The sequence below is a fragment of the Chiloscyllium punctatum genome, chromosome 37, assembly GCF_047496795.1.
Source record: "Chiloscyllium punctatum isolate Juve2018m chromosome 37, sChiPun1.3, whole genome shotgun sequence".
NCBI classification, from domain to species: domain Eukaryota; kingdom Metazoa; phylum Chordata; class Chondrichthyes; order Orectolobiformes; family Hemiscylliidae; genus Chiloscyllium; species Chiloscyllium punctatum.
In genome coordinates, this window is record NC_092775.1 from 40,288,883 (window position 1) to 40,804,301 (window position 515,419).

At 40.0% G+C, this 515,419-nt stretch overlaps 2 protein-coding genes and 1 long non-coding RNA gene across 6 annotated transcripts; 2 read left to right on the top strand and 1 right to left on the bottom strand.

Moving 5' to 3' along the window:
* The first annotated feature begins 334 nt into the window (after nucleotides 1–334).
* Nucleotides 335–29,903, top strand: LOC140463031 (somatomedin-B and thrombospondin type-1 domain-containing protein). Its single transcript, XM_072556639.1, has 5 exons — nucleotides 335–948; nucleotides 8,933–9,127; nucleotides 11,936–12,014; nucleotides 24,618–24,794; nucleotides 28,883–29,903. Exons 1-5 carry the CDS (start codon nucleotides 726–728, stop codon nucleotides 28,998–29,000), a joined length of 792 nt encoding a protein of 263 aa, XP_072412740.1. The 5' UTR covers nucleotides 335–725; the 3' UTR covers nucleotides 29,001–29,903.
* A 56,639-nt stretch (nucleotides 29,904–86,542) lies between these two features.
* Nucleotides 86,543–455,208, bottom strand: kcnb1 (potassium voltage-gated channel, Shab-related subfamily, member 1). Of its 3 annotated transcripts, none has more exons than XM_072556636.1 (3): nucleotides 454,904–455,208; nucleotides 451,892–452,551; nucleotides 86,543–95,078 (listed from the first exon to the last, which is right to left on the bottom strand). In XM_072556636.1, the coding sequence occupies exons 2-3, from the start codon at nucleotides 452,471–452,473 to the stop codon at nucleotides 92,982–92,984; spliced, it is 2,679 nt and encodes an 892-aa protein (XP_072412737.1). In that variant the 5' UTR covers nucleotides 452,474–452,551; nucleotides 454,904–455,208; the 3' UTR covers nucleotides 86,543–92,981. The 3 variants fall into 3 exon arrangements, with proteins under 3 accessions (XP_072412737.1, XP_072412738.1, XP_072412739.1); XM_072556637.1 differs by having other exon boundaries at nucleotides 454,796–455,208; XM_072556638.1 differs by lacking the exons at nucleotides 451,892–452,551; nucleotides 454,904–455,208 and adding an exon at nucleotides 419,322–419,342.
* LOC140463032 (uncharacterized) lies at nucleotides 194,412–236,191 on the top strand. 2 transcript variants are annotated; one of them, XR_011954580.1, is made up of 3 exons: nucleotides 194,412–194,459; nucleotides 231,647–231,757; nucleotides 234,310–236,191. It is a non-coding gene; the product is annotated as an uncharacterized lncRNA (long non-coding RNA). The 2 variants fall into 2 exon arrangements; XR_011954581.1 differs by lacking the exon at nucleotides 194,412–194,459 and adding an exon at nucleotides 231,062–231,121.
* Nucleotides 455,209–515,419: the final 60,211 nt, after the last annotated feature.

The window sequence follows — 515,419 nt, forward strand, 5'->3', positions numbered from 1 at the left end:
GGGGATTAAGTAGAATGAAGTCTCGGGGTCTCTGATATGCGAATTCAGTATTAATACCATCAGACAGGTATGACCTTAAATCGCTGGAAATTCCGGCTGGATTGACAGCGGAATCTCAAACGTTTCAGACTCATTAAGAAAGATCTAATTTTCAAAACAAAAACACAAAGTGGATGGCAAAGTTCCAAGGTCTTAGAGCCAAGGGTCAATGAATAATGTGCTTTTTAAAAGAAAAATGTTTAACTATTTCTGGTGTACAAAGTAAATCGTCTCCCACGAAACTCGCGGATCTAACTGAATCCTGAACGACCGCGAACCATTTGAGCTTCCTTCAACTTTGTTTTCATTTCCCCAAGATCGACGGCCGTTACCTCAGCCTGGCTCGGATTGAATTGGGAAGGATTTTCTCCCAATCACAATGAGAGGAGTAATAACTCATCAGTGAGCAGCCCATGTTTGTTGAGATTGTGTCGGTTTCACTCTGTAATACGGCAGATTGATGGCACCAAAGTGGAGGGTAAAGGTCAGGGGAGGCTGAAACCGATTGGGAAATGAAAGCGGCCGTGTGGTTGACAATGTCCCCGCCGCCGATTTACTGCTGAGGTTTGAGCAGGGAGTCTGACCGCCTGAGACTGGAAAGGGGGCGGGAGGGAGGGAGAGGCTGGGAAACCATTTCAAACCAGAAAGTACCAGGAGAGACCCACTGATGGTCTGGATCGGGTGAAATGGAGTTGAGAAGCGTGTTGTGGGTTGTTGCATTGGGGCTGGTTTTGTTGGAAGCGGCTGCTGAAGGTGGTTGTTTGCAGCTGGGCCGGTGTTGTAACGGGAGAGAAGCTGCATGTCACAGCACTGGCTGGCGCCCCGACCGCTCCCACGGAACCTGTTACTGTGACCAGGCTTGTACGCACACCCTGGATTGCTGCCATGATTACCAACTCGCCTGCCCAGGTAAGCGGGCTCCTCTCTACTTAAAACACCTGCTTTCTCTTTGAAAAACGGAATCTGGGCTGTTGCTGCGTGTTCTGTTTCGACTGGGTGAGAAATCCGTCCCCACACCTTAAACCAAATCATCAGATCGGCGCCAGTCTAAGCAGTAAATAACTAGTCACAAATAGAGACGGTTGCAGTGGGGCTAGACTGTGGGTTGAGAAACTTAGCGATGTTTATCAAAATAGTGGCAGGTGATAGGGAATATACTGGACCCAATAGGTCACCTGAATTCACCAGAAATGCCAGTGAAAAAGATGCCCACATTGTATGCCAACGTTAATCAGAGCGTCGCAATATTAAAGATACCCCCCAAAACATTTTCCCACTCCGAGGAAAGAAGCAGAAAGCGCCTGGCAGATTGATGTCCCTAAAAGGGGAACCTCGGTTCAGAGGAAGGGGGAGGCGGTAAGTGAACAGCCAGCAAACTATAAATTGTCAGTCAATCCATAACCTGATGGGATAAAACGTTTATCTTTGTCACAGAACCAGATATTGGCGGAGAAGCGTGGCAGCGTCTCAAACGTTAACTTTGCTTTCTCTCCACGACGCTGCCAGACCTGCTGAGCTTCTCCAGCAATTTGTTTTTGTTTCAGATTTTCAGCATCCGCAGTTCCTTGTTCCGTGTTATGCTTTACGTCAGCCAAACTAATCTCAAATGCAATTTTAGTATTTGAACTTAGTCGAGAGTGTGGTGCTGGAAAAGCACAGCAGGTCAGACAGCATCTCCAAGCAGGAGAATCGACGTTTCGTGCATAAGTCCTTCATCAGGAATCTTTGAACATAGAACTGGGACTAATTGTGGAAAGACCACAATTTGTGTCAGTTGTTTGGTTTTGCTGTTGGGTTGGGGTGGAATGTATTAGTTATTTAGCAAGTCACATGGGGACAGGTGCCAACATACAAGAAAGAATCGCCCTGTTCATTACTCAGCCAAAGATAAATACGATGAAATCATTTAAACTTATCTGGCAAACGGATTCAGGTAACTGAGGGCAGCATGACTGGTAAGTTAATCACAATATTGCTATGAGAAATAATACTAATTAGCAGCCCTGTTGGAAATGCAAGTATAATATCCATTTTGTTCAGTGCAGATCCTCTTTCATTGATGTTAGAAGTAATTAGTTGATACCTTAAAAGTATTTCAGAATAGGGAAAAATGAAAAGAAGGGATCAGAAACTGTATATAGAAAATATGGAGATCAATATAAAAACATAAAGAATAAGAGGGTCAACAGCAAAATAACAGATTAGCAGCTGTCAAACTCAGCTTTTAAGAAGCATATAGTTAAAGAAAAGATAAGGCCAAAAATGACTAAAAAGAGATCTCCACCTGAAGGCTGAGGAGTAACTGAACATTTTGCATCTCTGTTAATAATGGAAGGGATTGCTGCAGACCTGAGTACGTGAGAAGGCAGTCATTATATTCATGAAATAATACAGCACAGAAGGTGACTAAGCAGGGCACTATTCCTGTCCTGTCTTATTGAAAAGGTAGTTGTACTTAGACCCACATACCTGATTATTACATACAGCTCTGCAAGCTCGTCAGGCTGAAATATCTGCTCAACCCTCCCCCCACTTTGATACTTATCTTTACAACCAGTTTCCACCCCAACTTCAGGCAGAATATTCTATCTCTGAGTGGAACAATTGTCCTCATTTGCCCTCTGGAGATTTTAACCAATGATTTGGTACCTATGACCTCTACCAATTGATCACTTGCCAGAGGAAATATTATTTCTCTCTATCAAAATCTCTTATCATCTGTAAACCTTTGTTTGGTCATTTGTTAACTTGCTCTGTGTTAAGGAGAACAATTGGAGCTTTTTCAACCCCTCCTCATAACTCAGGCCCTTCATCTCTGGCATCATTGCAATAAATTTCCTCTGCACTTTTCTTAACGTCATGACTACCAATCATAACACTGTATCACCTACGGACATAACAAACTATGAAATTCTAATATGTCTTTTTCACATGAGGACTAGTACAGGCCAAAATGACTGCAGATGTAAATTCAGTGGCTAGCTGGACAGAAGTTCTGGAATGTCACACCTTCAGATGTCAAAGAGGCTTCAATGGGAGAAGTACACTACAAACTGAACTGTAATCCTTGTATATATCTCAGATTATGAACATGCTGATAAAAAACATAGCCATCTGGGCATAGTTGTGTTTCCCCCTTTAAGAATAAACAGGGACAGGGATTAAAAGTGAGCTTCAATCTTGATTTGGGTGTCTTGCTGGTTTGACATCCTTCCATATGAACCAGTGTGCTGTGAAAGTCACAGTTATGAGACCAATCATCAAAACACTTCTGCACTTCATTTAAAGAAAAAACATTTTTCTCACTCTGCATGCTTCCAGCCAGCTTTCATCAAAAAGAGCCAGAATAAAGGAATTTCAATCAACCTACCAAGCAAAGAATCTCTAAATCAACTGTTCACTGTCAATGGCAATGCTACCAGTAATATCGACTGTAATGGCCATAACATTTGATTTTCTATTCATCATGAATAAACTCTACAAATTGGTCTCTATCTTTTATCTGTTCCCATTTAACTGAAAGGAACAAGAACAAGAGGGCATAGGTTTAAAATGATCTGCAAATGAAGTAAGACAGTAAAGGGGATTAAAGATTTTCACATAGCGAATAATTAGGGTATGGAAAGCAATGCCTGAAAATGAAGTGGAGGCTGGTTCAATTGAGGCATTCAAGAAGGCATTTTGGATAAAAACAATGCACATGGGTATGGGGAAAAGCAGGAAATTTTATCACAAAGCTGGTCCCTTTTTACTAAAAGCTGTTCCTTTTTTTCAAGGCTACTGTGTCCTTGGATTTTTTCGGAGAGGTTGTAAGCCACTCCTGGTTCCAGTTAGACTGGTTTGGTACAGAGATTAAAGGGTATTGTTTCAATGTAAACGGAGGAAACTTCAGTCATGTTTTAGAAGTGACCTGTATAATGAAAGGGGAGTGGTCAGCTCTCTAGCTGAAAAGTTCAGTCCAGGACTAGTTGGGAGTTCCACAGTGGACTGTGTGAACAGGCTCTCTCTCTTTCTGCCCTTCTAACTTCAACCTATAAGCATTTGTTCCCTTTGTACTGTGTCTTAAAGAGGGTTTGCTTATTGGGACTGTTGTATGTTTTCGGGACAGCATAATTAAGTCTAGTTTGGATCGACTGAGTTCTGTAGGGGTGTTTATTCTGTTCTTTGTGTTTCATTGTGTAATTTTGTGAATAAATTTTTGTCTGTTTTAAAAGCTGGTAGTGAACCTTGCTAAATTACTCTGAGTAATTTTCACTGTACACTTACTGAAACAAATTCCAAAGTTATGGTCTGGGCTGCCTGCTTAAGAATGTCTTGAGTAGTCTGGCCTAGTCCATAACAATTGGTACTAGATAATGATGGTCTTTTCATGGGCTCGTGTGGGCAGATTGGGCCGAATAGCCTCCTTCAGCACTGTAACACTTCTGTGATTCTGTGAACTTTTATTTAGAGTCAAAGAATCATAGAGTTATAGAACAGGGAATCAGATCCTTAATTACAACTCATCCATGCCGAAAGGTGTCCTAAATTAATCTAGTCACATTTGACAGTACTTGACCCATATCCCTCTAAACCCTTCTTATTCATATATCCATCCAGATGCCTTTTCTTTTGGAATCAACTCTTATTTTTAATCAATGTGTATGTGTTTATTGCATTCTTCCTTCTTCGTGAGTTCAGTAGCTGATGGACTCACTCTTTTGTCAACTCAAAAATAGCTGTTTAAATTGATTCCTTTTAAACCATAAATTAATTTGATCTGGGAGAAAGGTATCCATGAGAGGAGGTAGAATCCTTTGTAAATTAATCTTGTTGCCAATGACCAAGGGAGATAATGAATAAAAAAGAGGAGACACTTAAACACTTTTCACCTGGGCACTTGACAACTTCTAGTATCCCGTCTGGAAGTATAATAACTTGTAGAACCTTATCCGTGGTCCGGTCATAACATGAGAGATGTCAAAATTTTCAGAAGTGTGATGGTGAGAACTGCCCTTAGTAGTCAAGCTGAGGCTCAGCCAATGATTGTTGAAGTTCTAACATGATCTCTGCTGTTATTTTCTGTTCCCCAATGTAAAAACCCAAGACATTCATATGCTTTTCTACTGACTTAGGTTGGCAGAACTGAAGATACTACATTTGAGTATTAATGTTTTGGATTTATGTCCTGAAATGTTGCAACATTTTGACTGAGTGGGGAGATTAGTAATAACTGAGTAGAAGATTAAAGAATTATACAAAATAGGAGCATGAGTACATTATTCAGTCCTAAGTGCCTGTTCTGCCATTCTATATTGATGTGGCTGATCTGATGGTAGCCTTAACTCCACACTCATACCTGTTGCCAGCACCCTCAACTTCACTGTCAATCAATAATCTGTTTAACTCAGTCTTGAATATATTCCATGACCCATTCTCTATGCTGTCTGTGAAATAGAATGTCAAAGAATAATAACCTATGAGTGATGGAAATAATTCTTTATATCGCCATCCTTATTGTAAGACTCCTTATTTTAAACTGGTTTGTAATTGGTTTATGAGATGTGGCCAGGCCAGCATTTATTGTCCATCTTTAATTGCCCTGGAGAAATTGGCTGTCCTCTTGAATCACTGAGTCCTTGGAGTATAAGGACACCCATAATGCTTTTAGGAAGGGAGTTCAAGGACTTTGACACAATGACAGTGAAGAAGCAGTGAAATAATTCCAAGTCAGGATAGTGCATGACCTGAATAAAGGTGGTGTTCCCACGCAGTTGTGTCCTTGTTCTCCTAGATGGTGGAAGTTTTGGATTTGGGAGGTTCTGTCAGAGGAGCTGTGATATGTTACTGCAGCATATCTTGTGGATGGGATGTACTACCAACATGTGTGAGTGGTGAAAGGAATGAATGCTGAAGGTGGTGAGTGGGGTGCCAATCAAATAAATCCCTTCATTCTAAACGGTGTCAAGGCTTTTGAATGTTGTTTGAAGTGCATCCATCTAGCCAAATGGAGGGAATTCTTTCACACTCCTGACTTGTATCTTGTATATGGTGGACAGGCATTGGGGAGACAAAGAATGAGCTACCATTCTGAGCCCGTGATCTGCTCTTGTAGTCTCTGTATTTACGTGATTGGTCCAGTCATTTCTGGTCAATGGTAACCCACAGGTTATTGATAGTGGGAATTCAGATATGGTAAAGCTATTGGCATTATATCAACGGCAATGATGAGATTTTGTCTTGTTGAAGAAAGTCATTACTTGATACCTGTGTGGCACAAATGTTACTTGCCACTTTTCACCAAAAGCCTAGATTTTGTCGAGGTCTTGCTGCATATTAACATGAACTTTAGTATCTGAGAAGTCATAAATAGTGCTGAACATTGATCCCCCCGATTTCTGGATGATCCCTTGAAAGGAAGCATCCTCACTGCATCTACCTCTCAATCGCCCTTCGAAATTAAGTTTCAAATAGATCAGGGAAGACTTTAAAAGGGACCTAAGGGGCAACCTTTTCATGCAAAGGGTGGTGTTTGTATGGAATGAGCTGCAGAAGAAGTGGTGGAGGCTGGTACAATTACAACATTTAAAAGGCAATTGGATGGGTATATGAGTAGGAAGGGTTTAGAGGGATTTGAACTAAGTGCTGGCAAATGGGATTAGATTTATTTAGGATATCTGGTTGACATGGACGAGTTGGACCGAAGGGTCTGTTTCCATGCTATACATCTCTATGACTCTATTTCTCTTTCTTCTACGGTCTAACAAATATAAGCACAACCTACTCAACCTTACTTCACAAAACCATGTCTTCATTCCTGGAATCTGCCCCTTGAATCTTCTCTAAATTACATCCAGTGCAAGAATATCGCTCCTTAAGTACTGTGACCAAAACTAGATCTCACCAGTGCCCTGTAAAGATGTGGCAAGATTATCTAATCTTATACTTCATCTGCCTTGCAATAAATTCCAACATTACATTTGCCTTCCTAATTGCTTGTTATACCTGCATTTTTGTCTTTAATTCATGGATCAGGATGCCCAGTTCAATCTGTACTGCAGCACTTTGCAGTGTCTCTCCATTTCAATAATACTTTCCTATTCTTCTTGCCAATATGGATAAGCTCACATTTTCCCATGTTATACTCTTAACTCCCAAATCTTTGCCCACTTCCTTAATCTATCTATCTATTTACAGATTCTGTAACCTCCTGATGCATTGCTTCCCCATTTTTGTATCAGCTACAGTTTACACTTGCATTGAGGTAAAACCCATGGTTTCACTTTAGCTAATGCAGAAATTTAAGCATTTCCACATTTGTTATTTTTCTAATGTGAATATTGGACAAAGAGTTGCTTTCAACCAATGGAATTTGAAATGTTCATATTTTGATACATTCAGAATGATTTTGCAAGTTTTCATAGAAGAATAAAAAAGAGGAGCAGGAGTAGGCCTTTCAGCCCTTCCAGCCTGCTCCACCAATTTATTAGGAATGGCTGATCATCCAACTTCTCCCATCTCCTTTGATCCTTTTAACCCAAGTGCTATATCCAACTCTTTTCTTGCAATCATACAATGTTTTCGCCTTGATTGCTTTCTGTGCTAACAAATTCCAAAAGCTCACCGCTCTCTGAGTATAGTAATTTCTCCTCAGCTCAGTACTAAATGGTTTAACCCGTATCCTTAGACTGTGACACCTGGTTCTGGACTCTCCCATCGTTGGGAACATCCTTCCTACATCCATCCTGTGTAGTCCTATTAGAAGTTTATAGTTTTCTACAAGATCCTTCCTCATTCTTCTGGACTCTAGCAGATATAATTCTAACCAATTCAGCCTCTCCTCATATGTCAGCTCTGCCATCCCAGAAATCAGTCTGATTCATCTTCACTGTACTTTTTCTACAGCAAGAACATTCTTCCTCAATATAAGAATACTAAACTGCACACAATATTCTAGGTGCAGTCTCAGCAAAGCCTTGTATAATTCAGCAAGACATGCCTGCTCCTGTGCTCCAATCCTTTCACTACAAAGGCTAACACACTACATTGCCTCCTTGACTGCCTCCTGCACCTGCATGTATATCTTCAGTGACAATATGAAGCCACTCAGGTCTTACTGCACATTTCTCCTCTCAATTTATAGCCATTCAGATAACAATCCATCTTCCTGTTTTGCTCCCAAAGTTGATAACCTCACATTTATCAACATTATATTGCATCTACCATGCATTTGCCCTCGTGTTCAACTTGTCCAAATCATACTGAAGCATCTTTTGCATCCTTCTCACAATTCACTCACCCACCCAACTTTGTGTCATGTATAAATTTGGAGATATCACATTTAGTTTTCTTATCTAATTCATTATTATATATTGTGAATAGCTGGGGTTCTAGCACTGATCCCTGCGGTATCCCACTAGCCTGCCATTGGGAAAAAGACCAGTTTATTTCTGCTCTTCTTTTCCTGTCTGCTAGCAAGTTTTCTGTCAATTTTAATACACCACCTCAATCCCATGTGCTTTAATTTTACACTAATCCTCTATGTGGAAAGCCTTTTGAAAGTCAAAATAAACCACATTTACTGCTCTCCCTTATCAATTCTACGAGTAACATCATCAAAGAATTCCACTAGATTCACTGAGAATGATTTCCCTTTTATACATCCATGCTGACTATAGCTAATTAGTATCCATTTCCCAGTTTCAAGCAGGTGGCGTAATCTCCAAAAGCGATGTACTCGAATATTCTCAATGGCTCTGAGTGCATGCCCTAGTATGAATGCAAAGCACCAAAACAAATTAACTTCCAAGATGAAAATGATTGGGATGCTATGCTTTGGGTTATTTTAAAAGAAGTGCTTGAATCTTTCCGACATGTGTAGTATGTGGTATTAATCTTTCTCTTGATTTATTAGCTGTTTCTTGCAAAGTGACTGAATGGAGTTTCTGGAGTGGCTGTGCTGAACAATGCAAAAATACTTACCGTGTTCGTCAACGATACATCACACAAGAGCCACGAAATGGTGGAAAGCCATGTCCTCCCTTGGAAGAAAGGGCAGGCTGTGTGGAATATCATAGTGATGAGGATACAATGTGCAGGCAATCCTTGGGTAAGTAAATTAAATTTATTGGTGGGATCTGTTTACACTACTGTTCATAAGTGAAGAATATTGACACTGTAAACACTTAACTTTCAGCGATAGCTGAATGCTTATTTAACTAAAGGGACTTAGCCCTTTGGACTGAGGATAATTAACTTTGACTGAGTGAACCTTTTATGATTTTGTGATGTGATGTTTAATGTATCCAAATACATTTGCACTATGTGAGTAAGGTAAGAGTTTCTATTTGTATTGAAAAATATTTTTACTGAAAAGTTCACTTAAGACACAATTTGTGTATCAGAATTTAATCAAATAAGTTAACAGACAATTATTATGTCAATTTTAGGATTCATTTTTGAAGAAAATTAGCAAGGTTGTAAACATGAATAAGTTTCAACCCAGAGCAGGAGGCAAAATTAATTGTAGGAGGCTTAATTTCAAGATAGTGGTTACTCACCATTGGTCTAAGATTAGAAGTAAATGTAATTTGTAAGTTTAGACTGTTCATATCTATTTTGCACGACATACATGCTCAGAACCTTCTGATTTTCAGACTGTCCAGTGTCTACAGTAAATATGTTGAGAACAAGCAAGTCCCTACAGAGCCAACCAAATCGTAGCAGAAAGTGTAATGTTTAAGCTTTATTTGTGTGTGTATATAGCATGCAAAAGTTAAATTTTTGAGATAATCTTTCATGCGAACATTTAAGGGTTGACTTGTACATACACAATACTTTCAAGCGGTTTCCAGTGTGCTTGATTTGGGTCCACATAGCATCCTATACATAGATTGGGAATCACAATGAGTCCACTGATTGGTCAGTGTCAGAGGTTCTGTAGAGCTGCCCCTGAGGGAGCTGGATCAGTGTCAAGGACACTCCATGTGTAAATAACGTCTGACTTTGTGGTGGGATACCAGTCTCTGTGGAATTACTTCACTCTGGGTTACTGTTTTATGGTGAGCATGTGGAAGAGAGGGGAATGAGTCTGTAGATAGTTCTTTCATCTTTGAAAAACAAAAATTAACTTTCACATCAAAAGCATGAAAGATAACAATCTTTGAACCTAGTGAACAAAAAACCTGACCAATATAGCCGTGAATGTATTCAATGACACAATCTCCACTGCTATCCATAGAAGAGAAGCCCAAAGATTGACACCATTCTGAGAAAAAAAAACTCCTCCTGATCTCTGTCTTAAATTTGAGACTCCTTCTTTTGAAACTATGCTTCCAGTTCTAAACTCCCCCATGAGGGGGAGAAAAATATCCATATCAGCATTTACCCTGTCAGGCTGCTTCAGAATCTTAATGTGTCTCAATAATATCAGCTATCAGCTTCTGAAGTCCAAAGACCTGCTTAACCTTTCCACATAAGACAATCCCCCTTCATCCCAGAATTCAGCTTAGTGAACCTTATGGACGTGTTTATATTCGAAGTATGTCTCTCCCTAAGTCAATGGATGAAAACAGTACATAGTACCTAAGTTATTGTCTCACCATGCCCTGTACAGTGATGAGTATCTGCATGCTAAATGTTCATGAATCATTTGCAAGGACATCCAGATACATTTGTCTCACAGATTGTACTTTTTCATCTTTTAAAGAACATTTTGTTTTCCTATTCTTCCTGCCAAAATGGCTAACCTCACATTTTATCATATGATACAACTTGTATGATACAAAATCCAGCCCACTATGAACCAAACATTTCTACATGCTTAGATGAAAAATTCTTGGGGATCCATTGCTCTTCAGGCATCACATTTTAACCTGCACAACAATTTCTCTAAACAAAAACACCAAAGAACTGTGGATGCTGGAAATCAAAAACAAAATCAGAAGTTGCTGAAAAAAAACTCAGTAGGTCTGGCAACATCCGTGGAGAGAAAACAGAGTTAATGTTTTGGGTCCAGTGACCCATTTTCCATTCTAAAAGCCAGCACAGAAGCCCACGGGAAGTCTGTGGGAAAGTGCAAGTATAATGAACAACTAATGCTGATGTTCCAGCACTCAGTGTAAAAACTGGGCCATGAACATCCTGATACAATTCAGACCTTTGTCTCATGTCCTTACAGCAAAAGTGCACTTAACCATAAATCTCTGATAAACCTAAATCCATGCCCTTGTATGGTTTGTGAATTAGATCCATGTATAGATCTGACACATCTGATTTGCCTTGTCTGATTGTGAAGCCAGCTATGTGCACTTTTCAGTGAAGTGTGCCCAGAGGCACAACTGACCTTTGCTGATTTATACATCATGTTTACTCTGTCTGGCATTTATCTTATAAAGCTTAATATATATATATCCCTATTCTTTTGGATTACCATCCTTATGAAACAGTGTATGTTTCAAGTTGCAATGAGCAGTGGCATGAGATTTTCTACATGAAAAATAACAAAAATATAACAACTTACGTATTGAATCCATTATAGCATTATAGTATTTACCAAGGAGCATTTTCATTGATACTTTCCTCTCACTGTAGGATTTTTATTTATATGAATATTGTATCACAAGTCAAGAATTTTAGTTAAATCATGATGTACTTTGCCACCTAATAGTAAGAAAAATCGCATGGGGAAATTTGCATCCTTTACAATGCTAAGTGCATTCATATTTGACCATATAAATAAATAGAAAGTTGATGAATAATGCACTTCTAATATCATTCATGATATACATTTAATTTTTCATCACTGGTAATCTTTGTGTGTGTTGCTAGGTTGTACAAACCTTTGTTTGTAGTCTTGCTGGACATCTGCCTAGCGTTGTCACTCATGATTTACATCTTTGTATTTTAATTTGTACAGTCCCTGCCTTGATTACCACAGGGGGATATGGAAAAGCCAGGAGAAAACGAGATGTATTCATTGAATCTGAGGCACCAGCGTAAGTAAAAAGTCACAAATATATCTGCCACAGTGTGTTGAAATGGATTTAGTTATGCATTATTACACTTTAGATCTAAAACAATAAAAAGAGACATATTAATAAAAGTGTTTTCTCAATCAAATCTAGTTGGATCATCATTATATAAATGGAAGCATTCATATTCTGGTTGTCAAAGGAGTTCAAAATGAAATGCGTTTGCAACTGTTAGTTCAAAGCAGGAAGGAAGGAAGGAAGGATGTCTGCCCAGTGGCTAATCCTTGTTGTATTCAGCCTGCTAGGAGTGCATGGTGTAGATTGGAGAATTGGAAAAATGTTTCATTACCAACTTCAGCTGCTCACTACCTCAAATAACATTCTCAGAACTAAAACATGTCCTGTATGAAGCAATATGTGTATGAATTCTCTAATGTATAATCTTTACAGTAAGTGCACTTATTTTGAATGAAGTATATGTAAACTGCAATTATTGAGTTATCATCAATTAATTCCACACTAAATGCAAATTTAATGCAATAAATTCAGTAACCCTGTTCTCCCAGTGAGACCTGCATTCAAAAGGGAATCGAGGTTCGACAATCATTGCTACTCTTTTAGCTCTGTTCTTTGACCAAAACTCCCTATATGTATTATGTTTTATGAACATGGTGACATTGGAATTGCCCCAATATTTTCTAAAGGAGAATTAAGAATAATAGAAATTAATGGCATAATAGCAATGTGTGCTACAAATTAGAACAAAAGTAAAAATGTACAAGTTAAACCTTGCATTGCCATAGAACCAGTATTTGTTAAAATGCAAATGTTCCTTTGTGGAGAAACAGTACTGCTTCATGATAGCTTTCCTGACTAACCTAAAAGGCACAAATAAAATTGCTATATAGACTTAAATGACAATTCATTGATCCTGATTTAGTGATATTCTGTTGGATTTATATGATATACATTGGTCAAGTCATTGGCCAAACTCTTCTAAATATAATTCTTTTTATGTTCCAAACTTTTATAATTTATGTCTGAGCAGGATAAGGCCATTGTTAAAGAAGCAATTCTACTTAGACAGCCATAGTTATGTAAGACAAGTGATTAAATATTGAAACTAATTTCATGATGCAAAACTGTTGTTGAAGTGAACAGAATGTGAAAGTATGTTATTAGATCGACAGAGTGCACGCTGATTTATAATATTGCAAATACTAGAATTTGAAGTATAAGAGTAAGTTGATATATTCTTTTAATCAAGTAGGAGGTTGTGCTTAAAGGCCTTAAAGTTGTGCTTTCAGTTGTGTGTGAAGGATACGGCTCTAACATTGTAGCCTAATTCTTTAACCTGTAACCTCTTTGACTAAAACTGACAACTGAATTGATCTTTGCCCAATGTGATTAGCTTTCTATGTTTGTTGAAGATACTGGGCTCTATCATTCAACCACATAAATGAATTTCCTACCCAATCTGTGTCTTGTCTATCGTGAAGTTTTGGATGAATCATAACTTCCTTCGGCATCTTTCATGGAAATCACCACAAACTCCACTCCCACACTCTTAAATCTAGCTCCATACTTTGACACTACTAAGGCTGAAAGACTGTCCAGAATCTTGAGTTATTTGATCCTAAGGTGAGCTTCACCCTGATTTCTAACACATTTCAACCGCTTTATTCTCTCCACCAAGTCAACAAATCTCAAATTCACAGCTCACCTTAGTTCCTCCAAACTGAAAATCTTAACAATTTATTTATCACCTTCAGATCTGATCACTCTAATTCTGTCCTCACAGACCATCCTTTGACCACCATCTATAAATTCCAACTTCTCAAAAATGGCTGCTTATTCCTGTCCCACAATGTGCCCTTCTTTTTCATCCGCTTTTTTCTTGCAGACATACAGTGTCTTCCCATTGCTAATATATTAAAACTAATACCGTATTCACATCTCTCCAAAGACTTTGCACCATCTCTGCAACCTCTCCAGATTTCTTTCCTCTCTGCTGTTTTTAGTTTGTGATTGTTCACTCTTGGGCAACCTGTCATCCTCTGTTTCAATATATTTCTTTGGCCCTTCTCAAACACTTCTTTTCATTTAAATGTTCATCCTAAATGCTCCCCACTAATTCAGTGTCCCATATTACTTACCATATTCCTTACAGTAGTAAATTGGCCATATTGTAAATGCATGGTACCTATTCTTTAAACTCTGTCACAAATCTTGAACAATACAACTATGATTACAGGAAACCTTCTAGCGCTGCTTCCCAAGCTTTGGTTCACAACCCTCATTGGGGTCACGAAAACAGCAGATGTATTGTGAACCCTTCCTTCTCTGAGAATTCGCTCTGCATCAGTCCTTAGGCCCAGGCAGTGTCCTGTTCTGTTTTGCCCTGCTCCTTTCTCAATCTTTATCCAAGGGATGACAGAGAAGTGCAATGAGCCGTGTGGGTGGGTGCATGTGTATGTGACTTCATAAACATCTTGTGTAGGTTGCAAACGTTGAATAAGAAGGTACAGGTCCTGCAGTTGCGTCTAGTGGGGTTTTCCTACTGACAATCACAAGGTTGCACCTTTACAGTGCTGCAACCTGTAGGACACATATGCAGCAAGGAAATACAATTGGACCTTCATTCTGTTTTCCAATACTGGGGAATATGGACAGCATGACTGAAACCTCCAAAGACATGGAATCATATTTTTAAAAAGTAGAATAAAAAACAGATTTTCATGTTACCATGATGCATGATATATTGATCTATTGTATACAATTTTAATTATTGAAATTTGACTGTTACCACAATGTTTTGTTTTTATTTTGTTGGCATTTGGAGTCATGTTAATTTTGAACAGTAAAGATGGGATCATCTTGGGGATAAATAGTTTAGGTATCACTGCTGTATGGGGTACTGTTTTATTTTGAAAACAGGAATCCTTTTGGACATTCAACCTTTACTGGAGAAAGAGTAATAACTGATGGAAAAGCTCCATGGAGCTACAGTAACCCCATAGAGTTATAACTGCTGAGAAATCACAAAGGAGGAAGCATAAAGCTTGCAGACATCCTAATTCACTTAATATAGGAGAAGTGCATAAGGAAGTTTAACTTCTCTAAGGAGCTTGTTGGTCTTGGTGGTGGTAGAAGAGGTTGTAATACATACTTTCAAAAAAATTACATGGATGCATCTAAGTGAGGAACCTGCAGCGGAAATTGAAACACAGCTGTTCTTTCAGAGCCAGTATTGGCACAGCAGGCTGAATGGTCTCCTGTGTTATAAGTTTCTACAGTTAAAGCTCCATGTTATCTTCTGCAGTTCACAGCTGCAACTGGCATTGCATTTTTTGACTCTTGTAGTCTTATTGCTTTAACATCTTTGTCTCTGACTCCTTCCCAAGTGCAATCAGGATATGTCCAAGACATGACAGTCTGTAGTTCAGGTTTGCAGCAACCAGGAGATAGTGAGGATTGCAGATACTGGAGAGTCAGAGTCAAGAGGATTCTGGGTAATCCAAGATGGAGGATGAGAAACATTTCTGGCTGTAACAGCTGCTCTTTTTTGAGATATTTTGGGTGTTGGAAGTGATTTCCTTGAATTCCAGGAGCAGCAATTACTGGTTTATATGCTGTTGCATTGTTTTGGAATTTTGGAGAAAAAAAACGTCAAAACAACAGCACTTTTAAAAGGGAGAGAAACAGACAAAGGAAGCACATGGTGAGGTCAGTGTAGGAGAGAGAGAGAGAAAGAAACCCACTTTGCTAACTGATACAACAGTGAACCTACACAGTTACTACCTTTGCTGTTTGAATTCATGTATTGCTGGACATCAGAGTGTGTCTGGGAAAATTAACAAACAGTGAAATTTGCAACTAATCTTGGAGGAACCTGTTTGGGAGAGGTCACAGCACAGAGCCAAATACGTGGATATTTTAAATGTGGTCTTACAGTGAGTCTGCAATAGTGAGTAGAGTGGGCTCTTTCTTGATCATATGTTTTATTGAGATCTGTCTCTTGATTAAACTTAAAATATAAGCCATAAGTATTAACTTAGCCTGGAGCATTGTTTTGTAAAGGAATAAAGCAGTGCTATTTTCTGGGTCTGTAGATTGAAAGAAGCAAAAATGGCTGTTAGTATAGTGATATGCTCTTCTTGCCGGATGTGGGAGTTTAAGGAGAGTTTATGGGTTACTGAGGATTATATCTGTAATAAATGCCATTGATTGCAAATTCTATCAGATCGAATGGATCGGTTGGAGAGGCAGTTAGAGGCAATGACGAATTTACAAGAGCAAGGGGATGTGATGGATGGCAGTTATAGGAAGGGGGAAAAGTTGCAGATACAGTCACATAGATGGGTTAACTCCAGGAAAGGTAAGAGAGGTAGGCAGTTAGTGCAGGAGTCTTCTGTGGCTATCCCCACTTCAAACATGTATGCTGTTTTGGAAAATGTAGGGGGTGATGGATTCACAGGGAACGTGGCACGAACAGACAAGTTTCTGGTATTGAGACCAGCTCTAATGCAATGAGGGGTACGTCAGGTTACAAGAGATTGATTCTGTTAGGGGACTCTTTAGTCCAAGGTTCAGATAGATGTTTCTGTGGCCAGCAGCGAAAAATCAAAATGATGTGTTGCTTCCCTGGTGACATGATCAAGGATATGTCAGAGATGTTGCACAATGTTCTTAAGGAGGAGAGAGGCCAGCAAGACGTCATTGTACACATTGGAACCAACGGCATAGGAAGGGAAAAGGTTGAGATTCTTAAGGGAGATTACAGAGAGTAATGCAAGAATTTAAAAAGGAGGTCCTTGAGAGTCGTGATATCTGGATTACTCCCAGTGCTACGAGCTAGTGGGGGCAGGAATATGAAGATAGAGCAGATTAGATGAGATTTAGAGTGGAAACAGGCCCTTCAGCCCAACTAGTCCACACCGACCTCCCAAGGGTAACCCACCCAGACCCATTCCCCCTAACTAACGCACTTAAATCTATAGGCAATTTAGCATGACCAATTCACCTAACCTGTACATCTTTCGACTGTGGGAGGAAACGAGAGCACCCGGAGGAAACCCATGCAGACACGGGGAGAATGTGCAAACTCCACACAGACAGTCGCCTGAGGCTGGAATTGAATCTGCGTCCCTGGCGCTGTGAGGCAGCAGTGCTAACCAATGAGCCACTGTGCTGTGGTGTGTGGGAGAAGGATTCACTTTTTTGGATCATTGTAAACTGTTTTTGGGGTAGAAGTGACCTGTACCAGAAGGACGGATTGCACCTAAATTGGAGGGGGACTAATATACTGGCAAGGAGGTTTGCTTGAGCTGCTCGGGAGCATTTAAACTGGTAAGGTGGATGAGGTGGGTGGGGTGGGGGAGGGAGGGTGGCAGGGAGATAGTGAGGAAAGATTTCAATCTGAGACTGGTACAGTTGAGAACAAAGGCGAGTCAAACAGTCAGGGCAGGCAGGGACAAGGTAGAAAACAAGGTAGGACTGATAAATTAAACTGCATTTATTGCAATGCAAGAGGCCTAACAGGGAAGGCAGATGAACTCAGGGCATGGTTAGGAACATGGGACTGGGATAGCATAGCAATTACAGAAACATGGCTCAGGGATAGACAGGATTGGCAGCTTAATATTCCTACAGGAAGGACAGAAAGGGAGGCAAGAGAGGAGGGGGAATGGCGTTTTTGATAAGGGATAACATTACAGCTGTACGTAGGGAGGATATTCCCAGAAATATATACAGGGAAATTAGTTGGGTGGAACTGAAAAATAAGAAAGAGATGATCACCTTATTGGGATTGTATTTGTAGACCCCCGAATAGTCAGGGGGAAATTGAGAAACAAATTTGTAAGGAGATCTCAGTTATCTGTAAGAATAATAGGGTGGTTATGGTCAGGGATTTTAACTTACCAAACATAGACTGGAACTGCCATAGTGTTAAGTAGATCTTGATCTACTCTTGGGAAATAAGGCAGGGCAGATGACTTTAGGGCCAGCGACCATAATTCTATTAGTTTTAAAATAGTGATGGAAAAGGATAGACCAGATCTAAAAGTTGAAGTTCTAATTTGGACAAAGGCCAATTTTGATCATATTAGGCAAGAGCTTTCAAAAGCTGACTGGGGGCAGATGTTCGCAGGTAAAATGGGAAGTCTTCAGAAATGAGATAACAAGAGTCCAGAGACACTAAATTCCTGTTGGGTGAAAGGAAAGGCTGGTAGGTAAAGGTAATGCTGGGTGACTAAAGAAATTGAGGGTTTAGTTAAGAAGAAGAAAGAAGCATATGTCAGGGATAGACAGGATAGATTGAGTAAATGTTTAGAATAGTATGAAGACAGTATACTTAAGAGAGAAATCAGCAGGGCAAAAATGGAACACGAGATAGCTTTAACAAATAGAGTTAAGGAGAATCTAAAGAGTTTTTACAAATACATTAAGAACAAAAAGGGTAATTAGAGAGAGAATAGGGCCCCTCAAAGATCAGCAAGATTGATATGGAGCCATAGGAATTGGGGGAGATACTAAACAAGTATTTTGCATCAGTATTTACTGTGGAAAAGGACATGGAAGATATAGAATATTGCAAAATAGGTGGTGACATCTTTAAAAATGTCCATGTTATAGAGGAGGAAGTGCTGGATTTCTTGAAATGCATAAAAGCAGATAAATCCCCAGGACCTGATTAGGTGTACCCGAGAACTCTGTGGGAAGCTAGGGAGGTGATTGCTAGGCCTCTTACAGAGATATTTGTATCATTGATAGTCACAGGTGAGCTGCCGGGAGACTAGAGGTTGGCTAATGTGGTGCCACTGCTTAAGAAAGGTGGTAAGGACAAGCCAGGGAACTATAGACCAGTGAGCCTGACATTGGTGGTAGGCAAGTTGTTGGAGGGAATCCTGAGGGACAGGATGTACATGTATTTGGAAAGGCAAGGACTGACTAGGGATCGTCAACATGGCTTTGTGCGTGGGAAATCATGTCTCACAAACTTGAGTGAGTTTTTTGAAGAAGTAACAAAGAGGATTGATGAGGGCAGAGTGGTAGATGTGATCAATATGGACTTCAGTAAGGCGTTCAACAAGGTTCCCCATGGGAGACTGGTTAGCAAGGTCAGATCTCATGGAATACAGGGAGAACTAGCCATTTGGACACAGAACTGGCTCAAAGGTAGAAGACAGCGGGTGGTGGAGGGTTCCTTTTCAGACTGTAGGCCTGTGACCAGTGGAGTACCACAAGGATCAGTGCTGGGTCAACTACTTTTTATCATTGGTATAAATGATTTTGATGTGAGCATAAGAGGTACAGTTAGTAAGTTTGCAGATGACACCAAAATTGGAGGTGTAATGGACAGCGAAGAAGGTTACCTCAGATTGCAATGGGATCTTGATCAGATGGGCCAAAAGGCTGAGAAGTGGCAGATGGAGTTTAATTTAGATAAATGTGAGGTGCTGCATTTGGAAAAGCAAATTTTAGGAGGACTTATACATGTAATGGTAAGGTCTTATGGTGTGTTGCTGAACAAAGAGACCTTGGAGTGCGGGTTCATACCTCCTTGAAAGTGGAGTCGCAGGTAGATAGGATAGTGAAGAAGGCGCTTGGTATGCTTTCCTTTATTGTTCAGAGTATTGAGTACAGGAGTTGGGAGGTCATGTTGCGGCTGTACAGGACATTGGTTCGGCCACTGTTGGAATATTGCGTGCAATTTTGATCTCCTTCCTATCAGAAAGATGTTGTGAAACTTGAAAGGGTTCAGAAAAGATTTACAAGGATGTTGCCAGGGTTGGAGGATTTGAGCTATAGGGAAAGGTTGAATAGGTTAAGGCAATTTTCCCTGGAACGTCGGAGGGTGAGTGGTGACCTTATAGAGGTTTATAAAATCATGAGGGGCATGGATAGGATCAGTAGACAAAGTCTTTTCCCTGGGTTGGGGTAATCCAGAACTAGAGGGCATAGGTTTAGGGTGAGAGGGGAAAGATATAAAAGAGACCTAAGGGGCAACTTTTTCACACAGAGGGTGGTACGCGTATGGAATGAACTGCCAGAGGAAGTGGTGGAGGCTGATACAATTGCAACATTTAAGAGGCATTTGGATGGGTATATGAATAGGAAGGGTTTGGATGGATTTGGACTGGGTGCTGGCAGATGGGACTAGATTGTGTTGGGATATCTGGTCAGCATGGACGGGTTGGACCGAAGGGTCTGTTTCTGTGCTGTATATCTCCATGATTCTATGACTGTATAATAAGGTGTGGCACTGGGAAAAGCACAGAAGGTCAGATTGCAGCTGAGGAGCAGGAGAACTGACATTTCAAGCTGGACCCTTCATCAGTTCATGCTTACATTACATGATGATGCCATGTTAATACATTCAATTTATAGCTGATACAGCTGTAGGATTCTTGCAGATGCAGAGTTAAGATGTCCTGAGCACCTAATCTATGGTCCCACAGGCTATCGCAGACAAGCTCACTGATCTTGTGAATCATAAGGGTTTCCATTCTATTGATGTGTATTGTGCTGTATGGTCTGTGGCAGTGAATTAGATGGATCTATGCTTATTTTTGAGGTAGCCGCTCAGTATCTTGTGTTCAACTTGTATTCTCTCGCTCTTTGTCCTGTCGTGTTTTGGATAGTATCCTGTGTTTTGAGCCAATCTCATACTGCCTGTTGGTTCACCACAAACTGAATAGTGTGATCCAGAAACACAGTGCCTTCACCAATTTTAGGGAGATTCTGCCCAGTTGCTGCTTGAATACATAAGCACATCAGGACCAGCAGCAGGAGTAGGCCATCTGGCCCTTCGAGCCTGCTCCACCATTCACTAAAATCATGGCTGATCTTTTTGTGGTCTCAGCTCTACTTATCCCTCCTCTCACAGTAACCCTAAATGCATTTATTGTTCAAAACATATTTATCTTAGCCTTAAAAACATTTACTAAAGTAGCGTCAACCACTTCACCGGGCAGGAAATTCCATAGATTCACAAGCCTCTGGGTGAAGAAGTTCCTTCACAGTTCAGTCCTAAATCTGCTCCCCCTAATTTTGAGGCTGTGTCCTCTGGTCCTAATTTCACTTGCCAGTTGAAACACCCTACTGGATTAGTGGTGCTGGAAGAGCACAGCAGTTCAGGCAGCATCCAACGAGCAGCGAAATTCTCTACACCTATCTTATCTATCGTTCATAATTTAATATGTTTCTATAAGACTACCCCCTCATTCTTCTAAATTCCAATGCTGGGGTGACACAGTGGCTCGGTGGTTAGCACTGCTGCCTCACAGCATGAGGGTTCTAGGTTCGATTCCAGCCTTGGGTGCACGTTCTCCCTGTGTCTATGTGGGTTTCCTCCGGGTGCTCCGGTTTCCTCCCACAGTCCAAAGATGTGCAGGTCAGGTGAATTGGCCATGTTAAATTGCCCATAGTGTTCGGCCGAGGGCCTGTTTCCACACTGTAGGGAATCTAATCTAATCTAATCTAATCTAATAATCTCAGTCTCTCCTCATAAGACAACGTGGGCGGCACGCTGGCACAGTGGTTAGCACTGCTGCCTCACAGCACCTGAGACCCGGGTTCGATTCCTGCCTCAGGCGACTGACTGTGTGGAGTTTGCACATTCTCCCCGTGTCTGCGTGGGTTTCCTCCGGGTGCTCCGGTTTCCTCCCACAGTCCAAAGATGTGCAGGTCAGGTGAATTGGCTATGCTAAATTGCCCGTAGTGTTAGGTAAGGGGTAGATGTAGGGGTATGGGTGGGTTGCGCTTCGGCGGGGCAGTGTGGACTTGTTGGGCCGAAGGGCCAGTTTCCACACTGTAAGTAATCTAATCTAATCTAATCTAAACTCCAGACTTGACCTAGCAAACCTCCTCTGCACCCCCTCTAGTGCCAGCACATCCTTTCTCAAGTAAGGAGATCAAAACTGTGCAGTACCCCTGGTATGGCCCCGCCAGCATCCGATACAGCGACAACATGATCTCCCTGCTTTTAAACTCAATCCCTTTAGCAATGAAGGACAAAATTCCCTTTGCCCTCCTAATTACCTGTTGTACCTGCAGACTAATCTTCTGTGATTCATGCACAAGGACAACCAGGTTTCTCTGCACAACAGCATGCTGCAACCTTTTACCATTCAAGTAATAGTCCTTTTTACTGTTATTCCTAACAAAATGGATGACTACAAATTTATTAACGTTGTGTTCCATCTGCCAGACCTTTGCCCAAAATCGCTTCAAGTATCTACGTTCCCCAGCAAAGTTTCACAGTCCTTTACTCTGCCACTCATCTTAGTGTCATCTGCAAACTTTGGTATACTACATGTTGTTACCAACTCCAAATGATCTATGTACAGAAGAGCCTCGATTATCCGAATGAGATGGGCGGGGACTATTTCGTTCGGAGAATTGATTATTCAGTTAATTGATTCAATGCCTTTCCTCTGGGGCTCCGAGTTTTTTGTTAAGTCCGCTCCCCGATCAGGATACTAGGCAGCAGCTCAGTGTTTGCAAGTCCCCCCCCCACACCGCCGTCCAACCCCGCCCCTGTCCGCCCCTCCCATCCGCCCCCCCCAACGTTGTATGTTTCTATTGGGACCTTGAGATCTTCTTTGGATAATCCAAAATTCAGATAATTGATATTCGGATAATTGAGGTTCCTCTCTAAATTGTGAATAATTGTGGTCCCAACACTGATCCTCAGGCACACCACTAGTTATAGATTGCCAGCCAGAACAGCACTTATTTATCCTCACGGTTTGCGTCCTCTTAGTCAACCAATCCTCTGTCCATGCTAATACATTGCCCATAGCACAATGCATCTTTATATTATGCAGCAGCCTTTTGTTTGGCACCTTGTTAAAAGCCTTTTGCAAATCCAGGTACACACATCTACTGGGTCCCCATTGTCCACTGCGTCCATAATTTTAGTTTAGGATGACCTGTCCTTCATGAACCCATGAATACAGAGATCCTCAACTGCAAAAAATCACTTCGCTGGCACTTACTATGATTCAGCTGACCCTCAATAACAAATAAATCACAAGATTTCATGTACTCTATTCCCCTGACTTAATACTGAAGATAGAATTAGCCTAAGTTCCTTTTAGTATTGTTCTGGCCACTCACAGCATGAGATTCTGAGTTTGATTCTGAACTTTAAAGTAACTAACACCCTGTTACATTCTCATTCCACTGTCCTCTGCCTTTAAAATATGCAAAATAAGTGTATTTGCAACGCTGGGTTAAACAGCATGCAGAAAGCTGCATATGAGATCTACTGGGGGGTTACCACTTCTGTGGTATTTCCATAGATGATCATTCCTGGCACCATTTAGTATTTGCCACCTCCCACTAGTGGTTGGAAGGCACTAGTGTGATCGTTTTTGGCCACCAACCCTCCTTTGGTTTTGCATTGTCTCGGGTCTATCTGGTGATTAAGGATGGAGGATACACCACCATACAGTCCTCAAAAGAGGAACAATTCTCAGATAATAAGAAGGTTTATTGATTAATGGCAATAAGTCCCAACTATGTTTGGTCAGGCATCATTACTAGGACATTAGGGAGTTGTTACTAATACATCTGCTCCCTCTGAAAGCTAGGGGTGAAATCGTGTCTGAGTGTGTCATCTGTCGCATAGCTGCAGCCAATGTAACATTAACATTAATGTCTTCAGAACCATTACTATATATAACAACTTCCTCTCTGAGATACATCTGAAGCTGTCATCTAAGAAATTATCTCCACGATCCACTGTTTGCCATTTAATTTGCATTGTTAAATTAAGACAAGTCAATTTTCCCATTGATAAATTATAATAATTCTGTGTAAACTTACGTCTAGCTTGTTGCATTTAGTTACAGACACAAATTAATATTGACAACAAAAACAGGCTTTTTAATGTTGGGTTCATCTGATCTCGAGGCAGAAATTTAAAATCGGTACACTTTTCTGGATCTGTCTAACTGCATTATTTTTCCACAGTAATACTTTAGCTGTAATCTGTAACCAATAAATTAGCTCATAAAGTAAGAAATCCTCCATCAATTGGCACTCATTCCTTTTATCGTTTCACGTTTGTTGCTGTGAAGAGAGGTTGCAACAATGACCACATCTTCTAACCCTACAAGCCTGTGAGTGATGTTAACAACAATTCTATCTTAGCAGCTAACCATCATGAGCAGGATCCAAATGACAGGTGATTCCACATCAATGCAATGCAGATAATTTTGTTTTGTTGCTGGTCATTGCCACAGCTATTTCACAAAATAATTAACAATGCACAGTATTTTAGAAGCAGCTGAAAAGGAAGTCATTCAGTGCAAGTTCCTAGCTGGAAACATCTACTTTAATCAATTCAATTTACGTACTCTTTCCCTGTATGTTTTTTATAGTGTTCTTTTTCAAAATACTCAATCAATTCCCCTTTTAATGGTTGCAGTCTGTGCCTCAGTTACAACATTGTAAATCAAGCCATTGCTACTAATGCAAAAAGAATTGTTCAAACCTTCTCCTTCATTCTCACTCTTAGGAAAAATCCATTGTACTTTGTATTTATTGGTGCCCTTTATATTTACTGGTGTACTTTTCCAGAAATTAGATTTTCTGTCTCTCTCCCTTGCCCCATAGGTATTGTGTAGAATTTAAAGTGAAATCATTGACTCAGCATTGCTTGCTGGAAAACCGTCCACACACTCGGTGGATGCAGTATCTGCGAGAAGGATTCACTGTTTGTGTAGAATGCCAGCCTCCCGCTCTGAACTCGAAGTTCCAAAGATGTTATGGTGATGGCTCTGAAGCTGAAAGGCAAGCAATTACCTTTTTCAAATGTTTTTCCTAACAAAGGTAGTTTCTTGTTTACTAGAATTGTGTGTCTTAGAGATGACAGAGTTCATTATTCCTAAAGATGTTGGGTATGTTTTGTAATAAAGCTAAACTGTTAAATGTTATCCAGTTAGTTAAGTCATATTTCATTTGTAGCCAGAAGCAGCATAGAGAGCTCACAAAGATTTACATCATGGAGGTAATCTTGATCATATGCAACAGTGTAAGATGGACCTAATTAATTCAGTTGTCTGTTATAATGACAGCTGAATCCTATCATGTGAGTCTGCTAGTTTTGCAAGGTAAAATTAATATGGGACGTGCTAGACCATAATTTGCATCGAGGCAAACCCTTTGCAATGTTGTCTGTCTGATCCACTGTCAGTTAAGTCCTTTCTACTTGATGCTTCCAACATTACACCAGTCTACCACAATGAAGGTAATGGTCCCCGCTCAATGTTTCCATCCTCCTCCTCAGAAGACCTCACCCACTGTCCCAGTTCTTCTCTGTCCATCATGTCCTCTCTTTGCCTGCTCCCGTTATGCAGAGCATGACATGAAATGATTGGGGTGTACCACAAGGTTCCCCTGACTGCTCCAAATGTCAGAATGTTGTATTCAGGATGCCGAGGTTCTGCTCGACATTGGCCCTGGTGAAAGAATGGGTTGTGTTGTAACTAGATTCCCCCTCAGTCATGGTGTTCTGTAATGGAGTCAGCAGCCATGGTTGCAGACTGGAGTCCTTGTCTCCCAGTAATTATCTTTGTAAGGCATCCAACCTTTATATTGAAGCAGGAACATGAAAGTTCTCAAGCTTACAGGCATCATGGCAGTTCCCACGGTACCTAATGCAGATTTCTAAGAGGTGGTATTGATGATCACAGATGACTTGTACGTTGATGGAATGGAACCTTTTTCTATTGATGAAATGAGTTGCATTATGATGTGGTACTCTCAACATGATGTATGTACAGTCTTTAGCACCTGAATGTGGGCAAGCCAGCGATGTGTGCCTGAACTGCAGCACTGACCTAGTTAGAGGGAAATGAGATGACGTGGTGTGATCTGGTACAGATTGTAATGGGAACAGCTTTGATAGATTTATAGATTGTGGATCCTGCACAGGTCCCAGTGGATTCTTGGAAGCAGTTGGTTGCATAAAAATTGAGTGCAGCCATCACCTCGATGACTTCTGGGATAGGATCACCCACTCATCCCGACAGGTTGCCAATCCCATTTCAGTAGATGACATAGTTCTGTGACAGTTCCGTAGAACATCTTCAGTCAGTGCTGGCAATGCACCTTGCTCTTCTGCAGGAAAGGAGAGCGGGAGCAATAAAAGACTAGTCAAAGCCCATTTCCCAACCAACCTGATGACAGCCTTGACTGATGAGTGACCAAGTTCCTAACTGATCTCTGTGAAGGTCCCCAAATGACTTACCGCGAATCTCTGAAGTGGTTGCAATGGAGCTGGAGGCCTGAAGGTAGCTCAGTGCCCAGACTGCATCAAGTGACTGACTGACTGCATATAAGCCTCTGGACTGTTATAAGACATAATTATGACTGATTGTGGTGGGAGCCCCTGATTGATGACAGGCCCCTTTGACTTTTCAGAAGACTGTTCCCATTGCATTTTGAGAGGTGGCCAATTGTTTGAAGCACATTCAGTATGAATGCTGTGCACGCGTCTTACACATGCTGTGGGTGTGACATTTATGTAGCATGGTGCCATCCAACAACACGTTTACCCCCTTGACAGATCACTGCCGACAATGATAACAAGCTGCCTGGCTTTGTGTCTGCGCTAAAAGGCAGGAGAAGACAGAAGTCCTGTGAGCTTGTAAGCTCTGCATGAGGCTGCAAAGTACAAAAACACAAGTCAAGGCAGTGCAGAGATACTGAGAGCATTCATATAGTTGCAAAGTGAGTGAGTGCTATGAAAGCAGCCAAAGAGCTCAGAGATACATTCTGCTCCCATGCATGAGGTGGGTGCCTGTCCCTGAATGCAAGTTAATTTGGCAACAGCATTAAACTGAAAGGTGCCCTGTGTGCTTCAAAGTGCTGTGTTGACATAGAGAACTCTATTCTAAGTGAGGAGGAAGTGGGGACTGCAGATGCTGGAGATCAGAGTGTGGTGCTGAAAAAGCACAGCCAGTCAGTCTGCATCCGAGGAACAGGAAAATCGATGTTTTGGGCAAGAGCCCTTCATCAGGAATGAATGAAAGATCTGACATGATGATGTAGTGAAGTTAGTGCATGTTCAATACTCACCTCCCTGGATGGCTGGCTGCAGGTGGTCACTTCATGGACCATGCCCTGAGATCCTGTTGAGAAGGTGAAGACCCAGAGAAGTTATTGGTGAGCCCCCAGGTACTTGCTCTGATTTTCGTGTCAGGAATTGTCGCCATCTTGTTTTGATCATTCGGGAGAATAGCAAACTGCAGATAGATGAGGTGAGAACAGGTAATAAAAAAATGTTAATGCAAGCAAATAAGCCTCTCAATGCTCAGCAGTGAGATTTTCATTTTGCCATTTCAACCTTGCCTATAAAATCAGACTTCTTTCAAAGTCAAGAATCTCATTTTTCTGATCGCACCATATTTTCCCAATTGACTTGCCATTGACCAAATTTTTCAGGGGCTGAAGAATCTTTCAGTTCTTCTAACTAGTAATATTGAAGTAAGTTGTTGTATTCACTCCCTGAATCTGACATTGATGAGATGAAAATGAGTCAGTTTCTGTAAGGTTTAGATGGGTCTGAATTGTACCAGTTCCCCTAGGACATATGAAGCTTCACAAACTGGTGATGGACATTGTTGTGAGAACAAGCTGACCTGTTGTCATCGCCATGGGATATTGTCAATGGCTTCCACTGATCTGAGGCAGGTGGCTAGTTAGTGATTACTTTTCAGCCCACAAGCACTTTATCCATGTTCGGCCAGCCTCCTTGCATGGGGAGACTGCCGGGTGGATACTGGTAGGTTCCCAGTGGAGTTCCTGGGGCTGTGGGCCATTCCCTAATGACCACTTCTCCATGGTGCATGGAGAGCCCCCCACAACAGTAACCCCCTGCCCCGGCGCTGTCACTTTCCAGTTTCTGGGACCTGCCTGTCCAGCCTCAGAATTTAAAAAAAATCTTTCCTGGTCTTTCTGGTTGCTTCAATCTGGAGATACCAAGTCCCACTTCCTGTAGCCTCAGCCCCTTCTGCAGCTACATCTATTGTTAACACTGCTGGGGTCTGTGAGCTGACAGCCCATTGATGGAGTTGGCAACTCTGAAAGGCAAGGCTTAATTGGACAATTGCCTCAATAGGTTGCTCTTAATAGATCTGCTGTTGGTTCCAGGGGCAGGACTACTTGTTGGAAAAATCTAACCCGTGAGCTATTGCAGCAGATTAAAACCCAGGAACAGCAGTGAACATTTTGCATTTCCATGTGGTGTTATTCTACGTTACTGATATTTTCCTATATTACAACTGTGATTATACTTAATATATCTTTAAAGCACTTGGAAATATCCATAGTTTATGAAAGGTGTTATATTAATAGAATTCCTTCTGTTTTTCTTAAACAACTCTCTAACACATGGTGAATGCTCATGTTCAATTGTAAATCCAAAAATTAATTCAGATTTGTGTATTTAAATGAATAGTTATAATGTTTCCACTGAATGAAGTTTGTACATTTCACCAGTTTTGCCAAGTGTAGAAATACCATGCTGCATACAGTAAATCTCTTTAAGTCAAGTCAGGAATTCCTGATGAAGGGCTTTTGCCCGAAACGTTGATTTTCCTGCTGCTTGGATGCTGCCTGACTTGCTGTGCTTTTCCAACACCACACTAATCTTGACTGTGATTTCCAGCATCTGCAGTCCTCACTTTCGCCGAAATCTCTTTAAGTGACCATTTTGTGAATTTGCTTTAAGTACTGAATGAGACTGATAACGCTGTAGAAGATTGCTTATGTGGAAAAAAAGATAGCAAAACTAATTCTGAAGTTCAGTGAATGGTAATTGTTATTCACATGGAATAGTTAAAGTGCATGTGTGTCTCTCTCTCTCTCTCTCACAGGAATCAGATTCTGCAGTGGCATGCAATCGGTAACCCTCAATGCAGAGGAACATGGAAGTGGATTCGACAGATCGAATCATGTTCTTGTCCTTCAGTTCATAGTTTTTTATTCATTTGAAGCCAACCTATCCCATCCATGGAAAACTTCCATTTTATTAATACTTGCTAAGCACTTATACCACAGACACCAGTCACCTGGAATCTAATTGAAACAATACTAAGACTAAACATATGATATAATCTGAAGTCTGCAAAATATTGTGTATATACATATGGTGAAGTGGCTGAACTGTTATTTTCTCTAAACTGTTTTATTTATCAGCATTTTCAATACATTGTATCCCATCACAGTATGTGAGACAGAAAAACTATTTTTAACCTTTCATGAAAAGCAATAAATCAAATGAAGAGGCAGATTTTAAACTGAATTTCCTAAAGAACATTTAAGACTTTCAAAATTAAAAATAACAAGCCAAATGTTACAAAATAAGTTTGGTGATTGGTTACAGGAGTTGCTTTACATGTCAGAAAGCCTCAGTTACTGCTGAATGATTGTTTGACATCCATAATGTTCCCTGTACAGTCTGGCATTTATTATTCATAAATATTTAATTGGCAAATCTAGTGCATTGTAACATGTAGCTAGCTGAAGAAGCACAGAGCGTTCATTTCCATGGTCCTTGCTGAAAATCTAGTTGTGGCTGGGAAGCATCATAATTCATGTCAGTGAAAAAGCAGATAACTGTTCATTCCAGCAGACCTTTCTCTCACTACTGAACAATTTTCATTTCTCATTACGGTTTACTCATGGGTAACGATGTAACAACTCTGTGACTTACTAGGAGAAATTGAAATTTCAATGTGAAATCCTGGCAAGAATGTAAACAGATGAGAGACTTGAGGGGAACACTGTGCAGGGGATCAATGGTATATTCCAATTATATATTTGCCTATGAAGTGGAGAATCTGCAGGTGAAACTGCCATTTTAAAAATAAACTGGTTAACACTTTTGCAGTAAAATAGTTTGGTACATTCTTACCTTCATATTAATGTTCGGCCGGAGTAAAAAGACCACCTAGTTGTAAACCTATGTTATTGCCTGTCTTCATTCTTCAGCCACTCAAATGTCCCTGAAACTTTATTTCATGCCTTTATAACCTTCAAACCCAACTTGTTCTGAATTTTACCCTCTATAAAGTTTAACTCATTGTGCATTCTGTGAAATATATCACAGCCTGTTCACTTCATATTACCATTGATTTCCACAAGCTACCTGTTCCTCAATGTAATGACTTCAAAAGCTTCATCTTTGACTACAAATATCTCTACACCACTTCAAGACATCATGAGCAATGATATACTTTTTGAAGAGTAACCTCTGATGTGGGAAATGCATCTGCTGATTTACAAGGTAAAAACAATGACTGCAGATGCTGGAAACCAGAGTTTAGATTAGAGTAGTGCTGGAAAAGCACAGCAGTTCCAGCAGCATCCGAGGAGCAGTAAAATCGATGTTTCGGGCAAAAGCCCTTCATCAGGAATACATCTGCTGATTTACAGATAACTTCATTTAGCTGCGAAGAGTCTTCTAGTTCAGTCTTCCTCTATTCTGCCAAGAGAACAGAACAATATGCAAGTGTGCTTTGCAGCCCAGGGTTGGCAGCAGCTTCCTAAACTCAGACTTCAATTCAACAGCCTCTCACACTGTACCTGTCCCTATAACATTGATACAGGAGGCCAAAGACTGAGTAATCGCTCGGTTACTCCAAGTCTTACTTTATCCCAAAGCGTGTGTGCCCCTCAAGGGTATTACCATACTGTATCAATTCATGCAATGTCACAAGTTGTACAGCAACAGTGAGGCCAGGAAGCTGATACATGGAGACTGTCCTCACCCCTAACCACGAGGGCTTAGTTTCAGATTGCAGAGATAGAGAATGCCTGGGGGATTTCCATTGAAAATGTTTCCATGTCAGAAGAGGTTAAGTGACCTGTTATATTCTGGTAATGTGATTGAGCCTTCCTAATATTCAGTGTTACCCTCTTGATGCAACATGCAAAGCATCTGCAGAAAACAGATGCTGCTCCTTAATCTTGCAAGTCACTGACACAATGCTCAGTGCTCATGGATAAGCCTGCTGAAGATGAAATGCTGCTCCAGAACAATTGGATGAGGTTTCCTTCTTCATGTAGCACTGCCTTATCTCCTACTTCATGTTGTCTTTGCAGGAGAAACAGATACAAATGCCCATGAAAGTGAGGAAACTGAGATGGTCCACCTCATCTGAGGTGACAAAAGAAAGGGTCACAAGTATTCCTGAAGCCCCATTGCACCAGTGAGGCGGTTGTGTAGTGATAATCCCTTGGGGGCCCAGGTCTAATTTCCATCATGGCAGCTTGTGGAATTTGAGTTCAATTAATAAATCTGAAATTAAAAGCTAGTCTAAAGATGACCATGTTCATTGCCATAAAAATCCTCAAGATTGCCAATTGTCATAAAAACCCATCTGGTTCACTGATGTCCTTTGGGGAATGGCATTTGCCATCGTTACCTGGTCTACAATTGACTCCAGCTCTACAGCAATATGTTTGAGTCATAAATGTTCATTGAGGTGACCTGGGAAGCCTTTCAATTGTATCAAACTGCTACCAAGTCTAAAAGGAATGGAAGCTCCCTACCTGTCAGCACTATGGGTGTGCATAAACCATATGGATTGCACCGGCACAAGAAAGCAGATCACCAACATTTTCTCAAGGGACAGTATGGAGGGGAATAAATGCTGACCTGCCCATCAATGTGCACATCCCCTAAACTCATGAAGAACAAAATTGAGCATGGAAATTCTGCTAAATCCCCTATTCTATGGTGTATAGCCACTGAAGCGACATCTGCAGGAAACATTCAATCTTCAACAGTGTAACATTACCTTAGTGTTGCACTGGAGTGTCTGTCTAAACTTGTTGTTCAGTTCTTTAGAATGGTGCTTGAACACATCCAATTGTCTTACAGGTATCAGTAGCGGAAACAGAACTATAGCTGACAGTCTCAACAATAATTAGATTGAATGACAGGACAGACTTGACAGATGGTATGGTCTACTTTTGTTCCTATGCTTTCACTATATGTGACAGTTTGCTAACGTTGTTCCTCTAAGGATTCTATCGATCAACCACCAGAGAACTTTCAGAAAATCAAGGGGAATTTTTTTTTTAAAGTTACTCAATTTTCAACGGAAAACTGCCAACCTTGCCAGCTTATGTGATTTTTGCACAAAGACGTTGCCCATGATAGTGTATATTCCCTTAACTAAGATTGGACATGTTGTAATTAGAAGAATTTTCCAGACTCTTATCAGTACCATCGAAACACTAACCCCTGCAAAATATTTATGTAATCTAAAAGAGTAGTAGAAAGTGAGGACTGCAGTTCTGGAGATCAGAGTCGAGAGTGGGGTGCTGGAAAAACACAGCAGGTCAGGTAGCATCTGAGGAGCAGGAAAATCAATGTTTCGGGCAAAAGCCCTTCATCAGAATTGAGACTTGTGAGCCAAGGGGGCTGAGATATAAATGGGAGGGGGTGGGGAAGGCGGGAAGGTAGCTGATAATGCACTAGGTAGATGAAGGTGAGGGAGAAGGTGATAGGTCGGAGAGGAGGGTGGAGTGGATAGTTGGGAAAGGTGATTGCCAGGTCAGGAGGGTGTTGCAGAGTTGGAGGCTTGGGACTAGGATAATCTGGGTGGAGGGGAAATGAGGAAACTGTTGAAATCCACATTGATCCTCTGTGGTCGTGCAAGGTCCCAAGGCGGAATATGACGCATTCTTCCTTCAGGTGACGGGTGGTTGGTGTTTGGCGAGAGGGGATGCCCAGGCCCTGCATGTACTTGGTGCAGTGGGAGGGGGAGTTGAAATGTTCAGCCTCAGGGCGGTAGGGTTGGTTGGCCCAGGTGTCCAAGAGATGTTCTCTGAAACGATCCACAAGTTGGTATCCTATCTCCCGATGTAGAGGACACCACATCGGGTGCAACAGATACAGTGGATGATATTGGTGGAGGTAGAGGTAAATTTCTGTCGAATGTGGAAGGATCTTTTGTGAGGGTAGTGGTGTGGGCGCAGGTTTTGCACTTCCTACGGTGGCAGGGGAAGGTGCTGGGAGTGGGGTGTGAGCTGGTGGGGTGCATGGACCTAATGAGGGAGTCGCGGAGGGAATGGTCTCCCCGGAACGCCGATAGGGGTGGGGAGGGAAATATATCTTTCGTGGTGGGGTCTGTTTGTAGGTGGCGGAAGTGGCAGAGGATGATGTGATGTATGTGGATTTTGGTGAGGACCAGGGGGGTTCCGTCCTTGCTGCGTTGGGAGGGGTGGGGTTTTAAGAGCGGTGGTGCGTGAAGTGGAGGAGATGTGCTGGAGGACATTGTTAACCACATGGGAAGGGAAATTGCGATCTTGGGAGAAGGAGGCCATCTGGGATTTTCTAACATGGATTTGGTCATCCTGGGAACAGATACAGCAGAGGCAGAGGAATTGGGAATAAGGGATGGCAGTTTTACAAGAGGTAGGGTGGGAGGACGTATAGTCTAGGTAGCTGTGGGAGTCAGTAGGCTTGTAGTAGATGTCTGTGGTTAGTCGGTTGCCGGAGATGGAGATGGAAAGGTCCAGGAAGGGGAGGGAGATGTCCGAGATTGTCCAGGTGGAGGAAGAACACCTCATATTCCATCTTGGGACCCTGCAACCACACAGGATCAATGTGGATTTCAACACTTTCCTCAATTCCCCTCCCCCCACATTATCCCAGTCCCAAGCCTCCAACTTGGCACTGCCCTCCTGACCTGTCCATCACCTTTCCCATCTATCAGCTCCACCATCCTCTCTGACCTATCACCTTCTTCCTCACCTTCATCTATCTATTGCATTCGCAGTAATCTGAGAGAGGCAAGGAGAAAATAATTAAACAAACGATAAACACATACTGTTTTATGGAGTTTTGATTTGAATTTTACATCTATCTTTGAAAGTGTAACATAGAGATGCACTAACTGATGTGTTATTGAAGCCGCATAAAGCCATCAATGCTTAGGGTGCCTGGAGATAGTAGGAAATGGCAAGTGGGCAATGTTTTCAGAGCAGAAGAATAAAAGAGATATGTCACATTTAGCTGCTGGGCTACAGCAAGAACTTACAGCCATTGGAGACAGCGTTGCCGACGATACCTAAAGGGGATACCTAGCATAAGACTTCTGAAATGAAGGTAAAGTATACTAAAAGCAAGTGATTGCTTACTCCTCAGAAGAGAAAATATTCTTAGTCTACACTCTGTCTTTATGCCTTATCACTCTAGGTTATGTAAGGTGAAAGATGGCATCATTATTCCCATGAGCTTGTAAATAAAATTTCAGTGAGGATCTCAGGTACAAAAAAAGGCAAAGGAACAATTTTCTTCTAGCCTGTGATCTATTAATATTTCATGAATCAAATTTAGTGGTCGAATAAATACAGCAAGCTTTGTGCTGCCTGATGTTGCTGCTCCCTGTAGTGAACTGCTGCCAGTGTAAAGACTAACCTGTCTGAAATGTAATGATGTGTCTTCTTGACTAAAGGAGTGGCAGAGTTCCTGACATTATCAAGCTGTTAGATAACTTTTGCAAACATGTGCAGGAGATGTCTGTAGTTGATGGGTCATATCACACATGTATCTATCAGAATTGTAGCAGAAATTGTCATAAGATTCCAACTCAATTCTACAACTTGCTGCTACAAGTCACACATTGTTTGCTTGACCTTGCCAGCTGAGTTAAAATTGCGTTCCTGATAACTTTTGCCATTGAATTTTGTTGACAAAGAAATATCTTGGCTACTTGAGTTTATTGTGTTCTTTTTAAAATGCAGCTCATGTTGCTGTGCAGAGGTTTTGCATCATTCACATCATTATTTATTGGTGTCTTTAAGGATTCTGCAAATCATAGAATTCCTACAGTGCAAATAGGAGGTATTCAGCCCCACTGGGTCTGTTCTGACCCTCTGAAGTGCATAACGTCCAGACTCACCCCTCCACCCTAGCTCTGTAACTGTAACATTTTTTTAAACAATTTGTTCAGAAGTGTTATGACACATCTTTGGAGCAGGTAGGACTTGAATTTTTACCTTCTGGCTCAAAGTTAGGACATGATCACTTTGCCACAAGAGCAGGTATGTTTACAGGTGGTGATCAAGAGTGGGAACACTGGTCCTCTCCTTGACCTAGGTTGTAAGTGCCACTTATAGACAGAGATGAAGGGAGAGCGTGATAATAATGACTGGGGGAAAAAAAAATCAGTTAATTTGGTACAGGTCATTTTTCAGATTGAGGAAATTTTTGTCTCACCCTAGTTGGTGCTTAATTGCACTTCTGGCTTGAATTTTCTCCTTGTTTATTTGTGTATTCCAAACCATTAGAATATCTGCTCCTGGCACAAATTTCAGAAATAGCATTTACCTTGTAATGAAGCCCCAAGATGTGTGGAAGGGAATTCGCTTGAGACGTAAGTCAGCCACTGCATGCATTGATTGTAGCTAAAGAAGGTACCAGCAGAGGGCAGAGCATGTTTACGAAGCACATTACACTACTTGGAAGCGATTTGATTTAGAAGTTACATCACTCTACAAATTCATGGTCTTTTAAACATTAAAAAATATAATGTGTTTGATAAGGTATAAACTTGCTATTCTGAATAAATATCAGCTGTCAGCTTAATGGTTTCCCTCAAAATGCAACAATTCTAGTTTGTCCTAGCAATACCAGCTAGAAATTGATGGGCCAATTAATTTAAATATCAATTGGACTGACCTTATCCATGGCGGACATTTTTTTGTTTTGACGTGACTGCAGTAAACCCCAAATAAGTGAGCTTATTGCTTATTCTTGGGAAATCATGCAAATACGTATTCTGCATGGAGTTTAACAATATGAATATGCACTAAAATATCACTTCGCATATTCAAGCAAAATAGTGATAGCAAATAGACAGTCAGATTTACAGTGAAGTTAGTGGGAATGAATGTAAGACCGAAAGTAAAACAGACTGCTGATTCACATATACCTGTTTTATATTACTGTCTAGGATAATTTTCGACCATTTTTTTCTTTTTGCTATGTCGATCCAGAAACAGAGAGGGCTCCCTCAGTGCAAAGCTAATGTCTCTGGCTCTGGGCCAGATGCTGCAGGTTCAAGCCCTATTTGTCCCAAACATGTCACCATGCATCTGAACAAGTTGATTAAAAAAAATTGCAGGAACAGACAGGTTCCATAATACCCCATAGCTAATTTGAACAAAGCCAGATTTTTGATCTGAGTCTTGAGAGAATTGGCTCTAGCATTCATTTCAGGAAACATCAATAATTAAAAGTTTAGTCCTTGACTTACTTTAAGATAGCTGTACCGCATTCATCAGTGTGCAATAAACACAGTTTATAAGTAGTCTACATGTATATGGTATGCATTCAGGGAGAGCATATCTTAAATGGTGAGTTAGAAGTTTCTTAAGAAATTGGGATAATTACAAGATTCATTACCAGCCATCAGAGTTGGCGATGATACTGGGAAGAGTGACAGGAAATTATATTGAATTAAAAGTCTCTCTGGACAATGGAGCTGGAGTTTAGAGAAGCACTGAGGTAGGATTGTGATCAAGGATTCATGGAAGACAGCTTCTGGAATTTGAAGCATTGCAAGTGGTGGTTATAGTGTCTAAAAGCATTGGGTGGTCCTATGATCAATAAAACAATGAACAAACACTGAGGACAATGCTGAAGTTTCTGAGCATTAAGAGGAGACTTGAAGGTCTGAGATAGTGGGGGTAGGGTTACAGCAGTGTGGAAGTAAGGAATAAATAAATTTGAATCTTATTGTAGTCACTAAAATGGCTTGATTATTTAAAGACATCCATGTAAAGAAATAGTTTAAAGTAATTCCAGAGGTAAATTCAAGTTTGACTATCATTTGATAAGGCAACGTGGCAGATTGCCAGGCGCTTGTCAAATTCTTAAAGTAAATCAGCCAAAAGAATGCTTGCTTTCTCACACTATTATTCCTTGGATTTTTACTTATCGTGAGAACTCTAAAATCATTTTGATTTGGTGGATAATAACTGCACTTGACGACTAACTGACAGAACTCTGTGTTGAATATCTGTGAATGATGCTCTGCCTTTACCCATTCCAGTTAGATTTCTTCATTAAGCACTCCATAGTGATAAAAGCTGCCAGTGTAAGCATGGCTGCATGCTCATACTATTCTTGAAATATAGGTGGCACGGTACAGATTGGTGCATTATCATTGCTGCATTTGATTGCTTTACCAGGCCACTGTCATGGCAACATGTCTGGCAAAAACTGTTAAATTTATGTCACCTAAATTGTTAGTGAATTGATCCAATTAGTGCTTTTAACAATTTCTCATGCAGTTTGCTTGAAAATCAATGGCTGGGAAAAGTCAAAAATTCAATATGTCCAATTGTAGAACAAATAGAGTTTAAGACATACTCTTGAGGCAGATAAAGACTGATGAAGCCTTGCAAGTTGACACCAAACCAGCTACTTGTTGCATTGTTACATATCAGTCCGCATAGACAATGAACTTTTCGACAGTTGCGTGATGCAATGTTCTTGTTTTAAAGTGCTTGCTTCACCTTTGGTTAAGTTCTATATGCACGCCAGCAAAATCATCAGGTGGTTTTCTGTACCATGAGGATTGAAGCCACCAATAGGGTCAGTAAAACATCCAAATGCTGTATGGGGGCTTGTGCTTTCCACAAATGTGTTCAACCTTTGTGATACAGGGGGACAAGGTGGCTTAATGGTCAGCACTACTGCCTCACAGCACCAGAGACCTGGGTTCGACTCCACTCTCATGTGACTGTCTGGGTGGAGGTTGCACAGTCTCCTGTGTCTGCGTGGACTTCCTTCAGGTCCTTCAGTTTCCTCCTACAGTCCAAAGATGTGCAGGTTAGGTGGATTGACTAATTGCTAACTTGCCCACAGTGTCCAGTGATGAGCAGGGTAGGTGGATTTTCCGTGGGAAATGTAGGGTTACAGGGATAAGGTAGTGGGGTGGGTCAGAGTGTGGTGCTCTTTGGAGACTAGGCGTGGAGTCGATGGGCCAAATGGCCTGCTTCCACGCTGTAGGGATTCCATGATACTATGATAAATGCAAGCTATGTTCTACAAGAACAAATTGGACTGGAATGTCCAAGAAATTCAACTGCCATAGAAATCCAAAGTGCAACATAACAAACAGGACGCGCAAAAGAATTAATCAAGGAGCAATACCAAAAATGTTTCCAAATGACTATCCATGGAAAGCAAGCACATCAACAAACTCCAAGATATATTTCCTATGTCACAGCATACTGACTGCAATCAGTACATGTGCTAAACTTGACACACTGCTTGGGTACCATCAGAAAAACTAAACATTGACTTTTGACCCCCAAAAGGAACATGCACTAAGTGCAAAATATATCATTGGTTCAAGTGCAAATATCATCCTTTTAAGCATCTTACAATTGACGTTCTCAGGAAAACTAAACAAAGCGGTACATTCCCATACAATAGTTTAACTGTTTAGCATTGATCTAACGTCCATCATTGAAATTGTCTGTCTTCAGTACAGTGGAGATGGACTCATGAAATTTATAATGTTGTTGATACAGCAGGACCTGGTCTATCAGCAAGCACTGATCTACATATAATTGTGATCCATCAGGTGATAAATCCATCAGCTTTTAAAAGTCTTTGATGGATTTGGGCATTGCTGGCAAGGCCAGTGTTTGTTGCCCATCCCTACATGCTCTTGAACGGAGTGGCTTGCTTGGCCTTTTTAGAGGGTAGTTAAAAGTCAATCATATTGGTGTGGGTCTGAAGTCATGTGTAGGCTAGACCAGATGAAGATGAACGTGAGATGAGAATTTATCTTCACAGATGATGTCTGACCCGCTGAACTTCTTGAGCAATTTCTTTTTTGTTTGTTTGAGGATGGTTGAGTTTTCTTTTCCCTAAAGGACAATAGTGAACCGAGATGGAGAAGGGCCATTGGACCGAAATGTTAACTCTGATTTCTCTCCACAGATGCTGCCACACCTGCTGAGCTTTTCCAGCAATCTCAATTTTTGTTTCCGATTTACAGCATGCACAGTTCTTTCAATTTTCATTTGAGTAGTGGGATGAGTTGATGGTCATGGACTTGCCGGTATGTGAGAGAACAATTGTGTTAACGTACAATGTGAAAAAAGGAAAGGGAGAGGTAAATGATATTTGGAGTAGAACGAAAAGATGCCCTGGTGTACTCTTGGGTATAGTGAGGGAGGGGTCAGACTTATTGGTAGTGGTGGGGGAGGAAGTGAGAGTAGTGTTGTGGAGAGGAGAGCTGTAATCATGCTTGCTGCTCTGTCGGTAACTGAACCTTGTGCTATAATGAACTCAAATTTCTGGCCATTGTGTTGATGGTAATGAGCCTGTCAATCACTTCTGTTCAAACCGAATTCATCTTCACTTTGGACAAAACTTTGTGGTATTTTTTTCAGGAGACCTGCTCCCTTCTGGTCCTCATGTCTTCCACTGAACCTTTAGGAAGCAATCATGAAGTGGTGACTGGCTCTTAGATACATCAGTTTTCAAAAGATAATCTGGAGAAGTGATTCAAGAAAAAGTGTAAACAGAGAATCAATCTCAATTTACAAAGGCTTGGGTAATCACCAAGAAAAATCTGCTCATTACAATTCCTAATTTATGACCTGTGAATAATAAAGCTTAGTCCTTAGGAACAAGATGTAATTGAAGCAAGGTAAGTGCTTAGTTACTGATCATTGCTGAAGTTTGCTCTCATCTTACAACTCAGTAGAACTGTAACTGCTATGACATATCATTTCAACAGAATTCTGTGAACTTTGTATTGGTATAGTACTGGGGCTGAGGTCATTGCTTAAAGGCATTAATAACTTTTCTATTAAAATATTTTGGGAAGTTAACCATCAGAACAGCCCATATTAAATACTGTTTTTAGACCCTTTGTATCCATTTTTGGAAGTTTGTGACATTCTGTACTTCTGATTTGTTGCAATGCTCAGGAAGTTTTTAATCTGGGTGTTGGTTACGTGCAGTTTAATCTTTATGTTATTGCAAAACATTGGATTATAATGATGGACAGTGTTATGAAACTGGCTGATAATAATGGACAGTGTTATGCCTCACACCCTCTCATCCTCTATGCATTCTTCAAGCCCTATCCATGCCATATTTCCAACACCAGCTCCCACCTCTGCCCCCCATCATCCTTGATGGCTCGTCATACTCCCCTCACTAAGTGTTTCCTGAACATCGCCCATGACCCTTCATAATCACTGTCACACTGTGTCCTCTGTGCACCCCTCATGGCCCCTCAAATTCTTCATGCTAGCAATTCCACATCCATTTTACGCATTGTGTAAAATCACAGAATGTTATAGTGACATAGAACATAGAAAAACATAGAAAAATACAGCGCAGTACAGGCCCTTTGGCCCTCGATGTTGTTGCGCCGATCCAAGCCCACCTGCCCACTATCCTCCATATGCCACCAATGCCTGTTTAAATGCCCATATAGAGGGAGAGTCCACCACTGCTACTGGCAGGGCATTCCATGAACTCACGACTCGCTGAGTAAAGAATCTACCCCTAACATCAGTCCTATACCTACCACCCCTTAATTTAAAGCTATGCCCCCTCGTACTAGCTGACTCCATACGTGGAAAAAGGTTCTCATGGCCAACCCTATCTAAACCCCTAATCATCTTGTACGCCTCTATCAAGTCACTCCTAAACCTTCTTTTCTCCAATGAAAACAGTCCCAGGTGCCTCAGCCTTTCCTCATACGATCTTCCTACCATACCAGGCAACATCCTGGTAAACCTCATTGCACCCGTTCCAGTGCCTCCACATCCTTCCTATAGTATGGCGACCAAAACTGCACACAATACTCCAGATGCGGCCGCACCAGAGTCTTATACAACTGCAACATGACCTCAGGATTCCGGAACTCAATTCCTCTACCAATAAAAGCCAGTATGCCATATGCCTTCTTCACCGCACTATTTACCTGGGTGGCAACTTTCAGAGATCTGTGTACATGGACACCAAGATCCCTCTGCTCACCCACACTACCAAGTATCCGACCATTAGCCCAGTACCACATCTTTTTGTTACTCATACCAAAGTGAATCGCCTCACAATTACGCACATTGAACTCCATTTGCCACCTTTCTGCCCAGCTCTGCAGCTTATCTATATCCTGCTGTAACCTGACACATCCTTCCTCACTGTCAACAACTCCACCGACTTTCGTATCATCTGCAAACTTGCCTACTCACCCTTCTAGCCCCTCCTCCAGGTCATTTATAAAAATGACAAACAGCAATGGTCCCAAAACAGATCCTTGCGGAACAAGATGAACCTTTACCATCAACTACTACCCTCTGTCTTCTTCCAGCCAGCTAATTCCTAATCCAAAGCTCCAGCTCACCCTCAATGCCATACCTCCGTATTTTTTGCAGTAGCCTACCATGGAGAACCTTATCAAACGCCTTACTAAAATCCATGTACACCACATCTACCGCTTTACCCTCGTCCACCTCTTAGTCACCTTCTCAAAGAATTCAATAAGGTTTGTGAGGCACGACCTGCCCTTCACAAAACCATGCTGACTATCCTTGATCACATTATTCCTATCCAGATGTTCATAAATCCTATCTCTTACAATCTTCTCTAAGACTTTGCCCACAACAGAAGTGAGACTCACCGGCCTATAGTTACTAGGGCTGTCCCTACTCCCCTTCTTGAACAAGGGAACCACATTTGCTATCCTCCAGTCTTCTGGCACTATTCCTGTAGACAATGATGACATAAAAATCAAGGCCAATGGCTCTGCAATCTCCTCCCTTGCTTCCCAGAGAATCTCAGGATAAATGCCATCAGGCCCAGGGGACTTATCTATTTTCACCCTTTCCAGAATTTCCAACACCTCTTCCTTACATACCTCAAAGCTGTCTATTCTAATTAATTGTGACAAGAGGATGTTGGAAGAACAATGTATACTTTATCTGAAATATAAGCTGAAAAATGGAAGTTTGGTCTGTGGTTCTACAGAAAAGGAACTTCCTTTTTATTGTCCAAAGTGGGATCACTTATTGGTTACACAAGAGTTTGAAGCTTTTGCTGAAACTGGATTTGATACTTTTGTGAGATAAATTGGCACCAGGTGTCCTTGGATTGATTTTAATCAGCAGTTTTCTAACAGAACTGACAGAAGGGAGAAAAAAAAATGAAGTGCTGGAGAATCTCTGCAGGTCTGGTGGCAGCTGTGGAGCGATAAACAGCGTTAATGTTTCAAGTTACATATGGTTCTTCTTTACATTTATTTGAGAAAAGAGCTGTTTGACTTGGGCACCCAAAAGCTTGCACATAAACCTGAGTCTCTCTCTCTCTCTCTTTCTCTCTCTCTCTATCTCCCTCGATGTGTGGAAAACAAATACTACTTAAAGACTCTGCAAAGACAAAAACTATTCACTCAAGCCAAAACCTAGGTCAAACTGAGCAGCTACTAAATTCAGGATCACTGTGGTCAACTGTAATGTTATGACATCACCAAGAATGAAATTAAATATGAGGAAATCACTTTCTTTCCCGAGTGGCTTGCACTCTTAATCCACAGATTTATTTTTTTCCCCTATGTCCTATGCCACAATATTCCTGCAAAACTGTTTATCTCATCGGTCTTGTCTGTCCTATTTGTGAATAAACTTATGCATATTCAGATTTTAAAAAGGGGCATAGTTTAAGCTTAAATGTTAGCAATTAATAATCAACTTACCACGTGTTAGAGGATCACCTATTATAAAATGTTTTTGTTTTCTTGCTCATTGAGAAATTTAGTGTGAGTTTCTTTTATCTTATCACAATCAGTCAAATTAACAACTCGGTTAAACATGGACTCAAAATATTAACTGTGTTTCTCTTCAAATATGTTGCCAGACTTGCTGAGTTTCTCCAGCATTTTATGTTTTTAATTCAGATCTATAGCATCTGCAGCATTTTGCTTTTATTGAACAGACCTATGGTGGAAAGAATCGCCCATTGTGGTAAGGGAAGGTATGAGGTAGGTAGAAAGTAGAAGTTGATAGCCTTGTCTTTTTATAATTACTTGCCTCACAGTACTTGTGTGTAAAGGATGAAATTCTGATGACCCATTCCTATATCTGCTTCCACTCTTCATTGCAGATTACTATCCATATTATGTCAGCATTTATATGGGTAGCCATTTTTTTCAGATTATGGGAATGGCAACCAGTTTACAAAAAAAACTGGTCCAAATCATCAATATTCATTTCACATAGGACCGTTTATAACCCAAGAACAGGGAAACTATTACTTCAGGCATGATTCATTCCTGGGCTACAGATTTGAGAAACAATATTGCATGAGCCAATATGTAAAATATCAGGTCATCTTTCAATTATGTATCAATTTTCAAGTTATAAATGATCTACTTGATTTGAAGTTGAATCTGAAGTGATCATTTTTTTAAAAAGGCAAAGGAAAGAAATTGTTCAGAGCCCCAGAATAACGTTTGTTTCTATCAACTTACTGGAAGTAGAATTTATATTTTTAACATTTCAACCTGCAATAGAACTCTGGTCACTATAAAACACAAATTGTTCTATTTTCTAGAAGAATTATTGAACCTTTGACCTTACTGTGAAACTAAAGTACTCAAACATTTTGCAATGCCAAAGGAACTTTCAATCCTTGACCTATTGTTTCCAAAGGCATGCTCTTTTTGTTTTTGCCTTCGCCCATTAATACACTCTGCTCATTGTATTCATAAGATTTGCTACTTGAATTTGATCCAAGTTTCCATTAAGAGCCAGTTTCACACGTCATTGTCCATTTTGGAAGATTCCCAGCGAATGATCATTTACTTGATTCTCATTAACCAATTTGCAATTCTCAGTACCCAGCACTAGATAAAGTTGCTGTGGAAAACAAAATGAGAAATTGTAGAAGTTGCTGTAACAGCAATGTTACAGTAGCTCAACCTTCTCTAGGTTCCATTTGAAACTACATGGAGTTTTGCTTCCTTCATGACCCATTGCTTTCTCCACACTCATTTTTGAATTCTACTATATCACAGGATACAGTGGAAGTGTACTGAACGCAAAAATACAATTTGCCATGTTTGTCATTGGAACAAAACAAAAGGTCAGATGTAAGAGTGCACATATTATATATATATATATATGCAGTCAGTTATAGTGGATAAAATTATTGTCTATAAAGATAATTTACGTAATCTGTTGGCATAATATTTTCAATTGATTTTTATACAATACTTACAATTCAGGGGAAGTGTAAGTAGCAATTTAGGATAAACATATTGATTGAAATGCAAGGCTAGACAAGACCAATGGTCAAGTCCTTTAATGAAGCTGGATTTCCACAGATACCAGTTATCCCCGTTCAATTTTGTTTATTAAAATCTTTGCCTGGTTGTGCTGGAATATAATGGTTTATGAAATTAAGATTGCTATGTAATGAAAATTTGAGGTATGTTTAAACATTCCACTGGATGTTTTAAATTGGATATAATAAACTTTAAGACTGAATCTTCTGCAAATTATAAATTATCATGGATCAGTCTTGGGTGCCAAGTGTTGATAAATTACTGTTTTTCCGGCTCTTCCCTACTTGCAAAATTTAAAAAGTTCTTGGATTGTTACTGATCAACTGATTATTAATATGATGGTATCTGTACACTGATAATAGTCGCCAAGCATATAAATGCAGAACAATTGAAAATTAAGGTCAGCTACTCAATCTAAATTCAGGAATATGTATGTATGCTAATCAAATATTGAGTACTCTAGATTTGAAAGAGCTCTGAAATTGATCATTAGAATAAGTTTTCTTAATGGATAGCTTTAAATTTTGATGGTTCCGTTTCTTGAGTTCAGGAAAACATGTTTATAAAATTTCAGACTTCAGAAATTGTTGATCAGTTATTTTACATGTGAGCATGAAAGGTTTTGTTTTTAATATCAGGAGATTTATCGTCACCAGTCACTTTGTGATTGAGGTATTCAGCTATGAAACAGAGGAGACTTCAGCAGCACACAGTCAGTAGTCATTTGCTTTTTGGGAAGTCTGAATATCATCAGATTGGTCTTGATTGCAACCTCAATTGGGAAATGATCTACTCCCTCGTGCATAGAATTTTAGAATAGTGCAACAATCAGTCCAAAGAACCATCAAATGCATCCTTTCTTTCTATCATGCCCTTTTTTCCTTCCCTTCCCTTGTCCAGTCTCTTTTCAACTACATCTGCAGCACCTCTGATGCTCTCTGTGATTTGAACTGTTTCCAGTGTGTTGGCTCTAACTGTTTCCTTAGACCATAAGTTCACCAGACTAAGCAGGAGGAGGTCATTCAGTTCTTCAAGCCTGCTTTGCCATTTAATAATATCATGGCTGATCTATTTGTGGCCTTAGCTCAACATTGCTCCCTGCTCCCCAGCCCTCATCATTTTAATACAGAACTTCAGTTCCTTTATATGTTAATCAGTCACTAGCATAGACTGAGGTCTTTCTGCTTCTTTTTTGAATGGAGGCCTAATCAGTACCTGCCACCAACCTCCTCAAACTGACTCAATCTTATATTAAACAACATTTGCTTTAACTTCACTTCCTTTTCTCAAATAAGTGGTGTTGATGTGAGCAGTCTTTGGGACACAGCATTTGGCCTTTTATATGGATACATGGAACATTCATTGTTCCAGATTCAGGATCTCTCATTCATCAATACATTGATAATAGTACCAGAACCATTCCCTTAGTCTTGCTCAGAACTGATAAAATAATCAATTTTGCTGCTGATTTTAGCCCTCCTGTACTTTAATATGGCCCATATTCTACTCTCCCCTTCCCAACTCCTCTCTCTTTATTTCTGTGAGTAAGGTGTCAGCTAGTATCCACTATAGGCTCAATGATTCCCGCAAATACCTTCAATACAATTAAGACCATAAGATATAGGAATGGAAGAAAGGCCTTTTGGCCCATCAAGTCCACTCCGCCGTACAATCATGGCTGAGGGGCGTTTCAATTCCACTTACCCACATTCTCCTCATAGCCTTAATTCCTTGCGAGATCAAGAATTTGTCAATCTCTGCCTTGAAGACACCCAATGGCCTGGCCTCCACTGCGCTCCATGGCAATGAATTCCACAGGCCCACCACTCTCTGGCTGAAGAAATGTCTCCTCATTTCTGTTCTAAATTGACCCCGTCTAATTCTAAGTCTGTGCCCATGGGTCCTAGTCTCCCCGCCTAATGGGAACAACTTGGCATGCATTATCTTGTAAATTTCTATTAGATCTCCCCGTAACCTTCTAAACTCTTTTGAATACAATCCCAGGATCCTCAGTCAATAATCGTATGTTAGCCTTACCATTCCAGGGATCATCCGTGTGAATCTCTGCTGGACACGCTCCAGTGCCAGTATGTCCTTCCTGAGGTGTGGGGCGCAAAATTGGACTACAGTATTCTAAATGCGGCCTAACTAAAGCTTTATAAAGTCTCAGAAGCACATCGCTGCTTTTATATTTCCAACCCTCTTGAGATAAATTACAACATTACATTTGCTTTCTAAATCATGGAATCCACCTGCAAATCAACCTTTAGAGAATCCTGGAATAGCACTCCCAGATCACTTTGTACTTTGGCTTTAGGAATTTTCTCACTGTTTAAAATATAGTCCATGCCTGTATTCTTTTTTCCAAAGTGCAAGACCTTGTATTTGCTCACGTTGAATTTCATCAGCCATTTCCTGGAACACTCTCCTAAACTGTCTAAGTCTTTCTGCAGCCTCCCCATCTCCTCAGTGCAACCTGCCTGTCTGTCTAACTTCGTATCATTGGCAAACTTCACCAGAATGCCCCCAGTCTCTTCATCTAAATCATTAATATATAAAGTGAACAGCTGCGGCCCCAACACTGAACCCTGCACGACCCCATTGTCACCAGCTGCCATTCCGAAAAGAACCTTTTATCCCAACTCTCTGCCTTCTGTCAGACAGCCAATCCTCAATCCATGCCAGTAGCTCACCTCAAATACCGTGGGCCCTCACCTTACTCAACAGCCTCCCGTGAGGCACCTTATCAAAGGCCTTTTGGAAGTTAGATAGATAACATTCACTGGGTTTTCCTGCTCTAAACTACTTGTTACCTCTTCAAAGAATTCTAACAGGTTTGTCAGGCACGACTTCCCCTTACTAAATCCATGCTGACTTGTACTATCCGTCCCTGCACTTCCAAGAATTTTAGAAATCTCATCCTTAATGATGGATTCTAAAATTTTACCTATAATTGAGGTTAGGCTAATCAGCCTATCATTTTCCATCTTTTGTCTTGATGCTTTCTTGAACAAGGGGGTTATAACAAAGATTTTTCAGTAGTCTGGGACTTTCCCTGACTCCAGTGATTTTTGAAAGATCACAGTCAGCGCCTCCGCTATTTCCTCAGCCACCTCCCTCAGAACTCTAGGATGTAGCACATTGGGGTCAGGAGATTTATCAATTTTTAGACCTTTTAGCTTTTCTAGCACTTTCTCTTTTGTAATAGCTACCATACTCAATTCTGCCCTCGACATTCCTTAATTGTTGAGATATTACTCATGTCTTCCACTGTGAAGGCTGGCACAAAGTATATATTAAGTTCTTCAGCTATTTCCTTATCTCCCAGCACTAGCCTTCCTGCATCAGTTTGGAGGGGCCCAATTTCTACTTTTACCTCTTGTTTGTTTCTTATATATTGAAAGAAACCTTTCCTTCCTTATTTCTCTCTTTGTTAGTCTCTGTTTGTTTTTGTAGTCTTCCCAATCTTCTGATTTCCCAATGCTCTTGGCCACTTTATAAGCTCTCTCTTTTTCTTTGATATATTTCCTGACTTCCTTTGTCAGCCTTGGCTGTCTAACCCCTTCCCAGATAATCTTTCTTTTCTTTGGGATGAACCTCTGGACTGTGTCCTCAATTGCACCCAGAAACTCCTGACATTGTTGCCCTACTATTTTCCCTACTAGGCTCTGCTTCCAGTCAATTTTTGTCAGTTCCTCTCTCATGCCCCTGTAATTACCTTTTTTTAACTGTAACACCATTACATCCGATTTTGCCTTCTCTCTTTCAAACTACAGACTGAACTCTACCATGTTATGATTGTTGCCTCCTAAGTGTTTTCCTACTTTAAGATATTTTTTAAAGTCTGGCTCATTACATTGAACTAAGTCCAGAATAGCCTGCTCCCTTGTGGACTCCATCACAAGCTGTTCCAAAAAGCCATCGTGAATTCCATGAATTCCCTTTCTTTGGATCCACTGGCAACATTATTCACCCAGTCCGTTTGCATATTGAAGTCCCCCATGATCACTGAGACCTTGTCTTTCTGACATGCCCTATCCATTTCCTGGTACATCTTGTATCCCTGGTCCTGACCACTGCTGGGAGGTCTGTACATAACTCCCATTATGGTTTTTCTGCCTGTGTGGTTCCTCTACTCCACCCACACAGACTCCACATCATCTGATCCTTTGTCATTCAATGCCATAGATATAATCTCATTCTTAACTATAAAGGCAACCCTGCACCCTCTGCCTGTCCCCCTGTCTTTACGATAAGTTGTAAATCCTTGGATGTTTATCTGCCAGTCCTGAACCCCCTGCAACCACATCTCTGTAATGCTTACCACATCATAATCATTCGCGATGACTTGTGCCGTTAATTCATCTGCTTTATTATGAATACTACGTGCATTTAGATAAAGTGCCTTAATGCTAATTTTCTTATCCTCATGACTTTCAACATCTCTCATAATATGTCCTAAGTTATCATTTCTTTTTGCTTGATTCCTAGTCTGCCTCGAACTGAAACCCTGCACACATGCTAACCTGCTGCTTATCTTTCTACTTGACTCCATTCTCCCTGTTGCTTTCTCTTTCCCTTCCCCCCGACTCACAAGATTAAAGTCCTCGTGACCACCCTACTTATCCCTTTTATCCAATTCATCCCACACTGCTCTTTGTAGCAATTAATTCAGTTACCCAGTTTCTTCATCTCTGCCACATCTGTTCTGTTAATGTCACCTTCCATACCAGTGCTTGTGATATATTTCTCCTATTTCCCTAATCAAGTTTCTCCTTATCATGAAACTCAACATGTTTATCCTATTGTTACCCTTTTTCCTTCACTCTTTTGCTTCCATGATTATTTCCTCTCCATCCACCCCAGCAACCTCCAGTCACATCATCCTCTGTTGTTTTCACTACTTTTGACACAATGCTATTGATTATGAGTCTGAAATGGTTAATACTGAGTAATGCCATAAGCACCATGCACAGTGGTGCTTCCATATGAACATGTGGCAAAACAGTTTAGTATCTCAACAGAGTGATACCTAATATCTGGTCCTCCTCAAACTCTTTGAAAGTATGTCTATTGCATCACTGAAATCTGCAATATGTTGCTAACATGCAAAAAATTATTTCTTGATAATTATAAGAGCCATCTCTAGTTAGACCAAGAAGTAATTTTCCTCAATGACACAAGAGCAAGCAGGTTATGTAACTTTCTAGACTTAAAGAGGATGATAACAGCATTCCTCAGCACCAGAAGCAGTGTAGTGAACTGGAACAGTCATACAACATAGTAGGCAGTAGTGAGTTTTTGATTTGACTGCTCAAACAGCACATGGTGAACAGCGATATGAGATCTTCATACACAGCTTGATGTTGCTGGCACAGTAGGGGACATACAGGGAAGACCTGAAACTTTAAGAACGCTCCAGAAGAAGCCCTTGTGGCAATCCTTAATAAGAAAGAATACACCAGTGAATGATAAAAACATTTCAGACCTGGTATGCCTCAACAGGAGAGTTAGCATCTCCCTAGAAAAAGAGTATTAGTAACAATACTGCAGATACAGGTTGCACGATACGGTGGTGGCCTGTGGGACAGTTCCCAAGTTGAAAGTTCAGGGTGAGTAAACTTCCATCAGAGTGAAGCTTAAAATCCTTGGTGGACTGGGTAAACTTTTAAAAAAGTACAGAATTCCAGACTGGAAATGCAAGAAGTTAAAAAACATTCTTAGACCAGATCTCATGTCACTGCCCTAAAGAGCTGATAACATAACATGTAGCCACACAAATGGAAACGCAGGATCACAAAATAAACAGTAACCCAACGTCTCAAACATAGTGACATTACAAAGCCAGTAGTCAAAGTGATCATATTAGACACTTTATAAAGTCTAAGCACACCTACTCTAACACGGACAGAAAGTTTGATATACTTTATTCAGGCCATGGAAAACTCTTCTAAAATGTGTCATAATAAAGATAAAAGAATTTCTTTTAATGAGTGGCCTCCAACCTTTATCAGTACAAGATGAATTTTTGAATTTAAGCGCAACCCAGGATCAATGTTCCCTCTAAGTTGTGCGGCTACCCAGTCAGGCAGCTGGTCAGACGGTCAGCCATTGTCAATCTGTGTGAGTATGCAGCGGCTTCTGGTTCCTGAAGCCACTGCCACACATGGGCCTTGCAGGTTCACACAGTAGCTGGAAAAACTGGTCAAAAGAGAATGTAGCCTAGGATCTAGCCAGAAGGAAACATAGGATGAACAGTTTATGTTTGATGCTATATAAATCTGAAACCAATATATGTATATATGAATTATTCATTGTGTCCTCTACTCACCAAGTCTGAGCATGACACCTGAGACTGCACTTTGATCTGTAAAGCACAAGATCCCTTCCAGGCCGCTCACCATCCTGACTTGGAAGTACATGGCTGTTCCTTTACTGTTGCTGGGTCAAAATCCTGGAATTCCCTCCTGAAGGGCTTTGTGAGTCTACCTCCAGCACATGGACTGCAGTGGTTCAAGAAAGCAGCTCACAACCACCTGCTCAAGAGCAACTAGGGATGGGCAATTAGAGCTGGTTAGGGAGTGATACCCATGTCGCATGAGTAAATAAAAAAGGTCGGAGTGGGTATTTTCCTTTGCTTTCAAATATCTTAAAATTGAAGTCCCTTGAGTTGACTTTAAGCTCAATAACCTGGTGTCATGTGACTTCTGACCTCACTTTGCATAGTAATTATCTTCCTCTCAACTTCACTGCTTTGTAAATCAAGCACCTGATGGAATTTGGTAACTAACCTGTCAATGCCATCTTGAATTTGATTTTAGATGAATATGAATTTGTGTTCCATCACATCTAACTCTTGAAATTGTTTGTTGAATTCCTTTGCTAACTTCCTCATGTGGGTACAGAGGTTTTCTGGGTGGAACCATTTATCTTTGTCTTTGAATTTTGTCCATCTTTTCTTCAGTCTCGAGTAATGTTGTTTGGTTATTTTTAATCAGGGAAGACCACACATCCAGTTTCAATTTGAATGCATTCACAACATTGATCACATGCGCTAAGTCTCTGTCCTTTACTTGCAGTTCACAGTGCAGCTTGATCAGTTTTGATTTTAAGTCTATAAGGAACCCAAATTTGGGCAACCATGCATTACCTGACAGCTCACTGCACACTTTATTCCTTGATTAAAGAAAAGTGATGATTTCTGGCAAAAGATCTAAACTTCTTTGCAGGACCTTCCCTTGACTTTACCATCTTACATCAGCATGTAGGATTAGCTCTTTATCGGCACCATTGAGATCATCAAGTAAGGTTTTAAACAAGTGATAATGAGGGCATTTATTCAAATCAAATTTAAAAATTTAACATAACATAACGTTACTTGCAAATGCTTGCTGATAGATTATACAGAAGAAGAGAAATCAGGATCATTTTGACAAAATGCAACGAGGTCTGTATTTGAACCACGCGTGACTGGAGCATCATCAGTTGTGATGGAAGCCAGGTTTTTGATGGGAATGTTTTTCTCAAGTACATTTGTTTTGAATTTGATATCGTTATCCTTGTTCTCTCTTTAAGTGTGAGAAGATACCCTTTACTTGTTATGTCCTTAAAAACCATACACACAAAAACAGTTGGGCTGTGGTGATCATGTCAATAGATTCATTGGATTGCAGTGAGAAGCATTCATGATACTTCAAGTCCTGCTGTAGTTGCTGAAAGATATCTTCAGACAATGATTCCATTCTTCCTGCTTCTGTGGAAATATGCTCTGGATTGCTGTTATTATTTCTCCTTTACTCTTGAAATGTTTGAATAAAGAGGCAATATCACAAGCCATAGCTTTATACATTATTTTGTTGTCTTCGAATGATTTCTTATGTTTTTGCCAGAAGATGGCAAATATGAAATGATGCTTCAACATAGACCTTACCTTCTGCTACTGGTTTAAAAAAAAAGACTGAAAAATAGGAAAATGAGAAATTCTATCCTTGAATTCATTGTGCATCATTGTATAGCATTGTTCTGAATTCTCTTTTTTACTTATTGATATACTTCAATGACACATAATGCAAATGCTCTTATCATTTAGAACTGTGAACAAAAATTCATTTTCCCATTCTATATGGATGTTGTACATTTTGGTTCTTCTTAGATGGTCCAGGTCACCGCTTGCATATTATTGCTTCACTGTAGTTTGAGATGTCATTCTGCTGCTGGTCATGCTGCAAGTCGACCTCTGGAACCCCACAGCTGGAGCATCCTGAATGTTGCTGGCTGCTTTTGAGTGTAGAGTTAGAGGAGTTTACCTCTGCAGTTATGATTTGTTTCCAGGGTCCTTGGTCAGGGTGCATTGCTCAAAGGATGTGGAGTGCAACGGCATTCTTCATAAATCTTCTTCCTCCTGCATGTAACTATTAAATAAGCAGTTGAAGATAAAAACTGCAGGTGTGTAGAGTTTGGGCATCAGAATGGGACTAGAAGAGCCACTCTTGCAGAGAGTCTGCTTGGACATGTTGGGCTGAATAGCCTCCCATATTTCTAGTACTGTAGAGTGCTGGTTTCACATAACATAGAGTCATAGAGATGTACAGCATGGAAACAGACCCTTCGGTCCAACCTGTCCATGCTGAACAGATATCCCAACCCAATCTAGTCCTACCTGCCAGTACCTGGCCCATATCCCTCCAAACCCTTCATATTCATATATTCAAGCAAATGCCTCTTAAATGTTGCAATTGTACCAGCCTCCACCACATCCTCTGGCAGCCCATTCCATACACGTACCACCCTCTGTGTGAAAAAGTTGCCCCTTAGGTCTCTTTTATATCTTTCCCCTCTCACTCTAAACCTATGCCCTCTAGTTCTGGACTCCCCACCCCAGGGAAAAGACTTTGCCTATTTATCCTATCCATGCCCCTCATAATTTTGTAAACCTTAACAGTTCTTAGAATATTTTTTATTTATTTGTTTGCTGTGCCACCACTAAATTTACCCAACCTGCAATGATACCCCCCCCCCCAGAACAAACTGAAACAGGATGCAACGAGTTGGTAATGCCCACTTTCCTCTAGCCACACACCTTTTGGAAGTGGAATTTGTGTAGTCACATGATAATCGGAATGCATACGGTAAGGAATGTGGACAAGCTGTGAGATTAGCTGTCAGAGATATTGCAACTGACCAGTGGATTTAGATTTGTGATGTGGCAAGCACCATGAGGAGCCAAACCACTTAGTTAAACCATGATTAAAGCAGGAATCTGTTGATAATGATGTGAACAGGGGGGTTCATACAGTGAGGCCACAATAAAGGTGGGAGTTCTCTATTTTACCCACGAACATTCACTGTGAAAGGTTGGAATCCTTCATTTTAGGTGTGATAAGGAAAGAGTTATCTTCTTAAGTTGTAAAATGCAGGAAAGCTCTCTATTAAGACAGCAGAAAACAGAAAAAGTGAAATAAAATCATTTTAGGAAAATATATAATGACATTAGTAAGACATGACATCAGAAATAATATTGCCAAGAGGTCTTAAGTTTAGAGATGGGTCACATAAAATACAAGATTGGACATGTTGGAGAATATCATTTCTGCGATTCAGAATAACTTGCAAATTAATTATTAAATTGTAAGCTGAACAAATAAATACACATCTACACAGCACGAGAAAGTATAATTGATGACATTATAGCTCATCAAGGGATAAAAGTATCAATAGATACTTTTGAAGAGATACTGAAAACCTTTTGCATTACTTCAACTTCCAAACTATTAAGATTGTTGAAAGAGGAAGATTTAATGAGAAGAGTTCTGCATCCTGGGGAGCCCATTGATTATTTCATTAATGTTTTCCACAAGTTAGTCGAGAAATGTGACAATGGTGATTTCAAATCTGAATTCCTAAGACATTGAATTATCAAAGGAATTGCTAATGAGTCATTGCCGGATTTATTTTAGTCCAAAGATGGCCTCATTCTCGAGAAAGCCATTCATATGGTGAGTGAAATAAAAATTTGGAAGCCACTCAAAACAATCCTAAGAGAAGATCAACTTTGGCACAGGAGATCAGAAAAGTCAATTTTTCATTTCACATTTCTCAACTAACTTGCAGAGATCATTAATGATCTTTACAATTTATATTAGTGATTTAGATGAGAGAAGTGAAGGCATTGTAACTACATTTTCAGGTAACGCAAAGATAAGTAGGAAAATTTGTTGTGAAGTGGACATAAGGAGAGAGCAGAAGGATATGGATAAGTTGACTGTATGTGCAAATATCTGGCATACTGGATATAAAATACGAAGTTGTTCACTTTGACAGGAGGATTAAAAAAAACTTAAACAGAGAATGATTGCAAATTTCTAAGGAGCTGAGGGAATCAGGTGCTATAGTTCATGAGTTCCAAAAGTTATAGTATGCAGGTACAGCAAGTAATTGAGAAGGCAAGTGGAATGGTATCCTTGATTCCGAAAGGAATTAAATACAAAACTAAATTTGTTATGCTTTAGTTTTACAGACAAGACTTCACCTTGAATGTTGTATGCAGTTTAGGTCTCCTTATAAAAGAAAGAATGTAAATACATTGGAGGTACTTCAGAGGAGCTTTAGTAGATTAATACTATCTTCGATTGATATGATTAACTTGATTGGTGTCTTATAAGAATAGGTTGGACTAGCTGGACTTGTTTCCACTGGAGTTTCAATAGACAATAGACAATAGACAATAGGTGCAGGAGTAGGCCATTCAGCCCTTCAAGCCTGCACCGCCATTCAATATGATCATGGCTGATCATTCCTAATCAGTATCCTCTTCCTGCTTTATCTCCATAACCCTTGATTCCACTATCTTTGAGAGCTCTATCCAACTCTTTCTTAAATGAATCCAGAGACTGGGCCTCCACTGCCCTCTGGGGCAGAGCATTCTACACAGCCACCACTCTCTGGGTGAAGAAGTTTCTCCTCATCTCCGTCCTAAATGGTCTACCCCGTATTTTTAAGCTGTGTCCTCTGGTTCGGCACTCACCCATCAGCGGAAACATGTTTCCTGCTGCCAGAGTGTCCAATCCTTTCATAATCTTATATGTTTCAATCATATCCCCTCTCAGTCTTCTAAACTCAAGGGTATACAAGCCCAGTCGCTTCAGTCTTTCCGTGTAAGGCAATCCTGCCATTCCAGGAATTGACCTCGTGAACCTACGCTGCACTCCCTCAATAGCCAGAATGTCTTTCCTCAAATTTAGAGACCAGAACTGCACACAGTACTCCAGGTGTGGTCTCACCAGGGCCCTGTACAGCTGCAGAAGCAGCTCTTTGCTTCTATACTCAATTCCTCTTGTTATGAAGGCCAGCATGCTATTAGCCTTCTTCACTACCTGCTGTACCTGCATGCTTGCCTTCATTGACTGATGTACAAGAACACCCAGATCTCTCTGTACTGCCCCTTTACCTAAATGGATTCCATTGAGGTAGTAATCTGCCTTCCTGTTCTTTCCACCAAAGTGGATAACCATACATTTATCCACATTAAACTGCATCTGCCATGCATCTGCCCACTCACCTAACTTGTCCAGATCACCCTGTAATCTCCTAACATCCTCATCACATTTCACCCTACCACCCAGCTTAGTATCATCAGCAAATTTGCTAATGTTATTGCTGATACCATCTTCTATATCATTAACATATATTGAAAAAAGCTGCGGTCCCAGCACGGATCCCTGCGGTACCCCACTGGTCACTGCCTGCCATTCCGAAATGGAGCTGTTTATCACTACCCTTTGTTTCCTATCAGCCAACCAATTTTCAATCCAATCTAGTACTTTGCCCCCAATACCATGCGCCCTAATTTTACTCACTAACCTCCAGTGTGGGACTTTATCAAAAGCTTTCTGAAAGTCCAGGTACTGGATCTCCCTCGTCCATCTTCAGAGTTACATCCTCAAACAATTCAAGAAGATTAGTCAAGCATGATTTCCCCTTCATAAATCCATGCTGACTCTGTCCTATCCTGTTACTACTATCCAGATGTGTCGTAATTTCATCCTTTATAATAGACTCCAGCATCTTTCCCACTACTGAGGTCAGACTAACTGGTCTATAATTTCCTGCTTTCTCTCTCCCACCTTTCTTAAAAAATGGTATAACATTAGCCACCCTCCAATCCTCAGGAACCGACCCCGAATCTATCGAACTCTGGAAAAGAATCACCAACGCATCCATGATTTCCCGAGCCACCTCCTTCAGTACCCTGGGATGTGAGGAGTGACTTGATTGGAATATGTGGTGGTGGTGATAAGGTAGATGTCGAATGAATGTTTCTTTTGGCGAATGAGTCCAGAATTAGGAAAATTGTTTTAAAATTAGGGTTCACACTTTTACGACAGAATATAAGAAGATCTTTTTCTCTCAGAGATTTGTGTGACTTTGGAATTTTCTGCGTCAGAAGATAGTGGAGACTGGGAAATTGAATATTTTTAAGGTGGAGTTAGATAGATTGCTGTAAGGCAAAGGAATCAAAGCCTATCAGGGTTAATGGGAATGTGGAATTTAAAATATGAACAGATCAACCATGATCTTGAATCATGAAAATGGCTCGAGAGGCCAAATAGCCTCCTTCTGTTTCTAATTCGTGTGTTTGATACAGTGGCATGACATTCAGCTACCACTCACTTGTCATTTCAATTCTTGGCCCGACTCCCATCTTAGCATTTTGACCTCACTCCCCTGTACTGTTTCAGTGAAGCTTAATGCTAGTCTGAGGAACTGCCTTCCACTTTCCAATTAGGCACTTTGCAGCCTTCTGAACTCAACATTGGCATCTGATAATATGTGATCCTAATTGCCGCTACCATTTCAGAATTAGTTGCTATTATTCTGCTTCTGCCATTTTCAGTGCTACTATATCCACCTTTTGTTAAATTAATTGTCCCAATTATTTTCTCCTGTGTTTCACCTTATGTCAGAACATCCATGTTATTCTTTCTTCCATCCGCTGCACTTCATCCTTCACCCCTCTCCTCCAAATTTTGCACCATTGTACTTGCGTAAATCTGTTATGCTTATATTTTTTTCTAGTTTTGATGAAATGTCCATGACCTGAAATTTAAAATCTGTTTCTCTCTCTCGTCAGTGCATTGAATACAGGAGTTGGGCGATCATGTTGGGGCTGTACAGGACACTGGTTCGGCCACTTTTGGAGTATTGTGTGCAATTCTGGTCTCCCTCCTATAGGAAGGATGTTGTGAAACTTGAAAGGATTCAGATAAGATTTACAAAGATGTTGCCAGGTGTGGATGGTTTGAGCTATAGGGAGAAGCTGATTAGGCTGGGCTGTTTTCCCTGGAGCGTCGGAGGCTAAGGGGTGACCTTATAGAGGTTCACAAAATTATGAGGGGCATGGATAGGATAAATAGGCAAAGTCTTTTCCTGGGGTCGGGGGAGTCCAGAACTAGAGGGCATAGGTTTAGGGTGAGAGGGGAAAGATATAAAAGAGACCTAAGGGGCAACTTTTTCACGCAGAGGGTGGTACGTGTATGGAATGAGCTGCCAGAGGATGTGGTGGAGGCTGGTACAATTGCAACATTTAAGAGGCATTTGGATGGGTATATGAATAGGAAGGGTTTGGAGGGATATGGTCCGGGTGCTGGCAGGTGGGACTAGATTGTGTTGGGATATCTGGTCGGCATGGACGGGTTGGACCAAAGGGTCGGTTTCCATGCTGTACATCTCTGTGACTCTATGACTAAGGGATGACCTAATAGAGGTTTATAAAATCATGAGGGGCATGGATAGATAAATAGGCAACATCTTTCTCTGGAGTGGTGGTATCCAAAACTAGAGGACATAGGTTTATGGTGAGAGGAGATTCGTATATGGAATGAGCTACCAGAGGAAGTGGTACAATTACAGCATTTAATAGGCATTTGCCTGAGTATATGAATGGTAAGGATGTAGAATGATATGGGCCAAATGCTGGCAAATGAGACGAGATTTATATGGGATATCTGGTCGGCATGGATGAGTTGGACCGCAGGGTCTGTTTCTGTGCTGTATAACTCTATGACTCTGACTCAGATACTGTCTGATATGCTGAGAATACCAGTATTTCTGCTTTAATTTCACATTTTCATCATCCACAGTAGTTTTCTTTAGTAAGTCCATGTCACTGTTTATTCTCCACTCTCCTGTTTTTGCCTTTGTACTTGAATATTCCTCTTTTTGAAATTGTTCTGCTCTGCGAACTGTTATTATGCAGGCTGCAGTGTCAATGATATCTGTAAGGGAGATATGAGTCACACAGACAGCAAGCACAGTTGGAACACTGAAGTTGTTGTGGTGTATGGTGTCTAAAATATAAAGTACAATGACAAGCTTCAGTGCATTTAGCAAATTACTACTGAGGACCACAAAGAGAGAATTAGAAAACTTGTGGCAGCATAGCAATCAATTCTTTGAACCAGTGTGTGGCTGACATAAGAATTCTGTCTTCAAAAGGAATGTGTTGACAAATGCAAGTAGGAAAGTGACCAGCGACTGTTTGAAATTACAATTCTCTTTTGTTGGAGATAGTCATTGACTGGCATTTATGTGAAACAAATACCACTTGCCATTTTCTTCCTTTGTTTGAGGTCCCTAACCAGTGAAGAGTTTCCCCAGATTCCCACTGATTTCAATTTTACAAGGACCGTTTGATGCACTCTCCGTCAAATGCTGTCAAGATCAATCACTCTCACCTTCCCTTTGGAATTTAGCTGCTTTGTTCATGTCTGGACCAATACACGAGTAAGGTCTGGAACCATGTAGTCCTGGGAAATTCCAAACTGACAACAAATAAAGCAGCTTCAATGCTGGGTAAATGTTGCTTGATAGCACTGTGTGACAATGACCTCCATCAGTTTGCTAATGATTGACAGTGGACCGATGGTGCAATAATTTGCCATGTTGGATTTATCCTGTTTTTTATGGATAGGGCATACCTGGGCAATTTTCTACATTATTGCGTTTCATGAACAATTATGTTATATGTATTTACACAGGTTGAGCATTCCCTCAGCAGTTGACAAAACGAAAAAACCAACCTTCTGGAATGGGCTGGGTACTGACCTTAGTCCACAGAGCATTCAGAAATACACCTCATGAATCACAACAGTCGTAACCCGCGTATTCTTTGAGATGAATCTGAAGATAGTCTCGGTTGTGAAGACTGTAGAGTCATGAAAAGATGCTGACTGTTCTTGAATGGTTATTTGTCTGGAAGGGTTGGTTTATTGATCACTTTACAGTCAATGCCTAGTATAGATTTACCAGTTTTTCATTGTTCAATGCCTGTGTTTGACATTCATAACAATGAATGATTCTCTCAGTGATTTGATCTGCTCCTAATCATTTCAGCTCCTGTGACACTATGACACAGATTGCAAATGGCAGATTTTTCAAATTTTGTACAAGTGGGTGGAATTGATATGCTGTTGGGTGGATGATAACAGTACTGCTCGATCTTCCTAAATCTATTAAACAAGAAGTCCTTGTCTAAATAGTCTGCATCATAAATCATAGTGTGTTCCAGCAGGGTCTACCGTTTGACTCAAACCCTGTTAAAAATGTCTACCAACATAAGGCTTGGGTTTCTGTCTACATACAAAGTAAATCTATAGTGGATTGGGACTGTGGCAATTCCCAAAGTGGCTATGGCAGAGATTGGAAGTCTGGAGAGAAGCTTGGTTGGTTACACATCATGGAGCATGCTGAGCGAGAACCTCGATTTGAAAGTATGAAAGCACTTACTTCCAGAATCCACCAGGTCCTCACTTTGAAGAAGATGGTGCTGTGGCTTAAGGAACAATAGCGCCAATTGAATCAGGAAAAGGGCAAGTTCAGTTCAGAAGTGGATTTTTCTGACTTTACACTTCTCCTCTGTGTGTGTGTGGTAGATCAGTGGCCCACTGAGGGAGGATTATTATGCATTCATTCTTCTTCCTCTTCTTTGGCAGTCTGTCAAGTTTGGAATGACTTTCTTCCATTTCAGTTCGATGGCAGAAAGTCTAATGTGTGACCTGCAGTCTCTGCCACTTTGGGTAGACAGTGCATGAAGGGTAGATGAGTTGTTTGGAGGTTTGTGTACTCTCTTTGACCTCACTACCTTACCTTTTCATATTCCCAAACAAACATTCTCCATTTTGGTCTGTCCACAACCCAGGGACTTCCATGAGTCATTGAGTATATTTGACCTCTTCAAGAATGCTTTGACGCTATCCCTAAAGCAATTACAGAATCAATTTGGGAATACCCTGCCATGACTGAAAAAAATTGCTTCAATAGTTTAGTCTCAGGCATATGAAAGACATGTCCTGCCAGTTAAATTGGTATTAAGTATTTGGTGCCTTAATGCCGGTCAGATTAATTTGGTAAACAATCTTTCTTCATTGCTAGGATTAGAGAATTTTGCAAAGGCATTACTGAGAGTAATTCACCGGTGCTTTGAGATGCCTGCTCTATGTTGTTCATGTCTCTGAAACATGTAGAAGCCTGGACATCGCTGCTTCCTGGAAATCATGACCACATTGCTGGGCTTGAGATCCTGATCCTCAATTACCCTTTCCCCAAGTCAACCCCTCCCAAAGCTGGGCTGGCACATCAGAGTGGATGATAAAATTCATTGTATTCTACTTTCATTAGGACAAGGCCCTCAGAATACAGAAATAGTTCACATTTTCCAGGGTCTTTGCTGTTGACCTTAATTGATAAGGGGGGAGGTTTTGAGCTATGGGAGACAGCCAGTTTTTTCATATGCTTCAGAGAAGAGGTTCACAAAGACCTGGAGCTCAGCTTCTGACCAGATGCACAATTGTCATCTGCTGGATGGAGCTCCACCAAACACCGAAGACCTCAAAGATTCCACCAAGATGTCCCTTGTCAGTGAGCAGTTCAGTGCCAACCTCTGACCCTCCAGTCAACAGGAGCCATAGTGTGCACAGAGGCCCTAGTTGACCCTAAAGTCGATCTTAAAAAACCTTGTCATCTCCATCAGGAAACATCATAACTGCTTTGATGAAAATTTCTGAGATATGCAGGTCCTAATTGAGCATAAGCACAAAAGCTTTGCAGATTAGAAATTCAACATACCTCAAACAAAAAAAAATGGCCTCCAGGCATCTAAGGATCAAGAAAGGCACAAGAGATCCAACAGCTTATGATCACCAGTGACATGTTGGGTTCCTAAAGCATATTAGGGATATCTATGAGTCAAGCTCTTGTGAGTGCCTCTCGTTGATAGCCAAGCTTGAAAAGGAGCTCATTGACGATAGAAAGGCAGTCAGTGCTCAGTAGAGAGAACATTTCAAACAACTTCTTAAATAAGACTCAATCTTCAATGTGAAAACTGTTACTTGCAATCCTCTGTTGCAATTTTCCTGTAAGGCTCAGCTTCTGTGATGCCCAAACTACAGCAATGTGTTAAAAGCCATTCAACAAGTGAGAAACTATGAAACCTTTGGAGTAGATGGAATTCCTGCTGAAATTCAAAAAGATGGCTGAGATATTCTCCATGTCTACACATGTCAGGGAAGAGAACTACATGCCAGTGGGTGGCATACTGGCACAGTGGTTAGCACTGCTGCCTCACAGCGCTAGAGACCTGATTTCAATTCCCGCCTCAGGCGACTGATGGTGTGGAGTTTGCACATTCTCCCCGTGTCTGCGTGGGTTTCCTCCGGGTGCTCCGGTTTCCTCCCACAGTCTAAAAATGTGCAGGTTAGGTGAATTGGCCATGCTAAATTGCCCATAGTATTAGGTGCAGGGGTAAACGTAGGGGAATGGGTCTGGGTGGGTGCGCTTCGGCGGGTTGGTATGGATTTGTTGGACCGAAGGGCCTGTTTCCACACTGTAAGTAATCTAATCTAAATCTCAGGATGGCTGTATTCATGAGTAGATTTGAGTCCTAATGTAGTAAATTTAGAGGATTCTCCCTGTTGCCTGCCTCAGGGAAGATCATTGCAAGCATTGGCCTAAATCACTTCATCCTAGTGGCTGAAGAGTTCCTTCTGGAATCAGACTAGGGTTCTCAGCCATCGAGAGGCCCAACAAATATCACTGCACAGCAAATCCAATGAATAACAAGGAACTTTTGTACATGGCCTTTCCCAACCTCATGAACTTCTCTGACAAATCTGAAGTATTATGGAGTATCCTCATAAATTTGATCATTCATTGTCTTCCTTTACTTAGTTCATGATGCCATGCAAAATGTGACCTTCACCAACTGGCACCATCACAGACTCTATCTGAGGTCAAATAAATTTGCTATAATGACCCACTTCCCTATCTTCCTCACTGCAATACTGCTCTTCATCTCCAGCAAATTTTCCCACAGGCATGGAGGTAACTTTACAGACAGACTGGAAACAGTTTAACTTGCATCGACCTCAATTCAAAACCAAAATCTCTCCCACTTCGCTCATTGAGCTGCAGGAAGCGTGTATAATTTATGAAAGCCAGCAGGGGGGGGTGATGAGTCATTGCGAATCTGAAGGTGTTGAGGACAGGATTTTTAGATGCTATCAGGGTTGGGAAAAGAGGTAGATGGGATCTAAAATTGCACTGCTATCAAGCCTTTCAGGTTTCTGTCACCATTCCTTCAGCCAGCAAGTTTTGTCAGGATGGGGAAAGGTGGTCCCTGGAAAACCTCTGCCTCATTTTGCAATGAAGCCAATTAAACTAGTTAACAAACTCTTTGTGATGTCATTAATGGCCAATTTGGGATTTTTTGGGGAGCATACAGAATGCCTGCTGGATCAGACCATTCCGTTCAGGTGGTAACACTGCATAGCTGTAATATTAAATGTAGGAGGTCCTTCAAAGAGAGCACAGCCGAAAGAGACACTTAGTTATTGGCCCATAGATGTCATCAGATGAGTAGAGTTTGAGGAGAATATGTACGTGCTCAAGCAACGGACACTTGTGGTGCTGTGGTAGTGTCCCTACCTCTGAGCCAGGAGACACAGGTTCAAATCCCACTATCTCTAGAGGTATGTCATAACACCTGTGAATAGATTGATTAGAACATATCTACATACTTGGGCAGTATGGTAATGATCCTCCAGCAATGTTGGGCATAACAGAAAAGGATTTGACTTGCAAACATTATTTAAAGGCCAACTAAGCACAAAAAAGGCAATAGCCAGCAATAGGAATATGACTGAGACCTTAGCTTATTGAGCATGAGGATCAACATCCTCAGCAGGGTCAGACAGAGGAGAGGGACTAGGGGTACAAAGGCAATGGATATCCTCCTGTCTGCATAGGATCAACTGCACAAAATGGAGGAACTGGATGTATTGAAAAGGCAATGCCACAGGACACTGTACCTATTCAGGCCAATAGACCTTGTGACATTGCTCACCATGTCTTGCCATTAAACTGTCACTTTGTATCACTTGTCTTCTGGCTTCTTCTAAATATCAGTTGTGGACCTTGGACAATGTGTAACTGAACCACTTCTGGCGCTGGAACCAGTTTCTCAAGATCACAATTCTTCTGACACTTTAATTAGAATCCCTAATTCATGCCTATTTGTTTTGCGATGATGGTCTTCTCCTGCCAGGTCAAGAAAGAAGACCTCCCTTTTCTCCTTCAGTGTCTCAGAGAGGATATTGCAGTCAGTGCAAATGAAGCAAGGTCTCCTGTGTCAACACTTTGCCTTTCTCCTTCCATCCAGATGGCATCCATTCCTCTAGTCGCCCATCTACAGGACATCATTGACCAAATCCATATGGACATCAAGGCATCCAGTGAGATATATCACCACACAGGGTCAAATAGCTGCCATCGTATTGCTCTGGTGATGTGTTTAAATTGAGTGCACAGTTGCACAGTCAGCTCTCTCACTTCCACCTTCATAGTCAGTCACCTTGGAAGTAAAATCAGGCTGCTGATCTTTTCTGGCTTTGGGCAGTTGCAGAGTTTCATAGTCTATACAGGTGCAGGAAAGCTCCTGTGTACAATCAAATATCTCAGATTGGTTTCACTCAGTCGATAGGACTGTTGCATTTTAGTCACAGGGGTTGGTGATTTAAACTGTTGTTTTATTACATAGTGAAGTGAGACAACTGATTAAGATTGATATTTAAATGCATATTAATAGCTTTAGAATAGACTAATTGTAGCTATGAGCACATTTTCTAAGGATGATCTGATTTGTGGCCAATTCTGTGGGAATCTACCTAAGAATGGAAGTTGTTAAAACATTTTCTCAAAGCTGAGTAACACACTTGATCAAATAAGGGAGCAGTCGAAAGTGAGATGCTCGGGGTCAAAGTCAAGATTCGAGTGGTACTGGAAAAGCACAGCAGATCAGGCAGCATCCGAAGAGCAGGAAAATTGACATTTAGAGCAAAAGGAACCAGTATGGAATCAGGAACCAGTAAGGGAGCAGGCAGGTGGGAGATGAATGGCCACAGTGTAACAATTTTTCACAGGGTTCTTGAGAAGCTTACGTGATATAAATACTATTTAAATGGAGAAGACTACTTCCAAGAGAGACAACTGTCAGGGTAAAACAAGAGAGATTATTTCTAGGTTGGCTGGGTAAAATGTGGGAACTGTTTCCTAGAGAGAAAACAATCAAATGAGAAGTTTAACACCAGCCATGGCAAAAAGGAACAAGACAAATGAGAGACTGACATAGAGAAGTAAATCATTGTATGTGAGCTGAGGATGTTGGAATTGAAAGGGAAACTGGACAGGCAACAGCTACCGGTAATTGCTGAATTAAGAGGAGGCAATCTTCTCTCAGCATATAACTCTCCAGCTGCTTGTGCATTTAGCAACAAAGAAATCAATTTGTTACTTTTACTCCCACCAAATCACAAGTAAAGTTGAGAGATCCAAGAGAATTTGGAGTTAACTTTTATTCTCTGTGTATTGTTTTCAAACAAAAACCACAATGGTAACATAAATTACTGTTAAAACTAAAACTTATGCATCTTGTCTTTGTGTGTTTCTCTCTGTTTGACTGCCTTCATTAACCCTCTGTGGTCTGGTCTTGTATGTTTAAAAGCTGATGGTGTTTAATGTGTGTAAGATGTCTTGTATAGAATTATATTGTCTAGGAATATTCATAATAAAATTAATTTTCAGGTGTTCAACAGCAACTGTTTCTTTTGATGTGAATGGAATTCTTGAAGGCTCCCTTGAACCGCTTCTTGAATTGCTGCAGTAGGTTTACCCACAATGCTGATAGGGAGGAAATTCCGAGATTTTAACCCAGCGACAGTGAAGGAACAATGATATATTTCCAGGTCAGGATAGTAGTTTGGAGGGGAATTTGCAGGTGGTGGTGTTTCCATGCGTCTGCTGCCCTTGTCCTTTTAGATGAAGTGGTTGTCGGTTTGGAAGATGCAAACTAAGGATCTTTGGTGAATTTCTGCAGTGCATCTTGTAGATAATACAGACTGCTGCTACTGAGCATTTGTAGTGGAGGGAGTGGATTTTTGTAGATGTGGTGCCTATCAAATGGGTTACTTGTCCTGGATGGTGACAAGCTTTTTAAGTGTTGTTGGAGCAGCATCCAAGTGGGGAGTATTCCATCACACTCCTGACTTGTGCCTTGTAGAGGCTGGACAGGCTTTGTTGAGTCAGGAGATGAGTTACTTGCCATAGTATTCCTAGCCTCTGACCTGCACTGTGGTTATAGGCACTGTGTTTATGTGATGAGTCCAATTGAGTTTCTAGTCAATGGTAATCCCAAGAAAATTGTTAGTGGGGGAATTCAGAGATAGTAATGCCATTGAATGCCAATGGGCAGTGGTTAGTTTGTCTTTTATTGGAGATGATCATTACCTGCCATTTGTGTGATGCCAATGTTGCTTGCTACTTGTCAGCACAATTCTGGATATTGTGTGGACATTGTTGCATTTGAACGTTATCTAGTTCAGTATCTGTGGAGACGTGAATGGTGCTGAACATTGTGCAATAATTAGCAAGCTTCCCCTCTTCGAACGTTATGATGGAGGGAAGGTCACTGATGAAGCGGCTGAAGATTGTTGGGCCTAAAATGCTATCCTGAGCAACTTCTGCAAAGCTGTGTTGGATCTGAGAAGACAGACCTCCAACAATCACAACTGTCTTCCTAATGTGCCAGGTATGACTCTAACCAGTGGAGGGTTTGCCCCCAATACTCATTCCAGTTTTGCTTGAGTTCCTGGATACCACACTTCGTTGAATGCAGACTTGATGTCAAAGGCTATTACTTTCACCACACCTTTTCTTTCCTGCCCCAATGTTTGTAGGAGGTATCAACTTGGAAAACTTTTATTTGAAGCAAACATGTTAAACTGAAGGAGTATTGAAGACATTGTGAATGTGAGGAAGATCCTATCAGTGATTGAGTGATCCAGTTTCACTCTAATGTTCTGGAAAGCTTAGTTGTAGACCCATTGCAGTGTGTATGAAAGCTTACAGGCTACCTGATGTTTGTGCTAAAAGATTAAGGTTCCCCTTGGAAGTGAAACTTATGGCATTTCTGAAGTTTAAAAAAAAAATCAACAAGCAATGTTACTTGCTCTAAGAGTAATTAATGAAAGTGTAACAAGAGTCCTGAAAAATGGTTACTGGACACAATGATGTTTCCAGGATATTGTGATAAACATAAGGGGATTTGTAATCTGGGTTCGTAATTCATACATTTAGAATGATTTTTCTTTCATGTTTGATTATGTAAATTTAGAAGTTTGAGGTGATTATGACTAATCCTGAGTTGTATTGATCTTGCATCAGAAACTTTACAAAATTAAAGATTTGAGAATTTTGGGACGATGAATTTTAAATTTTGATGCTGCTACCTGGAACTTGAAACAAGTGTCTGAGCTTGAAATTGTGGGCTCAAAGTGTTAAAATGAAGCAAATATTGGTTTGAGAAAGAATCTAAAAAATCTTTTTGGGAGAATTGACATTAATCTAAAATACTGTGGAGTTTTGTGCTGGGAAGAAAAGGCAGCATTTGAAATGGGGTCTTGCACTCTATTGTTTAGGAAAGTTTTAAAAAAAATAGATAGAATGCCATATGTGTATGAATTGGAGATTGCTTTGCTCTGTCCTTTGTCGAAATAGATAAAGTGAAGTTAATTCTATCCACTGGATCTTTTATTCCTTTGCTATAGGTATAATAAACTTCCTGGCAGCTTCAAGAATTTGATCAGACATTTGAAAGGGGTTGGAATCAATGAACTAAATTAAGTTCATTTGGGTTTAATGAGATTTTCTGAAAACAATAAAGACATCAACACACACACTGTCAGTTGTTTCAGCAAATATGAAAAAGACAGTTTCTTTGGAAGAGAAATAAATTAAATAATGAAGGGAACCTGTCAGCACAAGAACACTTTTATTTGAATTTGGGATGATTTTGAGGTGCAAAAGATATAGTTTAATTTAACAAGTTATTGGTAAGGAAAAGAAATAAGATGCGATCTATGATAAAGAACAAGAAGTAAAATCAAATAAAATGTTTGATTTTTGTTTTTGTGTGTATAATATTTATAATCTACTGGACTGTAAAATTCCTCCAGGAGTGAATGAACGAGATATGATGGTAAGTGGGAGAATGTGTACAATTGTATGTGAAGGCGAGGTTGTGGAGTTGAAGAAAATTCACCAGGAGGTAACAAAATATGTTGTTTGAATCAATTCACAAAACAAGGGGTATGTGAGTATAGAGATTAGGAATTCAGACATTTAGTTGTCACCATCTAAGAAACCCCCATTCCTAATTGCGCGGATAGCAATGCAGTGCCCTGTATGACATGCCCGCATGGGTTATTAAAGCCTGCTTATAAACATCAGCTACAAATGGCTGTAATGCTGTATGACTCGCATTCCATTTCTGCTGACAGGAGTCTGAAAAGCAGATCTCTTAATTGCTTTCTTTCAGGTGAACTATTATATTAATGACGGCAAGTGGGTAGCAGAAATGGTGAACACTCTCAAGGTAACTGCAGCAGTATGAGAAGTGCCCACTGTGGATATCAATAAGAACTCCTGTCTGCATTCTGGGCAGTACGTGGTAACACAGCACACTATTGTCATGGCTGAGATTTTACCAAAGGGATTCATTTACCTCCTTTAATGTGGGAATCTGGATTTGAGTATAGTATTGTCCAGAACTGTGTATTGATATTGCGAACTGGACAGGATGTATTGATGTAAGATGCTTTCATGGAACAGCATGTGGTCGTTGGAAGTTGATGCAGTGTCCACTACTGTGTTACCTCAAGGATGGCATCATAAGGATAGGGAACCCAAATAATGTACAGAAACTAGAGGGGTCTCAGTGAATTGACCTATGGCAAGATGTGTGGCAAAATTGGATGAGAAAGTCCAGCAAGGGCTATCTCGATTTTGGGATCATCTGTCTCCACCTTTCATACTTTTCACAAATGATGTTGTGAGATTCTCACTAAATAGCAGCATGATGCCAACTGATGGAGATTAATGTCTTATTAACACCACAACTCACTTAATCTATATTCAGCCTTTTACCTTGACAAGATCAACATCCAGGAACTCAACAAGAAAAGCAGAGCTTGCTGCTTGCTCTGAACAATATCCATGTTGGCTGAGAAAATAAAGTTGGCAAAGGTAAAATCAATTGGCAACAGATGCTTGTACTCTTCCTCCAAAGGCATTGGGATCTAGTATCTGCCAACCCAGTCTTACCATCCTGGGACTTCTCTTATGTACTGGCAGTACACTCTGGAAAAACAACTTGCATTGAAAGGCTGCAATAAGGATACTTTGGACACAGGGACAAGAACCCAGACTAGACAAGGCTGCAACTCAGGGATACTCGCTTGCTCATTTAAAGTATACCTGCAAGCTAGCAGGAGTCTGCTTACGTTTGACTTGACTTGCCATGCCAATTAATGCAGCCATGAAAACGGGCAATGTAACCTATTTCTCAGCAGTCCTCAGTTTAGTTATATGGCAGGCAGCCATCTTAATCTCACACTTGCACCAGGTTCTAACAACTTACCAGCAAACACACTACATGTGTCGCAAAAAAGCAGCCGTGACTCAACGTCTTAGTGAAACAGTTCTCACTGAAGTCCATGGAGGCACCCATTAGTCAGGGGGATCCAGCATAGTAAGTGAAGAGCAGCCGCACATACCAGCCTTAACTCAGACGTCCGGTCATGGTTTTATCAATCAAAAGATCCATACCTCGGCTGTTCAGGGAGTAGGCCTTTACTCCATAGTGGGAGGTCGCTGGGTAGAGCTAACATGATCAAAGAGAGGTACAGGGACTAGACAGGCCTTTGGGCACATCTTGCCTGTAGCTCTCCAGCCACGTTAGTGAAGGGAATGGGTCACAGTTAGTCAGTCGGATCCGTCTGCAGAGACTAAGGAGGAAGGTATGGGGGGTGATAGTGATGGCAAGTGTGTATAATGTCCCAGCAAGTTGGGATTGGGCAGCAGGTTCTGTGCAGGGCGATGTCCAAGTTTGAATGGATTTGCTTGGGGAGGACACGATAAAACATGGCTGGGAAGGCGGTGAGGGGAAGGTGGGGAGAGTGAGTGGGGAGGTTAATACAGGTCGATGGTCCATGGTCAGGAGAAGTTCTCTTCAAGGGAGGGGCGGTAAATGACCTCACCAGGAATTGTCATCTCATAAGCACCTTAAACGTAGCTTGTCCTACCACCAACACCACAACAAATTCAGCACAAAAATGCTCATGACTCCTTTTTATCAATTAGAAGGTATAGGGAAGTCAGAAAGGAGCAATTGTTTGGTTTCATGGTTTATTTTGAAAGTCTGAAGCTTTTAGGTAAAACAGAGGGTATTAATAACTTTAGATACTGGAAAAGATTAGTGTGAGTAGGACTCGGTGCCATAAATCTTTATTTTAACATACTGGGGACTAGGAGAACAGATGAGAGTTCTTTTACATCTAATTTGGAATGAACAGGGATGGAAAATTCTGAGCATTCTAACTATTCTGGTATTGGCTAAATAAAATAATTAAAATGTTGAATGTAGAGGGGAAAGGGAGAAGAATTTGCAGTCATAAATTGGAAAGGAAATGTAGCTTAAGTTTTTCTATGAATAGTGCTCCCAAATTTCAGCATTGAGGCAAGATACAAGCCATGGGTGAACCTGAGCTTTTCAGCAAGTTTAAATTTACTGAGGAAATTAATATTTGATACAAATAAGTCAGTCAAATTTCCTTGAAGACTGTCTTAGTAATAAAAAGGGGAAAGATGTTCCACTTTCAGTTCAAGGGAATAGTGGGATTGATTGCTGATTAACAAAAAGAGCCTAATATAGCCTTCAGAAATTAGATGTGGGAACTATTAGATAAGGCTGTTACAGAATTGTATAATAATTGTGACTGCTGCATTTAAAATCATGAAAGAGATCAAGGTGTAAAGGCCTTCAAGCCATGCTTGCAGGAGCATGGGTCAGAAGACTATGCTTCTAATATTGTGGTGTTATCCCCATCTCTATTTCTTCTTGTGGAAAATCTATGTTAGGAACATGGGATCATGAATTAATCTATGGTGATTAAACCATTGTTCTGAGGGGTCTGAAAATTCACGGTAAGTGATTTGAAAAGTGCTGATAGAACATAGAACATTACAGCGCAGTACAGGCCCATCGGTCCTCGATGTTGCATCACCCTGTGAAACCAACCTGAAGCTGTTCTACCTATTCCATCCTCGACCATATGCCTATCCAATGACCATTTAAATGCCCTTAAAATTGGCGCGTCTACTACTGTTGCAGGCAGTGTGTTCCACGCCCCTACTACTCTGAGTAAAGAAACTATCTCTGACATCTGTCCTATATCGATCATCCCTCAATCTAAAGGTATGTCCCCTTGTGTTAGCCATTACCATGTAAGAAAAAAGACTCTCACTGTCCACCGTATCTAACCCTCTGATTATCTTATATGTCTCAATTAAGTCACCTCTCAATCTTCTTCTCTCCAATGAAACCAACCTTTCCTCACAAGACCTTGCCTCTGTATCAGGCAACATCCTGGTAAATCTCCTCTGAACCCTTTCCAAATGTTCCACATCCTTCCTATAATGTGGTGACCAGAACTGTACACAATACTCAGTGCAGCCGCACCAGAGTTTTGTGCAGCTGCAACATGCCCTCATGACTCCAAACCTCAATCCCTCTACCAATAAAAGCCAACACAGCCTATGCCTTCTTAACATCACTATCAACCTTGGTGGCAACTTTCAAGGTTCTATGTACATGGACACTGAGATCTCTCTGCTCATCTACACTACCAAATATCTTACAATTCACCCAGAGTGAATCACCTCACACTTTTCTGCATTAAACTCCATTTGCCATCTCTCAGTCTAACTCTGCAGCTTATCTACACCTCTCTATAACCTATAGCATCCTTTGTCATAATCCATAACTCTACCAACCTTAGTGTCATCTGCAAATTTACTGAAATCCATATATACCACATCAACCACTTTACCCTCATCCACCTGTTTGGTCACCTTCTCGAATAACTCTAAGGTTTGTGAGGCACAACATACCCTTCACAAAACCATGTTGACCAACCCTAATCAATTTATTCCTTTTTCTAGATGATTATAAATCCTATCTCTTATAACCCTTTCCAACGCTTTATCCACAACCGAAGTAAGGGACACTGGTCCATAATTACCAGGGTTGTCTTTACTTCCCTTCTTGAACAAGAGGACAGCATTTGCTAACCTCCAGTCTTCTGGCACTATTCCTGTAGACAGTGATGGTATAAAGATCAAAGCCAAAAGCTCGGCAATCTCCTTCCTGGGTTCTCAGAGAATCCTAGGATAAAGGATGGGCAAATGAAGAGCAGAGAACTGAAGCAATAAAATAGAAAAGCAAAGTGGGGAAGGATAAAATCTTGATGAATGGCTGTTCTACACCAATTAGCCATTGATAGGTATATGGTGACAGAAAGATTATCTGAAACTTGAGCTAGTGTCAGTGGACAAAGATTCTCAAGGCCAAATCCTTTGCTTTTTCAGCTAAGTGCGAATTCTGTCAAGTTTTGAAGGGTTTTGCATGATGCCGAGTCAGGTCTCTAACTGTATGTGGCCTAACTCACCTCCTTAACCACTTAGCCTGTTCCCCCACACCCAGCTGATTTTAGCCCAATTTTGTCATGCACCATTCCCAGAACAACTTGTTATTGCTGGTTATCCCAGAACTGACTGGCATTCCTGGCTTTGGCACATGTTTGAAATCCCGTTATGCATCTGGATGTGAAGGACTGTAAGTCTGGAGCTATCCTGCACAGCATCTGATATTGTCCTGGACGTGGCACTTTGCTTTGCTGGCAGGGATCTGGAGGTCCTGGTGCACAGTGTGGCGAAGGAATGACAGAGGAGATGACAACATCAGACCAAACCAGTCTAGTCCAAGGTCACCACCTGGGTGGGTGTGGTCTCAGCTGCATGGAGGAACGCACAGCAATATAGGAAGAAGGTCAATGACCTTTTCTGCTTCACCAGTATAGATGATGCCATCTACACTCTAACATCTTAGAAACTGGCACATATCAAGTGCCAATTTTGATGTGTGAGGTATGTTTCACTAGTGTCCATGGAGCATGCATGATATTAGATTACATACAGTGTGGAAACAGGCCCTTTGGCCCAACAAGTCGACACCCGACCCACCGAAGTGCAACCCACCCAGACCCATTCCCCCTAACACTATGGGCAATTTAGCATGGCTAATTCACCTAACCTGCACATTTTTAGACTGTGGGAGGAAACCGGAGCACCCGGAGGAAACCCACGCAGACATGGGGAGAATGTGCAAACTCCACACAGTCAGTCGCCCAAGGCTGGACTCGAACTCGGGTCCCTAGCACTGTGAGGCAGCAGTGCTAACCACTGAGCCATCGTGCAGATTATATATTAGTGCCTGGTGTCCAACATGGAGGTCCTTTGGAGTAAGCAGTGAGCTTAAGTCACCCGGTACTAGCTCTGACATCCATGGTAAGAATTCTTGATGTCTTGCCTATTCAGCGTGTTTGTTGAAATAGGAAGCTCAATATAGGTAAAGTTATAGTCCAACAGGTTTATTTGAAATCACGAGCTTTCGGAGCCTTGCCCCTTTGACAAGTGAAGTCTCACTTTGTCCACCCCAGTCCAACACCGGCACCTCCACATCATGGATAAAGTGAATAGGAAAGATCTTTTCCTTAGATTTGGTGACTTCAAAACCGGGGTCATATTTTTAAATTGAGAAGAGAAATATTTAAAAGGGAGCTGAGGGCAACATTTTCACACAGAGGGTGGTTCGTATGTGGAATGAACTGTCAGAGTAAGTGCTAAATGCAGCAACAATAACAACATTTAAAAGATATTTGGATAGGTACACGAATTGGAAAGGTTTAGAGAGACATGGACAAAAGGCAGGCAAGTGGGACTAGTTTAGTTTGGGAAATTTGTTCGGCATGGACAAGTTGGACTGAAGGGTCTGTTTCCCTGCAGTATGACTCTAAGAATCCATGCCTCCATAAATGAGGCTTGCAGCATTGCTATTTGTTTAACAAGCTATAAGCCCCTTATTCAGCAATTCATCATTGCCTAACAAGTCGTTTGTCTTGCCACTTGGCAAATGGATAGAAGATGCAACAACTTGTTCCTGATGTTGAGATAGGCCCCGTCAACCATCTCATGCAATTCTGTCATAAATCTTGCAAAAGCCCATGTTATTCAGGGCCCCATACGTTTCTGTCTTCAATTTTTATTGTTTGCATTTATTAGCATAATATTTCTAGACAGAATATAAATGTCCATCAGAAGAATAGCATAAAAATTAATTTGGAAATCTTGTATTACAGGGGATCAATTACAGCTTCCTTCTGGGTACAATTATAGACCAAAACTGAAAGATGCTATTTCAGAAAGTTGATATTGGATCCGAACACAGCTGCTATGTTTTAATACTAACATACAGCAATGAACAAGAGTAGGCCATTTGGCCGCTTGAGTCTACTCCGCATTTGAGATAATTAAATACGTCAATTGAATTTTCATTATGTGCAATTTTATAAGTCAATGATCTGAAAAGTGAGACTGTATTAGCTTGTAATGTAACAGCCAGCATGGGTTAAAGGAAAAAGAAAAAAAAAATCACAGACTAAAGAACTACAAAACACTTTCTGAATTTATCTTGGTATGATAATGCTTCCAATTAGTGCAAAATGAATTAATGTGTTTTCTTGCAGTTTTACTTGTTCAGCTACATTCATCCAAAGAAGCTTATTCAAGTAAGAAAGAACATCTGAATCCAGCTCACCATTTGTGTAAGTGCACTACTCACCAACAACACATTATTATTGGGAACATAGAGACCTGGCCTGGTTCAATGGAAGCCACAGTGACCTCTTGTTGGGAAGGCCTGCCATGTTGTATTCTATTCAGGCATTTAACTGGACAGCTGTGTGCATTTCCCAAAGTCCAGGATCTGGGGTTGCCAGTCAGAGGCTAATATCTCTATTGAATGATGGCACTATCGGTAAGGTGGTTGCTGGTGCCGGTACAATACCTTCAATGCTGGATCCTGGATCCTGGACCACAGACAGCAAAGCCAAGGATAGAGCCAGGTTTCTCAGTGGGATTCTCCACCCCAAGGTTAGCCCCCTCAATTAGGCACCAAGTGATGGAACACCCAGAGCCCACCAGCAATCCCAGAGAGGTGACTAAGGTAGTGAACAAGGGGAGGTCTATAGATGTTGTTTGTATGAACTTTCAGAAGGCATTGGTTAATGTTTACATAACAGACTGTTAACTAAGATAGAATCCCATAGAATCCAGTGCAAATTACCTACATAGCTGGGAAATTGGTTGAGTGACAGGCAACAGAAAGTAGGGATAATGGGTAGGTACTCAAATTGACAACATCTAACTGTCATTGTAGGATGTGGGCATCACTGGCCGGCCAGCATTTATCACCTGTCCCTAGTTGCCTTTGCGTTGGTGGTGGTGAGCTGCCTTCTTGAACAGCTGCAGTCTACAACGCTGTTAGAGAGGAAATTCCAGGTTTTTGACCCACTGACAGTGAAGGAATGGCAAAATATTTCTAAGTCAGGATGGGGAGTGGCTTGGAGGGAAACTTGAAGGTGGTGGTGTCCCACAAGAGTTTGCATTACAGCCTCACATTATTTCTTAATGATTGGATAATGGCAGAGAAAGTCATATGTCCAAATTTGCTGATGACACAAAGTTAGGCAGCATTATAGACAGAGTAGATGATAGTACAAAGTTACAAAGGGATAGTGATAGACTAAGTGATTAGGCAAAACTGTGGCAGATGTACTTCAATGTAAGCAAGTGCGAGGTTATACATTTTGGACTGAAAAAGAATAGATCTGGGAACTTTGCAGATGGAACCGAATTGAATGAATTGAATTGAATTAGCTTTATTGTCACATGTACTCAAATGAGTACAATGGAAGTATGAAGCTGAAAACAATGGATGTTCAAAGAGACTTGGGGTTTGGGTGCATATATCTTTAAAATCTCATGAATGGATGCAGAAAATAACTAAGAAAGCTAATGGGATCTAATGAAAGCTAATCAAATTATGCTGCAGTTATTCAAAATCCTGGTTAGAGCCCACTTGGATTATTGAGAGTAGATCTGGGCAACACATCCTTGGAAGAATATATTGGTCTTGGAGGGAGTAGGTCTGCAAGAATGACACCTGGACTTCAGAGTTTAAATTATGAGGAGACATTACACAAAGTAGTCCTGTTCCATCTAGCATTCAGGTGTGATCTGATCAAAATCTTCAAGATATTAATGGGAAAAGACAGAGTAGATAAAGGTAAACTACATTTCCACTGGTTGAGCATTCTAGAACTAGGGGGCATAGTCTGAGAATTAGGGCCAATCTGTTCGGGAGAGATGTTAGGGCACTTCTACACACAGGGTGGTAAATATTCAGAAATCTTTTCCACAAATGGCATGGATGCAGGGTCAATTTTAAATCTGACATGATACATTTTTATTAAGCAGGAAGTATTAGGAGATATGAGGTCAAAGGCAGATATATAGAGTTAGGTCACAGATCAGCCACTATCTCATTGAATGGTGAAACAGCTTGAGGGGCTGAATGGCCTACTCCTGTTCCAATGGTACTATGTTCCTATGATTTGCTAATCATACATCTTACAGGTTTTTTTTGGTCTGCCTGCTGATGGATGAACACTACTATTGGTGGCATGAAGCCTTTAAGTGGGCATTAATTGCCTTCTTGCTACTGATTTAATTGGGTTGGATGTGAGAAAATGGCCCCAATCAACAGTTTGCACCCTCCCAACCCACTGAATACACTACCACCACCAAACTCACCACAAGGAAAGGTAATTAATTCCAATCTTGGTTTACTTTTAGAAATCAACTGCTCTGAATATTGTATTAATTTCACTTGCCTTCGTGCTTAAATTTAATTCACTCTAGCCTCAGTCTAAAGAATCCCGACAGTGTGGAAACAGGCAATTTGGCCCAACTAGTCTGCACCAATCTGCCAAAGAGCATCCCACACAGACCCATCCCCCTATATTTCCTATGGCTAACACACATAACCCACAACACTATGGGCAATTTAGCATGGCCAACCCACCTAACTTGCACATCTTTGGATTGTGGGAGAAAACTGTAGCACCTGAGGAAACCCACACAGAGTCGCCTGAGGGTGGAATCAAACCCGGCTCCCTAGAGCTGTGAGGCAGCAGTGCTAATCACTGAGCTGTAAGATGGTAACAGAAGTCACCAGACTGTCACTAAGTTTGATATGCTTACTTATTGTGTTGACACTCAGTTTCTAATCAGATACTGTAGATTTAATGCTGTTTCAGAGAGCTTGTCAGAAAGTGACTCCTTGTTATTCAAGTAGAAATGCAATTAGAATAAAGAATTTAATATTACTGGACATTTGGTGTGTTTGAAGTTGAAACATCTGCTGTTCCAGTACAATTTTAAATCAAAAACTGAATAAAATATGCACATTCTGTTGATTAAAATGTGTTGGTGGAGTAATGTATGTGAAATGCGTGAACCAATTTATAAAAGGTCAACTTCAAAATTACAAGTAATTTACGTATTTCCCATAGGAACCCCTATCAGGATAACAACTTGCACAAAACGCTGTAGGTGCTTACCTTCAAATCTTTTCATGTATAGTATTTACATATCTATTGCTATATATATAGAAATTACAGCCAATAAAGAAGCAATTACACATTACATGTGCAGTAACTATATATGGAATTTATAACAGAAGGCAACTGTCTACATAGGATTCATTATTTATTATCGTTCTGTCATGGATGTCATTGAATTTTCATGGAATCATTATTATAAATTTATACTAGGATTCATAGCACCTGGGATCAGGGAAAATCGAAATATTGTGCCCATATCTCAGCCTGATAACTACAACCTGATTACACTTGACATGATTTGGGATAAACCAATGGCTTGTCATATAACTTGAAAAGGCCAGTTTCAAAGAGATGAGGGAAGAGATTGTACAAACAGATGGTTGATGATAATTGCACAAAAATAAATCCAATGTTAGCAGCTCATGGGGGTCTGTCAGGGACCAAGGTGGGCGATTAACAATAAACACATGATGTGCTTGAACAGCTAAGTACATTAATGAAGTGCAGGTCGATTTGTGGCCACAGGTAAATCCAGAAGGGTGGGATGTAATCAGGATGGGATCCAGGGTGGGCAGCCAATCACCTTTGAAACTGCCAAAGGACTCTTCCACACTCAGCTAAGCACTGTTTGGCAGCGGTTTCCAGCATTCCTTTAACGAACACTGGTTATGTCTCAAGTAGACCCAGTTTTCCTAATTACATGAGGCCTGGAACTAGAAGTGTTCAGGGTGGCCCAAGAAGCTGCCTATTTGCTTATGGAACACCTGTATCAAACACATGCCCTGGATACCTGTGCTATACAGCAAGTTGTCTGTAACATGTGCAGAATACATGCTACATGTTATGTGCAATGCTGTTCATTTGATTGTTCATCTTACACCAGGACAATGGGCATGACCTCTTGGTTCTTTTAAGGTCAGACATTTTTCCCCAAACTGGAAGAAAGTAGCCTTTTGTTAGTCTTAGCAGTAATTTTCTGCTTATTCACAATATATCAGGTTTCCTAGGGAGGGTGAAACCTACTTCTTGCAGCCAAACATGGGAAGAGTCCAAGCTCCGTCGTGAATAAAAGCTGCAGAACTGGTGATAGGAGAAATTGAAAAGTTCTGAGAAATGACACGAAGCTAAACACTTATCATGTTCTGCCATTGCAAACTGCTAAAGAACAAATTGAATGCTGAAGGCACTTTCTAAATGCAGCAATCCACTGTTCTGAGGCAATTTATTTCCACAGAGTGCTTAAACGTGGGAATGGTTTGTTTCCAACGTTCTTGAGGATACACCTCTGGAATCATTCATGGGATGGGTTCAAGTTTTGTGGGGTGATTGTAAGGACAAAGATTTGGACAAAAACCAAAACCAATTGTGAGGATTGTGAGGTGAGATTATCCTGTGATCATTGCTTCTGATGAAGTAATATGTCAACTTTGTGCTGTATGATAATTTAAATTAGTATAATGTACAACCAGTACATATCATGCCCTTAAGCAACTGCATGTATGAACAGCAGGTATAAAATTGTAAAGATTTAGCACATGATCAGTTAATCTACATTATTTAATGCCAATTTACACTCTTAAGGAGAAGGTGCATGGTGCCTGAAGCTGCTGCTAGATGTTGTTCTAAAACTGATTTTCACATAGAGAACCTTTAATGCTAATGCACATGGCAGAGGATAATGCCCAAAGTTTTCTGATGTGGTAATAGAGACTTAGTGCAGGAGGTGGACAAGAAGACTAAGGTGATCCACCAATGAGGAATAACATGAAAAACAAAAACTTGCATTTATATATCACTTGCACAATTGTTGGAATCTCAAATAGTTCACAGCCAGTGAGGTCCTTTTTTCTCTTGCAGGACAAGGTCACAGATGGCCAGATGTATCGCCAATAAAAAAGGACTTTTCAGGGCGCACTGATTGATTTTGCCATTGTTGTTTCTGATGCTTAGGTCAATGTTGGTGATCCATCTGATTTTGTTTTGACTTTGTAATGGTTTTATACAATTGATGGGTTTCTAGTTGGTTTGGAGCTACTCATAGGCAGAACTAGGTAAAGATGGCAGCTTTTCTTCCAATTGATTAACCAGATAGTTCTCACAACAATTGATGGTGGTTTCTTAATTATACTTGGACTGAATTTCAGATGTTAGGAATTCAAATTTCACCATTTGCTAGGCGTTATTATGACAATACCTGGGTCTTTGGATTACTGGTCCAGTAACAATACCGCTAGATCATTGCCATTCCTCAGTTGGATGGGTTGATTATTGAGAGCCCAGTCGGAATCACACATTGCTCCGCATGTATGCATAGGTTGTTTACCAGCGTTAACAACTATTTGATTGTTTAGTAGTCATTGTTTTATCTTGGTTTCTCAAATGTAGCTCAAATGGTTGTCTCTTAACTGTTGCAAGTTTAGTATTAATACTGAATGACAGGGGAGATAGCGGCATGGTAGTGTCAATGCTATAGGAATCCAGAGGTCTCGCTGATGCTCTGGACCATAGGTTCAATTACCAACTAAAACAGTTGCTAAAATTTGAAATGATCAAGTAATCTCACTGACAGCCCAAGATAATGAGCATGCATTTTTATAGAAACCCATCTGATTCAATATCCACTATGCTAACATGATTGGGCCTACATGTACCTCCAGGCCCAGATTGACTCTTAACTGCCCTCTGAAATAATCCTCACAGTTCAATAGCAGTTAGGATTAGACAGCCAAGTGATATCCAAATTCCATGAAATACTAAAACCTTGAGTATGTCTGCATGCTAGCAGTACACTGAGGAACTGAAATTCTTTTGACTGTGGTACATCTTAGCACTGACATTCAACGTTCTCAGTTTTGTTTAGTAGGTTTTTATATGATTCTCAAAAATAGTTTAGTATACATATCCCCATCTAACAATAATTTCTGAAGAAAGATTTGAGCAAATCACAGCTTCCCAATGACTGTTGCCTCATTTCACATGGGACGCAAACATAATTTAAAATTTTTTATCAATCATCTGCACGGATGCATACAATGTTTTGTGTAACCTGGTATTCAAATAGTGCCAGATCAAGGTATGATATAGATGTTTAATCTGATATAAATTTGAATAAATTTTGACTATGAGGTACTGACATGGCATTCTCAGCATTTTGAACTGAAAAATAGCTTCTTGTCAATCTTAGACTTCTGTTGTCACGACAAGTATTAACCATGGGGATTAACTCATGTATATTTCTTGGTGGAAAACAGCAATTCATTTTGACGGCATTTGGCAGTAGGGGAGAATGAATAATATCTATTAATAATCAAATGGTTACAAACAATGAATAATTTTAATAATGCATTTTTTTCTCTATTTCTGTCTTATTATTTTGTTGGTAAAGTAATTGATGGTGATACGATCGGAGCAATTAGATGGCAGGGAGTTTAAATCAGATCACAGAATACAGTCCTAAATTTTAACCACACAATCCTCTTAATTTAACTGTAAAAGATAATTCAGCTCTTCCACACTGTTTTGCAATATACTCACCAAACCAGTTTGTCTGACAATATCATGAGAAAAGCATTTTAATTTGTCACATTAAATGGGGCTTGATAAACTGTAACAATATGAATGTTTTCCGAAGGTTATGTGTAACAAATTAGAAACTGAGCATCTCCCCATAATATTCAATGGCATTGTCATCACAGAATGCCCACCATCAACATCCTGGAGGATTTGCACTGGCCAGAAACGTAACTGAGTCAGCAATATAAATACTGTGACTATAAGAGCAGGTCGGAGGCTGGGAATTTTGTGGTGTGTAATTCTCTTCCTGATTCCTGTCCACCATATACAAAGCGCAAGTCAGAATTGTGATAGAATACTCTCCACCTGCCTGGATGAGTACAGCTCCAACAAAACTCAACATGCTCCTTCCAGGTAAAAGCAAGCTGCTTAGTTGGCACCCCATATACCATATATTCACCTCTCACACAGTGGCAGCACTATGTGCCATGTACAAAATGGATTGCAGCAACTTGTCAACCCTCCTTTGACAATATATTTCAAACCCATGGCATCTCCCACATGAAAAGTCAAGAGGAGCAGGTGTATGGAAGCCCACCATCTGAAAGCCCTACAGCATGCTAGTTTGGAACTATATTCACATTCCTTCACTGGGTCAAATCTGGCAATTTCTTTCCCAAAAGCGCTCTAGGTGTTCCCGTACCACATGGACTGTAATGGTTCAAGAAGGTGGCTCCCCATTACCTTTTAAAATGCAAATAGAGATGGGTGCCAAATGCTGGCCATACAAGTGGCACTCATCTCTCATAAAAGAATTTAAAAATAAACAAATGACTGAATGGAGAATTCTGTGATTATCAATTCAAGTAGAGCTGCAAGTGACATATTTTTCAAGCATCAAGGCATCATGGCTCCTTAGGCAGCCCATTTGAAACTCTTGATCATTATTATCTTGCAGGACAAGCACAGCAGATACACAGGAATACAACCATCTGCAAATTCCTCTCCAAGCCATTCATCATCCTGACGTTGAAATGTATCTCTTTTCTTTCAGTGAAGCTGGCTCAAAATCCTGAAACCCTTTCTCTAATGGCATTTTGATATGAGCTACACCAAATGGACTGCAGCAGTTAAAGAAGGCAGCTCACCACCACCTTCTCAAGGGCAACTAGAGATGGACAATAACAAAACTGACATGGAATCAAAGAGTCATAGAGCTGTACTGCATGGAAACAGACCCTTCAGTCCAACTCATCCATGCTGACCAGATATCTCAAATTAATGTAGTCCCATTTGCCAGCATTTGCAGTGACCCTTCTTCACAGCTGATAGTAGCTAGGAAAAAGTTGTTATTTTATGCAGAGGCTAAGGTGGGTGAAGGGGTAAAGATTAAATAATAGGTACTGATAGAGCCCAAAGAAAGAGAAGAACTGTTGGACAAAGTCATGAATAACAATCAGCTTGGGATAATGAATAGCTATTAATAGGGACAATAACTGGCTAATGATGGGTTGTGTGTAATAGCAGACCATGTGATAACAAGGCCTGGTTTGGAGGGGTTGGGGTAAGGACATGGGGCAAGGTGCCTCAAGTCCTAAACTTATTGAACTCAATATTGAGATGAGAAAGCTGGAGAGTTCCCAAGCAGAAAATTAGGTGCTGTTCTTCCAGCTTGCATTCAACTCCACTGGAGCACTCAGCAAGCTTGAGACAGGGATGTTGGGCTGGGAACAAAGTGGTGTGTTGAAAACAAAAAGCAAAAGCTGTAAGATGGGCAAGCAGCCCGTATTCCATGGATAAATAAAAGAAATTGTCTAGTTGTTTTGTGTTGATCTTATTCAATCAAATATGTTTAATCAAATGGTGCCAGAATGATGATATAACCACCTACAGAAGAAAAATGGTATTAAGGAAAGTTTAAATTATAACTATTGGAACATGTCAAAGTGTAAGAAGTGTAACTCTGATTAAAAAGAATGTTCAAGTTCAGTAAGGTTAAACAGAAGAGGGTAGAGACTAATGTAATGCAGGAAGTAATTTGAAAGAGCATTCCAGCTGAAGATGTGAAAGATTGAGATGGATGCTGAAGACATCTAGAGATGACTTGAGATGGAGCCATTTGTACATGAGGTAGAAGGCAAACAGTCTTTGTGCTTATCTGAAATATCAGATACCAGCAAGACAGATAAGTGTACAATTTATCCAACCCACCATGACAGATCAACTTAGTAAGCCCAACCCTATTCCAAAATCGATCATAGGAAAAACGTAGTAGATTCTTTGAGGTACATGAATTCTTAATAGATAAGCACAAATGGAACGGATAAACATAACTGTTACACTATTCCATCATTTGTTTCCATCACTCAGTGGGTGTGCTTTTGTTCCTGTTTGGACTCTTAAACTGATGGTGTTGGACAAATAATAAAATGTCAGTTCCTGTCATCTGGTTATCGTTGACTTTACAACTTACTGTATTTTTAGAGGGAAATAATTTCTGTGAAGTAATGTATGCAAGATAACAGACTGGAGGCGAAGAAGGGGAATTAAATGAAAAGGCAACAATAGGTTCTGAAGGGGCAAAGGAGAAACAGTCATGTGTTCCACACTGAGTTGACATTATTAGAAATATTGAGGGAAGGTATGATAATGCTAAGACTAAAATAGTCTGTTGAGTTCTGCAAGGAATTTGTGCAATCTGAAGGAATTCCTACCTTGGCGATCCAGTTTGGTTCATTACATGGTTGTTCTGCACTGCAGCCAGGTCATTTACTAGTGTTGACTTTTTTCTCTCCATTCCTGATCCATCTCAGTACTTGTTATCAATCCCTTGGTTTCTTTCCTCAGAGTCAGATGCCTGGTGAACACTTTGATCACTGCATCAGAAAACCTCTTATCTGACTGGTAGAAATTTTCTTTATTCTGCTGCACAACTCCATCCCCCCTGCTTTCTGTTGCTTTAAGTAGTGGTTAATCTGCTTTCCCAATTATCAAACTGGCATCTCATCAAACTTAATTAAATTAGACCTTGCCATGAAAATGGCCAATCTTCTTTGGGTAGGCAAAATTTGTGTGACGAGGTATAGGGATAATAATTCAAATATTACACCTTGGAATCAAAGAAGACACCTTGGAATTTGGATGTTTCCAAATTTTGGACAGGTGGTTCAAGCTTTGAGAAGGTGGGGTCAAACTAAGTTGGTGGTGCCAAAAGTCACCGAATAACATGGCACATTACCTAACCAAATAATTCAGGTAAAATCTTTTTAGGCTGTGTGCCAAATTTGATGGATGGAAAATTGTTAAAATGTCCAATTTGTGTGGACTGCAGATTTCCAGGTAGCTGGATTTGAAGTCCCTCCCCATAAGTCTTTTTCTGGTACATTGATAACATCATCTGTACTGCTTCGCTGTCTTGTCCAGAATTGGAAAAAAAAATCAATTTCACTGTAACTTCTATTCTGCTCTCACCTTCACCTGGTCTTTCTCCAACTCCTCCCTTGCCTTCTTTGCCACCTCTGTTTCCATTTTTGGAGATAGGCTTGCTGTTGATATCCACCACAAACCCACCAATTTCCACAGTTACCATGACTAATCATCCTCAAACCCTGCTTCCTCTAAAGACTCTATTCCATTATCTCAATATCTGTATCTCCATCGCATCTGTTCTGATGATGCAAACTTCCACAGACAGCATCAGAACTGTCCATCTTTTTCCTCAACCAAGGATTCCCCATCACCTTGGTTGGCAGGGCCCTCAGCCACGTCCAATCAATTTCCTGCACTTCTGCCCTCACCCCTTCTCTTCTCTCTCACAACACTGATAAGGTTCCCTGGTCCTCACATTCCACCCCATGAACATCCACATCCAAATCCAAAGGATCATAAGCCACCATTTCCACCACCTACTGCAGGATGCCACCACCAGACATGTATTTCCCTTCCCTCCCTTGTTAGTCTTCCAAAAGGACCGTTCCATGCGGGATACCCTGGTCTACTCTTCCTCCACTCCCAATACCTCCTCACACCTTCACCGCAATTTCCCATATAATCATAGAAGGTGTAACACCTGCCCATTTACTTCCTCCCTCGTCACTATCCAAGGCCCCAGACAAACCTTCCAGGTGAAGCAGTGATTTACCTGCACTTCACTCAATCTAGTCTATTGTATTTGTTGCTCACAATGTGGTCTCCTCTACTTTGAGGAGACAAAGTGCAGACTGGGTGATCCCTTTGCAGAACATTTATGTTCTGCCCACAAAAACGACCCTGAGTTTCCGGTTGCCTGTCACTTCAGCACACCACCATGATCCCTGCCAACGTCCCTGTCTCAGGCTTGCTGCAGTGCTCCAGTGAAGCTGGAAGAACAGCATTTTATATTCCATTTGGGGACCCTGCAGCCTTTAGGGTCTGAGCACCTTTTTCTGTGTTCTCACCCCCACACACCAGGCCTTGTCTTCCACATGAGCTGCCTTCACCACAGGCTGCTTATTTTTACTCATTAATGGTCTTGATTAGCAGCTTTCCTTTCTCCCTGGCTCACCATTATCCATCACTTAGTCTGTCCAACTGCTGTTCTCCCCCTCTCCACCTATTGTTTACTCTTCCTGCATCCTGTCTTCAGCATACACCAACTTTTTCTGAGCTACAATCAGTTCTGAAGAAGAGTCACTGGACCCAAAATGTTGTGTCTTGTTAACTCTGCCTTCTCTCCACAGACGCTGCCAGACCTGATCAGATTCTCCAATTATTTGTTTTTGATTCATTCCTAACCATACTAATTCTGCTCAAATAGCCATACAGTCCTGATAGTACTTGAGGAATGCTCCATGGTACCTGAAGAATGTTAGTTTTCTAGCTGATGCAGAGAGGAAAAAGGTTGGACATTCATGTCTTTACATTGCTATATGATTTTAAGAATGTGAGCATGTAGCCTTGGTTCTGCATCTAAACAAGGAGGCCAGGGTAGCCTCTGAATTAAGTTGTGTTCTTTTCCACAACACATTCAACTTCAATTTACATTAAACCCTAGGCTGTGACCTTCTCAAACTGGAAGGTGCGAGCATGCAACAGCAAACCAAAGGAAGATAGAAAGGAAAAGCACTGATTTTCTCTTACAGCTGCTCAATGAATCATTGGACCTTCAGGCTCAGTGTATGTACTGGGCATTGAGACCATTTCCTAGTGCATGCTTCACCCAACAGGCTGGTAGTGTTTAAAACAGTAGTTCCACTGTAAATGTTGGCTTCCTGTAGTAACTTGTGACCAATTAATGTGGGACAAGAATTTTATAAAGTTAAATTAAGAATATATCATGTTCCTTTTGTAAAGGCTGGGACCTGATTAAAATTGTCATTTTAAAGAAAAACTTTCACCTTGTTCTTTCTGCTTTGAAAAGACCAATGCTGCCAACAATCAGAAAATACATGCTACTGTTTGTTATGCGAATAGAATGAGACCTGTTTATTCAGCACAATAAACGTTAATGCTCCATTCAGATCCATCAGTAAAAGACTGGGTTTAACACTGACTTCTTTGCTTATTAATTTATAATGTATTTCATGAAGCTACTAAATAATCAATAAGTTTATAAATAAATTACTGCATAATGAAAGGACTTACTCTGCAACAACCATGAGATATGATTGTGGTACAGTTACAGTAATGTCTGTAATGTTGGTCTATCTCAGATTTGTATTTCTTGAGTACACTAATAATGTATCCACCTTTTTCCCTATTAATAAAGCTCAAAAGATATCTTCCGAACAATTTTATTTACTTCTTTGAGTTATCAGTAAAATTTATCATAAATGTCAGGTATCTACTTAAATGGACTATTTTCACCAGTGCATGAATTTTGACTAAAAAGACCACATAGACTTACATTTTATACATACCCTTAATTTACTTTTGGAACAGTATGCAGTGGGGAACATTGCTTTAAAATCCTTAGACGCTTTGACATAGTTTATCAGACAAGTACAGTATCGTAGTGTCACACGGATATCACAGTTCCATACCACTACATGCATACAGAGACACTGATTTTCACAGAAACAGTTATTAAATCATAAAACACAACAATTAAAAGACTTATGTAATAAAATTTACAACTAAAACATAACTTTAGGAGATACAATTAACAGTGACTGATTCAGAAATTATAATGTCAAGTCTTTCAACTCTTAATAGGACAGCAATGATTATTCAGTCTGGTGGTAGGTAAACCCAGTTTTAGTTTGATGAAATATTGAAATGTAATATAGATTACTGTCACTGCCCTTTGCTGAAAAAGGCAAATTCCTTCATAGTTTATTAGAATGTCATGCTTATGGTCAAAAATGGGGTATGTCTGACCATAGATCAAATGTAAAAGTGATGTGATATGAAGTAAAGACTGTTTAGATTGAATAATTTGCAATTTACCACTCACAATATTGAATAAACTTTGCAATCCAGATAACACTGGCATCAGGAGATTCAGTCTCACTGTTCGCGAATACCATGTGAGAAAACAGATAGAACAACATGAATTTATTCACTAAGAAAAAATAATGCCTTTTTTGAGTGTCATTTGTCTACATAAACATAACCAGCAGAAACAGTCATTTTTCTTATGGATGCCAAAGAACTACTGACAATGATAACTCTATGACAGATAGATATATACAGGTCAAAACCAAACATCTAGTCTGAGGTGTCAATGGAAAAGGTGAAGAAACTCTCTTTCACTCAAAACTGCAAAGTTGCATGTAACCATGGATACCAAGTCCCCAAATATTTTATAGTATTGCTATTAATTGTTTATAAATTTGAAGCTCAAGTTGGTTTCCAAACAGTCCCAGTTTATATATATGTGATTACATCAGCACAGTTTGGTGTTACAGAACCACTGTAGAATGTCACAGTATTTATTGAAATAATGTCAGCATTTTAAAATTAATTGCAGCCATTTCATCATTTAGTTCTGACAAAGGCTGATAAATTGGCACAGCTTTGTAATCGGCATAAAGTATGAATGGAACAAATCAGAAAATCTTATATTAAAAACGATGCCTCAAGAGAATTACCATATGAGGTGAACTTTCTCACATTTTTAACAATTGTGCTCTGGCACCAATTATGTAACATTGGTTTGAGGTTCAGATTCATATAATAATCATGCAGTTCCAAATAGGTTGGCAGATCTGTAACTTTCCACTTGTGTTCTACATTGTGGGAATTATCCTGACTTTGTTTGTCAGCAGTGTAGGTCTTATCTTTCTTGTGCAATATGCTGGCCTCATGGAAGGGGATAGCCAACACATGAGCATTGTTGATGGCCTTTATTGTATAAATTATTATGCCAAGCTTCTTAGCTTGGAATTGATTAGGTAGGTGGATACCTTGCTTGTGTCTGCAATGTTTGATAAACAAGCTGAATAGCCATTGTTGTGGAGGGTTATGTTTTTGGTAATTTAGAAAAGAAATGGAGTCATGAGACAAAAGTGAAAAACTTGGAAGTGCTTGACAACTGCTGCAAAGACAAATTTTAATGTCAAGGATTATGAGATCAAAAAACATAATTTTATATAAAGATATTTGATTGTGTATTCACTATATGTTTTCCCTTGAAAAGTCAATAGATTTGAAAAAAAAGAATCAGCTTGGTATTTATGGAAATATGCTGTGTATTGCAGTTCAAGGAGGCTTGTTTCTCTCACATTATTTCAGCTACCTTTTGATTTCTTCATTATCATGCCACACAATCTCTCTGCTGGCAAGAGAGCTGTGTTGTGTTCTTTTACCCTTTCCGCATCCATAGAAAGCAGGTTGTTATATGATAACATTAACTACATGACATCTAATAGATTTGGTGACCTTTAGCCAGCATGCAGTCAGTTGTGAAAATCAATTAACAATTCTCTCTCAAACAGTACTCTAAGAAATTAATTTACTTACATAATTTAACAAAAGATTTTTTTTTGCTTCTAACTCAGTAATTCATGATACAAAACATAATTTTGTTTTACTTAGTTGCCCTTATATAAATTTTGCTAAAATACTGATAATGTTTATTTGAACAGAAAAATAGACTATTCTGCAACACATGCAGGTCATGTGACCACTCCATACATCTGATACTCATAGAGCCAAGAAGATGGCGAATGTGAAAATGCAGAGGTACTCCAAACGTCTGCACTTGAAAATAAAATGCTTCACTACTTCTTCCTTACAATGATTTCCACTGCCTTGGCTGTGTGCTGTAAATATGAGCAGTACCAATTTGTGATATTATTCTTTAAAGTCACAGCTATGTGTTACATATATTTTAATAAACAGCAAACTAAGGTTTTGCAGCTGGGAATACATTTTACAAGTTGTGGTGTATCAGAAGATCATCATATGAATAAGCTAGCAAGTGGTAATTGTTATCCTGAATACAATGAGACCTTAACCCATTTGCAGCCACCAGGCAGTAGTTTGCACGCTTGTGTTCCTAGGTATGGAACATTAATTAATTGGGATTGCTGCTCTTTCTTCACTGGCTAATGTATTTTATCTGGAGCTCTTGCATTCAAAGCAGAGACAACAGACATTTTATCTTGTACAAGGTGCTTCCAAGACAAGGCACAAGAGAGATCTACCACTATTGTCCTAACATGATCTGTCTTAAGTGTAATCATTTAGTAATGACAACCTTTTAGACAATTCACTCTTTCCTAATTGCATTTTATCCATTCAATTCCATACTATTGACTATTTTCAATTGTGCTTTCACTCAGGAACTCTGAGAGACCTAACATATCAGTTGTATACTGGCTGTTTTAAAAAAATCTGTTACTGGAAAAATAGGAACATCAGAGCAGGAGTAAGATGTTCAGCACCTTTAAGATTTTCCACCATTCAACTGGACCATAACTAAACTGCACCTCAAACTCACTTGTCCATCTTTGCTCCATATGCCCAACAAAAATCCATTAATCACAGTCTTAAAACTGAATAATAGGCAAAACAAAACGTAATTAAGTTGCTTGCTGTGATATTTCAGGACATGATTAGCATTTTTACCACTTTCATAATCATTCTGTGTTTGAATTAAATCTTTCAAATGGCCTGGTACACTACACAGTACTTGGATTTTCTTCATTTTTTTATTGCTGTCTCTTTCAGTCGATTTCTCAGTGAACTTCAGCAGAATAAGAGCAGTGCAGCATTGTGAAATCCTGCTCCAGTCATTAGGTTGTGGAATTGTGTTAAATAGGTTGAAATAAATTATTTGTATGGACATTAGGCATGCACTCTTTTCTCCAGAATTTCTTTACTTTGCAAAACATTTGTTATCTTTAGTAGAATGAGGGATATTGTTTGACTGTTCCAGATTTTAAAGTTTCCCATCAGCAACAGGTCTTGACAATAAAAAGGGAAATAGTAGTGATGCTAAGTAAATGTACAAAATACTTAATAAATTCTTTGAAACAAGGGACATAGATTCCAAGTGCCCAACAGAACAATTCAATTCTAAGCAAAGCAAATTGCAGAAAGAGTAGTTTTCCAAGTGAGTGTTTGGCAAGTGGATGGAGTTCTCTTTGCTTTTGAAAGACAGCAAACTAATTTGTTTCAAGGGCGAGTTGCACCAGTAGGACTCACATTTAACATAATTTGTATCTTTTGACAAATTTCATGAGAATATAAAAGTCAAAATTCCTATTATTGTATTCCTTTATCTGCAATTCCATTCGTGATTGGTACAACTGGTATCTAATACCAATTACTGATAGTCTTTAAGTTCCATGTGCAGAATGGTGACACATTGATTAGAATTAATGAAGAGTCCACATCTCAGCAGGAGGGCCTGTTAGCAGATGAACAGAATTATATATTCCATACTGATATGACAGTAATTTAAGAAAAAAATGATTATACTATTAATCTTTTGAAACAGTTATTATATACAATTGAATGCCACATTCTAGACAATAGTTTTATATAATATGTAAACAACCACTTGGATGTTTATATATTATCAATGCATGGACAAATACATATCAAGTAACACATGGACATGTTTGAGAAATGAAAATCGGAAATGTATTTGTGGTTTTCTTCTCCATACTAATTATGCTTTGTGTTGAGGTTAGATGAAACTATTATATGTGTAACCTCTTTTAGCTTTGCAGGAAACCAACATTTAAATGTCCTACGAACTTGGACTGATATTTGTTGTAGAGGTAACTTTCATACTGCTACACTTATAACTGCTCTGTGAAAGAGCCAGCAGAGGTACAGTGGGCCAAACAGTTCTCCTCCATGCTGTATGTTTTTGAAATTCAGAGGACTCTTTAATTCCATTATAGTAAATGTTTAGAACTGAAGACAATATTTTGCAACAAGATTACTGTACCAAAAATAAAACTTTAACATTTTCAAAGTGCGAGTGTTTAATCATTTATATCTATACTTTCTTTACCAGCCAGAATGAAAAAATAAGCATTATTCCATTGTTAAAAATAAATCTTTCATTTAAAACTGTAAACTTTAAATCTGGTAAACTTGCTAAGATTGATTTGGTATTATACTTTGAAAATAAAGTCTATGATTATATTCTTTACATGGAAACCTATATGAAATTTTATATGGTATTTTGTACTTTCCAAGCCTAGTTTACAATACAGTTATGTCAAAGTTATGAAGGCATTTCTACATGGGCATTATGCTTAGCTATTCAGAATGAGACACATTTATGCATATACTTCATCTCTAGAAAACAATCTAGCAGCAATAATAACATTAACAAAAATGGTAACGTTGGATTTGTTTTGTTACAGATAGTTAGAACTTTCATAGCAGAATCTTTTCTTATTTGATAGATACATAAATCTACTTCATATGTATGAAGACAATTCCAATCACTGCACTGTATCCTATCAATTTGATAGTGAGGTTCCATGATGGCATAGGTGGTTTAATATAAGTCTTTTAACTGGTGCAACTCACCCCCCCAACCCCACACCACAAACATTTTATTTTCCTGATTAATAATTTAGGACCCATGTTGTAATATTTGAATATTTAAAGAACTCTTCGGCTTCAAAAATACATTTTTACTTTGCATGACATCTACAATATTGACTTTAGTCAGTTTTTAAAGCTAACTGTTAGCTAAAAACCATGATTAAAGAAATACATGGAAGTGAAGAATAGTTCTTAATATGCACTATTTTTGGAATAAACTACAATTTTAAAAAATCACGTAACATTATTAATTCTGGTGCAGAAATGTTGATGCATTCCTTAAAGGGTTAATTAAGGAAATTGAGCAAATAATGTACTACAGTTTCACAACCAAAAGAGCCTAATCTGAACTAAAGTAAGCACATTTGTAGTGGGTGCATCTTCCTTCTTTGCTTTAAAGATTATTTGTATCCATTAGACAAATCATATGATACAATAATGGTATCCAATGTGGTTCAGTTATGCAACCAGAATCTTGAAATGAATTCCAGGCAGTGCCCTTCAAAGGATATCTCTATGATTCAGAATGTATTTCTGAAACATTCTTCCATTTGCAAACAAATACTTTCTGCATGTCTCTGAGAGATCTTTATACTTAAACTGTGTGGTCAGACTTTGTATTCTTCCATAGTTATTGGAAAGATAGAAGGGATTCAGGAACAAAAAAGAATAATGTGATAAAATTCTGATAGTATGAGTTAACAGTACTTTGCAGATATTTTTTCTGTTCCTCAGTGCTATGTTCGATGGACAGGACCTTTACATTTTAGTCAATGTTCTCAGGTTCCCTTCCATTAAACTTTCCTTTAAAGGTAACACTGGCTCATTTGAAATAGTTTTCCATGCCATGCAAAAAATACAAAGCTCTTATTTTTTTAGAGGGTATGCAATTTCATTTCACAATTCCAGCTTAGACAACAGCCTGGCAGATCCAAACTTCAGATGTTGTCATCATATACAGTGGAACAGCCACTTTCACCATATGTCACATGAATCTCTGGTGAGATGTGGTTGTCTAACTTGTTACCTTCTTGGGTCCCACTTTTCTTAACTCTATCCATTACACCTTCCAAACTGTACATGCAATTTTGTCCAAAATGTTTTGCTGAAGAAGCCACACCAGAATCTTCTAAATAATTTCCACCCTGTCGGGAGACAGCATCCTTCTTACTTGGACAGTCGCTGTTGATGGTATGGTAGATGAGATCTGTTGGTCCAGATGGGTTCCTTCCATCGAGTGATTGATCTTCTTCATCACTATCTGCGTCAATGTATTTCTTCACTCCATCGTCATGGAAAGTAAAAGTCACTGGCGCAATGTTTTCTGGAGGTTTCATTCCAGATGAAGAACAAGCTGTTGAAGCTTCTATGCCAGGTAGATATCTCTCTGTATTCAATGGGCCATCCATAGGACTCTGAGATCCACCCACAATAGGGTCTACCATTGTTGACAGAGCTGCTATATTAGTGTTGTGAACAGGATTGATATCACTTTCCATAAAGTTTACTTTGAGAGATCTAGATTTTATGGGGTTGCCCTGTCTGGAGGTGGCTTTAGCATTTTCTGTAAAGATGGTGTTGTGTTTATCTACTGCAGAGTTGTAAGCAGAGTTATTGGTATTGATGCCCAAGAGGTTCTTATTGTAACTGCCATCTAGTTTTGTGACAGATTGCATGCTCTGTGCATTATCAGCTGGCAGGATTGGTGATTCTTTATCCTGAATGTTTTCACAACCTGGATTCTCACATACTTTACTGGGGAGCATTACTGTAGGACTGTGAGTAAACTTCCCAGCATCTGGAAACTCTGTAGCACAGCTAATAAAACTGTCTATGCTAGACAGACTCCTCATATCCAGTATTCCATCTGGTGTATTTAATAATGGATCAGAGGGACCAGATACTTTCTCCATCTCTATTTGATTTTGCTTTTTCACCTTATACATCTGACTTATGTTCATATTGGGCTGTGATTGTGTCTTTGCCATTTTACTGTACATGTCCTCCAGTTTCTGTACATTTAGGTGTTGTGGGGTAATGTGTGGGCTGCGAGCATTTCCAGGAGAGCTTTGTTCTTTGTGTTTAGCTTCAGGAGATTTGTTAGAGCTGGTCTCAGACACAGATCGTTTTCCCCATTTCCACTTATTGGGTGACAGACTACTGTCCTGTAGTTTTTCACTTTTACCCATATTTTCTCCATTTTTTTCAACAACAATATCCATTAGTTCTATGCTGCGAGCAAAAGCATCTTTCATATTCATTGAGACAATACTTCCATTTCTCTTGGCCCGCTCAAGTGCCTCTCTTCGTTTTATTGCTTTTTCCTGTCTCTTCTGTTCCTTGTAGAACTCTGAGAAATTATTCACAATAATTGGGATGGGGAGAGCAATCACTAACACACCTGCAATACAACATAGTCCACCAACTATCTTGCCCAATAAGGTTTTGGGATAGATATCACCGTAGCCAACAGTTGTCATAGTAATAGTGGCCCACCAGAAAGAAGCAGGAATACTCTTGAATTTAGTGTCATCTTCATCCTTTTCAGCAAAAAATACCAAACTTGAAAAGATCATTATGCCCATGGCCAGGAACAAAATCAGCAGTCCAAGTTCATTATAACTTCGCCTGAGTGTGAATCCCAGAGACTGCAAGCCTGTTGAATGCCTGGCTAGTTTGAGAATTCGCAGTATCCTCATTATCCGGAAAATCTGAACCACTCTTCTGACATTCTGGAATTGAAGCACACTTTTGTTGGATTCTGTGAGAAATATAGTGACATAATATGGCAAAATGGCTAACAAATCAATGACATTCAGTGGACCTTTAAAGAATTTCCATTTGTTTGGTGATGACAAGAAACGCAACAGATACTCCATGGTGAACCATGCAATGCACACCGCTTCTACATGAGCCAACTGTGGGTTGTCCGTGAACTGTCCAAATTCATCCTTGTCTTGTAGTTCAGGAAGTGTATTAAGTGACAAAGCAATTGTTGATAATACAATGAAAAGTATAGATATTATTGCCAAGGTCTGAAAAAGAAAGAGAACATTTACACATTAGTGAACTCAGAGAATGATGGCATTTTTCAAATGTTTCTTTTCTATAACAGTATTTCTGAACATGTAAGAATAGATCTAATGTTGCCTGTCAATTGATTATTCTGTGCTTGTCTGGCACAGATACTTAAGTCTGCTTTTCTCATGCTTATTTTAAATTCTCTCATAATGTGTCATTAATATGGTAGACACATAAAAAGTAGTACATATTCAGAACATAAATATTCAGTTAACATATTAGAATCCAGAAATAACTGCTGGTGACAGAAGCGGCAGCCTCACTTAATTTGTTCCTTTGACCTTTTCCTTTCTAATTTATCCAGATATGGACCTGTCTGTACTGGCATAATGGGCTGGATTTCATAGTCCCTTGTGGATGTGTTTACTGTGTAGGCACTGCCTTTCGATCCATCCTTGAAATCAGCAGCCTGCCCACCATTTTTAAATAAGGGATTAATAGGAAATTGAGCTTGTTATTAAGTGAATTGATTTATATTTCTTGCTGCAAGAGCCATAGAATGAGGAAAAAGCCTGTTTTGAAAACAATTTTCTAAAGGCAGCAAGGAAGGAGGGCATTGGGGACATCCCTCAAAATAGGTGTATGCCCACCCAAATAACTCTGACTTGAGAAACATTGAAGAATGGCACAACATAGGAAAGAATGGGCTTCAAGGTTTAGCCCACCTCCCTGGCCCCTAAAGATATACACCCTCACCAAAACCCCCTCTGCTGCAAGCTGCCTAATTGCTTTGTAGCCAAGAGAGGGTTGTCATCTTGGCTCCAGTGTCTATCTTCACTCCTTCCAAGACAATCGGGTTAATTGACAACTATTGAGTGCAGTACTTGCTCCCACTGAGGTGACAGTCCAAGTCTCAGTCTATTTAGGCCATCAGCAAGACTGATCATTGTGGCTGGGCTTCTTAGGGTCTGTTGACTGCAATTCTTCCAATGGGTAATGGCTAGCAATATGCCATTCCTGTGAAATTCAGGCCAATATCATTGTTCATACCCCAGTTTCAAATAATTTAGATAAATCATTTTTATTTGTAGCTAATCATTCAGCAAGTTGAGAATTCTGTTCCAATTATTACCTTCGTTAGACTTAATTTACCACTCTTCACACATTTAATTAAAGAGATGTAATATGTCAAAAACAAGTTAACATTTTAATACTAGTCCATTCAACATTTCAGAAATTGAAGTATTTTGGACTTTACCCAATATTTGTAGAAATTTGAATAATTATCTGTTCAGGAAGGGGCTATTTAGTGCACACATTGCCATTTTTATGACAGCTCTTTGGGGACTCAATTTAATAATCTTAAAAATGGGTTGCCTGTTCAATTTGATTATCTCAGATTTAAGCTGATGTTGTGCTGTTGAATGGCTAGATATGTTGACAGGAGTGAACAGTTTGAGAAGCCAATGCAACCTCAAGCAACTTGCATTGCTAAAACAACCCTGTAGTTGCAGCAGGAGTTAACAGATGAGCAGCAAATAACTCTGACTTGAGAAACATTGAAGAATGGCACAACATAGGAAAGAATGGGCTTCAAGGTTTAGCGACACAATATTAGACGCTTTGATAAAGGAGGTAAAAAGAATGAGCAATGTCTTGCATTCACAGGGGCCAGGTGAGCAACCAGACACCTGGTCAATAGGGAGTGAGAGCAGATAGCTGTGGAAATCAATACCATTTGCCTAGCCCTGGATGTAGTGCCACAAGAAGTTCAATGCTGTTGTACTAATGATCAAGGTCTGTGACTGTACCTTCAAATGCTATATTGTACCCAGTTGTATTAGTTTCAGTCACTGCTTGAGTCTCTACACCATAATTATTTACCAAACAATAGCTGTCAAACAGGATATGCCTACAATTAGAAATAGGCAGAGTTGGTCAGTGTCAATGTACATGTAGAACATGCTGCATATTTTTGAATGTGGCACCAAAAAAAAACAATATAAATTAACAATAGAAAAGAGCTATGGGAACCACAGGTAGAGTGCAGTAAAGGAGAAAATGCCATTCCAAACAAATCTCTGGTCATAAAAACAGAGAATGCTGAAGAAACTCAGCAGGTCTGCCAGTATCCATGAAGAGAGAAATAGAATTGATGTTAACTCTGCTTCTCTATCCACAAATGCTGCCAAAACTGAATTTCTCCTGCACTCACTGCGCATATTTCAGAATTCCAGCATCCGCAGTATTTTGACTTTGAATCATCTGCTTATGACTGGTTAAATAAGAATGGAAGGCAGTGACAGTAATTCCATTCAGCTGGGTGATGGTGGTGGGGCATTGGAGGAGGATAGTGTGATCAATCCTGGTAGAAAGGTACAGAAAGGTCGAGACAAATGAGGAGGCATATATGACATGGTCACGGTGCCATAGAATGTCATTTGGGACTTTGATAAGGGCCATTTTAGTATTAATCCTGAGGAAATACTCAGATGAGAGAAACTTAACCTTGGACTTCAGGCTAAAATGGATACTGCTTTGGGAGGATGTTAAGAATTTTTGGATATGATGAGAGAAAAATGAAATCCTTCCTTTCTCAGTTGCACATGAAAGTAATTACGACTTAATTTATTACTTTTACAGTAAAGATGAATAAGCTCTTTATGACTACATTATAAATTCCATTCAGAATCTACTGAAAAGAATATGTTGTTCTGTGCTGTCAGTTATGGAATGCATTAATCTATGGCTCACTTGACAGGCCACAAAGGTTTAATGGACCTTAACTGTAGTTCAAAGAATGGGAAATAATTTGACAGCATCTCATTTATGGTTCACACAATGTTCCATAATCAAATAATTGTGCTATACCAGAGCAGAACATCTCAAAGTGGCTGTAATAGCTAAAAACATTACAATTTCTTTTGATAACGCAGAGCAGGCATTCACTCTTTACAAATAAAGTGACTACAGTAGATTTTGGTGTGGAGTCGCTTTCAGTTGCTCCAGTATAGGCCACAGAATGGTTTTCCAAAAGACACTGACTGGCAGTTCCTAACCAGACTGCAGTTATACATCAATTGCAAGGCATTAACAGGAATCGGTAATGTGCAATGCTCAGATGACTGCACTATATTGCTGTGGTCCCTCTGAACTCAGTGACAATGTAGCACTTCACAAGTCCTACTTGGTAAATAATGCTTGCTCTGTTTCTACTCGCCCTCCTGTCTCCAGCTTCCAAGCCTCCACACTCATGCATTGTCCTGCCTACATGTCCAAAACCAAGGTGCAACATCTTTCCACAACAACTGGAGAATTAATAGACTCTTCATTACCCAACTGTATGATTTTCCACTGTCAAACAACGCTTTTTCTCCAGGTTTACTATATTCTTAAGTGGTAAACAAATGAGTTCAAACATTTAAGACAATTTAAAAAAATTTAACTTTATGATTTTCTTCCTTAGTTTCTCCCAGCAGTCTCTTGGAAGCTAATCTTTCAATCTTGGAGACATAAGAGAATTCCAGCAGGTTTGCAATCTTAGCATATAGAATGTGTGTGAGCACACACTGGTAATAGTACATCACTGGGAAGGAGATCTGCGAAGAGCAGAATTGGCTTGCAAGGCACCCAATAAGTGGATTGTTTGAAAACTTTTTAAGTGAAAGTGGGGACTGCAGATGCTGGAGATCAGGGTCGAGAGTGTGGTGCTGGAAAAGCACAGCAGGTCAGGCAGCATCCAAGGAGTATTCCTGATGAAGGGCTTTTGCCCAAAACATCGATTATCCTGCTCCTCGGATGCTGCCTGACCTGCTGTGCTTTTCTAGCACCACACTCTCGACACTGAAAACTTTTTAAACCTTTCTTTATGCCAAGCTGGAACTGTACAGCACTTGGAGCAGCTTCAACATTAAATGAAATGATGGCCAGCATGGGTATTTGTGCCTTCAGTTCTTAACACTTTTAAAAATAAACATTGTCACTTTTGCATTGAGGCATGGCTGAAGTAACTTAGAACCGATGTGATGTTGTTTGTTAAAGAAGGGAATTAAGTGACAAACGCACAAAGCTCTTTTGCCACAAGGTTCTGTGATTATTTTGAAGAGGGTGATTTATATGAATAGATTCCTTTTCAAAACCAGTCCACTAAAACACAGAATTGTTACAGGTCTGATGGAGGCCGTTTGGCCCACCAGGTTGGTGCTATATCTCTGAATGAAATTTACAAAACCAGATTTCTTGGAATATTCCTGCATTATGGAGTTAGAAAGCTGTGCTCCATGAGCTTCATTGGATTTCTGCAGGCCTGCAGATATGCTGCTTCCCCCAAGCAAAGGCCATAAGGCATCTGTTAACATGGTCAATCTGTATAAATTTGGACTTCCAAATTGGAAACATTAGTGCTACTTGTACAATACTAAAAAGGAAAAAAAAACACTGGATAACCAGAAGGTTATACATTAAAATGTACATCACTGAACAAGAAATATTCTTCAAAGGTCTTTTTGTGTCATTTTAAATTATTTTAATTACATCACTTACGGATACACTTCTTATGGGGCACTTACTCTTTCTGTCTTCCATTCCTTTGAAACAGAAACTCGAGAAAAATGAAAAAAACTGTTGGTGAAATTGTTTGGTCCTGGGGCAGGGAAGTAACTTAATGAAGGAGCTGTGCTGGAGTACCCCTCAATCTTCCTGGGATCTGCATGGGAAGGCCCAAGGACTGAACTTCTTGCCCCAGGATTGAAGCCTTTAAGTAATCAATTAACGGCCACTTTAGGACTACTTACCAGATCCTAGGTTAGAGTGGCGCTGGAAAAGCACAGCAGTTCAGGCAGCATCCGAGGAGCAGGAAAATCAGGAATAGAGGACTACTTACCAGCCTATTCCCATTGAGCTACAATTATCCCAGCTCCAGGAGGATTATAAAAGTTGGTTCACCTGATTGCTAAACCAGCATAGTCAGGCTGGCAGGTAGGATGAGTGTTTGCAGTAATCTGTGTACAACTGAGAGATTGGAAAGCAGTGTGGTTTGGCTACTGACAGCCAGCCCCACCTTTGCTCCTGGTTCCTATGCTTCCCTCTCCATCCAACTCCCATCTTGTGAGGCAATGTCTGTTGCAAAACAATGCTTGCATGTGGTCAGAGTTCACTCCTCCATCTTGGAATTCTTCGGGTTGTTATGCCCACAGTAACCAAGGTCACCTCCATTGTGCTGCCAAATGCGAGAGTTGCCAGCCTGTGAGTGATTGCTAACTCTTGGTTTCTGCAATCAGAGACCTAATCTTGGTCAAAAGCCCACTGGCCACCAATTAGATTGGTAGATGACAGTGTGGGCTTTCAGCTCCTAACAGGACACAGTTTCTCTTTGCTAACCTCTCCTGCTTTTGAAGTTCATCTAAAAACAGGAAGATTGCACATACTGTTTCTGTAGCTATTCTACAGATAGAATGGCAATAGAACCTCTGCTGATATTGGCTCCAGCAATTGTTACAATTGCAAAAACTAATAAAAGCTGCAATTAACTCAATGGAATGATAAATGAATTCTCAACAATCAAACCAATCACTTCAAACTCCCTCCCAATTCCATCTTAATATTACAATCTCTGCTCTCGCCTCTATGTAAAAGTGTCACCAGGTGGCGCAGCAACAGGCCACACACAAATACAGCTTGGCTGTGGAACAGCAACAGCTTGGAACCAAATAGCACTGGCCGTATAATCATATTACAAAGTCAAACTCTCAAGAGTTGGCTCACTGAAATCAATGAACATTTCGCTTCCCATGATGATCAACATTATATTTTCTGTCCAATATGCCCCTGATAAAACTCAATATACAATTTAATAAAAACGTTTCCCTAAACCTTCAAAGTCACAGTAAACCTTGATGGGTTTTTGAAAATACCATAGGGGACTTGACAAGCTATTTGGGTCAGTGGGTACAGAGGCTCTCGTTTTAACAGAAGGAAGCCTCATTACAGCAAATGGACAGTTTAACAAACTTCCCACAGTGTCATATACATCCTGGTGAAGAAGGCTGTGTCATTGCGAAGCCTAATTCTCTTGCAGTTCCCAGCCCCATCTGCCCATGCACAGTGAACAGTTTAGCATTTAGAACAATTACACTGGATTTAAAAAAAATCATTCTGGAAATGTGAGTGTTACTGGCTAGGCCAGCACTCTTGAGAAGGTGGTGGTGAGTTGCGGTTTAATTATTATACTGTATCAGTACTGTTATAGCAATTCAATATGGTATCTTGTATAATTTATGTGAGTACATTGAAAATGGCTGTTTGAATGAGTTTCTAAAGATTGTCAAAGAATAACTATTCTTACAGGGGACTTTGCAATCATTGCTATACATTGATGTTAAAAGGATGCTATTGAATCACAGGAGTTACAAACCTAAAACAAAATAATATATCAATAAAATTATTTGCTCTGTTGTGATTTGGTGACACTTGTTTCTCATTGAGAATAAAAAAAAACAATTGCATACATTGGTGCAACTTTATTAATCATGTTAATGAATGCTTATTAAGACCAATACAAAGATGTTGTAAATCTGAAATTAAAACACATCAGTCTCTCAGCATTTGAACTGAATAATGGCAGGCAAAATCTTCATCAAATTGGAAATTATAAAATAAATGAGGCTTTATATAACAAATATTGTATCCTATTAATGGGCCTAATTTTCTTGCAGTTCCCAGTTCTGATGAAGGATGTCACCTGATAGAGTCATAGAGGTGTACAGCATGGAAACAGATCCTTCAATCCAACACATCCATACCGACCAGATATCCCAACCTAATCTAGTCCCATTTGCCAGCACTTGGCTCATATCCCTCTAAACCCTTTCTATTCATATACCCATACAGATGCATTTTCGTTGCAATTGTTGGATGTTAATTTTTATTATTTTCACATGCTGATGAATCTGGTATGTTGCTATATAATTTTATATTTTTTATTAAATACTCCTATTCGAGCAGGCCTGAATGAAGCACGGGTCTCACCCTTATTTCTGAATCTGAAGCTCTGCATTTAAGTCTCACTCTAGGACTTGATGGCTATGGATTATGCATTTGTAACATGGCCAAGGTTGGCTGCCAGGCTGTAACTCCTTCAGCCTATAGCAGGGGGTAAGAGCAGGAGCATTTCTTGGTGAGCAAAGCTATGGTTCCCAGTCCCAGAAAAATGGGGAAGGTTACAGGCAGGAAGGGCATCCTGCTTAAAACTAGCTGTTGAATCCATAATGATTGTTGACACAAAGATGATCAACCAACAGTATTGTAACCCCATGTAACATGGAAAAGGCTGACAGAGACAAAAAAACCCTAATAATCATTTGTATCATAATGCTTGATAAAAAAAGTACATGTTTCAGGAACCATGACCTCTACTGCATGTCTAAGCTATGATGAACAAACACAAGCTGTTGCTAAGTTGTATCACTAAATCTAAATGTTCATGAACTATCGATTAACTAGTTGCTAGGCTCCAGACAGCAGATTGCTGTTATATCAATGGATGCTATTTCATGGTTCATGAGCAGAGTTATTAACATGGATAATATCAAAGCCAAAGGATTTTTTAGTTATGACCCAAACATCTGGGGAATCCACTCACATCTGCAACAATATACTTTGGCTAAAATAGGCATGTTCTGTTTGTCGCATAGGTTACATGTGTTGGAGAAGGCAGCTAGTACCTGAAAGCATTAAGTGGCATTATAAGATAAGGTCCACCTATCAGAATATATAAAAGATTATTCCTAGGAAAATCTAACCACAGAGAGTTTCATGTCCTAATGGTTCAGCATGTGTTCACCAGAAGATGGATACAGTTTCATTGACTGCCCTTAGTGTTAACAGTATGTGGCTAAATTAAAAATATGTATGGAATCATAGGTTGAGTTTGATTTTCTTTTTGTGAGACAATCACATATCTCAGTTGTAATGTAATAAACAACTAAGTAATGTGTAATAAACATGCAAGGGTCCTTGACTAGTGAACATCCAAATTTAGAAAACTTGTACTTATGAATGTGATCCTATACATGGTTGTAATTTTAACTACCCAATATATGAACATTTCCTATAGATACAAATGACTGCTTTACATTGTCCTGCATTGTGTTCCAAATTGCATTCAAATCGGTTCATGAACAGGCTCCAGAATGGAACTCATTTGCAACCTAGGGACAGCCAGTATTTACAATGAATCAAGATTGAGCCTATACTCTGTTGAAGGGTTCATTAGATTAGATTACATTACAGTGTGGAAACAGGCCCTTCGACCCAACAAGTCCACACCGACCCGCCGAAGCGCAACCCACCCATTCCCCTACATTTACCCCTTTACCTAACACTATGGGAAATTTAGCATGGCCAATTCACCTGACCTGCACATCTTTGTGACTGTGGGAGGAAACTGGAGCACCTGGAGGAAACCCACGCAGACACAGGGAGAATGTGCAAACTCCACACAGTCAGCCGCCTAAGTCGGGAATTGAACCCGGGTCTCTGGCGCTGTGAGGCAGCAGTGCTAACCACTGTGCCACCGTGCCGCCGGTTCATATTGGCATCCTTCTCCACACAGTACAAATAGCTTAGTCCGATAGCAACAAGAGGGCAGCTTGCATTGAATCTACCTAAATCATTCCAGATAATTCTTGTAGAAGTCAACATGTATAAGTTGGTGATAATGATGGGAAACTGAATATCTAATGTGGTAGTGCTGTACAAGAATGGGGACAATGTAACAGCATTAATGTCTTTTTTCCTTCTCTGTTTTTCCTGTCCTGGGGCAGCAATATCAACCTCATAAAAGAGCTGTGTTTAAATAACACCTTTTACCACTTCTGGGTATCCTTTTCAGCCAATGAATATTGTCATTGGCTTAATGTAGGAAATAATGGAAGCCAATTTGCTCAGTCAGATATAATCAGATTTTTGTTTTCCATAGTGATGCTGGTCTTGAGAAGTCAGTTTTTGTTAAAATATTGTCATGATGCCATGGATCATTTACCTGATTAAGTAGGCAGGGTCTTGGTTTAACATCTCAGTTTAAAGGCAACCTCTGTAACAGTCAATACTCCCTTCACACTACACTGTTTTCCCTTGGAGAGTAAGTTATATTCAGTCCAAAAATGTGCAGGTTAGGTGAATTGGCCATGCTAAACTGCCAGTAGTGTTAGGTGAAGGGGTAAATGTAGGGGAATGGGTCTGGGTGGGTGCGCTTTGGCAGGGCGGTGTGGACTTGTTGGGCCGAAGGGCCTGTTCCCACACTGTCAGTAATCTAATCTAATCTACTGGGCTCATGGAGAAGGATGTCGAGGTATCTTTGGTTAGTTAGCATGTGAACTAGTTATAGGCCTTGTAACAGTGGGTATAGTATTAACTTTGCCAATGCCATGGGTAGATATTTTATTGGGGAAATATTTAGTTTGAAGATATCCTCCTCAAATTGAAAATCCAGTCCACAGAGGCAAGAAAAAGCCAGCAGGATGGCTGCCAACCAGATGAATGGAATCAATGAGACCTGTGTGTGTTGTGATCACAGTTTTTCTTTGTTATTTCATACCAACATTGTAATAGAATGCTCATTGGATACAACAGGTTGAAATATTGTTTGCAACCATATCTTGTATGATGGTGGTGTTATGATAGTGGTAAAATATAGACTGTTAATTTTCAACTTTCATCATCCGATCTTGATGGAATCTTCATGGATGAAAACATCTTTTCTGAAAGGAGAAAATGCTGATGCAAGCTGGCCATAGTGGCCACCTGACCAGCTCATGAAACCCATGTGAAACAAAGAATCTGTGCGAAAATTAATATTCCATCAAAAGACACTGAAACTGAGTCAAGTGTTCAGAAAATCTCATCTCCTAGTTTTACTTTACACCTTTCTGGAAGTTTCATACAATAGGATGAATATTGCCTGCAGAATACCGAGCTTGAAGAAAACAATGACACTCACCTCAGGAATGCATAACTGAATTGTAATTCAAGCAGATAAATTTGGGCAAATGAGAGAAGAAAATAAAAGAGATAAAAAAGAAAGGAGTAGAATATCTTGAAAGACAGCATTAGTGATCAAACTAGAAATCAACTAAACAGCTGTAGTTTCAAGTTCAACTGTAACAATTTAAGGATTCTAAGAACTGTTCATACTCCATATTCCTTATCTTTCCATTACAGTAGACTTTTTTTTAATCTTGTGGGAATTGTGCATAGATGGCTGGGCTAGCATTTATTACCTGTTCCTGGTTTGGCCTTGAGAAACTGGAGATGAGCCTTCCTCTAGTAGTGCATTCATCCATGCGCTGTAGGTACACCCACAGTTCCACGATTTTGGTCCAGGGACAGTGATGCAACAGCAATATAGTTCCAAGTCAGGAAGGTAAATATCTTGGAGTGCAGTTTGCAGATGGTAATGTTCTCATTCTCTTATTCTTCTATACGGTAGAGGACATGAGTTTGGAAAGTGCTATCTTAGGATATTTGGCAATTTCTGCAGTGCATCTTATTAATAGTGAATACTGCTGCTACTGAGTGTTGGTGATGGAGTGATGGAATGTTTGTGAATGTCCCTTAATCAAGTGAACTGCTTTGTCCTGGATAATGTCAAGCTTCTTGAGTGTTGTTAGAGTTGTATCCATCCAGGCAAGTGGGGAGTATTCCACTTGTGCCATATAGATGGTGGACTGTCTTTGGGAAGTCAGGCAAAAAGTTATTCACTGCAATATTCTTAGCCTTTGACCTCTACTGTAGCCAATGTATTTATATGGTGAGTCCAGTTTAGTTTCATGTCAATGCTAACCCACAGGTTGTTGATAGTAGGTGAATCAGTAATGGTAACACCATTGAATGTCAAGGTACAGTGGTTGGATTGTCTCTTGTGGTGGTCATAGCATGGCATTTGTATAACGTGAATGTTACTTGCCATTTTTCAGACCAAACCTGAATATTGTTCAGATCTTGTTGCATTCAGACAGAGACTGCTTCAGCATCTGAGGAGTTGCAAATGGTGCTGAATATCGTACAATGGTTTGGAGTACATTCTCACTTTGGATTTTATGATAGAGGGATGGTCACTGATTAACCAGCTGAAAATTGTTGGGCCTAGGACACTATCCTGAGGAACTCCTGCAGAGATGTCTGGGAGCTGAGATGATTGACCTCCAACACCAGAATCATCTGCCTATACACCAGGTATGACTCCAACTAGTTGTGAGTTTGCTCACTGATTCCCATTGACCCCTGTTTTGCTTGGACTCCTCAATACCACACTTGGTTGAGTGCAGCCTTGATGTTAAAGGCTGTCACTCTTGCTTCATGACTAGAATTCACTGCCTTTGTCTGTATTTGACCTAATGCTAAAACGAGGTCAAGAACTGAGTGGCCGTGATAGAACTCAAACTGAGTGTCACTGAGTAGGTTATTGCTGAGGAGGTGCTGTTGATCCACTTCATATCACTTGATCCACAGAGGATACTGATGTTCATAGTAGAGATCATCTTTTGGAGTTAGGTAGATGTTCATTACTGATCCACAAAGTTGATCTGTCCTAGAACAAACATATCCAATGGCTCTGCCTCCATTGCCTTCAGGGGAAGAGAATTCACAGACTAATCATCCTCTGAGAGAAAATATTTATCCGTATCACTATCTTAAATGGGAGGCCCCTTATTTTTAAACTATATCCCTAGTACCTCGGGGACATATAGTCTTGGCATCCACCCTCTCAAGTCCTCAGGATCCTATACGTTTCAATAAAGTCCCCCCTCACTTTCTGAAACTCCAATGGATATAAGCTCAACCTGTCCACTCTATACAACCGCTTCATCTCAAGATTCAGCCAAGTGAACTTTCTCCGTGCAACATACTCTCCAATGCAATTATATCCTTTTTCAAAAGAGACCAAAATTACTCAAGTTGTGATCTCACCAAATTCCTGCATAACTGCGGCAAAGCGTTCCTCTTTCTATATTCCATTCTCCTTGTAAACAACAATTTTCCACTTGCTTTCCTAATAAGTTTTATTGTATATGCAACATGTTGTGATACCTGTGCCAGTATACTCAGATCTCTCCTGTACTGTAAAGTGCTATAATCCCTCTCCATTGCTTTTCTATTCTTCCTGCCAAAGGGAATAAGTTCACATTTTCAAAACCATTTGCCGCAACTGCTAGTCTTGCACTCTGGAAGATTATTGACCAACATACAGATTGCAATTCAATTCTTGCATCTCTCTTTGTGAAGTTTCTTTTTTAACATGCAGCTTTTTAAGAAGTCAACTATACTGTTGGTCAATAATCAAGCTGTCCAGTCACATGAAGACCCATTGTAGAAACCTGGGAGTATGAGTAAACCTCCTCCTCAAATTGAGGGAAAGCCACTGCCAATGACTTCTTAAAAAGATGCATATTAAAAAAAACTTCACAAAGAAAGATGCAAGAATTGAATTTGAATTAACATACTAGTATCCAACGATCAGTAAGGGTTTGTTTTATGAAATTCATTGTCACATTCACATACAATTATCAAATTTCAATGCACAATGATGTAGTGTAGGCAATTAAAAAAATGGATTTGGTAGTAGTATGTAAGCCGAAAACAGAAACTATTGAAAAGATTCCAGTGACAGCAAAGCTGCTGCTTTAATTTGCCCTCTTGTGCTGAGTTTAAGTGTTTGTCTTCCATATTAACAATGATTGAACGCAGTGGAGATGTTGAATTAACTTCTATAGTTTTTTTTGTCTTCTTTCTATGTTGATTGAACATTTAAGTGCTGTTGGATTTTGTAACTCCTCAATGTTAGTGCTCCAATTATGACAGCAATATTCTATGTTTCATTGTCTTTAAAGAACAGAAGTTCCAATTAAAAATAATACATTTTCATAATTATTTCTTTTCAGGAGAGAACTTGTACAAATGGAATAGCTCCTATTAATAAGAATGGATTCTTCCCTCATGTGAAGATGTACTTTATCAAGAACAATGCTGTGGATTCTAAGAACTGTGAAGCTCTCTCTGGTAAGTTCAAGAACACTTATAAATACCCTGTTACTCTCTGCACAATGGTCCATTCATTCTTCAGCTTTCAGTAGTCACACATTTCCTCTGCTTCTCAGTTTTGTTGCATGTAAAATCTTTCACCTACTTCGTCAAGATTTTTCAAAAGACAGCAATACTAGTTTTCTGGAAGGCAGTGACATAGTGGTAATGTCACAAAGTACAGATACAAGCTAATGTTCTGAGGACATGGCTTCAAATCTCACCATGGCAGATGGTGAAATCTGAAGTGGAGAATAAATAGCAACTAGTATTAAAACTAAAAGCTTGCTCAATGGTGACCATCTTACCGCCGTTGGTTGATGTAAAAAAAGGAGAAAATCTGTCATATTCACTTGTCTGGCTTACATGTGACTCCAGACCCATAGCAACGTGGTTAAGCCTTAATTGCCCTCTGGGCAATAAATGCTGGCCTAGCTGGTGACACCCACATCTAATGAACAAATAAAAAACATTCAAAAGTTGAGATCAGACACCCAGAATCATTTGAGATATTTTCCAATCAACCCATTCAAAAATGAGCAGGTGGAACTTGAACTTGGGCCTCCTGGGCTCAGAGGTGGAACATTACCAAGCAGGGTTCATCAAAAGAACTTGCCCAAAATCATTTTACATTTACTGCCCAAAGTAGCATCAATGTTTTGCTGCATGTGTAGGCAATGAGCTGGACCCTCACTTTTCAAAGACAGACAATGGGCCACAGTGATCTTTTACAATCACAGGCAGTAGCTCAGTGCTTTGGCTGTGGCTGCAGTTGGTAACATAGCTCAATGAGGGCTTCCTTGGTGTAGTTATGGCATGTGATGTATTTTTTTTAGAAAAGTTCAGGTCAAAAAAGTGCTCCTTGATGGGTTATGGTCTCCTGCTCAGTGCCCTCTTCCTCCTCCATCTTTTTCCACCTGCTCGTCATCATTTCCCTGCTCCAAATGCAGACTTAACAGGCCACTTATGATTGCAGTGGAAGTATTGGAGAGATAAAGAATTGTTTCAACAGCAGCAAAACTCGACAGAAATTAGATATCAGTTTCAGAAAGCAGAAGGTTGGCACAAAATGTACAGATGTTAATCAGCAGCCAAACTGGGCAATCATCCTGTTTGAGAAGGTCAAAAGGAGATTTTACAGAGAAGTGTCTAAAATCAGAAATGCTTTTGACATAGCAAACTGGAATAATGTTTCCAATGGCAGCAAGGTCATTAAGTAAAGGACACAGATTTAAGGTGACTATCAAAAGAATCAAAGATAACATGAAGCTAGTTTATTCAGTGTGCTATGAGCTGGAAGGCACTGTCAAAAAGGCAGAGGCAGATTCAAAAATAACATTCAAATACTTGAAGTGAAAGAAAATTTACTGGACTAGGGTGAAAGAATAAGTTAGTGGACCTAACTGGATATCTCTAGAAAAAAGCCAGCAAAGGCATAATAAGTTGAATGGCTTTCTCTATTGGGTTATTCAATAATTCCATCTCAACAGTGCTGTTCAGGTTCCCTGCTTCCTGTGACTGTCTGTTTCTGAATGATTTCATTTCGTGACATGTAAGGTGACATGACAGCCAAGTTCACTAACAGGTTACACAAGAATTGGTTGACCTTTACCCAAAGATAATAGCGAGGCTTGCAAGTGATTCAGCCTGGTATCCTGGACACCTACAGAGGAACCTAATCCGATATGAAAGGTAGGGCACTCTGTTGTGGAATGAGAGTGTTTACAAATTGTAGATAATGTTTAATCTATTGATTCCCATTTTATATTTGTTATAGGGGAGCTCTATTTTAGGGCTACCGAGTCAGAAAAACGAAGCATGTTTTAGTCCTGTCCTTGTGTATTGCTTTTCAGGCACTTATTTAGGTATCACAACAAGATAAAAATGAGGTCAGTTCCAGACCGCAAACCGTTCTAATTCTTCAATGGAAGCATAATATCTGAAAGTAAATAGTTGCTTATTTTAACTACATTTTCTGTCCACATGAATGTATGAATTATGCAAATATCACTGCGTTTCCTTCCAGCGTGAATCTTGCATTTTTCATGCTTGAATTTATTCCCCTGCTCTCTCTAGCTGGTTGGCTTCTAGTTTTGCATTGTGCACATTACCAATCATTTAACCTTGTAGTGATTGACTTGAATTATTTTAAATGGAAAGACAAAATGCTACACATTGCTTTTACAATCTTACAATGGAATTTATTTCGACCGAAAGGCAATGTTTAAAAAAAAACAGAATCTGCTGAAATTGAATGCTTTGAGCAAATATTTAACTGAACATTGGAAAATTGAGAAGAATAGAGTGCTCATCTGTTTGAATTTAATGCGTGAGGGATTTACATTTAGTTGGACTTTCTTTTTATTATGATCAGTTTTGTTGCCAAGCATTGATCCACTCATCAATCTTCTACATGACATATCTGGAATACTACTGTAACCTCACATTGTTATGATTTGGAGATGCCGGTGTTGGACTGGGGTGTACTAAGTTAAAAATCACACAACACCAGGTTATAGTCCAACAGGTTTAATTGGAAGCTAGTGTGCTTCCAATTAAACCTGTTGGACTATAACCTGGTGTTGTGTGATTTTTAACTTCTCACATTGTTAAGTAGCATTGCAATGTGACATAGAAAACACTGGTTGCAGAACTGGCTCCATAGGGTGAGTAGCCTTGCTACTTGGTGCCTGGATAGGAGGTATTTGTACCATTCCCAGCAACATTTGTGTGGCCTGTGCTGAATGCAATCTGTTGAGGGCATTAACATTGACAATACATGTGACACCAGAGCAATGCAGAGCAAACAGACTGTGCCAATCAGCATCTAACATCGAAATGATATCTGCCTCACCACTTTCAATGTTGCTGCTTTAGTTAATGCTCATTCTCATAAAAAAAGTTTGCAAAATCTACAGGGATGGGGCTGACTTTGGGATTGTGGTGGTTGCTATTGAAAGGCAATTCTTCTTGGGCAGCAGCGCCAGACAGAAAAATCGTCAGTAGCAAAGAAAGCAAGCTGCTTGCAGAGGGAGGTGGAGGAGGAGGAGGAGAGTTTCATTAGAGAGCCTTACCCATCTACATTCTTTAGGAGGTTCTTTCTATCTATACCTGAGCCAGAAACTGGATATCCAGTGATCGTGATTCATCAATGAGGTGGTCAACATAATCTTGCCACATTTTGCAACAAGACCAGAGCAGGGCAAGGTCAGTTCTGCCAGGGGTTGTCAATCACAGTGTCGCCCTGAATTTCTTGTTAAAATATTCAGGATCTTTTAATTTAGCAATTTAGCAAACATTTCACAGTTCACTGCTGCATCTTGTGGTTCACAGAGGCTCTGCACATCAGGATAGGAGACTTCATACTCTTCTCTTTAAACACAGTGAGGCAGAGGAATTGCCAGGATGGTCGGCAAGGTGCAAGGTGCCATCAACTGTGCACATTTGGCTTTGTGAGCACTACAACTCAATAATGAGACGTATTAAAATAGCAAATTAATTTAATGTCCAGTCGGTATGTAATTTCCTAGTACCTCATACTAATGAAAGCTTGCTGTCCTGAAAGCAATCGTGGCTTATTTATCTTGCATCCATCAACTGTTCCAAAAATGTTTCAGCTACACCACTGAACCCGGATTGGCTGCTCGGTGATGAGGGCTGACCCTGCATGTACATGACAAATGGGCAGTACCATGATACTGAATGCTTCCTCAACCACAATCCTGAAATAGAAACCTTTAAAAACTAATCATTTCACATCAGCTTTAGTTAGCAACACATTCAAAATTCTGTACAATACTGAATTAGCCATCCTTTGCATTTCCTTAGTACCTGTGTTTGAGGTGCCTTGACCTTTCCCACTGCTCTTTCACAGTGCTACCCCGGTGTTTGCAGCATGGCTGGAGCAAGGCTGCTGACTTTCTGTGTGGGAATCTTTGAGTCATACAGCATGGAAATATACCTTTCAGGACAACTCGTCTACGCCAACAAAATTTCCCAAATTAACCTAGTCCCACTTGGCTGTGTTTGGACCATATCCCTCTAAACCTTTCCTGTTCATGTGTCTATCCAAATTTCTTTTAAACGTTGCAACTGTACCTGCATAGAGTCACACAGATGTACAGCATGGAAACAGACCCTTCGGTCCAACTGGTCCATGCTGACCAGATATCCCAACCTAATCTAGTCCCATTTGCCTGCACTTGGCCCACATCCCTCTAAACCCTTCCTATTCATATATCCATCCAGATGCCTTTAAATGTTGTAGTTGTACCAATCTATACCACTTCCTCTGGCAGCTCATTCCATACAAGGACCACCTTCTGTGTGAAAAGGTTGCCCTTTGGTTTCTTATAAACTTTTCCCCTTTCACCTTAAACCTATGCCCTCTAATTCTGGACTCCCCCACCCCAGGGAAAAGACTTTGTCTATCTACCCCATCCATGCCACTCATGATTTTATAAACCTCTATAAGGTCACCCCTCAGCCTCCGATGCTCCAGGGAAAACAGCCCCAGCCTATTCAGCCTCTCCCAGTAGCTCAAATCCTCCAACCCTGGAAACATTCTTGTAAATTTTTTCTGAATCCTTTCAAGTTTCATAACGTCCTTCCAATAGGAAGAAGACCAGAAATGCACACAACCTTTGAAAAATGGCCTAAGCAACGCCCTGTACGGCCGCAAACATGACCTCCCAACTTCTATACTCAATGCTATGACCAATAAAGGAAAGTGTACCAAACACCTTCTTCACTATCCTATCTACCTGTGACTCCACTTCCTATCACTTATTCTGGCAGTTCATTCCACATACCAACCATCCTCTGCGTGAAAACGTTGTCCATCAGGTCACTTTTAAATCTTTCTCCTCTCAACTTAAAAATATGCATCTTGTTTTGAACCCTATTTTGAACCCACCCAATTCGCCTTTGCTATTCACCCTATCTATGCCCCACATGATTTTATAAACTTCTGTCAGGTCACCCCTCAATCTCCTATGCTCCAGTGAAAAATGTCCTAGCCTATCCTTATAACTCAAATCCTCCAGTCCTGGCAACATCCTGGTAAATCTTTTCTGAACCCTCTCCAATTTAATAGTACCCTTCCCATAGGAGGGTAACCAGAGATGTACACAGTATGCCAAAAGTGGCCAACGTCCTGTGCAACGTCAACATGACATCCCAACTCTTACAACTGTGGACAGGTCTAGGCCTTCAGGACTCATCTTCTGCATCTATCACTTTGGCATTGGTGGCAGCAGTTTGTCCTGGCTGGCTAAAAGGCAAACGGCAGGCACTGGCAGATGGCAGTGGTGGGAACACTGAATGTCATCGTCCTGACAGAACACAGCAGGATTGTGCTGTGCAGTGGCATGATCATTACCCTTGAGCACGACCTTAGCAATCATAGACATTGATTGGAACACAGATTGTGGGACAGATTTTGTGAAAGCTTGCAAGTTAATTGGATAGATTCAGCTTGTGCTGCAAAGGAGGTTGAGACATTGGCCATTAGATGCACCATTATGGTTGAGTCTGCAAATGTGCTTGAGAAGATAGTCACTACTGGAAAGGATGAAGTCCAAACTCTGCATGATGCTTAGTGCGTATACAGCTACACTCCTCCATGCTACTTGCCAATGACAGCCAGCACTCTGGCTGGCTAGACAATATATCAGATATTTCTGTGTACATGCCCAGCAACCTTTTTGTATATGTCACAGCATCAAAGTCCACGTCCTCTGCAACAGAATGGTCTGCAATATCACCCTCTGGTACCTGTGCTACTTTTTCCTGTTAGGCTGGTTGCAGTATACTCATGCTCACTGAGTCACCATATGAAACTTCTGCCTCTATATCCCTCACTAAAGTTCGCACAATGCCAGTATCTGAGATGGTGGCTATAAGTGTTATACCATGTGACAGTGTTTCCTCGTCCTCAGTACTTCTTTTCTTGACTTTAAGTTTTCAGGCACCACTGACTAGTTCTTGGGTATCTGAAAACATGGTGCCGAAAGGCAGGATTGGGGTAAAGGAATTGGAGTAAGTAACATGTACAAGTTAACACCACCAACAGTGTATACATCATGACATACTATGGGGTATGTGTGGTCAGGTTTGAGAAGGTGCTTTTGACATGAACATACCAACATCTTAGATAATGGCTATGGCCATGCTCAACACTGCCTCAGTGATAGCTGCTGTCTTTATTAGTAGCGCTGTCTCCTCCCTGGGGGTTAGCACATGCAGGTGTACCTGTCCCCACCTCTTCTTTCCCATCTCCTGCTCCTCATCCCCACTTGTTTGCTGCTGCTGCTGCCACGATGCTGGGTCTTTTTGCCCTGCAAAAGAGAGGCAAGCGTTTCAGTCAGTCTGGTGCCATGTGTCTGAGTCATTGGCCTACCACAGTTGAATAGCTGGCAGTGTGTGTGTAGGCTGTCAGAGGTGACTGTGCAATTTCCAGCTGTGACACATGTGTGAGGGAGAAGCGAAGCTGTGTATGTTAGATTTGAACTGTCGTTAAAATTCCTGATATATGAGTGACTAGTGTTGTAGTTGGTAGGATCATGTTTACATGGGGGTTGATTCATCAAACTCAACAGTTCTTGTCAGATCACTAAAATTCTTGTTGCACTACGTGTGTGCAGCTAGACCTCTGGCAACGACAGCCGTGGTGATCTGCTTCTATTGCCTTCTCTGTGTTTTTCTGGAGGGTTCCTTGGCTCCCTTTGAGGGAACAGAAACTCTTTCATCTACACGAAGACCTCACCCCTAATCTGAAATCGAAAAATCTTGGGATATACCTTGGGCCTGTTGTACCATTTATGCTATTTCTTCCAACTTTTCTACTCTTCTCCAAATAGTTTCACCCTGACTGCAATCACAATACATCCCTTTAAAAGATGCATTTTGGCTTTAAGTAGTGCAGGGTAACTTTAAGTCATAGAGTCAGAGAGTCATGGAGATGTACAGCATGGAAACAGACCCTTCGGTCCAACTTGTCCATGCCAACCAGATATCCCAACCCAATCTAGTCCCTCCTGCCAGCACCTGGCCCAAACTCTTCCTATTCATATACCCATCCAGATGCCCTTTAAATGTTGCAATTGTACTAGCCTCCACCACTTCCTCTGGTAGCTTATTCCATACACGTACTACATTGTGCGTGAAAAAGTTGCCCCTTAGGTCTCTTTTATATCTTTCCCCTCGCACCCTAAACCTATGCCCTCTAGTTCTGGACTCCCCCACCCCAGGGAAAAGACTTTGTCTATTTATCCTACCTATGCCCCTCATGATTTTATAAACCTCTATAAAGTCACCCCTCAGCCTCCGATGCTCCAGGGAAAACAGTCCCAGCCCCAAGGGAAAACAGTCCCAATGTCTCCCAAGAGCTCAAATCCTCCAACTCTGGCAACATCCTTGTAAATGTTTTCTGAACCCTTTCAAGTTTCACAATATCTTTCTGATAGTAAGGAGATCAGAATTGCATGCAATATTCCAAACCAATGTCATGTACAGTCGCAACATGACCTCCCAACTCCTGTACTTAATACTCTGACCAATAAAGGAAAGCATACCAAATGCCTTCTTCACTATCCTATCTTTCTGCGACTCCACTTTCAAGGAGCTATGAACCTGCACTCCAAGGTCTCTTTGTTCAGCAACACTCTCGAGAACCTTACCATAGTGAATGATTATGATGTGGTAGGCATCACAGAGACTTGGTTACGGGGGGTCAGGACTGGCAGTTAAACCATCAAGGATTTTCAACTTATCGAAAAGACAGAGAGGTGGGCAGAGGGGGTGGGGTTGCCTTGTTAGTTAAGAACAATATTAAATCTATGGCACTGAATGACATAGCGTCAGATGATGTTGAGTCTGTGTGGGTGGAATTGAGGAACCACAAAGACAAAAAAACCATAATTGGAGTTGTGTACAGACCTCCTAACAGTAGTCAGGACCAGGGGCGCACCATGTACCGGGAAATAGAGAAGGCATGTCAGAAAGGCAAGGTCATGGTGATCATGGGAGACTTCAATATGCAGGTGGACTGGGTAAATAATGTTGCCAGTGGATCCAAAGAAAGGGAATTCATGGAATGCTTACAGGATGGCTTTTTGGAACAGCTTGTCATGGAGCCCACAAGGGAGCAGGCTATTCTGGACCTAGTGCTTTGCAATGAACCAGACTTTATAAAAGATCTTAAAGTAAGGGAACCCTTAGGAAGCAGCGATCATAATATGGTAGAGTTCAGTCTGGAGTTTGAAAGAGAGAAGGCAAAATCGGATGTAATGATGTTACAGTTAAATAAAGGTAATTATGAGGGCATGAGAGAGGAACTGACAAAAATAGACTGGAAGCAGAGCCTAGCGGGGAAGACAGTAGAGCAAAAATGGCAGGAGTTTGTGGGTATAATTAAGGCCACTTTACAGAGGTTCATCCCCAAGAAAAGAAAGATTATCCAGGGAGGGATTAGACAGCCATGGCTGACAAAGGAAGTCAGGAAATGTATTAAAGAAAAAGAGAGATCCTATAAAGTGGCCAAGAGCAGTGGGAAATCGGAAGATTGGGAAGGCTACAAAAACAGAGGATAACAAAGAAAGGAGAGGATCAAATATGAAGGTAGGCTAGCCAGTAATATTAGAAACGATAGTAAAAGTTTCTTTCAATACATAAGAAACAAATGACAGACAAAAGTAGACATTGGGCCACTTCAAACTGATGCTGGAAGCCTAGTGATGGGAGATAAGGAAATAGCAGGAGAACTTAACAAGTACTTTGCGTCAGTTTTCACAGTGGAAGACAGGAGTAATATCCCAACAATTAAAGGGAGTCAGGAGGCTGAGTTGAGTATGGTTGTCATTACAAAAGAGATAGTGCTAGAAAAGCTAAAAAGTCTTAAAATTGATAAATCTCCTGGCCCCGATGGGATACATCCTAGAGTTCTGAGAGAGGTGGCTGAGGAAATAGCGGAGGCATTGGTTGAGATCTTTCAAGAGTCACTGGAGTCACGGAAAGTCCCGGATGATTGGAAGATCGCGGTTGTAACCCCATTGTTCAAGAAAGGATCAAGACAAAAGATGGAAAATTATAGGCCAATTAGCCTAACCTCGGTTGTTGGTAAAATTCTAGAATCCATCATTAAGGATGGGGTTTCTAAATTCTTAGAAGAGCAGAGTCTGATTAGAACAAGTCAACATGGATTTACTAAGGGGAGGTCATGACTGACAAACCTGTTGGTATTCTTTGAAGAGGTGACAAGCAGGTTAGACCAGGGAAACCCAGTGGATGTGGTCTATCTAGACTTCCAAAAGGCTTTTGATAAGGTGCCACACGGGAGGCTGCTGAGCAAGGTGAGGGCCCATGGTGTTCGAGGTGAGCTACTGGGATAGATTGAGGATTGGCTGTCTAACAGAAGGCAGAGAGTTGGGATAAAAGGTTCTTTTTCAGAATGGCAGCTGGTGACGAGCAGTGTCTCGCAGGGTTCAGTATTGGGGCCACAGCTGTTCGCATTATATATTAATGATCTGGATGAAGGGACTGGGGCATTCTAGCAAAGTTTGCTGATGATACGAAGATAGGTGGATAGGCAGGTAGTACTAAGGAAGTGGGGAGGCTGCAGAAGGATCTAGACAGTATGGGAGAGTGGTCCAGGAAATGGCTGATGGAATTCAACGTGAACAAATGCGAGGTCTTGCACTTTGGCAAAAAGAATAAAAGCACAGACTACTTTCTAAACGGTGAGAAAATTCGTAAAGCCAAAGTACAAAGGGATCTGGGAGTGCTAGTCAAGGATTCTCTAAAGGTCAACATGCAGGTTGAGTCTGTGATTAAGAAAGCAAATGCGATGTTGTCACTTATCTCAAGAGGGTTGGAATATAAAAACACCATTGTGCTACTGAGACTTTATAAAGCTCTGGTTAGGTCCCATTTGGAGTACTGTGTCCAGTTTTGGTCCCCACACCTCAGGAAGGACATACTGGCACTGGAACGTGTCCAGCAGAGATTCACACGGATGATCCCTGGAATGGTAGGTCTAACATATGAGGAACGGCTGAGAATCTTGGGATTGTATTCATTGGAGTTTAAAAGATTAAGGGGAGACTTAATAGAGACGTACAAGATAATACATGCCTTGGAAAGGGTGGATGCTAGGAAATTGTTTCCGTTAGGTGAGGAGACTAGGACCCGTGGACACAGCCTTAGAATTAGAGGGGGTAAATTCAGAACAGAAATGCGGAGACATTTCTTCAGCCAGAGAGTGGTGGGCCTGTGGAATTCATTGCCGCAGAGTGCAGTGGAGGCCGGGACACTAAATGTCTTCAAGGCAGAGATTGATAAATTCTTGTTGTCTCGGGGAATTAAGGGCTACGGGGAGAATGCGGGTAAGTGGAGTTGAAGTGCCCAGCAGCCATGATTGAATGGCGGAGTGGACTCGATGGGCCGAATGGCCTTACTTCCACTCCTATGTCTTATGGTCTTATGGTCTTATTAAGTGTATAAGTCCTGCTAAGGTGGGAACCTGAGCTATATACCGGTGGTGAGAGTTGATGGAGATGAGGCAATAGCAAGAGATAGCGCAGCCAGTGGGAAGGAATTTCCTGGGAAAGAACCAAGGGATCGGTTAAAGTGTGTTTGCTTTAATGCAAGGAGTATCAAGAATAAAAGTGATGAGCTTAGAGCATGGATCAGTACCTGGTGCTATGATGTTGTGGCCATAACAGAGACATTGGTTTCTCAGGGGCAGGAATGGTTGCTGGATGTTCCAGGGTTTAGAACATTTAAAAAGAATAGGGAGGTGGGAAAAAGAGGAGGGGTTGTAGCACTGCTAATTAGAGAGGATATCACAACTACAGAAGTTACCATTGTCAAGGAGGGTCTGCCTACTGAGTCAGTATGGGTGAAAATTAGGAACAGTAAGGGAGCAGTCACCTCATTAGGGGTTTACTACAGGCCTCCCAATAGCAGCAGGGAGATTTAAGAAAGCATAGGTCGGCATATTTTTGCTTCTCCCTCACACATGTGTCACAGCTGGAAATTGCACAGTCCCCTCTGAATGTGGTAGGGTTGTTGTAATGGGTGGCTTTAACTTTCCCAATATTGATTGGAACCTCCTTCGAGCAGATGGTTTGGAAGGAGCTGTTTTTGTAAGGTGTGTTCAGGAGGGTTTCCTAACTCAGTACGTTGACAGGCCGACGAGGGGAGAGGCCATTTTGGATTTGGTGCTCGGCAATGAGCCGGGGCAGGTGTCAGATCTTGCGGTGGGAGAGCATTTTGGTGATAGTGACCACAACTGCCTCACATTCTACATAGCTGTGGATAAGGAGAGAAGCAGGCACAATGGGAGGATATTTAATTGGGGAAAAGGAAATTATGATGCTATCAGATGTGAGTTGGGAAACATGGACTGGGAGCAATTACTCCATGGAAAGCGCACTATAGACATGTGGAGACTGTTTAAGGAACAGTTATTGCAAGTGATGCATAAATGTGTTCCTCTGAGACAGGCAAGAAGGGGTAAGATAAAGGAACCTTGAATGACGAGAGCAGAGGAGCTTCTTGTCAAAAGGAAGAGGGCAGCTTACCTAGGGTGGAGGAAGCTAGGGTCTTGCTCAGCTCTAGAGGATTATAGGCAGGTGAGGAAGGAGCTCAAAAATGGTCTGAGGAGAGCCAGGAGGGGGCACAAAAGGCTTGGCAGGAAGGATTAGGGAGAATCCAAAGGCATTTTACACGTATGTGAGGAATAAGAGAATGACCGAAGAAAGAGTAGGGCCGATCAGGGATAGCACAGGGAACTTGTGTATAGAGTCTGAGGAGGTAGGGGAAACCCTAAATGAGTTTTTTGCTTCTGTCGTTACTAAAGAAAAGGACCTTGTGAATGAATAAAACCATTGAGGAGCAGGTAAGCAGGCTGGAATGGATAGAGATTGAGGAAGCTGATATGCTGAAAATTTTGACAAACATTAAGATTGACAAGTTGCCAGGACCAGACCAGATTTGTCCTCGGCTGCTTTGGGAAGTGAGAAATGTGATTGCTTCGCCACTTACGAAGAACTTTGCATCCTCGCTCTCCACCAGAGTCGTACCTGAGGACTGGAGGGAGGCAAATGTAATTCCTCTCTTCAAGAAAGGAAATAGGGAAATCCCTGGCAGTTACAGACCAGTCAGTTTCACATCTGTCGTCTGCAAGGTGTTAGAAAGGATTCTGAGGGATAGGAATTATAACCATCTGGAAGAGTATGGCTTGATTAAATGCAGTCAGCACGGCTTTGTGAGGCTCAGGTCATGCCTCACAAATCTTATTGAGTTCTTTGTGGATGTTACTAGACAAGTTGATGAGAGTCGAGCGGTGGATGTGGTGTATTTGGTCTTCAGCAAGGCATTTGATAAGGTTCCCCATGGTAGGCTCGTTCAGAAGGTCAGGAGGAATGGGATACAGGGGAATTTAGCTGTCTGGATACAGAATTGGCTGGTCGACAGAAGACAGCGAGTGGTAGCGGAAAGAAAGTATTCTGCCTGGAAGTCAGTGGTGAGTGGTGTTCCACAGGGCTCTGGTCTTGGGCCCATACTCTTTGTAATTTTTATTAATGACTTTGATGAGGAGATTGAAGGATGGGTTAGCAAGTTTGCAGATGACACAAAGGTTGGAGGTGTCGTTGACAGTATAGAGGACTGTTGTAGGCTGCAGCGTGACATTGACAGGATGCAGAGATGGGCTGAGAGGTGGCAGATGGAGTTCAACCTGGATAAATGCGAAGTTATGCATTTTGGAAGGTCGAGCTTGAAAGTTGAGTACAGGATTAAAGACAGGATTCTTGGCAGTGTGGAGGAACAATGGGATCTTGGTGTGCAGGTACACAGATCCCTTAAAATTGCCACCCAAGTGGACAGGTTTTTAAGAAACCATATGGTGTTTTGGCTTTCATTAACAGGGGGATTGAGTGTAAGAGCCATGAGATCTTGTTGCAGCTCTATAAAACTTTGGTTAACCGCACTTGGAATACTGTGTCCAGTTCTGGTCGCCTTATTATAGGAAAGATGTGGATGCTTTGGAGAGAGTTCAGAGGAAGTTTATCAGGATGCTGCCTGGAATGGAGGGCTTATCTTACGAAGAGAGGTTGACTGAGCTCGGACTTCGGAAGAGAGGGGACCTAATTGAGGTGTACAAGATAATGAGAGGCATAGATAGAGTTGATAGCCAGAGACTTTTTTCCCAGGGCAGAAATTGTTAACACGAGGGGTCATAGTTTTAAGCTGTTTGGCAGAAAGTATAGAGGGGATGTCAGAGGCGGGTTCTTTACACAGAGAGTTGTGAGAGCATGGAATGCGTTGCCAGCAGCAGTTGTGGAAGCAAGGTCATTGGGGACATTTAAGAGACTGCTGGACATGCATAAGGTCACAGAAATTTGAGGGTTCGTAGATTAGGTTTACCTTACATGAGGATCAATGGTCAGCACAACATAGTGGGCTGAAGGGCCTGTTCTGTGCTGTACTGTTCTATGTTCTATGTTCTCTATGTTTTATTTGCTTTCCCAAAATGCAGCATCCCACATTTATCTAAATTAAACTCCATTTGCCACTTCTCAGCCCATTGGTCCATCTGATCAAGATTACGTTACAATCTGAGGTAACCTTCTTTGCTGTCCACTACACCTCCAATTTTGGTGTCATCTGCAAACTTATTAACTGTATCTCTTATGCTCGCATCAAAATCATTTATATCAATGATGAAAAGTAGTGGACCCAGCACCGATCCTTGTGGTACTCCACTGGTCACAGGCCTCCAGTCTGAAAAACAACCCTCCACCACCACCCTCTGTCTTCTACCTTTGAGCCAGTTCTGTATCCAAATGGCTTGTTCTCCCTGTATTCCGTGAGATCTAACCTTGCTAACCAGTCTCCCATGGGAACCTTGTCCAACACCTTACTGAAATCCATACAGATCACATCTACTGCTCTTTGTTACATCTTCAAACAACTCAATAAAATTTGTGAGTCATGATTTCCCACAAAGCCATGTTGACTATCCCTAATCAGTCCTTGCCTTTCCAAATACATGAACATCCTGTCCCTCAAGATTCCCTCCAATAACTTGCCCATCACTGATGTCAGGCTCACTGGTCTATAGTTCCCTGGCTTGTCCTTACCATCCTTCTTAAACAGAGGCACCACGTTTGCCAACCTCCAGTCTTCCGACACCTCAGCTGTGACTATCAATACAAATATCTCAGCAAGGGGCCCAGCAATCACTTCTCTAGCTTCCCACAGACTTCTCGGGTACACCTGATCAGGTCCTGGGGATTGATCCACCTTTACCCATTTCAAGACATCTAGCACTTCCTCCTCTGTAATATGGACGTTTTTAAAGATGTCACCATCAATTTCTCTACACTCTATATCTTCCATGTCCTTTTCCACAGTAAATGCTGGCGCAAAACACTCGTTTAGTATCTCCCTGATCTCCTGCGGCTCCTCACAAAGGCTGCCTTGCTGATCTTTGAGAGGCCCTATTCTATCCCTAGTTACCCTTTTGTCCTTAATGCATTTGTAAAATGCCAAAGCTATCTCATGTCTCCTTTTTGCTCTCCTGATTTCCCTCTTAAGTATACTCCTACTGCCTTCATACTCCTAACTTGTGCAAGCCTTGCACAGATCTGCCCCCCCTGTAGAGGTGAGCAGCAGCCACTCAGCAGCACATTCAATGTTCAACTGCATGCCACAATCATTCTAATTAGTCTTTGAATGCTGTCAGTTTCGCTTTGAATATATATGGTAATTGCTTACCATTACCTTTACCCCGGATTTCACATACCATCCAATTTACCTCACAATGGATTTATTTTTTAAAATCCACAGTTGGTTTTCACTGAAAATTGTAATAACGTTTGCAAAATTAATATGTTCATGATTTATTTTAAAATACTGAACTTAATTTCAGTGGTTGAGAAATATACAAGATACAACCAGGGCATAGGGCAATATTCAAAATGAAAAAAATTAATACCTGTGTTGAAAGAGTTAAGTGTGCCTCTGCTAATATTAACAGTGGTTTCAAAGCTACAATATCTACAAGTGGGCTAGACTAGATAGAATCATCAAGTGAACAGAAGGAAGTCTCGTTAACATTTTTATGACCTCAATAAAGATGATGAAGGATTGATAATTCAATCTCAAAATTACAAGTATGTGAGACAGGAATTATACACCAATTGGTATAACATCACTCATGAAGAAAGTGTTCTACAATTTTATATGGGATGTTATTGTTTTCTTCCGACCTGTAAGATCATGGGGTAGTAGGTTTTACAATGGTTCAGGCGCCATGAATCTCTTGTTTACTTTCATGAAACAACAAAGTCATTGAATGGGAAATAGCCAATGACTAAGTGTTAAAGACATTTGGTTTAGTCTTTAAGGGAATTTAAATAAATTCATAAAAATAGTGTATTTACTGTAAAATTAGCAAGATAATTAATGAAAGGTGGAGACCAATTTTTATGTTGTGGAAAGAAAGAGGTTTGATCTGAATTCATGTTTTTGCTTGGAGATACTTTGGGGCAATTGTAATCCTCAGCATTACTCTGGCTAAATTTAGCCAACACAGCATGTGCTGGTACTTGGGCTTATCCTTGCTTGGGTGGTAAATTTAATTTTCAAGTGCTTCTGTTTAATTCACATTAAAAAATTCAAAAAAGAATTTGCATAATGCAAAAAATCTTTCAGATTAGCTATCTTTCTCCTTCTATTAGCTCATGAGTACTGTGCATTTTATGGAATCACTCCAATTTATTGAGTGTTCTAAAGGAGATGAATATGCACAAGTGAGGCTCCACATTTGGAAAATACTCATGTACTTTTCCCATGACGATTGACTGTAAAGCTAGGACCATAACATGGCAATTTACATAATACCTTCCACCCTAATCATTCGACAGAAACACCTCTATACATGGAATACAACAGCACGTACATATCAATATCACATACCCTCATTACTTTCAACTATATTTGAAATGAAAATGTTGATCCTGTTTCTTTCTGAGGGGATAACAAACATTAGACTTTTGATGGTCTTTATCCATTATTCTCCAGAAGCAAAACAAATTGTTTTTCACAGAAATAGAATAGAAAAATACCAGATGTTCCATCAAGCTCACCCTGTTCAGACATAATTTTTGCATGAGCACCAATTACTCATTTCAAACATGCCAGCTCCTAGAAAAGGTGAAATATGGGGAGGGAGAGACAAGAGAGGTCAATGAAGGAATAAATCTGGGGAATTCCTCTTACTGGATGAAGGTCGTTCGATGTTACATAGAACATAGAACATAGAACAATACAGTGCAGAACAGGCCCTTTGGCCCTCGATGTTGCGCCGACTTGTGAACTATTCTCAGCTCGTCCCCCTACACTATCCCAAAATCATCCATGTGCTTATCTAAGGATTGTTTAAATCTCCCTAACATGGCTGAGTTGACTACATTAGCAGGTAGGGCATTCCACGCCCTTGCAACTCTCTGCATAAAGAACCTGCCTCTGTCATCTGTCTTAAATCTATCACCCCTCAATTTGTAGTTATGCCCCCTCATACACACTGACATTGTCATCCTAGGAAAAAGACTTTCACTGGGAATTTGTCTACTTTCACTCCTTCTAGAATTGATAACACCTGTGTATAACTAATCTTGATCCTTTCTAGTCTAATATCTCATGCCTCATTCTTCTCCTCTACAATATTCTCCTTTTCCTGAGTGAACACTGATGAGAAATGTTCATTGAGCAGCTCTCCAATCTCTACATGGTCCACATTCAACTTCCCACTTTTGTCTTTGACTGGCCTTATTCCTTCCTTAATAATCCTTTTATTCCTCACATACCTGTAGAAAGCTTTAGGTTTCTCCTTTACTCTATTTGCTTAAAGACTGCTTGTGTCCTCTCTTTGCTCTTCTTAACTCTCTCGATAAATCCTTCCTAGCTAATCTGTAACTCTCCATTGCCTCATCTGAACCATCTTCCCTCATCAACACATAAGCCTCCTTCTTCTTAACAAGAGATGCAATTTCTGTAGTAAACCACAGTTCCCTTACCTTATCACGTTCTCCCTGCCTGACAGGGACATAGCTATCAAGGACACGCAATACCTGTTCCTTCGACCAGCTCCACATTTCAATAGTCTGCATCCCCTGCATTTTGCTACTCCATCCTATGCATCCTAATTCTTGCCTAATCGTATTATAATTGCCCTTGCCCCATCAATAACTCTTGACCTGTGGCATGTACCTATCCCTTTCCATCGCTAAACTAAACATAACTGCATTATGGTCACTCTCTCCAAAGTGCTCACCTACAACCAAATCAAACACCTGGCCAGGTTCATTACCAAGCACCAGATTCACTTTAGTCCCTATGATCATACTATAAGTTAAAGAATCATTTTTACAGCCATACCATTCTGAATTTTGAAGATCTGGACCATACAGCATTGGAGAATTTTACAGAAGGACACCATTCAGCCCAATGCACATTTGTTGACTTTTTGTGTCTCACCCTTTCACCAAACTGCTATTTTTAAAAAAATGTCAATACCTGGCTACGTTTTTAAAAAAAAGTACTATAGACTCTGCTTCAATGACAGTTTCTGGGAAAGCATTTCACATCCTTGATGCACACATACATTGTCTTACCCCTTCAATCTTCTGTTCTTCAATGATGAAAAAGATAATATTATTTTTCTCCTTAAACTTCCCTTTCTGCACATGGATATCAAATCAAGAGTGACATTGTAAAGTCAAAGAATAATTGATTGGAATATGAATACATTCATGATGATTGAACTGTTGAAGTTCTAAAGGGCTCTGTGTGTGATTTTCTATCAAATGGAGATTTGCCAGGAAATGTTTTAACACATAGCATTTCTACAATGAATGCTACAATTATTGGTGATACAGATGGGCAGCATTTCTTTCTTTATTTTGAATGCATATTTTCTATTTACTTATATTGAATCAGTTCATGTTAATTATTTCATCTTAAGTAAAGGCATCTTTTCTGAAATTGGCAGGAACACCTTTACAAATCTGTAAGAGTCAGAAAATGCAGGCAATCCATGCAACAGTTGTTTCAACCACAGTCACCAATGTTTAGATTAGATTACTTACAGTGTGGAAACAGGCTTTTCGGCCCAATAAGTCCACACCGCCCAGCCGAAGCGCAACCCACCCATACCCCTACATTTACCCCTTACCTAACACTACGGGCAATTTAGCATGGCCAATTCACCTGACCTGCACATCTTTGGACTGTGGGAGGAAACCGGAGCACCCGGAGGAAACCCACGCAGACACGGGGAGAACGTGCAAACTCCACACAGTCAGTCGCCTGAGGCGGGAATTGAACCCGGGTCTCTGGCGCTGTGAGGCAGCAGTGCCGCCCACTAATGTATCATTAGTTTTTGATTTCACTTCTTTTATATTGAGTTACTTAGCATCCTAGATTTTGCAACCTTGCAGCATTCTGTTAGAAATTTTTGGAATTGTGGCTGTTTCATTTAGGTCTCAAGAAGCCTTGAGATTTGCCCTGGCTGTGAAATTAGTCACATTAGATTACTGGACTACTTGCGTCAGCAGTTTCAAAGTATCAGCAACAAATATGCTTGTAACATTCATTGGAGAAATCTATTTGTTAAAACCTTTTCTGGCAAATCTCCATTAGATTGAAAATTATACAGTGAGCTCTTTCCAATTTCAACAGTTCGATCACCATTCAAAATCACGAGCCAACTGCGTTAGAATGCAGCTGCCTGCAAATTCTTTAATGCTGTTAAGAACACATTAGTTTTCAAGGCCTGTCAAGCTGCATTAACTAATAAATGTTCTTGGCTTCTTGTGTAGGGCAAAGTCTTAAATCCTAGCAAGAAAATGTCTATAGAGCAGGAAAACCAGGATAAAAATAGCAACAACATAATCGTTGGGATCCCTGTAGCAGCATGATGAACAATTCCAATGCTTAATACAGTTGTTCCACAAGGTGAAATATTAAGGTCTGAAGGGACAATGGCAGAAATAAATAGCATTTAAACATTCAGAATAGATTATTAACTGAAGTGTACTGAGTAGAAAATGTACAGCACTGTGAGCGGCCAAGAGGCTATAAAAATATGTCAGCGCAATAAAAATCTAATGAAATTGCATCAATTAATATTACAAAGAGCTTAAAATAATGTTTTAAGTGTCCCATTTCATTCTCATTTGGCACAATGGGGACATAAAACTGGCAATATAGCTCTCATTTCTTTAGATCAGAGTTTTACATTGTCTAAAGATGAATTTAACAAATTTCCTTTTGTGACTATACAATTCTCTACCATCCAGTTACTCCTTTTCGGTGTATTGTATCATACATGTAGGCAAAGAAACTTATCTGAGGAGCTAACTTTTATTGCTATTAGTTTTGAAAACAGTCTGGTCTTTAATGATTTTCCTAATTTAATAAATCCCAATGGAAATTCTCACCTGTCTCTAATGCCTCTTGATAGCATGACCAAAATAAGAAAATTATTATTCCTTCCTGTGTGATAGCCATCTCTGGCTGAACGGCATTTATTGCCCATCCTTACTTGATCTTGGTATAGTGGTGGAGAAATGCCTTTTTGAATTGCTGCAGTCCTTGGCGTTTTTGTATGCGTTCATGAGATATGGGTGTCACTGGCTAGGCCAGCATTTATTGCCCATTCATAATTGCCCAGAGGGCAGTTAAAAGTCAATTACATTAGGTCAGGAGTCACATTCAAGCCAGCCTGAGTAAGTATGGCAGATATTCTAGCCTTTAAAGGGAACTAGATGGGTTTTTCCAGTTAATCGACAAACACTTCACAGTCATCATTAGATTTCTAATTCCAGGTACTTATTGAATTCAACTACCATCTGCAGTGGTAGGATTTGAACCTGGGTCCCCAAAACATTATCTGGAATTGCACTAGAATTACAACATCACCACCTTCCACTGGTGCTAGGTTGGGAATTTCACAACATCGCGCTCTCGGCATTGAAGAAGCAGTGATACAGCTCCAGGGTGTTCCCATGTGTCTGCTGACTTTGTGCCTTAGCAAGTGCTAGAGGACTGCCAAGTAAGTCTTTAGTGAGTTGCTACAATGCAGCTGGCAGATAGTATACATTTCTGCAACAGTACAGCGGTGGTAAAGGAAGAGAATGCTGAAGGTGGTGGATGTAGTGCCAGTCAAATGGGTTGCATTATTATGGATAATGTCATCACCCAGCCAAGTGGAGTATATTCCGTCATACTCCTCATCTCCACCTTGTAGATTGTGGACTGGCTTTGGGGAGGCAGGAGGTAAGGTATTCAGTACAGAGTACCTAGTTTCAGACTAACTTTTATAGCCACTGTATTAATGTGGCTGGTCCAGTTTGGTTCCTGGTCAGTAGTAACCTCCAAAATGTCGACTGTGGAGGTCTTGCTGTACATGAACAATGACTGCCTTAGTATCTGAAGAGTTGCAAATGGTGGTGAACAGTGTGCAAATCGTCAGCTAACAACTTACTTCTTACTTCTAGATGAAGGGAAAGTCACTGTTAAATCAGTTGAAGGTCACTGTGCATAGATCACTACCCTGAGGTATCTCTTAATGTCTGCATTTAGAAAGGTTCATCGATAATAAAATATGTCTTTTCCAAATACAAATACTTTTAATATTTAGGAACTAAAAGTTGTTGCATGCAATTTACATTTCAAATTCCAATATCTGGATTCATCTGAGATATTAACAGTTCTTAATGTCATTATATGCATAATAGACATTAACCTAAAATAAGGTTTGGCACAGCTGTTTAAAAATCTCTCTGGCATGGCAAATTGAACGATTTAATGACAAAATACCAGGAGCAACATTTTAATTAATAATTAAGGATCTGAACTCTCTTGAAACAATTATGTATCAATATATTAATGATTTATAATCTGTAATTCCTCTGTTTGATAAACCTGACTCAGAAATAATCGCAAGCAATATATTAACCAAATTAACCACCCCAATCACTGACCAGCACCATCATATTCACTGTTTATGAAGCTAACAAATTGGACAACATTTGAAACTGTTTCTGTGAGTACATTATATTTGAACAATAATTTATTAAGCATAGCACTCTAGCATGCAGATGATACAATACCGATACAAACAATCATAAAATTCTGGGGATGTTGAAATTTCACTTATAATCCCAAACCTTGAATTGATAGAAACATTCAGCAATGCTGCATAGAAGGAGGCCATTTGGTCCAACTTGCCTGTATCAGCTCTTCAAAACCATGATCTGATTCGGCTCATTTACCTGCATTTCCCTGTACACTTGCAATTTTTCTACTCATCCAATTTCCTTTTGAAAATTGTTATCAAATCTGCTTTCGCAATGTTTCCAGGCAATGCATTTTCATTAATAGCAATTTGCTGTATGAAAAAGATTTTCCTCACCTACCCTTTGATTCTTTTGCCAATTACATTAATTTGTTTCCTTTGGTTACTGACTACCTGCCAGTAGGAAACATTTTCCCTTAACTTTCTTTACTACAGGTAGAACAATCTTAGATTCTCTAGTCTTTGCATAGAACTAAAGCTCCTCCTTCTTGGTTTCATTCTAATAAATCCCCACTTTACTGTTTCCGTAAGCACCATGCTAAATGGAAAATTGTAACTTCCTGCACCTCTGTTAGTTAACAACACTTGGACTTTGTGCCTGGAAATGGGTTCAGATTGACACAAGCCACATGATCTATCTATGACTCTTTGATTATATGTATTTCAGATCAACCTGTTGGGACATTTTATGCACACCTCTGCACAGGTGGGACTTGAAACTAGGTTTCCTGGCTCAGCGGAAGGCACACTACCACTGACCCATATGAGTCTCCAGCAGCACGATATACTTTCACGGAAAATAGGCAACCCTGGCTTGGCTCGCATTCATTGCTTAAGCCAAAGTGCAGTTAAAAGTCAACCACATTGCTATGGGTCTGCAGTGACATGGAGGTCAGACCAAATAAGAAGAGCGGTGAATCAGATGGGCTTTTACAACAGTCAAAATGGCTACATGCTAGCCATTAGTCCAGCTCAGCAACATGATGCAGTTATTTTTACAGTGTTATCATGTATTGCTGTAATAGCTGGAATATGAACCTGGATCTCAGGACTCAGGGATAGCACACTACCACCATACCACATGAGCCTCAGCTGCATAATGTAGTGAGCATTACATGGTGTAAATCACCTGCCAATATAAAATACCTTATCATCTGCCCTAAATCAGGAAATTCTGGCATATTCAGCAGGTCGGTAACGGTTGTGGAGACAGAAAAACAAGGTTAACGGGTGCAATTGACTGATCCTGGAGGCGGTTGTCGTGGAAGTGGGAAGTGAACTTGATTAAATGGAAAGGAGATGGCCACAGCCAGAACCCCCCAACCTTCCAGAACCTTGATGAAACCAGTTCTGGATTCGAAGGCCGAAGCTCAACCTCTTGCTCTGCTGACAATTAGGTTATCAATTAATGATCACTTAAGGGCTTAATCTCACCTGGACTGCATTAGTTCAAGTACAGGTATGGTGAGAAAGAGTGAGTTTACCCAACTGGTTACCAAATGCAAGCAGGCTGTCAGTTTGAGAGGGAAGTCTATTGATCTGCACTAATCTGTGAGAGTCTGGACCTAGAGCAGGGGATTGGCTGCTAAAAGCCAACTCCACACTCATACCTCTGACCCACGCCCTGACTCAGCAACTCTCAGCCCCAACTACACTTTACTTTCCTGTTGTTCAGGGGAAAAAAACAGAAAGAACAAGGAGGGATACTTGAAAATGAATGTACTGGTCATACTGGTCCTCTGGTTTGGAATGTATAGGACGTGTCAGACCAGTTTACCTCACTCACCAGTTTTAATGGTTTTTCTTTTAGGTGGCGATCTTTCATTCTGGGTGACAGGGATTGGGGTATTTGAGGTCTGAGATTGCTTGTCTCTGACTGTCCGGCAGCTCTAATTGGGCAGGACTTCATGGTCTGGGGTCCTAATTCCAGTAGAAAGCCTGCTAACAGCCAAACGGTTGCCTGATTTCTGGGAGATCCAGCAGGCTTACTCACGTTATGCTTTCTTTCTAGTAAAATGGGAAGATTCCAGATAATGCTTCCAGTTGCTGAGCCTTCATTATGCCCCTCAGGGATTTTTGATTGATTTCTCTTACATGGGAATTCCTTCGTCCAACTACTTTTTGACCAAGTGGCCAATGATCTTAGCAACTAGACCCAAAATAAAATAAAATAAACAGATTCTGCAAGCAAGGCCCGACAGAATGCAAAGAGGCCAAGGTTACTACAGGTCAAAAGCAATTAAGGATCAGCCCAGACCTGTACTGCATATTGAACAAATGTGATCGACATTAACAACAGAAGAGGCGTTATGACTTGAAACTCATTAAGAGGTACACAGCTAGAACAACAGGAAGAGACACCCCTCTCCATTGTGGGTAAAAAGATGGTCATCAGGTGTGAGGCACTCTTGCTGTTGTACATAGGGCAGGTCTGCGTATTCCCCCAAACTGCACTGTTTCAGTTATCCGAGCAATTTTTCATTTCAGATAGATCATGTCTGCAGGGACTCCACATACAAAAGTCTGGATAAGGAGGGGGAAGAACATACTTGATGTCACCCTCATCTGATGGCCACCTTTCTGTGTGACTGCATCAAGCTGTGTATAGATCCTCAGTATGCAAGCAGACACCAAATGTTACTACGAATTGAGGTTCAACCTGTCCCTGGTGTTGTGAAGGATGGGACTAGCCTTGTTGCTGTGGAACACTCCAAATAGTTGTACTATTCTTTATCACTGCCCTTTGTAGAGACATTTACAAAGAAATACACCTTTGACCACAAGTCCATCAGGAAGTGGTCATCATGTAGTGTCCTTGAGACCCTTCGGGAAAGGGAAAGGATGAATCATGTCGCATGGTTCCCTAAGCAGACTGTTAAATTCAGTTATTTGATTTGATCTGATTTGATTTATTGTCTCATGTACCTTAGTACAGTGAAAAGCTTTGTTTACAAGCAGTACAGGCAGGCAAGGACATATAGTAAGCAAGGACATGCAGATCATGTGGGAAACAAAATCTGGATAGAGGTGTATTGGTTACATTACACAGGGCATACGCTAGGCAAGATCAACATTAGCACAATCAGCATTATTTGGCGGAATGCCTCATCGTCAGAACTTTCTAACAAGCACCCAGACATCACTTAGCTGGTGATGAGAAGGGCACTACCTGTGAAATCCTGCATGAATGCCCGCTCAGTCTGTGCCACCACATGCTGCCCTCGAAGCAGCTGCTGTTGGGGTGGGGGGGGAGGGGGGGGTAGTGTTGAGACTGTCACACATCTCCTGCTGGAAGATGCCTTTGTAAAGGAAGTCAGGAGGAAGATGTAGTGGCTTTTGTTGGGGTTTGTCCCGAGCAGCTCTGTGACACGGGACTCTGTGCTCTATGGTCCTGTGCCCTGTGACACACACCAAGACAAAAACTCGACTGCGCCTGAAGGGCAATCAACTTGGTGAAAGATGCTGTTTGGTCTGCCCCACACTTGTTGGTTTTCCAGAACAATGAGTTGACCTCAACCAATGGGTACATTCCAAGATCCAGAACTGTGCTGAGGGACACTCTAAAGCTTGGGGCAACTGCTGCCAAGGTGCAGTGGGGAAAGACCACTGTCTGAGGTCTTCCTGCTGAAGGTAAGTGGGGGTCTGTTCAGTTATTGGACCCTCCTGGTGTCTCAAATGTATGTAAATATAGTATTGGCTGTGTAAGAGAGGTCTTTGGTTTGTTGGATAGAGTCAAACTCCAATGTTTTATTTGTTTCTTTGATATGACTACAGAGCAGAACTGCATTTATGACTATGTTTGTGCACAAGGATTTTTTTATGAATAAAGTACATTTTTGAAATTAAGAAAAACCCATCTTCATACTAAGAAAACTGTTGTTGACAAAGTTTAGTGAGCTGAATCCAGGAGCCCAATCAAATTCACTAGAGCAGGTAATATATGTGTTTTTCACAGTCAACCTAGCTTGGGAAAATTTAATTTAATTTGTGTAAGTGTATTCTTCTTTAACTTGTAAGTGTTTTAATAAAACTAAGTTTGAATTGCAGTCCTTTGTTAGTCTCATACAGTTAGCACGCCTGGTAAAGTGTTTTATGAGTACTAAGCTGGTCAAAGTCTGTACAGAACACCTCACAAGGAACAACCTGAAAGAAAGGGAATGGAAACCAGTTATAGAAAGCAAAGAACTCTGGATGCGGGAGATCTGAAGCAAACAAAAACAAAATTGCTGGAGAAACTCAGCATGTCTGGCAGCAGCTGTGGAGAGAGAAACAGATTTAATGTTTGTTGGTTCTGAAGGATCACTACTCTCAAAATGTTAACTCTGTTTCTATAGCAATTTCTGTTTTTGTTTGTTAATGAAAACTAGTTGTTTTGGAATTGCAGAGAAACAAATCACCCTTGGCAGCAAAACAACGCATTTTGGATTATATTGAGGCTTGCATTCCTACCATTTTAAAATCACAGATAACCTAACATTCCATGATGAATGTCATTGGAGATCAGTAGGCATTAAACAATATAAAGTTATGTAAGTGCATTTTGTGCAATACTAATATTTTGGGCAGCTATTATAAATGATGGATGCATGGTGAATTTAAGGTGATAACTTTACCTTAGGACAGCTAGCATTCTAAATAATACATATACAAAACAGAATTTGAGGTGATAATAGACAATAGACAATAGGTGCAGGAGTAGGCCATTCTGCCCTTCGAGCCTGCACCAGCATTCATTATGATCATGGCTGATCATCCTCAATCAGTATCCTAATCCTGCCTTATCTCCATAACCCTTGATTCCACTATCTTGAGAGCTCTATCCAACTCTTTCTTAAATGAATCCAGAGACTGGGCCTCCACTGCCCTCTGGGGCAGAGCATTCCACACACCCACTACTCTCTGGGTGAAGAAGTTTCTCCTCATCTCTGTCCTAAATGGCCTACCCCTTATTGTTAAGCTGTGTCCTCTGGTTCGGGACTCACCCATCAGCAGAAACATGTTTTCTGCCTCCAGAGTGTCCAATCCTTTCATAATCTTATACGTCTCAATCAGATCCCCTCTCAGTCTTCTAAACTTAAGGGCATACAAGCCCAGTTGCTCCAATCTTTCAACATAAGATAGTCCCACCATTCCTGGAATTGACCTCGTGAACCTACGCTGCACTCCCTCAATAGCCAGAATGTCTTTCCTCAAATTTGGAGACCAGAACTGCACACAATATTCCAGGTGCAGTCTCACCAGCACCCTGTACAGCTGCAGAATAACCTCTTTGCTTCTATACTCAATCCCTCTTGTTATGAAGGCCAGCATGCTATTAGTTTTCTTCACTACCCTGCTGTACCTGCATGCTTGCCTTCATTGATTGGTGTACAAGAACACCCAGATCTCTTTGTACTGTCCCTTTACTAACTTGACTCTTATATTGTCTTATATTGTCACAGGCTAAGGATGAACTATTGCCAGATGTACCAAAAATAAACAACATAAGCAAAGCAGCGACTTTTTTTTCCCAGATTAATAATAATCAGAAGTAACGTGTTCCTTTTAATTCGAATGGTTACAACTCACTATGGTAAAACAAATGGAAATAAAAACCAAGAGCTCTGCAGGTTTGTAATTGAGCTCCAGATCTTACTTTAAAACAGTGAGAATTTTACACAAAACCCTTGGTCAATATTCAAGGAAATCTTTTTCATAATACATTATTAATAAGGATTCATGCCATGTTAGATTCTGTCCTAGTTTAATTTGTTTTTGAATTGTTGCCTTCTTATTGAATTAAATCTCTTCATCCAAGGCATAAATTATACCCAATGCACCAACTAATGCAGTAAACATCCATCACATTTGAAACAGAAGATGCTAACAGGATGGGGGAACAGCAAGGCAAATGTGTTTAATGTAAATGACTGCAATAAAACAGCTAATTCTGAAACAAACATATAAAAGCAAAATACTGTGGATGCCAAAATCTGAAACAAAAGCAGAAACAACTGGAGAAACTCAGCAAGTTCTGGCAGAATCTGTGCGGAGAAAAACACAATTAATGTTTCGAGTTCAAATACTTTTCTTGCTCCAAAGAAGAGACTTCAGACTCAAACCATTGAGCTGCATCTTACATTATTTTGGCTAAGTGCCAACTGCATTGCATTTTTGGAGGGCTTCTCTAACTGGGCCCAGTGAGTTTTCTCAGCACAGCTCACCAAACCAACCTCATTACGTACTTACCCCACTACTGTTGCACTCTCTCATCCAATTCTAGCCCTATTGTACCAATTTGCTGTTTCCTGAACAGCTTTCCCCCTTTAAGATATCTCAGAATGCCCCAGCAACCAAGTGTTACTTTAAATTCCATTGGAACCATCAACCCTGTTGTCAGGCTAATTCATTGCACAGCATTCTTCACTGTTGACTGCGATGCTTTCTCGATCTGGTCTTTCAGGTAACAGTGGGATGTCCACTGGCTCTGGAAAATCACCTGCTCCTCCAGGAGCTGTCTCCTTGGCCTCAGAAGAGTCAGTGACAAAGCTGTCCTCCCCTGCCCCCTCCTCCCATACTCGCCACCAGCTCAGATACTAACACCTTGGTGGGAATGTTTGCCATAGAAATGTTTGGAGCACAAGCCAGTGAGCACCTTATTGGAACAGCTAATTGAGGAAGGAATGACCCAGGCCACTAACACTTAGAGGACTGTCCAAAACCAGTAACCTGCTCAGCCCCAAACAGGCCCTGTGATGTGTGCAATCTGAGGCTTCATCCAAGCACAGTGAGGAACAAGAGCAGCAGACAGGAATGTTGGGGGGGAGGTGGGGCAATGACCCTCAGAACCCAGGAGTGCAGCTACGCAGTGGTGACTCAGTTGCCTTGAACATGTGACTGTCTGGCTGCCCCCATGGAGAGCTCAGCAGCTGCTCTGCAGAGCCAGGTTGGCATACAAACACACTTCATCACCCTAGTCATCAAGGCACGGCACCAGAGGGATGGAAAGCCTGGCACAAACCTCAGGAACACCTTCCTTACAAGGAGACACGGCAGTGCCATGAGGCACCCTGCTAGAGGACGAACCACACGCAGGCCCCTCAACAGGACACTTCAGAGCTGGCCAGGCCTTCCACCTGCACCCCGCACACAATCAGTAAGACTTGCCATTGAGTAGGCTATGCTCAGAGCCTGGTTCTGAACTTGTGCCCCTCCATGCTTGCAGACTCCAACCTGAGAAACCCACATCTCCTCTCCCCATCTATCCCCCCCACTGCATCTTTGAGCTGGGTCTTCTGTAATCCTGGGGCCCTAGGGGTTCTCTTCTAGCAGCAGCCATGGCCTCTCTGTGATGTTGTCGAGCAGAGGGATGCCGGCAATTCAGAAGCCAGCAGTTCTTGTTGGGTGGACCTCTGCTCTAGTCACTGCCTGACTGACATGTGGTTCAGTGGGCAGCTTGATATTTTGGCTTCTTTCCAACTACCAGTTAAGGCCCTCTGTGCCTGCACAAGAGGTTCTCTCGTGTGTCGAAGTAACTTGTTCCATATGCAATGTTTTTGAGCATCCTGTGGATGTGATAAGGAGTATTGAATTTTTTTTCTTTTTAGTCTGGACCTTTTTTTCATAACAACTGGTTTCCACTGCTGTCTAAAACAATTCTGCTTTCTCCTCTCTCATGGAAACTATAGGGCTTACTGACCTTGGGAATTATATTTCTGGCTCTTTGATTCACAGGCTTATTCCTGGGCACATCAACAATTCATATCAGTCTGAAATTCCAAAACATGTTTCATGTTTATATTTGGTTTAAAAACCGAATCAAATCTACAATGATTTGAAAAATCATCCCTAGTTGGGGCCTTAATTGCTTAAATTAACTGCTCATCTCCATTCAATGGACAACCAATCCACACGAATGCATTGGGGAGTCAATCCTATTATGGATCCCTCTTGCCCCACCTCCAAACCTCCTCCCCCATCTGCCCCACCCACCCCCCAAATATCGCTAAACCTGCCCAACCAGGACCAGAAAGGTGCTGCCCCAAGATTTTGCACCTTTCTGCATTCTTGATTAACTGTTAAAATTTTTCTAAGATCTCCAGGGTTACAGATAAAGCATTTTTCTACCAGTGAAAATAAAAATTAGCAGATAAGAGCATTCGCTCACAAAAGGTCAAGTTAGTCATGAAGCAGCTTAACTTTACAAAAGTACGGGGTTTAAGTGGGCTATTCCTGAAATGGGTGATTATTCTTGTCCATTCATTGCTTTGTATAACTCTAAATTAGTAATGATTGTTGCTTTACATAATTGGTGCAATCAGTCAGAGCTCTTGCATTGTTCATTGAATATACAGTACATACTCTATTTGCTAGTCATAATCTACCATTGCTTTGTCTGTTGCAGTGGATGTGAGTGCAAATCCTTTTACTAAGATGGCACCCTGTGTATATTTTGTTGGTGGATGTGATGGGCAATTTTTTCTGATTTTTGTGTGTTCAGTGGCTGAGAAGTGCTTAAAAAAGAGGTGCTGCACAGCCCATGTACCCCTCAGTATCCTAGTAACCACCTAGGTGAAAAATACTCAAGTCTGTGGCTTTGTTCTGCTGTTGACAATAAATTTATGTCTCTATAGCTAGTAGAAATAGTATTATTCTGATTATCCTGAACACTTTTTACCAAATCTGCTCAAGTTAATTCAGTTTAAAGTGACAGAGTGGGTACTGAAAAGGTTTACCAGGATGTTGCCTGACATGGGAGATTTTAGCTATGAAAAAGGGTTGGATAGACTGGAGTTGTTTTCACTGGAACGCAGAAGGTTGAGGGATGACCTGATAGAAGTTTATAAGATTGTGAATGCCATGGATAGAGTGGAAAGTATGGGACTTTTTCTCGGGGTGGAGGGGTCAATTTTGAGGGGACACAGGTTCAAGGTGCGTGGGGGGGAGGGTGGATATTTAAAAGAAATGTGCAAAGTAAGTTTTTCATACGAAGGGTGCTGAGTGCCCAGAATGCCTGAGGAGGTGGTGGAAGCAGTCACAATAGCAGCATTGAAAAAGCACCTGCACAAATACATGAAAGGAAGGCAATAAAGGGATATATATCCTGTACGTGAAGGCAGTTTAACCGTGGAAGGCATAGTGTGGCGCAGGCTTGGAGAGCCAAAGGGCCTGATTTCATGCTGTACTGTTCTTTGTGATTTGTAGGCAATTGCACTGGATGTGAATACTGCTATAGCCTGGGGTAGGAAAGATTGTTTCAAATATTCTGTTTCAAGAATTTTCAAGACATACAAGATAAGAGAATAGTCAGTGATATCCCCAAATGAATTAAAAAAGGAACTATATTCTTTCCTGGGGAGTAAGCATGCTTTCTATCAAAGAGTTTGACTTTTGGTGGTTTAACTTGAGGGTCACCATGCCTCAGGTGGGGGGAGAGGTTGAGAAAGACAATCCTTCGTGGTAACCTCAGCAGATGCAGGAATTGAATCTAGCTGTTAGCATGACTCTGTCACACAAACCAGGGTACAGCCAACTGAGCTATCCAACATGAAAATTAAAAGCTACACAAGTAATCCTAGTTAATCACTCTAATCAATGGAGTCACAAGGATCTTACAGATTAATTCCCATTTCCCCCAACCTTCTCAATGTTACTAGTTCTCATTATGGTACGTGCTAATAAGGACATTTAGTATTAGGCACCTGGATCCAAAAATCTGAGGGAGTTTAGAGAAAGGATTTTAATTATTCTCACCTACAATGTATAATGTTTATTTACAGACACTGTATCAAAAAGCACTTTGCTGTTTGAAGTGATATCATGTCTGTTATTGAATTTGCATATAGATTTCCCTGTGCAATCATCCAAATGCAGAAGGCAGTTACAGCTTCAATTGTACAGGGATATTTGAAACATTTTTGTAACATTGCTGTTGACCTATACAGTGTCTGAACTGGATAATTCAAAACTACAACAAAGTCTGACTGCTCATGTTGTTACTTTAAGGCTTAATAGTTTTCCAGCTGTGCGTGGAAAGTGTTTTTCAATCATAAGAGGGCTTAAGATCTGAAATATTTAAATTTTGTTTTTAAAAATAAAGATTATATTTCTGGTCTGGATTCATCTTGGATATTTATATTAATGAATCAAGTCCTTAGATACGCATTATCCCCAAAGCATTGTTGGTAAATCAATTATTTATTTTTCAATGATAAGTTTAACTAAATTATGCAATCTGTCTGCAAGCTTTATTACATTATATGATCTAAGATTCAAATCCTGCTACCAACTTCAAATCAGAACTGCAATCTTGAGGAAGGTTCTGGCAGAAAAATATATCTATAGCCCTTCGGGAAGGTGCATAGACAACCTGATGAGAGATGTAACCCATTTCTGTTGATTGTTAAACAGGAAGTTCTCCAATTTATGAACAGTGTAGCTGCTCAGCTCAATGATTGCCTGCTGTTGATTGGCAAGACATTGAGTCGAGCATCACTTAAAGTCAGCGTTCAAAGCTGAAGAGGAGATCCATCCTAGCTGGTTGTTGTGCAGCAAATGAATCTGGCCTGGAAAACACTGAAACACCAGACAACATTGGAAACGGTGGCCTCCAATGTGATTGGATACTGCACTGAAGACAGTTGTGGAGGAAGTGGTAAGATGGAGAAAAGTCCACAGAAGACCAAAAAGGAAATAAATCTAAGACCTCACACAAATGGTCTAGGTCACTGAATTTATTTAATCAAATATGATATCTTACCAACAACACCACAAGCTTCCCGATCATGTTACTCAACTAGATAGCATGACACTTTCTGAAAATCTTCCCACTCACTTGCAGACAAAGGTTATGCCAATAGGTGAAATGGAACATAAGCGTACTTGGAAGTCTTAATCCTCAGGAAGGTTGTGCTGGCTATTATTGGATGTTCATTGCTCAGAGACATGTAAATACTTAACATGTCAGTAGCTTCATACCTAATCCTATTGCTCATATCTTATGCCTATGCTTTCTGATTTACAAGCCGCAGATGGTACGAGTGCACATTTCTTCATTTCCCCTCTTTCTGCATGAAACACAATGTTATCCTTGTGTCTCTCCCATCAGATTCCCAGATGCAGAAGTCGTAGAGAGACAGCATTAACTCAGAAATGTTGAAGACACATAAGTACTTAATTTTACACTCATAGCCATCAGCTCAACTATTAACACTGTGCATAATTTACAAGATAGAGTTCAGATCTGTGTGTGGTGAAACACCAGGTGTGAAGAGTGCAGGTGCCAACTTGCTGGAAAGGGAGGACACACACTTGATGAGAGCAACTTGCCAAAAATCTACCATCAATGTCAAGCAGGTGGAGACCAGTAGCAGAGCAAGTTCTTTCATACGTTTTGCATTTGTTCCAGAATGAGAAGTAGATCCAATCAAGATTCAGTGTTTGTTGGCCAATGTTGCAACTTCCACATGACAAACAGAAGCCACTCACAGCATCTGAATGCTGTGATGGAAACTCAGACTGCTACTATGAAAAATCAAACTGTTGATAAAATGGATCTGGATTAAAGTATGCAAAGGTGAAGGTTTCAATGAGGACGTCCTGTTGAAAGGCAATAAGAGCAAAATGACTGCAGATGCTAGAAATCCGAAACACACCGAAAATGCTGGAGAAATGCAGCATGTCTGACAGTACATGTGGAGAAAGAATCAGAGTTAATGTTCTGAGTCCAGAATGACTCTTGTTCAGTCCTGATTCTCGCTCTGTTAACTCCATTTTTCTATCCATGGATGCTGCCAGGCCTGATTGAAATTCAGGCAGAAAAATGATTGTCTCCTGAGAAACCCTCTCTGCCTTCTGCTCTTCATTCAGTCATTTTATATTTCAATGTCTACTGGCACACCGTGTACCGAAGTTTTGAATTCACCAAAGTGCCTTAAGTACTTGCTACGTCATCATTGATAGACTTTAGTAGTTTTAAAATAATATAGAAAACACCAAATATTTGTGGGATCAAAGCGCAGATAGATGAAATCATACAGTAACTAACCTGCAAGTAGTTTCTGATCTCTTAAGGTACCATGAGTGGCAACATCTTTCTGCTCAGCTGTGCTAGGTTAAGAGAAGACATTAACTGGAGCTTTCAGCTCCAACATGGCAATGCTACTGATACATCAGCATCATACAATGATTAACTTCATGATCTATCTGCTCTCCATGTGGCTGGAAGCAGCCTTCAGTGCCAGTGCTTACCAATATGTTATCTTCTATGATTCACCTCATGAGAGTGTTGAGAGTGCTATTCTGGAACTGTGCAGTGCTAATAAAATAGATCAAAATAATTCCAATGTCCCATGAAAAATGTTTCTATTGACTTGTTGAACATTGTTTTCTAAACCATTCCAAGGCTCAATATAGGATTAACCCTTTTACTTTCCAATTACATTAGTGATTTAGTCTAAACAGGAAGTTGTGCTTAATAGTTTGGATCGTTCATCTAATCACTGTATTATCCATACATAATATATTATAAAAGTATAGAATAGTAAATTAAATTGGTGAATTACTTTCTCCTCTCAGTAATATTTTGTTTCATAGATTTTTGAGTGGGCTTAAGTTATCTTGTCAAAATGTGCTGTGCTGGAAAAGCTCAGCTGGCCAGGCAGCATCCGAGGAGCAGGAGAGTTGATGTTTCAAGCATACACTCTTCATCAGGAATTCCATTCCAGATGAAGAGCCGAGCTCTAAACATTGACTCTCCTGCTCCTTGGATGCTGCCTGACCAGCTGTGCTTTTCCAGCACCACACGTTTTGACTCTGATCTCCACATCTGCAGTCCTCATTTTCTCTTAAGTTATCATGTCCCAAGATTTAAACTGGCATTTGTTATATAAGGATAAGTGACAGACACAATTAAATGTGTTATCCCAGCAAAAATCAGAAAAAGCCCAATAGCCAATATTTTCAAGGTTTTGCAGATTGCAAATTTTTAGTGTTGATGGGGCATTAGTCGGGATTGTGGTCACCCCACCATAATGTTGCCAGTACATCGGATTCACTATCAAAGTTGCAAATCTGAATGTCAACCTCAATTAACATTTCAGCATTGTTTACACTGGGTGACTTCTTTGGTTTGTCCCCTGCCCTCGCTGTTTTGTATGACTTTGATAACAGTAGAACTATTTATCTCTCTCTAGGCAAGAGGATGGGAACAGGTTGGAGGTCATTGGTAAAGAGAGGTGCGAGGAGAAAGAAAGATAAAAGTCTTGTTTACGCAATTAAATCAGTTTGATTGTAATGTGTTAACATAAAATACTCTTTCAATAATTTGTATCTAAGATTTATACCTTCAGGCTAAATGGAGAAGTGGAGCAGATATAAATAATGAAGACAACTATTGAAAAAATATGAAACAAAGCCGTTGTGACATGTCTGCATATACTTAGTATGTTTGTTTTAAAATGGAATCAGAGTTCACTAGAAGAAAGAAATTTGTAACATGTAGAACAAAAATGTTTCAAACACATGCAAAATTTTCTTTTGCTTTTAGTTCCAATAACGTAAGTAAATATTTGGACCCTGCTTGTGTTCAACTCCAAAGAAACCTGTGATCTGCAGTCGGTTTTACAGCAGGCAGATGTGAATTACTAACCTTCACAACAGGGTGATGGGAATCATTGTTGAGTGTACGCCCCCACACTGAATAGAAAATGAAATATAGGGCCACATCTTACAGGCACACTGCCACATTCGGTTGATACAGTCGGTTGACCTTAAGCAATCAAAGCTGTTTCTATGGTACCCAAAACAGACATCACTAAACTGGGTCAAGTTTTTTCTTTAACTTAGCAAAGGGTGCATGTTTGAACTGCAGCTATAACAATACTTTAGTTAAAAAGGATGATTTTTTTAAAAATGCTAAAAATAGAAACAAAAAAATTTGCTCCTTTTAGATTAATGGCAGTGTTAATTAGCAGGTTGCTATCTGCAGGTCAGAGCCAAAGCATCTGTTTTCCCCCTTGAGAGATGGTGCAATCCATAACAAGGTCAAACAAAAGCCACTCTGACGGTTCATTTCTACAGTGGATTATGCTCTGTTGACCATCGTATAGAATTAGATGTAATTAAAACTGTCAGATACTTTAAAGATACACCATTCAATGAAGACAAAGCATTTTGTCCAGACTCCCATTGTCACAAATTTGAGGTCTGTACAGTATCTTCTGAAATAGCACTGCAGCAACGTAAAATGTCAAACAAAGAAGATCTACACTTTGGGAAGTAAGTAGGTGATTGTTTCCAAGCTGCATGAGAAACTTTTCAACCATGACAGTAAGACATTCTCAGAATCCATATATATAATCGTCCTCATTTGCCACTTGATGCTGCTCAGTTCATTATGCATTTAATATTTATTATTGGGGAATGCATTCTGTATTTCACTCTCATATAAACACATAAAGATAGTCTTATTTCCTGTCTAGTTGCAGCGCATCAAGTATTTTCTTTCAATGTAAAAATTACAATACATTAAATGTTCTGCATGGCTGTTTATCTCCTATAATCCAATTACAGACGTTCTGATTTGACAAATAACCAGTTTTTTGACATATTAAGCATATTCATAAGTTCCCAAGTGGCACTTCGTCTCACTTTATTTTCCTGTATTTGCTAGAGTGTACTTAAAAATAACATCTTGTTCACAGAACTGCTTATTGTCACATTGACATGTTGCTTAAATTTCAACAACAAAATACCCACAGTACACCTCTTTTCACAACTGCATCATTAGGAAATTAAAATAAAATAAAACTGTGCATCTGTTATAAAGCTAATCAATTCTGACTACTTTGGATTTGTTTTGCCATCTTTACCTGTAAATGCATAAGGTTTTCTATCAGTGGAAGACTAGTGTTAGCTGCTCACATTTAAATTGTTACATTAGATTTGCACTCTTTGTACATTGTGGTGGGAGAAGAAGAAAGGTGGGTATGATAGAGCGAAAGATTTGAATCTGCACTCCACAGTATTGTCTGTACATTTAGCTATGATCCAGCAATTCAGCATGTTCAAGTGGTGCTGAGGTTTCACAATATCAATTTGGAAAAATTGCAGGTTTACCACCAGGGGTCTCTACAACACATTTCTCAGCATATCATCTCAAAGCCCTGCTGATGAAAAATCACATAGATTTATCTGCAAGTACAAAACTAGTATATTTGCATTTTATAGCACACAATTCAGGAAAGCAAACGTCTCCACTCAAACTGGACAGCAGACAACAGTTGTTAAAATAAAAGAAACAGAGAGCTGGAAATCCCAATGAGCTAGCATTGAGAATACAGGCCTAAGGAACAGGGGCAATTTTGCCCCCAGAAATGAATGGACTTGGGGTGAAATGGGTAGAACAAATTGTCTTAAAGGTCGAATCTGACTCCAACCACCCACTTCTGACTTTAATGGCGAAATATCAGTTGGGTGGAATGGTGAGGAGCGGGTTGGGATGGGGGTGTGGCCGGAAGGGTGGTTGGGAGATATGCAAGTGACCAGTCTGCTCTGAAGACATGGGGAGCTGCTGAATTCTTTATAGGAGATTGCATGTCTCCATTTTTACAGAATTTGAACTTAAAACTAACATGGACTAAGTTAACCAAGACTTGAGAATATCATCGGGGAAAAGAGGGTGAGAAAGGTCTCCAAACTAAATGCATTTACAGAAGTGGTTGTGCCCAAGGAGCAGCAAGAGTATTGCCTGTAGGTCAAACAAGCAATCAAACCATTGTGATCTGCTCTCCTCCATGTTCTCCTCAAACTGATCTATTTAACCTCTTCTAATGTGACATAGTGTATCAGGCTCTCCCAAGACAGTCTTATTTCCTGTCTCGTTTCAGCACATCACATATTTTCTTTCAATGGAAAAATTACAATACATTAAATGTTCTGCATGGCTGTTTATCTCCTATAATCCAATTACAGACGTTCTGATTTGACAAATAACCAGTTTTTTGACATATTAAGCATATTCATAAGTTCACAAGTGGCACTTTGTCTCACTTTATTTTCCTGTATTTGCTAGAGTGTACTTAAAAAATAACATCTTGTTCACAGAACTGCTTATTGTCACACTGACATGTTGCTTAAATTTCAACAACAAAATATCCACAGTACACCTCTTTTCACAACTTCATCATTAGGAAATTAAAATAAAATAAAACTGTGCATCAGTTAAAAAACTAATCAATTCTGACTACTTTGGATTTGCTTTGCCATTTTACCGATGTATGCAAAAGGTTTTCTATCAGTGGAAGACTAGTATTAGCTGCTCAAATTTAAATTGTTTAAATTGAGTCATCACTGCTGGATGTTCAGGAGATTCTGGTTTCTGAATCCAGAATTCTCCTACTGTCCCCCGCCCCATTACTCAGGTCTCTTTGGGACTCTGAGTAAATATCAGGCCCAATAAGACTGAAATCACCAGGTGAGTTTGTGCTCCTTTTGAAAAATGCAAGGGTAATTCAGGATGGGCTACGAATTCTAGTTTCACCCGCGAGTTTCACATCCTACAGATAAAACAGAGCTCACCATTTTCATTTCAACCTAACTAGACTGATAAGCTGTGGCAAATGCTTCAAATTTTCATATTGATATTTCTAACAGTGCACATATACTTGCCAACAGTTTAAAAATGGCACTGCTTTTGTGCTAATTTTGGACAGCTGCCTTGTTTATGGCAGTAGCAGATGCACATGCACCTTTTTGATAAAATTGTAGAATAGGGTGGCATTGAAATGTATAGGGCGGCAATGGTCTCGTGGTATAATTGCTGGTCTGTTAATCCAGAATCCCAGATAATGTTCTGGGATCCAGGTTCAAATCCTGCCATGGTAGATGAATTATCTGGAATTAAGAATTAATGATTGCCATGAATCCATTGTCAATTTAGCATGGCCAATTCACCTGACCTGCACATCTTTAGACTGTGGGAGGAAACCGGAGCACCCGGAGGAAACCCACTCAGACACGGGGAGAATGTGCAAACTCCACACAGTCAGTCACCTGAGGTGGGAATTGAAAGCGGGTCTCTGGCGCTGTGAGGCAGCAGTGCTAACCACTGTGCCTCCGTGCCGCCCACCGTGCTTGTGTTACTTAAACTAGTAAACAAGATGGGTGGTGTCAGAACTAAACTGATAGTGAGAAAAGAGAAAAGGCTGAAGCAAGTACAGTGGAAAAAGGAAGTAAGTCTAATAGTAAAGGTAAACAAAAGCTTGGCAGAGAATAAAGTAAGATTGATAAATTAAACTGCATTCACTTTAATGCAAGAAGTCTGACAGGTAAGGCAAATGAACTCAAGGCAAGGTTCGGAGCATGGGGCTGGGATATCATAGCTCTTACAGAGATGTGACTCAGGGATAGACAGGACTGGCAGCTTAGTGTTCTGGGGTATAGATGCTATAGGAAGGGTAGAAAAAGAGGCAAGAGAGATGGGGGAGTTACGTTTTTGGTTAGGGAGAACATTACGGCTGTACTTAGGAAGAATATTCCTGGGAGATCATTCAGTGAAGTTATATGGGTGGAACTTAAATATAAGAAATGGATGATCACCTTATTTGGATTATATTATAGGCTCCCCAAGAGTCAGCAGGAAATTGAGAAGCAAATATGTAAGGAGATCTCAGTTATCTATAAGAAAAATACGATTGTAATGTAACTTTCCAAACATAGACTGGGGCTGTCATAGTGTTAAGGGCTTGGATGGGGAGGAATTTGAAAAGTGTGTGCAAGAAAACTTTCTTATTCAATATGCGGATGTACGAACTAGAGAAAGAGCAATACTTGACCTTCTGTTGGGAAATAGGCAGGGTAAGTGTCAGTGGGGGAGCACTTAGGGGCAAGTGATTGTAATTCTATCAGTTTTAAAATACTTATGGAAAAGGATAGAACTGATCAAAAACTTGGAGTAAGACCAATTTTGATGGTATTAAAGAGGAACTTTCAAAAGTTGATTGGAGGAGCCTATTTGCAGATAAAGGGACTGTTGGGAAGTAGAGAGCATTTAAGAGATAACAAGAGTTCAGAGACAGTATTTTCCTGTTAGTCTTATAGGTTGAGGGAATATTGGATGACTTAAGAAATTGAGGCTCTGTTTAAGAAAAAGGAGGCAGGTATAGACAGCTGAGTAAATCCCTGAAAGAGTATAAAGGCAGTTAGAGTTACTTAAGAGAGGAATCAGAAGGGTAAAACAGGGACATGAGATAGCTTTGGCGAATAGTTAAGAAGAATCCAAAGAGATTCTGTAAGTACATCAAGGTCAAAAGAGTAACTAGGTAGACAATAGCACCCCTTATAGATTAATATGGCTGTCTATGTGTGGAACCACAGGTTTCAGTTAGATACTAAATTAATATTTTGTATTCACTATGGAGAAGGACATGGAAGCTAGGGAACTTGGGGAAATAAGTAGTGATGTCTTGAAAAGAGTTCTTACTAGAGAAGGGAGTGTGCTGGACATCTTAAAACACAAAACAGTAGGTCAATTCCTGGGACCTGATCAGGTGTTTCTCAGAACTTTATGGGTATCTAGGGATGAGATTGCTGGGCTCCTTGCTGAGATATTTGTATCATTGATAGCCACAGGTAAGGTAATGGAAGACTGGAGGTTGGCTATTGATATGTCATTATTTAACAAAGGCTGTAAGGAAAAGCCAGGGAACTACAGACCAATGAGCCTTACGTCAATGGTCGATAAATCGTTGGAGTGGTTTCTGAGGAACAGGATTTACATGCATTTGGAAAAGCAAGGACTGATTAGGGATAGACAGTATAGCTTTGTGCGTGTGGAATTGTATCTCATTAAAATGATTGAATATTTTGAAGAGGTGACAAAGAAGATTGATGAAGGCAGAGCATAGACTTTGACTATATAGACTTCTGCAAAGCATTTGATAAGGTTTTGCATGATAAACTGGTTAGTAAGGTTAGATCACATGGAATACATGGGGAGCTAACCAATCAGATATAACATTAGTTTGAAGATAGGAGTCAGAGGGTGATGGACGGTTGTTTTTTGGACTGGAAGCCTGTGAGCAGTGGTGTGCGCAAGGATCGGTGCTGGGTCCACAGTTTTTCCTCATTTATATAAATGATTTGATTTAGATGTAAGTATAGGAGGAATGGTTAGAATGTCTGCAGATGACATCAAAATATGTGACATATTAGACAGTGAAGAAGATCTCAGAGTGCAACAGTGTCTTGATCTAATAGGCCAATGGGCCAAGGAGTGGCAGATGGAGTTTAATTTAGATAAATATGAGGTGTTGCATTTGGGTAAGGTAAGCCAGGGCAGGATATATACAATTAATGGTAGGGCTATGGAGAGGGTTGCCGAACAAAGAGACCTAGGGGAGCAGGTACACAGGTCCTTGAAAATGCAGTTGCAGGTAGACAGGATGGTGAAGAAGGTGTTTGGCGTGCTTGCCTTCATTGGTGAGAACATTGAGTATCGGAGTTGGGATGTATATTGCGGTTGTATAAGACGTTGGTGAGGCCAGTTTTGGAATACTGAGTACAATTCTGGTTGCCCTTCTTTAGGAAGGATGTTGTTAAACATGAGAGGATGCAGAAAACCTTTACAATGATATTGCTGGACTGGAGGATTTGAGTTATAGGGAGAAGTTGAATTGGGGCTATTTTCCCTGGAGCATTGGAGGCTGAGGGGTGACCTTATCATGATTTATAAAATCGTGAGGGGTACGGATAGGTCTTTTCCCGGGTTTGGAAGTCCAAAACTAGAAGGCATGGGTTTAGTGAGAGGGGAAGGATTTAAACGGAACTAAGGGGCAACTTTTTCATGAAGAGGGTGGTGTGTATATGGAATGAGCTGCTCGGGGAAGTGATGGAAGTGGGTACAATTACAACATTTAAAAGGCATCTAGATTGGTACATGAATAGGAAGGGTTTGGAGGGATATGGGCCAAATGCTAGCAAATGGGACTAGGTCAGATTGGGATGTCTGGTCGATGCAGACAATTTAGACCAATGTGTCTGTTTCCATGCAGTGTGCCGCTCTAAGACTTCATTTTAAAAGAATTAAAGGATTTTGCTTCAATGATAATCTTTTAAAGCTACAATCTTTTAAAAGTTTTAGAACTTCTCTTTATTTTTGTAATTACATATACTCATGTCTTTTGAACATTATCTTTCCAAATAAGGGAATCAATCTGTGGCTTTTAACTCTTGTAATCATGAAGATCTCTCAGGTCACCCTTGAACTTCTCAGCTTAGATAGAATAGTGTCCTTAACATGTCAAATCACTCTTAGAACTGATTCTCCTCATCCTAATGACTCCCAGTCAGCTTTTCCTATTGTTTTTACAGCCTATAATGAGGTCCACAAGATTGCACACAATACTCTGACTATAGAGTAACCAAGCATATGAATACGTTCAAGATGACCCCTTAGCTTTTATATTCTACAGGTGTAAGTACACTTTTTGTTGCTTTATCGGCCTTCTTTCCATTTAAAATCTCATCCCTTAAGATAAATTTGCTTTACATCATTAAAAATCACACAACACCAGGTTATAGTCCAACAGGTTTAATTGGAAGCATACTAGCTTTCGGAGCGACGGTCCTTCATCAGGTGAAGGAGCGTCGCTCCGAAAGCTAGTGTGCTTCCAATTAAACCTGTTGGACTATAACCTGGTGTTGTGTGATTTTTAACTTTGTACACCCCAGTCCAACACCGGCATCTCCAAATCATTGCTTTACATCAATATTTCCAACAATTCTATTTTCTGGTTTTTCCATTGCATTTAGCCAGGCAAATAATTTTTGTTAAATTTTTCCACTTTTTTTGACAATTATTTTCTATTTTTGTTCTAAACTGACAGATGTTCTCCTATTTTTCAGGCCAGCTTTGCACCATTCTGTCTCATTGTGGTGGTGTTTGCAAGAAATACAGCAATGCTTTCATTGTTTGTACAAACATAGTTTATCTGAAAGAAATAACTGGTGAAATTATTTTCTTCCTGCAATGATATATGATTTTTAAGAATATACTTTTCAAACATCTTGTTTCAATCTCGAATAATGTCCCTACTTGACAGTAGAAACTCTGATGACCGAGGTCCAGATCTCCAGTCTGACTCAATTGCCTTCCTCAAGATAATTTCTGATCAACTTGTTCAGTGACGTCATTGCACATCTCTGGAGTAAGTGGGAACTGAGCTTGGGGTCTTCCAGCTTATATGTAGAGACTACCGCAACATCACAAGAACCTTTGAATTATTTTCTCAACCTCTTCTGTTTACAACAACTTCAGTTGTGAATGCTAATCTCAAAGCTTCAGAGCTTCACACATTTGCACTTGAGTACTTGTGCATCAGAACATTTTTGCCAAAATTGTATTTGCCTCCATTTTGAGGTGACCGTTCAACAATTTTCATGTAAAGTCAAATTTAAAAAATCTGAAGGACCACCAATGTTGGGAAAAATCCTCCAGAGGGCAGCCTGTGGCTACAGCTGTAGCTAGGTTTGCAAGGGGACCTGAAAGTCTGTCTGGAGCATAGTCCCATGGTCTATTGCCAACAGACTGCTTCCAGGCAGTTGCTATGCTGCTGGCACTGTGGAGGGCCTGCAAGTCAACTGGAAAATTCCAGTCAGCTTCCGATCCATGTTTTTAATTGGTCTCTTATTAAGCTTAAGTAAGCTACCCAAGGCTTGCACGTGAGTATACATTTTGTCCTTACTCTGGCTTCAAAAAAGTGACCCAGGAGCAGCATAGTAATGTCAAACCAGCCAGTGGTACAAAATTTCACACCTGCCTGCCTCTGATCTTGGCCCCTTGTTGATGTCAGAATCCTGCCTCAAGCATCCTATTTCTTCATTCGGAAACACTTCATCATAATACTATATATAAAATCAGCAGGTTATTGAAACATGGAAACTGCAGTTTAACTTTGCCTATTCATTATTTTTGATTTAAAACTCTCTCAAAGTACAGATGAATGGACCAGAACTAAAAACCTTCTGTTTCTCTAATGAAAACAATACTAGTTTACCTCAAAAATATATCTGTTCTTCTAACAAAATGTTTTGTGTATATTGCAAGGATGCTATTACAAGATAACATTACTGTGTTTGTACAAGATAGTATTACTTGTCAGGTATATCAATTAAATTTCACCCACACAGGATGATATTACGTCATGTTTCTAATATCCTGCACAAATGAAGAGTTGGCAAATTGGAACCAACCTTCATTTGTAATTTGAACCTGAACATTATGATGTGACATTCCATTTTGCATGATATTCTATACCTTGTTACAAGTTAATTTGTCTGAAGGTTTCTGTAAGTCTGATTCAGCTCAGATTTGTTTATGCAATTAACAATTGGAAAATAAAATTACATGGTCGTATTAGTTAATTTGATTCTTAATGGGAAGGTGTTCTATTAGACTAAACAGTGACAGTCTACAACCCAAACCACACACTCAAATTGTTTGTAGGTTCTGCAGTTTGTTGCTACTTGTTAATTAATCTTGCATAAAATATAAAATCTTGTTCATAACTATATTGGGGATTTGAAATTTCTTCTTGCTTGTCATTGAGTATACTAAATTCCAAAGGTCAGCTTGATGGTAATTCTTCTTTATATTTAATTACATTCAATTCCAGTGATTGATCGACTTGCCTGTGGAATAGTTCTTTTTAGAATGAGGAATAAACAGTGGGATTCAATGAGATATTATAATTACTTTGGCTCATTTTTTACTTAGATCCCAATTTGCATAGTGTAAAATCAACAAAAGAAAATTGACTCTATAAATTTAGACAAGGGAAATAACTCCTTCCACAACTACGGCACTTTGAATATTTGATGCTGAGACATACAAAGTCCTATTTTCTAACCAAGCTTTGAACGGTGAAATAAGATTTTTGCTAGTGAGTACTAAAAGGCCTATTCGTACGTATTCACATGTACTAATATCTTCTTACTAGTTAATCCCACCATTTTACATGCAATCTCCCCATTTTCCCACATGCTAGAAACAAGACAGAGCAAAATTCCTGTCTGAGTGGTTACCTGGAGACTTTAGCTCATCAGTCTCCAATATCTCAGGGTGCACTCCATGAGCAGCAACCTCATGCATTTCTTATCCATGGACATTGGCATTCAACAAGTGCTAGGTTCATTGCTGCCCCTGGTACATCTGCGATCCACTTGCAAGACAGTTCTGCACTACAGTGTCACACTTTGCAGTGCACTGACACCTATTATTGGAATGCTAATGTCAGGACACTTTGTGTGCACCCAGCTAAGATTTGACCAGGCTCCTCTCTGGGATTCTCACATGCTTTCTTAGTGTTCATGCAGATTGTGCTTGCTTGGACATCATCCCTGACTTGCCTTTTATTGCCTTTTAACACATTTCCCATCAGCCAACTATGACAGGCTCACAGTACTTCTTACTTGACTTGACATCTACAGCAGACACTGAGGCAGGCAGCTTTTCATATTGCCATATGCAGACATATGGCAGCAAGTGCTCCCAACTTTGATAAAGGAACCACCGATGTGTGGGCACGTGAGCTGTTGGAGAGAGCAGGCAGCAGCTTTGCTGGTGTCTCCTCTGATGGATCTTTGGCTTCTCCCTTGGAGATGAAGGAAGAATTATGTTATGGGCCTGGCCTGTTGGCTGATAAGACTCTCAGATGTTACTCATACCTGGAGGAGAAAACCCCAGAAAATTCGCCAGCAACCAAGGGTAGAAGTTTGGGCACACTGAGATACAATCACGTTGGGGTAATGTGGGAGAAGCATTGCAATGGACAATGTGCCTTCCTTGTTTGCTGGGTCATTGAAGTTTCAGCATCACCACATGAACTGTTGCTGTCCTCATCGGCCCAAGGCTAGGATCTTATCCTCATTATGACCAGGAACTAAATGTTGGGCACCAACCAGCCACATTCTGCCCAATTGTGGGCTGTTTTCTCCTGGAGTGGAGCAAAGGGAGGAACTGAATGAGCCAAAAATGGCTGGCACAGTTGTTAGTGCTGATGAAGATAGGGGAATGATAATGAGATGCTCCTTGTAGGTGTGAATGCAGCAGAGAAGGCCTTCAGGATTAACGGCTTGGAGTTTAGGGGTGAGTGAGAATCAGTGATAGAAGATGTTCCATGCAAAAGTGAGAGTGACAGACCATGAGCCTTGGTGAGAGATGTGTGCAATAGGAGACATTTACACTGAATTTAAGGGAGAAGAAAGAAGATGGTGGCAATTACTCTTTCGAAGCAAAGAAAGTCACCGAGCTTCTTTTGACATTGCTGAACATTCCTCCGGACTGTTGGAGCTGTCCTCACTGGCAACCTCAGAAGCTGGCAGGGGCTGATGTTGTGGGCCCCGCTGCCTGTCCTTGGTTAAGATAGCATGCATTCTAGAAAATCCAAGATGGAGGACAGGAAAAAGTTGTGGCTGTAAAGCTGCTCCTTTTTTGAGGTATTTTCAGTGTTGCCAATGATTTCCTCAGATTCTAGGAGTAGTAATTACTGTTTTATAAACATTGTTTTGGAACTTCAGGAAAAAAAATCAAAACAATGGCACTTTGAAAAGGATGAAGTGACCACATGGGCAGTGATTCAAATGAAGAAAGAAACCTACACTGCTGTCTGACCCAGCAGTAACTTGCACAGCTTTTTGCTTTACTGTCTGGTTTCAAGTATCTTTGGACATGGGAGCTCATTCTAAGAAAGATTAACAGCGAAATTTATAGTTGACCTTGGAGAAATCTGTGTGGTGGAGCTCACAGCAGGAGAGCATCTAAGTGGCTGTTAAAGTGTCACCTTACTTGTTTTTGTAAATCTACAATATTGAGTAGAGTGGGCTTTTTAAAATTATATGTTGTTATCGAGTTGTGTCTCTTGATTAAACTTGAAAAATATAAAAACATAGGTACTAAGTTGTCCTGGAGCAGTGTTTTTGTAGCAGTGAGACTGTGCTATTTTCTGAGTCTATAAATTGTTCAGGTGTAGATGGCCTATAGTAGAGGGATGTGCTCTTCCTGTCGGATGTGGGAGATTAGGAGAGTTTCCATGTTACTGATGACTATGTCTGCAGTAAGTGTTTGTGGTTGCAAATCCTATTGTATTGCATGGATCGGTTAAAGTGGTATTAGGGCAATGGGGAATTTACAAGAGAGAGGGGGTGTGATTGATGGCAGTTGCAGGGAGCATGATAAACTGAAGATACAGTCAGGTAGATGGGTTACCTCCAGGAAAGGTAGGAGGGGTAGGGAGCTGATACAGGACTCTCCTGTGGCTATCCCCATCTTAAACAAGTGTGCTGTTTTGGAAAATGTAAGGGCTGATGGACTCTTGGGAATGTTGTATTGAAAGCCAGATTTCTGGTACTGAGACTGGCTCAAATGTAATGAGGGGTACACCAGTTCCATGCAATCGACTGTTATATGGAACTGCCTAGTCAGAGGCACAGACAGACATTTCTGAGGCCAATAGCAAGACATCAGAATGGTGTGTTGTCTACTTGGTGCCAGGATCAAGGATATCTCAGAAAGAATGCAGAATATTCTCAAAGGGGAGAGGGACTCGCAGGAGGTCATTGTAAACATTGGAACTAATGACATAGCAAGAGAAAAGGACAAGATTCTGAGGACAGAATATAGGAAGTTAGGCAGGAATTTAAAAAGGAGGTCCTTGAGGGTAGAAATATCTGGATCACTAACAGCGCCATGTGCTAGTGAGGGTAGGAATAGAAGGTTAGAGCAGATGAATGCTTGGCTGAGGATCTGGTGCAAGGGAGGAGGATTCACATTGTTGGATCATTGGAATCTCTTCTGGGGTAGAAGTGACCTGTATAAGAAGAATGGATTGCACCTGAATTGGAAGGGGACCAATATACTGGCAGGGAAATATGTCAGAGCTGCTTGGGAAGATTTAAACTAGTAAGGTGGGGGGATTGGGACCCAGGGCAAAAGTGAGGAAAGAGTGAGGAAGCAAGTCTAACAGACAGAACAGACAGGAACAAAGTAGAGAGCAAGGTAGGACTGATAAATTTAACTGTTTTTATTCCAATGCAAGAGGTCTAACAGGTAAAGCAGATGAACTCAGGGCATGATTAGGAACATGGGACTGGAATATCATAGCAATTACAGATTTGTGGCTCAGGGATGGACAGGATTGGCAGCTTAAACTCCTTAATCCTATAGGAAGAGTTGAAAGGGTGGGCAAGAGAGGAGGGAGAGTGGCATTTTTGATTAGGGTTAATATTATAGCTGTATATAAGGAGAATATTCCTGGGAATATGTGCAGGGAAGATATTTGGGTAGAACTGAGAAATACGAAAGGGATGATCATTTTATTGTGGGATTGTACTATAGACCCCCTAATAGTCAGCGAAAAATTGCGAAATAAATTTGTAAGGAGACCTCATTATCTGTAAGAATAATAGGGTGATTATGGTAGGGGATTTTAACTTTCCAAACATAGACTGGGACTGTCATAGTGTTAAGGGCTTGGATGGAGGGGAATTTGTTAAGTGTGGACAAGAAAATTTTCTGATTCAATATCTGAATATACCAACTAGAGAAGGTGCAAAATTTGACCTGCTCTTGGGAAATAAAGCAGGGCAGGTTACTGAGGTGTCAGTGGGAGAGCACTTTAGGGCCAGTAACCGTAATTCTATGTTTTAAAATAGTGATGGAAAAGGTTAGACTGGATCTAGAAGTTAAAGTTCTAAACTGGAGGAAGGCTAATTTTGACAGTATTAGGCAAGAGCTTTCAAAAGTTGATTGGGGTGGATGTTTGCAGACAAAGAAACCACTGGAAAATGGGAAGCCTTCAAAAACGAGATAACAAGAGTCCAGAGACATTATGTCCCTGTTAGAGTAAAGACAAGGTTGGTAGGTGTAAGGAATACTGGATGACTAAAGAAATTGAGGTTTTGCTCAAGAATGAAAGGAAACATAAATCAGGTACAGACAGTAGAAATCGAGTGATTACCTAGAACAGTATAAAAGCAGGAGGAGTATACTTAAGAGGGAAATCAGGAGGACAAAACAGGGACTTGAGATAGCTGTGGCAAGGCCACTTATGTGTTGAACCACAGGAGATGGGTGAGATAATAAACAAATGTTTTGCATCAGTGGTTACTGTGGAGAAGGATATGGAAGATAGAGAACATGGGGAAATGAATATCGACCTCTTGAAAAATTTTCATATTATGGAGAAAGGGGTGCTAGACATTGTAAAATGCATAACAGTGAATAAATCCCTGAGACTTGATCAGGTGTACTCTAGAATCTGTGGGGAGCTAGGGAAGTGATTGGCAAGCCCCTTGCAGAGACATTTGTATTGTCGATAGCCACAGGTGAGGTGCCGGAGGACTGAAGGTTTGCTAATGTGGTAACACTATTTATGAAAGGTGGTAAGGAAAAGCCAGAGAACTATAGACTGTGAATGTGACATCAAGTTGTTGGAGGGAATCCTGAGGGTCAGGATTTACATGTATGTGGAAAAGCAAGGACGAGTTAGGGATAGTCAACATGGCTTTATAGGTGGGAAATCATGTCTCATGAACTGGATTGAGAAGAAGTAACAAAGAGGATTTTGAGGGGTGAATAGTGGGCATGATCTATCTGGACTTCAGTAATGCGTTCAACAAGGTTCTTCATGGTAAGCGAGGTTGGTTCATACAGAATACAGGGAGAACTAGCTATTTGGCAGAACTGGCTCAAATGTAGAAGACAGAAGGTGGCAGTGGAGGGTTGCTTTTCAGACTGGAGCCCGTGACCAGTGGTGTGTCACAACGATCATGTTGGTCCACAGTTTTGTTTCATTTATATAAATGATTTGGATGTGAACATAGTGGGTATGGTTAGTAAGTTTGTAGATGGCACTTAAATTGGAGGTGTAATGGACAGCGAAGAAGGCTACCTCAGAGTATAATGGGATCTTGAACAGATGGCCAATGGAGTGCAGATGGAATTTAGAATAGATAAAAGTGAGGTGCTGCATTTTGGAAAGGCAATTAGGATAGGACTTCTACACTTAATGGTATGGTCCAGGAGAGCGTTGCTGAACAAATGGAGATGTTAGAATACAAGTTCATTCCTTGAAAGTGGAGTTGCAGAAAGATAGAATAGTGAAGAAGGCATTTGGTATGCTTTCCTTAATGGTAAGTGCATTGAGCATAGGAATTGGGAGGTCATGTTGCAGCTGTACAGGACATTGTTTAGGTCACTTTTGGAATATTGCATGCAATTCTGGTCTCCCTGCCATATGAAGGATATTGTGAAACTTGAAAGGGTTCAGAAAAGATTTACAAGGATGTTGCCAGAGTTGGAGGTTTTGAGCTAAAAAGGAAGGCTGAATAGATTGTGGCTATTTTCCCTGGAATGTAGGAGGCTGAGGGGTGACCTTATCGAGGTTTATAAAGTCATGAGGGGCATCGATAGGATAAATATATAAGATCTTTTCTCTGGGTTGGGAGATTCTAAAACTAGAGGGTATAGGTTTAGGGTGAGAGGGGAAAGATTTAAAGGAGACTTGGGGGGCAACTTTTTCATGCAGAGGGTGGTGCATATATGGAATGAGCTACCAGAGGAAATGGTGTAGGCTGGTACAATTACATTTAAAAGGCATCTGGATGGGTATATGAATATTCAAGGGTTTATAGGGATATGGGCCAAATACTGGCCAATGTTGTATAACTGGTTGGCATGGGAGAGTTGGACTGCTCCAACTCCATGGACATACTCCATGCTGTATAGCTCTATGACTCTATGATTGCCTTCCTCTACATCACCCATCCATCAGGACATCCAGGTCCATGTCTGCAAAGCAAGGTGCCAATTTCCCTTTGCCTGCTTTGCCTGGGGCATATTACACAACCTAGACTGTTAGTGTTTGATCTGTTGCAGAACTGTCTTTTAAATATGGTGCATGTACCAGGACTCCTCAGATATCTCAGCACTGGTGAGTGAGAGAAGATAACAAGCAGGGCCCCATTGGTGTGTGGTGCACAGGTGAGTTTGGGACAATAGCATGAAAAGCCCTGCTAGCCTTTGAGGATAGGTCACCCTCCATGAAACTTGCCAAAATTGACATTTCCCTGATTTCTGGTAAAACAGCACAGTACTCATCTAACCATTCCCTAGGTATCAGCAGGTCATGTGTTACCTCTGTATGAGAGACTGGGAGTGACCTCACATAGGCTTTTGTTATACTTTCTCTGCACCAGGCTTAGAAAGTGTAGGGAAACTTCCTTCGTCATTTTTTCCTTTTATTCTCCTTATTTTGTCTCCTGCATGCCTCCACAAAAGGGGTATCAGACCTTCATGCTACAGAGGATGAACTCATAATTGAACTATGTACAGTAACATTCATCAACTGCATCATTCCACTGTGTTCTAGTTGGAACAACCCTTCAAAGTATGGGTGGTTGGAAGGAATGGTGGAGGGCGTGCATTTTTGGTAAATAATTCTTGTTTGACTTGTATTAAATTTCAAATTCAGTTCAGCACACTTCTGAATATACAAGTAACTATTTATTAAAGATAACCTTTTGAATATTCATGATGCAAATTTCCTGCAGCAAACACATTCATCTTATTTCATGTATCAAGAGTTTTTAATCATGTCTATAATTCCTTCACAACTTTATATGTCGACAGTAGCTATCAGCCTGCTCTCTCATGATAAATCACATAAATTCAAAGCTTTTTTACAGTACTAACTGACCTAATTTTCCCATGTGACCAAATCCCCCTTTGGTCCTCCGCAGTACTATAGCTTTCCGAATTCCATTTCAAAATTAATTTTGCTTAACAATGATCAAAACTCTATTACTAATTTTCTTTTCTCCTTCCTTTCTCTTTCCTGTTCTTGCTTTCTATTAGCATTGGTAACATTGTCAGATTTCTCATCCATTGCAATCAATGGGCAACTTGTAATTGCTGTATTTGCTTTGGAAATGGCACTGGAACTCCTCAACCATACTATTACAGGGCCACTTGATATCTGTCCTTTTTCAGCAGCTACTGGTATAAATTATCTCAGCCATGACAACAAAAACTGTGAACAGGCATACCAGAGGCAACTTTCATTTGGACACTAATTGGCTGGAGTGGATCGCTTGCATATCATAGAATATTAGCATGATCAAAGAAGTTTTATAACTGGCAGACAGTCCAGTCCACTATTTAATTGCCCTGTCAGTGAAAGTGAAAATTACATCCCCTCCTCCCTGCCAATTCCTACCAGATAACTATGCATAAAACCACAGGACATGTAGACCCTGGTCAAAAAAAACTTTCACTTTTTGAGTCCAAATTTAACTTTCCACAACAATATGTTAATTTAACTTTAGCTCTCAGGCTTATTCCAATTTATTTAGCTCTGCCCTTAGCCACTTAGCACTCATTTATAATAGCTACAATAAATATTCCTTTTTGCTTCTTGAAGTCACTTGATTTTCATCTTGCCCAGAAATTGCGGTTTCTTTCCAGGAGACCCACTATGGTTCTTTCCTTTCCCTGGTCTCACCCTGAGCTTCATTGCTTCAATTGATTTGCCTCTCTGCTGTTCTTCTAGTTGTCTGCTTACAACCATGTCGGATACAAATCCTGGTCATGAACAATCCTGACGATGTTACTAGTTATTGTAGATTGAAGATTGTCATCTCTGTGAAGCAGAGGTTAGCACAGATAACATTAACAGTGGCACTTGCAGGCCACAATGGTATTGTAAGATCACAAAGATTGCACAGTGGCATGGAACTGATTTTTTTCTCACCTTGGATTGTAAATATTCTTCTACATGCTCTGATTTGCAATGACCCCTCTCTTGGGTGACATGGGGCTGGAATGACAAGGTCTCAGGGTTCATATTTACAAACTCATACTGTGTCTTTACAACATGACTGGTTTTATATTCATTTGAATAAAGTTCGCTATGTCAAAGGTCCATGTAGAGGTATTCCATGGCCCTCCTTGTTGGAGTGCTCCACGTCCCATTGTATGGAGGAGTATGGTATCTGAGAGTCATCCAAATGCTGACTGCTCACATTACAAAGAACCTTTTGTTTGTTATTGTCCCGGAGTCATTGCAAGCGAGACTGATGTATCCAGCCATATCATGGGTTATCATTGTTGTTGCTGTGATGCAATGAAGACACAGAGAATTGGTGGAGGAACAGATATGTCAGTGAGCCAAGGAGTAGTAGCAACCTTCAATGGTTGTTGAACAGTCTCCATATGAGGAAGTTACAGCTGAAGGTCCCTTCAGGATGAGCAGGAAGGTCAGAGTCTTTTCTCCTCAAAGCCATTTCCTTCAGATGGGTAAGGAACAGCATTGCTGCAGGCCAACCATGTTCCAGGACACACTCACCAACTAGGAAAGATGCTAATGCAGAACCCAGGACATGAAGAAGTGAGTGGCCAGCCTACTCCATGGGCCATAAAGGTGCCAGTTGTGTTGAACCTATGGGCAACCCGATTTTTTTAAGGAGTCACTGTGGAGCTGTGCGGGATCTCTCATTCCTCGACCTAGCTGTCAAGTGATCCATGACCTCCAACTCTTGATAGAGTGTGCTGCATGATCCTTGCATTCTGTGCTCTGCATAACAGGAGCAGATAATGGAGGCTGAAGAACTGGGAGAGTGGCAGCAGTCTTCCAAGGAGGAAGATGAGGACATTATGCAGAAGGAATATCACTTTCTGCATGATATAACACAGCTGGGCTTGATGCTCCAAACCAGACAGAACTTCAATATTGCCTCGTTCCAGCAGTTGACATCTGGTTGCGTTGGTTACTCACTGACTTATTGGTGCCCAAAAGGCAAGTAATCCTTATCTGTTCCAAGAGGTAAATGCAATTTCTGTTTGATTTTTTTTTGTTTGTGTTTGCTGGTGCTGAATAAAAATGAATGTTTTGAAGTATTGGAGGGCTTTCCTCTGTGTGTTGGTTCCATAGTGAGCAATGATTAGATGCTGGACTATTGGGCTTTGGAGGAACTGTAACAGTCAGTTGTATAGTGAGATGTGATAAGGACTTGTAAGCTGTCTATCTTGATGTTTAAGCAGCAATAGATGTAAGAATGTGCATTTGTATGTGCAATGAAATGTCAACCCCATTCCCTCCCATTTATCTCTCAGCCCTCGGCCCACAAGCCTCATTCCTGATGAAGGGCTATGCCCAAAACATCGCTTCTCCTGCTCCTCGGTTCTTGCATATAGTCTAGCATTTTGTGATGTTTCTCATTACAGGTTAAATATTAAAAGGGTTTAACCTTAAAAGTTTGCAATGTAATGTTGAATGGAAATAGCTTCACAAAAACTGCCGTCTTGATTTGTAATTCATTGTAGAACTAAGGAAGTTGTTTGATACATAGAACACAAATGGTGTCACTAGCAATGTCCATGAAAAGCCAGATTAGTGATCGTTAATCAAACTTTATAATATCATTCCACTGTCAAAAATTCTACACATATTGTAAATGACATTTATCTAACTTACACTAGATTTACTGCTAGATGAATGATTAAAGATAGCTTAGTATAGTAGTCCACTCCACAGATTTGAGCATATAATCTCAGTTCTGAAGGTTGGGAATCCTTTATCCAAAAACCTCGGGACCAACTGTTTTTTAAGATGAAGGATATTTTTGTCTTTTGGATACACTTACCTTACCCTCAAAATATTTAATGAATCATCTCACAACCAAATTCATGTAACTCTTGAACTCATTATATCCTGGTCTTTGGGGAATAGTATCTGTAGGCTTTTCATTATCTCCATTTTTATTTTTCTTTGCCTCCACTTATTGTTACACCTATCACTTAGGTCTGTTCAGAAATGTTTGAGTCAGTTTAGGCTAGAAAAGACCGGTGGATATAATGAGTGCATACCTTTAGAGAAATGCTTTGCTTTTAAGTCTGTGTGGGTCTATTCAGGGCAAACAAAGTGTTTTTCCAAAGAGCCCGAACCCAGCATGTCTATAGATCTTTTCAGACTATTCGGGTCAGCTTTCAAAAAGACCTTTGGGTTTTTGGTCTTTTTGGACTTAATGTGCAGACAAAAGACACCCAACCTACACAAATGAGGGACCAGTACATTGTTAGATATGCCATCTTTCAGAGACAATATGAAATGGAGGCTATTTTCTGTGTCATCGTGGTATTTTGAAGACAAGAGGAATTCTCTCAAGTTGAATGGTGTATTTCTGATTCTATTTCATATTTTCATATGTAGTTAGAGTTAAGATAGATAATGCTGTGCAATAGTATAATCTTTGTATAGGTTCTATGAACAAAATCCTCCCATGAAATACAAGCAGGGAAAATTCAACCAGCAGCCACAATAGATGGGAAGTCAACAGTGTGATTGAGCTGTGCATGGCAGCCTGAAGCAATGGATATATAAATGCTGGCTGATTGCAATAATGTACACTTCATTGGTTACCAAATTATTTGCATTTATAACACTTGCAGCTCATGAATCTATCATAGGCCAAGTGGTTCTGGACGTTTTGTTAGCCTATTTTCCAGTTTTCCTTTAGTTTAAACTTCTGCACTATTTGTACTATTTGCAGTACATGTTTCATATCATCACACATTAGATAACATTAGATTAAGTTGACCTGTACATGGCTTATAAAATTGGATGCACATTATAACCTGGAGTTTCCTCCATGGGCACATTCCACAGATAATGACTCCAAATGTGACCATTGTCATGCCCTACTTTGCCGATTTCACAAAATGCTGAAGCATCTACCCAATCATATTAGAATGTGCCTTCATTTAAAAAGGGAGGAAATCAATATAAACAGCCATGGCCTATTAAACTTGGGTTCACACCACATCAATTTCACATGATGTTTACAACCTCATTCACATGGACAGCTTGATGTAAGAGTATTCAACTGTCAGGTTCCACGTTATGAAATTGGAGTGTAACAAATGCCCTGTAGCTTTCCAAATTTTATGGACTTTTTTAAAAAGAGAAAGTAAACTAGGGCTGACAGGCAGCTATACCACCGTTGTGTGCTTCCAAATGAATCAAGTCAAGCAGGAGTGTTGGCAGCACCAATGGGATTGTCAGTCCACCATCCTGATCAAAAAGGCTGATGTGAGTGCATTAACTCTATTCATATGGCATGCTTCCAACCTGTTTCCATCCCAAAGTAAATTACTGACATATTTCCCACATTAAAATGACAATATTTATAGAATAAAGATAACCTGTCAAGTTAAATCCTGGCATGTTCAAACACAACATATTCTCATTGTTGATACTGTAAAGGATATACCAATGTATACAGCAGATATTTAAATAGATTTCCATTGACAGTGTTGTTAACACATGGGGCAGACAATGATATGTCAATATGGAAAGGGGGAAAATGAAGTCAATCAGTCATTGCAAGTATTAAAAGTTAAATTACCGACAACATAGGTAGTCCTAGTTTCTTTAACATGAAACAGCCCTGAAAGGTCTGCTGACGGGTTAGTTATTTACGCAATAGTAAAGAAAGAGAAGCCGATGTAAGCTGAGTGAATTAATCAGGGCCTCACCCATTGTTCACAGCTAAAGCTTCTTTCTCAATTGGCAAGTTTACTGTGGGATGACGTCGTAATAGTGTCTGATGGAAAATGAGTTGCATCTGAATCATCCACTGAATGCTTTCCAGTGAGGCGATATACGTCATATACATATATAGAGCTTTAATCTGAAGTCCAATATCCCTGATCTGCTGCTTTGCAAATGGAGTTAAGCTTGGGCCAGAAGTGAAGCAAAATGAAAGGGACAGCATTAGATCTCTTTGATGCAGCGATAGAATTGATAGAAAAATGATCTTTAAACATTTTTGTGCACATGGTTCTGTAAATATATTATTGGAAACTAAATCACTATGAATTTGTTTGCAAAGCAAAGCTTTGGAAGCTGATAATACTCTCATAATACACTAAATTAGCGCTAAAAGTATTAACTCTTTTAATTTATGACATTTAGATACATAACCTGAACAGTTACTAATGCGAAAACAGAATCGTGGAATTCTGAAACAAAAACAAAAACTGTGGCTGCTAGCAATCAGAAAGAAATAGTAAACACAGGAAATACTTAGTGGGTCTGGCAGCATCTGTGGGAGAGAAACAGTTAACATTGTAGGTTGACAAGGACATGCAGGGGAAGGTGTAAAGGGAAGGTTTATTGTTGGGTGGAGACTATGAGTGATTGTGTAAGACAAAAGGAAATGGCGCGAGCAAAAAAACAAATTAGATTAGATTACTTACAGTGTGGAAACAGGCCCTTCGGCCCAACAAGTCCACACCGCCCCGCCGAAGCGCAACCCACCCATACCCCTACATCTACCCCTTACCTAACACTACGGGCAATTTAGCATGGCCAATTCACCTAACCTGCACATCTTTGGACTGTGGGAGGAAACCGGAACACCCGGAGGAAACCCACGCAGACACGGGGAGAATGTGCAAACTCCACACAGTCAGTTGCCCGAGGCAGGAATTGAACCCGGGTCTCTGGCGCTGTGAGGCAGCAGTGCTAACCACTGTGCCACTGTGCCGCCGTTAATTCTGGGCTACAGGAGGTATAAATGAGAAAACCAGAATCATCAATAGCTGCTGTTTGAAAAAAAAGGGGCAGAGGTCATGACCTGTTTTGCTTGGCCAAGTCCTCCCTCTTGTCATTTAATCTCTCCTACTTTCCAAATAATCATAGACCTTTTTATTCTTTTCCCTTCTTCCACTTTCCCTGCCTCTGTATTCATTCAAACCTTTCTACTTTAACATTTTCCAGTTCTGAAAATAAGGCTAACAACATGTAGCGTTAACTTAGTTTCTCTCTCCACAGATACTATCTGATCAGCTAAACATTGCAGCATTCTCTCTTTTTATTTCATGCTGCATTCTTCTGCTGTGTCTGAGAATAACTTAGTACGGTGGCCGTATTTTAAATTGAGCTGCTTGCCGTGCTCTGCTGAGGACAACAAAGGATAAATGTAATAGGCTTTACTTTCTAAATCGAGCTGTGTAAATCAGGAAGTCCTAATGGGTCTTCACTTTATGCAAAGAACGTCATTTAAACTGTCGATGCTGGTGATAGAAATAATGCGAACAGTTTTCTCTGAACGTTTTTAAATTGTATTAATTTGCAAACAAAATAACACTTACAATTAAGTTTGACATTTTAAGATAAAACATTTGCATAATAAAATATCCACCAGACTGTGATCTTCTAAATTAAGAAGCACTATAATATATATCATGTCTTAAGGATAAACCTCAAGGATTATTTTAAGGACCATTAACACAGCAGATGATCACATGGTAGTTTCAGACCGATTCTGGCTTTAAATTGGGATAAAATGTCTATAGTTTTGGATGGAAAAGTGGCTCAGTGGTTAGCATTGCTGCCTCACAGCACCAGGGACCCAGGCTCAATTCCAGCCTCAGGTAAACATGAGGAGTTTGCACATTCTTCCTATGTCTGTGTGGGTTTTCGCTGCATATCTGGTTTACTCCCAAATTCCAAGGATGTGCAGATTACATGGATTGGCATGCCAAATTGCCTGTAGTGTCCAGGGATGTGCAGTCTTTATAGATTAAGCATGGGGAAATGGAGGGTCTGTGTGGATTTGATGGGCCGAATGGCTGCTTTCACACTGTAGGGGAGTCTATGAGCTTCTACTTGGGGAGAATTGAAATGGTTAGATATAGAGGTTAGAATTTAAAATTCTAAACAAGTAGAATCAAAAAAAGCTCAGGTGATCCAAGGGAATACTTAGACATATTTTAAGTCCAGTCTGCCACAACACTGATGCACCATGTGGCGTCAAACAGAACAAGAAAGATTATCCTTTGCTTTTCATACTGGACATTAGGAAGCTAGTCTCCCTGCCCAGATGGATCTAAAGATCCCATAACCCATTTGAAACAAAGTAAACAAATTTAAATAAATTAATATGAAACCATGCCCAGAAGAATAGGGTGAAAGTTTATTGCAGTCACTCATGGCATGCAATTACTGAAGTTTTGAGACCAGTTTATGCAGGGTTAGGTGAATTGACATGCTAAATCACCCATAGTATTCAGGGGTTTGTTGGTTAGGTGCATTAGTCAGGGGTAAACATAGGATAGTAGGGGAATGGGTCTGGGTGGGTTACTCTTCGGAGGGTCGGTGTGGACTTGTTGGGCCGAAGGGCCTGTTTCCACACTGTAGGGATTCTATGGATTCTATGGTATAACTGAATTGGGGTCCGACTGACCTCTGTTGGAAGTTTCACACTACATCTAACCAGAAGCGTGTCTCGCCATTTCTGAAAGAAGCAATAAAATCCTTTTAAGTAGTTAGGGTAATCTAGACTCAAAACAAATGGTCCTATGAGCTCTACTCCATTTCTAGATTAGAACAAGTGATACATTGCACAGAGCTTTCCTCCAGAGGCCTGGTGTGAAGAATGATGGAGAAGGTGGGCAAATACAGAGAGTTTCAAAAATTCAGAACCTCAATATTGAGAAACGTTTTTGCTATTTTCCCCTGAAATCTTCAATAGCGACTATCAGAATCTCACCTCTTGAGTGTTAACTAGGATGAAAATAACACTTGCCTTATTCATATACTACTTCTAATTGTCCTTTCCTTCTGCAAGAAACTAGAAGCTCAAATTCCCAACATGTTGATCAGAACAGATACTTGCAGCTACAGCTCACTGAGTACCTGTCCTGGTTTTTATCCAACTGCTTCTTCACCGCAACTTCCTGACATATTCCATGACCACCATCATCCATGCAGGTTACATACCAAACAAGCATTCACACTCAGATCATCATGTCTCCTCTCACATCACTTTTGTCCTTCAACACTTTCTTTTGGAGCTTAGGGAGACTACAGCCTGTGTGGCTCTGCATGCAGGGATACACACACATGTATCATGCACCTACACAGGATGTGTCTTCTGACTCTTGTTTTCTTAGCACTCACTCTCTTTGCACTTACTTGGAGGGTCCTAGCCTCTTTATACTTCACATTGCTTTCTTAGTGCAGACTCACATACTTCAGCCACAGGATGTCAGCCTCTGTGTGGGTCACATTGCTTTCTTAGTACACAGGGGGTTTAGTGCTCACTTACAAACTTCTGTTCTTAGTTAAAGTCTTTCCTTCTCTAATGTCACTCAGGGTAAGATATCTGCCATCCATACCCAGTCTGGTCTTCATGTGACTTCAAACCCCCAACAACATGGTTAACTCTTAACTGCCCTCTGAGCAATTAGGGATGGACAATAAATGCTGTTCTAGCCAAAGATGGCCATACCCCATGAACAGATACAAAAAAGTGAGAGAGGCAGAGTGAGAGATGGGCAGCTTGTCATGGTGGAAATCATTAAACCATCAAGAGGGTTACCATGTCACTGTGTGGCACCATGTTTCATCACTGTCATACCTGCACATGCCAGGTGTTTGCTGGCCATCTGTGAAATTCAAAGGGTAGCCATCCTTAATTGGGTGAAAGCGGACTATGTTTTGTCTGGATGTAGCATTACAGTTAATTAAGAGATTTTGTTCAGTTCCACTACAGAAGGTTGGCTATAGTCAGGCAGGGGCTTGGTCCCACTAGAGTTTTGTTCAATGACATTATTTTTCTAAAATATTCATGCCTCTATAATTGAATCTACTGAGGATTCACCCCATTTCAGGCTAATATTATTCTGTCGAATCTTACCCAGAAATATGGAATTTACAAGACAAAAACAGGCATTTAACCCCAACACGGCTCTGCTGGTGTTTCTGTTTCTTTTATTCATTCACAGGCTGTGGTGTTGCCAGCAAGGTCAGCATTTATTGCCCAGTTCTAATTATCCTTGAATAGATGCAGTGAGCCACTTCCTTGAACACTGCTTTTCATGTAGATAGGTACACACATAGGGTTGGTGGAAAGGACTTTCAGGATTTTGACCCAATGATAATGAAGGAACAGTAACAAGTTCCATCGTGACTTGGGAACTTACAGTAAATGTGCTCAAATGTAGCTAATGTCCTTGTTATTCTTGGTGGTAGAGGATGTGGTTTTGGAAGCTGCTGTTGGAGAAGAATTAGGAACTGCTGCAGTGCATCTTCTAGACATTATACACTGGAGTCTTAGTGCAACAGTCATGGTAGTAATGAATAGTTAAGATGTTAGATAGAGTGCCAATCAAGTGGGCTGCTTTGTTCTGAATGGTGTTGAATGTCTTGACCTTATAGGAACTATACACATTTAGACAATTGAACAGTATTCCATCATACTCATCACTTGTACCTTATAGAGGCTTTGGTGAGACAGGAGCTGAGATACTTACTGCAGGATTATTAGCCTCTGTCCTGATTTTGTAGCTACAGCATTTATATTGTTGATCCAGTTCAGCTTCTGGTCAATAGTAACCTTCAGGACATCTATAGTGGATGATTCAGTGAAGTTCATGTCATTGATTGTCAAAGGGAGATGCTTAGATTCTCTGTTGTTGGATATGATCTCACATTTATGTGGTGCGAATATTACTATTCATTTGTCAATCCATTGTTTCACATGAATTTCCTCCCACCTTAGTTAATCTCAAACGCTTCTATTCCTTTCCTCTCACGTTCTCATTTAGCATCCCCTTAAATGTTTTTATGCTACTTGACAACTTCATGTGATCTTGAATTTCATATTTCTCTGATAAAGATGTTTCTTCAAATTCCTTGTGAATTTATAAATTACTTATCTTATACTAAAATCCTCATAGTAGTAGATTCTTCTGCTCCCAAATAGAAACACTTTTCTCTATGTCTAGTTTATCCAATAACTTCATAATTTTAAAGACAAGGTCGCTCTTCAAATAACTTCCACAGAAAAGCATGCTCTACCATGTTCAGTCTGACTGTCAGTTGTGGTATCACCCTTGCAAAATCTTTTTGCAGTTTCTCTGTGTTTTTGTAGGTTTTTGATATGAATCCTGACCACTGTACAGCATTCGTATGTAGCTTACCTGAGAAACTGGACATAAACAAATTTCTCTGTTTTTGATTTCCAAAAATGATCTCAATGATCACACTTCGAATGCCTTTCAACTCTACGTTTATGCTTGGAATAATTTACAGACCTCATCCCATTGTACTTCTCTCAAAGTTAGACTTCAGTTTCCAAAGGGATATGTGTTCTCATTATTCTTCCAACCAAAATGTATTAATCATAAAGTTATTGAAATGAGTTTTCTGGTTTTGTGTCCATTCTACATTGTGTTTTTTCCTTGTACTTAGTGTACTTTTCCTTCAGGATTAGTGATAGCCCATAGATTGTGATGATTATTTGTTAATACGAGACAAAATGAATTAATAACACAACATTCAAAACCCACCAAGCTCTAAACTTGAATAACATGCTCTTTAATGTATGGCCACTAATACTTTTTGCTAATTTGAATTGAGTTTAATCCACATGTACATACAAATTTATGTAAGATCTGAAGGTCTTTAAAACTGAATTCTTGACAATATCTTTGGAATGGTTAAGACTAGGAGATGGAAGGTGGCTGAAGATTTTGCAAGCATGAATTTGGAGAATTCACCTTATCTCAGTTCCAAAATCTAACAGTGTATTCAATAAGCTGAGTTCGATTGAGACTTTAAACAAGTCTTGTAGTACTTTAATAAAGAAGAATACACACAAGCATATTGACTGAATGAATATATCTTGAGTTGTTTCTCGACTAAATCAGATCAGGATCATTTTTCCACACAAACTATGTGAGGAAATATATTAATGTAAATCTGGTGTCATTAAGCTTAGTAAATCCTGGCAAGTGAAAGAACTCTGATTTAGTCAATAGGCAACATGTTAATGAGCTAGTTTTGATGTTGTTTTGTTAACAATTGCAAATTATGGATAATTTGATCTAATTCTAGCCTTATGAACATCCTGAATTTTAATTGCTGCACCATTCGTGGCTGTGCCTTTAGGACCTAAACTCCAGAATTCCCTCACAAAACCTCTCTGTCTCTCTCTTCCTTGTTTTCTCCTTTTCTTGGCTTTTTGAATGGTTAGGATATTTAGGTCATACAGAGTTACTAGAAAAAAGGACTGTGTTAGAGTCATAGAAATGTACAGCATGGAAATAGATCCTTCGGTCCAACTCGTCCATCCTGACCAGATATCCCAATCTAATCTAGTTCCACTTGCCAGCACCTGCACCATATCCCTCCAAACCCTTCCTATTTATATATCCATCCAGATGAATTTAAATGTTGCAATTGTACCAGCCTCCACCACTTCCCCTGACAGCTCATTCCATATACGTTCCACGCTCTGCGTGAAAAAGTTGCCCCTTAGGTCTCTTTTACATCTTTCCCCTCTCACCCTAAACCTGTGCCCTTTAGTTCTGGATTCCCCCACCCCAGGGAAAAGACTTTGTCTATTTACCCTATCCTTGGCCCTCATGATTTTATAAACCTCTATAAGGTCACCCCTCAGCTTCCAACGCTTGAGGGAAAATAGCCCCAGCCTATTCAACTGCTCCCTATAGCTCAAACCCTCCAACCCTGGCAACATCCTTGTAAATCTTTTCTGAACAGTTTCAAGTTTCACAACATCCTTCCGATTGGAAGGAGATCAGAATTGCACACAATATTCCAACAGTGGCCTAACCAACGTCCTGTACAACCGGAACATGATCCCAACTCCTGTACTCAATACTCTGACATAAAGGAAAGTATACCAAATGCCCTCTTCACTATCCTATCTACCTGTGATTCCACTTTCAAAGAGCTATGAACCTGCACTCCAAGGTCTCCTTATTCAGCAACAGTCCCTAGGATCTGCCACTTCTAAAAGGTTATCCACACTTCGTCTGGTTGAATTGAAAAGCTAACTGCATGCCAGTGCAAAAGGATTAGAATTGGCCTCAGCCTCTATATCTTAGCCAATGGGACCCTGAATGCAACTATTTCCAGACAGTAAAGAAATATCTGCAATTAAATAGCATTTCTCACAACAATGATATCCCAAAGCACTTTATGGCTGGAGGTTCTTTTGAAGTACAGTCACAATTATAGGAAACAGAACAACCAACCTTGGCCTAGCAGCTTTAACAAACAGTTAGCAAGTAGATATTGCTCATGCGAACCATGTAAATATACACAAAAGTGTCAGTGGTGCTATATATTTTTCAGCTCAAGATTACGTGGCACAGCTCGTTATGTATGGGACTGGATAAGACTCCCTACTAGTGCAGCACAGAGAGTATGGAGCCTGAAACAGTTATACAGCCTGGAAAAAGAAATACATGGCTGGGAGGGCCTGTGCATGCATTTGTATGTGGCTGAAGCTTCGGCCATGAAGAAACCCAAGGAATCCCACGCCGTGGAGAAACCGTGGACATGCGGCGACTGCAAGAAAGGATTCCGGGGGAATCTAAGATGGCGGCGATCTGAGAAGATCACATTGCAGAGCTTCGCATCACAGCAGGAGCAGGACGGTCCTTTAACCCGCCCAACCCAGGTCATCAGGATTTCTTGGGGCGTTGGAAAGATTATGGAGCCCCAAGAAACATTTCAAAATTGACTTACCTGTCAATTTCAGCTGTCCAGAAATGCCTAAAAAGGGAGGAGGAGCATCCGAGGCCGGGTCTGCAGCTCAGTCTGCAGCAGCCTCGGAGCCGATTACTCTCCAGGACCTGGTGAACCAGCTCTCAAAATCTCGTGAGATGCTGGGGAAACAGATTGAAGAGAAGCTGGCTCCAGTCTCTCTCATGCTGCAGAAAAATGAGCAGCAACTGGGAGACCTGGAGAAGAGGATGGATGAGGTGGAGCACAGGGTCACAGTGTTGGAAGCTGATGCCAGTTCATTCAAGGATGAGATCCAAGCCCTGAAGACGTAGGTTCATAATTTGTGTGACCAAGTGGATGATCTTGAAAACAGGGGCAGGAGAAAAAAACATTCGGATCATCGGTCTGCCTGAGAGTAAGGAAGGTGAGCGGCCTGCGGACTTTGTTGAAGATTGGCTTCCGAAATTCCTTGATTTGGAGACTGGCATGAGAGGATTGAAGATAGAGAGGGCTCACCAGGTCGCAGCACGGAGGTCGGGTCTGGGTCAACGCCCTCGTCCTTTCCTGGTGCAGTTCCATCATTACCGAGATAAGGAGAGAGTCATGGAGGCTCCCAGACTCCAGGGGAAGGATCCAAAGGCCCTAATTTATGAGGGGTCTAGGATCATGTTTTTTCAGGACTTTTCAACGGCGGTGATCCAGAAACGAAAAACATATTATGGTGTCAAGAGAAGACTGAAGGAGCTTGGGATTCAGTACTCCCTGAGATATCCAGCAGTGCTTCGGGTCACCTTAGATGGATCCACGCATCTCTTTGACACATCGGAGAAGGCAAGAGACTTTGTGGACAAACTAACCTAATTTAAACAATTGTAGTATGTATAAATATTGTTGCTTGGGTATGCATTTATCATTCTGTAAAAGAAATGGAGGAAATCCAGTTGGAGCTTTGTTTTTTCCCCTTTTTTTTACCTCTATTGATAATAATTTGGTTCAATCTATGTCTGACGGTGATTAAGGTGAACATTTTAAGTTTCTAAGTTAGGACATACCAAAGGATGGGTGGGGTATTTATTCCTCTTTTTTTTAATAAAAGAATGTTTTTTTTAAATTCATATTGATATTCTATGGGGTATTTATTCTTTTTAGCTTGTACTTGCGATGAGGCTCTAGCTGGGAGAAGTGAAGGTGGTTGAAATGGTTAGATGCCTATTTATGGGCAGTTCGGGATGGGTAGTTGCCCTCGCCAGGCAGGGGGTGAGTTCCCCACTCAGCGCTATTGGCGCTTTATATGTTGGTTTGTTTTCCGGCTTTTATTGTTTTTTATTTTTATTAATTTTGTATGTTTGTTAAATGTAGTGGTTTTAGTTTATGTAGTTTTTATATTTGGTGGTCCATGCGACACTAAGACTCAGCAATTTCTGGTTCGGGCTCTTCCTCTCTGGAATTTAAATGAAATTGCAGAAGATTATGGCTAATGATTTGATTAAATGGTGTTCCTGGAATATCAAGGGAAGTCACTCACCAATTAAGAGGAAGAGGGTACTCTTGAGTCTTAGAAAGGAGGTGGATATTGCTTTGTTACAGGAGACACATTTGAATGACAAGGAGCATCTGAAATTGCAGCAGAATGGCTTTGACTGAGTTTATTTTTCATCATTTAATACCAGAAGTAGGGGAGTGGCTATATTGGTTAAGAAAATCTCTAATTTAAATTATTGGAATGTGTTAAAGGCACATATGGGAGGTTTGTAATTCTTAAAGCCTTGATAAATGGGGAAGAATATGATATTTTAAATGTTTATTGTCCCCCAGCTCATCCTCTTAAATTCGAAGTTTGGGAGAAGATTTGTAGCTCGGGGTGCTCGTTGTGGTTCTGTTCGCCGAGCTGGGAATTTGTGTTGCAGACATTTCGTCCCCTGTCTCAGTGACATCCTCAGTGCTTGGGAGCCTCCTGTGAAGCGCTTCTGTGATGTTTCCTCCAGCATTTATAGTGATTTGTATCTGCTACTTCCGGTTGTCAGTTCCAGCTGTCCGCTGCAGTGGCCGGTATATTGGGTCCAGGTCGATGTGCTTGTTGATTGAATCAGTGGATGAGTGCCACGCCCCTAGGAATTCCCTGGCTGTTCTCTGTTTGGCTTGTCCTATAATAGTAGTGTTGTCCCAGTCGAACTCATGTTGCTTGTCATCTGAGTGTGTGGCTACTAAGGATAGCTAAGGTAGCCACACAGTCAGATGACAAGCAACATGAGTTCGACTGGGACAACACTACTATTATAGGACAAGTCAAACAGAGAACAGCCAGGGAATTCCTAGAGGCGTGGCACTCATCCACTGATTCAATCAACAAGCACATCGACCTGGACCCAATATACCGGCCACTGCAGCGGACAGCTGGAACTGACAACCGGAAGTGGCAGATACAAATCACTATAAATGCTGGAGGAAACATCACAGAAGTGCTTCACAGGAGGCTCTCAAGCACTGAGGATGTCACCTAGACAGGGGACAAAATGTCTGCAACACAAATTCCCAACTTGGCGAACAAAACCACAACATCCTCTTAAATTCTTGGTAGTTGCTTTCTCTAAACTGATAAGTCTCAAGTCTCGGCACATCATTATAGGGGGAGATTTTAACTGCCTCATGGACCCCACAGTAGACTGGTTGCCTAAAGGTCCCTCGATACCCTCTGCACAAACTAAACAGTTATTGGGTTTGTGTGGGGAATTAGGGTTGGTGGACGTCTGGAGGTGTCTCCACCCTACAGATAGGGATTTCACGTTTTTCTCTAATCTGCATAGATGCCACACAAAGATTGATTTTTTTCTGACCACTGCGGTAACCCTGGATCTGGTGGCATCCTGTATAATTTGTAATATTGCCATCTTTGATCATGCTCCAGTGTACCTCATGGTTAAGATTAAGGATGTTACAGTGGATTCAAGGTACTGGCACATGGACCCCTTTATTCTCATGGACAGCAAATTTGTGGAGTATTTCTCTCGGGAATTTCGGGCATTTCTAGATATCAACATAGGCTCCGTTGATAGCTCATCTGTTCTCTGGGAAACTGCCAAAGCTTATGCCAGGGGGTTAGTTATTTCATATTCCACCAATAGGAAGCGGCAGAAGGGTGAGCAACAACGTCTCCTTGAAGCATGGTTGAAGGCAGCCGAGAAGGCCTATTTTGACAGACCCTCGTTGGTCAAACTACAGAGGATTACGGCACTGCGGTCTGCACTAAATTCCGTGCTCACGCAGACGGCAAAGAAGGAGCTGGCTTTTGCAAAGCAAAGGTTATACGAGCATGGTGACAAGCCAGGCAAATACTTAGCATACCTTGCCAAAAAGAGAAGTGCCCCACAAACCATTACAGCGATTAGGGAGGGGACTGGGAACCTAACATGTGATTCTAAAAAGATTAATGTGGCGTTCCAGAGATTCTACTCCAAGTTATATCAGTCTGAGAATTGTGAGGAGGGGCAGGCCAAAATGGAATCCTTTTTTAGAGATCTGAAGCTCCCGGGTGTGACTCCCGAACAACAATCCTTTCTCAATGCCCCATTATCAGAGCAAGAAGTGCAGGAAGCTGTGAGGCAGCTTCAGAGTGGAAAGGTGCCCGGTTCTGATGGACTTCCCAGTGAATTCTATAGGAATTTATAAGTATACTGTCAGACCCGATGCTGAATATGTTTAATGATTCATACAGTCATGATTGTCTCCCACCATCTCTGAGAGAGGCCAATATTTCACTTATCCTTAAAAAAGGGAAGGATCCGGAAGACTGTGCTTCATACAGGCCCATCTCGCTCTTAAATGTGGACTTTAAGATCCTTTCTAAGGCTCTTGCGTTAAGGCTGGAGACTGTGTTACCCTCTATTATTAAAGAGGATCCGATGGGCTTCATAAAGGATCGCAGATCCTCCAATAATATTAGGAGGTTGCTTAACGTAATTCAAGCATGCCAACAGCAGTCAATACAGGGATTGGTGATTTCTTTAGATGCAGAGAAGGCATTTGACCGAGTTGAGTGGCCGTACCTTTTCTATACTCTAGACCGGTTTGGTCTGGGCGAAGTTTTCATAAGATGGGTAAAGATTCTCTACAGTGTACCTCTCGCTGCGGTCATTACCAACAGGGTACGATCAAGCAATTTTAGTATTTCTAGGGGCAGCCGGCAGGGCTGTCCCCTTTCACCATTACTTTTTACGTTGATGTTTGAACCGTTGGCAGAGGCCATTCGTGGGGATCTCAATATATCAGCTCCAGAAGTGGGGTCAAATTTACATAAGATCTCGCTGTACACAGATGATGTTCTAATTTTCTTGACAAATCCAGCAGTTTCTGTGCCTTGCCTGATACAATGCATTCATGCGTTTGGCGCTTTTTCAGGGTATAAGATTAATTTTGCTAAATCAGAGGCTATGCCTATGGGTGGTCTTACAAAAGAGTTGGCTCTTGAGAGTGACTATAGATTCCCATTTAGGTGGGCACGGGGGGGTTTTGTGTATTTGGGCATATTCATTACTCCAGTTCTGGATTGGCTGTTCATAGCCAATTTTGCTCAATTATTTGAAAAATTTAAACAAGATCTCCAAAGACGGGAGGCACTTCCAGTCTTATGGTTGGGTCGGATAGCACTTATTAAGATGAATATTCTCCCTCGTTTGCTATACCCTATACGGATGCTCCCCTTGATTTTCAATGAACAAACACTCAGGAGACTGAACAGTTGGTTCAGCTCCTTTATCTGGCACCGTAAATAGCCCCTCATTAAATTAGTTAAACTGCAGCTGCCTCACAGATTGGGGGGAGTAGACTTTCTGGACATTAAAAATTACCAATTAAACTCACTCTTGACCTACATGAGTGATTGGGTTTATGGGGACCCTCTTTCAATATGGCTAGATATCAAAGTCTCCCAGGCAAGGTGCCCCCTTACCAGTTTGCTGTTTTTGGACAAGGTGAGGACAGTTAGGGAATATTGCCATAACCCAATAGTCATCAATACTGTTAAAGCATGGAGGGCAATTCGGCAGAGGGAAGGTAATATTGGCAAAACATCTTTGTTTACATCTTTAGTGGGTATGCCGAGTTTTCAACTGGGTATGATAGATTCAGGATTTAAACGTTGGGCAGCTAGGGGTATATCTTGCATGGGTGATTTATTTGAGGGAGATGCAATGATGTCCTTCGATCAGTTAGTACGGAAGTACGAGTTACCTAATCGAGACCTCTTTCGTTTTTTTCAAGTTAAGGATTTTATTCAAAAAAAGAGCACACTTTTGATTGATCCCGACAAATCTGACATAGAAAAAGGTGCCACCTCAGAAGAGTCTGATCGAATCTGCAAGATGTGGGAAAGAGAGTTGGGTGTTGAAGTTTCTTCAGAGGCATGGGAGGATATTTGGGAGAATGCAAGGAAGATATCAATTTGCAATAGGACCCATGCTTTACAGTTGAAGATTCTCCACAGGGTCTACTTAGCCCCAGACCGTTTGTCAAAATTTAAACCAGGGGTATCTTCAGCATGTCCCAAGTGCAAGGTCTGCACGGGCACTCTTACCCATTGTCTTTGGTCTTGTGACGGGCTTCAAACATATTGGAGCGCTGTGGTGGGTGCAATGGAGAGAATTTTAGGTGTGGGGTGGAGAAGGACCCTAATTTGCTCCTTTTGGGCCTACCCATTGTATTTCCTGCAGACGCGCATAAGGCAAAACTTTTCAATATTCTTACATTCTATGCAAGGAAGAACATCTTGCTAGGTTGGATATCAGAAACCCCCCCCCCCCCCCCAGGCCTGTCGGGTTGGCGGAAGATTGTTATGGAGCATATTCCCCTGGATTTTCTCACAAATATGGTACACCACAAAACTGAGAATTTTTACAAGACATGGCAACCCTTTTTGAAATACCTGGACACAGATTTATCTGCCACACTAACAAGGGCTTTTTTATAGCCGTAACGATTGTGTTTCATGAGTCCAATATCCAGGGAGGAGGAACTGTGAATGTATGAGTGTTTTGTTTGGCTGGGTTGAGTTATTACTATTTATTTGTTTGTTGTTAGATATTTATTAATTTAGTTAAATAGCTAGTTTAGGTTTTTTTTTAAATTTTATACTTCTCTATATATGTTTATACATTCGTACAGGAGGGTGGGGTGGGGAATTTTTTTTATTATTTGGGTTTAGTTTTGTACTATTTTTGTACTGTTTTGTATTGCATTGTTTTGTATTTGTAGTAATACTTAAAAATCTATTTTTTCTTAATAAAAATATATTATAAGAAAAAGAAAGGATTCCATGTCACGCCCACCCTGCTGACCCACCGACGGGTCCACACCGGGGAGGGGGGGGGGAGGGGGGGGGGGAGGCCTTTCAGCTGCCCTGAATGTGAACAGGGGTTCATTTGCTCCTCCCAACTGCTGGCCCATCAGCATGTCCACATAAAGTGGCCTTTCAGCTGCCCTGAGTGCAGGAAGAGCTTCAGTGATTCCTACGCCCTGCTGAGGCACCAGCAGGGGAAGAAGGGGGAGATGCCCTTCAGCTGCCCCGAGTGTGGAAAGGTGTTCACTCGCTCCTCCCAACTACTGGCCTGCCAGTGGGTCCACACCGGGGAGAGGCCCTTCCCTTGCCCGACTGCAGGAAGGCCTTCAGCAATTTCTCTGATCTGCTGAGGCACCGGCGGGTCCACCCTTTGAGAGACCCTTCAGCTGCCGCGAGTGTGGGAAAGTATTCTACAATTCGTCTGCCCTGCTGACCCACCATTGGGTTCACATCGGGGAGAGGCTGTTCACCTGCCCCAAGTCCAGATGGAGGCTCACGTCGTCCTGCAACTTGCGGAAGCACCAGCAGGGGCACCAGCGCTCCCAACATTCAGACTCTGCTGGTGACAGTGCTGTGGATCACCCCCTGAACTGAACCTTCTGCCCATTTTCATAGTGGCTGTGGTGGGAGAAGCAGTGGGAGAGTCAGTGGACTCTTTTAGTTTTCTGCTGGACTGCACCCCTCCCGATCCCCCGATCCCCACCGCCCCACCCATCCCCCAACGCAGCCCCATGGTGGCTCAGGGTGGCATGGTGGTTCAGTGGTTAGCACTGCTGCCTCACGGTGCTAGAGACACAGGTATGATTCCACTCTCAGGGTGACTGTCTGTGTGGAGTTTGCACGCCAGTGGGTCAGCAGGGCAGCCATGACATGGAATCCTTTCTTGCAGCTGCCACACTTCCATGTTTTCTCCATGGGGTGGGATTCCTTGGGTTTCTCCATGGCCAAAGCTTCAGCGTCTGCATGGGTTTCCTCCCACAATCCAAAGATGTGCAGGTTCGGGTGGATTGACCAAGTTAAATTGTCCCATTGTGTTCAGGGATGTGTGGGTGTGGTGCATAAGTCAGGGATAAATGTAGAGTAATAGGGTAGAGGAATGGGTCTGTGTGGGTTACTCTTTGGAGGGTTGGTGTGAACCTGTTGGGCCAAAGGGCCTGTTTCCACACTGTCGGGATTCTATGATTCTATGATCATCTATATGAGCCATACGTGAATTACCTGTAAAGACTCCAGAAACTGGAAAAATCCCAATCTGCAGCCATGTGAAACCAAACAGAAGGTGGAATTATGCAACATTTCATGATAATCATACCTTTTATGTTTACTGTATTATGAGTTATTGAGAGAGAGAGAGAGAGAGAGAGAGAGAAATGGGACAATGGGCTGAGAAGTGGCAGATGGAGTTTAATTCAGATAAATGCTGCATTTTGGGAAAGCAAATCTTAGCAGGACTTATACACTTAATGGTAAGGTCCGAGGGAGTGTTGCTGATCAAAGAGACCTTGGAGTGCAGGTTCATTGCTCCTTGAAAGTGGAGTCACAGGTAGATAGGATAGTGAAGAAGGTGCTTGGTATGCTTTCCTTTATTGGTCAGAGTATTGAGTACAGGAGTTGGGAGGTCATGTTGCTGCTGTACAGGACATTGGTTAGGCCACTTTTAGAATATTGTGTGCAATTCTGGTCTCCTTCCTATCAGAAAGATGTTGTGAAAATTGAAAGTGTTCAGAAAAGATTTACAAGGATGTTGCCAGGGTTGGAGGATCTGAGCTACACGGAGAGGTTGAACAGGCTGGGGCTGTTTTCACTGGAGTGTTGGAGGCTGAGGGGTGACTTTATGGATGTTTACAAAATTATGAGGGACATGGATAGGATAAATAGACAAAGTCTTTTCCCTAGGGTAGGGGAGTCCAGAACTAGAGGGCATAGGTTTAGGGTGAGGGGGAAAGATATAAACGAGACCTAAGGGGCAACTTTTTCACACAGAGGGTGTTTCGTGTATGGAATGAGCTGCCAGAGGAAATGGTGGAGGCTGGTACAATTGCAACATTTAAGAGGCATTTGGATGGGTATATGAATAGGAAGGGTTTGGAGGGAAATGGGCTGGGTGCTGGCAGGTGGGACTAGATTGGGTTGGGATATCTGGTCGGCATGGACGGGTTGGACCGAAGTGTCTGTTTCCATGCTGTACATCTCTATGACTCTATTTACCAGGTAATTGGATAAGTATACAAAAAATAATATAAAAGGAAATGTGGAAAAGCCAGTGAATAGGATTAAACTGAATAGCTGAATTAAAATGATCGCAGGCATGCTGAATGTCTTTTCTGGGTTGCAACTCTGTGTTTGAAGGCAATTGTTCCTTTCCAGATACAAGATATACTGCAGAAACTCAGCAAGGCTCATTTGATAGCATCTTCCAACAGATTTACCCAGTCACCTAAAGGGACAAAGGCAGCAGATGTACAGGAACACCACCACTTGCAAGTTCATCTCAAAGCCTGATGTGGAACGAGATAATCGCTCTTTCACTGCCACTGTACCAAAAACCTGGAACATCTTCCCTAGTAGCCATGTGGGTGTCTTGAGCTGCAAGGACTGTAGCAGTTCATGAAAGCTGCTCACCATGACCCACTGAAGCGCAATTAGAAATGGGTAATAAATGTTGGCATACCTGTGATGGTCATGTTCCAAGAACAAATAAGTCACCCTTACTCTATGATGCAAGGTAGAGACTAAGAATCAGCTATGAATAAATCACTGAACAATACAAATGGAAAGGCAGACAACTTTTCAAGTTGGACTCAAAACAAAATCATATTACCAATGAGATATAATTTATATACAGCAAATATACTCCCAGTATCTTGCTATCAGTTGTGTGATAACAATTTTCTTATAATGCCATAACCATATGAAAATGAACACAATTTCTTTCTCTCTTTCTTTCCTTTAAAAACATATACAATTCTTAAGATGAATCTTCTCACAGCTCTAACACTATAGAAGAAGCACAGTAGCAATAGACAACGTGATGGATTCTAATACAATGCATCAGGGAAGCATGGAGATTTCTCCATATTTTATTACTTTATTAGGACAATTTTCCGGTTGAGTCACTGAAGTACGTTTTGCACCAATGAATCTAGAAATTTCTCAAAATTAGCTTTGTATTGTAAAAAGCTGGTAAGATCATGACTCAGATTGGGGTGGTTGGAGGCATCTGTCAGCAGAAGTGGGAAATATCATGAAGCTGGAACTCTTAAATGTTGCAGTTGCTATTGAAGAAGGTGGCTCAATTTGCTGTTGGAAAGAAAGCTCAAAAATAATGGCTTTGAAGGTGCTTGTGCAAGAAGTGCAGCAATTAAAGACAGACCTTTTGGGAACTCATCATACCATACCAACTGGAGAACAATATACCGCCTGAAAAGAGGTAGCAGAGAATATCAATATTATGTGATATAGCTAAAGGATATGACAGCTGATTTAAAGGTAAAGTTAACAGCCTCAGAAAGCTTGCCAAAATAAAACTAGCCAGTAAACCAAACAGGGCTGAAGAAGGGCTGATGCCCGAAACGTCGATTCTCCTGTTCCTTGGATGCTGCCTGACCTGCTGCGCTTTTCTAGCAACACATTTTCAGCAGTAAACCAAACAGACAGGCAAATTATGTGCGCTATAAATAGTTTCTTCCCACATTTGTAAACTATGAACAGGACTGAGGAGGAGAAATTTCTTCACTCACATGCTTGTCAATCTTTGGAATTCTCTCACTCAGAGGTGTGTCAATTTTTCTTTGAGGGTTCCTTTTGAAGCATCTCTTTGGATTTTCTCAATATGTACTTAATGATTTTGGTGGGGGGCTACTTTTGGTTTTCAGTGGCTCTTTTTTCCGCACTAAATTCTTTAAAATTACCTTCTGGATATGTGTTAACATATGTAATATTTGGATTCACACAGAAGTAAAATTAGAAGAACTTACCAACATCCTTTTCTGAATCAGTTTGTGGCACGTAGACATCACTGGTTAGGCTATCATTTATTGCCCATTCCTAATCTCCCTTGGGATGGTGATATTGAGCTACCAGGATGTCAACTGGTTAGGATGGGGAGTGGCTTGAAGGGAAACTTGCAGCTGGTGATGTTCCCATGCTGCTCTTATCCTTCTAGATGGTAGAGCTTGCAGCTTGGAACATGCTGTTGAAGGATTGTGGTGAGTTGCTGCAATGTTGAAAGTGGTGGATGGAGTGTCCAGTTCAGATCATGGTCATAAGTAAGCCCCAGGATATTGACAGAAGGGGATTCAGTGATAATATGCCAGTGAATGTGAAGGGAAGATGTTACACCTCTCTTATTTGAGATGGTCATTGCCTGACAATTGTGTCGCACAAATGTTACTTACCACTTATCAGCCTAAGCCTGGATATTGTCCAGGTCTTGTGCATTTGGACCTGAGCTGCTTCAGTGTTTGAGCAGTCAAGATTTGGAATCAATATTATGCAATCATCATTGAACATCATCGCTTGTGACTTTATGATGGAGGGAGGTCATTGATGAAGCACCCAGAGTCAATTGTGCCTAGCATGCTAACCCTGAAGAACTCCTACACTGATGTCCTGGGACTGAGATAATTAGCTCCCAACCACCACCATCATGTAACTTTGTGATAGCATGATTTCAACCACAGGGAATTATCCCACTGATTTCCACTGACTTCAGTTTTACTAAGGCTCCTTGATGTCATACTCAGTCAAATGCTGCCCTGATGTCTAAGGCAGTCATCTCACCTCATTGCTCGAGTTTCACTCTGTTATCCATATTGGACCAAAACTGCAATGAGCTCAGGAGCTGATTGGTTCAAATGGAACTCACACTGAGAACCAGTGATGCTCAATAACCTTAAACTGTTCCCTTAAACTTAAACACACAAGATAGCATGGATTCCCTAGACACCACAGTATTTAAAGATAACTGGTATATATTAGTGTTACAATGGTGGTTGGAGCCTTAAAGTACTATGGGTGTTTTGAACCCTTAACTCCAAAATGTGTTTTGTTTTAAAGAGGACTGCAATAGTGACAGGCTAACTGCAGACGTAAATTCAGGAGCAACATTTCAGAGTGGTATCATTACAAACAATACTTAAAAGGTGCCCAAGAAACTTCAAATAGACTGAATTGCGATCTCTTGTGACTACAAAGATAACAAGAGCCTGATGATCTCCTGCTGAACGGCAAGCCTCCCCCTGCAGATTATGTCAAAAACTGTTGGCATATGTGTGTTTTTCCCTTTGAAGAATCCACAACGACAGCGGTCAAAAAGCTGGTTTCAACTCTGCTGTAATGTACTAATGGGATTGCATTCTTTCATGGACATAATCTGGGTTTCCACATTAGTGTGCTGTGAAGATCCAACCCCTAGTCACCTCTATGTTGCAAGTAATGACCTTCTCTCATTTTGAGTGCTAGAAGTAAGCTAGCCAACAGCCAAAGAGATGGGGAACACACCAACAAAAAGATTGTTTCCTATCCTGAATTTAATCCTGGTAGAAAAGATTCTGAACTACAGAATTTCAGCTAATCTGCAAAACTAAAGATTATAATAGCAAATGTTCAATTACAAACATCAACACAACTGCTAACCTTTAATGCAACACCTAATGTTCATGAACAATTCAGACACTGATCTGCATATCTGTTCTCTTACTTTCATTTTTTAGACTCACCTCTTTTAGATTAGATTAGATTAGATTACTTACAATGTGGAAACAGGCCCTTCGGCCCAACAAGTCCACACCGACCCGCCAAAGCGCAACCCACCCATACCCCTACATTTACCCCTTACCTAACACTACGGGCAATTTAGCATGGCCAATTCACCTGACCTGCACATCTTTGGACTGTGGGAGGAAACCGGAGCACCCAGAGGAAACCCACGCAGACACGGGGAGAACGTGCAAACTCCACACAGTCCGTCGCCTAAAGCGGGAATTGAACCCGGGTCTCTGGCGCTGTGAGGCAGCAGTGCTAACCACTGTGCCACCATGCCGCCCTCTTATTTCTGATCTGTGTGTATGTGCATTGTGTTAATACTTTTTTTCGTGTATATTCATTAATAAACTCACTCTTTCTATTAACTCAAGAAAGTTTGACTAAATTAGTTCAGTTTCAAAGCATAAGTTCAGTTGAATCTGGTAGAAAGGTCTCCAAAAGAGAACTGATCCATTTGAAATTCACCTTGTTGCAATAAAGAAGGAGGGGGAGAAATAAAGAAGTGGAGCCAGTTCATTCTATCATACTGAGAGGCTGGTGAAGTCAGAGCTAGGTGGTTGAATCAAACGTGTTTGTTTCTAATATAGTAACTGCACTTCGAGTAGCTGACAATCTTTGAGTCACCTTGAGATGTGATAATGCACAAATGCAAATCTTTTTGAAATTAAACTATTGAGTTCTAAGTTATTCGATTGACACAGTGTTCATGATAATTGTGTGCACTGTATTTCCTCTAAATATAGGAACTCCTGAACTTCTGCAGCTTTAACAAGAGACTCCACATTCATTTGAAAATAATTTATGATCCCAGTATTACAAGCTGTTTTCCTGGTCCTCAGTTATTTGAGAATTCCTCTGTTGAAAGGTTTAAAATAACTCTCTTCCCTTCGCTACTTCTCTCCCTTCTTTGCAGCCCCTTTGCCGTCCAATGCAGCTCTCTAGCCCCTCATTTTGTAGTCCGTTTCATCTTTTTACAGTTCAGCTCAACTCTTTGCATTCCCTCATCCCCACTTTGTAGACCCTTTTCCCAGCCTTTTGCAGCTCCTCTCTCCCCTTTGTAGCCTCACTCCCCCACAATCCACTAAAAGCCCCAAACCTCACTCTCTCCTGCCTGGCAATTTCTCCTCCCAATGGATGGGCAGCTTTGCTCTCTGCCCCCTACCAGATTGGCAACTTCAATCCTCCCCAACTATGGCTGGGTAGCCTTAATCACCCTTCCCCAGCCACATCAGCCTTGTTTCCTGCCTCCGGCCTGCAGTCACCTCCATTGGTTTCAGCTGTCTTGAGTTTCTATCCTTTCACCTTCTCTAAATCCAAGCACTGGCTGCTTTTCTCTGAATTTTTTCTTCCAGAAAAGAACGCAGTAAAATTTATGAATGACTTATTTAACCTGATTCGTCTTGTATACTTCAAAACAGAGCTCCAAACAAAACTGGCTTTTTAAACTGGATTTTCCTCTGAGCTGCTGATCTGCTCACTATGAACCTATCAGCAAAAAATGTGAGAGCGACCTGGGCTGTGATGTGTGAAGCAGCACCTCAGAGATTCTGCCCATTCCACTCATAGTGGTGACCGTTCCCTGATTCGTCATCCCTATTAGTCAGTATTCCTGACCTTTTGGGATTTCTCATATATTCTCAACTCTGCCCAAAAGAGTTGTGTATACTCCATTGCGGATCATATTGAAAGTTAGGATAGGTGGATTCTTAGTCTCTCAGGAAACAAAGGGGATTTGGAGAAATGGACAGGAAAGTGTAGTTGAAACCTGAAATTAATCATGATTTATTGAATGGCAAAGCAGTGTTATTGGGTTTTAAGGTCTACTCCTCTTCCTATTTCATGTTCTTAAAATCTGAGTGGAATCTTCTCAGGTATTGAAGGTTGTGGGCATTGGCGAGAAAGTTGGGGATATTGCATTAGATTAGAAGTACGGAGCTTTTCACCATTAAGAGCAAAGGACTCATTTTTAATCAAGAATTGAACAGTGAGTCTCACAAGTGAGTAGCGAGAGACCTACTTGCATGCATTGTTCCCATCCTCCCCACTTGGCAGATAGAACTTCCTCATGTACATGTCAGATGGTTACCTGGATCCACCAGTTTGTTGATCACTCCTCTGGACGTCCATCAGTCACCATCTCAGGGCACATTCCATTTGCAGTGACTGCACTCAACCCCTATCCAGTGTTGTCCAGGTCCCCACCAGTTAAGCAGGGTCCAAATAGTCTCTGCTTGATATCACCAGGGCAAATAAGACAAACTGTGCAAGGCAGCTACGCACTGCCAAGCTTTAACTGGGTAAATTGCTGGGCTTTAGAAATGGAACCAGTACAGGAATCCCTGGCAGTCTCAGCAGTACTGGCCAGTACGTCTCCCTGTGGCAAGTGGGAAAACACAACAAGTGTAGTGCCATTGTGGCTTAAACATAGATAATTAGATGAGTTTGGGAAGACAGCATGAGAAAACATGCTAGACCAACAGAGAGAAGCTCCTCCATGAAAATTGCTGAAGATGACACTTAGCTCATTTCTGATAAGATTCTGGGTGGAATCTTACGGGGAACTGAGCAAAATGCACTTTGGAGAAATATCTGGCAGTACCGAACAAACTAAACATCAAGAAATCTCAACATGGAAATCAGAGCAGGTACCTGTGACTTCAGCTGGCTTACTTACTTCAAATGGTCTCCATGTTGGACACCAAGCACCAATTTCTCAGGGCACTCTCCATGGGCACCTGCTGCAAGCAGTCCATGTCAACAGACTGACATATACACATCTCCATCCCTCTTGGTACATCTCTGATCCATTTACAGGATTGGACCAGCCTGCATCTCTAAAAATGTTGTGATAGTGCTTGTTCACTCTGAGACTGCCTGGATGCCCTACTCTGCCATGTCTTGCCTTTGTGTGCTTTGCTCCTTCAGCCAGAGCTCCATTTACATGATACACAATTGCTGCTGCCAGAGAGTTTCACTCTCAATAGCTTTGCTGCTTTGTGTCAAATCATAAAATGTCTTCAAACTAAACATTTCATCCACTGAGTTCTTTCTGCATTATGTATAATGATTTTATTTTGAAGTTAGAATTTCAAGTACATCAGATTTACTATATTATTTGAATGAGTGCAAATGGAAGATGGAGTGAGTTTGCAAGGTAAGCTTGCAATTTAATAAAATTTAGTTCTAAATTTTGTATCCTAGTGGTTGCATTTCTTTCAGTCCAGCATACAAGACCACATTTAGATTGATTTAAAATCTAAATTTAAAACAGAAGCTTTTTTTTCAATTAATCCTTAAACATTTTTAAAATATTTGAGCTCAGGATGTGGGCATCACTAGCTATACCGAAATTAATTGCCTATCTCTAAATGTCCAGAGGGCAGTTAAGAGTAAACTACATTGCTGTGGTTCTGGAGTCACATTCAGGCCAAATCAGGTAGGGATGTTTGACTGCCTTTCTTAAAGGATATAAGTGAACTGGATGGATTTTAATACATCACTTATACGGTCATTTTTGTAATTTCCAAATTTTATTGAAACCATGTGCCATGTCCCCTAAACAATGGCCTGGGATTCTAATTGCTATTCCAGTGACATTACCGCAATGTGACCTTTACCTTATCATCTAGATTTACCTTATCATCTAGATTTTTAATTATTTCCTAACTAAAAATAATTTATTTCTAAAAGGGAATTCTTCTTCTCCTCAAAATGGAGATCTGAAATAGAATGATGGGTTGTGATTTGCTGGAATTACTCTGAACTGAATAGGAGGAAATTAAACTGAAAAATTATTGTAACAATACTGGGGAAGAAACATAGAAAATAGGATTCTTCAAGCCTACTCCACCATTGTGTGTGATCATGGCTGATTATCCAACTTGGCACCCCTTTCCCACTTTCTCCACACACCCTTTGATTTCTTCAGCCCTCGGATCTATATCTCTTTCTTGAAAATGTTCAATGTTTTGGCCTCAAATGCCTTTTGTGGCAGAAGATCACAAAGAAAATTAACATAGGATAATTGTAGCAAGACACAAACTGAAAGTGCTGGAAAAGCTCAGCATCTGTGGAGAGAATTTTAGCAAGATTCCATTCATGCCACAAAACATTACAAATTAAACTTGAGAAAATTTCTACCTTCCCCTCACACAACTCAGCATCCCTCTCTCCATCTTTCTTCACAGATGCAGTTGGAAATGGTGCCTCAGAAATTTGTCCTAGGTCAGGAGATAATTGATTTACTGCAGGAACTAAAGTGGCTATTTGTTTGATGCATCTTCCCATTCAATGCCTTCAACTTCCAGAGCTAATGCAGACAGTCTAGCCAAGAGGAACAAAATATAAATTCATTAAAGCATTTTTTCAAAAGTTGTGATTTTATCAGTTAAGTCTTTTGTGAATTTCCCAAGCACTCCATTTTTATTAGATGACCATTTTAATAGTCTCCATACTTCTCAGAGCAAACTTTAATATGTAAACTTCAAAAGGACAGCTACTTTAATAAAAATGAATTTGTAGTTGACAGAATGTCTGAAGTTGATCTGGGATTAGCTTAAGTGGCCTTGCAAAGTTAAAAATTGGCCCTGAACTCCACTATGGATGAAGGTTCCTTTTTCTATTGATCTGTCCTCTGTGTCCATGTCCACCTCCACCACCTCCCCCCACTCCCAACCCACCCACCATAGATTATGTCCAAGTTCAGACTCATCGAATTCTGGCTTTTAATTGATAGTCTTGGAATTGGTCAGAATTGTTTAACTCTATTCTTAATTATACATACATGCAGTTTAATTTTATACAGAATCACATAACCTTTTCCTGTACTCTATTAATTTAGTTGTTGTGATATTCAAAGCACATTTGTCAGATCAAGCTATGTAATAATTCACTATTTTACTAATATGGTACAATGCTTGGCCTTTGATATTTTCAGCAACATTGACGTTCTTCAACAAATCACATTGAACGGGAAAATAAAAGTCAGCTTGCTCCTGCCCTGTCATGGTGTGTTATGATGCATGTTCATGCCCGTGAATCTCCACGTTTTAAGATTTTGATCTCAGTTATGCAGTTGGGAGAGGTTCTTACTGAAGGCCATACACGATACTTTCAATGGCAGAAGCCGAGAGGCAGACTATCTGCTTAACCGGTTAATAGGCAGGGAAATAAAATCAATAAAATTGAAAAACAAAGGAGGAAATTTAGCAAAGAAATGCGTCTACAGGGCAGGCAGATTAACAGCAGGTTAGTTGTACTATAAGCAAATCTTCTGTTTGTGTCTCAATATTTTAACACTTCAGATACTGCACTATTTTGTCCATGAGAGACAGGGTAATGCTGTGCAATCTTTACATGATGATATTATTTCTGATATTGATGGATTGAAGATCCAGTTTTGCTTCTGACATCTCCCTCCTATGAAACAGAATGAACGCTGGCAGGTAGGGTTTGGATTGCAGTGCCTGGTAATGTGGTGGAGCCAGCTTCAACTGAAGCATTCAAGAGGGCATTCAAAAGGGCATCAGAGGGATGAATATTTGGTTAGAAACAGTGTGCAAGGACATGGGGAGAAGGCAGGAGATTGGCATTAGGGAACAGAACTGTCGCAGGCTTGATGTGTTGAATGGCTTCCTTCTACACCATAACAAATCTGTGACCTATGCAGCAAAATTACATTTGCAGTGAATTAATGCAAAGTGATATTGATCATTGATACTGTTTTCAAGATGGGGGTGATATCAGTCAAGTTACAATTATTGCTCATTTCTAACTGTCTGAAAGGTGGTAGCCACTGTTTTTGCTTTTGAGTGGCTTGCTCAACAGAAAAAGTCATTGAGAATTTCTTCAGGGTTTCTACTGCTCTGCCACCAATAATTTGGTGATGATCCCATTTATGCTTGTTGAGAAGGTTTCCAATGAAGTTGGTGGAGGAGACAGCAATATCTAGAGGAAGTTTTGAGTTTAAGTACCAATGAAGTTGTGTAAGATTGGAGTCACACTGTAATAGGCCCATTAGATCAACAGTTTAAGGTAAGGAGCAGGAGAATTACAAGGAAGTTGAGGAAAAATCTTTTCATCCAGAGGGTTGTGGATATCTGGAATTCATTGCCTTAAAGGGTGGTAAAGCTGGGAATCTTCAAGTCATTTAAGAACTATTTAGATGATCATTTGAAGTGCCATAGCACACAAGGTTAAGAATCAAGTGCTGTATAAATGGATGTTTGATGACCAATTTGACCTCTTTCCATGCTGTAAAATCTCCATGGCTCTATGATAAATTATTTAGTTGGGCTTTCACAATCATCCAACATTTTTCATCATTACTTTTGTTCTGTTGTGTTTCTGCTTGTAAATTACCAGATATACCAACCTCCAGTCTGATCTGATTTGGACTCACTGGGGGCAATGCTGACTTTGTGCTCACAGCCCATTCAAATCTGGCCTTAAGTCTCACTTATATGCAGGAGTGTGGTGGGCTTGCCTTGGCATCTGACTGGTAATCAGAATAGGCAACTTGTAGTTCAGTGAAGGCAGAGGGGAGCAGAAAGTGATGGAGATAGAGGAGGGTTCTGGTGGACATCACATGGCAGAGAGGGGAGCTGTGCGTGTCAGCAGCCTGCAATAGTTTCTGGCACTACAGTGGAGCAATGGACCCAGGAGGAATGTATCTGCACCTCCCTGCTCCAGATTTAGGAAAGTATTTTAAGAAACATTTTAGCGACACATAGGGATGAAATTTGCAATCTGTTTCGGCTACGTGTTAGTTTTAGGGAGCTTCTTGGCATAGGAACAGGATGTCCTGCTGCAATTATATAGGGCATTGATGAAACCATACTTGAAATATTGTGTGCAGTTCTGGTCTCCTTTTTCTGAAGGAGGATGTTCTTGCTGTAGAAGGAGTTCAGTGAAGGTTTATCAAATTGAACCCTAGGATGGCAGAACTGACATATGAGAGATTGAGGCAGTTAGGGTTGTATTCACTGGAGTTCAATGGAATTGGGCTGGGGTGTGGAATCTCATAGAAGCTTACAAAGTTCTAACAGGACTAGACAGGTTAGATGAAAGAAGGATGCTTCTATGATGGTTATCCCCACCACAGACGTCATAGTTTAAGGGTAGGGGGTAAACATTTTAGGATTGAGAGGAGGAGAAATATCTTCACCCAAAGAGTGAGGAGGCTGTGGAATTCACTGCCATACAAAGCGGTTGAGGCCAAAACATTATGTTTTTAAGAAGGAAGAAGGTGTAGCTTTTGTGGCTAAAGGGATCTAGGGATATAAGGGGAGGATGGGATTTAAGGTTCTGAGCTCAGTGATCAGTCATTCTCATACTAAATGGTGGAACAGGTTCAAAGGTTCAAATGGCCTATGACTGCTCCAAACTTCTATGTTGCTATGTTTCTTTGAATTTTCTCATGGTATCTCCTTCTACTCGCCTTATTAATTATGAATCTGGCCTGTTTTAGCATCCTTCTCATGCAATCATGTGTCGGGCAAGGCAAAGTTCCTGCACCTGCTAAGGCCCTTTGATGTACGGCACACTGATGCCATTTTCAAAACCTAATGCACACCAGTACAGTGCAAGGCAGGAACTACCTCCCACCAGTACAGATGCTGCGGCAGGGACTATCTCACACCAGTACAGATGCTGCAAGGCAGGAATTACCTCCCAGAGTGTGGTCAAAGGAACTAAGATGTCTCAGAAATGGAAGCTGGCAGCCCATTTCTCACCTCGAGGCCCTGGTAGAAGGGCCTATTTAATGAAGAATCATTCCTTACTTTGTGGACCACCACAAGAGATCAAGTTACCATATGAAGCCAGTCTGGACATGGATCAGTGCTGCCTCCAGTTGGATAGAACAGAATTAGAGGAAAATTGTCAATGATCATCTACATTCTGCAAAGATACTGCGATCTTCTCCCTGCTACCTCAGACTAACTTTAACCCTGTGACTGCACACAAACTTCAGGAAAGGTCATAAAGCACTAACACCATTGTTGCACGGAGTGTTTCCACTCAAAATCTCTCATCATCTACATATATTAAACCTTCTTGTTCTCTGGGCAAAGACTATGTGATACAGAGGTTGGCAGACTCTAAAAAAGCGCAAAGTGAGACTGCCCTAAGAAATAAAGCTAGAACTATAAGGTGTATCTTGTATAAATCATGTGATGGTTGTATGTACCTGTGCACAAAGTGATGTGACAGCAGTACACAAGTCAACAGTGGTGTTGAGTTCCAAAGTGAAGACCTGAAGGGGTGAAGTAGACGGTCAGCTGATCCCAGAGCAATCATGATAAAGTGCTGAGGCTGGTGGTTTGTTGATGTTGCTTCAATGTACAAAGGAAATATTGGTGAAGGAGCAGTTAGCTGTGCCACCAGGTAACCGCTTTAACATTTGAACTGGGAATTGTCACCATCTAATCTCAGGAGAAGAGGGGAAAATGACAAGCTGCATAGAAATGAGGCAAGTTGGGATATAAGGTGAGAATTCATGGAAATAAGGTAGTCACTGCTTCCCAACTAGATTCCAATTTCATTATTGAGATCTTCAGGGGAAAATTTGGAATTCTTTTCTCAATGTCAAGAATCAGATTTTTCATTCTCGCTGCATTTTCTCACTTGTCATTACAAACATCACTCAGGAATGGGAAAATTCCACCCATAATATCCTTTTTAATATGTGCAGGATTTATATTCATCCTAATTCAAAAAACGTGTCAAAGCCAATATACCATCTTAAAGGATTCTTAAGAATAAATGATGCTAACTGTTGTGAAAATAATGTTTCTGCATGATTTGAAATGGATCACTCAATCAATAAAATGTCTCCAGTTCTTAAGATATAATGTGCTTTGTAATTTATTCTTGCAATGCAGAAATCCTGTTTACAGGCAGCATAATGTTTGGGAGATATCAAAAAGCTGCAGGAAGCTTTCCTTCTAATCTTCAAGTGCCAGACATGACAGCTGTTCGTATGTAGAAGCTACTCAGTTGCTCACCAGGGAATTTCACTAGGTCTGCATAAATGGGTGTCGCTCAAAGTCAGCTTATAACTGGGCCTTATGAACATGAATGAAATGAATATCTGGCCATTTGCCTCCCTGTCAAGTCCTAGTTGGGTGCAGGGAGCGATACGGCTTTTGTGAGCATGGAGTTAGGATAGCATGACGGAACTTCTGGCACAACAGAAATTAATTTCAAATGTATGAACAAATAATTTAGACTTTGGGTGAAATTTTGGATGGCAAACCCAGGTATGTGGTTTTCCAGGATATACTGCAGAAAGGACACACAAGACAATTTTTGAATTCCTAGCTGTCTGTCTGTTGGGTGGGAATATAGCTGGTGAAAAAAATCATAGCAATGTCTGGTGTTATGGGGGTAACGTGAATCATTATCAGAGAATGTTTCTGACCAGACATTGTGGGGAATGGGAGTTGAATTTGTTATTATGTTGAGGCAGCGAGAAGAAAATCAGAAATATAGATGTCCAATCACGTGTTCAGTTTTGTGATTCTGGGGTAATGACAAATCAAGGAGACAGTTACTGAGCTGGAAGTTTGAAACTAGGATGAGGTGGGGGAAGGGGAAATGAGGAAACTGTTGAAGTCCACATTGATGCCCTGGGGACTTGTCCGACCTGCCTATCTTCTTTTCCACCTATCCACTCCACCCTCTCCTCCTTGACCTATCACCTTCATCTCCTCCCCCACTCACCCATTGTACTCTGTGCTACTTTCTCCCTACCCCCACCCTCCTCTAGCTTATCTCTCCACGCTTCAGGCTCACTGCCTTATTCCTGATGAAGGGCTTTTGCCCGAAACGTTGATTTCGCTGCTCGTTAGATGCTGCCTGAACTGCTGTGCTCTTCCAGCACCACTAATCCAGTATTTGGTTTTCAGCATCTGCAGTCATTGTTTTTACCACCTTAATGACAAATCAATACCACAGAGATTCTTGTCTCATGGATCTAGTAACTCCTTCCTCCTTCTCACTGTCAGGAATCCCAAGGACCAGGAGTCTTGGCATCAATGATAGAAATTTCTTTCAAAAGCAGATTCTTGAAGAGGTCTGATCTGCCTTTGGTTCAACGTGTGTGAGGGTTGAAGGTGGGCTAACATAATGTTCAAAATTGAAAAGTATTTATATTTTCATCCACCTATAACCCAATTGCCCTTAGAGATTACAAATATCCCCTTGCTGTCATTGTTTATTAGTATTCAATATTTCTGAATGGATCTAAAACTAGCATAAATTCACTCATTTGCAGGTATAGATGGTTTAGTATCTGCTTTAGGCAGCCACTCTCAGGGATATCTTAAAATGCATTGATTGAATGTTGGGTCATTCTTCTTGCAGGTGCATTTTGTCATCAGATGTTTGTGCCCAGTTTCGGTCTTCTACGCACAGAATTCTTGAACCATTATTTTAATTTTTTTCCTCTAGGTTAAATTGTCTGCATTTGCACATTCTCCTTTAGCCAAAGACACAGGTGAGTCAGTTCAATTAATTCTGAAACAGCAAACTGTCATAATAAATGCTTCAGTCTTTGCTAAAGATGAAGGGAAGTTATTGAAGACTATAAAACACTTGTACCGAATTGAGGCGGTAAGAGTACAATAACCACAGTTTTTTAACATTATTTTTTATTTTAGGCATCTTGAATTATACTATGCAAAGAGACAAAATCTCCTGACATTTTTGGCAAGCTGGTTTACAAATTGGGAGTGCTTGGACTCAAGTCTTAGAACAAAATAATATAAAGTGCATGACTTAATCATCATGCCTCTGGGATAAACTGCCAACAAATGTTGCTGTTATATTATCCAGACACATCATTGATGATGAAGACTTACGTTTCATCTCCATAGCAACAGTATGTGCCAATGAATTTAATTAGTTCCCAACAGGGTTGCTAAAGGGGTATTCCCATAAGTGACAGACATAGAGTCAATGACATTTATCAGTTGAATTTGCACCTCCTATCAACCTCCTTAGAATAAAGCTAAGAATAAACATTGGAGACATAAAATATGTAATTGTTCTCTCTTATCTACCTTCCCCCACTACACTAGTTTATTTGTACAAAGTAATTCATTTCATAAAATAGATGACATATCAAAATAATCGTCTAGTTGTTTTCTGCCAGGAGATTCCATGCTGGCAATTTTGAAATGTTAAAACATGCTTTTAAAAATCCATGGGGGTGATGCTGGATTGTTCTCTTATGCTGCATTGATAGTAATATTGACAGAAGTTTAAGAACAGGTCAGCTGCTTGTTGTATTGCTCAGAGACTGAAGTGAAATCTGAAGAGCAGAGTAGCTAACAAAAAATGGAAAGGCGCACAGGACCTTATAAAATGGCAAATGTTCCATCTATAATTCATTTTTTTCAAAATTTCTTTCTGGTAATGTGCCAATAAATATACTTCATAACTGAAGGATCCTCCTGACTAATGATGCTTAGAGAAAATAATGCCAAGTCTGGTAGAACTGCTCAATCGTCTTATATAGTGCTCAGTGCAACCATATGGAGCACTGAGAACATAAAATGCAAAGAGCATTGCAAACATGAATGATTCGTGCAACTTTGTGAATTTATCTCTGTCTGAACGGAGACACATGTTTTGCATTCACATTCCCCTCAACTGGCTAGTACCAAAAATTCCAGCTAACATGTCACTTGTTCCAAATATTCTTTTGCACTTTTATGTGCTTCTAGCTTGGATCAATTTCTGATCTTTGATATGTGATAACAATACTGGAGCTCCACCATTGTAGGCCAACTGCACATGATTAAGTATGTACATGTAATTTCAGAAGCAAATTCTGAATATGAATCTTTGTTTTATTACCAGGAAGAAGTGATCTTGATATTATTTATGATGACTATATTTATAAAGGGATTGCCCCATTTATTTTCTTGAACATTTATCAACTTGTCTTGCTCCTTTCAACAATTGTGTACAAGCATTCCCAGTCCTCTGTTCCTGCAACACTTTTAAAATTGTAGCCTATAAAAGGAGTCACCATAGTCCGACTGGACCATAGGGCTGCACCCTCATGAGAGAGAGCAAATTTCAGATCAGTATTTTTAACTGTAAAACAGCATCAGCTCCTGTCTAAAAGGCAAGCTGGCAGTCACTGCTCTTTAATTCTGACCTCCCTTTTGATTTTTTCCCAATTCCGTGTTCAGTCAGAAGCTTTCAATTAATCAGGACTGATATTAAGGCTAGATTTTGCAGTCCTAAAGTGGGAGTAAATAGAGATGGGCAGCCAACAAAAGGCTGGACAGCAGCATTGCTAAAATACTTCCCATTTTGTCCAGCAGCTGTTTTGTGACTGTGTGGGAATGGGAATGGGAACAGAAGCTCATTTAATGCAATTGAAGAGCCTCAGGCCAAAACTTTCAGAATTTTCCATTCTGAAGGGGGGTGACTAGACCCAAAATGTTAACTCTGCTCTCTCTCTGAATAGATGCTGCTAGACCTGCTGAGTTTTCCCCCCAATTTCTGATATTGTTTCAGGATTATTATTGGTGTAGACGAGCTTCAGACACTGTTGAGTTAGAAATGGTGGGAATAGCCATGGAGGCCATCAAACAAAACCCCTGGATCAAGCTCCCAAATTCCACATCAAAACTGACAGAAAGACCTCCTCGAGTATCACAAACTTCAACATTGACATCCCGCCCCATTAGCAACTAATGGCCAATCAGAAGATGGCAGCTTCTAGTGCCTGATGGTGTGAGGACGTCCAGCTATGAAGGACAGTAATGGCATGGATGTGAGTGGATTATTTTTATAGGATCATGGGATGGGGTTTCTCGAGTCATGGAAGGGCAGTAGTCACTTCCTGCCCTCAACCGTGCCCTGAATCATCCAAAGACAGACAAATGCAGTGCCCCCACATCCAGGTGGGCAGGCAAGTTGCCCTGATTTCCAACTTTATTTTCCAGCTGCGAAGGCAGATGTTAACTGGTGCTGAGCCCCCTCATTGGTCACTAATTGATTAACTGAGGTGTAACTTGGCGATTCATCAGGAATATAACCCATGGCCCCTGAATCTAACTGTTGAGGGTGGGGTGCTATTCATCCAATTATGTGCCCTTCCTCTCACCTTAGAGAGAGAAAGTCCTGACTAATGTTTCAGTCATGGGTAACAATTTTCCTATATTTGACCACTATGGTTGCATTCCAAGCAGGAGGATTTCTATTGTGAGTTTTGTATTTTTGCAATCATTTTTATTCCAATTATTTTTAGTAGTTAACAATCCTGGATTCAGCTGAAACTTCATTCTGAAACTTTTTTCGATTTAGTTCTGAAGTAACAGATTCTGAGTTTTCCTGCATGATGGCTTTGGTGCTGATAACTTTTTTAAATTTACTGATACATGGTACCATTTTGTTATTAGAATTCATGGGATTATCACTTGGATGTAAAATTATCTAATAGGCAGAAAGTAGAAATTCACACTGAAGTTATGGTTCAGTCAGAAGAATGATGTCCTCTGGCAGTCCGGGATGTACTCTGGGACAACCTCTCTTTTGACATTTAGGAACGACTTCAACTTGTGTAAATAAGCCACAATTACAGAGTTAGCAAATAACACACCACTTGAGAATGCAATAAAACTGTGAGGAGGATACTAACATACTTCAGGAAGATCGAGATAGATTGACACTTGAAAAATTAAATTTAGTCTGCAGTGATATATTGTGTGTGAAATAATGTGGAGAGTCAGTGTAAACTATTATGGGGTCGGTTAACTCAGATGGTTGGTTTGTAATGCAGAGTAGTGCCAATGGTGTAGGTTCAATTCCCACAGCGGTTAAGTTACTATGAAGAACTTTCCCCAAACTCTCCCTCCACCTGACATGTAGTGACCCTCAGGTTATATCACCACCAATCATCTCTCTCTAATGAGAGAGCAGCTCTATGGTCCAGTAGGACTATGGTGACTTTACTTTTGTACGTTACAATTTTAAAAGGGTTGCAGGAACAGGAGGACTGGGGATGCATGTACACAATTGTGAACAAAGCAAGGCAAGTTGATAAATGCTTAACAAAGAATATGGGGTGATCCCTTTATAAATTGAGTCATAAATAATATCAAGCATGTGATGGTCACCCATGCATAAATCATTGGAAAAGCCTCAGCTGGAATACTGTATCCAGTTCTGGGCACCACACTTGAAGGTGGTAAAGATGGGGCAGAGGAGATTTACCAGGATGGCACCAGGACTGCTGAACTTGAGTAAAGTGGAGAGACTTAGAGAGGCTGGCGTTGCTCATCTTAGACTAGAGTGAATTAAATGGAAATGGAAATGAAATAGATGCCATCAGAATGATGAGGGGCTTTGACAGAGTAAACATGGAAAAGCTATTTCTCAAAGTAACCGACAAATAGAGTATAGTCTCGTTCTCCCTCCTTGACAGCAACTTAAAAACTGTCACTTCCCAGCCCTTTTCAGTTCTAAAGAAGGGTCTTGGGAGTTGAAACATTAACTCCGTTTCTCTCTTCACAGATGCTGTCAGACCTGCAGAGTTTCTCCAGCATTCCTTATTGTTATTTCAGCAACTACAGGGCATCCATTTAACATAATTGGCAAAAGAACCAGAGTGGAGATGAGTTTTTTTTATGCAGAGTCCTTATAATGAGTATGCACTGTCTAAAAGGGTGGTGGTAGCAGATTCAACAGTAAGGAAATTTCAGGCAAACTTGGGGAAAAAGAACAGGCAAGGGCCCAGGGAAGAGTTGAGGACTGGGATGAATTGGCTAGCTCTTTCAAGCTCTCATGGTTCAACAGTGCCTCCCAACAAGTTCTCCTCTTGGCTGTCTAGCAAGAGCAGGAGGCCACAAGAGAGGGCAGCACAATTTATCCTTTCTCACCCTTTGTCCCCGCAGCATCCCGTGCACTTTTGACAAAGGAGTCCCATAGCTGAAAATGTGTTGCTGGAAAAGCGCAGCAGGTCAGGCAGTATCCAAGGAACGGGAGAATCGACGTTTCGGGCATCAGCCCTTTCCCTTTTCCAGCAACACATTTTCAGCTCTGATCTCCAGCATCTGCAGTCCTCACTTTCTCCCCAAAGGAATCCCATACTCAGTATTGGCCACACCGACCCTACTGTTGTCAACTTTATCTTTGAAGTTCACTGCAGACGGCTCTTATTTTTTATTGTCACAACCATTTCTGTGGACATTTACACATGGCTCTGGAAACCATCACCGTGCACCCTCTATCAATCATCTTTCACCTTCCTTCTATCAATCTTGACCCTTTTTCCATCACCCTTCTATTGACCTTTGACAACACTGCATCCAATGCCATTACTCTTGACCAATCACCATTAGTATTTGAACTTCTTTCTGTCAAATGGAACTACCTGCCATCACCCCCGACTTGTGTCTATGACTGTCTGTCATCCTTGACTTTATTTCTGTCTTCCTCAACTCTCATGATTTCAACACTGACTATTCCTGCATAGTCCAGATTCCTCTCTCTGTATCCTGTGAGAGTTCATCAGCCATCAACACCACCATTGCCCTCTTCCACTCTCTTTCTCTCTCTGTCTTTCTCTGGACAGTCATTTCCTGGAACCTTTGATTTCTTCCACCCAATTCAACAATCAGTTCCTTCTCTATAGTAGTTGACAAGCTTCCCACTGAGGGAAAAGCAAGTCTATTCAGTCCAAATCCACCAGCAAAACTACTGTGCCTACTGCATCGTGTTCATAGAATCATAGAATTCCTACAGTGTGGAAGCAGGGGATTTTGCCCATTGAGGCCACACCAAGTCTCTGAAAAGCATCCCACCCAGTCCCTTTAACCCTGTATTTCTCATGGCTAATCCACCTAACCTGCACATCCCTGGACACTATGGGCAATTTAGCATTGTTAATCCATGTAATCTGTACATCTTTGGACTGAGGGAAGAAACTGGAGTACCTGGACGAAGCCCACACAAACATGGGGAGAATGTGCAAACTCTGCAGAGTTTAAGCAGTTGCAAGTCTGAAGACATGTTTCTTGTTTGCTAAAGGCTTAGTTAGAAAGGTATATTTTATTCTGTAGAGGTTGCCTTTTAATGAGTGTGCATGACATGTAAATGTGTTAAAAAGAGTTTCATTCCACCATCAGGAAGCTGACTTTTGGCCTCACTACACACCCAATTAAATGTTTCTGTCCGCCTACTTCCCTGCTCCCAGACCTTCATAGGATTCTGCTGTAACCTCTGTTTAAAATACAGCCTCAGTAGAGACAGCTTTCATTTTGAATAAGGACAATCAAAATGATGTATTTGTGCACAGCATTTAAATAGATAGTTGTTGGCTCCAGTTCATACAGCAAATGGTATTAAATTACCAGCTCAACAGTATGTCAGTGGTTTCCTACCCTTAGTATTGATCACTTATACCACTGAATATGAATATTCTGCATAGATCAATTGCTGCACTTATAAATGGGAGATTGTACTCTGAAGGAAGGACAGGATAGCTGTGCACCAATTACATTTGCTTATTTTGAGTGAAACTGGAATGGGATGCCTATTTGTGTCTGAAGAGTACATGATACTGTTGGGAATGTGAAAATAAATCTGTTTCGGTAAATTGTGCTGTTTTACTATTTTGCAGGGCATGAATGGAATACAAGTGATAATGGGACAAATCTTAAGATTGAATCTTTGGTTTTTAAAAAACATTTTCTAAGCAAACTATTCAGAAATGTTATTACACACCTCTGGAGCAGTTGGGATTTGAACCTGGGCCTCCTGGTTGAATCTTTGATAACAATTTCAAATTAATCCCATTGCTCTGTACTCTCTCCGTGGCCATACCGCATCTTCTGCTTCATATACTAAACTTCCCCTACCTTGAAAAACTCACGTTTCTGCAATATATTATACGCTATTCAAGATGAGAATAACTTTGTGATATGTATGGTATTGGCATATTGTATACTAAATACAAGAAAACCCTTGCTGGAAGTATGTGCAATTACACTTTAACGTTTCTCGTCCATACTGTTCTTCTTTGATGAAATATTCTAGAACTCTGTCAATGAAAGTCGTGACCACATCAACTTGATTATTTATTTAGGCATTAGCTCAGTCAATAAAAGTACTGACCACACCAACTTTATTTATTTAGGCGTTACAGTTTTGAGATGAAAGGGCAGTCATTTGTTTAAAAAAAGATTTGCCATTTGCTGGTTAGTTGGGGCTTGCCTTATTGCCAATAACTGGGAAAATTAGAAGATATTGATTAGGCTCAGGCAAGAAATGAATTGCATTAGGTTCCCAAAAAAAGAATGGTGTATGAATGTAATTTTGCTGTTTATGCTGGACCTCTATGATAATACTGATCAAGAATCCAATTGCTCAGGTGCGGCTGAAAATACATGTTGCCCCAAAAAGACATAATGTGGGGGTGTCAGTGTTGGACTGGGATGGACAAAGTCAGAAGTCACACGACACCAGGTTTTAGTCCAATTGGTTTATTTGAAATCACAGCTTTTGGAGAACTATCCCCTCATCAGGTTCACTTCATCTGATGAAGGAGCAATGCTCTGAAAACCTGTGATTCAAATAAACTTGTTGGACTATAACCCTGGTGTCGAGTGACTTCTGACAAAAAGACAGAGGAATGGCAGACTACGTTTTATTTAAACCAATCCTGTGCACACACAGGCCTTGTTCAGTTGCCACATATTGGGTAGAATCCTTTTTGTTAGACAGGTCTTTCAAATGCTGCCCTGAAAAAGCGTCAAGATGCCCACATTTACTCCTTGAAGGAAGACCTGCTGGACCTTGTGCCCATAAGGCACTAAGTGGACGCCTCAGGCCTTTCTCTCAGTTGAGGATCCCATGCTGCCTAGAGCTGCCAGCCAATAAGATGGCGGCAGTTCCAGAATTAGTAGCAGCAGGAAGAGGCAATGGTTGCTGCCATTGCTGCCAATACTACACTATAAAGGTTAAGTGTTGTCCTGTGAAGGGGTTTTCTCAAGGGACGGGAGTTGGAATCACCGAGAGAGAGGATCCAACGAGATCCGAGGCAAGGAAAGGCTGGAGCTTTCAGCATACCAATACCCACTCCCACAACCCATATTCATTCTTTGAACATTCATAAATTAGAGCCAGATTGAGGGAAATAGCCGTCCAACTGACAGACAGCCCACACAGGTTTATCTGTTGCACAGGTCACCTTCCACTTGTCCTGTTTGGAACTGAGAAAATTGCAGACCAGGCAGGAATAAGCCCTTAAGTGGTGCTAATTGTCCACAGTAGCCTTGAGTGAAGGGTGAGTTACGGAAAGATCATGCATGGATTGTCCCAAATAGAACTTGGATGGAGGCAGGAAAGTTGTGGGTATCTGACTTCATTCTGGGTTCTTTTTTGTATCCAAAACTGTTCTTAAACAAAACTGTTTTTTTTTTTTCTCCTCCATCACGAGTAAATCATCTACATTTTAAGCAAACTGCAAATGCTTATTTCTTTCTTCACACGGATTCCTTAAACCCCTCTTTGAGAGCCTTCTGTTTCTGGGGCTTTCCCTTAGTCACTCTTTTCCCATAACCTGGCTGGATTGGAAACTACTAAAACTGCACATCTGTTCTTTTAAACTTTTCCTGTCTGAATGGCGCTTACTTCTGTCTGAAAGAATTTGCACACTCAACGAGCTTGTGAGAGATTCTCTCTAACTAAAAGAATCTCTTTCTGAAAGGAAACTGTTTCAGTCTCTATCTCACTACATTGTCGGTCATCTTGTGGCCAGGTAACCGTCCATTTCTTTTCTCTCTTTTACTCTTCGTTTTCAAAAACATTGTACTATGCATTCCAACAGTTTTTTTTTTTAAAAAAGCCTAATTTAAATGCATGTAAACATATTTCCGGATATCCCAATGAAATGAAGACCTTCCTCTCCTCACACAACTGATACAGAAATACAAATCAAACTTAAAGTTACTTTCCAAATTAGAACTCAAGTTTCTAAATAATAATAAATAAGGAATGATCATTTCACTGGGAGTTGGTAGATTTGGAGAAGAAAATCCAAATTGATAGGTTGATAGGTGAGTTAGGTGGACCTTAGCCTGAGTTGAAGTCCTTTGATGAGCACATCAGTTTTGATATTCCTTCCACTAATGGAAGCTCCCTGCCACTTAGCACCAACCTACTTTATTCACTGACTGCAGGAGAGCAGTATAACCTGGTAGTGATTTGAACCTGCATGGCTGATAATAGTTACAGTACACATTCTAGAATGAATTCCATTATCTGGGGGCACATTTTCACATCTCTGGATTGCCCCTGAAAAATGTACACATGGTAACCCTGTCAATGAATACATACGCCCAAAAACTCTTTAGATCCTAGAAATTGTTCAACTTTAGCCAAAGGAATGTGAAAGTGTTTCAAACTTCACAGTAGAGTTATGGAAACTGTCAGAAGCATGTGATTCTGATAAGTTTCTTGATTATCCACAAAGAGGATAATTTTGTTTGTGGTTTGAAAGGAACATGAATATTGAAGAGATTTTGGTAGAAGAGAGACTCATATCTGCTAGTGCTCTTGAAATAGCTCTTGAGATGGAGACTGTTGCCAGGCATGCTTATGATTACCAAGCCACAGGATCCAAACTGAACAGAGTATGTCAGCCAGGTTAGAGTGATGGTAGACAACCAGGAGGCTGGAAGAACACAGCAAGCCAGGCAGCATCAGGAGGTGGGGAAGTCAACATTTCAGGTATAACCCTTCTTCAGGGCTGGGGGTGGGTGTTAGGGGAGCTGCAGATAAAGGCAATGCAGGGGCAGGGTGGTGAAGTGGGGATAGGTGAAGACGGGCAGATGGGGTGACCTGGTTGGTCAATGACAGGAATGAATCTGGTGGGTGGCTGGGAGGAGTGGAAGGGAGGGGGAGGGGCTGGGAAGGGAGTCAGGGGAAAGGAAGGGAGGTTATTTGAAATTAGAGATCTCAATGTTGAGCCCTCCGGGCTGTAGGCTGCCCAGGCGGAAGATGAGGTGTTCCTCCAACTTGCAGTTTGGTTGGTTTTGACAATGGAGGAGGCCAAGGATGGTCATGTTGGAAAGGGAGTGGGAAGGGGAATTAAAATGGGCAGTGCCTGGGAGGTCCCTAAGTTTACATTTGGTCTCCCCGATGTAGAGAAGACCCTATCAAGAGCACCTGATGCAGTAAACAAGGTGGGAGGAGAGGCAGGTGAACTTCTGTCTCACCTGGAGGGACTGTTTGGGGCCCTGGATAGAGGTGAGGGTGGTGGTGTACTGGCAGGTTTTGCATCTTTTCAGGTTGCAGGGGAAGGTACCTATAGAGTTCAGGGGGATTGGTGGAGAGAGTGGTGCAAACCAAGCACTGTCGAAGGGAACGGTCCTTGTGGAAGGCAGAGAGGGGTGGGGAGAGGAAGGTGTCCTTGGTAGTGGGTTCTAGTTGGAGTTGGCAGAAGTGTTTAAGGATGATGCATTGGATGTGGAGACTGGTGGGGTGGTAGGTGAGGACAAGGGGTTCTCTGTCTTTATTGCATTGGGAGGGAGGGGATTAGAGCAGTGGAACGGGGAATGGAGGTGGTGCGGTGGAAGGCTGTCTGGATGACACAGGGGGGAAAAGCACGTTGTTCAAAATATGTGGCCACCTGGGAGCTTGGGATTGGAATATCTCCTCATCCGAGCAGATGCAGCGGAGGTGGAGGAATTGGGAGAACAGGATGGAGTTCTTGCAGGATACTGGGTGGGAGGAGGTATAGTCCAGGTAGTTATGGGAGTCTATGGGTTTATCGTAAATGTCCATCTGGATACTGGTGCCAGAGATGGAAATGGAGACGTCAAGAAAGGGGAGGCAGGTGGCTGAGATGGACCAAGTGAGTTTGAGGGCAGGTTGGAAGTTGTGGGCGAAGTTGATGAACTGCTCCAGTTCAGCCTGAGTGCAAGATGCTGCACCGATGCAATCATCGATATAACGGTGGAAGAGTTGGGGTAAAGTGCCTGTGTAGGTACTGAAGAAGGATGTTTGATATAGCCAACAAAGAGGCAAGCGTAGCTGGGACCCATCCAGGTACCCATGACCACCCCCTGGATTCGGAGGAAATGGGAGGAGCCAGACAGACGTTTATTAGAAACCCACAGACTCTCAGAACCTGCAAACTTCTTGAATTCATTTCTCTATAACCCACTGACCAATGGTTAAACTCAGATCATTTTGTATTTCAATGGCCTAAATGTAAAATTAGAAGCAAAAAGTAAATGGCTGCTAATATTTTGTGTTGACTGTGTGATTGATCTTATTTCTAGAAACAAGCTGTGATGTCTTTCCTAGTATTCATTCCAGAGTTAATGAAATCTTGGAATCATGTTGTACAAACCTAACTTTAAAACTGTACCAGACAAGCACATGCCAGCAAATTCATTAGACTAAGTCAATACTAAACGTGAGTCCTCATCCCCCAATCTGTACGGATGCAATCTTTCAGCTAGTTCAGTTCAAAACCAGAATCACCAGAAAAATAGATGCAAATTTCATGCGTTAGATTAAACCAAACATATTAGCTTGAACTGGATTCTTCAAACCTTAGAATATAAGTTTTTATGTGGTTATGAAACTACTAAATAATTTTTGATTATATTATTTTTGTCTTTGAGAACAGCCACTATCCAACATCATTAAAAGAAACATTACAGGAAAAGCAGAATTCACAACGATGGAACTGTACATACACACAGAAATACATAAAACCACAAATATATTTGACAGGCCATATTGCTTAAATTCAAAATGGTGCATATTTAGATTGTTTATGAGTTGATTTTAGGACACTCTGGAAGGCAGGATAATGCTTGCAGCGGCCCAAGTGTCTCAGTGCTGCACCAACCTATGTCTGTTCCATTCCCATTTGCCTTGAATTCTTCTCCTGGATGCATAGCTATCACCTGAATCAGTACTGACTCATCTAAATTCCTTTCCAGTGATTGCCTCCTCCCCCTGAGGAGAAAATTTCCAACTAATTTCGAGATAGGACTACCAGAATTTCTGCACCCCCCACCCCACCCCCCTTGCCTTGGACACCTATACATTGTTTGCTTGGATGATGGAATTCAGGGATACCATTCTCCCTTGTTACTTGTTGTGGGTGGCAACAACATTCTTCTGACAGCCATTCTGACACCTGCCCATAGTTATGTAGCTAAAATCTATTTAAATAATCCCAAAATAGCCCCGTCTCTCTTCTCAACTTCTTACATTACTTTATTTCACACCATGTACTTGAGGTTTTCCCTTGCTACCCTGTCCTTGACTATTAGGATCAGATTCAATCAGTAGCCACTTTTATCACTTCAATCCTTCGATCCTATCTCCCATTCCATTTTGCAATCTGCTGTATATCATGGCTATTTTTAAACCGCTTGTTATTCTGTATTCCACCACTATGTCTTTTTCATTTATTTCTCCAAGACTTTGCCGAACAGAACTTGAGTGGTTTGCAATAATATTATGCCATTCAAGCTTGTTGCAAACTTAATGTTAATTTTCCTGCCAATTAAGGTCAATAAGTGCATATCGTGGCTCTATGATATAATTCGATCTGTCATTAGTATCATTATAAAGTTAATACACATTTAGTCATCTTAGAAACATTTCACACTTACAATACCAACATCATTCAACCAAGTGGATTTCTAAATTAATTTTTAAAGTTTGCATTTAATGAATCTGCTTTTTAAGGGAGGCGATCTGATTAAAATATGCACACTTCTGAGAAGGCTTGACAGGTTAGATGTGGATAGAGTATTTCCCCTCATGAGGGATCCTACAGTCAGGTAGAAGTGGTCTCCCATTTAAGATTCAGATGAGGACGATTTGTCTTTCCTGAGAATTTTTAATCTTTGGAATTTACTTCCACAGGAAGTGGTAAAGGTTGGGTCATTGAACATAGTCAAGCACGAGTTAAACAGATGTTTGATCTACAAAGTTGTCAAGGAAATGGAGGACAGGTGTCATGACAACAAATACTATGGACATATTTAACTTTTAATTCTGAGGTGTGCTTTTCAAAAAGGAACTACTACATTAAAAAAATGACATGCAAATTCAGTGTTCCTTGGGAAAGCGTTGTGTTGGAATCATAGAATGTTACATTTGTAGAGTATCAAGGAAACATCAAACAAGAGATATGTATAGAGATAACAGAAACAGATATCAAAGGGGATGACAATCTCTCAGCAGAAAGCCACTTCTTATTTACATTTTTTAATCTATCCTAGAAAGGCAAAGTACCACCCTTTAATCACCACTGCGTTGCAGGTAAAGTGACTTGCTTACTTGAAGAGCTAGAAGCCAACTTGCGAGCAATCTTGTCAGAAGGAAACAGGATAAGAAAGACTTTGTCACTGTTGCTGCCAGTTAACTACCATAAAAAGGAAACAGGCCAAAAGGCTTTCAACTAACTTGCAAAAGTTAAGGATCTCAAAATTGACTGCTCAACCATCGATGTCCTAAAATCTCCTCCTCAGAAATGATCTTGAGAGTCTGATACAGTTACCTTTTAACATCTATCTTTTCTGAGACTCATGTTTTATCATGGTCTGTGTGTATATATATATTGCATTATTATTTCTTTTTCCATTTAATAACAAATAAACTCACTCTTTTTGTTAATTTATGAAAGCTTGGTTAAAATAGTTCCTTTTAAAACACAAATTAATTTGGTCTTAGAGAAAAGCATCCACCGTGAGAAATCCTTTTTAAACTAATCTTGTTGAGACCAACTGAGGGGGCAGGAGAACAATAAAGGGGAGTCAATGATTTCTTCTTAACTGGGAGCTTAGTGATTTCAGATATCAGCCTGGAATTGGAATAACTTGGGAAACTTCATTCAGGGTCAGATCATAACATTAAAGTACAGTGAGGCCACAGTTAGATCAGACAAAATGTTATACTGAATATTAAAACAGGATCATACAATCTAAATCCATAAATTAGAATTACCTGGAATTCATAGCATACACTCAGACCATTCAACAGTCTCCGCCGGGATTTATGATGCACATAAAGAAAGAGCATCTTTATTTTTGTGTTTTTTTTTGTGGACTGGAAGTAGAAAAGAAAAGTTTTAAAACCAGGATTTGAAAGGATGCTGCATGGTTTGAAAGCAACTAAATTCACTCTCATTATAAACACTGTTTGCAGAGCTGTGGTTTACAGCTGTGGTTGCAGATGAACTGGAGCCGAAAGGGTAAATACAAATGGAGATTTTAGTGGCAAAAACTAGTGAATAGCTATGTGAACAATGACCACTAATCAATGGCAAAGTCTTTTGCCTGTTGACAATTATGTGATTGGTTTGCAGGTAACTGAAACCTTGGGGCTGTGAACAAGATGGAGAGAATCCTTTAGATTACCATCAGTTTAGGAGATCTCTTCTTGTTCACTGCAAAGAGAAACTACTTTAAGCCTTAAGAAAACATTTAATCTTTCTTCAGCAATTCCTCTAAACTATGGCTTTTAATAAATAAGAGACCTTTTCTAAGTGAACTAATGACTCTTTGCCTCTTGCAAACCAGTGAAAGCATTCAGAGAAGGACAACTTAGAAGCAATATTCTGATCAGCACAGGAATCATAAGAATCAACTCAACAACTCTTGTGGTCAGGACCTGCTTTCCCAGTTTTCTTCTCTGTCCATAGTTGATGGTTTTCCCTCCCTATGTCTGTGTGTACATGTATATATAAGAGAGTTGTTTATCAAGGAATTAGAGTTTAATTAGCAGTGTTATATGTCAACAATTCATAATTGTTTACCTGTAGCTTGTGTCTAATTACTTGTAATAATAATATTTATCAAGTACTGAAACCTGGTCCATACTTTCTATCAACCTGGGTCTACAAGACAGGTAATTTAGGGAATTCTGGGTGCTTTTTAAAATCTTCAACTTTTGTGACAACTCTGTGAATAGCAGTGCTTAATTTCTAGCAAGAGTACCCCAGTGAGTCATAACAATAAGCCCAGTCTGTTTACATTGCAGTTATATATGAATATAGAGTAGAAATGTTAAAATGCAAAAACACAAAATTCCCACAAAATGGAAAGTGCCAGTCGTGATGTGAGGAAGAAGAATAGGTTTTGCAGCTCAAGTTTAAATACCAAGCGAATAATGTTTGTAAAGTTTCTACATGAACTCAGGATCCTGCTGATATCATTCTCCAAATCTTGTTTTGCTGTGAGTCTAATTTGACTCATTCTGGACCTGAAACGTTAACTCTGATTTCTCTCCACAGATGCTGCCAGACCCACTGAGCTTTTCCAGCAATTTCTGTTTTTGTTTCTGATTTATAGCATCTGCAGTTCTGTTTTTACTTATATGACTTGTGCTGTTTTGAGTCCAGCTCACTCATTACTCCAGTCCTCACAGCTCCAGCATTAGTTTTCTGACGCCTAAGATTCCAAATTCAAATTCCAAATCTATTGTCCTTTATTTACAAAGTTGTCTGTCTGCTTACTTCATCCTAACTCTGTAATCTACACTCATCCTAAATGCCAGCTTGCATTCCAGTACATTTCCCACTCATGATTGTTCCTCATCTAATGGCAGAGCATTCAACTATTTTGCTCTTACCGAGCAGAATCTTTTTTAGCATCTCTGCCTTGTACTTTCCTAACTATCTTTAAAAGTCTCCTTAAAACATTTTTAATTGCAGCTTTTTCTCATGCTGCAAAACCACTGCAGCTCCATTTACCTCTCTCCAAAATCATGTATTATTTAATGTATCTCATCTACTCCTTTAATATGGGTCCTAGTCTCTCCAGTTCTTCTACCACTTAGCCTGGTTCTCCCCTCCATGAGGTACTTCTTGGTACTTTGTATCTTTGAAGGTTTTGTAGGAATTCAAATTGTTGTTGACTGCTGAAAAAAAATTATAGAGGTATAGAGTTGTACAGCACTGAAACAGACCCTTCGGACCAACTCATCCACACCGAACAGGCATCCCAATCTGACTGAATCCCATTTTCTAGCATTTGACCAATATCCCTCTAAGCCCTTTCTATTCATGTACCCATCCAACTGTCTTTTAAATGTTGTGATTGCACCAGCCTCCACCACTTCCTCTGGCAGCTCACTCTATATACGCATCATACTATGTATGAAAAAGTTGTCCTTTAGGTCCCTTTTAAATCTTACTCCTCCCACTCTAAACCTATTCTCTCTAGTTATGGATTCCCCGACCCTGGAGAAAAAGACCTTGGCTATTCATTCTAATTCATGCCCCTCATGATTTTATAAACCTCTATAAGATCACCCCTCAGCATCCAATGCAGTGGGGAAAACAGCTCCAGCCTATTCAGCCTCTCCCTATAGCTCAAATCCTCCAAACCTGGCAACATACTTGTAAATTTTTTCTGCTCCCTTTCAAGTTTAACAACATCTTTCTGATAGCAGGGAGATCAGAATTGAACACAGTATTCCAAAAGTGGCCTAACCAATGTCCTCTACAGCCGCAACATGACATCCCGACTCCTATACTCAATGCACAGACCAATAAAGGCACGCTTACCAAATGCTGCCTTCATTACCCTGTCGACCTGCAACTTCATCTTCAAGGAACTATGAATCTGCACCCCAAGATCTCTTTGTTCAGCAACACTCCCCAGGACACTACCATTAAAGGTATAAGTCCTGCCCTGATTTTCCCTAATAAAATTGGCCCCATTGGCCAATCTGATCAAGATCCCATTGTACTCTGAGATAATCTTCTTTAATATCCACTCCACCACCTTTTTGGTGTCATTTGCAAGCTTACTAACCATTCCTCTTATATTCACATCCAAGTCATTTATAGAAATGACAAAAAACAGTGGACTCAGCACTAATCCTTGTAGCACACCACTGGTTACAGGCCTACAGTCTGAAAAACAACCCATCACCCTCACCCTTTATCTCTCTTACCTTTGAGCCAAATTTGTATTCAAATGGCTAGCTGTCCTTGTATTCCATGTGTCTAACTTTGCTAACCAGTCTTCTGTGTGGAACCATGTTGAATGCCTTGTTGAAGTCCTTATAGACAACATCCACCGCTCTGCCTTCATCAATCTTCTTTGTCATCTCTTCAAAAAACTCAATGAAGTTAGTGAGATGTGATTTCCCACTCACAAAACCATGTTGATTATCCTTAATCAGGTAAAATTGTCCCTCAGAATCCCTTCCACCAATGTACCCACCACTGATGTCAGGCTCACTGGCCTATAGTTCTCTGGCTTTTCCTTACTACCTTTCTTAAGTAATAGCACCAGATTAGCCACTAGGCAGTCTTCCAGCACTTCATCATTTGTATCAATGATACAAATATCTCAGCAAGGGGTCTAGCAACCACTTTCCTACATTTCCACAAAGTTCTGGGATACACTTGATTAGCTCTGGGGAATTATCCACCTTTATGTATTTTAAGACATCCAGCAGATTCTCTTCTGCTACATGGATACTTTTCAAGATATCACTATTTATTTCTCCAAGTTCTCTAGCTTCTACATTTTTCTCCATGGGAAATACTGATGCAAAATATTCAAAACTAAAGGAAGAATCCCACCTCACACCCACGGGATCAGACAGCATCTTCTTACACCTGTATGGTGCACTGGAACTCAAATCCTAATGTATCAGGATAAGTAGAATCTACTGTCTGAGATGTTTTAATAAAAAATTTGCTGATAAGGCAACACAAAATTTATTATCTCAGCCAAAGTGCACTTCAGGTCTGTAATTAGAAAAGTCCCTTTAGGGTGACACATTGCTAATTTGATCTGCTTTGCTGCCAATGAAAAAGGGATGTTATGCTTTAACTGATAAACAGTATCTGTCAAATTGGAAATCCATCCTGGCTATTTTGTTGATGTTGCAACAGATTATAATTGTGTGAAAATTTCAATGAATTATGACTTTTACACAAACGCTGGGGTTGTGTGGTCTCCTCATAACGATAGATAAATGCTGACATCGGTGATATTCCTTGTTGGAGATGCCAGTATTAGTATGTGAAACCATAGCTTTTAATTAATTGCAACTGGGTGGTTTCAAGCTTCAGTCTTTTTACCACCTGATATGAGGCAAGCTAAAATTAAATCACATCGTGACAGTAATGATTTTCACATGTTGTGACCCCGATACACTATAACTCAAGCACTGACTAAAGGACTGTTTCAAGGTTGTAGATTTAAGTTTTGATCTTGATTCACTCTGTTGTGTGAAAAGTCATGGGCAGAATTTCCCTGGGCCTCTGGTAGTGAACTAGGAGGTGTGGGGTTGGGGGGAAAGCTAGTAGGAAAACAAAGGTAAGCCACACTGCAACAGCTTGGCAATGCATTCACAGGCTTGAGCTCGGAAATGGATCAGCTGCCAAATCGATGGGGTAGATGCTAATATAGCAATTGGTTAAGAAAGTGATGTGGTTAATTGATTAATTAATTGACTAGGTCAATATGGACGGGGAACAGATAGGATTGATGAGCTGAAGGAGCTGCAAGGTAAAAACAATAACTGCATATGCTGGAAACCAGATTCTGGATTAGTGGTGCTGGAAGAGCACAGCAGTTCAGGCAGCATCCAAGTAGCTTCGAAATCGATGCTTCGGGCAAAAGCCCTTCATCAGGAAGGCTTTTGCCCGAAACGTCGATTTCGAAGCTACTTGGATGCTGCCTGAACTGCTGTGCTCTTCCAGCACCACTAATCCAGAAGGAGCTGCAAGATTGAGTAGTTAACAAACTCCATCCAAAAAGAAAGGTTTATTTTTGTGGATGGGAAGTTTATACCTGAAGAGCTTTACTTTATAGAAATAGACTTAAACAGAGTGGTGAGACTGAATGAGGAAGAAGAGCGCGCAGTTTTCTCTGTTTGGTTGGACTGAATTGTGGTGTGCTAATGCACCATCCAGAACTTTGAGAGGATCCAGAAGAAGGGAAAGAGGAGGAGTGCAGACTGAATTTCCAAAAATTAAAAAACTGCTGAAGTGAGAATCAATGTAAGGACTTTCTAACATCCAGAGGAAGGTGCTTTGCTGGAACTCTGTGTATGGGCAGTTCCAACTATCTCAGGTGACGACACTACTTTCTACTTCACACAATAGAATGACTAGAACACCTCCAATACCTATGATCACTTGCTGCTGGACTATGGCATCTACCCAATCTGTTACCTTCTTCCCTCCCTCCCGGACTCCTTTTGTCCAGCTTTTACCCATCTCTATTCTGGCAGGGAGGTGACCTCTATAATTACATCAATTCAGAACGAGGGATGGCTCTTGCAAACTAATGGCATCTCAATCTTCATCAGGGACAGTGTTCTAAAGGTCTACAGAGGAATAGTGATTTCTCCCACTCCCACTGCTCCTGTGGCCCCATCAAATACCTTAACAGTCAAAATTCTTGGGATAAGATCTATGCACACCAGAACATGTCAATATGAATAGGAAGGGTTTGGAGGGATATGGGCCAGGTGCTGGCAGGTAGGACTAGATTGGGTCAGGATATCTGTTTGGCATGGATGAGTTGGACTGAAGGGTCTGTTTCCATGCTGTACATCTCTATGTCTCTTTCATTGAGGCCTGCATTAATTTGTGGTTCGGTTTGTTGGACCCTCAGTCACTTTTACACCCTTGAAAATGTATTGAAAGATTACCTTCATTTTGATGACAAAGTGGGTGGTATACCTGGCCTTGAAATGGGACTCAGCAATGGTGGGACCTTCCTTCCTCTGCATCTAGCAGGTCACTTTATTGGTTGTTCCACCCTTTGTCACTGGTGATTTTTCCTGTCAGAGCTACACCAGGCCAGGATCAGGTCTGGGAGGAGGACATTGAAGAGGGTTTCAATGTCACCTATGAGATGTCACTTTGCTGTGTCTTTTGGATGTTGGATGGCATGTGGTGCCATCTGTGTAAGGAGGTGGGGCACTGGAGGAATAATGGCCCAGCCTCCCAGACCCCCACTAATCCATCCCATTCCTGTATGAGCTTCTGCAGTACACTTTTCAGTTCATCTCCCTTGGTAGCCATCTGGACACACAGTGGTGCTCTGTCTTGTGGTTCTCAGGTGGCAGGGATCTTTAGTGGGAGGATCTCTACATGGCAGTCCATGCTTTTGTCATCAGGCATTTGATGTGAAGGATGTTGAATGCAGCAATCCCGTGAAATAAAAAGCTTAAGGTTGTTCAGGGTGTCCAAGGGCAGCTGTATTTTATTTAGCCCTGAGACGTCAGTGTTTCACATTTATATGAGCTGAGCATGTTTACAGACTTCATCGACTCTTTGAAGGGGATGTCACTTAATCTTTACTTGTACTTCAGTCCCATTCACCTGATTTTTGGCCAGTCTGGTATTGGGGTGGTAGGGAGAGCGCGGAGTAGAGTACCTTCTTGTTAGCTTGATCCTGGGTCTGTCCAAGATGGCCATGACCAGGTTCAGGTATTGGGTGATTAAGGGCATCACTTGGCAGTGCTGCCCCTCCTCTTCCATGGCTATGTACACACTCAAGTTTCCACATGTACACTTGAGGTTTTCTCACCGGTGGGTACTAGAGGATCTGAACTACATTCTCCACACCAGCAACATTTTAATTTGTACCTTCTGAAGTTTACTTTATAAATTTGATTTGCATCATGTGCCCTATAAGAAGCTGTTTGTTACTTGTTGATTCATTTTATTAGGTTTTCAAAAGGAAAGGTGTTATTATTTGCTGTCTAACTGACTGGCTTAGATCTAAGCTGACAGCAGGCAACCAAACAGCCTCTATTAAGGGTGATTCTACAGTCCCCGTGGCATTTTGCTGGTGAAGAAGGCCACCATCCTCTTGTTGGCTTCCCTATGCTAGACTGTGTATGCTACCAGAGCTCGAGGCTTCTTGCCACTAAAAGGGTACTCACAATTGCACCTGAGGCCAAGCCAATGAGGAATTTCCCTCCCATTCTGCTTCAGTTGTTAGCTTAGATCCATTCACTGCGTCACAGGTCAGTGAGGGTGCCACCATGTTGAGACATTCTGGCAGCGTCCAGACTGCATCAACAGTCCCATTCTCTGGTGCTGGGTCAGAGCTGCTGGCTTTCTGATTAGACCTACAGGTTCAAGAATCCTGCCTTAGGACAACGAGCTTGAAGATTGACTCTGGCTGATCTTGTTTGCGGTAATTGTGGGCTCAGGAACACTAGTGGGTCCCAAAGCCCTGGATAAACTCAAAACCAGTGTGTTGAAAGGAAACTGGAAATCCCTCTTGTTACTCCATACAGGACTTTACCTAGAATCATGAATTAGTGTACAGGTAACATATTTGTATAGGCTTTCTTTGGCAGCTTGCTACAAAGGGCAGAACACAGTAAAAGTTTTTTTATTTGGTTATATTGTGTGTTCTATTACATGCAAGCATTGAATTGCCATTTCTGTTTTGTTGTCTTGCAACCATTGTGGGTAATTCCTTGTCAGGTCAGATCTGTTCTTTTTTCCAGTAGGAGTTTTCATGCATCTCTGATAAATACACTGGAGAGAAAGATTTCTACAGCCAACATAATCAATCTTGTATCATAGTGCTGGACTAACATGTCAAACATCATCCAAGTACAGTCCATGGACATTCACTCAGTGATTTAATATAACTTTTGCAGTACAGAATCATGGAACTGGACTACATAGAAGGTGGCCATCGGCTCATTATACCTTCCAAACCACATCCCAGTTGGTCTCACGGACACAGTTTGTTACGTTTTGAATGTTTCAATTTAAATTTATAGCTTACGTTTATAACATAACTTTTACTTATATTCTAACGGAATCTAGAGCTGTGAATAAGACCTCCCCCTTCTGCCCACCCAGCTTGCTTGCCTGAAACAGGATGATGGTGGTTGGAAATAGCTTCTGGTTGTTCATCTTTTTTAAAATCTTATTGTTTTCGTATCAGTTTTGCACCTTTTTTATGTTAGTGTTTTAGTATCAGTTTGAGTAGGATCTTGAATTGGGAGACTGATGTGGCCATCACATTGTCAACTGGAGTTTGCTAAAGGAACATAACATCTCTGACTGCAATTTTAAGGTACAAATGGGTAGATCACGGGCAGGGTCTTTAGCACAGATGTTAAGTAGTATAACTACTGGTCCCTAAAAAGATCGCTGGAGGCTATCAGAAGGTCTCCTCCTGGGTCTAGTGCTAGCCCATGCAAGATTCTACCATCCCCAATTGAGTGTACTGCCTACCTCCACTACCATGGGTTTGAAAGTCAGTAAGTTCATATGCTTTCCAGGCTTTCAAACAATAAACGGCTTTATAATACCAGTTTGTGCCAGCAGTTTATGCAAGTGAAAGAAGCTAAGTACACCATGCAGCTCAGATTTCATTGCAGTAACAGACAGATACTGATCTTGCTCAGCCCAGTGAATACTTGTCAAATGCTTCAAGCGAAGTCAACCCCCATATATATTTCACTGAAGCAAACTATATATTATTCAATAAAATATAAAATCAGACTCAATCTCTAATCAAAGCAGTTTGCATATGACTGAAAGTCTACTGAGGATTTTCAATTTGCATATAAAATTCATCTGTGTGGTTATCATTTTGTAAAAACTCTGTCTTTCAATAATATTCAAGAAATAAAAGAAATATAGACTAGTATGTTGAAAAATCTGAAAAGGAACAGTTTGTGGCTGCTGGTGACAATCTAAGTCCAAAATAGGCACCTGATAAAACAACTCTGCAGATGATGTCATGAGACTCCTTTGCCAAATATACTGTGATAAAAATAGACCATCAATTTTTGACTTCCAACATCTGATTTTAATATCCATCATCTTATATGATTCAAAGTTGTTTTACCGTAGTCAAAAACTTGATTTAAGTGGGCCAGAGATGTCACCTGATCAGGTTGTGCCAGGCTCACTAAGCCATCAATAAGTACAAATCAGTTTCAGCTAAAATTAATATTGTTATAAAAAGGGCATTGAAACTCAGATTGTATCCCCTGGCTGCTTCACAATTTTATGGAGCTTTCACAAATTGGGATGCAAGACACCTGCAGATCATCCAGTTTGAAAATAAAGCTATGAAGCCAGACATCACAAAACACATTGAACTATATTTCAGGAAACACTGTTTGGACAGAGCTGAAACAAAATGGAATCATAATAGCAGAATTAACCCTGACCTTATCGCACTCACCCACTTTCTTTCAGCCTCTCAGAAAAGCATGCCCGTTGATAAATCAAATTGGAAAAACACCAAGAATGGAAGGATATCTATAAATTTTACCACTGCTGAACATACTAGACATCAATTAAACAATTGTGGTCTCAGGTTAAAACTTAATACCTCAAGAAATCAAGGACTTGCTTTTTTAGTTGCCTATTGTTCTATATACACTTTCCTTTCATACCTATCTTTGTGTGCATATTTGATGTCATTTTATTTTTCCCTTTTTTGGGAAAAGCAAATCGTAAAATTATGTTTTTCTTTCATTCCAAGAAAATCATATAATTGCTCCTTACGTTTGATGAGTAAAATGTTTGAATGCAAGTGTGAAATAACCGTGTGCTGAGGAAATTGTAAAAATCTTTGTTACAGCCGGGTAGTTGAAAAGATGAAAGGGGATTCACTCCTCCTCATCTGTTCATATCAAATGATGCAATGAATGAGCAGAGAATTGCCAGGTTTTTCTACCTGCCATTTAGACTGCAGTATAACTGTAGCAAGGGGTTGGTTAGCTCAGTTGGCTGGATGGCTGGTTTATGATGCAGACTGTTGCCAACAGTGTGGGCTCAATTCCCATATCAGTTGAGATTAGCAGGAATAACTCTATTTCTCAACGTCTTCCCCTCACCTGAGACATAGTCACCCTCTGGTAATCGTGATCACTCTCGAATGAGAGAGCAGCCCTAATGCCTGGTAAGACTCTGGTGACTTTATGACTATAACATCTGTGTGACATAACTTTGATCTAAACTGACTGTGTACTGTTATGAAAACCCAGAGGAAGGCCCCAACTTGGAGTCAGATGCTTTTCCATGTTTCAGTCCAGTATCACAGTGGCCCTGATTTTGGAGTAATACAGCTCACAGCACTGTTTTATACAAGCAATAATCTGCTCAACTTCATGTGTGAACTTCCTTCACTTTAATTTTTCTTTTACTTTGTATAGTGATATTGGCATAAAAAATACATTTGCCCAATTATCTGCTATAAATTTGGCAGAAACCCCAGAGAAATGGAATAAATGCTTGCCCTTACTGTTCCTTTACAGTTGGAAGAATCCGTTGGAAATTCTCAGTTATCATGAAAGTACACATACCCTCCGATAAAGCTTTGTGAAGTTTCTTAGAACAAGAAGTTCATTCTAAACCAGAAATAAGTTTGGACATGTGCTCTAGATTTGTGACACACGAGCTCAGTACTGCTATGAAAAACAAGCTAAATTGCATCAATATTCATCTCAGTGTAGCAACTCTATAATTTACCTCCTTCAACTTTTTTTCATTGCTTGTTGATTTAAGAACCAATTACATTTTTGCTATTCTAATTTGAATTCTTTCCAATGCTCCTTTGTTCCTAATTGATCAAAAACCATCATGTATTTCCAAGAAACCTATGTACATAAATCTAGAATTACACACATATATATATGTATTAAACACTTCCTTAAGAATTCGAAATGGTGCCAATGTTGCACTAATATAGCATGTAACCATAGCTAAACAACATCATAGGACTAGATGGATGGTATAAGTAGGTAAGACGTAATTTAAATCATTATTGTGGATGTAATGATAGAATGCAATTTACAAAAGTGCAAATAATTCTTGTATCACTCATTGCTGCATGTTCTTTGATTTGCCTGATCAGCATCAATGCTTGCGTATACAAAAGCTCTCAAAATGGTTGAATTAATTTGGACTTAGAACATTTCAATCAGTCATTTTCTAGTAAGTTTAGAAGAATTGCTGTTAAAACCAGACAACAGAGCTCAGCTCTATTTAGACATGAAGCAAATACTCAGGAAACTCTGAAAACGCCATTTTTTCATTTCATTTCCTTTCTGCCAATATTTTCTATTTCATGCCCCATCTCTCAATTTTTTTCTCACCATAAGACCATAGAACATAGAAGGAGAAGCACAGTGCATGTGCTTCAACAAAATTACTCAATGACCTGGCCTCCACAGGTAATGAATTCCAAAGATTCACCACTGTCTGGCTGAAGAAGTTTCTCCTTATCTCCGTTCCAAAAGGTCTTCCCTTTACTCTAAGGCTGTGCCCTCGGGTCCTAGTCTCTCCTACCAATGGATTTATTTGTCAAGAAGAAACAATTTTTGCTTGTCACTCCTATGCCACATATTAGTGATTAGCCTTGTGGCTGCTTTTGACCTACTTCCTCAACTTACATGATGAAGGGCTTTTGCCTGAAACGTCGATTTTACTGCTCCTCGGATGCTGCCTGAACTGCTGTGCTTTTCCAGCACCACTAATCCAGAATTTGGTTTCCAGCATCTGCAGTCATTGTTTTTGTCTATGTATGTATCTTTGCAATTAGAACTGAACACAATATTCAAGATATTGCCTGAGTAAAATACAGTTTCAGCATAGTTTCCTCCAACTTATATCGATTTCCTTGTATTAGTCAGCATTATATTCATTTGTTGTTGCTTTGTATTGGTCAGTCTAATTTAACATTGTCCTGCCACTTACAGATTCATTTGGAATTATTCAATTGCTTTGCCCAAATCAATTGCTTGTTGCAATTTGTTAACTTTTCTGAGAAAACCTTTTTGAGATAAGAGGAAACTTCTTTAGCCAGGGAGTGGTGAATCTTTGAAATTTCACTGCCACAGAAGGCTGCGGATGCCAGGTCATTGAGAAATTTTAAGACTGCGATACATAGGTTCTTGAGTATCAAGGGGATTATGGGTTACAGGGAGAATGCAGGAGATTGGGATTGAGTGGAATTTCCCATTGCCCTCAACACCATGGACTATGGTGAGAAATTTGGGAGAACCACTGAGAAGCTGAATGAAGCCTTTCTCATTGTCAAAAGCAACAAGTTGTACTATCCAATTGATTGTTGACTTGAGATTTTCACTAGTGAGCCACGAATAAATGGGGAATTATTGTTCATTATCACCCTGATTATTATTTAATATCACCTCATTTTTATACAGTTTCCTACTCTAGCATTTATTGATCGAAAATGGATGCTCAGAATTCCCAACATAAATGTCAGAAAGAGTACCTGGCACCTCTAGCTCACACTTACTCATCTGGATGTCCAGTTTAGAGATTTAGCACCAATGTCATAGGGACCGCTCAAGGGTAGTCCATGTTTGTGGATACTGGCATCTGAAACAAGTCAGATTCAGACTGACCTAATTACAGTACACTTCTGCACTGTGCACCACAATGGAGCAAGTCAGTAACTGTCATAGAATCATAGAGATGTACAGCATGGAAACAGACCCTTCGGTCTAACCCATCTATACGAACATATCCCAACCCAATCTAGTCCCAACTGCCAGCACCCAGCCCATATCCCTCCAAACCCTTCCTATTCAATATATCCATCTAAATGCCTTTAAAATGTTGCAATTGTACCAGCCTCCACCACTTCCTCTGGCAGCTCATTCCATAAATGTACCACCCTCTGCATGAAAAAGTTGCCCCTTAGGACTCTTTTATACCTTCCCCGCCCTCACCCTAACCTATGCCCTCTAGTTCTGGACTCCCCGACCCCAGGGAAAAGACTTTGTCTATTTATCCTATCCATGCCCCTCATAATTTTGTAAATGTCTATAAAGTCAACCCCCAGCCTCCGACGTTTCAGGGAAAACAGCCCCATCCTGTTCAGCCTCTCCCCATAGCTCAAATCCTCCAACCCTGGCAACATCCTTGTAAATGTTTTCTGAACCCTTTCAAGTTTCACAACATCCTTCTGATAGGAAGAAGACAAAATTGCATGCAATGTTCCAACAGTGGCCTAACCAATGTTCTGTACAGCCGCAGCATGACCTCCCAACTCCTGTGCTCAATACTCTGACCAATAAAAGGAAGCATATCAAACGCCTTCTTCACTATCCTATCTACCTGCGACACCACTTTCAAGGAGCTATGAACCTGCACTCCAAGGTCTCTTTGTTCAGCAACACTCCCTAGGACCTTACCATTAAGTGTATAAGCCCTGCTAAGATTTGCTTTCCCAAAATGCAGCCCCTCGCATTTATCTGAATTAAACTCCATCTGCCACTTCTCAGCTCATTGGCCCATCTGATCAAGATCCTGTTGTAATCTGAGGTAACCTTCTTCGCTGTCCACTACACCTCCAATTTTGGTGTCATCTGCAAACTTACCAAATATACCTCTTATGCTCACATCCAAATCATTTATGTAGAGGACAAAAAGTAGAGGACCCAGCACCAATCCTTGTGGCACTCCACTGGTCACAGGCCTCCAGTCTGAAAAACAACCCTCCACCACCACCCTCTGTCTTCTACCTTTGAGCCAGTTCTGTATCCAAATGGTTAGTTCTCCCTTTATTCCATGAGATCTAACCTTGCTAACCAGTCTTCCATGGGGAACCTTGTAGAACGCCTTACTGAAGTCCATACAGATCATATCTCTGCTCTGCCCTCATCAATCCTCTTTGTTACTTCTTCAAAAAAGTCAATCAAGTTTGTGAGACATGATTTCCCATGTACAAAGCCATGTTGACTATCCACAATCAGTCCTTGCGTTTCCAAATACATGTACATTCTGTCCCTCAGGATTCCCTGCAACAACTTGCCCACCAACGAGGTCAGGCTCACTGGTCTATAGTTCCCTGGCTTGTCCTTTCCACACTTCTTAAACAGAGGCACCATGTTAGCCAGCCTCCAGTCTTCCGGTACCTCACCTGTGACTATCGATGATACAAATATCTCAGCAGAATGCTGCTGCAAAGACACTATGGGTGCAGGTACAGGTATCCAGCTACGATTAAATCAGGCTGCATTTCACGAGTGCTCGCTTGCTCTCCTCATACTCACTCATTTAGCAACTACCTGGATGTTCACAACATCTGTACCTTGCCTTTTATCATTTTGTCCCCTCAGCTGCAGATTAAAGGCTCACAGTAAGGCAGACACTGAGCCAGGTAGCTTGTCATGTTGGTCGGTATTCATTAGGCAAGAATGTACACATTTTGCTAAACAATCTAGTGCTCTGCTAATCTCTCAGCTACAGCATATACAGGCAGTGTACCAGCAAATACAGTGCATGTGCTTCAACAAAATGGCCATGTCTCAAAGTGGAAGGGATGTAGTCTCTAGTCAAGTCAAGGCGAGCGATGCCACTTAGAGATGTCAAAGTGCAGTCTGTCAAGGACAGCATCCCTGATCAGTCTAGAGAGTCAGGAACAGTCAGACATCCATCTGGAGCAGATTGGGTCAGGATTCTGTCTCACTATAGTCCACAGAGTAATCCAATCCAATTAAAGTCAGGCTTTGATAGGTTGTCAGTCAGGAGGACGCACAGAGATCAGTCACAGGTTCGATCAGTCATCAGTAGGGGCTGTCTGTCCATGACGGTCAAGGGAAAATGGACCATAGTCTTTTCCGAGGGGCAGTGAGTGAACGAAGGGGCTGGGTATCTGTGGTCACTGTTATGACAGGGAGGTGGGGTGTACACAAAGATTGGTTTGGGTGTAGCAACCTGGGATGTGGAAGGTATAAAGAGGGTGAAGGAGGGAAATTTGACACATCAGGGAAGGAATCAGGAGTGCATGTAAGGAGATGGGATGCTGCCTGGGTGAGGGAGTTGGTGATAGATGGTCAAAACCGCAGGATATTTCCATTCTAAACTTTAGTTGATCATTACTTACCAGATTATCATTGTACAGATAATTGTCATGTTTACTCCTGATAATTCCACTATCTTGAATCATATTAATTAATCTGTCACTACCTATGCTGCTTTGGTTGTCTTTAGTAAATGTGGTATTCTATTCACTTATTACCTAACTATTGGTACCTTCTTAGCATCTAGTTACGCCTTTTCAATGATTGTTCATTGTTGACAAGTCTCACATCCAGACTGAGATCACTGCTATCAACTGCTTTGAGCTTATTTGTTTTCAGACATTTCAGTTTGTCTAGGAATTCTATTGAATCTCTAATGCAGCTCTTAATTTTCATTAGATTATCTCTGTTCACGGAGGGCATTTGCTTAAGATTTTCCTGGCAAATACTTGGAACAAGAAATCATTCTGAATATTTATTCCCGTCTGCTTACCTTCTGTTTCAGTATGGTTTGCATCATTCAAAATTCTCGCCTCTATTCTTATTGCCCCCTTTACTGCTGGAAATGCTGAGAACATTTCATAAAAGTTCTGCTGGCTTCCACATGGCACTAATTGTAACGTCTTTTTAACCTCTCTGTTAAGCCTATTTGCCAGACTGTCAAACATCCAAAACTTGATGAACCATAAAGTCTTGCAACTGAATATCAGGAAGACCAAATCATTTTAATTGAGCCCCTGCCATTGTTCCATCTGGCACTCACCAACTGTCTCAGGCTGGTCAAAACTACAACAACAATAGCATGACCTTTAATGACCCATTGGGTCAATGTGAATTTCCAATCCTATATCAGTTCCATTGTAAAGACTGCCTCATGCCACTATAACAGTCTCTCCCACCTCTGTGCCTCAGTGCATCTAGTGAAGCAATTTACAGCTGTTTAATCCAGTTACTCCCACCTGGCTTCCTGTACTTCACTTGCCATCAATTATAATTCATCATAACTTCTGCTGCGGCATCCTATCTCACACTAAGTCTTGGTAACACTTCTCCTCCATCTTACTTGTCATTCATACCCTTTGTGCTAACGTTTCAAGATTCAAGATTTTCAATCTTGTACCCCTGTAACTTTAGGCATTTGTCACTTCTTATATCTGTAGCCATTTCCAGCCCCATCCTTTCTTTAAAATTTCCACTTCTCTGATTCTATCATCTTTTCTTCCTTTTGCGATATTTGTGCCCACAGCCAGCGAGGTTCTCTAGTTCCCTCGTTACTCCCCTCAGTATACCACCACCCTCCTTCCATCAAAACTCACTGTTCTGGTCAAGTTTTGGCCACTCTTCCTTTTGTTTCATTCTGTGGCACTTCATTCAGTTTCTACCCTTACATTTTTGTGTGTAGTTGCTCGGAACATGTGTTCTTTATTAATACAAATATCCGCCAGATGTAATAACCAAAGCATCTACTAAAGAGTCACTGAATATATAATTTGATAAGACAAATTCCACTATATTTTTGTGACCTTCCCTCCATCATAAGATCAAAGGCAGGTTGTTCATTGATGATTGGATAACCTCAGTACCATTCACCTCTCAGAGGCTGGGGCAGTCCATATCCATAGGCAGCAAAACATGGACAACAGCCAGTTTGGGCAAATAAGTAACAACTAATTCTTATGTAGCAGTAGTGCCTGGCAATGGCCATCTCCAACAAGAGAAATTGTAACCATTTCCCTTTACATTCATTGGCATTACCATTGGCCAGAAACTAAACTAGACTAACCATATAAATACTATACTCCAAAAGCATGCCAGAGACTGGAAATTCTGCAGTATGCAACTCATCTCCTGTCTCCTTAATGCCTGTCCACCATCTACAAGACACAACACAGGAATATGATGGAATACACTCAAGATCGTACCAATTCAAGATAAAATAGCCTTCTTGATTGTACCCCATCCTTCCCCTTCAACATACCCTGCCTTCACCACTGATATGCATTGGCAGTAATAACTACTACCTGTAAGATGCCCAGAATTTACCAAACTTGTGACGTCTACAACTGAGAAAGTCAAGGGCAGCAGATGCATGGGAATATCATCACCCACATGTTCCCTCCAAGCCACTCATCATCCTGACTTGGAACTATATCACTGTTCCTTCATTGTTGCTAGGTCAAAATCCAGGAACTCCTTTCCTAATTGCACAATGGATCATTGCATTGACTGCAATAGTTCAAGAAGGCAGCTCACTAACAGCTACTCAAGGATAATTAGGGATGGCAATAAATGCTGGCCTATTGTGCGACACCATATCCCATGAATGAATAGAAACAATTTGTTTGCATGCTGCACTAGATGGGAGAAATTATGTAGTGCACAAACCCAGGTTCAAGTTTGGTACAATTTGGTTCAATTGAAATAATGTTGGTAACAAAGAAGGAAATCTGTCTCTTTTTCAAACACAATCAGGGTTGTTTTAGATGTATGGAATGCCAGACACATCTTACAAAAGTACATTTTTACAGGGAAATGTATTAATCTAGTGCAGATCTAGCAGACTAGTATTGCTGTAATAGAAATTTGAAAAGTCTTCTATTTAGTTTTTGTTTATGAAAACTATGCTGGAAAATAAAATGAGAATATTTGAGTTTAGGTTTTTGTGCATTCTTGTGTAACTAAACAAACTAAGTGATTTCTGGGGAGTTACCTTGGAGCTAAAAATATCACCTGGTTATAGTAGAACAACAACCTCCGCATTGATCTATTTTTAAAATGTTATAGTTCAGTTCTGTCTGAGAAAATCAATTTGGTCTGGGGTTAGATGCACCATGAATGCCTGTTACCTTCAAGGACAATGCAGCAACTTGGTATGCTGAGCTACTGAGAAGATAACATCCTTTAATTTTTGATGTCGTCTTAAACTGTGGTAATGCAGGAATTGTGTCAGGAATTGAAAAGCTTGTAGTACAAAATTTTAAGTTCTACTGATGACCCGATAACAGGGATAAAGCAAAATATAAGAATACATGTTGCAAGCCACAGAGGAAATGTAAAGCAGAAAATTTTATTGGACAATTGCCTTAGGAGTTACTGAATATCAGTTATTGAATATATCAAGCTCTTGGATAATAGATTTTTGGCTTTCTGATTTTATGTTCTTCTGCAGTTTTTAATCTGGAACATTAACACAATTGTAAAATAAAATAAAATTGGAAAAGACACTTATTGAAACCAATTTGGCAGCTGAGCGTACACCAAAAATTTTCTCAAAAATCAAAGAACTGCAGAGACTGAAAATTAGAAACAAAAACAGAAATTGTGAGATAAACTCTGCAGGACTGGCAGCATGTGTGGAGGGAAAGCAGAGTTAATGTTTCAGGTCCAGTGACTCTTCTTCAGAACCTGCTATTTTTCCAATAATTTCTGTTTTTGTTTCAAAACTTTTCACAATTGTTATTTTAGATTAGATTACTTACAGTGTGGAAACAGGCCCTTCGGCCCAACAAGTCCACACCGCCCCGCCGAAGCGTAGCCCACCCATACATCTACATCTACCCCTTACCTAACACTCCGGGCAATTTAGCATAGCCAATTCACCTGACCTGTACATTTTTGGACTGTGGGAGGAAACCGGAGCACCCGGAGGAAACCCACGCAGACACGGGGAGAACGTGCAAACTCCACACAGTCAGTCGCCTGAGGCGGGAATTGAACCCGGGTCTCCGGCGCTGTGAGGCAGCAGTGCTAACCACTGTGCCACCGTGCCGCCCACTTTTGCAGTTTTTAATTTAGAACATTATTCATGTTTTCCTGTTTAACAAGGAAAAGCTGGATATCTGATCACTGCACTTGATTATGATCCCATCTCATATTTTCATTTGGATATTTAACTTTCTACCATATCTGTAAATGAATGTATGTATTTTGTTTTAATTTGTCAGATATTGACTCTGCTGCTGGCACATAAGTAGGCACCCAAATCAACACCAATGTTGTTCGTTGCTGTCAGCCAGAAGTTTTGTGATAACATCCAATAAGCTGCCTTTATTGCATTCCCCTCTCTCTCTCTCTCTCGAGGGAATACCTCATTTTTGATTAGCACTGCCTGGCACAGTGAAATTCAAATAGGCGACTGAACTGAAAATTGTACATTTCAAGAACCTTTTCTAATAAATATTCTAGTTTAATTCATGTGATTGAAACTCAAACTTATTTTGTAAGTTCAAATTCTTGCCACTTAGAATGCCTCATTCAAACATACCTCATTTTCTTTACTAGTTCTAAACAAGGGGATGGGATAATCCAACATACAGCTTTATATCTTGTCGCTGACCTGGATGTATTTTTACAGGTTTTCTTTTATAGAATCATAGAGATGTATAGCACAGAAATAGACCCTTCGGTCCAACTCATACATGCCAATCTAGTCCTCCCTGCCTGCACCCAGCCCATATCCCTCCAAACCCTTCCTACTCATATACCCATCCAGATGCCTTTTAATAGATATTTTTATTGAAAATTTAACATGTTTTTACAAGTTTACAAAAGAAAAAAAAACAAACCCAATTATAAACATCGATATACAATTATATCTTAAATAAATAATAACCAAAATCTATCAAACAGAAAAAAAGAAATACCGAGAAAAAAAAACAAAACTCAACTAACTACTCATCTGACCTACAACTAACCAGAGTGTATGATTAAATCTCTTACCTTATTCAAGAGAGAAAAAAAACGACGGATAACACAGAAATTGAGTAGTGAAATACATGCTTGGAATGTGTTAACATCAGATCATAACAAAACCCGTATTTGTGCGGGATTCCTCTCCCAAGGGGCCCTGGACCAGCCAGGTCCACCATCTCAATTAAATAAAAGCCCTTGTTAGGATGACCGAAATATCTGTATTTGTGTAATTCAAGAAGAGTTGCCATATTTTATGGAATAATTCGGTGTTTTGGTGCACCATATTTGTAAGGAAGTCAGGGGGAGTATATTCCATAATTATTCTGTGCCAACTCGAAAGTCCATGAGGGCCCTCAACCACCCAGTTTACCATAATATTTTTCCTTGCACAGAAAGAGAGAATGGAAAATAATCTCTTCCCTGTCATAATTTCAAGTGTTCTTTATCCAATAAGTGTGTCTCCTGTAGGAGAGCTATATCAACCCTTTCTTTCTTGAGGTTTGATAATATTTTCTTCCTTTTGACTGGTGAATTACTCCCCTTGACATTCCAGGTGCACCATTTGATCAACTAATTAACCAAAAACATCCTGGCAAGTCCGAGACCCCTCGGGAGAAGAAACCCTATCCAAAACATCCCGAGCATTGAGCATATAAAATTCACAAAAATAAAGGCTCTTTAATACACTCAGATCACTATAATAAAAAACAATTTCTATATAAAAAAACATATTTAATCGGAGATTTTCCCCCTTGTTTCCAGGGGGCATCACTTCCTTTCCAAAGGCCCATCATATCCTCACCCAACCAGTGCACCACCCTTGACCCAGGCACCCCACAATGGGATAAAGAAAATTCACATATGTTAATACCATGTATGAACATACATAATTATAAAATTACAGTCTCAACAAATAATAATTAAATATAGCTATACAAAATAATAGGGGAAAACAACCCCACTCCTAAAGATAGAGATAAACTAGGATAAGGTAACCACCTCCCCCCCACCTACATTAACTAGGCCCCCTGGCCTATATATATTTTTTTAAAAAGGGGGGGAGAAAATCGCTAAGTGAAGAACAAATAAATAAACCCCACTCCCTGGAGATAACATTAAACAGTAAGGTAATGAAAGGAAGAATAAAAAGGGGTAAACCGGAGTGGGGGGAGGGTGAAACAACATCAATTAACTCTTACAATTTATCTAAGAGAGTCCAAAAATTCCTTGGCCTTCTCCGGTGATCCAAGGTTGTACACGGACCCATCATGGCTGAAGCGTAGTGTAGCTGGGTAACGCAAGGAGTACTGAATGTTTAAGTTCAGATGCCTTTTAAATGTTGCAATTGTAGCAACCTCCACCACATTCTCTAGCAGCTCATTCCATACATGCACCACCCTCTGCGTGAAAACATTATCCCTTAAGTCTCTTTTATATCTTTCCCCTCTAGCCCTAAACCTATGCTCTCTAGTTCTGGACTCCCCGACTCCAGGGAAAAGACTTTGTCTATTTATCCTATCTATGACCCAATGATTTTTTTAAACCTCTATAAGGTCACCCCTCAGCCTCCGACACTCCAAAGAAAACCGCTCCCTATAGCTCAAATCTATCAACCCTGGCAACATCCTTGTAAATCTTTTTTGAACCCTTTCAAGTTGCACAACATCCTTCTAATAGGATGATGTAATACTCCAAAAGTGGCCTAACCAATGTCCTGTACTGCTGCAACATGACCTCCCAACTCCTGTACTCAATACTCTGACCAATAAGGAAAGTATACTAAATGCCTTCTTCACTATTCTATCCAGCTGCGACTCTACTTTCAAGGAACTATGGACCTGTACTCAAAGGTCTCTTTGTTCAGCAACACATCCGAGAACCTTACCATTAAGTGTATAAGTCCTGCTAAGATTTGCTTTCCCAAAATGCAGCACCTTGCATTTTTCTAACTTAAACTCCATCTGCCATTCCTCAGCCCATTGGCCCATCTGATCAAGATCCCGTTGTAATCTGAGATAATCTTCTTCGCTGTCCACTACACCTCCAATTTTGGTGTCATCTGCAAACTTACTAACTATACCCCCTATGTTCATATTCAAATCATTTATATAAATGACGAAAAGTAGTGAACCCAGCACCGATCCTTGTGGCACTCCACTGGTTACAGTTCCCCAGTCTGAAAAACAACCCTCCACCACCACCCTCTGTTTTCTACCTTTGAGCCAGTTCTGTATCCAAATGGTTAGTTCTCCCTGTATTCCATGACATCTAACCTTGCTAATCAGTCTCCCATGGGGAACCTTGTCAAACGCCTTACTGAAGTCCATATAGTTCACGTCTAAGACTCTGCCCTCATCAAGCCTCTTTGTTACTTCTTCAAAAATCTCAATCAAGTTTGTGAGACATGATTTCTCAAGCACAAAGCCATGTTGACTATCCCTAATCTGTCCTTGCGTTTCCAAATACATGTACATCCTGTCCCTCAGGATTCCCTCCAACAACTTGCCCATCCCCGATGTCAGGCTCACTAGTCTATAGTTCCCTGGCTTGTCCTTACCAACTTTGTTAAATAGTGGCACCACATTAGCCAACCTCCAGTCTTCTGGCACCTCACCTGTGACTATCGATGGTACACATATCTCAGCAAGAGGCCCTAGCAATCACTTCCCTAGCTTCCCACAGAGTTCCCGGGTACACCTGATCAGGACCTGGGGATGAATACATTTTTGTGCATTTCAAGACATCCAGCACTTGCTCCTCTGAAATATGGGCATTTTTCAAGATGTCACCATTTATTTTCCTACATTCTATATCTTCCATGTCCTTTCACAATAAACACTGATACAAAATATTTGTTTAGTATCTCCCTCATCTCCTGCGACTCCACACAAAGGTTACCTTGTTGATCTTTGAGGGGCTCTATTCTCTCCCTAGTTATCCTTTTGTCCTTACAGTATTTGTAAAAGCCCTTTGGATTCTCCTTAACCCTATTTGCCAAAGCTATCTCATGTCCTCTTTTTGCCCTCCTGATTTCCCTCTTAAGTATACTCCTACTGCCTTTCTACTTTTCTAAGGATTCACTCAACCTATCCTGTCTATACCTGACATATGTTTCCTTCTTTTTCTTAACCAAACCCTCAATTTCTCTAGTCATCCAGCCTTCCCTAAACCTACCAGCCTTTCCTTTTGTTATGATCTGTGTATTGTACTTATTGACTAAGATAACTACATTCTTAAATATGTGTAGTTAAATAAATCATTTTATATCAGCACCCATTAAGCACCACACAAGAATTTTTTTCTATGCTTAAGTCAGTGGGAGGGAGAATCAGCTGGTTTGTTTAATAGGGAGTTAATGCATAGTAATAAATTGTAATTTTGTAACAACATCACTTGGGACCATTTTATACTGAATAGGTTAATAAGCATGACAGTAAATGAAAAACATGAAGACCTAAATGAAAAAGGTTAACAGAAGCAAGACGAATCCAACTGAGCTAATTATTTGCCTATTAACCTACTCCCAATCATTGAAATGATAGGAAGAGTTGACATAATCACTAGAGAGTGGCATTTATCATTAACCCGCTCATTGATGCCCACTTTGGCTTTTATCAGAACTATTTTTCTCAAGACATCGTTACTGCCTTGGCCCAAACATGGACACATCCTGAGGTGAGTGCATGTCATCAATTGACAGCTTTGATTGACTCTGATGCATAACAGCTCTAATGAAAGTGAAGTCATTGGGGAGCAGGAGATAAATGATTCAGCGGTATTGCAGTAGTGTCAGATTATCTTAAGATGTTGCATCAATGACTATCACCCCATCATAAGAAGATGCACAACACTCAGCTCTATTTGTAATCTTACATGTAAAATTCTAGAGTTTGACTGCATTGAACAAAAACTGGACAGCATGTAGGCATTGTTTGTTGGCCTTTCCATTGACCAATTGGGGTGACTATGAGAGACTTACACTTAACACCAATGTTTGGACTAGACTCTCAGGAGGAAACTGGTATTGTGTGCAAACGAGGACAGCACAAAGAACCCATCCTCTGAAGGAAAGTATCAAGGTACCTCTCTCTCGCTCACTCCCTCTTGTGTGTGTAAGGTCCTTGCATATCCCAGCTCCTGATAGCTTTCTCACCCTCCCTTTCCTGTAAACTGTGTTTTTTTTCCATATTCCTGTTGAAGAAAGAGAAAAGAAAGCCTTCCAGGATAATCGAATGATCAATTCTCAACTAGTGACTGAAAGATTGAACTTTGGTGAAAACATCCTCATGCTGTCAACAAAGGACTTAAAAGGTAATGAAAGAGACTGGATGTTATCAAACTAAAACCTTTCAATGAATCCTGTATTCTGGACTATCCTATACTATCAAATTGCATTATTCATGTGTTCTTTCACCCTTAGAACTCATATCTTTTTGTGTGTCTGTCCATGTAAATGCCTTTTTTAAAGAAATGGTAGCATCATAGAGCTTTAAGTTGGTAAAGCATCAGTTATAGACAATTTTTTCATAATAAAAGGTCTCCTTCTGGTTAAGTATACAAATCTCATGATGTATGATATTTTTGGCGTGAGTCTTTCAGTTAAATTGGATAGTTTAACTAAATCTTTTCAGATTTGCAATGACTCCAGGAATAGTAGAGCTTGATTTCCAATGCATTGCCAGTGGGTCATAACAAAGTTTATGACAAGTATCATCCATGTCACGATGTGCCAGACAATGACCATTTCCAAAATGAAAAAGCCTAACTAACTTCCCTGGATATTCAGCAATATTACAATCACTGGGCACTCCCCACCATCATCATCCTGAATCATCACTGACAGAGAGTTCAACTATATCATCTACTACAGCATATTAGAGGCTGGGTACTCGGGGTTGATTAGATCATTTTCTGACTCGTCCAAATCTCTTTTGCATCTACCAGACACATATCAGAAATATGATGGAATCCACTTCATGGTGCATCAAAAAGCAGTCCCACAGCACATAGGACAAAGCTTCTACTATTCCCTCTAGCACTGATAAATATGGAATACTATTGATAGACCACACGTCTCAAATCTGAGACTTCTACCACCCAGAAGGATGAGGGCATCAGGAGCATGAGTTCCTCATCAAGTCATATGCCATTTCGATATGAACAAAACCATTGTTCCTTCATTGCTGCCAGGTCAAAAGAAAGGAACTCATTCCTTAACTATGCACTGGAGCAATTCCACTACATGGACTGCAGAAATTGAAGAGGAGGATCAGTCTCACTTTATCAGGGAAGGGTCATAAATGCCAGCCTTGTCAGCAGCATTCTGATACAAAAAGATCAGCTTCAAAAGCCATGCATTATGGTGCAAGGTTTACATGTCAGACCTCCCATGTGATTGATTGAATAGAATGAAAACTGAGCAAAACATCAACAAATGCAATCAGTTTTTAAATATATGCACTGATGACAGAAAAATCTTTGGATAAAGCATTATTAACATAGTTGAATTAAGAGTTAATTGTCCAAGTATTATTGGAGCAGCCCAATGAAAAGGGCCTACTGTTAGTTAGACTTCACCTTGTCCATTTAATGTCGAATGTGTCCCGCAAATTGCTGCAGGAGAGAGTTGGACATGTCATTCCCTACAAGCATCTGTGACAAAATAATTGTGTATCTCCTCAGCCAAATGAAATGCAAAATTAGGACATTAGGGCAAAGTCTGAACGTAGAACTGGGATTTGAGGTGGGTGAATTCAATGTTGAGTCAGGTATAGAAAGAGATGCAAGGATATACAAAAAATATTGGGTTAAGACAGGGGAAAATAAAGAAAACATTAAAATATTTAAGATTATAATCTTCACATTTTCTGCTGAGTCAAACATGCAAACTAAAAAAAAGCATTCCCACCACTGGTTATGAGTAAGTTAATGTATATCATTGTTCAGAGTTTCCGTTAGGGTCGTCAACTTGCCTTTCATTTTCTTGCCTATAAATATCTCTGTCACCAACTTTATACGTATGGTTGATTATCATCCAGTCCTTCAGCCAAGTGACCAACATTCATGCATTAGCTTGCACAATACCATTGTCAGGGTGTTGAACTGTGAAGGGCATCGTTTCCACTTTGGTGGTGGGGTAGAAGGATTCTTGCTATCTACTTGAGTAAATTCACCAAGGGTTACAATTAACACAAGAAATCTTCTCCTAATACTCTCACCTGATGTTTGGAAAATGCACATTTTCCATTGGGGTCACTAAATAGTGTCCAGAATAAATAATCTCATGAATTCTTTTCTTCTTAGACCAGGCATATAGAAGTCAAATATAGCAGCACTTCTTATTCTATCTGACAGCTCTGAATTGGTACGGACCAGGAACTGAACATGCAATTATTATCTTGTCAGTAGATACAATTTTGTAGAACATGAGTATGTCTTTATATGAGATGCCATCAAGGGAGTACATTCTCCTATAACCTACTTTATTTCTCTAATCAGAGTAAGTATTTATTTTACAAGAAGTTTCCTGTTCCTCTAAAGTGGTGAAGGTCATTACAATACTTACAAGTATGTCTTCAGTGTACACTGCAATTCCTTCATCCAAAAAAAACAGGCATTTGCTGAAACCTTACGTTCAATTTTACTATTTAGAATTACTGGCTAAACAAATGGATGGAAAATCATTTGGGATGTTTTGACTTTCCCTTTCTAAATTCTCATTGTCATTTGCTGTCACATAACACACTGTTCTGCAAAGTCTAATTTATAAAAATCTCCCCAGTTATATCCTTATGTAAACTAGTGAGTCAGTTAATAGGAAAGATCATCAGGCTCAAAACGTTAACTCTGATTTCTCTTCACAGATGCTGCCAGACCTGCTGACCTTTTCCGGCAACCTCTGTTTTTGTGCCAGTTAATAAATTTGATTTGAAGACAAATGAGAGGTTTCCCATTAAAATCAGTTACCCTCAAATGAAATTGGGTAACATTAAAGTTTATTTCCTTGTTCCTGACTTGGTTATTTACTATTTTTACTATTTGGTTTGTATTAAATAGAAGCTGTCCTTAAGTCAGATATTTCATTGGTAGAGTATTAGTATTTTCCTATTATACTTTATGAATGATATTTGATCAGCCAGTACTGTATTTACCCTTTCATGTATTTGATTTTTGCTTCACTACATCAGATTTGGAAGAACTGAAGATTTTCATTGTGTAGTTTGTGTACACTTTGTCATTTTTCAAAGAATATGAAACAAATGATGTTTTAAATTAAATTTTACTATGTAACTCAAATTCATAACAATGGAAAGGAATATAACCTGTCTTTCTACGGGCATTCTTGATATTAATTGTTCTATTTTTGGTCTATCAAGAGAAATGAATGCTCAGTTGATTTCTAAAATTATACTACAAACACATTGGTTGCAAACTATTTTAATTCACTGCTTTTTTGTTTGTATATATGTGGAGTTTTCCATTATGCACTCTTAACTTCAGTGGCATACATGAAAGTGAGTGTCATGTCTGCTTATGGCAGGCCAGCCTTTTTCATGCAATAACATGGTTCTCAGTTCATTACGTACACACAAATGAGAAGCATGGCAAAATCTATTGCAAGGTAGGCAGGAAATTGACACTCCCAGCATTACCTTCAGGGGTTGAAGGTCGTGGCATCATATTTAAATGGCCTCCAGGAAGGCATTCATTTCCTGTAAAAACATTTCTTAGTCTCACAGACAAACACAGAAATTGATCAAGAAACTCAGGCAACACCTGTGGAGACAGAGAGAGTGTTACTGCTTCAAGTCTGGCATGACTCTTCTTTCGTTCTGAAGAAGACTTGAAAGAGCTACTCTATTTCTCTCTCCACAGATGCTGCCAGTTTCTACAGTGCTGAGTTTCTACAGCATCTCTCTATTTGTTTCAGATTTCTAGCATCTGCTGTGTTCTGATTTTACTCAGACTCTTGAAGTGGAGAACTGCCACAAAACAGCAACTGACCCTTCCACCATGCCCCTGTCATTGTGCTTCCCTTGGCCAATCTCCTTGACCCATGTCCATTACACTCCAGACTCTTCTATCAGATAGGCTTTATGACTCATACAACTGGGATGATCGCCAAGTAATTTCAATTGTGCTAATGGCAGGATGGCCCCCAAAGAGGACAAAGTAGTGGTTACTCATTGCAAAGTCCAGCAAGTACAGCATCTCACTTACTGCATGCTTCCTATACGCAGACTGGAATTGGTGTAGCTACATACTCTTAGAGAACATAATTGGGAAGGGTATTTTAATTCTCATGGTTTAGTCTTTTAATATGCATTTATGAGATGCAAATACATGCAAAGATGTCTTTAAAGTTCAGAGAAATTAAATGCTAGATTTCATCCCACCTTTGGGACTTCTCACAATTTCCCCACCTGCCTTGTTTTCTGCTTCTGGGAGTGGTACAAGATTCATCTTATATTATTTGATCCATCTTCATCAGTGGAACAATAATTCCGTATATTACTTTTCATTTCGTTGATTTATATTTGTCTTTTAATATTGAACAGCCTTCAGTTAATGAGAATCTGAGATTGACAGTGATTTGTGAGACTTTTAATTCATTTTTCAACTGTCATGTAAATGCATGTTTCAACAATAAACCTTGAAGCTGGATAGGACATTTTGGCACAAATAGTTTGATTTATTCTAACATCACAGGACCTGCCTACTACTACACTGCAATAAATGACTCATTCTCTGACTGTGTTTTTATTCAGGGATTCCCAAGTCTCTGCCCTGTTTAACTTTTGTTACTTCTCCAAATCAATGAGCTCCTTTGTTCATTATCCAGTTTTGTCCATCTTCTTGCTGATGTTTACATTCAATTTCTTCTTTCAGGGTTTACATCCTTGTACACAAGGCTTTGCTTTTTTTTTGCAATAGAACATCAACCACCATGGCTATGATTCTATATTTATAAATCATGATGCTTTCAGGCAGCACATGGGCTGTGAACACAACATCAACACACCAGTTTCCTACAATACAATAGGTAAGAGGCCACTAAAATTGGCAGCCTCCTGCCATCACAAATAAACAATGGACTCTTGTGGTGTAGTGGCAGCATCATTCTCTCTGAGCCAGGGGACCTGGCTTCAAGTTCCACCTGCTCCAGAGGCATGTCATAATATCTCTGAGCAAGTTGACTAAAAACAATTTTTAAAAATCCTTTTTGTGTTTAAAAAATGGGCAATTGAGCTTGTTAATGAGTCAATTGATCCAAATATTACATTGGCTACACCATAGTGCAATTTGCTTTAACCATCTGAAAAAGCGAAATTGATGAGGAACATATCTTTCTAGTGTGCGTTGTGTGCATAGAGCACGTCCACAAGATGATAATTTTTTTTGTGCGTTCCTGTCTGGATTCCAAAACTTTCACACCCACGTCCCTCACACTCCACAGAGTGCCTGATGCCTCCCTTCCCAAAATTCCCAGACTTACACAAGTCAGGGATTCATCATACTCTTCATTGTGAGACTCAGCACTACTGAGTTTGCATTCTTTTGACACCTCTTGAACTGCCACCAGTTTTTCAGAGACTTTTCAGCAGGTCTCAAGGGTGGGATTTGCTCTCACTGACAGGTGGCACTCTTTACTCTCTTTTCATTGAGGCCTCACACTTCAGACTAGCCTTTATAAAGATGATTGTTTTGTGACCAACCTTTCTAATGGGGAGGGGATAAGGACAAGCAAAAAACTCTACTGCCTGTAAAATCCAGCCCTATATAGTGATTCCCCCCACCAACAACTTCAATGAACAGCCAAAGGGTTGCTCTTCCACTTGCAAATTTTTGTACTAGCCTGAACTATGGGTGTCATCCCTTCATTTATGATCTACAATTTAAAGAAAACTTCAAATATGATAAGCAATGATACTCTTCAACATTTGAATATGTTATTCTGTAAAACAGTACTTGCATATCATATAAATTTTATTTACTGTTAATGTTTTCATTATTAAAGGTCATAGAAAAAATAAATCCAAGTTATTATTGAGCTGTTTATAAACATGCAATTCCAAACAAAAATTACATGATTAATATGGTTCTGGATGAAATATTCAATCAAGAATTTCCAGTCAATAAGTCAGTACACACTGATCTGTACATCCTGTGCTTATCAATTTAATAATGTTTAACTTCAGTATATCAAGAGATGATGATTCAAATAAAAATATAATGTGCTTTTAAATTGCTTATTTCATAGTGTAGGTTATTTAATCTAAATGCAATAATCACTTTGCAGGCTATTGCAGCAAATTTTAATAAGTTTATTTTGCACCAAGTTTTGTCCTTTTATCATCTCTGCCCAATATTGCACTTGGTTGTTCATCTCAGCTTGGCAGTTCTGAAACAAACCTCTTGGCAAACTGGCCAAGTATTAAAATTTACCATCTGAAGATGCGATGAATGATTTGTTGCCAATGACCAGGAAGCACATCTGATTGCTCCCACTCTAACTGAGATAGGTGACTTGGCAAAGTTTAAGTCCCATTGGGAATTTATTGTTGATATCAGTGCAATACCCAGTCAGCCTTTTAGAGCTAGAGTTCAAGTCGTGAAGTCCTAGAAGTCTACAATATAGAAAAAGGTCCTCTTGCCCATTGAGTTGTGCTGATCAAAAACAATAACCTAACTACTCAAATCCCATTTTCCAACACTTGGTCCATAACTTTCTGTGCCTTGTTACTGTATTGAAAAAGTACAACTTTCTATGGGCTGAAGGGATGATGTTGTATATGAGAAGTGATTTGATGGAGCTTCAATGGACAAGTTAAGGAACTGTAACTCTCTTGAGACACATTAGTTTTTTGATGTGATTCAACTTGGTGTTGCTGGGAAACTGGGTATGATACTCTAACATGGTGCTGTGCTGACATAGTAACACCACATAGAAGTAAAGCAGTTTGTTGCTGACAGCTAGCATTGCACAGGCAGAAACCACTTTAAACCTTACGTCCTTCCCCAAAGCAGTCGATCAACCTGAGACCAATTTCCAACTCATCCTCAGAAAGACTCTGTGCTTCAGACAAAAATATTACGAAAATCATGGCCTACTTCTGTAATTAGTATGATTAAATGCCAGTGAATCCAGAACATTTTTGCCTTAATAAATCTAAAAGATGATTTGATACAAAAAGAGTTAATGGGGCTGGGATTCATTAGGATAGGCAATGTACTAGAAGGATAAACTTGATAGTCAGTTTGCACACTTCAAGAGATTCAATTGGAAAGTTTACACCCTGACATGCAGTGTTCTTTTTATTATAATTTATACATTGTGTCTAAATTATTTGGTTGGATATTGTGAAATTGGTGCCCATTTTTGACATATTATGAAATTATTACTGTTCACAATACTTAATTCCTGTAGCAGATTAGCAATAAATATATTGTGTATATTTTAAAAAAAATATAACAGATATACTGAGGTAATAAGGTGAGTGATCAGAGACACAAGGTCAGCTCAATAATTTGTACTGTCTGGGTTTGTTCTTAAACAGAATAAAGATCCTGATGAGAAGTGACTTGTGAAGTTGGTGAAAATCCATTAGACGTTTTATAAATTTATCAATTATAGAAAGATAGTTCTCAACATATAAAAAAGCCACAGGATTATATAAGAGAGAGTGAAAATCTGATAAAACACTTTTATCTCAACTATTAAGTGGCTTCTATTCTGAGGTTGCATTTTGTGTATATGGCTGATTAACTATACACCAAATTTAACAAAAAATGAACAATTGACTCAGGAAATATAAAATAAGTTTGGTGAAAAAGTATTGTTAAAACCACAATGCATTATAAATGATCTTATTAAAAGTGAGAAGAAATTACCACAAATGCAACTAGAAATTATCAATTGTGATGAATGGATAAATGTTTATCATGTTCGTATGATATTTTTCTATTTACTATTTTAATGACGATAAAACAGGTTACTATTTCAATTAAGAGGAGTTACAGAAGTATGTTAAGTGTTCACTTGTTAAATCATCATAATTTCGAGGACACTGCTTCACTTGCAATCTTTTTGAGATGTTAGTGGTTTATGTAATACTGAAACATTTGGGATTATTTTTGGTACTATTACCATTTCAAACATACCCTAGTTATGAAGTCAGGAACACAGCAGGCCTTGAGACAATATAACCTTTAAATGTTACAAACATTAAGAGTCTGATAACAGGAATTTGTAAATTTTTCTATGACACTCCCTATAGAAAGATGTCTGAAATAATTCTTATAGGTGGTGCAAATAACCAGAACAAAATGAGGATCGGGGGAAAAGGAGCAAGTCACAAAGGGTAGGATGACTCATTCAAAATGGTCGAGCAGAGGGAACTAGAATATTGAATGAATCAGTATGGTAGTTGTATATTAGAATGTAAAGTTGGTGGACATGACTAAAGTAAGCAGCAGTGAGCCCTGGCAGAGAGTTAAAAGTTATGATGAGCATCTTGAAATCAATTATTGGAGATATATAAAGGTATAATGATGGGGAAAACTGATGGTATCTAATGGAACATTGTGAGAAGCAAGCTTATCTTAAATTCTGAGTGGTGCTTCAAGATTCTTCAGAATTAGACAAAATTTGAAGTGGTAAATGAAGTTCAAGACGTCAAGGCATCGAATCAAAGAGTGCGAACTTAATTCTGAAATTTTGCCTCATTCAGGTCTTAATGCCAGGCAGGAAAGTGGAGCAGGTAGCATCTGATGATGGAACATGCAACAATAGAACAGTTTGATTAATGTTGAGAGATTGGCCAAGGACATTGGTCATCTCCAACAGGGGCTGAATAAAAAGGTTTTGAATTCCAATATTTAGTTGAAAGAGGTTAAGGTGTACCAGCATTCAAAGTCGCAGTTTCCTTCCTGGTATGAGCGAGAGGCAGTTATTAAGGGCAATCAAGATGGGTGGCACTGTTGCCACTGTTGGTGCAGGATGGAGATGTGTCTTGCTTGAGTGAATGGGAAGTGCAGACGGCATGCAAGATTAGTGGTGTCAGGGGTTAGGATGGGTGACAGCAAGTGAGGGAAGATGATGCAGGTAATAGTGAAAATGATGGAACATGAAACTTGGTGTATTGTGGATACAGAGCTGAGGTAGAGTGATTGCGAGGTATTGGAAAGATGATGCTGGCACATAGACTGGCGAAGAGTAAAAGGTTGTTGATTTTCTTCCTACCGTGTTGTGCATTTCTTCAGAATACTGGGGCTGCACTGACCTGTGTGGCAACTTCGGACCAGACTGGCATTGGCTGGTGTCATGACCTCCTCTGCTGGTGTGGGGATAAAAGGCATCCCTCTTCTGCAACCCCCTGTCCAGCAGAGCCTCCATTCCCTGCCCGTCATGCAGGATGCCAATTTCCTTAGTCTGCCATGTCCAGAGCAAATTTTAGGAACTGTGCAGGCCAGCTCCAGACTGACAGTATTTGTCTGTGTGCAAAATGAAAATGGCACTGGTGCTGGGAATGCTGGTAAATTCTGGGATATCCTGGCAGTGGCAAGTTGTTCTGGGAACAGTATGTGTTAAGATGGATTTCAAAAGTGGACAAGAGGGACACTTTCAGCAGTTAATGAGGTGAGTTTGATGAGATAATCAAGCCTCAGGGCAAAAACTCAATCCAACTCCACTGAGCTAAAAAAGGAAGGTCCATCCTATTTCTTCCTACATTGTTCGAAGCCTACATCACACTTGTTTGTACATCCTGACTACTGTGATTAGAAATGAACTAATATGAATTTCATTCTTTATGGTGATTGAGTTTTAACTAACGATGAGTAAGCACTACTTGATTAAAATGGATGATGCACATCGATAGTTAATAAACATAATATTGCAGCCTCAAGCCAGGGAATACGCTGGGGAAGAATCAAATTGCATGAAAGGCTTTGGGAACAGAAGTAGGTCATCCAACTCATTGAATGTATTTGAACATTTTGTTAACTTTATAAACAGCACACTCTAATTTAGAAATTATTGTTATCGTAGGATCTCCTGTACAGGAGGACGTCATTCAGCCCATTTCACTAATTAAACTAAGGATGAACAACTCTGTTTTGCTGCACTCATTCTCATTTTTATTTTCTAGTTTTAAGTCTAGAAGCCTCTTGTCATTGATTCACCAATTCGTGAAAACATTGGGTAGAATTTATTGATTCCCTTGTTAGTGGATTGGAGGCCAAATGGGCGGCACGGTGGCTCACAGTGCCAGGGACCCAGGTTCACTTCCAGCCTCGGGCAACAATCTGTGTGGAGTTTGCACATTCTCCTCATGTCTGTGTGGGTTTCCTCCAGGGGTCTGGAGTCCAAAGATGTGCAGGTTAGGGTGGATTGGCCATGCTAAATTGTCCATAGTGTTCAGGGATGTGTAGGTTAGGTGCATTAGCTGGGATAAATGTAGAGTAATAGGGAAGGGGAATGGGTCTGGGTGGGTTACTCTTCAGAGGGTCAGAGTGGACATGTTGGGCCAAAGGGTCTGTTTCCACACTGTAGGGATTCTAATTCTAATTGGGCAGGAAGGTACAGAAAAAGAATGTATTCAGCAGAGACCTGATTGCCTTCCTGACTTCTCCCTTTTAGGTCTGGACAATAAGGAGCTAAGGAAGCCTTGCCTATTTAAGGGCCAGTTAAAGGCCTCATGCCACTGTCATTGGTGGGGACCACACCATATGGACAACCAACCAGGTAAACACTTGCAGGTATGACTGTGGCATGCTTGACAGGGATGCTTCACACTTGGGTAGCCCACGAAGATAGAGGTCAATCTGCAGCAAGGACTGTCTTTGTTAGAGAACTCCATCTTGCCCTTTAATCTAAATCCCTCTCCCCAACACTGCAGGAGCCTCCAAGACAGGCACTCACAATACTGCCTCACATTTCTTCAGGAATGATCTTCAGCTGTTCTTTCTTCAGGACTGGCAGTGACCACTATTCCCAGTGTTGTTGATGATACTGACATATTGTGGCCTGTAATGTGCTGCAAGCTTTTGGAGGTAGGTATTTCCTCTAGGGGTGTCAAGGAAGTTGCCAACCAAGAAAATGCCTGATTGACATTAAATCAAGTTAGTGAGGGGTGGCATAGGTACGGCTGGGTTCCTACTGATCCTCCAGTCATTAGATGGACCCAACTTTAAAATCATTTTGCTCTGCCCAATCTTTCTTATCCTCAAAATATTTCATTGCTTTGAAAAGCCTTTGCTAGAATTTTTCAGTGTATTGTTTGCTGAAGTGGAGAAAAGCTCCCAAATTTCAAATCTTTATCCATAACTATAACTGCTGGTTCACTGCTGGTGAACTCTTAATGTACAATAAGCATTGGTCTTTTCTACTTACCAGTGATTCAAATCGCATATATAATTTAACGATAGCTAACCAATTTTTTTGTAAACATTCAACAGCCTTTGTAGCCCTGAATTATCTATTTTGAAACCATCATCAGTCAGTCATGTTACTCATTGAACCACATAACCAAGTATGGTTATACTTGGCTTAACCTAGATTAGGTTGATGACTGCTGCACATTGATTCATAATTACAATCAGATGTTGATTATAAACACCCATAAAAGATGCTAATAAAAAGCTACTTGATTAGTTAGTTGAAACGACAAGTCTCCGGATTAAAATTCATTGTAATTATCAAAGATTAGCAATATAGAAACAGTCTATTAAGTACATTCAGCTGATTCTTAATTTTTTTTGATTAACCATCAGTGTCGTTGAATAACATAGAGCATTTCTTTCTGTGAGGCTCAGTAAGATCTCTCATTGTAGTGAATCAAACTTGCCTTATAAACTACCTTCCCCAACTCTATCGTTTGATTCCATCCCAATCTACTACTTACCATACCCTCAAAAACTCGCCATTGCCAAAATATCCAGGTATGGATCAGCACGCCTAGCACATGTTGCCTACCTGGACACGGAGTCTGGAGCTGCCCTCCATGATTCCTTACATGTGGCCAGGACATGGAATAGAAGAAAAAACTAGTATCTTCCCTTTGTGGGCAGGGATCTGGAGGTCCTGATGGACAGGGGAGTACAGAGGTATGTTGACCACTACCCTCAGGACTGGCAGTAGAGACCATGATACTAGACTAACACCAGCCTTATCTGAGGTTTCCACCAGTAAGTTAATTGACAGTTGAGGTTGTCAATACAGCCTCAACCATTTGGAGGAATGCAATGCAAAGTGGGAAGAAGGTCAATAACCTTCTTCACTCCACTGGCATAAGTGACACCATCTTCTCTTAGATCTCTCGCACTCACTCTATCTCTGCTGCTGCACCAATGTTCCACCAAGGCTCATGCTCCACCACTTTCACAATTACCTGCAGCATCTCCTCTCACTCACTATCATCTTACTCAAAGCCCCACGCCATGAACCCTGCATGTCCACTGCCTGGCTTACTCACCTGCTTGGGACATCCCCCATCTGAATCAAATCATGAGCTGTGCCATCCCCCTTATACGTGCCTCTCTTTCATTCTTGGAGGAAAATAGCCATACAATAGGGCAGAAAAAAGTGGGCTAAAATTCAGCTGTTAATCCCTTAGAACGAGATAGATGATCCTGACTCTGACTGATTGGCTGATTGACCGTCCAGATCCTTCAACTCCTATTGGAGGTTGGCCTTGACCTACTGTGCCAGAATCCCCTGACTGAACACTGTCTCACTTGACTTCACCAAAACTGCTGACAACATTGACAAGTTTGCTGCTTTGATTGCCTGCCCTCAATGGCAAGGTAATACTGCAGCATGGTGAGCCTGGTATCTCTGACTGAGGGAACAAGGTGCAAAAAGGCCAAGATTCTGTGAGAATCTTGGTGAGTTGTGCAGTGAGGCTTCTTAGAGGCTGGCACAGGCCAGATGCTAATGTCTATGGATGTGAGATCCATGCCCTGGAATGTTTGTGCCTGCTGTCCAACATGGAGATCGTTCGGAGCAAGTAGTGAGTTGAAGTTATGAGGGGTCTGCTCTGACTTCCAGGTTGAGATCTGTCAGCATCTACTTTGCTCATGGTGGGTGGTAGGATATGAAGCTGTAGATTAAAATCGTTAACAAACAATAACCAACTTGCTGCTGTCTACCATGAAACTTGCCTCCTTAAAAGGTTACAGCAAAGTTATTCCTGATGTTGAGCTAGCTTGATCTCTCACACGATTCTGCCATATTTGTCACTGTAGCACCCATGTTGTTCAGGTCTGTGTATAACATTCCACTGTGTCTACATTAGCTTGCTAAAAGCAATATCCTCTTAGTGTCATTGACATGTAGAAACATCATCAGAAATGGCGATAACACAGCGTGTAGTTTTGAGTAACTATGTCCTCTTTCTTTTCTGATACTAAGAGTTTTGATTGTCTCAGAAAGTGTAGCACTCTGAGAAACCTGACTTGCTCTGTATTTTGTTTTCAGTGGTTACACATTATTTCAGGGCTGTTTTGCAACATGCTGATCCCAGTGGGGAGTAGTACCTGTACACCCATTAAGTTAATGCATGGAAAATTGCTATTTGCAATTACCACACTGGGGAACATTAATCCTCACTGGTAATGGACGATTGTTGAATCATATCTTATAGTTCTGTAAATAGGTATGTCACAGAAGTGTTATTAGATGAACAACTCACTTTGCATGTGCAGTTAGAAATACCTTTGAACTTGGCAAAGAGTTTACCAAACTCCCCTTTTGTTTCTGTTTTGGTTTTGGCTGTTTACTTAGATAGGTCCTGAGGCAATTTGGAACTTCAGTTAATACCTCTGATGGAGCAATATGTCACATAGAAGTTGCTTTTGGGTCAAAGGCTGGAAGCACCCTCATACACAAAATGAAGAAGGGACTTTCTCTACAGTTACTGCATGACAGATGGTTGACTACTTCTATGATCATTGTGGACCAATGAAGCATCTAACACACAATGCTCTCACTGAACCTCAGGACATTTATTCAAAGCTCCTGTATATAGTTCATGTGGCTATATCCTGTTGTGGTAGATCTGCCACCTGAGGTGGTTTCTTCCATGTGCAGGACACCTGCTATGTGTTATACTCTCTTAATCATTTGCTTCTCAAGCTCTGCATATGAGATTATCTGCAGTAGCTTCAGCAAACATGATATGAAGACAACATTCTCCCCTACCTTTTTGACAAGGCATGCTAAATCATATCTCTATTAACAGAGATTGTGAGTGATAAAATCAGTTTCTGAATGAACCTTTCCTTATGCAATGACTGGATTATTTACAGGATCCTAATGAGGGTATTTTAGTGCTAAACATATGTGAGCATGGTAGGAAAAGGTTAATTTAGTGTATATTGTATAAAATCTGTCAACAACACTACATATGTCCAACATTCATGCTATCAACATGAAGGAATGATATTATTAGATGTTTTGAGGCCGCTATATGGATGTTATTTAAGTATTTTCCTGTGGCACTTGTATTTTACACAAAGAGATTAAAGATGTTCCACAGAATTCCTCTCAAAGGTACATGGTTCAGAATTATTTGGATTTTGCCACTTGAAAATGATCAACTCATCCATGTAGCAAACTGAAACGGCCATCTTTAGGTACCACAATCTATAGAATAATCTGCTGTCTGCTGAACCTGCACTTTTGTCACCCATTTTGTATTGCCTCAACCACAAAATACTGCATCAAATTTGCTTCAAGCACAGCTTGGCACTAGTTTTCCTGAAAAGTTATGATAAAAATTAAAATTATTTAAGAAGTCTAACAAAAGCATTATTGTATTAGGGTACAAAACATATACAAAGATCCAAATTGTAGCAAACAGAGGTTTGAATCCTGACTCAGTGAGAGAACTCTCACCTTTGAGTTTGAAGGTTCAAATCTCAAGCCTTGAGTACATAATCAGTGTGCTATTGACAGAATGCTGCACTGATGGAAGTGCATCTTTTGGAAGTGACATGGAATCAAGGTGCCCTCTTAGATGGATGAAAGAGAGCTCAAAGAGCTATTTAAAGAAGGGCAGAGGATTTGTTTTGATGTCCCAACCAACATTCATCCCTCAATAACCACTGCTAACCACAGATAATTTGGTTATTTTCTCAGTGTAGGCAATTGGGTTGCTGATTTGTCTACATTATGTCAATGTATGTACCTTGAAATTATCTCATTGGCAGTGAAACATTCTGAAATGGAAAAGGGGCGGCATGGTGTCTCAGTGGTTAGCAGTGCTGCCTTACAGCACCAGGGACCTGGTTCGATTCCCGCCTCAGGCGACTGTCTGTGTGGAGTTTGCACATTCTCCCTGTGTCTGCATGGGTTTCCTCCGGGTGCTCCGGTTTCCTCCCCCAGTCCAAAAGATATGCACATCAGGTGAATTGGCCATACTAAATTGTCTGTAGTGTTAGGTACATTAGGCAGGGGCAAATATAGGGTTGGGGTGGGTTACTCTTTGGCGGGTCGGTGTGGACTTGTTGGGCCAAATGGCCTGTTTCCACACTGTAGGAAATTTAATTTATACTTAGCTTTTTGAGGGAGTTATTTAAAAAAGCATCAAATTTGAAGCTACAATGAGGCATACTCATTAGGCATACCCTGTGCCACTCTAGCTTGCTAAAACAATGGGCAAAAATAAAGTTATGCAAGATTTACTCTTCTAATTTAGTACCTACCCTGTGCCACTTATACACCTGTTGTCGATTGTTGAGATGGCCCTCGTGTTACAGAGCAGCAGTAACAAAACTTTTTACCCATTCTCCTTCTATCCATTAATGTTGATATACAGACGACCAAATATCCCATTCTGGTTTTCAAGAAATTAGCATTATCACCGAATATAAAGCAGGTTTATTAAAAATGTCTAAATTCTGAGTACTAATCACTAAGTATGTGAATAGACATCTTTGCTAATAATAATATTTCATTCAGTGATGCAGAATTCTGAAAATCCTTTCCAATAAATGGCCAGACTCATGACAGAAGTAATTGCCTGTGGAGTATTTCAGACATTGGAGTTGCATTCTAATTCTCCTGATCAATAATTCAGTGACATTTTCAATGTAAGAGTCCAGAACTAAATGGCACTTAAATGCTCAACTTAGATCTAATACTGGATAGTGTTTTCTCTTAGGAATGCCCTGTATACCTATGATCAATGGTTGGTTCTTTCCTGACTGTCAAAATTCACCAATTAACAGGAAGGAAAAGAGGAGGTACTTTTTTAATCAATAAAATCAACCAATTCGTATGCTCCAACATTAGATTCAATAAACCTTCTTTTGATGTGCTGCAAGGACATAATTACATATTTTTCCCATCCTCTAATATTCTTCTCTTTTTTCATAAGGATACCTACTCATGTTAGAAAATTAGGTCATAGCATTTTCTTGTAGGTGCCTTTGATTTGCAATTTTGCTCTGTTCTAGCCCCTCCTGCGCCTGTTCTCTCTTTAACTTGAAGCCAGTGATGCTAACTGAAACACTATTGTTCCACCTTGGATTATAGCAGTGAGCAGTACACACAGCAGCAGACCTGGAACATTTGCTATTGCCTACTCATTTAACTGATAGAACCACTGAGGTAGTCAAAAGAGAGAAACAGAAAATGACAAAATACTTAGCTGGTTAATTCTTGCAAAGGATCATTGTCTTGAAATGTCAACTGTTTCTTCTTCCACAGATTCTATCCATCTTGCTAGGTAGTTTTGGCATATTTGCTGCTGGACACAATTTCCAGCATCTTAGTATCCCAGCATCCAGTATTTTACTCTATTCTTGGAGAAGTCTTTACTTAGATTGGTTTAAGATTCATTGATAAATTGAAATAAACTTGGAGCACATCAATAAAAATTATGAGTGCTCAATTGCATACAGTTATGATCCAAAATTATGATCTGGAGGTTTTGACTATGTATGATCCATTTGAGGATCCCTAATTAGACATCAGAATACACATCATTGAAGTGTAACATGATCAAAATGAGAAGAAAAACCCTCACAACTGACTGCTTTGGCTGTGTAGGATTTTGTCCAGACTCCATTTACGTGCCTTTTGACATAAATTTTGATGGAGAGTACGGCAACAGGATCACAAGCCATTATTGAAACCCACGGAGTGACGGACTCCAATTTGACTTTATGCTGATATTCAATGGACTGAGATTAGACTGAATCACAATGATGTGAGATGAAGCCCATGTCAAATGTATGATCCTTACTACTTTTTAGAAAGGATGGTTTATCAAGTTAGCAGCTGAACAATGAGTGATCAATACTTGCCTGAATGGTCAGCGTGATGGCTCAGTGGTTAGCACTGCTGCATCACAATGCCAGGGACCCGGGTTTGATTCCACCCCCAGGCTACTGCCTTTGATCCCTTTAGCACCCAGTGCTGCATCCAATTCCTTCTTGAAATTGTAGACTGTTTTAGCTTGACTGCTTTCTGTGATCGTGAATAAGACCAGCTCACCACTCTCTCGACAAAAATATTTCTCTCATCTCATTCATAAATAGTTTATCCCATATGCTCAGACTGTGTTGCCTGGTTCTGAATTCTACCACCACTGGGAACATCCTTCCTGCATCTATCTTATTCAGTCCTGTTAGAATTTTATACATGAGATCAATCCACATTTTTCTGGACTCCAGCGAATATAATCCTGACTCAATTTCCCTTCATATGTCAATGCCGCCATCTCAGGAATCAGTCTGGTAAATATTTTTTTGCAGTCCTAAGATTATAGACTCTTGAAAATTGACAGCCGGTGCATCCACTATTTTTAGGGCCACTTCGTTGAGCACTCTAATGTGTAGATTATTAGGCCTTGGGGACTTTATCAGCCTTTAGTACCATCAATTTTCCCAAACCATTTCCCTAGTCATATTGATATGTTGGGCAAGTTATCCAGGTGAAAGTTGGTTGTAGCTAGGCTTGGAGGAAAAGGATGGATCAAGTTGTGAAACTTGGGAAGGTTCAGAAAAGATTTACAAGGATATTGCCAGAGTTGGAGGATTTGAACTATAGAGAGAGACTGAATAGGTTCGGTCTATTTTCCTTGAAGTGGGTGACCTTATAGAAATTTATAAAATCATGAGGGGCATGGATAGGGTAAATAGACAAGGTCGTTTCCCTGGATGGGTGAGTCTAAAACTGAACAGCATAAATTTAAGGAGAGGGGCAAGATTTAAAAGATGCCTAAGGAGCAAGCTTTTCATGCAGAGGGTGGTACATGTATGGAATGAGCTACCAGAGGAAGTGGTGGAGGCTGGTACAATTACACCATTTAAAGGGCATGAATGGGTATATTAATAGGAAGGGTTTAGAGGCATATGGGCCAAGTGCTGGCAAATGGGACTAGATTAATATAGGATATCTGGTTGGCATGTACGAGCTGAACTGAAGGGTCTGTTTCCATGCTGTACATCTCTATGATTCTATGACTCTATAGCAAGAACATTGTTCCTCAGAAAAGGAGACCGTAATTACAATATTCCTGGTACGGTCTCACAAAGACCATTGTATAATTGCAGCAATACATCGTTTTCTCTTGCTATGAAGGCCAACGTACCATTTGCCATCTTTACCACTTGCTGTACCTACATGCTTACCTTCAGCGTCTGCTGGATGAGGACACCCAGGACTCGTTGTACATTTCCTCTCTCAATTTACAGCCATTCAGACAATAATCCACCTTCCTGTTTTTGCTCCCAAAGTGGATAACCTCACATTTATCCAGATTATAGAGCTTCTGCCATGCATTTGCCCAATCAGCTTGTCCAAATCACACTGAAGCATCTCCACATCCTCCTCACAGCTCATGCTGTCACCTAGCTTTGTGTCATCTGCAAACTTAAAGACATTACATTTAGTTTTCTCACCCATCATTAATACATATTGTGAACAGCTGGGGTTGTATTGAGAATACCTTTCTATCATTTAAGTATGGTGAGATATAATGTCCCTTCAGAGAAATAGGAGGAAAGAATGTAGTAGGTCGAGGGAAAGGATTTGAGGAATATATGATACTGAAAACGATAGTAATCTCCATGCCTGATTTTGCTCAGTTATGCAACCTGGGACTATCCAAAATGAGCAGAAAAGTGAAAGAAAATTCTTGGATATCTTTGTATGACATTCCATTGACTGATATGATAAACTTTGGTGTCGACTGACAATAAGGCAGCAAAGAGCTTACATAGAAACGTATCAAGTGTCCATTCACTAATATTGTCTGGGCAGGGATTTTTGAAATAAGTAACTAATTTGTATGTGTATCACTTTGACTCAAAGCAAAATTGCTTTTTATTTATGTGGTCATTCCTGAACCACAAAAAAAGTGGTTCTTTATTTAGAACTACTGTGGGTATAAATAATGCTCCAGCATTGTTATACTAGAAGTCAGGACAAAGTGCTAATGAAAACATGACACAGGAAAGGGCTTTAATTATCTTGTGGCCTCCTACTCCAAAATTAAACATGCTAGAATATTCATTGCATTAGTAGAGATGTACCAATGTCAAACTTTGCTTTTGACTTCGTGAAAAGCAACGTGGAAATATAGTACCTTCTCTTTTTAATATTAGTGTACTCTGGTCTTTTTTCACACAAAATATTTAGCTCCTACACACGTATCCTGTTAGTTATCTTTTGGCAGGACAAAATATCTGAAGTAATGTATTGATTGTAAAGTACTGGAATGTGCCTAGGATGTGATAAAGTTTTGTGTAAAAGAGAGATTCTTGCTTTTTGAATACACAAAAGAAAACCTAAATGTTTTTCAGGAACTGAACATAGATGGCTTTTCCTAAGAGTTGAATTTATTCTTTCACAAAAATTCTGTCTGCTGACATATTCTATATTCATCTGTAATTTTAGTTGTTTTGCTGATTGAGCAGCAATTGCTGATGGGGTTCTGTGCAATGATCAAGAGGCACTGCACTGATCAGTTCCAGTAATCTCTGCTGAAAGAATGTCCCATTGATCTGACATTAAATAATTAAATAAAAATGGCTATGCAAGGAATTAAATAAATCACGTATAAAAATCAACGGCCTATATACAAAAACATTGTTAATACAAAATCAATTTAGGAGGCAAGGAAATAAATACACGAAATTGCGACCTTTAACTCAAATAATAATGTGGGGTGAGTTAGATGACCCAAAGAAAGTTGAGGAGTTGTTGTCCCCATTACAGAAACTTTCAGTTTTACTTTATAGCTTCATTATTTATTTATCAAACTAAACCATCTATCAAATGTAAAAGATCAAACATCACTTACCTAGTTAGTATCATTCGACATAGAAATTAATTATTCTATTTCATTATCACTATTTCAGCAAAATTGTTTTTTAATGAAGGTTGATTTGATAGAGTCTTGCTTCTACTAGTATTTGCAACATTTTCTCCAACTAGTTACCTCTTATTCTTAAAAAGACTGTCACTTAATAACTAAGGTACAGAGGGCAGACTGTTACCAGACTCTAAGTGACATGGACTCTGGTGAAATGAGTGGTAGAATTGAGTGGGATGATAGTTTTGACATTGACATCGCCTTGCCTTAACTTCCCTCTCTTTGCTGAAGTGATAAGCAAGATTTTCACCGGAATGGTTCCCAATTGATGTTTGTTTTATTGTTGGTCAGATGGCTTGTAAACAGCCCAACTCGCCACTGTCCATGCAAACTGGCTGTTAGGAAAATTTGACATGGAAACCAGAGCAGGTTTTGGCAGGTTAATTTGCCACTTGCTCCAAAGAGCTTTACGTTGGACACTGGGGACTAACATCTTGGGTAAACTCAATTGACAGCACTTACATATCACATCCATCAACATTGGCATCTAACCCATGCCAGGATCTATGAACTCTCATGGTACATCTCCAATTTACTTGCAGGACACTTCTGTACCTTCATTGCTTCATGTCAAGCTGTACAAGCTAATACGATTGTAATTGTCTGCACTCAGGCAGTCACACCCAACTCATGGGTTCAACCAGGCTGCGTCTCTGAGTTCTTCATTTGCTGTCAAAGCACTCACTCCCTCTGACCTTATCTGGCTGCTCGCATTGCCTTGCATTGTCTTTTTTCCTTGCCTTCTCAGACAGAGATGCCTGTCTTGACATAACATTTAGAACAGACGTAAAGCAGGGAAGGTTGTTTTGATTGTTAGCAGGCCTCAGTCCATTCGGGGGATAGCCAATGCTCAGGGAATCAGTAATCAAGCATAGCCTCTGATACCAGCAGTTAGAGTCAGGGTCCTCTCCCCATAAAGGGTGGGGAGCTGAACATCACCTGTTTTAACTCTTTCTGTGCTATTATGGGCTTTCCTTCTGGAATGACTGAGGTATCCATAATACAAAAGGTGAACACAGCTATTACAGCTCTAGTTGCGGGTGAAGAGGTTTCTGGAGTGAGTTAGTGGAGGGTTAGTGGTATCATGGTTTGGGATGGGTGAGGGTGAGGGTGAGTGGTGAAGGTGTTGCATGCATTAGTGAGAGTGTTACGGCATGCACCTTGGTAAAGTAACAGCTATAGAGTGAATGGGAGGTATCAGAGACAAATGGTGGCATTTACACTGGCAGAGTGGAGAAAGTCATTCCTACAATGCTGGGCATTCCTCCAGACACTGAGACTGTTTTACCAAGGGTGACAATCTCAGATGGGGCTGGCACGGTCAGGTGCTGTGGTCTCTACTTCTGGTTCTGGTGGAACAGAAAGTCTGTAACACCTCCCTGTCTGCCATGTCCTGGGGAAATGTCAGGAACTGTACAGGAGAGCTCCAGACTGACACTGCATTTCCAGATACATAATGGCCTTTAATATGGTACCAGTGATAGGGATGCCGATCCATTAGTGAGTTTTGTGAAGATTTGTAGTTCAGGTTGAGGTTCTGGTTTTAGGTTTGTTCGCTGATCTGGAAGGTTAGTTTTCAGATGTTTTGTCAGCATACTAGGTTTCTTCCAAACTTTGAATACTAGGTAACATTTTCAGTGAGCCTCTGGATGAAGCATTGGTGGTACAGCCCATTTTCTATTTATGTGTTTGGGTTTCCTTGGGTTGATGATGACATTTCCTATGGTGATGTCATTTCTCATGGTGATGTCATTTACTGTTCTTTTTCTCGGAGTGGTAAATGGAATCCCAGTCAATGTGTTTGCTGATAGAGTTCTGGTTAGAATGGCATGCTTCCAGAAATTCTCATGCATGTCTCTGTTTGGCTTGTCCTAGGATGGATGTGTTGTCCCAGTCGAAGTTGTGTCCTTCCTTATCCATATGTAAGGATACTAGTGAGAAGGGTCATATGTCTTTTTGTGGCTAGTTGATGTTCATATATCCTGGTGGTAGTTTTCTGCCTGTTTGTTCAAGGTAGTGCTTGTTACAGTTCTTGCAAGGTATTAAGTAAATGACATTAGTTTTGTTTGTTGCCTGATTAGGGCCATTCAAGTTCATTAGCTGTTGTTTTAGTGTGCTGGTGGGATTGTGGGTTATCATGATGCCAAGGGATCTGAGTAATCAAGGAAACCCAAACACATAAATAGAAAGTGGGCTACACCACTAGTGCTTCATCCAGAGGCTCACTGAAAATATTACCTCGTATGGTGATGAAGTGTCTGAAAACTAACCTTCCAATTCAGTGAGCAGAAGTACATCCATGACAATCCATTCCAGGATCTCCAGTGAGTGATGAGTTGCTCTGGAAATGATGCATAGTTAGAAGGAGTGGAAATAGTGTGTGATTTTCACCATGACAGCTCAAATAGCAAAAACAGCTGTGAGTTTAGTAAGAGTTTGGCAAGACAGCTCATTTGGTCTTATGGTGAGAATCACTCTGCTAAACTTGATGAAAATTGCATTTAGCCAAAGAATAATGGTTAGGGGTTGTTAGGAGTGCTCTTCCCCTATTTTTCAAGAAGTATCAGGTCATCTTTCACATCCACCTGAAAATACAGATGATGATTCATTTTAAAGGTGTAGTCTTTCTGACAATGCAGCAATTTCCCATTCTTGTGCCAAAGTGTTAGCCTAGATCACAGCTGAAGTAATATTTCAGCCTGAGCATTATATCTGGATTTGGCAATTGTATATAGATGCTACAGATGCTCAAAGAACCAAAAGATCAAAGTTTTTCTCTAAAATTAACACTGTGTTAAAATAATCCTACTGAGAAATAGACGGCTGGAAAATTATATCATTGAATTATTTGTTGGTTTTATCATGCAGTATCAGTCCTGGCAAAATATTAATGTTAATAGAGCTAACATTTTTCAGTGCACTTTTTTTGTAATTTTCCTATCTGTTGATGACTTCTTTACATTTAAATCTGTGATTACTTTTCGTTGAATCATAATAACACTCTTTTTAAGTGCAGCAATAACCAAAATATATTCAAACTCATTTAGCTTTCAAGTAAACTAAACATTGTTATGCAATTACTTTATTAATCAATTTAGCTCTGAAGAGGCCACCTTGAAATAGGTTTTGGTTGAAATAGACAAAGTTTTACTTATTATCATAATTGTACTATCATAATGATGCATTGTTGCAATGCAATGCAGCTTCGCTACTGTGGAATGTGATTTACCCACTCTGGTCTGGGAGTCATGCTCAAGACTCTAAAATGTACATTAAAGGCACATCTTTTTGATTTAGGGCAGAATGGGCTCACAATGGGGTATAGGATAATATCAATATTTTGCAAAGAACATATATAATTGGAAATAAAATGTAATCAGAGTAATAATGAAGAACCATCACCGGTATAGGTGGGTTAGGTTGAAATGCCTTATTCTGTGGTATACTTTTAGTTTGGAGCTTATGAACAGCAAGCACACTAAACTTATTCTGATCTCATTCTGGTGTGAGCATGTGGGAAATTAATTAATTAGAGGTGTTTCTCATGGGAAACGTGCTGGTCATTAGCATTTTGTGCCTTGGTCTTACTCCCTATGTGCAATACCTTGGGAGATATACTAATCTTTTTACACAAATTTGAGACATAAATCCCTGCTTCCTCCCTTTTTAAGACTAGTTCTAATTGATAGATTCTGGAATCATAACTGCTTATTCATTCTTGGAACCGATGTAAATATTACTTAAATATATTTTACATACATAGCTTCTAAAGAGAGTTATACAAAAAAAGATTACAATTTAAAATTATTGTGAAAAATGTTAAATTTATGCTTGCTTAACAAGTTAAAATGAAAAGTGTTGACGCCTCCATTAAAGTAGCCAACAAAATAATGGTATAGAGTCATAGAGATATACAGCTTGGACACAGAGTTTTTGGTTCAACTTGTCCATACTGACTAGCTATCCTAAATTAATCTAATTGATCTCTTAATATCCCTCTCAACCCTTCCTAATCATATACCCATCAGATGCCTTTTAAATCCTGTAATTGTACCAGCCTTCACAACCTCCTCTTGCAACTCATTCCACACAAGCACCACCCTCTGCATGAGAACATTGCCTCTCGGGTCCCTTTTAAATCATCCCCCCATCACCTTAAACCTATGCTGTCGAGTTTTGTACTCCCCCACCCTGGGGAAATGCCCTTGGCTATTCAACCTATCCATGCCTTTTATGATTTTATAAACCTCTATAAGCCTCTGACGCTCTGGGGAAAATAGCCTATCCCAGCCTAAACAGCCTATAACTCAAATGCCCCAACCCTGACAACATCCTTGTAAATCTTTTCTGAATCCTTTTAAGTTTCACAACATCCTTCCTATAGCAGGGAGACCAGAATTCTGCAAACTGAATGTACTTTAGTACTGTTGGCATGAATTTGTAGGCTCTCATTTCAAAATAAAACGATCAAACTAAATAATACCTATTAAGATTTTAATTCTTGTCACATGACCAGTGCATGGTGCTTTATTATATCAAAGGATACTATGTGTACAATACACAATTTGTAAAAGAGGCACCTTTTGCTCCACAATGGTCATGAATTTCTGCAAAAGTAAGGATAACTTGACCCAGGAAATACTTTGGAACCAGCGTCAGAGGTTGTCGGTTGCTAAGGGGGTATGTTTAAAATGCCTTTCATAGTGTTATGAGGTTTCAATTAAGAACGTTAGGCCTCTATTCTCACCAGTCACACCTCATCATGCCCTACACATTCCCCATATCCCATCTTTGCCAAGCTATGTCTCGCTCCATCCTCAAATTTCTTTTTGGTAAAAACAATGACTGCAGATGCTGGAAACCAGATTCTGGAATAGTGGTGTTGGAAGAGCACAGCAGTTCAGGCAGCATCCGAGGAGCAGTAAAATCGATGTTTCGGGCAAAGGTCCTTCATCAGGAATACAGGCTCTCTGCCTGTATTCCTTATGAAGGGCTTTTGCCCGAAACGTCGATTTTACTACTCCTCAGATGCTGCAAGAACTGCTGTGCTCTTCCAGCACCACTAACCCAGAATCAAATTTCTTTTGTCAGGCAATGCATCAACAACTAGTCCCACAGCATATCATACCCCCCCCATCTCAACCTATGATACATCCAAGCCCATGACTCAGCATGAATGCTACAAACTAATTAACATGCTATTGAGATTAGAATTAGCAAGAGCAAAGCTGGAAGATCATTTATTCATTACTCCCCTGACTGTTAAAAGGTCCTTTTGTTGCTGGTCGAAGAAATTGTCAATCGTCCAGAGGTTTTAAAGTATGAATAGCAAAGATTGCAAGCACCTGAAGCTTCATAACCTGGTGTAAATGAACACTATGTAATTGGCAGCATTATTTTCCCTGGGGTTCAGGTGTTTCAACAGAGTAATGAATTTCAGAACTTTTAGCCCCTACAAATGATACATATGAAACAGAACATCTGGAAATAAGAAAAGACGAAGGAAAACAAGGAGGAAGTATAAGGAGAGTTTCTTCAAAAAAGAAACTCCATCGGTGGTATATTGGTTAGTACTGCTGTCTCACAGCACCAAGAACCTGGGTTCAATTTGAGCCTCAGTCAACTGTCTGTATAGAGTTGCACAGTCTCTTCATGTCTGCGTGGATTTTCCCCGAGTGCTTTACATTAATGTGTAGATTCATTCTTCTACACATTATCTTATTTATTTGAAAACACTGAAATACTTTGTTTCTTTATCCCCTTTACAAATGATTTATACTGTGTCCTCAGGGACCCACTTTAAATTTAACAGTTTTCAGGCCCAACTCCATCTAATGTTATAATGAGCAATGGTCAAGACTGGTGAAGAAAAAGGTGACATATCTAAACTACATCAACCATCATAATGCAGAACAGTCTGCATGATGCAGGCAATATATGTCCCAAGATATTGTGATTGAACTATGCCGGATCCGAGAGTGGGCGGCCATCATCTCATAGAGTCATAGAGTCATACAGCACCGAAACAGACCCTTTGGTCCAACAAGTCCTTGCTGAACATATTCCCAAACTCAACTAGTCCCAGCTGCCTCACTTGGCCAATATCCCTCTGAACATTTCTTATTCATGTACTTATCTAAATGTATTTTAAACATTGTAACTGTACCCACATCCACTACTTCCTCAGGAAGTTAATTTCATACATGAACCACCCTCTGTGTAAAATAATTTGTCCCTCATGTGTTTTCTAAATCTTTCTCCTCTCACCTTAAAAAATGCCTCTTAGTCTTGAAATCACCCACATTAGGAAGAAGACACCTGCCATTCACCCTAACTATACCTTTCATGATTTTATAAACCTCGATAAGGTCACCTCTCAACCTCTTAAACTCCAGTGAAAATAGACCCAGCCTGCCCAGCCTTCCTTATAACTCAAACCTTCCATTCCAGGCAACATCCTGGCAGATCTCTTCTGAATTCTCTCCAACTTAATAATGGCCTTCCTATAATAGGGAGACCGGAACTGGACATGGTACTCCAGAACAGGCCTCACTAATATCCTGTACAACATTAAGAAAGCATCTCAACTCCGACACTCAAAGGTCTGAGTAATGAAGGCAAGTGTGTAAAATAGCTTCTTGACCACCCTATCTATGTGTGATGCAAACTTCAAAGAATTATGTACCTGAACCCCTAGGTTTTTCTGTTCTACAACACTACCCAAGGTCTAACTTTTAATTGTATATGCCTTGCATTTGTTGGTTTTACTAAAATGCAATACCTGGCATTTATCTGAATTAAACTTCATCTGCCATTCTTCACTCCACTGACAAAATTGATCAAGGTCTCTTTGTAATCTTAGATAACCTTCTTCACTGTCCATTGTCTACCAATTTTGATGTCATCCGTAAAGTTACTAACCACGTTTTCCATATTCTCATCTAAATCACTCATATAAATGACAAATAAAAGTGGACCCAGCACCAATCCCTGTGTAACACTACTGGTTACAGGCCTCCAATCTGAAAAATAACCCTTTACCATCACTATCTGCCTCCTGCCAAAGAGCCTATTTTGTGTCCAATTGGCAAGTTCACTCTGAATCCCATATGATCCAACTTTACTAATTCTCTACCATGTGGAGCCTTGTCAAAGGCTTTACTGAAGTCCAAGTAAACAATATCTACCACTTTGCCCTCAGTCTTCTTGGTTACTTCCTCAAAAAACCGAATCAAGTTTATGAGACATGATTTCTCTTACATAAAACCATGCTAACGATCCCTAATCATTCCTTGCCTCCCCAAATGTATATAAATCCTATCTTTCAGAATCACTTCCAACAATGTACACACCACTGAAGTCAGAGTCATGAGTTTATAATTCCCAGGTTTCTTCTTACATCACTTCTTAGACAAAGGCACAAATGAGCCACACTCCAGACATTCAGCACCTCACCTCAATTTAAAGATGGTATGAGGGTCCCACCAATTTCCTCCCTAACTTTCCACAAGGTTCTGGGACACACTTTATTTCTGTTTTCAAAAACATCAAGATTTATTTTCCTGAGTTCTCTAGCCTTCATTTCTTTGTTCACAATAAAAACAAATGGAAAATATTCATTTATTATTTCTCCCATCTCCTGATGTTTAACACAAAGACAACCTCTTTGATCTTTAAGGGCGCTACTCTCTCTAGTTGCTCTCTTGCTCTTAATGTATTTGTAGAATTCATTTTGTATTATCTTTATTTGCAAATGCTATCTCATCATCTCTTTGCCTTCCTGATCTCCTTCTTGTGGCTGTCAAGGTGATATTCAATTTGCTCCTCAATGCTACAGGGAGCGATGGGTGGCCTGAGAGGAAGCTCACTTGTGCACCTGCAAATGCATTGGGACAGTGATCAATGGCACCCTTACAAGATCACAATGATTAACGTTCCACCCAAATGACAAGGGCAGTGTTGCTGCCTGGGCAGCTTGATTTCAGAAGACAACCAGCTTCCCTTAGGTGCTGGGTACCATCGAGAGAGCCGTGTCAAAACACTGCGAAATTCATCAACAGGAAGGGAATCCATTTGGTTAATGTTAAGATCAACTCTGATCTTTGTTATTACTTTCTGGAGGTGTGTCCTTGATGTCTTGGTACCTGCCATGACTTCTACATCCAGCAGCACATTCATATAAGCTGGTGTGCTTGAGGATCCAGAGGCCTTAACGGACTGACACTTTGACTATGCCTCATGACAACATTGCATACCTTGACTGATTCAGACATTTATACAACATCACAACATATAATTTCTGATGGAAATGTATTCAACTTACCTGAAGTCACGTTCTCTGTCGAACGGAATGGAATCAATGGAGTTAGTGAGCTATATGTAGTAACATCAGTAAGCAAAGAACTCAGATAGTGTGGGTAAAACTGTGATAATGCAGTTTTGTATACAATGGTGTAAATAAACTTCAAGATACATGAGTCAACAGGAGCCCGATTATTGGTGGTATATATATATATATATATATATATACGTGGGTTAACACCTAGAAAACTACAAAGCACATCACGACATGTGAAGGATTTAAGACAGAGAGCAGGAGAAACATTTTTCTCTAGAGGATTCTCACTTGCACTTCTGGAAACATTGATCAAAATGAATGAATGAAGAAGATAAAGAATTTGGTTCAGGATGATTATCATGATAGTTATTTTGTAGTGTCATAGAGGCATATGGCACAGAAACAGACCCTTTGGTCCAACCAGTCCATGCCGTACATAATCCCAAACAAAACTGGTCCCAGCTGCCTGCTCCTGGCTCACATCCCTCCAAACCTTTCCTCTTCATGTACCTATACAAATATCTTTTAAATGTTGTAATTATACCCGCATCCATCACTTCCTCAGGAAGTTCATTCCACACGCGAACCACCCGCTACATAAAAAAATTTGCGTCTTTTTTAAATCCCACTCCTCTCACCTTAAAAATGTGTCCCCTAGTCTTGAAATCCCCTAACCTAGGGAAAAGACAACTACCATGAACCCTATCTATAAACCTCATTATTTTATAAAGTTCTGTCAGGTTGCTTCACAACTTCCTACACTCCAGTGAAAAATATCCCAGCCTATCCAGCCTCTCCTTATAATTCAAAACTTCCATACCCGATAACATAATTGTAAATCTCTTCTGAACCCTCTTGGGCTTAATGATATCCTTCCCATAACTGGGCAACTAGAACTCGATGCAGTATTCCATAAGAAGCCTCACCAATGTTCTGTACAACCTCAACATGACTTCCCAACTCCTATACTCAAAGGACTTAACAATGAAGGCAAGCATACCAAATGCCTTTTTAACAATTCTATCTAAATGTGATGCAAACTTCAAAGAGTTATGTACTTGAACCCTTAGGTCCTTCTGTTCCACAACACTACCCCAGGGCCCTACCATTAACTGTATAAGCCCAATGCTTGTTCATTGTTCCAAAGTGCAGTCCATAGTACTTATTCAGATTGAACTCCATCTATCATTTTTAAGCCCATTGACCCATTTGATCAAGATCCTTTTATAATCTTAGAAAACCTTCTTCATTGTCTACTCTGCAACCAATTTTGGTGTCATCCGGAAACTTACTAACCATGCCTTCTATACTATCATCCAAATCATTTATATGAATGACAAACAAAAGAGGATCCAGAACTGATCACTGTGGAACACGCTGGTGACAGGTCCCTAGTCCGAAAAGCAACCCTCCACCACTCCTCATTGTCTCCTGCCGTTAAGCCAATTTTGCATTGAATTGGCAAGCTCACCCTGAATCCCATGCGACCATGTTGAAGGCCTTACTAAAATCCAAATAAGCAATACTGCTCTGCCCTCATCAATCTTTTTGTTAACCTCCTCAAAAAAACGCAATCAAGTTGACGTCGGTGGTGGGCAAGTTGTTGGAAGGAATCCTGAGGGACAGGATTGTACATGTATTTGGAAAGGCAAAGACTGATTAGGGATAGTCAACATGGCTTTGTGCATGGGAAATCATGTCTCACAAACTTGATTGAGATTTTGGAGAAGAAACAAAGAGGATTGATGAGGGCAGAGCTTTGAACCTGCACTCCAAGGTCACTTTGTTCAGCAACCCATGTCCTTCCACTAAGTGTATAAGTCCTGCTAAGATTTGCTTTCCCAAAATTTATCTGAATTAAACTCCATCTGTCACTGCTCAGCCCATTGGCCCATCTGATCAAGATTCCATTGTAATCTGAGGCAATGTGTGTGATGTATATGGACTTCAGTAAGGCTTTCAACAATGTTCCCCATGGAAGACTGATTAGCAAGGTTAGATCTCATGGAATACAGGGAGAACTAGCCATTTGGATACGGAACTGGCTCAAAGGTAGAAGATGGTTGTGGAGGGATGTTTTTCAGACTGGAGGCCTGTGACCAGTGGAATGCCACAAGGATTGGTGCTGGGTCTGCTACTTTTTGTCATATACATAAATGATTTGGATGCGAGCATAAGAGGTACAGTTAGTAAGTTTGCAGATGACACCAAAATTGGGTGTAGTGGACAGCGAAGACAGTTACCTCAGATTACAACGGGATCTTGATCAGATGGGCCAATGGGCTGAGAACTGACAGATGGAGTTTAATTCAGATAAATGTAAGGTGCTGCATTTTGGAAAGCAAATCTTAGCAGGACTTCTCCACTTAATGGAAGGTCGTAGGGAGTGTTGCTGAACAAAGAGACCTTGGAGTGCAGGTTCACAGCTCCTTGAAAGTGGAGTCGCAGGTGGATAGGATAGTGAAGAAGGCGTTTGGTATGCTTTCTTTTATTGGTCAGAGTATTGAGTACAGGAGTTGGGAGGTCATGTTGCGACTGTACAGGATATTAGTTAGGCCACTGTTGGAATATTGTGTGCAATTCTGGTCTCCTTCCTATCGGAAAGATGTTGTGAAACTTGAAATGGTTCAGAAAAGATTTACAAGGATGTTGCCAGGGTTGGAGGATTTGAGTTATAGGGAGAGGTTGAATTTGCTGGGGTTGTTTTTCCTGGAGCGTCAGAGGCTGAAGGGTGAGGTTTATAAAATCATGAGCTGCATGGATAGAATAAATAGACCAAGTATTTTCCCTGGGGTGGGGGAGTCCAGAACTAGAGGGCATAGGTTTAGGGTGAGAGGGGAAAGATATAAAGGAGACCTAAGGAGCAATGTTTTCACGCAGAGGGTGGTACGTGTATGGAATGAGCTGCCAAGTGGTGGAGGCTAGTACAATTGCCACATTTAAAAGTCATCTGGATGGGTATATGAATAGGAAGAATTTGGAGGGATTTGGGCCGGGTGCTGGCAGGTGGGACTAGAGGGTTGGGATAACTGGTCGGCATGGATGGGTTGGGCCGAAGGGTCTGTTTCCACGCTGTACATCTCTATGACTCTAAGTTTGTGCGATACGATTTTCCACACAAAACCATGCTGACTATCCCAAACCATTTTTTCCTCTCTCAATGTCCATAAATCCTATTTTTAATAAACACCTCCAAAAATTTACCCATAACCAAAGTTAGATATTTCTTTGCATAAATAAAACAGACAATTATTCCTTTATGTCTTCAGCTGGAGAATAGAATATTAACTGAGTTGAGACAATGCAATGTTCAGAAATAATCTTATTCCTGTCCTTCTTCATGTCGAACAGTTTCACGTTTGTTTACCTCAGATAGCAATAGTAACTTTGCAGAAAAAAAGCATCTTTGATAACCTTGTGACCACCAGATAACAATGAGCATCCACAGTCACATCACTTGAATCTTACTGTTTCTCATTAAACATAAGAAAATTATTACATATATTTGGATTTTTCTTCACCTCAATGACTTTAAAGTATTAACAAGGGACACTTCAGTCACTATCACATGCGACATCTAAAAAAATGGTACAATCAATCAGTCTTTGAAATAAGGTTAAGGAGACTCGAAAGCTTTTCAGAACTGGGAATTGATGTATTTTATGTGCTGTTATATTGACCTAAACAATTCATCATTTAAAAAAATAGCTCCACAGAAATTCAACTTACTACTTTGACAAATGACTATCTATGCTTAAGTGTAAACGTAATGCACTTTGAACATATTTTTATTGAATTTTTCTGTTATGCTACATTTGAAAATCTGGTGTTCCTGGTGTACAATTTGGTGCAGTGTTAATGCCCATTGGGAATTCACATGCAGAGCTCAATGTATCTGGATTGAGACCTGTGTAATTTGTATCCACTGAACTTCCATTGCATAAAATTCCTTGCATGGCATAACACAGTTTATCAAAAAATTAATATTGTTTTAATGAAAATTGAAATTATTACAACATTTAAAAGTTAAAATCTACACAACACCAGGTTATAGTCCAACATGTTTGTTTGCAAGTACAAGCTTTCAGAGTGCTGCTTCTTCAGCAGCTAGCTACCTGACGAAGGAGCAGCTCTCTGAAAGCTTGTACTTCCAAATGAACCTGTTGGATTATAACCTGTTGTTGTGTGATTTTTAACTTTGTCCACCCCAGTCCAACACCGGCGCCTCCACCTCCACAACATTTAAAAGGCATCTGGATGGATACATGAATAGGAAGGGTTTAGAGGGATATGGGTCAAATGCTGGCAAATGGGACTAGATTAATTTAGGATATCTGGTTAGCATGGACGAGTTGGACCGAAGGGTCTGTTTCTGTGCTGTACAGCCTTATGACTCTATGATTGAACTGGACACAAGTACTGATCTTTCAATTTATGGATTTCATTTTAAAGCCAATTTTATTGATGCAGATTCCCATTCAGCCATTTGCAAAGATATCAAACACAATTATTTTTGTTGCCTTAATCCAGACATTTATCAATAAAAGTCACAAAACATCCTTCTGCATCATCTAAAGCTTAACTGACATTCCAATGGAGAGGTCAAACATTTAACATGCAAAATGAAAATATGTGGGAAATAACTGGAGACATTTTGAAATCCTGAATCAAGATGGGGCATTGCAAGAAATAGAAACAGTGTAAAATATCCTGAATCCTCCAGCACAAATATTTATCAGCTAATTGACTCTAGAAAGTCAACAAAGCTAATGATATTAGGATTCATAAGGTGTGAGTGTGAAGGCTCACCAGTGAAACACAAGTGAGGATTTCCACAGAAAGGGATGTCCAGATCCTGACAGTGAGGACATTTTTTGGGTGGTCAACACACTCGGGTGGGAAGCCAAACTTGCCTTGCACATAGCTGCACCACTCTTCAGTGTTTCCAGCCGAATCAGAGGTCTGGCAGCTCTGCAAATGCAGTAGCACCCATGAGGCACCCCCTAGTCAGGTGGCAAAGAAAAGGTGAGGATGTCTCTGTCAGGTTAGCAGAACCAAGGAAACCACCAGCCCCCGCCCTTGCAATGATGCAGGAGTCATGGTCATAGCCTCTGTCCCTGGTGGCCCCTGCTCAAATCCATGACCTGGCAATCTCAATAGCCCATGAGAAAATAAAAGAAGACAGCCTCCATGCAGCTATCGCTCCCCCCATCTTAGAGACGCAGTTAATTGGATCCGAATGGGCTCTTTGATTTGTGCTGGTGGGTGTCAAGCTCTGGTTGGTTAGTTGGTTGTAAAGCTGCTACCATTCCTGAGGTTGTGAACCTTTCGCTCTGACAGGACTGCATCAGGAACCATCCTAATATCGCTTCCCATTATTTCTGGCCCTCTTGTCTCCTGAGTGCATGAGGAATATGGAAAAACTGCATCCACACAATGAAACAAAACAAAAGGGGGCCATTAGACCCATTGTGCTTATTATGGAAAAAAATCTCAGATTCTCTAGTCTCTTGACATAACTCTCCTTGTATAATTCTTAATAAATCACCTCAGCATCCTCTCTAAGGCTTGTACTTCTTACTCCAGTGTAGTGCCAGAGCTGGCCATGATTCTCTAGCTCAGGTCTAAACAGCATTTTAAATATTGGTTTATTATGAACACCTTGCCTTTGTTCTCTATGCCTCTATTTATAAAGCCAAAGATATTGATTGACATCATGCTGTAGCATTTCATAAAGAACTGAAAAGAAAAACTCATTGGTGACAAAAAGCAATTCCCATTGCTCCTTTAGCACATGCCTATATAAAGGTCTGTTTGATGACACAGGGGAATTGGTTAGCTCAGTCAGCAGGACACCTAGGTTGTGATACAAAGCTTACAATGTAGGTTCAATGAAGAAGGGCTTGTGCCCGAAACATCAATTCTCCTGCTCCTTGGATGCTGCCTGACCTGCTGCGCTTTTCCAGCAACACATTTTTCCGCTCAATCCTCATGCCAGCTGAGGTCACCAGAAGCATCTTGCCTTCTCAACTCCACCTGTTATTTGAGGTGTGGTTAAATTTACCACCAGCCCTCTCTCTCTCTCTCTCGATTGAGAGAGCAATCCTCTGGGATTATGGCAACCACTACTACTGTGACATGGTTATTGGTAACTCCTCATGCTTACAAAATGCATCTTATATAACATAGCAAAAGCTATATAGTGACTTTCACTTCATCCCAAATCCAATACAGTACTTCTCTTAAATGTAGCTACTGTGTCTCCTTCTCAATCTATCTTTTCATCTGAGGCTTCTTGACCCTTAGGTTAAACCATCACCAGTTTTTGTGTGTGTGTGTGTGTGTGTGTGTCTCTCTCTCTCTCTCTCTCTGTAATGAGAGACTAACAAGTAGGACTATGGCAACTTTACCTTTACCTTTACTTTTCATTCCTGCAACAATTTGGGAAACACAGCAGTCAATTTGTACACAGCAGGTTTCATTAACAGCACTGGGATAATGAGTAGGTAATCTTTTCTTAATTAATATAGGTTGAGTTATAAATGTTGGCCAACAGACCATGGATAACATGCATAATCTTCAAAATAACAGTGTGATCTCTTACATCCACCTGAGAGGCCAGATGTGGTCTCAGTGAAACATCTCATGTGAAAAACAGCATAGTCAGTCCCTGAAACAGACAAATGTCTAGGACAGAATTCAGATTTCTCTTTGTGCTTTACCATTCATAATTTTTACAGGTACTGCAGTAAATTGATCCGTTTTCAAAACTTTGCTGCAACTTCCATTTTGAATGCAAGGAAGTTTTTTTTATTTTATAGTCAATAATTTTCTTAATACTACAAGGAAATTGATTTTGCATCCCAGTTTAAAATCAGTGTATTTTTGGGGAATGACTGGCAGAGCATCATTCCTTAATACCTGAAATTCAAAGCAGGAAATGACTTCCTGAAGTAGCCCAACAAGTATGTGGTAAATGTTGGGCTCAGTGGTAAAGCAACGGTGCTCATTGCTGATCCAAGAGGAAACCACCCATGTGGTCTGCTGGTGCCTGTGTCATGGATCCTAGTTCACAAGTTTAAATCTTGTGCCAAGACAAGTGGATTTCCAGGGGTGTAACAACATTCATGTCAGCAAGGCAAACAGCCATTCACATTGAAATATTCTCACAGAGAGGAAACCAGGAAATGAAAAGGATTTCAGCTTTTGCTTTTAATTTAAACTTCCATATGGCAAAATAAGTAACTATAATTGGATACAGATTAGAGATAAAATATCAATATAAGCAAATTTTCATATTTAAAATTACTATAACTGTGTTTTTAAATTGTATTGGAGTAATTTCATATTCCCTTAATTATAAGTTTTTTTTGGAGCAATAATATCTAGTAAAAAATATTGTTACAAGTTAATTCTATTTCAGTCAATAAGGTGTAACTTTTTTGAGGGGTTGTCCAATTAGATTGACTGTGTAAAATGGATATTGCACTCAGTAGGACTACAACAATGCACTGTCCAGAGGAGCACAGAATCATTATCATCACGTCTGGATCTCCATGTGGATCTGAATAATATGTGGCTTCCTGCAGTTGCTGTCAGTTTCAGTCCAGTCATCTTAGTGGATGCTGTCAGTCTCTTCATCATTACCACGATGAAACCTGGCCCCATGTCTCTCAAAAATTAAAAATTGTGATCGATTCCTGCTCTAAATATTTCAAGGATCACAGAAGAGGGTGAGGGAAGCTGTGAGCAGTAAGGTCACTTTTGACACCATCGCTGGCTTTTCCATCTTTGCACACTGTACGTAAACAGTAACAGGAGATGAGGAGAAAAGACAGTGACACACTCTTCCCATTGTTGCTAAAGTAGGTGGCAGTCGATAGTTGTTGGTGGTAATGCCACTACACGGAGGAACAGCAGTTCATATCGAACTGTTCTTCCTCTAAATCGTACTGTACTTTACCTCCTTTCAGATCCTTATCTTTGCAAAGGCCAATAGGGTGAAGGTCTCCAATTTTCTGAAGCCTCCACCTTTTTAAAAGTCCAGTTGTCTCCAAGGCAATAGCAGAGCCTGCAAGGGACTTAGTTTTCCCAATGGTGTCAGCATGTTAGAAAACTGCCAGTTGGAGCTCATTCTCTCAAAGATTTTGTCAAAAATGGTGTCTAAATTTAACACAGTTGAGCATATTTTAATGATTTAAATTGGGTGCAAACTTGTGTCTAACAGTGTCCAGCCTACTACAGTAGGTAAAAGTGATAATCACATAACTGTGCCTTTTATTTAAATGATCATTGAAACTATCTGAAATAAGGGCCGACCTCACTTCAATTGCTCCTTCAGCTCATAGAGTCATAAAGATGTACAGCACGGAAACAGACCCTTCAGTCCAACCCGTCCATGCTGACCAGATATCCCAACCCAATCTAGTCCCATCTGCCAGCACCCAGCACATATCCCTCCAAACCCTTCCTATTCAAATGCCTCTTAAATGTTGTAATTGTACCAGTCTCCACCACTTCCTCTGGCACCTCATTCCATACACGTACCACCCTCTGTGAGAAAAGGTTGCCCCGTAGGTCTCTTTTATATCTTTCCCCCTCACCCTAAACCTATGCCCTCTAGTTCTGGACTCCCTGACCCTAGGGACTTTGTCTATTTACCCTCTCCATGTCCCTCATAATTTTGTAAACCTCTATAAGGTCACCCCCTCAGCCTCCGACGCTCCAGGGAAAAAAGTCCCAGCCTGTAAAGTCTCTCCCTATAGCTCAAATCCTCCAACCCTGGCAACATCCTTGTAAATCTTTTCTGAACCCTTTCAAGTTTCACAACATCTTTCCTATAGGAAGGAGACCAGAATTGCACACAATACTCCAACAGTGGCCTAACCAATGTCCTGTAAAGTCACAACATGACCTCTCAACTCCTGTACTCAATACTCTGACCAATAAACGAAAGCATACCAAACACCTTCTTCACTATCCTATCTACCTGCGACACCACTTTCAAGGAGCTATGAACCTGCACTCCAAGGTCTCTTTGTTCAGCAACACTCCCTAGGACCTTACCATTAAGTATATAAGTCCTGCTAAGATTTGCTTTCCCAAAATGCAGCATCTTGCATTTATCTGAATTAAACTCCATCTGCCACTCCTCAGCCAATTGGTCCATCTGGTCAAGAACCTGTTGTAATCTGAGGTAACCATCTTCACTGTCCACTACACCTCCAATTTTGGTGTCATCTGCAAACTTACTGACTGTACCTCTTATGCTTGCATCCAAATTATTTATGAAAATGTCAAAAAGTAGAGGACCCAGCACCGATCCTTGTGGCACTCCACTGGTCACAGGCCTCCAGTCTGAAAAACAACCCTCCACCACCACCCTCTGTCTTCTACCTTTGAGCCAGTTCTGTATCCAAACGGCTAGTTCTGCCTGTATTCCATGAGATCTAACCTTGCTAATCAGTCTCCCATGGGGAACCTTGTCAAACGCCTTACTGAAGTCCATACAGATCATATCTCTGCTCTGCCCTCATCAATCCTTTTGTTACTTCTTCAAAAAACTCAATCAAATTTGCGAGACATGATTTACCACGCTCAAAGCCATGTTAATTATCTCTAATCAGTCCTTACCTTTCTAAATACATGTACATCCTGTCCCTTAAGATTCCCTCCAACAACTTGCCCACCATCGAGGTCAGGCTCATTGGTCTATAGTTCCCTGGCTTGTCCTTACCACCCTTCTTAAACAGTGGCACCACGTTTGCCAACCTCCAGTTTTCCGGCACCAAAGAGTAACCCACCCGGACCCATTCCCCTACATTTGCCCCTCACTAATGCACTAACACCATGGACAATTTAGCATGGCCAATCCACCTAACCTGCACATCTTTGGATTGTGGAAAGAGATCGGAGCACCCGGAGGAAACCCATGCAGACATGGGGAGAATGTGCAAACTCCACTCAGACAGTCACCCCAGGCAGGAATCGAAACCAGCACCCTGGCGCTGTGAGACAGCAGTGCTAACCACTGAGCCACCATTCCTGCATTCATTTTAGTCTCAGGCTTGATATGATTTTTACAGCTTACCAATGACATGAAAAATGTCACAAACAACATTAACCTCCCTACAGAGCATTTCTTGACTTGACATTTCTGCATCCTGAATGGCCTCAGCAATTGTCTTTCAGGGTCCCACGGAAGAGCTTTCAGAAAGGCCAAAATTCAATAAATATCAGCACTTTGTACCGGAAGTGAAGGAAATGTCTTTTTTACTTCACAAAACACTCTACCATCAGCCAATCCTCTGTTCCCCTGCCCTCTTTGAAATGCCTCACCTCCACCTGGACCTAGCTCTGGCACATGATACAAGTGGGCTGAAGTTGATAGTCATTTGCAACTGTGGATGTAGGTTTGTTCGCTGAGCTGGAAGGTTCATTTTCAGATGGTTTGTTCCAAACTAGGTAACATCCTCAATGATCCTCCAGACAAAGCGCTGCTGGTGTTTCCTGCTTTTTATTTATATGTTTGGGTTTCCTTCGCTTGCTGATGCCATTTCCTATGGTGATGTCATTTCCTATGGTGATGTCATTTCCTTTTTCTTCCTGGAGGTAGTAAATGGGATCCAAATCAATGTGTTTGTAGATAGCGTTCTGGTTGGAATTCTCGTGCTTGTCTCGTTTCTAGGAATTCTCGTGCTTGTCTCTGTTTGGCTTGTCCTAGGATGGATGTGTTGTCCCAGTCGAAATGGTGTCCTTCCTTATCTGTACGTAAGGATGCAAATGAGAGAGGGTCATGTCGTTTTGTGGCCAGTTGATGGTCATGTATCCTGGTGGCTAGTTTTCTGCCTGTTTGTCCAATGTAGTGTTTGTTACAGTTCTTGCACAGTATTTTGCAAATGACATTTGTTTTTCTTGTTGTCTGTATAGGGTCTTTCAAGTTCAATAGCTGCTGTTTTAGTGTCTTGAGGGTTTGTAGGCTACCATGATGCCAAGGGGTCTGAGCAGTCTGGCAGTCATTTCCGAGATGTCTTTGATGTAGGGGAGAGTGGCTAGCATCTCTGGACAAGTTTTGTCTGCTTGTTTGGGTTTGTTGCTGAGAAATCGGCGGACTGTGTTCATTGGGTACCCATTCTTTTTGAATACACTGTATAGGTGATATTCCTCTGTTCTGTATAGTTCCTCTGTGCTGCAGTGTGTGGTGGCTCATTGAAATAATGTTCTGATGCAGCTTCATTTGTGGATATTGGGAATGATTGCTTCTGTAGTTCAATATTTAGTCCGTATGTGTTGTTTTCCTATAGACGATGGTTTGAAGTTCCCATTGGCTGTTCGCTCTACTGTGACTACTGAAATGAAATATCTGAAAATGAACCTTCCAGCTCAGCGAGCAAACCTACATCCAGAACCTCAATCTGACCTACAAATTTTCTCAAAACTCACTAATTTGCAACTGTCTTCAGCCAGAGGTGCCGAGTGGAGGATCCATCTCGGCCTCCTCCAGTCATCCCCAGCATCACAGGTGCCAGTCTTCTGCCATTTCAATTCATTCCACATGATATGAAAATATGGCTAAAGGCAGTGGACACTATAAAGGATATAGCCCCTGAAAATATTCCAGCAATATACTGAAGATTTGTGCTCCAGAACTAGCTATGCTCCGAACCATGTTGTTTTTGGACAGCTACAATATTAGCATCTACCTGGCATTGTTGAAAATTACGCAGTTATGTCCTGTGCACAAAAAGTAGGACAAAACCAATCTAGCAAATTGCTGCCCTATTAGTCCACTCTCAATCATCAGTAAAGTGATGGAATGGATACTCAACAGTGTTATTGAGCAGCATTTGCAAAGCCTGCTCACTGATGTTCAATTTGTATTGCACCAGGGCCACTCAGCTCCTGACCTCATTATAGCCTTGGCCCAAACATGGACAAAAAGAGCTGAACTTCAGAAGTGAGATAAGAACAATTAGCTCAACAGTAAGGCTATATTTGATTGAGGACAAAGTTAAGGAGTCTGAGCAAAACTAGAATCAATGGGAATCCAGGGAAAAGTCCAGCTGGAATGCTATCTGGCACAAAGGAAGATAATTATGGTTGTTGGAGGTCAGTCAACTCTGGGAATTCCGAACAGGGATTCCTAACATTACTGTCCTGAGTTCAAAGATCTTTAGCTGCTTTGTCAATTCCATTCCCTCCATGGTAGAGTCAGATGTGGAGGTATTTTCTGATGCTAGCACAATGTTCGGCACCAAGATACCTGCTAATCTTTTTCTTCTGCTCGGACCTCTAAGGTCCATGCATGGCACCAACAGGAATGTTGTGGATAGCAACAACATGCCTATTACCATGCGCAGACCAAGTTAATAGTTGCTCATGCATACAGCTGCTCAGCAAGAGGGGATGTTGTTCAGCCTCACTCTTGATTATCCTGACAATAGGAATATAAACTGGCGGTTCCAGGCTACTCTGTTTTCCAAAAAATGAGCACCATGAGCAGTAAAGCAACCAAATCATAGAATAAGTAAGTTTATGATTTTACTGTTTCTGTCATTATAAAATGTATTCTCTCAGTCACTGTCTGCCTTGCTGTAGGAAATCCATTAACTGGTTTGGAATTTCTCTGAGCAACGGCATTGAAGACAAGCAATAACAAAATATAAAAGGATCAAGATTTCCAGGATGTCGGCTGTGGATCAGCTGGCAGTGTTTTTGCCTGTAAGTCAGATAAATTTCATTCCACAACCCAGAGTATAAAACAAAAACTGGCTTCCTAGAGTGCTACTGAAGGAGTGTTACACTGCTGGGGGTGCTGACTTCCAGATAAGATGTTCAATTAAGTTCCCATCTGCACTCTCAAGTGAATATAAAGTCCTCATGACATTATTTTGAACAACAGCAGGGAAGTTATCGCCAATGTCCAAGGCATTATTTATCCCTCAGGAAACAGCACTAAACATTCATTACTTGTTGTCATCACTTTGCTGTGTGTGTGAGTTTTCTGTGTACAAGTTGATTGTCATATTCCTGACTTTATAATAATGACTATACTTAAATATTATTTAAAATGCTTTGAGAGTCCTGGGATCATGAAAAGCGCAATGGAAGTGCAAGTCTTTCTTTTGAAAATTGACTTTAAATGTGCTATTTAGGTTAGGCTGCAAGTTTTCACTAAAATATATCTGAACACTCACAAAAGTAAAGTTTAACAAATCAATGCAATTGGCAGTGCAATAAAACTTACTTACTTCCTTTCTTTTTCCATTAAAATATACTCTTGATGTATTGAAGAGTTCTAAACTGGTGTAGTTTTGTTAATTCGTATAAAACTGGGTTTACATGCAAACATCAGCAATTTGATACAGTTCTTTAAAACCTTTGTGTATAACCAAATTTAGAAGCACTTGAAATTGCTTAAAGAGACTATACTGAACCTTTAATTACCTCACATTTTTTAAATGCAAAAACACTAAAAATACTACCGGTTCTTGTCACCTAACAATATGAATATACTTCAAAACCAATGGAAATGACAGTATCATGAAAACTTGATCTCAATGTGTAGCCAGTTTTGTTGATGAGGCTGAGTCTGGGTAAGTGAGTCTTGAACCAAAGTATAAAACACTAATTTCCTACAACAAGACTTTCTTCTGGTACCACACAATCAGTATGTTAAAAGCCTGCAATACAGTGACTCCAAGATTCTGCTCAGAGAAGATTACCATTGAAACTGCTACTTTGAATTCACTTACAAATTAATTATTGCACCAACATGGAATTGAAAGTTACATTCAAATCTGTGAATTCCCACATAACTAGTTCTTGTCTTTATTAAATAGAGGGAAACTTGGTAGAACGTCCTTCAGGAGACACTAATCCTGATAAGAAGTCTTGCTCATTGGAAATATGGGCTAACTATTTGACATACAAATGATTAACATCAGTTTATCTTAGTTTCCTGGCACTGCTCCTTCGAGCCTCTTGGTGTTGTCAACATCTTTTCATTGATGTAGTATGATGGATGTGCAGCAAATTAAATGAGGATGGGGTAGCTGATGTGATACACTGTTGCTGATGGGTAAAGAAACCAATTCATGGGAAGCAAGTGTTGGCACAAGAGCTGCAATTTGAACTGGCTATCATGTGTCATTGATTTTTGTTGTGGGCACCTCTTGCCAAACCACTGTAGCCACTGATCATCATTGTGGCACATACAGACTGATAGTGATGATTCCATTTTACTCTTGTTGCTAATTAGCATCTCCCAGGTGTGAGAATCAACCTTTAGGGCTTTTTTATCTCACTTGCAAGCATCCTTAAAGCAGAGCTTTAGACATGCTACTGGTCATCTAGCTCTGGTTACAGAAATTTCTTTCACCTTGCCAACAGGCTCAAACTAGTGACGTCACCACAGCTTGATAAGCACCAACACGTGTTAGCCTAGTCTTTGACAGGGCTGTCACATTCATGATTTTGTCCATGAGATGCCCAGAACATGCTGTAAATGGTGAAAATTGAAATTCGACTAGATTAGATTATATTCCCTACAGTATGGAAACAGGCCCTTTGGCCCAACAAGTCCACACCGACCCTTCAAAGAGTAACCTACTCCCACCCTACATTCACCCCTGACTAATGTACCTAACACTGGGCAATTTAGCCTGGCCAATTCACCTAATCACACATCTTTGGGTTGTGGGAGGAAACCAGAGCACCTGGAGGAAATCAGGGAGAATGTGCAAACTCCACACAGGCAATTGCCTGAGGCGGGAATCAAACCCGGTCCCTGGCACTGTGAGACAGCAGTGCTAACCACTGAGCCACCACACCACCCTAATTGTTGAACTTCCTTTCTTGATAGCTATAAGCAACACATGTGTCACAGTCTACAATGAGGTTTTGAGACCATAGGCCTTGTGCTGCCTCAGTTTTAATCTGAAATTCAAATTTAATGTTATTCTATTCAAATTTCATTAGGCAACCAAAGGTGGCAGCTGTATTCTGCATGCAGCCTGCTTATAGTCAATTATATTGTGGCAGTGGTGAAACCGGTCATTTAACAGGCAACTAAGATGTAGGGAAACTAGGAGCAATCATGCTATGCAAAATGAAAGCAAAATAAAAAAATCTAGTTTCTTCTTATTGTTGCTTTATTTATTCATCTGCTGTTTTGAACAGTTAAAAATCAGTTTTACACAGAACCAAGACTAGTAAATAGGAGGTCAAGATATGACTTAATGGCATAAAATTACTTTGGATTTATGGGAAAAATAATAAATGTAGCTTATTTCTCAATTAATTCCAAGTTTTTTGCCCATTTACATTTTGTAAAGGTTGCAAGTTGCCAATTAGAACCCAAATCTATGGGATGGTATGATTCAGAAACATACAGGTTGAGTGCCAGGCACTCCCTGTTTCATCAAGTAAAAAAAATCACACAACACCAGGTTGTAATCCAACAGGTTTATTTGGAAGTACTAGCTTTCGGAGCGCTGCTCCTTCATCAGGTGGTTGTGGAATATACGATCATAGGAAAAATTTATAGCAAAAGTTTACAGTGTGATGTAACTGAAATTATCTTTTGAAAAAGACTTGGATTATCTGTTCAGTCTCTCATCTTTTAGAATGGGCATGTTGGTTTCAGTTTCTTCACATGTATATTCCAGAACTTTCTTAAAGTTATATTCTCAAGTGAACTTTAACAATAGGTGTCATGTTGGCCCAGATAATGCATTAAAGGTGTGAGGTGCCCTGTGTGAGGCTGTCTGTGCCCCAATGGTCAGACTGATTCTAATCTAAAAAAAAGGGATTTGCAGAATCTTACCTGGATTCATGCAGGTTTTGAGCAAAATAAAATGTAATTCTGCAAGTACAAATTCTCCCCACAAATTTATGTGTGTGTGTGTGTGTGAGTGAAAAACCGTATAAGTCTGTGAGAGGGTGCATGTGCATGTGTGAGTGTGGGAGTGTATGTGTGAGCATATGAGAGAGAGCTCGTGTATGAGAGAGGGTCTGCATGAGTTTATGGGTCTCTAGGAGTGTGTGTGTGTGTATGTGTGTGCGCGCACGTGTGTCTGTCTGTATCTGTGTGTGTGTAGGGGTGTGTATAGTGCAATGGGGTCACCTGTAGTGTGACACAAACCCAAGGTCCCGGTTGAGACCATCCCCATGGGTACCGAACTTGGCTATCAGCCTCTGCTCAGCTACTTTGCGTTGTTGCCTGCCCCGAAGTCCACCTTGGAGGATGGTCACCTGGGACATTTGATCTTGGACCTTCGGTTATCCATGGGAATGCTCAACTGGGACCTTGGGTTCATGTCACAACACAGGTGACCCCACTGCACTACACAGACAGACATATACAGACATACGCGTGCGCGTACACACACACACACACACAGTCTCTCTCATACGCTCACACATACACTCCCATACTCACATGCAGACACGCACCCTCTCACAGACTTATACCCTTTTACACTCACACTCATACATACATATATAAATTCGTGGGATGAATTTGTATTAGCAGAATTACATTTTATTTTGCTCAAAAACTGCATGAATTCATGTAAGATTCTGTAAATCCCTTTTTTACATTAGAATCAGTCTGAACATTGGAGCACAGACAGCCTCACAGAGGGCACCTCACACCTTCAATGAGCCAACATGGCATCTGTTGTTTAAGTTCACTTGAGAATGTAACTTTAAGAAAGTTCTGGCATTTATATGAAAGAACTGAAACCAACATGCCTATTCTAAAAGATGAGAGATGTAACAAACATCACACTGTAAACTTCTGCTATAAATTCTGCGTCCTATGATCTTATACTCCACAACCACCTGATGAAAGAGCAATGCTCCAAAAGCTAGTGCTTCCAAATAAATCTGCTGCACTATAACCTGGTGTTGTGTGATTTTTAACTTTCTACACCCCAGTCCAACACTGGCACCTCCAAATCATGACTGTTTCACCAAAACTAGGCCCCGGCCATTTCAACTTTTGAGTCACTTGTCTGTAATTCAAACCCAAATTCCACTCAAAGCTTAAGATCCAAGAAATTCAGTGTGTAACATGTTGCTTATATTTTAGCCTCTTGTATGACTTAATCTTGACGGACATGGGAGTTAAAATTGAGACTTAAAAGTTTGGTGCAGATTTTCTGAATGAATTAATCACAGAGGTCCTGAAATTTTATAAAAAAACATCTTTTTTCAATCTATACCTAGATAATTTCCACACATCATTTAGCCTGTTAGGTAGCATGTTCATAAGTCCCAATAAATGTTCCGGCACTAAATATTGATTAAAATAATGTCAATAAAATCTCATTTTTGATTAGATTACTTACAGTGTGGAAACAGGCCCTTTGGCCCAACCAGTCCACACCAACCCTCCGAAGAGCAACCCACCCAGACCCACCCCCCTTCACCTAACACTACGACCAATTCACTTATCCTGCACATTTTTGGACTGTGGGAGGAAACCAGAGCACCTGGAGGAAAGCCACGCAGACATGGAGAGAATGTGCAAACTCCACACAGACAGTTATCTGAGGCGGGAATTGAACCCAAGTCTCTGGCACTGTGAGGTAGCAGTGCTAACCACTGTGCCACTGTGCCACTCGTTTGCTCATAATCTATGCCTTCTCTTCTAAGATTTGCGATGTTACAAACACATTTGGTCTCATTATGTCAACACATTTGCAAAATCACCAAAAATGGATTTGTTTGCAAGCCATGCAAAACGTAAGTTTAAATATTATTCTATCACTGAAGGTAGTTTGCAAATCTTGTTACTTGTGCCAGTTTACAGTGAGGGAAGCAAATTATTTTTGTTTCTTTGTTATTCAAAAATTCTGAAAGTGCCAGTGAGAAACAAAATTTCACATTTTATCATGTCTTCATTGGACAATTTCTTTAATTTGCAAACAGCAAAAATCTTAAATGATTTGGTCTCCCTGCTATAGGAAGGATGTTGTTAAATTTGAAAGGGTTCAGAAAAGATTTACAAAGATATTGCCAGGGTTGGAGGGTTTGAGCTACAGGGAGAGGCTGAACACAGTTGGGCTAGGTTCCCTGGAGTGTTGGCGGCAGAGGGGTGACCTTATCGAGGTTTATAAAATCATGAGGGGCATGGATAGGGTAAACAGACAAGATCTTTTCCCTGGGGTGGGGGTTTCAAAACCTTGAGAGCATAAGTTTAGGTGGGAGAGGAAAGATTGAAAAGGGACCTGAGGGACAGTTTTTTTCACGCAGACAGTGGTGGATGTATAGAATGAGTTACCAGAGGAAATGGCGGAGGCTGGTACAATTACAACACTTAAAACACATCCAAATGTGCATATGAATATTCAAGGGTTTGAAGGGATATGTGCCAAATGTTGGCAAAGGGGACTAGATTAAGTTAGTGTATCCTGTTGGCATAGACAGGTTGGATGAAGAGTCTGCATCCAGGCTTTACATTTCTATGATTCTACGACTGTATAAATTTAAATGGTTATAATTTTCCTCTGGATAAGACAACTATAATCCCTGCACTCCTAGCAATCACTCCCACAACTAAACATACACAGAAAAATATGACAGTTAGAGACTTTATATTGTCTCCTTGAATGGCTCTGTAATTTTTTCCATTGTGTTGGTCAGTCATTTCAGATTAGATTCCCTATGGTGTGGAAACAGGCCCTTCAGTCCAAACTGATCCACCGAAGAGTAACCCAGCCAGACCCACTTCCCTCTGATTAATGCACCTAACACTATGGGCAACTTAGCATGGCCAATTCATCTGACCTGCACATCTTTGGACTGTGGGAGGAAACCAGAGCACACCCATGCAGACATGGGGAGAATGTGCAAACTCCACATAGACTGAGGCTGGAATTGAACCTGGGACCCTGGGTACTATGAGGCAGCATTGCTAACCACTGGGCCACCGTGCCACTCTTGGTGTATCAGAAAACTGCACCAGAATGGGCATCCATGAGAAACCTGATGTAAAACCTGGTAGGAATCAATGAACTACAAAATGAGTTTTTTTTTATTGGTAGCACCATGTGATGTGACAAAGAACATCCAGAAGATGGTTATGTATTAGTATGAGGTATGACCCAAATAATTTGGTTTGATTGTAACTGGCAGTCAGCTATTCCATTGTCTCAGATGAGATATAGTGTATCAAATTGAATATAATGAATGGTGGCTTGATTGCAAGTACAAAGAATTATGATTCTTGTCTCCACTCATTGTACCGCTCTGCTTAGATACGCCAATATAAATTCTGCGAATCTTACACTGTTAAACTTCCAGTATATCACCATTTGAAGATTTCCATTATTAATATCATAGTGCTTAACGCACATGCTGAAACAATAAAGAAATTCCATTCAGTTGTGGGAGATTCATGGTGCAGTTGCGAGTGACATAGATGCTTTTTTAGAATTAGACACAGAAGGATTTTAAATAACAGGTGAGCAATCTGCAACAGAGTTATGTGCTTAGTGAAGGATCTCAACCTCTAATGAATGTCACAAACGTATTGGACATATTACTTGTGAACATTGGAATACTGCGTGCAATTCTAATCTTCCTATCGGAAAGATGTTGTGAAACTTGAAAGGGTTCAGAAAAGATTTACAAGCATGTTGTCAGACTAGGAGGATTTGAGCTACAGGGAGAGGTTAAATAGACTGGGACTGTTTTCCCTGGAGTGTCGGAGGCTGAGGGGTGACCTTATATGGGTTTATAAAATCATGAGGGGTATGGATAGGATAAATAGACAAAGTCTTTTCCCTGAGGTAGGGGAGTCCAGAACTAGAGGGCATAGGTTTAAGGTGAGAGAGGAAATATATAAAATAGACCTAAGGGGCAACTTTTTCACTCAGGGTGGTACGTGTATGGAATGAGCTGCCAAAGGAAGTGGTGGAGGCTAGTACAGTGGCAACATTTAAAAGGCATCTGGATGGGTATATGAATAGGAAGGGTTTGGAGGATATGGGCTGGGTGCTGCCAGGTCGGACTAGATTGGGTTGGGATATCTGTCGGCATGGATGAGTTGAACTGAAGGGTCTGTTTCCATGCTGTACATCTCTATGACTCTATATATGAAATAAAGACAGCATGGGCTGGATTTTCGAATCAGGCTTGTTAATCAATGCCTGGAAAATTTCTGGGCTATAAACTCACGCTGTATCAGGGTCAGTGACGCAATGCTATTTTCCAAATGCAAAATACCTCATTGACTCAGCAATGAGCCTGGTAACTGCTCAGCAGTGCTGAGAAGATATTGAGGTACTCTATGCACACCTAAACATCATCAGGTTAAAGGTTCCATGATATCACTGAAGTATCAGCCACCCTCATATATAGAGTGCAGTCATCATTTGCCTCTGATGTGCTGTCATCTTTCATCAAGACGAGAAGAGCCAGGATTCTTATGCAATGATTTTGAGCATTGTGTTTCTGACCTTCATGACATTACATCGAGGGAGTTTGCAGCAGAGCCAATGGGAGGCCAGGTGAAGCAGGCTCTTTGATGGCTCGAACACCAAGTGAAGGTCATGGAGGTGACTCCTTCGCACTTGTCCGCCTCTTCCTTGTCAACCGAGAAAAAGAGTGGTGCAGAAGATCCTCCTCTTCATTCTGTTCCAGACACCTTGGCTAGCTCATGCTGGATAGCATCACCTGACCAGTTAAAGTATCCTCAAGATGTTAATGATCTGTTTATTGCAGTGTTGTGCTAGTAGATGGGACTTGATGAAGCACTGCGCTCAATAACTCTGAATGGGTATCATGAGGCACCTCCTCCGGGGTTAACCCCTAACTCACAGCAGCCAAAATCTAGAAATTGGCCTGAAGAAGTGCTACACTTGCGACATTTGTAGGATAAAGGAAATACGACAAGTCACCAGAAGCGGTTTACTGGGGACTGAGCACAAGCCTGATGGATATGCTTTCTGCAGTCACAGTGAGTGATAGTCTTTTTTATGGTTGACTGCTCTGTCAATATCTTGGTGGCTGAATGGGTTCAGGTTTGTAGAAGGAACAGCAGAGCGAAAGCAATCAGGCTAAGATCAGAGTAAAAAGACTGGCAGATTCAGAGATTTTCGAGGGACTACCCTGATTTGAGATTTGGCAGGAAAGCTCTGTGTTTGGGAATAAAGTTTTGGAGCTGCACGGCTAAAGTTCCAGTTTGCTGTTGATGAAGGATAAAACTTGAAATTAAATGCATAAATAACTGGGGTGAGTAAAATACAGATTTTAAAAGGAGCTGTTGCATTTCACAATGAATACTGTTTCCAGAGCAAACATTCACCATGATTCACAGCAACTGTAACAAAGTCAAGGGCCACTAAATTCATTTATGCTGAGATCGTAGCTTCAAGAACACTGCTGAGCAGACTTAATTTAAAAGTTAAGATGACAGAACTTTGGAGAAGCATGACACTAAAATTTTAAGACAGTTTGAACTTCACATAATTCAAAATACGGATTAGTAAGGAAGCTTTATTAAACTTGTAGCCACAGTAGTATATTTGAAAACTGGGGACAGGAATGTACGTTGTGCTTTAAGCTGTGAAAGGTGGGAAAGCTTCAATTTGCTCATGAAGAAGTGAGAAAACACTAACAAGGCTGCAGAAGGTGGGTAAAAGTCCATTTTGTACATAGAAGGTGGGAAACCATCATTTGTTTTCTCAGTTAACAGAATTGAACTTTTATTGGAAAAGAATACACCATTGCTACAATAGAGTAAGAAAAAACTGCCTTGAAATGATACAACTTAAAAATGACAAGACTTTAAAACCAGGGAATTGAAACAAAATTGAGATACAGCAAGTTTAAGAGCTTACGAGCTAGCAAATTACAAATAGCATTGAGTTGCTGAAAATTTATAACAGATTTAAAGTAAGAAGAGCAGAAAATCTACCAAGATAAAAAGGGAAATAATATTAGCACAAAGATTAAATGGCAGATATGCAACAGAGATCAGAAGATTGGACACCTTGGAGAAAACAGTTAATATACTCTGTTTCAAACTGAACAAGTGAATCCACTATTGAATTCAACAGGACTTTATATATTGCCAAATTATAAAATGAAAAGGTTGTTTGTTTTTGATAATTTTTAAAATCTGAGGACAAACAAAATTCTTGAAAGGACAAGATCAACAGAAGAGCTCAGTATCCACGGGAATTTGAAGATAATTGCATTAATGATCACTCCAGATTAGTGGCATACTATCAGTTTAGAATAGAATCTAGAAAAGGCAGAATTCTTGTTGGAATTATCAATGCTCTTTTGTTAGATTTATTACAGTCCATTGAATAAAGCTAGTCCATTTATGCTGCAAGCAGAAACCAGGAAGACCCACAGCCAAATCCTGAAACAAGGGCAACTTTACCACAGTACAGCAACAGAACCTATTCACTTCATAATGTACAAACACTCAGACAGGCCAACATGAAGATTGGGCCAAACAATAGGTAATAAGCGTCACTTTGGAACAACAAAGACTTAGGGCTTCAAACAACTATTTTATTACCAAGAAAATAATTCTGCATCGGTAAGGCAATGGGTCATTTCCAAAAGATATTCAGAAATAGAATGCAGTTTCAAGGCAACCAAGACCCAAGTGCTTATTCATAATTTAAGGTCTATGTGATAGTTTATCCACCACTTGAAAAGATACCAGAGGGATTCCTAGGGGAAGTTAATGAATCAACCATAAGCAATTTGACAGAACTCATTTATGTCAATGGGCATCTCATTAATATTATACTTAATATAGAACAGTTATCATTGCCTTATCTATCAGATGTTATAGCTGAAGAAACAGAGGTTACAGTACACAGAGATGAGATCACTTGCTTCAGGTGGAGTAAATATCATCAGCAAAAATATCCTATAAGGAACACTACAATACAAAACATATAACAAAGTTGAAAACAAGTACATAATTCACAATCAATATTTTTTGATCCTAAACACGTACCTTGACATCAGCACTGTTGCAGTGGTAGAAGATGTTGAAATAGTTTCAAGAGAATAACTGGTTCAGAAACAAGCCAACTGGGTAAGGACTAACCAACAACAGATTTAATTGGGCTTCCTAGACTTTCTTGACATCTAGATACTGAGAAAGAAAGAATCTACTGACATTACTCATGTTGGTGTGAGAGAATTGTTTCATACTGATAACAGGAAGTAAGACACTGACTTTACTTGAATTATAGATATATTTTCCATTTCTTTTCTTACCAAAGAACCTTGAGAAGAAACTGTCAGTAAAGTTTGCCAGAAGAATCAAATACCAAAGACAAGAATGAGCAGTACAATCCACTTGATCTCATTGACAAATCATTAAGTGAACTTGTTTGGACAGTAACCTAGCCCACTGATCATATTGACATACCTCATGTGACTCTGATGCCATGTATAAACCAACACAAGTTCAAGAGCAACATGTCAATACTTTGTCTTTCAAAGAAGAATGATCAGTACCAGTGGCAAAGAAAATGCAAAGTAAGCAACAATTCACCAGTACCATGCAAAAATATCTAGTTCATCAAGCACACATGCATAGAAGTTAAATGAAGATGTTTAATGTACTCAACATGTTGAAATAAAGAGCTTAAATAGTTCAAAACACAAATGTATCAGTACATTGAGAATGACATTGCGATTTGCCTGAACAAAATGGAAGTGAGCTTCATGCAAGTCCACAGATGTCAAACCAATGTTCACGGAATCACGACAGAGCGATCAAGAAGAAATTGATCTGAAAATTAAGGATACTGCCAGGAAGTACTTGCTTCATCAGAGCAGCTGTGTTTCATGCTGGACATTCATAAAATAACGACCTGAGTTAACAGCAAAGAGTTCCTCTGCAAATGATTTCAGAAAATCAAGGATCGTCCAGATAAAGTAATAGTCCAACTACCAGGTTTATTTCAATGTCATCCTTGTGAAGGACATTCAAGAGATAAATCAGCACAGTGTAACCAGCAGAGAAATGATTTACAGATGATCGGAAACATGGCCGAAAGCCCTCAACCCAATAGTCTGCCAATCTTCCAAATCCAGAAGGTTGGAAGAATTTTGAAATCTTTGGATTACCTGAATACAGAGGACACGGGTGGGCAGTATTTCGTATGGTTAATTGAATTCCGGATAATCGAATGCCAGATAACATAGCATCGGGACCTTGTGATCTTACTAGATAATCTGATATTCCGATAACTGAATGTGAGATAATCAAGGTTCCTTGTATATGAAGTAAGACACTTGGGGAAAGGGGGTTTGGGTAGGTGGAAGATGGGGAAAGGATTGTGATAATTGTAAAAGTCATTATATACCTGAATGCTTAACTGTTAACTATGAAGAAGAAAACTATTTGTTGGATGAGTGGAAATTGTGGTAATGTCTGACTAGCCAATGTAACGTCTAGCCATTGTTATCATTAACTAAATGACATATTTCTTAGACAAGAGTCCATTCTTTTTAAGTCTCACCAATGGTCAATCCTCGACCACTGTGAACCAAACAAGCCATTAGATTCAATACAAAAAGCAGGAATGGTTACAGCATTCTACTTCACTCGCAATTGTAGGTGGTTATTTCTAACATACAGTATGTTTATTAGCTTTTGGTGTTTATTATGATAAACTACATAATTCAATCTTTTATTTTAATTTTAGTTTCTATCTTTTCTTCCATCTCCCCGAGGCGTTCTGTATTCTTAAACAATTTGCTTTTGTTTCAATTAGCTACCTTCATTTTCTGAAAGCTTTCCAAATTCTAAAAAATAGGCCCTGCCCTCAGGATGCAGATTAGAAAAAGCTTTTGTTTTTGTTTTCCAATCTCTGCCTTTATAAAATTGAATTCTGGAAGTTCAAATCAGTTTTCTACTGTTTACTGAAATCTTTCAGGGAAACAGAATCTGTATCCTCACTTTTTGAAGCTATGTTAAAATAATTAAAGATCAAAATTACACCAGAAAATCCTTATCACAATTTTAAAAAATGTCCATTACAGAATGAAGGTGATAATGACAAAAGATTCAAAAACATTCCAGCTTTCCAAGAATGCAGCACATGGATTTTAATTAGTGCTTTACTAAATGGCTTCACCCATGACTTAAAGGAACTGTGGAAATTTTAACTAAATATTATATGCTCATTCACTAAATTGTAGCAGTTTATACTTGTTTGTTATCTTACCAAAATAGTAAGAGAAATAGAAAAAAACTGCTCCTTGTAAGTCCCTTTACCTTTGAGACCTGTGTATCAAATCCAAATTATTCTACCAGGCTGAAAAGCCACTCTCTTTGCTGGTGACAGGGGTCATTTGTGAAATGCGTTTTGTCAGTTTCAAAGGGCACAAACACTGATTACAGACTGATTCTCATGCTGATTCTCTGATCTACCATCAGAGACCAAATGCAAATTAAATTAACATCTGTTGTCTTCAACTGAATTGCTGATGTCAGTTGCTAACTTAACTGTCAAATAGACGGTTTCATGGCTAATATCACAAGTCAAACATTACCACATTCTTTTACTTTCAGGACCTGCTCTGTGTTGACCTCTTCTGGCATCCTCCCACAAGCTTGAGTGAATCCAGAAAATTCTGGCTTGAGATTTGTCTCTCATTAAGACATGGGTATCACTATTCATCTCAATAATAATTCACAGGCTTCCTCTTTCCCTGTGTAATTTCAAATCTCCAGTTTGTTTTGGCTTTCTCCAGACATATGTCCTAAACTTCACATTTTGCTCCATGGAATTACTGCTTTTCAGGCCCCAATATGCTTGAGCAATCACAAGATGTGTCCTAGGTTTTGCTTTCTAATTCACTTGTGATTCATTCCTCACTAACCATCCTCCCACACTCCCACACACTCCCCCACACTCCCCCTCTTCTAAAATTAGTGGCCACGCAGAAGATAAAACCTCAAAGATCTTAAAGAAAAGAAGACAACATACTAATTCGGCTCAGTTGAACGCAAAATGGATGTCCTGCGTAACTAGTACATTAATTAGCAAGCTTTCTTTTTTACAGTTATTTCCCTGTCTAAACCTTTTTTAAGTTTACAATCTTTACACTATATTCCAGCTTTTGTCTAACTTTCTCACATATCCACTTTGCCCTTTCTCTTTCTTTTCTTTCAATTGTAAAACATTTTAAAGTGCTAAAAAGTAGATATTTACCTTTCTTGCTTTTGCTTACCTTCTCTCTTCTAAACTTAAACTGTTCCAAGCTATTCTTTTTCAATAAGAGATATTATGTTAATATAAGTTGTTGTAATATTGGAATTGCTCAACAACAGTATCATTTAATGAAACTGCTGACATCTAAAGAGCAGAATAATGTCACCTTGACAGTAAGCATTCAGGAGTTGATAATATTTTCATTATGTTTGGGTTTCCTATCAATATTTCTGTGTTGAAATGTTATAATAGAAGTTGTGATAAAATAACTGCAGGTTCAAAAACTTCCAATATAGGACATTAAGTTATAGATATTTATCAAGACTCAGCCCTGACAGAGAGAAAGACTCCAACATACTCAACCATAATATGGTAAGATGTAAGGCCGTGATAGCAATGGTCTATGCGTTGAGTTCCCAGTTTCACCTATCTGCCTATAAGGAAATGGTCAATATTGGCCAATGGGGAAAATACTGCATGAATAGAAATTACTCTTCCTCATGTAACTTCTAGATGCTGATTTTAGAGTTAGATTAATGAAAGCTTGAAGGGAGAAATCCTTTGGCTGCAGATGAGAGTTCTGGAGATAAAGCCAAAATACTTTCAGAAAGGTAAGGTGTTGTACCTTTAAACTAAATCTAAACTTAATTGAAACAGCTATCAAAATTTGAAAATTTTAGGTTGAGTAAATCTGTCCATTAATTATCTTGTGAAGTGAGACATATTGTACAAATGAAACAAAACAGTTTGGCAGATCATACTTAATTTATGTTAAAAATAGTTTCATGGCAGAAATGTCAAACCCTAGTCTTTTTTTATTGGATCCTGAAAGAAACAGCAATAGGAAGGCATTCATTAATTGTGCTTCTGTTACTATTTGATCAGATCTATGTCATTTTTTAGCAGCTATGTATCCAAGGTTTTAATGTATTGGTAACTGATGAGTGATGATAGGGATATCTATTTGAGAAATACATTATTCAAGGATATTGTAGAGATTAAGTCCTGAAGGCTCTTCTTCCCAGTGATTTGGGGATATTAATAAACAAAAGGTTGATCTTACTTCTAATCAGGAAGATTCTTTAAATAATCTTTTTTATGCACTGCTTGAATTTGGAGGATCCAAATGAAACTATTACTTCCCATCTTCATGTGAGGTGATGAGGTTCTGTATGGTCTGGGAGATGATGGTTTGGTGATGGGGGGTGGGGTCATGGTGGTCAGGCTTGTGGATCTTGGGAAGGAGGTAGAACCGGGCAGTGTGGGGTTCCCGGACTATGAGGTTGGAAGCTGTGGGTGGGAGATCCCCTGAGTTGATGAGGTTTGGTGATGGGGGGTGGGGTCATGGTCGAGGGGGCAGTAGGAAGAGGTGTCCTCGAGTTGACGTTTGGCTTCAACAGTGTAGAGGTCAGTACGCCAGACTACCACTGCGCCCCCTTTATCGGCTGGCTTGATGGTGAGGTTGGGATTGGAGCAGAGGGATTGGAGGGCTGCGCGTTGTGAGAGGTTGGAGTGGGGGAGGGAGGTAGACAGGTTGTGGCGGTTAATATCCCAGCGGCAGTTGGAAATGAAGGGGTCGTCAAACGCTCCTCAAAAATTCCAGAAGATTCCCCTGGCCTCAGAATCTATTCCGCCATTAGCCATGTGGCTGATGCAGCTGCCACCCCCCACGCTGATTGATGATGTCACTTCCGCCCCCATCATGGCCACTCCGCCCTTCACATCATCGCTGATGCCACATGCTCAGTGACTTCCACCACCCCTATTGCCGTGGTCACCACCACTTCCGCCCCCACCAGCGCCACTCACCTGCATTCTGCTAACATGCCCCCTACAGACCCCACTATCACTATCCCCACCCCCCAGAACCCTGAGGGGAACACTACCCCTGCTCATGACTCCACCCCTATTCCGCTCACCATCACACCCACTCCAGTTACAGGTTCCGTCCCCATTCCCAGCTCTACACCCATACCAGATCCCAGCTCCCAGCCCTGCTGAGTTTTCACTATCCCCCCAGACCTCCCACTCACTGAGGACGAACGATCAGTCCTCAGCAAAGGACTCACCTTCATCCCCCTCCGTCCACGCATCAATGAATTTAATACACGCCGTGACATCGAACAATTCTTCCGTCACCTCCGCCTCCGAGCTAACTTTCACAATCAGGAATCCCGCCCACCTTCCAAGGACCCCTTCACCCACCTCCAACACACTGCATCCACCTGGACACCCCGGGCTGGCCTATTAGCTGCCCTCGAGCTCTTCATTTCCAACTGCCGCCGGGACATTAACCGCCACAACCTGTCTACCTCCCTCCCCCACTCCAACCTCTCACCCTCACAATGCGCAGCCCTCCAATCCCTCTGCTCCAATCCCAACCTCACCATCAAGCCAGCGGATAAAGGGGGCGCAGTGGTAGTCTGGCGCACTGACCTCTACACCGTTGAAGCCAAACGTCAACTTGAGGACACCTCTTCCTACTGCCCCCTCGACCATGACCCCACCCCCCATCACCAAACCTCATCAACTCAGGGGATCTCCCACCCACAGCTTCCAACCTCATAGTCCGGGAACCCCACACTGCCCGGTTCTACCTCCTTCCCAAGATCCACAAGCCTGACCACCTTGGCCGACCCATTGTCTCAGCATGCTCCTGCCCCACTGAACTCATCTCTCATCTCTAACTACCTTGACACTGTCCTATCCCCCCTAGTCCAGGAACTCCCCACATACGTTCGAGACAGCACCGACGCCCTCCACCACCTCCAAGACTTCCGTTTCCCCGGCCCCCAATGCCTCATTTTCTCCATGGATATCCAATCCCTCTACACCTCCATCCGCCATGACCAGGGCCTCCAAGCCCTCCATTTTTTTCCTCTCCAGACGTCCCCAACAATACCCTTCCACCGACACTCTCATTCGTTTGGCAGAACTGGTCCTCACCCTTAACAATTTCTACTTTGAATCCTCCCACTTCCTCCAGACCAAAGGGGTAGCCATGGGCACATGTATGGGCTCCAGCTATGCCTGTATCTTTGTTGGCTACGTAGAGCAGTTGATCTTCCGTAATTACACCAGCACCACTCCCCACCTCTTCCTCCGCTACATTGATGACTGCATTTGCGCCACCTCATGCTCCCGCGAGGAGGTTGAGCAATTCATCACCTTCACCAACACATTCCACCCTGACCTTAAATTTACCTGGACCATCTCTGACACCTCCCTCCCCTTCCTGGACCTCTCCATCTCTATTAATGACAACCGACTTGACACTGACATTTTTTACAAACCCACCGACTCCCACAGCTACCTGGATTACACCTCTTCCCACACTACCTCTTGCAAAAATGCCATCCCGTATTCCCAATTCCTCCGCCTCCGCCGGATCTGTTCCCAGGAGGACCAGTTCCACCACAGAACACACCAAATGGCCTCCTCCTTCAGAGACCACAATTTCCTTTCCCACGGGGTTAAAGATGCCCTGCAACACATCTCGTCTACATCCCGCATCTCCGTCCTCAGACCCCACCCCTCCAACCGTAACAAGGACAGAACACCCCTGGTGCTCACCTTCCACCCTACCAACCTTCGCATAAACCAAATCATCCGCCGACATTTCCGCCACCTCCAAACAGACCCCACCACCAGGGATATATTTCCCTCCCAACCCTATTCCGCCTTCCGCAAAGACCGTTCCCTCCGTGACTACCTGGTCAGGTCCACGCCCCCAAACAACCCACCCTCCCATCCTGGCACTTTCCCCTGCCACCGCAGGAACTGTAAAACCTGCGCCCACACCTCCTCCCTCACCTCTATCCAAGGCCCTAAAGGAGCCTTCCACATCCATCAAAGTTTTACTTGCTGATCCACTAATATCATTTATTGTATCCGTTGCTCCCGATGCGGTCTCCTCTTCATTGGGGAGACTGGGCGCCTCCTAGCAGAGCGCTTTAGGGAACATCTCCAGGACACCCGCACCAATCAACCACACCGGCCCGTGGCCCAACATTTCAACTCCCCCTCCCACTCTGCCGAGGACATGGAGGTCCTGGGCCTCCTTCACCGCCGCTCCCTCACCACTAGACGCCTGGAGGAAGACCGCCTCATCTTCCGCCTCGGAATACTTCAACCCCAGGGCATCAATGTGGACTTCAACAGTTTCCTCATTTCCCCTTCCCCCACCTCACCCTAGTTCTAAACTTCCAGCTCAGCACTGTCCCCATGACTTGTCCGGACTTGTCCTACCTGCCTATCTCCTTTTCCACCTATCCACTCCACCCTCTCCTCCCTGACCTATCACCTTCATCCCCTCCCCCCACTCACCCATTGTACTCTGTACTACTTTCTCCCCACCCCCACCCTCCTCTAGCTTATCTCTCCACCCTTCAGGCTCACTGCCTTTATTCCTGATGAAGAGCTTTTGCCCGAAACATCGATTTCGAAGCTCCTTGGATGCTGCCTGAACTGCTACTCTTCCAGCACCACTAATCCAGAATCTGGTTTCCAGCATCTGCAGTCATTGTTTTTACCTCCATGTGTGTTGTGCCAATATCAGTGAACATCCCCACTTCTGGCCTTACAATGGATGGAAGGTAATTAGTAAACAGCTGCAGATGGTTCTGCCTAAGACATTATCCCAAGAATCTCAGGGATCTTGTGAAGCCATGGTAGTGTCCCTATCTCTGGGCCAGAAGACCTGGGATCAAGTGCCACCTGCCCAAGACAGGTCTCATAACATAACCTGAGAATCTCTGATAGTAATGTTCTGTGATTGAAACTAATTACCTAAAACGACTGCAGCTTTTTTTTTGTGTTAGTTATGGCTCCATCTAGCAGATTGCTCCCACCTCCATGCCCTCTATTTCCATGGATTCAGGACTACTAGGACCCTTTAACACCATAATTGGCCAAATATTATCAAGGAAATACACCCTCACTTCCCCTCTTGAGTTTAGCTCTTTAGTTCGTGTTTGGACCAAGGCTATAATGATGTCAGGGGCTAAGTGGCCCTGTTGGAACCCATCTGATATTATGTGCTGAGGTAACTAAGAAGGGACAAGTTCAAACAGAATATGTGATCTCCCACCTTCTAAAGAATTATCTCCAAAAAGAAAGTATGGTGAAACAAGTGAATGAGTTGTGAGGTAACATGATTGAGGGAGTGAACAAGCTGGTTTCACTAATAATTTAATCGCTGAAAGGGAAAGCCCATAATATTCAAGAAGATAAAGCAATTAGTTTGTGTACTTTCCCACAAAGTTATAGATGGAATGAGAACCAAATTCCACTGACACAAATTGAAAATGTGGCTCATACAACTCCATGGCAGGTACCACTAACAAGTGATAAATAATCCCATATTCAAGAAACAAAAATTCCTGATATACCATGGACCACAACAGCTATAAAAAAATAGACACACTTCACAAAAGAAATACAAATGGTTAAAATCCTCCAATTCAACAGAGAACTGCAGACCTTCCACTATCAGGAAGCCGGCACGGGTCAATAAACTTTACCCAAATTCTACCCTTCCAGTTTGAAGGGAAAATGTTCAGGGAGAATAGTGAAAATATCAGTTAGTCTGCATTTATAAAGTTACAGTCTTAGGGGAGGTAGTACTATAGCAAACATAAATATGTTAACAAAGCATAAATATATGGCAATTATGAGGAAAAAACACTTGAAGGAAGATGTAGTATATGGTGTGAAAATGTTTGAAAATTTTGATAATTGAATGAGTACAGTAATTACCAACCATTGTGATGATATTACAAGGACTTGGTTAGAATTAAGAAGGAGCCATACTCTTAACACACTCTTTCATAACGTAGATCATATTTATGTAATCTGTAAATAAATGTAGTAATGAAATCAAGTTCATATTGTTTACTCAACAAGACACATTTTGTTAGACCAGAAAGTGGCTATCCTGGGCCACATTAGACTATGAGAAAGTGAGAACTGCAGATGCTGGAGATCAGAGCTGAAAATGTGTTGCTGGAAAAGCGCAGAGGGTCAGGCAGCATCCAAGGAGCAGGAGAATTGACGTTTCGGGCATGAGCCCTTCTTCAGGAATGAGGAAAGTGTGCCAAGCAGGCTAAGATAAAAGGTAGGGAGGAGGGACTTGGGGGAGGGGTGTTGGAAATGCGATAGGTGGAAGGAGGTTAAGGTGAGGGTGATAAGGTGAGGGTGATAGGCCGGAGTGTGGGGGGGGGGGGGGTGGGGGGGTGGGGCAGAGAGGTCAGGAAGAAGATTGCAGGTTAGGAAGGCGGTGCTGAGTTCAAGGGTTGAGACTGAGACAAGGTGGGGGGAGGGGAAATGAGGAAACTGGAGAAATCTGAGTTTATCTCCTGTGGTTGGAGGGTTCCTAGGTAGAAGATGAGGCGCTCTTCCTCTCCGCCCCCACCCCACTCCGGCCTATCACCATCACCTTGACCTCCTTCCACCTATCGCATTTCCAACGCCCCTCCCCCAAGTCCCTCCCCCCTACCTTTTATCTTAGCCTGCTGGACACACTTTCCTCATTCCTGAAGAAGGGCTTATGCCCGAAACATCGATTCTCCTGTTCCTTGGATGCTGCTTGACCTGCTGCGCTTTTCCAGCAACACATTTTCAGCCCACATTAGACTATTTCAAGCTTGAAGGATCCACACCCAACATGGCTGGATTAATTTCTAAGCTTTTCACTAACTGTCCCAAAGAAACAATTGCTGAACCTCAGTCATTTATGCAAACCAATAATGTTAATTCTCACGAATTTTGGACATCACTGATTACATGTATATACCGCATCCACATTTTACAGCCATTTAATAATATTCCTGGTGAAACTCACCTCTGCACATTAAATAACTATGCTTCATTTGATAATCCAGTACTGGATTCTAGTAATTCTGTTTGCTCAGAGGCTCATAAAGCTATGATCAGATTTTTAGGTGCAGAAAGAAAAAAATGTGCTATATCTTATGTATTACTGCTAGTTTCTTTTAAATAATTTATCTTTACTGAGACAAGTTCTGTATTTTCGACTCACTTAATGCATTTTTGGCATGAATATAAAACATGTTATAAAATTTAAAATCACCTCTCGTTACAGGTTCTGAAAGGTATGAATGATATGCAAAACGATCATCCAAAACTAGATGGCATCGGTTTAAGGTGAGAGGAGCTAGATTTAAAGGACCTGAGGAATTACTTTTTCACACAGAGGGTGGCGCTTGTATGGAACTAGCTGCCAGAGAAAATGGTAGGGGCTGACACAATTATAATGTTTAAAAGGCACCTGGACGGATATGTGAATTGGAAGGATTTAGAGGGATATGGGATAAAGGCTGGCAAATGGGAACAGGTCAGCTTGGGATGTCTGGTTGGTGTAGACAAGTTAGGCCAAAGAGTGATTTCATGCTGTATGACTATGACTTTTCTTAGTTGTACATCCCACACCAGCACAACCTTCAACATGGCCTGTCAATGCTTCCATTATCAGGAATTGTGAGATGCTGATCCAAGATACTACCCTAGATCCGGTGTATTTGGGATGGTAGCCAAATAAAACTCCATTGCCAATGCAAGGGCAAGTTTCATATAGGGATAGCACTCTTCGTTTATTGCTCAGAGCAACATCCATCCCATTATTCATTGCTGGTAGATGTAAGCAGCATTAACAATAAAAACAACAGCTCTCAATTTGCTTTAGGGGTCTGCAGCTTTCAGTGATGAAAACTAATTAAGTCTGTGACATTTGCAAAAATAATACGGCATCAGAAGTCTAGACATGTGATGTGGATACTTACAGACTTTAATGGAAAGCTTCACATTTAAGTTGGTTCAAAGCTGAGCTCTAACAGCCAATGCTAGATGAGTAGCAGTGGCAGATGCCATCATGCATACACCAACCAGAACATGGCAATACAAGTGCAAATGAAGAATGTTTGGCTAAGATGTGAAAAAAAAACTTCTATGAAAGAGAAATATGAAGAAAACAGATGCAGGAGTAGGCCATTTGGCCCGTGCAGTGTGCTCCACCATTCAATATAATTATGCAATTTCAGTACCTCATTCCTGCTTTCTCTCCATACCCCTCGATCCCTTCAGCCATTAGGGCTATGCCCACCTCCCTCTTGAATATATCTAATGAACTGACCCCAACAGCATTCTGTGGGAGAGAATTCCATAGGTTCACAACTCTCCAAGAAATTCTTACTCATCTCAGTCCTGAATGTCTTACCTCTTATTCTTAGACTATAGGCCCGAGTTCTGGACTTCCCCAATATCAGGAATATTCTTCCTTTACCTAGCCTGTCCAGTCCCATCAGTCATGATTTGGAGATGCCAGTGTTGAACTGGGATGTACAAAGTTAAAAATCACACAACACCAGGTTACAGTCCAATATGTTTAATTGGAAGCACGAGCTTTTGGAGTGCTGCGGACCACCTGATAAAAGAGCAGCGCTCTGAAAGTTAGTGCGTCCAATTACACCTGTTGGACTATAACCTGGTGTTGTGTGATTTTTAACTTTTTTACAGTCCCATCAGGATTTTATATGCTTCTATGACATCCCCCACCCTCCCCCCATTCTTCTAAATTCAAGAGAGTACAAGCCTAGTTGATCCAGTCTTTCCTCATAGATCAGTCCTGCCATCCTAGGAATCAGTCTGGTGAAACTCTTTGGATTCTCTCAATAGCAAGAATGTCTTTCCTCAGACTAGGAGACCAAAACTGCACACAATACTCAAGGTGTGGCCTCACCCAGGTCCTGTGTATTTGCAGCAAGATATCCCAACTCCTATACTCAAATCCTCTTGCGATGAAGGCCAATATGCCATTAGCTTTCCTCATCACCTGCTCACCTGCATGCCAACCTTCAGTGACTATTCTACCATGACAGCCAACTCTTTTCCTAAACTCACTTTTTCCTAAACTGCCAGCATTCAAATAGTAATCTGCATTCCTGTTTTTGTGACCAAAGTGGAAAACCTGATATTTATCCACATTATATTGCATTTGCCAAGCATTTGTTCACACAGCCAGTCTGTCCAAGTTACCCTGCAGTACCTTAGCATCCCCCTCACAGCACACACTGCTCCAGCTTAGTGACATCTGCAAATTTGGAGATGTTGCATTCAATTCCTTCGTCCAACTTGTTAATGTATATTGTGAACAGCTGAGGTCCCAGCATTGAACCCTGCGATACCCAAGCCTGCTGCTCTAAAATAATCCATTTATTCCAACTCTCTGCTTCCTGTCTGCCAAACAATTCTCTATTTATGTCAATACATTACCTCCGATGAGCTTTAATTTTCCTTACTAATCTCGTGTCGAACCTGATCAAAACACTTTTTGAAAGTGCAGACATACAGCTTCTACTGAATCACTCTTGTCCACTCCACTGGTCACATTCTCAAAAACACTCTAGAAGATTTGTCAAGCTTGATATCCCTTTAGTGAATCCATGTTGACTTCAACTGATTCTGTCACCTCTTTCCAAATGGGCAGTTATTACATCCTTAATAATTGACACCAGCATTTTCCCCCCCACTTACATCAGGCTAACCTGCCTACAATTCCCCATTTTCTCTCTCCTTCCTTTTCAAAAAGTGAGGTGGATCAGTTAACCTTCAGTCCATTGGAAGTCTTCCAGAGTCTACAGAATGCTGGACAATGATCACCAATACATCCACTATTTCTAGGGCCACTTCCTTAAGTACTGTAGGATGCAGAGTGTCAGGCCGTGGGGACTTATCAGGTTTTAATCCCATCGATTTCCCCAATACCATTTCCTGATTAATAAGACTTTCCTTCAGTTCCTCCTTCATGCTCAACTGTCTGTCCCCTAGCATTTCCGGATACATTTGTGAAGTCCTTAGTGAAGACAGATCCAAAGTATTCGTTCAACTGGTCTGCCATCTCTTTGTTGTCTGTTATGAATTCCGACTGCAAGGGACCTACATTTGTCTTCACCAGTCTTTACCTCCTCACATATCGATAGAAGCTTTCCTGCAAGCTTACTGCCAAATTCTATTTTCCCCTTCTGAATGAAATATTTTGTCCTCGTCTGCTGAATTTTAAATTTCTCCCAGTCTTCAGGTTTACTGCTTTTTTTCTGGCCAATTTCCCTTTGGCTTTAACACTATTCCTGATTTCCCTTGTTAGCAATGCGTGACCCACATGCCCTGTTTTACTCTTACACAAGATAAGGATGCACAATTATTGAAGTTCACCCATGTGTTCTTTAAATGTCTGTCATTGCCTATCCACTGTCAACCCCTTAAGTATCCTTGGTCAGATTATCCTAGCCAATGCATGCCTCATACTATTAAAGTAGCTTTCTTTAAGTCCCGGACCATAGTCTTAGATTTAACTATGTCACTCTTCATCTTAATGAAGAATTCTAGCATATTATGGTCAATCTTCCCCACAGGATCTTGCACCACAATGTTGCTAATAAATCATGAGTTGGAGGTGAAGGTGTTGGACTGGGCTAATAAATCCTCTCTCATTCCACAATACCCAGTCTCGGATGGCTTGCTCTCTAGTTGGTTCCTCAACATATTCGTACACTCCAGGAAACCCTCCTCCATTGCATTGCTACCAGGTTGGTTAGTCCAATCAATATGTAGATTGGGGTCACCCAAAATAACTGTTGTACCCTTACTGCATGCACCTGATACAATTCCCAACATCAGAACTACTGTTTGGTGGGCTGTACACAACTCCCACTAACGTTGGTGTTTTGCAGCTTCACTCATACAGATTTCATATTGTCCAGGCTAATGCCCTCCCTTACTATCGTGTAATCTCCTGCTTAGCCAGCAATGCAACCCCACCTCCCCTCCCTGTCTGTCTATCGTTCCTGAAAATTGAATAACCCTGGATGTTGAGTCCACATCCTTGGTCACCCCGGACCTAGGTCTCCATGATCCCAATTACATCATATCCATTAATAACTGCAAGCAGAGTTAACTCATTCATCTTATTACAAATGAGACACAGAGCCATCAGGCTCATTTTATTTGACATTTATTGCCCTTTTAGAATCCTGGTGTCATGCGGCCCTTTTTGATTTTTGCCTTTGGTTTCTTTGCCTTCCATTTTCACATTTCCCCTTAATGTCTTTTGCTTCTGTCTCCACTTAACATACCTCCAACTTCCTGCATTGGCTCCCAACCTCCTGCCAAATTAGTTTAAACCCTCCTCAACAGCAAGAGCAAACACTCCCCCTACGACATTGGTTTCAGTTCTGTCCAGGTGCAGACCATCTGGTTTGTACTGGTCCCACCACCCCCAGAACTGGTTCCAATTTGAATCCTTTCCTCTTGCATCATTCTTCAAGCCACATATTCATCTTAGCTATCCTGCCAATCCTATTCCAACAAACACATAGCACTGGTAGCAATCCCAGGATTACTACCTTTATGATCTTACTTTTTAGTTTAACTCCTAACTCCCTAAATTTAGCTTGGAGGACCTCATTACTTTTTTTTACCTACAGCATTGGTGCCTATATCCACCATGACAGCCCACTGTTCACCCTCCCCCTCCAGAATGTCCTGCAGCTGCTCTGATAAATCCTTGACCCTTGTACCAGGGAGGCAACATAGTATCCTGGACTCTTGCTTATGGCCACTGAAATGCCTATCTATTCCCCTTACAATTGAATCCCTATCATTATAGTTCTGCCATCCTTTTTCATGACCTTAGGTTAACAACAGCAGCAGCAAGCCAAGAGAAAATAAGAAAGAAGAAAAACTACTCACCAGTCACCAGACACTCATTTATCTGCTGTCTGTGACTTCATGGTTCAACTTTCCTTCTACTTCACCTTTACTGTCGTGTCCTCATCAGCTGCAGGAGTTCGATCTTCTTCTGACAACCTTACCTTGCTGCTGTTCACCCTCTACTGAAGCCCAGTATTCCCTTAAGCCTACACTTAAACCCTAAGCAGCACCTCAACCACAAAATAGCCCTTCTCAAATGCCCACTCCAAAACTGGCACTCTGCTATAGCTTGCTTTCCTTTCATTCACAAACAAAGAAAAATAGCTGAAAAAGCGCAGTATATCTGGCAGCATGTGTGAAGAGAAATCAGAGCTAATGTTTGGATCTGGTAACCCTTCCTCAGAACCTCCTTCTGGGGAGTAACTAAGATGGCTCTTCCCAGAGTCCTCCTCAGTCACTTCTCAGCAGTGCCCTCTGTTGGATGCCCTTGCACTGTCTGCTGACACCAGCTCTTCTGCGTTTCCTCCTCAGTTGCAGTGACTGAGACGACTCCTCTCAGAATCCTCCTCAGTTGCTTCTCAGCAGCACCTTCTCTTCTTTGCAGAGCCCTCTGTTCTTCTAAGCAGCATGCTCTGTTATTGTATATGTTTGCTTATAATGATTATGTAGGAACCTGTGAGGTAAGGCTGTATTTTCTTCAGGTCTTAATGGAATCATAGTTCGCAATGGTAGTTAATGCATGTAACATATCCAGCTCTCCTTGAAGTAATTCTACAGAGGCCGGTATCCCATTACCAAGTTGCTTTTATTTACATATGAACAATCCTCAACTATAATACGTTTTCCTACAGAGTCAGGCCCCTCAGTGTTAGTATCTCTGACATGCAACCTTTTTATGTCAGCTAGGGCTCCCTGATTGGACCAAATTAAGAGTCCCAGTCAGGGAACTTATATTCTATGAGGTCCACTTGGATGACCTCATTAAGATCACTACACTCCTATCTCTTACAATGATAATGGTACAAATTATTTTACATATTAAGGTAAATATTAGCAAATTACCATTTAGCTGGTGTATCATTTAATTATCAGCATCCTGGGACTGGGAAGAAAAAGTCTGCGTAGCAGTTCAACATTGTGCAAAGACTTAACTAGACCAGCCTTTCAATACTGTGGCCACAAGAACAGATCCGGGGCTAGGAATTATGTGGCAAGTAATTCACTCTCTGTCTTCCTAATGCCTGACAGGGATGTGATGGAATATTCTTCACTATTCTGGATCAATGCAGCTCCAAATTTTCAAGAATCTCAAAGTCATTCAGGAGAAAGCAGCTTCCTTCCCTGGCTGACACCCCATCCATCACCTTCAACATTCACTCCTTTCGTGGTGGTATCAGCACATACCACTTGCAAGACATATGGTAGCAGTCCAAGGCACCTTCCAAACCCTCACGCTCTGCAACCTAGAAAGGCAAGGGCATGGGAACACCACCACCTGCAAATTCCTCTCCAAGTCACATACCATTTTGACTTGGAACTATATCACCACACCTTCACTGTTGCAGTGTCAAAATCTGAGAACTCATTGTCTCGCAGTGCTGTGGGTGTCCCTACAATCCAAGAACTACCGTTGTTCAAAAAGGCAACTCACCATCACCACAAAGACAATTATTTATGGGTAATAAATGCTGACCTAGCCAACAACATCCACATCCCAAAAATGATTGTTTTTTTCTGTTGTTGCTACATAAACCTTGAAAGAGAACACAACCTAAAAGGTCTTGATGGACATTATTATTAAACTTTTTGCATTTTATTAAACTTTTTGTTACAATATAAGGAGATATGACACAGTTTACTCCTATCATACTACATAATTTCTCCTAGGTTCCTTTGTTACTTCTATTGTACTGGTGACAACAAAGGAATCATATTCATGTTCAGTTTTAAGCTGTTATCCAGTGCCACACAATTTGACTTTGAACAAATGTCGATTCATTTCAATTGAATCCTCATACTATTTGTTAATGCTGACTGAAAAAGCTATAAAATCTTGCCTAGGTCAATGAAGAAGTAGATGATATAGAATTCCATTAAGCACACCAGTAAATAATGAGAATTAAAACACATCAAGTAGAATTCTACAGTGCTCCATGCTTTCCCAGAAGCATTGCTGCCTGTGAGGGTCCCATATTTCACTTGTTTAAAATCAGCTAACCTGTTTTTAAGGTATTGTTCCATTAGTAAATGATTGCAATCAAATATACAAAAGTAAGTCATTCTCATGTTCCACATGCAAATAAACAAAAATACATATTTAAAAAATTGTGATTTTCCCAATATATTTTGGCATGCTGCTGAAAGCTGACAGAGATTACTATTTATCCTAACTTTTAAAAATATTTGTTGATAGATCTTAGGGGCCACATCATACAGGCTGAGAATTATAATGTAATGGAGTTAGTGGGATAATGCATGAACAAGTTTTGGTTGTGAAAGTTCAGATAAAAAATTCAGCAAGTTTTATTCAAAAAAGCATCAATCGAGAGATTGAATACATCTTCAGGTTTGCTGACTTGCACATAATTTTGTCTGCTGCTGACTCTTTCACTTTTCCAAGCAATATTTACGCTCTGATCCTCCTACTGTGGAGGTAATGTTTGGTGAGAAGAATATTTTCAAACTGATTATGAAGATTATACTACACTGGATTTCTTCATCACTCCACTGCAGCAGAAGCAGAACATCAACTGCAAACTAAAAATTCAAAGAAGTACAACAGCAAACTTTTCATTTATATAGCACTTTAACATAGTATATTACCTAAGACATTTCACAGATGTGTCATCCACATTAGAATTTAACACTGAACCACATAACGCGTGGCAATTGCCAGAAGCTTGGTCAAGAGGTAGATTTAAAGTAGCTTTTTGAATGAGGAATGATAGGTTGAAAGATTTAGGAGGAAAAGTAAGAATATAAGCCTAACAGTTAAAGGGACAGCCACAAATAGTGGGAAATTAAAATCAAGATGGTTGAAGAGGTCACGAATACCAAAATGGACTTGTATGTCAGCTCCATTTCAGAAAAAAAAGGAACGTGATGATACTGCATGATGAAGTTGAGCCTTTGTCTACACAAGGCCATGTGACAGTTGATTGGATCAATTGGCATTTATATAAGGTGGAAACACAAACACTAGTAAGGACAATATTGAATTAATTGAGCACAAATGCAGTAAGGGTGCACCCAATACTGGTAGGGTCAGTGCAGGGATGAGGCTGTAGTTTCAGTGCAAGTTAAGGGTAGATGAATATAAGAAAGCTGAGTTCTGCAACTTTGGGTAAGTCTTGAGGTAACATCCGTATTATAGGAGCCAAGGTAGATGATTTTGACAATATTGTACTTCCACTGAAAAATAGAAGTTCATGGATTCCATTACCCAATACCACATCAAAATTATTTAAATGAACACTGCCTTACTGCACTATGAAGTGTTCCATTGTTGGTAATATGTATTACCTTTTACACGAGACATAAAATCAAGGGTCTAACTGCCTCTTGGTTGAGTCTATTTTCAAAGATCTGATTTACCATTTGATTGGAAATTCTCACAATGTCTTGCCTAACATTAATTTCTCAAGTAAAACTAGATTAACTCCTGGCTTCTCTCACTATTGACATGTTCATGAACTGGATGATTGGCTGTACCCTTCTAACGTCATTCTAATGTCAGAAGCTTAGAACATCCCACAGACATGATAAAGCACTATATAAATGCACATTTTCTCTTGCCATTCATTGGGCTCAGAGTTCTGTTAAAATAGTTACTTGAGAGCTGATGCAGCCATCTATATTACAATTATCTGTCAATACCCTTGCGGCTCCAAAGCCCAGTGAGAGTCTAAAGTTTTGCGCAAGAAGATGAGAAAAAGCAAAATAGGGAGAAAAACTGATTAATGAAAACTAGGTTATAAAGAAAAAAACGCTCTTCATTCTACTTAAAGTTTGGTTTGGTGATGTGAGAGAACTGTAAAATGGCTTTTTACAGTTATTCAGAAGAATTTCTAACACATTGCTTATGATTAGTCAGAGTAAAGACATCTATTTCAGATAAACTTGAAGCACTGGAATAATGCTGTTTGCATGGACATAATTGAAAAAAGGGGCGGGAGTTAATGCTGGAAGTGAGGAATGCTATTGGCATGGCATAATCTCCTCAGATTAGGTATAAATGGTACAGTTAGAGCAAAGCAGGTCGAGGATAACATTGGGTCAGTCCAGGATTTATACAGGGTCGAGCCATGCTGGGATAGAAATTACATGAGAATGGGTTAGGAAACATTGTGTGAGTGAGGTTTAGAAATGAAGGTTAGGTTAGACAGTTCAATGACTAAAACAAGATGCATTCAGAAAAACACCAATGAAAAGGCCAGAACTTCTTGCTGACAATCTTCACTAGTGTAACTGAACCCTGAACTTCACATGTACAAAGGACTAAAATGAACTCAGGTTTATGGTCAATAGCAAGGAAATAGATTTAATGATTATTATTCTAATAGCTTCCCATGTCCTTCTGAGGGGCAATTTACAGTTATTTGAGATTCCGTTTAGCACAGTACCCTTCACAGGGGATCTGGGAGACATGTAAGGAGGGCATGCAATAATGAAGGATCCTCACTGAGACCTACAAAATTTAAATCAGCAAGTATAAATTAGAATATTTAATTCAATGTGAAAATCATTTTTACAGGAACTAAAATAAAGTAAAGAAACCTAACAATAATAAAAATCTGGAAGAATGAGACTCCATATTCAGCAAAGTGTATTTTCACGGTGATATATGTGCTTGCCATTTTAAAAATTACATTTATATATATATATATATATATGTAATATTTCTGTGAGTGTTTGACAGGTAAATAGTACAATTTCACTTCCTTTGTGTTTTGATAGCAAGCTTCTCAGTGAGGTATCTATGCAGCAATGTTTGTGGAGAAACCGGCAAACCAGACAGCAATCTTTGGATTTGTACATTTAACTCCTTATGTGAGGTGTCAGGTTACTGTCCAATTTACTCTTTAATAATATTTAGCATGGATACCCTCAGCATTATTCTCACCACAAACTCCAAGCCATCATGTCACATCATGCATACTTTTCTTTCATTAGATCTGTTTCAAGCTTGAATTGAAATCTTGAATTAATATTGAACTGCAGAAAGGTCCCTGAATGGTCCTGACCAGGAAATTGTTTTATGATTGACAGCTGCACTATAGAAAGCTATGCAGTAAAGAGCACATTTAATTTGATTTGAAATCGCAGCTGTTTGTTACTATTAGGCACTGAGCGAAAACCCTTACTGGTTGCATTTGATTCAACATTTAGATTGTTTTTTTAAACTGCTGTTTTTTGCATTATGGCTGATCATTTTGATTGGTTGAGTTGACATAAGGTACTGATTTCAAATGGAAAGTCTTTTCCCCTGAAGGAAGAACAGGACATCTAGACAGTTAAGCAACTGGTGTTACGACAAATACACAACAAATGAGATTTATTGCAAATTCTATGGTTGAACTGTATGGTGACAATTGAGCATTTGACAGATCGCCATGATCAACTGCATTTGCTTTTATAATTGTAGAATATTACCAGATCAATTCATCTTTTGATCCCAAAAGGCCAGAATGGAAAGCTTTAGAAGGAGTGGACTGCCAGGAACATGTGGGAATAGGAAACAGTGGAATGGACCGATCCATCTGGTCAGCACGGCTCCCTGTGAAGTTGGACAACAGCGAGGGAGGTGACGCAACATCATAACTGGAAGTGACAAGGGAACCATCATCTGGTGGTCACATTGGAAAAGGGGCACAGGGGCACACACGAACAGCTTCCAGATAGACTCTACCAGTTCAGCCATTTACAGATGTCAGAGCAGCATTATCAATGCAGACTGAGGCTTTCAGAAACATGGTTACTGATATCTGAGTGATGGAATTCCAAGGACAAGGGTTCCCATTGAGGACATGGCCTACATTTGCCTGTCAGGAAACCTCACACTGCAACAAGGAAGAGGTACAACCAAAGTAACCTATTGAACAGGCCATTGGGTACTGAAGGTGAGATTTCACTAACTAGATCAATGCTGCAGAGGCTTGTAGTATACCCCAAAGAGAGTCTCAAGCATTGTGGCGATGTGCTCTGCTTTGCACAATCTAACACTGCTGAAGGAGGGAGTACATCATCAATCATCACTCCTCCTCCAAAAGCATGATGTGGAGGAAGCTGTTGAGTGGATTGGACAGGATAAGCAATCCCTCAAAGAATGAAGAGGGGAATGAAAAGATGTAAAAAAAGAGGCTTGGGACAAGCATATTTCCTGTGATCCTGATGCTCTTTCACAATTGGTGCAATAAAAATTTGCCTTGACAAGGACTTGTTGTTACCTCCCTTACCTTGTTACTTCCATCACCATGTTTCCAGTGCATAATGGCAATGCTGAGGAGCTGACTGATGCAGTCTATTTCAACATTGAGCAGTTACTCATGGGAGTGTTTGTAGATGACATTGAAGAATGTAGCAAGAAGAAATGACTCAGAAGAACAAGTCTGACATTTATTAATTGGCATCTGTATTGAATGTTAGCACATGCAAAGTCAAATCATTTATCAACTGCAAGGTTATCTAGATGCTCTACTTAATGAGTGTTTCTTCAAACTGTGTGACCCGTGCATTGCAGGTAAGGTGGAGGAAATGTGCCACTCAGCTTCTTAGTGGTTTGGCATAACTTTGGGGACCATCTTCTAGCTACCTAAGGTCTACAGAGCTCAAGGATGCTGAGGGCCTAACTGTGTAAAAACCTCTTTTGGCACTGTTGTCATTGGACCTAGTCTCACTGGTAGAGGTCAGTGCCTGAAAGGGGCCCTGTGGTGTGGAAGGAGCTACTCCTCCTCTCTTACAAAATACACTTACACTACCTTCATCACCTAAGAAAGATGAACAGTGGATAGAGACACCAGTTGCCTCATCGTCTGCCTTGTCCATATGTATTGAGCTTATGGACAAGGAGACACTGCAGGTCTGGGTGCACCTTCAGCTTTGGCTGACCAATATGCCGGTGCCTCCTCTTCAAAGGCACCACTAACCTCTCAGTGGAGGAAATCATGTATGTACAGGCGTGAAGCATGACAACTCTCACAGCTGGATTGATTCCTCCTTTGTCCATTTGTGAGTGTAAATAGTGACAGTCAGATGTTCATTTAACTTTTGCCAAAGGCTCTAGAAGCAGGTCATCAGCCTGGCATTTTGTGAGACCCTAGTCTGATAGAGTTTCAGGACAGAGGTTTCTTTTGTAATGTTGCTGAGGCAACTGATTTAAACTAATCAACTGCTATTGGTGTCTCATTCCCTGCCCCTGATTATTACTTGCACGGTCCCCATATGTCCAGTTGGTTATAAAAACAGAAAGTGCTGGGGAAAACTCAACAGATCTGCCAGCATGGGTGAAGCAAGAAGCAGAGTTAACATTTCAAGTCCAAGGGCTCTTCTTCAGAACTTCTAAACAAATGTCATTCAACTTGAAATAGTAACGCTGTTCCTCTCTCCACAGACACTGTCAGGTCTACAGAGATTCTCCAACACTTTATGTCTTTATTTCAAATTTTCAGGATCAGTATTGTTCTGCTTTTAGCTATTGACAACCGATTGAGTTGGGCCGGCTGTGTAGTACAAGCTGAGGTGACATCTAACTCTGGTGCTATCACCAAAACCTGCAGGCCCTGAATAAGTTCAGCTCTGCATATGTGATTTTTACTAAATGTGGATCAATTGAAATCGTTGCTTGTCAAGATGTTTGCTTCATTTACAACTCCATGGTATGGATTTAAACCCTCACACTTGAATCTGTGAAGCACAGATATGAAAAGTTTAATCTGACCTGAGTGTTGAGCTCCCTGTGGTATTGAGAAGAAAAAAAACCTAATTGCCTTCTCTCTTAATTTTTCAATGAATGATTTTCATGTAATCAAATATGGGTCAGCACTCACATATTGTCTGCTCTTCCTCCACCCAATATGCTCAGTGAAGGGCCTACAAGAGTAAAGACAGAGATTAAAATGTTCTCTCATTCTGTGCACAGAATGATTGCAGTATTCCCCTCAATCCACATCAGAAAAAAATTTATATTTGCCATATGCTGTTTAGTGTGAGTGCAAATTAGCACTGATGTTTCCTACACTGAAGGGAACCTAAGTATTTCATTCACTGTAAAGTACTTTTGGACAAACTGAGGCTGTGAGGAATGTTGCATGAATACAAGCCTCCGATTCATTTACCTTCACCAAAGGAGACAAGCATGTAGAGAATATAGGCTGAATATTATAGGTGTCCAATCCCTATCCACTCCATTTAAAGAGGGAGCCCACCTCAATCAGTGAAATCACATTTTGAATAATGTGAGCAGTTTTGGGTGCTATACCCAAGGAAGGATATGCTGACATTCATGGGAAACCAGAGGAGGCTTTACAAGAATGATCCTGATATAAAGGGCTTATCATCTGAGCAGCAGTGAAGGACTATGGGTCTGTACTTGGAGTTTAGATGGACGAGTATCTGACTAAAGCTTATAGAATACTGAGCGGCCTGGATAGAGTGGATGTGGAGAAGATGTTTCCATTAGTAGGAGAAACCAGGATCTGAGAGCACAGATGCAGAGTGGAGAGATGGCCCTTTAGAATTGAAAGGTAGAGGAATTTCTTCAGCCAGAGGGTAGTTAATCTGTGGAACTCATTGCTGCAGAGGACTGTAGAGGCCAAGACAATGAGTGTCTTTAAGACAGAGATATATATAGGTTCCTAATTGGTAAGGGAATCAGACAGTGGAGAAAGCAGAAAAATGGGGTTGAGAAACATATTAGCCATGAATGAATGGAGGAGTACACTTAGTGGGCTGAAAAGCCTAATTCTGCTCCTGTATATTGTGGGCTTAAGGTTTTATTGTCAATCCTGACGCTATCCCACAATGATTGAAAGATGGAAGCAGCATGAATTGCTGTCGGGTGAGATCTTTGTCCCTGTCTCAGAATGAAGTCCTACATTAAACAGTTGCCAATTAATCAACTGCTGGTCCTAACATGTCAAGATTCAGGTAATTCGGGGGCTAAGAATGTTAATGGGGGAAGTGAAGGGGTCAGGCACAATAATGACAAGTGGGAAAGGTCATTAATTGGTCACAAATGGGCCAGGTGGGCTGCCTTAACTTTTCCCTTGTTGCACAGTGAAATATTAGACAGGTCTGGGCAGGTAGGTAAGCAGCAATAAGATCACCTGTTTGATTTTACATGCCCCTATCATGCCTTCCAACCTGCTAGTGGGACAGTATAAAATCCAACCCTCCATTAGTGGACTAGTAATCCAGAGAATGTAATTCCAAATTCAGCCATGGCAAATTGAGAGTATGAATTTAGTTTACAAACGTTGCAAGTTAATACATGTATTAATTAATACATGTATCTTGGATGGTTGTAAATCCTAGCTGGATCATAAGTGTCCTTAAGGGAAAGAAACGCGCTGTCCCTTCACAGAACAGTCACTCTAGCCTATGCCAATTTCATGAACTTTATTTGGTCTCTGAAGTTACCCTAGTGATGGCCCTTAGTTATTGCTAACAGACAATCTGTGGCAACATTAAATTGCCAGCGATGGCTATTATATGCTTTCTTTAGCAGGCAGTAATTTATCTAGGGAAATAAAACAATCATTCCATGCACAGAAATAGGAAATGGCTATTTCATTTACTAATTTAATCTCTCCCCTTCCTCCCTGCAGGATCTTCATTGAAGAGCATTCAGTCTGGGAGAAATGTCCTATGCCCTATAATTGATAACAAGAATATCGTCAGGCTGAAAATAAATAAAGCACCAGAGGGAAAAAAAAGGTTCCATTCAAGTTAATGATTTCTAGTGAGGACAAAGTACTGTCAGTACTTCATGACCAAACACATAATACACTTATTTGATCATATCTCGACCAACACACCATCCTTAGTGTTGCCAAGGTACTAGTTTCATGTTAACAATGTAAAGGTGGGGAAAGAGAATTCTGAAATTACTGTTTTTTTTAAATGGTCAAAATTTCTTTTTAAGCAACTGCAAAACCCACTTGACTCTTTTGGGGAAAGTTTCAATTTTCCTTCCCCACAATGAGCCCTGCAGACACAGGGAACAGTGAGTAACTCCACACAGACAGTCACCCGAGGCTAGAATTGAACACAGTCCCTGGTGCTATTAGGCAGCAGTGCTAACCACTGAGCCACCATGCTGGCCTTAAATTGAGCTTTGGAAAAGGTTAGCATGAAAACATATGGCTGTGAGCTGCTTGCATTCTGTGCAATTTTAGTTGCTTTCACAAACATGCATTACATCAAATAATATGGAACTAACTGATCTGCAAATATTGTAGTCAGTTTAAAATAACATTTTCTGCAATTATTAAGGAGTTTGGTGAGGCTACAACTTGTGTATTTCGTACAGTTTTGGTCTCCTTATAAGGAAAGGATATACTTGTTTTACAGTGGAAGAAGGGCTTATGCCTGAAACGTCGATTCTCCTGTTCCTTTGATGCTGCCTGACCTGCTGTGCTTTTCCAGCAACACATTTTTAAGCTCTGATCTCCAGCATCTGCAGTCCTCGCTTTCTCCTCCTTACAGTGGATGCAATCAAAATTCTCTAGATTTGCTCCTGAGGGGTGATTAAATAAAATAATCTTACATTGTATGGAATTTGGAATGAGTGATGATCTCATTGAACCTTTTATAACTCTTAAAATGGTTTAATAGGGTAGATCCTGAGAGGCTGGAGAGGACCCACAGCTGGAGAGATTAGAACTAGAGGATTTTTGTTGCACTCAGGGGCTTGTGAATAATTGGAATTCTCTACACCAGAGTTATGGTTACTCAGACAATGTATTTATTAATGCCTGAGGTCAGTAGTATTTTGGAAGGAAATTACAGGATATGAAGGTAAGACAGGACAGTGGAATTGATAAGCAGGCACAGCTTGATCTTATTGAATGGCAGAGCAAGCTTGATGAGCCAGATGGTCCAATCTTCGTATTTTTAAAATTTCGTTCTTAAATGGCATTGGACGTATAAGTAATTCTCATTGTGCTCATAATTTAAACATACCTTGCTGTGAATCCAACTCTTGATAGATAAACAATCTCACTCTGAATTTTCCAAATCGAGTAAAGTTTTCAGTTTCAAGTTATGGAGAAAACAGATTGCTTTCTTTCATTGCTCATGCACACCACAACCTGCTCCACCAAAGAAAGGCATGAATGAGGGCTTAAGAATTTTCATTAGAAAATGCTTCAGGATAACAAGAACATTCAGGCTTTGGAAATATGCTATGGAATTCAACGCCAGTTTAAGAAAAACAAAAGGAAGATTTTTGAAATTATGCAAGTTATCTTGGACCCGGGGTCAAATGGATTTATTTTGTCTTACACACTGACTCCAATTAGATCATAAATTACTCAAAAAGACATAAACATATATAAATTATGTTAAAACCTATTTGACATTTGTTTAATCATGTATTAAATACACATATTCTGGGGTAGCAAGGATAAAGGACAATATAATAATCACTATTTCAAAAACTTATAAGGGCTAGTAACTTATTCAGTTTTCAACATAGTTCAAATAATTTAAATTGCTCAATTTATCTTTGGTGAATCAATGGCTTCACAGGAGGAGTGAGACTGAAGTCGAGAGCAAATCTACTGAACATTAAATGAAAATAAACCACATTATAAGGGCTGTTTAACATTTACAATAAACTCTTACATAGACTTTTGAAAATATATTGTAGAATGCATTGCACTCTGGTTGTAGAGCATTCAGGGAAAAAATGTGGATAACAATCAAGTGCAGTCTATAAAACATCTAGATTTAGCAGTTGTAATGACAGTAAGAGTGTCAAGTGTTTGCCATCATTGCTCTGTGGAATTAACAGCAACTTCTGGCTTCTGACCATGTACAGATAAATGCAGAAATCCAGAAGATACTGTCATGAGTCTTCCACTCCTCCACGTGTTGCATTGTTGATGCCCTTGCAGATGAAAATCAATTGATTTGAATTTATATGTTCACACTATTACCCTTATCGTAAAAATTATTGAAACAGTATTGTTTGTTTATTTAAGGGTAACTGGATTATTAATGGTCTCCTGGGTCAAAAGTACATATGAACAGCCTCTTTGGAATTGAAAACTGATCTGTATTTGTGAATAGAATGTCACATTTTTCAATTTCTTGATGAATAAAAACATTTGTGGCATTATCAAAGTTTATGATATTCCAGCTTTCTAGGTTCAGGTTAATCCTGTGCACACATATGTCCCAACTTTCATTTTACTTTCTGTAAATTTATAAAAATAAGACTCATAAATCCTTTTTTTTGGTAAATTTCTCATTGTTTGTGAGAATTCTTGAATCGAATTATCTGCTTAGCCTGCTAGATGACATCACTGAGATTGCCTATAGGCAGTGTCAGAATGAAATTAATTCTGGGAATGATAAAATCAATGCCATTGAGATTGCAGGATTATCCTGGGTAACTTTCTTTGAGGTGCCATGAATTTGCCATTGACTGCAAAACATGGTCAGTTTTTTTGGAAATATCGCAGGATTCACATAAATTATCCAAATACATCTGCTACATGACTGAATATGAAGTGTGCATTTCAACTGCAGTTCAGTTTGGATACAACTATTTCATCCATATCATTTGATCAATAACAATATGACAGAGTTGACCATCCACCAAACTATTCTCCTTTAACTGATGATTTTAAGTTTATTAAAACTATTGTACAGAACATAAGGACTGAATATCATTTCCTGTTGCTAACTCTCCTTAACAGCTTTTATCTGATAATGATTATGCATTAAACGAATACTATTTTTAAAAATGTACAGAGTTAACAAAAATGTAATTTAGTTTAATTTACAATCTCATGTTTTATGTAAGCTAAATCAACATAGTAATAAGCTCCAAGGCAAGAACTAAATACATCTTTTGAACGTTTTTACACTGTTGCCACCCATTGTAATGGCAATTTTTTAAAAATGCAGTACTATACTCAGATGCACTTGTTTGAAAAGGTATTTGCTTTAGAACCATAACTTTGACTTGTTTCTTGGTTTCCAGTGCTAACGATCCTGTTTATGTTCATCTTCATCTTACAATACATCAGGAATGTTTGGTTAGCATCATGCTACTGACGCCAGTCATGGAAAAAACTTCGATGCAGAGAAATTAAATGATAAATTATCATTACTTTTCTGTACCACTGTATTTATCGTTTTAACTGGGCAAAGAAAATTCTGAGTGAGAAAATATCTTCAGTCCATCCAGATTCCATCTCAAATTACCGTATCAGGTATTTTCATGCCACAACAACAATCACTTCTCGAAACACTAATTTCTTTCCCCAATTTGGCCCATATTTCTAGAACCCCAAATCCCCCTCCCTTTGGATCCATTCCATGTATATGCCTCTCTTAATACCAAACCAACTAGCTTCTCTGGGACAGGGTGGGAGGAGTGCATTGGAATAATACCATTTTACAGACTTCAGTATTAATATTTAGTACGATTATCGTTTATCGAGGAATAAAAACAGCAGGACTCATACAGATCCGGTAATAAGGCTAAGTCTGTACACCTACTAATAGAAGCATTACATAATAAATAATATGTCAACAGAACTTATCATGTTTCATAATCTCTCTGGATGATTGACCCAAAATATCAGACAAAATTGTTAGATATCTTAATAACAATGAAGGATGCAGGGTTCACAGATTGAATAACTACTGTAGAAAAGATTTCAATAATAGCATATCTCTCAAGTTATCAACTAGACTTAAAATAATCCAAATTTATTGATCTAAAAGGGACATTTGGCCCAGCATGACTGTTGCAATGCCAGTTTTTTAAATAGGGTTTTCTAACCTAACACTCTTTGCCTATCGTTAGCTTACATCCTTTCACATTCTTCCTTTTCAATTCACCTCCAAATACTTTAATGATCACTCATGGTAAAGCATGTTTCATGTTCCTTTTACAAGCCATCCTGTAATTGATACAATCATGCTTTCTTTAAGATGATATTTAGGAGTGAAGGCAAAGACCTGATTAGGTTTTAAGCTGACCACTCTGCACGGAGCAGATGGATAAGTTGTGTTCTATAAAGAACAGAAACTAAACAACAACAGTGGCTAAAACTTTGCCTGTTACATTTGTGATGTGTTGGAAAAGGAACAGCACACTGAAAAAAGTCTTTTACAGTGTGCAAGACATGATGCTTCTATAAATTATATTTTCAAATATAGCAGTACAGCAAAAATGAATATCAAAGATAATCATGATTATTTTCCATTTTTATTGAAGTTTTTTTTGATTATAATTATTGTATCGATTGTCTAGACTGGTAAGTTCTTGAACTGTGCACAGTTGGATAGCATTCTGTACAATTGCTGCTTGTCTCTGACTGATACAATCTGTGTTGTATGGGTTTTATATTGTTAATTTCACCTTACTCATACACAGTCTCTAATATCTTTACATCTTTCCTGAAACTGGATGCAATACTTTAGTTGAAGTTAAACCAGTATTATACAAGTTCAAAATAACTTTCTTGCTTCTGTCCTTGCCGTTTTAATGGTTTAGGAATCTCAGAATCATGATTGGTCTGATAATTTTGCAGGGCTCTTAAGTCATCTTGAAATCCAGGCATGAACTTTAATCTTTTGTAACGGTTCTTTAGCTGTCCGAGTATCACTTTTGCTTGCTGATGCATGCTGTAGCTTTGTAACATTCCAATGGTTTTATTTCCCTTTGAAAACCTGTAACAGAACTGTGATCTAATACAATAGGATGAAAATGCCAATCCAGCATGGGTCAGCATGGCTAAAGCTATTTTCACACTCAGTTTAACTCACTAATATAATGAGAAATTAGTTCATTAAACAAAGCACATGATAATCTGGAAGTATCCAATCAGACAAGGACGGACATTTCAGGTACTATTAGCCTATGAAGTGCCAACAGTTCTGTTCAGAATAGGGGAGGCACTAGAATAACTTTGTTTGTTGAGAATGAGGTCCAGAAGCAGGAAAAAAACTGCGGGCAGGGATGGGGGTGGTGATGAGGGCAGGAGGCCGGGTGGGGGGAAGTTGGGGCATTGTCTTAGACAGCAGTCGCACCAACAACACAACTTAAAATTTCCCTTAGTATTTGATGGATGACTTAAATCAGTCTTATTGCACCATGTAAAGGTCACCATTTAGTGTCATTTCAATGACCCCAATAGGCATTGTGCACAGGTTCCAAATAATCTATACATTGACAGGCCTTCAGCTGGCTTGAGTCAGTGAGGTGCTTATTGACATCCATAACTAACAACATGGCTGCCCATTATCATATTATCAGCCTGACTGTAAGTTTTACAAATAATTCTAATGGTCACCTCCTCAAATTAGAATGCAGCTGGTGTGTGTAAGAGATTTACCTGAAGAATGGAATACCAAGTAGAAGTGGGATATATAAACTGCAGTTGTAATTACTTTAACATTAACTTTGAATTCAGCTGCATTTAGAAACTTCACAAAATTTGTAAATAATTTCAGGGTTAAAAAAAAATTTCACTTTCTATAGTCGAGCATTTGTCAGGATGTTCTTGTTTATGTAGGAATTGGATCATTTATATTATAAGAAACAGACACTTGCATAAGAATTGGCTTGCACATGCACTTAAATTTGACAGGCAAGACAAGATGTACAAATTATACTCACAAAATCATAGCCCAATCTGTCTTCAAGATTTGATTGAATATTTTGTGTAAAAAAAATCCAAAGAAGGCTAGCCTGCCAACTGATTGTGCTCCAGTCAGAGAATCTGGGATCTCGAAGCTTTCTTTGAGAATGTGATGGTAGCAGAGCACCATAAGCATTTGCTGGTACTTAGTATGATGGGGACATAAAGGACATTGCAAAGGAGGTGTAGGTACTTAATGACACATGTTTCATATGGTAAGCCAAGAAATCTTGCTAGGCCTCACAGCAAGAATTCAACCAAAAACTCAATTTAACTCTCATCTCCTCCCATATAAACATAGACTTCTGCCCAATAATTGCATAATTCTACTAAGATACCAAAAATGAAGAAGTCTTCCCATGAACATCAAAAACTTGTTAATTATTAGTGATAGAATGGTTAATTATTTTGTTAATTATTAGTAATAAATTTGTATTTTTTCTGTGGTAAATATGAGGAAAAGAGCAATTGAAAACCAATACCATATTCTGAATCAAGATCAAAACTCCTTGGCTCAAAGTTTCAAAAATGTATTTAAGTCTTAAAGGAGTCTGGTCTTAAAGATAACAATTGGTGATCTTTGAACTTTGGTCGCCTTTAGTATGCACCTGGTAGTCCCCAGAATACTTTGGGACAGAAATGAAAAGAAGTACATGCTTACTTCAATTTTTCAGAGAGTAACTTGGCTAGCTTTAATCCCTACTTTGTATGGCCAATCCATAGCAGGGTGCTAATAATGACACTGAACTTTGTCTTGAAGTTCGGTGGTTGAGGCACAGTAGCTAGCTATTGATCTCTTTGATTCAGTTAAACAACACCTGCAGAAATTTGGTGAAAAATATTTCTATCGATATTGAACATAGAATGTGGCTGCAATGTCTGCAGTTTTAATGCTTGATGACATTTGTTAATGAAGAGCAATTATCATAGAATCCTATAGTGTAGAAGCAGACCCTTCAGCCTAACAAGTCCACACTGACCCACCAAAGGATAACCCACTTAAACCCATTCCCCTACCCTATTACTCCACATTTACCCCTGACTAATGCACCTAACCTATATATGCTTGAACACTATGGGTAATTTACCTATCCTGCACATGTTTGGATTGTGGGAGCACCCAGAGAAAACCCACGCAGACATTGGGAGAATGTGCAAACTCCACACAGAGAGTTGCCTGAGGCTCGAAGTGAACCCACATCCCCAGCATTGTGAGGCAGCAGTGCTAACCACTGAGCCACCATGCCACCCCATGACAATATGTCATTGATTTACACAAGGTCTTCCAGCAAATTAACATTGCATTCCCCAATGAAGCATCACCTTCAAGAAGAGGATGAAAAGTTGCAGAAAGGAGTCTGTTTTTCCTATAGGGACAGAAGAAAAATACACTTTGTGAATACACTGGGTATTCAGCTGCTTGAATAAGTACCAGACTTACAGTAAATGGTAGCATATTTGCTAGTCAGTTAGATATCAGTTGGTACAAATTCTACTTCAGAGACTTGTGAACAAAGCCAATGCTGACATTAGGGTAGTGAGACACTGCTCTGCTCTGTGAAGATGTTGGGGAAGCTGCCTGGTGGCAATGGTGAACTGTAACACTGATTTCAGTTCCTGGGTTGAGTGTGTGGAGGCAGGAGAATACTTAGATCTGTACACCTGACTGTTATTCATTGCCACTTGCACTCTCCTTCTTTCAACTGGATTGAAAGTCATTTTGACCAACCCAGGAAGAGCTAAGGACTGTTGCCTAGGCGAGCTGAACGGGGTGCCATTCCCAAACCATGGTGACCTGGGACCATACTCACTTCAGCTTTCCAAATAGGTACCTTGGTTATTCAAAAGAATTTCAATGAGAATCTGCTCTGAGCTCCTCTGCACTGTGCCTTCTAGATTGCACGCAGAGTGTTTACTAAGATGACATTGAAACACTGACTACTTAAATTGCTGGTTGCCCCTGGGAACCGTGCCTATATGGGCTTCATTCTCTCCCCATGGAAATGAGAATTGCCACATTAGGAGATGGGAGTGGTGATTTTGAGTGATTTCCATTATGTTCACCAAATTAGAGAGTCTCTGTGACCTGTGCGGTCATCCATTTGTGGAGATAGGTGCAAAAAATTCCCATGATGTAATTTTGAAGCAGATCAAGGGAGTCAGAAATGCCTCAACCAACATAACTATAACAGAATAATTGGTCAGCTTTCCTATTACTGCTGCAGGATCTCCCAACTTTTGTATTTGTTCCATTGTCATAATGGTTACATATCTTAAGTATTTATTTATCTTTGAAATGTGAGGAGCCATCCAAAGAACATAAACAATGCTATAATTTCTTTTTTCTAACAAATTCATCTGATTACTGACACTACATTTGAAATGCTTGTTTGCCTTTTTTTCTTAACCCATCTATTTTGACAGTGATAGCAATTTGTAAAAGGTATGTTTTTATCAAGTACAAAAAGATTCTAAGAGCTATTTTGGTTAGCAAATCAAAATCGAATTTCTATAAAATTGGTATTCACAGGTTTCCTCAGTTCAATCTTGGAAGCGTACCGTTCAAATCAACAGATGGAAAATTTATTTCATGGGCTCGTGGCACTTCATTCCTTCAAAGAATGGGCTAGTTCATGTCAACCTAAAGGTTAAAACTGTATTTTGTCAGACAATATTCATTATACCAATCAAGTGAGTTGAGAGATACCAGCATTTGAAATTTTACAATGGCAACGTGAATTTGTAAAATACTTACCAATTTTCCCTGAAAATATTAGGGAAAATTTGTTTACTATTGCATTTGTTCTTCCACACACTAATGGTAACAAAAGAAAATGAAGTTTAATGGTGACAGGTCAGTGGTCATCATGCTTTATTAATTTTTTAATATAAATATTTCAGTCTCCAGCTCCCCCAATACTGCTATTGCTTGATTCAGATTTCTTTCAGAATATGACTAGAAGAATAATCATAAGGTAATTTGCCAATATGATTTAAGTTGATTTTAGATACATTCAAATTTTTAAGTCCCTCTTTATCAACGGGTCATCTGAGGCACACTCACATAAAAAGTTGCAAACTTTCACAAAGGGCAGTTTACTTGCTGATTATTGATCACTCCATTATCAGTAAATGTGGCAGAAACTGAAATGCTCAATACTTTTCTGCTCTATTCAGCAGTTATTTAAGTTCTAATGCTTGGGGAGAGAGTATTTTATATTAGTCAATCATGGCCCAACAAACATGCTTTCAGCACAGCTTCAGACTGTCAACAAGGGTATAGCAAGGCAGTTTGTTTGGTAGGTGTGAGTGACACATGCTGCATTGGAACTTGTGGACCCTATGGTCAAAGCAGAATCTACCACCAACCTCTCATAGCAAAGGCCTAAATTATGAGCTCTCCTGCCCAGCACCTGACACCTCTTCCTCCTCTCATCAGGCCCTCCCTGACTTTATTCTCCTCCAGAGTGTCTGTGGTTGATCCATGTCCTGACCTTCTGCATTTCCATAGACGTTACTTCATCTAATAGCTCTGCAGAATCTGAAAACACCCAGCCCTTTGATTTGCGAACAATCCTTGAGGGTGGAAACTTGATCTTGAGACAGTGATGGCAGGCAGTAAAATGCCTGAATAGGAGGAATTCTTCTCAGGTCTCCAAAAAATACGCAAGTAACAAATGGCCTCCTTATTCCTCCTACCAAAATACACCACTCCATACTTATTTATTCTGAAATTTATCTCCCATTTACATGTCTATTCTGGAGTCCTTCTCAGTATTATCTACAGTATTATTTAGGGCGGCATGGTGGCTCTGTGGTTAGCACTGCTGCCTTACACCACCAGGGACCTGGGTTTGATTCCATCCTCGGGCAACTGTCTGTGTGGAGTTTGCACATTTTTCCCATGACTGTGTGGGTTTCCTCCAGGTGCTCCGGTTTCCTCCCACAGTCCAAATATGTGCAGGCTAGGCTAATTGACCATGCTAAATTGCCCATAGTGTGTAGGTTAGGTGCATTATTCAGGGTAAATGTAGAGTAGTAGAGGAATGGGTCAGGGTAGGTTACCCTTCAGAGGGTCTGTGTGGACTTAGAGTCATAGAGATGTACAGCATGGAAACAGACCCATCAGTTCAACTTGCCCATTCTGACCAGATATCCCAACCCAATCTAGTCCCACCTGTCAGCACCTAGCCCATATCCCTCCAAACCTTTCCTATTCATATAGCCATCCAGATGCCTTTTAAATGTTGCAATTATACTAGCCTCCACCACCTCCTCTGGCAGCTCATTCCATACGCATGAAAAAGTTGCCCCTTAAGTCTCTTTTATATCTTTCCCCTCTCACCCTAAACCTATGTTCTCTAGTTCGGGACTCTCCCACCCCAGGGAAAATACTTTGTCTATTTTTCCAATCCATGTTCCTCATATAACCTCTATAACGTCACCCCTCAGCCTCCAACGCTCCAGGGAAAACAGCCTTAGTCTATTCAACCTCTCCCTACAGCTCAAATTCTCCAACCCTGGCAACGTCCTTGTAAATCTGTTCTGAACCCTTTCACGTTACACAGCATCATTCTGATAGGAAGGAGACCAGAATTGCATGCAATATTCCAACAGTGGTCTAACCAATGTCCTGTACAGTCGCAACATGACTTTCTACCTCCTGTACTCAATACTCTGACCAATAAAGGAAAGCATACCAGACGCCTTCTTCACTATCCTATCTAACTGTGACTCCACTTTCAAGGAGCTATGAACCTGGACTCCAAGGTCTCTTTGTTCAGCAACACTCCCTAGGACCTCACCATTAAGTGTATAAGTCCTGCTCAGGTTTGCTTTCACAAAATGCAGCACCCCACATTTATCTCTTCTCAGCCCATTAGCCCATCTGATCAAGATCCCATTGTAATCTGAGGTAACCTCCTTCACTGACAACTCACCTCCAATTTTGGTGTCTTCTGCAGACTTACTAACTATAATTATTATGCTCACATACAAATCATTTATGTAAATGATGAAAAGTAGTGGACCCAAAACTGATCCTTGTGACACGTCACTGGTCACAGGCCTCCAATCTAAAAAACAACCCTCCACTACCACTGTCTTCTGCCTTTGAGCCTGTTCTGTATCCAAATGGTTAGTTCTCTCTGTATTCCATGAGATCTAATCTTGCTAACCAGTCTCCCATGGGGAACCTTGTTGAACGCCTTACAGAAGTCCATATAGATCACATCTACTGCTCTGCCTTCATCAATCCTCTTTGTTACGTCTTCAAAAAACTCAATCAAGTTTGTGAGACATGTTTTCCCAAGCATAAAGCCATGTTGACTATCCCGAATCAGTCCTTGCCTTTTCAAATACATGTACATCCTGTCCCTCAAGATTCCCTCCAACAACTTGCCCACCACTGACGTCAGTCTCACTGGTTTATAGTTCCCTGGCTTGCCTTTCTCAAACAGTGGCACCATGTTGGCTAACCTCCAGTCTTCTGGCACCTCACCTGTGACTATTGGTGATACAAATATCTCAGTATGAGGCCCAGCAATCACTTCCCTCGCTTCCCACAGAGTTCTAGGGTACACCTGATCAGGTCCTGGGGATTTATCCATTTTCATGTGTTTCAAGACATCCAGCACTTCCTCCTCTGTAATATGGACATTTTACAAGATGTCACCAACTATTTCCCTGCATTCTATGTCTTCCATGTCCTTTTCCACAGGAAATACTAATGCAAAATATTCGTTTAGTACCTCCCCATCTCCTGCGGCTCCACACAAAGGCTGCTTTGCTGATCTTTGAGGGGCTCTATTCTCTCCCTAGTTACCCTTTGTCCTTAATGTATTTGTAAAAACCCTTTGGATTCTGCTTAACTCTATTTGCCAAAGCTATCTCATGTCCCCTTTTTGCCCTCCTGATTTCCCCCTTAAGTATACTCCTACTTCCTTTATACTCTTCTAAGGATTCACTCGATCTATCCTGTCTATACCTGACATATGCTTCTTTCTTTTTCTTAACCAAACCCTCAATTTCTTTAGTCATCCAGCATTCCCTATACCTACCAGCCTTTCCTTTCACCCTGACAGGAATATACTTTCACTGGACTCTTGTTATCTCATTTCTGAAGGCTTCCCATTTTCCAGCCGTCCTTTACCTACGAACATCTACCCCCAATGAGATTTTGAAAGTTCTTGCCTAATACCATCAAAATTGGCCTTTATCCAATTTAGAACTTCAACTTTTAGATCTGGTCTATCCTTTCCCATCACTATTTTAAAACTAATAGAATTATGGTTGCTGGCCCCAAAGTGCTCCCCTACTGACACCTCAGTCACCTGCTTTGCCTTATTTCCCAGGTGTAGGTCAAGTTTTTCACCTTCTCTAATAGGTACATCCACATACTGAATCAGAAAATTTTCTTGTACACACTTCACAAAGTCCTCTCCATCTAAACCTTTAAACTATGGCAGTCCCAGTCTTTGTTTGGAAAGTTAAAATCCCCTACCATAATCACCCTATTATTCTTACAGGTAACTGAGATATCCTTACAAATTTGTTTCTCAATTTCCCTTGGACTATTAGGGGGTCCATAATACAATCCGAATACGGTGATCATCCCTTTCTTATTTCTCAGTTCCACCCAAATAACTTCCCTGAATGTATTTCCAGGAATATCCTCCCTCAGCACAACTGTAACGCTATCCTTTATCAAAAACGCTACTCCCCCTCCTCTCTTGCCTCCCTTTCTATCCTTCCTGTAGCATTTGTATCCTGGAACATTCAGCTGACAGTCTTGTCCATCCCTGAGCCATAATTATGTAATTGATATGATATCCCAGTTCCATGTTCCTAACCATGCCTTGAGGTCATCTGCCTTCCCTGTTAGGCCCCTTGCTTTGAAATAAATGCTGTTTAATTTATCAGTCCGACTTTGTTCTCTGCTTTGTCCCTGCCTGCCCTGACTGTTTAACTCGCCTTTGTTCTCAACTGTACCAGTCTCACATTGATCTCTTTCCTCACTATCTCCCTTAGTCCCGCCCCTCTCCTTACTAATTTAAATCCTCCTGAGCAGTTCCAGCAAATCCCACCGCCAGTATATTAGTTCCCTTCCAATTTAGGTGCAATCTATCCTTGTTGTACAGGTCACTTCTATTCCAAAAGAGCTTCCAATGATCCAAACATGTGAATCCTTCTCCCATACTTCTCTGGGGCGGCACAGTGGTTAGCACTGTAGTCTCACAGCACCAGGGTCCTGGTTTTGATTCCAGCCTTGGGCGACTGTCTGTGTGGAGCTTGCACATTCTCTCTGTGTCTGCGTGGGTTTCCTCGGGTGCTCAGATTTCCTCCCACAGTCCAAAGATGTGCAGGTCAGGTAAATTGGCCATGCTAAATTGCCCATAATGTTAGGTGCATTACTCAGAGAAGTGGGTTGCTCTTCGGAGAGTCAGTGTGGGCTTGTTGGGCTGAAGGGCCTGTTTCCACACTGTAGGGAATCTAATCAAACACCATCTCCTCAGCCATGTATTCATCTGCTCTATTCTCTGTTCCTGCCATCACTAGCTTGTAGCACGAGGAGTAATCCAGATGTTACTGCTCTTGAGGACATCCTTTTTAACTTCTTGCCTAACTCTCTGTAATCTCCCTTCAGAATCTCAACTATTTCCCTTCCTATGTCGGTTTCAATGTGTACAATGACCTCCTGCTGGCCCCTCTCCCCCTTGAGAACATTCTGCACCTTGTGTGAGACATCCTTGATCCTGGCACCAGGGAAGCAACACACCATTCTGATTTTTCACTGCAGGCCACAGAAACGTCTATCTGTACCTTGGACCAGAATCCCTAACACAATCAATCTCTTGGAATCTGACGTACCTCTCATTGCATTAGAGCCGGTCTCAATACCAGAAACTTAGCTGTTCGTGCTATCTTCCCCTGAGAATATATCACCTGTACATTTTTCAAAACAGCATTCCTGTTTGAAATGGGGATAGCCACAGAAGACTCCTGTAATACCTGCCTACATCTCTTACTTTTCCTGGAATTAACCCATCTATGTGACTGTATCTGCAACTTTTCCCCCTTCCTATAACTGCCATCCATCACATCCCTTTGTTCTTGTAAATTCCTCATTGCCTTTAACTGTCTCTCTGACTGATCCATTCGATCTGATAGGATTCACAACCAATTGCATTTATTGTGGATATAATCCTCAGTAACCCATAAACTCTTCCTAAATTCCCACATCCGACAAGAAGAGTATATCGCTCTACTAAGGACCATTTTTGCTTCTTCCAGTCTGCTGACCCAAAAAATACCACTATCTTATTCCTCTACAAAACACTGCTCCAGGTTAAATTAATACTTATGGCTTATATTTTAATTTTAATCAAGAGACATATCTCAATAAAATATATAATCGAGAAAGAACCCACTCTACTCACTACTGCAGGTTTACTGTAAGGCCACAATTAAAATATCCACTTTTTTTTAGATTAGATTACTTACAGTGTGGAAACAGGCCCTTCGGCCCAACATGTCCACACCGACCCTCCGAAGAGCAACCCACCCAGACCCATTTCCCTACATTTACCCCTTCACCTAACACTACGGGCAATTTAGCATGGCCAGTTCACCTAACCTGCATATTTTTGGACTGTGGGAGGAAACCAGACCACCCGAAGGAAACCTATGCAGACATGGGGAGAATGTGCAAACTCCAGACAGACAGTTGCCTGAGGTGGGAATTGAACCCGGGACTCTAATGCTGTGAGGCAGCAGTGCTAACCACTGTGTCACCGTGCCACCCTAAAAAGGTCTGCACTGCCCATTTGCCAGGCTGTCTCTGTGCTGTGACCTCTCCCAAATAGGTTGCTCCAAGATCAGTTGTGAATTTCACTGTTTGTTAATTTTCCCAGATGTACTCAGATGTCCAGTGATACATGAAGGGCCTGATTCCACACTGTAGGGATTCTATGATTATTTAGAGTCATAGATATGTACACCACAGAAACAGACCCTTCAGTCCAACACATCCATGCCGACCAGATATCCTCACCTAATCTAGTCCCATTTGCCAGCACTTGGCCCATATCCCTTTAAACCCTTCATATTCATACACCCATCCAGATGCCTTTTAACTATTGTAATTTTGCCACACTCCACCACTTCTTCTGTTAGCTCATTCCAAACATTCACCACCCTCTGCGAGAAAATGTAGCCCCTCAGGTCACTTCTAAATGTTTCCCCTCTCACCCTAAACCCATGCCCTCTAGTTCTGGACTCCCCCACTCCAGGGGAACGACCTTGTCTATTTACTCTATCCATGCCCCCCATGATTTTATGAACCTCTATAAGGTCACCCCTCAGCTTCCAACGCTCAAGGGAAAACAGCCCTTATTCCGTCTCTCCCTCTAGCTCAAATCCTTCAACCTTGGCAACATCCTTGTAAATCTTCTCTGAATCCTTTCATTTTTCACAACATGCTTTCGATAGGAAGGAAAATAGAATTGCACACAATAATATTCCAAAAGTGGCCTAACCAATGTCCTGTACAGTTTGATGCTTGTAAATATTTACGTTCTGCTTGCAGTTCCTAAGTACAGAAATTCCTGAACGATGAACAGCTATTGTCAATGTAAGGGGTGAGGTGGGAAAGATACGTCCTTACATAAAACTCTGAACAATTCTGCGATACAGATTGAGAAAGAATGTTAAGTATGTTCGTTTTTTTCTGCACTTTCTCAGTATCTTCTTCTTCCTTCTCTTTGCTGGTGACTTCAGCACACATTGTTCGCAGCAGGGTAAAGTTGAATCTTTTTATCAAGTGCATGTCACCACCCAAGAATTGGTATTCTTTAATCAGTTGGCATTGCTTCTCTGCAGTGGACTTATCCACCTCCGCGATTGGTCTAACTGCTCTGTCGCTTGCTGTTATGCTTAATGAGCTCGGTTTCTTGTAGTTGCAGAATAAACACCATGGTAACATTAGTTTAAGTGAGCCTGAAGCATAGATAATTGAAACCTACCACACAGTGAGATTTTCCAACAGTTAAACCTGTTTTCCATCAAGCAATATGGCTATATTAAAGTTAAACTTACATTGTAAGCGTCTCTCTCAAATACAAAGTGCAAAAATTGGTGACAGTTTATTAACAGCAGGGCTGTCTTCTGTCAATGGTATTCTGTGAAACGTGGAATAATGATTTTGAGTTATAAGGGAATACCATTCAGAGCAACCATCAACAGACTAGTGTTACAGAAGGTTCTTTTCGTAATGAAACATGTGGCTTGACACTGTTATAGGATTATCCACGAGCAAAACAGAGATGAACTTCAAACTAAATTAATAATTGAAATCAAGCCAAATTTAGAAAGTAACATAGATCCTAATTTCCTCTTTATTCAGAATACTTCAATGAAAATGAAATAGCAATTATGTTAATATTTTATATTATATATAATATATATACAGAATTAGATCAATAAAGCATGATAATGCACAGGCACACACCTCTTGTAACATGTCACCGCTCACTTTACAATTAGTTGCCATGCCTAATGTTGGACAATTTCCACTTAAAAACATAACATTGCTGTAAAATAACAAACACTTCAATTTTATATAGTGTCTTTAACAATGAATAAATTCACAAAAATATTTGATTGCAGGGAGTAAATGGACAGTTGATTCTACATTTATATGTGGTTTACTTGTATTTCAACCTTTAGATTGGAGGATTATTTTAATGCAGAGATTTCAAAGGGTATGGCCAAGGGGTAACTGAGGGAGTGGCTATTTCATCTTTTTAGATAAGATGCAAGATTATGGCAAGGGTATATGGTAGTAGGGCTTGGATTGTATCATTCTACCAATAGGTGGCACACTCATAAATGACTGAAAGACATCCTTTTGGGGCATGTGGTTTTAAATGTCTTTACGTTAGGGATTCATTGGCATTTGTGCAAGCCACACTGCTTTGTCTAAATGTTCAAAATTCAAAATGCAAATATTTCCTAAATCTTCTGGAGTACCACAATGTGGGTGACTTTTCAAGGATAATCCATATTGGATCCAAGTGACATGAACTGCATACTTTGTTTTCTATTTGCATCACTGAACATCTGTGGAACACTTGGATTTGCCCCACTAAGTAAAGAATCTTGCAGCAATCATTCTAATCTGGAAACTGCTATCTAATATAATCTGAGAGATTAATGAAAGGCTATGGATCTCTGCTTTTCCTTTATCCCTGCAAGAATGCTTAACTGGAGCAAAGTAGGACACTGGTTCCATTAGCTGATATTTACCTTGTTTTCCTTTACCTTGGTTATTTCCAATCCTGAGGAAGCTAATTTGCTTCTGTTACTCAGAATACCAGGCTCACATTTTACAAAAAATCCATAATTAACTGGAGAAGTAGGAGCCAACCTAATATACAGAGATTACCCACACTACTAACTTCCATCACCCACTTTGACATGCCTTTGAATGAGCTGGTGGAGGCTCTACCCCTTCAGGCTGCCCTGGATTTCCCGACCTGATTGGGTCACAGTCTATTTCCCTATGGTTCTTACAGACCTCCAGAGTCCAATGGAACTGCTCAGAAAAACCTTCTCCTGAACTAAATTAATTGTTTTCTTTCATTTACATATGTGTGAACAATTGACATAAGATCTAGTTAATAGAGTAATGTACTTATAATCCATAAAGAAATCCTATAGTATCACATTTTCTGACACAACAGTTAGGATTAGATACTGCTAGGGAAGGGAGAGGGAAAAAGACCAATCATCTAGTGCAGTTAAGTATGACTGATGTTGCTCACGCACTCCACATTCTCAGTTAGCCAGCAAATTTAGTATTTAAGACACATGAGGGACAACAAACAGGTGCTAAAATAAGGCAGTTTCCTGGATGATTTGTATCCAAAGCTTTCAACAAAAAAAGACACTGGAGGAAATTTAAAGTGCTGATGACGACTATAAGCTCACTCTCGACAACATTTGGAAAACTTTGCATGTAAACTGCAGCATTTAGTTAGTAGTACTACTGATTTTTGGTAAAAATGTGCTTGTTTTGTATGTATTACTTTGTACATCCACCAGCACAGGTCCTGAACCAAGTAGCAATATTAAAAGATATTGTCTTCTCTTCAGCCACCAGAATAGAGGCCGTTCCAGTCCTACATTTCATTGTGCTATAATATCTTTAACTAATTTGTAAGATTGCACTTGTTCTTCAGAAGAGTGCCAAGTGACTACTTTGTGCCCTGGGATTTGTCAGTTACTTGATAATAATTTGTAGAGTCTAAACTGTCTGTATATATAGGCTGGCTGTTTTTAAACTATTGACAGAATGTATCTAATGGGCTGCCACCCAATATCTGAATATTAAACTTCTGTATAATATCCATAGATTTGTACATCTAAACATGATACAGACGTAAAGTATCAGTGGTTTGTAACTTCTTTGGAAGTCTGAAGAGTTAGACTGGTAAACAAATCAATTTTGTTGTAGGTTGATATCATGTGTTGTCAGTGTTCAAATAATTAATTAAACATTCTTTCCACCATTTTAAGAGGAGTTAATTTTATTTAACTTAAGTTATTTACTTTGTTAAAATAATGTACTAATTTAATTTCAATGTTTATTTTTTTAATCCCTGACTTTGGTACATTACTATTGACAGTAACACCAGTTAATACCAATAGATTTTAATTGAATTTTAAACAGAAAACATGTGAAACTTCAGCAGTATAAAAACTCAATCATCTATTATGAACTATCTGTAAATTTTATGCTCAACAAGGGAAATATGGAATGTGATATTGATCAGTCTTTGATAAGCAAAGACAAAGATTGGATAGAGAACAGACATCTTCACATTTTTCCCTGATTCTAATATAAGTGAGGGTATTTCACTTCCAACTCCCTCATTATTTGTGCTGTTCCTGATGCCATTGTCACATTAAGGTGAAATTTAAGGGACAGCAGAGCTATCTTAATCACTTGGCAAGCAGAATAAACAGATACGTCAGTGCTGTTTGATATTTATAAAACCACAGTACTGCAACTTTTCATCATGACTTGCATCTCCATGTTCAACATGTCGATAAGAAAATAGTTTGTTGAACATTCTTGGATAATGCTGATTTCTTTTTTAACGCAGTATTTGTGTTGAGGACTTAACTGCAGTGAAAATATTAAGATTTGGAGTATTCAGTCAAAATTTCTGCACAACAGCTATAAGAGATAGGAAATGATTTTCACTTTTCGTTAAAATAGGATGAAATAAGCATTTCAGAAGTAAAATAAAAGATGGGACATTCCAAAACTTCTCTAATTTGGAACATTTTCAGATTTTTAAAAAATCAAATATCTTTGCATACTCCCACACATCTAAAAGAGTGTAATTCTTATAGGTTCTAGAATATTCTGCTGCAGTTTAGTAGGTGCAAACATGATGTCTGAACATCACTCTGAAATACAGAATGATCAATGCTGATTTCTTATTTTTTCCTGTAGATAGAACTGTCTGAAATATTCCACACTCATCTCTAAATGACCTACAATAAGACAAGAATGAGCATAAATTGCATTTCATTTGGATCACAAGGTCAAAATTTCTCAGCTACGTCTATCCAGGAATTATCAAGAAGTAATACATAGCAGTTACCAGACAATCAGGCAGCGGTCAATTCTCTTACAGAGGAAGAATATTTGTTACACATTCTATGAATTCCATTTTAATAATTTTAATGGGGTAATTAAATGAAATTGTAATCGTTTAAAATATTCATGAAAGATTATATTCTGAAAAAAAACAAATGCTTGAGGAAAAGTTATTAAACCAAATAACTAACTCAGTTGTGTATGATTCTTTATAAAACATCACGGCCCATTTTTATTTCCACTTCTCCCTCAACCATATTCATATTCCTTTTGTCTCTGCTAAATCAAAAATCAACCCATTTTCATCTGGAATGCTACAGCTGGACCAGCATTCACATACTGGGTACAGCCTATTCTGTAAATCAGAGATTCAACATTTAAAAATGTAGTCCTTCAAGTACGTTTGTGACTTTGAATTCTTTCATCTTTGTTTGATTTAAAATACTTCATGACATTTAACATACGTTTCTTTCATTATTTTAAGGACAGGTTATTCTCCCTTAATCATTCCTCAAATGAGCTGAAATTTCGCTCTTCTAACTATTCTTCATAATCTCAATAATTCTAAGACTTTGAAACATTTCCACTGTCCTTCTTAAAAATCTTGCCAATGGTTTCATATATTTTGTGATTATGGTCACATAATATTTCACTTGCTTTATTGAGTGTCAATGTAACTTCCTTGGATTTGTGTTCTCTGGAACTATTTATACATCTGACATTCTGATTGTCCTTGCAACTGCTATATCTATTGTTATGTGGTTCCAGTGTTTTGCTAGTTGTAACATCGCAATGTTCCTGGTCTATACCTTTGCAATTATATCACATCTACACACATTACCTTAAACTTGTTTAAATTTATAAATTACATGCAATTTATTATTTACTACCTGAGATTCATTAGACAACAGAATTCAATAATTTTCCATTAGACGCTGTTAATTTCCACATACTTTATCATCTGCAGACTTATAGATCCTGTAAGCACACTGTTGATCAAATTACCTAGGGATATCCTGAATACCATAATTCCTTTGTTACAGGTCAGTTTTTCTCAGATGAAAATATTCTTACCTTTGACTCATATTATGGGTAGAAACCTAACTACAATTTTGGACATAGAACATGGGGACATCAATTCAGTTACGATGAAGAGGTGCATTGCTGAAGATGTACTGTGTTAACTAATATAATAAAATATTGTCCTAATTACTTGTTCAGGGAATACGTATTTTAATGCAGGGAATTCTCCCTGTGTCTCACCCAATTATCCTCTTCCTACAATTCCGGAAGGATCCACATGTATTTATATAGTGTGTTTGACAAGCTCAGAGTTCTTTAAAATCAATTAAGTGTAGTCAGTAATAACACAGAAAAATGCAGCAATCAATATGTATACAGGAAGCTCTCACAAATAGCAATGAGAAATTTGACCAGATAGTTTTTGTGACATTAACTGAGGGATAAATAATTAGCAGTACAGTGGCCAGCCATAGGGTCTTAAGATGGCAGATTTGAGCTCAGTTTAACATTTCAACCAAAAGGTTGGTTATTAATTGGTGATTTGCATGGAGCTATGCAAATTGTCTTCTTTGCCTACACAACAAACAGGCATTTTTAAAATAAAATCTTTGATATAATATCAATTGTTAATGCAATAATTTCTTTCTCCACCATCAATAAAGGTATATTTAAAGGTACAAATAATAATGACTAACATTTGTCACATCATTCTGTCAAGTGATTATCACACTTCTTATTTCAATATCCTATCTAATCAACCTGAATTTTCTGAGAAGTACCTTTGTTTACTGTGATTCCCTGCAGCAGTACTATTTATGCTTCACTCACACAGGTGTATTTGAATTGCTTTCTTCCTCACAGAGTCCAACCATTCCTCTACTGCAGAAGTTGGGCAAGCAGGCTATGGTATCCAGGATCAATGCTGTCAGTTGGATGCCTATCAGACGCTGATTGAAGGAAATGAAACTCGTTTTGGAAATCAGATGTCCAGTGTCAGCAATAAGATCACAAGGTCATGATATGAATCAATTTTATACTCCGTTTGAGGGAAAGAAGACTGAGTTCAAGACCAATATTATGTATCCTTCTCACATCAATCTTAATAAGAGACCCTTCACCTTTATATTGTGTCACCTAATTCTAGACAGTCCCAAAAATGAAAATGCCCACTCAGTATCAACCCTCTCAAGCCCCCTCAGATTCTGGTATTTGCCTCATACCTGCTGAGCCTTTCGTTTTTAAACAACCCAGGTATCAGTCCAGTGTACCTTCTTTGAATTGTTTTCAATTCAAGTATATTTGTCCTTAAGCATATCAGGACTACATATATAGCTATATGTATACATATATACATAATACTCTGTGTGTGGTCTCACCAATGCACTGTACTGGAGTAGCAGAGCTTATTTACATTTATACTCCACTCCTTGCAATGAACGCTAACATTCCATTTACCTTCCTCAATACTCACTATGTCTGTATATGAAGCATACATAAGAGCATCCAATCCCTCAGATGGAGGCTCTCTTCACTGAAAAAGGACTTTGGACTGAATAGCATGAATGGGTCATACAGCCCACTGAGCCTTCAGTTAATTTATTTCTGATTGATTGTGGTCATGCATCTGCTTTCCTGTCTGTATTCACAAATCGTGACTCCCTTGTTTACCTAAAATTGGGATAAATTTAAAGACCCAGCATTCAATACCTTCTGGAGAAGAGAACTTCACACTCTAAGGACTGTTTGCAAGAACGAAATTTGCCTCATCTTTGTCTCAAAAGGGAGGTTCTAATTCTTAAACTACAGTACTTAGTTTTAGTCTCCGCAACAAGAGGTAACGTTATTCCAGTATCATCCAATTCTGCCCCCGCAATATCTTATACGTTTCATGGAGCTTACCCTCGTGTCTTTCTAAACTCCAATGGATACAAATGCAATCTGTTCAACCTTTCTTCAGAGGACAAGCCCTCCGACCAATTGCTTGACCAAATGAGTCAAGTAGTATTCTCTGACCTGCTCCTAAGGCAATTACATTGTTTTTTTTCCCAAATAAGGAGACCAAAAATAAACAGAAACTCCAGATATGGTCTCACCTTGCCTTTTACAGCCATAGTAAAACTTCTTTACTCTTTTATTCCATTCTCCTTGCAATGAACAAGAAGATTTCTCATTCAATTGATAATCTTACATTCAACTTCTCTTTCTAAAAATCTCCTGAACGTGCATACTAACTTTATATGATTCAATAACCAGGATACTCAGATTCATTGGTACACTGAGTTCAGAATCTCTCTCCATTTAAATAACACATTGTCTTTCTATTCTTTGGCCAAAATGGACAAATTCACCTTAACAATGTGTTCACCATTTGCTAATTTTTGCCAATTCACTTAACCCATTCATATCCCTTTGTAGACTCTCAACCTCTTCTTGAAAACTTACTGGGAGCGGTGGGGGATCTTATAGAAGTAATATAAGATCATGAGATGCATGAATAGGGTGAATGCATTCAGTCTTTTTCCCAGGGTTGGGGAATCGAGGGCTGCAGGGCATCACTTTAAGGTTAGAGGGAAATGAATAAAAGGGAATGTGAAGGGCAACTTTTTTATACAGAGGGTGCTACATATGTGGAATAAGCTGCTAGTGGAAGAGGTTGAGGTGGACACATTAACAACATTTAAGAGGCATTTGAACAAATACATGGATAAAAAAAAAGGTTCAGAAGGATATGGGCCAAGCCCAGGGAAATGGGGTTAGCATGGATGGACATTTTGGTTGGCATGGATGAGTTTGGGCCAAAGGGCCTGACTCCATGCTGCAGGACTCTATGATTCTATCAATCTACGACTCTATGACTTTCCCCCAATCTGGATGGCACCTGCAAATTTAGCTACTGTACCATATGTGGTTCCCTCATTCAATTTATTGATATAAATTGTGTATAGTTGAAAACCAAGCACTGATCTCTATGGCTTTCCACTACTTACAGCTTGACAATCCTAAAAAGATCCATTTACTCAGACTCTCTTGCTACTGTTAGTTAACCAAGCATTTATTCATGCCAACATGTTACCGCCAAACCATGTGCTCTTATCTTATCTTTTAACCTTTGATGTGGCACCTTCTCCAAGCGCTTTGGAAATCCAAGAGTAACACATCTACATCTTTCACAAAGCCATGCTGATTCTCACCTAATTGCATTATGATTTTGTTCATTTCCTGATATAAACTTCCCCGTGACAGCTCTTAGTCTAACTAGCTTACAGTTTTCTGCTTTCTGCATCTCTCTTTTCTTGACTAAAGGTGTTAAATTTGCTATTTTCAAATCTTCTGGGACCGTACCAGAATCTGAGGAATTTTGGAAGATTGTAAACAATGTTGCTGCTATGTGAGCTGCCATTTCTTTTAAGATCCTAGCATGTAGATAATCTAGTCCTAGGGACTTGTCAGCCTTTTGGTCCAATAATTTCCCTATCACCTTTTCCTGGTGGTTATGATTGTTTTAGGATCTTCCCTGCCTATCACATCTAGGGTTTAAATTAACTTTGGGGAATCTTCTGAAACTTCTAACATGAAGGCAAACCCAAAATGCCTGCTCAAAGCATTCATCATGCTTTGCCTTCCATTATCAATTCATCAGACTCACTTCTTAGAGGACTAACACTAGGTTTTAGTTATTCCTTTACTATTCTCATACTTGCAGAAACTTTTATTCTCTTTTTATTTAACTAGTTAGCTTTCTTTCATACTTTATCATATTTTAAGTCAGTCTTTGCTGGTTCTTAAAGTCAGTTCAATTCTCTGACTCACTGTTAGTTTTTGCAGATTTGAATAGTATTCAACTTTCAACTTAATAGTATTCTTCATTTTCTTATTCAGCCACAGATGAACAATTTCTTCTTGAACAGCTTTTCTTTCTCACTGGGATAAATTGATGCTGAGATTTGGTAATTGTTTCCCTTCAAAAGGTTGCCACTGCAATTCTACTGTCCTACCTTCTAACGGTTTATGTTAGCTAGCTATGCCTTCATATCTGCATAGTCATCTTTATTTTGTTTTTAAACACTAATCATGGACTTGTCCTTCTCCCTTTCCAATTAAGCATGAAATGTTATCATGTCATGATCATTGTCATTTAGCAGTCTGTGAGGTTATTGATTAATCCTGTCACTGAACATAACCAGGTCTAGAATAGCTTGTAATAAAAATAGAAATAGTTTCTCCAGCTATTTCTGTTTTTCTTTTCAGATTTGCAGCATCCACAGTTCTTTGTTTTCTTTTGTCTAGAATACCCTGTTCCTTGTATGGCTCTTGAATATCTGCTCTAAGAAATTGTCTTGAAAATACTCTATAATGCATTTTCCAGGATACCTTTGATAGCATAATACTCCAAATCTACATGTAGATTGAAGTTTCCCATTAGTAGTGTAGTATGCTTCTTAAGCGCTCCATTTATATCTTTTTAATAGACAGTCCAACACCGTATCTTATATTAGGGGATCTATAAGCTACTCCCAAAACTGATGTCTTACCTGTCCTATTTCCTCTCTCTGCCCAACTAGTTCTACATTATGTCTTTTCAAGCTAAGTTAATTGCTCTCTATTGTACTAGTGTCAACCTTAATTAACAGAGTGCACAACCCACCTTTACCCAGCTTCCTGTCATTCAATACGTTAAATACCCTTCACCATTCAGGTTCTAGTCCTTACTACTAAATTTCTGCAATGCTTGCCAGTGCATACTTATCTCTATCTGTGCTAACAATTAATAATTTTGTTATAAATGCTGCATACAGTCCCATTTTAACCAATTTTGCACGTAGACTATTCTATCCATTGAGTCTGCCTGCCAATCAATGAGATCAAGGCTGATCTGATAATCCTGAATTCTGCTTTCCTATCTTTTTCTCCATAACCCTTGATTCCCTTACTGATTAAAAATCTGTCTATCTCAGAATGACCCAGCACCTACAGCTTTCTGTAGTAAAGAATTCCATAGATTCAGTCCCCTCAGAGGAGAAATGTTTCTTTATCACTGTCCTATCTGGGACAGTCCTTACACTGAGAATATGCGCTCTGATCCTAGACTATCTCAGCATTTACTCTGTCAAATCTCACAATAATCTTATATGTTTCAATAATGTCATCTCTAACACTTCTCAACTCCAACGAGTACAGATCTGCTCAACAACTCCTCACAAAAGAATCCCTTATCTAGGATTAACCTAGTGAACCTTCTCTGGACTGCCACCAATGCCAGAATATCTTTCCTTAGGTAAGGAGACCAAACTACTCACAGGATTCTACATGTGGCATTTAGCTTAAAGTCCTTGCTAAACATCTTTTACTGTTTGCCAGCGCTAGTCTCAGAATGATTCAAGTGAAGATATACCAACTACACAGCTCCCACTTTCCCCTGTTACCAGTGCCATTGCCCCATGAACCAAAAACCATTTCTCACACATTAATTATTGAGCCATAAATTCATCTCTCTAATCTTATTTATTCTGCTTCAATTTGCCCATGGCTCAATACAGTGATTAATATTTTTGAGCTTCTGCTTTTTTAAATTTAGTTCCTAGCTGTTCATACCCCCTAAGCAGAATCTCATTGTAAGTCCTGAAGCTAAGGAAATTCAGCATGTTCATAAAGACTCCTACAAATCTTTTTAGATGCACCATAGGCTGCATCCTCTCTGGAAGCATCACAGCATGGTATGGCAACTGCTCTTCCCAAAACTGAAAGAAACTGCATAAAGTTGTGAACATAGCCCAGTCCCCCAAGCAAAGCAGCTTCCCATCCAGTTACATCACTTATACTTAATACTGCATTGCAAAGCAACCAATATAATCCAAGACCCTTCCCACCCTGGATATACTCTCTTCCACCTTCGTATGTCTGGCAGAAGATAGAAAAGTTTGAATATATGTATGAACAGATTCAAGAACAACTTTTTTCCCTGCTGTTATCAGATTTTTGAATGGACTTCTTTAATGTTAATGTTGATCTTTCTCTGCACTTTCTCAGCAGCTGTGCCATTGTATCCTGCACTTTGTTCTGCTAGCATGATGCACTTCTACAGTATGATCTGCCCGTAAAGCACATGGGACAACACTTGTCACAGTACCTCGGTACATGTGATAGTGATAAAAAAACAAATCAAATATTTGTGTTGTTGGTATCTATGTGGACCACGATAGTTGGATCTTCCTGCAACTGCATGTGTTTATTCAGCCCAGAAATAGTATTCTGTTTTCCAGTTCTTCTTGCCAAAGTGCAATATGTCACATTTTACCACAATATACTCTATTTGCCATATTTATGCCTGTTCAATTAACTTATCTATACCCCTTTGCAGACTCTATCCTCCTCACAACTTATTTTGTACTTATTAACAAATATAATAATAATAGTAGCACATTCATCCAAGTCATTAATGTAGATCATAAATAATTGAGGCCGCAATGCTGATTCCTGAGAAAGTCCACCCATTACAGTTTGACAATCTGAGAATTACTCATTTATTACAACTTTCTGCTTGTTATCCAATTTCTAACCACACTCACATAAGACCCACAACATTATGAGCTCCCATCTTGTGCAGTAACATTTTACATGGCACATTATTGAATTCCTTTTGAAAATCCAAACAGACCATGTCTACTGGTTCCCCTTTATCCACCCAACTCGTTACATCATCAAAGAACTCAAAATAATTTGTCAATACGATTTACCTTTCAGAAAGCCATTTTGACTTGGTTTGATTGTATTTTGAATTTCTAATGCCCTGCTTGAATGGGTTCTAGCATTCTCCCAATGATAGATGCATAGGCTAATTGGCCTAAAACTCCCTGATTTCTGCCGGCCTCCTTTCTTAAGTAGAGGTATTAAGCATATTAATGCCAGGTTTTGTTTCAGTGGAAATCGTTTCTAATCTGCAAACAATGTGTTCTATACCCATTCTCAAAGCAGCATTGCTCCATTTTTCTAGTCTTACAGATTGATTGAAGTTGCCAATTTAGTGGCAACTAAGAGACTGCCCGCACCAGGGAGATGACTCAGTGAATCACATGTCTATCAGCATGTTAAGAGCTGACTGGCCGAGAAACTGCTTATCAGGCAGTTTCTGATGGCATGACAGGTCGCCAGAAGCTGTCAGTGAATCAGAAGCTGGCATTGTTTGGGTCCTAAAGTCCACATTCTGAAACTTGCACCAGGGGTGAGCCACCAGCGAATTGTCCACTATTTTGTTATCTTCTTGTTGCTGGGCCCTGGTCGAGGGGAGAATGGAGACAGTCAATGGCAAGGGCACGTGAATGGTTTTTAGAGACCACACTCCTGTTCACCATCTGTGGCATTGATTGTCCCCAGTTTGGGAATTGGAGGCAACCTCACCCACCTTCATTACAACTCTGCGGGCAGGTCTCCTAGTTCGTGGCAATAAGGGATTGATTTTCGAACCAGAGCCAAATCCTCCAATTATTTTCGCTTATTGTCACCTCCATGGAGTGGAAAATTCCACCTTAAATATACTAATGTACTGCATCACCTTGTACTTTTATTTTGCCTTCATATTTAAGCATCTATGTTTAGATTTCAATAATAATTATCTACTTCACTAAGATATGTGTTTAATTTCCACCCAAGCCAGTATGCCTTTAAGATATTCACACACATTCTCTGCAGCATCATTTTCCAATATATACTCAATTCTTAATAAGAAGAATATTCATTGGTCAGTTTCCATTAGTGTGTCAGTGCGTATTTGTCCTTTGGAAGGTCTCAATTAACAATACATAGGCTTGAATTAAAAATCCATTAACTGTTCACTAGTGGAACAGTCATGAAAGAGTAATGTTTTGCATTAAGTTGTTATATTATCTGAAATATAGCTACAATGAATTGCTTTTGACCTGCTTAGCAACAGGTATAAAATAATGAAGTAGCTAGGAATAAATCCCTATAAAGTAAATCAGACCTTTATTTTTCCAAGATCAGCCTACGAACTTTAGACCTACTTTCAATCTGATTTCTGCAGTTGAGTTATACAGAGGGCTGGTTTTAACCCTTCTACCTGGCTAATTTCTGCATCAGTGAAACACTGACAATGTGAACTCAAAAACTGCAATACGACCATCACAGAGTCATACAGTCACAGAGATATACAGCATGGAAACAGTCACTTCGGTCCAACCCATCCATGCCGACCAGATATCCCAACCCAATCTCGTCCCACCTGCCGGCACATGGCCCATATCCCTCCAAACCCTTCCTATTCACATGCCCATCCAAATGCCTCTTAACTGTTGCAATTGTACCACCCTCCACCACTTCCTCTAGCAGCTCATTCCATACCACCGTCTGTGTGAAAAAGTTATCCCTTAGGTCTCTTTTATATCATTCCTCTCTCACCCTAAACCTATGCCCTCTAGTTCTGGACTCCCCCACCCCAAGGAAAAGACTTTGTCTATTTATTCTATCCATGCCCCTAATATTTTTATAAGCCTCTATAAGGTCACCCCTCAGCCTCCGATGCTCCAGGGAAAAAAGCCCAACCTGTTCAGCGTCTCTTGTGGGTGGTATGGTGGCACAGTGGTTAGCACTGCTGCCTCACAGTGCCAGAGACCCGGGTTTAATTCCTGCCTCAGGCAACTGTCTGCGTGGAGTTTGCACGTTCTCCCCATGACTGCGTGAATTTCTTCCAGGTGCTCCGGTTTCCTCCCACAGTCCAAAAATGTGCTAGTTAGGTGAATTGGCCATGCTAAATTGCCTGTAGTGTTAGATGTAGGGGAATGGGTCAGGGTGGGTTGCTCTTTAGAGGGTTGGTGTGGGCTTGTTAGGCCAAAGGGCCTGTTTCCACACTGTAAGTAATCTAATCTCCTTATAACTCAAATCCTCCAACCCTGGCAACATCCTTATAAATCTTTTCTGAACCCTTTCAAGTTTCACAACATCTTTCCGATAGGAAGGATACCAGAATTGCATGCAATATTCCAACAGTAGCCTAACCAACTTCCTGTACAGCCGTAACATGACCTCACAATACCTAAACCTATGCCCTCTAGTTCTGGACTCCCCCACCCCAAGGAAAAGACTGTACTCAATACTCTGACCAATGAAAGAAAGCATACCAAATGCCTTCTTCACTATCCTATCTATCTGCGACTTCACTTTCAAGGAGCTATGAATCTGCACTCCAAGGTCTCTTTGTTCAGCACCACTAGGACCTTACCATTAAGTGTATAAGTCCTGCTAAGATTTGTTTTCCCAAAATGCAGGACCTCGCATTTGTCTGAATTAAACTCCATCTGCCACTTCTTAGCCCATTGGCCCATCTGGTCAAGATCCCATTGTAATCTGAGGTAACCTTCTTCGCTGTCCACTACACCTCCAATTTTGGTGTCATCTGTAAACTTACTCACTGTACCTCTTATGCTCACATCCAAATCATTTATGTAAATGACAAAAAGTAGAGGACCCAGCACCGATTCTTGCGGGACTCCACTGGTCACAGGCCTTCAGTCTGAAAAACAACCCTCCACCACCACCCTCTGTCTTCTACCTTTGAGCCAGTTCTATATCCAAATGGCTAGTTCTCCCTGTATTCCATGAGATCTAACCTTGCTAGCCAGTCTCCCATGGGGAGCATTGTCAAACACCTTACTGAAGTCCCTATAGATCACATGTCATATAGACTAAAATGTTAATTGTGATTAAGGACACACAATAAATGATGTGAATTCATTCTGTTCAAGTTTCAACCCACTGTGCACTCAAAAAAAGGTTTCTTCACTTAACCTGTTTCTGTGTGGTACTCCCCTCAGGGCCTCAGCAATGCTGATGGATAGTTCCTGTTGTCCATATTCAGGCTCTTAAGTTGCTTGTCGTTGGCAGTTAAGTCTCCGAGGGCCAGGCTGAAGATTTTTTCCGTCTTTGATCTTGGTTGAAGATGAGAGTAACATTTTGTGAATGTTTTTCTTTGGAAAAGCCAACTGCTGAAAATGAATGACGTCCCAAAAGCAGGCCAAAGTGAACATTGGTCTTTCCAAGTTGGAGCCCAGAGCCTGTTAACATTTGAGCTTTCATCAAAATTGAAAAGCTTTGAATACCTCTTCTGAGAATCCAACTGCAGCATTTATTGAGGAAAGTATGTTCACCAAGGTAGATTGTTCAGTATTGATGTCATGTGAGATGATACATAAAGGCTAGAAAAGGGCTTCTCCATAACTTGAACCTGGGCAGGCCTTTCAATACTTAACATAGCTTTTTTGTTATGAAGTAAGCAGTTTTCTTTTCTACTGGGCACCTGAATTCCTTAGTTACATCCTGTTTAACAGATAAGGGTGAAAATGTTGCTCTCAACATTTGAGCCATCGACATGGTGGCTCAGTGGTTAGACACTGCTGCCTCACAGCGCCAGGGAGCCAGGTTCAATCCCTGCCTCGTGTGACTGTCTGTGTGGAGTTTGAACATTCTCCCAGTGTCTGCGGGGTTTCCTCTAGGTGCTCCGGTTTCTTCCCACAATCCAAAGATGTGCAGGTTTTGGTGAATTGGCCATGCTAAATTGCCTATAGTGTTAGGTGTATTAGTCAAGGGTAAATATGGGGAACGGGTCTGGATGGGTCACTCTTCAGAGAGTCGGTGTGGACTTGTTGGACTGAAGGGAATCTTGTCTAATCACTAGCATCTGCTGCTGCTCATTCACTCTGAAAGTTTGATCTTACACAGACCCCTCTATCTCACTATCTAATCCAGGGCAGTACCAATGTCTATTTTGATGTTTGGGAGTGATGGAAGTGTGATGATGCTTCCTCAGCAGGACATCCTCCGCTGAGGTATTGCCCACCAAGTTATTGTTGCCGAAATGTCTTAAAGCGTATAAAGGAGGGATTGTGAGACGAATGGCAAGGGGAGACTGGACATTAGCAGTTGTCAGTCCACAGAATGCAGCTTGAAGCTGCGATACATTGCTGAAACAGATAAAAAATTGTAATAACATGCAGGTACCCTATGCTCAGAAATGCCATCAGCCCTCTGAATATTCAGGCTGTCAATTACAAAGGCTTCCTAATTCTTTTGGGAGAAGACTGGCATTTCAGGCACTTCCTGTGTTGTGTATCACTTAGTCCTGTTAACAGAAAGGCTGGGAGTTATGTAAGTTTAGAAGATATGTGGGGGCATGTAAGCATTGTATGTTTAGTGAATATGCTGAAAGCATGAGAAGCAGCAAGGTGAAGGAAAGATGAAGAGGTACTGAATAGAAAGCAAGAGTGAAAACGACTGCTAAAAATGATTGTGCAAGTGCGAGGATGTGTGCAGCGAATGCTGGTAACAACTGATGTGAGAAGTATATAAAGAAAGTGTTTCGGAAGAGACAAAGTGTTTAGAAAAAGGAAGACCTATCCACACAATGCCTTTCATTCAAGCTCGGGCAATATGTCATCTTTACCCTGATCACTCCCAGGAAGGCATTGGAAAACTTGGATTGATCCTGATGGTTCAACATCACCATGAGTACTCTGCCCACACTTTCTAAGAAAATTTAAAAGCAGGAAGGTAACAAGCACACTCCTGCTTTCCATAACCCTTCACCTATGCCAGAAAATGTGCAATAAATCTCTTACCAATACATTACAATGAGGCTTGGGCACTAAGATTTCCCAATGACCAAGACTGCCGCAAATCATCTCATGCCTTCATGATTCCCTCCAAGTTAAACTTGGGCTGAGAGTTTCATTCTCTGCTAGTATCAATGTTAGGACCCGAGCATACATTTTTCTAACAAAAACAATGTCTGAATAATGAATGATGTGGATTTTACTGAACATACTTTATATAGCCAAAGGGGATTGAGAAAGATGGAATTTTCAAAGCAAAGCTATTACCAACTTAAAGGTAACAGATTTTACAGGTAACTAATCTGTACAGCTGCACACTAGTCAAATATTAATTGAAAGGATACAATTTTCTTCCTTTTATTACTTTAAGTGAGAGTAGGGGTTCTAATTTACTGTGTTTTCTTAAATTTTTGGAGACTCTAACATTATCTGGTTAATGTTAATTAATGTTCATATCAGATCTTATTCATTTAATGCAAGCATATCGAACTTTTCCGAAATAGTTGTTTATTTGCTAAAATAGATTACATTTTATTTCCAAAGGAAAACATGTTCACAGTAATTTGATCTGTAGACAATCAAGAGTTTGATTATCTACAAAAGAACGTCATATTGTATCATTTATATTGATGCAATTCGAAGAAAGGTCCTATATAATATATGATAAAACATGTCTATCATTGTGTTCAAATGGTGAAGTGATCTGTTGCCAGAGCCTGAAGATATTCTGAGAAAGACAGTTTGAGGAATGACCTTGCTGTTGTATAGTTAGGATTGAGACTAGGATAGCTGTTGTGTAAGAATATAAATGCTTGGGGAAGCTGATTAAGATGGCCATGTCCTAACTGTGGACAGGCTAATTATAGAAATTCAAAGCAAATTTTTGTTATTAAAATGTCTCATTTGCCTTCTTTGTCAACAAATGTTTGCAAGTTCAGTAATTAAGAAAATTAACAATGGAGATTTTACGTGGAATGCCTGGTGAGATTCCTTTATTTTTAATTGTCTTTTGTTATCCCAGACTCCTGATGGACTTACATTGGGACCCTTCAAATCAAGTGAAAGAAATTGGTCTCAGTCTTGAATCAAATACACACTTGTATCAGAACACATCAATAAGAAGAAGAATACTCCAAGTGCTGAGGACAGAAATTTACTGATGTGTGTGTGTGTGTGTGTGGGGGGGGGGGGGGGGGGGGAGTGGGGGGGAGTTGGTTGGGGGGGGGGGGGGGGGGGGTGGGGAGGTGGAGAGTGAAATCAGACAGTTCACCACCATATACTCAATTGGAAGAAAATTTGCCACTGAGTCCAATAGTCAGGCCATGAAGGAGGTTCACTAAAACCCCCAAGTATGTCAGGAGGCTTTGGTTAGGGGTTGGTTTGCCTCCTGAGAATGGGTGAGGAGATGTAGGAGGGTGTGGAAAGCTATGCATGAGTCGTTAAAGGTCATGAGAGTGGGAGGAAAGAGAGGCAATATCTTCATGTGGAGGGTGTGCCCATGATGGAGAAAAAGAACACCTTGAAAGATAGCAATTCCTTTCTTTCTGACATTTTCAAAGCTAATAAACAAAGTGCTGAGTACATCATCCATGGGCAGTGTAATAATAACACCAGTTGAATTTTTAATAAAACTCAATGACCTAAAACATTAACCCCATCTCTTCTCACCAAGGATGTCACACAACCTATTTGTTACTCATCAGTATCTGAATCAATTAAAAATTGGATCACTATCACCTGATGAAGGAGCGTCGCTCCGAAAGCTAGTGTGCTTCCAATTAAACCTGTTGGACTATAACCTGGTGTTGTGTGATTTTTAAAAATTGGATTGACATTGAGGATCCAGCCACACTGACAGCCCCAAACTATGATACTATGTATTCATCCATGCAGATTCTGTGGTTGTACAGATTGCCTGGTACAAGTGTCCACTGTAGGTTGCTTCATGTGGTAGCCTTTCTTGGAGTGGTGTGAAAAGTGAGATAAAAGTTTCATGTTGACAATCCTGTTAAAGCAATGCTACTCCTCCTCCAGAGAGTGTGGGTGAGTTTGTACAGAAGTTGGCACAAGAGTGGTACTCTGTATTGGGAAAAAGCAACAGCATAGTCAGGTCTCTGTGGATATGCCCAATTAACTGGCTTGGATACTATTCTAGCAAATTGCCTCATACCATTGTATCTCCAATTTTGGATCTCTCAGAAACTTGTCTTTCACATCTGAATTATGCAGCATCTCCAGAAACTCTGAAGGAACACTCAGTCACACTTTTGTAAAGTCAACTTCAAAGCTAGTCAAAGCCACAAGTAATGAAGAAAATATTTAGCCAAAGGGAAACAAAGTAGAGGACTACCTGGCAAAGCAATTAAAGCAAAATGGAGGCAGATGAAACATGCAAAAGCCAAGCATTAAATGTTGCCTCATATCTTTAACAAGCATACTCCATACATGTTCACTAATTAAGAGCAAATTATAATGCTGTAAATGGAGGCTTAGATAGAAATATAAAATTTAGCTAATAATCAGAAATGTGTACGAACAAAGCCATGTATATTAGTATTTTCATATTACCTCAGCCAAATTAATGGACAGAAAACCATATGTTCTGCAGTAGCTGATTTTCTGATGTATGATTTTGAGCACCTGCTGGTCCTCAATAAAATAATGTTCCTGTCGTTTCCACTTACAGATATTCTAGGCTCCAGGTTAGCGCATGAAATTGGCATAAAACATTATAGGTTTATGGAGTCGATTGAGATCCTTCCTGTATCACGATATTATCTATAGCACTGTCTACTAAAGTTTAAATACAAAGTTAACTGTCACTTGCTAAACCATGGTTTCTGGAAGAAGATATGAAGCTGAAGGAAATCAGTGCTAGTTCACTGATGCATCATTATAATTAAGACTATTGGATCATTTGGCTATACTGTCTTTAGTGATCCCTGCAACCTTCAATCACATGTCTATCAAATATTTATCCAGATTTATTTTAAAAGGAATTAATTAACGGAGCATTAACTAACAGTGGCAGCTTGGATTTCCAGATGTCTGAGTCAGAGGCTGTAGGTTCCAGCCCAAGGGTAGGACTTGACCATTTATTTTGACTGACATTGCTGGGAGATTGCTGCATTGTCTGTCAAAAGTTCTGCTTTGGCATCATAGTTTTGACATGTATTAATGATTTGGGATTTATTAAGCATACTTTTGATGGCAGTGGCAGTGGGGTTCTCTTCTGGGAATCCAACCATTGAGGAAAGAATCCATTAGAGCACATATTGAAAATTCATAAGGACTGTAGTAAGGAATTTTAAATAGTAGATGAATACTGGAGATCTTCAAGACTGCACAGAAATTATTATTGTGATGTAAAATGGGTGATTTTTTTCTGTAGTAATATTGTTTATTTGAAAGATTGAATTCTGAACTGGTGCATGTGGGTTTTGACCTCCGTGTACGAGGGGATTTAATAATTAATTTGTTGGCCTGTCTTGAGCCATTGTTTCAAACCAGTATTTGTCAGACAAAAAGTGACTGGGAGTCGTCTGGGAGTAAGAATATGAGTTTGTTTGTTTTACAAGGTTTTTCAATCAAAAAGTATCAACATTGAAAGGTGTTGGCTTGCTTTTTGGTTTAGAATAATCAAGGATTGATTTCTGCTTGGGAAAATTCAAAGGCTGATAAGCTTTTGAGCAGTTTGTGGAAGAGCCTGGAATACTCAGATGTAAGAACCATGTCTCCTGTAGGAAGAATTCAGTCCAGAACAGTCATGGAATTGGTTATACCATTAAGGGTTTTAGTTTGTAAATTCCAGAACAGACATTATTGATTAGAAATCAGAAAGATTTGTTTGAAGCTAAGAAAATTGAAGCTCAACTGTGAATAATCAAGGATGCAGCTAGCAAGACCAGTAATTGAAAGAAACAATTCAGTCAGAACTATAGATATGATAGAGAAGGGAACACTCACTGGTACTTGTGTATTGAAAAGTGATGGGAATAGATGGAATTGTATTTGCTATAACTTTTGAAATCTTTCAAATTGTATTAGAGGTGAATAGTTAGCTTTGTTCTATTTTATCTTAAATTCTTTTGTGGAATAAACTTCAGTTTTATTGTCACAAAACAAACCTACAACATTGCTTGATAATGTTTCAGTAAAAGACTACTGTGTTATATTAAAGAAACAAAATTTGATCTATCAAGGCAGTTTTCAGTCTGGGATCTGACTTGTCCAGTAGTAACATTGACTGGGATCAAAATAGGATCTTAAACGGATGGCTCATTCAGGGCAGATTAATGAAAGAATGGGCAATTTCTCTTCAGGGGGTCAGGTCTGGGTAGTTACAATGCTGGCAATCCTGGGAAGCAATGGTACTTTAGGTGGAAAGGTGAGAATTCACTTGAAGCTAAATCCTGTATTTTGTTGCAATTTGATAGCAGCAAATGGAAAGGAGCAGGCAGTGACAGTATAGTCAGAGGCAGAAGGAGGAAAATCCCAATCAGTCAATGAGGCTATGAAAGCCATATGTTCCTGCAATTATCCTGACCAGTTTTGTTACACTGAGGTGGAAATTTCCACAAAACCAGCCTGCCTTCTTAGACAATTGAAAAATAATTATTTCCATTGCTTCTGTATACATATACCTTAGGCTCTGCCTCCATTCTCCTTCCATTTGCCATTTTCAGCTTTGACTATAGTCTTGCTTCTCTCATCAGCTTTCTTTCCTCCAACCTAAACTTGAGCTGAACTGAAGTTCTACTGTCTGATTCCAATTCCACACCACCATGTTTTTCCATCAACACCTTATCCCCCAGTCCCCAGTGCTCTAAATTTGTTGTCTTAATCTCTTATTTAAATTTCTTTGTGGTTTTGGTTCTCCTCATCCTTGCAATCTCTTTCAGCACTAAATTCTACATTCTCTAAATCCTAAATTCTGAGCCTACTTTATTGTGCCCCCACTCTGATTTCTTCCTATTGTTGGCAACTGATTCCACAACTTTTTAAGCCACCACCTTCAAATTTCACTTTAAAACCATCTCTCTGACCAAAGTTTTAGTCATGTCTTGTAACTATCTCCTTCTACAGCCCAATATTGAAATGTTTGATCTTTTTCATATAAATACAGTGCTTTCAGAACTTACTTCACTTGCGGTGTATAAATAGAAATCATTGTCATAATTTTGTCAAATTGCTTATTCAATCGCAAAATTAACTATAGTGGTGCACTGAGTAAGTGGCAAAAAACTTTTCACAAGAGTACATTTCAGCTGTACAGAAAATAATAAGTACACCATTCTCTGTAAGAGTTCATTGACACATATTTAAAAAGCCTTATTTGGATCATTAAGCTGTGATTTATAAATCTGTATACAGAGGAACCTTGATTATCCAGCATTTGATTATCCGAACAAGATCGCAAGGTCCTAATGCTTGGCTAAACTATGTTATCCAGCATTCGATTGTCCGGAATTTGATTAACCGAACGAAATACTCCCCACCCATGTCCTTCGGATAATCAAGGTTCCTCTGTATATTGTATGCAAAAACTGTCAATATTCCAGCATGCTCCCTTTTGATCATTTTTAATGGTCTGAAGTAATTTCTTGCAAATGGTTTTATATGAATGGTACACATGAACCCAAATTTTTGTTGAAAATAAAATTGTTTTTAAGAAGTAAACATAATTTTATGAATCCAAATTCAAATATTTATTGTCTACCAGAGCAATTTTGATTATGTTGCTATACAACAGAATTCTGTGGCCATTGTCTCTGCTGCATATTTCAAATAATGACAAGGAGTAAAACTATTGTCATATTCTACTGGCTTTTTATGTACGAAGGTAATTCATTTCAATTAATAACTTCATTGATAACTGTATTAAATATCATCATGAAATGCATTTTCAAATGCAACATATATAAACTATCCTTTGTGTGCATAATTCTGACTTAAATCATTAACTGTTTGAAAATGGCAAGGAAGTGGCTGAAAAGTGGCAATTAACATTTTCACCACACAAATGCTCGGTAATGACCATCTCCAAAAAAGATAATCTAACCACCACCTCTTGACATTCAATTGCATTACCATCACTGAATCTCCCACTAGCAACATCATAGAGGTTACCATTGACCAAAAACTCAACAGGACTTGCCAATAAATACAATGGCTACAAGAGTAGGTCAGAGGTTCAGAATACTGCAGCAAATGACTCAATTCCTTATTCCCCAGAGCCTATACACCAGCTACAAGGCACAAATCAGGCTATAATGGAACACCCCTGACTTGCCTGGATGAGTGCCATTCCAACAATAAGAAGCTTGCCAACATCCAGGACACAGGAGCCCACTTGATCGGCATTATTTCCACAAATATCCATTCCTTTCACCACTGACACTCAGTAGTAGGTGTGTACCATCTACAAAAGCAATGCAACAAGGCTCATTAGACAGCACCTCCCAAGCCATGGCCACTTCCATCTCGAAGAACAGGTCAGTAGATATATGAGAATGGCACTGACATTATGGGTCTACTTATATGGCTCACCACTACCTTCTCAAGGTCAACTGGGGATGGGTAATAAATGATGGCCAGCCAGTGCACTCACATCCCACAAGCAAATTTTTTTAAAAATCAACATACGTCATTCAATTTTAAAAATAAGCTTTTAAAGATGACCTTCTTTGCCATTCTGTATGTCCTTTCTTACCCTGCAGCTTGGTTGCACTCTGCCCATCTCATCTGTGATACTGCACGTCTGCACTATCCCTTCTGAATAACCTTCAAATGCCACAGGTCTTGTTATCATGTATTTCATATGACAGAGAATTCCTTGTACCATATTTATTCTAGGGAATCCTACATAATACAAGAGAAATCAAAGTTAACCTTATTGTCATCAAGATAAATATTGTTGTCTTTTGGATTCAAGGTAATTAAGATATTAATTTAAACAATCTTACTTTGCTTCTAATCCTAGAACTTTAAGCGGACAATGAAGCAGTGTATGTTTATGATCATTCTTTTACATTCTAACGTCAAATTAGCAAATTATGTTTGAGTTTAGAAATAGGACTTAATGATCTCAATTGCTGTTCATTTCATCTCATGTCAAGCAGCAGGGTTATTAATTTATTTACATTAACAGGTGAATGATTGTTAAAATAGCAAACAGAGAAACATGTATGGATCCATCTAGCATTTAGCCATTCAAGGCTGCCAATGGATTTTGAGCTTATGGCTACTGAATTTACTGGTCACAGAACAAACAGAGGCAGTTCAATAGGGAATGTGAAACATAAAAATCCATTACCTAAATAGCGAATGCTGACATCTGTAAATCAAGAGTGTATCAACATTTTATCCAACTACATTGATGATAATGATTTTGCAGTGCAGAATGTGAGTTTTATTGAAAAAGGCATCTTTTTAGAAAGTCTACTTTTCAGCAATATTCAAGTTCTGCATTATTAAATAACTTTTTGTCTTGAATTCAACAATTCAATCCACCAGAATAGCAATACAAATGGAAAACATTATTTATGTTGTAAGAGAGAGAGTGTTGATTGGCTGGTATGTAGACTAATTAGTGGAGGCATTGCCATGAAGAATACATCAGTTGGATGACTGACAAAGATTTGCCCTGAAAAATGAACCAAAGAATGGCTATCACTTATTCCTTTGAGATTGAATGATTGCAGCACATGTGCATGTTCCTTCTGTCTGCAAAGAACAATGCCATGTCTGTTAATATATGTGGTTTCTAATATATGCAAGTACACCGCACTGAGTCTGACTGACAATCCTAAACTGGTTGTCAGCATAATTATTTGCACCCTTCAGATTATTTAGCATAAACTCTGAAGTCATATCTAATGTTGGACACTGTGTTTGAATTTTACTTGCTCAGATTAGTTGGCCGTGGCAGTAATTTGTTGGTTATGAACAACCAAATGGATATGTTGTTTGATACAATACACCAGTCCTTGCAACGTATGAACTACACATGTAGCATCACACTAGTGACATTCATACAGTGCATTACTCATTTCTACAATAGCCAACACGCAGATCCTCTTAGTGGTGAACATCATTTGTGTTGCTACTGTTTAGTAGAAGAACCAAACAGCTTGCTTCACCCGATGCTCAAACTTTCAAGATACCTTACCTTTCCAGGGTAATCTGAGGTGGACATGGGCACTTTTCAAGATTTTAACATTCAGAACAAAAAGCTTAGACAAAAGTGTGTTTTTTAAAGTAACATTCATGTTCTTTACTACCACCAACATTCTTTCTTGCACTCATTCGTACAATTTGCAACAAATGCCAAAATAAAGAGAAAAAGATTTGCACTTCTATGTCTCCCAAAGGATAGGCCAGATGAATAAAGCATTTAAGGTAGTGGTGTGCACTGGATCTCATTGGAGTGAACATAATAAGCAAAGGAAGAGGGCTGGGGTGAAAAGAGTGAATGGAAAGCCAGGATGACATCTAGCACTTTGCTGAATTATCTTAACCGTGTAAACATTCTTCAAAGGCAAATCTTTCTAAAATTGTTAAATAGTAATAACTTAGGTTCCTTTGCAATGTATTCCAAAAAAATTAATCCATGCATTTTCAGAAGAGGCTTTCAAACATTTGGCAAAGTCATTGATTAGTTTTCACTTCAAAAAAACAAATATTTTACCAGCATTTTATAAAATAACAAACATGAGTGAAAATAATGTAGGTTCTGAATTTACTTTCAATACTGTTATGATCTTTAAAATTAAATATATTTACTTGGACTAACTATAACATACCACCACAGATTCATACCTGTTCATTTCTTAGGACATTTGTTTGTTGCAGGAAGTGTCAAAATTGTACTTGTTCTTCAAGTAATGCTGTTTGTTGTTGACTACAAATCAGTTACTTCTGTACATGATTTTTGAATATTAAAGTATGCCTCCACAAACATTGTGACAAAAGTTATTCTAAAAGATACAGTTCCCATTTCATGCTGTTCTAACCTTGATGTAGAAAATGCTGCTACAAGAGTAAACATTGTCACTGTTTTCTTTTTCATATTCCTCTCATTGTTCAGGTAACACCATGCCTTCAGACTTCTTTCACAACTATAACTGTGTACTAATGCATGAGAATGGCTTAGCTTCAAATATTGAGCAATTTTGTTTTTCCCTGCGGTCTTACATCAGGGAAAGAAATATCTGGTAATCTCCTTTTATTAGTGTGTGGGGATCTGCCACTGGGAAAATATAATGCTTTTTTACAGTACAGAATATAGAAGGAAATTAGAATGTATTATCTCAGTTTCAACAACTCTAATAATGGATGTGAAAATGCCCCATTTCATCTCTCTTTTATGAGATTTAATTGATTGCCCTGCATCCTGAGATCAGAATGATTCACATCAGGCAGTGGTCTAAATGAGTGATTTGCAAGATTTTTTATTGTCACAGATAATTAACCTAGACCAAAGTTGCTAAATATGATAATCACAGAAAATGGTAAAGTAAAGGTTTTAAACTGTGTGTTTACTCATAAGTTTTCAACAGGATGATAGAAACAAGAACATTCTAGATATTAATGGATGGAAAGGAGCATCTTTGAGATCAGCGTTTGTAGGATACACAGGCCACTTTGACATTGTCAATAAAACATGGCCAAGTCAGATCGACAAACAATTCCTCAGGATGTTTTGCATCCGAGCCAGCACTATTCTTGCTCTGACAGTTAAGCTGAATCTAGAGAAGGGTGAAGACTACAAGATTTAATCATGTGCAACATCACCTTTTTCCACGGTACAAGTACAGATCAGTACTCAGACATGTTGAACTATCAGACAAATTGGCGTCAACCAACAAATCTAATGGCTTAGCCAGAGTCAGACGGAGTCTTTGCCTCATGCACAATATGCTGTCACATATTGCACCATCCTAACTGCTAGAGGTCATCAGCTATTTCCTAAGATTGACAGAAATGAAGCAGAAAATCTTCAGTCATTGTTTGGGGAAGATGATATGATTCAATTCGAAATGGTGATGTTTTCTAATCAACCTGTTCAGGGAGTTATGACATGTCTCTGGAGCAGGTGGAACTTGAACCAGGATCTGCTGGCTCAGTGATAGGGACACTACCTCTGTACTACAAGAACCCTCCTATTCGAAATGGTAATGCATCAAACTAATGTACAATCTGCAGTGTTCAATTAAGCTTTAATTGTAATACTTAAGTCAATTACAATTATAGATAGAGAAGGAGAGCCAATCTAAGATCCTCCCATGCTGATTAGCTAGAAAACCAGTATGGATGCATGTGCATTCCCACTTGTTTCATAGATGTTATTACATTTATCACAATAAATACATAATAATGATACTTAACATAGGCAGTGATCACCCAGTTCATGTTTAGGACACCAGCTCATAACTGCAGCATCATTGGATGCATGTCTCTTGTTTTATTCTGTAAACTGGAATTATTTTTGTTTTGTCATCTTACTGCTGCACACTGGACTGCTAAGAGTTACTTCTTATTAATCCCTGCCAGTTTCTGAATCTAATTGGCTTCTCAACACATGAACAGCACATGATCAGTCACAGATTGGCTACTTACTATGTGCCTTATTGTTAATTATTTTTTTAAGAGCGAGGGTTTTCTTATTGATAGTACTCCCTGTCACCTCCTCATTGGTCTTACTGCTTTTCTCTGGAAGTTTACTAACTTTATAGATCTGCATTAAGATAATAAGTTACCATTGAAGTAATTTGTGACTGTTTATGTTTCATTGATGCGTTCAAGTGTTCTGGAGAATCCCATAAGAAGGGCTTCTGCCCGAAATGTTGATTCTCCTGCTCCTTTGATGCTGCCTGACCTGCTGCGCTTTTCCAGCAACACACTTTAAAGCTCTGATCTCCAGCATCTGCAGTGCTCACTTTCTTCCTGGAGAATTCCATAACCTATTAATGATTTTAGTTAAAAGAAAATTGTTATGTGTGACTTTAGTGGTCAGTATTGCTTGGAACAAGGTAACTAAAAAGCCATTTTGTAAAAATAGTACTGCCTTATTTTGTTATCCAGAGAGACGGGGGTCACATTTTCGAGGATCAGACTTCATCACTGCACTAAAAATGTACAACCAAGGTTGTTATAATGAATCATTGTATAAAACTAATTGCGTAAATTAATTCCAGTACAAGGTAAAGTATATAGGCCTGTTATATACTTAAGTAAATAACCACCCTGTAACCTCAAACCAAAGCTGTTCAAAGTATCTTCACAATTAAACAGGTCACAAAAAAGATTGAGAGTACCTTACTTTGGGGCCATAACCGTGGTAACAAAGCCATAAATGTATTATTTCTTACCTGGACCATTCTCATAACATGAATTGTTCTATATTGACCACAATTTAACAAAATATAATATATATTTCTTGCTTGTTCATTATACATAACTAAACTCAAGTAATGGCTTGAAAATAACTTTATTTCAATCCAGTTAGTATAAGATTAAGTTTAATCATCTGAACATTTTCATTCCCCTTCCTTCTGATTAAAATTTTTGAGCCACAAATTACTGGAAATGCAACCTGATAGCAATGCATGCCTGGGACTTGATGTACAGTGACTGTCAATCTTTTTAATTAGTGACAGTTAAGGGTTGAAAAGGAAAGGTAATGTGTGAGAAAGAAATTGTTAAATTAGAAACAGCAAAAAAAGGAAGGAGATTAGATATAGTGAAAATATATGAGACAAGAAAGAAAAGCAGGAAAATGTTTTTAATATTTTAAAAGAACTCTAGGAATGAGAGTCCGCGCTTTCAAATGTTCCCTTTCTAGGCCATCAAAATTGAATAGCATTACAGGATCCCTCAAGTTGATGAATCTTTATCACAGTGTAATGATTCGGGCTGATGACTTTAATGGATAAAATAAGATCCCAGATTACAATCTCTCTCAATAGGTTATGTTTTGCTTTGTTCTGGTTTTAACAAAGTAATCTTTCAATGAAACACAATGTTGCAGGTTTGGATCTAACAGTAAAACAAACATTTATTAAGCAAAATAGATTAACATCAAATAGAACAGACCAGATTATTTGTATATAAAACACCTTTAAAGGTTTTGAAACACACTGTAGAAATAAAATCACATTTATCAAAAATACTACCATTTTAGTTCTGAAAATCACCTCTTGTACAATAATCACACCAGAAAAAAATTGTCTTGCTCTAACATCTTGACAGGCTTAACTGTGACTTCAGCAGCCAGACTGGAAAATCTGATAAGCTTTTCCTAGAGCTTTCAGGCACCCGAGTTCAAATGTTCTCAGTTTCAGATACATCTCAGGGCTTTTTCCAACACTTTATCACTACACCATTCACTCCAGTTTTACTATCATCTTGTGTTATCAACAGCATTGCTTTATACATCCATCTTCATCCAAGAACTTCTACAAACTGTCTCAAAACTGAAAATTTAAAAAAATCCAAGCTATGAGTGTCTCCCTTCACCTTAAAAAAATCCAGAATTATATGGCAAATATTTTGATGCACAATTGTAACCCTCATGAATTAAATAAGAATCTATCAGTTCTGAGAGCTACATCCTCAAACTATTTTAAAATGAATCATTGTGGCTATAGAAATGCCTGTAGGTTCATCATTACAGTCTTCAGACACACAATGAAAACCTTATATCTCATTGATTCAAAAAAGCTTAACTTAAAAACAGTAAAAAATACATATAATCATACAGATTACATCACAGTTGAATATTAAGCTTAATTTTATTTGTGTAAATACAATTTGTTGAAACTTAGGAACACTAACAGAAATCTCAATTTTTTGCAAGGTGAACAAAGAGAAACATTGTAATGTTGTGCCTGTTTAAGGGGAGGAGGTGATGTCATAGTCATGTCACAGGATGATGTTCTGGGGTTATGAATTTCCATTCCACCATGACAGATGATGAAATTTAAATGCAATAAAATTCTGGAATACAAAACTTTCCCTGGGCTGGGGAGTCCAGAACTAGAGGGCATAGGTTTAGGGTGAGACGGGAAAGATTTAAAAGGGTCGTCAGGGGCAACTTTTCACACAGAGGGTGGTGCTTGTATGGAATCAGCTGTTAGAGGAAGTGATGGAGGCTGGTACAATTACGACATTTAAAAGGTATCTGGATGGGTTTATGAATAAGAAGACTTTAGAGGGATATGGGCCAAATGCTGGCAAATGGGACTATATTAATTTAGAATATCCGGTCGGAATGGATGAGTTGGACTGAAAGGTCTGTTTCTGTGCTGTACGTCTCTATAACTCTGTAATGGTGTTCATGCAACCACTGTCACTCACTATAAAAATGCACCTGGTTCACTAATGTCTTTTAGAAGAGGAACTATGCCATGCTTACCTGGTTTGGCCTACGTATGACTCCACATTTATATTAATGTGGTTAAATCTTATCTCAAAATTAGAAATGGGCAACAAGTGCTGGCCCAGCCGGCAACATCTAGATTCAATAAATGAATGAAACAACTGTTCATTATCACAAATTAATGGGTTACTTACAGAAATATAACTGAGCGCACATCAAAACTGCCATCATTTTCTCAATGGTGGAGAGAATCTTCAGTTTATGCACTTACGGAGCATTGATGGAGCACAAAACCTGAATATAGTACAGCACTTTAATTGATGCTTCATTCTGCAGATTGGACATGGACTTTCACTACAGCAATTTACACTACTATCATGTGGATGTCTGAATACATTGTATCCAACAAAATGACTTTTGCAATCCTATATAGTGTCAACGTACCTCCATCAATGCTATCAATACTGCACAAAGCTTTTATATCACATAATATAACATATCCTGGTCTAAGATGCTGACATGCATAGAAGTAACCAAAATCAATTTATCTCAAATCCGTATTGGTAGATGTCATTTAATAGTAACAACAATCATTTCTATGTTATTAGCAAGACTTTCATTTACTGCTGTAGTCACCAACTAACATGATGACCATCTGTTAAACACTGTGGAAACATCAGAACTTCAACATTACTTGCCATATTCTATATTCTCATCTTTCCTATTTGCACTACACAAGATAATAATTTTGCTTTTACACAAGCTTAAAATTTGTAAGCCTATGTAATACCACCATGTGAACTTCCCTACGTGTATGGTGTGATATGGCAATACTAAACTGATATGAAGTATAATTTACAACAAAATTATTGCAAATTAAAGTCAATTATTATGTTCCAGTCTTTTATCAGAATTGCAATAAATTCTTCCAATGGAAATCTCAATTTGATCATTAAAATACATTCAGTAAACTATTCTATCAAAGACATAATGAATTTGACAAGTATCAATTCATAAAAATTAATTTCAGTATAGTTATTGTGGCAATGAGTTCACATTTATTTTCCAGTTATAGTAACCCCTTTGCAATATTGGTCCATTCATAAATTGTCGTTGCCATACATGCTTTTTTGTCGGCTTATCAGCATGTATTATTGAAGCAGCAAGACTGCCGCTGAATTTTGCAGAGCCAGGTGGGTTAAGTTGAACTAACTTGGGTAAGATATGAAACCAGAAGAACCATAAGACTACATGTGATCAGCCTTGATTGTATCGAAAGGCTGGTTAAATGGGCCAAATGACCTACTCCTACTCCTCAGTCTGACACCTGGCCAAAAATACTTATGGTTCAGCCCTTGAATGTTGAATTTATTTGCATGGATGGAACAGTCAGTTTAAATAATAAGCATTTCCCCAAATTCCTAAATCATACTCATCCTTTGTAAGTCATTGTATCCTTGTGTTTGTTGCAGAAAAATTACTGTTCCACATTAATTATCCAGTTTTGAAGGTGGTTTGGCACTTAAATTATTGTTTACATCTCTGAACTAAAGTTGGAAACTATAGTACTAAACCATTCTTCTGCTTTTTGGATTTATTGTCAAAAGCACTCACAGGTCAGGGAAATCCTAGACTAAACATATCAGAAGGCATTTACTTTTTCTCATTGATTTATGTTAATGTCAGAGGGGCACCTGTTAAGGCACTGAAATGACTTTTTCCACTCTAGCCATTCTTATGGCTTCAGTAATGCAGTCAATTCTGCTGTGCATTATTGCTGACTAGGCAATGTGATATTGCTTCCAGTAGGCTGTTTTACCTAATGCAACAGTGCTTATGTTATCTCCCATTACATTAAGATATTGAGGATATTGTTGTATAGAAGAATCTAATAGATTTTTTTACAGCTAACCATTATAAATAAATATTACATTTTTTGGACACATCAGTGTTTTAGCTAAAGATAAGCTATTTGATTAGAACCGAGCAAAATCCTTCCATTACTATGTCATGCTTCAAGTGATTCCTGGATTGAAATGGACTAACACACCTTTGTACTCTCAGATCATAAGCTATGCTACAGTGGAGATATCGTGAACATGTCTCTTAAAGGTGTACTGTCATAGTGATAGTGAGACATCCTGATTTTTCTTCTTTTTCCAAAATAAAAGCTTATCTCAAACAGATATTTGAAATTAGGCATGTGTTGTCAATCTGATGATAATGCAGAAAGTTAAACAAAGAGGTTACAGGATTAATATTGCAATCTTCAATGTCATGTTTTGAAGATTTGACAAATCATCCTGAAGTACATATTGTTCTCAATTCCACTTGTTTGGCAATATTGTTGTTTAGCTGCTGGTTGGTGTCACTCTGCTTCACAGCATAATCACCGTTGTCAGCGTGCTCTTCCTCATTCTCTTCGTGCATGATGTGGGTGTGCCGTATCTTGGTCTGAGCTGGCTTTTGTTTCTTTGCAATACAGCACCATGATCAGTAATGATTTCATTTGCTACTTTCTGGTATCCAAGTATTTGTATTTCTAATTTACATTCTCTGCATTGTATACAGTCTTGATTGTTTGCTACCTGCTTGCTCATTGTGTATGTCTTTCATTTTCCACTATCTTTGGAGAAGAATGTATCTCAAATGGGCAAGATCATTCATAAATTTCTTTTGAACAGATATTGTGTTGGGCTGGTAATCCCTTTTCCATTGGTGTTCCATGAAAATGTAGCAATGCAGTTAGAAAATCTTAATTTCTTGCTCAACACCTAATGGTCATTGATAGTGTGTACCATACATTCTGCTAGACCATTTGATTGTGATTAGTGGAGGTAACAATGTGAGATTATTCACTTCCTGCTTAGTACACAGCTTGGCAGGGCTCTGTGGCTCACTGTCAGATACAATCTGATTTGGGTTACAGAATAAACTAAAATTAATGCTCTTTGTCAGTGACAGTCAAGCTGGTTGTGTTGTTCAGTCTGCAAACAATGGGAAATTTAGAGAAGTAACCCAACACAAGGATGCAGTCTTCCTCATCCTCTACAAGTTGGTCTGTTGTTACTTTTGTTCAGGAACTGATGGAATATCATGTGGATACAGATATTCCCTCCACTGCTGGGGTTGAAATACATTCACAAGTCATTTTGATATCCTGATTCATCCCTGCCAGTACACAGATTAACGTGCTAACCATGTTGCTATGTTCAATACCCAATAGTTGTAACAAGGACATGACATCTTCACATATTACATTTGGTACTAGGACTTATTTGCCTAGGGAAGGCAATAGCATAATGGTATTATTATTATTGGGCTAGTAATTGAGAGAGCCAGGCCAATGATCTGGGATGTGGGTTCCAATCCTACCATAGAAGATGGTGAAACATGAGCCAATGAAGGTCTGTAATTAACAAAAAAAAATCTAGTCCACTGATAGCCAAGGTTGAATGTTGTAATGATAAATTTGGCTTGCTAATGACTTTTAGGGAATAAAGTTGCTTTCTTTACTTGATCTGACTTACATACAACTCCAGGCTCTTAAGAACCCTCTCAAATGGCCCTGGAAAACGAATCAATTCATGCAGCATATTAGTGATGGGTAATAAATGCTGATCCAACCAGCAATGCCAATCCGCCGTGAGTGAATTTTAAATATGACATATCGTGATATACCAAGTTAACTACTGTATGGCTAAAATGAAGCAAGCTTCTTTGAAACTGCTAGGACATCTATAGATAATTACTTTTTGCAACTCTAGCGCTTGCTTATATTCAACAGGTGCTGATTGCAATCTGTAACAGATCAACCTCGTAGATCTTTTCAACTTGGTAGTGAAGAACATTAACAAGTAGATCAAGAGGAATATCTTGGTCTTTGTGAGTTGATCATCCGCTTTGTCAGCTGAATGTAATCATCCTAGTACCTAACTGAAATCTTACCTCAAAATCATCTTGACATAGACGTTTAGAAAAATGGTGGTGCAACTGTTAATGGTTTGCAGTGTTTAATTTCTATTGGCTTACGATTTACTCCAACAGTAAATTTCATGCTAAATACGTGTGGGTGGAATTGCATGATGCTGAATACCAGAGCTAAGTCTCATGCTGTATACTGCAACAGTTGGCCTGCACAGATGGTAGGATATTTAAGTCAATGCAAGAGTTTATTTTATCTTGCAAAATTCAGGCACCAAGGCCTATTTGCAATGCATCCACTCTGAGAATCGTGACTTTCCAAAAGTCGTAGCGTTGCAATATGTAGGATTTTGCTAATGGAATTGTTTCAGATGATGGCTTGGTCTTTGTCTTCCCACACATTAGGGACCTCCTTCTTGATCAAATCACTCAGTGGAGATACCTTGGTCTGTGAAGTTAGCAACATACAGTGAAAGGAAAGTGCAAAATCCAAGGCAATCATCCTCTTTACTTATGAGTTTGGCATTTGCTTAGCATTGTTAGACGGACACAATAATGATTAACTGGCTGACTCTGATGTAATATTTCATGCTATTAAATTCCAATCTTTGTTATTGTGCTGCTGTCATTATTGGCTGAAGATTTTGTTCATGCTCTGCCTTTGGCTTAACAACAACTGTGATATTATCAGTAATATAAATACAACCAAGTACAATCATATCCATGCACTGCTGGAATATGGCTTGGCCAAATGAGAGCCCAAATGGTAGGTGGCAGAAACAGTACTATCTAAATGATCTCCTAAATGTCACAAGTTCATGAGCCTCCTCTGCTAAATAGACAGATCAGTATCCGTAATTCACCTTCAGCTTGGAAAGCAATCTTACTTAAAAAAATTTGGGATTTAATTCTTCCTGTGTCCTTATTTTGTCCGGACACTCATACTGTTTGCATCAACTGACAAACTGGCTCTTGGGGTTGTTGATTCAATGACATGAGTTGAAATCTGTTAATCACAAAGTTAATTCTTAACCTTGATCTAGTCTTTAAGTATCTTTCATATATTTTAGAACATAGAACATAGAACAGTACAGCAGGTACAGGCCCTTCAGCCGACCTTTTATCCTACTCTAAGATCAAGCTAACTGACATAACCTTCATCTTATTATAATCTATGTCCCTATCCAAGAGTCACTTAAATGTCCCTAACATATTTGACTTTATTACCACTGCTGGCTGTGCATTTTATGCACAGATCTCTGACATCTCCCCAAACCTTCCTCCAATCACATTAAAATTATGCCCCCATATGATAGCCATTTCTGCCCTGTGAGAAAGCCTCTAATACCTCTCATCATCTTGTACACCTCTATCAAGTCACCACTCACTCTTCTACACTCCAATGAGAAAAGCCTTGGCTCCCTCAACCTTTCTGCATAAGACAGGCCCTCCAGTCCAGGCAGCATCCTGGTAAATCTCCTCTGCACCCTCTCTAAAACTTCTACATCCTTCTTATAATGAGGCTACCAGAATGGAACACAATATTCCAAGTGTGGTCTAACCAGGGCTCTATAGAGCTGCAGCATAACCTCATGGCTTTTAAACCCAATCCCCCTGCTAATGAAAACCAATACACTAAATGCCTTCTTAGCAACCTTATCAACTTGGGTGGCTCCAGAATCCTCTCCAATAATTTACCCACCATAGACACAAGACTGACTGGTCTATAATTCCCAAGATTATCCTTATTCCCTTTCTTGAAAAAGGGAATAAATTTGCCACCCTCCAATCATCCAGCCCTACTCCAGTGGACAGTGAGGATGCAAAGATCAAGGCCAAAGGCACAGCAATCTTTTCCCTCACTTCCTGTAGTAACCTTGGGTATATATCACATCTGGCCCAGGGGACTTCTCTATCCTTATGTTTTTCAAAATTTTCAGCATATCCTCCTTCTTAACATCAACCTGTTCGGGCATATCAGTCTGATTCACATCGTCCTCACAAACATCAAGGTCCCTCTCAGTAGTGAATACTGAAGCAATGTATTCATTAAGGACCTCCCCTACCTCCTCCGATTCCAGGCACAAGTTCCCTCCATTATCGCTGTTCGGCCCTATCTTCATTCTGGCCATTCTTTTGTTCCTCACATAAATGTAGAATGCCTTAGGATTTTCCTTAATCCTACCAGCTAAAGCTTTCAAATCAGCTTTTCTGGATCTTTCCTATCATTCATGCAAAGACTGGATGTGTCTGCAAAGTCCCCATTGCCAATGAGAAGGAATAATTTTAGAGCTCTTTTCTCCAGATCATCTACTGCTTGATCTGTCAAATAAAACTGAATACAAGTTGTTTGAACAGTTGTACTTCAGTAAAAATGTCATTGTGTTGCCAATTGATGATGATGTTTTTGTGATCCATGATTCTGTCTGAAAAACCTTATATGTATCCCAGACATTGTGCAAGTGTGGATTACTATTGCTGTTCCTCTGATATTGGTCCTGTTTAAGATTCCTCCTCTAAAAATTACAGGCTCGCAGTTTAAGGCTTGCCAGTTTATAAAAGGAAGCTCCTGCCTCTATGTTGACTGACATCCAGGTAGGTCGGCTTAATGTACAAAAAATATTTATTTTTAGTGATTTAAAGCTGCGTTGTTTCTGTCAATGATTTGGACCTGTGCTTTCAGGATCACAACACTGTCTTTTTAAAAATCAAATCAGGTTGTAATACTTGTTTCCTTTTAAAGAGAGAAATTGAATGTTCTCATTTGCCTGTATTTGTAACTTCAGCCTTTTCACTTTTAAATAAGGCATTGTTAGAAATTCATTGTATCTTGAGAGAACAAAAAGAAAGTTAGCTTGTCTTCTTGGTGGCCAATGCCCACTCTACAGATATGTATGGCTGTCTGCACTCTCAGAAACTGATGCTGCTCATTTTTCAAATTCTCTGATGTCTAAAGTGGTAGTCGAACTGCTCTTCAATTAGTTTTGCAAATATCTGCCACAAGGATAAGAAACTAGGCATGGGTACTGCATCAAAGAATAAGCCAAAAGACATTTATTGCCGCTAACTATCAGACACAAACATTTTATTCTTCATATGTGCTAACATTAAGCCATTACACCATGCCTCTAGTAGCATGTGATTGCCAGGTTAAGTTGGGATATGAGATCTTTATACAATTAGGCTACATGCTATGATGATATCATGAGCATTTTTGTTAAAGGCACACTAACATACCGACTGCGAGACATAGTACAACACAAGGAACTACAATGAAACAGTCAAAAGTATCTGACCTGATATGAAGTAAGACTGAATTAATTATTTTCATGCAGGATATTTGAATTCAGGTTGTAAAGATAAATGTACTATGTTCAAACTCACTACATTGCTTTAGGTCCCACAAGCTAACTGAGTTATCAAACTATATGAGAGTTCAACCATCCCTTATGATTAAAGAGAACAGCTATACCAGACTGGCTGTGTAATAGATGTTGTGGTACCAGTGTTACTGTAAACAGCACCCTACACAGAACAAACAAACAGCTCACACAGGAACTAAAAAGTTGCAGCCTTTTATATCCTGTTCCTGTGACACAAGGAGATTCTTGTTGTTGGATAAAAAATCCATTACAGGGTTGCTGTCTCCCCTCACCAAGTAGTTGTATTCTGGAAAACTTAATATCGTAAGCTCACATGTCAAAACACAGTGACTTTCAGAAGAATCCACAGTGTCATTTTTACTGCAGTGTTGCCTGACCAGCTTGAGTGAGGTGATGGATCATTATGCAATGCACGCCTTCTGCCCTCTTGTGCAGCCAATATATTAATCATCCAGCAGATTAATGAGCTGCTGAATCATGTGAAATCCCCAGGATTGTTTCTTCCATCATACTATTGCTGAGCATACCTCAAGTGTATATTGGCCATTTATGAAGAGAATCATTGTCATTTTAAAAAGGGAAGCCTGGGACAAGTATGTCATTGACTATAACATTTCACTGCATATTAATTCTCAAAAGTAACATTTATTTCCAGTGACATTAATAGGGAAGCAATCGTCCAGAAAATATATAATTACTGATTATTTTAACCATCAGCTGCTGCTCAGTGTAAGTCTGTTCCAGTTACCTGCAGTGCAGAAAACATTATTTTGTTTTTTTTTTGTGGCAAACAAGATGAAGAACCTAGGATGGCCTGTTGGAGAGACAGAATCACATGAGCAAAGACCATTTGTCAGCACTTGCCTTCAGCATTCCTTACGCATCAAGCTTTTGCAGCTAAGGCATTTCAACAACATTAACTTTCGTAAGTTTGGTCCCAATTTTTCTTTACTTTTATTTGCTTTTTCCAAAGAGTGGCTTGTGACTCTCTGGTGATGGGAGAGAGAGTGATGCATGAGATGACACCGTCTAATGAATATGGTAAACAAAGATGGGGCAAACAATCTTTTTTCACCTGTCAGTATTCTTTGCTGTCATTGTTTTACTTGAGATCTATCAGTGGTAGAAAATCATAATGAGTGACTGCAGTCAGTTTTGTACAATCTTCCACAAAGGAAAGTGTGAGAAATTAATAACTTACAGTTTGAATTGTGTTCTAATCTAGCACTCATTAAGGTAAATGAGTTATGAGAAAGTTACAATGCAATGTCTTGGAAAGTGCTGAAAATGGATTTCCAAGGTGAATATAATTCCAGGAAATTTAATAAATTCAATGAATTATTTGTATGTGCAATTTTGATGTCTCCATCCATTTTGGAATAAAGATAGGTGGGAATTTAAAATGAAAGGTCGAGTCAGGTTCTGGGATTCCCATCCCCATTTCCATCATGTGGCAATTTTAGGGCTCTAAGCTATGTGAATTGAATAGGTATTTGTGATTCTGGCCATCTTAGGAGAAGGCCAAGGTACATCATTTGTTTGGCAGTTCAGGCTGACAATAGTGTAATGTAAGGTGACATGTGGGTTTTTGCCTGTGTGTATGAGAGGGTTTTATGATTAACTTGCCAATATATCAGGAGCTATGACTGTCTTTATAACCAGTTGAGAGGACTCCCTGGGGTGATGATGGAATTTAAGGGCAAAAAGGGAATATTAGCTGGCTTTCAGTTTAAAAGGATCAGGAACTTCTTTTTTATTTGGAAATCAAAACACATGCTCGGAATAGTCTCATTTTGTCAATTTGCAGAAGTCCTGTTTATTGGTAGATGTATGTAATAATTTCCCCTGAAGTACAGAGATTGTTTATAACTGTTAGGAAATAGGTTACCTCAGCATTAGTATTTTAGCTTGAAATTTCTGAACCAGAGGGGTTTAGTTAGAATCTTGAAGGGGCTATTCAATTTTGAGACTAATTAAGGAAAAGGTTACCAAACTTTCAGAAACAGGAATTGAAGAAAACAGTTAAGTTAAACTAATAGATGTGACAAAGAAGGAAATTCTCTCTCTGGTGCTCTACTACCAGAAAAAATGGCATTGTATTCACAGTATATTTAAAAATCTTCCAAATTGTATAATATATAAATTGCTTGCATTATTATATTTTAGCTTCATTTAATTGCCTAACAAACTTGTTTTATGTATGTAAGTTAGCTTGCTGAGCTGAAAGGTATGTTTTTAGAAGTTTCATCACCATGACTAGGTAACATCATCAGTGAGAGTCTCTGGTGAAGTGCTCCAGTATATCTTGCCTCTCTATTTGTAGATCTTGGTTTCTTAAGGTGGGTGATGTCATTTCCGGTTCTTTTTCTCAAGGGAAGGTTGATAGGATCTAAATCGATGTGTTTATTGATGGAGTTCTGGTTAGAATGCCATGCCTCTAAGAATTCTCATGCGTGTCTTTGTTTCACTTGTCCTAGGATGTGTATGTTGTCCCAGTCAAAATGATGTCCTTCTAAAGAAAAAAAATGTAAAGAGAAATCACACTTGTTTTATTTGTAAAACATTTTGTGAATGTGTTCAGTGAATGATGACCCTTGTTAAACAAAATAAAATATGTTCAGTCAAACCAGGTGTCAGTCTGGGCTCTGATGTGTCTGGTAGTAATATCAGCTGGGATCATAACAATCAACAGAAATTCCTCAGCTTTTTCTTTTACACAGATGTGCTGGGTTTCCCCATCATTTTATGGAAGGCATGTCTTGAAGCTTCCTGTGCTGGTTAGATGTTTAATTAACCATTAATATTCATGATTAGGTATAAGGAGGACTACAGACCTTTGATCTAATCCATTAGTTGTGGGACTACATGGGTTTGACTTACAACATGACATTTTGGCCAAAATTGTTTGAACAAGGATTGTATTAGCTTAATGCGAAATAAACTTTTTACACAGAAGTTTGGGTTTACCATAGTTCAACTACTACAGAAAAAAAGGCATATTTTGTAAAAAAGTTTTTGTGATTCAATTGTCAGACATTTCGCAAAAACATCAACTCAAGGATAAAACCCAACATTCCAACTGCAGGAAAGGACAGTGCTGAAATGTACCATAGACAAAACATTCAAAAGATGTCTGCATCATAGTTTCATTTTAGAGGAAGCAGTTTGGCAATGCCATTAATGGTGGCACTAAACTGATAGTAAATCTCTTTGACCATGTAATGCTTGAAAGTGGGGAGTTTGTTCTTGTGCATGGTTTAAATTTCAGTGTTCCTTAATCCTCATCAAACCCTTTACTGAGTCTGAACTCCTTTACTCCAGGTGACCCACCACAAAACAATGTTGATGGAAGATGGTGAATCCTTGAAGATGTGCCTAGTTCATCTAGTGCACACATATTGCAGGATTCTGAACCACTTGTTCAACTTCCACATGCAACACGAGTGTCAGGCAGAGTTCAAGGCTTCAAGGCAAACTTGGACCTACCCATCAATAAGCCCAAAAAAGGGACTAGAATTACTCAAGGAAGCTATAAATATCTGTAGGACAACACAATACAACAGCAATCTAGACACATCATCATTGGATGAATCAGTATTCAGTGAATTTATGAACAGAGCAACTTTGTGCAATAAGAGGTCAGTTTCAAGAAAACAATGTATGCCAAAATAGATGGTACAGCCATGGCATCCCTGCTAGACTGAGCACATGCAACTATCTTTATTGAATTCCACAAGAAACACATCTGCGATAGAATGACACTTAACCTCCAATTCCTTGTATTTTTCCAAAATGTAGGCAATATTTGAATCTGCAGCTGCATTTAAGAATGTCCTTATATGTCTCAATTGGCTTCATTGTCTGCTCAAATGCACATGTGAAATGTACAGTCAAATCAACATGCTTTCCTTGATGTTCTATTTGTGAAATCAGTCTATTACTGTCTACTGTAAATAAGCCTTTACTGATAATTTGGGATCCCTGCCATTTCGCATGCTATAAATTGGCCATATCAGCAACCTCATTAAGAGGCCCAAGCCATTTGTTCATCAAGGAACTTGATGCTGAAACAGGGTGCATCAAAGCTATTCTACAGGATAATGACTCCCTTGAACTGATTGTGCATGTAAAATTGAAAACACAGGGTTTAGCATCAGATGTGATGTCACAATTGGAGAAAATTTGCTGGATAATCTTGAATCTGCACAGAATTACACTGACAGCTAATTTAGGACTTTAACTTGGGCTGGTAGTGTGCTGCATTTGCAAGTTCTGGAAGCTACTTATATTAATACACAGGGCACTGATCTTTGCAGACAGAAAGAATGTGGTCCCAAATCGCCACCTGTTTCAAATCAACAAACAGGAGGCAGTCATTCACTGGTTCATCTTTCAGAGTGATGTCCTGACCAGAGTTAACCTGCCTGATTTAATTTTTTTTAAACTTTTGACGGTTAACTGCCCATCAGTATGATTATGTGCACTCTCCGTGGCAACACTACCACCAGGGTTCACATGTCAATCATTCAGCACTCTTCTCTCATAGTGTAAATGTTGTTTTCCCTTTGAATTGTTATTATTCTTGTGAAATGCCCTGATGAGTATATGATGAAAAGTTTCAATAAGATATATCCTTTTTCAGCAATTCCTCAATTTCTGTACTACCAAATGACAATTTAGCTGTTTTGCCATTTTCAGATCATTTTTGCCAAGTGACGCTGATGTATATTTAATTCCAAATATGTTGTTTGAATTGCTGTGTTTGTGAACAGATGATTTAAACTAAACATCCATATGGTATATCTTCAGAAGTAGGTGACCTTTGATACTCATCATTAACTAAGTATACGGAATAGAGATATTTGTGAATGGAGATCTGAAACTACACCATAACTCTTATAATAATATATCTATGAAAATCAAGCTGATCCATTCTGTATTTGTTTGGTGAAAGGAGCTGAGAACTAACTTTTCTTTTTTTAAAATTATCTACTTCTTACGAAATAGCTTATGCAGTGACATCAATAGCAATCCAAGACCTCCATAAAGTGGGCAGGTGTCAGAATTAAACAACTCCACAAAGATTTCAGTTAGGCTTTACATATAGCATGAGAGTAAGATTCCACCTCCAATAGCATTTGCTTCAATCCTTATGCAATCACTAAATATTAGACTCTAGAATCAAAATGATTTTTTAACTTCCCACATAAGCTGGGCGATGCTGTTTAAAGCAGAACGCAAAATAGTTATGCTTAAAAGATAAACATTTCCAGAGGTTGATATTAACCTGGTACCAGTTGTAAACAAGGTTCAGCATGTTGTGGGGTCCTCATGAGAATAAACACAATTCAGTTTCTGCAAATATCTAAATCTGTAGAAATTAAAAGTATCTTCCCTTGAAACCTATTTTGTACGTGAAACAGTCATACTCGTACAGACTTAAATATCATATTTGTTAAAATAAACTATAACTTAAAGCATCAATACTTCTGCTGTGATAGATCAGATGACAAGAATAACAATATTTTTCATTCTTTGTGTATATTGTATAAAAATGCACAATCTTTAAAGAAGTCCAAATTGATTTTGTTACAGTAAAAACCTGTTTAAAAAAAGTTACACAGTTGTAACTAGTACTTTGTTTATCCCAACTTGCCTATCTATTTGTGACAATTGTTCTTTGTTAGATGGAGGGAGAATAAGGACTAATTGCTAAAAATGGTCAGAATAAGACTGCTATTAAACCTTTGTATGATTGGTACAAATTCAGCAATATCACTCAAAGATTATCACATTCTCTCTTTTGGCCAAAACAGTCTACTCTCCGTTCTGATATAACGCAACAGTTCCATTCCTGTGCGTTATAAGAAAATCATGTAATAGCAGCACCACTTAAACCAATGGGACTGGAATTGCATTATAGCCAATACAGGTAAGGAAAGTTCACGTTCTACAAACAATGACCTAAATTCTTCAATTGCGTTATAGCCAATTTATGCCAAAGAAACGTGCGTTATAGCAAAACCGACTGTATAAGGGAGCTTTCCACTAAAGTCGTCAAATATTTCACACTCAAATCCTCTGAGCTTTATGAGTGTTGCCACTTAGTAGGTACCTTGCTCAGTATATCATCATGGACGTATATGTCAGGACTGAGAATGTGGGATCATAAAATCAATTATAATTTTATAGATCCAAGTGAATAATTTTCTAAAACTTCTTACAAATGAAAATGCAATTTGCATTCTCCACTGGAATGTGGACCTTGGTTTACTTTTTCAGGCTTGATTGTCCAGATTTTGGCCGAGCTATCTTAGATTGAATTGCAAAAGTATCTATTATTTCAGAAACTTGGTCTGCCTGATAAATATCACTCTTAAAATGAGCATAAAAATTCAAAAAGATCTCCAACGTACCTTGTGAATCCTACTTCTGATTAATTTACTGTTTGAGACTTGCAAATTAGCTAAATATGTATTGTATAGACATAGAGTTCACAAAACCATTCAGAAGGGACGAAACAGGACTATTTAAAGGAAAATTGAGCCAGTGGTTATATATACTTCCATCTTGAATTAACAGCACTTACGCTGTACCAATTGAGACTCACTTTCATATAAATGTACTTATTAATTTGGAATTGTTTTTGTGTTGGGCCACAGAAAAGATTAAAACAAATAAAGCATAAACAAAAAGCTGACTAAGCAGGTGAATAGGGTATTTAATCTAACAAAACAAAACTGGAAGAATGGGTCTGGGAGCATTTGCACCTTGAATTCATATGGTTTTTTAAGTTTGACAGCTGTTCAAAATGTATCTCTGGTGGTTGGGGCAAACTTGGCAAAAGCTAATCTATAACTCCATTTTCCATCTATTTCCCGTACCCATTTTCTTTTCCAATAGTGTTTTGACCGAGACTGGAGGAGTGCTGTCTCTCTCTCTCTCTTCTTCTAGTCCCATTATTCCAAGGGTTACAGCATCAAGTTAATTGTTTTACCTGATTCAGCTTCCTCTATATTAGGCAAAACCTGTGCCCACACCTCCTCCCTCACCTCTATCCAAGGCCCTAAAGGAGCCTTCCACATCCATCAAAGTTTCACCTGCACATCCACTAATATCATTTATTGTGTCCGTTGCTCCCGATGCGGTCTCCTCTACATTGGGGAGACTGGGCGCCTCCTAGCAGAGCGCTTTAGGGAACATCTCCGAGACAACCACACCAATCAACCAAACCGCCCCGTGGCCCAACATTTCAACTCCCCCTCCCACTCTGCCGAGGACATGGAGGTCCTGGGCCTCCTTCACCGCTGCTCCCTCACCACCAGACGCCTGGAGGAAGAACGCCTCATCTTCCGCCTCGGAACACTTCAACCCCAGGGCATCAATGTGGACTTCAACAGCTTCCTCATTTCCCCTTCCCCCACCTCATCCTAGTTTCAAACTTCCAGCTCAGTTACTGTCTCCTTAACTTGTCCGACCTGCCTATCTTCTTTTCCACCTATCCACTCCACCCTCTCCTCCTTGACCTATCACCTTCATCTCCTCCCCCACTTACCCATTGTACTCTATGCTACTCTCTCCCCACCCCCACCCTCCTCTAGCTTATCTCTCCATGCTTCAGGCTCACTGCCTTTATTCCTGATGAAGGGCTTTTGCCCGAAACGTTGATTTCGCTGCTCGTTGGATGCTGCCTGAACTGCTGTGCTCTTCCAGCACCACTAATCCAGTATTCCTCTATATTGGGTCTAGAATAAAATGATATAGCAGCCAGGTTTTTTTTGTATTTTGCAATCAACCTGTCCAGTGATGTTATTATACACATCTAAAGCAGGTGGGATTTGAACCGAAGTCTCTTGGCTCAGAGGTAAGGACACTACTAGTGCACTACAAGAGCCCATGTTCATGGGATGTGGGTGATGCTGGCCGGCCAGCATTTATTGCCCATTACTAATTGCTTAGAGGCAAGTTAAGAATCAACCACATTGCTGTGGTCTGGACTCACATGTAGGCCAGACTATGTGAGGATGGCAGATTTCCTTCCCTGAAGGACATTTGTGAACCAGATTTTACTATGAAAATGGCTCTATGGTCACCACTGGGAGACCTTTTAGTTAGGAGAAAGTGAGCACTGCAGATACTGGAAATCAGAGTTGTGAGTGTGTTGCTGGGAAAGCACAACAGGTCAGGCAGCATCTGAGGAGCAGGAGAATCAACATTTCAAATTCAGATTTCCTCATCTGCATTGATGGGATTTGAAGATGCAAAGCTGGTTAACATACTTAGTTTGTAATATGAAAACATAAAAAGGAGTTCAGAGTCTTAGCCTTTCTAATTGCTCAACAGGTTTTAGCTTGTTTACATGAGAGTGGGGACTCTAGAGTCGATGAGCCATTTAACCATAGAACCATGATGCAGGAAGCCATTCAATGAGAGAAAAGAAAAGGAAACTAGTGTTAATGGGGGATAGAGGAATTCTTTGGCAGATAGTGAGGGTCCAGATTGCTATCTTGTCTGCCAGGTACCAGGGTTTGGGATACCTCCTCAGGGCTGAAGAGGAACTTGCAGCAGATGAAGAAACCAATTATCATGGTGCATGTAGGTACCAAAAACAGGCATGTTAAAGATAAGGGCTCTGCATAGTTACAATGAAGAACTGGATGCCCTGATGAGCAGAACATCAAAAGTACTTTAGATCAGTAGCAGCAGTGCATACTGTCTACAAGATGCACTGTAGAAATGAGTAAAGACAGTGGCAAGTCAGAAGATTAGACAGAATGTAAACAACAGCAACGACTGACCAAAACACTTAATAATGGGGGAAAAATTACAGTAACAATGAAAGTTAGCCAGCAATTTGAAATCAGATAGCAAAAATTTCTTTAAGTATTTAGAAAAGAAAAATTTCAAAAAGGTGTGTTTGTCTATGGGAAGTAAGTGTGGAGAATTAAATGTGGAAAATAAAGCAATAGTGCATGAATTGAACAGGAATTTTACGTAAGTATTCCCTCGAATGTCGCCACAGTAGTACAGAGGAAATGAACATAGAAAAACAGCAGTGAATAGGATCAAAAAAGTGAAAGATGATAAAGAGGCAAAATTAATGGCTCTTGACTTGAATACCATAGTTCCCAGAACAAAATAAATGAATTAACAGCATAAATACAGGTTAGCTGATATGACCTTAAAGCTGTTACGGAGACATGGTTACAAGGAGATCAAAACTGGGAACTAAATGTTCAGCAGCATGTGACTTTTAAAAAGGAGAGGCAGGAAGTAAAGTGGGCTGGGGTAGCACTGTTGGTACAGGATGGAATAAATACAACAGCAAGGAACGATTTTCAATCAGAAGATGTAGAACCCATACAGATGGAGGTAAGAAATGAAAAAAAAGAAACTGGTTAGAGTCGTCTTTCGGCCCCTTAACACTAGCTATACAGTGGGACAGAGAATACATCAGCTGCTAATGGGGACATGTTATAATAGCAGTATATTATTCACGGGTGTCTTTAGTCATAATTTGATTGAGATAGTCACATTGGCAGAGGAATTCCTGAGGAAGATTTCATTGTGTCTATTTGGGATAGTACGGACCAATGGGCCAAGGAGTGGCAGGTGGTGTTTAATTTAGATAAATATGAGGTGCTGCATTTTGGAAAAGCAAATCAGAGCTGAACTTATACACTCAACAGTAAGGTCTTGGGGAGTGTTGCTAAACAAAAAGACCTTCAAGTGCAGGTTCGTAGTTCCTTGAAAGTGGAGTCGCAGGTAGATAGAATCATAAAGTTGGTGTTGGGTATGCAGGTCTGCATTGGTCAGTGTATTGAGTATATGAATTGGGAAGTCATGTTGTGGCTGTTCAGGACACTGGTTGGGCCACTTTTAGAATACTGTGTTCAGTTCCCTGCTATAGAAAAGATGTTGTGAAATTTGAAAGGGTTCAGGAAAGATTTACAAGAATGTTGCCGGACTTGGAGGATTTGAGCTATAAAGAAAGCCTGAATAGGCTGGGGCTATTTTCCCTGGAGCATCAAAGGCTAAGGGGTGACCTTACAGAGATTTATAAAATCATGAGGGGCATGTAAAGGGTGAATAGCCAAGGTCTTTTCCCTGGGGTGGGGGAGACCAAAACTAGAGGGCATAGGTTTAAGGTGAGAGAGGATAGACTTATAAGAGATCTACGTGGTAACTTTTTCATGCAAAGGGTGGTGCGTGTATGGAATGAGCTGCCGGAGAAAGTGATGGAGGCTGGTGCAAATATAACATTTAAAGGGCATCTTGGTTGGTGTATGAATAGGAAGGATTTAGAAGAATGTGGGCGAAATGTTGGCAAATGGGATTATATTTATTCAGGATATCTGGTTGGCATGAACAGGTTGGACTGAAGGGTCTGTTTTCCGTGCTGTACAACGTTGCGACTCTATGACTCCAAAAACGTGGATGCTGTCAATCAAAACAAAAACAGAGTTCTGAGGAAAAATCACCGGATCTGAAGTGTTAACTCTGATTTTTCTCCGAGGTAAAAACAATAACTGCAGATGCTGGAAACCAAATTCTGGATTAGTGGTGCTGGAAGAGCACAGCAGTTCAGGCAGCATCCAACGAGCAGCGAAATCGACGTTTCGGGCAAAAGCCCTTCATCAGGAATAAAGGCAGTGAGCCTGAAGCGTGGCTCTAGCTTATCTCTCCATGCTTCAGGCTCATTGCCTTTATTCCTGATGAAGGGCTTTTGCCCGAAACGTCGATTTCGCTGCTCGTTGGATGTTGCCTGAACTGCTGTGCTCTTCCAGCACCACTAATCCAGAATCTGATTTTTCTCCACAGATGCTGCCAGACTTGCTGAGCTTTTCCAGCAACCTTTGTTTTTGTGTTTATATTTAATCAAATAATTTGGCACATTTGCAAATCACATAAGTTGAGTATTTTCTTTTCTATATAGAAAACTTGTATACTATGTGATATTTCAATTGGACTTTCCTTAGAATTGCTTACCATATACAGTAGTGATCGCAGTGAGTTGCATTATTGTTAAAGGTGTATATCATCATAAAACCTATTATGGTATTGTTTTGACACTAGCAGTCAGACTTTGCAAGGGAAACTGAACCAGTAATCAATTCAAGTAGTAACTGTGTCACTTGTATATATACTCTTGAGTACTAACACCGAAACATTATTTTACATTCCTTTTTGCAACATTTATTATAGGGCTAATGAAACTGAACAGTCACTGTGCATTTACTGTCTATCAATAACACAAAAAACTGTTCCATTGACGTGTGCCAGAATTGAATATTGGACATGATATATAACTCTTTAGAATCCAAAACAAATAATTATGAATTTTTCAACCATTTTGATGTTGAAATCCTTTTGCTTTCATTGTGTTGGCATCTAGATTCATATCCTGCTATTATTTTTATGGGTAGCATTAGCCAGACCCAGCATGAATGACTCAAATGGTGTTCCTGATAATGAGAAATTAAATGCTGAACTGCACAATAAAGCCAATATTTGAGGTAAATTTGTGAAAACAGAATCTTACTTTGAGAGATATGAGTAGGAAGGGTGACATTCACCATGTTTCTCTGTTCTTTTGAATGAATGTAGGGCTGGGTATATCCAGTGGTGACTAACTCACACACTCATCATCGGGAAAGCTCACTGGACCGCCTGGCAATCACCTTGTTAAGGATGCTCTGGTGATCTTCTCAGCCTATCACAGACCTCAACAGTGAAGCCCTGCCTTACCAGAAGTTGCCAGTCAGAAGCTGGCAGCTTCTAGGCCTTAAAGACCACTGGTCAAGGCCTACTCTTTAAAGGATTCAGTTGTGAGGAGAGTCTTTATTGCTTTTGCAGAAGGAGCTCAGATGAGTCAGAGTCAAAATAGGTAATGGCTTTCAGAAGCCACCTAGTTAACCTCCATCTATGCTTTTGATTACCTCCATATTGTGGCAAATGGGAGGCCGCTCCCCTCAATCAGCAGGCAGGTCGCTCTGGCTTCACAGTGAGGAAACTAGCCACTTTTCTTACTTCTCTAAAGGCCACCTAAACTGGATCATGATGGGTTGAGGTCCTTGGGTGACCATTAATTGACCACTCAAGGCCTTAATTTCTAGCATGTTATGAAAATCTCCAGTGGAGCTATTTGCCCAGCAGTTATTTGGTGTGGGTGAGAATAATTTCCCCATAATTTTGCTACACAACAGTAGTACTTATTTTTTCCCCTCCGCACCGGTGTTGCGTGTGTGCAAGTTTAGGGACTCAAGTGAAACACCACGTGCAAAATAATTTTACTCAATATTTCCACCACTAGAGAAAGTAGTTAATATATTCCTGGGCTAACTCACCCAATCAATAGAGGGGAAAAATCTGCCCCTTGTACATGCCCTTAAGCTTCTCTAGAAAATCGCCAATTCTGATGCCACATAATCTGCATTGACCTCTTGAGGGAGGAGGCATGAGTAGCCAGGACCATGCTCAATTCAAAGATGTTACAACTTCATATCAGTCTTCAATTTTTTGAAACATAATAGTTTTATGTGGGGCTGGGTATCTTCCAATGAACACAAGATTAAAGAGGCCTCCCCAAACTTGCTCTTTCACTCACTCGAGTTGTCCAAGCTGCTGCTTAAATGTAACCTTTTTCCAATGCAGGTAAAATCCCAATGGAACAGGAGGAATCCCTTTATTGCCCATCAATTGTCCACTTAATAGTCTCAGTTGGCCCATGGATGCCCCTATTAATACCTATTCTGTTACTGGTAAAATTGTGGTGAGGGCAGGGATAGGGAAGTAGGCACTGAACAAAGCAACTTCCAGGGCTCTATTTTCTGCATTTCTACAATCACCACCTGACAATCTGCAACAACCTAGGAGGACAGAAAATTTAGCCCCCTTTAGTTTATTTAACGTTCATCAATGTGGTGTCACTAATTACTAGCAGATTTGGGAGGCCTGTAAGGAAATAGTTTGGGATTGTTCAGACACATTCCACACTGACAACAGAACAGGACTCCAGAAAATAAATTAATTTTTAACTTACTGTACCCTTACTTCTAGATTTGTTTTTAACTACTTCCCACTTTCCCTCTGCCAATGCCGAGTTCATGTTTCACTTGATCAGAAGCATTTAGTTTTCCTCAAGTCAATTTTCTCAACAAACAATAGGAATATGCAGCAATATATAGTATACTTCTGATTTTAGCTTTAAATTTCAGTGCAAACTAAAGAAATGAATTGGAATTATACTGTTCTTAGTGTCAGAGTACCCCATTTGTAAAAAGGAGAAAGTGAGGACTGCAGATGCTGGCGATCAGAGTCAAGGTTTTGGAGCTGGAAAAGCACAGCAGATCAGGCAACATTCGAGGAGCAGGAGAATCAACATTTCGGGTGTAAGCTAATGAAGGGCTTATGCCCGAAACATCGATTCTCCTGCTCCTCGGATGCTGCTTGACCTGCTGTGCTTTTCCCGCACCAAACTCTTGACCCATTTGTAAAAATTCAAGTTTAATGTCAGATATTTATGAAAATTGGTGGAATGAAGTAGAAGATTGTTCAGATTTTCATTTTTAGTACCCCACTTTTAAAAAGGAGAAAGTGAGGACTGCAGATGATGGCGATACTTTTTTCATAATTTTACCAGTGTGCAAGCTAACCTATTGTTTATACATTGCAGTCTAGTCAGTATATTGTAAATATCTTAATCTAAGTGCTTCATGCAATCTTGAATAATCCGATTACTGTAAATGTCAGGCAGAACTTTTCAAAAGAGATTGGTTTTTGTATACAAACATGGTTTATGTGTAATCCTTTCAAATGTCTACACTAAGAAGTGCATAAAAAATTGTGGAAAATTAGTTACGCACTTATTAAGGGTACACTGGTCTTATAAATCTTGTCATCTCCCTCACAATTTTTCCAAGTGGTTAGAAAGCTAATGATGGATTGTGCTGTAAACCATTTTTCATTTGTGTGTTTTAGAACTGAGATTTGCAGATGTGCATTTTTACAATGTGGATATTTTATAATGTTTGAATATTATTAACAAATACTTTAGAAAAAGGACTGTAGCCTCATCTCTCTTATGTGATATTATCTTGTTCTTAATACTTATATAGTGAGCATGACATCTAAACTGAAAAATTAGAATGACCAAAGTTTTAACGAGAGTTAATATAAAATTTAAAAAGGAAGGGTTGGCAAAGATCAGCAGGTCAGACAGCAACCGCAGAGAGAAATACAGAATAAAGAAGTAGCATTTCTCTGCGCTGACCAGTTGAAGAACTGGGAGGGCCATTACGTGGATTTTCTTGGGAAGATCTGACAAAATTAAATGTTTAACTGGAACTTATCTAGACAGAATCAGGCTTCCCGGTGGTTTGAGTCCAAAATATGGTGGAAATGCCACCTCTGAGAACCACTAATCAGAGGCTAATAGCTCTCTTTTGCCACTAGTACAACTAGTCCTGAATTGCAACTAGCAGTCAATGTCCTGAAGCTACCGCCATTGGATCCTTGCCATTGGATCCTTGCACACATTGAATGGGTAGGGTGGGAACTGGGGAGAATAGGCTGCCAGTGAGGTTGAGGGGAAGGGCTGGTGGTGTTGGACAGGTCAGATGCAAAGGGGAACTTCCAGCATCATTGAGGTCACTCAATGGTCAAGGTCACTCAGTTAGCTACTGTGTGCTCCCCAGGACATTGCATTAAGATGCAGATACAGCAAGCAATTGAGAGGCAAATGTTATGTTGGCCGTTATTTCAAGAGAGTTTGAGTATAGGCGTACAGATCTCCTGCTGCAATTATATAAAGACTTGGTGTGACAATGCCTGGGGTATTGTGTGCAGCTCCTTACCTGTGGACAGACATACTTGCCATACAGAGGTTGGAATGTAGGCCCACCAAACTGGAATGAAGAGATTGTCCTATGATGAAGGTGTGCAAGTGCTGTTCAGTTAGTTGATCAGCCAAGATCTGGTTGATTGGTAGAGCAAGCTCAATGGCTTGAGTGGTTTACTCGTGCTCCAATGTCACTAAATTGACGGGGCCTTTACTCTTTGGAATTTAGAAGAATGGAATTTATGAAACATAATTTTGTCCAGAGCTAGACAGGGAGGAAGAATTAGAACCAGGATAAGGTCTCAGAATAAGAGACGGCCATTTATGGCTGCGAGTTGCCTCTCTCAGGGGTAGTGAATCTTTAGAATTCTTTGCGCAAGAGGGCTGTGAAGGCTCAATCGTTGAGTAATTCAAAATTGAGATCAATAAATTTTTGTATATTGAGAAACTGAATGGGATATGGGGATGGTGCAGAAAAATGATGAAGTAGATAATCAGTCATAACCTCACTGAAATGGTGAAGTGGGCGTAAAGGGCAGAATGCTCTTGTTCCAATTTTTTTTATATATCCAGAAGTGACCTCACACACCAGTGTTTTCTCCCATCAGCAAATCACTGGTAGCATTTTTTTGCCTATTAACCACCATCAGTAAATCACATGTTCCCCGATTGATAATTTGCATTGACAATGCACACCATCAAAAGTGAGGGAGAAGTTGGGGCATGGGGTGGGGGTGGGGAGGAGGGGTAACTACATTAAATAGAGTTGGCTGCTCATTACTTCTCATGATCATATATGATTGACATACATGTCAAATAATTAATTTGCAGGCTTATGTGGCAAAAGGCTGACATGTAGAACTAACTTACGTAACTCATTTAAATATCATGGATCACAGTAAAGAAGTCAAACTCTGAAGCTTTGAAAATGTGTTCAAAAAACGGAATTTGAACTGTACGCTGAGTTTAAAAGATGATCTGCCGGTGTTCATGAATACAGTCACCATTTTGAAATGCAAAAATATTGGTAATTCTAATTAAATCACTGTGATATGTTTTATTGAATGTATTAATTTTAAAAAGATATTTTTGGCTACAATCACAATGTTTAAAAACCAACCATTTATTAATTTCTTTCTGTATCCAATTCAAAACGTTCATCAAATTTATTCTGAACCACTTTGGCTATGATATCATTTTAAGGATACTACTCTGGATTGGGTTTGGCACTTTTAGTTTCGGAAGCATTCCTCCACAACAAGTTATCATTGATTTGGATCTTTCAAACTTCTTGAACGACCTGATGACAAGTTATACATTATTAGAGTCACATGATGGCAGATTCACACACTGTTGCATATATATGTATATATATTGCATATATATCAAACAGTGTTGCATATATAAGTCCATGCTTTGTGAAGATTTTTTTTTCTGTCATGCATTAAAATAATCTTTGAATAACGTATTGCACATATTCAAAGGTTGAACCATAGTCAAAAGACCCTCTGGTACAACTGTAGTTTGAGTATTATTCTTTTGCATGTATCTTGATTTTATATTTATGTGGGATTTGAACATATCCTAAACTAATAAACTGTACACTTTGCATTGGCTACTGGAATGCCTATCCACACATTAATATCCACAAATTCACTCCATCCTCATCCATCCAACTGTTGCCATGCATATCAGTATAAAACTCATTCAGTAAACTTGATTTTGGATATGGTTTTGCATTTGCAAGTTACCATAGGCTTAATTTTGTCCAATTGATTCCTTTATTCCACAACAGTTTTTTCAATATAACTGAAATTCATTGCTGCAGCAGTTAACCCACATAACCTACACACTATGGGCAATTTTAGCCCGGTCAATCCACCTAGCCTGCACATTTTTGGATTCTGGGAGGAAACCCACGCAGACACAGGAGAATGTGCAAACTTCACACAGACAAGTCATCTGAGAGTAGAAATGAACCCAGGTCCCTGGCACTGTGAGGTAGTAGTGCTGACCACTGAGCCACCATGCTGCCCCAGTTAGTTGATGAATTATACAATGTTACTACCTTTGGCTTCAGCAAGATTCATTCCTTTTGCTAGAGGATTCATTTCTGGTTGCCATTCGCCTTTCTATGTGGGCATGTCTCAAACTCCCATGCATTTTTATAGAAACATGTCCTATATAGCTTGCTTGCTCCTAGATGTTGACTGACAAGTGAGGAAAGTTGAGAACGGCTCGAACATGAATACTGCATTTCTTAGCAGAAAAAGGTCAACTTATATGCTGAGTATAGAACTAAAATAAAGCTTGATGCCAATAATACGTGGTCACCTTATACAGCGGGTCAACATATATACCATGACCTATGGTAGTTGGTATGAACAGAACCATGAGCACTCATTCTGTTCTGTGAAATTCTCTGATTCTATGAACTTTAGACCCAAGATTCTGACTCAGGCTGAGAGTGGCTAACTGCTCAGTGTCCTTAACCCAGGAATCACCTCTTTGGTGGATCTATTGTATGGTATGTTCCCTTGAATGTTTCCAAGGTCACTTTGATATAAAAATAAAATATATTAATGATTCATTTCTGCTTACATCATACATTGACATCTTCAAGCCTAACCATACTGGAACAAATTTGAGACTATTCAAGCAAAAACCAGCCAAGCAGGGTGCCATTATTTCTTCAGAAATGCAATTATATTCCTGCCTCCAGAGCTCGCTAACACAGTACTTGGTGAAGACCTTGAATGATAAATGACTAATTATGCCTTTTAATCTGCCCAGAACAGCCCTTATTTGATCGGAATCACGTATGGTCTTGAAACCAATCAACTACATATGCAGGAAACCCATTAAGAGAGACACCAGGCAATCATCATCATATAAAAATGAAATGAATCCAATTACAATAAATGTTAAAATCTGTTGCTTCTTATATTCTTACACAACGCTAAGCTGCTTAAATTAAATGCATCTATTTTTACAAAAAAAGAGCCTGCCAAATGTTTTAATCAGTGTTGTTTTACAATTAATTTATACACTGAATCCATCTTACAAAGCAGAGAGTCAAATTAAAATAAAATAGTGGAATACTTTACAATACAAATATAACCATGAAACATCACAGAAGCTACATTCTTTATTTTGGCATTGCCAATAGTAACATGATTAACTTGTATCAATATCAACAATAATCCAGCAAAGAAAAAAGAAAACTCAAAGGCTAATTATAATCTGAGTCACAAAATTTTAAATGGGACATTAATTCTGCTAGTGATAGGCATGTAAGCATCTTGGACATTCAGCCTGACCTCAAGATGGTATAAGTCAACATTAGAGTGGTGCTGGAAAAGCACAGTAGGTCAGGCAGCATCCGAGGAGCAGGAAAATCGACATTTCAGGCAGGAGCCCTTCACCTTGATGAAGGAACAATTAATAATGGGGCAAACAATCAGAAAAAACCGTAGCTTTTACCTGGAACTAAGAAATTTTGAAACGTGCTGCGCCTTCAACTTCAAGATATTGTTCCCTGGCATTTGCTGCCAATTAAGTTCACTAGTGAACCTTATCAGCAGCAAGCATGGGAGGGAAGCAGCCTGTGATTGGAGGAACAGCAAAACGGATTGTAGAGCAAATGTTGTCGGGGAAAGGTGGTGGGGATTGTGAGTCTTCCAGCAAGGTCTAAAGGGAATGGGGAGGCTGAGGGTCTGCCAACCAAGGCCAGGGGAAGGTTGAAACTACCAGATGAAGCCAAGGGGAGTAGCAATCTGCCAGTTGATGCCAGGGGTGGAGGGAGTCTTCGAGTGAAGGTGTAGGGGGATGAGAGTCTGTCAGACAAGGGTGGATGAATGAGAACCTGCTGAGAGAGGCAGACAGGGCTGAGAGTCTGTGAATAAGGTTTGGGTAGCAAGGATGAGGTTAGAATCGTGGCTACAAAGGGGAGAGGAGGCAGTGCCTTCAAAGTTTGAGTGATGGGGAGTGCTACGGGAAGCAAATGTTTTGTTGCGAACTTGTGTTTGTTGTCTTGTGTCAAATTTTAATTTCCTGGACAGGACAATATTGAAGATTCCCTGTGTGCTTCGGCTTTATGGTTAATGGAGCATTGATAATTTTTGAGGGTATTGATGAATTTTTCTTACCTGTTTCTGTCAGTCCAAATGCCCCACATGTCAACACAAATACAAATAAAGTATTGTCACTCGGTGATTGCATTTCACTTAAATAAGGAGTTAGTAGGAATTAAAACCTTGGTTCTGAAAATGAAAAGTAGTTGCTTCTCCCAAAAGTTAATAAGTAGTCTTCGAGAAATCTTGGGAAGAATGCTTGTAAAAAAAATTGCTCTGGTATATGGTGAATTGTTTAGAGAATCCAATTCATAAATATGAAATAAGAGTGTTAGATAAAAACAATATCATTGAAGCAATGAGTCACAAACAATTATCAAGAGGTATACAAATTGTCTAACAGTAACAAAAACTTGCATTTGCATAACACCTTTCATTAATGTAGAATAGCCCGATGGGTTCGACAGCATCTAAGTACTTTTAAAATGTAGTCATTGTAGTAAGGTTCCATAAACAGATAATGACCAAATATACAATTCCTTTATAGAAATGTTGATTGTTCGATAAATAATGTTACAGAACACAGGGTTAGTTGTTCTGTTGTGAACAGATTCATATTAAATATGCAAATTTTTCACTAAACTATGCTAAATTTTTCGGGCCTATCAAACCTTCAGGCCAAAACTCTCCATTCCTATTTCAAGACCACACAGTGTCATGATTTGGAACAAAAAAAATCTGCTGAGCAGCAAAGATGAAATTTGGTCCCAGGTCCATTTCTGTTGAAGCAGAGCAGGGAAGGGGGGCTCATTGGGACCCCATGTCCATCACAAACCAGATATCCAGCCAATTTTTACTTTACTCGCACACAATAACTAAAGGAATAATCTGTTCTGAAAATTGGAGGGCTTTTTTTGGGGGGGATTTCCTATATAATCCCTTATTGCTATGTAACCATATCACTACTGATTCTAAAGGGCTTAGTAGATTTTAATAGCTATTTCATTAGTAATAATACTAAATGGCACTACTCTGGGCCATAGCTTTGCTTTCTTGGAAACAAAGAAATGTATCTTAACACAAATGTGTATCACCATGTATGAATCCAAGAATACTCAGTTACTCATTAGTATTGCTTAAAAAGGACACACTTTGTCAAAGTTTTTCAACTTACACTCACCAGACCATTTCACAGGAAATATCAAGGTCAAGGCAAAACAACATTTGTACTCAATGAGAGGAGTGCACTAACTGGTTGGTAAGTAGATTCTGAATGTTAGATGAATTGTCATAGAGAATGCACCTGTTAGTACTGCCGTGGTATCCCCACTGGGCCCAGCTCCCACAGACACCTCTGGTGGGTGTCATCAGAAACCTGCCTTTGTTGGAATGATACCTGACCTGAATATCTTGCATATTCTGATATAAGATACAAAAACAGAAATTGCTGGGAAAAGGACTGGCAACATCTGTGCAGAGAAATCAGGGCTAATGTTTCGGGTCCAGGGACCCTTAAGAATCCCCTCCACAGATGCTGCTTGGCCTGCTGAGTTTTCCAGCAATTTCTGTTCTTGTTTGTGATTTCCAGCATCTGCACTTCTTTCACTTTTTTATTTGCTCATATAAGATACGTTTATTATAATAGAATTGGTAGCCCCTGTAAGGATTTCCATAAACGTTTGATCAGATTCCATTCTGCACTCAAATGGATTTTTGAAATGAAGCAGTCAAGTTGGCTGTCTTTCCTTGATACCCTAGTTGAGAAATCAGCCAGGAGATTCTCTACTACTGTCTAATGAAAACCTTCCTTTACTGGTTAATGTACAAGTGGGATTCCTCCAGTTTGTATGCTCTATATAGCTGGCCTTATTGATAAGTTCGTAAATAGGGTCCAAGCTGTTTTGTCACTATAGAAACTTGAAACTGAAATAGGTCACATCAAAGACAAAGACATTCTGCAGTTTAATGGCAACCGCGAACATATTATTTCTTACTGTATAACACACAAACACGTGAATAGGTTTAAGGTCATTATTGTTGGCTCTGACAGTTTACCATGGGTTAGCCTTGAAGTGCAAGGTATCCCAAAAGTGTGAACAATAGTTAAAACTGGCTAAACGAATGCTGCCATCAAGTTAAAAAAACATTCTGCCTATTACACAAGTGAAAAGTATGGTATATGAATTTCAGTATCTTTGCAATGTTAAGTATATAGCCAGTACATCTCAAAGACTGACAGATCATATCAAGCAGCATTTGATGTACCTAACCAGCTCATTTTTGCAAAACTCACAGCAGTGACCTGACATTAGATGTGATTCTGCAATTGAACATTTGCTAAATAAGCTTGAGTGTGAAAAGAATTCTGTCAAGGACAAATTTAGGATTGCTGGTCAGGCTCAGTGTGTGGCATATTTGTGTATACAGGAAGTGACATATATTTGCACATACAGCACAGTTCTTTGCAGACAGAAAGATCATGTACACACTCTGTGCCTGTATCACCTTAACAAATTAAGGAACATCCATTTTTTGATTGATTCTCAGGACAATGCCTTGACCAGACCTGGTTTAAAATTTAAATAAAGTTTGACTGTCAACAGTCATCATTAATTGGTGCATTCTGTATGGCATTGCCTCAGAGTCCACTTGCCAACCAACCAGCACTCTCCCCTTATTCTGTATAAATGTTGTTTTCCCCATACTTTGGTATTTCGTGCTGAGTGCAAGGTGAAAAGCTTTGACAAAATGTATCTTTCTTCAAGTATCAAAGTTTATCCAGTGGCTATGTGAATAGTTAGTGTTCAAATTACATATCAATGGAAGTTTTATCAACAGGGTGACTTCAGAGGCATATGGAGGCTGATGTTTGTAATATTATGTGATAGGCTTCATTATGCTGTGTTGCAGATCACATATACATTTACTGCTGAAAGACACAAACTGCGAATGCATTTGCTTGTAGAAGTCTGTTTAAATATATAATCAATAACTACCAACTACTGACCTAAATAGGTTTTAGAATTGCCCATTAAGTTTTGAAAATACATATCCTTTATCTCTCAATCTCTATCTCTGTACATGTCCAATAAAATGGTGTGTCCTTGAAGCTTGTAAATCATTTTCTCTTCTTTTGAAATAAACAAAGTTGATTTATTTTGTATTCAGGCTAGAGCAGACTATTGCTGGGTAAAATACTTTCAAAGGACAAGAATCATTTGCTGAAAATATTTTTAATTTCTACAAGCTCTCTCTTGAAAAACATAAATAATTTAAAATAAATGCAGATCCAGAGAAAGATAGCTTCACACTTCATTAACTACATTTTTATTCCGACCCAAATTAATTCAAACTGAATGTATGAGTTCATAGGTATGAGAAGTTTCAAAATATTCAGAAATATCTCTTGTACAGGCAGGGGAAAGGCCGCTGCATCATTGAAATTTAAGAACAGTGCGTTGATACAGATTTGATGTACTGCAGTGACTCCAGCTCCTGAATATGTCAGCAACACTGGGGAAATAGTGTTTGTGACCTTGGCAAAAAAAAGTTGCTTCTTGGTAATTGTTAATTTTCAAAATATTTACAAGCTGCATCATAGAACTTGGAGGTATGTGATGTAGCTGAATGGATAATCGCAGCATACAGTGCCATACAGAGCAAAGAGAAAGGAGTTTGTGCAAAATCCCTGGTTTGTGCTGTTGTGCCTGAACAAAAAAATAAACTGGATTCTTTAATCTTGGAATAAATAATAACAAGTATGTGCTGGCTTCTGCTTGATCACTATTTAGCAACCATAAAGGAAGTGTGGATGTCAAATGAAGATGGAATTGGAACCTTCCCCTCCCATTGAAACTACCAAACAGAATGATATAACATTGTTTTTCTATGTTCACATTTGTACAAAAAGTGAATATGTTTCATACCTTAAGACTCACAATAAGTCACTTATAGAATAAGTATTTACTCGTCACAGTATTTAATTTTTGGCACTCACACCAAATCATGAGTATTTGTGACTGAGACTATTGCATTCAAGACATGGAATAAATGTGGAATTTTGGCACCTCCAGTGAAGTCCAGAGTTGGTAAATAATTTATTATAAACTTGCTGTGCTGTAGAACTTCAGGCACCCAAGATTTATTACTAATTTCAGTTTGGTTTGCCCAAAGACACAAGGTACTTTTTTAAAACCTTGGACTGATACTGTACTCAGGCTGATGATTTTTAAAAAATTTTATACTCAACAAGGCAAATGATCATAATGCTAGGATTATAACACTTCCCATTTTAATGGTGTGTAGTTGTCCCAAACTGAGGAATGAAAGAAAAATGTTCGAATTGAGTCTATCATTTAGTTTTTTTGAAATAATTGTTTTAATCTAACTAGAACATAGTTCAAGTAAACCTATTAACAAAATTTATGGCTGAAGACAAATTCTTATCACTTCATTACCTATCCAATGAATGCATATGTTGCATGCAAATGGACAATTCTGCTAGGCCTTTGATATCATTTGTGATGATAAAGCAGTTTACTTTTTGGTTTAATCAAAACTGAAAGTGAAAGGTTATATATATTTTGTCAGTAGCAAGACATGGAGTGGGTTAGTTGGACTGCACAGTCAAGAATGAGGAGTGTTTAACAAGAAGAAATGATCTCAGGCAGGCAATGTATCAGAAGAGTAAAACAGAAGGCCTTGAATAGCAATATTTTAGTTTGATGGCACATGAAATTTGCTTTTAATTTAATTGTACTATTTGAGACTATGCTGTGCATAACAGGGTGTTACTTCATGTAGCATTTACTATTATTAGGGTTATTGACTTACAGAGACTGAATAACTAATATTCTATTATGGAGGGGTTTGGAATCAAACTATACAACTTCTCTCTTTTTTATGAAAAATTATGAATCTAAACACTTTTGTATTTTTAATTTTTTTTGTATTGATATGCTTATAAATATCTGTTAACTTTTTTAAAACCCAGGTTGCAGACAAGATGGTACAGAATATCTACCTAATGAGACAGATTTAAAGTAGAATTCAATATAATTGTTAATAGGATGAGGAAGTTGTTGTTAAGGTCAGCATTTATTACCCATCCTTAATTTCCCTTGAGAAGGTGGTAGTGAACTGCCTAGTTGAAGCAAAGCATTCCATGTGGTATGGATGGATCCATATTGAGTTCCAGGACTTTGGCTTAATAATTATTTAATATGTTGTATTGTTTTTTTCAGGGAATGTGGGCTTTGGTGGCAGGGCCAGCATACATTGCTCACCCTTAGTTGTCCTTCAAAAGGTGTGCTGCCTTCTTTAATTGCTATAATCAATTTGGTGGAAGTACATTCACAATTCTGATAGGAATTGAGTTCCAGAACTTTGACCCAGTGACAGTGAAGAAACAATGATATATTTCCACATTAGGATGGTGTGATGCTTGGAGAGGAACTTGCAGTTATTGGTCTTTCCATGTATTGGCTCCCCTTGTCCTTCTCCTTCTTGGTAGTGGTTGTTCTGAATTTAGAAGATGCTGTCTAAGGAGTCATACTGCTACCAATGAGCAGAGGGAGTGAATGTCAAAAGTGTTGAATGGAGGTGTCAGTCAAGCTGGATGATTTGTCCTGGATGGTGTAAAGTTTCTTGATTGTTGTTGGAACTACACTCATCCGAACAAGTGGGAAGTATTCTGTCACACTGCTGAAATATGCCTTGTGGACAAGCTTCAGGGAGTCAGGAGGTGAGTTATTCACTGCAGTATCCCTAGCTTCAGACCTGCTCTCAGTATTTTCTGACTAGTCCAGTTCAGTTTCTGATCAGTGGTAACCAACGTGATGTTGTTATTGAGAGATTCAGCAATGGCAATGACATAAATATTAAGAGATGATATTCCAATTCTCTTTTGGTGGAGATGGTCATTGCTTGGCACTTATGTGGCACAAATGTTACTTGCCACTTTTCAGCCCTAGCCTCAAAATCACCCAAATCTTGTTGCATTTGGACATAAACAATTTAGTATCTGAGGAGTCACAAATGGTACTTTATATTGTGCAATCATCAGCAAACATCCCCACTTCTGACTTGATGATGGAAAGGAGATCATTGATGGAACAGCTGAAGATGGTTAAGCTAAGGAATCTATCCTGAGGAATTCCTGCAGAAATGGCCTGGTGCTGAGATGACTGACCTCCAAAACCCACACTCTTCTTCCTCGGAGCTAATTATGACTCCAACCAGTAGGCAGTTCACCCAACCCTCACACCCTCAACTCTTAATTCCACTGACTCGGACTTTGCTCGGGCTCCTTGATGACACACACAGTCAAATGTCAAAGGCAATTGCTCACCTCATCTCTGGAATCCAGCTCTTTTTTCTATAATTAAACCAAATTGTCATGAGGTCATAAGCCAAGTAGCCCTGGCAGAACACGAGCTGAATGTCATTGAGGGGTCATTACCAAGTGCTTTGTTATAGCTGTTGATGAACTCAACCATTACTGTACTTGTGATTGAGAACAGACTGATGGGAGGGTAATTGGCCAGCTTGCATTTGTTTTCTTTTGAGAATATGACAAACATGGGCTATTGTCCATATTGTCAAATAGATGCCAGTGTTATAGCTGAACTAGAACAGCTTGGCTAGGGAAGTTCCGGAATTCTGGAGGGCAGTTCTACATTGTGGCTGCATCAGGTTGACACCTCATTATCTAGATATGCTTAGAGCTACTCCTGACACATCCTCTTCACTGAACCAGGGTTGTTTCCTTGGTTTGATGATAATGTGGGAGATATGCTGAGCCATGATGTTTCAGTTCATGTTTAGATACAATTCTGCTACTGATAAACAGACACTGGCACACAGTGTCTCATGGATGCTCCATCTTGAATTGCCAGACTTGTTCAAAATCTATCCCATTTAGCATGGTAATAGTGCTACAACATGAGAATGGGTATCCTCAATGTGAGGAAAGGACTTTGTAATACAAGGATTGTGCCATGGCCTCTCCCACTGATACTACAATGGATAAATGCATTTGTGACAGACAAAGTGGTGAGGATGAGGTCAAGTATATTTTCCCATCTTGTTGGTTCCTTCATCAATGGTTGCCGACCTAGTCTGGCAGCTGTTTCCACCAGCTCAGTCAGTAGTTTTGCTGCTGAATCTCTCTTGGTGATTAACATTGAAGCTCCTCAACCAGGATGCATACTGTGCCTTTGTTACTGTCAGTACCAAAGCTTGGAAAACGTTTTGATTTTTCTTTCTTTAGGGGTGTATGGACGCAGCCATATATTGTAAACAGTAGAAGGTTTTTTTGCCTATATTTGACCTGATACCATAATACTTCATAAAGTCCAGAGTCAATTTGAGCACTCTCACAAAAAACCCATACTGACTGTATACCACTGTCCTCCCAGTGGGACAAGACAGATCCAGGATCAGAGAATGATGGTGTATGGTACTTTAACTGTAAGGCACAGTTCCATGAGTACAAACATGGCAGATTGTTGCTTGACCTGTTTGTGAGAAAGTTCTCCCAATTTTCCTGAGTGCTCGTCCTCAATGTGAGTAAGGAAGAGTGAGCAATGTATTGCCATTGTCATTTCCATTGCTAGATCAATACTGACTGTTCTATCTAATTTCATTCCTTTGAGGCATTTTATTGAGTGACATGGTGGCTCATGGTTAGCACTGCTGCCTCACAGCGCCAGGAACCCGGGTTCAATTCCAGTCTCAGGAGACTGTCTGTGTGGAGTTTGCATATTCTCCCTGTGTCTGTGGGGCTTTCCTCCGGGTGCTCAGGTTTCCTCCCACAGCCCAAAGCTGTGCAGGTTAGGTGAATTGGCCATGCTAAATTGCCCATAGTGTTAGGTACATTAGTCAGAAGGAAATGGGTCTGGGTGAGTTATTCTTTGGAGGGTCGGTGTGGACTTTTTGGGCCAAATGGCCTGTTTCCATACTGTTGGGAATCTAACCTACTGGTTCAATACAATTGAATATGTTGCTAGGCCATTTCAGAGGACAATTAAGAATCCACCAGTCAGTGGGGTCAGTTAGCTCGATTGGTTGGATGGCTGGTTTACAATGCGCAATCATGCCAACAGCATTGTTTTAATTCCCACATCAGTAGAGGTTGCCATGAAGGACTCTACTTCTCAAAGTCTTCCCTTGCCTTAGGCATGCTGACCTTCAGGTTTAACCACCACCAGTTGTCAATCTCTAACGAGAGTGCTGCCCTATGGTCCATAGGTGACTTTACCTAAAAGGAAAAAGGAACTCAACCACATTGCTTTGGATCTGAAGTCACATGTTGGCCAGACATGATAAAGGTGACAGATATCCTTCCCTGATGGACATTATTGAATCAGATGTGTTTTTATGACAATGCTTTTATGATCATTGTTGAGTCTTAGTTCCATCATCTGCCATGTTATGATGCAAATCTTTATCCCCAGAACTTTACCTGGCTCTCTAGATTACTAGACCAACAACAATACCTCCACAGCAACATCCTATATCTTATAAGTGCATGGAGGCATGGTGATATATTTTCAAGTTAGGATGGTAAGTGACTCAAAAGGTGATTCGGTTGCATTTGCTATGCTTACCCTTCAAACCAATTGAGGTAATGGATTTGGAACATATGATTAGATTAGATTACTTACAGTGTGGAAACAGGCCCTTCGGCCCAACAAGTCCACACAAACCCTCCGAAGAACAACCCACCCAGACCCATTCCCCTACACCTTACACTACGGGCAATTTAGCATGGCCAGTTTACCTAAACTGCACATTTTTGCACTGTGGGAGGAAACTGGAGCACCAGGAGGAAACCCACGCAGACAATGCGCAAATTCCACACAGACAGTTGTCTGAGGTGGGATGAACCCAGGTCTCTGACCCTGTGAGGCAGCAGTGCTAACCACTGAACCACCGTGCCACCCATTGTAAAAGAAGCCTTGGATTCGCAGCAGTGTATCTTGTAGATGGCACACACTGTTGCCAGTATGCTTTAATGGAGGGAGGGAATAAATAAGGTAGTGTATGGGGCACCAATCAATCAGTCTTTTTTGCCCTAAGTGATGTAAAGCACCTTCAGTGTTATTCAGGCTCAGCAGTTAAGTGAAGAGTATTCCATCACAGTCCTGTTGGAGATGGCTCAGTGACAACAGCAGTCAGGAGGTAGCTTACTTATTGTAGAATTTACAGCCTTTGTCCTATTCTTGAGAGACAGTTAATCCAGCTAATATGCAGCTAACCAAGTTAATGGTGACCTAGGATATTGATGGTAGGGGTTTCAGCTGCTAAATATTGGAGATGATTATTGCTTGGTAGTTTTGTGGCATGAATGTTACCTGCCACTTATCAGCCCTAGCCTGAATATTTTGCAATTCTTGCTGCATGGACTGCTTCATTATCAGATTAGTTGCAAATGGAAAGGCAGCTATCAGCACGCATCCCCAGTCCTGGCCTATGAGGGAGGGAAGGAAGGGAACTGATGATTTCCCAAACACTAGCTTCTTTTGTGCAAGGCATGGTTCAAACCACTGGAGATTGTTGGAGGAAGGGTCACTGGACTCAAAACGTTAACTCTGATTTCTCTTTCAGATGCTGCTAGACCTGCTGAGCTTTTCCAGCAACTTCTGTTTTATGTTTCTGATTTACAGCATCAGCAGTTCTTTCAATTTTGGAAATTTTTTGCCTTTGAATTCCATGTTACTAGAGTGCTGTTATGTCACAATCTGTAAAACATTGAAAATTTACCATGTTTGTCCTCATTTAGACTAAAGTCGTAATGAGGTCTGGATATCAGAGGTCGTGGCAAAATCCAAAATCAGCTTGAGTGCATTTCTTTTTGGTAAATGACATTTAGCCGCACTGTCAATGATACCTTCTGTTATTTTGCTTATTCAGAGTATAGGTACTCAGCACTTCAACCAGTAACCCATCAGGGCACATCAGCTTTGTTGCATTCAGTGTGCTCAGTGAGCTCTTAATTCCATAGGGTGCATCAAATTGCCTGGAAAGTTACTGCAATGATGGTGGGGCCCTTAGGAGAAGGCAGGAGTCAGTTAGCTCATTTAGTTAAATGGCTCATATGTATAGTTAAAGGAGAAGGGCTCAGTTCCTGGAGGAACAATGGCAGTTTATAGAACTCAACGTCCTTCTCCCCCTGCTCAATTTGCGTTAGTTCTCCTGTCTATTTCTAATAGACAGATGTCACTTCTCTCTCTAACAGAAAGATCACAATGGTACCTCATGAAAAATAGCTGATTACTTTACCTTCCCAGAGCAGGCAGAAATGGACTATCCACTTACTGGTTTCATGATGAAGGTGCTTCTAGGTAGCAGCTAACATAAAATGATTGAATATTACATTCAGTCTGACGGAGAGAGGAGTGGATCTGAGACTATTTCAGGGAGTGTCCTAAAGACTGAGTTCTTCAATAAGTGCAATTATAAATGCATGAGAGCAGCTGTGAATTGGCAAATTATGTTAAAGGATAGGTCAATAGGGTTATAGTAGCAGAAATTTAAGATATTTCAGAATGTACAGAATGCGTTCCAACATATATGAAAAATTCCAAGGGCTGGACCGACTCTCCATAGTTAAATAGAAATGGTAAAAATAGCATCAAACTTAAAGCAAAATTACGTTGTTGTGCAAAGATAGGTAGCAGGTCAGAAGACTGGACAGAATAGAAAATATGCAAAGGATTACCAAAATATTGATAACGAGAGAAAAAATAAATGTATAAGGTGAAAACTGGCTAGGAATATCAAAAGAGATCGTACTGTCAAGGATACACATTACATGCCAGAAGCAGCAATAAATCAGGAAATGAAAGGGAAGGAAATAAAATTTATTTAATTTGTAAATTGTGCCACTAGGTTGGAAGATTGCAAAGGTAACTCATTTATTCAAAAGACAGAAAGCAGGATACTACAGACCAGTTAACTTAACATCTGTCATAGTGAAATTGTTAGAAGGTATTATTTGAAAAGATATAGTAGGACACTTGGATTAATTCAAGGTAATCAGATAAAGTCCCCATGTTGGTTCAATCTATTGGGCAGATTTTCTTATGAGGAAAGTTTGGACAAGTTAGGCTTACAGTTAGTAGAGTTTTGAAGAATAAGATTCAACTTGATTGAAACATCTAAACTCCAGAGGCACTTTGACAGGGTACATGTGATAATTATGTTTCCTTCCATGGGAGAATCTAGAACTAACAGTTGGTACTTACAAATCAGGGGCCACACATTTAAAACAGAGCTCGGGTGATTTTTTTTTTCTCTTTCAAAGAACTCAGAGTCTTTAGAACACTCCCTGAAAAGGCAGTGAAGGTAGAGTTCTGGATGACATTTAAGATGGAGGTGCATATATACATAATATGCAAGACTGAAAGATTAACAGGTACAGGTCGCAATGCGGATTTGAGATTGCGTCAGATCAGCCATGATCGTTTTGAATGGGATAGGAGACCTGAGGGGCTGAATGGTCTACTCTAGCTCCTGATTTGTATCTTTGATGTTTGTAGAGTTTCCTCCTCCAGTTGGATATTTAATTGCCCAGCAGCGGACACAACAGAATATAGAACAACTTCAGAACTTTGGTCTGATCTATTTGTGGGATTGCATATTTGTTTGTGGTGAGATACTCCTGAATGTTGAGCATACACGTGGTCCTGTATTGTAGCATCATTAGGTTGGCACTGTTAGGAATGCCCTTTTAATGCTCCTGGCATGCTCCTCAATGCAGCTTTGAAAATCAGTATTTATCTGATGGCTTAATAATAGTAATGGTAAGGTACAAAACTGAGATTACAGATTGTGGTGAAATACAACACTGCTCTGATGGTAGCCTTTAATCCTCATGGATGTCCACTTTTGAGCTGTTAGATTTCTCCTGAATCTATTCAATTTATTGCAGTGGCAATGACACAACAGAATGAAGAATGTACTGGTGTGAAGGCTGGACTTGGTCTTCAAAAACATTGGGCCCCCTTTTATGGTTGCCATGAATAGCTGCATCTGCAACAGGTAGGTTAGTGAATTAGAGATTAGGGTTTTCCCCTTTTGCTGACTTACTCACCACCTGCCATTGGCCCAGTCTGGCAGATCTGTCACTCAGAACCAGATTAGTCAGCCTGGGTGCTATCAAGCCACCTGTGGCGATGAGCATCAAAGTGCCACACTGAATGCATTTGCCACATGCTGTGCTTCTCAATGTGCATCAGTACTGATTCAGCAGCTGAGGGAGGATTGTAGGTGGTAATCAGCAAGGATATTCCTTCTCATGTGTGATGCCACGTGAGTTCATGGAATCCATAGTTAATGTTTGGAACTTGCAAATTCATTCTATCCTTACTGTATACCACTGTATGCCACAAATTCTGGTGGGTCTATCCTGTGGGTGGGGGAAGGACACACTCAGGAAGAACAATGGAGTTTTGTAAATTGGCTGAAAGGTATGACTTGGCACATACGATTACGTCAAGGCATTGCTTAACTAGTCTTGGATAGCACTCCCAAATTAGAGAAGAAAGTAGTAAGCAGGGAGCTAGAATGTGAGAGGGTGGTTTAACAGTGAAATGGTACCCAAAATTTGGGAATGTCAATGTCTGGGTCTTGGGAGCATTTACTGATACTGGATTTTACATCTGCATTTGGGGCTTCTCTTGGTGGAGGAGGTTTATGTATGGGGTCTATCAGCATACCTTGGAGATGCAAGATGAAAGCAGTAGAATTTGGTGTGGTTTAAGAGAATTCACTTGCAGCTTGAATATGCAAGCAAGAAGATGATGAAGGAAGACTGATGGGTCCAGTCAATTACCGTGTCAAAAGGGTTGCTTGAGTTTTGATGCATAGCTACTTCCTACAATTTGGTAAAAACTTATTAAAAGCAGGGATAGGCATCCTCTCCATCCCAGGAATCAGCTGAGTGAACCTTTTTTGCACTGTTTCTAACTCATTCGTATCATTTTTAAAATGAGGACACAAAACTGTACAGGGTGCTCAAAATGCGACCTTATCAACATCTATCACAACTGAAGCAAAACTTCCCTTCTTTTATATTAAATTTCCCTTCTGAAAAATAAAACATTCCATTTGCCTTCCTAATCACTAACAGTGCAGTATATCAACTTTAAGTGATTCACGTACCTGGACACACACAATCCTTTCTACTGCAGGTAGTACAAGGCGTAGCAACCCAGGGATTTGGGAACATTGGAAGAGAGAGCATTTGGGCCAGGCAGTACTGTTTGTGTCTCGGGAGATATACAGATCATGGAGTGAAGCAGTTTGTGCTCTAGCTCTGAAACAGTCTGGCACTAATGGGCAAATGTGAAAAAGCCTTAAATTTGGCATTGCACATATTCAAAAATGCTGCACTTGGTTCATGCAGTGAGATTAGTTTGCACCTGGATAAGCCCCAAAGGACTGGTACTAAGTATAAAATAACATCTTTGGAAAATATGTCCAATTACTATAGCAACCAACATTCCTTTGGCAAAACAGCCAATGTTTGAATCAAAGAAAGACTGATCTCCCTGGATTTTTTTAAAGACAGACTGTGATTGGAAAACTGGTCAACAGTCAGACAAAGGTAGACACAACAGATTTTTTTTAAAATGAAAAGCAATTTAAGAACTGTTCATGAATATTGTGAGCACTTGGTGAACTGACAGACATTGTTTCTTCAGCAAGCCAGCATTGACATGGTGGGGTAAAATGATTCGACAGGTGGAATTTTCTGAAACCTCCAAAGCTTTAAGAAAAATAGGTGTCAGAATTTAATTGGGCAGGAGCTGATTTCCATCTAGCGGATTAAACACTTACCATGCAGATCTCAGAACTTGCCAGGGTGGTCAGTTTTCCTGGTCCTCATGGCCTGTTTTGTATTTATTAACACATCATTCATCTTCTTATGGTATTGGAACCAGGTCATCTTGAACTGCTCATGGGTGCTGACTTCTGCAGCAGCATGAATCCAGGCTGCTTTCCTCATTTGGGAAACTTTCCTACGGAAAAGACAGTTTCTTTTCTCCTGGAACAGCCTTCAGGAGAATCTCTAGGGAGACTCCTGTTGGGTCTCTAACATCTCCAGGGTTGGGTGGGGTGAGATGACGAGCAGAGTTCAGAGATGTTCCTGGGTAACATACAGTGAAATACTGGCTGGGTGCTTTTAAGTATTGTGACTGGAAGTTGGAGCCGAGAAACCCCCAGCCAGAAGCAGAGCCTCTCACCTGCCCAACAGAACTACTTAGTGGTTTAACTGCTCATGACGTTTAATGAACTTGGAAGAATGAGAGGGGATCTCACTTGCTTTTTCACGCATCTTCACACTTAGTCTGAAACATAAATTGTACCCTGTGTGTTTAATATAGGCTGGGGTTACTGAAATTCAATACATGCATTTGTTAATGCCTTTAAATGAGCATCAGTACTACTAACATTTTGAATTAAAAAAATGTTTCCTCAGAAGCAAGCATGCTGACATGGGCCATTTTGATTAACTATCAGAAATCACTCCAGTGGGTCATCTTCTTGAATCACTCCCAAACCAATGAGGATGCTGCAATGTGCCTTAAGTATTCTTTATTGTATTTGAGACTATTGTATTTGAGGGTTTGCTAGGTCACTTCAAAGGGTAAGATTAGATTTTTAAAGATTAGACTCCTTTACAGTGTGGAAACAGGCCCTTCGGCCCAACAAGTCCACACCGACCCTCCAAAGAGCAACCCACCCAGACCAATCCCCCTATATTTACCCCTCCAACTAACACTACAGGCAATTTAGCATGGCCAATTCCCCTAACCTGCACATTTTTGGAAGGAAACCCACGTAGACACAGGGAGAATGTGCAAACTCCACACAGACAGTTGCCAGAGGCAGGAGTTGAATGTGGGTCACTGGCTCTGTGAGGCAGTAGTGTTAACCACTGTGCCACCCACAAAGTAGTTGAGGTAAATTAGCTAAATAATGGAAAATCCTCAAATCAGAAGAACACTATACAAAAGTTAAATCCTGGCAACAAAACCTTTCAAAACCTAGATTCGCAGTTAAAGGGACGGCTGGAAAATGGGAAGTCTTCAGAAATGAGCTAACGACAGTCCAGAGACAGTATAATCCTGTCAGGGTGAAAGGAAAGGCTGGTAGGTATAGGGAATGCTGGATGACTAAAGAAATTGAGGGTTTGGTTAAGGAAAAGAAGGAAGCATATGTCAGGTATAGACAGGATAGATCGAGTGAACCTTTAGAACAGTATACTTAAGAGGGAAATCAGGAAGGAAAAAAGGGGACATGAGATAGTTTGGCAAATAAAGTTAATGAGAATCCAAAGGTTTTTACAAATACATTAAGGACAAAAGGGTAGCTAGGGAGAAAATAGGGCCCCTCAAAGATCAGCAAGGTGGCCTTTGTGTGGAGCCGCAAGAGATGGGAGAGATACTAAACGAGTATTTTGCATCAGTATTTACTGTGCAAAAGGATATGCAAGATATAGGATGTAGGGAAATAGGTGGTGACCTCTTGAAAAATGCCCATGTAACAGAAGAGGAAGTACTGGATGTCTTGAAATGCATAAAAGTGGATAAATCCCCAGGACCTGATCAGGCGTACCCTAGAACTCTGTGGGAAGCTAAAGAAGTGATTGCTGTGCCTCTTGCTGAGATAATTGTATCATCGATTGTCACAAGTGAGGTGCTGGAAGACTGGAGGTTGGCTAACGTGGTGCCACTGTTCAAGAAGGGTGGAAGGACAATCTAGGGAACTGTAGACCAGTGATCCTGGTGTTGGTGGTAGGCAAGTTGTTGGAGAGAATCCTGAGGGACAGGACATATATGTACTTGGAAGGGCAAGGACTGATATGGGATACTCAACATGGCTTTGTGCGTGGGAAATCATGTCTCACAAACTTGATTGAGTTTTTTAAAGAAATAACAAAGAGGACTGATGAGGGCAGAGCAGTAGACGTGATCTATATGGACTTCAGTAAGGCGTTCGTCAAGCTTCCCCATGGGAGACTGGTTCGCAAGGTTAGATCTCATGGAATACAGGGAGAACTAGCTAGTTGGACACAGAACTGGCTCAAAGGTAGAAGACAGAGAGTGCTGGTGGAGAGTTGTTTTTCAGAGTGGAGGCCTGTGACCAGTGGAGTGGTCACTGGAGCCATAAGGATCGGTACTGGGTCCACTACTTTTCGTCATTTATATAAATGATTTGAATGTGAGCATAAGAGGTGTAGTTAGTAAGTTTGCAGATTACACCAAAATTGGAGGTATTGTGAACAGCAAAGACGGTTTATCTCAGATTACAACCAAATCTTGATCAGATGGGCCAATGGGCTGAGAAGTGGCAGATAGTGCTTAATTTAGATAAATGTGAAGTGCTGCATTTTGGGAAAGCAAATCTTAGCAGGACTTATACACTCAATGTTAAGGTCCTAGGGAGTGTTGCTGAACAAAGGGACCTTGGAGTGCAGGTAAGTCGGATAGTTTAGAAGGTATTTGGTATGCTTTCCTTTATTGGTCAGAATATTGAGTACAGGAGTTGGGAGGTCATGTTACGGCTGTACAGGATATTGGTTAGGCCACTGTTGGAATATTGCGTGCAATTCTAGTCTCTTTCCTATTGGAAAGATGTTGTGAAACTTGAAAGGGTTTAGAAAAGATTTGCAAGGATGTTGGAAGATTTGAGCTATAGGGAGAGGTTGAATAGGTTGGGGCTGTTTTCCCTGGAGTGTTGGAGGCTGATGGGTGACCTTATAGAGGTATATAAAATTATGAGGGGCATGGATAGGGTAAATAGACAAAATCTTTTCCCTGGGGTGGGGGAGTTCAAAACTAGAGCGCATAGGTTTATGGTGAGAGGGGAAGGATATAAAAGAACCTAAGGGGCAATGTTTTCACACAAAGAAATGAGCTTCCAGAGGAAGTGGTGGAAGCTGGTACATTTGCAACATTTAAAAGGCACCTGGATGGGTATATGAATAGGAAGGGTTTGGAGGGATATGGGCCGGGTACTGGCAGGTGAGACTAGATTAGGTTGGGATATCTGGTCGGCATGGACAAGTTGAACCAAAGGGCCTGACTTTGTACTGTACATCTCAATAACTCTATGACTCTAACTCATGGAGGAGATTTTTTTTATTATACATGTTGGGCTGTGGGGATTACTGGAAAGGACATCATTTGTTACCCTTCCCCACTTGCCATTAAATTAAGTGGTTTGCTAAGGCTTTTCAGAAGGCCATTCAGAATCAAGCACCTTTGCTGTGGGGTCTGAATCGTATACAGGCCAAGATCAGGGAATGGTGTCAGGTATCCTTCTTTAAAAGGGCATTAGTGAGCCAGATGGGTTTTTACAACAATGATTGTTGTCACAGTCACCAGCAACTTTATATTCCAGATTTATTAATTCAAATTTAAATTCATTGAATTTGAATCCATGCCTTGGCATATAAGCCTCTGATTACTAATTAAGTGACATTACTACAAGGCCAGCATCTCCCCTGAGGTGTTCTGTTCAATTAAAGAGGAGCTACAAAAGCATTAATGCATTGCATTCACCGTCATTACCACATTGAAACTGCCATAATTCCAGGATCTTGTGGTTTTATGACCAGCATATGCAAATCATGAAGTGTCACTCAGGGCTATGACACTGTTGGCAAGCAACCTCCATAAGCCCCTCCCCATAAACACAACAATCACTGAAATTAGTGAGAATTCTAACTTCCATGCTGCCTTATCAGTGTTAGTTACCCCAATTTAAAGTTACACCTTGCTTGATCATTTGTAACTGGATAACGCAGATGCAATTAATAAAGTTTAAATGAGCAATAGAACTATCTTGAAAAGAAATTACAATCTTTCAGAGCTACTTAGGGGTGGCACGGGTGGTTAGCACTGCTGCCTCACAGCACCAGAGACCCAGGTTCAATTCCTGCCTGAACTCCACTGTGTGGAGTTTGCACATTCTGCCTGGGTTTCTTCCCACAGTCCAAAAGTGTGCAGGTTAGGTGAATTGGCCATGCTAAATTGCCCATAGCGTTAGGTGTAGGGGACTGGGTCTGGGTGGGTTGCACTTTGAAGGGTCGGGATGGGCTGAAGGGCCTGTTTCCACACAGTAAGTAATCTAAATAAATAAAACTTTTGCTAACCTTTTAATTTTTTTAAACAAAGCTTTTTCATAATATTTTACCTCCCACTTTCATCTTATGAAATGTGCCCTAACCTTTAATTTGTTCTACATAGAGATTTTAAAATTGATTTAATTTTACTACTTTTTGCTTCATGTTTGTGTGCTTACGAAAATCCTCTAGTGTGATTGAGCAGTGAGTGGCATCACTCCGGCTGTAAACTTTGACTGCCTTGTACAGAACGCTGAAAGCATTTACCACGCTACTGCACAGGGTTAGAGCAGAAATCCTTGCCAGAGAGATCACTCGATCTCTCATGACTTAATTTATAGTTAACAGTGAGTGCCCTTGCTTTCCGTTTAAATAAACCTTGGGCCCTCAGCTATACCAGACACCTGCAGATGGAGGTGAATTACTCACTGGAAAGGCATGTGAAATCAGATTAACTGCCACCTATTACTGCAATCCTTTGGTCACTTCTGTAATTGCTTCCTACCATAGTGCTGAGAGGAAAGAATATAAAACTTTCCATGTATATTTGCAAAGAAACACTGTTCAGAACAGTCAACTCTTTCTATCAGTCGTGAATCACCCTATAGTATTAGTGCCTTTAGCATGCTACTGCGCAGTTTGCCATTTTTGGTAGCTTAAGCAAGAAATATGCATGAGACGTAAATAATTCCATTTTAGCACATGGTCAAAAGGACACAGCATAAAGTGTTGCCAGTGACTTGCATAACATGAGCTTGAACTAACAATTCTGTGAATTGGGGGAGGGTTGCTTAATTAGATAGGGAACAGCAAAATCGGTCACTAAATAAAGATGCACTTTACTCCTCGACTACCAGAGCACAGACACAGGTTTTTCAAATTTCATCTTGTGCAAAATTGGTCATTAAGTGAATAAAACTTTGTTTCATGCTGTAGTAACTAAAAGTTTGATTTTGTTTGTGTGAGATAGGGGAGGAGGAAGCTTCACTGTATGCAAACTAAATCCTGATTAGTTGGAACAGTTATTCATTGAAACACAATACAGTGAAACATGTATCAACTGAACAAATTAAGGCAAATAATGAAAAGTGATCTACAAAGTTTAAAAAAAAAGACAATGTTGGCAAATGCAAATGTTCTCATTCACATTATTTATCATAATACCAGATATAGAGGTTTCAAAATTAAGCCAACAGGTTGCTGTTACCTGACTGAAAAGAAATTAAAATTTGAATTATCAATTTGCATATTTCTAGAAACTATAGAGACTGGAAATTCAATCAATACCAACTGTACTCACATCGGAAATACCCTTATAGCTAGCAAATTCATGGACTTTGAAAATGGTAATTATTGGCCAAGTTCCAGTCCAAATTCCAAAAGATTCTGGATTAGTGGCGCTGGAAGAGCACAGCAGTTCAGGCAGCATCCAAGGAGCAGCGAAATCGATGTTTCGGGCAAAAGCCCTTCATCAGGAATAAAGGCAGTGAGCCTGAAGCGTGGAGAGATAAGCTAGAGGAGGGTGGGGGTGCAACCTCACCATGCAGCCAGCGGATAAAGGGGGCGCAGTGGTAGTCTGGCGCACAGACCTCTACACTGCTGAAGCCAAATGCCAACTCGATGACACCTCTTCCTACTGCCCCCTCGACCATGACCCCACCCCCCCATCACCAAACCATCATCTCCCAGACCATACAGAACCTCATCACCTCAGGAGATCTCCCACACACAGCTTCCAACCTCATAGTCCGGGAATCCCGCACTGCCCGGTTCTACCTCCTTCCCAAGATCCACAAGCCTGACCACCCTGGCCGACCCATTGTCTCAGCATGCTCCTGCTCCACTGAACTCATCTCTACCTACCTCAACATTGTCCTATCCCCCCTAGTCCAGGAACTCCCACATACGTTCGAGACACCACCCACGACCCTCCACCTCCTCCAAGACTTCCGTTTCCCTGGCCCCCAATGCCTCATCTTCATCATGGATATCCAATCCCTCTACACCTCCATCCGCCATGACCAGGGCCTCCAAGCCCTCCGTTTTTCCCTCTCCAGACGTCCCCAACAGTACCCTTCCACTGACACTCTCATTCATTTGGCCGAACTGGTCCTCACCCTTAACAATTTCTCCTTTGAATCCTCCCACTTCCTCCAAACCAAAGGGGTAGCCATGGGCACACGTATGGGCCCCAGCTATGCCTGTCTCTTTGTTGGCTACGTAGAATAGTTGATCTTCCGTAATTACACTGGCACCACTCCCCACCTCTTCCTCCGCTACATTGATGACTGCATTGGCGCCACCTCGTGCTCCCGCGAGGAGGTTCAGCAATTCATCAACTTCACCAACACATTCCACCCTGACCTTAAATTTACCTGGACCATCTCTGACACCTCCCTCCCCTTCCTGGACCTCTCCATCTCCATTAATGACGACCGACTTGACACTGACATTTTTTACAAACCCACCGACTCCCACAGCTACCTGGATTACACCTCTTCCCACGCCACCTCTTGCAAAAATGCCATCCCGTATTCCCAATTCCTCCACCCCCGCTGTATCTGCTCCCAGGGGGACCAGTTCCACCACAGAACACACCAGATGGCCTCCTTCTTTAGAGACCGCAATTTCCCTTCCCACGTGGTTAAAGATGCCCTCCAACGCATCTCGTCAACATCCCACACCTCCGCCCTCAGACCCCACCCCTCCAACCGTAACAAGGACAGAACGCCCCTGGTGCTCGCCTTCCACCCTACCAACCTTCGCATAAACCACATCATCCGCCGACATTTCCGCCACCTCCAAAAAGACCCCACCACCAGGGATATATTTCCCTCCTCACCCCTTTCTGCTTCCACAAAGACCATTCCCTCCATGACTACCTGGTCAGGTCCACACCCCCCTACAACCCACCCTCCAATCCTGGCACTTTCCCCTGCCACCGCAGGAACTGTAAAACCTGCGCCCACACCTCCTCCCTCACCTCTATCCAAGGCCCTAAAGGAGCCTTCCACATCCATCAAAGTTTTACTTGCACATCCACTAATATCATTTATTGTATCCGTTGCTCCCGATGCGGTCTCCTCTACATTGGGGAGACCGGGCGCCTCCTAGCAGAGCGCTTTAGGGAACATCTCCGAGACACCCGCACCAATCAACCACACCGCCCTGTGGCCCAACATTTCAACTCCCCCTCCCACTCTGCTGAGGACATGGAGGTCCTGGGCCTCCTTCACCACCACTCCCTCACCACCAGACGCCTGGAGGAAGAATGCCTCATCTTCCGCCTCGGAACACTTCAACACCAGGGCATCAATGTGGACTTCAACAGCTTCCTCATTTCCCCTTCCCCCACCGCACCCTAGTTCCAAACTTCCAGCTCAGCACTGTCCCCATGACTTGTCCGGACTTGTCCTACCTGGCTATCTCCTTTTCCACCTATCCACTCCACCCTCTCCTCCCTGACCTATCAACTTCATCCCCTCCCCCACTCACCCATTGTACTCTATGCTACTTTCTCCCCACCCCCACCCTCCTCTAGCTTATCTCTCCACGCTTCAGGCTCTCTGCCTTTATTCCTGATAAAGGGCTTTTGCCCGAAACGTCGATTTCGCTGCTCCTTGGATGCTGCCTGAACTGCTGTGCTCTTCCAGCACCACTAATCCAGAATCTGGTTTCCAGCATCTGCAGTCATTGTTTTTACCAAATTCCAAAAGATGCAAATGCTCAAAACAGACAGAAAAAGAGGTATTAAAAACATGATTGACCATCTGGTTACTGAATATGTAGGTGCTGGAGTTGGACTGGGGTGGACAAAGCCAGAAGTCACACGATACCAGATTATAGTCCAACAAGTTTATTTGAAATCACAAGCTTTAAGAGCATTGCACCTTCATTAGGTGCACCTGGTAAAGGAACAGCACTCCAAAACCTTGTGATTTCAAATTAATCTGTTAAACTATAACCTGGTGCCATGTGACTTCTGACCTGGTTACTCAACACAGAACAGTCGCTTGGGAACAAATGCAAATGCTGTCGAATTTTACAGATAAGGGTTGTATTAAGAACTTTTGCATTTGCTGTGTAGGATTTGAATATTCAAATAATGCAAAAAAAAAGTCACCCAAAACATTGCAATGCTATGTTCCATCTTCTGAGTAGCATTTCCCATAATTACCTTATTCTTTGCCTTGTATTCTGGTTGCATGTGGGTGTTTGTAGGTATGATAACACTTGTGAAGCATGGTCGAGGTTGGGGGGGGGGGGGGGGGGGGTGGAGTGGAGGAGAGCTTTAGTGATATTTGTGATGAAAATATGAACTGCATTAGCAAATGAGTGATATTCTTACCAGATATGGGCTACATCTAAATAGCTGCAATGAGAGTTGTATATTACATGGAGAAAGCCAACATTTTATACCCCACATATTGTGGAACAGATGCAATACTCAGTTAACTCCTCCCTTGACTTGTTGGATAGTTACATTCTTATTTGAATCTGAGCAATATTTTACAGATTCAATATTTGCCCATCTCTGGTGGAGCAGCATGTGCAGGACGAGAATTGAGTTTCATATGATCCTGTTGACAAAGGTATGAATAGGTGTGTGACGTCAGGTTGGTATGGTCTGAGTAGAAGGTTAGACAAAGTTACTTGACTTCAAAGACTGATGTGGCAAATAGTGTATATTTTATTTTGAATTATGTTCATGAGAAGAAAGCACACGACTTTCTTGGAGTTATGGAGACTCCATGGAGAGGTGAAAATTGCAGTTGGGACACAATTCTAGGATTTATAATCCTATTCCTGGACATTTTGATTTTCACCCAGGGCCTATGAAGGATGCTGGCTACACACTACGTGTCTGGCCTGGTGCAGGCAGGCATGTTCTAATCTTCCTCAATTGTCATGGAGCTGGGCCAGGTGTTTCAACAGTCTAATGAATGTCTGGGCACTCAGCCAAGCCTCAGCATTTCTGGCTGAGAGCCTATACATCCATTACAGTGTTGAAAAAGTTAAGCCTTTGGGGAAACATTGCATGATTGACAGATCTAGCTTCCTGATCTCTTCTGTCAATTGCACAAGGTTTCTTTACACAAAATAAAGGAGTTTCAAGTGCTTTCAGTTTCTGCTGTTGATAGTTGAGGGATTGGATGATTGGCTTTTTTTAATTGGAGTTATTGATTTGTTTTCAGAAAGTGGAAAGTTATCAATGAAAGCGCTTTTGACATACCCTATTGTCATTATATGGCTCATTGGTTCTTTATAGCATATGGCATTTAAAATGCCACGGACTAGCACAGGAGGTATAAAGAGCATTTGGGGCAGTTAGAAGTGGGTTGGCATGGGGAGTACGTGTGTGTGTGGCCAAATAAAACAAGTGAGGTTTACTTATTCTCATTATAAGTAGAACAAATCTCAGAGCACTGAAGAAACAGGGTTCTTTTGCACCACCTAACCTGGCACCCAGGAACACATGTGGCTGTCTCTGAACTTTTTACAACTGGTCCAACTGCAACATGAACCTACCACCCTGCCAGACATCCCATTACCCCCAACTGAAAATATTGTTTCTCCTGGCATTTTCTCCTGAGGCAGGTGGACTGAGCTATGAGCAGAGGTAGATTTTTTTTTGAACAATAAAGGCATTAAGGGATACAGTGAGAGCACACATAAGAGGATTGAGGTCCACGAAAAGATCAGTCATGATCTTATTGAGTGGCGGGGCAGGCTCGAAGGGCCGGACGGTCTACTTCTGCTCCTAGATGTTATGTTCTTATGTTCTTATGACTTCCACTTTCAAGTATGGCAATCCAGGCCAGTTTCCCTGAATCTTCCTGGGGTAAATTTTAATAATTATGGAGTCATAGAGTCATACAGCATAAAATGGATCCTTGAGTCCAAGTTGTCCATGCCAACCAGCCATCCCAATCTAACCTAGTCTCATTAGCTAGCATTTAACCCATATCCCTCTAAAACCTTCCCATTCATGTACCAATCTAGATGCAAGTCAATGTTGTAATTGTGCCTGCCTCCATTACCTCCTCTGGCAGTTTATTCCCTACAAGCACCACTTTCTGAGTGAGGCCCCTTTTTAAATCTGTACACTCACATCTTAAACATATGTCCTCTAGTTTTGGTCTCCTTTACCCCAGGAGAAAAGGCCCTGCCTATACACCCTATCCATGCCCCTTATGATTTTATAAACCTCTATAAGGTCACCCCTCGGCTTCTGACACTCAGGAGAAAATAGCCCAGCCTATTCATGCTCTCCCTATAGCTCAAACCCTCCAGTCCCCAACAACATCCTTATAAATATTTTCAGAAGCCTTTCAAGTTTAACAACATTTTTCCTATAGCAGGGAGATCAAAATGTATACAGTATTCTAAAAGTGACTTCAACAATATCCTGTCCAGCCTCAACATGATGTTCCAACTTCTATACTCAATGCATTGACAAATGAAGGAAGGCATGCCAAACACCTTCATCCCCATCAGTAATTTACTCAAATGGTCATTTTTCATTTATGAACTCAAAGCTACTTAAGTAAGAATGTCAAAGTGGAGTTGGAGCTTGATTCTCTGCTCATCTGGCATCCACATAAATGGATTTGTCAATAGTGGCCACTCATCAAGAAATTGAGGATCTGGCTGATACATACCTTAATTAACAGAATGATGTGAAAGCCGATTCTCACACTCCAAATGCAATTCTCCAATAGACAATAGACAATAGGTGCAGGATTAGGCCATTCAGCCCTTTGAGCCTGCACCGCCATTCAATATGATCATGGCTGATCATTCCTAATCAGTATCCTCTTCCTGCTTTATCTCCATAACCCTTGATTCCACTATCTTTGAGAGCTCTATCCAACTCTTTCTTAACTGAATCCAGAGACTGGGCCTCCACTGCCCTCTGGGGCAGAGCATTCCACACAGCCACCACTTTCTGGGTGAAGAAGTTTCTCCTCATCTCTGTCCTAAATGGTCTACCCCGTATTTTTAAGCTGTATCCTCTGGTTCGGCACTCACCCATCAGTGGAAACATGATTCCTGCTGCCAGAGTGTCCAATCCTTTCATAATCTTATATGTCTCAATTAGATCCCCTCTCAGTCTTCTAAACTCAAGGGTATACAAGCCCAGTCACTTCAGTCTTTCAGTGTAAGGTAATCCCGCCATTCCAGGAATTGACCTCGTGAACCTACGCTGCACTCCCTCAATAGCCAGAAAGTCTTTCCTCAAATTTGGAGACCAGAACTGCACACAGTACTCCAGGTGTGGTCTCACCAGGGCCCTGTACAGCTGCAGAAGCACCTCTTTGCTTCGATACTCAATTCCTCTTGTTATGAAGGCCAGCATGCTATTAGCCTTCTTCACTACCTGCTGTACCTGCATGCTTGCCTTCATCGACTGATGTACAAGAACACCCAGATCTCTCTGTACTGCCCCTTTACCTAAATTGATTCCATTGAGGTAGTAATCTGCCTTCCTGTTCTTGCCACCAAAGTGGATAATCATACATTTATCCACATTGTCATGCATCTGCCCACTCATCTAACTTGTCCAGGTCACCCTGTAATCTCCTAACATTCTCATCACATTTCACCCTGCCACCCAGCTTTGTATCATCAGCAAATTTGCTAATGTTATTGCTGGTACCAGAAATGGGCTAACCCATAACTAAAAATGTGTTCCAAATCTATAATCCATAACTCAGTATCACATCAGAGTGAAGTTAGCTGCCAAGTTTCAAAGGAGTTGACTGACTATATTTTGAATCAGTTCCACAATGTATATCAGACTAAATTCTAGGATTGCTTTAAGTGATATACAACCTCAGTAGCTGCTACTTAAATGTAGCCTGCATCAATAAGGATGTCTGTCATTTTCATGGTTTTCCATGTATCTATTAGGGACACATTTAGGAAAAAGAGATATTTGAGATTTTATAATGACTAGTTCACTTTAAAGCATGCTGTTTTTGTTTTCTTAGTATACAGTGTGATCAAGAAGGCATTTGACACACTTGCCTTCAGTTATCAGAGCATCAATCTACACTTTGAGACATCATGTTGTGGCTGTATGAGATATTAGTGAGGCTACTTTTGGAATACTGCTTAGAATTCTGGTCACCCTACTATAGGAAGGATGTTATTAAACTGGAAAGCATGCAGAAAAGATTTACAAAGGATATTACCAAGACTGAAGAGTTTGAGTTATAAGGAGAGGCTAAATAGACTTGGACTTTTCTCTCTGGATTTTTGGACGCTGAGGGGTTACCTTATAGAGGTTTATAAAATCATTACAGGCATAGACGAGGTGAATAGCCAAGGTCTTTTCCCAAGGAGAGGGAGTTCAAAACTAGACAGCATAAGTTTAAAGTGAGGGGAGATGATTTAAAAGGGACCTGAGGGGCAACACTTTCACACAGACGGTGGTGCATAATTGGAACAAACTGCCAGTGAGAGTGATAGATGTCAGTATAGTTACAACATTTCAAAGATATTTGGACAGGTACATGAACAGGAAAGACTTAGAGTGATAGGGGCCAAATGCAGGCAAATGGGACTAGTTCGGTTTACAATACCTGGTCAGCATGGACAAGTTGGACCAAAGGGTCTGTTTCTGTGCTGTACGAGTTTGTGACTCTACAACTCTAAAGAAGTGATTCAAAGACCTTGGGCACTTTAAAAATAGTGCCTGACCTGCGATTTTCCAGTGGAAATGCAGGTCTCCACAGAACACAAAAACATTAAAATGACAAGAAATGGAAAATGAAATACTTGAAGTAAGACAAGATATATAATTATTTAACAGAAACATAACTTGAGTAATAAATTACAAGTTCTTTTAACCCAGTCATGTCTAATTGGCAACTCTGTGAATAATTCATACCTTTCTTTTTCCTGGAAAACAATATTAGTTATCTTGAAAGAATTCCAAAGTCAAGGTAACAAGCTGTTGAGATTCAACCAGATGTTATTCAATACCATCTGTTTTATTCTCTCTCCATTATTTGGTACCTGCTGAAATATTGATATATGCCAAGTGCTGTCATCTGCATAATAATCACTGTTGAGAATTAATTCTTGTTCTTCTGTTTCACATATCAGCATAAGAAAATTTAAGATATTTCTTATCAAGAGGCAGTAATATGAATGAGTATTCTGTTGATGAAGACAGTTTGAAAAAGCCTGAATGACTGCTAATGTTCTTCCTAATCAGTTCCTTCTCTTCACTTGTTTCCTTCCTATGGAGTTTCTTGTGTACATTTCCCCTTGTATAAATAATGTAAACATAGCTTTCTAATTAATAATTCATCATTAATTAAGCAAACGTGTTGTGAACTAGACTAGAACATGAAGCTCTGAGCAGTAAGTCTCTAACCTGCCTATAGCATTTTTCCCAAGTAAATGCATTGCATTTGAGCTTATAAAAGAGCTGTATGATTTGTTCACTGTAAACCTAGTAATATTTCAACAAATTCTGCATGGGTTTCCTCCCACAGTTCAAAGGTATGCAGGTAAGGTGGATTGACCATGGGAAATGCAGGGTTACAGGTATAGGGTGGAGGATGTGGATGTGGGTAGGATGCTCTTCAGAGGGTCAGTGTGGACTTGATCTCAAATGGCCTGCTTACATGCAGTAGGGATTCTATGATTCTATGAATATATATCTTAAAAATACATAATGTATTCATTTATACTACAACACCATTAATCACATGGTAAAACTTGTTCCATACAAAGTGGCCATTTGTACAACTATAAGGCTGTGAAGTGACCGTTCACGAGAATTCCTGATGTAAGGCACTGTACAAATCTGATCCTGTCTTTAACGAATGCCCTTGTACTTTTCCACTGTGATCTTTGATCGGAAATGAGGAGTATCAATGTTGGCATGACTCATACCAAAGATCAAGGTGAGTGAAGTCAGACATGAGATAGTAAGATGTTCCCTGTTGTACCCCATGTTAAAAGATTCATTTTATATGTTGGTTTGTTAAAACATCGTCTTAGTGCTGCATGGCTAAGAATGGCCAATTTTTTTCCTGTATATTTGCTGAGAAAATTATGCATGATTTCTGAAACTGATTTTTTTTCTAAATTCATGAAGCCCTCATACATACTTTTACCATATTTCTTCATTACTCTGCTCCAATTTTAACGTTTTTTTGTTATTTTGTTTCAGGGCTAGGATAAATGATGCTCTTTTGTGATTCAGGAATTGGAAAATTTGTTTGGAAAATTCCAAATGTAACTTCATTATTTAAGAAAATCAGGAAAGAACCAGTAAATTGTATACATCTGTTTGAGGTGAAGTTAATGAATTTATAATTAAGGACAAAGTGGCTGAGCACTTAGATATTTTTGAGCTGATTAGAGAACCAACATGGATTTGTAAAGGTTAGGTCATATCTAACTAGCCTAATTGATTTTTTTTAGGAGACAGCAAAATATAATAAAGAAAGGAATGCCTAATGTCACAACTTATATATAGTTTCAGCTGACAGTGAGGTTCAAAATTAGAGCCAATTAACAAAAAAATAATGGAATTGAAAGCAAAGCTGGTTGGAGTACAGAGAGGGGACATAATAGACATAATGTACTGAAATTGGAAACAAGATTGGAATCATGTGATGCTCTACGAGGCTCTGAGCTGGGCCTCAACTATTCACTTTTAATAACTTAGATAACATAATAGCCATACATCCAAATTTACAGATGATACAAACATAAGCTGTTAATGGATTAAATGACTGTTCCAAACAGTGTCAAATAGTGCAGGTGTGTGAGAGATCATCCATTTTGGACCAAAACCATTGAAGGTAATTTCCATTTAAGAAGCCAGTAATAATGAAAATGTGAAGACATTTGTGAACTTATCCACAAAGACTGTTAAAATATAATGGTCAATGTAAAATAAACCAAAAAGTTGAAAAAAATTTAATCTTTTATACTCACTGGGCTAGAATATAAAGATGAAAGATTGTTGCCACAACTGCACAAATCCTGCAGTGGACAGGAAGAAACTTTTCTGCTTGGTGGAGGGAACGAAGGGACATACATTTGAGATAAGGGGCAAGATGTTTAGAAGGGATGTGAGGAAAAGTTTTTATCACACAGTGAGTGGTAGGGGGAGGGAGCGAACACACTGCCTATGAAAGGTGGTAAAGGTAGAAACTCCACAACATTTATGAAGTATTCAGGTATACACTTATGATGCCAAGGTATACAGGATTTTGGGTCAATACTAGAAAATGGCATTAGAATAATTAAGTGGTTGTTTTTGATCGGTACAGATGCAATGGGCCAAAGGGCCTTTTTCTGTGCTGCAAATCTCTGTGACTCTATGACTTTAAAGGGTGTTAGAGAACAGTAATTGCTAGCTCAATTGTTTTGAGAACTGTGAAATGATTGTTGTGTGGTTTACTTATAGAGTGATAGAGTCATAGAGATGTACATCAGGGAAACAGAACCTTCAGTCCATGCCAACCACCTGCCTAGTCCCACCTGCCAGCACCCGGCACATATCCCTCCATGCTCTTCCTATTCATATACCCATCCAAATGCCTCTTAAATGTTGAAATTGTACCAGCCTCCACCACTTCCTCTGGCAGCTCATTCCATATATGTACCACCCTCTGTGTGAAAAAGTTGTCTCTTTTACATCTTTCCCCTCTCACCCTAAACCTATGCTCTCTAGTTCTGGACTCCCCCACCCCAGGGAAAATCCTATCCAAGCCTCTCACAATTTTGTACACCTCTATAAGGTCACCCTCAGCTTCCAACGCTCCAGGGAAAACAGCCCCAGCCTGTTCAGCCTCTCCCTATGGATCAAATACTCCAAACTGGCAACATCCTTGCAAATCTTTTCTGAACCCTTTCAAGTTTCACAACATCTTTCCAATAGGAAAGAGGCCAGAATTACATGCAATACTCCAACAGTGGCCTAACCAATGTCCTGTACAGCCGCAACATGATCTCCCAACTCCTGTACTCAATACTCTGACCAATAAAGGAAAGCATACCAAACACCTTCTTCACTATCCTATCTACCTGCAACTCTACTTTCAAGGAGCTATGAACCTGCACTCCAAGGTCTCTTTGTTCAGCAACACTCCCTAGGACCTTCCCATTAAGTGTATAAGTCCTGCTAAGATTTGCTTTCCCAAAATGCAGCACCTCGCATTTATCTGAATTAAACTCCATCTGCCATTTCTCAGCCCATTGGCCCAACTGGTCAATCTGTTGTAATCTGAGGTAACCTTCTTTGCTGTCCACGACACCTCCAATTTTGGTGTCATCTGCAAACTACCCAACTGCACCTCTTATGCTCACATCAAAATCATTTATGTAAATGAAAAAAAGTAGAGGACCCAGCACCGATCCTTGTGGCACTCCACTGGTCACAGGCTTCCAGTCTGAAAAACAACCCTTCACCACCACCCTCTGCCTTTGAGCCAGTTCTGTATCCAAATGGTTTGTTCTCCCTGTATTCCGTGAGATCTAACCTTGCTAACCAGTCTCCCATGGCGAACCTTATTGAGTGCCTTACTGAAGCCCATATAGATCATATCTACCACTCTGCCTTCACCAATCTTCTTTGTTACTTCTTCAAAAATCTCAATCGTGTTTGTGAGAAATGATTTCCCACGCACAAAGCCATGTTGAGCATCCCTAATCAGTCCTTGCCTTTCCAAATACATGTCCAGCCTGTCCCTCAGGATTCCCTCCAACAACCTGCCCACCACCAAGGTCAGGCTCACCGGTCTATAGTTCCCTGGCTTGTCCTTACCACCCTTCTTAAACAGTGGAACCACGTTAGACAACCTTCAGTCTTCCAGCACCTCACCCGTGATTTTCGATGATACAAATATCTCAGCAAGAGGCCCAGCAATCACTTCTCTAGCTTCCCATAGAGTTCTAGGGTACACCTGATTTATCCACCTTTATCCGTGTCAAAACATCCAGCGCTTCCTCCTCTGTAATATGGACATTTTGCAAGATGTCACCATCTATTTCCCTACATTCTATATTAGATTAGATTAGATTAGATTACTTACAGTGTGGAAACAGGCCCTTCGGCTCAACAAGTCCACACCGCCCCGCCGAAGCGTAACCCACCCATACCCCTACATCTACATCTACCCCTTACCTAACACTACGGGCAATTTAGCATGGCAAATTCACCTGACCTGCACATCTTTGGACTGTGGGAGGAAACCGGAGCACCCGGAGGAAACCCACGCAGACACGGAGAGAATGTGCAAACTCCACACAGTCAGTCGCCTGAGATGGGAAGTGAACCCGGGTCTCCGGCGCTGCGAGGCAGCAGTGCTAACCACTGTGCCACCGTGCCGCCCACAAATCCTTCCATATCCTTTTCCACAGTACATACTGATGCAAAATACTCATTTAGTATCTCCCCCATTTTCTGCGGCTCCACACAAAGGCCGCCTTGCTGATCTTTGAGGGGTCCTATTTTCTCCTTAGTTACCCTTTTGTCCTTAATGTATTTGTAAAAACCCTTTGGATTCTCCTTAATTTTATTTGCCAAAGCTATCTCATGTCCCCTTTTTGCCCTCCTGATTGCTCTCTTAAGTATATTCCTCCTGCCTTTATACTCTAAGGATTCACTCGATCTATCCTGTCTATACCTGACATATGCTTCCTTCATATTCTTAACCAAACCCTCAATTTCTTTAGTCATCCAGCATTCCCTATACCTACCAGCCTTTCCTTTCACCCTGACAGGAAAAGACGTTCTCTGGATTCTCGATATCTCATTTCTGAAGGCTTCCCATTTTCCAGTTGTCCCATTAACTGCGAACATCTGCCCCCAGTCAGCTTTTGAAAGTTCTTGCCTAATACCATCAAAATTGGCCTTTCTCCAATTTAGAACTTCAACTTTTACATCTGGTCGATCCTTTTCCATCATTATTTTAAATCTAATAGAATTGTGGTCGCTGGCCCCAAAGTGCTCCCCCGCTGACACCTCAGTCATCTGCCCTGCCTTATTTGCCAAGAGTTGGTCAAGTTTTGCACCTTCTCCAGTAGGTACATCCACATACTGAATCAGAAAATTTTCTTGTACACACTTAACAAATTCCTCTCCATCTAAACCCTTAACACTATGGCAGTCCCAGTCGATGTTTGGAAAGTTAAAATCCCCTACAATAACCACCCTATTATTCTTACAGATAGCTGAGATCTCCTGACAAGTTTGTTTCTCAATTTCCATCTGACTATTACGGGGTCTATAATACAAACCCAATAAGGTGACCATCCCTTTCTTATCTCTCAGTTCCCCGGATATATTTCCGGGAATATCCTCCCTCAGCACAACTGTAATGCTATCCTTTAACAAAAACGCTATTCCCCCTCCTCACTTGTCTCCCTTTCCATCCTTCCTGTAGCATTTGTATCCTGGAACATTAAGCTGCCTGTTGCCCATCCCTGAGCCATGTTTTTGTAATTGCTATGATATCCCAGTCCCATGTTCCTAACCATGCCCTGAGTTCATCTGCCTTCCCTGTTAGGCCCCTTGCATTGAAATAAATGCAGTTTAGTTTATTAGCTCTACCTTGTTCTCTGCTTTGTCCCTACCTGCCCTATCTGTTTGACTCGCTTCTGTTCTCAACTGTACCAGTTTCAGATTGATCTCTTTCCTCACTATTTCCCTGCCCACCACCTACCTTACTAGTTTAAATCCTCCCAAGCAGGTCCAGCAAATCTCCTGCCAGTATGTTCGTCCTCTTCCACTTTATGTGCAATCCATCCTTCTTGTACAAGTCACCTTTACCCCAAAAGAGATTCCAATGATTCAAAATGTGAATCCTTCTCCCATATACCAGCTCCTCACCCATGCATTCATCTGCTCTATCCTCCTGTTCCTACCCTCACTAGCGCGTAGCACTGGGGATATTCCAGATATTACTACTCTCAAGGATCTTTTTAAATTCCTGCCTAACTCTCTGTAATCACCCTTCAGAGTCTCAACCTTTTCCCTTCCGATGTCATTGGTTTCAATGTGGACAATGACCTCTTGCTGGCCCCTATCCCCTGTGATAGCATTCTGCACCCTCTCTGAGACATCCTTGATCCTGGCACCAAGGAGTCAACACACTATTCTGATTTTTCGCCGCTGGCCACAGAAGTGGCTGTCTGTACGTTGGACTAGAGAATCCCCTAACACAATTGATCTCTTGGAACTCCTCGTTGCATTAGAGCCAGTCTCAATACCAGAAACGTGGCTGTTCGTGCTATGTTCCCCTGAGAATCCATCACCCCCTACATTTTCCAAAATAGGATACTTGTTTGAAATGGGTATAGCCACAGAATACACCTGCACTAGGTGCCTACCTTTCCTGGTGTTAACCCATCTACGTGACTGTATCTGATACTTTCCCCCCTTCCTATAACTGCTATCCATCACATACTATTGCTGTTGCAAATTTCTCAGTGCTTCTAACTGTCTCTCCAATGGATCCATTCGATCTGATAAGATTCGTAACCAACAGCATTTATTGTAGTTATAATCCGCAGTAACCCTTCAATTCTCTTTAACCTCCCACATCTGACAAGAAGCACATATAACTCTACTAACGGCCATTTTTGCTCCTTCGCAATCTACAGATTCAGAAAATAACACCATCTTATTCCTCTACAAAACACTGCCCCAGGTTAGATTAATAGTTATGGCCTATATTTTAAGTTTAATCAAGAGACATAACTCAAAAAACATATAATCAAGAAAGAACCCACTCTACTCACTACTGCAGACTTTCTGTAGGCTACTTAAAACAATTAACTTATCTGATTCTGTGCTGTGAACTTCGCCCAAACAGTTCCTCCAAGATCAATTGTGAATTTCAGTGTTTGTTCATTTTCCCAGACACACTCTGGTGTCCAGCGATACATGAATTCAAACAGCAAAGGCAGTACTATGCAGGTTCACTCTGGTGTCAGTTTCCTTCTTGTTCAAGTTTAGACTTTAATATAGTGTCATATTGGTGTTGATTACTTCTGTGGTGATTTTTAAAAACCTACCTCAGACAGTCTTTCAGGAACAATGATCTAATCTAATACGCAGCAGGGAGCAGGGGACTATGAACCCCTGGAATATTAATGGAACCAGATTTCTATACTGTGGAGTCTATGACAGGTAAAATGAGCTTTGAAGGCAATCAGTTTGTTTTCAGATCTGAATAATCAAGGATTGATTTGGTTTTAGAAATTTTGAAATCAATTATTTGTAGGGTAGTTTGATGGAGATCTGACAAAGGGCAAAAGCAATTTTAAGTTTCTCTCCTTGGAGGTACACAGAATAGTTCAGGGGAAGTAGTCACCTCAGTAGAAAGGTTTAGTTTATGCAACTTTCAAACAAGAAGACTTTGGTTAGAAATCTGCAGTCTATTAAAAGTTGATAAAACTTAAACGCTCAGATCTATTAATATTCATGTCAGAAGATTCCATGATTCAAAAGAAAGAAACTGGGGAGTGTTAGTTAAGTAGAAAATGAAGATGTGATGTAAAGGTATAATTTCTCTGGATAATGTATCTTGTCAGGAAACACGTTGCGACTTTGTTTTGATGTGTATTTTAAGTTCTTTCTAACTGTGTTCTTTATTTGGAAAACTTGGTTTTTCTTTTTTTTTCAGATTGTGTTGTAAATTTCTGTTTTATTTTGCACAAACTCTCAAGGACAATACTTCCTGGCCTTGAGCAATGGAAGTGCCATTCTCTGATTGTTTAGGGCATCAGCAGTGTAGTGCAGGGGCAGACTTTGTTAAATCAGTTTTTGTTTTTAATAGGAAGACAAGAAAAATGCACCTCCACTAATCATCCCCCGCCCCGCCAGACGTATTTCAGGGGTCATGTAGTGCTTGTCACAGGATGACTTTGTTTCATAGTGTGAGTGGAAAGAATGAATGAAAATTGTTTGTTCATGTCATCTCAGAAGCATTTTAAAATCCTTCACAAATAATTAAGTAAATTGCGCGGTTGCAATTGTGGTTTTGGCAAATATAGGAGCCAATTTGTACATGCAGAGTCCCATAAATGTAAGTGAGATGAATGACTAAGTAATTTGTGTCTAACTGTCATTTGGGGAGAATATGTACTGGAATACTGGAAAAGGACCATTTTTTGAATGGTCCTTAAAACCTGAGCTACCAGAATGGGGCCTTGCTTTGGCACCTTATCCTCTGCAACACCGTCATACACAGTACAATCCAGGAATATGGTTTTCAATCTTTGTACTCAAGCCTTGGAGTGGGGTTTACTTCCAGAATTTAATACTGCTGTCATGAGATTGAGGCACCTATAAATTATTTGAGCTTCAATCTGGGCAACTTTCTCACTCATATCTACCTAGTTCTTCAAGCACTTTCTATGAAATAATGCCAACTGTTCAAATAAATTAGACAATCCTCCCTTGGTTTCGGTTTAGTACTTTAATCAAAACAACATGATCTATGTTGAGATCAAAGCTCAACTGATTAATTGACTATTCATGTGAACTTCAGTGGAACGGATGTAAAAAGTAAATTTCAGAGGCCAGGTACTTTTGATATCAAAGCAATGTTTGATCATCCTTAAACATGCTGAGAATTTTCTCATGGTCTATCAGTCTGTCTTTGATTTACAGATTTTCCTTAGTTATAACAAAACCATCCATCTTAGTTTGACAATGCGTGAGACATTGATGTATTTGAAGTTTCAGAGCATGATTTTACCTTTTTTCCATATTTATATGTTTCATCCTCTGCCACATTTTTCTCTCTTTTTTTGGATTGCAGTGAGCCTACTTTGGAACTGTTAAGGACAACAGCAATTGTTCATTCAAGAATGTGGCTATAATCAAAATATCTATCAGATTATAAATGCAATTCACCCAGCCTGTTCATCTCCGTTCTTTCCACTGATGATCTGGACAGAGTGATGATATCAGAGTGGCGCAAGCTGCAGACATGCATATTCTGCCCTTGTCCTTTTGGGTGGTAGCATTTTGACATTTGCAAGGTGCTATAGCAGGAGTCTTACTATAATGCTACAGTGCATTGTGCAAATGGTACATCTTGCTGCCAGTATCAATGGTGAAGGGAGTGAATGCTGAATTGTGTGCCAATTTAAGCAAGTTGATTTGTCATAGATGATGTGAACCTTCTTGAGTGTTGTTGGAGCCTTACACATCCAGGTCAAATGTATTCATTAAATTTAAATTCCGCTAGCTGGCAGATTGAGATTTGAACTCATGTACACAGGTTTTAATCTGCGTCTCTGGATTGCTAGTCTAGTTACATTACCACTTACCAGTGCATCATAAAAATGAATCATATAAATATTGAAGCCAAATTTTCAATATCTGTAGAACCTTTGATTTACCACAAATCATGTACTGATGCACAAGGTTTGAAATACACATCTGTAGTTGAGATTAAAACAGAGGTTATGCTATCTTTCCAATTTGTATCCAAGCAAAATAGTTCCTCAATATACTAGGAACAGCACCAAATCATGTTTTTCTATTAACTGTTTGCTACATTATCCCCAATCCTTGGCAAAGAAAATATCTACGGCAGGTCTCTCCCTTTAATGCTAACTTCAGATCTCTGATGCAGGTTTGTAATGAGAACATTGCTGCAGGATCAAAAACAGGAGCTGAGATTATAAATCAGGTTCTGACTGACACAAGACATAGAGGGAGACAGCCAACAAGAAGGTGAGTGCTTCAGTTTATGGAAAGCTTTTTAGTGTTTGATAGCTTTTCGTTCAGCATCTTTTGTTGGAACCCTCTTTGGGGAGGTGTTGTCTTAAATGTGGACTGTGATGTAAAAGAAAAATGGTGAAGCTATGTTTAAAAATCCTCTCTCATTTGATCATGCACTGGATAGTCTTAAATGAATATTTAAATCCATCTAGGTTTTCCAAATTAGCGGCTTTACTATTCAAAACCATTAGGAAATGTCCGATTAAGCCTTGGTGGTAAAGTACTTTGAGAACAAGGATCTATAGATCAATTTAGCTCCGTGCCACTTATCCCAGCTGGCAGAATAATTACTTCTGTCACTCCTAGGTTTGAGATTCAAAACAGGACATGTGCATAATCTCTGCTGGCGTACATTGAGAGCGCTGCATTGGTGAAGGTTTTACTTGTCAGATATGACATTAGGCTTAGTCACCACTTTCCTGTTGAGAAAGATTTAAAAGAAACCTAAGGGGCAACTTTTTTCACACAGAGGGTGGTGCACATATGGAATGAGCTGCCAGAGGAAGTGGTGGAGGCTGGTACAATTGAAACATTTAAAAGGCATCTGGATGGGTATATGAATAGGAAGGGTTAATACTGGTAACTATGACTAGTTTGATTTCAGATATCTGGTCAGCATAGACGAATCTGTATCCATGCTGTATGTCTCTATGACTCTATGACTCAATACTGTTTCCCATGTTACCTTCCCAATGCCGTCAAAACCATCAGATTAACAATTTTGTTTTATATTCACTCCTGGGATGTGGGTGTCACAGGCTGGGCCAGCATTTGTTGCTGGTCTCTAGTTGCCCTTGAGAAGGTGGTAGTGAGCTGCCTTCTTGAACTGCTGTAATCCATGTGCGATAGACTGACCCACAATGCCCTTAGAGAGAGAAAATTCCAGAATTTGGTCCAGCAACTGTGAGGAAATGGCAATATGTAGGATGGTGAATGGCTTGGCGGAGAACTTGCAGGTGGTGTTGTTCCCATGTATCTACCACCCTTGTCCTTCTAGATGGAAGTGGTCATGGATTTGGAAGGTGCTGTCTGAAGATCTTTGGTGAATTTCTGCAGTGCATCTTGTACATAGTATACACGGCTGCTACCGAGTGTCAGTCGATGGTGGAGGGTGTGGAAGCTTGATGCCAATCAAGCTGCTGACTTGTTCTGATGTCAAGCTTCTCGAGTGTGGTTGGAACTGCATCCAGTCAGGCAAGTGGCTAATGTTCCATCAGACTCCTGATTTTTGCTGTCTAGATGATGAACAGGCTTTGACGAGTCAATTCCTTGCCATAGAATTCCGAGCCTCTGACCTGCTCTTTCAGCCATTGTGTTTATGTGGCAAGTCTAGTTCAGCTTCTGGTCAATGATAATGCTGATAGTGGAGGATTCATGTCAAGGGGCAGTGGTTAGATTGTCTTTTACTGGAGATGGTCATTGTCTGGCATTTGGGTGGCATGAATGTTGCCAATGCAAAATCTTCCATCTTTATCTGCTTATTGCAGGATATTGATATACATCCTACATAACAACTATGATTGTATTCCACTTTTTGTGGATCAGTCTTGGGAATTATCTTGAGGACCCAATAGCATGTAAAAGCAAGTTCTTTAGCTGTAGTCACGTGAATGAATTTCAATGCACATTTGTTCCTGATTTGAATAGTAATCCTGAAATTATTACTTTTGCAATTTTTTTTTAAAGATTTCCTTCCTAACTGCTCATCTTCCATTAGCAGAAACTCTTTCTTTTTCTGTTATAGGTATCCATATAGGTCCCAACCATGACAACTGGGACCTTCTCCTCCACTCCATACCTGACGTAATGTCCTGAACCCTGTCACTACAGACATGATGTAGGTTTTAATTGTCATTCTGGGATATGGAGAACAATGTCTATTCCCCAACCATAGTCTCCCATACTAAAAGTACTTTTTTGTTTTGCTTCCTCCTTGTTGTTTGAATGATCCCCTGAAATACAGTGCTATGGCTAATGTGGCTATCCTCCCTGCATTTCTTGCTCCCATCCATACAAACTAAAGAACTTTAACTCAATTGGACAACTAAAACTTGGAATTCCTCCAATACTAACTTTTTAATCACCATACCTGTCTCCCCTAGCATGAAACCCTCTTGTCTCTGACCGTGGCCCAATCATCACGATTATGGGTGTGACTGCCCCCAGAACAAAGTGTTCAGGTAAAATGCCTCCCTGATCCATCAGTATCCAAAGCTAAGAATACAGCTCATCACTTCAGAGAGGAAGTTCCTCCATCTGCAGGTTTGGATCACATTCGTGCCCAGAGCTCTCACATGCTGCAGCTGCACACATCATCTGTCATGCTATTTGTTTTGTTTGCATTCAACATCGGTTTCAAGCTTAGAATATCACAATCATTGTTGATAATTATCTGATGGTGTTTAAGAAGTTAAACAATAACTTTGTAATATTTATATATCCTCACCACTGGTTTAAACTACAAATTCAGTTTATAGGAGTAGGCAAAATGCAGAACTCACTAATTACCTACCTGCATGCCAACTTACTGCCTCTTGGGTTCAGCTGCCAGGTCTCACTGCCATCAACTCCTTCTCTTGGACCATCTCTTTTGTGTAAAAAGCCCAAACACAAGTCCTCCCTCATTGCCCAAAATTCTCTCCCTTAAATTCCCAGATTGAAGCAGTCTGCCTTGCTGAACTCAGTCTCAAACTGCACTTTTTGCTCAATTTATTTCATGTGTGTCAGTGAGATTTAGCTTCTAAATATGTGAAATAAAGTCCCTGATTTCCTTGTTCTGCAACAGCTAAGTCTGCCTCTCTTACAATATAATCCTATGCAGCAAATGATCAAAGTCTGAGATAACAGAGGTCAAATTTGCAGTTATCTTCTCAATCTTCCAATGTTAATTTACCAGAAATAGTCTTGGGCTTTTCGTTAAGGATATTAAATTGTTAAATATGGAGATAGCTATTCAATTTTCAATATCTATGTTTTACTTCATGCAGTATCTGACATAATAGAGTTTTATAAATTTCTAATGGTTAATGCGAGTGATTTCTGATTCTGAAGAATGTTGTTTCTACAGATTTCTACTTTTTTGCCTTCTGTTCTGATAAATAGGGCAATTCATCTGACTTTCTTGATATTAAAAATTCAGATGGTACAGGATATACAGCAAATTACCATGAGGGCCACTTATGTATTTATAGTAATATTGTACATTTTTCCACACAATTTTCAATGCATATGCTCTTTTCATTCTTTACATTAACATTTTGTGGCAGCATTCACACAGATAGTGAACTGTTTGATTGTTAACATACATAGATCAAAATAGTTAAACATAAGCAGTAATGAGGTGAGAGTCAGATTCAACTTCAGGGCACAAAATGGACACAAATGGATTAACTGCCTGATATACATACAGTTAAGTCTTTTTCAAGGAAAATAAAATTGGTCATTGTATATGACAACCTGTCAATTCCCTAATGCCCATTTTGGAACTTGAAGCTCACTCACACAAATTATCGAGACATGTCCAAATACCTACTTTTGAAAGTTATTAATGCTTCAAGTAAAACCCAATCCTAATAATGATTTATGCTGGTATATAAAGACATCCCCAACATTCATCAACATATAAATTCTTAATAATGCTCTCATGTATAAGGTCATGTACATTTATGGAAAAGGGTGACATATGAACTGGATTGAATAGATCTTTAATCAAGAAACCTTCAAAAAAGAAACAAACACAGTGTTTGGTGAAATGAAATCTTGCTAGGAAAATTAGAGTTTCGTTTTCTCAGTTTTCTGTGAATTATAACAATACTTTTGTTTTACAGGTAACTGAAACCAGCGCTACTGTGACAAAAAAAAATGAGAAGAAAGATCAGATGGGCATTATACCACTGACTTTAGAATTGGATTTATTTTTTGCATGAGATTCTACTTTTCATACAACAGTTTTTTAAATGTCGTTCTTTCATCTTTTTGCCATTGAATGACAAGGGTTGCATTATGGCATTTTTAAAATTTCCTTCCATATAAAGTATTTCATATGAACCTCACCATACAAATTCAAACTGCCAATACAAGTCAAAAATCTTGAAATCATAGGAAGAAACTAGTAATTACACCCTTCAACCTACAAATGTTACCCAGTAGATGTTCTCCACACAAATTTTCAAAACATCCAAGTTTCCTTAACATCTTTTTATCAACATAGAACCTATAACAAACTTTCATAGAAGCCCTACAGTGTGGCAACAGGCCATTTGGCCCATCAAGTCCACATCAACCCTCTGAAGAGTACTCCCCCTAGACCTGATCCCCTACCCTATTGCTTTACATTTCCCCTGACAAATGCACCTAAGCTACACATCCCTGAACACTATGGGCAATTCAGATTAGCCAATTCACCTAACCTGCACATCTTTGGATTGTAGGAGGAAACTGGAACACTCGGAGGAAACCCACGCAGACAAGGGGAGAATGTTCAAACTCCACACAGACAGTCACCCAAGACTGGAATCTAACCTGTGTCCCTAGTGCTGTGAGGCAGCAGTGCTAACAACTGAGCCATCTTGCCACCCCTATTTCTCCTTTGGGCAGTCAATATGATTTCCATATGCTCAACTATACAAATAAGAATGATTAAATGCCATTAGTGCAAATAGTATCTTTATTTTATAAAATGTAAAGTATTTTTCTGGTCGTGCCTGATTTTAGCCTTTCTCACTGACCTGTCATTACCAAACACGTTACACCAGAATCAGGGTCTTTATTCTACAAATACATCCCAAGCTACCTTGCCTATTCCTGCTCTTCAATTTTCTTTAAATCAAATATTTAATTCCTATCTCAAAGAACTTCAGCATGATTTCACTTTATTGAGGACGTGAATAAATCTTCTTCTTTGAATTATTTAATTGACCTCTTCTTTGGAGTACCCTCAGAGCTCCAAAGTAACACCAGTCATCCTTTTTCTTGTGAGGTGTTTCTTGTCAGACACTATGTTGATGTAAGTGTTGGTGAGCACACAATGAACATTCGTCAGAAGCACAGTGAGTAGGCCTATTATGAAATCACTCAGTGTGCAATACTGACTTAACAGCAGCTGTAACATTTTGGTACATTATACTCCAGTCAACACCTTTTTTAACCTCACACAGGCTGCAAGTGTATTTGACAGTGGGAAGGATATCCAACCAGTGCCATTTGAAGAAATCATCACCTGCAAATAGGCATCGCTTGTGATTGATTCCTTTGGGTTGTTGCTATGATTCTATAAGTGTTTGTTGCCTTCACTTATAGAGTCATACAACATGGAAACAGATTCTTTGGGTCAACCAGTCCATGCTCAACATAATCCCAAACTAAACTAGTCCTTCCAGCCTGCTCCTGGTCCATATCCCTCCAAACCTTTCCTATTCATGTATCTATCCAAATGTCTTTTAAATGTTGTAATTGTTCCCATACCTATCACTTTCTCAGGAAGTTTATTCCACATGCAAACCACCCTCGGTGTAAAAAATTTGCCTCTTATGTCTTTTTTAAATCTCTCTCCTCAGAGATGTGCCTCCTGGTCTGGCAATCCCCCATTCAAGGAATAAGACAATTACCATTAACTCTAACTATACCTCTCATTATCTTATAATCTTCTTTCAGATTGCCTCTCAACCCTCTACACTCCAGTGAAAAAAATCCCAGCTTATCCAGCCTTTCTTTATAACTCAAACCTCCCATACCTGGTAACGTTTGTTACTTCAATTGTTTACAAGTAATGGTCTGACAGGTTTGAAAGAGTTTTTGCTGACTTCAAGGATTCTAAATAAGCCAATAGTTTCCAGAGGAGATTTCCCTTGAAATCCTGCATTATTTGGAGAATGAATAGAGGCCATAACATAAAGCAGAGCAGGACAGGCTGCTGGAAAGAGGGTTGACTCTCAGGTAGACCCAACTGCTCAGATAGAAACATAGAAAATAGGAGCATGAGTAGGCCATTTGGCCCTTTAAGGCTGCTTCACTATTCATTATGATCATTGCTGATCATCCAACTCAGCACCATTTCCTGCTTCTTCCTCAAACCATTTGATCCTTTTGACCCTAAGATACTCAAGGAGCATTTTTTGCACTTAAACTTAAGAGAAGAAAAATACATGAAATGTCAATGTTTCAGTAAGAATATTCTGAGCTTCAATAATGGTGTTCATGCTAAAATCTGCTACTTTCCACAGCCACAATTGCAACCATCTCTCAGAGAATGGACTGCATTACATTACCAGTGGCTGTGAACATGACAATATAATGGCCATGAGTTATTATACATGGAACTCTTTTTAGGCTGGAGCTAGAGATTATTGTAAATCTTAAACTTTGCCATCCACTTTTGGGTAATAGAAGCCAGCTGAGAAATGGTGTGGTTGATGACAAGAACCTCAAACCTGACACAAGCTCATGGTCTGTCTGGCAGTAGTGTTACCAATCCATCAGAGATGTAGGTAATGTATTATCTAGTAATAAGAATTGATGGCAGCATCCTATAAGTGACAAAGATCACTCATGCTGTTACTGCGTAATAGCAACACAAAATGTCTAGCTTTCGCTGTTGCTCAAATTCTTGAGACACCTTCCTTTTCGTGAGTTTATTGAGATCATGTGACGTCAGGGTCAGTTCCATGATGGAAGTCCAGGCTGAAGTGAACAGTAAAGAAAAAGTATTTTTGAGCTACTTTTTATGTCTTAAAAGCTGCTTCAGAGATGTACAGAGATCACCATCATTGTTTTCAAGTTGGGAATATTGAGGTTGTATGATATATTGCCACAAGTTTAGAAATTAGGATTAGAAATTTCTTGGAACAAATTTTAAAAATATCTACACTAAGCACAAAGACTCTGATCTCCTAAATAGAAACCTTGTCAGTTGAAATATTCCAGGCTGAACAGAAATCAGCCTCTACTGGAATTTGAGGGCTGTGTAATCCATCATTTTCACAATGAGGTTGTGCAGCTCAGTCACATTGTAATAAATCTGTTCATTTTCTACAACTGATCGTTCTGCAATTTACACAGATACTGAACAGGACTTTGCAGATGACAGGGTTTCCCACTTTAATTATTGCCAGCTGACAACTCAGTGGTGAATGTATCCCCACTGATAACACCTGCCCCACAGCCATTTTATGCTCCAAAAATTGTTATTTGGCTGCAACAAGGCTTCTAACTATTACTTGGGAGGAAGTCCCAGCTCAGAAAGCCAGTAGCCAATCTGATTGGCAATTAGCTCTGTTGTTCTGACAGCATCAGTATCAGCAGTTGCCAGGAATGGGATAAAGCAGTCTTCAGATTCAATGTCCTCGAGTCCAAGACCAGCCATCCATCTGTGTTTGGGTCATGGGGTCTTGATGAAATAACAAGCGCAGAGGATGCAGGCACAGAAGGCAGGCCTTATTAGGGATGGGGGGTCACCTGATGCAGAAAGAAGACTGAGGGACATGACCACTCCCTCCCACCAAACTTTTAAATGAAAAATGTACCAATGACCTTGAAACCGTTATTGATTGTCGTAAAAACCCATCTGGTCCACAAACATCCTTAAGAAAATAATACTACTGTCTTTATTTGCTCTGGCCTACATGTGACTCCAGATCCAGAGCAATGTGGTTGACTCTTAACTGACCTATGAAATTGACTATCTAACCATTCAGATGCCTCAGCCAGCAGCAAGTCTCAAAACAATAATGGAACGGGATGGACCACTTGGCATTGGCTGAGGCACTGAAATTAGACCATACAAAGTAGGAACAGCAGTAGGCCATTCAGTCCCTCATGTCTGCTCCAGCATTCCATAGGATCATGACTGATCCGACATTCTTCACTCCCATTTCCCTTGTAACCTTTGATTTCCCTACTGATCAAGGATATGTCTATCTCAGCCTGAAGTATACACAAGGACTCCGCCCACATATCTCTCTGTGACAAGAAGTTCCAAAAGACTCACAGCTCTCCTCAGAGGTCCCCAGCATCATAGATGCCAATCTTCAGTCAATTTTGATTCACTCCATGTGACATTAAGAAATGGTTGGTGGCACTGAATACTACAAAGGCAATGGACTCTTGCTGAGATATTTGTATCATCGATAGTCACAGGTGAGGTGCCAGAAGACTGAAGATTTGCTTACGTTGTGCCGCTGCTTAAGAAGGATGGTAAGGACAAGCCAGGGAACTATAGGCAAGTGAGCCTGACGTCGGTGGTGGGCAATTTGTTGGAGGGAATCCTGAGGGACAGGATGTACATGTGTTTGGAAAGGCAAGGACTGATTAGGGATAGTCAGCATGGCTTTCTGCATGGGAAATCATGTCTCATAAACTTGATTGAGTTTTTCAAAGAAGTAACAAAGAGGATTGATGAGGGCAGAGTGGGAGATGTGATCTATATGGATTTCAGTAAGGCTTTCCACAAGGTTCCCCATGGGAGACTGATTAGCAAGGTTAGATCTCACGGAATACAGGGAGAACTAGCCATTTGGATACAGAACTGGCTCAAAGGTAGAAAACAGAGGGTGGTGGTGGAGGCCTGTGACCAGTGGAGTGCCACAAGGATTGGTGCTGGGTTCTCTACTTTTTGTCATTTACATAAATGATTTGGATGCGAGCATAAGAGGTACAGTTCGTAAGTTTGCAGATGACACCAAAATTGGAGGTGTAGTGGACAGCGAAGAGGGTTACCTCAGATTACAACAGGATCTGGACCAGATGGCCAATGGGCTGAGAAGTGGCAGATGGAGTTTAATTCAGATGAATGCGAGGTGCTGCATTTTGGGAAAGCAAATCTTAGCAGGACTTATACACTTAATGGTAAGGTCCTAGGGAGTGTCACTGAACAAAGGGACCTTGGAGTGCAGGTTCATAGCTCCTTGAAAGTGGAGTCACAGGTAGATAGGATAGTGAAGAAGGCGTTTGGTATGCTTTCTTTTATTGGTCAGAGTATTGAGTACAGGAGGTGGGAGGTCATTTTGGGCTGTACAGGACACTGGTTAGGCCACTGTTGGAGTATTGTGTGCAATTCTGGTCTCCTTCTTATTGGAAAGATGCTGTGAAACTTGAAAGGGTTCAGAAAAGATTTGCAAGGATGTTGCCAGGGTTGGAGGATTTGAGCTATAGGGAGTGGCTGAACAGGCTGGGGCTGTTTTCCCTGAAGCGTTGGAGGCTGAGGGGTGACCTTATAGAGGTTACAAAATTATGAGGGGCATCGATAGGGTAAGTAGGCAAAGTCTTTTCCCTGGAGTCGGGGAACTAGAGGGCATAGGTTTAGGGTGAGAGGGGTAAGATACAAAAGAGACACAACGAACAACTTTTTCGCGCAGAGGGTGGTATGGGTATGGAATGAGCTGTCAGAGGAAGTGGTGGAGGCTGGTACAATTGCAACATTTAAGAGGCATTAGGAGGGGAATATGATTACGAAGGGTTTGGAGGGATATGGGCCAGGTGCTGGCAGGTGGGACTAGATTGGGTTGGGTTATCTGGTCGGCGTGGACAGGTTGGACCGAAGGGTCTGTTTCCATGCTGTACATCTTTATGACACTATGACTCCCTCACAATATTTCTGCAATTATTGTTGCAGAACTAGGGATCTGTGCTCCAGTTGTGTCTGTGACCAAAGCCAAACTGTTCCAGTACAGCCACAACACTGGCATCGACCCAATAATGTAGAAAGCTGCCCAGATCTGTCCTGTACACAAAAAAAAGTCGAATCAGGCCAAATACTGAACCATCACTCTGCTCTTGATCATCAGTAAAGTGATGGAAAATACCATCAATAGTGCTTTCAAGCAGCACTGGTTCGACAATACCTGCTCGCTGATGCTCAGTTTGGTTTGACCAGGGCCATTCAGCTGCTGATCTCAGAATTTAGTTCAAACACGGACAGAAGATCTGAATTTCAAAAGTGAGACGAAAGTGACTGCCATTGAAATCAAGGCTACATTTGATTATGTTTAACATTAAGGAGGGCCTGTTAATATCAAAGTCAATGGGAACCAGGCAGAAATATCTCCACTGCTTGGAGTCATACCGAACATAATGAGAGATGGTTGTGGTTATTGAGAGTCAGTCATCTCAGCTACAGGGCATCCCTGTAAGAATTCCTCAGGATAGTGTCCTCAGCCCAACCATCTTCAGCTATTTCACCAATGACCTTCCTTCCATTATAAGGGTCAAGGGTGGGAATGATTGCCGATGATTGCACAATGATCATTGCTATTTGCAACTTCTCAGATATTGGAGCAGTTGGGGTCCAATGCAGTTATACCTGCTTTGGACTGACAAATAGTAAACCTGTGCTGGACAAGTGCCATGCAATGTCTATCTCCAACAACAATCACATCTTGGTATTCAAAGGCATACCATTGCTGAATCTTACACCAACATCATCCTGAGGATTACCACTGACCAGAAACTGAAATGAACTATCTGTATAAATTTTGTGGTGACAAGAGCTACTCACAGCAAGCCTGCAGCAATTAACTCACCTCCTGTCTCCAAAAGACTGTCCATCATCTACAACATATAAGTCAGGAGTGTGATGGAAGACTCTCCCACTTGCCTGATGAATGCAGCTCCAATAATACTCAAGAATCCAATTCAAGACAAAGCAACTCTCTCGGTTAGCATTAGATCCACTCCCTCCATCACCAATGTTCAGGAGAAGTAGTGTGCACCATCTACAAGATGCACCATAGAAATTCATCAAGGCTCCTCCGATAGCATCTTCCAAACCCACAACCACTACCATCTGCAAGGTCAAGAGCAGCAGATGCATGAGAATATTATCACCATCCTGATTTGAAAATATGTTGCCATTCTTTCAGTGTCAGGGGATTAAAAACCTGGAGCACCCTAACCGAATTTTGGGTGTAATTAAATCAATGGACCGCAGTGGCTCAAGGTGGTACCTTTTCAATGGGAAATAGGGTTGGGCAATAAATAATGACCCAGCCATAAATGTCTGCTACCCGTTAAATGAAGGAGACAAAATAAAAGGCCCCACATGCCTAACCTAAAATTGCTGGCAGGTTGTATCATACAGGAGGGCTAATTAGAGAGCGGAGAACTCCTTGGCTTTCCCGGTCCCATTTTTTTTTAAAGCTAATTGGTTAGGGGACCATAATATTCTGCCCATTGTATTTTGTTTGAGAATTAGAACAAATCAGAAAATATAATATTAAGCTTTTTTGGCTTGAACTATCTGTAAATACAGCATATTCAATACAAAAATGAAAACATCAATAAACAACAAACAACAATGGTTGCTAATCAAGCAAAAAATTGATCAAATGCAACTAACAAGGTAACTCATAAATCAAGTGTATTAATTCCTACAACATTTGGTTTAGCTGTCTACATTCCTCTAGTTAATTTCAAATAAGCTTGAAACAGTCTAGAACAATTTAGTTGGTTCACTAAAGGCTGTGATTATTGAGTATCACAATGATATAATACAAGTAAATGCATCAATAAATACAGGCCTTACCCAACCATGTCTAGACACATGACTGACTCCACTGCCTCTTAAGAAATTTTAAACATTGTTGGATTGATGATTCTTTATAATTTAATATGCATAAGGAATCACATCATGCAGCAGTGGAAGAATACCAGTTTGAATCTGATGTGATCCACAGATGAGTTTTTAATGCCTGAGGTAGTATGTCCCACTTCCCAACAGAAGACACATGGGACTAATGTAATGGAAAGTGATGCTGGAGCACCAAATTGTGACCTAAGGCCTATTCCTTAACTGATACCATCAACACGGACATGGCAACTGGAACTTCAGCAGCTTTGAAGCCTGTACAGCAATTATTGTTTCAAAAGGCCCTGAGTTTTATTCGAATAAGGCCAGAATCCAAACATTCAACTTCATATCTGAGCAACAGCACTAGTTACTGAAGTCAAGGCCCAAATTCAGAGACACTTTCTCCAAGTTGCTCCTGTCCTTTGGAAACAGTTACATAGATTGACTTCCGATGGGTGATTCTTGAAAGTTTTTTTTTAAATACATAAATCCAGGGAATCTTTGGAAACTGTAGCAGTTGAAGGAAAAACAAAACTGCCCTTTCAGAACCGTTTGTGTGCCTTTGAAACAATATATCAAATATTTATAAGTATCGGTCTTTTGTTATTATGGAAAGCTAGATCACTGGGATCAGCGGAGTCATTTATTCACCCCAATATCCACTTCTTGAGGATTTTGTAGGGACCCCATTCGTCCCATGATGAGGGAAGAGTCATCCAGAACTTGTCTACGTCGCCAACAAACTGGCGGTGAGTACTAACAGTCCCTTTGATCTCCAGTGGTCTATGTTTCTGTGATCTATTAATTATTTTTCCAATCCCAATGAAAAAAAAATTCATTGCAAGTCTTAGAGATGATCACATCCTGTCCTTACACAATTTTAAACATGCTGCAAGGTCATGTCCACATATATCATTGACCCGAGGCTGCTGTTGAACAAATTGTCCACAGAGAAGGCCATGAGATATCTCTATTATTGATTCCCAGTGCTTTGGCTGAATGACATTTCTTTATATGCTCAGTTGGTAGGTGTTGCATCTCTCATCAGCAGTCTCCCACAAGGAGAACGGTAAAGAAGTCTGACTTCAGCATTCAATTTATCAGCTCCACACCAGAAATGTAAGATTTTCAAAACAATCTTAAGCCTAAGCCAAAAGATGAACAAACAAATACTGTTCACTGACTAGATTCAATGAGCTGACACCTCTCCCCACTTTCAAATGGGCAGTCAAGTTATGAAGATTGATTATCATCAGCACATGATGACCCAACAATTCAAAGACTACTCACTTCCTTCAGTTCATAGATCGGCATTCATATATTTCGTAAAGTTGTAACTCAGACACACGTAAATAGCTCTCAACAGTTAGCTTAAGTTGTTCATCAGTAAGTGGTATCTCTGGGACTCTTGACACAAGAGTACGAATGATCTTTGAAATGTAACCAAATAGTAAGTATGATTAAATTTGTGTTTTCTGTTTCAATAAAGGGCAATGTTAACTGTTTTTAAATGGATTATTGATCTGCAATTGTATTTTTGAAAGCCATTGTATTTTTGGCAAGAAACATGAGCATTTTTGAAAAGCATGTCCTTTATTGTTAAGAGGTGCCTAATAGGTAAATTCTGCACGTCATGTGGGATCTCATCACAGTGAATGATTTTAAAAAAGTCCATTTTGTTGTTATTTACAAGATTGTTGAAAACAAAATCAATGATGCTGCAAAGCTCATCTTCACCGAAGTTGTGATTCAGCATAGCAAATACTTTCACCTTACAAGCTATATCCTTTATTGTTATAAAGATGAGAGATTTAGGAAAGGATCAAAACATTGAAGTACATTTGTGTTGATCCAAGTTCATTACACTCAGGAACATAGGTCTTGATTTAACGTTCCCTCAGTGGGGTGTTGGGGAGGGGGATTCATTAAATCTAGTAATTGACTCGCCCACTGCCTTTCCCCATCTCCCATTACAATTAATTCTCATTCATTTCCACTTATGAGCCTCATTCCACTGCCACAAGAGATCCACACCAAGAGGCCAGCTTGGCAGGTTTCCCTCCATGGGAAGCTGGTGGGGAGGGATTCTTTGACAGCAGACCGACAGGGTTCATTAGAGCTCCCCACCACTCAACAAAGATTATCCTCTCCTTGGGTTGCTCTCTCCCATGGCCTCTCAAACTTCAGATCCCCACCCATCAGGAACCCTTAAAATTACTTCTGCAAAGACCACCTCTATGGCAAGTGAATTACATGGATTCATCTAGGTAGGAATGCTAACTAGCTATCCTTTTAAACACCAACACCACTCTATTTTGAAATTAAATAGGCAATTTAACATATAGCCATAACTAAAATTTGACGTTTAACACTTTCCAGCAATACTTAAAGACTAACCGTCTACCAATTGTCAACACAGGAGCTCTTATCTATGCTTACAAGTCTGAATATCTAGCACCTCCTCCCAGGAAATCAACTTTTGACAACAAAATCATTCAAGCTTGATCAGGGAGAATTCAGAATAGGTCACATGACTCCTTCATTCCACTATTTTACCCTAAATCAAAGAGGAAGTGCCAAATCATCATAATGTTATAACCTTAGTTTTTGTAACAGTTAACTGAATATTCTTATCTTATTCCAAATTATTGGATGCTTACTTAACTAACTTAAAACTGAGAGTTCAGCTACAAAACAGCAATGACAGCAAGAAATACTTGCATCTGATAATCTATAGAAAATGCAATTGAAGAAGGCCACTAGGTTTAATAAACAAAGTTCTTTAGAAAAGGGTTGTTGTGAAACATTAATTTTTAACTTACTTTCAATCTCTACAATTTGAGATTAGATCAGTCTCTAAAAAGGTACGAAGTGACAACTGGCAGAGCAAGCTGGTTTCCTGTACAAAAAGTCTAGACCCAGTTTAAGGCTGAGACCATCATATAAATGGAGTCACCAACTGAGGAATCAGTCTGAATTCTTGATACCACACATCAGTTTCTAGCATGAGGAAATTTGACTTATTCCTCTGCTAATCTGGACATAAGTATGTCCTGGGGTTTGGGTCTGGAGGGCATAGGGAAATAAAGTGGAAGGTTGAACCCAGACTGGCAGGAGATCACAATAATTTATTGGAGCCAGTATGAGCACTCCTCTTGCTTCTGGCTCCATACAAATAGAAAAAAAACTTCTTTGAGTCATATTTCAAGTGGTCAGAATCCATTCCTTTCAGGATTGCTTCTTAGACCATTCAAGATCCAGAAAATTGAGTCAAATACTTGCAGGACATACATCACCTACTTCACCTCACCCACATCCTTGTCCATATTACCAAACATATCCTCTTCCCTATGCCAGGCTGTCCCTGTCCCATCATTGTGTGTTCTTTAAAGGAGTTAAGATCCTAACTACATCATAAGACTCTGATTCAACGAATCAAGGGACCTACAACCTGATCACACAGGATAAGCTATTAGCAAAATGTTCGTGGCTGCAGCATCAGCGATGATGAACCAACAAATTACCTATCATAAATCAAAGCCATTAACAACAATTTAATGCCAGTTAAGTCAGTTAAAACTAATTATATTCTGAGCGCTGTCCATTTACCTTCCTACCTGCTGTATTCCTGATGAAGGGCTTTTGCCCGAAACGTCGATTTTCCTGCACCTCGGATGCTGCCTGAACAGCTGTGCTTTTCCAGCACCACTCTAATCCAGAATCTGGTTTCCAGCATCTGCAGTCATTGTTTTTATGTTCCTACCATTCCCACCTTTATATCACTTTGTTCTCCTTTTCAGATTGCCCATTCAATAAATAGATACTACAGTCTTCCTTACTGTACCAGCACTCACCTTATCCTTTATTCTCTCCTGCACCATTACCATAACTGTTATTGGTTCCCGCAATGCTGCTTATGAGAGACCTATTCATATCTAAATAGTTCTTTCCATGTCTTCATACTTGACTTGTTCTATATAGAGATTTTTGTGGTGATTTCATAATTCAACTTTGTTTTTGAAAAGAGAAATCAAATAATTAATGAGGAAGAAAATTGCCAGTCTATCTTTTTCTCTGTTTGTTTTGTCTGTGTGGGGTATCTGTGTCTGAGTTGTAAGTAATTAGCATTGGCCTGTTCCAACTGTCACAGTATTCATTACCTGCACCAACACCAGCTTTCGGAATTCCCAAGCAGAAACAGGAAGTGTTGTAAACTCACAAAAGCTTGGTCAGCGCTGATAAAGAGAATAGATAAGATTCTGATACTGTCTACTCTGTACCTGGGAAATCAAGAGCTGTTTAGGTGACCACTCTACAGGATACCTTCATTCTATTCATTAGCATGAACCTGAGCAACCCGTTCCACACCACCTTAACAAATGTTCACAGTGGTCTTGTAGTTAGAATGCTTGCTTTACTCTTGATTCAGAATTAAGATGTGCCCAAAGCAGCTAGCAACTAGTAACTGGAAGGATTCTGTAATAAATGTATTAGCAACACACGGTTGTGCATTTTTGAGACTGGGAATGGAGTATGAATGAAATCAGTGTTTTTTATTGAATATGTACAACATAATGCTTTGTGTTAAATAGCCTTGTGAGAATTATTTTTAACAATTTTATTTAAAACAATTGCTTTGAGCATTCAGTTGATGAATGAATAATCTTTCTAGCTTTATTTTATTTCCAGTTGTCTCCTCCATGTACTATAATTTGAGATTCACAATTCAAAAATTACAGAAATCGATTTCTATGAATCAGTCATATTATGCATTGATTTTCCATATTATTTGAGTGACTGCAAATAAAATAAATACAACTGATTATAAATTCCCTCCATGTTCTCATTAGTCTAGATGTACTACATGCTGACACCTGAACCAGACAGCAAAAAAAATTGGAGTTCCCAAGAAACTCAGTAATGATAATGTTCAATAAAGAAAAAGCTTTAATATGACATTTATTATATAAATGGCTGTATGTTTTATGGTGAGAACAGCAATAAGGATTTTATAACTTGGAGATATGAGAGAAGAAAAAAATAAAATTTGGCTCCCACTCAATCACAAGAAAATAGAAGCAAGTCTGAGAGGAGCCAAATGCATTTTCATTATGGGAAAATTGTAACCTTTCTAAAGAGGGCTATGAAAAAAACAATTGTGATATTTAAGCACATTTGTAATTTAATTTCAAATGAATGGATTTAAATTTGTAAAAAAGTTATTTTTAAACAGACATGAAAGGAATATGCTGCTGTTTTCTTTTCTCAAAGGTGAGTATTTAAATATTTTCGAGGAGAAAGTGAGGACTCCAGATGCTGGAGATCAGAGCTGAAAATGTGTTGCTGGAAAAGCGCAGCAGGTCAGACAGAATCCAAGGAACAGGAGAATCGATGTTTCGGGCATAAGCACTTCTTCAGGAATGAGGAAAGTGTGTCCAGCAGGCTAAGATAAAAGGTAGGGAGGAGGGACTTGGGGGAGGGGCGTTGGAAATGCGATAGGTGGAAGGAGGTCAAGGTGAGGGTGATAGGCCGGAGTGGGGTGGGGGCGGAGAGGTCAGGAAGAAGATTGCAGGTTTGGAAGGCGGTGCTGAGTTCGAGGGATTTGACTGAGACATCTTCTGCCTAGGAACCCTCCAACCACAAGGGATGAACTCAGATTTCTCCAGTTTCCTCATTTCCCCTCCCCCCACCTTGTCTCAGTCAAATCCCTCGAACTCAGCACCGCCTTCCTAACCTGCAATCTTCTTCCTGACCTCTCCGCCCCCACCCCACTCCGGCCTATCACCCTCACCTTGACCTCCTTCCACCTATCATATTTCCAACGCCCCTCCCCCAAGTCCCTCCTCCTTACCTTTTATCTTAGCCTGCTGGACACACTTTCCTCATTCCTGAAGAAGGGCTTATGCCCGAAACGTCGATTCTCCTGTTCTTTGGATGCTGCGCTTTTCCAGCAACACATTTTCAGCTATTTAAATATTTTGCTGATTATTAGCTAGAAATCCCATAACAGAATGAGTTACATACTTAACAATCGGGGCACTGCTTATTGAACCAATGCACAAATACTAACAGTGAAAACAAATCAATCAGCATTTCAACAAGGTTGTGCTTGGCTTCCACCAGCAACATTTAGTGCTGGTTTGAAGATACCACAAAACCTCAAACTTGACAAGAGTTCACTAATTCATAGACATTTACTCTGGGCCTCTTTGTGATGGCATCAGAGGGCCATTCTATCTCCTGACAATCAAAAAAATTCAAACATTTATTCACATACTAGCATCTGATTTCTGTCACTATAAGCTGATAAAATACATTTGCTGCAACAAAAGCGCTGTTATTTGTTTGGTTGGCTGACATAGTCATTCAGGAATGAGGACCCAGGCATACTAACATCTACCATGATTGTTTCATGCAGGATTGTTTGCAAACTATTACTTTTAGGAAATGGAACATGAAATACTGAAGACTGGGAATCACAAATCACTGATCACTTGGGTTTTGGACTTGCTGCAGTTATTTTCATGCATCAGTAGTTCATATGAGGCTAAAAGAATGGCCATAATGCAGTGATGTTTGCCATTATTGATTTGTTATTTTTATACTATTTCTTAGACCATAAGACATAGGAACAGAAGTAGGCCATTTGACCCACCAGGTCTGCTGTGTGGAGAATGTGCAAACGACACAGTTACTCAAGACTGGAAACAAACCTGGGTGCTTTGTGCTATGAGACAGCAGTGATAACCACGATGCCCCCTCTTTGTACATCAACATTTTACAATCTATCACCAGTTAAATAATACCCTACCCCTCCATTTTCCCTACCAAAGTGAATAAATTCAGATTTATCTACATTATGCTGCATCTGTTATGCATGAGCCCACTCACAACTTGTCAAAATTGCATTGGACCCTCTTTAATATTTAATATTAAATTTCCTCATTCAAATCTTTGCTATACTTTGTGACTAGCTGGGGCCCAAGCACTGGTTACTGTGATACCACACCAGTCACCACCTTCCACTCATGCTCTCTATTTCGAGTCTGCTAACTAACTCTTAATTTATGAGAGCATGCTGTCATAGTTGTGGGTATGTTCACCGACCTGGGAAGTTGACTTGCAACGTTTCGTCCCCTGTCTTCAGTGCTTCGGAGCCTCCTATGAAGTGCTGCTGTAATTCTTCTAGAATTTATTTGGTTCAGTTCCTGCTACTTCCGGTTGCTGGTTTTGGTTGTTCATTGTAGTGGCCGATATATTGGGTCTAGGCCAATGTGCTCGTTGACGGAGTCCACGGCTGAGTGCCATGCTTCTAGAAATTCCCTGGCTGTCCTCTGTTTAGCTTGTCCTATGATTGTTGTGTTGTCTCAGTCAAATTTGTGGTCCTTGTCATCTGTGTGTATGAATACTAGTGACAGCTGGTTATGGCATTTAGTGGCTAGTTGGTGTTCACAGATGCGGATTGCTAGTTGTCTGCCTGTTTGCCCCATATGGTGTTTCGTGCAGTCTTTGCATGGAATCTTGTAAATTACATTAGTCCCACACACATGATAGGTCTTTTGCCTGTGAGAGTTGTCCGAGTGTGGCTGTCGATATCTGGGCTGTCATGAACCCGAGTGGTCGGAGATGTCTGGCTGTAACTTCTGAGATTTGTTTTAAGTAAGGTGCCATGGCTAGTGAGTTAGGTCATGTCATGTCCTCATTGCATTGTTTGTCTGTTAGGTATCTGTGGATGAAGTTGCAGGGATATCTGTTCTTGGCGAATACTCTGTAGTGTTCTTCTGCTTCCCTTTGTAGATTGGGAGTGCCGCAGTCTGTTGTAGCCCTATTTTCACACTGGCCACTACAACGAACAACCGGAACCAGCAACTGAAAGCAGCAGAAATGGAACCAAATAAATTTCAGAAGACACATTAGAGCAATGCTTTACAGGAGGTTTGAAAGCACTGAAGATGTCACCTAAGCAGGGGATGGAACATCTGCAAATCAACTTCCCAGCTCAGTGAACATACCCATAACTATGACAACTGGCATTCGAGCTACAAATCTTTACGCAAACCTTGAATGAGAGTATACTACAACCAATCCTATGTGTTTTGAATTTGCGCAATAATCTCTTCTGTGGTCCTTTAACAAAAGCTTTCTAAAGTTCCAAATACACATCACACCCGTTATCTACTCTACTAGTTACATAACCGACAAACTTCAATAGACTTATCACATGTGGCTTCCTTTTTATAAACTTCATATTGACTTTGTGATTCCATTGATAGTTTTTAAATGTCCTGTTATCACAGCCTTTCTTATAGACTTCAGCTTTTTCCTTACTGTTGCTGTTAGGCTAACCAGTCAGTAATTTCTTGTTTTCTCCCTCCTTCCTTTCGTAACTAATTGTCTTACATTTGCTGCCAGTGAATCTGCTGGGACTGTTCCAGAATCTACAGGGTTTTGGAAGATGAAATTCAACACATGTATTATCTCCATGACCACTTCCTTTCATACCCTGGGACAGATTTTCAGATCCTGGACATTTATCAGCTTTCAATCACATTAATTTTTCCATCACTTTTTTAATGAAGAAAATACTAATATCCTTTAATTCCTCCTTCCCAATGTTCTTTCTGAGTCCCTAGCAACTTTGAAAAGCTGTGTCTTCTTTTGTATAGAGTTTTCTAAAATAGTTCAAATAAAATAAAGAACTGTGGATGGCGAAAATCTGAAAAAAAATACAGAAATTGCTGGAGAAATTCAGCAGATCTGGCAGCAACTGGGCAGTGACAGCAGAGTTAATTACTTGAAAAGTTAACTCTGCTTTCTCCACAGATGCTGCCAGACCTGCTGAGTTTCTCCAGAAATTTCTGTTTTGCTAATTAAAATAGTTGTTTAATCTGACACTTTATTTACGATTATCAATTCTCCCATTTCAGACTATAAAGGTACATTTGTCTTCAGTAACCATCATTGTTTTACATTCTTGTAGAAACTGTTACAATCAACTTTTATATTCTTTGTAAGTTTAATTTCAAGTTTAAAAGGAGAAACTATGCCTTGGTCCTTCTTTCCTGAAATCTAAACTGCTCCCAATACTCAAGCTTGCTACTTTTCCTTATAATTTTATTTGACACCTCTTTGAATCTAATGCATATCTTTAATTTATTTTGTTAGCTATCATTGGGCCACTTTTCCTGTTGTGTTCCTTCCCCTGCAAAGTGTGCATAACTGTTGCAGTGCATGCATTTTTCTTTAAATATTAGCCATTGCCTAACCACCATCGTGCTTTTCAATGAAATGACCTAATCTATCACAGCTAACCCATCTTTAAGACCTTTACTGTTTCCTTTACATAGGTTTATGACTCCAGCTTTGGATTGGACTGCATCACATTTGACGTCACTGAAGAATTCTATCACATTGTGGTCACCTGTTAGACCATAAGACATAGGAGCAGAAATTAGGCCACTCAGCCCATTGATTCTGCGTAGCCATTCAATCATAGTTGATAGGTTTCTGAACCCCATTTTCCTGCTTTTTCCCCATAATCCATGATCCCCTTGACAATCAAGAACCTGTCTATCTCCATCTTAACAATACTCAATGACCTGGCCTCCACAGCCTTCCGTGACAAAGAATTTCATCGATTCACCACTCTCTGGATAAAGAGGTTTCTCCTTATCTCCATTCTAAAAGGTCTTCTCTTTACTCTCAGGCTGTGCCCTCAGGTCCTAGTCTCTCCTACCAATGGAAACATTTTCCTAACATCTACACTGTTCAGCCCATTCAGTATTCTGTATGTTACAATTAGATCCCCCCTCATCCTTCTAAACTCAGTCAAGTATAGACACAGAGTCCTCAAACGTTCCACGTATGTTAATTTTTTCATTCCTGGGACCATTCTCATGAGCCTTCTCTGAACCCACTCCAGGGCCAGTACATTCTTCCTGAGATATTGGGCCCAAAACTGTGCACAATACTCCAAATGTGGTCTGATCAGAGCCTTATAGAGCCTCAGAAGTACAGTCCTCTCAAAATAAATGCCATAATTGCATTTGCCTTCCTAACTACTCACTCAACCTGCAAATCTACCTGAGAACTCAGGACTAGAATTCCCAAGTCCCCTTGCACTTCAAACTTCTGAATTTTCTCCCCATTTAGAAAATAGCCCATGCTTCTATTCTTCTTACCAAAGTGCATGACCTCACATTTTCCCATGTTGTACTCCATCTGTCACTTCTTTGCTCATTCTCCTAACCTGTCAAATCTTTCTGCAGTCTCCTGCCTCCTCAATTCTACTTGTCCTACCTATCTTTGTATCATCTGCAAACCTAGCCAGAATGCCCTGAGTTCCTTCGTCTGGATCATTAATGAATGAAGTGGAAAGTGGTGGTCACAGCACTGATCTTTGCAGAACACCACTTGTCACTGGTTACCATCCTGAAAAAAACTCTTTTATTCCCCCTCTCTGCTTTCTGCCAAACAGCCAATCTTCTATCCATGCTAGCACCTTGCTTCTAACACCATGGGCCCTTATCTTACTCAGCAGCGTCCTGTGCAGCACCTTGTCAAAGGCTGTCTTGAAGTCCAGGTATATAACATTCATTGGCTCTCCTTGGTCTAAGCTGGTCATTACTTCCTTAAAGACTTCTAACAGATTTTCCAGGCAGGATCTCCCCTGAATGAAACCATGCTAACATTTCTCTATTTTACTGTACACTTTCCAGTGTTCATAAGTCTCATCCTTCACAATGAACTCCAAAATCATACCCACAGGCAAATCAGCCTGTGATTTTCTATCTTTTGCCTTACTCCCTTTTTAAACAAGGGTGTCATGCTCATGATTTTCCAATTCTCTAGAACCCTCTTTGCCTCTAGCAATTCCTGAAAGATCACCACTAACACCTTGACTTTCTCTTCAGCTATCTCCTTTAAAAATCTGGGGTTTAGTACATCTGGTCCAGGTGATTTATCCACCTTCAGTCCATTCAATTTGTCTAGCACCTTCCCTTTGGTGATGTCCACCATACTCAGCTCTGCTCACTTACTGTCTTGAACTTCTTACAACAAGATTATTAATTAACCCCTTGTTATCATACAAAACAAAATCTCAAATTGCCTAATCGCTAGTTGGTTATCAACGGAATAATCTAAAAATAATCTTGCAAGCACTCCAGGATTGCATCTGCCATGGTACAATTGCTAATGTGGCTTGCTAAGTCTATATTTAGATTAAAGTCCTTTATGATTACTGTTGCACTCTGGTTGCATGCATACTAATTTCCATTCAATGTCATCTCTGACCTTAGCATTATTGTTTGGAGGACCATAGACAACTCCCACTCATGCTCTTCACCATGCATTGTATTTTAGCTTCACTCAGACTGATCTTACTTTTACATTTTCTGCATCATTATCCTTTCTTGCCACTGCACAGATTTTATCTTTCAGTAACATTACCCCAACTCCTTTTCCTTTTTGCCCATGCTAATGTACGATTGTTATTCTTGAATATTCAGTCACCCTGCAGCTAAGTAGACATAATGACAATCATAATTGTATCAAGTTGCAACTATTTGGTACAGTTCGTTTTTTCACCTTATTGTGACTTCTCTATACTTTCAGTACTTTTAGACTGGTTTTACTATGTTTTACACCTTTTTATACTTGGCCCTATTTGCTGCTAGCTCTTATTTCCTCTATCTTCCACTTTTAATTTCCACTTTTCCATCTTTCATTTCCATATTAGTTCCCTCACTTTTGTATCCCCAGTCATATTCCTGTCTCGCTGCTACTCTAGTTTATACACTCACCCACAGTCCTAGCAGACATCTCTGTGAGGTCATTGTCCTTGGTCCTGCTGGGGTACAATTCGTCCAATTTTTATGTGGGTTTGAGGCCACAAACAGTTCAGTCATGATCTCAATGACTTGCACAGCATGTTTAAAGGGTCAAATGGCCTATTCCTTTTCCTAATTCATAGGTTTGTAACACAGTACCAACAGACAGTGATAGCATTGATAATTTAGGAATGGCCAAGTTATAATTGGATCAAAGAATGAAATGAAACACAAAAAAAAAGGGAAGGAAGCAAAGAAGAATTAGATAAATAACTCAAATTTACCAGCAGTTTAATTCCTGAGTTTCTGATTCTTCTTAATTTAAAATGGATAAACCTTTCACCACAGATTCATTAGCTCGCGCAGAAGTGTTTACTTATTCAGCTGAGTAAAATGTTTAATAAGACTTTTTTTCATATATTAAATATTTTATTTACCGTTTTTTGTCGAGATGAAGATAATCACAGAATCCCAAATCTCTCCTCACAACTACTGTTTCTCATATTCCTCAAATATTATTAAACCAATTTTCTTTTCAGCTCCAACTCCACTATTCACAATTATTCACCCCAGGTGTTATGTTGATGTCAACACGTTACAGTGATTAAACCACTAAGTAAATGAACCAATTAAGAACTTTTTATGCAAAGTTTTGAACTTTGAAAACTGTGACACACAGAAAGATAAGCAAAAGCATGTCCTGTATTCTGTTTATGGTATTATGATTGTTGGGCACACGATTGAGCACAATGATGTTGATAAGCCAATAGACATCTGTGGAAGGCTAAGTAGTTATTATTTTCTCTATATACTAACAAAAACTCTTTGGTTTTAGATACAAATTGACTAAATGGCATTAGAGTAAAGAACAACATACATCCTTCAAGTATATACACATTTATAAGATGCTCTGCTGTGTAAACAGGCTTCTTAATAACTTACTACAGCTTCCAATTAAATAGCGACATCTCAATCAGAGCAATTCAAATGCAAATTATAGATGGACAAATTATTCAAATCATGTTTCTAAAACTGTGTCTAATTTCACTCCACAAAAGTAGCTTTTTGTTAGTGACAGATGGGACTGTTTACAAGCCAAGATATATAACTATATACACAATTCTAATTTGTTGGTAAGTTTAATAGCCAGGCTGTATAATAACATCAGAGTCAAGATTAGTGTGGTGCTGGAAAAGCACAGCGGGTCAGGCAGCACTCAAGCAGGAAAATTAACGTTTCGGGCAAAAGCCCTTCATTAGGAATGATTTCTGACGAAGGGCTTTTGCCTAAAACGTCGATTTTCCTGCTCCTCCAATGCTGCCTGACCTGCTGTGCTTTTCCAGCACCATTCTAATATCCCCAGCATCTGCAGTACTCACTTTTGCCTTGTATAATAACATTATACACACTCGAGTAACTAATCATACCTGAATAAGGTTTCTGTTCTCAAATTGTCATTTCATTCAATGTGTACCCTGGTGAAAGTTAGCTGTTGCCTTTTTGCACCTGGATTTATTAGGGGCAATCAGGTTCAGACAGCTCTTCCTGATAATGCTTGTGCAAATTACTTATGCTCAGATGGTACAGGTTTGTAATCAGTTAAAGGTTTTCAGTCACAAATATGATCCATATCTGGTATCATACACAGCAAATAAAGAAAACATGCAAACATGGAATAAATGAAAATCAGAAATATAGAGTGCCTTCATATTATTTAATCAGAAAAGCCACATTGATCAACCAGCTTATATACTTACTTTACAAAAACAATTTGTCTAGCTTAATGTCTTCTCTTTATAATTAACTGATTTTTTTTAAAGCAATAAGCCTTTCATAGGGTCAGTACTTGGTGTAACAACATCTGGGTATAAAAATAATACAAATAAATAGTCACTAAGCAATATGGAATTATAAAGAACTGTGAGTAAATAAGGTTGCTGTTAACCAGAAAAGTGTTTCCAAGCATCGACACGCCGCTAAAATTAGCTATAATGAGGTAAATGTAGATTTTGATGGATTTAATTAAAAATCACTAGTGAGCTTCAGTTGTCAAAGACAATACAAAAATTACTCAGCATTCGGAAGGTTCCAAGTTTGATGCTAGTCTTTGCTAAACAAATTAATCTCAACTGAGAAAGTTAGAAGCAGCACAATGGCCCTTAGACTTCTGTCTTACAGAGAGGCAAAGTTTTGTCAGTACCCAAGCCAAAGTTTAGCTAGTAGCTTGGTTGAGAAATACATGTGTGCAAATGTCAGAGAAGAACTCAATTATATAGTAACCATGAAGTTAAATATCCCTGATGGATGATGCTGTACAATTCATAAGAAAAATTTGGATTTGATATCAAAAAAGTTACCCTCACCTACAGGGTCACTCCCACTAAGTGTTTGCATCTTCAACAGTGGAGAAAACTGGCTAGTTACTATAGTCAATAGAAAATAGAACAGGACAGCATAGGAAAAACTCCTTCAGTCCACTATGTCCATGCTGACCAGGATGTTATTCTAAATTAATTCTATCTGCCTGCACACATTCCATATCACTCTGTTCTCTGCCTCTTCCTCTGTGAACCTAAATGTCTCTTAAAATTTGCTACCATATTTGCTTCTACCACCTCCTATCTCAGCATGGACCAGATACCTATTGCCCTCTATGTAAAACAATTTCCTCATACATCTCCTTTAAACTTTCCCCTCTGAACTTAAACCTACACCCCATAGTATTTGACATTTCCCCTCTGGGAAAGAGAATCCAATTAACCCTGTCCATGTGTCTCATAATTTTATACACTTCTAAGGTTGTCCCCCAGCCTCCAACACTCTCGTGAAAACAATCCAAATTTGTCCAACCTCTCTTTATTGCTAACACACTCCAATTTAAGCAACATCCTGGTAAATCTTTACTGCATCATCTCCAAAGCCTGCATATCCTTTTTATTGCGTTGCCTGCAGAATGTACACTGTACTCCAAAAATAGTCTGACCAAAGTCTTATACAGCTGTAACATGAATTGCCAATTCTATTTCGCAATGCCAAACCAATGAAGGTCATATGCCTTCTTTGCCATCTTGTCCTCTTGTGTTGCCACTTATGAGGAGCTATGGACTTGGACCCCAAGATTGCTCATATATCAATGCTCCTAAGGATCTGGCTGTTTAGTGTGTGCTTTTCTTTTGCATTTGACCTCCCAAAATCCATCACCTCACACTTGTAATAGCTTTCCTTGCCTCCACCTAATCATTCCAAAGGTTTTACCAGACAATCCAAAGTCTGCAATCTAAAGCATAGCAGTGAAAACAGTTTCCACACTCTTTCAAAAAGGTTCTGCAATGTTTTACATTTTGCATCATTAAAATCTGTACTAAAACAAACTTCTAGCTGCTTGCTACTAAATAAAGCTCTAAATAAATTAAAACAATTGCTACAAACTATATAAATATAGTTTGGCATATAAACTAGGAGCAGATGTAAACCATTCAGCTGCTTGAGCTGCTCCGCAATTTCATAAAATCATAGTTGATCAGTTTGTGTATCAAATACTACATTCCCACTTATCTGCAAAGACCTTTGATTCCTTAACTGACAAGACTCTACCTCTGCTTTAAAAATATTCAATAATCCCATTTCAACTGCCTTCTGAGGTATACATTTCAAATCTCTGTCCTAAAAGGGAAATCCTAGTTTTTAAACATGTCCCCTAATTCTAGACTTGTCCATAAGAGGAAACAGCATTTCCATCTGCACATTGTCAAGACTATTCAAGACCTTATGAACTTCAATGAGATCACCCCTGACCATTCTAAACTCTAATAGACATGAGTCCAGCCTATCCAACCTTTGCTCATAGACAATCCTCTCATTCTAGGCATCAATCTCGAAAACCTTCTCTGATGCACCTCCAATACGTTTTCATTCCTCCTTAAACAAGGAGGCAAAAATTGAAACCAGAACTGTGTTCATTCATGTGTTACATAATTGCTTCACTTTTTTAAGCAAAATCATATTCACTGTAATTGATTTTAAGTTCTGCCCGTATTAAGTGGCTTATGATTCAAACAACCCTGGTGTTGCTGGCAGTAAGAAAATTACTGTGGAAGAGTTTGGACATTCATACTGAATACTGTCATTAGTTTCATCATTATCATAAATGATTAATACAAAGTAATGTAAAGAGAAGACACTTCCTAGTCTGACTAGACAGTAAAGTCACCAGTTTTATTCCATTGACTGCTGACCAACTGTCTCTCAGAATGTTCCACATTAGACTTCACTGTTCCAAGGCAATTAGGTTGTTACAGCAATAAAAACTAAATTTAACAAATGTTTATGAAATACAAAAGCAAATGACAAAGCTGGTTTGTGTGATTTTAAAACTTGAGATGGAATTATCATTCAGTTTACAATCAAGGGTTAACTGAGAATGTATCTTTCCACAATTTGCATTATTAATAATCACAATCACTATAAATGGTAGTTTCACAGGGAACTTCACTGTAGGGGAATGGGTCTGGGTGGATTGCTCTTAGGAGGGTCAGTGTGAACTTGTTGGGCTGAAGGGCCTGTTTCCACACTGTAGGGAATCTACCTATCTATCTATAAATGACATATCATTGGAAAAGTTGTATAACTCTGCAAACTACATACTGAAATGATACAAAAGTACTGTTTAATCAAGGTCATTTCTCCTGGAATTGAAAAATAATGCTTTTCCTTACACAGTTATCAGTTTTAAATGAACTAATAGCGAAGTCAGACTAATAACATAGAATATAGGTCAGTTGCAGCTTTGCAAATCTACTGCAACTCCAAATAGGATCACCAGCATACTGGTAAAAGAGAATGCACACTGAGACTCCTCTGGTTCATCAATCAGTGAAAGACATTACTCAGGTAAGATAAATACAAGGAACATTCCACTTTGGCAACACTTCTTTTGAACTTTTCGGGAAAAAAAAAGTTCCTGCAGGAAAACCCATCCACTTAAACAAGTGCCTTTACTTAACTGTGTGACGGATATTGTTCCTCTCCCTTCCTTCCCCTTGAGTCAATTGCTGGTACCTGTGAAGCAAAGTTGCTATTCAGACATGAGGAGCCTGCACAACCGACAGACATTAACAAAAGCATTGTAAAGGTTGCAGTCTCGTGAATTTTCCCACAGTCTGTCAGTCAGACTTGCTGGCCTTTGCATGTGCCAAGTCAATACACAAACATTCTGCGCCCACTTTAATTCACCACTAGAAAAGTTTTCTAACATTGAAGTACACTTAGGGCTCACAGTCTATCCCATGCCATTTAATGGCATTGCTCCAGTGGTCCAGGGCTGTCCTGCTAGAGTCTCTGGATTAGATCATTCCCCCTGTGCAATTGCCATTGCTACTGGAAGGACAATGATCTTCTGAGCCAAACTGTGAGCGCTGCGACCACATCAGGTGTCTTAACCCACAGTCTGGAATAACTTGCCCTAGTTCACTCCCCAAACCACCCTCAACAATCACTCTCCTTCCCACAGTACCTTACCATTCTAAGGCTGAAAATGCACAACAATCCTTTCCCCCTCCTCTCTATTATCCAGGGTGCCAAACACTTCTTCCAAAGGAAACAGCGATGTATTTTCATTTCTTTCAAGTACAAAGTTTTTTTTTATTCCTGATGTGGTATCCTCCTATTTTGCACAGGTTAAGTGTAAACTGCATCACTGTTTTGTAGAACATCTCTACATAGTTTGCAAAAGTGACAGTCTCTGTCACAGTAATTTGCTGCCTCACTTTCAATCTATCTTGTCTGTCCTTGGCCTGTTCAAATGAAACGTAAGCTCGAGCAACAGCACCTCATCTTTCAGATTGTCATTTTCCAGCCTTCTGGTATTCACAGCATTCAACTCATCAATTTCAGGTCATGACCTCTGTGACCATTTCCTCAGATTTGTCCTGACTCCACTATTCCCACTAATACCTTCTGGGATCCATCTTTTGTAAGTCCATTTCCCCTTAACATATCCTTTTGCCTTGAGCCATCAATCCTGTTGACATTTAATTTATCCCATTTTCCACCCTATAATAGGAATTCTCAAAAGTTTTCTCCTTCTACTCTCGGCCTTGTGCAAAATGTACGCATTCTGTCTTTTCTGAGTTGTGATGAAAAGTCAATTTGGAACATTGGGAAGAAAACTAAGGGAGTCAGGAGGGGAGTTGCAGATTTGTCATAACCTCTCAATAGGAAAATAAATCATTAGACTATGGATGAGAAAGAAGTCTATTCCACAGCCTTAACATGCTGGCAGTAGGTCAATTTGCCAAACTATGGGTCTAACAGCCTCACTGGAAAGGAAGTCCCACCCTCAAATACTACTGCCCAATCTGATTGACCAGCTCCAGCAGTATTGGTAGAGCCCTGACCTCAGTAGTTGGCGCTACCAGTACTGTAAGCAGGCCAATGAAGAGGAAAGCATGTACTGTGGGAAGAGGCAAGCCCTGGAATTTGGTTGTGAATGAGAGGGGTTGGTGGATTTTTTTAGAGCAGGTGGTTGGGAACGGAATGATGGTTTCTATTTTCAGGGGGAGTGTTGTCAATGTGTAAAGTGTCGACACCTCCCAAAGATAGTACCCTCCCTTTTATACCTTCTTTAAAAGAAAAATGGCCTGGCCAAAGCAACAATATTTTGGATGAGCAATATGATTATGTATTTACAATGAGAAAGCAGCTGCCAATTTCAGCACCAATCTCCCTTTATATTAGAGGATGCCATTCAGGATGGATAGGGTGATGGACTCACCATCACACAGATATTATATTTCCATCTACTAAAAGCATTCCTGGTGAGGGTATATAATATGCAAACCATTAGCTTTGTTTTTCCCTCTACAGATGATGCCTGGCCTGCTAAGCATTTCTAGCACTTTTTGATTTTGTTTCAGATTTAGCATTGTGCTCTTGTACAAATTAAATCAGTTTATGAAATAGAATGCAAACATTGTAACATGCCAATTTCTTTTTAACATTTTTATGTAAAGTATGAATCTAAATTAAATGATTTTCACCTTCAATCACTCAACGCTAATTTATCTTATTTAATGATTTGTATAAAAGTCTCAAAGATTCAGTATACTATATCCTATTTTTATTAGTACTGCACCACATAAGTACAGTAAAACAAATTATGAAATGCTGACAACAATAACAACCATTATTTATTTCTCTTGAGAAATGTGTATGATCCATCACCTAACAATTTGTGGAACTCAACCAGGACGTAGCTCTGCTTCGAGTAGTACAAATCAGGATAACTCACTAGGATATTAGCAGAAACCTAACCTGCTACCAATCTGAACAGTACTGTAATCATTAAACATAAAGTACACAGAAGGAGGCAAAGGTTCTGTATGCCACACATCAGTAATCACAAAGAGATATAATAAATAATTTGAATTATCTGCACATATAAAAGTCTAATCATATCTGAAAAATATTACAATGCATTTCATGCAGACTATTTTTAATGTGTTACCATTGTTGTAATTCAATGATGGGAGCCGATTTGAACAAAATGCTACCTGATGAACAACACTGAGAGGCAAGATCAGTTAATTCATTTTACATGATTCCGGCCGAAGGAAAAATGTTGGCTAGGATAGGCAACTGAAACGTAACAGTATTTTGATGGAACCTTTCAATTAGACTTATAAATCTACAGTGTAATCTATTGGTTTAGCTATTCTACTTGTAAATCATTTAAGTTTTTTTGATATACTATATGTTTTTCTCCACACTATAACTAGTTTGGAGCTATTACACATTTTACATTTTACAATACACAATTAGTTACTATGATTCAATTTATATTGTAATTATTTTGTGTTAAAATCTAATTAGCAAAGAATCAGGAAAATTTGTGGAATATTAACTCAAATAAATGTGGCATATTGGCAACAAAAATGAGGGACATTATTATATATTCACTCTTTACAATGCCAAGATGTCAATGCAAACACCATGTTAGTCATCCATCTTAATTTTTATGATTCCACTCTGAAGACTGTTGTTTATCACTCTTCTGCTGCAAAATGTGGCAGAAGACCATACTTCCAAAGACCATCAGTGACCCCACAGCTAGTCATCTGAAGAAGTAATAGGTGCCCAAGCTACTACCATAACTCTTCTTTTTAATTTCCCCATTTCCTGGCAGTTAAGCATCATGCACTACAAAATGCCTCTTCAATCAGCTCAGGATTAACCAACTGGAGTTTTAATTGAGCCTCTTTCTTGAGTTCTAATGTAGTCCACAATATTGTACTTCCATACAAAATTTATTTTACAACATTTGATAAACGTCAAAATTTATTTGAAAATATTTGCCATACAACAACTTAATGTGCTTCTATGGGAGTCATTGTCTGTATTGACTAGGGCTTTAAAAGCTTTCAGATTTAGTATATGTGTTGCTGAAGCTATGTTTAAACTTTTGCCCAGTTTAAACTTTTAGAGTTTAGCATTTAAATCTGCATTAATAAATAAAACCAACTCGTCTTAGATAAGTTATTATGAGCTTTTACACATTTCAGAGTCGGCAGTAAATAGATACTATGAATTTCGAATTGATTTTATTAGTTTATATTGTAATTATTTATCAAAACTTAATTTTAAACTAAAGGGAATCAGGAAAATACATGGAACATTGACCGATACGGCAGGGACTAATCTGATCAAGAGTATAGGAAAGCAATGAAATTTACTTTGTAGAACTTTGTATTCTAGAAGATAAAGCTACAGAGGATGAACATCAATTTATCTCAAGTATAAATCAGAGCTAGACATTTATTTGGCAAACATGACCTTTGGAACATGTAATAAATCGCAGGCATATGCAGCCTTTCTGCAGAAATCTATCAGATATAAATGCATCACCCTGCTACTCATGGTATCTTTTCTTTAAGAATATCTAAATATAATGTCATTAAGTTTGTTATCATAATGCTCATTTGGAGAGCTGATGCAGACACAGATGACATTCTTTTGCACTGTTACGATTCTGTAATCCTGCTATGTCATAATTGGCACTGAAGGTTCAGTGTATAACACTGTTACAGAGATATGTTCTGCTATCATTCTGTTTGCTCCAATTTACAGAGAGCAATTGGGTGCATTATTTGCTCAGCTGTGAGCTAAACATGATTCCATAAAGTATATATATGATAAACTTAGAATTCCTAATGAAAAATAAATTGCCATTTTCAAAGTGACTCAATAAAGAAGGTGTCATATAAGAATATAAAGAAAGTTAGGAAGAGGCAGCTAAACTGGCAGACAGAGGATAACCCTGTACACATAAGCAGCCCAGCAACAAACTTGTTGACAGGCACCAACAGATTAAAGTATTAATTAAAATGTCAAATAGTCACATATTAATATATTCATAAAATTGCTCATAGGAGTAATCAGACTGCCCAAGTTGGTTATAAAATATTTCTGCATATGCAGTAATTTGCACAATTTGTCCTATTGAAAGTGTAAGATGTAGTAAAACATAACTTCTCATGGAATGGTTTGGTGCTTTGAAAACTGATGATAAGAGATGACACTTTCAACTGTTAGACTAGCAAGTCTGTTTCACACCAGTAATTTTGCATAACTTAATATTGCTTCAGGTTAATTAAGCTCTTAGACAAGTACCATCTGGTTGAAGTGAACTGGAGCTCTTTATGAACCATTTTTTCATCTGTCTGATTTAACTTTGCTCAATGCTAACACTATGGTCCCAGTGTTGCACTGGACTTGACAAATTACCATACAAGGTAAAATAAATCTGTCAATGTTAAGATAACAGATTGGAACTCCAGACCATCTCCTAGATCCTTCAATTTGTTATTCGGGGGCTTCCTGAAGGTTTCCTTCAGAAATTTTATCAGTAAACTAGATGCATCGAATTGGGTCTAAGAAAGGGCAATTCATACCTGATTGGATTAGTTACAGCGTGGAAACAGGCCCTTCGGCCCAACAAGTCCACACCGACCTGCCGAAGCGCAACCCAACCATACCTCTACATTTACCCCTTCACCTAACACTACCGGCAATTTAGCATGGCCAATTGACCTGAACTGCACATCTTTGGACTGTGGGAGGAAACCGGAGCACCCGGAGGAAACCCACGCAGACACGGGGAGAATTTGCAAACTCCACACAGCCAGTCGCCTGAGGCAGGAATTGAACCCAGGTCTCTGGCGCTGTGAGACAGCAGTGCTAACCACTGTGCCACTGTGGGGCAAACAGTTTTGATGAACTAATGGATATTTTTTGCATTCTGTACTATCTTAGATTCTTAATGGTCATGATCAAAACTGAATGCAGCCCTCCTGACTGCATAAGCGGTCATTGATTAAATGGGTGATAGGGTAAATAATATATTTCCTTATTAATTATATTTCACACTGCATCGTGATCCTGTTATTGGTTGGTTACTTGATTTAGTTCAAAAGACATCAACTTGTGGTGTTGCAACCTAATTTACAAAATGCTAATAGCCATGCACTCTGAACTCTTCAAATCTATCAGCAGGTTTAACTGGCACCTGACCAGGAGATATATTTGATGTTAAAAAATTGCAAACTTCCAAATGTTTTCACATCATGTATGTTTGAGTTTTGAAGTTATAGACTGGTACATAGAATAGAAATGTTTGTTCAAACAAGTCACTAGATTGAATTTATGTACTTAAGTTAATAACTTATTCTTGGACAGTACAGTGAACACCCTAATAATTCACTGGTCTCTGGTTATCCTCTGTAGTGGATTAGCTTTTGCTCATAGTAAAGTTGTAAGTAGTAAAGCCCAATGTGACCACCATCATATATTTTCATAAGTTTTGTTTGCCATCTCTAGTACCAATTCTGTTGGGTCCTCACTCAGTTATTCAGTCATCTCACTACAATATATTAAATGCTAAATGGAAAAGAAAATATCAATATATGTAAATGTTAAAACAGATGTCAAGAATAAATCAGGTACTGCTATTCCTGCACAAATTCAAAGCTCTTCTCAAAATATTATCAGAATGCTAGAAAATCCTTTCAAATAGGAAGTCTCCAAACAAGATTACACCAACTCAATCTCAGTCCCATCATAAAGGGCAATGAAAGCACTCCTGTTGAAATATCCAGCTCATCAGAATGGAAAGCACTTTATGAAGTCATTTCAAGCACAGTTTCTTAAATAAAATAATTAAATATACCATTAAATGTGCAAAGCATAAACCAAGTATTGTGTGTTATGCCATATAAGCTTGCCTTTCTTTTAAAAAATGCAAGTTACTGTAATGTGCAAGAGCATGCATGAAGACAAGATCCTAACGATTGTTTAACAAGAGAAGTGCAGTCTAGAAGCCTGACTGAATCCTGCAAAACAACTAGCTACATTGATTTTAAAATGGGCTGCATATTTTAAATGTTGGGATGGCTCTTATGTTTACCTCACTTCTTATTGCTTTGGGAATAATGATTCATAGTTCACAGCACAAATCTATCTATTATAGATTATGTGGAATGAACTATCTGTCCATTTAGATTTACTCTAATTATCATTTTGCCTCAAACGGCATCCTGCAATACAGTTCCTTATACTGTGAATTCAATGTGTTAATACTGAATGCAATATTTATTTTTAAATGAACAGCTTTCACTAAATTTACCATATGGTGATTACCTTGGCAGCCACCGAGGAACTGGGTTTCTCTAAAAGGTCCCATAATTTCTTCCTTTTCTCTGCACAAAAGGTGTTATCAAACTCTTCTCCCTCTCTATCCCTCATTGTTTCAGCTTCTCGTTTCAGTTCCTCGTTCATTTGCTCCTTTTTCTGATGATACCTGGCCTGACAGCAGGACTCCAGATAGATCTCGTCTATTCCCCAGTAGTCCAGCTCCTGGCTGAAGGACAGCGCGCACATCTCTTCCATCATATGCAACTTGCCCGTGCGATAAAAATTCAAAATAGATGTAAAAGCTCCGGGGTGACGGTCAAAAAAGTATTCGTTTCCCTCCAAATTGTAATCATCACAGCTCTCCATAAGGGACTCGTGAGTATTGCAATCTCGAAGCTTGCCCAGTCGAGTCCGGGGTAACCGGTCCAAAGTTCTCCAAAGTACTTCATGTGCAAGTCCCCCAACATTGAGCTTGACTCTTCTGGAACAAGCCTTGCTCCTGATGATCTCCATGGGATCTGGAGGCAGGGAGCTGGTCGACCGAGATTCCCCTCTGTTTATTCCCGCGGGCATTTTCCCAGTTTTCATCAGTAAGGCTGGATTTAATAAATCACACTCACTTCCAGCAGGATTTTCATCTGACCGCTTTCACGTTCATTCTCGAAGCTGGGGAAAATAAAGGTATTTGGTGGTGAGATTCAAAGTGTTCCTCAGATCCAAATGACCTACAAAACGGAACAAGCACATCTCTAACGCAGTGTCAGGTCGTGCGAGCGCGGTGCTTTATCCATTAATCAGTGAAACAAATAGCTCATTTAATCTGCTCAGGGGACAGATTGCTTTTCTGAGCAAGCGAGATCCCAATGGCCAGTGCCGTCTTGCTGCAGGAGGCAAGTGAGCGCTGTCCACACGCCGGAGCTGAACTGCAGCGCAGAGGCACGCAGCTTCTAGAGGGCAGCAGCTACCTAGCGGGGATCACATTACACTGCCAGAGGAAGCCAGAACTCTTCAACTTGCTCCCAGTCAACAAAAGCCCAACAGTTTGGGGGGGAAAAAAAGATCGCTTTATTCCACACACTCTGCAAAGTTGCATCCTGAAGTCAACAAACTGCTTCGTGTGCAGTTACGTCTGATCTTGCCTTTACATAAAATTATACACAAATAAAATCAGTGTCTTTACTAATGGGAACACTAAACTTCAGCAGACGTGTTTGCTGCTATTTGGTTTGCACTCCGTATGTGTTCGCCCTCATTCAAACAGCAGCCTGTACCTGTCACAATGAAACTGCAACATTTACCGGTTACACAACGTGCCTCGACAAAGATACGGTCTCCATATTTTCAATATAAAGGGATTGTTTTACTGCATTTTTTTTTGCTAAATCCGAAGCTGTATTTTGTTTTATTTTACTTAGACGGTTAAAAAAAAAGCAGCATGCCTCAAATGGTTAGAAATTCTATTTAAGAACTCCCCGTCTGAGAAATTACACGCCAGTGTTGTGAACGTATTTTAAAGTGAAGTCTGTCCACGTACATCAAAACTAAACGATCCCTAGCTCTTTGGAGGAGCCGCAATATTTCCGGCGCGCTGCTCCTCAATGAATTGGAGGCATTTCTGCACAATGACCAGCACTTGAGAAATCAAACTGAAGTTGGTATCAATTGCCAAAATAAAACACCCATCTTAAAATGTTGCCCCATATTCCCTTTAAATTACTACCATTTTATCCAACCCCGGCTCAACACTTGGTATTCCAGTGCCCCATACCCAGGGGAAGAGTTTGGATTGAGTCAAAATTTGAGAGGACACTTTTCCTTCCTTCAATTGTGGGTCAGAGTTTATTTCCTACAATTCATGCTGTAAACTCTGCTTCTCATGTGAACATGGTCCGGGCAAGAAATGAATTGCTTTATTTCCCCTCCGCGTCCCCTTAGCATCACTGGAACCCCCCGAGCTGCCGGGAGAACAAGCCAAAATACAATAAATTCAGCGACCGGTCGCCAAGTATTTTCCCGGTTACGGTTTGCTCCCCACCCCATCAAATATTTCCCCACTCCTCCAGTTTGACCATCCTGGCCCCCCACTGAGCAAAATGAATTCTCGCTCATTAGCCCCCTCTGTCAAAACGGATTTCACATCGGGCCGCTCATATCGGCGCTATCCCGGGATTAAGACGAGGCTAGCACTGAATAACCGTTGTTTTTTCGGTGGGAGTAATGGACGGATGTTTGGAAAATACAATAGCGAACAAAGCTCGGTCCTGAATGCCAACTTCTAAACCCCAACCTCACTCATGTTGGACTGCGGCAAGACATCATCGTCTGTCCTTTTCAAATTGTGCCTTTAAATTGACATTCTGCATCCTGCTTGTTCAGTAACGTTGGTATTGAATCGGTGGCGGCAAAGTTTTAAACAGGTCATTCCCACATATTCGGCCCTCTGCTTGAACTGGCTCCATTGTTATCTGGCGGGGGAACCGCGGTATGTCAGAACCTGCTCTGTGTTAATGTCCCCCAGTTCACAAGACATTTCCTCCATCGTTTCTAATGGTACAGTTAGATTGATAACAGCAGTGCAATTTGGCGCAATTTGCTAAAAAAGAATTAATCCCTCCGAGCCCCCCTCCCAAAACGTGATAACTATCTGTCTCTTCTGACAATGGAATTAGAGAGTAGCGGTCTGTTTATGTCCAACTACCAGCACATTGTTTATCTTTGCAATCACGTTGAGCCCAGCACCAAACTGGGTGGCTGTGCGTGTCGCTACTCCCTTGGGGAGAAAATAAAAGACAATTGTCAGCTACACGAGCCCTCTATTATTACAGTGACATTATTTTTTTTAGAAAAGGTAACGTTTTAACCGGAGCGGATTGAGCCGGTATTTTAAAAACAGCCACATCTGTTACTTACCCTGATGATTACAGTAATAATCTCAGCGTTTGATGGGTTTAAAAAAGATATTAAGTCCATCACCTAAAATTAGCCGGAGATGATGTAAGAATCATTTCTTTTACGAACCTTGTAAAACCTCTTGCTGTTTTGAACAGGATCCTATTGGATTAACATGGGCTGTTTAGGGGATGGAAACTGCTTCGTAACATCAAACAAGAATAAGCTGATATCAGCCCGGTTCTTGCACAGCTTCGAGCTGCAGGCTTTATCCTCGAGGCCGCCTTATCTTTTCCCCCACTCCAGGTTCCAAACAATTTCGTGGTCCGTGAACGGTTTTGTGGATTTATTTCTGCTGTCGCTTAATGGAGATCAACAAGTCTAGTCTGTTTCTATGAAGGTTCCTTCATCCTTCTATTCTTCCTGAATTAAGAAGATCATGATCTACAGATAATGAGGGGAAACAGCGGCACCTACAGCTTTACAAATAACCCGACTCGACTGCTTCCTCGGTTCAGCTTGTGTTCCAGTCACCCAAGATTCTTATTGATTTCAGATTTATTATTAATGTGTTGCACTGTTGATCAGATATTGTGTAATTTCCTCCCCATTACAGTTCTAGGTTCAGGTTCGGATCTGACTCCAATGGAATGAGGCAGGCTGATCCCTTCCAGAGGCTGCCAAACTTCACCTTCAGTTTGATGCCAGCAGAAATATACTTCCAGATGATGTCGAACTAAATATGCAATGTGCATAGTCTATTCCCTCTCTGGAACACTTAGCAAACAGAGACAGTTTTTTTTAAAAAAGTGTTAAGTCTGAATTATCACGAGAATTGGAGCTCTGCATGTGCAGGGTCCTTCTGTAATAAAGAATGTAAAGGTTCATAATTGGCAAGATAAATAAAAAGGTTAAATCTTCAAGACTGACTCTGAACTGGCTGGTCACAGCCAGTATATTGTGCACATGTAAATAAGGGGTGACTTGGTAACAGGATACTTGCCTCTGTGCAGTTATTTCAAAATTAGGGTGGCATAGTGGCTCTATGGTTAACAGTGCTGCCTCACAGTGCCAGGGACCTGGGTTTGTTCCCAACCTTGGGTGACTTTCTGTGTGGAGCTTGTACATTCCCCCTGTGTCTGCGTGGGTTTCCTCCCACAAACCACAACGTGCAGCTTAGATGTATTGGCCATGCTGAATTGCTCATAGTGTTCGGGGATGTGTATTAGGCAAATACAGGGTCTGGGTGCATTAGGCAAATATAGGGTCTGGGTGGGTTACTCTTTGTAGGGTTGGTGTGGACTTCCACATTGTAGGGACTTTAATTCTAACTTCAGCACTTTGTATGTACTACAAAATATTAAATCAAGCTTTATTTATGTGTTGAAGGACATATCCAAGTTAAAGAGGAATATCTTAGTGATTATATCTCCCTTCAACCAGCTAACTATTTATCTTAATTTCTTGGAAATTTTGCAGAAACCTGTGTACGAATTGATTGTCATGCAAAAAAATCCAGGTGCTCTGTAGGGATATTCTCTCATGAGAGGGAGAGAGAGCGACACAGAAACAACTGGTGGTGAGCTGAATCTGTGGGTTACTGCACTTCAGGCATAGGCCAGGCTGAAAGGCAGGACTTTCATGGTAACCTCAGTCAGTGCAGGAATTGAACCCATGCTGTTGGTGTAAACTAGCCATATAGCCAACGAAGCTAACTTGCTGGGTTTCTCTAGAATTTTCTGTTTTTAACCCATAGATACAGGATCATTTCCCACATGGAGAGTAACTGTCCATTATCTCTTTCAATTTCTCCTTTTGTCTGTGTTGTCAGATGACTGGTTCAACACCCAGTCCTAAAGAGTCACAATTTACTATGTCAGAGTCATACAGCATGGAAACCAACCCTCAGGTTCAACTCGTCCATGCTGATCAGATATCCCAATCTGACCTTGTCTCATTTGCCAGCATTTGGTCCATATCCCTCGAAATCCTTCCTATTATATAACTATCCAGATTTCTTTTAAATGTTGTAATTGTAACCACCTCCACCATTTTCACTAAGTATTGGCAAACTCCGTAAACTGATTCCACCCACTACCAACCATTGATTTTGGCTGGGTCCTTATGACTTCTGTGTCCGACTTGATCTCAAACATTTTCCATGGAAATGACCAGTGTCTATGCAACATTGCCTGCCTCAGTCCCATATACTTCTGAAACCCTCAACTGTACCTTAAAACATTTGAATGGATTTGCCTATTCATATACTCCTCAGTTGATCTTCCATTCTCCATGCAAACTGTACATCATCCTAATCTTTTTCTGTTTGTACCCCACAACGCATCAATAACTGCTCATCTATTACTCCTTACTGTGTACATTGGCCCTGAGTGACCCAAAGCCTTTCCTAGGTCTTTCCTGTCTTTGTAACTCCCAAAAGCTGTAAATTGCCTCCAGAGTTATCCATTCCTTGTCACTCCTTGCCATTCCATCAGCTTTCAAATCCTTTTCAAAAATTGACATCTTCAGTCACCTCTATGGTCTGGTAAGACTATGGCAATACAACAAAAAAGATGTCTTCTTGCTCTTGGCATTCGTTGATTACATGCCTTTGAAGTGCCTTGAGATATGAGTATGTATTAAAAAGGAGTTTCATAAACACAAGCTGTTATTATTGTTACTTGGGTGGAAATTACTATTTTTAAAAAGTGATTTTTAGTTACTTGGCAAGTTAACTGTGACTGGCCAGAGCATTGCCTTAAGAAATGAATTGTAGTCAGGACAATAATTTTTGGATAAGAAAAATCAAAAGAATGGTGCATGCTGGAAACAAGAAACAAAAAATGAAAACAGAAATGGCTAGAAAAACTCAGCAGGTCTGGCAGCATCTGGGGAGAGAAAGTAGAATTAATAATTTGGGTCTAGTGACCCTTCTTCAGAACATATCTGTATGTGAAGAAATACGCTGACAACTAATTTAGGATTATCAGTTGGCACCATAGTATGGCACACATATCGATGGAGGTTACATATGCTAATACACAGGGCCCCGTTTACAAACAGAAAGAACATGCACATGGATTGTGCCGTTTCAACTATATAAAACAGTTGACAGTCACTTGCTGGTTCATTTAAGGAATTGCCCTGACCAGTCAACCTGCATGGTTTAAAATTTAAACAAAGCCTGGCTGCTATTAGCTAATGTTAATTGGTGCATTCTCCATGGCAAAACCTCTAATAAATATAGTCCATTTGCCAAGCAATTAGTGCTGTCCTCTCATGTTGTCGAAACCTTGGTTTTCCCTGTGAATTGTCCTGATGAGTACTAGATAAAAAGCTTTGACAAAATGTGTGTCTTTTTCAGCAATACTTGAATGGAATTTTATTAATGCTGGACATGCACATGCAAAACCTTCTCTGCATAGATTCAGGGGAAGTTAAATTTGATGTTCTTGTGAATCCTACTGTCCTTTAACTATGTATTAAAATCATGTAAACTAAAACCAAATTCAGTGCAAGAAAACACAAGTTACTTTACTACAGAAATAAAATTAATTTATGGTATAGATCTGTCCTTTTTTTCATCTGCATTGTTAGTGTAAGGCAGTTATTTAAACTAATATATTTGATTGGCCATGCATTATATTCCAAAAGGTTGCTGTGAACAAAAAAATAGTTGGCTCAGAAGGCACCTAAAATCCTTATATATCATAGAGTCATAGAGATGTACAGCACGGAAACAGACCCTTCGGTCCAACTTGTCCATGCCGGCCAGATATCCCAACCCAATCTAGTCCCTCCTGCCAGTACCCAGCCCATATCCCTCCAAACCCTTCCTATTCATATGCCCATCAGCATTTTTAACAGAGAATATTAAAAACGATTGACTAGAATTAATTTTCAATTTCTGGCAAAACTCTGGTGCCTTACCACTGAGTGTATACTTCTCTGGATTGAAGAAAATCAGACTGACCATCACCTCTATGTCCAATTCAGTCCCAGGCTGAGCAACAAATCCCGTTATATCATATCCAACACCAAGAAAACAAATTTCAATCTTCTCAATATGACCCAACGTGATTCTTACATCACCCAACCTGTTGAAACCTATAAACATTTTCCTCTCATCTCTAGACTTGATTTATCCAATACTTTTTCCTTTGTTAACCTTCAGACTTCAATTTGACCAGGACGCAACTTCCCACATTATCACCTACATTAATTCCTGTTCATTGATCACAACTGTCCACATTGATCTATGCATGGTCTCTGTTGCTCAAAGTATTGAATATCATATTCTTATCCTCATAGACATTGCAATCAGACTGTTACTGCAACCATTACGCCCTCCAAACACCTGACTCTGGCCGTCTGCACTCCCCCACCTCTTTTGTCTTGCAAATTGTTCAATCAAATATAAGTCACTTATAAGTCACTTATTCTGCACCTACTCATTGTTGTCTAAAGCACCTTGGAATGTGGTACGTTCCTATGCCAAGAACACTAGCAAATCAAGCCAGGAGCTTACCTCCACCTTTGAGGGCAACTGGGGGTAGGTATCGAATGCTAGACCAGCCAGGGACATGCATATCTCATAAATGAATGAGTAAGAAAAGCTTGTTGACTTTAAAATATGTAAATATATGTAAAGTATTGCAGCTGCAAATTTGACCAACACATATTGGACTGAATTTTACATATTTTTGGTGGTCAGTTTCAATGTTCAGTGGGGGGATCCTCACTGTGAAGCCTAGTGAGATCTCTCACTGTATCTTACCTAACTCATCTCATTCATTACTAATCCAATCCTATAGCACCTCTCCCACCCATTTCTAGCCCCATCTTAGTTGATGCTGGAACAAATCAGCAGTCACTTATATCCACCAGTGCCCATATCATAAAAGACGGCTGTGCACCCAGATAAACACTGGTAATTGGAATTTCTGTGCTCCGTGAGGGATAGTTATTCTGAATGACAGAGAAAGGAAAAGTGAAGCTTCAATTTTTTGACAGGGACTTGGAAGTCCTGGTGGATAGGATAGTGCAGAGGAGGAGTGTCCTGTTCCTAAAGGACTTGTACAGGAGGCCATGACACCAGAGGCTGACAGCCTGGTCAGAGGTGTCCACTGATGTTTCCACAGTCCAGAGGAAGGGCCAGTGCCACAGAATGTCAATGACCTTCTCTGCTCTGCCAAGTTAAGTGCCACACTCTCCTCTCTGCTACCGCACCTACTTCCACCAAGGGTCATATGGTTCCACTCTCTCTACTGCATGCAACATTTTTGCCTCACTTGGTCTTCATAACCAAATCCCCTACTCCAGTAACCCTGCCTAACAGATGTGTCTTTACTTTCATCTCACTCAATTCCTCCTTGGCACAGTGGTTAGCACTGCTGCCTCACAGCGCCAGAGACCCGGGTTCAATTCCCACCTCAGGCAACTCTCTGTGTGGAGTTTGCGCATTCTCCCCGTGTCTGCGTGGGTTTCGTCTGGGTGCTCCAGTTTCCTCCCAAAATTCAAAAATGTGCAGGTTAGGTGAATTGGCCATACTAAATTGCTCGTAGTGTTAGGTGAAGGGGTAAATGTAGGGGAATGGGTCTGGGTGGGTTGCGCTTTAGCTGGTCGGTGTGGACTTGTTGGGCCGAAGGGCCTATTTCCACACTGTAAATAATCTAATCTAATAACAGGCCTATAACAGGGCAGAAAGAGGCAAGATGGGTGGAGGGGGGCCTGACATCAGGCTGCTCACCGACTAGGAGGAAAGAATCCTGTCTCTCACAGGAGAAAGCTGGGACTGCTCCGATGAGAATGCTGAGACATTCAGATCCTGCCTAATGAGCAAGTACCATACTCAATCCCACCACAATTCCTACATTAAAACCCCAACTGCCATTCATTTCACAGATCTAATGATTGGTCACAATGCTTTCTTTCACTGCCTTCACCAGAAGCCACCTGTTCTACCTCCAAGGACAAGTGTACTATGGATCAGGGAACATTGTCAGTGCTGCCCCCGAACACTCAGATACAGACATCTTAGCGAGAAGTCACATTTGCAAAGTTTGGGAGCACGAGTTGCTGAGCAAATCACTGACAACTCTGTAGCTGACTGAGGAAGAAGTGCCCCAGTCTTCTGGCAATTGGAGGGCTGTCAGGAGCTTGGTCTGTCCCAGGCAGGTACCCTTTCTTATAAGGAGACAGGACAGTGCCAGGAAGCACATAGCAGGAGAAGGAAACTCTCTAGAAGTGATCAGGCCCTTCATCCTCAGTGTCTCCCTTTGCCCCCACCAGCTTTTAGAAGTTAAAGCCGAGAAAGGTTTGCTTGCCTCTGGCAAGAAGACCCTCAACACATTTGGGCCATCCAAACACAAATGTCCCTGAGCTGCACAACTGCCCTCTATGGTCAACAGGCTCCACCTAGCTAGGACAACCGATATAGTGGAAGAGAAAGAAAAAAAAATCTTTTTGAGGACATGTCAGTGGAATGGGTGACAACATACTGCATATAAAGCTTTATGTTTGCATAAAAGTTATTGGTTTCACAATATGTTTGTTTGATTGGATTTATGTATGCCTGAAGGTAAGTGATTTTGTAGATAGTGTCGAGGGCGATTGCAGGTTACAACCAGACATTGACAGGATGCAAAGCTGGACTGAGAAGTGGCAGATGGAGTTCAACCTGAATAAATGCAAAATGATTCATATTGGAAGGTCAAATTTGAATGCTGAATAGAGGGTTAAAAATAAGATTGTTGGCAATGTGGAGGTACAGCAAGAACTTCAAGTCTATATATATTGATCCCTCAAAGCTTCTACCCAAGTTGATAGGGTTGTATGGCATTTTGGCTTTCATTAACAGGGGGATTGAGTTTAAGAGCCATGAGGTTTTGCTGCAGTTCTATAAAACCCTAGTTAGACCCTTGGAACATTGTGTCTAGTTCTGGTCACCTCATAACAAGAAGGATGTAGATGCTTTAGAGGGGTGCAGAGGAGATTTACGAGAATGCTGCCTGGATTGGAGGGCTTGTCTAGAGAAGGTTGAGTGAGCTAGAGCTTTTCACACTGGAGAGAAGGAAGAGAGGTGACTTGATAGAGGTGTACAAGGTAATGAGACAAAGTTAAAAATCACACAACAGCAGGTTATAGTCCAACAGGTTTGTTTGGAGGCACTAGCATTTGGAGCGCTTCTTCATTAGCAGGTTGTGAAGCAGAACCATAAGACACACAGAATTTATTGCAAAAGATTACAGTGTCATGCAGCTGATAAGATAAACCTAGATTAAGTCTTTCATCTGTTAAAATGGGTTTGCTTGCTTTGGTTCTTTAATCCCAGAACTTCCTTTCAGTCACATTCTCAAGATAACTTCAGGTTTTCTAACAAAAAGTGCCATCTCAGCTCAGACAATGCATTAAAAATGTGAGGCTAAAGTCTGTCTCTGTTCCAATCTTGAGTCAGACTGGTTCAATTTCTAAAGTGGGATTTATAGAATATTACATGGATTTGTAATTTTTGAACAAAATAGAATGTATCTGCAAATATAATTCTGCAGATACAAATGAGAGGCATAGATAGAGTAGATAGCCAGAGACTTTTCCTCAGGGGAGAAATGGTTGTCACAAAGGGTCATAAGGTGATTGGAGGATTGTAGAGGGGAGATGTCAGAGGTAGGTTCTGGAATGCACTGACAATGGTGGTAGTAGACATGAAGGACATTTAAACGATTGTTGGACAAGCAGTAAATTAAGGGGTGGGTAGGTTAGGTTGATCTTAGATTAAGATAAATGCTCGGCACAATATGGTGGGCCAAAGGACTGTATTTTGCTGTACTGTTCTATGTTCTATGTAACTGACATCACAATGCCTATCTTGATATCGACAAAAGAAATGCCATGGATACATTTCCATGTTGAGAGCCTTTTGCAGCATGTGGAACAAAGAGGAACAAGGGCACCATTATACAAAAATGGATTCTGCTGGCATCATTGGCCCCTTTTAGTCAAGCATCTCATACTCTCTCTCTCTCTGGCCTCTCTTTGTACAATGTTATTGATTTTGAATGAAATAACCAGCAATATGTTGGGCAAGGTGGTGTGCAGGGTATCGGGAGTCAATGCATTAAGATTGCCAGCGAGTAGATGCAAGTTTGTGTCCTATACAATGCAAGGGTCTATGTATAATTTTCTTGCCCTCGAAAGGAGCTGATATTGTTGGCTATTGTAGGCCCTCCCTTTCAGGTCAAGACACATACCCTGCCCACACCAGGCACAGTTGTAGTCATTTTCTTTCATATTACATTCATATTGATTTCCTGCAGGATGCAAGATGACAGCAAACAAACTTCGGGCAACGTTTTTTAGCCTCCACCTCAACATATTGGTGAGGTCCTGAACATCCTTATCCCCTCGGATAGCCTTTGGAGTTTGCAGGGAAAGGCTTTGCACCCCCGCCCCCGACTCACCCAACTCACCTCCAAGAAATTGCACCTGCCCACCTTTCCCCTCAGAGCTCCAGGTATATGAGGTGATCATGTAAGCTGTGGTCAGAGATGTTCTCCCACCCCATCCCCAAAGCCAGCGTGCTCCTGATCATGAATGATTTCCCCTTCCATTTTAGTCAGTCCCCATGCATATATCTCTCCCCCTACCCCACAAACACACACCATATAAATATATAATTGTCTTGCCACTCCTCAACCTGAAACCTTCAACTTCCACAAATAGGTAATTTGAGTCTCCCACTGTGGCGACAGCCCCCTGGTTTCAAGCCACCCTTCCATGATGCTCCTACCCCTAGTTTCTATGGTTAGATGTGATAGAGTGACCATGGTACATTCCCTGGACTGCCTGAAGATAGCTACACCATGATTGACTGACCATGGCTAATCTCCTGGACTGATATCAAAAGCTACGCTTTAGTTACCCTGACTGATTATTGGCTCAGTGGCCTTTGGTGAGGACCACAGAGAAGACTACTCCCCTAAGACTTTGGAATATTGGTGCCTGCTTGCTGCGCATGCAGTGTACTTGTGATATAAGCCATAGGCACATGGTACAGGTATGAGATTGATATAGCACGCTGCATTATGTACACCCCTTTGACGGAGGATTGCTAACCAGCAAGTCAAGTTGCCTAGTTGCATGACTGTGCTAATAAACACAGAAACATAAGGATTCTGAAAGTATATAGGTTGATGCTCACTGAGTGATGCTAAGAGAGCAAGTTAGTAGCCCTGAGATGCAGTGTAGTACAATCCATTGGAAGCTTGTCCCTGTGTACAACTTGTTCTGACAGCAACCTCTCAATATGAGTAGCTTGTGTGACCTGCAGTGCAGATCTGTGTTTCCGAGCATCTTGCAAGTGCAGAGAAGTGCCACAAGGAACCTGAGGAGTTGGCAAGTATTGGATTCTCATGTCCACAGATGAGATGTTCACATGCAACTGGTGGCCATAGATTGTTCACCAAGATACTGTTCTGTGATGAGAAACATGGATGCCCTTTATATTCAGTGGCAATCTGAAATTACCACATACCCACACTGACTTCCATGTTGAGAATTCTTGGCATCTCTTTTGCTCAAGATGGGTGATAGAATAATAAGTTGCATAATAATGAGGAAAGATGTTTAGTTAATAAGATCATCATGAAGCAATAATCCTCTTAATATGGGCAACTCACCTCATTCCAGTGGGAATCTCACTTCGACGACCTGAACTTTGTCAAAATGTGTAGCAAGTTGCTCCTGACATTGAGATAGGGCTGGCTGGAGTTTGTCCAGAAATGTGGCTAAATTGCACATAGTCCTCATCATTAAGAGTCCTATAACACTTTGCCCTTTATTCCAAAAACTAGTATAAATAGCATTTAATAATAATGCAAAGTTGTATGCAGGTTTAAGAGGAAAGAAGGACAGAGGTAGTCAATAATGCTTATCACAGCTATTTGCATTATTTTCAGAAGTAGATTTATAATATCTGCTAAAACCGTGTGGTTTGTTTTGTTTTATTCACTCACAGGATGTCAGTATCTCTGGCTCAGCCAATATGTATTTCCCATCTTTAATTACCCATAAGGCAATTAAGAGCCAAGTTGGGAGTCTGGAGTTGCACGCCGGCCAGACCAGGTAAAGACGACATTTTCCTTCCCAAAAGGACATTCGTGAATTAGATGGATTTTTCTGACAATCATATAGTTACCATTAGACTCGTAATTCTAGATTTTTTTCATTGAATTCCACCATCTTCCATGGTGGGATTTGAACCTAGTTTAAAGATAAGCTGAGTTTCTGGTGCTAATATCACTAAAGTCATTCCTTCCTTATGTATGACCGCTTTGCATGTTCCTGCATTTTTTAATGTACTCAATGAAATGTTGGTGTTATACCAGCAGACTGCAAAGCACAGAACACATTGATGTCTCAGCAAATTTAGTTAGTGAGTTACAGAGTTTCACAGACTGGGCAGGAAAACACAATACAGGAACAGAAATAGTCCCTCGAGGATATTCCATGCGATTTATACCTATAGCCACCTACTGTGGCTCCACATCCCTTACCTAATAAAATATATTAATCAGCAATTTAAAATTAACATTATGACTTGGAGGTGTTGGTGTTGGAGGTGGTGGACAAAGTTAAAAATCATACAATACCAGGTTATAGTCCAACATGTTTATTTGGAGGCACTAGCTTTTGAAGCACTGCTTCTTCATCAGGTAGTTGTGGAGCAGAATCATAAATTCTGTGTTGTATGGTACTGCTCCACAATCATCTGCTGAAGGAGCAGCGCTTCGAAATCTTGTGTTTCCAAATAAACCTATTGGACTATAACCTGGTGTTGTGTGATTTTTAAAGTTACTTTGATTGCTTTTTGTGGAAGAGAGAATTCCATATAAACAAGGCAAGGGAATACACGATGAACGGTAGGATTGTAGGAAGCACCAGGGATCAAAGGGACCTTGGTCATAGAGTCATAGAGATGTACAGCATGGAAACAGACCCTTCGGTCTAACCCATCCATGCTGACCAGATATCCCAACCCAATCTAGTCCCACCTGCCAGCGCCCGGACCATATCCCTCCAAACCCTTCCTATTCATATACCCATCCAAATGCCTCTTAAATGTTGCAATTGTACCAGCCTCCACCTCTTCCTCTGGCAGCTCATTCCATACACGTACCACCCTCTGCGTGAAAAGGTTGCCCCTTAGGTCTCTTTTATATCTTTCCCCTCTCACCCTAAACCTATGTCCTCTAGTTCTGGACTCCCCCACCCCAGGGAAAAGACTTTGCCGATTTACCCTATCCATGCCCCTCATAATCTTGTAAACCTCTATAAGGTCACCCATCAGCTTGCGATGCTCCAGGGAAAACAGCCCCAGCCTGTTCAGCCTCTCCCTAAGGCTCAAATCCTCCAACCTTGGCAACATCCTTGTAAATCTTTTCTGAACCCTTTCAAGTTTCACAACATCTTTCCAATAGGAAGGAGACCAGAATTGCACGCAAAACGCCAAGAATGGCCTAACCAATGTCCTGTACAGCCACAACATGACCTCCCAACTCCTGTACTCAATACTTTGACCAATAAAGGATTGCATACCAAGAACCTTCTTCACTATCCTATCTACCTGTGACTCCACTTTCAAGGAGCTATGAACCTGCACTCCAAGATCTCTTTGTTCAGCAACCATTAGCAACCGAGGACCTTACCATGAAGTGTATAAGTCCTGCTAAGATTTGCTTTCCCAAAATGCAGCACTTCGCATTTTTCTGAATTAAACTCCATCTGCCACTTCTCAGCCCATTGGCCCATCTGTAATCTGAGGTAACCATCTTCACTGTCCACTACACCTCCAATTTTGGTGTCATCTGCAAACTTACTAACTGTACCTCTTATGCTTGCAACCAAATCATTTATGTAAATGACAAAAAGTAGAGAACCCAGCACCAATCCTTGTGGCATTCCACTGGTCACAGGCCTCCAGTCTGAAAAACAACCCTCCACCACCATCCTCTGTTTTCTACCTTTGAGCCAGTTCTGTATCCAACTGGCTAGTTCTCCCTGTATTCCATGAGATCTAACCTTGTTAATCAGTCTCTCATGGGGAACCTTGTAACGCCTTACTGAAGTCCATATAGATCACATCTACTGCTCTGCCCTCATCAATCCTCTTTGCTACTTCTTCAAAAAACTCAACATGATTTCCCACACACAAAGCCATGTTAACTATCTCTAACCAGTCCTTGCCTTTCCAAATACATGTACATCCTGTTCCTCAGGATTCCCTCCGAAAACTTTGACTTTTAGATCTGGTCTATCCTTTCCCATCACCATTTCAAAACTAATAGAATTATGGTTGCTGGCCCCAAAGTGCTCCCCCACTGACACCTCAGTCACCTGCCCTGCCTTATTTCCCAAGAGTAAGTCAAGTTTTGCCCCTTCTCTAGTAGGTACACCCACATACTGAATCAAAAAATTGTCTTGTACACACTTAAGAAATTCCTCTCCATCTAAACCTTTAACACTATGGCAGTCCCAGTCTATGTTTGGAAAGTTAAAATCCCCGACCATAGCTACCCTATTATTCTTACAGATAGCTGTGATCTCCTTACAGGTTTGTTTCTCAATTTCTCTCTGACTGTTAGGGGGTTTATAATACAATCCCAAAAAGTGATCATCCCTGTCTTATTTCTCAGTTCCACCCAAATAACTTCCCTGGATGTATTTCCGGGAATATCCTCCCTCAGCACAGCTGTAATGCTATCCCTTATCAAAAATGCCATTCCCTCTCCTCTCTTGCCTCCCTTTCTATCCTTCCTGTAGCATTTATAGCATTTAAGCTGCCAGTCCTGCCCATCCCTGAGCCATGTTTCTGTAATTGCAATGATATCCCAGTCCCATGTTCCTAACCATGCCCTGAGTTCATCTGCCTTCCCTGTTAGGCCCCTTGTATTGAAATAAATGCAGTTAAATTTATTAGTCCTACTTTGTCCCTGCCTGTCCTGACTGTTTGACTCACTTCTGTTCTCAACTGTACCAGCCTCAGATCGATCTCTTTCCTCACTATCTCCCTGGGTCCCAACCCCCCTCTAGTTTAAATCCTCCCAAGCAGTTCTAGCAAATTTCCCTGCCAGTATATTAGTCCCCTTCCAATTTAGGTGCAATCCGTCCTTCTTGTACAGGTCACTTCTACCCCAAAAGAGATTCCAATGATCCAAAAATGTGAATCCTTCTCCCATACACCAGCTCCTCAGCCATGCATTCATCTGCTCTATCCTTATATTCCTGCCCTCACTAGCTCGTAGCACTGGAAGTAATCCAGATATTACTACCCTTGAGGACCTCCTTTTTAAATTTCTGCCTAACTCTCTGTAATCTCCCTTCAGAATCTCAACTTTTCCCTTCCTACATCATTGGTTCCAATGTGGACAATGACCTCTTGCTGGCCCCTCTCCCCTGTGAGAACATTCTCCATCCTCTCTGAGGCATCCTTGATCCTGGCACCAGGGAAACAACACACCATTCTGCTTTTTCTCTGCTGGCCACAGAAATGTCTGTCTGTACCTCTGACTACAGAATTGCCTAACACAATTGATCTCTTGGAAGCTGACATACCCTTTGTTGCAATAGAGCTAGTCTCAATACCAGAAACTTGGCTGTTCGTGCTACGTTTTCCTGAGAATCCATCAGCCGTGACATTTTCCAAAACAGCATACCTGTTTGAAGTGGATATATCCACAAAAGACTCCTGCCCCAAGTGCCTACCTCACTTACCTTTCCTGGAGTTAACCCATCTATGTGACTGTATCTGAGACTTTCCCCCCTTCTTATAACTGCCATCCATCACATACTGTTGCTGTTGTAAATTCCTCATTGCTTCTAACTGTCTCTCAAATTAACCCATTTGATCTGATAAGATTCACATCCAACAGCATTTATGGCAGATATAATCCGCAGTAACCCTTAAACTCTCTTTAAACTCCCACATCTGACAAGAAGTACATATCACTGCAAAGGTCATTTTTGCTCCTTCACAATCTACAGACCCAGAAATTAACACCATCTTATTCCTCTGCAAAACATTGTACCAGGTTAAATTAATGGGCGGCACAGTGGTTAGCACTGCTGCCTCACAGCGCCAGAGACCCGGGTTCAATTCCTGCCTCAGGCAACTGTCTATGTGGAGTTTGCACATTCTCCCTGTGTCTGTGTGGGTTTCCTCCAGGTGCTCTGTTTCCTCCCACAGTCCAAAAATGTGCAGGTTAGCTGAACTGGCCATACTAAATTGTCCATAGTGTTAGGTGAAGGGGTAAACGGAGGGTCGGTGTGGACTTGTTAGGCTGAAGGGCCTGTTTCCACACTGTAGGGAATCTAATCTAATAGTTATGGCTTATATTTTAAGTTTAATCAAGAGACTTATCTCCAAAAACATATAATTAAGAAAGAACCCACTATACTCACTACTGCAGCCTTTCTATTGGACAGACTTAAAACAACAATTAACTTATCTGATTCTGTGTTGTGAACTTCGCCCAAACAGGTTCCTCCAAGATTAGTTGTGAAATTCACTGTTTGTTAATTTTATTAATTTTTTAAAAATGTTGTTAAATTTTTTTGTTAATTTGTACATGTAAGTATCAGGGCAGTTGAATAAAGTGGTTAAGGCGACTAATGTATACTTGCATTTAATAGCTGAGGCATAGAAAGTATGAGTAGAGAGGTTATGCTGGAAAGGTATAAAACATTGGTTAGGTTACAGCTAGAGTATTTTGTGTAGTTCTGGAATCCATATTATAGGGTGAATGTGATATCACTGAAGAGGATGCAGATAAGCTTAAACAGGGTGTTGCTTGGGGTGGAGAGTTTCATGTATTGAGAGAGATTGGATAGAGTGGAGTTGTTTTCCTTGGAGCGGAAGAGATTGAGACAGAAACATGATTGAGCTGGATAAAGTTTTGAGGGAGTAAAAATAAGGTAGATAGGAAGTAACCTCTTGGTAGAGGGACCAATGATGGGGAAGGGGCATTGATTTAAGGTAAGAGGGAGGAAGTTCAGAGGTGATGTGAGAATAAACCTTTTCCCCCAGGAGGTGCTAAGAATCTCAATCTCACTGCCTGTAAGGATAGTATAGGCAGAAAGCCTCTTAACATTCAAGTAGTATTTAGATGTTCACTTATAATGCCAAAGGCATACAAGACAGTAGGTCAAGAGCTGGAAATGGGATTACATTAATAAATTGCTTGTTTTAAACCAGCATGGATGTGATGGGCCAAAGGCCCTTTTTCTGTGTTGTGGAGCTCAAAGAATTTCAGATAAGCAGCAGATTTTAAACAAGTAAAGAGGCAGGAAAATGTGTGAACAGGAAAACAAGGAGGATATTTTCGATTGAATGGTAATGAGACAGGTAAAGAAATAAAAATTGGGTCTAGAGAAGATGTAAATGGATAATTACAGATCAATTGCTAGCATCTGCTGCCTGCAAAAATGAGGTGGAGGCTGCTCCTTCGTCACCTGATGAAATGAGAGCAGTGATTATGATCTGAAGTTATTGAATGCACTGTTGAGGCTCGTAGGTGCTTAAGTGAAAGATGAGGTGCTGTTGCTTGAGCTTTGGTTGAGCTTAATTACAACATTCAGGCAGGTCAAAAGCAAACAGATCTGATTGGGTGTAGGATGGAGAACTAAAATGACAGAGACATAAACTATCTTCATCCATCCTCAACCCCATGCATACTTATGTAAAAGGATTACTGCTAGAGCCCAACCTATCCTTGCTATTTATCACAACCTGAGCATCAACATTCTTTTATTTTTGTTGTGCTGAATATATCATTGATACACATAGCAAAGTTTAGACCTAAACCAATTGTAGTACAGATTACGGAAGAGGACATGTATGGCAGGTAAAAGGGATTGTTGAGCCAATTGTCCAGTATCATGCAAATAGGAGAAGTTTTAGTAAGATTTTTTTCCCTCTATCATATCCTGTGCTAATCTCACTAATTTTAGGTAGGTATCTAAGATAGTAAGGATTTTTGCCTTATGGGAAATAATCTCTTAAAGGCACACTTTATTTTTGACCTGTTGCTTTCAGTGCAAGATTTTATGCAAGACATTGAAAAATACCAAACATAGCTGACCAAGAAGATTACATTGACACTAAAGACAGATTGTTCATGCCTACCATTAGGTGACTAACAAATGTCTACAGGTTCAGCTGCCTGGGAGTAATGGAGGAAAACCTTCTCCATAGGCCCATTAAATAAAGAGGAATTTATAGAACTTTGTTGCTAGTTTAAAGTCAACCAGCTGTGACCTCGAGGGATGACACTGCCTCTAGCAGTGAAAATGCAAGTTTACACTTTCTCTTCCCTTTAAACTAACATTTCTATAAGCTAGATCATTGCGTACAGAGGTATCAATAGATGGTGAACACAATTTTTTTTGGGGTAGCAACAGGAATGGGATATCACTTTACAATTTTACATACTGCTGGATTTCCCAAATATAGCACGCAAGATTACTGGCTTAAACTGCAAGATTTCTCAAAACTAGAATATAAAGTGAAAAGTTCCTGTCTGTCATGTCACGACCAGTTATTGCCTCAGACGTTTGTATAATGATTCACTGCTGCCACCTCCTCAGATCTACTAAGTACATCTGCTAGAGTGTATGTAACTGTGCTGGTATTTGAAAACGTTGGTGAGTGACTCAGGAACGACAAGGAGCGATAGTCAATGATAATATAGGTCGGGTAGCACCTCCAGATTGAAATAAGGAAATGGGAGAACATTTTTGGCATTTCCCAAATCTTCTCAGTGAACTTATGAATATCATGTGTTTATGATATTTATGTCAGTGACTGAGTAGATTGTCAGGACATTATGCCATTAGTTTTGAACTTAGAAAATGCTCTTTCATTATTCCCACAATGCTTAGTTTATCATGATTCAATCTCAGAGGAGTTTGGGAAATGCTAGAAGTTTCAATGTGGATCTGTTCCCTTTTATTTACATGTTGAGCATTTATGAAATGCAATGGGTGTGCACTGGGAGACATCTCTAAATCAATCTGCATTATGCAGCAACAGTTTTTTGAAAACATGTGCTCTTTGAAACTCCATGATGGCAACAAAGTTTGCAGATGTAAATTGTAGCTTGCATGCGTTACAATTATTGTGCATTAATGCATTGCTAAACATTGAAAGAGGGTTGGTTTGAAGGTAAGTAGTGGAAGAGTAATACAGACTATACTCTTTATGCAGTGTTTACTTGGTGTAGATATCATATCCAATTGCATTTATATTGACATTTCAAATCTTTCGTTATCTTTTATATGTGCTGAGAAAATTTACATTATCAGCTTACTTCTCTTAAATCTTTTAACTAGTGTTACACAGGATTGTCAACCATAGCAAAGGTTTATTCCCTCACTGAAGCATAGTATCTCATGGTCATTATCTGTACCGTAGCAATGTAATGTTGGGACCTTACAATGAAACAGAAGGTGCAAGCAACTTTAAACTCTTGTGCTTCTGTTTATGGCAAAAATAAAAGAGAGCCCTTCAAGTGGATGCTGTGGCTCTCTAATTCCTGCAGTGTTTTTATTTATTGTAGTAATGCTTTAAATGTCATGTACACTGAGGTTAGTTCTCAATTTAACTGGTGAACTGCATCACCTTCCTGTTACTGAAGATAAACAATTGCCATTCCTAATATTTATAGCTCCAGGTTGGATTTTATTAAAACTGTCATTTTGTACCCCAAGACAAAAGTTTAATGTGTTGAATTAAATTCCATTTGTTTTTGCATTCAAAATAATTAAATTAAAAATGGATTAAAGAATGTCCATAGATTATATAAACATTTCTGATGGTAATTAGTTTGATGGATGGCAAATAATATTAAAAATTTCCCCATTTTGATATCTGGCCATGACCTCATCTCAAATGTCCTTTCCATCCCTTCAGCCTTCTGAAATACCTGTGCTCCTTATTCCGGGCACACAGTATTAATTGTTCCATCATTGATAGTCATACCCTGAATTGTCAAAGTCCAACACTCTGAAATTTATTTCCTAAAGCTCTCTAACTCTCAGTGTCCCTTTCTTTCATTTATATATTCCTTAAAATTTACAAACAAGTATTTGGTTATCTGAATTAAAAGCTCACAATGGCTTACTGTCAAATTTTGTTTGATAAATTCCCTGCAAAGCATCTTGTAATAGTTCATCATGATAAAAATGCTATATAAATGCAAGCTGTTGTTGTTTTTGTTAGAAAGTAGATTTTGCACAAGCTCATTTTCAATGCAAACATCAACTCAGTAAAATTTGAGTGAAAATGCCATACTTAAGGCTCTTTCTACCTACATTTCACTTGTGTATTAAAAAGTATCAACATTTTTGGTAATGAAGAGGTCAAGTCACTTGAGTTCAGTCCTTGCTATTGGCTTTCCTCAAGTTTACATTTGAAAAATGCATAAGGGGAATTGGATGGAAAGCAGCTCCACAAAAACTAAAGGAAAATTATTACAGCAGGACCTATAGTTCAAGAGGAGGTTATAGAACATAAATAAGATTGAGATGTTGAGCTCAAGTTTATAAAATTATTAATGAAAATTTCACCTTTGATTACTCCCTAGTTCAAAAATAATATAAATTACCCTCTCTGATGCACTTAAGTCAAATGTGCCCAGTGTTTGAAAAGTCAAAGTATATGAAGTTTAAACCATTATTTCAATTAACTTAAAAATAAACTAACACAAATCTCAAGCTGCAGATGCCAACTAATTGAAAAGGTTGTAATTAATATTTATTTATCTACCAACTAAGTAACCTCCAAATATTGCCTAAATTCGTCAGCACCATAAAACTGACAGATTAACTATTCACTAGTTTGTCCTCCAAGTTCAAATATGATTAGTTTTCTTAGTAAAGGCTATACTCATTCAACCACATGTTGAGCAATTCATTATCCCTCTAACTAACAGCTTGCAGTTGATGGAGTGGGGTTGAAGAGTCAAAATATGAGTTTGAGCGACTCATCACAAAATGCTCAGTGTTCTCTTCTTGGAGATAAACTGGTCCAATTAATTTGGTCAAAGTGCAGACAGAGGTCATTTGGTCAGAGTCTGTACCAAACCTCCAAAGAATATCCCACACAGACCCACCCCACCCCCATATCCCCACATTTACCACGGCTAATCCACATAGCCTGCATATTCCTGGACACAATAGGCAATTTAGCATAGCCAATCCACCTAATTTGCACATCTCTGGACCAAGGGTGGAAACCCAAACAGACACGGAGAATGTCTGTATGGAATTTACAAAGTTGCCCAAGGCTGGAATCAAGACTGGATTCTTGGAATTGTGAGGCAGCAGTGCTAAACACTGTACAATATTGTTGGTCAGTTAAATTTTATACTCAATGGTGACCATGTTTTTTGTGGTGAAGAATTTAGTGATAGCAGTTTTGTGGAAGGCCATGAAGATGCGTTTGAGACGCTGATTACCCAAGACCTGAACCCAAGATTGATGATCCTATAAATGGAGTTAAACGCTATGGAATCATCAATGAACCAAGCCCGCACCTGAATTATCTCAGAGGGAAGATAATTGATAAAACAACTGAAGGTAGTGAGGTCAAGATATGTCTCAGAGTAACTCTGACAGGAGATTTCTTGACAGCATAATGATTTGTTACTAACAATCACTCCAAAAGTCAATGTCACTATGTTTCAGTCAGAGAAAGGTTTTCTCCTTGATACCTGTTGGCTTTAACTTTGCTCAGTCATCTTAAATGATATGGCAATATTTCATATTTTAAAACTTGTATTGCAACAAATGACTAAAGATAGATTGATGAAACAACATTTGACACAACAGCGAATGATTTCCCTTTCTAAGCATATTACACACAATGCTCACCACTAACTTCAGTCCTTTAAAAAAGTCGACATTTGCTCCCATTTCCCAGTGGATTTCTGTATTATCAATTAACCAAGTGGAACTTCAAATGGCTGAGTATGGGTGCTTATGGGGGCTTTTCTCAATTTTCAAAAAGCTTTGTTAATCCACCACTGGAATGAAACCTGTTTCAATGATTCTTCTTCCCCTGTCCATATCCGTCCTGAAAATATCCTGAAATTTATTGAAGTTGCCGATTGCATCTTGAGATCATTTCCCTTCCACTTTCAGTTTTGATTGCTTGCAAAGTTAACCTTTCCTCTCCACTGACTACACAAAATCTTGGCTAACAAAATGAAATAATAGCATTTCCTGGAGATCTGAAATACTGGAAATGTTGGAGAAACCAGCAGTCCTGGTAGCATCTGCAGAGAGGGAGAAAAACAATGTTAACATTCAGTCCAATAAGGGTCCTATTTTCTGGTACTTTCTACTTTTATTTCAGACCCTCTGCTGACTATCTGTGGCATTCATTGATTTATAGAAAGTCTGTAACCAGATCACAAAATGACTTACTCTGTCCTCTTTCTTATGGCAAGATGGAAGGTCTGAACATTTCTACCAAGACACAAGGTTAAGTGGCTGTCCTTGATCCCAACTCCTTTTCATCTTAGAAGTAGGTGGGCGCTACACACTGGACAAACAAATGACAATGAGAAAAGGGATGGTTAATACAGGACTGAAGGTATTATATCTGAATGCACCCAGTATAAGGAATAAATGAGCTTGTGGTGTAGATCAAAATTGGCAGGTGTGATGTACTGGGCATCACGGAGACGTGGTTGCAGGGGGGTCAGGATTGGGAGCTGAATATCCAAGGATATACATCCTATTGAACAGATAGGCAGGTGGGCAGATGGGGTGGGGTTGCCTTATTAGTAGTCCCAATCCTCTGATTTCCCACCCCTCTTTGCCACATTATATGCCTTCTCTTTTGCTTTTATGCTATCCCTGACTATATTCATCAGTCATGGTTGCCTCATCCTCCCTGTACCATGCTTGCTTTTTCCCACAATGAATCTCTGCGCTGTCTCAGAAACTCCTGCCATGGCTGTTGGTGTAGAATCTGTGTGAATAGAATTAAGGAACCGTAATTGGTTAGAAAACCATAATTGGAGTTATGTACAGGCCTCCAAACAGTAGTCAGGAGCTGGGGTGCAAGATACAATTGGAGATAGAAAAGACAAACTCAAAGTGACCATTGGGGATTTCAATATGCAGGTGGACAGGGAAAATAATTCTGGTAGTGGATTGAAAGAAAAGGAATTTATGAAATGGCTATGAGATAGCATTTTGGGAGCGGCTTTTGGGCTCATGGTGGAGCCCACTAGAGAACAGGTAATACTGGATTTAGCATTGTGCAATGAGGCAGATGAGATAAGGGAGCTTAAGGTGAAGGAACCCTCAGGAGACAGTGATCATAAAATGATTAAATTTATTCTGCAATTTGAGAGGGAAAAGATAGAATCAGAGGTAATGGTAGTTCAGCTGAATAAAGGCAACTACAAAGGTATGAGGGAGGAGCTGGTTAGAACTGACTGGGAGAGGACCCTAACAGGAAAGACAGTGGAACAGCAATGGCAGGAGTTTCTTGGGAGTAATTCAGGAGACACAGTAGAGATTCATTGTGAGGAAAAACAATCATGGTACAGGGAGGATGAAGCAACCATGGCTGACTAGGGTAGTCAGGAATAGCTTACAAAGACTAACTGAGAGCAACAAAAAAAGAAATAAGGAGTGAGAAGATCAAATATGAGGGTATGCTAGCCTGTAATATAGAGGAAGACTGTAAGAGTTTCTTTAGATATATAAAGGGCAAAAGAGAGGCAAAAGTGGACATTGGGCCCTAGAAAATATACTGCAGAGATGGTAGAGGGGAACAAGGAAATGGTTGAGGAACAGAATAATAACTTTGCATCAGTCTTCACAGTGGAAGACACAAGCAATATCTCAAAAATTCAAGAGTGTGAGGAGGTAGAGCTGAGTATGGTGGTCATCAGCAAGGAGAAGGTGCTAGAAAAACTGAATGGCCTGAAGGTGGATAACTCACCTGGATCAGATGGACTACACCGCAGAGTTTTAAGAAAGAAAGCTGAAGAGATCATTATAATCAGAGAGGGTCACTGGGGACTGGAAAATCGCTAACATGACACCCTATTTTAAAAAGGCGTAAGGCAAAAGACGGAAAGTTACAGACCAATTAGTCTAACCTTGGTCGTGGATAAGATCCCAGAATCCATTGTGAATACTTGGAAGTGTATGGTAAAACAGTGCAAAGTCAGCATGGTTTCATCAAGGAGGGGTCATGCCTGACAAATCTGCTAGAATTCTTTGAGGAAGTAACAAACAGGAAGTAACAAGGACAGCCAATGGATGTTATCTACCTGCACTTCAAGAAGGCCTTTGACAAGGTGCTGCATAGGAGGCTACTGAGTAAGATAAGGGCCCATGGTGTTCGAGGCAATGTTCTAGCATGAATAGAATCTTGGCTGCCTGGCAGAAAGAAGAGAGTGGGGTAAAAAAGGTCTTTCTCAGGATGATAGCCAGTGATAAGTGATGTTCCACAAGGCTCATTATTGGGACCACAACTATTCACTTTATACATTAATGATCTCGATGAAGGAACTGAGGGCATTCTGGCTAAGTTTGCAGATGATACAAAGAGAGGAAGAAGGCTAGGTAGCATTAAGGAGGTGGAGAGGCTGCAGAAGGATTTGGACAGGTTAGGAGAGTGGGAGAAGAAGTGGCAGATGGAGTACAACGTGGGAAAGTGTGAGGTCATACACTTTTGTGGAAAGAATAAAGGCATGGACTATTTTCTAAATGGGGTAAATATTTCAGAAGTCTGGAGTGCAAAGAGACTTGTAAGTTCTAGTCCAGGATTCTCTCAAGGTAAACTTGCAGGTTGAGTCAGTAGTTAGAAAGGCAAATGCAATGATGGCAATTATTCTGAGAGGATTGAATATAAAAGCAGGGATGTATTTCTGAGGCTCTATAAGGCTCTGGTCAGACCACACTTGTAGTAATGTGGGCAGTTTTGGGCCTCATATCTCAGGAAAGATGTATTGGCCTGGAGCGTGTTCAGAGGAGGTTCACGAGAATGGTCCCAGGAATGAAAAGCTTAACATACGAGGAATGTTTGAGGACTCTGGGTTTATACTTGGAGTTTAGAAGGATGGGGTAAAATCTAATCAAATGGCTTGGACAGAGTAGATATTTGGAAGGTGTTTCCATTGGTTGGAGAGACTAGGACCTGAGTCCATAGCCTTAGAATAAAGGGAAGACCATTTAGAATTGAGATAAGGAGAAACATCTTCAGCCAGAGAGTGGTGAATCTATGGAATTCATCACCAAAGAAGGCTGTGGAGACCAGGTCATTGAGTAAATTTAAGACAGAGGTAGATAGGTTCTTGAGTATCAAGGGGATCAAGGTTTACAGGGACAAAGCAAGAGAATGGGCTGAGAAACTTATCAGCCATGATTAAATGGCAGAGCAGACTTAATAGGCTGAATTTCTGCTCCTATGTCTTATTTATTGTACAAGTGTTCATATTTCAAGTTTCTAACATTTTCTGGGACTTTGAAAATCTAAAAACACACTCATTGCAAACCTAGAGACTGCTGCTATTGTCTCCAAGAATAAGTACTTGAGATCATCTGCTGAGATGAACAGCTCAAGCCTTACCTTGATCTCTAACAAGCAATGCACCAGGACAGCAGTCAAGTAGACAACAGAACTGGTCACGTGATCCTCTACATTTAACCCAAACTTAAATCCCCAGTCCCAAAATGTCATAATCCTTTAAACTTCATAATTAAAAAATTCTTCACCTTCTTACTTCCTTTAATATACTCCTCAAAACCTACTTCTTTAACCAAGCGTTTGGCCATTTGGTTTTTGTGTAGCTCTGTGTCAAGCTGTATTTTTAATAACAAAAGCAGAAGAGTGGAGGAAGGGTCACTGGACCTGAAATGTTAACTATGATTTCTCTCCACAGATGCTGCCAGACCTTCTGGGCTTTTCTAGCGATTTCTATTTGTGCTTCTGATTTCCAGCATCTGCAGTTTCCAGTTTTCATTTTGTGTGTTTTTTAACATTCCAGTAAAGTATGTTTGTAAGTGTTACCTTAAAGGCATTAGAATAATATAAAGTTGTTGTTGAAACCCAAAGGGAGACTGAGCAGGCAGGTTCCTGATAAATAGATGTAATTTGATAAAACAATTGAATGTACACCCATTACTTTGTTGATATCTGGTGCAATCCTAACAGAACAATAATTAGTTGGTTTGTATTTGCCTGGCTTACTGCCAATAGGGAAAAATTGGGCAGTTTTCCGAATTTCAGACTGAAAGCTATTCTGATAGTTGGGCTCAAGAGACAGCTAACATTAATTCAGTTTATTTAATCAGGTTTTTCTTCCTCCCCTGCAACACTAGTTATAAATGTTGAAAATGGAAAAGGTTTCCGCTAGTTCAGTTTATGTCAGGCCTGGAATTAATTTACACCAAATGCTAGCTACAGTACCTGAGCTTCTTTGTCTTTACTGCAATGGGATAACAAAATAAATCTGAGCAGTATGAAGCATTTACCTCAGCAATGATAGGACAAAAACTAAATTTATATTCTTATTTTTATGCTGCCATTGAAATGCAAATGGGGAATAAGGATTGAACAATAATTCCAATTTCAGATTTTTGAGGTAGCTCATACTTTTATAGCCAAATAGTTACTGCAAATGAATTTGGAAGCTTTTGCAAAAACCAGAGACAAATAACCAGTTAATATATTCCAGTGCTGTTAAGGAGGGAAGATCTTGGATGTTTTGGATAGGTCACTGGGAAATTTATGTTCTTCTATAAGTAGTGCCAAAGGATCTTTTACATTCACCTGAAAAGATAGGCTATTCTTTGGTTTATCATCTTACTTTAAAAGATGACACATCTATAATGCAGGGTAGCACTGAAATTTCAGTCTAAACTAACTGTTCAAGTCCAGAAGTAGGGCATAAAATCTGATCCCTCAGTGGTGAGGATGCTACTAACTGAGCTAAGCTGATATAAGAGAGAGGACCAGACTTACTACTGGAGGGATCAGTTATTTTACCGATCCTATTGTACGACAGAAAATACTGTTACATTCATAGTGGTAGAATGTTAGCAATGGACTAAGATATAAAATAATTTGTTACTGATCATAATTAAATGATAAATAGGATATACTTCTATAATATCTTTAAGGGTAATCTTAATAACCTAATCAAGAAAATAAACGATAACATTTCAGCTGCACATGTGAAACATCTTTATTTTTGGCATGCTTTGGCTGTCCTTTACCCACTGTTTCTGATTTTCCAGTGAGTCTATTATTAACATCCTACCACTATAAATTCAATATCGCCTTCTGTACTTCAGTTGATAATGGAATGGGTACATAAACTGATCCCTCCTGCCCTAGCTGTTCCTCTTTATTATATAGTGTCAGCATGACTCATTTGGTAGCATTTGGCAACATCTGTTATTATTTCTGTTCTCTGAGCATTTAAAACCTTGTCAGTGGATGTGTTGTTGTTCAGCAAATCCACAGACATATTTTTATTCACTGACACGGATATGTATTCTAAGGTAAATATGTTCATATCACCAATCTGCTCTCTTTAGTTTTCATAAAAAGAATATACAATCAAATAAGTAAAAATTACAAGTTTGAAGAGCATAAGGTAGCACATGTTATTCCCCCTGAAATGTTCTGCATTTCAGAATCTAGCTGATTCCAGTCTAAGATCTTGATAAAGTATGCTGCCTTGAGTCACTAACTTCTAATGATGCTATTCACATTAGTTAATAAACTTCATATTTATTAAAAGTCAGTGTGATCTAAGGTGAGTGATTTATATATATATATATAAATATAATTTATTCTTGAGTTTGCATTTTGAACCAACAGCATTTACATTTTCTGTGTGTCTAAAGAGGTTAAGTGATATATTTGTAGACAGTTCTATACCTATATGATTTATTTTTAAGAAATGGTGTGACCAGACAACTTTTTAAGACAAATGGATATTTCTTCACAATTTGAGAGTTTAAAAGCAAACAAAGTAAACTGTCTAGTGTGTTCAGATTTCAGGTAAAATATTCTGGACTTTTTGGGTATGGGAGAAAACACCCTAGCTTGAACAAAAAAGTGTTTGACTTTCAGTTTAGCACGATTGCAGAACTCTTGGCTGAAGCTGAATATGGAAAACAGTTGCCCCTGAGAAACAGAGGTGGCTTTGGACTTTTAAGAAAGGGTTGTAACATTGGAAAGAGATTTTAGTTTGCAAGTTCCAGAGCAGAATTGTTTGGCTACAACCACACAAGGAATTTCGTAGGTGAGAAAATCTAAGCTCAGTTGCATGAAGGCTCCAGGAAAAGGCTGATTCTGAAGACATAGAATTGAAGCCACTGTTAAGCACTGTAAATGAAGCCCTACAGATGTGAAATTGAAGGGACTTCTCTCTGGTTTGAGTACTGTAAAGGAGTGCTATTTTTAACAATTGTATTTTACTACGTGTTTGAATTCTTTAATCTTCTGATATGCAAATAGCTTGATTTATTCTATAGTGTCTCATTTCATAAATTTCTGTTTTATAGGTTAAACCCAAATATGCAGCATTGCATGTGTCTCAGTGAGAGACTACCTCATTGAAATCAAAAGGAAAAAAGAAGTATGATTTTCAAGGCAGAATTCAGTCTAAGATCTGACTTAGCCAGTAACAACATCAGCTATGATAACATTAGTTTATCAAAGTTTTAAAGAAGTGTTTAAAATCCATTACCAACAGAAACAACCATGCAAATGAACATCATTCTTTAAAAAGAGAGCCTCAACTGTCAAATATGAAGTTCACTCTGATCTTTCAGCAATGTCGATATACTGACAGACATTGGAGCTGAGTTAACAAAATGACCTCAATAAGGAATTTTACTGAGGACTAAATTAAAACTTTGAATTAGAAAAGAAAATAGGTACCAAGCATCAGGTCAGAGGTTCTGGAACTCACTTTAAATAAAACAATGTGAAACAGAACCTTTCATAATCAGGCATTTCAAAGTACGTTATAATCAAGTTAAGTACTTTTGAAGAGTAACCACTGTTGCAATGTGGGAAATGTGGCAGTCAATTTGCCCACAAGATTCTACAAATGTGATAATGACCAAGTAGCAACTGAGGGATAAGTATTGGCGGGTTGACAGAGATAATCCCCTATTCTTTTTTGAATTAGTGCCACTCATTGGAGAGAACAGATCGGGCCTCAGTTAACATCTCATTCCTAAGACAGCATTTCAAACAATATTGCACTGAATTGATAACCTTGATTTTTGTGTACAACTCCTAAAGTGTGATCTGACTCTCCCCTTCTGACTCAGGAGACAAGCGGCTGCCAAGCAACAATTAAGTTCTCAACTGGGCTAGACTATTTTAGGATCAAAATCAAGACTTTTATTTGTTAGTTTCCTGTCCCTCTTATTTTTGCTTTCCTATTATCTGTAGGAATTTTCTGTATTAACTGTAGTAGCAGTGTGTATTATGTGAACATGAAATTATCCTTAAAAGTAATTAGGATTCAGAAATAAATATGTAAACCTGTAATTTTGTTTATAATTCATTTGTTGTCATAACTATAGGATTAGAATAGCAAGAAAGCTGCTCAGTAATAACTGGATTCTTAACTGGGTCCTTTTCACTGCAGCAAAGTACAAACACTGATAAAATTATGCTGTTGAATACTTTGATATATTCGAACAAAGAACTTCCTTGTTAGGAATGTGTCTTTGTTTTGGATATTTTTTAAACACCGAAGTGTTGACAACAAAAAATCAGTAAATATGTCAGATTGGTAACTAATGCCGAAGCATTTAAAAGCAAAATATTTATCTGCAGTAATTTTACTGACACTGATGAACGCAGCAGAGTAATGAAGTAATAAAACTCATTCTATATAACTTATGTTTTATGCTTTTGCAATTTTTGCATGTAGTTAAGAAGTTCTTCTGAAACAAAATCAATTACCAATATGTCTCCACAAAGCCACTATCGCTTTCTTAGAGGTGCTTCAGTTATAATTTCCATTATATAACACATTGTGCATATAATGTATGCCAACTACATATGGATATATTAACTAGGAGCTGTATTGGTCTCTTGGCCCCTTGAATTTGGTCCACCATTCAATAAGGTTATGACTGATCTGATTTCTCCACATTCCAGCCTAATCCTGATAATTATTTGCCTCCTTGTTGAGCAAAGACCTATGTGCCTGAAAATTATTCAAACAAACATTGTTTTTCAACACCTTTTCAAAAAAAAGTTCCAAATTCGCATGACCCTCAAAGACTTTCTTCTCATCCCTGCCTTACATAATGATCTCTAGTACTAGATTCTTCCGGAGAGGAAATGTCCTTCCCACATGCACCCTGTGAAGGTCATTAGTTACTTTTGTATCAATCAAATTGCCCCTCGCTCTTGTAAACTCTAGTGGATACAAGCAGAAGTTGTCCAACCTTGCCTCAAAATAATACACCTCATGCAGGTATTAGGCTTGTAAACCTCTGATCTGTTTCCAATTTACCTCCTTCTTAAATAAGTAAATCAGTACCAGTCACAGTACTCCAGATGTGACCTAACTAATGCTGTCTAATTGAAGCATAACCTCGCTATTTTTGTATTCAATTCCCTTTGCAATAAACAGAAGCATTCTATTAGTTTTCCTAATTACTGGCTGTACTTGTGTAAAAACATTTTAACAATGCATGCGCTACGAAATCCAGACACATCTGGTTCTCAGAGCTCTGTAATCTTTCGCTCAGTTAGATAATATAGCCTGGATTTTCAGATGGTGAAATAATCGTTTCTGCACCTTAGATGGGAGTTGAGCCTGGGGTTCCTGTGAAATCCCCAGCAAATCAGGGTCTGAGGGAAGCATCCAGGAAATTAAAGATTCTGCTGGGGATCCTCTATGCCTAGAACCCTGAAAGCAGCCATTTAAACTTTCCTGCGATAACATATTTTCCTTCAAAAGATGTTTATGATAGCTGATGAGAGTTTCACAGTCTATATTACTATGGCTTGCTTTCAATTGGTTTGCCACTGTTGGAATATCAGGTGCAATTCTGGTCTTCTTCCTTTTGGAAAGATGTTGTGAAACTTGAAAGGGTTCAGAAAAGATTTACAAGGATGTTGCCAGGGTTGGAGGATTTGAGCTATGGGAAGAGGCTGAACAGGCTGGGGCTGTTTTCCCTGGAGTGTCGGAGGTTGAGGGGTGACCTTGTAGAGGTTTACAAAATTATGAGGGGCATGGATAGGATAAATAGACAAAGTCTTTTCCCTGGGGTCAGGGAGTCCAGAACTAGAGGGCATAGGTTTAGGTTGAGGGGGAAAGATATAAAAAAGACCTAAGGGACAACTTTTTCAAGCAGAGAGTGGTATGTGTATGGAATGAGCTGCCAGAGGAAGTGGTGGAGGCTGGTACAATTGCAAAATTTAAAAAGCATTTGGATGGGTATATGAATAGGAAGGGTTTGGAGTGATATGGGCCGGGTGCTGGCAAGTGGGACTAGATTGGGTTGGGATATCTGGTCGACATGGACGGGTTGGACCGAAGGGTCTGTTTCCATGTTGTACATCTCTATGACTATGACTGTATGACTATGACTCTAAGTTCAGCTGTCATGGTGAGATCAAGCACAGAACATTGTGCAACATACTGCATAGCACAATGTCTGTAATGGCCACTGGTTAGTGAACATGCACGTCATTTTATTCACTCCTAATGGTACAATGTTGTACAAATGACACAATATATTGCACAAAATGGCACAATATATATTGCATAGTGTTTGGTATGCACCATTGTGTATGCCGTATGATACACTTTATAGTTGAATATTTTAAATTCAGTGGATTGAAACTTACTATTTCTATGACGAATGATTCATTTGTCACTTTTGCAACTAACAGGGCAAAAGAGAACCACAATAGCCCAAAACTAGTGTGTATATTAAGCAGTCATTTTGAATGATAAAACATTATTCTGTTGCTAAGAATTCTGTTAAGAGGATGCATACAGATTGTTAAAAAGGAAGAGGTTCAAGTTGGAGTCATTAAGATGCCGCAACATCATTAGGTGAAGCATCAATGTCTAAAAGCATTAAGAACTCAGACTACAGCGACGTCAGAAATTCGGATTACCTAATGGAGACCTCTTTCAATACTTCCAAATTCGAGATTATATACAGAAGAAGACTACGTTATTAGATAGTCTTTATAAATCAGATAGAGAATGTAATGTTCTGCGACCAGTGGGGGTATCTTCCGTCAGCACTATTTATCATTTACTACATGATGAAGTATCGGGAGATATGGACAATCTGCTTAAAACATGGGATCAGGATTTGGGACTAGAAATCTCTATAGAAACGTGGAATGATATTTGGGAAAATGCTAGAAGAATTACTATCTGTAACAGAACCCAGGCTATCCAGCTGAAGATACTTCATAGGGCCCATATAGCACCGGTTCAATTGGCAAAATTTAAGGCAGGAGCATCTCCAATGTGTCCCAAGTGCAAAATAGAGGTGGGCACTCTTGTACATTGCCTATGGACCTGTCATAAGATCCGTAGATATTGGACTAAAGTAGCAAGTACCCTGACAGAAATTTTAGGAATGGAAATTAAAGTGGACCCTGTATCTCTCCTTTTGGGCTTTTCGAACTTTCCCTCCCTGGACATGTACGGGAAGAGACTATTTTCTATTCCTCTATCTATACAAGGAAAAATATTTTGGTGAACTGGGTGGCTGAGGGCCCCCCTGGACTTTCAAATTGGTACAGATTAATTATGGAATATATTCCCCTTGACCTCCTTACAAATATGGTGCACCGAAAGACCGAATTATTTTATAAAATATGGCAGCCCTTCTTGAATTACATAAATATAGATATTTCGGCTATCCTAACAAGGGCTTTTATTTAATTGAGATTACAAACCTGGCTGGTCCGGGGCCCCTTAGGAGAGGAATCCCGCACAAATACGGGTTTTATTACATTTGATGTTAACACATTCCGAGCATGTAAGAGACTTAAATATACACTCTGGTTAGTTGTAGGTTAGATTTAGACAGTTGAGTTTTGTTTTTCTTTCTTTTTCGGTTTTTTTTTCTTTTGTTAAATTTTGGCTATTGTATATTTGATTTAATTGTATATCAATGTTTGTATATGAGAGTTTTATTTATTTTTGTAAACTTGTAAAAATGTTAAATTTCTAATAAAAATATCTATAAAAAAAGAACTCAGACTGCACTGGAGTAATAGGCTAAATTGGCAAAGATGTAGCTAGAAAAGCTTTTTTCTGGACAACTTGTGTACAGTTGTTAACACAGCCTGAACTGCTGGCATTGTGTAAAACATCACATCTTCCTGACATTCATTTAATAAAATTCATACAATCATTGAAGTTTTATTCTACTTATGCACATCTGGCTAAATTTTATGACTGTAGTTTTGTAACAGAATGAAATAACTATTTTTGAGCTCATTATTGAATCTGAAAGACAATTGTTAAATTTTAACATATTGACACCAATCAGTAGTGTGAAAATTACAAATTCTTTGAAGTTTTGCTTTGAAAATTGTTTAGAAACCAATATTTCCAGTAGTCACACAAGCAAATTTGAAACTGTCTTCTAATAACTATTTGGAAATGTTCTCACTACCAAAGTATGTAAATGTGCGTACTATTTTGTTACATTTAGGATTGCAATATCACATTGCAATGCAGATGTCTCCTAAGAGAAGACCAAATGGTGTTTGGCATGTTGATTGAGGCAAATTCGATTGTATCACAGTACAAGCTCTAGTATGCCTCCACTTTCACTTGAATATTTTTGGAAGCAGGGACAGTTATGCAATTTCAGAATCATACAGTACAGAAAAGGCCCTTCAGCCCATCAAGTCTATACCATACCCTGGTAACTAACGTGATGAGGACATAAAGTCTCAGAAAACAAAAAGAACAAAACAAAATCAGCTAGTTTCCTTTGAAGCAAATTTCTCTGTTCCAGTTATAACCTGGGTGGAACTTTCCATTCCCTGGATTGTTAGGCAATGGCAAGAAAGCTGGGAAAATGTGATGAGAATGAAAAAAAGTTGGAAGTGTGACGTTAAGAAAAAAATTTCCCAAGTTATCCTTAAGTTTTAGACAGCAAGTTACAGAATCTCCCTGATGAACAGTGATTACCTTATTTCCATGCATTTGTATATCATTAAACCCAACTCACCTCATTCACATGTCAGATCTAATTCTCCTTTCCTTGCTGAGAAACTATATGGCAAATTCCTGACATAAGATCAGAGTGGGTACCTGGCAGTGGCCTACATCTTGCCTATTTCTTGTCCAAGTATTCATCATACTCCGTTCACCACAGCATCCCTGCACATACCATGGATACTATTTTATTCCTCTGTGTAAATTAGCATGGGCAAATCACCAACCTTGCTCTCAAACCAACTTCTAGACCATTTCAGAACATGACTTTGGAGCTCAGGGATACATGTGACATGTCCAATTCTGCTAGGTGAGTTTGCGATGCACCCACATCTTATGCATCAAAACAGGACGTGTCTAATTGTTTGTAGTTTCATTTCCTAGTGCTCACTCACTATGTGCTTGGAGCCTGTGTTACACTTTAGCACATGACCTCTTGAATGCCCAATTACAGGCTGGCAGCACTTGTGGCTTGCATTGTGTTTTAGGGAAAGGCAGAAAATTATCATGGGGGTGAATACTGAACAGTCAAGGGTGTTGACTTATTCCCAGATTGTGCTCCTGAGTGAAATCGAGATGAAGTAGCCACAAAAATGAAGTCTCAAAGCTAGTAGATGATATAGGTTAAAGCCTTGACAGTACTTCCCTAAGGATTCAGTAACTACCTCAACAGAGGGGGAGGTGGAGATGGAAAAGAGGAATGTCCACTATTAGCCTCTTTTTGGTCAAGATTTATTAGATGCTACATGTGTTTGCATATGAAAAGAGAGGTAACAGGAGCCAAGGTAAACCGAGGCAACAGCAAGGCCATGCTCTTCAGGAACTGGGCCGACCAATCCTCCATCCTATTCACCATCAGGACTGACCATCTGAAGGTGCTGGGTATTTGGTTCGGTGGGGCTGGACCATGTGTCAAGTCTTGGGAGGAGCATATCAGGAAAGTGAGGCAGAACCTGGCTAGATGGAAGCAACGGTCGCTCTCCATTGCGGGTAAAAACCTGGTCATCAGTTGTGAAGCACTGTCATTGCTGTTATATGTGGCACGCGTCTGGCCTATTTCCAGAACCTGTGCCGTCGCAGTCACATGGGCCATCTTCCACTTTATGTGGAGATCAAAGATGTACCGGATCTGGGCAACGGGGGAAAAAACACACCCAATGCCACCCTGATGGCCACTTTTGTGTGTGGCTGCATCAAACTGTGCGTGGATCCCCGGTACGCAAACACCAAGTGTCGCTACGTACTGAGTTCTACCTGTCCCCAGTGTTGCGATGGATGAGACTGGCCTCGCTGCCGTGGAACGCTCCGAGTAGTTGGACCGTTCCATATCACTTGTCCTTCGTGGAGAAATTTATGAAGAAAAACACCTTTGACCACAAGTCCATCAGGAAGTGGTCAGCACGTAGTGTCCTTGAGACCCTTCAGGAAAAGGAGAGGGAGGATCCTGTGGAGCCGTTCCCTGAGCAGACTGTCAAAGGCATTTGGCAGAATGCCTCATTGCCAAAACATTCCAACAAGCACCAAGACATGGCTTGGCTGGTAGTGAGAAGGGCTCTGCCTGTGAGATCCTTTATGCACGCCCAGACTCTCTGCCGCACCACACACTCTCCCCGAAGTGGCTGTGGGGAGGACGAGACTGTCACATACCTCCTTCTGGAATGTGCCTACGCAAAAAAAGTCTGGAGAGGAATGCAGAGGTGTCTCTCGAAGTTTGTCCTGAGCAGCTCCATGACACGGGACTCCATGCTTTATGGTCTGTTATGTGGGACGCACACTGAGACAAACATCAACTGTACCTGGAGGATCATCAACTCGGTGAAAGACGCTCCAGGACTACGTGTTGAGGGACGCGCTGAAGCTTGGGGCAGCAGCCGCCAAGGTGCAATGGGTAAAGACCACTGTATAAGGTCTGCCTGCCCAAGAAGAACAGGGGGCCCACCCAGTAATCGGGCCCACTGATGCCTCAGCAAAATACCTGGATGTCTAGGTTAGAGTGGTGCTGGAAAAGCACAGCAGATCAGGCAGCATCCAAGGAGCAGGAAAATCAACGTTTTGAGAAAAAGCCCTAATACCTGGATAGTCAATGTACAGACTTTTACATACAAATGATTCATTCTGATCTCTGTATATAAAGAAATGGAATGTATATGTATGCATGGCATCACCAATTGTATTGATATCAAAATAATATTATGGATAAAGTATGTTTTTGAAATTTTAAAAAATGAAAAGAGAGGTAATTAGTTGTGTAAATGAGACTGTGTTAGCACTGTATTAATGGAAAAACAGCACTGCAAAGTGAAACATCCCGGATCTTTTCTCACCAAGTTCTGGAACATTTTTTCACACAATGAGACAAAGAGAGGAAATATATATGATGGAAGTGAAGGGAAGAACAATTAGTGATGATGCAGTCATAGGAGAGATGGTGAGGACTCTCCACTGAATGGACTTGAAGTGTTCATAGTTTGGAAGGAGGAGGTGAGTGAATATCATTGAATGGATATACTGCATGTAATGAGAGATGTAGTCCATTGGACTCAGTGAGAGATGTGGACAGTTATATTTTACAAGTGTTGGCCTTGTGAGTGTATGGCAGCAAAGGGAAGATGGTGGCAGAGTGCAGAAGATCAGTAGCCTTTTTCCTGCATTGCTGTGCATTCTATTTTACCTGGGACACTGTCCTGGCCCGGGCTGCTGTCTTGATCCAGGTTGGCTGAGTCTGGTCAGTGGTGTTCAGTGAGATAAAGGTCTTGTCAGTGGTGAGCAGATCTGGCTCTCCTGGCACACAATTCCATGAGAAGTGTGACATAGGCCTGAAAGTATAAAACTAAATGGAGGTGAAGAGTAGAAGATTTTGTGAGAATAATAATTCCAAGCCATGGTGACTAGGCACCATGAAGCCCATTTAAAATCAAACATGCGAAACAAAAATATCCATCTGAACATTTTTTTTAAAAAAGGCATTGTGTAATATTAAACTTTGGGAATAGACTACAGTCAAACAAAACAAGACAAATCTCTAAAAACTATCACATCTGGTTCAGTTACTGTTCTCCTGATTTAAGTCTATATTACACATCCTATTTTCTTTATGTCTGTCTCTTTTAATATTGTCTGATTTTTAAAACAGTATAAACATTTATCTATTTAAAACACATGTAAAGCAATATAAAAATCAGATCCACGCTAGGGAAGCATTCTGTAATTTGACTATTATGGGGCAGTTTTTGGTCAATTTCCAAAGTCACAGATGAAAATTTATAATTTACAAAAAAATTCAAATATACAATAGAACCTCTTCAAAGCCTGAATACAGTATATCAAACCAACATTGGATACAAAAGAATTTTAGGCACAGACAGATCTGTGATTTCTTTTGCCTTTCCAATGTTTGACATTGCCTCTTAAAAATAGAAATGACTGTCTGATAGTATTGGTTAGAGTTTTATTGTGGTCACTGTAAATTTTAGATAAAACATTAATCTCCTTTAAAAAAATGGCTGAGACTGCCATACAAATAGAGACAGGGAAATTTATTATATATAAATTAGGCATTTGCATCGCTTCTTGTTTTTAACATTTAATTTGCATTACTTTGACAATGAAACAAACAATCAAGCTCACAAGCAGAGTTCGTGGCAGTTTCAATTGACTAACATTATTCCTAATCTCATTCTCTGTCCCTGCAGAACAAGGTTGATGAATTAACACCAATTGGGAAGAATATTAATGCATTTAATATTGTGAACAATTGTCCACAGTGGAATCATTTTGCTTAATAGCCTTTGGAGAGTGAAGTTGCTTCTCATTCAGCTGGATTGGAATTCAATTTCACTTTTTTGTATGCATACATTTGTTCTGTTTTATAAAATTTCTATATGTTGTGTATTTTTCTTTTTGTCCTAAACCGTCATTGGAGTGTCCCATCTAATGCATTAAAGTAACTATTCTGGCACATGGGCACTGAGAAGACATTTAAACTGCAGTGATGCTAATATAGGAATGTAAAAAGACTCCGAAGAAAAATGATCTGAATCCTAAACAGTCTGGAAACCAGAAAGTGACACATCATAGCTGTAAGTGGCACTGGACAAGAGACAATTGACACCATAGAAAATCTATCCCCCAAATTTGTCTTTCCTATTGTAGGAAATTTTGTAAGATCAGTCACATTATCGTGTTAAAATATCCTAGGCCTTGAAGAAGGGAAGCCAGAATATGTTTGGAGGAGCCAGTGTAAATCAACCGTACAATCTTGCAATGAAGGTGATTTGCCCACAACTCATTGTTCACTGCATTAAAAAACTCTTCAGGGACTGTTAATATTGTAGAACCTTGTAGAACATCTCAGTACAAGGCACAAATTGGCAAGAATGAACTGAGGAATCTTACTAAAAAGGAGTTGACATTGGATAAGCAATGTTCCATATTTAAAAGAAAGTGTACATGAATTACAATAATTATCCATTCTTGTCTAGTGTGAAAATAAAGAGGAAAGTTGGTAGAACCAAGGCTTATATTAAAAAACAGGAACACTTTCACATCCAAAGAGGGGCCACATATGATGGCTAGGAATTGCAGCAAGCCTGTGGATTGAGAGCATTTTACAATTCAGCAATAAAGGACAAAAATAGTTTGGTCAAGATGGGGAAAATTGAATACAAGTGCAAAATTACAAGGAACATAGAAAGGACTGTAAAAGCATTTATAAATGTGAAGAGAAAAGGATTAGTAAAGGTAGGATACAATCCCTTACACAGTCAGATACCAGGGAAATTCTAAAAGGGCACAAAGAAATGGCAGAAGAATTGAACATACATTTTGCTTGCCTTCACAAAAGAGAGTAAAGTAACCACACTCCCCACTGCACACCCACAGCCCCACCCCCACCCCCACCCCACCCCCACAAGAATTGTCAGGCAACCAAGGATCAAGTGAGAGGGTGGAATTTGAAAGGAATTGGTATTAGCATGAAAATGGTGCTGGCGATGTTAATGGAGCTATAGGCTGATAAATCATTCAGGCCTGATCATCTACATCTCAGAATACTAAGAGGAAGTGGCCTGGAAAGACTGGTTGTGTAGGTGGTCATTTTCTAAAATTTTATATCCTCTGGAGCAGTTCCTACAGGTTGAACAGTGTCAAAAGTAACTCTACTATTGGAAACATGATGAGGAAAAAAGAAACAGAATTATAGACCAGTTAGTCTATCACAAGGAGTGGGGAAAATGCTAGAGTCTATGATAAAGGATACGTTAACAGAACATTTGGAAAATGTTAATGAGATTAGACAAAGCAAGAATGGGTTTATAAAAGGCAAATCATGTTTAACAAATCTACTGCAGTTTATTTTCTTAAAATAAAACCAGCAGAATAGATAAAGGTGAAACAGTGCATGTGGTATATTTGCAATATACAGAAGTCTTTTGGTAATGTTCCTCATAAGAAGTTGCATGATAAAGTTAAAGCACACAGATTGGGGGATAATATATTGCCATGGATCAAATAGTGGCTAACAGAGTAGGAATAAATGGATCTTTTTCCTCTGAAGTGGCAGGTAGTCATTGGTGGTGTACCGCAAGGACCCCAGCTATTCACAATTACTTATAAAATACTTGAATGAAGGAACCAAGTGGAACATTTCTAATTTTGCTGATGATACAAAACCTAGGCAGGAATGGGAGTTGAAAGAAGTGTGCAGGGAGGCTACAAGGTGATTTGGACAATATGAGTGAGTGGTCAAATACACAGATGCAGTATAACATAGTTATTCACTTCGGTATGAAAATCAGTCAAGCAGCATTTAAATAGTGATATATGGGAAATTTAGATGTACAAAAGGATTTGGGCATTCTTGTACACCAGCCAATAGGCTGTAAATAGGCAGGAGCAACAAGCAATAAAGACCAGAAACTGTATATTTGCCTTCAATGTGAGAGGATTTGAGTTCAGATGTAAGGATATCTTCTTGCTGTCATACAGAACTTTGGTGACACCACGCCTGGAATATTGCAAGCAGTTTTGGGTTCCCTATTCAAGAAAAAGACATACTTGCCACAGAGGGAGTGCAATGGAGTTTCACCAGGCGGATACCAGGAATGGCAGCATTGTCTTCACAAAAGAGAGTGAATGGCTCAACTTGGCATGTATTTACCAGAGTTTTGAAGGATGTGCTGGAATCTGATTAACATGTCTAAAATTCTGACAAGACCAGACAAACTGGATGCGGGAAGAATATTTTCCTTGGATGGAGAGAATGGAACTAGGGTAGACGTCTCAGGATACAGGGTACAAACATTTAGGACAGAGATGAGGAAATTTTCTTCATTCAAAGGGTAGTTTCTATGTTTCTATTACTTAGGGGTAAGTCTTGGCTTTGAAGTAGTTTTAATCTTTGAGCTAACAGTTCACAGATTTAGGCTTGGAGACATTATGAACTGGAACCTCACTGCAATACTGAAAGTGTGAAACACTATTGCTGTCTTTCAGATAATATCAAAGTAGAGTCCGTTTCTTACCTCAGTCCGCATGTCAGATGCCAGTGTCAATTGAGTACACTGGTGATCTCACAAACAACACTTAAACAACATCATTCAGTCTTCTCTCTTATTGATGCTTCCATGATGCTATACCAAAATTAGTCATCATATCCCAACTATAAATGGAATTACACTTCAAAAATAATATGCACAAATGTGTCCAGTAAGTGATTAAAAATGAGGTCAAGTAATGATAAGTTTTGAGAGAGGCTGATAAAGAAGGTTGAAGAAAAATCAGTTAGACTCAAAACGTTAGCTTGCTCTCTCTCCATGGATGCTGCCTGACCCACTGTGACCTCCAACATTTGTTATTTTCAGGAAAGTTGCTTTGTTTTGTGTTTGGTACTGGACAGCTGGAATGTTGCTCAGATATTTCATTTCCATTTTACATTCACTGCCTAATAAATTGGTATTATTAAGGCCACTGTACTTTTGTGGTGGCCGTAATAATGCCATTAGCGTTTTGGTTGTCTTTAGACCTCAGGTATTCTCAATGTTAGGATCAGAAAATGTTAATAGAGTTTTTCATGTGACTACATTTAATGAAAACTATCCTCTAAACTTTACTCGAGGGAAACAATCTGTTTCTGAATCAACAGGGCAGGTCAGAATACTCTATTGATATTCCCAGAATATGCTGGTGATACAGTAGTCATCTTTCTTTCTATGATGACTTCACACATGCCATCCCAGAATCACTTTCAACACCTAAGAATACATTATTCATTGGAATATTATTGTCATATTGTAATTAAATTTTTAACTGTTGGAAAAGCCCAAACTACTTAATGCACACACAGTGTACTTCCATTGCAAATGATAAGTTACTCTTTAAGAAACACATTAAAGCAAAGAACTAGAAGCTGAACCATTAAGACTGCCTCAACGGTCAGGAACAACCCATACATTACATGATGCTCAGCAACATACTGCTTTTCCATTAACAAATTTTCAATCTTTTGGGAGAGGTAAAAATATCACAGGTTAATAAGTTAGATAATGATAAATGCCTTTTGAATCAGACATTTTCTAAGCAACCTGTTCAGAGATGTTATTACACACCTCCAGGGCAGGGGGGACTTGAACTGGGGCCTCCTGGCTCAGAGATAGGGACATTACCATTGCACTATGAGAAGCACCCTCCACCCACCCCTCCTTTCTGATCATTAAATTATCAAACATATTCCAGGAAACACAATTCCCAAAATCCCATTCGTACATAGCGAAGTTGGCCATAGTCACTTGCTGTTGGCAGCTTTCAAAAGAAATATCACCTGATATCAAACCAAGTTTCATATTTAAGAAACTAATACTTATATTCCTCCTTCTCCCTAACTCCCCTCTCTCAAGTCTATCCATGTGGATTGAATTTATTGCTCTCATTATTTTACAGACAATTAAATTACCTCAAATTTTCCTCATTGAAAAGCACAAAGCTTATTTTAGTAACAGAGCTTTTAAACTAGGTATTGATCTAATAGCTATCCTCTAAACCTTTTCAAGGACTTCTATGTGATGACAGGAAAAAAATGAAGATAACTATTACCTTCAATTCTCACAAGGGCACAAAATTATTGGAGCTCATCACCGACCTGGAGTAGGTCATCTGCTTGTTTTGGAAATTGGATTTGAACAGTGTGGTGCTGGAAAAGCACACACAGTATCCAAGGAGCAGAAGATTCAATGTTCCAAGCATAAGCTTTTCATCAGGAATCTTTCTCCCCCTTATTTTGGAAACTCTCTGATATTCATTTGTTGGGTTTGATAATGGGTAGGTGATCCACACTGCCATCTAAATGGTCAAGGCAAAAATTGCATCCCAGTATTCCAAGTGAAGCCTAACCAAACATTTATATATGGACAATATAGCAGATTGTCATTCTTGTTTGGTAATCCTGGCAATAGACCTTTGCATTCTTTTTGCTTTTACTGTCCCTTTGTGACATTGTTCAACCTTCAGAGAGTCAAATACCTCAACACACAGGCTTGCCTCAAGAGCAATATAACATATCCTGCAGATGCTGGAAATCTGAAATTAGCATCAGAAAATGCTGGATACTCAGCAAAACTGGCTGCCTCAGAGATACAGAGTGAAAGTTTCAGGTCAATGGCCTTCGATGAAAGGTCATTAACTTCAATATTGGCAGCATTTTGACTTTATTCCTGCTCAACAACCTCTTCATAGTGTATAAATACTTGGTATTAATCTGAGGTGCATAACAGCACATTTTTTCTTTCCATATTAAATGGAATTTTCCAGATGTCAGTCTGTTGTCATCATATCTGGACCTGCCCATAATACCTTACATAAATAAGTGCATTGTTGTGAAATTGCACACAGGTTTCCAGAAGTTTTCATGATTATCAGAGACATGTTTTCACAAGCCTTCTTCACTCAGGCTACAACAAAGCTAGAAGACAAGGGAAAAGAAAAAGAAACAGGTCTTTGCACATAGGACAACCTTATATTGTTGGCATGGCTGCATCATTTATAATATGTCAATCAACCAAAACCAGCTTCATAGTTCAGTTATCATGCCTTCTCCCCTTTCTTTGCAAAAGTGAATAAACAGACGACGATAACCACTCTGCCTGGGTGAGTGGATAATTAAACCCAGCCCAGTTAAACTGATCTCAAGCCATCCACGGTTATTATGCAGCCTTAAGGGTGAATAGTTCAGTAGTCAGCCTAAAGCTGGTAGCCTTTTCTTTAGACAGATTGGAATCTATCAACACCCTAGATTAGAGTGGTGCTGGAAAGGCACAGCAGGTCAGGTAGCATCCAAGGAGCAGGAAAATCGATGTTTCGGGCAAAAGCCCTTCATCAGGAATTTTGCAGGAAACATCGATTTTCCTGCTCCTCGGATGCTGCCTGACCTGCTGTGCTTTTCCAGCACCACTTTAATCTAGACTCTGAGCTCCAGCACCGGCAGTCTTCACTTTTGCTGACCTATCAACACCCTGGCCACTTACTACAATGGGAGGTGTTATGATGATATTCCGACATTATATACATGTTGCTTGAAGTCTTATGTCAAAGAATCCTGCCTCCGCATAATTGTTTGCAGGAAATATGAGTCAAGTTCAATAGGACATAGGATTGGCAACAAGGTTTGTTCCCTCTATTGTCACACTTCACTGGAACAGTGTACTGGAAGTGAAGCCCAACTATTCCTGGAGTCATCACAAAAAGTAAACATTTTGCAAATGTACACAATTTATTTACTGGATGGACCCATGTTAGCAGAAAACATAAACAAGGACTCCATACTTAACAAGAACTATTATTTATTACAAACAAATAATTCTAACCACAGGCAAACAACTAAAAACTGTTGATTTTTAACTCTACTAGTTAAAACTCTACCTCCCTACTAAACTTCCCTTCCCCACACTCGCACAAACACACTCAGACAGATAGGCAAAAGAACATTGATGTTATGGATGTAGAGAAAAATGTACTGGGGAAAATAATGCAACAACAGCACCTCCAGGATTCCATGTAGTGTTTCTTATGTTTCCCATTATTCTTCAGTTCATCTCACTTCATCACAGGAGCCACAGAGCAAGAAATTAAGTCCTAACTTTTTGGTTAAAAGCAACTGTTCACAGCAACTGATGAGAAAAAATAAATTGCCTTTCTTCAGGCTTGAGAGAGAGAGAGAGAGAGAGACATACACATGCATCATCTACTCTTTCAACAGTCCAAGGCTTCTGACTGGATCATGAATAACCACAAGCTGTTTAGCTTCCCAGGAGCCATTCAGATGGTTATTGTTAGGCTAATGACCTTTGTCATCCACAACTGGTCACTACACCACAAACCAGTCAACAATCTATTGCCAGTTGACTGAATCTCAATTTGTACACATTGGCCTATCTACAAAAAAGCTTCCTCTATTGGTTGAACAAAGCATCACTGAAATCCCACACACAAGAGTCTTGACAAGTTGCTTTTTAAAATGTTCAGCAATTTCTTCCAGCATCCCTGTTGTTGAAGCAATACTTTCCCAGTGCAATTCACAGTCAACGAAAGTAAAACGAAAAAGATGTGGTGTTTATATTTTGTGATATAAAGACTTGGACTTGGTGTGCAGAGATTTTAAAGAGAAAAATGCCCTCTTTTCTGCCACACACAAACAAAAATTCAATGCCTGTTCAAAAGACAGTTTGAGCTGGGTTTAAGTGTCAGCAAAGTCTCAGGTTCGATCTCTGAACGTTGATTAGGTGAATGTAGCAGGCAACAGTTTGGTCCGATGATTGCCCCAAGTATGCTTAGACAAGACATGGGAAAAGAAACCGAATCAGATGATATCCTACTCCATATCAATAATTAGAGACTGAAACAATCTATGTTGGTATCAATGAAGCAGGATGTGTCTTTATTTCTCCACAGAAGATTAATAGTGAGTCATTCATAGGCATGATAGGATGACTTCTTCCTTTAGAGCATGAAATGAGAGTTGTGACTATTTCTGGGTCCATCACCAGATTTTAGCTTTCCTGTCCAAATAATTGATGCATGTAGGCATTGATAATGAAGGGCCAACCAAAAGCCTTTCAGATCGAGCAAAGCAGCCAAATGCAATAGATATTCAGTAACTGAGAAAGTACTCAAGACAAAAAGTACCCTCTCCCTGACCTTTTCAAAATACTTTAAAAAGAACAGATTCAGCAGCCTGGCTCCCACTTGGTGAAGATACAAGGAGAATGGTAGGGAAAGCAGTCTTTGACTGAATTAGTAACCAGCCTGGTATAGGTCAGGGAGGCTTAGGTGTCCTCTATCTCTGGGTGTATACCTCCAGGCAATTGTACCATCACTGTATCATGCTAAATCAAAGACAGACTGCAAGTCCCATTCAGCCCCTATTAATTGCCCTTACAATGTCAACACTTACCCAATTGGTTGACACACCTATGCCTCAATTGTTTGCCCCAAAACAGGTTCAACAAAAACAAACGCCAGAATTGGAATCAGAAATCTGGCACTCTAACCGATGGTGGTACTTCTGAACTCTAGTCATCAATGCTGTCCAGATCAATGGGCCCAAAGCTTTAGCTTGAAGAATAGCTAAGTGGGGAGACACCATACAGTTGATGGAGCTCATGGGACTCGATCTTAACCATGTGAAATTATGCAAAGTGGGTGAGAGACATTCATTTTATATTTCTCTTGATATTTATTTCCATGAATGGAAATAAGATCTGAGATTAAAACCGGGTGTCATCTCACTATCAGCTGACCTACACAATGGCACAAGGTGAAGAGTTACCCAGAAGAGCCATCCAAGTGAGTGAAAAAAAGACTAACATTTCTGAAAATGATTATGGTGATAAGATTTGGATAAAGGTAAGTTCCTTTGATGAAACATCAAATGTTGTAGTTGACTTAATTTTCTGCCTTGGTCAGCCATTTTAGGAGGTACATTCCATATTAAAAGTTTAAATCTGATTTAAGTCGGTGGGTTAATGGAAGGGCCACTGTCAACTATGCAATCAGATACTGCTGGAGGGTGGCTAATGTTGTGCCTTTATTTAAGAAAGGCTTTATGGAGAAGCCTGGGAGTTATAGGCCTATGCGTTTGACATTGGGGTTGATTCTGAAAGATAGGATTTACATACATTTGGAGAGGTTGGGGATGATTAGGGATAGTCAGCATAGTTTTGCGAGAGGGAATCATTTCTCATAAACTGATTAAGTTTTTTGAGGAAGTAACCAAGAAGGTTGATGAGGGCAAAGCGGTAAACATTGTCTATTTGAACTTTAGTAAAGCCTTCGATAAGATTCCACATGATAGACTAATTAGTAAAGTTAGATCACATGGGATTCTGGGTGAGCTTGCCACTTGGATACAAAATTGGCTCTATGCTAGGTGACAGAGATTGGTAATGGAGTGTTGTTTTTCAGACTGGAGACCTGTGACCAGCAATTTTTCACATGGATCGATACTGGGCTCACTTTTGTTTGAATTTATCTAAATGATTTAGATGAGAATTGAAGTAACTTCACCGAGACCAGTATCCCGTCATCACAGAATTAGTGATGGTTTGGGGTTGTAATATTCCTTAATCAACTCCAACACTTGGAAGGTTTTAGGTGTCAACTGCCTCTGGGAAAGTTAAGCCCCTTATACTTGAAAATGCTTTCGGTCTGCAAGCAGTCAGAAAAATTACTTGTTGGTTTTCATCTTCCCCAATGTCATTTGCCCAGAAAAATTATCACATGCTTTCCATATGCTGGGGCTCAGTCTTTAACAGCAGGGTCAAACAAGTCAGCCTTCCCAAATAAAGGCATGATACCAGGAATGCTTACCACAACTCAAAGATGACCATTCTGAGTGAATGTTCTTCAGGCATATACTGTTTTCTCCTGTCACCACTGAAATAACTGCACAGAGGCCAGTAACCTGTCACCAACTCACTATTTATTTACTTGTGCACAGTACACTTGCTGTGGCCAGCCAGCTTAGAGTCAGGGTGTAGGGTGTAGGTTTGCTCGCTGAGCTGTAGGTTTGATATCCAGACGTTTCATTACCTGGCTAGGTAACATCATCAGTCAGTCCCCTGAACTGAGGAGATTTAAATATCCTGGTTATACCTTTGTAATAAACCCTCACATTACTAGCAAACAATGGTAGTGCTTTATTCCCCAGTACCCATGTCGTGTGTGTGCAGGTGTCAGACACAGTGAAGAACAATAATTGTGTAAATCTTTATTATAATCCACCACCAGGAAGAAAGCTAACACCCAAGTAACCAGTGACAAGCAGTGTCCTTCTCAAAGGAGGAGAAAGTGAGGACTGCAGATGCTGGAGATCAGAGCTGAAAATGTGTTGCTGGAAAAGCGCAGCAGGTCAGGCAGCATCCAAGGAACAGGAGAATCGACGTTTCGGGCATCAGCCCTTCTTCAGGAATTCCTGAAGAAGGGCTGATGCCCGAAACGTCGATTCTCCTGTTCCTTGGATGCTGCCTGACCTGCTGCGCTTTTCCAGCAACACAGTTTCAGCTCCTTCTCAAAGGGCAATGTTGAGTGATCAAAATGGTGGAGGGGAGGGATCTCCTGTGTTTTTTTTCTCTTTTTAAATTTTTTTTCCCATGCTGTGTGTGTGCAGGCGTCAGACCCAGTAAAGAACAACAAGTGTGCAAGTCTTTATTTGTATTCCACCACCAGGAAGAAAGGAAATACCCAGGTAGCCAGGGACAAACAGTGCCCTTCTTGACAAAGGGCAATGCTGAGTGATCAAAGAATTAGAGGGGTGGGCAGGGATTAAATTAAAAATAGAATTGGAGGAGGGTTATCGCCTAGTTATTTTTTTCTCTTTGTTTCTCTCAGAATGAACAGGATTTCTGACACTCCTGTTTATTTTTTTTCTCTTCTTTCTTTTTCCTCACACTACTGCCTAACAGCTTAGTGCTTATTATTCCCCAGCACCCATGTTGTGTGTGTGCAGGTGTTGGACACAGTGAAGAACAACAAGTATGTAAATCTTTACTTGTATTCCACCAACAGGAAGAAAGGAAACACCAGAGTAGCCAGGGACAAGCAGTCCCCTTCTCAACAAAGGGCAATGCTGAGTGATCAAAAAAGTGGAGGGGCGGGCAGGGATTAAATTAAAATGGAGTTAGATGGGGGATCTCCTGGTATTTTTTTTCTTTTTGTTTAAAAAAGCAGAAACCAACAGCAGCATTAACACTGGATTAGTGGTGCTGGAAGAGCACAGCAGTTCAGGCAGCATCCTACGAGCAGCGAAATCGACGTTTCGGGCAAAAGCCCTTCATCAGGAATAAAATTATTCCTGATGAAGGGCTTTTGCCCGAAACATCGATTTCGCTGCTCGTTGGATGCTGCCTGAACTGCTGTGCTCTTCCAGCACCACTAATCCAGTATTTGGTTTTCAGCATCTGCAGTCATTGTTTTTACCTAGCAGCATTAACACGCTGACTGTCGCCCAGCCTGCACCAAGTCAGCCCCCTAAACTGAGGTTCTAAATCTCCAGATTATATTTTTTCCCCACACTACCACCTAACAGCAGTAGTGCTTATATTTTCCCCAGTACCCATGATGTGTGTGTGTAACAGATATATAAATCTTTCTTCATTTCCTGCCACCAGGAAGAAAGGAAACACCGAGTGGCCAGTGACAAGCAGAGCCCTTCACATCAAAGGGCAATGCTGAATGATCAATAAAGTGGAGATTCCAGACTCCAGCCCCCAACCTCAATTTTATTTCCAGGACAATGACTGAAATAACTCCTCAGAGCCAGAATGAACAGGATATCTGACACTCCTGCTTTTTCTCTTTCCTTACACTACTGCCTCACATGCAGTCTTTATTTTTCCCCAGCACCCGTGTTGTGTGTGTGCAGGTGTCAGACACAGTGAAAAACAATGAGTGTAAATCTTTATTTATATTCCACCAACAGGAAGAAAGGACAAGCAGTGCCCTTCTCGACAAAGGGCAATGCTGAGTGATCAAAAAAGTGGAGGGGCGGGCAGGGATTAAGTCAAAATAGAGTTAGAGGGTGATCTCCTGGTTATACAATATTTTCTTCTTTTTTGTGGGGATTCTAAATCTAATCTTTTTTTTTAACGTTTTTTCTTTATTTTCCTCCACACTGATGCCTAACAGCTGTAGTGCTTATATTTTCCCCAGCACCCGTGTTGTGTGTGCAGGTGTGAGACACAATGATAGACCCCCCTCGTTCCAATCACTATAAGAATGTAGAAGGCATGGTTAGTAAGTTTGCAGACGACACCAAAATTGGTGATAAAGTGGACAGTGAAGAAGGTTCTCTAAGATTCCAAGGAAATCTTGATCAGTTGGAGATGCCGGTGTTGGGCAGGGGTATTCAAACTTAAAAATCAAAGTTATAGTCCAACAGGTTTAATTAGAAGCACTAGCTTTTGGGGCACTGCTCCTTCATCAGGTGGTTGTGGAGTACACAATTGCAAGACACAGAATTTATAGCAAAAGTTTACAGTGTGATGTAACTGAAATTATACATTGACAAATACCTTAATTGTTTGTTAAGTCTCTCATCTGTTAGAATGACCATGTTAGTTTCACTTCTTTCATATGTAAATCGCAAAACGTTTTTTAAAAGTTACATTCTCAAGTGAACTTTAACAATACTTGTCAGCGCAGATATTGTATTGACGGTGTTAGCATCCCTGTGTGCTCGTGCTTCCAATTAAACCTGTTGAACTATAACCTGGTGTTGTGTGATTTTTAACCTTGATCAATTGGGTCATTTGGCTGAGGAGTGCCAGATGGAGTATAATTTAGAGAAATGCAAAATATTGCATTTTGGTAAAACAATCAAGGGTAGGACTTACATAATTAAAAATAGGGCCCTGCAGAACACAGAGACTTGGGGATTCAGGTATATAATTCTTCGAAATTTGTGTCACTGATATGTAGGGTGGTTATGAAGGTGTTTAGCACGCTTGCCTTTTTTGCTCAGATCTGTGAGTATAGGAGTTGGGACATCGTGTTGAAGTTGGACAGGACATGGGTGAAGTTTTTTCTGGAGAACTGTGTGCAGTTCTGGTTGCCCACCTATAGAAAGGACATTATTAAACTGGAGAAGTTCCAGAAAAGATTAACAAGGATATTACCAGGAATGGAGGGTTTGAGTTATAAAACAGGTTGGATAGGCTGGAACATCTTTCATTGGAGGATAGGAGGTTGAGAGGTGACCTTATAAAGGTTTAAAAATCATGAGAGCTGTAGGTATAGTGAATGACAAGGGTATTTTCCCCTAAGGAGTTCAAAACCAGGGTCATAATTTTAAGATGAGTGGAGAAAAATTTAAAAAGGACATGAAGGGTAACCTTTTTTCACACAGTGTGGTTATTGTGTGGAAGGAACTGCCAGGGGAAATGATGGATGCAGGTACAGTTACAACATTTAAAAGACATTTGTGTTAGTACACGAGTAGGAAAGGTTTGGAGGGATAAGGGCCAAGCACAGGCAGGTGGGACTAGTATAATTTGGGAACATGGTTGGCATAGATTTGTTGGACTGAAGAATCTGTTTCCATGCCGTATGATGCTGTGTCTCTAATTAATCTCCTTTTATCTTTTTCCATTGTAGTGCAGCAGAAGATGAGGGGATTTAGAGGACTGTTACAAATTTAATTTGACTTCTAATCCAAAGAGCTCATCATCTGCCCCCTTAAAGATGTAATTTGCTTCCGCAGAAAACAGAATGCAATTAGTTTCATTTTTGTACAGGTTTTAATGGAATTATTAACATTTTCAAAACATTAACTTTTGCCTTTAAAAGTTCTGGATAAGAAATTAGAGTATTTACAGCAATTAAGCTAATCAGGGGTTTCCTTTGCATTTGCAGCATAGTGAAGTAAAAAGGTAAAAGTGAGAGCTTGTCACTAACTTCTGTAATTTCCTCCCTAACCACCATTTAGCATGCAAAGCTGGTCCGGGGTGGGCGTGCATTTAAAGAAAGAGACTGGAACCAATGTGGCCACATCACATAGTTAATGACATCATCATGCACTAGGCATGTCCATAAAATGATATAAAAGTCATTAAAGGCAAAGATCCAAAATATTTACAGATATAAACCAAAGAACTTCAAAAGCAAATAAGAAAATCTCTGTGAATTTACACAAAGCAAAATAAACAACTGAGTTCTTTTTTCTTCATGTTAAAGTTTATCTGTAAATCATGTCTAAGAACCAGTTCATATTTTCAGTGTTTGATAGCCTGGAAAGTTCAGCACAGAGATTCAATGAGAGGAAATGATTTCTTCGGGTTTTCAAAATCTACCATTCCAAATAAGCATAACTACAGTAGAATTTCAATGACCTGTTGTGCTTTTGATAGGCACCATTTTTAGATGAGGCCTTGTCTGTCCTGTCACTTGCCTTGACAACATTATTCTAACAAGCATAGTCATATTCTCCTCATGCTCTGGATAATACCCTCAGTCAATATCACTGAATAGATCAGGTCATATTTAAATATTGTAATATGCAAACTTGTAGATCTTGATCATATCTTCAAAAAATACAAATTCAGTATTATGTCATTGAAGTAACCATTTAGCACACCATGTCTGCACAGATTATCCATTCAGTAATCTCCTTCCTTTTCCATGTACCCTTGCAATTTGGATCATTATCAAAACAATGCCCTGTTAAATGCTGCCATTGAACCTGCTTTCATCACAATTCCAGGCAGTGCTTTCCTGATTTGAATCACTAGTTGTGTGATGTGAAAAAATAACTTCAGATTTGTTATGTTTCCCTGAGTAACTCCAGTACTTTAAACGTCCATTGACTACTATTGTTTGTGATTACTCAGCTAAATTTGCAATCATGACGCGAAAGCCCATTTCATTCCACAAGCTACAACTTTTCTTGTCTGTTGTGTGGCACAGTATCAAATGCCTTTTGGAAGTTGTGTACACCACATCAACAGAATTATATTCAATCTGTTATATATTTCCTTTTAAAAATCTCCTAGAAGTTTAGTTCAACATGATTTCTACTTTAGAAATGCCCACCTTTGAAAATTACAAATTGCAAATTATCCCACCGTTTTTTTCCACGTGACTACCCCTCCAACCCCAAATAATTGTTTTTAGAGGTTTCCTCATGATTGAAGTTAATCCGACTGGTGAGTAATTGTTAGATTTATCTTTATACCTTTGTACAAAAAAAGTTGAGTCTCTACAATTCTCCAGTCTTCTGTCACCTCCCCTGAGTCCAGGGAAGACTGAAAGTTTATGCCAAGTCTCCCTGCAGTTTCCATTCACACTTTGTTCAATATCCTTTAATGTATCTCATCTAATGTATCTTAGTGCTTTGTCAACTTTATTTATCAAAAACATATCCAACACAACCTTCTGATTAAGTTTGAATGTTTCCAGTGACAGTGGTGTCTCCTCTATCATTGTGACTGTGTTAAAAAGAATCATGATTTGGAGATGCAGGTGTTGAACTGGGGTGTACAGAGTTAGAAATCACACAATGCCAGGTTATAGTCCAACAGGTTTAATTGGAAGCACACTAGCTTTCGGAGCGACGCTCCTTCATCAGGTGGTACTTCAGGTGTTGTGTGATTTTTAACTTTAAAAGAATCTATATCCTTGGTACCAAAGTCTTCATTTAATACCTCAGTCGTGACATTTTCCCCCAAGTGTAAACATCATTTTTGGTCCCAAAGTGGCTTGTTTGCCTTCTACGTTTACTATTGATGTGGCTGTGGAAGAATTTGGGATTCTCCTTTTTGTTGCCTGTTAGGCTTTTCTTATAAAACTATTTCCTCTCTCATGTCCTTTCTCACCTCCCCTCTGAACCTTTTGTATTCTGTTTGGTGCTCAGTTGTATTTTCTATCTGATACCCATCAAAAGCATTTTGTTCTCATTTTTATTTTCTTCTTCTAGGGAACTTTGGATTTGTTTGCCCTCCCTTTCAAGGGAATATTCATTCATTGCACCTGAACCATCTATTCTTTGAAGGTAACCCACTGTTCAGCTCGAGCTTTTCCCACCAATCTTTTGTTCCAATCTATCTGGCCCAATTGCATACTTGCCCCATGAAAGTCAATTCACCCCCAGATAATTTTTCTTGCTCTGGAATTCCTATTCATCTTTTCTATCATCCTAAACTTCATGATAAAGTGACCGCTATCTCCTAGAATGTCCCCATATTGACATTTGGTTGACTTGGCCCACATCATTTACAAGAACTAGGTCCAACTGTCCATCTTTTCTTGTTGGAGTTAGTACATGCTGCTGTAGAAATATTTCCTGAACAATGTCAAGGAACATTTGCTGCTTTCCACCCTTTATGTTGCCTTTATCCCGGTCTATATTCAGGTAGTTAAAATCCCACATTATATCTTTTTTTTATAATGTTTCAATTTCTCTAATTTCCTTGCAGCATTGTTCCTCTACATTAATTCCCATTAACTGGTTTATAGACAACATTAAGTCATGTTATGTAACATGCAATAATGTTACATACAGGAATTCTGATGACTGAGATAAGAAGGCTATTCTGAAAAAGGCCAACCACAAATGGATAAGGCACTTCTAATTTCTACAAAATTGGATCTCTTTTTTTGGTTCTTTTATCTCCTACACACACATACATAAGTGTGATATTTTTTAAAATTTTATTTGGCTGCAAAAGTATTTCCTTAAGTCAATGGTGCTTTGCCAGAAATATTGAACAATTGGAACATTTTATGACCTCAGGGACCAATAATTCTTTAAAAGAGGTAAATTTAAACTTCCAGGTAATAATTGACATGATAACAATTATTCCACACTGAGATATTTATTGTAACAACCAAACCAAAAGCACTATTTTTAGTCAGTTTTTTTTAACCTATAGAACAGAACTTCTAATACAACTGGAAAAGAGAAATTAATCAGGTAAACTTTACATTATTACATAAATTAGATATGCAAATCTCTCAGAATCAGTCCAAAATGATTCTTATCTGTTGTATGCTCACTTCAGATCTTCACTTTTCCTAGTCCAGATTTTTTTTACTCCACAATTGTCTTCTACAGTGCGAGCTTGTATGGAGATTCCTCCCTTCAAAATTAAGCTAGATAAATATTACCTCACTTTAAATGCACATGAATTTAGCCTTTCTAATTGAAGTGGAAATTTCTACCTAAATTCCTGCACATTGATTGAACCACGGCATCTTGAAGACCTGTCTTAAAAATCAATCTGTTCAAACATTTTATGACAAACCTCTAGAGCAGCAGATTCTTCTTCTTATTCACTCATGGGATATGGAAGACATTGGCTGGAACAGCATTTATTGCCTATCTCTTAGTTGCCATTGAAAACGTGGTGGTGAGCTGCCTTCTTGAACCTCTATATTAGGGAGTTAGTACCAGGATTTTGACCCAGCAACACTAAACGAATGACAACATAGCTCCAAGTCAGAATGTTGAGCGGTTTGGAATGGAACTTGTAGTTGGTGATGATCCCATGTATTTGCTGCTCTTGTCCCTACAGATTGTAGGTTTGGAAGGTGCTGTCTGAGTACTGTTGCAGCTACACTCATTCAGGCAAGTGGAGAGGATTTTCTTGATGTGTGCCTCAGAGACAGCTATAGGGAGTCAGGAAGTGAGTTACTCGCTGCAGGATTCCTAGCCTCTGGTCTTCTCTTGCACTGACACTTTCTATATGGTTTGTCCAATTTAGTTCTGGTGAAAGGTAAACCCTGGATATTGATGGGTGCAGGTTGAGTGATGATATGCTATGAAATATCGAGGGGTGAGGGTTAGATTCTCATTTGTTAAAGATGGTCATTGCCTGACACTTGTGAGTATGACTTGTCACTCTTCAGCTCAAGCCTGATATTGTCCAGATCTTGCTTCATTTGGGCATGAACTGTGTCAGTATCATGAATGTTGTTTAAACACTGGACAATCAATCATTGATAAACATCCCCACTTCTGACCTTATGATGGAGGGAAGGACATTGATGAGAGCTGAACTTGAACCTGGACCTTCTGGCAGTCAGGACACCACCTCTATATCTCTAAGACCACCATAATTTCTTTTAGCTTCTGGTTGCTCTCCTCGACGCTGGTATAAATTCCAATATCACAATGGCCGTATCTGTATCCTGTCCATCTCAAAGGCTATCTGCATGACAATGAGAATTGCATGTCCCTCGTACCAGGATAGAGAGGCTGATTAGATATACTTGAGACCCTAAAAGACTTTAATTTAGAACATTGACACAGTTTAAAATATAGCTATTTCCAATCCAACACTTTCCAGTACTTGAAACTCCCAGTCTGTTGCTAGCACACATGCAGCTACTAACATCTCCAAGTATAAAACACTTGCTTATTCTTCCCAGTTAAAAAAAGTCCGGACTCCCTTTAATCTCTAACAATCAAACAAACTGAGTTTGCTGTCAGGCTGCTTTAGAACAGGTCACATTCCTTATTTTACCTTAAATTATAGGCAAGTCCAAACTTAATTATACACAATTATAATAATTGTAACAATTTATAAAATATCCATCTTTCAGGAAAAGTCACTCAAGTACAAGTCAGAAAAGCAACAACATACAAATCACATTAATGTTGGCACTCTTAACCAAGTTCCTCTTTTTAGATATCGAGATAAACAGTATCATGCATTGCACTTCATTTTGTATTTCATTCGGAGCACAAATTATAATGGCATCAATTTTAAATTTTCCCTTCTGATGAAAGCTTAGCACATTGGCTGTTAACAACAAGCAGCTTACTCACTCACTTGTAACTCAACACTTATGTAATATCCCTATGACTAATCTGCATGAATCCACAGGTATCGGAGGTATCCATTGCCTTGGGTTTGAGATCTTTAGCTGACCGCAGATATGGCTCTCCAAATACCTGAGGAGAAGTGAGGACTTCAGAAGCAATGATGAGGAAAGGAACCTGATAAAGATTTTCTAGTTCTCAAAATGTAGAGGTGCCAGTGTTGGATGAGGGTGGACAAAGTCAGAAATCACATGACACTAGGTTATAGTTTATTTGAAATCACAAGCTTTTGGAGCACTGCTCCTTCGACCACCTGACTATAACCTGGCGTTGTGTGACTTCCGACTTAGCTCTCAAAGGGTATCAAATGAATGTGAATACATTACAAAACTACTTAGTAATCAGGTTTAATGAGTTTAAATGGACAAGAGTTTCCCACTCTTGCTAATGGAGACTCAGGAGAGAGCTGTCCATGTCTTAAGAACAGCAGGATGTGTAACAACTAACAGCATTTATTAGAAATCCAGAGCCCTCATTTGTGGCAAAACGTCAAATTTTTCTCTGTGTTGTTGCTATCAATGCACCGAATGACATTTCACTGGAATCAGCAGCAGACACTTACCTGCGGAAAATTCAGAAGCCATGTTTGTGAAGGCAGATCTTGGCCCATTGAGACTTGAGAATAATCACAACGTAATACAATCTGTTGTTTATCGTATGTTCTTCACGTGGAAATCTAAAAGTCAGCTTCCTGTTCATCTGCTGGCAGAGCTATAAGAAAACAGGAGGGAAAGAATGTAATCATTAATTATCCTGGTTGTGAACCTAATTTCAGCTGAAATCAAAGCAATTAAAGATGACGCATAAATGATAGGAAAGCTATTAGCTGCTGACTGATTTTAACGTAAACAGCAGGCTTAGATTAAATAGAGGATATACTGAGTGTCAGAAATCTGTTTTCTGACCCAAATTCACATTCAACCTGTTTATTTCCATCTTTAACTGAAGCCACAAAACAGACAGACATCCAATAACCCACCTCAAGTTGGTAAATGCACGTTTAAATAGGATATGAGGTGTGGAGTCTTATTGCTATGAAGATTTTGAGTTTAACTCCGATTAGAAAAGTTTCCCCAGCACCAACGGGAAATCCTAACAGCTTCCTCAAAAGGAGGAAAATAAAAACAGAGATTATCAACAGGAATTGGTCACTTGGCCCTGCAAACCTGCTCCACAATTCAAAAAGGATCATACCTCATCTGGTTATTGTCTCAACCCCACTTCCCCATCTGCCTTCCATAATCACAGATTTGCTTGTTTATCAAATATTGATCTAACTCAGCCTTGAATACATTTAAAGTCCCAGCGTCTACTACCTTCTGGGAAAAGGAGCTTCACATGCCAGCACCCTATGACAGGAAAATCAAACCCTCATCACCATTGCAAAGAGGAGACCTCCTGTTCTTAAACTATTTCCCTATATTAAATCTCCACACAAAAAGGAACATCTTCCTGGTATCGACCCCTTCCTGTCTGCTCAAGATTTTATATATTGCACGAAGATTACTTCTCATTCTTCTAAATTTGTAAAGATCCAAACTTTCTTTTCAAGGTAAACCCCTCATTGCAGGAATAAATTGTGTGAACTTCCTCTAAACTGCTGTTGCATGTGGTATCATAAGTGCTTTGTCCAACTCTAATTAAACATTGATGAGAAACTGAACCATGCCAGCCTCATACATATTGTGGCTACAGACCAGTTCATAGGCTAGGAATTCTGTGACAAGTAACAAATTTCCTGACTCCTCAAAGAATGTCCACCATCTACAAGTGTGGTGTGGTCAGGAGTGTGGTGAAATATTTCCCACTTGTCTGGATGAGTGCAGCTCCAAAATCACTCAAGGAGCTTGAGATTATCCATGACCAAGCAACCCATTTGATTGTTCCAATATTTACAAACATCGAGTCTATCTATCACTGATGCTTCGTAGCAGCAGTGTGTACCAGCTACATGATGTACCACAGAATTTTATCAAGACTCCTTAGACAGCATCTTCCAAACCCATGACCAACACTATCTAAAAGGACAAAGGCGGTAGATATGTGAGAACATCTCCATTTGCACTTTCTCCTCCAAAACACTCATCACCAGTGTTACTGGGTTAAAATGCTGGAATTCCCTTCTAAGTGGCATTGTGGGTCTACCTTCAGCACTTGGACTGCAGTAGTTCAAGAAAACAACTCACCGCCACCTTCTCAGGGCAACTAGGGACAGGTAATAAATTCAAGCCCAGTCAGTGATGCCCGTGTCTAATGAGTGAATAAAAAAGTCAATATTCTGATTTGCCCACTTGCTGTGCCTGCAAACCAACTTTGTGATTAATTTCCTTATTTCTGTTTGTGTATTGAAAAATTGAATACAACACAGCACCTGGAATCCTTAAAGTTGAACTCTCTTCAAGACAAGAACAATACAAATTTCCTTTCTTTATGAAAGAAAGTTTAACTATTTACAATAACATGTGAGCCAATGAGTGTCTATAATGAAAAGGTAATTAGATAATACATCCAGATATTATGATGGAGACATTATTTGAAGATTGCATTCAGTCATCACTGATATTGTCTATCATTCATGTTTGCAATTTCAATTCTTTCTTTCATGAAGTGCAGTTGCTGCTCCAGAATTTGTTCATTCTGATACACTGCAGCCGATTTCTATAGCAGGAGGTGAAATCTCCCCAGGCCCAGAATGATGTTGCTTTTGGTGAGAAATTTGGGACAATCATGGGAGATGTCGAGTGAGGCGTTTCTGAATGATAAGAGCAACAATTCGCATTTTCCAACTAAGTTCTGGATGTTGAGATAAGATCCTTGCCAGTGATTGGTGAGAAGCATATAAATGGTCATAATTCTCATTATCACTCCTATTATTACATAAGCTCATCTCATTATTATGTACTTGCCTATTTTATCAGGGAAATAGTCGATGCTGAGGATTCCTGACATGAACGTCAGAGTGGGTACTTGTCAACTCCAACTTGTTGCTTACTCCTCCAGATGACCATCTTGGACACCTAGCATTAGCACCTCAAACCATACTCTTGACCCCTTCAGCCTGATGAATTATGTCTAACACTTTCTCAAAAACATTCAATGTTTTGGCCTCAACCATCATCTGTGGCAGAGAATTCCATAGGCTCACCACTCTCTTGGTGAAGAAATCTTTCCTAAACTCTATTGTAAGTGGCTTATCCCATGTACTTAGAAAGTGACACCTGGTTCTTGATTCCCTGTCATCAGGAACATCCTTCTTGTATTTACCCTGTCTAGTCTTGTTATAATTTCATAAGTTTCTATGGGATTCTCCCTCATTCTTCTCAACTCCAGTCAATTCAGACCTAACCAATCCAATCTCTCTTTATACATCAGATCTGCCATCCCAGGAACCAATCTGGTAAACCTTTGTTGCACTCTCTCCACATCCAGAATATTGTTCCTCAGATAAAGAGAGTGAAACTGCACACAATACTCCAGGTGTGGTCTCAGTACGTTCCTGTGTACCTGCAGCAAGACCCCTCTCTCTTGTGTTCAAATCCTTTTGCTACAAAGGCGAACATACCATTTGCCTTCTTGACTGTCTATTACAGCCGCATGCTTACTTTCAGACTAGTGTATAAGGACACCCATCCTTTCCCAATCAATTGTCATTCAGATTATATTCTGCCTTCCTATTTTTGCTCCCAAAGCGGATAATCTCGCATTTATCCACAATACATTTTATTTGCCATGCATTTCCTACTCACTCAATCTGTCCAAATCATACTAGAGCTAGAGATTCTGGGATATCCCAGGAATGCTAAGTACTTTTATCTACAGTGAGTGGGAGAATTGAGCTAGCATTGGCAAAAATAGGTGCCATAGGGAAATGGCAGGCAATTGATGAGGCAAGTTTGGGGTGATAGAATAATAAAATCAGCTGCCCTCGTGGTAAGAAACCCTCCATGAAACTTGACAAAAATGACACTTTCAAGAATATTATGCTGGAAAAGCACCGCAGATCAGGCAGCATCAGAGGAGTAGGAGAATTGACGTTTTGGGCATAAGTGAGCCCTGCTGATGAAGGGCTTATGCCCCAAAATGTCGATTCTTCTGCTCCTCAGATGCTGTCTGACCTGCTGTGCTTTTCCAGCACCACACTCTCGACTTTGACCTCCAGCATCGGCAGTCCTCACTTTCTCCCAAAACTGACACTTTGCCAAAGAATAGTAAAATTCTGCCAGCAAGTGTAAACCTGAAGTGTAACTGAAAGGCATTAGTTGCTTATTGTTGAGAATAATCAATTATTGATTTTAACTTAGAAGACCCAGAGAGTTGAAAAACTTTAGGGCAGTTTTTGGAGGACACCTGACTTGAGTCAGAAGCAAATATAAAGTTCCTTCCCTACATCGGAGACAATAGGACAGTTTAAGGAAAGCAGTTACCTTAGGGTAAGAATTTGGTTTGCAAACCTTACATACCAAGAAATTTGTAGATTATTATACGACTCAGAAGATCTAAGTTTTCCAGTTTATGAATATTCATACAAGAAACATCACAATTTACCGGAGAGGGGCAGTCAAGTTAAACCTAAAGATTAATATTGAAAGACAACTTATCTGGATTTGAAATATAGTAAAGTGATAGGGTTGAGGAACTGATGAAACTTTGTTTCACTTTTCTTTTAATAAACTCATCAAAACTGTGTTGTATGTATATATATAATAGACATATATATATATATATATATATAAATAGCTTGCTTTTTTTTACTGTTTTGTAAAAAGTTTTGTTTTACTGTTAAAGAAAATCTGCAACTTTATGTACCTACACTTCAGTGCATTTCAGTAAAATTTGCCACATTTTTTCAAAAAAGGATGCATATTGATTGACCATGCCAGGTTTCATTCTGAGAGCTGCTCTGTCCAGAAGTACCATGAATTGTATTCATAACAGCACACAATGAATACAACCCTTTCTATATGAGATGTCTGACCAACCAGCAACTGTCACCCAAGCACCAAATCAGGCTCCTGAAAGCTCCCCCGGTATTGGCAGATACTTGATCACCCTTCCCCTATTGCTGAATTTGCCAATTGATGCTTGTTAGTTGTAGGTGAGTATCCAATTCCATACACTGAATATTATCATAATTGTATAAATCAAATAACTGATGAGGGTCTCTTCACATCTCCAAAGCAGGACTTAACTTTAGAAAAAGTATTCACTTCAGCTCTGCTGACCGTCGTTTACTCTACATTGAAACTTGGACACTTTATGGTCAACACCCTAAGGCCACTTTAAACCACTGTTTTCATTCCTTTTTCAAGCTATTTTTATTCATAAAAAACAATCTAGTGTTTGTCATTCCCTGAATCAACATTTTGTTCCCAATGTGAATTGGAGATGCCGGTGTTGGACTAGGGTGTACAAAGTTAAAAATCACACAATACCAGGTTATAGTCCAACAGGTTTACTTGGACATACTAACTTTCAGACCACTGCTCTTTCATCAGGTAGTTGTGGAGTATAATATCGTAGAACACAGAATTTATAGCAAAGATTTACAGTGTGATGTAACTGAAATTATATATTGAAAAAGACCTGGATTGTTTATTAAGTCTCTTATGTTTTAGAATGGGCATGTTGGTTTTAGTTCTTTCATATAAATCCCAGAACTTTCTTAGTTACATTCTCAAGTGAGCTTTAACAATATGTGCCATGTCAGCTCAGATAATACATTGAAGGTGTAAGGCGCCCTGTGTGAGGCTATCTGTGCCCCAATGTTCAGAGTGCTTCTAATCTAAAAAAGGAATTACAGAATCTTACATGGATTCATGCAGGTATTGAGCAAAGTAAAGTGTAATTCTGCAAGTACAAATTCACCCCACAAACTTAGATGTGTGCATGTGCATGTGGGTGTGTGTATGCTGGGGGAAATAAGTGTCTGTGAGAAAGAGTGTGTGTGTGTGTGGTGTGTGTGTATGGATGTGAGTGTGAGTGCAAAGGTGCAAATGTCTGTGAGAGGGTATGTGTGTGAGTGCGTGAGTGTATGTGTGAGCTTATGAGAGGTAGCTTGTACATGAGAGAGGGTCTGTAGGTGTGTGTGTGTGTGTGTTTGTTGCAGTGGGGCCACCTGTAGTGTGACATGACCCAAGGTCCTGGATTAGGCCATCCCCATGGGTACAAAATTTGACTATCAGCCTCTGCTCAGCCACTTTGCATTGTTGCCTGTTCTGAAGTTGGAGAATGGTCACGCAAAGGTCCAGGGTTCAATGTCCTGGACTGCTGAAGTGTTCTTTGACTGGGAGAGAACACTCCTGTATGCTGATTGTTCTGTGGTGTCCATTCAGCCGTTGCCTATAGCCTGTGCTCAGTCTCACTAATGTACTATGCCTCAGGGCATCCTTGCTTGCAATGCATGAGATAGACAACATTGGCTGAACCACGTGAGTACCTGTCACGTACATGGTGGGAGGTGTTCTCATGTGTAATGGTGGTCTCCAAGTTGACAGTCTGACACGTCTTGCAGTG

Excerpts from the sequence above, each read along its gene's own strand:
- LOC140463031 (XM_072556639.1), top strand. The coding sequence starts at position 726 with ATGGAGTTGAGAAGCGTGTTGTGGGTTGTTGCATTGGGGCTGGTTTTG. Across the intron at positions 949-8,932 it reads TTACCAACTCGCCTGCCCAG|CTGTTTCTTGCAAAGTGACT; the intron begins GTAAGCGGGCTC and ends TTGATTTATTAG. Across the intron at positions 9,128-11,935 it reads AATGTGCAGGCAATCCTTGG|TCCCTGCCTTGATTACCACA; the intron begins GTAAGTAAATTA and ends TAATTTGTACAG.
- kcnb1 (XM_072556636.1), bottom strand. The coding sequence starts at position 452,473 with ATGAAAACTGGGAAAATGCCCGCGGGAATAAACAGAGGGGAATCTCGG. Across the intron at positions 95,079-451,891 it reads GTTCCTCGGTGGCTGCCAAG|ACCTTGGCAATAATATCTAT; the intron begins GTAATCACCATA and ends TTTCTTTTTCAG.